Source organism: Ochotona curzoniae, unplaced genomic scaffold (genome assembly GCF_017591425.1).
Source record: "Ochotona curzoniae isolate NIBS_2020 unplaced genomic scaffold, NIBS_Ocur_1.0 contig_2210, whole genome shotgun sequence".
Taxonomy (NCBI): domain Eukaryota; kingdom Metazoa; phylum Chordata; class Mammalia; order Lagomorpha; family Ochotonidae; genus Ochotona; species Ochotona curzoniae.
Genome location: NW_024465369.1, coordinates 23,085,800 through 23,495,000, shown reverse-complemented (window position 1 = coordinate 23,495,000; position 409,201 = coordinate 23,085,800). Strand labels below are relative to the sequence as shown.

General features: G+C 40.9%; 3 protein-coding genes and 1 long non-coding RNA gene across 5 annotated transcripts; 3 read left to right on the top strand and 1 right to left on the bottom strand.

Annotated features, from left to right (window-relative positions):
• Positions 1-67,523: 67,523 nt before the first annotated feature.
• Positions 67,524-140,472, top strand: ITGB6 (integrin subunit beta 6). 2 transcript variants are annotated; one of them, XM_040972037.1, is made up of 15 exons: positions 67,524-67,584; positions 68,228-68,307; positions 70,719-70,923; positions 71,551-71,797; positions 81,755-81,920; positions 83,792-83,953; positions 87,239-87,334; positions 110,476-110,565; positions 114,456-114,590; positions 114,795-115,212; positions 121,629-121,851; positions 124,255-124,352; positions 129,310-129,429; positions 134,625-134,791; positions 140,374-140,472. In XM_040972037.1, the coding sequence occupies exons 1-15, from the start codon at positions 67,524-67,526 to the stop codon at positions 140,470-140,472; spliced, it is 2,367 nt and encodes a 788-aa protein (XP_040827971.1). The 2 variants fall into 2 exon arrangements, with proteins under 2 accessions (XP_040827971.1, XP_040827972.1); XM_040972038.1 differs by having other exon boundaries at positions 70,719-70,927; positions 71,555-71,797.
• Positions 140,473-178,824: 38,352 nt separating this feature from the next.
• PLA2R1 (phospholipase A2 receptor 1) lies at positions 178,825-282,191 on the top strand. The gene is made up of 30 exons (XM_040971996.1): positions 178,825-178,942; positions 193,691-194,074; positions 196,564-196,737; positions 206,864-207,037; positions 211,774-211,887; positions 212,325-212,468; positions 215,112-215,306; positions 217,210-217,367; positions 220,793-220,891; positions 221,430-221,542; positions 234,487-234,653; positions 246,335-246,537; positions 249,181-249,326; positions 252,707-252,791; positions 255,300-255,432; positions 255,998-256,033; positions 256,492-256,649; positions 260,712-260,776; positions 261,385-261,488; positions 262,900-263,039; positions 268,089-268,206; positions 268,864-268,994; positions 269,349-269,496; positions 272,608-272,846; positions 274,364-274,532; positions 276,258-276,398; positions 277,242-277,352; positions 278,505-278,681; positions 281,384-281,416; positions 281,533-282,191. The coding sequence occupies exons 1-30, from the start codon at positions 178,825-178,827 to the stop codon at positions 281,736-281,738; spliced, it is 4,383 nt and encodes a 1,460-aa protein (XP_040827930.1). The 3' UTR covers positions 281,739-282,191.
• A 7,776-nt stretch (positions 282,192-289,967) lies between these two features.
• On the bottom strand, positions 289,968-323,968 carry LOC121150867. Its single transcript, XR_005883035.1, has 3 exons — positions 323,862-323,968; positions 321,921-322,010; positions 289,968-290,028 (listed from the first exon to the last, which is right to left on the bottom strand). It is a non-coding gene; the product is annotated as an uncharacterized LOC121150867 (long non-coding RNA).
• Positions 323,969-324,458: 490 nt separating this feature from the next.
• LY75 (lymphocyte antigen 75) lies at positions 324,459-407,815 on the top strand. The gene is made up of 35 exons (XM_040971615.1): positions 324,459-324,595; positions 330,169-330,540; positions 334,848-335,018; positions 338,527-338,691; positions 342,520-342,630; positions 343,684-343,824; positions 345,962-346,153; positions 346,958-347,115; positions 348,960-349,070; positions 349,610-349,698; positions 349,822-349,991; positions 356,121-356,320; positions 357,862-358,004; positions 365,012-365,093; positions 368,699-368,767; positions 371,847-371,961; positions 374,915-374,950; positions 375,321-375,496; positions 376,253-376,320; positions 376,582-376,661; positions 377,275-377,414; positions 381,063-381,168; positions 381,386-381,546; positions 386,505-386,634; positions 387,743-387,969; positions 391,452-391,617; positions 394,507-394,674; positions 395,821-395,937; positions 397,400-397,591; positions 399,051-399,277; positions 400,410-400,578; positions 401,933-402,082; positions 402,690-402,812; positions 404,293-404,475; positions 407,540-407,815. Exons 1-35 carry the CDS (start codon positions 324,502-324,504, stop codon positions 407,716-407,718), a joined length of 5,181 nt encoding a protein of 1,726 aa, XP_040827549.1. The 5' UTR covers positions 324,459-324,501; the 3' UTR covers positions 407,719-407,815.
• Positions 407,816-409,201: the final 1,386 nt, after the last annotated feature.

The window sequence follows — 409,201 nt, the reverse complement described above, 5'->3', positions numbered from 1 at the left end:
AAAGATTTGACTGTAGTAAACATGTAAGTATGCAATGCCAGAGTGCCTGGCTACTAAACAAAATGTTAATAGATTTAAAGGGAAATCCAACACTCCACTTTAATCAATGGACAGATCAACTAGACAGAAAATGAACAGGAAACAACAGTGCTAATTTGCACTGTGAACTAACTGGAATTGGCATCTACAGAACATTTAAGCCTACTGTGGAAGAATACACATTCTTTTCTTCAGCACATAGAACCATTTCTAGGATAAACCATTGGTTAGGCCATACAGCATGAATCAATAAATATAAAAAAATGGAAACAGCACAAGAACTTTTCTAGCCACAATGAAAAAAAGCTGAAAATTAAGAATTTAAACCCCAGAAAATACAAAACCACATGGAGATTGTAAGTACACCTCAGAACGAACAATGGGTAATAGAAGAAATAAACTTCCTGGAAGCAAATGAAGATGACAACATAATGCACCAAAGCTTATGGGATACAGCAAGAACAACATAACGAGGGAATTTTATGGTGATCATCACCTACAACAAGAAATTGAAAAGGCATCAAATGAACACTCTTAATAATGCACCTCGAGAATCTAGAAAAACAAACCCACACACAAAACTAATAGGATGAAAAACATAATTAAATCCAGAATTTGAAGTATTGGCAAGAGTAATTAGGAAGGAAAGAAAAAAGGATGACATCAAAAGTGGAAAGGAGGAAGTAAAATACCCATATTTACAGATTGTATGATGTCGTATTTTCTAAGAAATCTCATCTATACACTCCAAATCAAATATTAACCAGAGATTGTAAACATCTCTGTAATGAACATTACAGAACACTGCTCAAACAAATTATCAACAGCACAAAAATGGGAAATATTCCCTTATCATGATTGGAAAAATTACTATCATTCGAATGTGTATGTTACCTAAAGCAATCTATGTATTTCAGTGATGTCTTTCTCAAAATACCAATGGCATTTCTTAGATTAAAAAAAAAAAGCCACTTAAAATTCACATGAAATCACAAAAGACCCAGAATAGCCAAAGGCAATCAGGGCGAGGGAGAGGGGAGTTTTCAGCACCCTAATGTCTGCTTTAAAGCAGTCTACAAAACCACAGTAATTAAAACAGCAAGGTATTGACGTAAAAATCAACACACAGATCAGTGGAGCAGATTACAGAACCCAGAAATTACCCAACTGATTTTTGAAAGAAATTCTCAGACCATACATGAGAAAAAGAACCATACCTTCAATAAATGATGCTGGCAAAAGTGGGCACATCCAAAGCAGAAGGAAATTAGATTCCTACCCCCCATTAAATAATGACCTAAAATGGATCAAAGAAATAAATACAATACCTGAGACTATGAAGTTGCTGGAATAAAATGTAGGAAAAGCATTTAACAGCAGTATACACAATGACTACTTGGTTAAGACCCCCAAAACACAGACAACATAAGCCAAACTAGACAAGTGGGATTATACCAAACTTAGAAGCTTCTGCATAGCAAAGGAGACTATCCATAGAGATACCTGACAGAATGGAAAAATCTGAAACCTGCTTATTTGACAAAGATTAGCACAAAAAAAAATCAGCAATCCAAAAACTTGGCTAGAACAACAACAACAAAAAAAGCCCAACCAATCCATTTAAGAAATGAGCAAGGGACCACAAAAATGATATCCAAAAAATAGGTGAAAAATGCTCAGCATTACTAGCCATCAGGGAAATGCAAGTCAAACCTCAGTGAGATATCACCTCACCCTGTCAGAAAGGCCGTTATCCACAAGGATGAGAGTTAAATGCTGGTGAGGATGTGGGAAAAGGGAAATTCTTATGTACTGTTTATGGGAATGTAAATTAACACAGCTACTATGGAAAATATTATGGAGATTTCTTTAAAAACTGGAAATAGACTTGTCATATATTCTAGCATTCCAACTACTGGCAAATATCCAAATGATGTGAGCACGTGGCGTCCAAGACACCTGTGCCATTTTTATAGCAGCACTATTCACGATAGCCAAAATACGGACTCACCCAAGGTGTCCTTCACCAGTCATATGTGAAGCTACTTTTTCTTTATCCATTCACCTACTTCTACTTCTTTATCCTTTCACCTATGACATAGATACATAGATATATATGACATAGATCATATATATTTCTTACGCTATATAGCATACACTATGGAATATGATTCAGCTACTGAAAATAATGAAATTCTGTCATTTGCTACAAAACAGTTATTGTGGAGGACATGGTGTTATGTAAAATAACCTGGACGCAGAAAGACAAATACTTCCTCATTACCTTTGAGGGAACTAATATTTTAAGTCATAAAAAAAATTAACTGCTTATTAGCAGTATTGCAGCAATTTGGGTGGTTTATAAAACTTTGTTTTAAATCTTTGCCGAGGAAATTGGTAAGAATGATATATATACTACTACACTGTGACGCAATATCCCCTCTGAAAAAATGCCACAAAAAAATCCTATTAAAAATGGACAGAATTAAATAGATGTTTTCAAAGGAATACATACAAATGGCCCAAAACTAAATGAAAAAATCCTCAGCATTATTGATCATCGGGGAAATGCAATCAAAACCACACTGATCTATAACTTCACTCCAATGGGTTGGTAATTATCAAAATAGCAAAAGATAATAAGTGTTGGTGAGTTTGTGGATAAAAGGAAACCCTTATATGCGGTTGTGGGGGTGTAAATCAGCCCAGGCATTGTGGCAAAAAGTATGGAGGCTCCTCGAGTCACTAAAAACAACATCAATTCCACTCCTGGGTATATATCTAAGGGAAATGAAATCTCAGACATCTGTACTCTTCTGGGTATCACAGCACTACTTATAATAGCTAACAAATACAAGCCATCCATGTGTCCATTCACCAATGAATAAAAAATGTGGTACATATATAAGGAAATATTAACTCAGCATAAAAAAGCAACATCATGGATGGAACTGAAGAGCACTGTCAAGTGAAATCAGCCAAGCTCATAAAGAATTATCACATGTCACTCAAATGCAGAACCTAAAACATAGGTGATCTCACAGAGGTTGAAAATGCAGTGGTGTTACCAAAGGCTGAGGAGGGAAACTGAGAGGGAAGACGTGAGAAATGCTCCATTGATGGGGACCAGGTTATAGCTAGATAGGAATAAGAACTTGTGGAATTCTATTGCACAGTATTATGATTGCAGTATATGTCTCTATTGTTCAAACAATACCTGAAGAAAGGATTTTGGATGCTTTCAAAATAAATAATAATTGAAAGGACCAATATATTTGTTGTGATGGTATACAATGTGTATGTGCAAAGAAACAATACATAATATCCCTCAAATACATACCATTTTTCTGTTAAAATTTTCAAATTAAAAGGAAATGAATTTAATACTATTTCACATATCCCTTTCACATTCTGTGTATTTTAAATTTTCATAAAGTAACTCAACAGTACATAGTACATATAATTTGCAAATCAATAGCAAGTATTGGGAGAATCTGCTAAAAATGTATTATTAATTAGGATTAGCATTTAAGGCAGCTTATCTTATGGTTGCTATTCATATTTTTATAGGGTGTTTGGCTTTTCCAGCTCAAATAGAGAAGACACAAGCAGTATCCAAAGCCCAACTAAAGGACCTGGTGCCACAGGCTGGACTTCCAAGGTCACTCCAGAGTGACAACAGTCCCACATTTGTGTCTAACATAACTCAAAAGATAGCTGCCTCTCCAGGAATTTCTTTTCATCTCCAGGCCTTTTGGAGACTCCAGTCATTAGGTAAAGTCAAAAAGGCTAAACAGAGTCTTAAGATACTGCCTATTGCCCTCCTCAGAATGAGAATAGCACCTAAGACTCACCTAAAGTTTATTCCATTCAAGATGCTGTATGAGTGGCTCTTCTTGACCTCTGACATCCTCTAATTCAGAGATTCAAGATCAAATAAAATATTATTCACATAGATCAAATATGTAAGTTTCTGATGAAATATAGTAATAAAATTCTACCAGTGCCAGACCCCAAAATTCATGAGCAGCCTCTCTCTTCAGGAGACTTGGTTTTATTAAAGATTTGGAAGGAAGGTCCCGCCTCAGACCAGGAGTAATCTAAACAGAAGGGACCCCACCAGGTGCTGCTGAGCACTCCCTACCTCAGGCAAAGGACAGGACATCATCAACTGGGCACATTTGCAAAGTATTAAACCTCTACTTCCTGTTCAGTTGCATAGGGAAGTTAAGTTGGCCTACTCCTATAAACCAACCAAATGCTTAAAAAAGTAAGTAAAATCTTTGCTTTTATCTTATCAGCGGCTGTTGCATTCTATGCAAGACTTGTCTCATCTATCTCTTCTTTTGATTCTTTCTAGGAGTTGCTTTGGCAAGAAGATTCTGTAGTGAGTTCTCTTATAATACTAGAAGATTCTGGTATGTCACATGAAGTTAATTTAAAAAATGTAATCATTACGTTTGGCACCCTGGCCCATACTTCAGGTCAGCTTTTGTTAATTTGAGAAAGAGAGATCAACTTTTACAACTAATACTCTAGTCAGCGGACACTCTAACATAGTTGTGGATAACAGGCCTTAGAATATACACTGAAGGAACAAGCAGGAACAAATGCAGTGATTAATGAGATCTGTCTGCTCGACAACAGTAATATGTTCACTGAAACACATTAAAAGTGATGTTTAAGCTAGATGATATTACAATCTTCACAGTAACAGTCTCTCAACATCTACTGTTCGGGCAATCGTAAAATATTATTCCCTTCTTAAAGGGCAATCTACTTGAAATTTGTGGGGTTCAGGGTGTCTCTCTCCCTCCTCTTTCGAGAAGCACCCCCACCTCCCAGCTTTCTCTCCAGAGGTGCTTTTCCGTTCCCTCTCCCTTCCCTGTCACCTAGTCCCTTCGCAAATAAGCTTTTCTGTCTGCAAAAAAAAAATTGTGGGGTTCCCCCAAACCAATTTACTCACGCTGGTTGATAAATATGTCTGTTTCATAAGTGAACAACTTCTCAAAGTAATGAGCATGCAAGACCCACAGTGAAGGCCATTAGACAGATCCATTAGATAATACTGGAAGATTTCTGATTATGAAAGACAAGCTCTATGCCCCCTGCTCAGCATTAAGAAGGAAGCTAGGATGAATCTGCATTCTTCAACATTCTAATATTAGGGGCCAGACATCTCTCTGAGGGAGAGAACAATTTGGGATAAAGCAGGTAGCCAGATTAGGGCCATAACTGGAAACCTCACCTCCTCACCCCTGCTGTCCTATAGTCATCCACCTACATGCCTGTCAAATGGCCCCTATCCCAAAATGAACCTCTTCTTACTTGGTGGTGTTATGTAACCCCCTCGCTTTCCAACCTCCTAAGAGGCTAACAGCCATGAAGGATGCTCTCCCTTCACTCTCTCCCTCTTTCTGCAAAGGAGCATGAGACAAGGTGCAGAGGCATCATCTCCGGAATTCCCAATCTCATCCTTCTTTCCTTCCTGGCCCACCCTATTCTTGCATAGTACTGGTGTGTGGTGGGGTGGGAAGTGAATGTGTGCTTTTTTCTTCATCTTTTAAACAAACTTTATCCCTATGCATTGTTGGGGGGGGGAGCAAAAAACAGAGCACTGAACTGGAAGTGGCCCCGCTATGCCCAGAATCCTAGAACTCCAGATTCACAAATTCTGTCTTGGTTGAGTTCAGAGACAGCACAAGCAGAATGCCAAGTGGGATCAGCCAGCACCAGCCAGCCTTCCCACATCAGTCACAGCCCTGCACTGGCTTGTTGAAGCACAAACTCACATTCAAATGCTGGAAATATTTGAAATGCAGGAGAGCTTAGGGACCTCCCACCAATAAAAACTCAAACGAAACTCTTCCAAAGGTAACAGGGGAAAAACTGGGGGCATCAGCTTGACCCTAGCTCCACATCCTGGCTCGTGCTGGGCTAAGCAGTACAGCCATGCTGTCCAATCCTGCTCACATCTTATGTGCATTCTTGAGTGTCACATAGGACATAGCATTGGTAGCACTGGGGATGAATGTCATCGCAGCATGCAAGATTTGGAAGTGACGGAAGCTACTTTAGTCACAATAGAGAGATTAGCCATTAAAACTAGACATGGGTCTGTGATAGGGATGGGTAGAACACTCCTGAAGTTCATCTTTTCTGCCTAATAACACCAACATTAACAAGAGCCCAGTGCCAGGGAGCACACTGGATGATATGTTAATTTATTGCTTGGCCTTTAGGGTAAGTGCCCATGAAAATATGCTGGTGGAATGGAGTCATCACTATATAATTTTAAATTCAAAGCTGTCTCCCAATGCTGGTTACAGAACAACAGACTTGTGGAAATGTAGAAATGCTCAGTTCTGGGCCCGGTGCGATGGCGCAAGTGGCTAAGGTCCTCACCTTGCACGCCCGGGATCCCATATGGGCGCCGGTTCTAATCCCGGCAGCCCTGCTTCCCTTCCAGCTCCCTGCCTGTGGCCTGGGAAAGCAGTCGAGGACGGCCCAAAGCTCTGGGACCCTGCACCCGTGTGGGAGACCCGGAAGAGGCTCCTGGCTTCAGATCGGCATAGCATCGGCTGTTGTGCTCACTTGGGGAGTGAATCATGGGACGGAAGATCTTCCTCTCTGTATCTCCTCTCTGTATATCCGCCTTTCCAATAAAAAAAAATAATAATAAAAATAAATCTTAAAAAAAAAAAAAGAAATGCTCAGTTCTCTACTTTTCTGCAGACATCTGCTGCTGCTGCTTTTCTCCTTAAAGGCAAGGTGAACCCGAATCACCATCTTGGCACCAAACGATGCACCAAAGCCATGCCATCTCTGCAAAAGCTTCTGCCAGAGATGACCCAACGGCCTGAAGAATCACCCTTTCCCACCATGGGAAAGAAACTAGATGTTATTAATGAGACATTGTCTCTGCTACACATATCCAGAATTCCATCTTTGAAAAATTGAGGAGATTTATTAATTATGGATCTGCCTCCCAAAATCCAGACCACGATGCCTAGGGACTCTGAATCTCAACCGTTCTCAGTAGACTGAGAATGCTGTAGGGAGCAGACTACCTGCCGTGACTGTGGATAAACCTTGTCGGCTAACATATCTGGGGAGGTGCAAGGTGTCTTCATTATCTCCTTCTTCTGTTAGTAATTGTGGCCTAAGGGTATCTGAGTACAAAGTTCTGTTAGAATCTTTTTCTGGTTAGATCTGTTTATTTACCAGTGCTGATTCCTGTAACTCATGTTTGCCTATCTGTCTATTGTTGGGACAGTTTGTGTACCATTGTTAACTTGTAACTTTTACCAACCTGCTTGTCCTGCAAAAAATTGGTATAAGAAACCCAGAAAAATTCAATAAAATCTGCACTGGTTCATCTCGCCTGTGTACCCCCTTTGTTCCAAAGGTTTCAGCATGACATCACACCCAAGTCCCAGTCCCCACTAGAGGGACCACCGGAAAAAAATAAATACTGATAATTTGCTATTTTGTTTTTGATGTCTGTTAAGGGGAGGTCTGATTAGATAATGAAATTTTATAATCTACTATAATAAGGCCATTCCTGAACTTGCCAATTCTCATTATTTAGCCTCCTATCTAGCTCACAGGGGACCTCCAACACCAGCATCCATCCCCTGGCCCCCAACTCAGATGAACGGAAACACCAAGAGCCCCAAAATCATCTGATGAGCAGCCAAGGCTGACAAATCCTGTCATCTGATGACCATGGCCTCAAAACTGCGTTCCGCTTCTCACTCCTGCACAGGTGGCACACAACCCCCTGCGACTGTACCAAGATGACCTATCACCTGGGTTCCTAGAGGCATTTCTCATTCACTCTACACACCTTTTTCTTTCCTGTTGTAAAAACATGTCTGCATTTCCACGGTTATGAATGACACACACATATGGAATCCACTTTTTCTGAAAAGCGAAGGTGAGGCCTTGATTTTCTGTGGGTCGCCTTTCCTTCTTTATAATGCCAATGGATTAATTGCGCCTGGTAGCCTTGCCCACCATGGTTTATGGTAGGGCAATTCTGATCCTAGCTGTGGAACTATGAATGGAATTTTAACTACTGATTTCCTCACGTTTAATAGGTCCAGGTCAAAAGGCCACATTCTGCCTTCAGGTACGCAAGAACAGCTTCCAACTGGAATGACCCATGTGTAGCCGAGTTTAGTTAAAATACTCCAACACTCAGACACTACTGAATCATGTGCTTTTTTTCTTCTAAAATGTTTTTCATGTACATGTGGGAGGGTGAAACAGCATGTGTTCACTGATCAAAATTATTCTTTTTTACAGAAATGCTTGATTTTTAAGAGAATAAAGTTATAGACAAAGCAATCCCTAATCATGCTCACCTATTGCAAATATACAGACGAACCACAGACCTTCTTCAACTTATCTCGAAGGGCTCATTAGCCCAAACTCATCCTGTACAGGAGGGACAGATTTGGAAGGGCGGACACAGCACAAGCCTGGTCTCAGAAGCATCAAGGACCAATTCTGCTCTGATAGTAACTGTAGTCCTTTCACCCTCTCCAGTAAACTGAACAAAATCAGTCATGGTCATTTAATTCGTTCCTTTTTCAAAATAGCTTGTCTATAAGCAAAAAATATAAACTCAAAAGTGGAGACAGAATCAAGAAAGGTATAGTGAAACAATGGTAGTGAAAGTAAAAAATGGTACAATTGTAATGATGTTGGTAATATTGACCATTTATACTTGTTCTCTTTGATCCAGTGATTCTGCATATGAAAATCTGTCACAGAAAATAAAGGGGAAACCTCTTAAGTGTGAGGATTTTTTTTGTAACACTTCTGTGGGAAATAAGTGTAAAAACCAATCTTAAGTAAGCAAGGGCATGTTCAAGCACATCATTATATCCCTTAACAGAATGGCAGGTGGCATTATTGTGCTAAATGAATACAAACTGAGGCACAATGTTTTCTGTATGATCTCATACTTATAATAAAACAGCAAAAATGCATAAACTTTGCAAATGACTAGAAGGAAGTAGGGGAAAATTTTCAACAATACTTTGTAGGAGAAAACCAAAGAGGCATTGGGTAGGACTGTATGACCTTTTGCTCCTCTTTGTATATTTAATACCATATACACTGATGGCACACGATACACATTAAATGACTATGACATGTTTTATTTCAGCTCCTAATTAGCTGAACACCACCTTCAACTTGCCAACTAATCAAAGCTTTACCCAAATTAGCCCTGCAAGATAGTTTTGAAATATTTGCATCCTGTAGTTTTATTTTTCCATCCACTTATCTTATATTCAGGGTAACACATTTGGCATTTGATCAAATAGCGAAAGCTTGGATTTAGCCCCTGAATGTCTCAAAGCCCCACTTCAAAGGAATTTGCAAAGGCTGCTCTCCACATACAGCACGGTCCATGTCATTCGATCCTCAAGAATGCGGGGCAGCAGGTGAGGACTGTGCAAGTCAGGAGAGCCAATATATATATATATATATTTCCATCAACAGAACAATGAGTTCATGCCAAACCAGGGGCGGTACGTTCCCAGTGTAGACAGCCATGTTCAGAGAAAGCTCATTAGCATATTGATTTTTAAATAACAAAAGGGCTACAATAAATAAACCCTCATTAATGTAAAGAACAAAGCATACACAATAGGCAATCACCTTTGTGCTTGGTTTCCCAATCCATTAGAAGTAACCTGTATTGCCCTCATATGAAAGCAACTATAGCGGTTTCTGCTGTGATAGTTTGTGAAAGATGTATTTTTTTTACTTGTAGTGGGTCTGTAGTCCTCTTTACAGCCCACTTGAAGAGAAACACAAGTTTCAGCACACACAGCGGAGTCAGCCATCAGGAAAGGGATGCGACTGTGCTGAGGCAAGCCACAGAGGACAGACACTTACAGGGAAGAGGAGTAATATCTTTATGGCATAAATTAAATCAGCCCTTGAATTTCACGTGGAAACATTTTTTCACATCCGAGTTCACTTAAAGAGCAAAAGACCAAACATACACCCCAATTACAGTAAAATTAAAAGCTCCTTGAACGCTCATAAAATCAAAGGTTAGAAATGAATAGCTTGAAAATCTAATACCTACAACACACAACACACACACACTTTTCATAGATGAAGAGAAAGCTCAGAGAGGTTAACAAGCCTTCCAAGATCACATAGCCAGTACATGCTCGAGTGAGAATTCAAACTCAGGTATCTTGGCTCATTGTTTCCCTTAGATACCACAAACCTTGCAAGCTGCCAAACCTTAACCAGTAACTACTGGTTATCAGACATCCAAGAAACTATGACATGATGGAAAGGGCTTTGACATAACACTGGAGTTTAAATCCTTACGTGGTCGCACTGTAATGTGCCACCTTGGACAAGTCCAGCAGTATCCTAAACCTCAGGTCTTTCTGTGATGCAAATAATCAAATCCTGTCCTGTGGTGCAGTGGTCGGAATTCAAAAGTATGGTGTCCATCTAGCACTAATCAGGAGGTGGGCCCATCTTGAAAACTCAATGACGCATGTCCACCCAGACCATCATATCACATCACTTCTTCAAGGGCAGATCTAAAGCTCTAAACTTTCGCCCTCAATCTAGAAAGATCCTGGGCCAAACCATTCATCCTTGACAAACACTGAATGGATGTTTCTGTTCTCAGCTCTGCCCAGTTGGAAAAAGTCTAATTTTATCTGGCACATTTAATTCCTGGCACCATTTGTAGTACTAATCTCATTAGATGTGGTTTTCAGCTTTTAGTTAAACTAAGCAAGCGCATGTATAGTGCTAGTGGGTTTTTTTTTTTTTAAGATTTATTTATTTTTATTGGAACGGCAGATATTCAGAGAAAAGGAAATATAGAGAGAAAGATCTTCCATCTGCTGGTTCACTGCCCAAGTGGCCACAACAGCCAGAACTGAGCTGATCCAAAGCCGGGAACCAGGAACCTCCTCCGGGTATCCCACACGGGTGCAGGGTCCCAAGGCTTTGGGCCGTCCTCTATCGCTTTCCCAGGCCACAAGCAGAGAACTGGATGGGAAGTGGAAGCGCCAAGATTAGAACCAGCACCCATATGGGATCCCAGCATGTGCAAGGCAAGGCCACTAGGCCACCATGTAGGGCCCTAGTGCTATTGGTTTTAAACCAAAACATCCAGGAAGATGCTTACTTGAAGACACCAGGATTCCTCTGAAGCAAAGTCAAGGTAAACACACCTGAGATACAGCAATGTGACTTTGGTCACTGACTCAGACATGAACCCAGTTGTGAACTCACCCAGTACTTTTTGGGGTCATTAATAAATGCCTGTGTTTCCTGTCCCAGCCACCCTGCCATCTACTAGGTTTCAATGTCCTGTATGGAACGAACTTGATCCTCTCATTTCACTTTTGGTCTCTCTCCAGAGAAGTGAATGTGCTGGCATAGTTCTGCCATTTGTCAGCCAGAAATCTGGCTACACATTTGCTCGTCAATCTAAACCTAACCTATTCTCAAACAAGCGCTTGGGGATTCCTGTAAGTCAACCAGACGTTCTGTCATTCAGCGGCACTGTCTCTCCACAGGACTCTGCACCCCTGAGCCTTCACGAACTGGCTCCTTGTGCCTGTGGAAGAAGTATTCAAATGAATATACTTTTTCAGGGATTCTGATGCCAGAATGTTTTAAGTTTGTTCATTACCACCACAAGGATAAATGGCATTTCTGCCAAAGATTTAATATCGCGTGCAGTAATGTGAATCAGCACTTTCTGAAATTAAAGGGCCGGCCCTGAGCGGTGAGTAGTATATTGCATGGCTAATGAGTGCAAACTGAAATGGGGGCGCCGTGTGTCTGTCAGGGCCATGGACTGCTTGGGAAAACTTCTGCTTGGGAAAGTTCCCAGTGTTGCTTCAACTCTCTTGACATTCACGTGCAGGTGAGTCTGACCCCTAGGTTTATGTAAGGACAGAGCACTAGTCACTCTGCATGCTCTATTGTGATTTTTTTTTTCCTACATTTGTTTTTAACAGCTGTGTTTTTAAAATTTATTATGGTTCAAGAACAGTAATCATAGAAATACCAGTTCCTTTTCCAGCAAAGTATTTTCATAATCGGTTGAATCAAATATTTTGATAATGAGCTGAATAATCTCCGGTTAAGAAAGTTTTGGATTGGAGCTATTTAATTTCTTAAAACATACTGCTGATGAGATTGCCTTTGCTAAATATTTTGGTATTTTCCTGAGGCACAGCCACTAAGGACCTGGGCATTTCTACAAGAACAACAACAACAAAACCCAAGTATCAGTTCTCATGGACAAGTGTGTGACACTGTACCAGCTCACTAGATTCTGGATTGGTGTTGTCCATAGTACTAATACGTGACAACTACGGAAGTGTCTGAAAATGCCCTGGTGTCGTTACTGTTCACTGTGCAGACCGCAAGGATGACCAGCAGTGTGAAAAAATAACCCTGCATTTATGAAAGGCTGTTCATCCAAGATATATCTTCCAACAGCAGAAGCTCACTCAGACAGCTGGATTGTGTTGGCTTTCCAAATGCCTAGAATGGGCCAAATGCAGATTCCCGTCAGGAAATAATAGTTATCTATGTTTGTAGATTCTCAACAGCCTCAGAGTTCACAGTTGAAAATTGTTAAGAGTGGATTTTACATATAGTCACTTTGTTGTCATGCCTGTTTGTGCCTGTGCAACCTTATCTTCATGAAGTATAAACCTGTCCTCTTGGTCAGGGTGCTCTTCAATTCCCATTCATTCCTATTGTGCAGCCTTTCTCTTCCATCTGACTTACTCCCTCTAGTGTTTCCTGGATGAATTACAATACCTAAAGTTCAATTTACAAACAGTAATACTGCTGCAATCTCCATATTTTCCAGTTACTTTAAAACAGAACAAACTTAGTAGCAGATGTTTTAAACTGAACTCCAGGTGACAGCAAGGATTTTTTAAAAAAAATCTAAGAGTCTCCCAGTTAGTGGAATCTTGTATTTCCAACTTCAGATCCCCAAGGGAGCCATTTACTTCTGATTGTTAGGGTTAGATTCCTACTCTGCCTTTGAATCTTTGTGCTCTAATTTACTTTTATTGTGATATGTAGAAGGGGAAAAGGAACTTTAATGAACGAAAGCATGCAAGGAGGCACTTCTTTTACATATTTCCCAGGGGTAGAACTTACACTTTGATTCTTCTTAGTTACCCAGGAGGCTCACAGTATTTTGACCCAGCAAAAAAACAATTTTTAAAATGACCTTACTGAAACCATAGGCAAATTTCCAACCACAGAGCTCTTAGTCAAACCTACAGGGATAACTACCTGGGCAATGCACTGCTTGTGGGCACTTACTCTTTACAGAGAAGAAAATACACTTCCAAAGCCATCAGCTGCCACTGCCGCTTTGGAGCTCAGCCATTGCTGATTGTTTGAGCTAACTTTAGGCCAAGGTCATCTGGGGATCTAACCAGCCTGCTCCCAGGGATGGCATCCACACATTGCTGCAGAGCACGGTCGCTCCTGCCAGTACAGCGAGACCAGCCCTTACTGCTATTTTTGGTTTGGAATTCCCTTGACTGTCCTTCAGGCTGTTGGCATTCAGTTTCTTGCTTAAGCACTCTGAGCCATTATCTGTGCTCTAACACTGACAGGGTATCTATCTCTGAGGGGGACCCCACGGGAGGATAGTTAGATGCTCTGACAAATTCTAATTCTCAAGCAGATGTTCCACTTAGCATCACAAAGCTCACACTTCAGCTCAGCTATACCAAATTCCTTCAAGCAAAACCTTGAGCAGGAAACTTCAGGCTAATGTAGCCTTCTTCAGTTCAGTCATCCCTCAGTCTCTAACCATCACCAGGCCATGTCCACTCTGACTCACAGGACCTGTGGTTGATATCCTGTCCTCTTCATTGTTCATTGTCATTACAGCTCAACTGCTCTTGCCTAAATCATTTTAGCAATTTCTCAGCTGATCTCCCTTCTAAGTCATCAATATTCTAGCATCTGTGGCCTTTCAGAATTATAATCCAGAACACAGCTCTCTTGTGTTTAAAAATTTTCAAGGGTTCCCATCACCTCCAAGATTCCCAAATTTTAAATTCCCTACAGTCTTGGCCCATTTTATGTTGACAAATGGAGTAGTATAGTTAGCATGAATAGTAGTATATTGGCTTACAGCTGCAGAGTCCAGGATGCAGGGGCTGGGACCTGATAAAGGTCCTCACATTGCATCTTTTTGTTATGGAAAAACAAAAGATGGGAAGAGAATCAAAGGGGAGCAAGCTCATCCATTTATAGAGAATACACTGCTGTAGTAACAAATCCAGCCCCAAAATAGTGGTGTTAATCTCTCAATTTCGGTACTCTGTTTATGCAAATTACCAACTGGGATACGTACTGAACTGGGTAAACTTGACTTCAAAGTCAATAACTAACACAGTTCCTACCTTTGTCTTGCCTGGTTAGTGATCTCTACAAACACCTTTTTATCAGAGGCATTCATACAAGTGAGGGCTGACTCGGGGATGCAGGAGGAGGTAGACACTGGTTCAGTTTCCTTGCACAGAATTTCTGTGACCTCCTAAGTGCCTTTCCTATATAGCTTCATTACCTTCCCATACGGCAAGTTGACAGCAGCTGGCAGAATCTGGCATTCCACTGAATGTGTAACATAGTGTGGCTTTTTGTTGTTTTGTTTTTCAAGCAGTCATCAGTGATTAGTTTACAATTATGTAGTTGGCAATTTGGGTGGGACTCAGCCGGGCAGTTTTTCTGTAGGTAACTTTTGGAACAGATGATCAGCCTAGGATAACCCACACTGATAGGGCCTGCTGGCTCATAGGACATCTGAGGGCATGTGTGCCTCAGTTCTCTTGAAGGTATTTCTAGAAGGTTAGTTTAAACTTATTTTACAGGGGTCCCTTACGTCTAGTGCAGCAGGACTTGGCAAGCCTTAATAAGTACGTGCTTCTCAAGATTTGACTTATAACATGGTTGTTTAATAGCCAAATAGTCAAAGACAAAGTCGCACTGCCAAATCAAGAATGAAGGAGTGAAGAAATAGATGTGTGTGATGGAAGCAGAAATAGAGTAGCCAGAAGACAAGAGAGGGAGGTGTCTGGGAAGTTTTCAATCTACCACAGAGACTCCTTCATGGTTATCAGTCTATAACCTGGTTGATTTGGAGGATCTGTTTCCTCTTAATCACCAGTACTCACACATTGGTGTACTCATCGGCGCATTGGCTCCCAGACATCCTCAGGATGTATTTGGGGAATGTGTCATTTTAGAAAAGTTTGGAAGACATCATAAATAACCAAGCTCCCATTCTCACACAGCAGCCAAGTAATATGGCACTTACCAAACAACTGCACTCTCTCAATGACCCACAAGGTCACGACCTGGACACAGTCCTCATCACTCCCCTGTGGTGCTCACCACTGCACTTCCTTGCTATTTGCCTTGGCACTCACCTCACTCTGCAGAGAAATTAAGGAAGATATTCTCATCTCCATCAGGACATGAAAACAAGGGAGGTCAGCCAGGCTAAGAAGTCATGGAAGAAAGAATGTTCTCATGCCAAGCATGCATTTCGGTATTTACATGTATGGACAATGTGTGCGAAGAAAGAATGTGACTTAAGTTGCCATTATAAAGCAGCTTCATTCATTTTGCCCATTGAGACCACATAGCCCTTTCAGTTTCCCACTCTTTTTATCTTCAAGATGTCCTTATTTAAAAGGTAGAAAGGACAAATACCAGGGAAAGGGATGCCACTCTTTGATGGAATAATATTTGGCTTGAGCCAAATGGCTGAGGCAGAGCTAATCATTGCATCTTAACCAGCGACAGCTGGAGCTTCCTGCTTGTATCCTGCCTCATCCTCTTTATTCTTTCTCTGAAGGCAGGAAGCAGAGGGCTCTGCACTCAGCAGTCACAGACACTCATCAAAGACAAACCACTGACATGGAAATTGAACAACAGAAGGCTCCCAGGTCCAAGGCTGGCTTCTGGGAGCCACGTTCAAGCACATGCTAAGTGGCACCATCAGCAGCCTGTTCATTCCTTGGCTGGGGTGGCAGCAGCAGCAGGTTACGGGGGTGGTGGGAGTTGAGAACAAGAGTCCCTTAGTTTTCCAACAAATGACCTATTTCAGTGAAGTCAGAAAGGAGGAGCAGGGCTGTGGCTGTCAGTTATGTGCTGGGTGGTAGCGATGTTAGTATTTCATGCCAGCAATTCTGTCTAACAGAAACTCATCCTGGCTTTATTCCATTCCTCTTAGCAAGATTGCAGTTGTAAATCAGCTAGAGTGTCCTGGAGGCTGCTTCAGGTAGGTTGTCTGGAGGAACAATCCACAGAATAATTTAGGATATGAGTCTAAGATGGAAGGTCAATTTTGCTATTTAGAACCAGAGAACTGTGCCAAACTTGGCTTTGGAGGGATGCTTTAAATGTCAATCTTGAAATCTGAATTTAGAGTATCTAAAAGACACAGTAATTCATAGTTTTATTTCCATGACTATGTTCTCATCTCTGACCTCTGCACATCCTTTAAATTTGAGGAGCTACTTCCATTGTCATACACTTAGGATTGGTTAAAAAATATTAAGAATCATTTTTACTCATACCACCATTTCATTTGATCTAAAGAGCTGTATGGACAGAAATTGGATTTGTAAGAAGAATATGGACCCTGGTGCTGTCTCTTAACAAACATGTGACCACTGGGTCTTTCTATTTCTAAAATTAACAAACAATGCCATGACTTAATTAACTCCAAAAGGACCCACCATCTCTCAATATCACATTGGCAATTGAATTTCAGCCCAAATTTTGGCAAAGCAAAAGCACATTTAAAACATGGAGCAGAAACCATGATGCATGGAGATGAATGGTCCAAGTTGCCCAACGAGCAGCTGTAAAATCAGGGCTAGTTGTTTCCTGTGTCACAGCACATACCATGACAGGACCAGCTGGCTTGTGATGTGAATGCATGCATTTTCCTCTGTTCAGGCCCCTGAGATGAGGATGGAAAAAAGGCACATGCCAAGTGGAACATACAAGCTTGGACCCATACACTCCCCAGATCCCTGATTGGTCTATGCTGCAGTCTCCACCAGATTAGCCTAACCCTTAGCAAGTCACAGACAAACAAGATTCAACAGGCCTTCCTCAATGAAAAGAATCTACAACAGGAATCAGTCACCCTGTTGTTTGGAAACAACCCACAGCGAAGGCAGAGGCTGTTGGCTTGAGTGCACCTGCCTCTCCAACATTATTTGCTTGACCCTGGTTCTATGTCCACAGCCTAAGAATGCTTCCTCCTCATTATTGAGTGACAGTAAGGACAACCCCTTCCTACCAATGTGGTCTCTGTTTCACTGTTCTCTAAAGATTGCCTACTCTCTATGGACTCATATACACAACAGATACATGCCCCTTTGGGTCCAAACATTACAAGCCTCTTACACCCTGGCATCATTCTCAGCCAGTCACACACTAGTTTCTTCCTCTAAAAATTCATGGAGAAGGAAATCAGCACTCCAAGCAATATTTAACTCCCATCACACTGTTTAATTATTAATATTTGGTAGTGCAACGGAACAGCAGTACTTCATCCAGACACTTAAGAAAAATGGGTAGCTCCTAGCTCAAACTTTGTACTTGAACAGTCCCATTGGATGGGCACACATGGTTTTCACACATGATGGTAAACACTCAGATGGCGACGGCTGATTCATGCCTTCCACAAAATATTTATTGAATTGGCGAGGTTCCAGTTGCTAGGAATATCACAGTGAACAAAACATACAAGAAACTCCACTACTGTGAAATGAGAGGTGGAAGAAGCAATGATGTAACGATAAACACACTACATAAGGAAACTATTTTAGATAGTTAAAAAAAAAAAAGCCCAGCAAGGTATGAGGAATGAGAGAATAGGATGGAGTGGTCTGTGTAGGTTTTCCTAAGATGAAGGCATTGGAGTGAAGTCTTAAAGGACGAGCTGAAGTGAACCAAGTAGACATTTCGGAATGAACACTGCAGAAAGACCACACAGCCAGTGCAGTTATTGAGGTAGAAGCATGCCTGGAGTGTTGGTGGGACAATGAGGAAGGCAGAGTGCCTGGAATGGACTGTGTTGAAGAGTAGGGGGAATGAGATCACAAACATTGAGTAGTTAGGCTCTCCTACAAGAGAGTTAGGAGGCATGTGAATGTATGGAGCAGAGTGATGTGATCTGAGTGTTTACAAGCATCTCACACTGGCTTCTGTACGGTGGGTAGGTTCCAGGGTGTGCTGTGAAAGAGCTCACAGGACTAGGGCATTTGCAGTGAAAACCACCACATCAATTCTCTGGCAAGACAACCTTCACAGGCTGCCTCAATGGTATGTCAGCCCCCTTACTGAACTGTACTCTGTTGTGGGCTCCATTGTGTGTCCCTCTCCCTTGGGCTCATCTTCCATTTCAGGATCATGGGAGATGGACAAAACAGGGGGCTCTCCTCACCCCCTCTGCTGCTTCTTCCCAAGAGCTCAGACTCCACCTAGTAAGATCCATTGGAGCTAATTAACGATCCCCTTCAGTGAGTGTCTCTTCACTGTGATTAATTCTGGGCCAGAGACAGAAAGCTTCTTCCATTATGGTTCTGTTTTAAAAATTATTGTTATTCCTGCTTCTAATACTGGCATGAACTGAGGGTGAATTTCTGAAGTCATGTTACTTAGCTGTCACAACTGGTAATAGAAAAATTCAATTTATAAAGAATCAGAAGAGGCATGCTCTTCGGTCTAGAACAAAGGAGATCAATCCTGACACAATGGCAGCATGACATCTGTGGACTTTGAAGATTCCAGGCTTCCTCTTCATTAATTAGAGAGAATCAAGAGTTCTGGTGGTTAATTATTTGCAGAAATTGTGCTCTGCAAAAGCAGATGCCAATTCACTCCAGCCGCCTCCAGCTGCAGCCCGGCATGATAATTAAACTGCACATCAGTCCCAAACCCGAGCTGCTTGGCAGATCCACACTTAGATGGCGATTGCCATCATTTGCCATCGACCACTGGACAGGTGGAGATGGGGTCGTCAACCTTCCCAGCACAGACACCCAGGTGGTGGAAGCTGCCCTGAATGGATTAGCCTGCAGAGGGAGTGCTTTTAAAACTGACTGCAAGAAACATTACACGCCAAGTCACCTGTAACCTGCTTTAGTAAGGTGTACACTTAGTGGACTGAGAACATGTTCCTGTCAGGGTCAGTTGGTGCCCTGTGTTGTTGCTTATGCTACCCCTGCAGATAACCAATTATTTTAGAAAACAATCTTGCTTGTCATTTTTAATTACAAAAGAAATATTCTTGATATCAAAGTTACACAACAAAGAGGTGTATGAAGTAAACATTGATGGTCTCTGGGTTCCTTCCAATCCCACCTTCCCGAGAGATACATTAGGAAGTAGAAGGCCACTCCTTCCAGACTGCAGGTTGTAGATTTTGAATAGTTTTTTCGCCAGATTCTGACTTATCATCACACCTTACCATCTTTGCCATGTTTTCTGTACCCAGAAATACATCCAACTGCCCTCACCATCCACGCTCCTCCAAGAAAACATAGCAGGTTCACCTAGGACTGCAACCCTAGGCTTGAGCACAAGACTGGTTTGTATGGATGCATGCATATTATCTCTACTCATAGGATCTTTGTGTTTCTAGGCAGGCAAGAGGAGGCAACTCCAACCCCTCCATCCTGTTGTTAACTTTACATCTGTAACAAAATGTTTCAAATGTTAACAACAGATATTGTTGAAAAGAGAAGGAGAAAATAGGAGGAGCAGCAAAGCCATGAGCACAGTTGAAGTAAATCTCTGCCTCTAGCCTGCTCACATCTCCCAGGGAACAGGAATCAGGACACAAGGCTCCCCATTCCAGAAATAGGGAGCTGCCAGGGTAGCCCAGGACCTCATCTGCCATAGGTAATGCAGCAGACTGAGGTGGCACAAACTTTGCCCCTCCCTAGCATCAGTTTCTTGGAAATTTCTCTCCACAACTTTAAATCAACAACAGGACAAGGTGTGGAGTGTCTGACGTTTGGGAAGTCACAGGCTGCCTTCCAGGTCTCTCCCCTAAATACCCAGGTCATTTGCTGCCACTGAGACATTTTTGCTTTCTTTCTTTAAAGTATCCTAAACTCTCCACAGAGCAGCTAAGGTTGTCATAACAGCCTGGTTGATATTGGATCCTGACTTGGGTTACCAAGGGCATGTTGATTACTCTAAGGGTGTCCAACACTAAACAGCAGTAAACAAGCTTTGTTTGCCTCCTGGTTATAATCCTTATTACACCAACCTTTACATGTCTGCCAGAGTGATGCCTTCAACACAGAATCATTCCCCTGAGGGCAGGCAGTGTTATTGTGAGCATCTTGGTACTGCCAGCCTCCAGCTGGAAGTGGCACACAGATTTAAGCCCAGATGTCTGTGCCTGGGCTTTTATCCTGCAGTTTCTTTAGTGGTCGGCTTTCTGCTTTGGTCATGGTGATTATGTTGGCCGTGTCTTTTGGCATGACTTATTATAGGATGGTGTAACTTGCTTTATATGCCATTTTTGTAGGATGTAATACTCAGTTACTTAATGAAACAAAAATTCAGGCATTTTTGTGAAGGTATTTTGTGGATATGATTAATATCTAAATTGTTTGACTTTAACTAAAGGAAATGGCCCTTGACAACGTGGGTGGGCCTTGTTCAATCAAAGGCCTTAGAAGTTTTACAGCAAAGAAATTCTGATCTAAGACTATAGTACTGGCTCCAGCCTGCCCTAGAATTTTCCTTAAAATCAATGTCTTGGTGACTGCTTCTATCCAACGTCATTGGTCCCGAACCTTGCCACAACACACAGACTCCATTCAAAGCAGGCCATGCATTCAGTTGATATAATACTTACTTAGAGTGCCTACCACACGCAAAGCATTGTACGGATTGCTAAGAATAATGGTAGCCAATGACAGTCCCTGACCTCAAAGTGTTTTTCTTTAAGGCAAGTTCAGGGCACTACTGTAACTTCCCTAAAGAATAAAGCCAGCCTGGGATCTGCAGGAGTGAGTGCAAGATGGTGAGTCACCTGCAGCTGCCATGACCTGGGGCAGGGACATCCTGGACCAGCACAGAGCCAGGAGAAATAAAGTTGATTAACCCAGGAGTGCAGATCATACTGGCACCATTGCCAACAAGAAAAAATAGCTTTGGGGTAGAAGAGAGTTGGTCAAGAAAGTTTTTCTGGCTGCAGATTGAAGCCATCTTCTCTGTGGGTCCCCTTTCCCAAGAACTGCCTTTTCTGGTGCAGTGGCTTGACTTCACTTCCTTTCCAGCAAGTTCCAGAGACTTCTCATCAGCCCAGTACCTTGAGGGAAAGCCTGTATCTGGGCTCACATTTTGATCTAGTGGAGTGGGTAGAGAGGGGGAAGAATAACTGCTCTTTGAGAATTCTTTTAAAATCAGCTTCTAAAAGGAATAGGTCATCCTGATGTTTGCAAATCTCAGCTGAAAGGAATACCAGAAAGTTGTGTGACAACAACAGAAGTGAGAAGATGCAAACAGCATGGAAAGGAGTGTGACTGCCTTCCACATGACCTAGCTAATATAGCCCCCTGCCCCACCCCGACCGAGGAATGCTGTGATCAGGACTCTCTCCTGGAGCAAACGTGAGACTATGCCTGTCTTCTCACCCAAGAGCGTGGTAACAAGAAGAGAAGGCAAGCAGCAGCTCAGGGCTCAGCATTGTTCAGGAAGTTCAACAGCATCATCTATAAACAGGATAGTACATCACATTCTTCCAGATACTGGACTGCTGTCTGACATATGATGGTCTTAACATACAAATCCATAATACGTAGTATTTCAAATTGCTCCCAAGAGTTTTAAAACAAGCAACCATTCTTCAGGGGGGCTAGAAACTATTTAGATTTCCTCTTTTAAGCTCCAGGACCATGTACTTGCTTTTCTCCCCTTTTCAGAGAGCTGTTGTTTTGGAAACTTAACCTATGCTCTATCACTAAGTTTCCCCCAGCTTCCTACTTCCCACCTCGCATCCAGGTGAACATCACAGTTCCCTATCAGGGTACATCTGAGGAGACACTGCCAGAAATTCACAAATGCTGTTCTCTCTCTCATTTACCTCTCCATTTTGTCCATCAAAAAGTTCAGGCCAAATTTGAGTATGTCACCAGTAATATCTGCTTACAAGTCAGTTGTCCTCACAGGATCAAGAGACGCAAGACAAGGTACCAAATTTTCTCTTTCTCTCCTCCTTTGTTCCAACTGTCCCCAGCATTTATATTAATAATATTTCATATTGATTAACTTAAGTCCTAGGTTATTGAAAGGCTGGCAGTTTTTGCCATCAACCCATCCATGAGCAATGAAATATACAGTTGTGCAGGGATCTGAGTTTCAATGTCCACCAACGTTATCCAAATCAGCCAGCAGCAACCTTATAATTATAATAGTGTACACTCTGCAGCACTTCACAGTTTGCATGGTCTATACACATACACTTCATTGGCTCTTCTAAAAAATCACTGCGTTATTACTACTGTGCAAATTGCACAGTGGAGAAACCCAAGCCTCACCGAAGGTTTGCCGTTCAAACCAGCTCAGCTGGTCCCTGCCTAGTCTTCTCACCAATCAAGGTTGCTCCAGCTGGAGCCTGATCTCAGCAAGAGGCACCTGTAGGCCCACATCTCTCTTTAAAGCAAACCTGATCCCCATGACTTTCCACTGGGGGTTTTCGCAGAAGTTGGGGGGCTCTAGAGCTAAAGACAACAATCCCACACACTTGTAACATGCAGCAAGATGCTCTGCCATCATCTCCTCCAGTCTACAATCTATCACTGGTCAACCAAAATCAGACAACATAATATTTCATCATGGAAAAATAGCAGCTAATTTGGAGGGAACCCCATGAGTCACAAGGATTCAACGCAGAGCGGATAAATGCAGACCAAGTGCCTCTGCACCACTTCCTCTTTGGGATTCATATTGGTGAAACAAATGCCTAGGAGAGCCAGACCCCTCCACAACCACTCTGGTCCTGGACTGGCCACTGGGATGCCACTGAACTCCAACAACAGCACAGACCTGGAGATACCTTTAATCCATTATTATGGCAGCAACAAATACCTGAGCATAGCTACTTTATAAGGAGATTTTACACTAACTTACGGTTTTGTAGACTCGAAATCCAAGCTTGGACAAGCACATCTGGCGAGGGTCACATGCTGTGTCACAATGTCACCGCTCAGGAGCATATGGAGAGCAGCTAGCAGCCCGCAGAAGCTGCAGGACGAGCGACGGAGCGGTGGTGCCAGTCTCCTTTTATAACATCTCACACTTGTGGTCACTGATCCAGTCTGAGATCTAATCCACCTGTGCGAATTGGGTGTTATTCCCTTACGAGGGTGGAGCCCTGTGATCTAATTGCTGTCCACTCTTCGGGGAGTTTCCACCACCTCCCAAGTCCCTTTTTCATCAGACAGAAAGCTCCCAGAATGTGAACCCTCAGTAGAAGAATCACATCCAAACCATGGCACCCTCCTCTCAGCCTTGACTCCATCAGCTGGTCTCCTTACCACAATCCTATTGAGGGGGTCAGCAGGGCTCACCTGTCCTTCTCTTCTAGGCTAGGGTAGAGGAGGAGCCTGGCGCAGCTGTGAAAGAGACTCAACTCAGGATTGGATGGGCCCTGTGCCCCAGGTGTAGCAAGTATGCAGTCATCAGCTTGCCCTCGCCCTTGATACTCAACCATTTCCACCTGTACTGCCCGCGGACCCTTTCCATCTTTTCCTCTGGATGTCACAGGCTTGTTAGTCACAGGAAAGAAATGCTACCTCGATGTCCACGTGACCTTGGCAAGTGCTCCTTCTCCTTCAGTGTGGAAGGTGCTTGTCCAGGCATCTGAGCAGTCCCCAGCAGGGACTTTTGCTCTCAGTGCTTTCTCCAGGCATTTGAGAAGAGTCGTTGAAAACAGGGAACCATAGGCAAACCTTAAAAGTGAGTGGAAGGGTACTAACCCGTCCTGGAGCCCTTTCTGAGCACTCGTATGAATAGAAAGACAGTGAGTAGAAAAAGCCTTCACCCACTCCCCGTGTGATGTTTTCAGATGTTGATCATCACTCTTGCTTCCTGAGGTGACCAAGACTTACAGTGGAAGGATGTAAAGTGCTTGACACATGCTGAGTGCATGGTGAAAACTAATTTCATAAAAGTCCAAGTTAGGGGCCCAGTGCGATAGCGTAGTAGTTAAAGTACTCGCCTTGCATGCACCAGGATCCCATATGATCGCCGGTTCTAATCCCAGAGACCCCACTTTCCATCCAGCTCCCTGCTTGTGGCCTGGGAGAGCAGTCGAGGATGGCCAAACGTCTCGGAACCCTGCACCTGCGTGGGAGACCTGGAGGTTCCTGGCTCCTGGTTTCAAATTGGCTCAGCTCCAGACATTGCGATCACTTGGGGAGTGAATCATCAGATGGAAGATCTTCCTCTCTATCTCTCCTCCTCTCTGTATATTCACCTTTCCTATAAAAATAAATAAATCTTTTTAAAAATAGCCCAAGTTAAAGAGCAGGCCAGGTGGCATGCATCACTAGAGTTGAGTGGCTAAAAGAAAAATTCCTGGGTTCGAAGCCCTCATCTGTTACTAGCTTTTAAACTTAGCCTCTCTCTTGACATCTCTGTCTCTTATTTCTTTTTTTTTTTTAAGAATTATTTATTTTGGGTCCGGCAGTGTGGCCTAGCAGTTAAAATCCTCGCCTTGAACGCTCCGGGATCCCATATGGGCGCCGGTTCTAATCCCGGCAGCCCCACTTCCCTTCCAGCTCCCTGCCTGTGGCCTGGGAAAGCAGTTGAGGACTGCCCAAAGATTTGGGACCCTGCACCCGCGTGGGATACCCGGAAGAGGCTCCTGGATCCTGGCTTCGGATTGGCATGGCATCGGCGGTTGTGCTCACTTGGGGAGTGAATCATCGGACGGAAGATCTTCCTCTCTGTCTCTCCTCCTCTCTGTATGTCTGACTTTCCAATAAATAAATAAATCTTTTAAAAAATTGTTTATTTTTATTGGAAAGGCAGATATATAAAGAGAAGAAAATACAGAGAGAAAGATCTTCCATCCACTGGTTCACTCCCCCAGTGGCTGCAAACTCCAGAGCTGAGCTGATCCAAAGGCAGGAGCCAGGGACTTCTTCTGAGTCTCCCAAGTGGATTCAGGGACCAAGCCTTTGGGCCAGCCTCTATTGCTCTCCCAGGCCACAGGTAGGGAGCTGAATGGGAAGTGGAAGAGCTGGGATTAGAATCAGAGCCTATATCGGATCTCGGTGCATGAAGGGTGAGGACTTTGCCCACTAGGCTACTGTGCTGGACCTGACATGTCTGTCTGTTATGTCTTAACCTGTATGTATCAGAGCTTTCCCCATCTGGGTCTTTCAAAGATTTGAATTCTAATGTAGTGCTAGCTTTACAAGTAGCAATGCACATATGGACTGTTATTTTCCTACATGATTATGCTAGGGTTTATCAATCCGTCTCTATATGTGCATGAATTGTAATAATGTTACCCACAGTTGAGTTTATTTCACAACTATTCTTTTTTTTTATTGATTACATTGCATTATGTGACACAATTTTATAGGTGCTGGGATTCAAACCCTCCCCCCATGGTGGACTCCTCCACCCTGTTGCATTAGTACAGTCAAATTTAGTTGAGATCCTTTCATTGCAAGCATTTACCAAGCATAAAGCCCAGCATCTTATTATCCAGATAAGTTCAACGGTTTCTTGGGGAGACCATCTCCGGTCTGAAGGTAGAGCTGACAGAGTATCATCCTGATCAATTAAAAGCCCCGACATAACATCAGTAACAATTTATAACATCATGGAATTAATTGACATGGCATTGAGTAACCTTCTATCTGGGCAAAGAGGGTATGAGTGCTAAAGGCAGAAACAGAAGAACCTCTTGGTGCTGCAGCAAAATCAGGAGGGAAAACAAGGCTGGGAAGAACTTGGCAGAACTTGTCCTGGAAGGACAAAAGTCACATTGTTGTGAGTTAGCAACACCCAAGGGCAAAGCAGTTTGTAGTCAGTCCAAGGGAAAAAATTAAGAGGGCAAGGAGGCTGGGTTACCTTCCCCTTCAAATCTTCACCATCCTCACTTTGAAATCAACTGATTCCATGTGCTGCCCCCAGCATTGGCCTTGGAGCTGAATGCCTTGTGTACCCAGGAATGACAGCACCCTACAAATGGAGCCAGGCAGAGCAGCAATAGGACTCCATGGAAAGACAAGAGAACCCATGACTCTGGTTGCTGGGAAGGGAAATCTGCTCCAGGCAGGGAATGCAGAAAGCCCTCCAAAAATGGACTTTTGGAGCTGAGTCTTCAAAGGGGCTTGTTTGGTTGGGCAGAGATGAAGCATCTCAGGGACAAAGGAGCCCCTTAAGCTCAAGTGAGGCAATACTGGTAGGGATGGGGATGGGTGAGCAGGGAGTTTCTTTGCATACATGAGGTGGAGCATGGATTCAGGCAAAAATGGTCTTGCCCAGACAAGACTGTGGAGAACCTCACAGCCTGTGTCTATAAGCTTCATTCACTCCAGAAATACTTAATGAGCATCTACTATGCACGAGGCACAATATTAAATGCTTGGGGAGCAAACAGTGAAAAAACAGATAAAGTTTCCATTGTCATAGAATTCAACATTCTTGCATAGAGGAAAACAATAAACAAGCAATCAGGTATCAATATATGATAGGAAGAAAAAATAATATGAGATGGAAAATAGAGTGATTCTGTTATTTCCAGTAGGGAGGCCAGAGATGACAGAAAGGTTGGGACACTTGAGAAGGCACCTGAGCAGAATGAGGGGCCAGCCAAGCAAGCATACAGAAGAGCCAGGTAGAATTTGCACAAATACTCAGGGCAGCATCACTCTTGGGGGGCCTGGACCTAGGAGCTTGGTGAGGCAGGAACATGCAGTGTCAGGGAGACAGGTGGGGATTAATTCATAGAGGCCACAAGGGTTCCTGTTGGGCTGTGTGAGAATTTGGAGTTGTATGCGAATGCCTGGTACGATGGGCTTCATTTCACTGCCACAGGGCATGCAGAAGGTCCAGAATAGCTTGGGGTAATATGGGGTGGGTGGGCTGATGTTTTAGGGCAGCAATTTCCCAATGGTGGGTGCACAGATCATACATAGATATCTCTCACTGAGTTTTGAGGGCCCAAGGATGCTCAGGCTGGAGTGCAGAAGAAGTTAAGGGCCCCAGCCACTCACCTTCCCTTCTTGGCTTCCAGGAAGACAGTGGCAAGAACACAGAGCTTTTCAATAACCTAGAGCAGAGGCTCTGCTTTGGGGCTAGGAGGAGGGGAATGAGAAGGGAACTAGGGTTATGGAGTAAATTTGCTGTGTTTTGCTCATATCTCCTGGACATTGTGCACTGATGCTCTGCGCAATGAACAAGTAAGAAACAAGCACATGGCTTGCTATTGAAATGGCCCACTTTGGGATTTGGGGGGAGGAGTTTATGTGGAGGACTAATCTATGTGGAGATAAGGAAAGTTGGAGAGTTAAGTTCTGTCTGATGGGAGAACAGTACCAAGGAGTTGGGCCAGGCTCCTTTCTTTATTCTCCCCACTTAAAGCACACACTAAATGCCAGCTCCTGGGCTTTGCTGACCACCATCTTGCCCTCACTTTGCCAGTCTCACTGGTTTCCTCTTTACTGAGTTGACCACACGGGGACTGGTTCCTACCTTAGGCCCCTTGCACCTGTTGCTTCTTTGGCCTGAAAAAAATTTGCTTCCAATATTCATAGGACTGCCCGCCACCCCTACCTCCAAGTCTTCTCCAAAGTTTCTCTCTAAAGAGGATTTCCATGCCCATACCACCTCCATGACAATTCCTATCTCTCTGTTTCACTTCTTTTGTCCTTAACATTTTTTAACTATAAAAAGCAATATATAAAAAGCAATATATTTTAACTTTGTGTTTTTTATTACCCATTTCTCTTCCTCAAGATATAAACTCTACAAAAACAGATACTTCTGTTTTATATCCCCAGAGCCCACAATAGTGCTTGTGATAGTGAAGGCTGCATAGAGACATATGGGAAGCCTAAAGGATATTTCCTTCTCCAATTGTTGTCACAGGATCTAGAAACAACTAAATCACCTATTACAGAGGATATGCTACACACATACACAAGGCAACAAAATACACATGTTATGGTGCATGTGGTAATTGAGAAGTAGTATTTAAACATTTGAGAGAGAGACTAAGAGACAGAACAAATCCATCTGGTGGATTACTTCTAAAGGCCAGGACTGGGTTATTTCCTAAAAGACCAAAAGTGGAAAGTGGGGACTCAAGGTCTTCCACCTGGATGGCAGGGACCTGATGGTTTGAGACATCAGCTGTTTCCTCCTACAGTCTGCATTAGCAGGAAGCTGGCATCAGGGGCCACACTAGAGATTTGAACTCAGGTATTCTTGTCATGTGCATCTAAACCACTGGGTGAAATGCCCACTCCTGAAAATAAGTAATTTATTTATCTTGATCTATTACATCATAAAAGCATATGCTAAAAAAAAAAAGAGTGGACCAGTTCACACGAATATGTGACACTTCCTTTGATAGGGTCCCCACAGACACTCTGATGATCAGTATCTTGTGAAGTCTTGGGTTACAATGACAAATGAACCTGGCAAAATGTTGAGTTCTTTCTTCTGATATTTCTTATACCAATTGTACTGTGCATAACCTGTATTTGCAACTCACTCTCATGTACTACTATTCTTACCAACAGCATCCAGCTAGCAAACTGAGTTGTGTTCTTAAAACTCACTTAACTAGAACACATTATCATATACAACCTGCATAATATATGGAGAATTTCTTAGGCTGGGCCACAAAAGTGTATTTAAGAGTAATACAATTGACATTGCATAAATCTGAGATGAAGGCTATAGGAAAGCCTGTGTTGGGTTACTAAATTCAAAATGCAAAATGTATATTGAGTTAGAAACTGTGTTTTTCAAAGATATCTTAATTTATTTGAAAAAGTACCAGGCAGAGAAAGAGAGAAAGAGCTGGTGAAGGGGAGGAGGAAGAAGGAGAGGAAGAGGGATAAGGGAGGAGAGAGCTGTTGTCTCCTCACTCCCCGAATGACTTCAGAGTTGGGCCAGACTGAGGGCAACAACCCAGAACGCCATCGTCATTTTTCACATAGGTAACAGGGACTCAAGTACTTGCACTATCTTCTACTGCTTTCCAAGGAGCTGTATCGGGAGAGTAGAGCCAGAACTCAAACTGTCACTCTAATATGAGATTCTGGTGCTGCAAATGGCAACTTAACCAGCTGTGCCACACTGGCCCCAGAAGATGGTGTTTTTATGGACCTTGGCTGACCATGCTTAAAAGAAGAATTTGAAGACACTGCAAGAATCTTTTCATTTTTCTAGGCAAGCAAGGAGTCTGCCTTTCACTTTATGACCCCATGTTTGGTATCCTGTTCTGGGCCTATACCCTCCCCTCGGTCCCCCCTCTTGTCTTCTGCCCTTTCTTGGCCATTTTTCTTTCTTTTCTTCAGGCTATATACTTCTGCCTCCACCCATGCCTGTTGCTCTAGCAGCAGATACCTCTCCCACCCCATCTTGAGCTCTATGACTCCGCAAGATTTTCTCTCATCTTTGCTTTCATTTTTACTTGAAATAGGAAAAATGTCACAGGAAGAGCTCATCAAGACCACCTGTTTGGAAGAACAGGGGTCTCACACTTTATGTCCAAAGAGGCAAAATTTTCACATATTATTCAAGAAAACCAGGAACCCTGGAAAACTCTTTAGTTTTGTTCAAATGTTTTTGGTTATTTGAATATTTACAAATGCATGCTTCATACACCTTTGCAACTTCAGTTGCATAGCAATATCAATATATGTATGAAAGTGTACAATATAAGTATAATTTCACCCACAAAAGAGCTGAGACAATGGAACAACATTGTAGAGGAGTTCAGCTATGCTTGACCATGGGAACTGAAACGTCTTACACCTTCATTGCATAAACTATGGTAAAAGAAACCTTTACAGGGACCAGGAGACACCCTGCTTCTGTAACCCAGGTGAGTTCCAGAGAATCCACATCCTTGTGTATCAAAAGTAGGCAATAATCCTTGCTCCTGCAATATCACTAGACTGTTCATAGGGACCAGCAGAGCAGAAATGAGGAGGTTGTTAACTACAAATCCTAGAAGCCATGGTATTGTAAACCATCAGGATGTTCACTTTGCCTATATCTGCCATGCTTTCATAATGTGGGTAATTTTGGACATTATCTATGGGAAGCCTGCATCAACAATCCAGGAAAGCTGTAGTGTTTCAGCAAGAGTTGAAATCATGTAGAATCTGATACTTGTTTTGGAATAATTATCAACAGCCTAAATAGGCAGTTGAAGTGGCAAGAGCTGTAAAGATATATTTGCAAAATAAGAAGCCAGAAAGCACAAATGCTGTGCTGAGTGAATGCTCCCTTTCATATCTGCCTCTTTTTCTACTGACCAGGTTAGGATCTTTGTGTTTGAGAAGCTGGGGAAAGGGCACACACATTTAAAGCATGACCCAGATGGAAATCTTCCTGTGTCAACAGCAGAATAAGGGAACTTGCTTCCCTCCAGGGCCTGACTCAGGTGTCTAGAATGTATACCTGCCTATAAATAACAGGAGTGTTAAGCACTGTGATTATTTTTCTCCTCCTGGGTTATGTAAGAATTTCAGTTCACTCCAGGTAAATGGCTAGTGAGGTGTCCTTGTCCAATAAATGATATGATGCATGTGAGAGATTGAAAAAGGACCTTTACCAATTGTGTCAGTCCTCTGATCAATGGGACACCAGGATGGGTACGGCACTTTTTGCTTTCACATCCACTGATCCTTGCAGCAGAATTTCAGCTAAGGACCAAAGATACTGTCTACTCTTTATAAGAAATCTGCCTCAGAGTACAGGAGGCTGACCTTGTCCTACCCAAGTCACAGCGTGACTGGTATTTTTTTTTTTATTTCACTGAAATTTTTCAAAAATTATTAGAAGTCACATAAGAAAGTTGATTTTTGCCTGCTCTTGAAAAATCTAGAGATCTTTCCACATTGGGCCCAAATTGCAACATATTGATATCTAGCAAAAAACAGGTAGTAGCAATTACTTTCAATGAAGTTGCCAGAGTCCTCACCATTCCCTATTGCTGTTTATTTCTGGTCTACTTTATACTGTACTCTTGCTCTCTCAGACGTTTGAAACTGTGATCCTGATGTTACTATCTCACCAATGCTGGTCTACTATTTTCCACTCTTAGTACTCTTTCTAAAAGCTGACTTGAGATGGGATTTACACCCTGGCATGAAGCAGGTGAGCAAAACCACTGCATTCTAGACAGAAGGGTCTGCAGGTCCTTGAGGAGCCGGAGAACCAGGGAAGGAGGAAGCATCAGACAGTATTCTGCAGGCAATACTACTCAAGAATGAAACCTTACCTGTTGGAGCAAAATGGATGCAACTGGAAAGCATTATGCTTACCAAAACAAGGCAGTCCACAAAAGGCAAATACATGTTTTCCCTGATCTGTGGTAGCTGATATACAGAGTACAAAAGATGTAATCTACATGAGTAAGATGAGTATTTTGAGATTTGATTATTGTTTATGCCTTTGTCTATACAGTTGGGGATTGGGCGGGTGTGCTTTCTGCTTGCTGTTTGTTGAAATGTTTACCTAATCGAGGGTTCAGCCTGTGACTGTAAAGTGGAATGAAAATATGTCATTGTAAAAACTAAAAAAGAAAGAAGGAAAAAATAGGTTAGATGAGGAACAAGGCAGGAGAGACGGGAAGGTGGGAAGCGTCACTCTGCTCCTAGATCTGTATTGTAAAATATATAAAATATGTTCACCTTAAATAATAGGTTATTCAAAAGAAACACAATGCAAGGTACAAATATAAGCTACTCATGCAAGTGACACTTTTCTACATTGTAAAAGAGCAAAAGCAAATAAGTGAAATTCGCAGCTGAAACGACTCCAAATATTTTCGTTATATTTCATCATGTAATCAAGTTAAAAAGTGAGACTTCTGTGTTGCTTCTCATATTAAATCTCTGAAGTCCAGTGTGAATGTTCTACTTGCAGCACATCTCCTTGTGAACTAACGAGCCACATCTTCTGTGCTCAACAGCAGCATGTGATAGTAGCTGCTGTACTGGATACACGCGGGTAGAAAATTAAGAAATTGTTACCCAACCTACTAGTTGTGTCTAAAATACTCTCAGTAACTACCTTAGGGGACCAGAAGGAAACCATGTTTAGTGAATACTCACTGTGCACTAAAGGTGATATAAACATAACATTTAGTCAGGTGTGCCATTGAAAAGACAGCTAAAGCAGGAAGTCAATGGTATTCAAAGGGACCTAATGTACTGCCACAACTGTGTCGCCTGCTGTCTCCTGCCCATGGAACTTCTTAGCCTTAGTTTTTCTCATCTCTAACACTAGTAATAATTATATCTACATAGGAGGCTGTTGTGAAATTCATGAAATTGCTTTAAGAGCTATAAAAAGTGTACAAGTTTTTAAAAACACCAATAGCTGCATGTCATTCAATGATGGACACCCTGAATAGGTGTTATCTGTCTAATATCCCTATCAAATGCAATTATTAAGTATTAACCCAATTTTTAAGGTGAAGACACCAGTGCCTGTGAGAACTAAGGATCTCACACAGTCACATAGGTAGTAGTTGGCGGAGCTAATCATGGCTTTGAAAATAGGTTATCTTGCATTTGGGACAACATGCAAGTTACCAAGATCATGAGAATAAGAGACAGAAAGAGAAGTTTACCTTTTTGAGATATTTTTCAAAAATATTCTTTTATTTGAGAGATAGGCATACAGATCCTTCACATCTGCTGGCTCAATTCCAAATGCCCACAAATACCCAGAGCAGGGCCAGAGCTGAAGTCAGGAAACTGGAGCCAAGTCCAGTAGCAGCAATCAACTACTGGAGCCATCAACACTGACTGCATCCATGTCAGCCTTAGCAGGAAGCAGCATCCTGGAGCTAGGACCAACAATGAAACCCCAGAACTGTCACACAGAAGGTAGCCATCTTACTCATTCGGGGAAACATCTGCTCCGGCCTTCTAGGATATTTTGATGTGTTTGAAGGCTGAGGAACCTGAGGAACCTGAGGAACCTGAGGTTTTATCGAGGATCACATACATGATGAGTTAATGGTCCAGGCAGATTTACAACTTGGCGTTCAGCATTGTCATTCTAGCTTAAGTTTACAGACCCTCTGAGCTGAAGGAATCTCCTGATTAATAAGATCGTGTTTTAATCTCCTAGATAAAACGTCAATCCTTCCAGGGTCAAACCTCTTCAAAGGTGGAAATCAATGCAGCTGTGTGACTCTACCTCCCATTTGCTCGAATAGCTTTAATGAGTGCAAGGGATCTTCAAAAATTGGTGGGAAATATGTATTATGAGAAACTATGCTATTTGATATGATTTCAGCTATTTGTTTTTGCACTAAGATCAATTTACCTTTGAATTTTCCCCCAAAATGTATGCAGTTTCTCCATGTTAGCTAGCCCCAATTTCTCTTCTCATACCCTTTCTTTCATAAGAAAATGTATCATGACCTTTCCAACCTTCAGGTGGACTCATGCAAATAGAGACAAGATGATTTGCAACCAAGTCCCTTCCCAATGGCACACAAACTCAGTATGACTCAAGTCATTTTTGCCTCCGGAAAGATGTTACTTCTATCCCAGTATGTGAAATGATTTATATAACTTAACACTTTTTTCATGTGTCAACATGAAACCTCATCAGCGGTCCATGTGTTGGGTGCACATGTAATCCTTGCCGGGTGTGTCACGTGTGTGTGTGTGTGTGTGTGTGTGTGTGTGTGTGTGTGTGCGCGCGCGCACGCACGCACTCGCGCACGCGTATATTCTTCCCACTTTAGGCAAATCCTTATCTCTTGGTCTCTTCCACCCGAGCCTTTCTTGTCCTTCACAGATCATTTAGCTGAGGTCAGAGAGCTGACTACTTCAGCCAGGAGATAGTCCTTGACTTCTAAGCACATATTTTCTGCACCAATCTTTTGAGCTCAGCTCACATTCCACCTTGTGTTGTTACTGAATTTGTGCATGTGTTTTCTTCCCCCAACTTGGTAAAGGCTCCTTGAAAACATAACCCTTCAATCTGTAATGTTTTACGTGTCAGCAGTACTTGAAATATTTTATTGACTAAACCCATGAATGCATTCCTTCTGTGTAACAAGGCTGGATTTATAACAAGAATGTAAGACCTATGGAATTAAGTAAATGTCAGCTGAAAAGCAGAGTAGCTCTCCTAGAGGAAGTAAAGCTTGCTACAGGTTCAAGGTTTTTGTCTCACTCACTCTCCTTTCCTCTTTGTTCATCTCTACAATCCTAGAATGGGAGTTACTAAATCTTTCTGGACTTCTATTTTTTACATCCATTTAAGAGTACTTTGATAATGCTACTTCCCAGTTACAATATGTAATGTCAATATCCTCAAGCAAAAGATCAAATTATCCTGCAAAGTGTATGATCAGAGTAATGTGGAAAGCAATAAAATTGGTATGAGTACAGAAAGACTTTGCTCCAGGTGAAACTGAAGACTAATTGAAAACTGTGACTCAGCTGTCTGCATTTTTCCTGCTTTTAACAAAGCAGCACAAAGCATACAGTGGCCGTGAGTAAACTCTCAATGTTCTTCAAGGTAATGAGTAACTGCCTGTGACTCAGTGCGGAAAGAAAATCTCAGACCTTGAAAAACACAGTTCCCACATCTGGCCGGGCCTGGGTCTCCCTGGGAAGGACTATTACACATTGGCATTCTTATTTATCAAGGTGAACTCAGAAGAATCACCTATGGCCTTTAATTTTAAACTAACTACCAGGATAAAATGTGGGGCCCTACCAATTCCTTTTCTCTCATATTTTTACCCTTTCTTTAATGTGTGTGAAGTCAGCAAACATGGGCACATACATGCTGAATATTGGCAAGGCAGACACCTTCTTTTGGCGTATGAGTTTCCAGATGCTTGGAGAGTAGAGTGTGCTGGCAGCTAATGGGCACTTGGGTTTATCTTCACGTAAAACAAATTAAATTCTGATATGAGGACTGTTATCAGAAATCCCCAAGCCCTGCCCAGCTCCTGAATTCTCTGCCGCCAGGGGCATTTCAGCAGGTAAACAGAACTTCCAGCCACTTCATACACTCTATCTCCCTCAAGCTATGTGCAAGTTATTTGACTTTCCAGCCTGTGGAATTGGTTGTAGTTTGCTTTCCAAAGTTACTTTATGAAATATCTGAAATGAATTCTCCCACTTGAGTTTTTCCCAACATTTCTCCAAGTCCCTGAACATGTTAGAGAGGGGAGAAGGGAGGCAGGTTGAAAGGGAAGGAAACGGAAAGGGAGAGCTGGGGTAGGGGGAGTGGAGAGAGAGAGAAAAGCAGAGGGGGAGAAGGGGAGATGGGAAAAGAGGAAGAGGGAGGAAAGAAGAGGGAGGGAAGGCGATAAAGGAAGGAGAGTGTGGGAAAGAGGAGAGAGAGGGAAAATAAGCACCAGTGCCCCTTTCTCCTGTAAGGAGGAGCCACCTCCCCAGACACTTTGGCACTGCCCTGTCCAGCTCACCTGCACACCAAGCCAACAGGATGCTTGGGCTCTGTTTGTTTCCTTTCTCTTCACCTCTAGTCAATCACCAGGTCCTGTTGGTTCTGCCTCCAAACAATCCAGTTCTGCCCGTGATCTCCAAACCAGACCCAGTCACCCTTGCCCTACCCTCATCCTCTCCTCTGTCCTCCCACAGCACATTCCTACCTGCTTTCTCTATTGCCTTTTCAGGCCACTAAAATCCATTCTTCCCAGAACAGCACAAGTTATATATTTAGAGCATGGACCAAATGATGCTTCCTGTTTCAAACTTGAATGGCTTTCCTATATACTCAAAGAAAAGGAATCCCATGCCTTTCCAAGTCCCACACCACCTCAGGGCTCTGGACTGACACACCTCTGCTGGTACCATCACCTCCCTCCCCTAGACTCTCAGCAGAGGCCAGTAAGTCCCCGCCACCCCCCCAGGTGCCCTTCACCTCACTGCTGCTTTGCCTGGAATTCTTCCTCCTTGACCTGTGTGGACAGCACTTCCTTCATTCCGGTCTCCACTTGTCATCTCCTCCTACCTGCCACTTGCTCTGGCAGACCTGGGTCACCTCTCACACCCCTTATTCCACCCCGCAAATCAATAATGTTTTGCCTAGCACTAGTTATGTCCTGCTATTTTCTTACTTCTGTTCCCATTTTTTCTTTAGCAGCATCTTTTCCTCATTAAGATATCTTTCACACATTCCTACCTCTTCAGTGCCTGGGACAGAGCCCGTGACATGGTAGGTGCTCAGCAAAGAGTTTCTAACGGGTGACTAACACAAGTCACGGCCAGCAGTTATCCAGCACTGGCATGTGTTGAGCACTGACAGTATGCAAGATGTAATTTAATGCATTGGCATGGTTGTTTACAATCTGGGTATGACTTTTACCCCCATTGTCTCATTCAAACTTCATGAGAAACTGTGTGGAAGTCAAGGCCAAGGAATCTGGGACCTTGCTGCCAAACTGGAAGTTGCATTCTGTCTAAAGCCAGAAAAAAAAGTCAGACATCTGCAAGGTTTGATGCTTGCCTGATCCAGGGTCAGCTGAGCCTAAGCAGAAATCAGACATAGGAGACTGAGACCACTCAGAGTGTGCAAATTTTCATTTCTGCATATTTGATCTGTGTCATCTCATGTTTAAGCTGCAAGAGCAAAGGGTTTCATCAATGGGGTGTCAGGGATGAATTGGAAAGGTGTGTATACAGGATAAGGGAGGTCCACAGGATTTGAGGCCCTGTGGTGGATCAGGATAGAGAAGGTGAGGGTGGTTTGTAGAAGGAGCTTTGGAGACCTAAGGCATGAGCAGGGAAGCTTTGTGTTGCCAATGTTAAAAACTGGCCCAGGGCAGGGAGAGGGCACTTTCCCCAGCTCTGCAAGGAATGGCTATAGTGAAAGCACAAACAGCAATGCAAGGCCTGGAACTCTGTGGCACCTTGCAGGTACAGCAGGCCAGTTTTGTGTCCCTGGAAGGTGAGGCTTGGGTGAGAGAAGCATTGCCAGGAGGATTTTCTGGAAAATGCCGTGTCCTCCATTCTGAGCCAGGCTAAAGTCGCAGTCCACCGAACACAGCCTTTAGGCCAGCAGGGATGTTAGCATCAATCCGGCCCCTGAAGACCTCTGGAGGCCACAACTGGCAGCATACCAAGAGAGGCACAGGCACAGAGGTAGGTCCCTGGCAGAGGAGTTGGGACACAGGACATAGAGACAGAGCGGTGGCTACAAATGGCTGGCATGCCACAAGCAGCTAAGAGCTACAAACAGATGGTAAGCATGTATGATGGACTTAGAGAAAGGGCAGGCCTGAGTCCTGTGGTATTTGTGAAACATGAGTAATAATTCGATCTAATGGGCTCCCCAGGCTGTGCAAACCTGGGCACATTTGGTTCCATATCTGCCAGGAGTCTCAGCAAGTAAGTCCCGATCCACCCAACTTCCAGCTAATTAAATGCCACGGCCAAGGATATACCCAAGGCCACAGGAGCAGAACAGCAGCCCTGTGATGGCACCCAGCCCTCCACAGGCTGTAGGGACCACACCCACATCCTCCCATCCACCCAGTCACCCTGCTCCACACAAAGTCACCCTTAACCACCATGAGCTCACTTTGACACATTCATAAGATATGGGAAAGAGGTCAAAAGATTCACTGAGATTGGACGATTGAAGTAATCTCTTTTGGAGTTAAACATAAACACACGTCACTCTCCTTTCATCTGATTGGTAACAAAATCTCCACTTTGTTTAGCAGAGGGTAGCGGCTCTAGATTTTTCCAGTTGGACGGCCTCCAAAGTCCAACTGGAATCTTGCACACAGTAGGTATTCAGGCTCTGTCACATGAAAGAATCAAATCCCAAGAAGAAATGAATGCCTTTCATATTCAGGAGCTCATCTCCTGACAGAAAAGTGAAGAGTGTGACATTGAGAACACATCCCTACTGACACAGAGGGAAACAGTTCCATTCCCGGCAACTCTCCCAAGAAAAACAGAGCAATTATGCTGAAGTGCAGTTTAACTCCAACAAAACAAGAAGGTAACAAAACAGGGTTGCTTTTTGGCATGGCCCAGCTGGCCCCATGCTGGAGCACACACAGATGATTTCACCCTGATTATTAGAAACCTCAGTGTGTGTGTGTGTGTGTGTGTGTGTGTGTGTGTGTGTGCATGCTTGCGCATGGTCTATGGGTATGCACATATCCTGTTTGTATACCGTTAATAGAATGACAGAAAGCCTTCCACTCAATGGTCACAGTGTGAGCCCTGGGGATGCCACTGCTAAGCAACTAGAATAAAATTTCACTGGGGAGACTTGAACACTATGGGCAGTCAGCTAGCTCTCTTTCAGTCATCTTGGAAACTTCAAAGGTGATAAAGACAAAAAAAGAGCCCAAGTCAAGGTGAAGAGTGAGAGAGGAGGGAGAAAGAAGATCTGTGATTAAAGATGAATAGCATATTCACAGGGTAGGCAGAAGAAAGAGTGGCTTGTATCTACATCCCATTGACTCTCATCCCAAGGACCTCTGGAGCTCTGCAACATGCAAGTCCAGGTGGAATCCAGGCACCATCAGCAGCAGCTCTGGGCAGCCTGCCTGTCTCAAAACCTGATACCATCAGATGCATTCCCTAGAAGCTGTCAGGTGCTGCACTCACATGGTCATGAGATTGTACCATCTTGTGGCTAGGCGGCTATATGGACTCTGATGATCCCTGTAGTGCTTCTGCAGGGGCTATCACTGTATCTTTCAGGGGATCTAGCAGTGCTTAGGGTGGCAGGGAGCCTGTTGAGATCCTTTGGGCTACCCAGTCCCTGGGTTGTAATGTATATGATGTGTAATGGCATGTATGTAGTCAGGTTTCCTAGAACTTGACCATGATCCCACTGTCTTGACTCCTGAGCAATAAGCCCTTGCCAGGTATCGGTGCTTGCTTCTGCTACATGAGTATAACTCCCCTGCACTGGCAGTAAAACTACAGCTCCTCCCAACCACTGCCACACAGGGCTAACTCATCTGTCCCCACTGGCTTAAGGGCTGAAGGTGAGTCACCAGGGTGACAGAGATGGCTGCACAAACCTGGAGGCATCAGGTGAGGAATTAAAGCTTTGAGTTGGACATGACAGGAACAAACCCGAACTCCTTAGCTCCCCTCCCTGAGCTGAGTCCTGCTAAGCCTTAAATAAATGCAATCCAGTTTTTCTCCCACCACTTTTCATTTTTATTTATTACTGCCCATGGAGCTAGAAGCAGAATAGTCAAAACACTTCTAAGGAAGCCAAATTTCCAGGGTATTTACAGTCAGCCTGGACACAGCAGGAAGTAGAATTTATAGATTTGCATTACCAGGCAAGCAATTTCCCGAACCTCAGCCTTTGGACTTGTTTTTAATGGAATAAATGCTCAGGGCTTAATGGGACTAGATATCTGAAACCCTGGAGGCTCTCTCCATAAATTGAGATAAGATCCTTAACCTAAAGGTGTTTGCATTACCCAAAGAACACTGACAGGTAGGCCTTGCAGAAAAAGAAAGGAGGATGACTGCAGAATGAAGTCAGTCTCTGGGAGGTCAGAGAGTGCTGGCACAGTCAGTACTAGAATGGGGTGGAAGCGTGTGTGTGTGTATGTGTGCACGTGTGCACTGGGGGCAGGGGCAGTCCTTGCAACTCTTGGAGATGTCCTGGCAACAGAGAGGCCGCACTGATGAGAGATTAAAAAGTACCACTCAGGTGGGTGTTCAGCCTACTAGTTAAGACACAGGTGTTAAGACACCTGTGTCCCATATCAGCATGCCCAAGTTTGAGCCCAGCTTTAGTTTCTGCTTTCAGCTTTGAGCTAATGCAGACTGTGGAAAGCACCAGAGGGGGACGGCTGCCAAACCTGAATTGTATTCCTAGCTCCCAGCTTTAGCCTGGCCTAACTCCAACATTTTGGGGATGAACCAATAGATGGGCATATTCTCTCTCTCTCTCTCTCCCCCTTCCCTCCCTCTTCCCTCCCCCTTCCCTCCCCCTTCCCTCCCCCTTCCCTCCCCATTCCCTCTTTTACTGTCTTGCTATTTCTGTATATCTCTGACTGTCAAAAACAATTGTCTATTCTCATTTTGAAAAGTTTGGCCACTCTGAGCTAAGCTTTTGTGTTGTATAATGATAATAATACCACCATGAAAAGTTGCAGACTCCAAATGGGTACTGATTTTAAGTCTTTTCTACACATCCAACCATATTAACACTCTGCTCCAACTTCTCAGCAGCTACCAATAGATAGCTACCAAGTGCTATCTAGAACTTTACAAGTTCAGGTTTTCTGCTAGCCCATTGATCTCTTCAACAACTCCTCCACCATTCCCATGGCACCTGCCACACTGGTGGCTTGCAGTTCCTGGCATACACAATAGCCTGACATGTGACCCACTTAGTTCCTCCTGCACAGAGTCCCCTTCCTCTATGCTGGGCTCTTGGGTCACAGCCACCTCCTTAGAGGGGAACCCTTTGACCATGTTAGGCTAGCTGAAACAGAAATTAGCTCCCCACTACTCCCTAAATATTTGGATAGCTCAGTTGCACCAAAAATCCCCCAGTAAATGCTACATATCCAAAGTCTATTCTTATCACAATTACATACACACACGCACACACAGAATCAACCACGAGCTGTCGTAACATTTGTCATTATGGGCTTCTTTGGACCATGTCCAAACTTCTTAGAGCCTTCCTGCTATACTAGGGTGGTCAGGAATCCATCCATGGAGGCAGCTGCTAGAGGGGCAGAGGAGTACTAGGCATCATGCAGAGCAGAGAAGGGCCCCAGCCCAGCATCTTGTCCTGCCACCCCAAAGCATCCCATAACCATTCTAAGCCTCAGTGAAGCTTATGGAAGATTTGTGATCCACTTTAGCCATCACAATGGAATGCTCCGAATTGGATGAAGAGGAAAAACAATGCAAGCCCTATCATCCCCAATTCATTCCCTCCTCCAGAAACGTCATGCCCAAGTTGCCTGCTCCAAATGGAAAAACTCAAAGCTTTGATACATCCTCTGGATTCAGATCCCAACAGAGGCAAACGGGAATCAATAGCAGAGTTCTAGGCATAAGAAGAAAAATGGTGGCCATTTAGTGTCTCTATGCAAATGAAAAATTTATGCAAATTTCATCTTCCTCAAGGCACTTTACCACCATTTCCCAGAAACTCATCATAACAGGCAAATTTAATGTCAACCATGCAAATTGTTTCCCCAAAGGCCATGCCCAGCAAGGCAATTTACAGTTAGTACCTTTCCCTTTCGCCTAGCACACAGTGAATGATGAGTCCTCTGTAGCATGTTCTACTACTGCCCTTCACCAGCAGGAGCACCATGAACAACCCGGCCCCTTCCATAAGTCTAGATGTTTGCATACAACCAACACTCTGGCTTCTCTCTAAATGTATGAAACTGTTGCAAGGACATGGTGAGTGGCATGAAAATCCTGCCTACCTTTGAGATCAGCCCCACTGACAGGCAGGTATCAGCATGGTTCCCTGCAGTGCAGAGCCACCTACATAGAAGGGAGGGCCCAGGCATATGACACAGAGCAGCCAAGAAAAGCCTGGGGCTGACGGGCACTGGCCTCTCTGCTGCCCACCAGGATCCTGCCAGCTGTGCTGAGAAGCCAGCAGAGGTTTGGAAGCCTGAGAGGGCATGAGGCTGAGGCTGCCCCTCTCCCACATTCCACCAAGCTTAACCTCTCCCTTCGCACCTGGGACCTACATGAGACTCCCAGGTCTGCAAGCCAGGCTTGAGAGGAATGATGGATGACACTGCTTTATTTGATTTGTCTGAAGAAAGACATACCAGCTCTGGAGCTAAGAGAAAGCACTGCGTGGCTCATCTCCTGTGGAGGTCAGTGAATTAATGTGTCTGCATCCTTCCCAACCAAATGTGCCAATCTCTGGGGAGCTCTCAGAGGCTCTTGCTGCCTGCCGGCCCCAGCCATGCGTGTCCCTTGCCTAGGATGCCAGGCTGCTCATACTCTGCTGACCTAGCTCTTGTCTCCTGGAGCTTCCATGGGAAGCTGAGCTGGCAGAGCTGCACAGGGATTCCTGAGAGGCTGAGACCTGAATTCACAGTGTAGCATGTGTGGGTCCCAACAGCTCTCTGAACCCAAGGCTGTACTGGCACTGTCTATGCTGCCCACCCCACACCTAGGGCATGAGTTCACACTTGGAGCTTGAGGGAAGGAGCACTGAAACTGCACCAAAACTGTCTGCCTCATGACAGCGTGCACAGAGACACCAGGAAAGGCAGGCTGGGAGAAGCAGCAGAGGAATGAGAGTCAAAATAAAGCAGAGATAGGGAGCAGTGTTGAACAGGGTTCTGCTGGTCCAGAGGACACTTGAATACTGGTGAAGCCCAGTTAGTAGCAGCATGCCATTAGTCAAGTTCCATAAGCTCCCTTGATATTGAGAAACATTTACCTAATTCATAATAAAGAAAGGATAATATTTTCCTTACTGTACTAGGCAGCATCTCTGCAGGATGCAAACTCCATCAGTTCTTTCAACAGAAAGACTTTGAGTACAAAGTTGTTGACTGGGCCCAAGAAAGGGTCAAAGGATCAGTCCAAAGAGTCACCTCCCTCAGGGCCAGGAGGACAACAAGAAGGAGCTGGCGTTACTCAAAACTATAACAGAGGAGGGATCACCGGGCTTGTCCAGGCTGTTTGGGTGGGCATGACAGGCTGGTTCTGCCAGTGTTTAAAAGCCAGTAAAATGCAGTCAACTATTGCTACAAGAATGAATCTACTGCCAGAGTCAGGAACCCAGCTGGGGAGATGGTACTGGACCAGAAAGACAATTGGGGGCAAACAAGAAGGGACAAGTCCCTCCTCCTTTCTCAGGCTTGTGGCCTCCTCTACAGCCCCTGTTGGCACTAATACGAAGCAGCTGGCAGGAAGCTGCAGTTTGCTGAGTCCCAGTGTGCAGCACATGAGGGCTGGGTCTGCAGTTTGGAGGCAATAATGTAGCAAGTGACCTACTCCCAGTTAGGATTAAATGTGTCTAAAGTGTTCAGCACAATATTCAGCACAGTACTACTCACACCATGCCAGGGCAGATGCTGGATAACTCTGGTCATCTGTGTTATCATCATCATGGTAGATAACTGGGCTTGGCAATTAGATAAAAAAATAAAGGCAGTTTTGTGATAGGTTAATTGTGAGTGGAGATGCCATTTCTGAGAGGTTTCATTGATGATATGAGGTTTCACATATATAAATAAAAAATATGATATAAAGCAGCAGAAAGTCTGTTAATTAGCCATGTAAATCTGATCTCCAAGATGCACATCACTCTCTATTCCTATTCTCTGCACTGGGTCATACCTCCTTCATCTCCTGCTCAGATTCATTCATACATCCCTCTGATCTCCAGCCTGTCTGAGCCAATGCTATCAGTCCCATTTTCATTCCTATTGCATAGCTCTCATGAGATTCCCACTACTCAGAGATGAAAAGCTAAATCCCTGGAATAAGCATTTAAATACAGAATCATCTGTTTTGGGAGCCCTCCAGGTATGACTTTCCTTTGGGTCTCATACCCCTCTGCTCAAACCAGGATCAAACATGACCTTCAGAAGTGGGAAGGAAGTGAGGTTAGGTCTGACCCCCAAGGAATCTCCTGTTGGCTCTCCCAATGTTAGCTCTAACTCAGGATGCCAAGAACAGGATCAATGATCCTTCCACCTGCCTCCTATCTACTGCTGAACCTTCCTGGGGTCATCTTCTTATAAAATCTTACTGGGTTATGGTGGCATTGTCTGTTACTCACACACTGTATACGTTGACTGTGAACCAATGGCAGCTCTGCTTCATATTTTTTCACTCCAGTACCCAGGCTGGGGCACAGCTCCCATCAGGAACATTATCAGGAGGAAAAGAGAGGATGATGGAACCTGAATGTGGCTCCTAAAGCTTCTGCCTAAGAGTAGTATGGATCACATCCACTCCTATTGTTTTGGCTAAAGTAAATTCAGGACTTGTGAGTTCAAGAGGAAGCAGCAACTGACAGTCTCACATGGGGAGGAACTGCAAGTCACATGCCTGTCATCTATGCATATGAATGCATGTGAAATGCATAAATATTTTACACAGTGAGGCAATCTCCCTTCCTGTCTTAGTCAAGGAACCATTGCTTTATACCTACCTTATCAAATCCCAATGAGTGATGAATCTAATTTAATAGAGGTGTTTTCATGACTCAGTTTTGGTCTCCTTGCCTAGTGTCTGCAGATTACACAGATAGTGGAGTGGCTGGTACAATCTAATTTCTCAGCTCTTACTATCCTGTCATTTTCTTGCTCAGAACCTTCAGCAGGCCCACATTGTCAATAACTTCAAGTCTAAGTTCTTCAGCCCCTTGGCCAAGGCTGCCATCAACAACTCTCCCTCTCATATGCAGCTACATTTTCACCCTGATTCTCAGACGCAGCCAGGGATCTAAGAGCTGTCTACACAACTACAAGTCATATCTCCTTTCCAACTAGTGTGTGCTCCTCAGTTTCACTTAGAGTTGTCATAAGTCTCATCTTCACAAACATTTCCTTGAATATCTGTCCTCTCCCCTTCTTACTCCTCAATACTTAGCGCTTACCCGTCTGCTTCAGTTTTTATTTCCTGTTTTTGGAATCATCGTGTATCACTGTGGGACAAGATCTTGGGGATTCCCAATTTCACACACAGACCACCTTTCACAGTTAGATCAAAGAAATTGGAATTGTGAAAAGAATGGAAAGTCATGAGTTTATTGAGAGGATAAATTGGAAGTAGCATTAAACCTACTAGTTCCTTGTTAGAATTCTTCTCTTACACCAGTTCGCCTCTTTTAATTTATATCTATTAATACAACTGATTCAATAAGCTACTAAAGAGTAGAAATGCATTATTACAATATTTAAAGCAAGAACCTTGACATGTGTTATCCCTAACAATATCCTTGTAAAGTAGCAATTTTTCACCTTTTACTAATGAGAAGTCCAAGGGTTAGAGAATATAAGAACCAGGCTCAAGATCAAATAATCAATAAACAGCAAGCTCAAGATTTATGAAACACCTACTGTGTGTTTGCAAGCATGTTCATTCTCAAAGAAATTGAATAGCCATATAGTTAAGGAATAAATGCCAACACGTAAGCATGATAAATTTCTAATGAATGTGTGCATCCAGGACTGTGGGCACTCATTTAGGGAAGACATTGTGGTCCAAGGTACCAGAAAAGTGATTGGATAGGAACCTGGCAACTTGGTTTGCACAAGAGAAGTGTCATATCAGCAGACTTAGTGGGAATATGCAGGCACATCCAACAAGCAAGGGAGTAGAAGCTGATCAAAAATTAAATAAAATACATGTTACTGTGAAATGAAGGAAAAATCTGACAGACACAGTTTTCACAGAAGCATTGTGCACAACAGATCACAACAGAAGACTGGGGTAACATCACAGAAACCCTGGAAAGCTCAAGCAAGGAGTTTGGATTTTGTTCTGTAGGTCATGGACAGACACTAACCATGGCTGAAAGCAGACTTTTATGCAGTTGTGTAGTATGTGAGAGGAGAAAAAAGGATTGTGGGATGAGAGACCACTTAAAGGCTACTTAAAGTGGATTACATACCACTTTAACCACCCACTAATAACCTGAGAGGCTTGGCATATGGGTAGGCAGGTTTATGGGGGTGATGGATAATGTATTATTGGTGTTAGAATTGCTGCTGTCGTTTGTAGAAATGGAGGTTGGGGAACTGACATTTAAAAATTTAAGCTGCTTGTCCAAAGGCAGAGAATTTTGTTTTCCTGAAATAAGAAACAAAAGCAAAGTGTCTAAGGGGGCATGAAACATGGGGGCAAAGAGCAGCTTCCAACGCCACCCCACAATTTCCATGGGCTTCCCAGGCATATTTGTTACACATTCTTTTTCTTTCATACTAAATCTGCAGTTTAGTTGAACCAAATGTGCTTTCAACCAGTGATTTCCAAGTTACAGCATATCTTCTCTTTAATCCTGTCAGTACATTTATTTTCCCAGTATCATTATTTGATAAAATAAAACTTAAATCATATTTAATAAAATATTCCATTTATTGCATGTAAATTGATAAACACAGGAGGCATTACTCCCCAGTAGAAGTGTGGCCATCCAGAGCTACGTCTATTAGCTCAAATTTAATGCATTAACTCATCAACTGGTGTATAGAAATCCAATGTGAGTTGCCACAGGTAATTCACTGATGTTACTATACCTTCAAGGAAGGCAAAAAAGTATGTATTGAACAAAAATTGAGTTTATGATGTATGCACAACTCAATGCATTAATTAGATGCTTAAAATTCTTTAAATCTTTAAGAGGTTTAGTTTCCAACATTGGAATCCCTGTTGGAATTCATTCCTATATCCTCTCAATATTCAGTCTTATTTCACTGCAAGATTCAGGAAACATCAGTCCAACTGACATCAATGAGAATCAAAGGCTGACCATTATGTTGTATCAAATCCTTTTCAACCCAAAAGAAATTCAGTAATTCAAGTATGTTAAGTAGGGAGGAGAAATATGAAAGTCTTCTGTTTGTGAGCACACATCTAGTTGTGTCTCCATGTGTTTGAAGAAGCAGATATCCACATTTCTTGCATTTTTTGATTTGCTAAAGCCACATTTCAAAGGACACATCATACAAATGAACCCTGCTTCCAACGCACACACTGCAGGGTTGAGGAATTTAGCTACTTAAAAAATAAAAAACAACTTGGCCGCATAGCTCCCAAATACTATACCACGCTGAAAATCCCTGGTTTTACTCATTTTTCTTTTCTTGGGATCAACTCACACAATCAGGGGGATCTAGGAGCATTTATGCAGCCTACATCTGTATACCATGGGTCTCAGCTTCATTTCAAAAATAAAAGGATGAAGAGGATTTCACAAGGGGTTAGATGATCTGGCAAAAAGGTCCTCAGCATTCTTTTCTTTCTTGGGGCTGTGAATGTGGGTAGCACAGACCCCGTGCCAGTATAATGAAGGGTATACACTCCTTTTCAGAAAAAAAATGCTTTAAAATTCCAAAAATACATATGATTAAAAAGACAAATAGATAAATAGGTTCAAACACAGAATGATGCCATAGTGGCACATGCTTTAAACAAGTCTACTGGCTGATCTAATGACTACTGTGATTCTGACATGATGCTAAATGTCAACAGTTTGAGATTTTGCAACAACTACGAAGTGATATGAGAAATTCATGTCATGTGATTTCTCTTGGTGAAAGTTCTAGGTACTGCTAATTTTGCAGTGGCTTGTTGCTAACATTGATAAAGGAAGGAAATGTTTACTTTTAATCTGGTTGTTAGCATAAATAAAAACGCAATTAATTTTCCCCTTCCAAGGTCACAGACGTCTCACCCTGCATCCCAAGTTCTGTCACTGGATTAGATATCAGGCCAGAGCACATATATTAAAAGATTGTTCCTTGGTAACATACAGGCTATCAGCATTTATGGGAAACCATACAGACATCCAGCAGGCCATGTTGATGTGATCTGTCAAGTCCTGTTGAGCTTGCTTGTCACCAGAGCTGACCATTAGTGCCATGACTTGCAAGAGTGGGTGCTCAGTGTATATCTATTCCGCAACTGTTTGAAGAAAGGAATGAAGACATGATGGGGTGGGGCTGGACTTGGCTGCCTTCAGGCCCTTTCTGCCTTACATTCTGAGACTCTATGACAAATGCAGAAGGAATTTACTGAAACCAGCTCAGAGTCTTGTGGCTGCCTGGAGTGACCGCAGGAGACAGCATGGGTATGGGGGTGGAGTAAGAATGCAATGTTTCGGGTGGGGCAGAGGCTGATGCTGAGTACTTGGTTGAAATTCTGTCCCTTCCAGAAAGCTCCTGAGCAGAAAAGGGGCGTGTTGCCTCCAGTGACCACAAGGGTAACCAAAGGGCAGAGGAACAGCTGAGGCTGCCCAGCTGTTAGGTTTGCTGCGTATCTATCAACGCGGGCAGTAGAGAGGAGAGTCATTCATCAGGACCTTGGGGTGAGGAAGAGTTTCTAAGCTTAAAACCTGTTGTGTTTCTGACAATCATTGCCTGGAGATGCTGCCACCACCAAGGAAAAGGAAAAGAGAGGCAGAACTCACACAGCCTTGCAAGGTTCCTGGCAGGCCCACGTGTTCAAAACTTAGAAACATGCAAAGACCATGAAAAACAACCAAAAAAAAGCATTCATTAAGATTAAAAATAGTCAAATAAATTGGGTATAGATAAATGGATTTATATCCTTGGGACATTTCCCCCTTTTTATAGTGGGAAACTTCATATAGAACAAAAGAGTAATAATTACAATAATGGTTGCTATTTTTAAATGCCTTATACACACCTCAGAACAACTGTGTGCACTGGTGGGCCCTGCAGTAAGCTCAAAGCTGGCTGCCTCCAAAATGCATGTCCATCTTCCCAGGACTCGTCAATGGAATCTTATTTGGAAAAGGGTCTTTGTTGATGTTATTGAGGATTGGGAGATCAACCTGGATTTTTTTCTTGATGAGCTCTAAGATCAATGACAATATTCTTCTATGAAGAGTATGAAGAGTAGGAGAAAAATGGAAAAGCTGGTGGTATAGGGTGCAAACTGAGGGAGAATCATGAGTCAGGGTGAAGCACTAAGGGCAGATTCTAGGAAACGATATAGGTCCCGCTGATGGCAGAGGGGCACCTAGCAAAGAACTGCCCTGCTGATTTGCTTAACCAGACCACAGGAAGAGACAGAGCAGTAGACTCCAGCGGTTAGTGCAGGAACTGGGTGGATCTTACAGCGCAGACCCCCACAAGTGCTGCACTGAGCACCATTTTGTGCATCGAGGCAAAGATTGTAGATCTCCAGGGCAGCTCGGAGCAGACTCATTTCTGGCTCAGCACACTGCACTGATCCCACAGGGGAAACAATGCTAACTTTGCAACCTGCAGGTTACACACAGAGTGGGTTTATGAGGCCCCAAGACCTAAAACCCAGCAGCTCCAGAACCATGCAAGTGCCATGTCAGGTGTCATTTTGTGCAGTGGAGCATATGCCAAGTAACAGAAGGAATAGCAGTAAGCTTTGCATATGCTAAAACAGGAGTGATCAGGAGCACGGTAGCCTACCAGCTAAAGTCCTCGCCTTGCACACACCAGGATCCCATATGGGCATCGGTTCTAATCCCAGCAGTCCCGCTTCCTATCCAGCTCCCTGTTTGTGGCCTGGAAACCAGTTGAGGACATCTCAAAGCCTTGGGACTCTGCACCTGCCTGGAAGAGCCAGAAGAAGTTCCTGGCTCCTGCCTTTGGATCAGTTCAGCTCCAGCCATTGTGTCCATTGTGTGGGGAATGAATTAATGGATGGAATATTTTCCTCTTTGTCTCTCCTCCTTTCTCTCTCTCTATATAGATGCATAACTGACTTTGCAATAAAAATAAATAAATCTTAAAAAAAGAAAACAGGAAAGATCAGGTGCCATTTTCATATGACCAAACGTTGTATGACTAGAAGGACAACAGTGAACTGTGCAAGCACTAAACAAGGAGCAAAATCACTTCCAGCTCAGTGCATTGTACTGGTCCATAGTATTCTACAGATTTCACCCAAAATAGGTCCGGGTGGCCTCAAGACCTAACAAACAGCAGGTGTCAGCAAGATCGGCACCACTGACAACCCAGTTATTTAAGACAGCTGGTGTCTCCCTAATCCTTGGCACTGCTTGGAACGGAAGTGGGGAAAAGGCTGTACAGATAACAGAGTAGCCACAGCATGGGATCACTGGAGGTGGAGAGTGCTGAGTCAGAAGCTGGGGCTATGGGGCCAGGGGGTGGGAGAAGGATCTGTAGTGGAAGCCTAGTACAGGAGCCCAGGCCTGAAACTTGATAGAGTGGCACAAGTAACTACAAAGAACTGGGTTCAAAACCCAATCAATAAAATCAACCTGCAGACCAGTGAGTAACACGGCTTTAAAACCTGCCCTGGCATGCAGGGATGATTTAACATGTGCAAATCAATAAATGTGATACACCACACCAACAAATTAAAAAAAATAAAACCATATGATCATCTCAATAGATGCAGAGAAGGCATCTGATAATCCAACACCACTTCATGCTGAAAACCTTAAGCAACATAGGCATAGAAAGAACATTTTATAACACAATCAAAGCAATTTACAAACTAGCCCAACGCCAGCATCATACTAAATGGGGAAAGACTGGAAACTTTTCCAGTAAGATCTGGAACTAGACAAGGATGTTCACTCTCACCACAGCTGTTCAATATATTATTGGAAGTCCTTTCCAGAGTTATGAGGCAAGAAAAAGAAATTAAAGGAATTAAAATTATAAATGAGGAACTGAAATTATCCCTACTTGCAGATATGACACGAGAACCAAAAAATTCAGTCAAGAGACTATCAGAATTCATAAGAGACTTTGGCAGGGTAGCAGGATACAAAATTAATGAACACAAATTGATAGCACTAGTGTACACAAACAATTTCATAGCTGAGAATGTAAGTACAGTCTCATTTAAAATAATGGAGAAGAATCTTAAATACTTAGAAATTAATCTTTGGCAAGATTAACATCATCAAAATGTTCATATTACCAAAAGTAATATACAGATTCAACACAATCCTAATCAAAATCCCAATAACATTCTTCTCAGAAATAGAAAATACAGAAGTTCATCTGGAAATACAAGAGATGATGAATAGCCAAAGCTATCCTGAAAAATAAAAGTCAAGCTGGAGGAATCACAATTCCAAAACTCAAGACATACTATAGAACAGTAGTCATCAACATAGACTGGTACTGGTACAGAGTGGAGAAGAAGATTAATGGAACAGAATAGAAACAGAAGAAGGGATACATGTATAGCCAACCAATCTTTGACAAGAAAATGGAAAACAATCCAGGGGAAAAGCCTGGTCTCTTCGACAAATGCTGTTGGAACAACTGGATAGCAGCCTGCAGAGGCAAGAAGCAAGACCCGCACCTGTCACCTTATACAAAAATCAGCTCTAAATGAATCAAGAACCTAAATCTGCACCCAGAAACTATCAAAGTGTTAGAGCAAAACATAGGAAGCACTCTCCAAGTGTAGGAATGGGGAAAGACTTCTTAGAAAAAACACCAAAAGCACAGGCAGTCAAAGCCAAAATAAACAAATGGGACTATGTCAAACTAAAAAGCTTCTGTACAGCAAAGGAAACAATTAACAAAATGAAGAAGCAACCAACGGAATGGAAGAAAGTCATTACACATTACACAACTGATAGGGGACTAATATCCAGGATTTAAAAGAGCTTCAGAAACCCAAGGACAGTTAAAAAAAAAAAACTGTGGAGAAATGGGCAAAGGAAATTAACAGACATTTTTCAAAAGAACAAATTCAAATGGCTAACAGACATATAAAGATGCTGAGGCTCCCTAGTCACCAGACAGATACAAACGAAAATCACATTGGGGTTCCACCTAAGTCCAGTGAGGTTGCCCTGCATTCAGAACTCTACTAATGACACCTACTGGTGTGGGTGTGGGGAGAAAGGTACCCTCCTTCACTGCTGGTGGGACTGTAGGCTAGTACAATCACTATGGAAATTAGTTTGGAGAGCACTTAGACAACTGCAAATAAACTTGCTATATGACCGAGCTATCCTGCTCCTAGGAATATATCCAAAGGAAATGAAAACTGCATATGAAAAAGGGACCTATAATTCTATATTTACAGCAGTACAATCTATAACAGCAAAGACATGAAACATCCAGATGCCCATCCAAAGAAGAGTAAAGAAATCATGACACATTTACTCCATGGAATACTACTCAGCTATTAAAAACAATGTAATTATCCAATTTACAACTAAATGGTCCTAACTAGGGAGCATTGTGCTCAGTGAAATCAGTCAATCCCAAAAGGACAAGTACCATACATGTTCTCTCTACTATAAGGCAAACTGAATGCAAATTAAAAGATAAGTAATCCTTCCAATACCATTCTTTTGGCTGCAACACATGGGTTTTGATATTGTGTTTATTTTCATTTCTTCAAAATAGTTTCTTTTATTAAATTCTGCACTGACTAGTAGATCACACTATAGTCAGTAGCATCATTTTTTCCAAGAAGCTTTTGTGTTTTCTTTTCTTTATTGACACATTGGTTATTCAGTAGCATATTACTTAATTCCATGGTGCTGTAAATCTTTTGTTTTATCTTTATTCCTGTTGTTGATTTTGTTTCATGGCTTCTCATTTAGAGGAATGTATAATAACTGCATAAAAAGACTATCATATTGAGTTGTCAAGATACAATGCAGTATGCATCTCTACTTCCAAATCAAAGATGGATTCCCAATGAAACTGTTGGATATATCTTGACAATAGGATGCTGGACTGTCTGCCATTGTTTGTACCAGCAATGTCAGGACATACTTAAATAACATAATAGACTTATGAGTACTTATAAAGTACTATATTGTAATATAGGAGAAATGAGTTAGGGGAAGGGAATATGGGGAGGGAATAGGGGAAATCTCAGAGCTTATGGAATTGTAACATAAAATTAAAAATAGAAGAAGGAAGAAAAAAAAGACATTGGAAAATTTAAGGAACCGCATTACTCACTAGAACCTCCTGCAGGAATACAGCTCTGTGAGCACCTTTAATTCTGTGTCCAGTTTCAAGCCCCTGGCCTCCAGAACTATAACAAATAGTTGTTTTGTTTTGCTTTGTTTTATCAAGAATAGAAGAGAGAGGTGTACAGGAAGAAGGTGGTATAAAAAACAGACATCAGAAGGATGTGCCTAGAAGGGAGGGTATGCCAAGGACGTGGGCAGAAGCGTGGAATAGGTTCTCTCTCACAGCCTCCAGAAGGGAGCAAGGGAGCAACCCTGCTAAGACCTTGCTTTCAAACTTCCAGCCTCTGCACTGTGAATCAGAGAATGAGCTTCTACTGTTTTATGCCACTTAACTTCCGTTGGGATCTCCCTGAGGCTCTGAAAATCTGAGGATTATTATTCTTTTGTTGAAAACCACCCAAGTGACTCTGGCCAGTCGCTGACTGCTGTGAATCAGGTGTGTATACCACTCCGCTAGGCTGCTCCCTGAATTGATAAATAACTTGTGTTAATTCAAGTTGAAAGAACATCACCAGGGTAACAACAACCCAGAACAAAGGTTAAACTCCACCCCTACAATCAGAGGCCAACTTTTCTATTTAGGAGATATGAAGAAGCCATGGGCAAGTTATTTAACCTCTCCCTGTGATGCATTTTTTCTTTTCTTCTGGAAAATGAAAAGAGGAGCCTAAGCAGGCCTGACACCAAATGTAAAGTGGTATCCCTGCAGGGGACCCTCAAACAAAAGAAAGATATTAGATGAAAACCAGGGAACTCTGAATAAAATATAGATCTTGGATAGCAATTTATAAACAGTGGTTTACTAAAGGAAATAAATGTACCATATTACAGAAGATGTGAATACCAGGGAACAGGAAAGGCTGGATGCAGGGTACACAGGGACCAGTGCTACCCTAAAGCTGTTTGAAATGTTGTTTGCTGTGGGAAGAAAATATTTTTACCTCACTTCAGAGTGTAATACACATTTAGAATACTGCTGGGCACACAGGAAGAGTTTGGTTGGCCACTGTTTTAGAGCTATTATCAGGATCCAAAAATTTATATTTGCAATACTTCATGAATCAGGTGAATTTTTAAAAAGTGAGATGACATTATACCAATAGAATAAGATTATCTGATGCACAGTTATTATAACAATAATTTGATCTCATTTCAAACAAAGCTCAGTATAACCAAATAAAGTAACTGGACATTGTTACATACCTCAGTATTCCTTGGTCTTTAGTGCTTTTCAGACTGATTTCTGACTACCACCCTATAACTTACATGCAGATAAGCAAGAACTATCTGGTTTCTATGATAAATTAAAAAAAGGCTTGTAAATTAAAAAATATGCATCTGAAGTACACCCTCATGCATTTCTCTCTCCCATCTCTTTCTGCTACTGAATTCAAAATTTTAAAATACCTACATTATATTTTACTTGTTTCTTGCAAAACCAAGCAGAACAAATTGTAGTAACTCTACTATTTCAACATTCCAAAAGGTAGACAAGCACATTTACTTATATTTCTATGACAATTAAAGAATCACATATTCTATAAAATTAGTGGGGGACATTTTTCAAAAAAGAAATTAATGTTGACATGAAAGAGGTTCAAGATCAAGGCTACTATTTCCAGCAATGCTTGATGTTGACAGAGAAATGGCAAAAGAATAAAATAAATCTAAAATCTGGAACAAGATATCCCCACTTTAGATCTGAAAATATACTTCCTACCCCAGAAGAATACTCTCTGGACCATCTTCAAGGAGACAGGTGGATGTACTGATGGTTGTGAGAGGTGACGAAGGACTGCTGTTGTGAAAAGGCACAGCCCAAGGAAAACAGCAGGAAGCCATGCTCAAAAGTCATTTCACAAGGGAACAGGTAGGTCATTCAGTTCCAAAACAGTAGGTTGTCCAGACTTTTTAAACAGCCAAAGTCAAAACCCAGCTCTGAGTCTGTAGGTTTATAAGAACAAATTATTACTCCAAGTGCTTCTCTAAGCTGTTATTGAAACAGACCTATGCTTGGACTTGTCTTAGAGAATCTTCTCTGGGAAAACCCATCTTGAAAGGTCTTTGAATTGGACTATGCATTCAAACGCACCATCATCAAACAAATCCATGCCAGGTTTTCTTCAGAAATCTGGCTACAGTACTATCAGAGGGCAACTTGTACTTGATTTGGGGTCTCCTAGACAGAAGGGTAGGTAAAATTTCATAAAGCTCAGTGTATCTGTTCTCTCCTAGCACCTCTGAAACTACACTGATGAAAATGGATCCCATAAGCACATGAAGAAAACAATGTGTCCCTATAAAAGTGGATCTTTGTCTGATTATTACTATAGTTTTGATGGGGTTTATCATCTAGGATTCATGTGTTAGAAGTCAAGACCCAGAGTGGTGATAGGAGATAGTAGACTCTTCAAGAGGTGAGTCCTAGTGGGAAGTCTTTGGGTCACTAGGAACACTGCCCTAGGAAAGGATTAAGGTAGTTTTCCCAAGACTCTGAGTTAAGTTTCTGAGAAAACAAGTTACTGTAAAGGACTAAGACTGAAAAGTGCTGTTATGGCACACATGGGTTAAGCTATGCTGGCAATGCCTGCAACTCTTGCAAAGACTGGTTGGTGCCCTAACTTCTCTGCTGCAAATCCAACTCTCTGCTAATGTACCTGAGAGGGCCATAGATGATGGTCCAAGTACATGGGCCTCTGCCATCCATGTGGGAGACCAGGATGCACATACAGCCTCCTGCTTTTACTTTTAGCTATCATCATTGTGGTCCTTTGGAAAGTGAACCAGTGGACTGGAGATCTTCTGCCTTTGCCTCTCAACCTGTTTCTCTACCTGTCTAACCAGTCAATCAATCTTTAGGGAAAAAATGGCCCTCTACTCTTCGCATCTTCCTCTTTCACCATGTGAGATTCAGTCCCATCCTTTCTCTCTTTCCTCCTCTCTCCCTACACCCCAGCATGTTCCCCTCCCTCACACACACAATTGTTCCCACCACTGGAATCCCATCCACCAGAATGCTCTCAGCACAGCCAAGCTAATTCTGGTCCCACGCCCTGAAGCCTCCAAAACTGTGAGCTAAATAAGCCTCGTGTCTTTTTAAAGCACCTCCACCTCAGGTATTTTGTTATAGCAACCAAGAGCAGATTAATGCAATTGTTAAACAAAGATAAGCATTTTCCACCCTGTGGGACTTCTTAAAGTGTTCAGTAGAATAATGAGCATTGTGAATTTCTGGTAGGGGATAATACATTAAATAACCATAGGAACATTTAATGATCAGGTAAGGATTAACAGCTCTCTTCAGAATACAATTTCAAAAATCACGCCTCCCTTCCAGTAATGCACATAATGATAAGTCATTCCGTTAGCTGAGTTAACAGTTAAATCATATCCTCTTAATCCCTGATTCCCTGAAGTTTAAACTATAAACCATTTAAACAGCAAGTTATAAAGTGCAAAAATGCCCAATAATCCACCAAGTCCTGGTTTAAGATACGTGATGGCAGCTACAGTCTCCAGGCCATTCTTCTGTCCAAGCCCAAGATAATTTAATCCCATCATTGTATGAGGAATGCCTTTCCTAATCCTTCCAAAATACTTGCAAATAACAGAAACCTCTGCAAGCATTTTAGTTGTGCTTTGCTTGGGACTTTACTTTTTTTTTTTTTTTAACTTCTTTGACATAAGTAAAAAATTCACTTATTTTCATAAAGGTTGAGGCCTTTAGTTGCATGATGCCTGGAGTGAACACATGTTACACTCTCACCAGCTAGGGGGCGCTGATGGGGGGAATTCAAGGATGATCTGTAAACCCAGCTCCAGCCAGAGTACCCATCTCCATGAAGAGGGGGAACACAGCCCAGGCAGGTGGCTTTTGTACTCCTGCAAACAAGGCTTTCACATCTGACAAGCTCACTGCAGTCACTTTTCGCCTTCAAGTAATTATGCCCAACCATATACGGATTCAGTACTTATGGGGTGCTATAAAAATCCACCATACTGTCTTTAATTAGATGCCTGCTGGATTTGCTTTTAAAGACTTTTCCCCCTTTTCCTCTTTCAGTTCACGAAACATCACCAGATTAATGACATTTTGATTGGCTTGTTGGAATAATTCGTTGCTTAACCTTTTAAACAATTAGGGTGTTTGCAGGATGAACAATCCTTTATTCTATTTGATTTTGTGTAAATTTACAACATTCAGTGAGTGGGTATCTGCAACAATCAGAAAAGTCCCTAAAACATCAGCTGACAGTAATGAGCCTCTCAAGGTCACCTCTGGCCATCATTTCTCCCAGCTTTGTAGAGGGGACAGTACCCACTCCATTTTGTTACTGTATATATTACATGTGTAAGGTCAAAAGAAGTCTCATATTCCTGTTCTTTGCAAGGATTTGTTAAAGTAAGCCAGCCTTGCCTGCTTTCTTACAGTGACCTAATGAGGAATATGTATATTTTAAAGAAATCTATTAGGGGAGACTTGCTGTGAAAAATGGACTCAATTCATCTCGCAGGGCAGCTGGAGAGGACCAGAGGACCAAAGGGATTTTCCAGGTTTTCTTTTGTTGCCCAAATGTAAAGTCATGGGGAATTCCAGAACAGAAAGTGCTGGTGAATCAGACATTCATCAGGCAAAAGGACTGTTAGCCCAGCACGTCCACAGCCTCACCACGCCGTGCCTGCCTGCAGAGTGCTGGTTTGACCACAGTGTGCCCTCTGCAGAATTTTGACCTCTCGTGATCCCATTGGTTATTAGATTAGATTAGGTTAGAGCTCTTGGTGACCTGATGACAGACAGATACTACTCTCTCTCTCTGACTGGCTGATGAAGCTTATTGGTGATGATGGTGTTATCAGATAGGTTCTCTGCAAGTCTGAGTCTTTGTGGTCCTTTGATTTCTTCTATCCCTACGAGCACTCCATTATGACATCCTGATTAATTTGGAAGAATATCCAGAATCCAACCACTTCTTGCACTCTCCCTTGCTTCTTCCAAGGGTTCATCAGCGCTGGCTTCTACTGTTGAAACAGACTGCAACAAGTGTCTCACTCCCTCACCCCTTCCACATCCACTCAGAATGATGTTTGCAGAATGTGAACTACATTGTTTCCAACGAAAACTTTACAAAAGCTTGCCTGTACACTCAGAATACAAATTCAAAATTCTGAACATCACCCACCAGGCCCCCTTTTAACAGGTTAAAGCACCATGGATTGCAGCACCATGAAGGCAGAGAATGTCCCAGTTTTAATTAATGCAGTGTTTGTCCCCAGAACAGTACCTGGCACATGGTAGGCTTTCAATAGATGGTGGATGAATGAATGAATGAATGAATGAATGAATGATGAATCAAAGTCCATTTTTAATAGTAATAATAATACTTGTTGCAGTCCCAAAAATGAGATATTATACTTATCAAAGAGACATTCACCATGGGCAAGCATTCAATGCAGCATTTGAGATGCCACTCGAGATGCCTACATCCTGTAGCAGCTTCAAGTCCCAAATCTGTCTCCTCTTCCAGCATCCTGCTAATGTGTACTCTGGAAAGACAACAGGTGATGGCTCAAACACTTGACCATCCATAGGAGACCAGACTGAGTCTCAGAATCTGGCCTCAGCTTAGCCCAGTCCTGGCTGTGGGCATCTCTGGAGTGAATCATTGAATATGAGATGTCTGTCTGTCTGTCTTTCTATATTTCTTTCTCTCCTTGTGTTTGTTTTTCAAATGAGTATCTTAAAAAAAAAAAGAAACCAAGGAACTCTACTCTTTGATGGATTGCCTGAATGAACTTTTAAAATGAAGAGGAATGGAAAGCTTAGCAATTTTGCAAACTATGTGAGACAGAATCACTTGGCAATCCCTGGATCATGGCAGACCCTTTGCTTCATAGACAGGACAGGAAGGCAGCAGAAAGAGAGTCTCATTCTACTTTCTAAAAAATGTCATCTTTGGATTGATTGTAAAAATTCAAGGAGGAGCTTAGTCCCATGAAATTCAAATCATTTTTTGAGGCCTGAGGTGAGGTGCTTCTCACACAGGGTTGAAGTACCAACACATCTTCCTTTAACCAGGACTGTGCCCACAAGTCTGCAGGAGATGGGCATGGTAAAATAGGGACGGTGGCTGTGGCCCAAGGACCAACAGCTAATTCTGAGTCATCCCCTGGGGCACAAAAACCCCGGTGGCCACCCTTTCCTGAATCCACAGCCAGGCCTGGCTCCCACCCAACAGTTCCAGCTCCTCATGAAGAGCCTGGCAGCTTGTTTTGTTTCACAGTATTGTTGTAAAGTGGCTAGTGCCTGACTTTAATCAAAGCAGGAAAACTGGGGGTCTGCCTGGCTCAGGACCGCAGCTCTGTTTTGTTTTAGGTGGTGAATGATGCACAGCAATGTCGACAAACAGATCTGAAAGGACCTCATGAAAAACAGCTAGGGCTGGAATGAGAAGGCGAGGGTCAGAGACAAACATTTCCTGAAGTTCCTTGTAGAAATTCATTTCTTGCTGTTATCTCTCTGGGATTCCAGGAACATGTCTTAGGAACTCGAAGGCAGTGTGCACAGAGATTCTGAACTTGGTTTAGGGGCCAGTCAGTAGCCTATATCCAGAACCGTGCTTCACAGGCAGGTTATACCTCAGCCTGACCTTTGCCTCAGTTTCCCAATCTTGTAAATGAAAGTGAAACTGTCCCTGTTTTATATTCATAATCCCTTTGAGTATAGGGTTTTATGACAATGAAATTGAGAGAATAAAATAAGTTGTTTAATAACACCTGACACTGTTTTTAAAAATTCTCAAAATCAAGAACATGAGCCCAGGTGGATCAAAAAGAGGTTTTCCAGGAACTAGATGAACAATTCACTTGGTTCCCACCATGCACAGCTACCTGGTAGTGGCTGGGAGCTACAGGAGGACCCAGCTGGGGACTGAAATCAGAGGAGCACCATGAAACATTTCTAGTAAGCCTTTATTCTGAGTGGCCTAAGGTGGCATCAAGAAAAAGGGGGATTAGAATCTCCTGTCATCAGTGATTTGTTGCCAACTCATAACTAATTTATTTCCAATTTTGCACTACTTTCCTTAAAAAGAGCACACCAAATTGTACAGCCTTCAGGTCTCACAAAATCTGGATACATCCCAAAATGGGGTAATTAAATATTCACCATAATTCTGATGGGTGCATATAATCTCTATTTCCAGTTAAAAACTAAAGTGCTGGGAGAAATGCCATCCCCACAGACAGACAGCAGGAACTCGAAATTTCCCTAATACACTCAACTTCATAGGCACCACAAAAGCTTTAAAAAACAAGCTCCAGACTCAGTTATTTATACGCCAACATTCATAGCAGCTCTATTTACAATAGCAATAAGCACGAATAACTCAAATGTGTCTTGACAGATGAATGAATACACAGAATGTGGTTTATCTACACAATGGAATTTTTTCAGCTACAAACAGGAAGGAAATTTTAACACATGCTACAGTTTGGGAAATCCCTTGAGAACATTATACTAAGTGAAACAAGGACAAATATTGCATGATTTGGTGTAAATGATGTACCTGGACTAGCCTGAGGCTGTGTTACTCTGTATGAATTGTTATAACAGAATAGGTTGATGTTGGGTAATGTACAAAGCAAAGAGGTTTATTTGGCCCCTAATTCTGGTGGTACATAGCACTGGCATCCTAGGCTGCATCACCACATGCCAAAAAAGCAGAAAGGGAAGTAGTTGCATTCAGAGTGGGGATAAATGTAGGGGGAGAGGAGGAGAAGAGCAAGAGAGGGGTTGGCTCACTCTTATGATAAAAACCTACTCTCATGGGGGGCTCAATCCTCTTCTGCCAGACATGGCTCACCCCCAGAAACAGCAATAATCCACACCTTCAGGCAGCGCCCTTGTGACCTAATTATCTTCCACTGGGTCCCACCTGTTCAAAATTCCATTAGCTCAACACTGGCAAACTGGAGACCAGGTTCTCAACATAAGAAACTTCAGGGGGCAAACCACATCCAAGCCAGAGCTGATGCAGGGACTGGCACCAGCATGGGGTCAGAGCTTCAGTTGGAGACAAGAAAGAAATTTCTGGAGAAGTTTAGTGGGAAAGGTTTGCAACCATGTGAACGTATTTATTGCCACTGAACCATATACTTTAAAATGGTTACAACGGTAAATTTCGTGTTATGGTTGAAATTTCCTCTCTCTTTCTTAAAGGAGAAATGCCTAGCCACACAATTTCTCCAGCACTCAGAATATCATAGTTATTATGCACTAGGATGGCAGAAAAACTGTAACACCTCCTTCTTTCAAAGATTTTTTTTTTTTCAACATCTTGAAATGTGAAAAAAAGGGCCCCCGCTTCCAGATTCTTTGCCCTCCCTGTTACAGATATCCAAGATTTAGCTGATCAATTCTGTAAATAACACTGGGCCAAGACACTGCACACAGTTAGCCAGCCCAGCACCCAACCCCGTGACAAAGCACCCATGGGTGCTGTCTTATGGTTATTCATGCTCAAATGTTCTCACAGAAAGAGAGCCTTGCAATTGTCCTTGAAACAAAGCAGGGAGCACCAGAAAGCAGCCAGAGGGTTGGTTGGTTTGGAGCTAACTCCAGGGTTCCAGGTGATCCCTAGCCAGGTTCACTCAGTGTTTCCTCTCTGGGAGGATTTCTGAGACGCCTTGGGGCAGGCCCAGCTGTTGTGGATAGGTGTCTGGGAGAAACCCAAGCTAGACCCAGTGAGTCAGATGGGGTTGGGCAGTTTCCTCAACCTGCCCCACCTCATCATTCCTTCAATCCAGCTTTCTTCTGCTTCTACATAAATCCCGATTCCTTGCAATGCTGGCTCACTCCCCAAACACCAGATTCCCTCCAGCCTTTGTCCTGTCACCCCCTTGCTCTCCATTTCCAAACAACTGAGTTTTCACTTGTATTTCCTAGTTCTGATTATACATGCAGGTTTACTTTCAGTAGTTTCAGTTTCCTGTGGTCAGCTTCATTCCGAAAATGTTAAATAAAAACTCTAGAAATAAAGCAATTCATAAGGTTTAAGTTGAGTGCCATTCAAAGGATCTGATAAAATTCCATGCCATTCCCCTCTGTCCCTCCCAGGATGTTAATCATTTCTTTGTCCAGTGGATCTGTGCTGTATACACTACTGACCTGTTAGTCACCTTAGGGGTTATCAGATCCACAGTCATAGACACGGTGTTTGTGCTCAAGTAACCTTTATTTTACTTAATGATTGCTCCAAAGCTAGCAATTTGGATATGCCAAAGAGAAGCTGTAAAATGCCTACTTTAAGTGAAAAAGTGAAGGTTCTTGGCTTAAGGAAACAGGAAAAAAAATCATATGCCTAGGTTGTTAAAACCTCTATTAAGAATGGATTTTCTGTCTGTGAGATTATGAAAAACACAAAAGAAACCCCCTCAGACTATGAAAGTATTTATGCAGAACACAGAAAGCACTTAGTTGGTACTGTAAAGGCATTAAATGTACATACATATGTATGGGGGCAAAACATAGTATATTAGGGGCTAGATTTTAGCTATGATTTCAAGTAACCATTCAGGATCTTGAAATTCAACTCAGAGGTAAATAATTTGGCTGGGTTGCCTGAGATATTCATTTTTCCTTGTTGTACTTGTATACTGGCAGGGAATGGGTTGGCTGGTCATGCACCTGCTAGAGCTGCCTTTCTTCACAGTATGTTGATGGGGTAATTACCAGGAGAGGGCACCAGGTACTAAATCTTCAAAACACAAGAGTATATCTTTTCTGTGCCTTAGTATTTGGCACAAATTGTTGATAGCAGTGACAAGGTGAAATCAGAGCACACAAGTATTTTCCTGTAACATTATTCCATTTTATCTGGCTTTCTTCAATTCCTTCTGTATTTTTCCCACCTTGCATTTTAAGCCTTTTCTCAACTGTTGACACAATCCAAGGAGGGCTATGCTTTGTCTCTCCTAATTGCATTATTTACTTTCCTAAATTCACTTACTCATCAAATGACTCAGTATCTGTTGTATTTCTGCTTTGTAATAGGTGAAATACTAGACAACTAAAACATAAAAATTCATCCACCTACTCCATCAATTTTGGTTGTTTACAAAGTGCTACCTGCTATAAACAGAGACGTAAGACACAGTCCCTAGCTGATTCCGAGTAAAAATTCAACATGTATTTGTTCAAGACATGAGTGCCTTAAAGGAACTTACCCTTTCACAGTGGAGTAGCAAATATTTAGGTAATTACAAGCAGAATTGAAAAGGGTTATCCTAAGGAAAGTCTGCAGGAATGGAGGCTTTGAGAGACCAAGAAGTTGTTCCCACAGATACATCATCCATGCTGAGGCTTGGATCATGAGCTGAGGTGGTTGAATGGAAGGCATGAAGGCACATAGTGTATTCATAACAACCCGTGTGGACAAAGGGGAATGAACATGGGAGGGGACACAGCTGAAGACAGAAAACAAATAAATCAGTATAATTATAATTAAAGGGACCAAGATAGACTTCTTTACAAGGAGAGAATGTAGGTCAAGTAGCATTATGAAGTTCTCCTAAGATCTCACTGCTGGCTGCCAGCATTGGCAGAGCATCCAGATACTGGTCTGGACAAGGTGCACACCACTCCCATTCACATTCCATTGGCAAGAACTAGTCATTGGAATTTTTCTTTACTGCAGAGCAGCCTGGGAGAGGTAGTCTAACTGTATTCCCAAGAGGGTTTTTTGGGGAGTAGTGGGGGGAACAACTGGAACCCAAGAGAAGTTTTTTTGCGAGTGGGTAGAACAAGAGACTTGAAGGCATCCCTGTTACCAGTTCATCCAATTTGCCAGGCAGTGGTTTCCATGGATGTCTGTGGTAGACAGACAGCTTAGAATTTAGGAAAACCTTTAGAACAGCACTGGTCAGCCCAAAGCATTTTAGGCAATATGGGATGCAAGATCTTTTCTTCCCAAGGAGGTGTACAAGTAGCATGTTCAAACAATAGACAAAGTCAGGTTCTGAGTTGGAGATTATCAAAAACTACAAAGGGTCTGAGTTGTTGCTGTTGTTCCTCTTACTTGCAGGCTAGAAAGTCAACTTGTTAGAGCTTCATGGATACTGACAGACTTGAGATGACTGGGTCAGAGACAAATGGCTGTTTACTTCACAACAGCAGCAGTGGCCAGAGTGTCAACATCTTATCTCACCAGTTCCCCAACCCATATTTCCACAGAGCAATGTTAAAGCGAAGAAGTGACACCTGCTGATGCAGTGGGCTGTATGATAAGGAGGAACCTGAGTTTAGGGAATCTGGGCCTTTGATAAGGGGTGGTAAACATTCCTGTTCTTTGTGCTGGAGAAGGACTCTCTCTCTCTCCTCCAAGGCTGTAAATCATTTTGCCTCTACCCTGAAGAGAGACACTACCTATTGTCAAGACTTGCCCACTTTCCACATATTCTCAAAGACAGTCCAGAAGAAAGGCATACAATCTCCCTCCTTGCAAGAAGTACAGAAATGAGACAATTGGAAAATTACCATCTGGCAATGATAAGAGGTTCATCTTTAGACAACAACTTCCTTGACTTGACCCTTATCCTGATCTCTACATAGCAGCAGCCATAGGGCTCAGTCTTCAGAGCATTTCTCATCCTGCCTATACTCACTGACTTGGGAGATTTCTGTCACTCAAGTCTTTGAACACCTCAACCTCCTGTTGTCAAAAATAAGCAGATGTTCCCAAGTTTACAATTTATGCTTGGACATTGCCCTCATTTCCAGACTCAAATACCAAACTGCCTATCTGGTATCTTCACTTGGTCACTTTGGAGGCATCTCAAGTTCCTCATATTCCTGATTCTCAACCACACCAATCCTGCTCCTTCCTCAATCCAGTAAACAGTGTCATCGGCTCAGCTGTTCAAACCCAACTCTGCCTTTGCCACAACCAACCCATAAACCCGTAGTCTTTTCTAAGTACATCATGAACCTAATCTCCCCTCTCTTCCTATATTACAAACATCCAAATTCCAACTACACTGTTTCTGTCCTTACCAATGGCCTTCTCATCTTACCCCATCCAATTTCAATGTATAGAGCAGCCAATTATTCTTTTAAACATAAAACTAAGTGTAATCTCTCCTTCGCCTCCAGCCTTTCAATAACACTGCAATATGTCTAGAATAAAATCATGGTCAGGACCACATATGATCTGACCTCTGTTTCCAACCACATTGTCCTCCTACTCCCTGCTTGCACTCTGCTGCTTCAGAAGATGCAGGCGTTGGGCCTTCCTTAGGTTATGTTCTCTGTGCTTTGTTAGAGAACATCATCTCAGACTCAGTCAGATGTCAAAGAGTGATGGGGATCTTTCCTGACCGTCTGAAATAAAATAACAACAATCCCTACCCCTTTTTCTTTCAAATTGATTTTGTTATAAAGATACTTCAAAAATATCTGGAAAATAGAATTAAAAATATGAGTTTATTTTAGTGCAAACCAGTTCTGAATCAATACATATAATCAGCCTCCCAAAGTTCATGGAAATGCAGGCTTTGGGAGAAAACTGTATGGATTTCAAAATTTTTTGTACCAACATAAACTGGTCTTTAAATTTCAATTTTCTACAAACTTTGTGAAAGACCCATGCATTTCTGATAGTTCTGATTATCACCATCCAGCCTAGCCATGTTATATACATCAAGAACTTTATTTTGTGTGCTCACAAAGCTTCTGCTTCACAAGTTATACTAACACAAACTAATTGCTCAGTGCCTGCATGTTAAAAATTGGATGGATGGATGGATGGGTGGTTGGATGGATGGATGAAAGAATAATAGCTAATATTGGACCGAGAAAAATTGAGGCCAAATAAGGGACATGGAAAGCGTGTATCAGAATCTATCTTGTTCGAGCTAAGTAAATTGGTTTTATATAGCTGCAACAAAAGGTATATTTTCTAGCATTTTATTAATTCTGGATTCTCAAGAATTCTTGCAATGTTCTTCCAGTTCTAATGGATCAGGGAATTCAAAATTGAGCCTTAACTCCTGAGAGGAACCTAAGCGGTCTATAATTAATTTTCCTCTCTTTGTAGGTTTTATATGTTTGTCTAGAAACCCACTTTTAAAGGATAATCCCCTAGGACATGAGCACAGCCACAAAGAAGCTCATCTGAGATCAGACAATTCAGAAAATGACAAAGTAAGTATTGGATTCTTACATGTTCACAATTTCTACTGATTCCAAAACAACTTCCTGACTACGCTGTGGTGAGGAAGGGGGGAGGGCATGACAATGACTGTTTACAGTTTACCAATGGTCGCTCGTTTACAAATAAATCCTTACCTCACATGTGAGTTAGGAGCTGTAACAGCACAGTGGAAAAGAGCTGACCCTTCCTGAGGGATTCAGAATCTGCAAATCATTATTTCTGTTTCCAAAATTGTTCTTATGGGACTCTCTTATTCTGCTGTCATTTAAAATAACTTTAAAAATATATTTATTTATTTTTCATTTATTTGAAAGGCAGTGTGAAACATAGATAGACATAGAGATACCTTCCGTTCTCTGGTTCATTCCCAAATGATTGTAATAGCGACTGCTGGACCAGGCTAAAGCCAGTCACCTGGATCTCACAGGGGTTCCCACACGGATGATGGCGACCCCAGTTCTCGGACCATCACCTGCTGTCTCCCAACATGTGTATTACCAGGAAGCCGGACCTGGGACTGGGACGGGGCCAGGACTGGGACCCAGGTACTCCAGCAAAGGCAATGGGTCTCCCAAGTAGGACCTTAACCATTGTGCCAAATGTCTACTCCCAGTGTCACTTTTTAGATACAAATTCTGTACTTCCAGGAAAATATCCTTCAATCAAATAAAAAAAAAATAAAGAAACACTGCCAGTCTGCCTTCCAAGCTGATTTTTAAAAAATACATATTTTTATTTTTCAGAGTCCATGTCCATTTTCTGTGAAAGATTTAGCAATGAAGTACGAACATCTCAGGTATTTTCATTTAGCCCATTTTTTTTTAAATGAGTGCCTTATGTGTGACTTAAATTACTTACATCTCATTTCACATCTTTACTGTTTATATTAAATGAAAATTACTGGAGAAAGTCATTCTTAAATTGCTCTGATATTTCATTAGTTAATATTTCACTACAGATTTTAACTTTCTCTAGACTACAGAGACTAACAATTTATACAAAAATTTCTTCTGAATGAATTTCCCCACCTTCTTGGTGATTGTACACCTGCTTTCCTTATAAGGAGAACAAGGAAGTAAATCATGTTGAAGTTGCTTTCAAACACAGCTTTTCTTCTTTACCTGTCCAGGTAGTCTCTGTTTTCATTTCAGTCTTAATGAAAACTTCTTAACTTCCATCTCAAGTTTCTTTTCAAAACAGCGTAAGTAGTATTTAAATTTTTCATTTCAAGCAAGACTTTCACCGATACTTAGCTTTAGTCTCGTAACGTGGAAGGTAATTCATTTTTTAATCTATCTGCAACAGCGAGAACTGAAACGAATGGGGATTGAACTGCTCTGCCTGTTCTTTCTATTTCTAGGAAGGAATGTCTGCGTTCAAGGTAAGAAGTGCGTCTCTCTGTTATGTTGCTTTCGTGGTGTGCTAGACAAACCTGTCATTTGGCTCAGAAACTAGATCTGAAGTCATTTTTTTTTTATTTGGTCTGTTCAACTGCTCTTTTGCCACTGAGAGAACACTTTAACAAATTACAGGCAAACACTGAACTGTTCCCGCAGTGAATGCTCCAGGCTTAAGGTAAATAAATACAAAGGTTGCAAAGGCATTTTAATGAGGAGAATTAAGCAGCATTGCTGAGCAATAAAACTTCTCAATGCCACTGTGACAACCATTTTGGAAACTGTTCTGATTGTAGAAACATTTTCGCTGAAGAGTAATAATCTTCAGAGACAAAAAGGATGTATTTCAAAACCAGAAGTATCTCACTTGAGAAGTGTATTTCATGAGTGTAAGTAATTTGAAAAAGGAACTTGTCATAGTGAATAAAAATAATTAGTAGAATTCTTTGTTGTTTTGTTTCTTTGTTTTTATATACTTTAAGACATAGTGAGAATTGCTAACATTTCGGATCTGACCTTTGGAGACTGAGGTGGACTTGGAGGGGGTTATAGTTAAGTAATTTGGAAGGAATAAGCAGAATGAATGGAGTGTTTGTAACAGCCTGTGTCCTGTCGGGTTTCACGCAGGTGCCTGTGCCCTGGGAGGTGCAGAAACCTGTGAGGAATGCTTGCTGCTCGGACCACAGTGTGCCTGGTGCTCTCAGGAGGTATGACACAACCTCAGCCTGCTTTGAACCATGGTAGTGGCACTCCTGTTCATCTCCTGGCTGATAGTTCTTGCTGGTATCCTGCTTTATGCGGGATCATATGAGAAAAACAAATCAAGAAAGGAAACTCTAAGCATTTGTGGATCCACAGGGCATCCGTGCAACTAATTTCAAAACCCATTTGGGGAAGGAAGAAGTGTCATTATTTTGAAAAAATACTTAACTCAGAAGTCTTTATTTAACCTGGTCCCTCTTATTTTGACATCATTTCTAACTGACTATATGTCATATTGGAGCTCTCCAACAGATCAGAATTGATGGAGGTGATCTTTTATAAAAATAAACACACAGTTGACATAAGTATTCTAGTTGTATTCCATCTGGGAACTAGATCCTTTTCAAACGATTGCTAAATTCTAAGAGACCTTCTCTAAATTTAGGTTTAAGAATACAGTTCAGATATGGTCTGGTTCCTTTAAAAATTACATTTTCACAAACTCAGTGACTTTATATCACATGGATGACAAAGCCCCAAACACTTATTCCTTATCTGGTCAAACTGAAAACTATGTGAATGTAGTTTGAAGGTTGATTGGGGAATTTATAACAAGACATCCAAAGTCACTGCCTGTCCTCTAACTCTGCAGAGCAATCTGTAAATGATTCATAGAAGAGGGATATGTGTTAGCTTTCTGGATTTTAAAACAAGCCTCTGCCCACTGGATGTCATAAACACAATTGAAACATAAATCAAACCATACAAACGCCAAGTTCAGCAAGAGCTGAGCAGCATGCCTAATGGGAAACAAACCTTGACACCCACATCAGAACTGAGCTGTTCCAAGGTGAATGGACATCCACCGAGGGAAACCTCATAGACAAGACTGTCCAGAGCCAGCTCATACCTCACCATTGTCTTGACTGATACAGCCACAAAATTCAAAGGAAGCATGTTTTGTGAACCATATATATAAAAAAAACAAGACTTATATAACGAGAGGGAAAAATTCACATTTTGCGAAATAATGATCCCCTGAAAAAGAACAATGTTGGAGACATACTACATTCAGTCTAGAATTTCTATTTTAAGCACATTTTTTAGCATTAACTTAAGAGGGTTTCTTGAGTTGCTATAATAGCTGTACTTACGGCTGATACTTGACAGCCATTTTTATTGTCAAAACTTAAGGCCAGATTATTGTATGAAGTCACTCTAATAGTTAAAGTATTTATCAGGATATTCATTGAGGTAACTGGAGCAAAAGCCAGTTTAGGCTTTTGTTTGCCGTAGACATCACCACTGGTGTTTTGGAATAGGGGATAAGTATGAGGATAAGTATGAGGATAAGTCAGAGCAATGTCAGTGGTAAGGGTGATTCTGAGGTCATGAACAGCTGCTTTATCCCTCAGCTACCACCATGGAAAGTTGGAATTTGCCATTTGTGCCCCCAGATCCTCGAGTATGCATATATATAAATGACTTAAAAATTTTTAGTCTCAAAAATCAAATTCAAGAAGGGATGTACTTCTGTAGTTGGTGAACAAGAGTGGCCTAGAATTCTACAGCTGATCTTAGCTCATAGGCCAAGAAGCAATTGGCTTAGAATTCTAACAGGCAATCCAAAAACACACATATCGGTTTTGACATTCTAAGCTTAACTTTGCCTTTTGTTAGCCTAAAACAACCCTGCTATTAGACAAGTTTACTGCAGCTTCATCTCTCTGGTATGGGAATTACAGATTGGACTGGAATAAGCACATCTCCTCTGGGAAACACTGTATTTCACGACTCTACTACCCATGTGGATCAGAAAGGGGCTGGGAAAATCCTGGGTCCTACCTAGAAAAGTCAGCTTTTAAATCATCTTCTCTTCTGTCCTTCCAGAATACTTTATGTCTGAGTTTAAAATCCCCAAGAAGTTGATCTTAGCATAGTAATACTGTCGTATTAAAGGCAACACACAAATGACCAAACTGGTTCAGAGAGCTCAATGGGGACATGTTGCAATCCTTGTCCTTTAGGAATACAAGGAAAAATCCCTTTGTCACAGGATTTGTGACAAAAATCTCTTTGTTACCAAAGCTCAAATAGTCAGGATTTCAATAACCTACAAGTTACCCTGAACAGACATTCACAGGATGACACCAACAATATGGAACCAGCAGTTTCACAGATCTGGTCATGGCATGGGACAGATTTTCTAATTAAAAAGTGACTCTGGTTTTACTCAGAATTTCACTGGCATAATTCCCTGATTATTCAGCCATAATTTAACCTTGGCCCTACAATCAATGTCAGTCAGAGGAAGATATGCTAATGTGGCAAGATGTTAACTGGAAGATCATGTGTACTTAGTTACTGGTATTCTTTTTCTATCGCCTGTTTTTTTTTTTTTCTTTTTCTTTTTTAGAATTTTACTCATCCATCTGGAGTTGGAGAAAGGTGTGATATTCCAGCAAATCTTTTAGCTAAAGGATGTCAATTAAACTTCATTGAGAACCCTGTCTCCCAAGTTGAAATACTTAAAAACAAGCCTCTCAGCGTAGGCAGACAGCAAAATAGCTCTGACATCATTCAGATTGCACCGCAAAGTTTGATGCTTAAGTTGAGACCAGGTATGTCATGATTTTGTAACAGAAGAAAGGGGGCTTCTATTTTGTATTGACTTATGTAAATAAATCAAGTGTCCCCCTATGTTAATACTTTTTGTTATTATACCAACATATCTTGTACCATATTACATAACAATAATTATTATCACACAAATTTCTCATTCTATGGAAACAGAAAATTTGCAAAACACTTTTTAAAAAATTCATAATGGCCACTGGCACCCAAATACATTACCAAAGAAGTCTTGTCTCCTAGGAACTGTTTGAATTACTGAAATGCTTTAAGGCTTGCCTTACTTTCTTCAAGCTCTGTAATGTAGATTTTAACTCTCCTTTGTCTGTTTTTTTCTCAAACTACATACACACAAATTCAGCTTATCTCCCATCTAAATGGATGCTAATTCTCCCAAGGAGATATAAAATATCCTAACTCATACCTCCTTCAGGTGTCCTAAACCTACTGCTGCCGATTCCCATGAAAACTTCTTCACATAGTTCATAAAAGTGCACAGTTTTTTTCCCACTAAGTTCTAATTGCAATGACACAGCCAGCTGGCCCAGCAATTGGCTATTCACAAATCTATTTCGGTGTGTTTTTATGGATCTGCTTTTCCTGCTGGGGCTTTGCAGGTAGTGAACAGACCCTGCAGGTGCATGTCCGCCAGACTGAGGATTACCCAGTGGACTTGTATTACCTCATGGACCTCTCTGCCTCCATGGACGATGACCTCAACACAATCAAAGAGCTGGGTTCCCTGCTTTCCAAGGAGATGTCTAAATTAACCAGCAACTTTAGACTGGGCTTTGGCTCTTTTGTGGAAAAACCTGTCTCCCCCTTCATGAAAACAACACCCGAAGAGATCGCCAACCCTTGCAGGTAAGTAAATGATTCCTTGGCATCTCCTTGTACTGATTTTCTATGAGATAGCCTGCTCTGAGTGCACTTGCCAGCAACTTGCTGGCTCTCTTGCCTCTCATTTGTTTGGGTTTCAGTAGTTCTCTGCAGTCAAGGTGAAGTCATTCTAACTACATAGTTCTACCCTTGGTTCGCCCAGGATCTCCAGTGTCTGCATCCTGTGCTGGTTGTGGTGGGAGTGAAGTAGGGTTTGCCCTCTGTAGTAGGGAACTAACTCAGTCTTCTGCTGTAGGTGCATTGGCTTGGGCCCAGTCCTTAAGCCCACAGATGTGTTCTATCTGTAATAACTACACTTTCTGAGGCTACTTGACAGTAACCTACACTTTTCTCATAGTCTTTTTCCACTCTTATGACTTCTGCCAAAACAATACTTGGTGCACATTTCTCTGACATATTTCAGGAAATGTAGGTTTCTCCTATTGCTTGGAAAAGGTCTTTGCAGCCTTCACTGCTATTAAACTCAGAAGGAAATGAGGCATTTGCTCCATTATAATATGCTATTATCAGCTATTAACACCATGTATTATGCAGGTGATGGTAGAGGAAAATTGCTTTGTGATGGCTTACCTGTACATCAATGACAGGTTCCAAATCAACTTATTTAACATCCTTTTGTTGAAAAAGAACTACCATTTGCTCTGTGGCAGACCCTGTGTGGAAGGCACTGCTTAACATGACCTCATTCAGTCTTCATGTAACAGCAGGTCACATGAACTCTATATCCTCAGGAAGTAACAAAAGTATAAAAGTTCGAGAGTTCAGTAATTCACACAAGGCCACATGACTCATCAATGAACTATACCAAGATTTGGTTTGGTCCAAACCAATCCTATTATGTGCCAATGTATATGAAATGATATTCATATTTTCATCTATCAAAAGCATCTATCTGCATAGCAAAAAGAAGAGTTTTACAATGTCATTTAAAAACATTTCAATGCAGTTCCCAACTCTATAATCTAATATGACTGAAAATAATGAGGAAAGGGGTTTTTCACCAGTTTTAACTCTTAAGTATTCGGTTTGGTCACAAGTATCAGAGACAGGTGCTTTAATATAAATAGAATTTTTCTCCATCTTTTATACCAATTAAGTCCACAGAAAGGCAATTCAGGACTGGCAATTCAGCAGCCTTCCTGGACCATAAAGATAAAATCTAAATGCCCAATACTGGTGGAGACTTTTCTACTTTGTGCTCAGCCAGTGTTGGCACTCAAACTTCATCTTTATGAGCCAAGAAGTATGCTGGGCTGCTATTATTTTTTCATTCCTGGCAAGAAGAAAGGAGGCAAGGGGGAACAAAGCAGACTAGGGGCCCTAACCTGCTCCCCTTGCTCACTCAAATGTGATACAAGCATTTTCATCCCTTTGGGAAGCTCCCTCATGCCCCCATGACAGTAGCTTCTGCTCCTTCAGAGGCCATTACTCTCTGCTTCCTATGTTTAAGACTGAATTTGCCTGTCCTTGGATTTCACACAAATGGGATCATTCAGTCTATAATACCTTCTTATCTGATTTCTTTTGCTCACCATTTTGTTTCTTGACCCTTACCCAGTGTCGTGTTTTTTTTTTTTTAAGATTTGTTTATTTTTATTACAAAGTCAGATATACAAAGAGGAGGAGAGACAGACAGGAAAATCTTCCATCTGATGATTCATTTCCCAAGTGAGCGCAACAGCCGGTGCTGTGCTCCGGAGCCCAGAGCCAGGAGCCAGGAGCCAGGAACGTCCTCCAGGTCTCCGACACAGGTGCAGGGTCCCAAGGCTTTGGGCCATCTTCAACTGCTTTCCCAGGTCACAAGCAAGGAGCTGGATGGGAAGTGGAGCAGCTAGGACTAGAATCAGCGCCCATATGGGATCCCGGCACGTGCAAGATGAGGACTTTAGCCACTAGGCAACAGCGCCGGGCCCTATCCCTTTTGTTTTAAATTAATATATTATTATAGGGATTTACTACATTTTGTTTATGCATTCTTCCATTGAGGAACATTTGGGTGGTTCCTAATTGCTATTATGAAAAATGCTACTGTGATTATTTGCTCATAAATTTCCCTATGAATGTGCATTTAATCTTTCCTACATGGATATTTGCACTGGAATTGCTGAAGTATACAAGTGTCCTTTATATTTTCAAGAAGCTACCTGTTTTCCAAAGTGGGTCTATAATTTTGTATTTTCATCAGCCATGTGAGAAGATTCCAGACCTTCCATATTCTTTTACACAGCCTGGTGCTATTAGTCTTATTAACTTTAGCCATTCTCATTGAGATATATTAGTATGTTATTATATTTTTAATTTGCCTTTTGCTCATGACAGATGGGTTTAAGCATTTTCTCAAATGTTTATTTCTCATTATTTCCTATTTTATGAAGCATTTTTCACCCATTTAAAAAATTTTGGCTTTTTCTTCTTCATATGTCAAGAGGATTTACATACATATATTCTGGGTATATTTTTCAAATATGATTTATAAATATTTCCTTCCAGTCTCATATTTTTATTTTGCTAGCAAAGTCTTTGGTCAAGTAAATATTTTCAATTTTGACAAGCTATAATTTATAAATGTTTAACTTTATGCTTAGTAAATTTTTTGTTCTAGAAAATCTTTTGCCTAAGGTCTCAAAGATCTCTCCCACATATTCTTCTAGAAGCTGATAGTTTAAGCTCTTACTTTTAGGCTCATGATCCCATCTTTTCTATTTGGAATAAAAAAAAAAAAAGGTCTATTTTCATCTTCCATTTCCATATGGCTGTTCTGGTGCTCTAGAACTATTTGTTACGGAAAAATTTTCTTCCCACTTTGAATTATCATTATGTCTTTGCTAAACAGCAATTGCATGTTTGTAAGTGTGTCTAATTCTGGACATTCTGTTCTGTCTGAGATCAGCAGTACATATATCCTGCAATGATCTGAGATGATTGGCATTCCCATTAGGTTCATATTGGCAATTACTTCTAGAGAAAAGCTGAGGTTTGGATTGTGATTCCATTGAAACTGGAGGCCAATTTGGGGAGATTGGGCATCTTAAAACATACTGCAGCTTCCTGACATTTCACATGATTAGCAATTCCATTTTTTAGATCTTGTTTGATTTACACTACCTAAATTTTATTGTTTCCAAAGTAAAGTTCTAGCATATCTTTTTGCTTTCCTTACTCCTGTGGTTTCTTAAAATTTCATTTTCGTTGGCTTGTCGACAATATGAACAAAAAATAGATTTAATGTTTGCTTTATATCCTGCAAAGTTGAAAAATTCTTATTAATTCTAGTCTGATTTTCGTAGTTTTTTCTTCTTCTTCTGGGTCTCCCATGCAGGAGTCCAAGCAATTTTGCTCTCTTCCATGGCTTTCCCAGGCCATGAGCAGAGAGCTGAGTCAGAAGTGAGCAGCCAGGACTTGAACCAGCACCCCTCCAAGATGCTGACAACCCAGGCAGTGGCTTAACCCACTGTATCACAATACTTGCCTACGATTTTTGGAGGCTCTTTGCTGTTTTCTAAGTTCTAGATCATGCTCTCTGAGAACAACAACCTATTTCTCTCCTGTGTCTATGATTAGGTTTTTTTCTTGCCTCATTACCCTGGCTAGGACCTTCAGTGTAATTTTAAATAGAAGTGGTGGGAGAGGATAGCCTTGTCCTGTTCATGGTATTAAGTTCACTAAGCTTTAGTTTTGACCATCAAATATGCTGCAAACTAGTAATTGTTTTGGATCCCATTTGTATGATCAAGGAGGTTTCCTTCTATTCCTCATTTTGATAAAGGCTTCTTGTTTGTTTAAGAAATTATTCATGAATATTGAATGTTTTCCCAGTTCTAGTGGCTTTGCCAAAAAATCTCCCCAGATTCTCAAACAAGCCTCATGGCAATCTGAACACACCTGACCACAGCTAGAGACAAAGGGAGCACACACCCTTCAAATATTCAGGGTTCTGTTGCTGAAGAATAAAGGAAGATGCTAGAATGGTCTCTAACAGTCCCTACACCACTGAACTCAAATTCCCATCAGGTCTTTTAATAATTTGCACTCCCTAGAAATGCTGTGTAATAGATAATAAGGCTTGATAACTATCAAGTATTTCATCCATTTGAAAAAGGAAATACGTTTGATTCTAACAGTCTCCTTGCTGTCTTTTATAAAAACACTTCTATGGTATCTTAACCTTTATTAAAGCATGAAGTAGTGTAATGTGTGTGCAATCTAAGAAGTGTCCTCAGTACTTTGACTTAGTCCACATTCTCCTCCTGCAACAACCTTCAGTACAGTTAAGCAGCAAACTTCCTTCCAGAATTACAAAGAGCTGCCTCTGCCCTGGGGGTATATTTAAAATCCTTCTTCCTCTCACAGGGCAGGTAAGATGTAGCATCACAAAGTACAATGATGCCATGGAGAACAATGAGTAGAAATTTTTTCAGAGAAAATCCTTGTGCTAGATGTGAAAATAGCAGGAAGAAAAAAGATCTGCACCCTGTCCTCAGAGGACAGAAGTGTTACAAGGGAGCTGACACTTGACATGGCAAGATGGTAAGATGCAGAGCCTACAGAGTCAGTGCTGGGGTGGGCATTGATTCACTTAATCACTCATTATGCAACTTTCAGTGGATATGTCACCTTTCAAAACTGCAATTTCTTCTCCCTTTATATTTTTGGAATGTCTATGCTGATCACACAAAGTGACTGCAAGGATTGACTGAGATAATAAACAGAATCACAGGACACAGCCTGACCATGAGTGATGAATTCTCCACAAATAGGTGTTTTAGCAACCACAACGTATACATGAGAAAAGAGCAGAGCCATGTCCAGGATGCAGCATGTGGAGACCCAAAAGATCACATATTTGATCTCTCAAAGGCTCAGTAAACCCATTTTCCATGGGTGATCTTATTCCTGCTGGAAAAAAATTTATCCTGGAAGTTGTTAAATCACAAGTTTGTGTTCTTGCGGGTTTTGTTGCTGATGCTGTTGCCTGGTTGTTTCCCTTTCCCCCACCTTCCTTCCCTCTCTGCTTCTCTGTCCAGAAAGCACCACTTCTCTCATGCATGCACCTACCAAGATGGCAGGTTCATCCTCTCATCGAACTAAACCCCAAAGGCCAAGCCTGACAGTGATGGCATAAGCAATGAGACAGCAATCAGAAGTAAGACAGGAGAGCAGCACAGTTTTTTTCTAATCTATATTCCTCTTGGTCATCACCTTGAACAAACAACTTACTCTCTTAGTGCTGTCTTTTTACTCACAAATGTTCCATAACAGTGAGACCCACAGAGAAATCACTGAACCAAATGAGCTCGGGATGTATCTGAAGTTCAAAACAAGTATTAATTTCCTTCTTTCTCTCACTAGTGTTTATTACTGTTTCTTCAACTGGCAAAGCCAGTAATCCTGAAACAATCAAATATCTAGATTCCTTACACTGAAAAATGAAATCCTCCAAAGCTTTAGTTTACATAAGTTATATTTGAGTGTAACAGCCAATAATCACTGCATTAGCAAAAGTGAAAACATAATTAACCATTTATAGATTCCTTGAACAATTAAAATAAGAAACTTACTACACATGCCTAGACCATGCTTTCAGTGAAAAGTAAGTATTTTCTAAACAAAGCACAACTTAGAAATTCTTCTGTTCTAAAATATAGTTGCACTCATATATTTTTACAAATCTTTTAAACATCTGGTTTAAAAGATAACTGAATCTTACATTAGCTTCTGTACTTAATCTGATATGATTGGTTTTACTTGGATTTTGTGCAGAAAGTGAAATCTCACACAGAAACATAACTGGAAAAGAGAAAAGCATCTAATAGCTTTTCCCAGTGACTAAGGACATTCTTTGATACCACGCTGAAACAGAAAGATAGGTAAAAGTGATTTTCAATGTGGAATTGGAAGCAGTAGATGTTTTATACTCAGTGACACGAGTCTTTGCATGGTTCTTTCACCAGTGTTTGATTTTGTAATATCATGCATTAATCATTTGGAAAATATTGGCTCAAAAGTCAGAACGTCCAAATTTCATGACTGAATATTAAAAGCTCAGATTTATTAATATCACCACAAATCTCATCAGAACCAGTTAAACTCAAGCAATCACACAAGTACCTTTTTCTCTTTAAGCACTGTGCTTCAGTGTACAGCAGAAATATTCTGAGCATTTCCCACCATGAATTGAAGAAAGCCTAAACACAATAAATGTCCTTCACTGCTTTATCAAGGAAGAAGTGCAGCCAGAATTTGTGTTTATGATTATGGTGAATTCTGGCTGGTAAAACAAAAACAAAACACGAAAATGAGGATGAACATTGCAGTTTTGTGCAAGTACATTTTAGGACTCCTGTCTTGGTTTGTGCTGAAGCACCAACAGTTTTCTTCAATGTTGCTTTTCCATGATTAGTGCAGGCATCAGCATGGGAAATAACACCTTTACATTACTGTGAATTGGTTAGGACTTACCGGCTTCCAGGGTGGTCTCAAACCCCACGAGTCTGTGCACTGCCCCTTAAAACCCCACCCTTTTAATCTAATCTCTAATGCCTTTGGAATAGCCTTTTATTTTCATTGCATAGGGAGTTACTACAAATTGATTTCACCCCATAAGAAAGTATATTTTGCTGAGGTCCCAAAGAAACACAAAACATTTCTCTTTGTTTTTATATGTATACATGAGCTCTAATATGCCTTTAAAAATATTTAATAGAATAAAAATTAAATTTTATTCTTCTATCTAACATTTTAAAAAATTTATTTAAGAACTTCATTCCATATGTATTGTGTTTGTTTTGAATTTGCTGCCCACAAGGAGGGATCTACTGCAACTTTACAAAAGAAGAAAATGAACACGAAATATTTAAATGGATTTCCTACAGGTACAATTAAAAATATAAATAAGCTCTAGTTTTTATTGGAAAGTTAATATATCCATGGGAAAATACAGAAAGAAGAAAATACAAGTCATTTCTAACCCTGCTTAGAAGATGATATTAATTTTGGTCCATATCATTTTAATTATTTTATATTTGTTTTTATATTTATTTAAATTTTTGCAACAAAAACTAACTAAAAGTAGTAGTCCTTTACATTATGTTTTACATAAATCCTACATTCTAAATGCAAATCTATTGCCCAGGGACTCAACATCAAATCACTTTGTGAGAAATGTTTACCTCTTCCCACTGCTGTACTAAGACAACCTCAGCCAGTGTGAGCATGTGCTGGAAAAAAACTCTGACCAAAGCAGGAGCCATTTCCATCCAAAATGCCTGCTGTGACTCCCCTCGTTTGCTGTGTCTAGCTGTGGTCTCCCATCACACGTTCATTACTATTTCATTTCACTTTCAAAAGAATTAAGTCATATGTATATATTATGTTAATATACAATAGCTTATATGATATTAATATGTGGTAATTTTCTTATTCACATTTAATTCTAACCAATAATGATGCAAATTTCTTATGAAATATAGGAATGCTAGCTCTTTGATTCTAAAAGATGCTCAATGATATTCTGATATGTGAACAAGCAGTCTCAAAGAGATGAAACAGACAATTTCTAAGAATATTTGGGGGACAGGGACAATGGCATTCTGAATGCCAATATACACTTTTCATCGCATATACTTTTCATAGCAACTTTGTGAAGTAAGTACTATTGCTATGCCCAGTTCTATGGATGCTGTCACTGAAGTCCAAAAGTGTTAACTCACTTGCCCAGGGATAGAAAACATTTAGTCCCTTTATTCTAATCATAATGATTTTCTTCCACTCTATATCAACTTTAAGCACTATAGGAATAAATAGAATAAACATCTAAGGCAGCTATTTTTTAAAAACTTAAAATCTCTTCCTCTATATCATGCTTTAAAACAGCGAGCATATTTGAAGATGGAAAAGTATCTGCATAAAAAGTTTTTTGTTAATGTGATAAAATAGTAACTTGGTCATCTCAAAGAGTTTATTCTAAGCGAATATGTGAAATACTTTCAAAGACATACAGATGGGTCAGCATATTAGTTAATTAAAGATTTTCAACTAATTTTCAGTAATAGATGATTAAGTTAATTAACAACAATATAGCTCACAATTATTACAGTGGGCATGTTAATCTTTCCCTTTATACTTTTCACATGAAACCCCAAATTTTTTTAATGAACACACATTATTATTTTAATAAAAAAATATGATTTCAGGGATATCATTAGCCAAATCCATTATCTGTTCTCAGGTCTGTGTTAGACTCTGTGTGAAGTGAATTATGTAAGAAAGCACACTAACATTTATTAAGCATTTACTCTGAAAAGCTCATTACACTGTGCTTCGCATATTTAATCTCATTCAAGCTTCACAATAACCATACTTGGTAGATCCTATCTGTGGTTGGCACTTTCAAGTTTCAGTGAAACTTGATGCCTGACATTAAAAATAATAGAATAAGATTGCCTTCTGAGAGTTACGGTTATGCATAATGAATCAGACAGGAAATATGAAAAGTGACCTGAAAGTGACAGGTTAGTTCCTGCACTGACTGCATCAGACTTGTGAACAGCTAAAAAGTAGGCCAGGTGGACTGGGAGGGGGGGCAAAAAATTAAGGGCAGCACAAGTGTGGGATGCATTTATCCAGGAGCCCTAGACCAGGTGCTTCCAGAGTTTCCAGACTTGTTATCCCATAAACTTTTGTTTACTGAGGAAGCCATCTGAGGATGGGGCTGGGGTGACCAGCTACGACTCTCAGCATGCATTTGGGAGATGGCTCTCTGGAGTGAGCTTCAGGCTTGGGTCCTCCAACTTCCTTAGGGCTGAAGCTTGGGGACAGTCTGGATTCTGACCTGACACAAAGAAAAGGACTGCCCTCACTGGCATCAGCATTCTGGCCTCACTGAGACCATGTCACTCCCTGTGGAAGAAAACACAGTCCTGTTGAACCATCGCTCCTAAGTGAAGTGTAGGATAAGGCTCCTTGTTTTGTATGTGTTCCTAAGTACTTTATTAATACATATGGTCCATTAATTCACATTGTACACTCAGACCAGAGCACTATTTATCATGCCCAAAGGACACTCATCCCACCTGTATCTTCTCCATAAAGGCACATCAAAAATTTCTTGCACTTAGGGATGCTAAAGAGCACTTCAGCATTATCCTAGCAGGCCATTCTATCAGTGATCCACTAACAACAACAACAACAACAACAACAACAACAAAAACCAGAAAAATGGGGCTGGTGTTGTAGCTTAGCAGGTAAGCCACAGCCTGTTATGTTCACATACCACAAGGGCACCAATACATGTCCCAATGTCCCAGCTGCTCCACTTTTGATCTGTGTCCCTGCTAACGGCCTGGGAAAAGCAACAGAGAATGGTCCAAGTATTTGGGCCTTTGCCATTCATGTGGAAGATCTGGATGAAGTTCCTAATTCCAATAGTGTTAGACTTTAGAACCAAGAACCCTGCTTTGATGCCTTGATAGGTAGGGCTGGGCATATAGGAGGAAAAAAGCAGTTTCCTCTCTTATCTTACTACAAGGTGACTCACTCTTGATGACAGCTTGAAGTATCAGAGTACAAGGCATTGTTGTCCTCATGAAAATTTAATGGCAGAATTTGTTTGTGAGGTAATAGGAAATAATGATTGCACACACACACACACACACACACACACACACACACACACACACACACCACACATACAGGAGGGAGGAAGGGGTGGGCAAGTGGGGATCCCTATACTTTCAGAAATATATCATGGAAAATAATAAAAATAATTTTTTAAAAAGAAGTAGCTGTGGATAAGTGTCTCTAGTACAGTCAACATGGAAGGAATTAATCTTCATTTAAGGAACTATTGCCAGCCCATCAAATCCACCAGTTATGTGCTTCCTCATATTTTATCAAGAATATTTTTACATCTTGCTTTTGCAGTAGTATACCATATTTCTGCTTACCTACATTTGGATTCAAGCACATTTTGCCATTGACCAATGATGCTGAAAGATTTAATGAAATTGTGAAGAATCAGAAAATTTCTGCTAACATTGATACACCTGAAGGTGGATTTGATGCAATCATGCAAGCTGCTGTGTGTAAGGTATGCTGAGTAGCGCTTTCATGTTGTAACATAAATTTCATCTCTTATTAACAAAACTACTTTGAAAAATTATAGTACATTTACTATCTGTAATCACTACATTTCATTTTTATTCAAAAGTTTTTTTTTTTATTTGGAAGACAGATTTTTTTTTTTACAGAGATACAGGGAGACATTCCACCGGTTCACTTCCCAAATCGTTGCAATAGCCATAACTACGCTGAGATGAATGTGGGAGCCAGGAGCTTCTTCTGGGTCTCCCACATGGCCTTGGGTCATACTTCTCTGCTTTCCCAAGCCACAGACAGCAATTTTGATCAAAGTAGAGCAGCTAGGACTCAAACTGATACCCCAATGGGATGCTGATGCTTGCAGGTGGAAGATTAGCCTAATGTACCATCACACCAGCCCCAAATCACTATATTTCTACATTCATTGTTTTTCTTGAAACACAAAATTTCAGAGCGAGCATTTGGCTTAGAGGTTAAGACATGCCATCCCTGTTCCACCTTGAGGTGTCTGGGCTGTATTCCCAGTTCAGGCTACTGATGCCAGCTTACATGATAATGTATACTCAAGGAGCCAACAGACAACAACTCAAGGAGGGAGTCCTCTGTCAGCCACATATGAGACCTACATTGAATTCTTGGCTCTTAATTTTTGAAATCTTTCACTGAATCTTTTTTTTTGAGGGTGTCACAAGCATTTGGGGAGCAAAGTAGCGAATGAAAGTTCCACCTATTTTTTCAAATAAAGACACAGCTTTTAAAAACAAAAAGCTTCACAGTTTCTATAAAATTTCATATGCAATCAATTTGAAATAGAGATCAATGTTTATTGTTCTAGAATTGTAATAATCTGTACTTATAATGGTGTTGGGCAAATTATTAATATTTAAAGACATAGAACAGATTATTTCTTCACTTATATCTGGTTCAAAAAAAGGTGAGGGTAGAACAATGATGAAAAAAAAAAACCTAAAATGCCTGGCGTTAGTATAACCTCCACAGATAATGATTTATCTGATGTTTGAACCAAAGACCTAAACATCAGAAGTCATATTGTCTCAACATCCCAGGAATTTGGTTCTTCTTGACTATTTAACAAGTATCCACAGGAGTAATTTCCTTATCTTTAAATAGTAGCTTTCCATAGTTAATATCAGGAAATGGAGCAGAAGCTCCAGGAAGGTGGGAGGGAGGAAGACTTAGAGGGGGAAGGAAAAGGATAAGGTGGGATAGAGCAGCCAGGATGAACTTCTGCCCAAGTAGTTCCTGGACTAATCTTAATTAAAGGGAGAGCTCTGCTGAGACACAGACGGCAGACAATCTTAATTAGCACGACCCTGGAGCCATCCTTCGATAAGCAATCCTTATCCTTGTATTAGGTTTGTAATTCTTCGATGACATGTTAGAAAGAGAAATCTATGCCTAAATGTTGGGCGACATTTTAATGAAGCAAGCTTCCTCTGAGTTTATTTCATGTTGCATTCTGACTGGTTTGGTTTTAGCTTGGATTAAGATTCATCTATAACCTCCTTACCGCCTCCTCTCATTTTTCTGGTGAAATGAAAGCTGGAGGACCAGAGAAATAATTAACTTTGTGAAAGTCAAGATCAACTCAATACTGATTATAGTGGAGCTGTTTTATTCTGAAACAGAAATCATCTGAAAATGTTAGCGAGGAAAAAGCAAATGTCACAGAATTTCCTATTTTTTAAAATATATTTTTATTATCAACTCATAATAGACAAAAAGCCTAAATAGATGGGAATTTTTTTTTAATCATCTGAGTGTCCAAGCACAATTGATCCATGTTCAGCAAAGATCTGTCTCTTCTCAATACAACCTGAATGTTTTTTCTCACTATAGGAGAAAATTGGCTGGCGGAATGACTCTCTCCATCTCCTGGTGTTTGTAAGTGACGCTGATTCTCATTTTGGAATGGACAGCAAGCTGGCAGGGATTGTCATTCCTAATGACGGACTCTGTCACCTGGACAGCAAGAATGAATACTCCATGTCAACTGTCTTGGTGTGTATAACCTGTGCTGTGGGCTCTTGGGGGAGGGGAGGGAGGGAGCACGAGGAGGCAAACGAAGCAATGATTGCTGAAATCCAATGAGAAATAGCTCACATGTGGTGAAGGCAGGTCACTTTTATAACTGAGGAAGGTCAAATCACTTCCTCCATGTTTACCATCAGTAAAGTTTGCTCCCTGAGCCCAGGTGGAAGGTGAGGAGATGAGAACTTTTGATCTTGTCTAGCACATGTAATCTCAGAACCTGCAAAACTTCTCAGAGGTCCTAGGACTGGTAATCAACAGGACAGGCAGCTCATTCTGTCTCCACCACAGCCCAGTGAAGGAAGGCACTGGTCAGGATTGGGCTCCCAAGGGGTTGCTGTGAATGATATTCCAGCATTCATACCGTGCTTCCACTGACAACAAAACTCCATGGGAAACTATCAGTCAGATACTCCTTGATTGTTACTCAGAAGCACTAGGCTTGCTATCATTTAAGAAAACACTAATGGGCCCGGCGCGGTGGCGCAAGTGGTTAAGGTCCTCGCCTTGTACGCCCGCCGGAGATCCCATATGGGCGCCGGTTCTATCCCAGCAGCCCCGCTTCCCTTCCAGCTCCCTGTCTATGGCCTGGGAAGGCAGTCAAGGACAGCCCAAAGCTTTGGGACCCTGCACCCGCGTGGGAGACCCGGAAGAGGCTCCTGGCTTTGGATCGGCATAGCATTGGCCGTTGCGCTCACTTGGGGAGTGAATCATGGGACGGAAGATCTTCCTCTCTGTATCTCCTCTCTGTATATCCGCCTTTCCAATAAAAAAAAATAATAATAAAAATAAATCTTAAAAAATAAAAAAGAAAACACTAATGACATTCAAAGAACAGAAAAACCTCACCTGACTTGTCAAACACCATACAGTGCTCAGACCTCTTTCAAATCTTACCTGATCCTTAGCAAAAACCATATAGCCATGCTTCCCCAAGCAGGTCTGAAAGTCATGGGCTGGTACAACTTTAATTCCTCTGCCTGGAATGCCAGACCTCCACCACCCCCACCCTCTGCTGATATGCCACCTGCTAGGAGACTCCTATCATTTAAAATCCAGCTCCATCATTATTGTCTGCAGAAAGTCCTAATCAGTCTCTGCCAGGCCCCAAAGCAATGTGTCTTCACATACTTATATAGCTGTCCGCTTGAAAATCTCTACAAGGGAGTATGTTTGTTATAGCATCTGCATTTTTCTACTGCACACTCCTTAAGGCCAGGACTGGTATATCATTCCTGTTTCCTGAAAGGACAGTGCCTGGGGTGCAATGAGTGTCCATTAGCATTTGGAACAATTGAATTATGAAGCAGCAACCTGGGATGGTTCTATTATCCCCACATAACATTAGGAAAAATATGGTTCATAGAATTAGTGACTTCCTAAAATGAAACGCTTATAGACACATATATAGGAGGGAAAGAGAGTTAGAATTCTAGCACCAAATAGAAAAACTACTTTTCAAACTCTTTGAGTTCATATGTTACTCCCTATCATTCCTTGACCTAAATTTCTAAGCTGCCATCATAAAGTTTTCCCTGAGGTTTTCATCAGTAGTATTTCCCCAAAATAACATTCTTTAACTACATAATCTGCCTTTTTGGATTACAACATCAGTATATATTTTTTTTAGTCTAACAGAGGTAAGAAAAACTGAAAAATGAATTGCTTTTTCATGACTTCTTTTTGCAACTTCTCAAAGATTCCATAAAAGACATCTTGAAAGCAGCAAGTTGACAGAAGCAAACATCTCCATTGTTATCTAATGCAATCATCTTATCTAGTGAACAAATCACAGTTGTTACTAAGGGAGAGGGCCCTTGAACCCTTTCTGTGCTTCTCTGGGGTTCTTTGAACATTTCCTGTGTGCTCAAAATGAGGCTAGATTCCTGGGACAAGCAAATAACAGGACAAGGTTCCTGGTCTTGCAGTTAGACTATAATTGCAGGAATTAAATACAGAGGTCTGATTCAAACAAAAAACCCAAATGTTAAGTAGTCCATAGGGTGCAATCTGGACCACACACACCCAACAGCTGAAGGGACAGGAACAGGTGACGATGAGGAGGGGGCAGAATTGGAGGGATTTAGGCTTTGAGTGAAAGATGTTTATTGGTTGAGCAGTTGAAAGGCAGAGGCAGAGCACATCAGGCTCAGGAAGATTTATAGCAGCTGAGATCTCTGCTAATACAATCAGAATGTGTTGGAAAGTGTGTATTACTCAGCCACATTCGCAGTTGAATAACTTCCCTGAGTATGTTAGACAAAACTATGTTTATCTCTCCACTTGAACTTGGTACCCAAAGATGACTTCTGATGAAACCATTCCAATAGTGCTGAGAAGGTGTGAAGGTGTACATCACATTAATGCACAGAAAGCCTTCTTTATCAATGTGCCTTCATCTTGGCTGCTTTCAGTCATAACTGACAAATTTATAGTTTAATCATGTGTACCCTGATCTCTCATTTGAGCTTCCTTTTTATGCATTACTCACATTTGGACTCAAATGATTACAAATGTGCTGTGTGTTTTCTAGACCTGGGAAGTGAAGCCCAACTTGAAATGTGATAATCAATGACTTTTATTCTTTAATTCCTTTCACTTGGTAAAAATATGCCAATGGAATAGAAGTGCAAAGTGTTTTCAAATATACCATGAAAATATTTCTGGGTCCTATAAAAGTAACTTGAAATATTAAAAAAGTGATAAGGCCAAACTCAAGAACCAATATACAAATTTCTGGAACTGGACAAACAATGGGAATTGTAGCACTGCCATCCCACACTACATTGTTCCTTCTGCCACTTTCGTGCCTCCCCATCCAATTTCAGTACCAGTTATAGAGTCACTTCATCACATACATCATAGTCTAACTGCCCCTCCCTTGACCACATCACTTCTAGTCTGTTGGTAAATGACACTCAGAAGAAAAAATGTTCCTATACCCTTGAAAATATGACACACTCTAAGTCTTTAAATAAATTTTGAGTCATCTGTCTAGAGGTGACAGAGCTTAATACACTACTTGATCAGGAACTGCCTCTTGAGACTAGGTGGATTTACTAGTTTCAAAGATTAAACCAGATAAATGAATAATGATAATTCTATATTTTGTTTACTTACAGCAATAAATACAGTAATGCCTGTGTGCACAGAGATACCAACTCAACAACAACAACAAAATCTTGGAAATTAATTATGTTTCTTTACTTTGTATTCTTTTATAAAGACGATACTTAAAATCCATGTTTACTTTAGGAATATCCAACCATTGGACAACTCATTGATAAACTGGTACAAAACAATGTGCTACTGATCTTTGCTGTAACCCAAGAACAAGTTCCTCTGTACGAGGTAAGCGGACATCATTTGAGTCATCCTTACAGAGAGATCATGTGTCATGAAATTTTATGATTTATTCTCTGAGCTGAACACATAGGAAGGCCTTTAGATAATCATTAACACATATCAGATGCACTGGGCACTTGGCAGAGTGGATTCATTCACTGTTTGCAACTTGTTTCATAATCACGAGTGTGGAGTGGAGAATGGAGAGACAGAAATGGTGGAATAGGAAGAATTATTATGCCAATAAAAAAGGTAAGTTAGAAGATTGCATCAATAAACAGAATGTCATCTACTTCAAGAAAAATTAGCTTTACTTCCCCTTGAATTATTTCCTCTGATGAAAAGAGAACTGATTGAGCACAGTGGAAATCTTAAGGGTGAGGGTAGAATGGATCTGAAATTCTCTGACATCCTGCAAATAAAATATATAAAGAAGATGCAAACAGAGACACAATTCAAGCAGTTAGGAAACTCTTGATAAATCGAGCCAAAAGAACCAATTTCTCCATTAGAGTTTAAGACTGAAAGGAAACACTCATTATCCAGTGAGGACTGTTCCATGAAACAAATTGCATGAACTTACAGCCTACATGCAAACACAGAAGACTTCCGTGGTTTCTTTCTATCAAAAACAATACATCAAAATGTCACCAACTGGGCTCCTCACAAGTAACCCACCTCCTCACCTGCAGTACACGCAGAAGTAAGGTGTCATTAGCATGAGCCCTACAGAATGTCAAGGAACTAAGTGGTTGTGTTCCTAATAAATGCTTCATACACTCAACGCAGAGTGTGCGCTCAATTTCCTTTGGAAAGGACCTCTTTACTTCAGGACTGATACAGTACTCATGAAACTAAGATCATTTGACTGGAGGCTTTGATTAAATACCATTCACTACTGAGGATGGTGCAACTCATGAACCTAAATCAGGTTCTGCAGAAAGGGTCCAAGAGAGGATGCTATCGTACATGTTTACTGAGAGGAGGGTCTTTTACACCTGGTGAAACTGCCTTCTGCTGCAGCCAACCAAGTACCTTGCAATCAAGCTTCATACTTGACAACTTTGTTCTACCCAGAGCTCCTGAGGGTTTGCCTGACTGGGACATTTTCTCAAGGCTTGTTCGTCTGTGGTACTCGCTTCCGGTAGTTTTGAAGCAGTAGAGTCGCAGGAAAAATTAAAATTAAAAATTACTCCCAAATACAATATTGAGTCTATTTTGCCTCTGATTCTTAAGGCTAGAGAGAGCGCTGGGGGCCACAACACCTCCTCCCCAGCAAGACTCTGGCTTGGAGGAGGTAGGGTAATAAACGGAAACCTTTTTCCAAAGGGCAGCCTGGGGAACCCCAGCAATGATCATGATGATCAGGAACACACACACACCCATTACTCATTTTGTAATAGTCTTTAAGGCTCACAACTCATTTATACGCCTCCTCCAAACTGCTATGAAAAAGACAGAAGATGAAAAATAACTGCGGCAAAACAGAATCTGTTGGATGTTAGCTACTGCATCCGCAGCACCCCCCTTGTTGCAAAAGAAAGGTTCATTTCCAAGGAAAACGCCAGAATAAAGCCTGCCTGGAATGTAACAGCAGGACATTTATTTTGCCTGTCTACTAATCTCATTAGGAGGCAAATCTATGTTCTGTCATGATCTGTGGTCTTCCTTTGCAGGCCCAATTCATTTCCAAGGGACATTTTTGCAGAAGCCACAATGGGGAGTGGGTCAGCAGGCCCTCTCTGCCTCTGGTCTTCTTGTCATTTTATTTTTCTACTGATGGGTTTATCATTCCACCTGTGATGGTGCAAGCAGGCAGCAACCCCGTCTAAACATAATGACAGCAACAGTGCATTTCCCCGAAGGCTTTACACGGCCTGGAAGTGCTGATCTCTTGTGCCAGTGATAATGAAAACTGAAAATAGACCAATAATGGCTGGTGTTGCCTTTCCATTTAAACCTCTTAGAAGGAGCCCGTAGGGTGCTGGAATCCCATGCAACCTGATGTTGGGAGAGCTGTAAGATAGAGAACATAACTGCTGAAGAATCATCACAAAATAAAACTGCTGATAGGTAGAATAAAGCAGCAGAGTGGTTAGCCCTAATGGGAATTCTAGAAGGAAAATGATTCAGCAAGAGTTAAGTGTTGAGTACAGTTACGGATCTGCACAGCAGGTAGTAGATAGGCTGCATTCAATGGCAGCCCCAAATAGCAGCAAATAAAATCTGTTTGGCACACTTATGACATTCAAGAAAACTGACCGAGTTATTTTTTTTTTAAGTAATCTTGGTAAGATGCTGTAGACTGCCCAGGTGTGTTGTGTAGCTATACATGTTATAACAGAGATGGATAAGGTAAGCAGTTTTGCTTCAGTGCAGTGCGGCTATAGTGTGAACACCAGCCTCCAGCAAAGAGATGATTTTGAACAAACTTATTATTATGAATAGTTTCCTGTTTGTCCAATTACAGGGTTCAAAACATAATGATAGATAATCGACAGAGCAGTGGGTAGCATATTACATTCTAGTGCTAAATATCATTTTGAATCAGGATTCAATTACGCAAGATAAAAAAAATTTGTATCTCCTCTGTTGTTTTTAAGAGTTTACTGTTAATTTACATTAAGATAGTATCAGGCTGCTAAACCCCCATTGTCTAATCCGACTAGCCTTAGAGACAGTGAGATGAAAAGCAGTGTTCCTCACCACATTGTCAAACCCTATTATTAATCACCTTGGGTTATTTGCAAAACTTTAATATACCCTGTATCTTTTCAAAATGTTTACATCTGGCTGGAGAAGGCAACTTTTGTGAAGTTAATTACAATAATTATGATAAGACCTGGTATTTATGATGTCATGCTGAAACACAGCACTTAGAAAGACAAGAACAAGACCCGCAGGAGATTCTTGCAGTCTACTCGTCAGTGTCTGCGACCACTGAGTGATGTCTGACAGCATTCAGACCAGGGGCAAAGCAGGATTTTACACCTAGAGATGAACAGCCTCAATTATTAGCTCTTTAAGTTTTTAGATCGGTGGGTTTTGCTCATCTTGTTTTTCATCTTTTAAGTCAATTGAATCACAGTAAATTCCCATTAAATATTTTGAGTCAATTAAATTTAAAATTTTAATATTTATTCATTTATCTGGAAGGTTAAAAAAATAAAGAAAGGAAGAGGGGCAAATAAAAAAAAGAAAAATCTTTCATCTATTTTCCAAAATGTCTGCAACAGCCGGGCCAGTCTAAAGCCAGCAGTTTGGAACTCCCTGCAGATCTTGCACAGAGGTGTCAGGGACCCACATACAGGAGTCATCCCCTCATGCCTCTCAGGTACACATCGTCAGGAAGCTGGAATCTCAGGTGGGGCTGAGAGTTGAACCCAGTCACTCCAGTGTGGGACGCGGGTGTCTCCTATGGTATCTAAACTATCATGTCAAACGCCTGTCCTAATATTTATTGAATGAATAAAAACACAATAAGAGTACCTCCTCTTTTCTAAAATTGATATTCTAAACAAGGACTTTGAGTCTGGGTTACAAGTACTAGTTAGGGCTGAGGAAGACCATTTACCGTGAGCCAGTAGAGTGGAAGCGGAGCAGCTGAGACTTAATAACAGTTCGTTCATATGGGATACCAGTGATGCAGGCTTAAGCTTAACCCAGTGCACCATGACACCAGTCCCCTCTGCTCTGGTCTTGAACCAGTCTTTTGGAGAAGATCCACAGCCGTCTGAGGAGCCCATGGAAGGAAACCCCTAACTACTCGTTCATCTCATTGTTGAATGTTTGATCTAAAGACAAGCATAAAGGGCAGTTGTAACATGAAGGGGCTTCAAAAAGTTGGTGGAAAAATAACTCAAACTCTGTTCATTTTGGTGAAAAAAACTTCACTTCAGAGACTAGACAATTGACCTGTCTGAAGTTCCCTCATATGCAATAAGCCTGATGTTCTTGGGTGGTTTGTGAAAATCTTCTGCCATGTACAAGTTTCAGTGTTTCTGGACTCCATAACCCAGTTTTTAGTTTGCCTCTTCTTCCTTCTTGATATTTAGAGCCTTTTACGACAGCAAGACAGAAAAGGAGACAGAAAAAATGAGAGGGAAAAGTAAAAATTGAAGACCTTTGCTCTTCTCTCATTGCTTTATTTCATATCGTTTGTTTGAGAGTGTTTCATTCTACTGGTTTGCTCCTCAGATGCTCACACCAATCCAGCTTGATCGGGCTGAAGCTCAGCGTTAGGAACTCAATCCAGAATCTCCAGTGTCTGAGAGCCTGGAGGGTCTCCAGAGACAACGTTCAGCTAGCTGCCACATAGCTAAATGCAGGGCAATGGCCTAGAAAGTTGTTCTTTGTGCTGTCTATCCCATCTGCTAATGGGATATTCTTAACTCACGATTTTTTTTGTGACCATAAAATCTTTTATGAATTAAAAAGACAACTTCTAAATTACAAGGCATTTCTATGGACTTAGCAAACTGATTTTAATTCAAGTGGAATGGAAAAGATTTCGATTGCTCCTTAACTGATAATATCTCAGAACAAAGGCAAGAGGACCTGCTCCCTACATGTTCCTCATTAATAGAAATATGCCTTGGAGAGGCAAGATTTGGAAATAAAGCCCCTGACCTCAGAATACCAGGCAGCGTTGTTAAGCAGATGTTTCCAGAGTAAAGAAGAAATCCCAACCATGAAAAAAAATCATCAGTGGTTACCCCATAGATCTCCCACAGCGTTCTTCTAAAGAACACAAAATCTCAGGCCAACATTGTGGCACTGCATGTAAGGCCACTACCTGCCACAATGGTAACCCATATGGGCACTGGTCATGTTCTGGCTGTTCCACTTCTAATCCAGCTCCCTGCTAATATCCCTAGGAACAGCAGCAGAAGATGGCCCAAATATGGGTCCCCTGCAATATCCATATGGGAGAACTGGGAGAGGCTTCTGGTTCCTGGTTTTGGCCTGACCCAGCCCTGGCTGTTGCAGCCATCTGGGAAGTGAAACAGTAGATAGAAGGTTCTTTGTCTTTCCTCTTTCTGTAGCTCCAATTTTTAAATAAATTTAAAAAATAAATTGTTACAAAAAGAATATGAAGCCTCATGATTGAGAAAACAAACACAAAGGAAAACAAGGCCTTAATGAGATATCTATCAGGTCAACCAAAGCTGAAATATAAAAATGGGCTTTCATCAGTACAAGATCTACAAGTTTCAAAAGTTACACAACCACAGGAAAGGCTAATGTCACATTGAACCAAAATACTACTGATTGCACAGTCATCCATTCACTCACCAAACATTTCATAAGCAACACCTATATGCCAGGCCAGTTTGGACCATGAGACAGAATAAGACACTACTTTCTTCCCAAAGTCTCATAGATGATTCAAAAATTTAAGAGTTTTGCTGAGGGGCCAGCATTCCCCTGTCTTTTGGTGCTTTTACTCATTTGTAGTTAACATTTTTTGTGAGAGGGAGCAGTGAAGTAATTTGCACACCAATTTGCTGCCAACAGTGTTACAGTGTTGTGCCAAGTCTTTCAATTCACAGGGGTGAAAACCGAGGGCCAGGAGGGTGTATACCCATGACAATGACAGCAATGGGGTAGCAAGGAATGTGAGCTAAGAGCTTGTTAAGTGACAATGTAGGGATTAAGGCTTAAATACCTACTGCTTGTATCACATGATTTCCATCTTAGGGCTAAGAAACCAGAAAGGCTAAGTTGCTCCTGAGAAGTAGGATTTGAATTCTGACGACCTACGTCTATAGCCTCAACATCAAGATAAGTGGGCTGTGGGCATCTACCATGAAAGAATGTGTCAATTGCTAGCCATTAGGGCACCAGAGAAAAAAAATTAAAGAAGTAACCCATTTAAAAAAATGCCTTTGACAGCACAGAGCCCAAGGGTGGAACAGAGCTGACTGTCATGTGAACCAATACAGGAATTCTTATAAATGACAAGATATTTCAAGGCCAGGAAGCCCTTGACATAGACGCCTTTACTGTTACTCTTTAGTTGGGTTAGTTCAGAAGACTAGAACAATTTTATGATGTATAGGGCTGGTCACTTAGGGTAGTGACTAGCATGCTGCTTGGGATGCCTGCATTGCATGTCAGAGCTCTTGAGCTCAAGTGCTAGCTCTGTTCTTGTAGAGTTTCCTGCTAACGCACACTGTGGAAGACAGCAGGTGATGGCTCAAGTAGTGGGAGACCTCAATTGAGCCTGGGCCAGTCTCAGCCCTGGCAGGCATCTGGGCAATAAAACAATGAACCCAGAAACCTCCTCTCTTTTTCTTTCACTTTCATTCCCTTTCAAATAAATTTTTAAAAGATGTGTAGGTTTGAGGAAAAAGAGACATTTGGATTTTGTGGATTACTGAATCTCAGAGTGCCCAGAACAGACCCTCCGCTGGTCCACAAGCATGATGCCCTTGGCCAACCACGGACCATGGCAATCATTGTCTCCAGTGCCCACCAAAGTGGAATTGTGGGGCAGGAGCTGTAACACAGACCACGGTTTATTATAATGACATACTTCTAAATAATGAGAATGGTTCAAAAAAGTTCATGGAAAATGAGATTAAAATATACATTTTGGTGCCAAAAAATCATCACTCATGCATAGTTTGTCTTGATTTTTTGCTTGAGATTTTTTTTAACCAAAAAAAACCTATATGCGTGCAATTCTCTTTTTTGGCTATAGAATGCACATTAATCATTTAAATTGCATTTCCCCATTTGTTTGTGAAAGTGCCCTTACATTTGGCTCTGTGCACATTCTGAACTTGTGGGCACCAGGTGACACCTGATTGTGCCACCTCCAGATATTGCAGCTCTGCAGCTCCTTGCACATGAACTCTCCACTGGAGAGCTCTGTGAAGAAGTGCAGCCCTGGATCTTAGGCACATGGCACCTTGCATATTCCTGCGTTTGTACAGGTTGTCATCCTATGCAGTTGCATCCACTAAGCTCCCAACAACAATACTGTGTTAAAGTGTGGTCAAAACAAAACTTTGAATTACTCCTTTTCTGGTTATAAAATTACAGTACATGCTATTTATTAAAAGGAGTGGGGGCAGTTTCAGAAAAACACAACGAAGAAATGAAAGATCATAAACTCATCACTCAGACATCATCGCTAACCACCGTTGACATTTGAGCATGAAGTCTCCTCAGTCTTTTTTCTTTGCATACATTTACATCTTTTAGCATAATTGGCATCGTACTATACATATTAAGTATGTTCAAAAAACTTTTAGATTTGTTTATTTTTTTACAATCTTATAAAGGCAGAAAAATTAAATTGCATGTAGTTATGCACCAGTCACTTTTACTGACAAAAATAATGTTAGATGAAAGCAAGATCAACCTATAAAATTCTGAGTCTCTGGTTGTAATATTAATAGGATGTCTGCTTCAAAATAAAAGCAACTTAAGCATCCCCACCAGGAGTCCCTAAACCCAGGCTACCACCTTACAACCTGCTGGGTTGTTTTGCATTATATTTATGATCTTACATTTTCATGTTATGATTTTAATAAGATCCACTCATAATTTCTACAATCCATTTTCTTATTCCTGAAAGCACCCCCTTGGGAAGCTCTACGTATTTCTGAACAACATTCCTCTATGGACTGCAAAACATTCAGAGTTGTGCGACCTGCTGGATGCCTTCTCTGGCTCACCCAGGACAAAAGGAGTCCTGTTTTTTCACTCACCTGGCACCAGAGGCAAGTTGGCCTCTCAGCATTGGTGTCTTTGATGATGGCCCAGATCACAGCTATCCTCACCCCAGCTTGGCTCACCATACAGAGCAGAATAGCAATCTAGCATTTTCCTCATGGCACAGATTTTCAAACACTTACATGTGGCATCAAAGCCCAAGGGATGAGTTACAAAAACACCCACAGTACACAAGATTTGGAGACTATTATATATATTAATTTAATGTTTTATTATCTCAGGGAGTCTAAAATATACTACTACAGGGGCTACTATTAATTGCAAGACAGCTTCAAATATTTAATTGCCCCTGCAATATTAAATCTTCAGAAAGCAAACAATGTTGGAAATGAGCTGGTGAAATTGAGTAGTTTGGGCAAACTTCATTTATGCATTCTATTAGGTTGCCAGATTTTATACATAAAAATACAGGATGTCTAACTAAATTTGAATTGCAAATAAACAAAAGTTTTTAGTACAAGCATTGCCCAGGTGACATTTGGGAGATACTTCTTTTAGGACATTTGCTTTGTTTTCCTGAAACTTAAATCCAACTTAGCCATAAAACACTCAGTGCTCACAGCATGTCTGAGAAACTGCGAGGAGGCCAGCTACCCTGCAGCTTGCTGGAGGAGAAGGCGACAGAGTATGAGAAGTAGAGGACACAGATTGTTCAAGTGCTTCTAGTGCCACTCCAAGGAAGGAGGACTTGAAAAGTGCCACATGTGGGTGGGCAATGTGACCTAAGCAGTTAAGATGCCAGTTCAAATGCTCACTGTTCCTGTCAGAGACTCTGAGATCAGCTCCAGGCTCTGCTTCCAACTCCAGCTCCAACTCCTGTTCCTTCAGGGCCTGGGAGGCAGTGGAGATGGCCCCAGTGGGTGGGTCCTTGCCACTCTCACAGGAGACCTGGACTTGAGCCTAAAGCAGTCTAACCATGGCAGGTCTCTGGGTGAGTGAACAAGTACACGAGAATATAGTCTCTGTCTGCATCTCAAACCAAAAACAAACAAGCCATTAAACACAACAGAATCCTAGGCTTTTGTCTAACACTTATTTAAAAGTTTTTTTAAAACTCTCACTTTCAATACCAAGTATATGTGTCTCCAGTGTACAGCAGGCAGAAAATCCAATATGAATAATGGTCATAAAGGTTTAAAACTATAACACTTCTCCTTACCAAATGGCCACCGGCCCTCCTGGACACCCTTCTAGCAGTGGTACTCAGACGCTGATGCCTATTGAATTCACCTAGAAAGATTTGAAGAAAAAAAAATAAACAAAAATAAATAGCCCCATGCCCAGGCTGTACCCTAATGGGATCAATCTGGTTTCTCTGGGACAGAGATCCAGTGGTATTTAAAATTTCCTCTGGTGTATGGGGTCACCTGGGATCCTGTTGAAATGCAGACAATGATTCAGAAGGTCTGGGCCAGGGTCTGAGAGTCTGCATTGCTGACAAGCTCCTGGGATGCCTTTGCTGCCCGTCTACTTTCCAGGCCCCAAGAGAATGCTCTGTAGCAGTCCTGACACATACGCCTGCCTGCTATTTCCTTGTCCCCTTTGTTGCCTTCCTGCTAGTCATCCTTCAAAGTTTTATTACCTGCCGTTTGGTCTGCAGGACACAAGGGGCTGCTCCTGAACCCCACACTGCTTGCCATTTTACAAGAGCTCTCTAAAGCTGTGGGGCTTATGCTCCCCTGCCACCTGCTCTCCAAAGGCAGGCTAATCTCATTAAGAGAAGATCTGAAGCGTCCTCAGCAGCAGATACTCAAGGCAGTCTCTTTGTTCTCCCGGTTTCCATTCTCCAATGCTTCCCTGTGCATTTGTTTGTCTCAGAACAGTCATGCACTATGGGTCCATTCGTCTTTCCTTATCACTTTTGTAAGTGCTGCCAAGCACTCATTCAGCTGTGGGTTTTTTTTTTTTTGGCTGACAAGATAATTACATTCCAAGCAGGCAGGGAGAAAGACAGGTAGTGCTCAAAAGTTCCTAAGCCGAGGACCTAGTCATTGCTGGTACAGACTTCGAGATCAAGCAGCTGATTTAATTAGTACACTCCCATCGCTACCTGCCTGGTTGCTGACTGCTGACAACTAAAAGCTGGAAGGCAGAGCAGGTCTCATGCAACGCAGAGACAGACATTCCAGCTATCCTTGTGCCAGAAACAATTACATGATCTTTTTGGAATCCTAGATGTCCCAGTAACACGGTTGAGCCTAAGGGTAAACTTTTGCATAATACTTGGAGCCCTGCATTTATGGATAATGAACATGAGAACCAGCAGAATAAAACCCCACAAGAATGAAAGACCTCACGGGTAGAAAGCCTTTTCTGATTGCCTTCAGAAGGAAGACTGATTTCAGCAGACATAGCCCTCCCCTAGCTCTGTAGGATGCACACCCAACCTCACCAAAGTGAGTTTTCACCAGCAAAGAGCTGTTTTCTTTTGATCAGAAAAATAGCATGCTACAGTCCCTTGGGATTTTTTTTTATGTTTTTACTACCTACATTTCTTTCAAGATGCAGCCTTTGAGTCTGAAAATCATTACACACAGAAACCTGTTTCTTTCTCTCTTTTTTGCATTGGGTAGGAAGGTCCCTGTAAGAGAGTGTTCAAAATTTAATGGAAAAATATGTATTATGAAAAAATAATAGTGCAGGAATTTAAAAAATTTGACTCCAAATTATCCTTGCCTTTTAATTCCATGTCCATAAACTTTTTGAACTGCCCTTATGCAGATCTCTGTGTGTAGATATATATATTTATATGACATTATCATCTTAACTTTCTAACCACATTATGACATTATCATCTTCACTTTCTAATGAGATTGTGACCCTCACCTGCTGTTGGCATCTGTACCAGCTCTTCTACAGGGGCCTAGTGGGACAAAGTGAGCACTGGCTTTAGTCAAGACCTGCTTTCACCATTTACATCCTCTGTTATTAGGCAAGGTACTCACTTGCCTTGTTCAGGGATGAAGGTTAAAGAAACCAAAAGATGCCTAGCCCAGGGATGCACATTGAATCATGTCCTCCCAAAAGATAGGGTAGAGACATAACAGCTAGAATCACAGAATTTGTTGTTGTGGATATAAATTCATTAATATGAGGTCTTACTGGAGCAGAATAGTCCCTTAGGACTGATGCTTTTGTACAAAGAGGAAAAGAAATACAGCTATATGTGTGACATGGAAGCAGAGTGGAGTGGTGCTCAGGCAGATGGAACGACACCAGGGATTGCTGGTATCATGGAAAACAAGGAAGAGGCAAGGATGGCATCTCCCCAGTGGGTAATGGAAGGAGCGTTATAGTACCGCCTGACATTACAGTACCAGCTGACATCCCAGCAGACTTCAGGTCTCTAGCTAGTGAAACAATGTACTTCTGTTGTTTTAAACTACCCAGCTTGTGGCATCCAAGCTAAGGAACATTCTCAGTATCTGACTCCCTCATGAACCCCTCTCAGGTTCAACAGTGACATCATCAGGAGAGCCACATAGCCGTTGCCAGGCATCCAATGCAAGGGATCTGGTTGAGAACTCTAGAGTCAGGAACAAGGATACCACTTTACCACTTCATGGGAAAATGACCTCCAGCAAGTTAGTGAAACTCAGCAAAACAGGGGGAACAATGGTACTGAAATAATAGAATGTTAAGAACAAAAGTATTGGTCAGCTAACCATGGATGTTAGCTCTGGTTATTCTTTTTCTGGTGAGTTAGGAGTAGGGCTCCGAGCAGCCCTACCCATGTTAACCTTCTGCACTCCGCAGCAGCACAGTGAGCTGGGGAGAACCCAAGGAGACAAAGAGTAATGCAGTCTCCTGCTCCTCCAGCAGACTTGGGTCACTGTGGACTCCAAGCATCTCCTGAGATTCTGAGAATCTTTCAATGCTGTTGCAAGGTTCTCTGAATTGGAAATTGCAGTTCATGGGGGCTTAGTGATGAATATTTGTCAGCTTTTTGAGACTCAAGCAAAATATTTGAGGCAGGTTTTGCTTACTAAGAATGGGAATTAAATTTGCTTCACAGTTGTGGAGGTTCACAGTGCAAGATCAGTAAGTCCCATTAGATCAGTTTCCAGCTTCAACATTTCTTTTGGCAGAGTCCCCCCAGAGTACTACATAGCAAGAGATGAGGAGTTTGTGTTGGTCTATGTGACCTCTCTCAATATAAGGCCACCAGGATTCAATGATGGGTTATTCTTTAAAAAAATTATTCTATTTACCTAAAAGCGAGAGAGTTAGCAACAATGACCACCTCTGGGCCAAGCTAAAACCAGGAGTCTGGAACTCCAACTGGTCTCCCATGTGGGTGGCAGGGCCATAGCTGCTTGGGCCTACTTCAGTGGTTTCTTAGGCACATTAACAAAGAGATGGATGGAAAGTGAAACAGCTAGGACTTGAAATGGCATTCATCTGGGATGCTGGCATTTCAGAGAGTGGTTCAACCTGAAGTGCCATTACTGGTTTTCCCAGCACCTTAATGCAGTCTAATCCATTCCCAAAGGCCTCATCTCTGTAATATCATAATCGGATTTAAGTTCCTGCCTTTTTAATATCACTAGTGTAAGAATTTGGGGATATAAAATCCTTCATGAGTTTTGAAGCCAGATAATATTCAAACTGTACAATCCTAGTACCAGCTCCAAAGAAAGAGCAGCAATACAGCAGGAAGCAGGTGAGATGCCTGTGAGAGGGAACCCTTCCCTTGACTGCATCCTCAGGTAGGAAGAATGCAAGTAGAAGCCCATGATTCCCTGTGGGATATCCAGCATCCTGGCATTTCTTCCAGAATGCCCACACCTTCGTGCAGTTTGAGTGACATCCAGATTACTCAGAAGCATTCCATGGAGAACAGCTGCCTCTCGATGCATTGATCTCACAGCAGTCTCATAGCACAGGTCTGTTTCAGCTGGGTGCACATACCTCACCACAGCACTGCTAGGTCAAAGGGGGTGCTAATGTTCAGCTGTGGCAGATCAACTATTTTTCCAAAATGGTTCTATCACTACACATGTAGTAAAAACTATGTGATTTAAAAAATTTAGCCATTCTAATGAGTACTTATTGGGATGTCATTGTGGTTTTAATTTATATAGTTCTATAATGATTCATGATTTTAAAATTTTCCATACTTGCTTGTTACTTCACAACCATTTTCTTTTTTTTATATGATTTCATTTTATGACACAGTTTCATAAGCTCTTGGATTCCCTCAGCACCCTCCCAAGCCCTCTCCCCATATTGAATTCCTCCATATTGTTATAGTAGTACAGCTCATAAACAGTCATAATTCCATCATTGCGGGCATGGACCATGCAGAGAGTCCAGCATCTTATTGTCCAGATAAATTCAACAGTTTCATTGGGAGACCATCCTTGGTCTGAAAGTAGACCTGGCAGAATACCATTCCCTCCAATGAAAAGCCACTATACAACTTCAACAATAGGAAGAAACATGGAAATTTACAATATCATGAAGTTAACTGATATGATATTGAGGGATCAATATGGTAGAAAACACAAGTTCTTAACCACATCCTGTAACTACTTCATTGACATCTCAATTTTAATTTATACACAACTGGCTGCAATAAATCTTAAAATGGTTATAGGGTACTATTCAGCTGTCTTGTGTCTATTTTTGTTTTTATATTTAACGGCTTATAGTATTTCAAGCATGATTTTTACTGAACTTCACAAATTTTAGGGTAGTCCAAACAGACTTATAACTCTAACAAGCCATATGTTAATGGTTGCGGAGCAGAACAGTTTTAGGAGGAGTGCACAGAGAAATCTTCAATACCTTAGTGAGGAGAAACTTTGTGTCTGACCTAGTAAGGTATATGGGGGTACAAGCTGACTTTTTCCTGTCTGTTCTAAGCTTTCCCTATTGGTCTCTCTCTGTTTATCTGATCTAATTTTGGGAGTTCCAGAGTGACCCTGATGGTCATTGCAAGAGAGGGTGGGGAGTCAAAGTTGGAACTAAGTAAGAAGCAGAGAAAGCTCCTCTCACGAATCCTGAAGGAAGTTAACTGTTCTGTTTCTGAGGACCAGTCAGGGCTCCTGGCTGTTGTTCCAATGGCATTAGATCCTGTGAGGAAGAATCTGGGCCTCTTCCATCCAGTGTGAGAGATTTGATAGGGAATGGTTGACCTCAGAGTTCTCGGCCTACAAGGGCACTCCAATTCTCTGTGATCTCCTTGACAATTGGGATATGGTCCTTGGTGCCCATACTGATAGTCCTTGGTGAGGTACCGGGAGTCTCCAGGATTAGGAAACGAGCCTCCTCCTGTCCTCCTGTATAACTATTTTCTTGTGAGAGTTGTTTAGATATTTAGATACATGCCATGTATACTTCCTCCTATTTAGTGATCCCTTCTCACTGTCATAATCATATCCTTTGGGAAAAGAATTCTTAGTAGACTCTTTTTTAAAACACATAGATATTGTCAACAAATTTCAATGGAAGGTACAGAGCTATCCCACATACCCCTGTACAGGTATAGCCTCTGTCATTATCAATAACCTCTGCAGAGCATTGCATTTGTTACAAGTGTCAATCCCATGTTGATATAGCATTATCACCCAAATCCATAGTTTGCATTAGGATTCACTCATAATACTACCTTTCCTGTGTATTTGGACAAAGGTAAAATGATATGTGTGCACCATTATAGTGTCACAGAAAGTATTTCCACTGTCCTAGACATAACGCACCTATTGTTCCCCACTCCCTTCCACTTCAGTCTTGGACTATCACTGTTATTTTTAATATTGCCATAGCTTTTGCCTTTTCCACAATGTCAGACAGTTGGCATCTTAGAACATGGAGCATTTCCAGATCAGTTTTTTACTTTAGTAATGTGCATGTAAGTTATCTTCATGTCTTTTTCTTGCTGAAGAGCTCATTTACTTTTGGTACTAAAAACATTCCAGTGTGGCAATGTACCACAGTTTATGTATCCATTCATTTACTGAAGAGCCTCTTAGTTGCTTCCAGGTTTTGTCAATTAGGAATAAGATGGTTGCAAACATTTGTAGGCAGGCTGTTGTATAGACATAAGTTTTTAAATCCTTTGGGTTAATACCAAGGAGTTTGATTGCTGGGTCATATAGTAAGTATATGTTTAGTTTCGTAAGAAATTGCCAGTTGTTTTCTTCAGTGGCTTTGTCATTTTGCATTCCCATCAGCAATGCACAAGAGCTCCTTTTTCTCAACATCCTTTGCAGCATTTTGGTGTTGTCAGTCACCTAGAGTTTGGCCTTTCATTAGTAAGTGTGCTATGGTACCTCATTTTGTTTAACTGGCATGTTCTAAAGACATGAAAAAAGTGTTTTTTCACATGCCTGTTTGCCATCGTTACATTTTCTTTGCTGAGTTGTCGAAGTCTTTGACTCAGTTTTTAATTCAATTATTATTGCTGCTGCTGGTTTCTTTCTTATTGTTGGGTTTTAAGAAATCTTTATATATTTCAGATCACAATCTTTTATCAGATATGTCTTTTCATTGAATTTTATGAAATTCATGAAATCTGCTCTCTATGTATTTATAAACAAAAACTTAACAATAAAAGTACTGATATCAGCATTACATTAGTGAATCAACAACAGAGAAAGAGCTAAGCAAGCACAAGATCGAAAGAGAAGCAATTGATTGCTCTAAGCACTTGATTTTCCAAATTCTTCATTTAAACACACTATTAGGGCATGTATTTGATGCAGCAGTTAAGCTGCTACCTGGGACTTTTCCAACCATAGCAGAGTGCTGGATTTGAATCTCAGCCCTTTATCTTCGGATCCAGCTTCGGCTCATGCACACCTCAAGGAGTAGCAGGTGATGCTCAAAGACTTGGGTCCCTGCTGCTTACATAGGAGCCCTTGTTTGAGTTTCAGGAGTCAAGCTGACCCAGCCCTGACTGTTAGGGGTATTTTGGGGAATGAACCAGCAGAAGGAAATTATCTCTGTCTCTCTCTCTCTCCCTTCTTCCCTTAACCCATCACCTCTTTGGCTTTCAAATAAAATTTTAAAAGGAAATTGTAAAAATTGTTTAAAAGAAAAACAGCATTATCTGCTATGTGGCAAGTCAAATTCTGCTAACCCAGCTTGTAACGAGGAGCCAGGGTAGTGTGGTCTCTATAGGCTGATGGGCTCCCAAGGAGGCACAGAATCTATGTATGAGACTGTAATAGAAATGCCACAAGAACAGGACTCACAGGTTCAGATTAGAGTCACCATCCAAGGCAGAAACCAAGTCAAGATCCTCAGTGATTACATGGTTAATACGAATCACAGGCCCTAAGAAGTTTCAATAGGAAAGAGGTTATGGCAGGGGCTGTCCCTTCCTGGGGTGAGGATGCCAAGATAACACAAAAGCCAGAAAGAATTTGCCAAGGTCCTCAGCCGGAGTAGTTTTAAGGAGCAAGCCAACCAACACAGGTATGGGGCAGGGGGGCGGGGAGGGAGCAGCAGGTGTGCCTGACTGCAGGATCCCCAGCCCTCTGCATAGCATGAGCGCACACCTGACATCTGGCTCTGGCAACCCGACCCAGAGCTGCAGGCACCTGGAGACTCCCTGGGAGGAGCCCAAAAGGTGCAATTGTGAATTCAGGCATTCTCCTTTGTGTCCTTCCATGCTTGCCTATCCCATGAATGCCTGCTCTGTTTCTGGCCCTTTCTCCTTGACAGGGAGATTTCCAGGGAGCAAATGCTGACTACTGGATGACAGAGTGATTGCTTTTGAGATGGGACAGAATGAGCCAATAACTAGGGCTTAAAGAAGGAGGTTCTGAAAATGAAGGTCGTCAGAAAGAGAGTGAGAAAAGCAACCTCAGGAACTTCTGGGTGGCATGGCAAGGAGGAGGGGAGAAAATCCCTAATTAGGATAATCACATAAAGATAACAGAAGTCAAGCCCAAGCACAGGAGCTTACAGTTTTCATTGGCTCATGCAGCATCATGTTTGCAGTGTTTCTGATTTCTAATATCCAAGCATCATCTTTTAGACTTACAATGCTCTCATTCATTCCACCCAGGTCAGCAAAATCATCCTTTTTCTAATGTTAAACATGTTTAATCATGGCCATTTCTAATAGCACTTTAGAACTTTAATGAAAGGAAGGCATTTGATACATGATATTTACAGTAATCATAATACAAGATTTAAAGTATAATTTTCTTACCAGTGTTCAACCAGGGAGCCAAACTGCTTGTGTTCTTAGTTAATTATCTGAAAAGCTTTTTTTGGTGGGGGAGGAGGAATCAACATCCAGAAATTAATTAATAGCTTTCCTCCACACAACTGTCAGTGCTACAACTGGTTACTGCTACTGGCTGCCAATTCCTTTATACCCTCACTCTAGTGGCAATCATCAAATGCAATTAATGTTAACCACTTATCCTAATATCCAAATGCCAAATGTCATGCCACATGCAGGATCATAATTATGCCTGAGGAAGTGGATGGGGTCGGCTTTGTTAGCCAACAATTAACCCCAAGTTTGGGGGCCACTTGAGATAACACTTTAGAAAATCCCCATCATGTCTCATCCTTGGGGATACCAGCAAAGTTTTCAAGGATAATTGTTTCACACAAAACCAAGAGCCTGGAAATTCTTTTTCAAAAGGGTCTCAACTTTTCTTTCTCCAACTCTGAAGGTTCCCTCTACTTTCCCTTGTGGGATCAGTCAAATTTACACACACATTCCAGCTCCACTTGAGTGGAATTCAAGTTCCTCTTTAGGTATTCACTGTTAACCGCAGGTTGCATGCTTCACAGCCCATCATGACATGTGTTTATTCGAAGAGGTAAGTCAGTGAACCAAGTCTCCCTCAGACTGTTCAAGCTCTACCTGGCTCACAACAACAGAAGGGCCCTGTGTCAGCAGGCCATGAAGTGGAGTATGGAATAATGTGAGGAAAGGTACTTGGATTACTGCCTGCAAGCCCTCTACATGATAAAACACAGTGCCAAAGCAAAGCAACATCTGACTCATTTAAGAGTTCAGATTCCAGCAACTTCAAACTTTCACAGGATCATTAACACTGAAATAGGAAGAACACTGCACAACCCACCCACCAAAGCTGAAGCTCATTTTTTTCATACAAAAAATACTAACAGGCTTGGATTCATCCAGATGCCCACCTCCAGCAAGTGACCAGGAACTTCAGCCTGCACCCTACATTCCAATGGCTCCAAAGTACTCCTGGCAGCATTGGTTCTTCTCCTTGGCATCCCTTGTCATGATCTAGTTACTTCGTATCACTATGGCAATTAATGATAAATATTAATGCTATTTGAGTGTATGAGTTTTCTAAGCTACTTAAATTTTTGGAATAAGATAGAACATCAAAATTCCATTTGAACTGCTCAAGACGCCCTGAATCCTTTAGTTAAAACCTATTTCTACATACAATTTTAATAAACTCATTCATGCAATTTCACAATACACAGAAACTTAGAAGACCAGAGATGACAGAAAAAGCTGTTGTGTCTTGTTGATGCAGCCAATACATTAAGCCTACTTAATGGATGTTGTTGAATGCAGCTGTAAATGAATAAATGAGTAATTAGTGGGCAGTGGCACCTTGGCACTTAACAAAGAGAAACAAACAAACAATTTAAAAACAAATGCAAGAAAGAAAAGCATAGCAATCAGGGGACGCTTGGTACAGGTGTGATCTCTCCTTGACTTTGAACAGCCTTTGATGATGATAGAATCATAGTGAACATTGATAAGTATAGCTCTATGCCTTCAAGGAAACAAAAAAAGTGTTCTTGAGAGTCTTTGTTTAACAAGACTGGGATGTGGATTGTGGCTCACACATTTTACATAACTTGTCACTTGAAAATGAAGTTTTGCTGCCAGGCCCACCACCACCTTTTGTGCCGGGATACCCAGAGGTCAGCTCTTGGGGGATGCAGGATTGCGGGGGTGGAAGGGAGGATGAGGGTTGATGGCAGGGGTGACCGGGGCTCACTATAGGCAGGTGGAGTGGAGCCTGGGGATTTTCCATGTGCATGGTCCCAGACTGGTTGGGAAGGGGAGGGTTCTAGGTTAGCATGCTGGCTTGGTGTATTGGTATGCTGGGCTTGGGGAACTATAAAAGGGCCTGGACCTTGGTGCATGGAGGGGTAAGGTCCCAAGGCCAGCACACATACCAGGAACTTGGGATCCTAGTGGCTGGGCAAAGCCCCAGCCCAGCACACCACTTCACCAGAGGATCAGCTACAGAAGGCTGGGCTGCAGAACCCATGTGCTCTTGGGCACAGGGACTGTGGGTTTATCAGTGAAAGGGACAAGGAGATAGGTGGGAGGGAAGACCACTGAGGGAGTATTTTACAGGTAAGTAATGACTTCAGAGGGATTTCTGTTGACAAGGCCACCCTACTTACCCGTAAGCAAAGGGGATGAGACCGAGTGGTTTAGAGGAGGAAGCCGGAGGCCCTTTCTGGGTCAGAATGATGCACCAGCTCACGTGGGAGACCTGAACTGGGCTAGTTAGCATTTACTACTGCAGAACACCACATTGTGGTACACACTAAAGCTAGGGCTGGGGGTCTAGCTGGCAGGGCTAGATCACAGTACATACCAATGAGAGTTAGGCCACAACACTAACCAGTATATGAGAGAACCAGGTCCGGGGGAATATTCTGTGGGAGATATATGGGCCCACCCCATGGAACTGCAATTTCCACTGGCTTGCTTAAGAGCTAGGGGTGGTGATGTGCTGAGCTAGGCATGATCATGGAGTCCTCCCCACTAATGGGTACTGGAGTTTGGATCAGATTAGGCTAGTCCAGGCTACAACATCTGCAGGTGCATCCAAGAATAGGGGATGGGGCACGACAGACCACAACATCTACCAGCTCATACAAAGGCTGGACAGAGGGGGCAGACTATACTGGCTAAGGATCTAGCACCCACCAACACATGTGAGATCTGGGTCTAGCAGTGGGCCTGTGGGGGGACTTGGGAAACTCCACTGCTGGGATGTAGCTCCTGCTGGTAAGCATGTGCTTCAGGCCTGGGTGTTGGTCAGGCCAGGCAAGGCAGTCTACTCGCCAGTAAGGGGGTGGGTTGGCTCTGGAGGGGTGTGGACTGGGAAGGGGGTTGGTTCTGGAGGGGTGTGGACTGGGAAGGGTTAGGCCAACCTTAGCCCACTCGTATATGCAGGAGCCAGGCTGGAGTGTGGGTCATGCTGGACTAGGTTACCCTACCTACAAGTTTGTATGAGTCAGGGAAGGCAGCAGACTGGGCAGAGCTAGGCTGAATCACCTGCCAGCAGGAGTTGGGACTTGGGGTGGGAGTTGGAGGCAGAGTTTGGCTTGGTCAGGCTGTAGCATCCAATGGCAAAGTTCATGACAGAGGATAGGCTATGCCAAACTGGGTCAGAGCAACCACTGACACATGCAAGAATTGTAGCTGGGAACAAACCTAGTTTGGAAACTAAGGGGATGCCACAGCTGGGTTATACTTCCTACTGGTGACTACAAGAGCTGAAATGGGTGCAGTGATCTGGGCTGGACATGACTACAGTGTTCTTTGGCATGGATGTGGACTGTGTCTGTGGTGTGCAAGACTGGGTTAGACTCCAGCACCCACTGGTGCTTATGAGAGCCAGGGCTAGGTCTTGGCTTCCACTAAGCTATGTGAGAGCTGGGTCTGGGTGTGGTTCAGGTATAGCTGGGCTGTAGCACCAACAGCAAGAACCAGAATTGGTGCAAGCTGGTTGGGCAAGTTCCTGTGAGACAGGAGATAGACCAGGTCAGGCTGGGCCACGAACCCACTAGTGTGTGCGATATCTGCCACTGGGAGGAGAACTGTTAGAGGAGCTTGGGGAACTCCTTTGTCAGGGTGTAGTCCCTACAGTTGAGCACAAGAACCAAGGCAAAGAGCAGTACAGTTCAGGCCAGGTTATGGTACCTGCTGACATACGTGTGGGTCAGATCTGGGAGCAGGCCAGGCTGGGTCAATTCATGACACTCACCAGCAGATCTGAGACCGAGGATGGGGTACAGGACAGGCCAGGTCAGGCCACAACACCAGCCAATTAACATTAGGACTAGTACTGGGAGCTGGCTGGGCTGGGCTGTGCTATAACACCCATCAGCATGAGCTGAAACTGGGGGCTGACTGGGCTGGACTAGTTTACAGCACCTGAAGGCCAATACCCAGGTGAGACAGGCCATGCCAGACTTGGCCACAGCACCCACCAGCACATGTGAGACCTGGGGTAGAGGGGGTGGTGCAAGCCCAGTAGAGGGGCTGTTGGGGCTCCCCTTCTGGGCCACTGCCCCGACTGGTGATTATGAAAACTGGGACTGGGGACAGACCTAGCCAGGTAGGACTATAACATCTGTTAGCCTGCTCATGAGCTGGGTTAGGGGGAAGGCCAGGCTAGGCTAAATAACTTGTGCATTCATGAGCCAGAGTTAGTGCAAGATGGTTGGACTTTGCCACAGCATCAGTTGGCAAGTGGTGGGACTTAGAGTAAACCCTGTTAAGCTAAACTGCAGTACCACCTGGAAAGTACAAGTTCTGCGATTGGGAATAGGCCTAGTAGGGAAACTGTGGGCACTTTGATAGGCTGCAACTCCTACTGGTGAGCAGGATAGCCAGCGCTGGAAGTGGGCTGGTAAGACAGGTGGTGACACCTGCCAACATGGGTATGGGTTGGACAGAGGAGTTAGTTGGGCTGAGCTAGGCTTCAATGTCTATTGACATATATATAGTACCTGAACGGGATGTAGGACAGACTAGACCATTCTGCTTCACATATTGGAAAGCACAGAAACCAGGCTGCAGGTGGGCCTTGTGATGGTTACTGGGGGTTGCTCTGACTAGGCTGCAATTTTCACTGAAATATGTGAGGGCTGAGTATATTATGGGCAGGGTTGGTTTATGTAAGAGACAGGACTGGGGACAGAACTAACCCAGTAATTATAACTACCACTATGTGTGTAGGCCAATGCGGATGACAGAGCTGAACCCCATACTGGCAAGCACACACAAGAGTCAGGTCTGGGATCACCTCAGATGAGGGTTCTTTGGGAATTCCCTCAACTGGATCACTAGGCTCAGAACTCCTACCACGGTGAAAATCACAGGTTATACGGTCTGACTGTGGAGTGCATGTGTCAGAACTGGGCCTCCTCAGTAGCTTAGATGGAGCAGTGCACAGCATGCCCAGATGCACATGGAGAATATGGCAGTCCATTGGGACCTGTAGAGGACATTGAGTATCATACCAAAGGAAGGAAAGCAGAACGAATTGGTCAGCTACTCCAGCCAAGTGTTGACAGCAAATATCTGCGTGAATGGAGACTCCAAGGTGGACTATGTCAGCCAATGGACCTTGGAAAGATTTCCTCATTCTTGGATTAGTGAGATAATAGCATTTCAGAATTATCAAAACCACTTGAGTAGAATCCTTGGAGCATGCTCCACATTGGGGACCCTGGGATGACATTGGGTGGCTGTTCCCCACCCCATGTTCTGAGGTGGTTGGGAGGCTGGGTGCAGCTCTACCCTTATTTCCTCCCTGCCCCAAGATACAGGAAAAAGAAAGAGAAAATTTGGAATCAATGGTCTCACCCACTTTCCTCTAATCCTTAACCCTTCCCACCCTAATCAACCCCGTAAACATCATCCAAAATAAAAGTAAAAGAAAAAAGTCTAGTTTAAGAGACAGGTGATACTTAGCTGCCTGAAAATTCCCATTCTTTCCAATGGTTCATTCTTACAACAGGCTCAATACCAAGAGTGTTGAACTGATACTGGGAGTTGAACTGATACAGTCCGCAGGACTGGAGGATATGGAAGGTTTAGAACCAGATTGTGACTCACTTCCTCATGATAAGTGGGAGCGTTCTAAACAACTGCAGCACAATACCAACCTCCCTGGTAAGAAAAGAAGTGTTAAAAGCAAGCATTCCATCACTTACTCCCTTTCACTACCAACATTACTACTTAAGGCCCCCAAGCTCCATGACTTAAAGAATACTCTGATTCCCTCACTGCTCATGCATGCCAATGCATGGTTCCAATGTTAAAAAAGAAATGAAAAAAAAAGTGTCTTGATACAGGCTCACAGTGTTTTGAACCAAAGATGCCATATAAATCTGAGACTTCTGTTGGGATGCCCACCTCAATCCTAGACAAAGGCAAATACAGACCCTGAATCTCTCCAGTGGCCAGGCTGGCCAACCCATTTCCCACTTGAGGCAAGAAGTAGCATGATGTGTGGTGTCCACTTCAGGAGAAATGCCCTACTATTACCAGAAGCCATTTTCCCCATTGCATTCCCTAGCCTGGCCAGGAAAACAGAGATGATGCCAGACAGTAGGATGAACCCTCACTAACATATCTTAATTGCCACACACAAACACTGACTCCTTCTCCTTTTGGTTCATAGAACTATGCGAAGCTCATTCCTGGTGCTACGGTGGGGCTACTGCAGAAGGACTCTGGAAATGTTCTCCAGCTCATCATCGCAGCCTACGAGGTATGGAGTTCCACAGGGCACAGGTTCCTGTGGCTTTCAAAAACTAAGATAATATTTCAGGTGGTGAGAGGCATTCTCCTTTGTTGGTACGATGTTTATCCAAAGAAAAATGCCTCTGTGTTAATGCAGCCAAAATATAAATTATACTCTATGCTTACATCATTTGTAGATCTTCCACCTGACAGGTAGAGCAAACAAAAGGTAAAAAAAAAATCATAAATCTGAGCCTCAATGCAAACTGTTTTTATAATAAGAACCAACTGCAGGACTGTCCCCGGCAAATGTTAATTTGACTGAAAAGGCTCCATGAGTCATACAATTAAGCCCTCTGTCTGAAAAAAAAAAAAACTAAGTTTAAATTACCAGTGAGTAACAGAGTTATATGGAGCACTAACTCTGCGGCTTAATGAGAAGAGACCTTAATGAAAGCAAAAACACAAGCATTGGCTATGCACCAAAATGCTTACAGCATACCAGGCACACCATGTCTCGGGATCTCTACTTTGGGGAAACTGGGGATTTTTCCCTCGATTTTATTAGTATTTATACAATCTTTTGCCTTGATTTGGCAAATTAATACCCCAGGAAAGAATTCCTCCTTTAAAATAAGATCCATAATTTGTCCCCATTACATAACTCAGTTATCACTAAAGGAGGGCCCAACTATCAACTCTTTGCTTACTAAATACATAAATATATAAACAGCCGCACACAGAGAGAGACACACACACAGAGATAAAAATGAAGTTCTGAATTAGGAAAGGCATGAAGAAGTAAATTATTATAAAACAATAAACTCTTAGCATTTGCTACATACATATTACCTTATCATGAGTGAAATCCTCCCAATTTATTTTTTAAAATTACAAATCAGAGATTGACATGCTACAGATGCCAATACTTAGCATATACTGCAAGAGTGTTCCCTAAATGACATCAAAATCATCAGAAAACAGTTTCTTCCCCAAATTCATTTAGTTTGCTGAGAGGCAGAAGTGACAGGGAGAGAGAAAGAGAGAGCAAGAGCGAGAAAGCAAGAAAGCAAGAAAGAGACAAAAGGAGACAGGATCTCTCATCTGCTAATTTACTTCCCAAATGGCTGCAATAGTTGTGGCTTGATCAGCTGAAGCCAGGAGCCTGTAACTCCATCTGGGTCTCTCATATAGGGAGGGACCCAAGCACCCAGGGCATTCTCCATTGCCTTTCCCAGGCACATTAGCAGGAAACTGGATTAGAATCAGAGCAGCTTGGACTCAACCTGGTACGCACATGAGATGCCAGCATTGGAAGTGGCAGCTTCACTCACTGCATCACAAAAAAGAGTATTAAGGGCAGGCATTTGACCTAGCAATTCAGACACATGTTGGGATGCACACATGCCAAATGAGAGTGCCTGAGTTCTGCTACCAACTCCATCTCCTTGCTGATATACACCATGGAACTGCTCAAGTGGTTGGGTTCCACCTATGTGTGACTTGTAGATTGACATGTAGACTGAACTCCTTGCTCTGTCTTCCACCTAGTCCGGACCTGGCCATTGTGGGCAACTGGGGAATCAACCAACAGATGAAGACTTTCCTGTCTCTGTCTCTCTCCTTCTCTGAAATAATAAATGACTAGATTTACTTAAACAAAAATTCTATAGAAGTATCTTTCAGTTTTACACAATGTTGCTCTATAATATTATTGGAGTTTGATGACTCAAATAGCAAAATATGCAATAGACAGTGATGATATATTTTTCTTCCAATAGTTTTAAATGTATTCTAAGAAGACTTGAAAAAAAATGGGAACCCATTGAGTGAATTCCTTTCTAGTTAACAAAGAGAATGGGGAAGATAATATACTGATAAGACATCTAAAATGCTTCAGTTTTTTTAAAAAAGCTTTATTTATTTTTATTGAAAAGGAAGATTTACAGAGAGAGGAGAGATACAACAGAGAGAGAGAGAGAGATCTTCTATCTGCCGATTTACTACCCAAATGGCCACAATGGCTAGAGCCAAGCTGACCTGAAGTCAGGAGCTTCTTCCAGGTCTTCCACATGGGTGTAGGGTCCTAAGGACTTGGGCTGTCCTTGACTACTTTCCCAGGCCACAAACAGGGAGCTGAATGGGAAGTGGGGCAGCCAGGACATGAAGCGGTGTTCATATGGGATCTTAACACATACAATGCAAGGCCTTCAGCCACTAGGCTATCATGCCAGGCCCAAATCCTTCCAATTTCTACTAAGGCAGAAAGATAATCTGTGCTGATAACATGGAGCTACAAACTGTCAGCATTTTACTGTGCAGTGTCAATATTTTTAAAAACTTGCAGTACTGGATGTATATTCACCTAACCCTCACCCATTAACTGCCTTCTTTGTCTAAGTGTGTAACAAAAGGTGTTCAATGACTCAGATGTCCAGGGCAAGCTCTTCTGTTGACATTTACATCCAGGAGGGCACTGATTGGTCGGGTTTGCCTGATATATAGGAGATGCCCAATGAGTGCCTAAATGAAATGATGACAAATACAAACGAACATTTCTATGCTTTCCTGGAGGACTTTATATCAAAATGATCCTGGTCAAATTTGGAATTCGATTCTCTGTGTGCTGAGATGTCCTCCATGTTAGATTATGTCACTCACTGGTCCTCATTAGTGCTGCCATTTACAGATTTTCACGTCATTTTCCACTTTTCTCTTTAAGCTCAGAATGTGCTGTTCCATGGCCCCCAATACTCCTGTTTTAACTCCTGATGGTTTTAGTCTGAGTAAAACTTGGAGGATGTCAGGGTCTTCTTATTATAGTGTTGGCCAGATCACATTAAATGTTTAAAGCTGAATGTGCTTTTAACATGTTAACTGCACAATGGGAATATGTACTCAAAATTTTCTGAACTTAATAATATGCTAACACTTATTCTGCTTTATTTTGTATTTAAGTTTGGCTATTTTCTCTTCAAAATATGCTTTTATCCTGTAAGTCAACAAAGAACAACAACCAAAAAAAGGTCAGTTTTTTGATGGGAGAAATTCAATTACGTAACTCCCAGAGCTGCCTGAACACTAATGTACAAGTATTGACTTCACAGCACAATTTTCACCTAGGTTTCAACCTCTGTAGAATCAGGTCCATCTAGAGTTAGCAAGGTATACTGCCACGTTCTGAGAGTTGACAATCACGAGTAGCTTCCGTTCATGACAGCCACTGTCATCATTTCCATTTGTTAAATACATTATTGCTACTATAAAAGTTAGTTTAATTGCCACTTAAAATACATTCAAAAAGTGTCTGCTATGATTTGAGATTCAGATGAGAAGTTAAGTATGCAGATATGTACCAAAACAGAGCAGCAGGGTGTAAATTTGATATCAGTGGGAAGATAGTCACTGTTGAAAGAGTTACTCCAATTCTGTAACCTTTCCAAAGCAACAGCCAGTTGCTCTTACGGGACCCAAGACATGGTGATGCTTACAAGCAAAGGAAGCTGTTGTTTTATGTTATCTTTGAGACATAAGCAAAAGAATTGTCTTTTACATGCCAAGCTGCGCAACTCAGGGAAGGAGAATTTGCCAAAACCCTCAGAGTGAATGAAATTATTTTCAAAGCCAAATTGCTTGAGCCTGATGGGACTAATTCATATATTCTGCCAAACTGTCCCCAGGTATCTGTCATAATTTAATTGTAGTAAAATAATAGCGTATCTTATAACTGATGGCATCTTCAATTTGATTAGATATGAAATACACTGCACACTTTCTTGCTTGATTGATGATACAATGAATTTATTTCAAGCCCTATTTGGCATTATTCATTTTTAGTTTAATGAACATGATTCAGAGTTGCCTCACCTGGCTGTATTTTGCTGTGACCTCATTTAACTCTTAATTCCTTAACTAAAGGAACTGCGGTCTGAAGTGGAGCTGGAAGTACTAGGAGACACGGAAGGAGTCAACTTGTCGTTCACAGCTATCTGTAACAACAGCACCCTCTTCCCACACCAGAAGAAATGCTCTCACATGAAGGTGGGAGACACAGTAAGTAGAGAGCCTACAGTCCCTCTGAAATAAATAAGCCAGTGGGTCAGACCTTAGCTTAGCTCACTTAAGTTTTGGATTCTTTCATGAATTTCACAGATCTCCTAAGAACATATTTTGCAGAGCAGATCACCTTACAGCTTTGGTCTCTCCTGCCTCTTGTTGGCTGGAGGAAACAGGTGCATTTGTTATGTTTTCTTGCAGGCCTCATTCAATGTGTCTGTAAGCGTAACAAACTGTGAGAAGAGAAACCAACACATTATCATAAAACCTGTGGGCCTGGGAGACACCCTGGATATCCTGGTCAGTCCCCAGTGCAACTGCGACTGTGAGCAAGAAGTGGAAGTAAACAGCTCCAAATGTCACAATGGTAATGGCTCCTTCCAGTGTGGGGTGTGTACCTGCCACCCAGGCCACATGGGTCCTCACTGTGAGTGTGGCGAGGACGTGCTGAGCACGGATTCCTGCAAAGAGGCCCCTGACCTTCCCTCATGCAGCGGCAGGGGTGACTGCTACTGCGGCCAGTGCGTCTGCCACCTCTCTCCCTATGGAAGTATCTACGGGCCGTACTGTCAGTGTGACAATTTCTCCTGCGTGAGACACAGAGGACTGCTTTGCGGAGGTAGGCAATGCTCTCAGTCCATATCTGACACAGGTTACACAGCTTCCTGGGCACAGGAGCTATTCAGCAAATGTGTGCTACTCAACTGAGTGACTTCATGTTTAGGTTGAGTTATTGAATCTCCTCCTCTCCTCCAGCCCCCAGCCTTACCATTTATTCTAGGTGGAATCTCTGCCTACTGAATTTGTGGTTAGCCAAAAGATGGCAATGAAACCCCAGACTCAATCAAAATGCCTGGGATCTGAACCCAGACTTTTTTGGACCAAGTTCCTGGCTCTGTCCCAATCCTTAAATGCTCATTACTTTAGAAATACCCAACAGCTAGGCTGCTAAACACACATACTGCCAAGGCCAGCATGGAGCACAACCTTGAGGTCCTGGACTCTTCACTGTGCCAGATCCTAGACTAGGCATGGGGTCTAAGAAAGTGAGGATAGATGTGAAGGAGGAGATGAAAATCTACCTGGAACTTCTTGAGAAATTTGAGAAGACCTAAAAATGGGAATATTTATGTGTTAAAATTCCTGGTAGATGTAAAGCCACTATAGTTTAAGAATGTAAGAGGAAACTTCAAAAAGCACATGGAAACATTATATCAAAAATGTTTTAGCAACAAATTTTTAGTTTCTTCTAACATATTTTCTTTAACTTTCTGAAGCACCCTCATGTTACATATAGCATGATGTACCATCATTCTGGTATATACAGGATATATTTATGCACAGTCTATTAAAGCAAGTATTATATGCATATTAACACTCAAAATTATTACTATAAAGAAAATAATTTCACACACTGCATCAGCCCCACTTTCTGCTTTTAAATGATAGACATTGGTGCTACAATTGAAATATTCACTGACTGTCAAATTAAAGCTCTAGCATGTCAGTTTTTCACAGTATGGAAGCAAACAGATCTTCAACCGCAGAGAGCCATTATCTCTACAGAAAAACTAAGTGAGTCAAGTTTCTAAATCAACATCAGGAGTATATAAAAGAGTCATTTTCCGAAAAGAAAGATGTGAGAGACAGAACGTTAAAGAACTGCCAGCTTTTTGAAAGTCATCAGATCCTCTTTGATTTCTTTACTACTGCTGTTGCAGGGGTCAAGGTGTGGGTTGTTCTGAGTAAAATCTGCTTCCCCCCCCTACCCCGTGCCCAGCAAAAGACCAAAAAAAAGTAGGGCTTGTCTCAGTGAAGAAATACCCCTCCTCCATCCTAATGCAAACAGGACCCAACCAGAGGTCAGCTATGGCCAGCTACAGCCACCCCTACACTACAGGAAAAATTCATGTGGCAAAGTCCCACCATGCATTTCTAGCACAAGTTTCCAAGAAAACATAAGTGGAATCCAATAACAAAAGAGTGTTAGTAACACCATCTAAATTTCACCCTTTAAATCTGAGATCAAACCAATCTAAGGCGTGTAAGTTGCTAAACTGTGTTTAGCAGCAAGGTATTTCCTGGCAGCCTTTCACTCTATTTCATACCATGAAAGAAGAATATAACTTTAAAAAGAGATAAGCTAGTCTGCGCATTGTAGTAAGGATTGTGGAACAATAGAGCCTTTCTTTGAACCAGTTGCAGTGATTGCTAAGGAATTCCATTTGGAAACCACAATGCTTTCTTCAGCTGGACTCTCAAACTTCACTCGCACCAATTTCCTCCTTACTGTGGGATGCTTTAAGATCCTCAATCATACTGTCTCTCCAAAGCTTTATTCTGTTTCTTAGCAGTACCAGAAACAATAATATGTTATAATGAGTATCCATTTCTTTAAAGTTACAGTAAAAGAAAATACAATTATTCAGATTCAACATATAGTTATGGGGACCTACTATATGCCTGGCTTTCGGCTTAGGACAGGGATGAAAACTGCCTGCCATCGTGGACACCATGTTCTGCAGTTACTGTTTTCAGCAGCAGGGCTAACGAGGCTACTGCTTCATATCTTGTGTGGATCTCACTTTTTAAAAAACCAGCAGACTCAGCATAGGCCACTTTTCTGAAGGTCTATTATCACAGTGTTCTTCTTCATACAATTTCTTTCATCCACCTGTAAGTACTCAAAGATATAGGGCTCCATTGATTTTGTTTTTTCCTTGCCCAAATTCCATTAGTGTCTCATATTTTGATTCAAGGAGCCTGGAAGCTCTAACAGGCAAATGACATTAGAGAAGAAATTTCCTGCCATTAGGCACTTACAGCTATTGTCAAATGCCATCCCGGAGAGATCCATCCTTCTAAAGAGTTGGGTAAATCTTTTCTTGCTATTTGGTTATCATCTTGCCTTTACATAAAACCAACAAGGTTTTGCTGCTGTGTGAGCAGGTGTGTCAGATAATTGATTGCTTGAACACATCAACTGGCAACTTTTGTAATCATGTTGATGGTTCTGGAAGGCTAGCAAAGAGGAAGATTTCTCTATTCTGAAAATGGGGTCCTTCAATACTTGGGCCATGAATGGTCCCTCTCTACTCTACATGGAGAGTTTCTAAATTTCTTCCAAGTAATTCTGACAGGCAATTACAAACTGGGGCATTCACAAAACATTTGGAAATGTTCATATAAAAGTATTTATAAATTATATTAAAACCTCCACATAGACTATGATATAGAAGCTTAGGTCATAAAAGTTTCTCCTTTGCTGAGGAAGGAAAAAAAAAAAAAAAGACACCATCTTAGAAGACTGCCTATATATAAATGCTAAGTTAATGGCTTTGGCCCAAATGCCTTCATTATTCTTGACTTTGAATCAATTAGTTCAGTTATGAATGGCACATAACTGAAAAGCAGTTGGAATGTGTCTTGATGAATCCAGATAAACTTCATTCTTCTTTCATTAGCTAAGCATGTCTTTTTAGTACACACACACATGCCTCAAAAAGTTGGTGGAAAATGAAACTTTAAAATAAGTTTATTTTGGTGCAAACAACACCCCCCCCGAAATCCATGTATATAATAGGGCTTTCAAAATACTAATGAAAAATACATATTATGAAAAGAAAAAACCATGCATGGGTTTTAGTTTTGTTGTTCTAAGATACATACCAGAAGTAATTAAAATTCAACTTCAAATTCTTTGTGATTATCTTCTGTGTCTTGTGATTTTTAAATCAATTAGAGGATTGGGCCAAGCACTCTCCCAGCCCAAGCCCAATAAGGTTCACTCATGAACACAGTAATTAGACCAAAAATGACAAGAGAAAATCTAGAATCTTCCTTCACCAGGGAACTCAGCCATGTCTCCTCCAAATGGAAACCTGCCTCTTTTGTGATTATTTTTACTTCTGCTTTGTTTTCAGCAAAACAGTAGGAATTTTAATGGATAATTTTATTTATAAATTTTTCCTACTGGGTAAGTTTTGAAAGTAAGTCTAATAACTGCCACATATGCAGTATTTACTTACAACCAGGCACAGTTACAAACATTGTTAAATTCATATAGCATCTTGATTAATCCTAATTGTTCTGGAAGAACAAATTCTGAGAGACAGAATGCTTTAAAGCACATTTTTTTTCTTCTGAAGAAAAATAACAATTACCAGAGTTTGTAAATAAATGCGGTTTGTTCAGAATATCAAGTGCCTATTTCAGTATTTTGGGAAGGGAAGACACCCAAATCAGGATAAAAAAGAATGCACAAGTACATTATCTTAAACAGTTAACAATCTCAGAATGTTTTGCATACCATTAGGTGACCAGGTAGAGAATGTGCCCTTTGAAATTAGACAAGATACTTGTCTGCAACAAGTGTCTTGCCTCCTGGATTTTTGTTTGTTGTTTTTGTATTTTTAAAGATGTATTTATTTACTTAAAAGAGTAACAGGAAGGCAGGGAGGCAGGAAGAAAGAGATAATATTTTCCATTTGCTAATTCCTTCCCAGAGGGCTGCAAGTGGCCAGATCTGAGCCATCCTAAAGCCAAGAGCCAGGAGCTTCAATCAGATCTCCCATGTAGGTAGCAGGAACCCAAGCACTTGGGACATCTGCTGATTTTCCCAGGTCATTAGTAGGGAACTGGACCAAAAGTGGAGCAGCCAAGACATGAACTGGTACCCATATGGGATGCTGGCCTTGAAAACAGCAGCTCTGCCCACTCTAACACAGCACCAGACCCATGTGCCTCCTCTTTTCAGTCTGTCTCTTCCCCAGCCTTCAGCATCATCATTCCAATTCTCCTCCAAGCTCTCAGCTGGTCTTGTAAAAACCCTTTTCCCTGGTCACCTATTTATTGCTATTATTTACTTACTGTTTGTTTTATGAAAGAGAGATCCTGTCCTCTGGTTTAAGCGTTCAGTTCTGCAACCACTAGGCTGAGCCAGAACTGCAGCCAACAACAAAATCCATGTTTCCCACGTGGGTGGCAGGAACCCATGTTCATGAGCCTCCCAAGATCTGCACTGCTAGGAAGTTGGAGCCAGAGCCAGGAACCAAACCCAGAGTCTACTGTATAAGATGTGGGTATCTTAGCTGCCCGCTAAATATCTAATCATACTACCGTGCTTTAAATACTGATGCTCTCCAGAAATTTCTCACTGTGCATATTTTTCCTAAATGGCCTGATCCATGACATCTTTCTCTGATGACTCTGAAACCCACAGCTTCAGGCATATCACCACCAAGATATCAACCACCAAGATATCCCAAGGACCCTTCCAAAACAGAGCCACAAGTGAACTTAGCTTCTTCTCCCAAAGCTGTTTTTCTTCCCCTTCTTCCATCTGCTCATTTCAACAGCTGAGCTCTAGTCTAGATTGGGCCTGGAGATTATAGCAGTGACCATGTGCTACCTTCAATTCTGGGTCAGTGAGATACCAGACCATCTGCTAGCTGCCCAGTTGAGAATCCCATCTCTGCTTCTCTCGTCATAAACCCTGCCTCTGGCACCAGTCACACCCATGCCCCAAGCATGCCAACACCAAATTGTATTTCCTTCTGCTCCACTCTCATGGGTGCTGGTATAGTTCAGTGTCATATCTTCTGGCCTCTGCTGCTGCAGGAGCCTCCTGACTGGCTGTCTTGTCTTCTATTCAACCCTCTCTGCTGATGCCAGGATATCCCTAAACATGCATCTATCTGTTAACACCTCTCCCTTGCTTAAAATCCCATAGCTATTCAGATAAAAAGTCCTACTTCAACCAATAAGCCTTTTCATAATCTAATTTCTACTTTTGTTGACTTTTCCCTCATCCCCTGCCAGGGCCCTTCCCAGAGGAAGGAACCAGCCCTATGAAACTACCAGGGCTATTAAACAGGTCACGTAAGCTCACACTGCCATCATGTATCTAAACTTTTATTCTCTGCCTGAAATGCATGAGACCTTGCTCTTGTTATTTACCCTGTATAATTATCTTGTAAATTCATCTCGAGTGCCTCATGCTCTAGAAACATTCTCAGATCTCCACTCTAGTTCATGCATTCTTTCTCTGTGCATATAGCCCTTTTCATGCAGCCCTTTTCACACTATACTACATGTCTTAGTTCAGTGGTAGTACATGTTAGCCTGACACTTACACTAAATTATCAATTCAGTGACCTTGTCTTGTTAAATGTTATATACCCATGATTAAAACAAATTTTGGCAGGTACTATATGCTCAGTTAAAGTTTGTTGCATAATGAACTCGTAGAACACTCACCTCAAGTCTGTGGGGACATCATTCCTGGTGAGGCAAACTTGGGAAACTTAGGCATTACTTCATCTGACTACAGTGAAGTGAAGTAGTTTTCACTCCCTCTGTCTCATAGAGGAAGCTTTCATGAATGCTTATCTTGAGTGACACAGAAGGACGGGATCTGTCCAGTGACAGCTCCATTAAAAGTTCAAGAATAATTACGTATACAAGGGTACTTCAAACAGGTTATGGGAAAATGGAATCCAAAGATAACTTTATTTTAGTGCAAAAATTTTTGAAACCCATTTATAAAAGACATCTTCCAAAAGTTCAAAAACTGCACATTATGGAAAAAGCAATGCATACATTTCTAAATTTTTTTTAACAAAAGAGACATATCTCTTAATTCTAATTTTCCTACACTTTAACAATCCTTTCATATATGCACATGGCTGCACATACACACACAGAGTGGCTATTATGGGTTTACTGCCTTTTACCATCTGAGCTAGTCATAAATTCTATTTGATTTATATGTGGTAATATGTGGATCTTCCATAAAGAGACCAGGTCAGTAAATAAAACAAAACACAGTCAATAAAAATACATCTACACTCCCTACTCCCCACCCCAATTAACAGACTCTTTGCTCATTTTTCCTTCAGCCTTTTTGGTGGTAAAGACAAAGAGACAAGATCCTAGACACACACACTCATACACACGCACTCACACCCACGCACACAACATACACACCTGCAAGTGGTTCTGGCCTTAAAGGGTCCAGGGTTTAATGTTTTGCAGACAATGGCGACTGCGAGTGTGGTGAGTGCGTGTGCCGGAGCGGCTGGACGGGCGAGTACTGCAATTGTACCACGCACACAGAGTCGTGTGTCGCCGAAGACGGGGTGCTCTGCAGTGGGCGAGGGGACTGCGTCTGCGGCAAGTGTGTCTGCACCAATCCTGGAGCCTCAGGCCCCACCTGTGAGAGATGCCCAACCTGCGGTGATCCCTGTAACTCAAAACGGTAATATCTGCTCTGTCTTCAGATTCCTTTGTAGACAGGGTTCGTGGTGATCAAAGTCAGGATGTTATCTTGTAAATTTACACTGCAGATGGCCTTTGTGGAGTCTGGGTTCTCAGCATCCACCAAAACACACAAACTCCATGGCCCTTGTGCTCCTCAGCCTGGAGCACCAGGCTCTCCTGCTGCCTCTTGCTCAGTCCTGATCACCCCCCACATCACCCAGATGCCTCCTTTCTCTGCCACACTGGCTTGGAGACCTTGGTGCTGTGTCCCACACTGATAACGTCAGATGGCCTCTGGGTTACAACACTAGCTACACAGAAGGAATGCCCTGGAGGGAAACTGATGACCCTCCCTCACCAATCAGTAACCTTTTCAGGGAAAGCAGACAAGCTGCCTTCTTATCTTTATAGACTGACCTTACAGAGTTACAGCTTTCCACAGATAACAGGGAGGACAGTGGCAGAAAGACAATCTCAGCGCCCAGCCCCTCCCCTCCTCTCAGTCACCCCCACTCTTTGACAACTTTCTTTGGTTGCCATTGAGTCGTGTGCCTATTTGCTTTTAAAGCAGACAACAACAACAAAACCTCACATGGTCTTGCTTTCCAGTAAGAAAAGGATTTCTGTGGTTGGCTGCTAATGTCTATAGAAATGGGGGGGATGTGTAGATCACAGAGAGCAAATCCTCAAAGCAGCTGTGCTGGATCACGGCTGTGACGAATCTACTAGGTAGCAAATATGCACTTCCTATTTTTATTAACTCCAAAATGGTGACATTTGCATTGCTGATGTAAACAGAGTGAGAAGCTCAATTTTTCACTCACTGGTTATTCATCATTCAGGTGCCAAAATGTCTGTCATTGCCCCTAACTAGGACATATGCCAGGAAGAGCCTTGGAACAAGATTGGAATGATTAACATAGATTCTAATGTAAAATATCCTTTAAAAATGTTTCTATCATTTATTTCCTCTTCTCTGTAAACATGGCTCAATCTTAAATCAGATTTACAAGACATGAAATTAGCAAAGTAGTTGGATTTGGAAATGAAGTAGAGAGATCTCCTTGGTGTTTATACTCATTTTGAGACGGCTATTCTTTCATTGATTAAACTGGTAGTAAGTTCCTACTGTATGCCAAGAATCAGGTTAAACCTATGGGCATGCAGAAAAGACTGAAATAGATATCATCCCTGCCTTTATAGGTGCTAAGAGCCTGGTGAGAAAGATAGGCTTACAAAAGTATTTACAGTGATATCTAGGCTGGCAATAGAAATAAGGCATATTGAAAATACAATGGAGCTACAATTTCCAAGATAGGCTGTCAAACAAGCTGCTGCATGCATTAGTGAGATGCCCAAAAGGAATGGCTATTTAAGGGCTTTCATATTCTCCACCAAACCCCTGCAAAGCTACTCCAGATAAAGACCTATCTATACAAATGTACTCTAGTTGCAATGCAAAGGTCACCTGAAAGGAAAACCTCTATTTCCCTCCTGAGCCTTCTGTAGTGGAATTCTGGGGTTTCTGTTGTAAGAGAACTCACAGGCCCAACAGTAAGAGAAGGTTAGCCATGGAGGGGCAGCGTGAGTTGAGACTGGACAATGCATGGTAGAGAGTGTCACCAGCACCGAGAGGAATGTGTTTCCATGGCAGCGGGAGAGAGTGCACATGCTGTGTACCCACCTGTATGGAGTAAGCCAAGTTTCCTGTTTCAAGTTACTCCACAGTCTACTTGGCAAGTGGTTCTCAGCTCAAGATTAACTCAGAGTCTGATTTTTACTCTGCTCTATTCTACACCATGTTCTCAGAATTGAAACCCCTTTTATATAAGAAGCAATCTTAATAAAAGATGCTTGCAGACAAGAGAATCCAGGTCCCAATCTGCAGCTTTTGGAAATGCCCCCATCAAGGTTTCAACTTATTCAAAAGCGAAATTTTTAAATGATTAGATTTTATTTGCCTATCACTTGGAAAAGCACTAATCATTTTTTACATTCTTGTTACTATATAGACAATTTCTGTTAAGAAATTCAAAGCTTATCCTCGTCTTTAATTGTATTTCAGGAAGATAAGTTCTTGCTAGGGAAAAATAAAATCAAAGAATGGCTAAATCAAATATCAAAAACTAAATACTTATTGTGACTTAACCAATCAGAAGCAATCACTAAAGATAAGTAAGCACAGTAGTTATTATCTAGGCCGGCACAAGAATATTGATTATTGAGTGGAATTCAGAAAGTCAATGTCCGAATATCATTCAACTGCCTTTTTGAAAGGAACAAAAGACAGTGCTGTATATGAAACACTCCTATTAGTACGAACTGCTACTGCAATAGTAAAGCAATATTCTAGCTATTTTCCACAAGCATGACCTGATCAATTGTTACCTATTGTCCACAGGAGTTGCCTTGAATGCCACTTGTCTGCAGATGGCCAGAGCCAAGAAGAATGTGTGGACAAATGCAAACTGGCAGGTGCAACCATCAGTGAAGAAAAAGGTTCTACTTGTCTTAAATTGTTCTCATTTCCCTCCCATAGTTCTCAAGGGGCAGAAATTCTTTGAATTCAGGGATTCTTAATAGGTCCAGCGCATACACACTAGCGCATTAGCTGCCTCATATTCTTTTTTGTTTTCTTGAGTCACTGCCTTCCATGAGGCTAAAACCTTGATAACTTGACATATAAACAATTTAGTCATAGCAAATCCATTTGGTTACAGCTCTATTGACAAGTTCATTTTGCTTAACAAATACCACTGCAGAGAATTCCAGAATGCTCTATCACCCAAAATAGAAATGGAGAAATTGAAGACATGGCTATACGTTTGACCTCAAACCGGAAATCATCTTAACATCTGATCGTCTTAAAGATAAGATAGAGCAGTCTGTAAGACAGTGCTACTGAGAGTAACTCCCAGATACTGGACTGTTTCTGATCAGTGACCATTTTGCTCCATATATGTTCACTCCTGACCTCCCCAGTGAGGCCTTGCATGCCCCTCCTGACTTCCTATTGCCTTATTCTCAAAATATAAAGGCCAATTATGTTAGCTACTCAGCAAACTCTGTGCTGGCTTTCATCTATTATAGTAAATTTAATTACTTAAAATCAAACTCTTCCTAATGATCAAATTTCATCTCAAATATTCTGACTATGTTTTAGATGGAAAGCTCATCTAGAAAATGATTTATGAACTTTGCAACAAACAAAAAAAGAAGGCTAACTCTTCCTAAAGGGACACTCTGGGGTAATTTGGCATGCAATCATTTCAAGCTCTGCTTTGTCAAGCTGTTCATGTGGAATTACTACCCCATGTGCTGCAGAGATGTAAACATGACATACTGCAAGTGAAATTATCAAGATAATAATTTATGATGCTGTAGAATATATACCTGACTAGCTAGAAATTAGAATATGGAAATTAAACCCTTCCCAAAATGGAATAAGTTAATAACATTTGTAGTCATGTGAAAATTGTTGACCTGGTTTCAAAATTGTACTCAATGGAATTACTGTAAGCAGACATGACTAGTGACATAAAGCATCTCATCCGTACATTTCTGGTGACCAAAAATAAACATGCCAGATAACAGTAAAAGGGCTGAGATGGTGTGTTCCTTACCATGGAAAGTAAGGTGCACTAAGGTGCTAAATGAAGTGGCCCACATTAGTAAATAGTCCAAAGTCTCAGCATATCTTTCTGGGCTCACTTCACAGCAAACAGTGAGTATATCTACCGCTAATTCCTGAGAAATGAGTAAAAATGTCAAAACAAACAAACAAACAAACAAACCCCAACCTTGTAAATGACTAGAACCCAATTCCTTAGCAACAGAGGAACTCTAATGTGCTGAGCAAAATAGGGGAAAACCTCAGAAACATGTCAATCATGATGACAGTTACTATATTAAATTCACAATTTTCTAAGTATATCATAAATGCTTGGATTTCTAGGGATACTAGGCAAGTGGCATTTAAAAGACTGATGTTATTGTGTAAAAATATACATATGTTAGACTACGACTTTTACAAACACCTTTACAATGAGCCCTTGTATATGTTTCAAGTTATTCACCCACCTCTGTCATGGATCAGACCACCCTGAAATGAGTACATCATTGTTGTGTGTCTCCAAGGTCTTTCAGCAACCCACTTCTCTCCCAACAAGGCTGTGGGAGGAAGGTAAACTGTCAGTTTTGCTGTGGGCAAATCTCAGCACCTGTGGTATAATCTTATTTTTGTTTTAAGGATCTAATTGCTTTTAAGATTTGTTTATTTCTTATAGGAAAGTCAGATTTGCAGAAAGTGGAGAGGCAAAAAGTGGGAGAGACAGAGAGAAATATCTTCCATCCACTGATTTACTCCCCAAGTGGCCAATATGGGTAGAGCTGAGCCAATCCAAAGTCAGGAGCCCAGAGCTTCTTCCAGGTCTCTGACATGGGTAGAAGGTCCCAAGCGTTTATGCTGTCTTCTACTGCTTTCCCAGACCACAAGGAAATAGCTGACTGGGAAGCAAAGCAGCTGGGATTAGAACTGACACCCATATGGGATGCCGGCAGGTTCAAGGCAGCAAGGATTTAGCCAATACACTATTGTGCTTGGGCCTGAAAGAGTTCCTTTTAATCTACCCCAACATTATGTACTCAAAGCCTCATTATTCAAATTTTGTTCCATGAAGCTTCATTAAATGTAAAAGCATTAAATGGAAAAACGTACACACGGTCCTATATACGTTGGAAATGAGAAACAAAGTTTTTTTGTTTTCTGGTTGGTTTGTCTGGGGCACCAGATTAAATATGTATTGCAAATCACCAAGAAAGGCCAGAGGAGGAATTACAGTAAAGAAGGGATTCCCAATGTGACTGGACAGAGAAATTTTTTTAATCCCTGGGAAAATCTGTTTTCTTTCTAACTGATGTGAGTGGTCTTAAAGCACGTGGTTGTCCTGACACAGCCGAGTTATTTCCTACGTCTTTCCTGTTCCTTCCCAGATTCCATCTCCTTGTCCTCTGCTCTTGCTTTTCTTCAAGTATGATTTTGCAGACCGCCTGGGATCTCATTTTCACAGTTTTATTCTACAACAGTACTGTGAGCACTCACACAGGAGGCTAAAAAAGAAAGGTCCTTTTTTTTATGAACAACAAAAGAAAGTCTTAGGAACTAATTATGCAAATCTTCCATTGCCTGTTCAATAATACAATTTCAATGCTCAAATACCACAAAACAGGCTGCAGCTATAGCTATAATAGTCATGTAAAGGAGTGTGGAAGTAATTAAGCCAAGACAGCAGTTGTGACTCAAAGATCATATTTGCAGTTCCATTAAAACTTAAATAATCCTAGCCACATGAAGTACGCCTCCCTCGGCTTCGGTGTCACTGCTTAAAAGGGAATAAGAACACAAAATTAATATTACTGAAAGGGGTATGATAAGCAGTCCACATATTTTCTACCTGAGAACAAAGTATTCTGCCAAGTATTTTCAAGAGGAGCAAAGTGGGCCTGGGCTATCATGGTGGAGAGGGAGAAAGGAACACTCTAAAAAAACAAAACTCAGATTCCCTTAAACTTCAGGAATGCTAGTTAACTGGAATGTATGGCTGAAAGAGATATAGTGAAGACCATCTAAAAATGACCAAACTGCAATGACATACGCAATGTCATTTGCAACCCAATCCATAACATAACAAATTTTACTAATCAAATATTGAGATTCCCAAACCTCTTCATCAGAATCACCTTATTAAAAATGCTCATTAAACAGTTGGCCAGAAGTCCAAGTCCCTATGCAAACAGCCAGATTTTCAAATGAGAACATTTAGGGGTGTGTCCCCAGAATCAACTTGGTCAAAACTCCTTGATCATTTGGATGGTTGTAGACATCTGGGAAAGACCAGATGAGAATATTAATGATTCGATTTCTTAATATTCTCACATAAAACAATACCTCTAGCAGTTAAAAACACCTTGAACACTTACATCTATCATCTAAAGCCTTATTTATAGTGTTAAACGTTTTACTATCTTCTCATGGATAAGACAGGCTTCTACATTAAATGCAAAGACAACAGCAAACAATGTTTCTATCTCAGTATGACTGTGGCATTTTTACACCTAAAACAGGTTATTATTTAGATTTTTTTGTCATAGAAACTAAAACAGATTGTTTTACTGGCATTTAAAAAATTTTTATATTGATAAGAGACTATCAATTGTGGAAGAATATGTCCAAGCTAATCTGGGTCAGTACCAGTTTTAATATTCCGGCATACCACATTATCCGATCACTACATGCTACTGTCAGGTTACACCATGTCTTCCAAGTTGCATTAAGAGAAAATTCTCATTCTGCTTAAACAGTGTTTATAACAGTATCATTGAAAAGCCTACCACTTAAAAGATAAGAGAACAGTTAAGCAAGTTTGTGTTTTAAGTAGGAAAACACTACACCGTTTTGGCAGAGGAGCTAAATACTTATTAGAATATTTGTTGGAATATCAGAATATCTGATAAATAGTACTGACATCTCAGAGTGGCCATTTTAGTTTGTTTTCAATTCCTGCCATGACATTCATTTTCTACTTCTTAAATAGGCTTGACAAGAAACTTTATTTGAAAAATATTTGAAAAAAACTGATTTTTATTTTCATTAAGAAAGGAGCACTCCAGAATGACAGACTGTCATTCTGGATTCCTCTCAATCTGAGGGTTATCTTTATCCTGCTGGCCCCTGAGCTAAATAACACCCCATCTCAGCATCCTGATACCAATTTTTTTATTTACTGCTGTGACAATATGTGACCAGCATCCTCACTATGCCTATTTTAAAGCAGCAGCATCTGGGGTAGGCACTGGTCTCTGTGTTTCAGACAGTAACTGGGATGCCCAGATCCCATAGCAGAATGCCTGGGTTGGAATTCCAGCTCCACTTCCCATTTCAGCTTCCTGGTCACTCACATCCTGGGAAGCAGCAAGTGTTGGCTCCCGTAGTTGGGTCTCTACCACTTACATAGCCAGCTGGCTTTGGCCTGGCCCAACCCCAGCTCTTGAGGCATTTGGAGGAGTACAGCAGCACAAAGATCTCTGCCTCCGCCTCTCAGAAGAAAAAGGTGTCTGCTTGGACATCTTTTCCATTGCAGTCAGTAAAGAACCTATAACCAACCTCCTCATGACCACAATCAGGATCCGTCGGGGCATGAGCCAGCAGTGGGCACCTGCCTGGTGATCCTTTCATCCTACTGAAATCCTGCACACATCCAGTTGAGAAGTACACTAATGGTCAGGCCTGACTGGCCACGTCTGGCATTGTTCTTCCCACCTGGTAGGAAAAAGCTTTACCACTCCCATTCTACAATATGAAGATTCTTATTTGCATATTAAAACTCAATGCTCCTTTGCTGTAAAAATAATCTCCTGGCATCTCATTTAACCTAATGAATGTCTCTTTTATCTACAGATTTCTCAAAGGATAGTTCTGTTTCCTGCTCTCTGCAAGGAGAAAATGAGTGTCTTATTACATTCCTAATAACTACAGATAACGAGGGGAGATCCATCATTCACAGCATCGATGAAACAGGTGGGTAGCTTGCCTTGCCTGTCACTGGCAAGTGACACTAGGTAGAACAGAACACCATCAGCCCATTACTCTGGGTCACTTGCCAGGAAATACATCCCCAAACTTCTAATGGGAAGTTTTTCTGCTTTTCTCTGAATCGAAAGATACCCATTAAAAGGTTTGCTATGTTCCAAATGTCTTATTAAGACCAGACGAAAGCTAGCTGGTATTTGCACCAATCATCACCTGACAGTGGGCTGATGATTTGAGGAAAGGCCAACTGATTAAATGAAGCATAATCACAAAGGGTGTGTCTTCTGGACAAGTTAGCAGGGAAGAATAAAGCAGTTATTAAAAAGAGAGTTGAAGTGGTCTGGCATGGTAGCCTAGTGGCCAAAATCCTTGCCTTATATGCACCAGGATCCCATATGGGTGCCAGTTCATGTCCCGGCTGCCCCATTTTCCATTCAGTTCCCTACTTGTGGCATGGGAGGGCAGTGGAGGATGGCCCCTTGGGATCCTGCACCCGTGCTGGAGACATGGAAGAAGCTCCAGGCTCCTGACTTCCAATTGGCTCAGCTCTGGCTGTTGAGGCTACTTCTGCCTCTCCTTCTCTCTGTAGATCTGCCTTTCCAAGAAAAGTAAACAGTAATAATAATAAAAATAAAGTTGGACTGGGCAGACTTGGGTTCAAATCCTGCTCTGCCATTCAATTATTGCTTGATGTTCCAGAAGACACTTCCCTCTCTGAATCACTACTCTGTCATCAGAACTTCTAAGTGGCAATGAGTAAGTTCTGGTTATGGGTTCATGATAATGCTAAACCAGAATGACATGCAAGGAAGGGTGTGATCTATAAAAGATGTCAGGACTAGTTGCCTCTGTAGATTTTCATCCTTATCACTTTCTGGGATTGGTCTGAGACTTAGGACACTCTCAAAGAAAAATTCACATTAGTTATAGAAGAAAGTAGGAGAGCCAGCATCTTTATGGAGTTTCCAAAATTTTAGTGCATATCACACATGCACCGGAGAACCTGTTAAAGTGTGCCAAATCCTGACTTGGAAGGCCTGATGCCCAAGTCTCTGCACGTTCAACAATTACCCTTTGCAACCTTGACAAAGAGGGTACCAACAGCCCTGTGTGCTCAGAAACTCCTAAGTGCTTCCATTTCCTCTCACCAATGACATGGCCCTCCCTGAGCAATGTGTGCAGGTGACACTTGCATCATATCTTGTCAGCAACCCCCTTCTCTTCCAATAGTTTGAAGTTGAAGTTCTTCTCCCTTTGCAGCAAGAATGGACTCTATGGTTGGTGTGCTTGTCAATATGCTTATCAAATATCAAGTCCTGAGGCTGAAATAAAGGGTGTCAAATTGGCATCACTTAAGAGTACAAAATTGAAAGCAATAAAGCAATACCAAGATAACCCAAAACAGGCTTTAAATATTACAAGGCAATCTAGAAAACACACTCAGAAACCATCTCTTCCTTCATAATATTGATTCAGCTGGAAAAATGAGCTCTAAGCAACAAAAGCAAGTTGCAGAACAGGCCCTTTTTACATCTCAGGGTCTAGTTGGTTGGATTTGCTTCCATCTGCATGTATTTTGTTTTACTTTACTTTTGGTGAAAAGTACTCTTGGAAGATAAATGCCCTCTCACTGCTTTGATCCTTCCAAACCTCGTGAGTGGCACACTCTGGAGCTGACACCCAGGAGCCCTGCTGCTTTCTTGTAATGGTGTGTGCTTACCCCCATGCTTTTGTAGTAGGGAAGTGACCTGCTGAGCTTTAACAGAAGCATCTTACAGCTCCAAGGATGCCTTTTCTTCCACAATGGTAGGATCCCTGGGCAGGCCTGGCACTTCCAAGCACCTGGGGAATAGAACTAGTCCCCAGGAAATCAGCAGTTCCTCTCCCTCTAAAACCTGAAGGCCAGAGAATTCCAATGCAGCCAGACACTTGACAGAGGCAAAATGAGAAGGCGGGAAGATTGGTGAGTTCCAGCATGCTCCAGGCAAATTGGAAAAGAAGCCAGGTGAAAAGAATCACCACCTGGGTGTTTGTGGACACAGGCAAAGCATCCTGTCTTTCCTCTACTTTCTTGCTTCTTGGGGAATTCAAGGGCCTAAATGCCACATTGGATGCAAGGCAAGTTGACCCGGAGCCTTCCTAGCTCAGGGTACCAGAAGGCTCCAGCCAGGAAACTCCAGGCCCTGATAAGGGGGAACAGCACATTTGTTATAAAGTGGGTATCCATAATGATGATATAACAGCTCTCATTCATGGAGCCCTTGTCAGGCGTTATTCGAGCATTATTTTCATTTTACAGGTAAGGACAATGATGCACAGAGGCATTAAATCCTCTGCTAGGTTTTCCAGGATAGAAGTGCCACAGCTGGCTTAGGTAGTCTGGCTTGGAACCACTGTGCTATACTGCCTCCCACTGGCTACACTTTGATGATAAATACCTGAACTGCACAAAACCTTAGATCTGTAGAACTGTTCCACAAGTTATAGATGTCATTTCAAATTTTCTTGTCACCACATAAAAAATGAAAATAGAAGAAATTAATTTTATTTCTTTTCAGCATGTAATCAAGATTTCAAATTGGTAATGATACATCTTAATTTTTTTTCAAATCAAGTTTCTGAATACTGTGTGTTTTACATTTACTGTGTGAGCTCAACCTCACTTGGAAAAGCCACATTTCAAGCACTCCAAAGCCACACACAGTGGAATTTCCAGGCTGTACCACAATGCAATGTGCCATATTTAGAAACAGGTGAGGCTCCAGCCCAGGCATGATGGGTTACACTGCACAAAGTGACAGAAGCAAGCCTCTTCTCACACCTCAAAATGCATATTAACAGAGTCAGTTCAAGAAATAGTACAGAGAGCATGCAAGTAAAGATCACTGTGTAACAGCTGCTAGAATATTTCCCGGAGAACTGGATGATTCCCACTGTCCAGCCTGTTCCTCCTTTATTTCCCACTGGAGAGCCCTCTTCATTCATGTCCTGATGGCAAGGTCTTAGTAAGCTTCCTCTTGCTTTGGGCAGGCATCTGTTATGCCCATCCCAGATATTTCTTAGCCGAAGAGGGGGACAGAACAGTATATCTGAGTCTTAACTGACACAAGCCTGCTGCTTTCATTGCAAGAGTGTTACTAACCTATGCTTTATTTACTATGCCAGGAAACAGTCTTCACATCTCCACAGTGTAATAGCTGTGTCATTAGCTCCTTATTTCTACATATTCTCCTTACGTGTTTTTTTTTTTAGCCAAAGAACAGAAGTCTGTGAAGCCTGGCATTATGCTATTAAGGGGTCATTAGTTCCACTCAAATTCAGACGGGCCACACATCCTAATCATAAATCCAGCATCACTTGTCCTGTGCAAAAAACCCTTCTTATTAGATACATAAAAGCAGTGAGAGTTAGGGGAAGCTGAGCATGATTCATTTCCTCCCTAGCTACCATGAATTTTGCCTCATCTCTTGCTGAGAGATGCAAATATTTAATGATAATTTTTGTGGCATTTTTCCCCATGAAGGTCGGGCGGGGAGCTTAATTATAATGTTTCATTAAGAAATGCATCATCTCCTAGGTGTACTGCAAGGATGATCAGTTATTCTGCTGTCGATGAGGGAACATAATGTATCCTGGCACAATTACATGCATAGCACCAGTAGAGAGAAAAGAACGTTTTGTAGACTATTCAGGTTGAAAAGACTAAACAGAACATCTACTTTTACAAACTTTCTAAGGATAGAATGACTTGGAATACTTCAATAATCACAATAGAGCCTCACATAAGAACTACTGAATCAGAAAGCTGGGAAGAGCCAGGACACCGTGGGTCTGGTAGCCATTAACATCTCAGCTTACTGTTACCAGGATATTCAAGGTAATTTTGTGGTAACTGATGAGGAAATGGGGCCTGATAGAATTCGCACACCTACATCAGAAGGGAATACAAAACTTTTCAGGAAGTGGGGTTTCTTTTGAATAGTTTCTAATATAACTTCCTGGATTGCTCAGGGTTCAAGAAGATCTATAGGCATCAAACTTTCACATATTCTTCTCTCTTTTTTAACCACTTTTTAATTTATTTATTTTTAAAATAATCTTACTTAGTTGATTAGGGTACAAAGGGTCAAGGGCTACAGGAAAGTGGGTAATACCATTGTTTCCACACTAATATTTTTTCTCCTGTATCTGGGGTCGGGAGGGAAATAAAGGGAAAAGGCCCACGCAGCCTCCCACCCGTTCCAGGTCCCCGATGTGGGGCACACTCTGAGGGTCCTGCTCAAGCAGTTTTGATAGGTCAACAGGTCTGAATTGCTGCCAATCTCGCTGTTCCAATTGCAATGAAAGCTATTCAGAATCCATTGGCTGACATAGTCTCTTCATGGTTGGGGTTCTGAGATCAGCAGTTTAGTTGGAGGGATCTCCAAAGAAACTTTATCTGAGATGATCCCAAACCTGATTCCTGTGTGAATTTGCCAGTACAGGGTCTGGCACAGTCCATCACCCCAATCAGCTTATGCACATGCTGGTCGATACAATTGCTGGGTCAGTTCTGTTTCTACCCGTCTTCCACTTGAACCAATGGGTGTTGTAGTCTAGCTCGATCCTACCCACTTCACACTTGGTCATCACGCAAACCAATGGGAGCTGCAGCCTAGCTGGGGTGACTCCCCATAACCCCCACCAGGCCTGCTCCCTACCCTGGTTCCCATGCATACCAGTATGTACCGCAGACTTGTTCAGTCTGTCCCACATCCCATTTAGCCCTGGTACTTGTCAATGGGCATTGAAGCCTAGTTCAACACAACCAACTTACTATCCAGCACACACACATATGTCATAAACTCAGAAGAGACCACCTTAGGAACTAAGCCAAAGCACTTCTGATGATCCCTAGATATTTCATGTTCGTTCATTGCCATTCTTTTAGATTCTAATTCTTTTATAATTAGTCACCAAATATGTAACCACCAACCCCTAGTAACTGAATTCCTCCTTTATCTTAAGGGAAGGGATGTTAAGCTATCTGACCAGACCTCATTTGTCTTTACTACAGCAAGACAAAAACATGTCATCTGTTTTACAGAAAAACTAGGGATGAAAATCCAGTGAGAAATGTCTTTCCTATTTCAAAATGTTGACTGTACTACCTTTTTAATGTAATTTTTTTTTTCTTTCCTCAGATTGTCCCAAACCTCCCAACATTCCCATGATTATGTTGGGCGTTTCTCTGGCGATCCTTCTCATTGGTGTTGTCCTACTGTGCATTTGGAAGCTCTTGGTGTCATTTCATGATCGTAAAGAAGTTGCCAAATTTGAAGCAGAACGATCAAAGGCCAAGTGGCAAACGGTATATAAACCTTGGGGGGCTATCCCTAGTCCGGGCAGGAAGAGCCTGGTGCGAGGAAGAGGGTGAGGGCTCAGCTCTATTCTAACCTAGCAGAGTTCAAATGCCAGGTTCTTTCTCTATGATGCTCACCAAGAGCCCAGCAACTTTCATTTCTGTTCTGCTTGGAGACAAAAGAACCTGTGTCAGTTATCTGGGCCCAGATGGGTGACATACATTGGTCCATCAGTGCAGCGAAGATTTCTACCACTCTTAGGGTCTCACAAAACTCATTTTGTAGCTACTTAGGAGCATCAAAGAAAAACATTTCGTTCACTTCTTCCTTACCACCAAAGGATCCCACATGATTACACTTAGGTGCTGTATCTAACGCTTCCTTAAATCAGTCTGCTTTAGCCTATGAACTATTGGCTCATGACTGGTATGACAACTCATGCCAATTTCTACAGAAATGCTCGTTACTGATATTACAAAAAAAAAAAAGAGGTAGAAAAAATAAGCAGTTTTCTCAATGACCTAAATTTTAAACAGCTTCTTGAGAAAAGCATTAACCTTTAACTATATATGTTGAATAAACATAATTGTTAAATGTCTCTTCTTCTCAGTAGCAAAGAGAAAACAGAACAACGGTTTTCTCTTTCTTTTCCACAGGAGAGATAATTACATTTCTAGAGACCCATAGAAGCAATTTCATGGTTTTAATTTCATGTCTGTGTCTCTAATGGTTGCCCAGCTATCTAATAGCAATTATCTTGCATTGCTGATTCTAAAAACAGTGTTATCACTAGAGAAAACATAGGCAGATACAATGTTCCTGCAGGTTTGTCTGCTCCAATAAATTGGTGTGAATGGGCTTTTCTCTAAATCTGTAGGGGTATCTTTAATTCCTAAAGCAAATGGGATTTTCTGTTAGATACATTTATCTTGATGAAATGTTTCTATTTAATGCAGCTATTTCAGACTAAATATATATATATCATATATCATATATATATTATACGTATATATGATACAGGACAGTGGGCAAGGAAGATTTTCACCTACTTTATCTTCCCATTAAAAATGCTTTTAGACCCAATCATCAAATGTATTGGTTAGATCTTGGTTGGATCCTGATTTGGTCAGTCTAACATCAAAAATGCAGGTGTGAGATAACTGGAAAACTATTAATATGCATTGGATTTTAAGACAACAGCAATGAAGCATGAAGTGTGGTTAGTGTGAGTAGGAATGACAAGGATGTTATGACTTTGATAGAAAACACCCCATATGTTTTAGAGATGCATACTGAATTATATAGGAGTGGGATAAATGAAGGCTGAAGGTTTGCTTTGAAACAATTCAGTCAAAAGATGCAGTAGGAGGGAGAGAGTTGAAACAGGTATGGTGAAATCCTAGTGCTTGTTGAATCTGGGTGACAGCTTTATGGAGGTTTGTCACACAGCTTCCTTCGTGTGTGTGTGTGTGTGTGTGTGTGTGTGTGTGTGTGCATTAGCTTTTCATATTAAGCAAAGGTCTTTAGGAAAGTAAGCTGCAGGTTTCCCATGAGGATATAACTAATCCTTTGCCAATCATAAGAAATGTAGCCTGACAGGCTAGCTCAGTGACTTGGTAAATAGTGCTAATGAGGTCAAAATTGTGTGGCAGTAACTTCACCTGATCCCATGGCCAGAGATGTTATTTTTAACTTTGGCCAACTGTCAAACAACTGCCCAGCAACAGTCGGAAGGCCACCAGGCTAAAGACTGGTTGTAGTGGTGCAAAGCAATGCCAGCAAATAGATGAAGAATCCTCAGTTCTGTGAAATGGTCTTGGTATTCCTATTATGAAGGCAAGGAAACTGAAATTCAGAGAAGTAAATGGGTTTCCCACACATGGAGTACATGGTGGGCATAAACCCTAATTGTTAAATGCTCTTTTTAGCACAATCTTCAGTTGACTCTCTTAGAATTAATAAGTAGGTGTTCCACAAACAAGCACTTGGGCAATTATGCGATGTCTAACAACCAGCACATTTTAATGTTCTCCTACAAAGGCAGGAGTGCTGACAAATGATTAATATCTTTAAAATAACATTTTAATTAACAGTTAATTTCCCCCCAAACATGAATTGTTCTCCCTCAGGAGGTAGAACATGACTGAAATTCAAATGCTGAATTTTTGCTCATTCTTCTTCTAAAATGGGACAAAAACATGCATTAAACAGATAAAAGCATAAATGAAAAATATTATTCTCTTGTTAAATTGAGTTTCTTTGCATAATAAATGTTTGATGTTCCTGACTAGATAATGACTGAGTAATAATTATTCACTTGGATGCAAAAGAGGTTTAATTCAAATAACTCAGTTCAAATTTCACTAATACAATTTTTTTTCAGACTGAGAAAAAATGTTGCTCAGTGCATACATTTAGGAGTCTTCTGTTTAATTCAGTTTTTATCTAAAACCTCTTCTTCAAGAGATGAATTTGACTGGTCTTCAAAACCCAAGGGACTTCCAGGGACGTTAGGGACCATCAGGGCTGGAAGGAACGGCTACCCTTATATTCTGCTTTAAGAAATACCCCCTCCCTCTGCATTTTCTTTATGAAAACACAAATGGAAGATATTTAAATTCATATTTGATTAGACATTTTTTTCTGGAATGACAAGTCATTAACTTGAGGGAAAAAGTGTTCAGCCTGACATTTCTTGCCGTCATGGATTGATTTTGTACTGTGCTAAGCAAATCAGGTCTGCATTTGGCAGTTAGGCAATCATTAAGGAAGCCGTGGGTCATGACAGGGAATGTTCCTATTATCACTTTTTCAAGCTTGAAAAATGCGCCATTGCATTTACCAAATCCACGGTCTAAATTAGCATCCATAGACCCCGGGGGGGGGGGGAGATTAACCTGGTCCCCCAGATAGTTAGGGGAAAACTGACCTTGTCTGAACAGCTGAGTTGTCCAGAATAGCGTGGGAGCCATGCCTGTGTCTCAGCCTCAAATCCTACAAAAGAACTTGCCTCCCAGTTGGCACTACAGGGGGCACTTCTGGACATCCCAAGCTTCCTCGTGCCAACAAAATCTGATTTGAAAGTTTTCTGTGAGGTCTGATCAGCAGCTGAGGATGGGAAACACCCTTCTGTATCCAGCCCCAATGGCAACATGCACTTGCTATTCTTTCCTGTTTACATCTCTTCACCTTAGCCTCCTTCCAGAGTTTGCTTTATGCATCACCCTATCAGCAATGCCTTGGTCCTGTAACTGTTCTGTCCCACCCCCAACCCCTGCTAAATATTGAAGACCCCATTAAATGAAGTCACTTTAAAACACAGAACAGAAACTACATGATCAAAAGGAAACATTCAATGAAATATGTATTTTTTTGAAATGACAATGTGTTCTCCTGTTCATTGAAACTCACATCACCCCCTTTCACCATGCATATAAAGGATATGTAATGCATTTTAATGTGTTTGACAGGATGTTGGATCGAGTCTGCTAACAAGTATCTGGTCCTATAAACATCTAAGCTGGCCCTACCCATAGCCCATTGCCTCATTTAACATCTTCACTCTTCCCTAAGCCTCTCTTCCTCCAGGACCAGCTCCACCCAGCATCCACAGACTACATCTCTCCTTTGTTCATTTGTTTCAATTCCATTCCTATTCTTATGTAACCAATTAACATGGTGTCTCTTGACAAAACTTCACATATGCATCCAGACATTTAAGGTGACATCATTCTGCCTTTTACCCTCAAACCCCTAAATTCTTATGGCAACAGGGCCGAGTTTCTTCCAATCTATCCAGGCTGATTTCTTCAGCCTCCAGCCACCACCAGCCAAGGAACATTTTCCTACTTGCTGTCATGGTACAGACAGAATCTCTATTCAAAGGTAACATGTCACTCTGTCAGAGGTCAGGCCACTGGCTTTAGGCAATATGAACAGGTGCAGGTGTGATGCCTGCTCACGATGAAGACACTATGGCAAACCCAAGGTCAGTGAGCAGGAGACTCCAGGAAATGTTTTTCAGTTCTGAAAGCTGAAACAAATGTACTGAGGAAACAAATCGAATGGTATGTTGACAAATTGCTATCATCAGTACAATTCTTGGGCTCAGAAGAGCGAAGTGTTAAAATCTAGTAACGGAAGGTCACTGGTGGAGGCTGGACTCCAGTCAGACTCTGAAATGAGCTTGGAAATACTAACAGCACTAAAAGCCTTAGGGGAAACATTTTCCTACCCTTTCTAGAATTAAAAGAGAGAGACATCCCACATGCGAAGAAAAACTATAAATACAAATGACAAGAGAAACATTTAGTGGGCATTTCCTATGTGCCAGACACAGTGTTACAGGCCTTTACATCTCAGGGGACACAGGGACTCTGTGTGCAGCCTCATAGATAAGGCCCTCAAGGGCAGAACTGCTAAAGCTCATGCAGTGCAGCTAGCTGGGTTTGAACTCAACTTGCCTGATGCCAAAGCCTGTGTGACCAAAACTGAAAAGCTGAAGAGGAGAAACTGTTGCTTCCCCATCACCTTTTGCCTGTCTACAACATCTAGAGGAGCACAGAATTGGGGTCACAGCACCACACTCATTAGCACCTGGAAACACATCCACAGCCCAGATGAGCTCGCCAGGCACTGACACACGAACTTTCCTCTGCCTAAGGCAAAGTCATTTGCCCAGCTTGCCTTGGGACCTCTGCTGTTTCAAAAACCCAGAGCCCACACTCTTACACTGCTCTTACTTTACATAGCAAAGCTAACCAGCTCTTTCTCTATCTGAAGCAGGTGTGAGCTGTCCAAAGGGTCCTTCTTGCTCCTCCAACGCAGCTAGTTACTACTCACTCTGAGCCTTGTCTTAGTTTCACAAGATTACCTGTGCACCTGTTTGATGATGCTCACCAACTACACATTTTAAATTTTTTTGGTCTCTATTTTGTTTTAATTGACACATAATAATTGTACGTGTTTATGAGACACAAAATGTGCATAATATCTTGATATGTCATGTGCAATGAGCAAATCTGGGTGGCTAGCATATCCATCACCTTAAACATTTGCAGTATCTTTACAATCAGAACATCCAACATCCACAATGCTACATATGAGTGATTTTGCACAGTATTATTTCTTGAAGGCAGGTACTATGTAGCTCAGTTTTGAGCATTGCCTGCCAGTGTGACACTGTTCTTTACATTTCACATTGGTTCCTCCACCAGCATTCATTCTGTTCATGTGATAAATACCGAGTACCTACTAGGAATCAACCACTCTTCTCAGGGATAGGAAAACCACAATGAACAAAACAATCAAAGTCTTATTTTCTCTCCACAAATTAGTACATTTCCAAAAAGGGTACAATTTTTTAAAAACACATGTACAGAACTGGTTCTGCATTAAAAAAAACAGAGTGAAGACATGTAAATTGTAAACTGCTGAAGCATAAAATAGCAGATGAATACAAAACTACCCCAATGGTCTCCAATATTAAACTCGATTCCTCCAATTTGAACTAACATTAAATCATTTAGAGACATTAAAAATAATAACAAAACATGTATTTTTCATTGGAACTTATTATTTTTTTTTTCAGGGAACCAATCCACTGTACAGAGGCTCCACTAGTACTTTTAAAAACGTAACCTATAAACATCGAGAAAAACAAAAGGCGGACTTTTCCACAGATGGATAGAACTGCTTTTCTGCATGAGAGAAGTCTATTCCACTGACAGGAAATGTTAATGCACTACTGTATTTTTATTTCTTTGTTGCTTCCAAAGGAGGTTGGTTTAAGATAACAATAGGTCATTCGGAGATCAATCATTCTCTGTACGAAGGTGAGACACTACCTTGGCAGGTTCAAAAATAATCAAGAAGAGGAATATCCCTAACAAAGAGGTGACTTTGGGGAGCATTTGAGGAATACTAACTCTGTCATATTAATGCTTCAAAAAATCATCAAGATGATTCATGGGGGCCTGATTTGCATTTGAAAAATGTTTTAAATTAGAATCTCATTTGTTTCAGAAATACAGCTAGCTGAAGTCTTTGTCTTAGCAAAGTCACAAAGCCCATATGCTCATATTGTATACCCACACTTGTCAATTAATTCTCAACTTGTTGCAAATCTGCGCTTTCTTAAACAGGGATTCTTAAAAACAAAAACAAACAAACAAATCAACTCCATGATAAATGAGATTGATTCCATTTAAGCCTGAAGGATGCACTTCTCCCATAGGTGTCCCAAATACAATACTGAGAATTAAGTTTTGTTAATGACTATGTATCAGCATGTACCTAATGTCAAGCATCTTAAATGATTTTTGCAATTAAAGAAGTAATTTATAAATGAAGAGGTTACCAGTAAAGAACAAATATCATCTCGTCATCTAGCTTATTGTAAAATTACCTGGAAAAAATAATATTCTGACTCACTTTCCTTTTTGATTCTAAGTTTTCAAACTATGATTTTGCCCAAATTTCTCAAGCCATTTTACTCAAAGTCCTTTAAAATTCTGTGGCTTGTCATCAAGTCTCTCATTTTTTAAACACGTTTACTTTAAATGATTAGCTTATTCAAAGAAAGATTCAGTAATACGAAAAAGAGCATGATCTAACTGAAATAAAATTTGAAATAAACACATCAGGAATTTGCAAGTTCCTCATGAACTGTTCCAAATTTGTAGTCTATATCCTTTTCTCATCTGTGTAACCCAACTTGTACATCTCAGCTGCATACAATATATATGCATTAAATATTTACTTTAAGAAGTAAATTTTACTTGCAAAACATAATTAGGAAGCTGTCTGAGGAGATGGATTCTATAGAATATTCTCTATGGTCACTACAGCTTTACAAGGCACTTTCATTTGATTTGATCCTCATAGAAAACTAAGGCTTAGAGAGTAAGCAGAACTGGGTTCAGAATCTACATATTCTAATTCCAAGCCATGTCTTCTGGTCCACTGCCCAAGATTGCCTCTTTGTGAGTGAACCAACAAACTGTGGCAGCTAAGCTAGCATGTGTTTTTAAAGCATACTAAGACTAAAACAAATGGCATTTAAGCTACTGGAATGCAGGGTGAGATCTTGTACTTTGGTGCAATGTTAATTACCTATGATTAAATGAAACTAGAATGTGATAACAACTTGGTGAATGAATAGCTCACTAGGTAGCGGAGGTGTGTGGGTATCTATTGAATTGTCACAGGGACATCGATGCCTTTCTTCAACTCTACTGGATACACATATATAGGCGTTTGGAAATTCTCTCTCTCTCTCCTTTTAAATAACTCAGGTAAATCAAACATTCAAGGTGGACAGGCTGTTCACAAAGAATTGATCGCCTTGGAAATGTGAGGGCTGGTGTACACCCTATGCTGCACCCAGAACCTGTGAAAATCTAGAGCAACATACAAATTCCAACACTGATGACACAGCAATGAATTCACCTTCATATGGTACTTCTTGTGTACTATTTTATTATTATTGTTATTGTTATTATTATTGTTATTGGGGTGAGACTTAGAAAATAGAAGCCTCCTTTGTGTGTATTTTAGGGAAGGTAGAGAAAAATCTGTTCTTTCTCTGAATACTGTTTTGACCCAAGGCGGGACCTTGGAAAGGCCAAAACATTAACAGTAGTACTTCTGTTCACTGAAGAGTTATGTTACATGAAGATAAAATAGTTTTTGTGCAGGTTGTTTTATTGTATTTTGTGTTGACATAAATAAACATGGTAATTTAAACAACTGACTGTAGATGGGTGATATCTTCCTTTATTAACTGGAGACAAAACCCTCTTCTTGGATTTCTGGATCCTGCTGTGACCTGCCCTGACTGCCTAGCTGGCCTCCACGTGGAGCCAGGGAGGGAGCAGAGGCAGGAGGCAACGGGAAGAGGCTGTGACTTGCTGCTTGAGACTACGCATAGCAGGTCTGGACATGACCCATATTTGATTAAATCAACTATTTGAGGGTTAATATTATGCACTGAAATGGAACCTCTTTAATCCCCATCCCAAAGACATGTCTTACCCACAGTATCTTGAGATGTCACTGTGTGGTTGGAAATGGGTGGTTCTTAATGGGATTTATTGAATTAAAATGAGGCCACAGGATTGAGCCCTACCCCAACATTACTGATGTCTTATAACAAGAGATTAGGACACAACTGTGGGCTGAGGGGAGACCACATGAAGACATAAGGGGAGGACAGCCATGTAGAAGGCAAGCAAGGCAGCTTAGGAAGGAAATGTTCTCTGGAGAATCAGTTGCCAGTTTCCCATTGTGTCATCTTGTGCCTACTGTCCCTAATTTCCTGTTTCCCTGCTCTTTTCTTCTGGGATGGCATTTCCATATAAAACACTAGCATATGAATGTGTTTCAGGTTCTTATTTACAGGGATCCTAGACTGAGTCTGCTCAGCAGTACCAAGTACTGTCCAGAACATAAAGCAAGACAAAAAGACACACTATGTCCTGCAAGAGCATATCCTTAGATGGACTTGAACTTTTTAATAGAGATCTGCTTAAGAAAGAAAAATAAGCAAGTGCAAAGGCCCCAAGAAGAAACATTATCATGTAAGGAAACTCCAAACAATTTATGGAATGGGTCCTGTGCAGTGGCTCAATGGCTAAATCCACATGGGGGATCCTATATGGGCTCTGGTTCATGTCCCAGATGTTCCACTTTCTATCCAGCTCCCTGCTTGTAGCTAGGGAAAACAATAGAGGTTCAAAGCCTTGAGAATCTGCACTCGCATGGGAAATCCAGAAGAATCTCCTGGCTCCTGACTTCGGATCTGATCAGCTCTGGCTATTGCAGCCATCTGGAGAGTGAACCCATGGATGAAAGCTCTTTCTGCCCATCTTTCCTTCTCTCCATAAATCTGATCTCTTTCCAATAAAAATATTTTTTTAAATGTTTATAGGAAATGTAATTAAAACATAAGCTTTTATTGATGGAAATTTTTTTGAAATCCATGCATACACAAGGTCTTCAAAGAGTTCATGGAAAATACACATTATGAAAAAAACTATGCATGGGATTAAAAATGTCTTTGCATCAAAATAAACTGGCTTATTGCAATATTCTGCAATGTTTTTTGTAAGGCTGTTTATATTTAAGAAGCAGCAGAAAGGTTAATTGGGATAGAAAGGAATTAAAATTTGTTAAAAATGAAATGAAATGAAGAAGAGTCATTAGGACAAAAATATATTTTTAATGTTACTGTGAGAAAAGCTTTGTAATTTCAAATATCACTACTTAATGATCCATAGGAGCACAGTTCACATAAACTGCCGGTAACTTGCTGAAAAACGTCCAGGGTTTTATTTAGATATGATCCTTTCCACATTAGGTGACCTGACTGCTATTCACTCTTGCACTCAGTAGCAGATTATTGAAGAACATGTGATAGTCTCAAAAAGCGGTAACACACAAGCATTTACAGCCTTTTTTTTTTTCCTTTCCTTTACCTTTAGAGAAAGACAAGTTTTGTGGTCTTTTGGTGCAGTGGGAGGGTTTGGTTATGACAAGTGCAGATATTTTTTTTTTATTGTAAAAGACCTATGAAATGAAATAGAAGTTTTAAAGGACAAGTACAAAGCCATGATGATGTGAACTAAAAAGCATTAACATTATGAAGAGAGTTGGGGAGCACATAAAGCTGACCTGGCTGGGTTTTGAGGAAAGAATGGCAGTCTGAGAAGAGAAAAGGTCTTTGGGGCAGCCACTATATGCAAATACAGTTTCTAAAACTTAGAAGAAAATGAAACTAAGTGTTGATTTTGATGCAAAATTTTTTTTGTAAAACTTTGTTTTATGCCTTTTTTAAAAAATTAATTGCATTGCATCATGTGACACAGTTTTATAGGTGCTGGGATTCCCCCCACCCTTCCCGAAATCCTCCCTCTATGGTGGATTCCTCCACCTTACTGCATTGCCACAGTTGGAGTTCAGTTGAGGTTCTTTCATTGCAAGCATATACCAAGCATAGAGTCCAGTATCTTATTGTCCAGATAAGTTCAACGGCTTCTTGGGCAGATCATCTCTAGTCTGAAGGTAGAGCCGACAGAGTATCATCCCGATCAATTAAAAGCCCTGACATAACATCAGCAACAATTTATAATGTTATGGAATTAGTTGACATAGTATTGAGTAACCAATATGTTAAGGAAAAAAAAGATGCAAGTTCTTAACCACATCCTTTGACTTCTTCATTGACATTTCAGTTATTAGTTTATATACAACTGGGTTCTATACACCTTAAAATGGCTATAGATTACTGTTCAGCTGTTACGTTTCTATTTTCATTGTAGTATTTAGCTTTTTATAGTGTTGAAGTATAATTTTGCGGAACCTGGCTTTTTTTCCAGGAAGTCTAGACTGGCTTATAACTCTAACAAGACATATGTCAACAGTTTAGGTGCAGAACAGTTTTAGAAGGAGGGGTGTGCAGAGAAATCGTCAATGCCCTAGTGAGGAGTAACTAATCTTTATGTCCCACCTAGTGAGATATAAGTGAATCCACGTTGACCGTCTCCTGTCTGATTCTAGGCTTTCCTTGTTGTTTTCTTTCTAGATTTTTTTGTTTGCTTGCTTGTTTGTTTGGTTATTTGTTTGTTTTGAGGGGTTTCCGGAGCGATCCTGATGGTCACTGCCAGAGAGGGTGTGGACCCAAAGTTGGAACCAAGCGAGGACCAAAGAGAGCTCCCCTCCCTAGTCCCGAAGGAAGTTTACTGTTCTCCTGTTTCTGCGGACTGCTCAGGGCTCTTGGCGGTTGTTGTGATGTCCTTGGATCCGATGAGGAAGAATTTGGACTTCTTCCATCCCATGTAGTAGATCCAAGCGGAAGTGGATGACCTCAGAGTTCTTGGCCTCCGAAGGCACTCCAATTCTCCGTGGTCTCCTTGGCAGTTGGAATGTTGTCCTTGGTGCTCATACTGATGGTCCTTGGTGAGAATCCGTGAGTCTTCAGGGTTGGGATACAAGCCTCCTCCTGTCCCCCTGCTCCACTCTGCCCCCGCCCCCTGCTCTTTGCATATGACCTCCTGTTAAGAGGTTGTCAGGATCATTCTTGATTCCCCATATATGTCTTTGTAGTTTAACTATTGTCTAATACTGATTCAAGTCTGTTGTCTATGAGCTACCAGTTATGATCCTGATAGGTTGTATTTCACGTCTACCGCACACATTCTAGGGAGATAGAAGATTTCTCTGCTCTCCCACTCCATTACGGAATAACATAGGATATTGAAAGTATATTAGGTTTTACAGTTCTTTGATGTAGATCATATGCAGTCTGACTCACACTGATTGTTACAAAAATGTTTTAAATCCACGTGTGCAGAGGTCTTCATGGAGATTTATTTTTGAAAAATAAATTCTTTATTATGTGCATGATTTTTCAAAAGTTTTGCACCAAGACAAACTTCTACTTTCAATTCCATTTTCCATGAACTTTTCCAGGTCCCTCATACAACAGTGGGAGGCAGGTGGCTGTTCACTTTCTATGTGCTAATCCTGTGGAGACTTGTTCCCTGCCTAGCACTCCTAGCATCGTCTATAGGGGTTGGCCTCAAGACAAGAGCAAGAAGACCCAGCTCCGGCAATTTCAGTTAAGAGAATTACCTGGCTCAACTTCCTCATTCAAAACCCTTCAATAGAAGGTGTCTGAACAGGGGTTCCTTGTATTGGTCTCCACCACACACACACACACACACACACACACACACACACACACACACACACACACACACAAAAAGAACCACAACAAAGGAAGGACTATGCTCCCATGAGATTAAAAGAGAAAAAACTCTAGGAGAGAGCCAGTAGGAATTCCAAATAGCTGGGAAGCCAGCACACTGAGAGAAATAAAGTACACCACAACTCCCACCCCTTGCCAGAAAAAGGGAAGCATCATCACTGCACACCTGCATCCCCAACTCAAGGAAAATTCCAGTCTTCACTGGCTTGTTATCCAGCCTGAACCTGGTGATTGCTTTATTCTATCCCATGTTGCCTGGTCATCACCTCCATCATGACCATGCCACAGCTTCCAGGCTCCAAATAAGAGTGACTATGAGCAGCCACAGCATAGTCACTGATAAACTATTCTACCTGAGAGGCGAATAGGCAGCTCTGTTGCCTCCAAGAACTCCTGGAAGAAGTACATGTCACAGGGCAAGGAGAAGGCTGTCTGCACTTTGCAGCTGCAGCATGCAATGCACACGCAGCACCCAGGACCAGCATACTTGCTATGTGCAATATACAGAAATTCTTCTCTGTTTCTTGGGCTCCAACTGGCAATAGCTAATAGACAAGTCCTGGTCAGTCCTGGTCTCGGCTGAGGAAGTGCCCCTCAATGTCTCATGGTTAAGAATTCTGTGTAGACAGGGCACCAGTCCCAGCATCACCCTTGCACATCTCATGTGACCTGAGGGCAGTTTCTTCTATGTCCTGAGTTTCTGAGACTGTGGCTATTGGTACTACAAGCCCCAAGGTATATATATCTGTCCCTGCTGTTGAAGCTGCTACGTATATTCCAGTGATCCAGGCCTACATTTGTCTGTGCCAACATCACCCACATTCACACTATGGGACCAAACTGAGGGCTCCAAGATTCTGCAGGGCCAGGATTATGAGCATAAGTGATATATATTGCCTACAAGCCCCAGGATCACTCATCCTTACCCAACAAGACCTGGAGGAGGGCCCATCCACACTTTGCAGTTCCAGGGCCACAGCTGTCAGTGCCACAGTCCTGGCATCACTCATGATCACAGAGAAGGTCCGGGGAATAGTTTCTATTGTATCTCAAAGTCCCAAGGACATGGCTACTCGTATCGAAGACCCAGCATCACTGGCACCCAATCCCTTTGCAAGCCCACAGTCACTGCATATTTACACCACTACTTCTATGAATTGTTACAACACTCATAGACATTGCTGCCACTGATTAAAGTGAAGAAAAGGTATGTGGGTGACACTTCTGGGCTCACTTAGAACCAAAGCCAAAACAACTACCTCCCTCACAAGGCATCTACTGAAAAAGTGTTTTGCAGTCAAAGCTAGTCTATAAGCAAAAAGCAATCATTTCATCAGATACACAGACCATCAACATAGGCACACACATATGAAGAAGCACAAAAGTAGAAAGAAACAGTAGTTCTCTGGCAAAGGTTCCAAGTTGAATGAAATCTATGAAATACGGAGTAGGTGTTGTGGTATGGTAGCTTAAGTTGCCACTTGGGATGCCCATATCCCCTAATAGCATGCCAGTTGGAGTCCTGAATCCTCCACCTGTAATCTAGCTTCTGGCTAACACACCTAGGAATACAGCAGATGACGACACAAGTAACTGGGTCATGCGGGAGACCTGGATGGAGTTCCAGTCTCTTGCTTCAGCCTGGCCCAGTGCAAGCTAATGAGGGATTTTAGGGAGTGACTTAAGTTGGAAGATCCCTGTCTATATTTCTCTTCCTTTCCCTGTCACCCTGCCTTTCAATAAATAAATAAATAAATAAATAAATAAAGTAGCTCACTCTTTCCAAAAAATGATGAAATTCCTAAAAAAAAAAAAAAAGAGGAAAAAGTAATGAAAATAATCATTCTAAACAAATAATGACTACAAGAGAACACAAGTTGATAATCCTTATAAATGAAGGAAATGGGGCTGGCACTATAGCATATTAAATTAAGCTTCTGCCTGTAGTGCTAGCATCCTATATGAGTGCTGGTTCAAGTCCCAATTGCTCCACTTCTGATTCAGCTCCCTGCTAATGATTTGGAAAGGCAGTGGAAGATGGTCAAGATGCTTGAGCCCTCCAACCCACCCAGAAGGAGTTCCTGGCTCATGGCTTCAGATAGGCCCAACTGGACCTTTGTGGCCATCTGGAGAAGGTTACCAGAAAAAAATAAAAGGATAAAAGGTTCCCAGAGGACTGAGTGAGAGACATTTTCAGCGGACAATGGGCAGAACAAAACAAAAAAGACTCCAGGGAGTAGTGAGGAGAGAACATGACACTACCAACAGTCACTACTGTATGTACACTCCTGGCTTTGGGCTGGGAAAGATCATCTTTCCAGTGCAAGGTGACAGGGGGTCACCATAGTCCCAGGCACTGCTAATTGGGCTGAGGGAAAATTCCATGATCCTCTTTGAAGTGAGTCCAGCCTGGGGAGCTGGTGGGAGACTGGGTGACTGGGTGACTACTTTGCTCTGTGAAGTGGGGCACATCGCCTCCCTCTCCCCTTGTTAAGCCCAAGGATCATCTGCTGAGGTAGTTCCAACTGAACTCTGCAATCAAAAGTACCAGGATAAGAGTTAGCAGTGTGGCATACCAGGTTAATGCCCTGCTTGCAGGGCCGGGATCCCACATGAGCACTGGTTTGAGTCCCAGGTGCTCTACTGCTGATTCAGTTCTCTATTTGTGGCCTGGGAAAGCAACAGAGGATAACCCAACTTGGGCCCCTGTACCCATGTTGGAGACTTGGAAGAAGCTCCTAGCTCCCACCTTCAGATCATTCTAGTTCTAGTCACTGCAAACATTTGGAGAGTGAACCAGCAGATGAAAGATATCTCTTTTCCTCTCTTTCTTTCAAATTTTTTAAAAAAGCAAAACACCCAACCATATGTTATTTTGCAAGAAACTCACTTTGTAGATAAATATAACAATATATTGGAATTGAAAGGCTAGCCAAAGATATTCCAAGCAGGAACAAATACGCTGTAATCATTAAAACACCTAAAAAAATTTAAAGAAAGAAGGTAATTACATATTAATAAAAGAATAATAAGATAAAATAATTGTAGATATATACATCTGATACCAGAAAACCCAAAGCAAATAATATGAAACCAAAAAAGCGGAAAGCTTAGAAAACAGAAACCTTGGGGTCGGCACAGTGGTATAGTGAGTTAAGTCATTGTCAGCCATGCACTGATACAAGTCCCGGGAGCTGTTTCTAACTGAGCTCCCTGCCAAGGAGTGGAAAAGCAGTGGAAGATGGCTGTAGTGATTGGGTCCCTGCTACACACTTGGGAAACTCAGAGTTCCAGTTTCCAGGTTTTGGGCCATCTTGGGAGTGAACCAGCAGATGACATGTAGTCCTGAGAAATGCATCTTCCTTTCTTTTCCCTTCTTTTCATATTCCATATTTCAAAAAACCAGCTGCTGACCTTGTAAATTACCTGCGCCTAATCAGATCACAGCAGCATTTGCCTAAGACTTTCAAGAGCCTCCTGAAGTGAGAAGATTAGGAATGGTGGAGTTTGACCCAGCTGACAAGGAAGCTTCCAGGCCACTGATGCTGAGCTCTATTGCCCTCACCTGACTAATACCTGTACTCCCCTACAGGAGATAAATGGGCCCCCTATCAGAATAAAGTCTACATAAGGACTACATGGTCAAAGGAACAGACCCAGTGTTTTATTTATTTATTTATTTATAAACATTATTCCTCTTTATTGGAAAGGCAGACTTACAGAGAGAGGGAGAGACACAGGGAAAGTTCTTCCATTCACAGGTTCACTCCCTAAGTGGCTTCAGTAGCCAGGAGATTCTTCCAGGTCTCCCACGTGTATTGAAGGTCCAAGGCTTTGGGCCATCCTCCACTGCTTTCCCAGGCCACAACCAGGGAGCTGGATGAGAAGTGGAGCAGCTGGAACTTGAACTGATGCCCATATGGGATCCCAGAACTTAGAAGGTGAACCCATCATTCTGGACCCTAGCGCTTTATTTCTCTGCAACTCTCCCTGTCTTGCTAGTTTGTTTGAAAGAAAGAACACATTTTGAATCAAGAAATCTCTCTTTCCCCAAGATGCTACTTGTGAAATCTTTTCTCTTCCCAACACTCCTAACTGGTGAGTTGGGCATCCAAGCAGCAAGTAGCAAGCAGCATGGATCTGGTAACTTGGTAACAAGATCACTCTCAATCTCAATGCTCTCTATCTCTCTCTCTCCTTTATCTCCACTTTCTCTCTCACTCTGTCTTTCAAATAAATAAAAATTTTTAAGAAAACAGATTTCAGTTAAACAATATAACCTTGCACCTCAAGGACTTAGAAAAGCAAAAAGAAGCCAAACCTCAAATTAGTAGGAGGCCAATAACAATAAGGAACAGGGCAGAAATAAATACAATTCAACTGAAAACAATTACAAAGGATCAACAAAACAAATATGCAGTTTAAGAAAAAAGATAAAGTGGACAAACTTTTAGCCAGACTAACAAAGGGAAAGGAGAAAAACGTAAAATTAAAGATGAAAATTAATATTATGAAAAATACAAAGGATCCAAAGAAACTATGAACAACTACATGGCTACTCATTGGAAAACATTGAGTAAATGAATTCATCTCTTGACATATGAACTCACCATAATCAAATCAAGAATACATGGTTGGAAATATGGCATATCAAATATAGCCATGGCCTGTGACACCGGTATTTCATATGGGTGCCAATTCAAGTATCTGTGACATGGTTATAGGCAAGCAGCTACTTCAGGGGGTCACAGAAGTTTTGAGTCCTTACTCTCCTGCCTAAGTAATCCTTTGTGCTCACCTGTGAATTAAATGATGCTTACCTATCACTACCTGGAACCTGAAGGGGGCGGTGTTGTGTAACCACTCCTTTTGTAAGCCCCTTAAAAAGCCCAGGTTGAGAAAGGGCTTGCTTTCTTCCTCGGGTGTTTCACTGCTTGTCGCTTCCTCTTTTTCTATCTTTGCTCATGTGCACAGGCTCCTGGCCTCCCACATGCCCTCTATGCCTCTTGCTTCCTGTGGATGGATTTTGAAGATGGAAGGTGGCAATCCCTCTTTACTCCTTTCCCTTCCTGGCTCACTCTCCCTGATCATGGCCTATGTCTGTATTCCTCACCCAATGAATAAACCTTACCATTTTCTGAAGTCCTGTCGGTGCCTGACCTTAAAACGCTTTTTAAGTAACAGGCAAGAACCTAGGAAATAAATATTCAACACAAATCTAGACCACAGCACTTGTTGCTCCACTTTTGATTTAGTTCCCTGCCAATGGCCTGGGAAAAAGCATGAGAAGGTGGTCTAAGTACATGAGCCCCTGCACCAAGGTGGAAACCCATTTGAAGCTCTTGACTCCTGGTTACAGGTTGGCAAAGCTGTGGCTATTGCTGCCATTTGGAAAGTGAACTGGTTGACAGAAAATCTCGCTGTGTGAACTCTGCCTTTCAAATATATATATTCAAATATACAAAATATATTTATACAAAATATAATATAAAATATATATAATATATATATTTTGTATATTTGAATATATGTATATTCAAATATATATATATTTTAAACATAAGATTGGAACTAATCAAAAGTATTCATTTAAACAAATATCCAGGACCTGATGACTTTACAAATAAATTCAGTAAAGAATTGAACAATTAACTTAAACATTTCTCATATTGTTCAAAATGATTTGGCATTTTGTCAAGTTCTTTTTACAAGGTCAATATCACTTTTATACCAAAACCACACAACATAATAGAAAACTGCATGCTAATATCCTTGATGAAAACAGATGCAAAAATTTTCAACAATTCACATACCTTGATCAAGTAAGATCCCAGGGATGTAAGAATAGTTAATTATTCACAAATCAATAAACATAATGAATCATAGCAACAGAATAAGGCACAAAAATTGTATGATCATCTCAATAGATGCAGAAAATGTGTAAAATAAAGTTCAACATCCATTTGAGGCAAAACTATCAACAGACTAATAAGAGAAGGAACATACCTCAAAATAACAAAATTTATGTAAGGCAAACTCACAAATAACATCATATTGAATGTAGGAAAAATAAAAAACATTTCTCCTATCACCTGGAACAGCAAAAAGGATGCCCTTTTTCACCACTCCCATTCAACATGGCATTGGGAGTCTAAACAACGATAATTAGAAAAAAGAAAGCAAGGAGGCCATCTAAATTGGACAGGAGGAAGCCAACGTATCCATGTTTGCAGACAATATGATTTTATACATGAGGGTTAGGATTAGGGTTAGGGTTGTGGTTGGGTTGGGACTGAGGTTGGGATTGGGGTTAGGGTTGGGGTTGGGATTAGAGTTAGGATTAGGGTTAGGGTTGGGTTGGGATTGAGGTTGGGGTTATGGTTAGGATTAGGGTTAGGGTTCTAACTATTAGAACTGATAAAATTTGGATACATAAAAGCAATGTACCAAAATAGTAGCATTTCTACAGACCAACAATGATCTTCTTGAAAGGAAAAGAAGGAATATTCAAAATGGTTACAAAATACTTAGGAATAAATTTAACCATACAAGTGATAGATCTCTATAATTAAATCATAAAACATTCAAGAAAGGAATCATGGAGAGTACAAAGTATAGTACTTGCATTCCATGTTCATTGATTAAAATAATTAACATTGTTAAACTGTCCAACCCTGCCCCCAAGGAATTACCAATTCTATGCATTCTCCACCAACATATCAATGAGATTCTTTACAGAATAAGTTTAAGATGTATATGGAACCACAATAGATGTAGAATAGCCAGTGTGATCCTAAAAAGACAACAATCAAACAAGTGAGCAAGAGAGCTAGAGTCTCACTATATTTGACTTTGAAGCAAAGTACAATGCTATGTTAATTAAAGCACTGTAGTATTGCCATGAAAATAGACATGGAACAAAGTGTAGAAACTTAAGTTAGTCCACATAATAACATCACACTGTTTTCTGGCAAACAATATACCATACATTGAATAAACAGCAGTCTATTTAATAAACTGTTCTGGCAAAACTAGATAAACAGATGTAGAAAGAAGGAAAAATAGATACCCAGCTCTCACCTTATTAAAAAATAAACCAAAAATGGGTCAAAGACCCAGATGTAAAACCTGAAATTTATAAGATAACAGAAGGAAACATAGGGAAAATATTTTAAGACATTGGTGTAGGCAAAAATGGTTTGGATAGATTCTAAAAACATAGGTGACTAAAGCAAAACTACATAAATAAAAAATGATTAGCAAATTGAGAAGCTTCTCTGTAACAAAACAAATAACCAGCTAAGAGACAATTAACAAAAAAATCCAGAGTGTATAAGGAAGGCAAAAAAAAAAAAAAAAAATTAAACACCAGCAAAATAGGGACTTTTCAAAAGAAGAAATACAAATTGCCAACAAATTATGAAAAATGTTCAGGATCACCAGCCAAGAGGGAAATGCAAATGAAAATTACAATGAGATATTACTTCATCCCACTTAGAACAATTATACAAAAGACAAAAAAGAACACAGGGAACTCTTATGTTCTGTTGATGGGGCATAAATTAATACAGTCACTAAGTAAATAGACGGAGATGTCTTAAAACATTAGAAACAGAACTGCTAAATGGTCTAGCAATCCTCTTAGTATATATGTAAAAAAACATGAAATTGCTGCATCAAAGAGCTATTTCATTATATTTCTTATGGCACTATTCAGAATAGCAAAGACATAATTAACCAACAACTCAGCAAAACTGAATGGATGAATTTTCAAAAAAGTCATGTATGTATATAGTAAAATATGATTATGCCATTGGAAAAAAATGAAACCCCAACATTTGCACCAAGATTTGAGGAAGAGAAGGGCATTGTGTTAAGTAAAATAAGCCAGACATGAAAAGAGAGATGTTACATGCTCTCCCTCACATGTAGAAATTTAAAATATCAACCCAGATATAAAGTAATAATTACTAGAAGTTGTGAGCAGTAAAGGGGGTCAGAGGGATAGATAAAAGGCACAAAAATCAGAGTTAGCTAGGAAGAGGAAGATCCTAGTATTACGTAGCAGAGTGACTACAGTTCACAGTATCTTTCACATATTTTCTAAGCAAATGAATAATAAGTATTCCAAGGGTCCAATGATTTTAATAGCTATATTTCACTAGTATTAACTAGCTTGTAATGTTAATAAAAACAGATAACCCTAATGTTCTCAGAACTTTAAATATACCAAATCATCAAGCACTCACAGCTAATTTCACAAATGGGGAAACTAAGGGACAGAGATGGTAAGTAACTGCCCCAGGCCACTCATCCACCTAGGCAGCTTTGAAAAGTGTTACATATAAACAAAGCTGCATGGAGAACAAAGTAGTAAGGACATATTTTAATCAGTAATGTGATATTGCAATTAGAAAAAAAGAATACATCAGGAAATGAACTCAACTTTCATTGGGATGACAGAAATGGTAGTTTATTTCTGTAAGATTGATTTATTTGAAAGGCAGAGAAACCGATCAGTCTTCTACCCACTGGTTCACTGTTCAAATGGCCACAACAGCTAAGGTAGAGAGAGGAACCAGGGACTCCATCTAGCTTCCCCACATGGGTACAAGGAACCCAGGTGCTTGAGCCATCATCCACTACCTCCCAGACCACAGAGAACTGGTACAGAAGTGGGATGTGGGTGTTGCACACAGCAGCTTAACATGCTGGGCCACAACATCTGGCCCTAATGGACATTTTAAATAGAGAAGGAATGAATAGACAAAGAGTGAAGACTCAGTAAAGTTGAGGAACTGAAAAACAATTACCAAAAAAAAAAGGCAAGAAGGTATTGAAACATGGGAAAAACCCACCTTGGTTTGTTAGGGATGGTAGGCTCCTGCTTGCCACCTACACTGGCAGACAGGCTCCCCATCAGAGTACTGGCTGGGACAGGCAGTGCATTCTTCAGGTAGCCTTGAGTTTTCTCCAGCAGGCACTTCACTAGGGGCTAAGTTAATCAAGAATATGGGGTCTTTCTAGGCTAACAGTGAGGTCCAATTGAGCAGAGGGCTCAGTGTCAGAATACATCCAACAGGACAGCTGGACCAGCAGAGGCCTGTGGGATCCTGTTGAGAAGAGGCTCCAGGAAAGAGGAGGAGGGGGGGCTCTCACCCAGAGCGCACTCTTGCCCCCAGTGAGTCCTTGGATGTGCTTTTTGTGCTCTCCTTGATGGTAGGTAAACATCTGTGCTCTGTCTGGTCAACCAAGGACAGGATGTACTCTTTATCTGTTACTTATTTCAATAATGCTTTGACCACATCACCTTGTTAGCTTCCTTGAACTCTCTGTTCCCAGACATGATCTAGTTTTGAGTTATGTTTGAACTACTGTTTTGCTAAGTGTATAAGAACTGTAACCCTGGAAATAAATTTTGTCAGTTGCCCAGGAAAGCACGACCCCCCTTTTCTTTTCAGTTGCATCTCTTCCCCAGGAACCTGTAAGGTATTCTTGCAGCTCAGAGGAGACTGTATGGAGTTTGATCAAGGTAAGAACCATCGTCAGAGGCTAATATATAAAGCCACACAGCCTATGCATCTCTACTTCCGAACAAAAGATGGACTGGCAATGAAACTATTAAATATGTTTTGACAATATAATGCTGGACTTTCTACCGTTGTCTATGCCTATAATGTCATGATACACTTAAATAAAAGAATGATGGCATTGTGACTGTTGCTGAAGGACTATACTATCATAATATAGAAGAGCACAGTGGGGGAAGGGAGATGGCGAGGATGGAAGGGGAAATCCCTGAGCCTGGGGAACTGTACCAAAACAAATAAAACACTAGGGCCCGGCGGGATGGCGCAGTGGTTAAGGTCCTCGCCTTGAATGCACCGGGATCCCATATGGGCACCAGTTCTAGTCCTGGTGGCCCCGCTTCCCATCCAGCTCCCTGCCTGTGGCCTGGGAAAGCAGTCGAGGGCGGCCCAAGGCTTTGGGACGCTCACTTGAAGATCTTCCTCTCTGTCTCTCCTCTCTGTATATCCACCTTTCCAATAAAAACAAATCTTAAAAAAAAATAAAATAAATTTAAAAACAAAAACACATAGCCTAGATCTAGAAAGCATGTTTTTTTAAGATTTTTTTTTTCATTATTGGAAAGGTTGATATACAGAGCGCAGACATCTTCAATCTGCTGCTGGTTCACTCTGTAAGTGGCCGACACAGCTGGAGCTGAGCCTATCTGAAGCCAGAGCCCTGGAGCTTCTTCTGGGTCTCCCATGCGGGTCCAGGGTCCCAAGGCTTTGGGCCATCCTCACCTGCTTTCCCAGGCTACAAGCAGGGAGCTGGATGGGAAGTGGAGCTGCTGGGATTAGAACTGGGGTGCATATGGGATCCCGGGCGTTCAAGGCGAGGACTTTAGTCGGTAGGCCACAGTGCCAGGCCCAAAAAGGGATAAATCTTTAAGAAAAATAGTGAGAAACTATGAAGAAACTAGCTACCTACATCCCATATCAGAGTATCTGGGCTTGACACCTGGCTCCAGCTCTTGACTCCAGCTTCTTCTTAATGTCCACACATGTTCACAGCAGTGATAGCTCAAGTCATTGCATTCTTACCGTACGTGTGAGGAACCTGGGTTGAGTTCCTGGATCCTGGCTTTAGCCCTGGCCTAAAGCAGTCTTTGTAAGCATCCGGGGAATGAACCAGTGGATGGAAGGCCTGTCATTTCTGCACTTCTCAAATAAATACATTTTTTACTTTTCAAATTTTTTATTATTTTTCCATGATATAATTTTGTAGGCATAGGGATTCCTTCCCTTTCCATCCCATTTTCCCTCTCCTCTTTCCCTCTCACCATTTTCCTCATATTATTACAGTTGCATAGTCCTGTAATAACAGTTACAGCTTGAACACTCTGCTATTTATGTGCATCATGGTATCATAGGTATAGACAAAGGCAGAAAATCTAGTATCATATGTAGAGAGATGTTTGTTTCACCAGGAGCCCTCCTTTTATTCAGGAGTACAGGTGTATACTGAAAGGTAACTTCACTTGCTGGTATGCTGGCCTCCACCATACAGTTCATTTATGAGAATATTCATATGACTTGTTCACCTCTATATGTATTCATTTCTTTTGTATTTTGAAGCAATGTTGCCTTAGAAACAATTCTTCTGTAAAATAATGGGTCTTCCAACAAATTGTACTGTGATTCAGCAAGTTAGTAAGACTGAGAAGTCTAGAACTTGTCCTGCTGAGTTTTCCTACTCTAATTTGCCTGCCACCCTTTATATTCTTTTTTTTTTCTTTCATTTAAGATTTTTTTTTTTATTGGAAAGGCAGATTTACAGAGAGAAGGAAAAACAAAGAGAAAAATCTTACATCTGCTGGTTCATTCCCCAAGTGGCCACAATGGCCAGAGCTGAGCCTATCCAGAGCCAATCTGAAGGCAAGAGTTAGGAACCTCCTCCAGGTCTCCCATGTGGATGCAGAGTCCCAAGGCTTTGGGCCATCCTTGACTGCCCTCCCAGGCCACAAGCAGGGAGCTGGATGAGAAGTGGAGCAGCTAGGACACAAACCTGTGCCCATATGGGATCCTGGTGGATGCAAGGCAAAGTCTTAAGGCACTAGGCTACCACGCTGGCCCAGCTGCTGCCATTTTATATCTCTAGTCACTGTCCCTGCCTGCCAGCCTTGTTACTAAGCACTTATATGTCAAGTTTTTCTCTTTATATCCTGGGGAATACTTGCAAGTTGGGTTGGAGGTAAGATATCTTAGTGTACCAAGGAATCTGTTACAAGGAACAGACTTCCACATTCGCAGCTAGAATTGTCTGGGAAAGTTGTTTGAGGTTCAAATGAGTGGCACTGGCTGACTGCCAGAAGACCACTTCCCATACTATTACTGCAGAGCCTGCAAACTGCTGTCCTGAAGGCAACTCTGCAGCCTTTTGGGCCTAGTACCAAATGCCCAGCCAAAGGAGCCCAGCCTGCTTGGCAGGAATGAGAACTTCCAGGGAAAAGTGGACAGTTTGTCAAAGCTGGGAATGCTCCCCTTCGCCACCGGATTAATTAGACAAGGAAGGGTGAGGAATGAAGTGTAGATGACAGAGGAAACCATAAAATGATAATGACCTGGGACAGGCATTGTGGTGTTGCAGGTTAAACTGTTGCTTGGGATGCCCACCTCCATGTCTTGGCTGTTCTAGTCGGATCCACCTTCTGCTAATGTGTCTGGGACACATGTGGTGGCTCAGGCACTTGAGACCCTGTCACCCACATGGGATGCCCAGCAGCTCTGGCTGTTCTGGCCACTTCCAGGCGGTGGGGGGCACCAGGAAATGCAAAGGTCAGTCTCTGTCTCACTTGGCCTTTCAAATAAGCACATCTCTTTTTAGAGAAACAGGTAATGATTTGGCATGCAAGTTCTCCAATGCCAGTTATTCAGAAGCCCTCATCTTTAACTTCCTTCCTTTTTAGTTTTTGAACAAGCTATTGGAGACATAAATGAGGATTAGTTCTTCAAAATGAAGATGATTACTAATATTTTCAAAGAAATTTTCATAGTCCACCTTGTTTTCAGTGCCCTGAATTAAAGTTTATGGAATGACTTGCCCCTCCCACCAAAATCCCACACACTGTAACACCACTAATAAATGTCAGTTATTTAACAATCCTCTAATAGATATTTTCCTTTATATTCTTTTTTAAGCAAAAAAAGTTATGCCTCTTTTGTTTATCTTTCTCCTGTAATATATTCTACCACATCCCAGGCACACTACCACCAGTTTTATAGCCATTGCTGAGGGATCATGAAAATTTAAATTAAATAGGCTGTCAAAAGCATTTTACTTGACTTCAATATATTACATTGATTCCAAAAGCGTGCCACTTTTGGAACCTCTTTTTGCTGAGATGGCAAGAAAACAATATAAATACAATTGAAAACATTGAGCATATAAAAGATCTGAACTTGTCACAGAAACAAAGAAAATTTGCAATGTTCCAGCTGTATCAAATTCATTCATTGATTTAATCAAACCTAATATTCATTTTAAGAGATAATTAACCTACGCCTTAATAAAATTTTATGATTCGCTCAAAATTCTAAAAATGCTTTCGGTTCCACAAGGACACCGAAAACCATGCATTCTCATTTTTATGCTGTGGTTGCAAAGTAACTTTCTCTGCATGCAAATCTATCCTTTCATATCCTAGTGCAGACAGAGTCAGTAGCAGGTGGTGCAAACTTAATTGTGTCTTGACTTCACACACTGCAAAGTCAGAGAAAAGATAGCATGATGATGCCTGACTTACACTCAACCCAGTTCTGTCTACATTTCTACTGCATCTAGCCCCATATTTTCCCTACCGCTGTGGGAATTCAGTGAAATAATATATGAAAGCATTGGTCATAGTGCTCTTCCCCAATAGCAGCTGTGTTCGGGAAAGAATGCTTGTGACAAGCACTTTCTTGGAAAAAGAGCAAGGTTGAGCTGTAAGTATGAACTAGGGTACAGCAGCCAGCAAGTTGCAAAGAACAATGAAAAATCCACCTGAAAATGCCAGAGAAATGTCTCTAAGAAGTGTATCTCTTACAAAAATCCAGTGTTTGGGGTTGGCATGGTGGCATAGTAGGCTAAGCCTCTGCCTGTTGAGCTGGTGTCCCATATGGGCCCCAGTTTATATCCTAGCAGATTAACTTCTGATCCAGTTCTCTGCTTATGGCCTGGGAGAGCAGTGGAGGCTGGTTCAAGTCCTTGGGTCCCTGCACCACATTAGAGAACCTAGAAGAAACTCCTTGGCTCCCAACTTCATATGGGCTCAGCTCCAACACTGTAGCCATTTGGAGAATAAGCCAATAGATTGAAGATTTATTTCTTTCTCCTTTATTCTCTCTTCTTTCTTTAATCCTACCTTTCAAATAAAAATAAAATAAATGTTTAATTTTTTAAAACGATTCATTGGTTTTTCTATTGGAAAGTCAGATCTCCAGAGAGAAGGAGAGACACAGAGAAAGATTTTCCATCTGTTGGTTCACTCCCAAAGTGGCTCCAAAGACTGCAACTAAGCTTATTCAAAGTCAGGGATCAGGAACTTCTTCTGGGTCTCCCATGCAGGTGTGGGGTCTCAAGGCCTCGGGTCATATTCTACTGCTTTCCCAGGCCATAAACAGAGAGCTGGAAGGGAAATGCAGCAGTTGGGATATAAAACGGTGCCCATAATGGATCTCAGTGGATGCAAGGTGAGGACTTTAGCCAGTAGGCTACTGTGCCAGGCCCCTGACACCTCAAAAAAAAAAAACCCACAAACTTAGTGAATTGTAGGGAAAATACTGGTCTGGGAAAGTGTGGTTACAGATCCTTGCACTGTAAATGGGTACCAGATCTAACTACATGAGACCCAAGTGGAGCAGAACATAAAAGAGCTACTTCCAAATGGCATAAATGCCTCCACTGGGTCAGAAGGAGCATTTTGCTATGGGAGGTTGGATGTCTCCCACAATAGGCTTAGCAGCATCTAGAGACCAACAGCAGTGTGGAATGCAGTGGGTGATGGGAACTTCAGTGGGGACCAGAGCCAGGCACCCAGCACAAGCAGTGAAATGCAGGGCAGCATCCTGGGCCTGGGCTTGGGGCTGTAGAGTGTGAATGGGAGTAGCCACCTAAGGGTGCACCAACAGCTTGTCATGGTGTATGTGGGGTGCCTTTAAAGGATTCCCAGACACTGGAGGTACATGTGAACTTCAGAAAGGTCCACTCAGATGTGGCAGGTGCCATGGGGAGGGCTGCAGTTCATCAAATTCAGATGTAAAAGTTAAAAAGACTTTGCTCATACCCCCGGGTGCTGACATTTGCAAAGATCTGGCCTCGGAGGGCAGACATATTTAATACAAAGGTAAACACAGGAAAAACAGTTTAAAGCAACATTTCTCAAATCAGCATCTACAGACCCTTAAAGGTCAGTTCCAAGTAATTTCACGACAATGTACTGTACTTGCTTCTTTCCCTAAAGAGATGGCAGGCTTTTCTGAGAAATAAGATGGTACTTGGAAATGTGGGGCACAGCGTGAGGAATGATTTAGGTCATGAGGCCCTCTAGCAAAAGTAAGAATACTGATGGGGAGGACAGAGCTACAATGATTCAGGCTAAGTAAGAAACATCAGGGATGGATTTCAGAGTTTTAAGAAACTCAAGCAAAGAAGCCAGAACCAGTTCAGATTCAAGTGTAGCCTTCCCTAAAATTACCCTTACTATCAAACAGGAACTTACTGGAATAGAATGCACAAGTTAAAATGTAGAAAAATACAGGTAAAAGGGACACACAGGTTTGATGTAGGGCACCCAAGTGAGTCACATAAACCCCTCAGGGAAGACAAACACAAAGGACTGTGGAAGATTCCAGAAGGTGGATAATTTTATCACAGCAAGGGAATGAGATGGTTAGGAAGTCATGCCAGACTGCCCAGGTGAATTGGTCTAAGTGCCCAGATCCCTCGCACGTCCCACTGATTTGGAAATTCAATTATTTGGAAGGCAAAATTACCCAGAGATGAAAAGTCATTAGGCTTTGTTGAAATAACCCAATAAATTATTTTCAGATTAATGATTCAGGGAGTTTTGGAAACCCACAAGCAGATGTAAGGCTTCTAGAATGGGATTGAGATTGGTTTCTGCAAAAATGCTCCGAGAAAATTGGTGGCATTTCCTTCTGTCTGGTCTAGGGAGACAGTCTTCCGGAAGCCCAGGAAAGGAAAGAAGCCAGGACCTGAACTAATGTTTTTTTAAGATTTGATTATTTTTATTTGAAAGGCACATTTTACAAAGAGAGAAGGAAAAGCAGACAGAGGTCTTCCATTTGCTGGTTCACGCTCCCAAAAGCCACAATGGTTAGAGCTGAGCTGATCCAAAGCCGGGAGCCAGGAGCTTCCTTCAGGTCTCCCACATTTGTAAAGGATCCCAAGATTTTGGGCTATCCTCCTCTGCTTTCTCAGGCAGAGAGCTAGATTTGGAAGCTGAGCAGCTGGGACAAACTGGCTCCCATATGAGCTGCCAATGCTGGCAAGCTGTGAATTAGCCTTCTTTACCACTGTGCCAGACCCCTAAATGGAGTTTATTCCAGAAATGCAAGGTTTGCTGAAAATACAAAATCAGGAAATAATTCAATGTGCTAACAAACTAAAAAAGCATGTGATTGTATCAGATGATGACAAGTTCCTGGTGTTCTATGGCACAGTAGGATGATGAAAAGTAATGGTTCATTACATGTTTCAGGATACTTAGAAGAGAAGATCCTGAAAGTCTCTAACATAAAGAAACAAATGACAGAGAAACTGATTACTCTGTATCCCATAAAAATGCACAATTAGGGCCTGGCACAGTAGCCTAGCAGCTAAAAAGTCCTTGCCTTGCACACTAGGATCCCACATGGGTGTTGGTTCTAATCCTGGAAGTCCTACTTCCAATCCAGCTCCCTGCTTGTGGCCTGGGAAAGCAGTCAGGGACGGCCCAAAGCCTTGGGACCCTGCACACACATAGGAGACCTGGAAGAAGTTCCTGGCTCCTGGCTACGGATCAGCACAGCTCTGGCCATTGCAGCCACTTCCGGAGTGAATCAATTAATGGAAAATTTTCCTCTCTGTCTCCTCACCTCTCTGCATGTTTGACTTTCCAATTAAAAAACTGCAATTATTTTATGTCAAGTTTTATAACCTCCAATAGCCATTTCTAGAAAAAAAAATCTTCTCAGAAAATCTGAAGCCCCACAGCTAACTTAATCGTAGAAACTCAATGAGTTCCCGAAAAGATGAAGACCATGACGAGGCTATGTGCTTCTTAACCCCTTCCATTTAGCACAACACTTCTAATCCTGGAAACTGTAGCAAGCTCAAACAGGACAAAAATAAAAGGCTTGGAAAGAAGCGAAACAGTCCTGTTCACACAATGCATTATTGCGTATGGAGAAAATTTGGGGGTATCTATAGACAGCTACCAAAATTAATAAGGGAATTTGCAAGATTGCAGGATGCAAGATCTCTATACAAAAGCTAACTGGGACTTTATACACTGGCAACAAAATGTTAGAAATTAAAGATTGTAAAAACTTATTAAAATTTTGGAATATTTAGGAATAAATCTGATAAATATCTAAAAACCTATGTATTAAAAACTATAAGAAATAGCTGAGAAGAATTAAGGAGCATAAGGAAATTGACTCTAGCCTTTTGGGGGGATCAAAAGATTCAACATTGACGTGCCAATTTCTCCAAAATTTTTCTTCAACTCAGGGAATCACAGTCAAAATCCCAGCAGAATTTTATCTAAATTGCGGGCCTGGTGCGACAGCTCAATCACCAAGACATCACTTTATAAGCACTGTGATCCCATATGGATGCCAGTTCATGTCCCAGCTCCTCTTTTTCCCATCCAGCTCCCTGCCTGTGGCCCGGGAAAGCAGCCGAGGACAGCCCAAAGCCTTGGGACCCTGCACCCGTGTGGGAGATCTGGAAGAAGTTCCTGGCTTCAGATCAGCTCAGCTGCAGCTGCTGTGGTCATTTGGGGCGTGAACCAGTGAAGGAAACATCTTTCTGTCTCTCCTTCTCTCAATAAGTTTAATCTGTCTTTCCAATAAAAATAAATAAATTTTTAAAAGAAAAGTATTTTTATCGAGAATCAAGATGGCAGAATAGGGTAAGGACACGTTTAAACAGATGGAGAAATATTAGCTAGTGTGAAGCAGAGAGGGCACATTCCAGGAAATAGGAGAGGACAGAACAACAGCAGAGGGGTATCTGGAGACTGACAGACACAGGAAAGCAGCAAAAACAATGGTGTGGTGTTGCAGTGACTGATACTCTAGTGGCATTCAGCCAGCAACAATGTGAACTCCACCGGCAGCTGGAACTACACCAGCAACAAGGTTGGAAGGGACTTTACCAGGAGCTCCAGAGGTCAATCCAGAAAAGAACTGTCCGCCCTGCTGGTCTGTTTGATTTGACCAGGAGCAGGGACAGACTGGCAGGTTCCAGATGCGCGGTGTGGGAACAGGGTGGACTTCACAGCCCAGTCTGCCTCCCAGAGCCGATTTAGGTGCCATTTTGCTTAAAGAGGCAAGGGCCATGGGGCATGACTTTACATGCATGGAGCTGGGAGTGAACTCATTTCTGACTCAGAGAACTGCAACAACGTGGCATTCTACAGGTTCCACCCAAGATAGGTCTGGGTAGCCCTCAGATCTGACAGCCAGCAGATCAAGAACTCTAGTAGTGGCACATCAGGTGCCATTTCTTACAGCGTTTCTTTCTTTTTTTTGTTTTAAGATTTATTTATTTATTGGAAAGTCAGATATAGAGAGAGGAAGAGAGACAGAGAGGAAGATCTTCTGTCTGATGATTCACTCCCCAAGTGAGCACAACAGCTGATGCTATGCCGATCTGAAGCCAGGATCCAGGAATCTCTTCCGGCTATCCCACACGGTTGCAGGGTACCAAAGCTTTGGGCCATCCTTGACTGCTTTCCCAGGCCACAAGCAGGGAGCTGGATGTGAAGTGGAGCTGCTGGGATTAGAACTGGTGCCCATATGGGATCCTGGGGCATTCAAGGCGAGGACTTTAGCCACTAGGCCACGCCGCCGGGCCCTACTTTGAATTTTCCAATTTTATGGTACAATTTCAGAGACTGGGATTCCTCTCCACCAAATTCCACCCCTAAATGATTTTCCTCATGTTGCTACAATAGTATAGTCCTTCATAAGGAGTTGTGATTCCATCAGTCTGTTATTTAAGTGTGCCCCAACATTGCTGGTACAGACAGTGTCAGCCTAGGAACCTGAACCCAGGTCCTTGCCTTTTACTTAGAGAATCATTCTAAACACAGGTATGTGTATGGTGCACAAAGTGGTACATTTTGTTCAAAAGGTGAAAAGATAAACACACATACATGCACATTGCTGAGGGGGTAGAATGGGAAAAGGGGGTTCAGGGAGGAACGCAGGGAGGCACTTCTCTTCCTAGCCGCCAATGAAAGAAGAGCCCCTCCGAGCTGCAGACCCCTGATCAGGTTGGAATAGTGGTTAAGTAAGACCTCCCATCTCAGATCCCAGCTGAGCAGAGCTCCGTCCCGGCACAGGAGTTATCTGACCAACAGATGGGCAGACGGGATTACATGGCATGGAGTAGGGCAGGTGGGAGGTTCTTACTATAATTTAGCTATCCCACATCACTTGGGATCAGAAGACCCTCAGATTTGAAGCTTGTTGAATTTGGGGATATTTACCAACTTTTTAGAGTGAGCTTGCTTACTCCAAAGATCTGAGATATGAAATATTCCAGTTTCTGATTTCAAAACATTTGAGATTACAGATTTTGGCCAGGGTTGTGTGACATACATACTAAATTTTTTATTTAATCCATCAGTGTTAGTTATAAAGGCTGGGGTTTCTAGCCTTTGATGAATAAACTGTCCCCCTTTTTTGTAACATCAAATGTGAATAAAGCCAATATGCAGAAATAAAACTACAAAAACAAATTTAATTCCTAGTTGTTAGGCTTTGGGGCTCCAAGGAGAGGAGGCTGTTAGTGTAAGTAAAAAGGCTCTGTGGCTGAGGGACAGATTACAGGACACGGGAAAGGGGTTAGAAGCCAGGCTTCATTCTGTTGAGGCAGCAGGCAGAGTTCCTTCTTTCTTAAATTTTATTCTTAATATTGCTTACATAATTGAGAGGAAGGCATGCCTATGAGGGCCTCTGATCAGGATGGGCCTTCCTGTTGTCTGCAAGAGAGGAAGGAGATGGAGTTCTCCTTGCTGTCAAACTATATCAGCACGTGGGGATGGGAAATGGTCCTTTGGTGATGCCTTAGAGATCCCATTATGAGGAAGAGTGTTCTGACGGTGTTACTGCGGTGTTTTTGAAAGTCCTCAGACACCAGTTTCATTACTCCAAGATTGAGAAAATCATTCCAAAGACTACTGGCTGACAAAGTCCGTCTCCGTGCATCCAGACCCAGGTACATGCTGCAAAGTTTGGCCAGAAGAATTGTCCAACCTGTTCTGCTCTCCATCCTCTGACAAGGCAGTGGATAGCCTCTGCTAGCCTAGATGAGCTAGCTGTCAGGTCCCCCATGTGCATCTGGACATGCTCTCCATTGTACAGGCATCATCAGCTGAGGAGGCCCAGTCCCAGCACATGTACTTCAACGTAGCACTACACATCCTGTGATCCTGTGATATTTGCACTGTGGCCAGGGTCTGAGTCCAGCAATACAGTTGGGGCATTCCCCAAATAACTTCAGCTGGAGTGATCTCAGATTTGGCACAGTCCCTTCTTAAGCTGTGTTTTCCTTTTTTGGGGGGTGCGGGGGTGGACAGTGGTGCAGAGCGCCACAGGGACCCTGACTAGCTGGGTAAATGGGCAGAGACATGCAGAAGGCTCCTTGGTGACGCTGATAAAGATTATCTTAGCTTGGGATGGCCCATGTGAGCCACTTTCCTGAAAAGTGAAACTTTCACTAACTTTTATGGGACATGCATCCCATTTCATCAGAAATGCCTCAGTGGTTCTAATACTGTTCCCTTAACTATCCACATTTTCCTCTTTCACAGAATTCATACATTTCATACCACTCTGGAAGAATCTCAGTAACATGCCTTGGAACTCCCAAAAGAAAGCAGATCTGCCAATTTCATGGTACTCGGCTACTTCACTTTGCATATCTTGTCAGAATGCTGCCCAGAACTTCAATCAGTTCAACTAAGAAGAACTTGGTCTAGAGTTTCCTTTCACAACCCCAAGACTATCTCAGGTCGTATCCCTGTTACTCTCACTACTCAAAGCTGCAGAATTTTTCATTGCTTAGGAGTAAAGCTTGACCAAGTCCCCAGGTTTCCCAGCAGGCAAGATAAGACAAGTATGGGCAGGCTCTTTGTTCCCACTGCTGTGAGACAAGTCTCCTTCACTCCCATTGGCTGGAACCTAGACCTGCTCCCCTCCTCCACCCACATTTTGGGTCCCAGTATTTCTTATTAAAAAAACAAAAATCAAAAAACCCTGCAAAGCAGGTTTTGATTGACATGCATACAGAGGAGGAAGTTCATTAAGATTATGTCGTTTGATCCAAGTAATACAACTGAGAAGTAAAGGGAGCAGGACTGCTCACTCGCCAGCTCTGCCTCCTCTGCCCTCCTTCTCCCCTTACGTACTCCCCTTGCAGGTGCAAACACACTCAGAGCTTGCTTCTGTTCCTCAGGGGACACTTCGGACAAAAAGCAAAACATGTCATCTCCTACATTTGACTAGCTTTTAAAAAGATTTATTTATTTCCATTTCAAAGGCAGATTTACAGAAAGAAAAGACAGAAATCTTCTCTTTGCTGGTTCGCTCCCCCAAATGGCCACAACCGACACAGCTGAGCTGATCTGAAACCAGGAGCCAGGAGCTTCTTCTAGGACTCCTACATAGGTGCATGGACTCAAGGACTTGACCTCTTTCGCTGTTTTCAGAAGTGGAACATCTGGGCCTTGAACTGGCACCCATATGAGATACTGGCACTGCAGTTGGCAGCTTAATCTACTATGCTGCAGCACCACAGCCAACCCTTTATTATTTTTATTTGAAAAGAATATTAGTGGTTTTAAAAAAAACTTTCAATGTTAAATGTTAATGTTAAATCAGTATAAACTGATTATTAGATATTATATCACTACCAAATTACTTTTCAGCCATATGTTCTAAGTTCTAGGACAGTTGTAGAGCCCAAAGAATGCTAACTGGAAATGGCAACCCCTGGGAGTTTGGGTTTCCAAAGGGTGGCTCCTAGAGGCAGGCAGTAGACCTTTGGGATACATCCGCCAGGCCTTCCCAAATCCCTGTCTTCCTGTCTTCAGAGTTAGAACAGAGCCAACTGGAAATCTGGTCCTAAAGCCAGCCCTTCACCCAACTAGGACCCATATCTACCCAGCCCTTGACCATTCAGAACACAGCAGGGGTTCTGAGCCCAGATCAGGCCCTTCTCCACCTTGAAGCAAAAAAAAAAAAATGTCAGAAGCTGGGTCTGGCCACCTGGATCTGAATCCCCTGGGCTCAGGGCCCTGAATCTTGGGGGAGTTTCAAAGCTCCCTAGGTGACTCTGGCCTCTCAAAGGACTGAGCATTCAGGTTTCAGGAACCTGTGCCCACCCACTTTCCCTCCTAAGAGATTCTCCAGCCACCACTGCCCCTTTTTTCTTTTTCTTTTTCATTTTTACAGGTGCTTGCCCTTGGCCTGTATCTTCACAAATATCCAACCCGGAAGGGAAGGCAGCCGCAAGCAGCAGTCAGGCTCCGCTCACCACCAGAAACAGATACCCTCTGCAGGCCCACCGGACTCAGGCTTGAAGGACACTGGTGAGTGAACGGATCCTTCTGTCCAGCTAAGTACTCAGCATCGGGCCAACTGTTAATTACATCAAACTGATATAAATTGCTGCCTGGACTAAGGTGGAATGCTAGTTTATTAATTCACTACTGGCATTGGCCCTTAGCCCAGTGAATTTTCACTTCTTTTCCCTCTTCGCACTTCCAGCCACTGTGGGTATTATTAGTTAAAATATCCTGGTGCTGCTGAATCACAACATGCAACAATATTTTGAACATATCCAGAAGTGTTTTATAAATGGCTCAGAGAGAGTTGCTAAATATATGCACCAAATAAGCTAGAAAAATCCTATCTTCTAACATTCATTCTCTTGTCTCTGTGGAGGAATTCCTTGGTTTTAGTGAATCAAGGTTTCTTAGTGAAATGGCTTACAAGAGGAAGCGATTGGGTAGTTCAGGGTAGTTGCGTATCCTCATGGGTATCTCGTGTCTCACACATCATTCATGGTGTCACTCTTACAGTATTAGCTAACAGAGATGCACTCAGTATTTGCAAGGGTATGGATGCTGCTTGCATATTAGGCTATGGGAAAGGTACTCTATTACCCCATTTTACAGAAAGGAAGCTTTGGCAGAGTTCACAGAGCAGACTCCCATGCAGGCAGTCTCACTTCTCATATCAGTGTAATCTACATGAAGCCTGGCACATTTCCAGCCCTCCACAGTTAGCAGCTACTGAGACAGACAAGGATAACAGGATAAGGCTTTTCTCCCTTCCTGGCAATAGGCCAATTCAACTCCCATGGTTTATCTGCCTGTAAAATAGTTTTTATTTGTGGCAAAAATTACCAGTCCATACTAAAGGCTACCTTGGGTGGGTATTCTCTATGTGTCAATCACTGTTTAAAGAACATTCCAGGTATTCCCTCATTCCAGCTCTACATCACACCAATAAAACCAGTTGCTTCCAGTTGGGCTAAAAGAGAGCCAAGCAGCCACAAGCCAGGATCTGACTCTGTCTAGTCCCAGAGCCCCTCTGCCTGCCACCACTTGTCCATCTGTGCTGATAGGGCTTGCATCCTGAGATCTACGTTCCCATTATCAATCACCTCACTTTTCTGGTGCATACCACCATGACTGGTCAACATCAACGTCCTTCTCACCTTTCCCTGCCTCCAAGACAGCACACGCCTCTGCAGACGCACTGACCCCACACCACATCCGGCTCTTGGTGATGCCCAGATTTCTGCTGTTCCGGATGGAGCCAGATCTACTCACTCCCCTCCACTCCTGTCCTCCCTCCTCATTTTTAGTCAACAAATTGCCGTTTTACTTCACAAAGAAACTAGAAGCTCATGGATGACAGAACTCAAAACGCTACCAGAAGCTGGCTTAACTCTGCCCACATCTGTCATCTCCATTCCTGTTCTATGAAAGGTAGTGTCTTCCTTTCTGTAGTGATTTTGCTTCTCCTTTTCCATCCCCCGCCGAAACTCTTTTCAAGAATTTTATTCATGAGTTTTCTGAAAGCATCTTTGCTTTTTCTTCTCCAACTGTTCTTCACCTGTCTGTGGTCTACAAACAGCATAAATGGTACTAGTCATGGCATCCTATGCTTCCTTCATTTCTGACCTTCATCTATGTATTTGCAACTGAACATTCTACCACATCCTCACAACCCATGGCCCAAGCAATCATTTTTTCTCATCTTCCCACAACTTTGAGATGTTCAAAGGAGCTGTCTACCTCTGAGGTCTCTGCCTCTGGTCATCATCAAATCACCAATGTAGCTTTTGTCCCAGCCAGGAGTACTCTCCTTAAGATAATAACTCACTTATCTGTTGCAAAATCCAAGGCACATTTCTGACCTTAAATCCTTTGATCTTTCCTTCAAGTTGTTGCTGGTTTTTTCCCAGCTTGCATAATACCGTGCTTTCCCCCTACACTCTTCTATCTCTTTTAACTCCATCCCAATCTGCTCTGCAGCTGTCATTCAAGTGCTGCCCCAATGAATCTTTTGAAGTCCTTCTTCTTCCCTCCCAACCCACACTTCCTTGCTATTGCATCCATTCCTGTGACTTTAATTATCAACCACAAACAACTCCAAGTCTATGTTCACAGCCCACTTCAGACTGTGATAGCTATTTGTGAAACTTCCTCCTGGATGTCTCTACCTGGCTGTCCTATCAGATCTAATGTAACTCAAACATCTTTGACAGTGGATGGAGCCACTAGGTTGGCCATGAAATGGAACATCATTCTTTACAACTCCCTTTCACCTGAACACACCTAAGCACTAAATCCTGATGATCCTTTCTCTTAAATATCTTCTTAAAATAATTTACTCATTCATGTGGGCAGCAGAGAGACGAAGACACATGAGCAGCTAGAGCTCGCACATGCTGGTTCACTTTCCAAATGCCCACAATGGCCAGGCCTAGCCTGGGATGAAGCTATGAGCAAGAACACAGTCCAGGTCTTCCACATGGGTGGCTGTGGGGAGCGGGGTGCTAAAGCCTCTCCTGGGATTAGGAAGGGCCGTCACAAGTTGGCGGCTAGCCCGGGGCCAGGAGGCAGAGTTGGTCTCGCCAGCAGGTAAACAGGAAGTCACAGGGATAGGCTAATGCCCTTGCTGCAATTATGTCATTGCTACTGGCCTATCACGTAGTGCCAAGTGGACCCACGGGGAGAAGTGATTGGTGGAGAATGATATAAAAGTAGCTGGTAAAAGCAAGGAGGACGGACTAGGACAGATGACGGACGAACAGTCGGGGGATGGACGGAGAAACAGACAGGCAGGCAGACCACGATGAAGAAAAACTGGAAGAGAAGGACGGGCAGGAAGAAGGGTGGCGGGGAGAGGGCTGGAAAAGAGCAATACAAAAGTGGTACAGAAGCAGTAAGACCTAAGTAAGGGAACAAAAATGGAGAAATGCAGCATAAAGTACAGGAAGAAGAATGGGAAGAAGGGTGGCGGAGAGAGGGCTAGAAAAGCAACAGAGGAAAGCTAAGATCAATGGGGACAGGAGCAGTGGAGAAAAGGATTTAAATGTGGCTGGTTTTGGCAATCAGGGGTCCGGTTACGGTTCTGGCTTTTCCCAGACCCTCAGAGTATGCCTCGTTGTTTTAGTGTCACTGTTGGGACAGCGACAGGTGGCAGGGACCCAATTATTTGAGCCTTCATCTGGTGACTCCTGGGATCTGCATTAGCAGGAAGCTGTAATGAGGAGCTGCAGATGGGTTTGGAGTCCACAATCACTGGTACAACACATGGTGTCTTAACCTAGGTAGGCTAAACATCACTCTCCCCTCCATTATCCTGAAATTCACTTCTTTCCTTCCTTCAATGCCTCCTTCCTAGCCCAGACAATCGCAATAATTTCATCCAAACACTGGCAGCAGCTTCCTAACCCTTGAAAAGCGCTCATCTCCATTCTCCCTGCTGTAACAGGAACATTCTTTCTAGAATGCAAAATACAAATCTGGTCACAATGAAACCTCCTTAACAGCCTCTTTTTGGCTTTAGTATAATAATGTTCTTGACATAATTTTGGACCTGGCACTAGCTTCTCCGTTTAGTCAACCCCCCCAAACAGCCCCAAGTCCTGGTGCCATTCCTAAGTAGCTACTGTTGAGGTTTATTAATTGTGGAGATCTACCCCCGACCCAGACCTCCAAATGTCTGAGGACCCTGAATCTCAGACGTTCTGGGCAGACTGAGAATTATGAAGGAAGTAAAATCCCTGCGGAGACTGTGGGCCACCTTGTTGACACAGTGTGCCTGGGGAGGTGAGAGGCGTCTTCACTATCATTTATTTCTTTAACAATTATGGCCTGAACCCATCTGTTAGATTTTTTTCCTAGTTAGATCTGTTTGTTTACCGGTATTGGTTCCTGCAATTCATGTTTACTTACCCTATTGCCTGGGACCTGGTAATTGTTTTCCAAATCCCTTGTGATCTATTATTGGAGTAGCTTGTATGAGATTAATTAGTTACTAGTAACTTTTATCTACCTGCTTGCCCTGTAAAAATTGGTATAAGTTGCCCCAGAAAAATTCAATAAAGTATGCATTGGTCCATCTCGCCTTTGCATCCTCTGTGTCCCAAAGTTCTCAAACAGACATCACACCTCGAATCCCAGTCCTCACTAGAGGGACCACCAAGAAGCTATTAATATGCATTATATACCATATATTAGTATTTATTTTTCAGATTTTAGGTTAATGGAATTGTAAACTATGCACTATTGTTCTACCTACCTGTTTAACTCTGCATACATATTTTGAAATATAGCCATGTTGTTGCAGGTATGTTTGTTTTATTCTATTGCTGAGTAGTATTCTCTATCGTATGAATGTTCCATCACCTATTCATTCATCTCTAGGTGGTCTTCTAGTTTGCCCACCTCTAGGTGCTGCTTCTAGTTTGGAGCTATTATGAATAAACCTGCAACAAATATTCAGATAAAAATCTTACACGGATGTGCACTTTCATTCTTCTTGGGTAAATATCTAGGAATGAAGTTGCTACATCATATGGTAGTTGCACTAGGATGTACAGTGTTCCCTACAAGGTCATAACAAGGCCTTTGAAGATATGACTCATTGAGACAGGGACATATTGGATTATAATGGACCCTAAATCCAACGATGGCTGTCTTCCCAAGCAGATCAAGGAAACAGAAAAAGAGACACCCATGGAAGGCAGTCCGATGAGGGCAGAGTCAGAGCAGTGATACAGCTCCCAGCCACACAGCATGACCACCAGCAGCTAGTGGAAGAACTGGCATTCCCCCTCAGATCCCAGAAAGGACCCACATGACCAACCTTGAAGTCAGAGTTTGAGCTTACAAAACTGATAGAACGAATTCCTTTTCGCTTAATGCTACCCAGCTGACTGTAGTACTTTGTTAAGACTGCCTAAGGAAATTAACACAGCCCATGCATGCCATTCTGCTTTTAAGATCTATGTTATTGGGGACCGGCGGCATGGCCTAGCAGCTAAAGTCCTCGCCTCCCACATGCCAGGATCCCACATGAGCACCGGTTCTAATCCTAGCAGTCCCACTTCCCATCCAGCTCCCTGCCTATAACTTAGGGAAGCAGTCGAGGATGGCCCAAAGCCTTGGGACCCTGGACCAGTATGGGAGACCTGGAGGAGGTTTCTGGCTCCCAGCTTCAGATTGGCTAAGCTCCAGCTGCTGTGGTTACTTGGGAAGTGAATCATCAGACAGAAGATCCTCCTCTCTGTCTCTCCTCCTCTCTGTATATCTGATTTTTTTTAAAGATTTATTTTTATTTTTTTTTTTATTGGAAAGGCGGATATACAGAGAGGAGAGACAGAGAGGAAGATCTTCCGTCCGATGATTCACTCCCCAAGTGAGCTCAACGGTCGATGCTATGCCGATCTGAAGCCAGGAGCCTCTTCCAGGTCTCCCACGCGGGTGCAGGGTCCCAAAGCTTTGGGCTGTCCTCAGCTGATTTCCCGGGCCACAGGCAGGGAGCTGGAAGGGAAGCGGGGCTGCCGGGACAGAACCGGCGCCCATATGGGATCCTAGGCGTGCAAGGTGAGGACCTTAACCACTTGCGCCACCGTGCCGGTCCCTGTATATCTGATTTTGCAATAAAAATAAATGAATCTTTTAAAAAAGATTTATGTTATTGTATATATTTAAAGAGTATAATAGGATGTTTTGATAAACACAGGGAAAGGATTATAATAGTTAAACAAGTGAACATAGATGTTGCTCTCCTTAGCTACCTTTCTTGTGAGTAATAAAAATCCCCAAACTTCACTCAGCACATTTTCAGGATTCATCACAACAACTACAGTCTACATGTTATGCTTATTCATTCTATATAGCCGCTCTTCGACCTGCTTCTCTTTATTTCCTTTTCTCTGGCTGATAATCACCATTCTACTCCATTTCTATTCATTCAGCTTTTTAAAATTCCACATATAAATGATATCATGCAGCATTTTTTTTTCTGTTTCTGGCTAATTTCACTTAGCATCATGTCCCCCAGGTCACTGTCACTGTCACAAATGGCCTTCTTCTTTGTAAAGGCTGAATGGTATACTGTGCACAAGGACCCATCCTGCCCTGTCCTCCATGGCGTCCTTAGAAACAGGACAAAGACTGAGGACAGAAAAAAACCTGTTCTGGATGTTCGTTGTTGGCTCTCTAAGCTCACGGTCTGCAGTTCTTAGCGCTGTGCTCTGGGAAGCGGACTTTTGCAGCCTTCCTGCCCCAGTGAATCCCTGCTGAGTCAGTGGGAAGGGATCAAACGGCCAGCAGACAGGCCATGTATTCTCCCAGCCTGCTTCCTGCTGGGCTTCAGTTGATGGTAGTTGCTCTTCTGTGCAAGTGAGGGTACGGCTCTCAGTGGGCTCCAGTCACTACTCTACCTGGAGTCTTCAGCCCAAGTGTGGAAATGACCACATCCAGCTCTTGAGGAAACCAGGTGCTTCACTGTCCTATTCTGGCTCCCTTTCTCTCTGCCCATGCTTAAATCTTCACTACAAACTATGGGCTCACCCTTTTCTTGTAGGAACCTTCATTCACACGGTGCTTCAACTATTTGGCTATTGTGGACCCTAACCATAACCCACACACTAAATTGTTTGTGAGGATGGTATTGGTTTTTTTTTAAGATTTATTTATTTGACAGACTCACAGTAAGAGGAGAGTGAGGGGGAGAAATGGAGAGATAGGGAGACAAAGTCTTCCATCTATTGGTTTATTTTCTCCAATGGCTAAAATGGCCAGAGCTGGGCTAGGTCAAAGTCAGGAGCTCTGTCTGGTTCTCCCATGTGTGTGTAGGGGCCCGAGTACTTGGACTGTTCCCAAGCACATCAGCAAGGAGCTGGACTACAGAATTGGAGCTGCTAGGTCTCTAACCTGTGCTAACATAGGATGCTGGCATTGTGGGTGGCAGCCTGATGCCAGCTCCATTAAATGAGTTTTTAGTTCCTGAATTCTCTTTACTGTTTTCAATAAACATAATTTAGGTTGCTAATGTTTTCCTCAAGGTTCAAATGACTCCAAAAAGTATATTCCTTTCCACTTCCTTCCTTCCTTCTTTCTCCCTCACTGCCTCAGTAAAGAGTCTAAGCAAGTACCAAGCATGAAGAAGTGTACTGCCCTGGAGATCAACAGTTAGAACACAGCCAGTTCTTTAAGGAACTTATAGTCAGGTGTAGGATAAGTATTACACTGGGACGATGGCTCAGGGCTTTGCTAGTGGGGGCAGAGACTCCAGCACCTGCCTGGAGGCCAACATTCTGCAGTCCTGCTCCTCTTGCTCTTGCTTGTCATATAACCCATTCGACACACGCTTGTAGCTCCCTAAAAGCAAGCTTTGACAACATGTCCCTGTCCTGAGCACTCTACACTCATGCGCTCATGTGCTACAACACCACTCTGAATACTACCAAAAAGTCAGCAGACCTTATCACCTCCACCAACACAGAAGCCAACCAAGGCTGAAAGATGCTACGCAAGAAACCTGTTCATGTGCTGTGTGGCATCCACCTGAAACACGCATCCGCTAATGATCACTTTTCTCCAAGGCTGAAAATCTCTCCACCTTGGATTTCCACCTCAAAGCCGCAGTGCTTCAGGAAGAGATGAAAAACCTGTGCTCCTCCCGGAGACTTCTAATGGCTGAATAGGAAATGTGGTGTCGGCAGGCCAGGAAGCTGTCGTCACCTCTCTTCATTACACTAATTGCTCTGAAGATGAAATACGGCCTGTTTCCCCTCTCCTTATCCTACCGGCACACACAGCTCGGTTGCATCAGATCATCATCTGCTACAGGACAGGAAAGGCTTTTTCATTTTGCCCTCATTATACAGAAGACAGAATGACAGCCCATAATAGGTGATCGATTCACCACGTTCCACTGCAGGTGGGAGGTGGCCCGTGTCCTAGGGACTGACACTGTCATCTTTACTACCTTTTTCTCCCAATTCTGTGCCATCCTAGAACCATGTCCTCCCAGGCTGCACACATCTGAATGCATCTGGCCTTCTGCACCCATTCCAGCTCCTTCTGGTCTCTGTGCCCTTTGCCCACACTGCCCCGATCTGAATATCAAGGCCATTCTCAGTTACCTAATTGTGATGCACGAGTTGTGCCTACCGGCCAGGGCTGATTCTGCTGCATGGGAGATGTCCTGATGCTGAGGCAACAGGAGGGATCTGCATGAAGTTTAGGAATGAAGTCCACGTATTTCACCTGCAAAAAGCACCCCTTTTCTGCATGTTAGCAGCAAGGGAGGCTGATTTCAACAAATGCTCATGTAGCCTAGCCTCAGTACACACACCTGTCACATCCTCTCAGTCCACCTCTCCCTCCTTCCCCCCTCTGCAGCAGCTCCTCACCCCTCACACACACATATTCATCTGTGCCCAGCTTCCACTTTCAGGAACAACTCCACAGGGCCTCATCTCTTGCCATGCCATGCACCTGCAGCTTCCAGACCAGGAGCTTCCTGCAGACCTCAGAAGTGAGCAGGGGAGTTTAATGATGTGATCTCCTTACCCAACAGGGGTCATGAATCTATGGATAATGCTTTTCTCTTGTGTCCTGGAGCAGACAGGGCTAAGATCCTTCGAGGGGGTGAAGCATGGGGTCAGGCCCATCAGGGCCCTCCTTTTTTATCTCACTCTGACCCTCGACCCAGCACCCTGTGGAGCAGCCAGCCTAAGCCCGGGAAAGCTGATCATGCTGGCTTGATATTAACTGAGAAGTAGCTGAGAAAAATTACATCTTCTAAGATCCTATCTTTTTTTTTTTTTAAGTTTCCTTTTGTTTTCTTCCTCCCTCTGTGTTTCATTAACTAACTGCCAAGGTCCCATGTAGGAAAGGCCTTATATTAGCCTGTTCTCATGCAGGTTAAATGAGCCTAGGATTGCACTACTTATTTCAAGGACTGTGATGGGAATGACTGCATTGCAGTTGGGGGCTTTCCTACTTACTGGCTTGGGGAGCAAACTGGATTAAACAGTAACTTAAGGGTAGAGCTTTTTCTTGTTTTTTTTAAAGGAGAGAGCAGGCATGGAGCCAAAAAGTTAAGACACACCCCTACCCACATTCAGTCATACTGATTCTTGGCTCTGGCTTCTAATTCCAGTTTTTCACTAACCCCACCCTCACCCCGTCCCCAAAGCTGACCTTGAGAGGCCCCAGTGAGGGCTCAAGTAAAGGGGTTCCTAACACACACGAGACCTGGGTTTCTTCAGCCCTGCTCAACCTCAGTTATTTAGGAGAGGAGTGAACCGGAGGATGTGAAAGCGCTCTCTGTGGTGCACTCTTTCTCAAATACTGAATAGTTTAAAAACATTCAGAAAAGTTGCTCAAAGGGAAGAACATTGAGGCTACTCGGGAGCAAGGCAGGCAGCGCCCCTGGTGTCTCTGCTTTTGTTCGGAGGTGGAGTTGGAGAGGCTCCCAAAGCCCAAGGGCTTATCCGGCAGCTCCCGTTTACTCCCAGCTGCCCGCAGCCAACCTCACGGTGTTTACCAGAATACGCATGGTTTGCAAACCCAGATGCCAGACTCCCTCTCCCTGAGCTGCTCAACTCGCTGGATCCCAATTCCTTGCTGGCTTTTCCCCAGGAAGAAAAGAGCAGGGCTGGGAGCGGGTGGAGTTCGGAGCGTGCACTCCCCTCGTCCTCTCCCTCCCCTCTCCCCACCCCGGAGGTTGGAATTTCTGGGATGGGCTGATGGGTCGCCGCCTCTTCTTCTCCAAACCGGAGGAGGGAGGCGGAGATCTTCTGAGTATCTGCACCCTGTGGCCACAGGGGTGGCAGAGTGTGTCTACCTGCGCAGTGAGAGGACGAGGCCCTGGAGTCGGAGTGGCTTAGGCTGTGGCTCCGCTGGCACTAGGAGCAAGGACGTGCGGGCGGCGTGCCTAGTGGTTAGCGATGCTGCAGCCGGGGCTGCTGCTGCTGCTGCTGCTGCTGCTACTGAGAGTGCCATGGGGCTGCACTGAGGGCGCGACGGAGACGGGGTTCTCCCGTGAGCAAATCCTCCAGTGGCTGGGTGAGTGTTGCAGCCGGGAGACCAGAGCCCCACACGCCGGGCGGGGGCGGGGGTGGTTGGGCAAGAATGGGAAGGGGAGAAGCTGGGGGCTGGTGGCGTTTGGGGGCAGCATAACTGGAATCTTGAGAAAGTGTCCTGTAGCAAGAGCGGTCCTGGACGCCACCCTAGCCTCGTAGTCTCCTGGCCTCTGTGTAGGACCAGGGTTGGGTCCATCCAAGCACCAGAACAGAAAAGCTGTTTCAGAATGAAAACAGGATTGTTTACTCGTGATCCTCTCGAAAAGGTTTCCCCTGGTAAAGCAAGTTGCAGCGGAATGAGCCAGGCCAGGTCCCTGTGGGCCTTAAAACTTCATCTTTATTAACCCCTCTGTGGTGAGGGCAGGGTACAGACAGAGAGGATCCCCCTAACCGTCCAGGAGCTGGAGCAACTGGCACAAATTATTCCCTTAGCAATGCAGTTTCTCTGGGCTGAAAACAGAAAACAGGGCTGCAATGTCCCTAGGTCTAGAAGCTGGCCTGGGTGCACACAGATGGACTCTGTGTGCCCTAAAGGGACAGATAGGGAGAGGCTTCTGGCTGCGTGTGTGTGTGTGTGTGTGTGTGTGTGTGTGTGTGTACTAACGACCCAGGAGGAGCACCAGGCACCTTCCTTTCTGCTCCGCCTGTGAAGAAAGGGGAAGGAGGGACAGTGCCTTTCCTGCCTGTGCTCACTCATTTTTCTTTCCCAACACACCATATGTACACCTTTGAGGGGGTCATTTCTAGACCCTCTTTCCTGGCACCTACCTGGCAGGCATTCAGCGGTCAGGTTACATACCATCACACTCCTTATTCTAAAGGAATGGGAGGTCTGACAAGCTCTTCTTGTGATCAGGTCAATAAAAAGTTGTTCCTGTAGATTTACATCTGAACCAACTGCGTGCTCCATTTCCACCAAGCGTTTACCCTGCAATAACTCTTCCTTTGCCTTTGAAAATCTGCGCCTGTGATACCAGCATCCCACATGAGCTCCACCCTGTTATTGCTCCATTTCCCACCACACTGATTGAGGGAGTGTTCCCCCTCCTGGGCCTCTAATCCCCTGTTATTTGTGGCCTGCTTGACTGCACTCTTAGCAGACACAGAAAGTTGGTCACAGTGCACACGAGGCATGTGTAGGTCAATGAGCTGTGGGTTAGGGGACATGAGTAGGGACCCAACAGAATATGCCAATCATCTTCAGCTTGGGCAGATAAAAATTTGAGTAGGATATGACCCTGTCCAAGAAGCAGAGCAGGTACAGAAACAAACATACAGTTGCCAAACAGTAGGTAGGTGTTAGAATAACAAGGGATGCAGAGGAGGCTCCTAGCAGGGCACTGTTTTCTGAAAGGATAAGTAGGTAGTTGCCTAATGGGAAAAAGCCTGTCTCAGAGAACCTATTTTATGTACAAAGGCAAGAGTCACATGTCAGGCAACAACATAGGAGTGATCTACCATTCTGGTTGGGCGCTTCTGGAAGCAAAGGAGAAAAGCCCTTTGGATGTCAGCCAGGCAAATGTAGAGCCAGTCAGTAGTCAGTTCCAGGGTTAAAGGCAACTAATTGAACAAGTTCTTTTGTGCGACCAAGACTCCTGAAAATTGACCAATGAGAAAAAGCAGTTACTTTCTCTGTTGCTGTCTGGGACTGCATGATGTTCCTGGTTCAGATCTCCTTTCTGCTGACTGGGTTCTTCTGTTTCAACTTGGAGGACATTTCTTGTGTGGCTATCTCAGCTTGCTGAGAAGAGCCCCTTAGTTTTCTAGAAGAATCTAGCTACCTGCTCCATGTGCTGGCCAGTTTCTGGACTTTGCACTTGAATCAGAGACCTTCCCATGGCTAAATGGACATGGCAGGGGGTGAGAGGCCCACGGTGCTGATGGAGTGGATCCCTAGGCAGGACAGAAGGAAACGACACGCATCTATATTTGGAAGCACGAAAGAGGGAAGGAAGAGAAGGGTTTGGTTGGCGGCCACCTGCTTTTACAAATCCAGCCTGGTCAAATGAATTGGGCATCGCCCTTACTTTTGGATAAAGAAAATCAGATCAGACATTAAAGTTTGGGAATGTGAGATCAATTTTGTACTTGTAGGGGGTAATTCTGGAAAGTAGTAAAGGATCATCTGGAAGGTTACACCTGAGCTAGATCAGTTTCCATCATAATATTTTAGGGAAGAAACTTTCAAGACATTTCAATGAAACTTTTAAAATAACAGACTCCATGCAAGTTAGGAGATGAAAGAAGTTGTAGGATAGGAGGCATAGCAGTCATCACATTGTGGATGCAAGTTTGCAAAAATTCCCAAGTCTCTTCTTGGGAATGAGCAGATTCAAGATGTGGCTGGCTACAGGCATGGTCGCAAAGATGGAACAGTGTCCTCATAGAAGAGTGAAGAACCAGATCAATACCTGAATTGAAAGTTTCATTTAAAAATATCCTAGTCTATATGACACATAGCTGACTTTCTTCTTTGTTCCATTCTGTTTTCATGTTGTCATGCTAGGCAAGATTCACTTAAGGCATTTCATGACCATGAATGAACCACAGCATATAGTGGAGAAAGCTCAGGATCAGAGTGTTGGGTCATCTGTGTGGAAGTTCAAAGCTTTGGTATTGGAATGGACAGTGGAATCTTGCTGTGGTCCAATCCATTGGGCATGCATGGTACAGCAGTTCAGAATATTCCCCAGGGCTGAGGAAGGTGCCAGTGTGGGTAAGATTTCTGAAGGGAAGGCTACTTAGAGCCATGGCCACAGGTGGCACTAGGCAGGAGATGGGGCTTCCATCTTTAATACACTGGTAAAATGTCCCACTTTCTATAAAGGTTTATTTATTTATTTACTTATTGGAAAGGCAGATATACAGAGAGAAGGAGAGACAGAGAGACATCTTCAGTCTGCTGCTGGTTTACTCCCCAAGTGGCCACAATGGACAGAACTGAGCCAATCCAAAGCCAGATGCCAGGAGCTGCTTCTTTGTTTCCCATGCGGGTATAAGTTCTAAGGCTTTGGGCCATTCTCTGCTGCTTTCCCAGGCCACAGGAGGGATCTGGAATGGAAGTGGAGCAGCCAGGACTTGAACTGGTGCCCATATGGGATCCTGGCACTTGCAGGGTGAGGAGTTAGCCACTGAGCCATTGTACCAGGCCCAAAATGTTCCTGTAATGCTCCTAACATTTTCTAATGCCTGGGGAGTGGTTATTCCATGCTGCTTTATTATAACACATTGAATCCTCATCCTACCTATGTAGGTGTTACTAATAGGTAATCCTATTGTGACAGATGAGGAAGGCTTATACAGGAACTTGAAGTGAAGGGATTCGCGTCAGCCACTCAGCTCTTGGAAAAGGATCCCTGGATGCTGCTGAGATCCCATGACCTATCTCATTCTGCTCCACCCCTCACCCCCTGCATGATGGCAGCATGTGATTTAATTTTGCAAGAGGAAGAACAGGAAGGCAGCCTCTTGCTCTCATCATGTCCAAACCCCTGCACTTCCACATGTAAGACTGAGTATTTTCCTGAGGCAAACATGTGAAGAGCTACTGACTTGTTTCTTGTCCTAAGCAATTCTTACATCCCTAGGCAATGAGCCATTTTTAAAATCTAGAAATGTGGAATTTGGGTGAAGGCAGATAGTGTCAGATAGTGAGAGGGCTGCCCTCCCCGATCCTAAATCATGCCAGCCACCTGGGCTTGGCTTTTGTCGTCTTGCCTGGCACCCCCAGTCTCTCTTCCACTTCACACTTCTCTTATCCCACTGTCCTTGACTGGCTCCTTTTCTCACAAGCCTTTGCACATCAGCATGGATTTCCAGTGTTCCCGGGCCTTTCTGCTCTTAGGAAGCTTCTCTCTTTTCCTATTCTTGTTCGGAAGTTGCCACAAAAACAGATATCCCCATGCTGCTCGCAAGTCAGTGATGTACAGGGTTGGTCTGCAAAGATAGCTCAGTTATGTCCTCAAGCCCTAGGCCTTGACTTAAAGGTCTGCTTATTTACATTTGATCTTCTGAGGAGGTGGTTTTTTTCAAGTTGCCTCTTCTGAACTTTTTCCTTTTAGGCAACTCCTCATAAAATCTATCAAAGTAAAATATTTGAGACATTAATAGACTCTTCCCTTCATTTTCTGTCAGAAATTACCCTTGACAGTCTTTCAGGAGCCATCTCAATGCACAGCTGGGAACATACATTATAGCTTGCAGTGATCAAAGCGAACGGAGTAATGTTTAAAACTGAAACAAATGGAGTACCTTATAGGAACTATATTAAAATCATTTAGGGAAGACATTTTAGAAGTCCACTCTAGAAAGATGGAGAACTTTTAGAAATTCTATCACTCGGGTTGTATGATACACAGCCAAAGAAGATGAGGGGTTTCTGCCACTGCGTGTGACCATACAATTCTTTGATTTATGATGCTTTCCAGACTACTGGAATTAAGAAATAATGTTTAACTATTTCTGATTTGGGCCATGTCTTTTCAGTGAGGAAAACATAAACAGGAAGTTCAAAGAGATTATTTGGGCATTGTTTGGCAGCATCTGCATTCAAAGATGTGCTCTTATTAACATTCATCAAGTGATCTCTGTGCATGCCTTACCATAATCCTATGACCCCAGGCCAACTGTGAAAGCTATCCCACAGATGGGGACACCAAGGTTGCTTTCCTAGCTTTCGGTATTTCTGCCCTCAGAGCTGGGCTTTGCAGTTGTTCTTCTTCCAGAATGCTAGCTGTCTTCAAATAAGAACAGGGACAGCTTCTGGGCTTTGTGCATCCAGAAGCATCTCCCACTTAAGGTTTGATCACCTGTGGTTTGGTATGTTTGGATCTCTAAAATTTCTAAGAATTGAATGTGTGTGCCATGTATGAATCCCATTGGCCAAGGGCAGGTCCCTAGCTATCCATTCCCAGTTCTTACCTGACAGCCCTCTGCCTTCCACCCACAGTGCCAACCAGGTTGCATCAGGCATGAGAGGATGGAAGCCTGAGGCTGTGGGTGGAGTCCTCATGGTACCTCAAGTTAGGCAATGCAGCAGTTGTCTCTAGAGACCTGGCAGCCCCACTTCTGTGGGGAATGAGTGGGCAGCTTTCACTTGCCCCAGTCCAGGTATCCAGGAGGCTCTGAGCCTGGTGCTACACAGGAGTCACAATCTCTTAAGGGCCCATGGAAAAGAAAGTAACTGCATTTCCCCATGTCCAGATGGGTCCACCCATTTTTTATTGTGTGGCGAGACCTTAGAAATCGCATAGCTGCTATGAATAGGATGGACTGTTGTGAATTCAACTGTGTGCTTCTACCCACCCCAAGCACAAATGTTCGGAGCCCTAACTCACTAGGAGACCAGAATGAGAACTTCTTTGACTGTTTACAGAGAGATAAACAAATTAAATTGAAGAATAGCCGTAATCTGACTCAAAGGGGAAAATGAGACACAGAAATAAACACAGAGTTAATGATGTGAAGAGAAACAGGGAAGAGGTGGCCATCCACAAGCCAAGGAGAGAGGCCTAGGGCAGATCTCTGCCTCACAGCCCTCAGAAGGTACCAACCTGTCAACTCCCTAGATCTCACATCTGTACCTCCAGAATGTGGGAAAACAAAAGTCCGTGGCTCAAGTTACTCTAACATGGCAACACTTGCAAACTAATATAATAAACAAGTAATAATAATATATCTATAATCAAATGCTGTTTACCTTTTAAAATTTCTTCCTCACACCAAAGAACACATAATTGTTTAAGTGGGGCGGTTAGGGTAGAGAGCTCAGTGTTGGCACTTGTGTTTTCTATGATGTCACACCATTTCCAGAACTGTTTTGGTTATGGTGGAGTTGTCTTCTGTAGTTTGGGTAACTAGTCTTTGAATCACTTCTCCTGGGCCTTCCACATACAGGTGCTTGTGGGGGAGCTAGACAGGGTTCTATCTTTGTGTCTTGTGAGGGGACTCCTAGTACTGAGACTGTATGGTTTCAGTGCAGTCTATAATGTAATAATTTAGTTATGATGTTGGCCCCAGCAAAGTCAAGGCAGAATATTGGGGGAATTGATTCAAAGTTAGAAGAAAGAAATCAGTCTTCAAAATTCACTGGTGAAATGGAGCAATATAACAAAGAACCTCAGGAAAGGTCAGATTTTCTGCAAAGGGCTAATGCCTGCTAAATCAGAAAGGCAGAGGTGGGAAGGACAGGTTGCAAAAACAGTGTGAAATTAGCCTCCTTCACTGGCAGTCTGAAGCCTCAAAAACAGCAGCCCCATGAAATTGATTAAACCAGATTTCCTTTCTCTCACCTGTGAATAATAGTGTTGTGTGTCTTGGGGTAGTGATTTGGTGAGACTGGAGGAGGCGGCAGGGAGAGAACCATGTAGAAAGATTTAACAGATGGGTCCTGTGGGCCTGTGAAGGCAGAAATTGCCCAATGTCAGAAGCTGCAGGGCATCAAGAAGGCTCAGAGCCAGGGACCAATGGCACTGTGACACGGGAAAGACAAGGGAGTCCTAAGCCAGGGTGAGGGGCTTTGTCTTCTGAATGTACTGAGGTAACTCATGGAAGGCAAACCACGAGAATCCAAAGGCTTGTGATGTTAAGAACCACACACTACAACTCAAGTGCAGAGTATCTAGTCATGCAGAGAGATAGCCAGGGCTGTTCTCCTTCTCCTTTGGTTTCAGGACTCTGGTCTCTAGGGAACTCTACACAGTCAGCTTTATGGGACGTGGGAAATTCCTCTGCTACTGCTCTGGAAAGTCCTATTCAAACTCATCACTCAGTCACGAACAGGACTGAATTCATCAGCTCGCAGCATCCCGTCCTGCTCAGAGTAACCTTGGGAACGTGATCAGCTTTGCTGCATTGTTCACTAGGCAGGGCACACAGCTACAACCCTGATGTGTGAAACCAGAGAAGGTCAACACATCTCCAGAGAGAAGCCTAGTTCCAGAGGAGCGAGGCCTCCTCCACACTACCATCTGGATACTTTCCTTTCCACAACTCAGACTGTTAGGACAGCAAGGAAAAGCAAAGACCCAAGAGAGGCTACAGGGAGCAAGCAGGCCAGTCCAAATGCTAGTTGTGCAGGTAGATAAAGTAGAAGCGCTTTCAATCCCAGGCGAAGGGGGCAGAGGATTGAAATTGCAGTTTGCAAGCTATGACTTAAACACTGCCCTTAATGTGAACTATGCACTTGAACTTCTCCTTCTGGATCCTTTCCTATGGATCATCATGGTAGAATTTATTGAATAGCAGAAAGCCCTCTGGGCAAGCCAAACCTGCTACCTTTAAAAAATGTTTCCTTAGGAAGTATTCTATTTTTTAAAAAAACACACCAAATATTCATTCATCTGGTTTTAAGAGGAGAGCTATTTAAAGCAGGATGTAGATAGAGGGCAAATATAGGTGATCAGCAGGGTTCTGATCAAGTGGCAAGGGCTCAGGAAGCACTTCATAAAGAAACCTCCAGTGGGCGCTCTTCAGCTGTCCTACTAGCACAGGGTTGTACACTGGGACCTTGTGGCTTCATAGGGGTTGACCACAGGCATCAGCCACTTAAACACCAGAAGCCAGAAAAACAGAGACTGCAACTTTCATTTTCCCAGATTCCTCACACTCCACCTGTCCCCTAATCTCTCTTTATGTGTGTGTGTCTCTCTCTTTGTCCATTGAAGTCTGTGCCATTGACTAGAATCTAAACATTGCCTCTGCATTTCCTTTTGCATTCCTATGACTTTGACACCTTCAGTCTCTGCTCCGGTCACAGCCATGCTCTCCAAACTGTTCCTCAGGTTCCCTCTTTAACCACTCATGAGCCATCTTATCCTGCCAAAAAGGGAACTTGGCCAAGCAAAGCTTGGTGGTGGGTCCTCATTTGTATCATTACCTAAAACAGCACAGTAAAGGCTTTTGTTCAGTGACTCACCATTCTGATTCCGATTCTGATTCATCTTCTCTGCCATAGCTCTAGACGTGTCTCTTCCAAAAGTCCTCCTTCATCTAAAGAATCAGAAACGTGTTTGAATAAAATGCAAATTCTTCACCAGATCGTTCCAAACCAACACTTTCCAACTTCATATTCTGCTACCAGCAAAATCTTTCCTTTAGCCTGGCAACATCACTCCAGAGCTGATTGTTTTCATCATGTATGAACTTTGGTGAAATCCTCCATTTAGAATGTCGCTGCTCTGCCAGCCACAACACAGGGATGCATGCAGGCATCCATGCCCGTCTTGTCTACCATTTATAGCTTCCAATATTTCAAAGATTGGGTTTCTAGTAAGTACTTTTTGGATAAAAATGTGGCAGAAAAGGTTGATTTCTCTGATTGTTCTTAGAGTAAATTTACTCCCTCTATTCCTAGATTGTTTCCTTGTTTTTATCTTACATACCAAAATACATTGTGGCATTAAGTTATAACTAAATTTTCTGAAGGCGGGTCTTATGACATAAATATCTTCTCATCTGCAGGATTTTATACATGCCATTGGAGGCATTCAATGAAGGCTTATTTGAAATTTCACATCTTCCTTCAAAACATGTCAACAATCTAAGATGGTTCATTTTCTTATTAGGTTATGAATGAATGTATGTGAAGAAAACTATATGTATATTAAATGTCATTCCTGCTTAGTTTGTGGCAGGAAACTTCTATGACAAAATGATTTGGGGGGAAAAGAAACTGTAAAGGTCATGTAATGGGTTCATGGGTAACACCACTATCCTCTGCTTCCATCCAGCTCTGTTCTGCTTTACCCAAACTGGAAAATGGGCAGTTATACATGTGTGCACCTACACCACCAATTCAGAAAGTCGGATGCCACAAAGACATCCTGTCCACTCTTATCTGACATCATTTGGAGACCAGGAAATTGTCTAAAAGTTGGGCTCATTTTCTTTTTCTTATCATTTGTTTTTAAGGACCTATCTTAAGTGCAATTATAAGTTTTCACTGAAACTGATAGGACACTCCTCATTTAGCCGAATTCCTCTGATGCCAGAATTCCCAGATTCAGTTTCATAGGACAAATAATTAGGCATATAACAACCTCCCTTCCCAATTGCCTAACATACTGGCTCTGACTTAACTGGCCCTAAAAATGCTTGTTGATTGAATGAATGAACATTAGCATGATGTTACAAAAGAAGTGCCCTCTTAAATTCAACAATTATTCAAGGAATGCTCTACATGCCTTTGGAGGGTATCTGTTCTCTTATGGGGCCAGAGAGAGGGTCTGAAATGATCCCCTCCTAAAATGAGCTGAGGAGGAACAACTAGAAACATGGTTGGGCATGGGACTTTCTTTCTTTCTTTCTTCCTTTCTTCCTTCCTTTCTTTCTTTCTTTCTTTCTTTCTTTCTTTTTTTCTGAGAAATGGATAGAAATTAGTCAGTAAGTTACTTCTGGTAAATCAATCCGTGTTCTCCTCCTGAACTTATAATTATTTAGGGAAGTATAATAACATTTCCCTGCAAAGAGATTTAGTAATTCTGGCAGTACTTCATTAATCACTTAATCAGTGTTAAAGCAGAACTGATGTCTTTGACAGACATAATCAATCTTGATTTCTCCCACATTCGATTTTCATCTTTTATGAAATCTAACAACTACACCCACTAAGGTTGGCTGCTTATTTCCACATGATGGTTTTGTTAGGAACAAGTTATATGTGTCTATAACAGCAATCAGACTATTGACACCCATCTTGGAGTGCCTCACAGTTCATTTTAAAGCAACTGTTTTCAATGAATGTATGGAGATCATCAGTGCTAGTGTCAAATTCTATTATAACTTAACGGAAAGTAGGTTCAGGTATTTTTAGCTTAACGTATCTGAAGGTAGCATGGTTCATTAGTACTTTTTAAAAAGCTCTATTTGAAAAAGCAGAGTAACAGAGAGGCAGAGAAAGATCTTCCACCATTGGTTAACTTTCCAGATGGGCACAACAGCCAGGTCAAAGCCACAACAGTTTTATCTAGAACTCCTACATGAGTGGCAGAAGTCCAAACACTTGGGCCATCTTCTGCTGCATTGTTAGGCCACTAGCAGGGAGCTGGGTCAGAAGTGAGGCAGCTAGAACTCAAACTGGAACTCATACGGAATGTCTGTATTGCAGGCAGTGGCTTCACTTGCTAAGCCATACCAACAGCCACAGCATGTTTACTGTTATGAATAAACCTCAGGTACTTGTCTGTACATTCTGAAGAGCTTCTCCAGAGTTACATTTTGATAGCAGCTGACATGAAGATATAATAGCACCCCAAAATTGGGCATATGCTATAAAGCTTACCAATATCTTTTGTTTGGGAAAGATTTTTGTGATTATTAATGTGCTCAATTAATGTTGATTCTTCTACTTTTTCTCTTAATGCTCAGTAATTGGGAAGCTTAAACTCATTATTCATCTCTCCCACATTTTAGTGGCGTGTCCTTCCTGTGCCCACTTACTCATAGAATATTCATTCCCCTACTGGAGCAATGCTTGTCAACATCACTTACTTTCCCTTATAAAACAGCAACAGTATTTTTAAAAATTTTTAAATAAAGAAAAAAAAAACAGCAGCAGTGTAGACTTCACATGTGGGTAATATGAAAGAGCAACAGATGTACGCTCTTAACTCATAATTGCATATTGTTTTAACAAATAAGAGAAGGGTTTGGTCATCAGGTTGTTTGGCATGCTTATTATTTTCTAAAATGTGATAGCAAAGTGTCAGGACTGTTTATAACTAAAACATTATAACATACTCACATGTGCTAAATTAAAAGTATGTTTTTGTGCTCAGGTTGGTAAAAAAGAACTTTGGTCGGGGGAATGCTCAGGTTGGCACCATATCGACAGCTAAATAATCAGACCAAGAATCAGAAAGCCTAAGTGAAAATTCTAACAACTCATGTTTATAGGTATCATCCCACTTCCCATGGTAACATGTGCTGTGTATTGCATGAGTTATTTAACACCCAAGAGATTAGAATCCATATTAATGTAGTTTAAACAAAACACATGAGTGGAGCTACTAGGGAAGCAAAAAGATTCACAGTTTGAGAGGCAAATAGGCTAGGACTGGGCACCTCTATTAGTTTGGCATTTGACAAGTGTAGTGGCTGGTGGAACTCATGCAGAGCAAGGATCACGTGGTGGTCAACGCAGTATAGAGAAACTGGGCTGAACTCAACTCATATAGCAAACCCTCCCACAAGAGCTATTTTCTGAGAATAAGACCCCACTAACCTAAAGGCCTCGCAGTACGCCTATCTACCAGACACCAAAGCTGAATCAAGCCTCCAACCATTAATCCTTTAACTATTAATAATGATCCACTGGAAGCACCCCCCAACCCAGTGCATGGACTTCTGAGGGACAACCAGCATATTGTCAAGTCTGTAATAGGATTGTACATATCTGCAGTTCAAATGAAAAAGCAAGGCTCACCAAGGTCAAGCAATCTGCCCAAAGGTACACACCTGGTCTGAAATTGGTCTGCCTGCCTGATTCGAATGCTCTTAACAACTAGCCAAGTCCACACACCTATTTCAGGTGTGTAAAGTGAAACTAGGCAGCAGGTTGCAGAACAGAGTAAACTTGAATGTATGTAACTGGTAGAAGCTGAACTATAGAACTATTATAGTAAAATAATTATCCTTTAATGAAAAATTAGTGGAAGTCTGAACTAGCCAGAAAATAATTAGTAGATTACAATAGAAATTAAGGTTAACATTTTACTCAAGCATAAAAAGGTGAAAAAGAGTTGAAGAGAAGGTTAATTATCAGAGTTCATATCACACTGATGAGAGGTAGATTTGATTTTGAATGACCATTTCTAATAACTGTACAGACATGGAAAACAAATTTCCTGCTCTTAATGAAACAGCCTTAAAACCATTCATTTTCCCCCAACCCCTCAGCCAACTCCTCTTTTACTCTGATATATGATGATCAAAGAAATTTTCTGACAACTAATTCAATTCTTCAAATACATGGCTCTAAGTAGGGTTATTGATTATTAAATGAGGTGTAGCTTTCATTATGACACTGACAGTCCTTTTAAACAATGTCTTAAATGATTCGGGCAACTGTAAATCAGTTGTCTTAAGCTTAACTTTGGGGAAACCAAAAGGACTTCTGCCAAAATGAAGCACTATTCTTTCTGCACTGTTCCAAGTCTCTGAAAGGCCCCTGCCTGTCCCTGACCTACCACTGTCCTAAGGCATGTCTTTCTTAAGACCCTAGTCATTTTCTTCCTGTTTGTACTTGAAAGTGAGATATGGAGAGCAGGCAAGTGGAGGGAGAAGAGTTAGGGGGAAAGAGGGAGAGAGATAGGGACGGGGAGGCAAAAGATGAATATCCTTCTTATGGTTCACTCTCTAAGTGCTCACAGAAGCAAAGAGCTCGGAACACAATGCAGGCTTCCCAAGTGGGTGGCAAGAACCTGTTTATTTGCACCATCACTTACTGCCTTCCTGGGTGCATGTTTTCATGAAGCTGGAATTAGGAAAAAGAGCTGGAATTCAAACTTAGGCACTGATACAGGATGCACATTTTCAAACAGCTTCTCAGTCACAGCACCAAACATCCACCCCAACCCTGGCCATTTCAAGAAACGTGATGACATACCTCCAGAGTTTTGAAGAGTTGACAGGGCTGGTGTTATAGCTGTGTGAGTAAAGCTGCTTATCATGACCCCAGCATCTCACATGGGCCCTGGTTTGTGTCCCAGCTTCTCGACTTCCAATGCAGCTCCCTCATAATGGCCTGGGAATAGCAGTGAAGGTTGGCCTAAGAATTTGGATCCTTGCCGCCCATGTGGGAGACCTGGCTGATGCTCCTGGCCAGTGCTGGCCGTTGCAGCCATCTGAAAAGTAAACCAATGGGTAGATCTGCCTCTCTCCCCATCTCACTCTTTCAAAACAAATACATCTTTAAAAAAAAAAAAGGCAAAAGCGATTGCCTGCAACCCAGTACTCCAAGTAGCCCGGTTTCAGAAATCTTAAAGGGGAGCCTTACACCCTAACGGGAAACCAAAAGATCTCTGAGACCTCACAGACATCTGAGCTGAGACAAGATCCATAAGCAGGGGCCCGGCAACAGCTGCAGTGTATTCAATCAACCTCCTACCACGTGGCCTCCAAGGCCAAGCGCCCTCTTCCTTAGCCTACAGAAGACATGATTTCCATCTTCAAAACACTTGTGAGGAAACACACCGGCAATTGTTAGGTAATCAGTGTCTTCCAAGACAGCAGCTTGAGGTCAACGCAGCCAGTAGATGTAGAACTAACACAGATTCCCTGGCAGAGTCCCACCAGCTTTTTCCACAGAAACCTCCCCAGATCCTTTTTTCTGGCTGCTTGGGGAGAGCTCAGGAGGGAGGCGCATTCTAAACCCTGCCTGCTCTTTCCACGTACCCATAATGACTGCTGGTTCTAGAGCTGTGGAGGTGCTTTACTGGCTCTTGTGTGCCTGGAGCTGGGATCTCAGCTGGTGTCTGGGGCGTCTACCTGCTTCTGCCAGTCCCAATCATGGGACTACCAATCCTATGAGCCTATCCCAGTGGCAAAGCATGCCCACATTTCTACTCTCAGTGGACACAGTACAGAGAGCCAATGTGGAGATACCTTATTTGCTCTCTAGCCCTGAATCCTCTATGAGGACACAAAGTAGCGCTCACTTACTTGCTTTCCCAAAGGACCTTGATGGTAGAGATTTTTATCTCAGCAGCTATTGATTCAGCTGGTAGGCATCTAACATTCGTGTGTTTCTTCAAAGAAATCTGCACTCCCAGGCACACAGCGTGCTTTCCTGAGTATTGGTACCAACCCCTACTCTGCAGGTGCAAATGGCACCCTGCCTCTCAGCACCACACCTAGACTAACAAGGTAGCCCTAGCTCCCAAAGGATCAATGAGGTTATGTTCTTCCATTTTCTATGGCATCATTGAATAGCAAAAACTGGGTGAAATTTTTCTTAAGACTTAGTTATTTGTTTTAAAAGGCAGAATAATAAAGGGAGAGGGAGAAAGAGACAGGAAAAGAGAGAGATGTTCCATCTGCTAGCTCATTCCCCAAATAGCTGCAATGGCCAGGGTTGGGCCTGGTCTCTCACATGAATAGCAGGGCCCCAAGTACTCAGACTATCTTCTGCCCTCTTCCCAGGTGCTTTAGCATGGAGCTGAGTTGGACACTAACTGGCTCCAAACAAAGATGGCTGGTGTTGTGGCAGCAGCTTTAAACTCCACAATGCTGGTCCCAGATTTGGTAATGTATGAAGAGTATAGATTGGTTTAACATGTGTTTCTGGAGGCTGGAATGTCCAATAGCATGGCAGCAGCATCTGTTCAACATCTGCTAAGGTCTTCCTTCTGGGTGTATTCCAGAGACACAACAAAGTTGGCTGTTTTAACAGAGCCTCTCATGGTGAAATTGTACCTACCCTATCCCTTCTGAAAGCCCCTATCTGACCCCAGGTCTTGGTGTCTCACACTGAAGATTACATTTCACTGTGACTTTTTATAATACTGTACCCACAGCAGGGTCTGAGGTCAGAGGTCTTGCATTAACTCCAGAAAATCCTTTCATGCCTTGCAATAAACTTCTCTGCTTTGTGCAACTGAAGTCCTTGGATGACCCAGCCAATCAACTCCAGACCCAGAAACACTGGCAGCTGGGACACAGAAAAGCTTAGATTTGCACACTTATTAATTATAAATGAAATTTTCACACCACCTCTTTACTATTTCTGTTGCAGAGAAAGGAATATTCATTATCCAGAGTGAAAGCCATAAGACATGCATCCAAGCAGACCACTCTATCCTGACCTTGAAGAACTGCGAACGACCCAACAAGAACATGCTATGGAAATGGGTTTCAAATGAGCAGCTCTTCAACATAGGAGGCAGTGGTTGTGTAGGCTTCAATTTACTCAACCCAGGGCAGCAACTGCGCCTTTATGAATGTGATTCTGAGCACATTTTCTTCAGGTGGCACTGTATCAAGAAGATGATTATGGGTCCCGGGGATTCTATGATCCAGGCAAGGCAGGACAACATTGTGGTGGTCACGTGGAAGCAACTTCATAATTGGAATGCCTACATGTCAGATGGTGGAGATATCTGTCAACATCTGCACAAAGGTAACTATAAGCCAGAGTGCTAATGGAAGTGTGCATTTTTTAAAAATTTTATTTCTTTTTATTATACCACCCTGAAAGTACCCAATCTCATCTGCTCTCCAAGTGTACATTTTAAGTGAAATCCCCTCATAAGAAAATTTTAGGAAAGCACTGCATGGAAGAAATGCATAGAACATCAAGGAATATTTTAGCTGTTGCTTTGCTTTTGGTGAAAGGATTACTGGAGTCTTGGAATGGACCTGCTAATTTTTGCTAAACAGCATCTCAAGATGTACAGACACTGGGGGAGAGATATCTGACCAGCTTTGGGAACAGGTGGAAAGGAGGAGGAATACTAGTGGTAGAAGAAAAGGGAGTGAAAGGCAAAGGTTTCTGCAGCAAAGGCTTTCGCCCACAACAGTCCACACACTGCTCCCATCACTTACTGTCGTAGTTCATCCCCACCTACGAAGGGTGTCTGCAGGCCACCAGAGATGTCCCCTAATGTTTGATTGGCATCCATGTGACAACCAGATTCCAAGGCACTAGGAGAATGGAAGATGGGGATTATTTGGTGTGTACCAAGCATAGTTTTAGGGAAATTCAGTTTGGGGAGAAAGGCTTTATTTTTAATACTTCTTCTATTTCAAGCAGTTTTAAACAGGAAAAAAAATACTAATAAAACTAAGTCATATTGTTAAATTCTAAAGCCTCTGACATGCCCTCCAGCATTTGTTTGCTTCTCCCCTCCCCCCTTTTTTTCATCCATTCACCCATCCAGCCAAGTATCCATGCATCCCTCCTTCATCCATTACACATCTATGGAGCACCAATTGTACTCGGGTCCATCAGGAGGCACTGGTTCACAGACTATCAAGCCAGATGTGGGCCCTCTCTCACGAGGCTCTGTAGAACAGTGATGTAGAACATAATGGCATATGCAATACATACTCTCTTAGGAAGCCAAGCAACAAACTTCTATGGTGCAAGGGAGGATTTTCTCCCATTATCACAAGGAGTGTGTGGAAAGAGAGCCAAGAACAAGGCACCTTCTGGACTCCTGACAGTAAATCAAGCTTTCAACCCAGTACTCCAAAGAACCTACAGTCCCAATGAAGGACTTGATATGTGATATTTCACTTTAGGTTAATGTCAGCTGTCACAATGCATGCAGAGCAAGACTCTGGGCTGCATCCACTTCTTAGTAGCAGAGACTTGAAACAGAAAGCTGTGTCCTGAAATGCCTGCAGTTTCTAAAGAGCTCTACCCACTGAGGTCAACAATGCATGTGAGCTCAGCTCCTCCACCCCTGCCATCTGTGGGAAAGTGGTGAACATCTTCACTGTTAGCCCTTTTGTCCCAGGACCTGTTGATTTAGTGGAGGGAAACCCTTATATCTAAGATGGAAAGCCCAGGTGAGCTATGCAAAGGTTTTCTTGCCCCTGCTGCAGGCCAGGAATGACTGATTATTACAATATACTGAAAAGCAGCCCATAAGCCATCAATGTGGGCTCACTTCTCTCTAGACTGCTTTGGTAAGACAGCTAGTGAGACCATTTGGGCCTTTTTCCATATAGGTTGTTTACCACACTGCACAGTAATTCTTTAAAAATGGAACTCCGATATGCTCACTTCCACATTCAAACTCCATCATGACTTCCCACCACCCTGATAGTGAAGGCCACATCCACAATTTGGCAGGGTTGGTCCTCTGTGAGTGGATGCTCAGCTCTTCCTGATCCCCCATCCTTCCTGTTCCTCATTTGTACCACACACATTCTCGTCACATGACTGTTGTACTTGCTGCTCCTTTTGCCAAATGACTCTTTTCCAAAAGCTTGCACCTTTGCTTCTCCTAGTTCTCATTCAGGAAAATCTTATACTGAGTGCTCTACCCAAAACAACCCCTACACTGCCCCCCCAGAAGCACACACTCACACACCAAACACACACACAAGTGTACCCATTCTGTCTTCATGCTCTATTTCTCCTGCAATGCTTACTACTACCTAAAACTGTATGTGTGTATCCATACATACATATATTTCCTTCTCCCATGTCTCTCCCCTTCACCTTACAAGGATTTTTTTTTTTTTTTGCTTTGTCCACTGTTTTATCTCCCCAGTGCTGGATACCTTAAATGCACCACAAACTTTTGCTAAATGAATAAATAAATCTCTGCTTATGTTGAGTATTGATGCTGATAGCTGGCTCATTTGGGAAATGGAAGATATTTTAAAGGAACATCTCCATGTAGTTTCCACTCTTATCCATTCCAAAAATGTATGCAGTATGCTAACTAAGCAATTAAATAAATACATTAAAAAAATTTTGCCATCACATTCTCTGAGCACAGTGCCTGTCCCAGTACTCTCCTGACAGACATGCCTGCCTTAAGGGATCTTCGGTCAGGAATTTTCGGTCAATGAAGGATACATGTACTCTGTGGAATGTTCCAAAGATGAAACTGACATCACACTTACCTGACTTTGTGAACTTTTTTCTCCTAGATGTGTATACACACAAAGGGAATGCCCGCGGAATGCCATGTGTGTTTCCCTTCCAGTACAACCAGCAGTGGCATCACGAATGCATCCGAGAAGGCCGGCAAGATGACTTACCGTGGTGTGCCACAACCAGTCGATACGAGAGAGATAAGAAGTGGGGATTTTGCCCAGATTCTAGTAAGGATTCATACAGTCTTCTCTGTCATGAATGAGTCAAGAATGATTAGAAAGTTACCTGTATCTAAAAGAAAAGCGCTGGGATTGATATATTGAAGCCGGAACAAGCACTCTGATTCCGTTAATCCAGGTTTTGATTTGGAGTTTGTTTTGGCCCTGAAAAGACAGTATGGTATATATTCCTGTTTTCTTTATGTTTTAAAGATGTTAATTAGCTATTCTTCATCAAGCTCAGTGCATTAATATGCTTTAAACAGAGTTAAGTTATAATACCATGTGATCTCATTAATCCCAGCTTCCAGGCCGAATACTTCAAAACAAACCTGCATGCAGATAAAGCCCACTTATCCTTTCAATCAGCTGCTTCTTCTAGCTGTTTTTTTAAATGAGCTGCCCTCATTTCTCTATATCCAGACAGCTTGTCTTGCCCTCTGTCAAATCCTGGCATCAGCTCACCCTTGAGGATCTTGACAAATTCTCAGTTGCCCTTATCATTTTCTCTAGAATGAATTCTTATCGTGACTCCATTATCTTTCTGTTCACTTTCTAGATACACCTCAACATCTGTTTCTTAACTTGATTTTCAAGTTTCTATGGTAGCTATCATGATTTCTTTTTTTAAAAAAAATATTGTTTTGTTACTTTGTCTCATTTTTTTAAGGTCTTGTAATTGTTCCTAAGAATTGTAGAATATTTCTATCTGCCTTTGGTTTCTATATTCTGTGTCATTCATTTTGCTTCTTGTGAGACAGACAGTACAGCACAGCTTTTACAATGTTGTCACCTTCCATGCCTGCTTCTCCTGGAAATACATGTTAAAATGCAGTAAATAAATATGAAACAAAGGCCAATAAAAGGGAGTAAATTGATAGAACCTGATTTTTGAAATTATCCTTAAAATTGCCTCTGATTTGAAAATCATTATGTCTTACTAAAATACATGCACTTTGAAATCAGACAAACTGAGAAGCCTATCCCTTTCCAAAGATGAGATTCAGAAAACCCCCTCCATTTCTCTGAATCTCCTATATCTTGAAATGGAAATCAGAGCAGAACCTATGTTGGTTGATGTGTGGGTTCACTCATATGACGCACATAAGACATCTGTCTTGCTACTGACACATCGTAAACACAAGGCCTAGCCCCTGCTGGCAATATCACCATCATCAATATCATTGTCATCTTTAATTTGTCTTTTCAGCTCACATATTTCTGAATCAATGATTCCTTCTCTTTTCAGGGAACAAGCACACAAAGCTAGGCTCGGTGGTGAATACAAAGAGTTTTAAGACTTAGAATCCTCCCTTCAAACAATATAGGATGCTCCCAAATCACTTGGGAGAGTGCAAAATACCATTCCAGCCCTTGCCCAGAGAGGCAGCAAGTCTGATACACGGGACCCAAGCATCTGCACTTTTGACAAGTGCCCCTGTGAGTTGTGATGAAAGTAGTTCTTCAATAGGCAAGTCGTAAGCTGCAGGTAATTACATACAACATCTACATATAGGGCTGATAGACTGAACAACCAATATGGCAATGGATGTTGAAAATCCTAGTGGAAATACTGATGTGCTGGTAGTTACCTGTTAGCTGCTAGATCAAGGGTAGAGAGGTGATGCAAGGAAGTCTGGGGCAACAGGTGAACTACTCTAAGAGCTCAGGACTGTGACCAGCCACCAGTTAGCATGAAAGCGTTTCATTGTTGTACAATTATCAGATCACCAACCATCTTGTCTGAATCTGATAGGTACAAATGTATGTCCAAATGATCCCCCATACTCCTTGAATTCCTGACCAGGTTTCATATTTGCATCATCTTCTCTTTTTATTTCCATCTCAATAGTGACAACATTAAAATTAATCATATGAGCAAATCCTAACAAAATCCAGTTTTTCATATGACTCTATACCAGGGCATTAAAAAAGAAACTACATCTTTCTCCTTAAGGTTCTGAGAAGAGCCCTTGTCATCATCCTCTGTCATTTGTAGCCAATTATGATTTCCCAGTGGAAGCCTGGATTTGGTGGTGCTTCGGATTGCACACTCCCTGGACTATCTATTTGTTCAGCTTCTTGGGCTTGTCAGCTTGCCAGTTCCCAATTCCCTGACCTTTACCAAAGCCAGCAGAAAGCATGTTTATTTGTACAAGGCTAAGTAACAGTTGTACTTTTCTGCCTTTCTTGTTACTCTTGGTTGCCAATGGCTGACATACTTCAAAATCATGTGTCAGAGACTGAGTAAGATGAAAGCTTTTTCTTGGGGTTAGTGAGTGGATAGGATGGAGGGGAGTGAGGAATGAAGTTAAGGTTTGTACTTCTGCATCTCTCACTTAACATAGAAATTTTTATAATATCTCCATGTAAAATCACATTTTAAACAATAGTAAATGAGGGAAACAGAACTTTTGTACTAGGAAACAGAAGTACAGTAGCAGTGAAGGATGTCATACAACATCTCCAGAAACAAGGGTGACATATTCAGGTTTGCACACGGCAGTTCTGAGCCAGGGGAAGTCTCTCTTGCCTTGTTGCACATTCACACTTAGAGTTAATGCTATATTACCAATCTCTGGAATGCTTTGATTGTCCCTGAACCTTACCCAGTTGATGGAAATGTGATCAGTAACTTGAATGACACAACAGACAGATGTATGTCAATATAGATGTACATTGCCAGCCACTCCTTGGTCTCCTCGTGGATCAGCATCACTGGTGTTGCTCTCCTAACATGATCTCACTTTCGACCAAGACCGCCGTAGCCTCCTTTTCCGCCTCTAGCATGCAATCCTCCTCCTGATTCTCATCAGATGACCTCATTTTCCACCTCAAAGACAAAAGAATCCAATGACAAGAGAGAAGTGTAGCTCCTTAATCTTTAACCTTACTAATGTTTGGACTTTTGGTTCTTCCCTCTTATGTAAGAGAATAATTTTCTTTCCCTGAGTTCTGGAACCTCCCATCGACTTCTCTAAGTTGCATCTCAGTATTTCTCAAACTGCAGCATCAGAATTTCCTATGAGTTTGCTAGGACTGTAAATTATCCAAAACCCCCAGATCACTCCATCAGAAATTTTAGAAGTACAGCCCAATAATCTGTGTTTTAACAAATACTTACACATGATTACACAGTGTGTTTCTATCCTACTGGGTCCTACCTAGCAGTTAAATCTGTTCAAGGCATAAAATAGAATCCTAAAATAATGCAATTCTTTCATTATCACATCTACCTCTTGAAAACACCCATTTCTCTTACTTGGTATACACACGAACTTCTCAAAAGAATCGTCTATGTGTCCCCACCTTGCTTCCACTCCTCAGTGTACTAGCTCTCCCTGACTTCTGTGACAATGCATGACCTCAATTTCCATCAAATATATATTGAACCTTATTATGTAACAGGGACTCTGCTATCTGTTGGGGGCTATCACTGAGGGTCAAAGATCAAAGTCATGATATTAATGAAGTTCACATTCAAATATAGTAAATATAGAATTATAGTTTTTGATAAGTTCTATTTTTTATGAAAATCATATTTTAAGTAAGAAACTGAATTTACATTCAACAGCCAAGGAATGTTTTCCTAAAGAAGTTGTATTTAAACTTTAGCCTAAGAGATGAGCAGCAGTCATCAATATAAACAGTATGGCAATGAGAGTTTCATACAGAAGTAACTATGTGCCTGGTGCCAAGCAGAGCGTGAGGAATAGATCAACATTGGGTACAGGCTTTGATTAAGGGGCTATTTTGTTTCAACAGAACTGAAAAGTAATTAGACCAATCAAAGTTCATCTGTTTTTGACTCATCACACACATGCTGACATTCCTAGGCAGTGTCAGTGATGAAATCCTCCCACTTGCCCAGGCTGACTGCTCCCCCACCTCATCCCACACCACCCTCTACAATCGACTGGCCAATGCCCCTAAGGCTTTCAGGATTGAGAGGGGGTGATTTCAACCTAGAATAATAACATAGCAAGAGTGGAGTGAGTGGGGAATGAGTAATAAAGTGTCTGGGGAAGTACACACCAACTCAGGTAGATGCCAGATAAGTTACAATGTCTGAAGGTAAGGATTTACTTAATTTGCACTACAGAAGAAAGTTATAAAAAGATTTAAGCAGGGAAATACTAATTATTTTTTTTTAATTTTATGGATTACTTTGGTTCCTTTTGGAGACCAGTTGAAGGGTTAGGGCAATAGACTGGGCCAGGAGCAAATTTAGATAAGATAGTAGTGAGGGGGTTAGAAAAAAAGCGGATGTACTGCAGGTCTTGTGTAGAGACAAACGAAACAGGATCTGGTTGTAGAACCCAATGAACTGTGCTGGAAAGAGAGAGCTGAGTTGTCAGGTGGTTGAGCAGCTGCTTAAATCAACAAGCAGAAAAAAAAAAGTCAAGGGCTTAAGCCCTTAAGCGCTACTGTAATGGAATAACTGAGTATCTAAAACTGAAAGAAGTGCCAGCTCCCTGCTCCATTTTTCCCCAGGGAATGGCACACTTATCCAGGGTTAGGAAAAGCAGTAATGATGAGGCATGTGGCTCCCTGTTGAGGAAACCTACAAACAAAACAAGTTTGTGTTTCATGAACTCTACATCAAGGATAAGATAGAGGAGAAGAGCTAGAAGCAGAAACATCCTAGGTGCTGAGTCCTAGCAGGGAAGTTTCTTTGAGGCTTCCATTCTTCATTCCCACTCCAAAGTCAGCAGAAGAGTCTGAGTGAACCTCAACCCAGATACAAAGAGATTAGAAAGACAACTGAGTTTAGGAATGTTTGCCTGCCAACAGCGAGATGGGCCAGATGGTCCTGAGATCTTGCCTATAACTTGCCTGAAGAACTGCAGTCCAACAAAGTGGAAGGTACAGCAGAAAGTGAGGAGTTAATTACGACCCCAGGTTTCTGGCATGCATAAATAGCTAAGTTTATAAAGAGAGAATTGAAGGAAAAAACTTAAATATTCACGTTGTAACATGTTCCATGTGAATTAGTCATATGGAGATTAGAGCAGGCAATCAGACACACTGGCCTGTGTTTATTTGGAGGTTATAAGAAAGAGATCCACAGAAATGGGATAGATAGAGAATATGTGGAAGAGAAAGAAAGGGGAATTAATGCCAAGTCTTAAGAACTCCAACATTTAATCTGAGCAGAGAAGAATGAAGCAGCAAAAGAGACTGAAAAGGTGCCTCCAGATAACAGAAGAGTAGCCAGGAATATAAAATCAAGAAAAGAAGGAAAGTCAGCAAGGAGAAGGCTCAACTTGGCAAACTCTGCTAAGGAAATGATTTGACAAGGCCTAAAGTGTGTTTTCTGAATATGACAACACAGAGGTCACTGAAGACTTAACAAGATGCATAGTTGTTTTCACTGGCATAGATTATAATAAATGGAAAATTTATACATCAGCTCAATATCTGACAGTTATAGTAGTTATAAAAATGTGCAACAAAATACCGTACTGATAAACAGAGCTCAACAAAATGCAGGAAAAATGTGTATCATGAATGGGAAAACAAGTATGGTTTAAAATCTGAAAATTAATCTAAGTTAAGATTCAGTACATTAATAGTGAAAATCACATGATAATCTCAATATATGCAGGGAAAAATCCAATAGAATTCAATACCTTTTAGTGGATAAAAAAAAATCAAAAAAAAAAAAAAAAAAAAGAATAACAGAAGGGAATGTCCTAAACTTGATAAGAGATATTTAAGAAAAATCTACAGCCAACATACCTGATAGTGTTCCCCCATTCAGTTTAGGAATAAAACAAAGACATCCACCTCTATTTGCAGATAGTATGATCTTTTGTACACAAACTCCTAAGGAGTTCACTAAAATGTAATATGTAGGTCAGCATTGTAGCATGGTGTATTAAGCTGCTACCTGTGGTGCCCAAATTCCACATAGGAGCAACAGTTTGAGTCCCAACTGCTCTGCTTACAATCCAGCTCTCTGCTTGTATGTCTGGGAAAGCAGTAAAAGATGACTTAAGTAGTTAGACTCCTGTGCCCATGTGGGGACCTAGATGGAGTTCCTGGCTCCTGGATTTGGCCTAATCCAGCCCCATTAGTTCTGGCCATTGGGGACGTGAATCAACATATGGAAAATCTCTTTCTTTATCTCTGTCTCTATATGTCACTCTTTCAAATAAAATATAAACCTTAAAAATTCCTAATACAATAAATAAATACATTCAGTCATTGATAGGATTTAAGCTCAAAACAAAAATTGATTGTATTTTTATGCAGCATTACAAAATAATCCAAAAAAATAAATATTTCTAAAATAATTTCATTTATAATGGGATAAAAAAGATTAAAATGTTTAGGAAAAAATTATCAAAATTAACCAAAAACTTACACTGTTAAACCTACAATACAGAGGGAAGAAATTAAAGAGCTCAATTATGAAAGGCCATCACATGTTCATAGACTGGGGAACTTCATGCCGCTGAGGTCAGGCTGTTCTGCAGCAATTCCCATGAGTAGTTCAGCTAACTTGGCTTATTATGTAAGTTGGGAAATGAAAAGTCTAAGTTTTCCAACTTTGTTCCTTGTCATGATTACATGGCTCTCTTAAAATTAATGATTTTCACCTTTATGTATTTTTGGTTCTTTTCATACTATGTGAAGTTTAGCACAATAGTAAGTTTCTGAGAAGAGTTCCAGTAAGCTGCCTTTAGCCTGAGTGTGGCTATTGCTGGCATTTGAGGAATAAACCAGTGAATGGAAAATCCCTTTCCATCTGTCTGTTTCTCATTCACTTCAAAGAAAATTTTTAAAAATTTAAAGATGAGTAAAGTATCTGAATAGATATTTCTCAAAGGAAAATTTTAAAATATCCAATAAGCATGTGAAAAGTTGCTCAACATCATTAGCCTTTAGGGAAATTCCAGTGAGAGAGAGAGAGAGAGAGATAGAAAGATGCCACTTCGCACCCACTAAGTTGCCTACCGTAGAAAAAAAAGAAGAATAAGAAGAACAAGAAAATGTGGCAGAAGTTGGAATTTCATCCACTGCTGACAGGATAATAAAATGGTACAGATACTTTGGAAAACAACCTGTCAATTTCTCAAGGCTCAAATTTAAAGTAAATATATGATCTCATATACATATATATGTATGTATGTATGTATATACATATATATTTGAAAACCAATGTTACAGATAGAGGAGGAGAGATAGAATCATTCCCTAGATGGTTGCAACAGCCAGAACTGGGCCAGGCCAAGCCCAGGATCCCGGAGCTTCTTCCCACATGAGTGCAGGGCTCCAAGCACTAGAGCCATCTTCTGCTGCTTTCCTAGGTGCAGGAGCAGTGAGCCGGTCTCAAACCAGCACCCATATGGGATGCTGGCATCACAGGTGGAGTGTAGTTTGCTATGACACAATGCTGGACCCTACCCAATAGAATTCAAAAACTAATAGACAAGCCTGGAAAATAGCATGAGCAAAATGGAACATGGTATTTGCTTTCTTCATACTTACCATTCTATCAAGAGGATAGATCATGAACCAGAGATTACGTAATATGTCATTTACTTATCATCAGGATGATCATGGGTCCTGTAAAGCCTTGAGAGTACATAGCAAGAAGTCATTTAGCTTCATGCCCGTTTTCCATTATTTCCCAGCACAGTACTTTCAGAGAGAAGATATTCAATAGCTATTTTCTTTCTCTGAGTATACAAAAGCTGAGAGAGATAGAGAATGATAACTTCACGGCTTGGAGTTCAATAGCTGCTCTGATAGTATAAGTATTCATTTTATTTTAAAAAGAATTCAACAACTATATAACATAGGTGCTTCCCTCAAGGAGTTCAAAATTTACCAACAGAAGAGATAATATAAAGACACACAAATAAAAAATATGACAATATGATTGAGACCCTTAGGGCAGAATTTTTCCATTCTGTTTATTACCTGCAGGCTGCAGGTGACAGCTGTCAAGTGACCCACAGGCCACTCAGAGAAGGATAGACAGGACACAGGCATCTCCCTGCACAGAACTTCATTTTTAAAATATTTTATTTACTCAAAGTTCAATGATGAATGAACACACCTAAGAGAGTATGACACTTGTTAGATCGATTGTAAGACTTTCTTTTGATTAAGTTTAATTAACACAGAGAAATGCACTCCAAGAGAAATCTAACCTTAACCTGATTATGTCCTTTACACTAAGACATGGTCACCTGCACGACTCTTATGCTGACTCCTGAGTAAATTCAGGCTAAACTGAAAGGTCACGACTAACTGTTGGCAAAAATGGGAATAAGATCATTTGAAAGGTCCTCTATACTCTTTGTCATCACACGTATAGCAGTAGCCTGGAGGCTTTAGGATTTGTTGTCAAGACTTCCAAGCAGGAAAAGACAATAAACAGGGAAGGAACTTGATCCAGGACCGACTCTTTTCTCTCTGTATCTCCACTCCTGACATTCAACTACCTTCTGGTGTCCAGGGTTATAAAGACTAGTCCTTTTAGGGAAGTGCATTGAATGGTTTGCTTTGGGTTTGTTCACTTGACACTGCTGTTTCCTAGTGTTCCCTTCATGGAACATCTGCATAAAAATCAGGAATCAATATTAAATGCATGTTCCTGAATCCCAACCCAGAGCTACTGAGTTGGATTCTTTGAAACTGAAAACAAAAAGCTTCCATTTGCAGGAATCTGGTTAAGTGATTCCGTTTCTGGTTAAGCCATAAGCACTTGCCTGCTCTTCCTTCGTGGTCCAACAGTCACACTGCATGAGTATGGTTGATGCAATGTCCAGCAGTGCCCAGTGGGTTGCCCATCTCAGGGAAGGTTTAGGGTTTTAATGGAGGGTGGGCTCTGAGGATTCCACCTAAATAGGGACATTTCAACTACCAGGACAATGTGGTTGCACTTTCTCTTTCATTCCTTCTATGTTACTTCCTGAAAGTCTTTGTTTTGTCCTTCTCTATTTCAGATCCTTTCACCAATGTAAGGGTACTTTTACAAGTTTTGAGGGAAAATGGAACTAAAAGATAAATTTATTTGAATCCATGCATATGAGAGATTTCCAAAAGGTTTGTAACAAATGCATAGCATGGAAAAAAAATTCTGTGCGGATTTCAAATAATTTTACACCCAATTAAACTTATCTTTTAATTCCTTTTTCCAACACACATTCTAAAGTATCCTCATATATGTATCAGTTAGGAAACCAGTGAAACCTTAGATTTATACATGATTTTATAACTTTAGGCTTACCAACTGGATTCTGCAGAATGCAACTGCAACCAGACATGACTAAAAACTGTCCAGATTTTCCAAGGTAACCATTTAAGTATTATGGGAAAAAGAACACTAGTGGAGAAAAAAGATATTATTCTGAAATACATTCGAAAACTAGTGAATTTAAAGTAAGCATGTTTCTTCACCATACGAAGTATCGTAGCTTTCACCATAAGAGGTCTTCATAAAATTCACAAGAAATGCATATTATGAAAACTCCATGCACAAATTTCATATTTCACAAACCTATCTGCGAATCAAGTTCCTGTGAGCTTTTTGAAGCACCCTTGTTTGCTTGTGTATTTCCCAGACATGCCATCCAAGTACATATCCTAGCTTTTCTCAGGGAGACTCTTGAAGCTGTCCTGCCTGAAGATCTCTTTGCAAAGGCTATTCTAGGTTTCAGCAGGCTGCCTGCCCCTCTGTCACACTCATGCTACACAACGATTCAGACTTCTGCTGTTATAAAATATTGGGGGGGGGGGGAGTTTCATTTCAAATATTTAAGATTACAATGTAAAGTTCTAAATGAGTACTTTTTTGTAGAACAGATGTTATTTCCACAAATAATTCATTTCTATTTTCTTCTTTCTAAAGTTGTTTCTATCATATTCCTGGAAAAGGTCAGGTCTTCCTTATGCGCAACTGCTTGAGTTTTCTTAGGCAGATCATAAAACAGCTAAATAATAAGATTCCATGGGATAACAATGCAGATTTCATTACAACAGCTCACAGAGACTAGAAAAGGCAGTGACAATTTCAGGGTTGCACTGGGGTAAATACATCCAAATTCATCTTTCAAATCCATTGCTATGTAGGTAAAATAAGGACCTAATGGATGTTGATGTTGAATTTTGCTTGCACCCTCTACAGAGCTAGGCTGTGATGTTATCTGGGAGAAAGACGCCAACACACACATTTGCTACCAACTCAACCTGCTGTCATCTCTTTCCTGGACTGAGGCACATTCATCATGCCAGATGCAAGGAGGTGCTCTACTAAGCATTATGGATGAAGCTGAAGAAAATTTCCTAAGGAGTGAGTAGGTGGATTGTGCACATGCTCATTGATGTAGTAAAATGTTGAAAACTCTATCAGTGTATGAAAAAGCATATTGTGGGGTAAGCGTTTTTCTTAGGAAATATTTTTTAAACATTGATCAAACCTAAGATTTTCGCATGACCCATGGCCCATTCTATCTGGCACCCACTGAAGTCCTCCTTACTGTTTCCATCTTGTGGAAGAGAGTTTGAGGCCACTACAAATGTCCTGTAAGAGTTCAGCTCCGGCAGGTTCATCAGGAGACATCCAAACTCAGGGCTGATTCTGGTTCTTTGTGGGGTTCTTCACTAGGTACCTTCCACTTTTAAATAATTAAGTAGTCTAATCCACAGTCTAATCCATCACTCTAATCCATCACAGACTTTCTGGGGGATGCCAAAGGACTTAAAAATTAGAGGGAAAAAGATAAGAGCACATTAGCAGGCTTTACATAAGACAATAATACAAGATGTCATCTAATATGTTAAAAATCATTACTTGTGTTCCCTCATCGCTAAACTCTCCTTTTCTCCTTTCTAGCCTAGTTATACTTATGTGCATGTACAAATGACTCTTTAAACACTCTTTGATACATTAAGAATTGACACAAAATTAGTTTAATTTAAACTTCCTGACACTATTTTTCAACTGTATTGCACAAGTAGTGCATGTTTATTTTAGAATAATTTTGAAATTTCAAGTTTAGGGAGTAAAATGAATGGAAAAGCTGCATAATTTCACAATATAGAGACAGCCGCCATATAATCTGAAAAATGTACTAACAATACACACGTATTTATATAACACTATGTAAAAAGAGTATACATTATATAAAAACATGAAGTGGCTATTTCCTAGTGGACAGGAGAAGAAGCAGAGGGCCGACTGTTCAAGTCTGAATCCTGACTCTACCACTAGGAGCCAGAGTTCTCCTAGTAAGTTGCTTGATCACTCAGTACCCCAATTTCACCCTCCAGTATGTGGAAAGAGTGAGCATTGCTTACTTCTTGCTGTGGAGTATGTTCTATAATGCAGATGAAGTCTGGGGAAAGTTCCTGATACATGTAACACTTGATATGTGCTAACCATTTGAAAACAATCATGCAGAGTTTGGTAATGTGCTTACTTCATTTTCCTGCCTACAACGAACACCTATTCCTCTCTAGAACTATAAATATGTATTATAATTTTTAATGGTAACCAACGAGCATTGGTTGACAGTAATGTGATAACCTCATCTCTTCCTATTCAGGCTAAATAGAATTATTTATTTAGTTTTATTTAGTTTTATTTGTATTTACTTACGTTTATTTAATATTATGCTAAAGCATCCATGCACATGCTATTCTGCATAGCTCGCCAATTATTTCTCTATAGATGTATAGAAAAAGAGTCACTGGGTGGAAGAAGGAAACTCTAAAGCTTTTGAAAACTATTCGTACTTTTCAGAGGGATTGTAACCATCTCCACAGCCATGCAAAAATGAGGAATCAGCACTGAAGCTGATTTGACAGAGTCGTGTTGCAGGAAAATACAAATTCTCAAAATCACTCTTAGCCTGTAATTATTTTAATGTAAAAGTTTGCACATCATTTATTCATTTCAGTGCTTTCTATCTTATATGTGAGCATTTCTCATGAGAAAGCTTGAACTTGAGGAATACCTTCCAAATAGGTTATTCTAGAGTCTCTGATTTAAACACATTTGGTGAGATGGTATAGCACACAAATCCTTTGCCTGTGGTGCCAGGATCCCATATGGGCACCAGTTCAAGCGCCAGCTGCTTCACTACACATTTAGCTCCCTGTTTATGATCTGAGAAAGCAGTAGAAGAAGGCCCAAAGCCTTGGGACCCTGCACCCACATGGGAACCCAGAGGGAGATGGCTCCTGGCTTTGGATCAACTCAGCTCCAGCTGCTGAATCCATTTCATGAGTGAACCAGCAGATGGAGGATCTTTCTCTCTTTCTCTCCATAAATCTGATCTCCCTTTCCAAGTAAAATGAATTAATCTTTTAAAAAAATTAATAAAAAGATAGATAGTTAAATAAATACCTCAATTCTATCATTTGTTTTCTGGAATTATTTAGGAAGATGGGTTCATTAATAAAGACAAACCTGGTCTGACCAAGGTATTTTTTTAAATGATGAGGATAGCCTAACATTTCTTGCCAACCAATGGTGAAACATTAATTATGCTATAAAGAACTTTTTAAGTTGTCTCAAATGCTAAGAATAGCCAAAGAAATTTAGATTTGAATTTATATTTCAGTATTTTGGATTAATTTGGGCCTTTTTTTTTTAAAGACTTATTTACTTTTATTGGAAAGGCAGATTTACAGAAAGGACAGAGAAAGCTCTTAATCCACTGGCCCACTCCTCAAATGGTCAAAATGGCCAGAACTGAGCTGATCTGGAGCCAGGAACCACGATCTAGGAGTCTCTTCAGGTCTCCCATGTGGGTGGGACAAAGGCTTTAGACCAAGGTTTTAGACCATCTTTCACTATTTTCCCAGGCCATAGCAGATAGCTGGAAAGACAATGAAGCAGCCAGGACTTGAAGGGGTATCCATGTGGGATGCTTATGCTTGCAGGTAGAGGATTAGCCAATTGAGCCATCACATTGGCCCCCTAAATTGGACATCCTTAAATACAGATTTTAAATTATGCAATAATATTTATGTGCTATGAAAACATCTGGATTTCAAAATCATTAATTAGCATTTTAATTATATTATTTAAAAATAGCTAGCAATTGGGCCCGGCACGGTGGCGCAAGTGGTTAAGGTCCTTGCCTTGCACGCCCCGGAATCCCTTATGGGCGCTGGTTCTAATCCCGGCGGCCCCAGTTCCCTTCCAGCTCCCTGCCTGTGGCCCGGGAAAGCAGTCGAGGACGGCCCAAAGCTTTGGGACCCTGCACCCGCGTGGGATACCCGGAAGAGGCTCCTGGCTTCGGATCGGCATAGCATCAGCCGTTGCACTCACTTGGGGAGTGAATCATGGGACAGAAGATCTTCCTCTCTGTCTCTCCTCTCTGTATATCCGCCTTTCCAATAAAAACATAATAAAAATAAATCTTTAAAAAAAATAGTTAGCAATTATATTATTTAAAATAGATAATCTGGATTTGAAACATAGAAGTGTCTTCCTATCTTGTCAATCCATCTTTTATTTTGCCTATTGCTACTACAAATGCTGTTCTATGATTTAATCAAATGATATGGGAAAGAGTGATCAAATGATATGGGAAGGAGTGATCATTAGCAAGAGACTCCACGTTAATACCACAGGGAACTGGAATGTTGAGGCCCATGTATGTTATGCTGTTAGTTAAGTAATTTATGTGATCTCAAAATCATAAAACAACATGTTGTGTTTTCTTATGAGGGTTTGATTCTTTCTATTCTTGTATTAAAATGTATTAAAATGTCTACCCACTAAAGATGATACAGTGTTGTTATGTAAATCAGCTGACCTCATTAAATGGGTAATTATACAGTCTGCCATCCAGGGTGAGACTTCTGACAGTAAAAGGCACCGCAACTGATGACTATTCTGGAACTACCTGGACAAACCATGAGTTTTTCAGGCAAACGAGGACATACACATGCCCTGCTTTTAACTCTTAGCTATCAGGGTTTTAATCTCAGCCTGGACCTTTGCATCTTACAGTAAACTGGATTCTGAAACTGACAAACCATTAGAGAACAATGCTCTCCTTTTAAAAATGAGATTGGTAAATGGCAACATAGGAAAGTGGCACAAAATTATCCATTTTTACTAGATGTTTCTCATGTTCTTTTTGTCCAAATTTTATTGCACAAGACATTTGTGTTTATTCTATGATAATTTTGTAAAGCTCAAGTCAAGAAAAAGTGACAAAAATTGCAAATAATGCTCTTGTTTCCATAGCACACACATGAATGCAAATGTTTAGTCCTGGCATCTGTAACAGTTTTTCAAAATTTGCTTTTATCTGAAAGACAGAGACAAAGTTTACGCATTTGTTAGTTCACTACCCAAATGCTCAACAACTAGGGCCAAAGCCAGGACCCTACTCAGAGTTCTCAGGACCCTACTCATATGCTGATTAGCTTTCTCCCAAAAACGTATGGAATTAAAACGTGAGCGCTAGAACAGGTGCCACAGAGCCAGCCTACCATGAAACTCCCACCCCAAGTTGTGGAAACAGCCTTGAGTGTGGGCACTGCACATTGCACACAGCTTCCCTACTCAGGATGGCACTGCACACTCTGAGCCCTTGGATTCTGCTGCCCCTCTCGGCCAGACAGTCCCTATAGCTGTTATAATACACAGCTCCCTGGCTGCTCTGTCCCTGCAGGCTGTCCTATCTTTTGCTGTGCACGTTGTGAGATCCCATCACCTACCCGCCCCCCACCCACCCTACCCTCCTGTACCTTCTAAAACCCTGAAGCACATGAACTCCCATAAATAAAATGGTCTCAAATTTGTGGCACCCTTAGATTAGGTTGTCAACCATGATAAGATCACCTTTCTGGATGCTTGGATGAAACAATTCATAAGTAAACTACAGTCAGGGGGTTTTAGTGGACTGTCGTGTTTTGCAAAATGGTGGAAACAACAGGATGGGGCTTAGTAGTCCATAAGCCTTTTTCTGGCACTGACTGGGATTGCCTTATGACTCCATGACCTGGAATTGGGAAAAACAAAACCCTTGCATTTTTTTTGAAACTTCATGTTGTCTATTTCAGAGCAGATGAGCAGTGAAGCAGTGGAGGTATGGACTGGTCTGAATCAGCTGGATGTGAATGCTGGCTGGCAGTGGTCTGATGGGACGCCGCTAAGATATCTGAACTGGAGCCCAGGTACCGTGGTGTTTTATTAAGTTTCCACTTGTGGCACAGGAAATAGCCTTCCCTGGTGAATCTACATGACATGTTGTCATAAAGGTGGTTTATCAACGTTCATAAGCCCCGCTGCATTTCTACAAGGCAAGCTTCTCCAGACTAGAAGATGAGGCCAAAAGGTAAGTTGACTCAGCTGAGGCTGCAGTAGGGTTTGCATCAGAGCCAAGATTGTGGTCTGCTGTCTTAAAAAAATAGCAACAGATCACAAAATATCTCTCTACAGTACAACAAAATTGGTTCTTTCACAGCCTTTGGGAGATCACGTAATTGCTTTGCCTGAACTTTACCTGCAAAATCACAGACCCCTCTATACCAAAAGAAAAGAATCTCCTCGATGCTAAAATCGCATTCTGCATACTTTAATCTCTCCTCAACACACATGCTGTATTTTTCAGAGACACATTTTGAACCATTTGTCGAATATCACTGTGGAACTTTCAATTCACTGATGCCAAGAGCCTGGAGGAGTCGAGACTGTGAGTCCACCTTGCCTTACATATGTGAAAAATACCTCAACCACACGGATGATGACACAGTTGGTAAGTATTGTAATGTTAAGTGACTCTCATGTGTTGCTTGCCTTCTCAATCAATACACATTCTTTCACTTTTATCTTAAAAACATCATACTTAAACTAAGCTAAACTTTGTGTTTTGATAATTAAAAATGTATAACTAGCTAATATCCAGTATTCTAAAGGTTCTCTGAAGTGGACAAATGCCTATAGGTTTTTAGTATAAACTAAAACAAAATTTCCTACACATAGCAAATAGTTTGTTCAATTCTTAAAAATAAAAAACAAAAATCTACAACTGGGTTTTAGTCATTTAGTTTGTGTTAGAGAAACAAACTATTCTCCCTTTTACCTTTTAGCTCTGAATTCTATATTTCCTCTAGAAAGTAAGCACAGATTGGAAGATAGTTTTGTTAAATCTTCCACTGATTTTTAAATTATTTTTAAGCTGATACATAATTATATGTGTTAGGGGAACAGTACAATTTTTTAAAGGATTTAAAAAATTTATTTGAAAGGCAAAGCTACAGAGAGAAAAGGAGGACAAAGACAAAGAGGTTGAGTCAGGGAGAAGGTGAAAGAGAGAGAGAGAATCTTGCACTGCTGGTTCACTCTCCAAATGGCCACAACGACAAGGGCTGGGCCACACCCCATGCTGGGAGTCTGGAGCTTCTCCTAGGTCTTTACCATGTGTGTTCAGGGCCCCAAGAACTTGGGCCATCTTCTGCTGCTTTCCCAGACATGGAAGCAGGAAGATGGGCTGGAAGTAGAGCCAGGACTCCAGCTGGAGCCCATACGGCATGCCAGAGCTAAAGGTGAAGTTTTAGCATGCTGTACCACAACACTGGCTCCCAGTATAATGCTTTGATCCATGTATACTTTGTGTAATAATCAAAACAGCTTACTATTACCTATATGATAACATTTATCTTATCTTTGTGGTCAGAACACTCAAAATCCTCTCTTCTAGCAACTTTATCTCCCCACTATATAATGTAACCCCAGAACTGCATTTAAGTGTCTTGATTTCCTATTTCATTGATTTTTCTAGCACACCTGTATTTCTTATTCAGAACACATCCTGATGAAATAACATTCAAAACTTTTAGATGCCATAAAGGCTTGAGGAATACCTAATTGCAATCCAGTGCCTGAAATCCAATTATTTGTTTTTTTTTAAGGACTATTATTTCTTTTAGTATCTGGGGGAGTTAATGTTTTAACTCGGAAAGTAGAGATAAAAACAACCATTTTTAAAAGAATCATTACAAGAATAAAGCAGCAATTCTAGAGTTAAGATAATAAACTGAACCATCATTTTCAAAGATTATTATTGCCAAGTGGATCTTATCTTTTTTATAACCTTGGAGATGCCAAGTTTAGAAATGCCACTGAATGTGGAGGAGAGAGTGGGAAAGAAGCCGCTTCCTGTCATTTTTTCTGTCAAGATTATATTCCCATCATTCTGAGAATTTGCTGAAATTGTTACTGGATATTACTGTTCATGTCATTCTACCACTATCTTCTTTCCATGCTCCTTTCTCCATTTCTTCTGTCACTGTGATTTCTATTTCCTCTGCCTGCCTGAATTCCCTCCTGCCACCTTTGTTTTCATCTGTTTTATCCATTCCTGTGACCTCTGCACAGTACAAATTGAAGTCAAATGACCAGAATTGGGGGTAGTGACACTCAGCTGGTTTGAAATATTTGCTGTTGCTTCGTCAAATTCTTTTGAGGGGTAGGCCAGTGCCTTCAGATTGTACTGCTATGATTTCAAAATCTCTGCTGGTCCTGTCCTTGTTCCAGCTGGAGTTTCCCTTTTATCTTTGCATCTTGACTTTAGAGACTGAACATTTCACTTTTAAACACTGCTCTAAGTTTTTTAGATTACAGACTACGTGGGTTGATGATATCACAATGTTCTCATAGTTTTTGACTATGAATCTAATTACTACCAGAGTCCCAGAAGCAACTTTCAATTTGTTTGCTTACCCAACAGTAGCAAAGACTCATCTAACAGAATTAGTTCTGAAGAGTGAGGGGGCCCCTGGCTGTGATTAATACAATATAATTCTAAAATTAATACAATATAATTCTAAACAGCTTTTGGAAAAAGAATGGCAAGCATTCCCCAAACACCAAGGCTCTGCAATTCCTGTAAGTGCTGCTCATCGGCATATCCACCCAGGGTGACACCACAGGCAACCAAAGGTGGCTGTCCAGGTGACATTTCTGTCAACCCTGTGCTGGAGAACACAGTCTGAATGTGGACTCTTTTCAGCAGATGATAACTGTGTGCCCCGTTCACGCCCTGCATATAAAGTCCCTGCACTAGAACTTAAACTGTGTTCCAAAACATCACTCTTTGTGCCAGGTGAAAAGAGTTCACAGATGGAAAATTTACTGTTCAAGATTCTATTTGGTCCTAAGTCTCTGTCATTGCATGACTGTTGCCACAGCTTCTGCTTCTCCTTACCTGACAGTTCCCAGATCAAGAAGGGAATCCTACACTAGATCCTCCTCAATGCAGAAGGTCTAGAATTCCATGACTTATTTCCTAGGTTTATCTTTTTCATGTTGTAAAAATTATCACACTGATGACCATTTATACAAAGGGTACTAAGTAAAATACTTGTGGAAATGACATTGTTTTTGTTTGTTTGAAAAGAAAAAGATGCTTGGAAATATTATGCCACCCATTGTGAGCCTGGCTGGGAACCCTACCATCGTAATTGCTACAAACTTCATAAAGAAGGAAAGACTTGGAATGAGGCTTTGCATGCTTGCCTCTCTAGTAACAGCACGTTAGTAGACATACGCTCATTAGCAGAGGTGGAGTTTCTTATCACCTTGCTTGGAAATGGTGAGTACAGCTTTGCCTTTGAGTTAAAAGCTAAGTTTTCTTGTGTCTTGAAAATAAACTGAAAATATGTCATGGTGAAAAAAATTAAAAGAAAAAAATGAGAAAGGAAAGAAGGGAGAGGTTAGGAGTCGAGGTGAGAGGAAGGGTTGGGCATGAAATGTCACCATGTGCTTAAATCTGTATATATGAAAAACAAGTTCACTTACCGCAATCCGCAATAAATCAAAATGTCTTAAAAAGTAGAAGAGAACAGAAATAATAATAGAAATTATTGTAGTAATATATGGAAAACTCTAATTCCATTGCAACAAATATCAAATAATTCCAGCATCTGCCCAAATAAAAGTTTGAGTTAGACTACCATAACTATTTTTATTAGCAGAGTTAAAACACATTTCAACTATTTAGAAGACCTTATTTATGACACATATATTTGAAATTTCCAATTAATATCCACACAGAGTATAAATTCATTAGACTGTTATGAAATAGGTGTTCAGGAACTTTGCAATGTATTCATACATGCCAGATATTTAAATTTTTTTAAAGGCAGAGGTCATTTTCTGAAACTGTCAATAAAAAAGCTTAAATTTGTAATTCAGCATTATGTCCACGCGACAGCAGTAATGTGTAGAAGTGATATAATGCAGGCAGTAAAGAGAATTTGGGGGCAAATGACAAGTTTAAATAAATTTGAGAAGTGGTACTAGTTCATTCATCTGGTGCAGGGTTCTCAGGCTGTACCCATATTCACAAGTTCCAGGCTGCTGGGACTTCACCAAACTTAGTCCAACTGAGCAGGTCTGCTTCTTCCTGTCATGTGTAATTTGACATGGAAGTCTGCTGAAATCACTGCAGCCACCTGCTTCATATTTTACTTTTTAAAATTAAAAGGAAACTGCTCAGATTCTATTTTTCAATAATATGTTTTCATTTGAAGGGGAAACACAAATCCTTCTTTGTCTCTTTTCCCAATCCTTTGCCAATGGGATTAAGATGATCCATCTCAATAAAAGCTTTTGAACCTCATCCAGGCATCTAAGGTTTTTTCACCCTACCCTGCCTGACAAGCTTGTATTTCTTTTTTTTTTTTTTAAGATTTATTTTATTGGAAAGGCAGATTTACAGAAAGCAGGAGACATGGAGAGAGAAGGTCTCCCATTTGCTGCTTCACTCCCCAAATTACTACAATGGCCAGAGCTGAGCTTATCAGGAGTTGGGAGCAAGGAGCTTCTTTCTTGTTTTTCACAAGGGTGCAGGGTTCCAAGGACCTCGCCCATCCTCCATTACTTTTCCTTAACACAAGAAGAGGTCCAGATGGGTAGTGGAGGAGGTGGGACATGAAATGGCATCCATATGGATGCTGGCACCACAGGGTGGAGAATTAGCATGCTGTGTCACAGCACCAACCTCAGCTTGAGTTACTTTTATAGAAACCTACTGTTTTCTATTTTAGTAACAACAAAAAAACGGGGAAAAAATTAAAATGGCTATGAAAAGACTATTTTTTAAAACTAGACTAGTATTAAAAAGATATTTCTCAGTATGCCCTTTTCGTGGTCTAGTGGAACTTTTTAGTTTTCCTTCCTCCGGACAGAAGTAAAATCAGACTTTTGAGATCTGCTTTACCTGCAGTAGCAGGATACAGCATGCCAGAAATTTGATTTGCTTCAGTATTGCCTTTATATTGGCTTTAGCTCATACTCTGCCTCATTTATAATGCCTGTATTGAGCCAAAGTGGATGTTATTGGATGTGGGGAAATTTAAATAGGTATCACTGAGACTTAAATGAGATTTCATCATATGAAGAAGTAACCATCAAACTGGTATATTTTGATCATAACCCTAGTACATCCTTTGCAAATGTAAGTCTTGCAAATAATTTGTATTTATTTCTTACAGAAAATGCATCAAAAACATGGATTGGTTTGAGCAGTAATACATTTCCCGTTTCCTTTGAATGGTCTAATGGCTCCTCAGTCGTCTTCACGAACTGGCACAAACTGGAGCCTCAGATTTTTCCAAACAGAAGCCAGCTATGTGTCTCTGCTGAGCAATCTGTAAGTTGATTCATTTTTGCTTCAGTGCTCATTTTTTTTTTCACCAGTACTAAGGATCATTTGTTCCAATGACATGAGCTATGACAGACTTAAGACAGGCATAGTTTCTGCTTCTTGTGTGGCTTCCATGCTAGGCAGTGAACAAGGACACACAGGGAAAAGCATGGCCATCATTGTCGCAAAGACTGCTCCAAGAAAATTCATGCCAGTTTGGAAAGAAGCTTGGTGGGGACAACTACTTCATAGAGACGGTCACTTCTGAAGAGATGGCATTTAAGCTGGGAATTAAGCAACCTGAAAATTTTCTTTCGAATTGCAGGGGAAGAAAATCTAGGCAGGGGATAGATAGCAAACGTAAAGGCCCAGATGCAAGCCAAGACCTCCTGTGTTTAATAATTAAAAAGGAGACCAACAGCGACGAGGTGGTAGAGGATAGGGCAGGAGAAGCGCTTATAGGCCATGGGTCAGAAACCACTGAAATACTTCAAGGAACCAGAGAGCATAATCTGAAGGAATGAACTGACTTACACTTTAAAAACAAAGGTTTCCTACCTAATGAAAGCATTGGAGAAAGGTCAAACGGGAGCAGAAAAACCAGTTTGAAAACTTCTCCCAGATGGAATCAGGATTGTTTCTACAGAAAGAAGTGGACACACTCAAGGGTGCACTGGAAGATAGGATGAGTTTTTAAATCAGACAAGGGGACTGGAGAGAGGTAGGTGTCCAGCTTCAGCAACAGTCACTTTGGTGGATGGTCATACCTTGACCATCATGGTGACACTGAGAACTGCAGGTGCTCTGGGGAGTCATGGTGTGAATGCTCCACTGTCTTAACAAACCCTCTAGAGTCTGAAAAGCTTTTGTAAGCCCTTTGAAAATTGTGACTCAGCTGTAAATCTTGGTCTTTTACTCACACAAACAGAATGGTCCCTATAGTCTTAATATCAGACTTATCTGTATGTTCCCATCTTTAATTTATTGAAACAATTTAATTATACAAAATTAGCTTAACCACAAGCCATGTGGATGGATTATTATGCATTTAAAACAGATTTAACCTTCTTGATTATATGGACAGCTGATGATCATACCAGGTGAGTGGTATTTGAACTGCATCAGAAGAGGGGGAAACAATGGACTTTCTAGATTTGTCTCAGGTTTGCCCTGCGAAAATCCACCACAGCTTCTTCTACAGTATTTGAGGTTTCAGTGATTTGCGAGTTTAATATAATTAAGACTGCCTTCATCTCCCATGAACAAAAAGGATATTTCAGTTAACGTAATCACAGAACAGGAGCCAACATTTGAATGAGAGTAGTTTTATACAGAGTAAAAACAAGTATTCCTATCTTTGGGGAGGTTCAGGAAAATGTTACTTCAGGATGATATTTTCTGATTCCTTTTTAAACATTTTTTAAAATTTCCTTCATGTGAGAAACAGACACAGAGACAGATGGACAGAGTTCTTACTTGCCAGTTCACTCCCTAGAGGCCTGCAGCAGCGTAGGTATAAGCCAGGACCCAGGAATACAACCGGTGTAGCCCATGTGGGTGGCAGGAATCCAGTGGTTCCAGCCATGACCTCTACCTGCCAGGGTCTGCACCAGCAGGAAGCTGAAGACCGGAGGCAGTGCGGGATATCAAACCCCACTAATCCAGTGTGAAATGCAGACTGTTCCATTACCAGGCTCACTGCCCACTCCACCATGGCTCATTTTGGCTATCAGTGGCTACACAGCTACTTAAATAGTAGGCATGTAATAATTAACATTTATTTCTATCAAGTGGATCTTACTATGAATATAATTATTATAGTTACCAAGTACTAAATTTTGAGAGTTAGGAAACTGTTCATTCTCTCCATTGGACAATTTTTAAGCAACCAGAGTCTGCCTGACACTATCTTATAACTGCATGGTTTGCTGGAATAAGCTGTGGCAGAGGGATGTGGGCTGTGAATACAAGTGGACATGTCATACCCACTGCCATATAGGATGTTTCTGAATATCATAGAAATGTGTGGTTTTAATGTAACATTCTATTTGTGCATTAAAATAAAATAAAATCCTTTAGGATGATAAAATTTTAGATTGTTGACAGTTATTCTGTTATTATGAATGAAGGACCTGAGAAGCCTTTGGTAGAACTAAAAAAAAGTATCAAAGTAATTGCCTACCATCTAAAGGGAGAGCACTCTGAAGAAAGATTTTGAGAGTTAGCCGGGCTGCTCAGCTATGAAAGTGCTGTCTAGGGAGATTCGTGGCAGCTTCCAGCATCACAAGTTATACATGAAAACAGCAGATTCACTTGAATACAAATAAATGGCTGAAGAGGGAAGCAGCATTCTCACTTGGTCAAAGAGATGGCTTTGTCCACATGTATAGCATTGGTTGTAATAAAGGGGTATGAATGTTATTGGGTAAGGTTTTAGGGGTGTTTGGAGGGGGGAAATGATTAATTCGGTTGGTGTAGAGGGATGGGAAGGGGATAATTTAAGGAATAGGGTGGAGGTATGGGTTGTTGTTAATGGGGGAGTTGGTGGGGGGGGTGGGGGGGGTGGGGTGGGGGGGGGGGGGGGGGGGGGTGGGTGGGGTGAGGGGGGGGGGTGGTGGGGGGGGTGGGTGGGGGTTTGTAGGGTGTGGGGGGTTTGTGGGGGGGTGGGTGGGGTGGGTGGGGGGTGGGGTGGGGTGGGGGGGTGTGGGGTGGTGGGGGGTGATAGGGGGGTATGGGGTTGGGTTGTTTTGTTTGTTTGTTTGTTTTTTGATTTTGTGTTTGAGTTTTTTTTTATTTGTTTTTTTTTTTTTGTTTTTGTTTGTTGGGTTTGGGATTTTGTTGTTTTTATTGGTTTGGTTGGGGGTTGGTATTGTTGGTTGGTTTAATGATGTGTTTGTTAATGTTTTTTGTGTGTTTGTGTTTGGGGGTATGTTTAGAATTTGTTTGTTTGTGTTTGTTTGGTTATTGTTTGTTTGTCTGGGTTGTTTTTTTGTTTGTTTTTTAGTGGTTTTGGGGTTGTTTTTATTGTAGTTGGGGGGGTATAGATGTTTACAACTTTGCTTCTGATATCAATCATTATCCCCATTTTTGGTGACCACGAAACCTTGTGCAAAAATGAAATGAACCTTCAGGGTGGCAATGAAAATCCTTGACTCACAGGAAAATACCCAATATTATGCTTGGCACACAGCAGTCAAGAACATCAGTTGCTTCCTGTTTCCTGTCCACTCTGATGGCATGTGTGTCTTAGACCACTGACACATCTGGGATGACCTCTCCAACAGGAAGAGTGTCTGCTAGGCAATGTCCTAATATATAAACCCAATGGAATCCCTTGACACTGGGGATATTTGTTTTCAGAAGCAATGAGTTCACCCTTCATGGGTTAGCATGGAGCATAGTCATTCAACTTGTGACATCTTTCCTCTTAGGAGGGACACTGGAAAGTTACCAAGTGTGAAGATACACATTTTTACACTTGCAAAAGGCCGGGCCATGTCCTTTCTGATGCTGAATCAGGATGTTCAGAGGTAAGTGTTACTCACACTGCAAGACACTACAATCTAGGCTCAAAGGCTGCCTAACTTGGACAATACTTGTATATCTACCAATAATTTAAATTATCGATAATTTAAAGTAAAAATCTATTTTGTTTTCTTTCTCACTCTTTTTCTCGTTCCCTCTGTTGCAGCCCCCTTCCTCTTATCTCTCCCTTACTCTTTCTCCCCCTTTCTTGCCTTTCTCTCTCTCTCTCTCTCTCCTACCTCTTCCTCTATTTCCCCTCCCTTCCCGGCAGCCCACCTCTTTTTGTTCTGGTTATGGGGTACTTTCGATAAACCAGTTATCAGCCAGAAACACCTGAATAATTTACAGCTTCAGAAAAATCATGGTCATTAAAGCCATTTTCAGGCTGAACAAATATCAAGATATGCAAGCAAAAGTCTGAGGAGTTTTGAGTGATTTTGAAAACCATACGATTGAACTAATAAATGTGGATGTTCAAGAAAAGTCCTTTGATATTCAACTAAATTAGAGTATGACCTTAATTCCCTTTCTCATTTTTTTAAGGCGTGGGAGAGACATGGTGAATTCTGCTACAAAATTGACACAGTCCTTCGAAGCTTCAAGGATGCTTCCAATGGCTACTACTGCCCTCCTGCACTTGCGACCATTTCAGACAGGTACCTAACATTCTAACAGAAACATCGCTGAATTCTTGGAATGATGAAATGTGACTGTAAATAGACTTTGGTGTCACCTTAAAAACGCTATAATTATAGTATTAAATTATTTAAACTCATTCTATATTATTCTATATTATGCCTAAATTTATTTTTGAGTTGCCAATAGTAAAATTTAAGCTGTATCCTATTTTCCATAAGAATTTTAATTATCTACCTTGGTCCAAATATTCAGTTGTGTTAAGATTTTGAAGATCTAAATACATGTAATGGAAGTACATTGTTTAATAATTTAAGTATGCTTTAATATGTGTGAGCTGCCTAGGGATATTTTCAGCAGAGAAGGAAGTAACTAAGATGCGGATGTTTTCAAATGCCTCACCACTGCCTCTTCAGTCTACCTTGTTAGATTTAGATTTCTCTGGGCACTGGTGACCTCCTAATGATGGCAGCAAGCCTGCATGCCTGTCTCTCACTCCACATGATTTGCAGCATGCCACATGCCACAGATGTGTAATAGGGGATAAAGGTGACTTTGCATTACTGTCAATGCCACAAAGAGAGTCTAGTGGGGAGAATAACTCTTTCATGCTGAAAAGTGAATCAAAACAGAACTCTTCAGTAGCCCCAGAGGGAAGTGCACTTGCAAAACAAGTCACTCACTTTTCTTTTGCCTAGGTCACTGCCTTTGCAAATGCCTACATGAGGGGAAAATATTGTGGTACTACCCGCTGTGCCATTTCTCACAACTTTCACATTATGTATCAGGGTGTTGATTCAAGTCCTATCTTTCTGGTTCACACTAAGGCATCTGTGAAGACAGTGGCAGAGAGTCCAAGCATTTAGGTCCTTGCTCCTCCTCCTGGTTCCTGGCTTCAGCCTAGCCTGGCATCATTTGTTGTAGACATTTGGGAAGTGAATCAGTGGATGGAAGGTTCTCTTTCACTCTCCATCCCTCTATCTTCAAATAAACAAATAAATGAGTATTTTTTTTCCAAATGCTCTTTGGATACTAGGAAATATTTCAGGACAAGTGGTGCTATGATTTCTAACCACAGACCTTTCACATCCACATCTAATTGGTGGAGGAGTACATGTTCTTTACTCTCCACACTTTGGGAATCAAAAGCCACCACTATTTCTTTTTCTCCTTTTATTGTTCTACCTTCCTGCCTTGTCTTTCCTCAAAAGAAATGCAGAGATGCACACACACACATACGAACGAATGGATAGATAGCATTTGGCAAAATAATTTGGCCTTTTCAGAGAATAATACTATCAATTTAAGAAATGCTTAGGGCTTTTTGTTTTAACAAAAAGAGAGAGAAAGAGAGGGTGAGCGAGACAGAGATCCAGTCTGCTGCTGTAAACCCCAAATGCCCACAATGACCAGCACTGAAGCTACAAGCCAAGCTCTCAACCCAGGTCTCCCACGTGCTTGGCAGGAATTCCATTTCCTGAGGCATCATCACTGCTTTTAGGATCTACATTAGGATCTGGAGTTAGGAGCTAGAGCTGGGAATTAAATGCAAGTATTCCAGTGTGGGGGTGCAAGCATCTAATCTATTAGGCCCAACAGCCCAACACTACCATTGGTTGGCTTCAGGGTTCTCCCTCATTTTCCCTTTTTCTTTCCCAGGTGTAGCTTCCAGGCAGAATAAATCCCTAACCCATTTTACTTAATTACTCACCCCAAGACACTGTGTTTGAGGACTGTCAGGATGTAATACTGGACATTACAGCACCCTGTCCAATAAAACTCTGCTCTTCTACTGATATAATTTACATTTTCCACTGGAGAAAATAATTCTAACTCTTTCAGCTATTTCTTATGTCATTCTTTCTTCGTTAAAAATATTCATTGGGCACCTGTCACACAGCTGACAATTTGCTAATGGCTTTTCATATGTTATCTGACCATGCAAAATTTTAATAGTTAGGAGTTTATTAGAAAGTTATTTATTGAATAGCTACTTTGTGAGATCCACTATATTAACCACTGACATGCCCTAGGAAAGAAGTCAAAGTGATGATACAATCAAACAGGATGAAACAAGAGAAGATATGAATGTGATTTGGGCAATGAACATACTAATTTCCACAGATATAAAAAATAGGTGGAGGCTAGCATTGTGTAATAGTAAGAGAATAAACACACATTGATGGTGCATGTGCAGACCACACTATATAAGGAAATACCCAGCGTGAGTGCACCAAAGAGAGTCTTGCAAATGGGAGAGAATTTGTGAACATGGAAACCTGTGACAGCAGGAGAGCAGAAGAGGTTTTCCACTGAAGAAAAACAGAAAACAACAATTGTACATCTGGGTGCACATGTAGTATCTTGCCTTTTTACCTCCTTCGGGAAGAATAGGATGACACCCCAATCAATTAGAAAACCAGATGGGGTCTGCGCACCTGCCTTGAGTCACAGATGTGACAGTTGCACCCTGGAAAGCCCACTGCTAAAAAAAAATGCAGGGCTATGAGTTCCAGTTCACCTAAACTTGACCTTTCCAGTTACAGTGTATCAGACAGACGAGCACAATAAATGGCTAAGTGCACAGTTGCATTATAAGTGCCAAACTTGTTTAGGCTAAAGCAAGACATCTACTAAGAGTTCAAGTACTTATTGTTCTATAAAACTTTGGGGACATCATGCAAATGACAGTAAACGTGGGGGGAAAATGAGTTTCATTTCCCTAAAACTCAATACAAGAGTATGTTGTGAAAATAGAGATGACCTTGAAGTTCAATGGTTTGAACTACTCAAATCCACTTACATATGAATTTTTGTTTTGTGAAATCTGTGGCAACCTAAAAAAATTCAGATGAAATACATAACTAGAAATATTGAAAAAAAATTAAGTGAAACATGTCATGACCATACAAACTATATGGAAATAATAGTCTCTTTTATCATTTACTATTACAATGGATGGAAATCTATTCTAAAAGGTTAAAAATTGATCAAAATTTACACACACACAGCATGGTACAATTTATAATCGAAAATAATGTAAACAAACAAAAAGATGTAGTTGTAAAGCATAACTGCATAAAAGCAACTATACCACAAATCTTACTTACTGTACCACTATCCCATAATTTCTTAGCCACCTCTGTTACTATTGTGTTAAAGTTATACACAGAAGTTCCACTGATAGGCTGCCAGCACTTCTACTTTTGCATTGTTCAAGGGTCACCAGTAATCCAAACTTGCTCTTTGATAGATGAAATTCAGTAGCTGATACTCTATTGTGATTAAACACTACAGCAAAATTATAGTGTAGGTAAGCTTCTTTTTACCTCAACCTCAGCCTCCTCCACGCACCTGTAAATCTTGTTGGACAGCTGCCAGGTCAGTACCCAAGCCCCTAGGATTCAGAGCGAGCAGCAACATGTCCTCTCTCCTTGTCGCTCTACACACATGTATTTCAGAATTCTAAGGACTTGGTGGGAAAACTGGAATTAATGAATGTTTATTTTGGTGCAAAACACTCTTAAAATTCATGCATACTTTTTTATAACACACTTTCCATATACATTTTGTAGCCTCCCTTTTCCATTAAAGCAATGCTGAAATCCAAAGTAGTGACTCCAAAACAGGACTTGAGGGTGGAAGAAAGGAATAATCCCACTCTTGAGTTTTATTTATATTTAGTTTATCATCTATCCTGCTGTGTGAGTGACGGGACATGTTGGGACACTCTCCAATAGCAACTTTTCTCTGAGAAGGTCTGGAAGCAGGTGGAAGGTCTCCTCAGATGTGGGAGTGTCCACTCGCTGCCTTGGTAATCATCTTCTTCCATTACCGATTTCCTGTTTGAGTCCAGGCACTCCTGTCACTCTTCAATACCCAAGCTTGTAAGTGCTAATTGATTTTCCACTCTTCTGCACAACTGAGTGGCAGGTTTGATGGGCACAATTAGAACCACCTGCTACAGAGTACTTACTTCTTTTGTTATTGGGCAACTGCTCCTGGTCTCGGATTTTTAACTCTTTGTGGCTTAAATGTGGGATGAAAAGCAAGAATTGCTTGCCAGCTCTTGGAAAACTCTTTGAGATCTAACCCCTTTATTTCCAGACACAGCAGGAACGCAAATGTTGAGTTCTCAAGATAGCATGGATAAGTGTCTAAATGAAAGTATATCTTATTTTTTAATCAATCACCCCATACATTATTGAGTACAGAATGATATAAATGATATCCAATGTGGTGAATTTTATTCAAAATGATGAAAAATCCTATAAATTTGTCTTATCTAAAAGTACGCCATTTTTAAGCATTTTTACAGATGTGCCACTTTCCTAGAATTGTCAGAAATACTTTTCAAATTCATTTATCATGGTAAAATATGTGGAACATGAAATTCACAATTTTACCCATCTTTAGATAACAGTAGCATTAGATGCTTTATACTGTACCTAACACCAGAACCTATCTCTGTGACTTTTTATTTTCTCAAACTGAAACTCTGCACATAAAAAAAAAAAAAATAGCAGTCTATTTTATTAATTCCACTCCAACCCTGGCCACCACTACTGTGTAGAACGTGTTACTGTTCTAAATGCCCCATGTTAGTGGATTTATTCAGTATTTATCTTTCTAGCGTATGGTTTCTTTCATATAATGTCTTCAAGACTTATCCACGAAGACTATATTACACTTTACTTTTAAACAAGTATATTTTTATTGGAAAGGCCAATTTACAAAGAGAATGAGATACAGAGAGAAAGATCTTTCGTCTGCTGGTTCACTCCCCAACTAGCAGCAATGGCGAGAGCTCAGCTGATCTGAACCCAGGAGCAAGGAGCTTCTTCTGGGTCTCCCATGCAAGTGCAGGGTTCTAGAGTTTTTGGCCATCCTTTACTGCTTTCCCAGGCCAAAAGCAGGGAAATGGATGGGAAGTGGAGCAGCCAGGGCACAAACTGGCACCTATATAGGATCCTAACACTTGAAAAAGGAGCATAAGCCAACTGAGTCATTTCACCAGGCCTAGAATTTCCTTTCTTTTAGAATCTGGTTAAGAATCCACTGTCTGGGCCTGGTGCAACAGCTCATGGCTAAATCTTCAACTTGCGCATGCCAGGATCCCATGTGGATGACAGGATCTCATATGGGAAAGGAGTTGAAGATGGCCCAAGGCCTTGGGAACCTGTACCCACATGGGAGACCCAGAAGAAGCTCCTGGTCTTGGTTTTGGATCAGATCAGCTCCAGCCATTGTGGCCAGCACTTGGGGAGTGAACCAGTGGGTGGAGGACCTTTCTGTCTCTCCTTTTCTGTGTAAATCCAGTTTTCCAAGAAAAATAAATAACTCTTTTTTAAAAAAGAATTCATTTTCTGTATATACCACTTTTTGTTTTTGTTTTAAAGATTTATTTATTTATTTTTATTGCAAATTCAGAAATACAGAGAGGAGGAGAGACAGAAATATCTTCTGTCCAATGATTCATTCCCCCAAGTGATTATAACAGCCAGTGCTATGCCGATCCGAAGCCAGGAGCCAGTTCCTCCTCCAGGTCTCCCACGCGGGTGCAGGGTCCCAAGGCTTTGGGCATTATATGAAATGTCAACTGCTTTCCCAGGCAGGCCACAAGCAGAGAGCTGGATGGGAAGTGGAGCTGCCGGGATTAGAACCGGCGCCCATATGGGATCCTGGCGTGCACAAAACGAGGACTTTAGCCACTAGGCTACTGCGCTGAGCCCTATACCACTTTTTAAAATTAATTTATCCATTGATGGTCATTTAGATTGCTTCTACCTTTTGACTTTTATGTGTAATACTACTACTACTAACACGAGTGCATGGATATCCTTTTTGTCTCTGCTTTCAATTATTTTGGCTAATTGCCCAAAAGTAGATTTGCTGCATCATATGATAATTCTATTTTTGCTTTTGGAGGAACTAACATATTGTTTTCCATATTGGTTACACCACTGTTACATCCCCACCAGCTGTACACAAAGATTTCAGTTCATCACATTTTGTCCAATAGTTGTATTTTCTGGTTGTTGTTTGGTTTTAATATGAACCATCTTACCAGGCAAGGCAGCACTTCACTGTAGCCTTTTATTATTTTAATATCCTAATGATTGATGATGTTGGGCATCTTTTCATCTGCTTATTGGCCATCTGTGTGTCTTCAGAGAAATGTCTACTCAATCCTTTGCCCATTTTTTAGTCAGTGTTGCTGTTTTCCTTTTGTTGTTGTTGAGTTCTAAAATTTTATCCATATATTAAGACACAAGTATATTCTGGATACTAATCCCTAATCAGATCCATGAATTGCTAGTGTTTTCTTCCATGTTGTAGATTGCCTTTGCACCATGTGGGTCCTGTCCCTTGTTTTTGTTAAAGATTTATTCATTTTTATTCGAAAGACAGATTTACAGAGGGAAGGAGAGACAAAGGGAGAAGATCCTCCATCAGCTGGTTCACTCCACAAACGACCGTAACAGCCAGAGCCCAGCTGATCCGAGGCTGGAAGACAGGAATCTCCTCCGGGTCTCCCATGTGAGTGCAGGATCCCAAGGACTTGGGTCATCCTCCACTGCTTTCCCGGGCTATACATGGAGAGAGGTATCAGAAGTGGAGCTGCCAGGACATGAACCATGGCCCAAATGGGATGCTGGCGCCACAGAGTGGATGATTAGCCTGTTGTGTCATGACATCGGCCCCAGTAGTGTTTAGTTTAGACTTATTTCAGAATAGTTCTTAAGTTCAAAACACAAAAATTGTGAGGCAGTGTGAACAGTTCCTGTCTGCCTCACATTCTTCTTCCCAGATTGTTAACATATTAGTGTGATACATTTGTCACAATCTACAACCACAGCTAGCTTCCCCATGACTAACATCTTGTAGACACAATGTCACAACTAGTGAACCATTTCCAGCTTCCCCTTTTTTGAAAGTGTCACTTAATGCACACACGTTTTTACATTTTGACTAAGTACTGCTTATCCATTCTTTTTATATTATTATTATCAAGCAGTTTCTGTCAGACTTGAGCACTTCTTAGACCCTTAATCATAAATATCATATTACAGCTTATGGGATTAGCCAAACCTTTTCATTACCCAACAGTTCAAAGACTGTTTCAAAGTTCTTATTAATGTATAAACATTGTTTATAGTCGTGAAATAAAGTCTGATATTTCAACATATGTATATATTACATACTGGTCAAATCAGAGAAATTACCATCACCATTAAAAAACAATGTATTTATTTACTTGTAAGGCACAGCTACAGAAAGAGAGGAAGAGGTAGACTGTCCATTCCCTGGTCCACTCCCCAAATGGCTGCCATGGCTGGAGCCAGGTTGGTCCCAAGCCAGGAGCTTCTTTTATGTCTGCCATGTGGGTTCAGGGAAACAAGTACATGAGCCCACCTTCTGCTGCTTTCCAAGACCCATTCACAGGGAGCTAGATGAGAAGTGGAGTCACCAGCACTCAAATGACCACCCTATAGGATGCTGGTGTCCCAAGCAGCAGCCTTACCCACTACACCAGAACACCTGTCCTAGCATTTCAATCTCCTCATTGTTACTTTTTGTTTGGTTCCCTATCTTCTGGTTTGTCATACAATATAAAGTGTCTTGCCACTATGCTGTAAAAGACCAGAAATTATTCCTCCTATCTAACTGTATTGTCATTTTTAAAAAATTTTTTATTAACAGGCAAATAATATACTTTAATGTGATACAGTGCAGTATTTAACACATATATGCAGTATAAAGTGTTCAGTACATTTCCCTATCTTTTCTTTATGCTTGGACTCTTATCTAAGGCAGCTCCCCTTATCTAATTCTTTACACAGTGTGTAAGAATTGTTGTGAACTGTAGTATTCCATTATATGATGTAGAACATTGAACTTATTACTTATGTCTGGCTGTGTTTCAGTACATGTTATTGAATTTCCTTATATATGCATCATCCCTTTCAACTTCTAGTAATCCCTATTCTCACATTTAGATCTTTAATAAATCTTGAACTCATTTGTGTGCAGGGTACAATGGGGGGCCAATCTCATTGTTGTTACAAATGAAAATTTGTAATGGGCCTGATGTAACAGCCTAGTAGCTAAATCCTCACCTTTCATGCACTGGGATATCATATGGGCACTGGTTCAAGTCCCAGATGTTCCACTTCCCTTCCAGCTCCCTGCTTGTGGCCTAGGAATGCAGTAGAGGATGTCCCAAAGCCTTGGGACCCTAAATCCACATGGGAGACCCAGAAGAAACTCCTGGCTCCTGGCTTCAAATCAGATCAGCTCCAGACATTGCAGCCACTTGGGGAGTGAACCAGAAGATGGAAGATCTTTCTGTCTCTCCTTCTCTCTGTATATATGTCTTTCCCATAAAAGCAAATAAATATTTTTTTTAAATGGATATCTGTAACAACACCATTTGCTGAAAGACTGCACCTTCCCCATTTAGTTGCCTTACATCTTGGTTGGAAATCATTTGGCTGAGTGGGAAGGTTTATGTCTAGGCTGGATTCTATTCCATTGGTCTCTATGTTAACCTTTGTCCTGGTACCACACTGTTTTGAATACTGCAACTTTGTGACAAGTTTTGAAATCAAGAAATGTTAGATTTTCAACTTTGTTCTTTCTTTCCACAATTGATTTGGATAGTATCAGTGCCCTGAAATTCCACATGCATTTTATCATGAATTTTTCTACTTTTACAAAAAGTATCATTGGGAATTGACAGGTACTGCATTGAATAGCTCAGTCATTTTGAGTACTATGGACATCTTACTGATATTAAGTCTTTTAAGCCATAAGCATAAGATTTTCCATTTATCTATGTGCTCTTTATTTCATTAACACTTTGCAGTTTTTAGTTTTTCACCTCAATGATTAAGCGTATTCCCAACGACTTCATTCTTTATATTGCTTTTATTAAAAGATTTAATTCTCTTTTTAGGTTGTTCATTGTTTAAGTATATAAATACAATTTTCTATGTGTTGATTTTTTATCCTGTAGCTTTCATGAATGCCTGTATTGGTCTGACCCTGGGCATGTGGGCATATGTTTGTATGTATGTGTGTGTATGCGTGAGGCAGTTAACTCTCTCTTTTTAAATGTATTTTATCTTCTTTAAAATGATACTATAAAAATCCTCACTGATGCAAAATCATGAAAGCTGGAAGAAGAGAAACTGAAAACATAAAAGTATTCCTTTGGCCACTCTCTCTTCTTTTTCCAATTTATCCCCATCCTCTCCTGAAAGAAACTGTCACTCGGTTTAGAATTTGCTCTTCCAGGTTGACTTCTTATGTCTATATTAAGCATATTTTCTAACTCTGTAAATAATTTCAGGATGCCACCAGCAACTTGTGTCAATAGTGACTATAAAGCATGTCTCCCATTTTAAAACAACTGGTATTGTTTCATTCCTTATTTAATATAAAGAGAGAGAGGGCGCAGGCACAGGGCACATCATTAAGAGGCCATTTGGGACAAACACACATTCGATAGCAAAGCACTCTTTGAACTCTGGCTCAGCTTCTGATTCCAGCTTCCTGAAAATGCACATCCTGGGAGGCAGCAGGTGCAGGCTAGAGCACTGGGTCCCTGTCACTCACACGAAAAACCCCGGCTCAAGCCCATGCTCCTGGATTCAGCCCAGCTCAGCCTTACATGCTACGGCCATTTAGGAAGTGAGCTTGTGGGTGAGACAAGGGGTGTGTGTGTGTGTGTGTGTGTGTGTGTGTGTGTGTGTGCATGTGTGTGTGCATGTATTTCCCCTTATAGCTTTTCCTTTCAAACAAATAAAACTCCTTTGGGAAAAGAAGTATCATTTTTATAGTGGTTGAGAAACAAAGTCACTTACTTGAAAACAGTCCCCAAATTGCTAACAACTAGACTTTCTGAAGAAACACCAGGATCTCCAACCTCCTCATTATACTTAAAGATTGCCAGCATTTTTTCATTGGAGTTGTTCTCTAGCAAAGCTACTTCTAATCTATTACTTTTTGGATCCCTTGTTTCATTTAAAGCAACACAAGTAGTCATGATCATATAACTGTCGGCTAAGTAGTGTATTGCTCATAGACAGAAATCCTCCTCTTTTCTGTAACTTACATCTCTAATTAAATTGGTTTAAAAAAACTCAACACAATGTTCATTTATATATGAAGCATAAAATGCCTCTTTAAAGTGTGCATTTTTGAAATGTAAAATGCTTAGTTTGAAATTTAAAAATTGTCATCACATGCTCCAAATTTACGTTACTATTTTTAAATTGCATTCTTAAACTAAAATGTGAAATTTAAACTAAAAATCATTCTTGATTTCTTAAAATTTTAAAGGATTTCATTGGGAACTTGGTTTATTTCTAATTCTAAGAATATATTCTTGTAAAGCTTCACTTTGTACGTAGACACACATAAGTACAATATTTACCGTAAAAACAAAAGTAAGGTTTATTTTACTTAACCCAGGATACTTAACATACTATTCTGTTTCTAACAATAATATAAAAACATGTATTTTTAATGGTCGTTTCCATTTCCTGAAATCAAAATATTTGAATTAAGCAATTCATGAACTAAGACAATAATAACCATTATTATGAAATTCTGGAATGTTCTCCTATGATTAATTTTAAAACATCGAGCCAGAAAAGCCTTTGAAAGGTCTTTTTCTCTATTATCGTCAGAGTTTTCATAACCCTTTCCGTGTCTAAAACCAAATCATGAATTGTAGTGAGTATAAACTATCCTGGTTTTTTTCTACTTGTTAGAAACACTCAAGAGATTGTATATTAGTACCTAGACTTCCTTTCGTTTTTCTTATTTTTTTTTTTTTTATCATTTGAAAGGCAAAGAAACAAAGAAAGCAATTGATAGATGTCTCATCTTGTAATTCACTTCCCAAGCACTCCTAAGAGCCAGGGCTGGGCCAAGCTGACTCCAGGAGCAATGGGCAGGATTCCCAGTCCCTGGAGTCACAACATTACCTCCAGCCTCCCAGGGGTACACATTTGCAGGAAGCTGGAATCAACAGCAGGGCAGGGATTAAAATCAGGCCACTCCAATGTAAGATATAGTGGCATTTTAACCACTGCATCAAACGTATAACTCCACACTTAATTCTTTTAGAATATATTGTTTTGAAGAAAGATAAGTTGCTAAACTTCCTTGCTAGCAAGTACCATCATCTAAACTGGACCAAGAGAAGTAGAGAGTTTGATATGATGGTTTTAAGACGAGTATTATATGTAATTATATAAAAATCATAATTACAAATAAAAAAACCAGAAGGTTTCCTTTGTTTTAAGCAAGAATAAGTAAATCTGTTCCCAGTGAATTAAATAAATGTACAACCAACACAGGACACAAACAAGATATTGTTATGAATAATATCAGGCGAAGTTCATAGACAGTGTCATTTCCCATCCTTGATCAATACATTCCATAATGAAATGTAAATAGAAGATGCACTTAGAATAATGAGTAGTGTCTTACCTGTGGCTCAGGAACTTGCTGGCTTTTCATACCACAACAACTAACCCTGCCATGCTGCCTTAGCAGAAATCAGGAAAGCAAATCATGCATTATGGGAGAATGAACCAGAAAAAGTATCTAAAAATAGCATCTATACAATTTAGTTAATACTCATCTACCTTACTTTATAAATACATTTATATAAGGCCTTGCCAGTAAATCCAGCTTTAAAGAAAGTTCCTCATTTCAATTATATACCATCTTGATCACTTATGTGGAGAAAACATTGACAAAAGCATGATGAATATTCTTACTCACTGGAAAGATACGCATCTTGCATGCCTCACAATGTTAAATGTTACCACTGACAACCAGAAGGCACCCAAACATTTTAACTTTTTTGTATTTTATCTTTCTCCTTTCCTCCCTTACATCCTTTGAGATCCCATCTGAAATGACCCCTTTGCTTTTGCTTCCCATAGGAAGTTAAGAAAAGATGGTAATTAAAAAAAAAATAAAGTCCCAAATTGAGTTTGAAAAGTCTGACGTGCTTTCTCCTTTGTTTTCATGGGTGATTCCACCAGGTTTTTCATTTGCCATTAACTCGTAAAGTCTGACCAAACATCATCACTATTTAAATGTATCTCTTCTAACTTCATATAGTTTGAAATTTGATTTCTCAAGACAGTTTTAGATTTAGCTTAAAAGCCTGGTACTAGTTAAAATTTAATACTCTGGCTTTTCCTACTAAAATGCATGTGGAAATATTCATATACGTTTTCTGGATTCTGCCTTTGATTCAGGGGAATCAGAAATTGCCAAACACTGACCACAAATGAATTCAGTTGCTTGGAGGCAAATACTAGCATGTAAACTATTTTGGGTTAGTTCCTAAGGTTTAACTTTATATTCAGTGAAAATGTATATTTGAACAAAATTGAACAAGCCAAAGATGCCATGTGCCTGTTAACAGACTGACTGGGAGTCACAAAACTGCAAGTCTAGTCCTTGCTTCATTCTTACCAGGGAAGGATGCAGGGTGGTAAACGGATCTCTTCCTCGGTCCAGGTTCATTCAGGACAGCAGGATATCCTTGCTCTCCCTCCTGCACGTCCCACATCATGTATATTCTGGCAGGTGTGTGGTGTATGGTCTGAGTCCAGAACAGTCCACCTCCTACTCCAAGAAATGTTTTCCTAGCTGTGTAGACCTGACCACCTACACAGGAAACTGGAGCTGAAAAAAACATTAAGCCAAAATTTGAGTCAAATTCTCTGTACTGTTGTATTTCTGGGAATTGTACTAGCATTTGGCATTTATTAGTAATGTTCAGAGTCTTGGGGTATTTTTTTCTGCATGCTTTAGCAAATTAATGACAAATTCTAATCCCAGTACCATTCTGTGCACTTCATTAGGTTTCAATGATTTTTTTTTATTGCCCAGAAAATCCATGTGACCATTTCCTTTTTCCGTTTCTAAGGTTTGAACAGGCTTTTATTACCAGTTTGATCAGCAATGTGGCAAACAAGGACAGTTATTTTTGGATAGCTCTTCAGGACCAAAATGACACAGGGGAATACAGCTGGAAGAGAGCAGGGCAGAAGCCTGAGCCGGTGCAATACACACACTGGAATGCGCATCAGCCCCGTGAGTAGGGTGGTCCAAGAGGCTGCCTCCTTTATACTTATGCCCCACTTCTCTGTACCCCAAATTTCTTCCAGCCCTTTTGCCACCTTTCTTTGACTTCCTCAATGTGTTCTTAAGGCCTAAACTAATCTAAATGACCATCACAATGTCTTAGAGTAAATTTATGACCACTCATTTTCTTAACACTTTTTTTATTATCATGTAATACTTGCACATTTTGTGGGATGTGGTTTTTTCAAAACATTTACATACTACAGACTAACTGGATCAGGAACCATGCATTTCCAATTCCTTGTCATTTGTGTTTGGAACCTGCCAGGCCCTTTGTTCCAGTTCTTTTCACAGGATATAGTGTGGTGTTGATAGTTCCTCCTCTGGGCTGGGGAACACTGGAACCCATTAGCTCTACCTAGCTAAGCTGGTAGGTCAGCTTTTCTAGTTCAGTTTTATTATATCTTCATCTTACTTGAAAGAAAGAGAGACAGAAATTTTCTACCTGCTTCTTCATTCCCCAGACATCCACAATAGCCAGGACTGGACCAGGGCAAAGCCAAAAGTTGGCAGCAATGCAATTTCATGAGCCATCCCTGCTGCCGCCAGACGCACACATCAGCAGGAAACTGAATGGAAGTGGTGTATCCAGTACTCAAATCAGGCACTCTAATATGGGATGCAGGCACCCCAACGTACTTTGTAATGGCTGCACCAAACACTCTCCCCTGGCTAGTCCTTTCAAAAAATATAATCCGTGTGAATCATGTGGCATAGTCAAGCTATAAATTAGTTGCTCAAAATCACACCTGCTGTCATTAACTGGAAATTCAGTTTCTTCCTCCCAAAGCTTCTCCCCTGTTCTCACTGTCCAAGAATTATGGGGTTTATTCATTCTAGAATAGTCTCAGTGCAGTGAACAGTTCCATTGCTGATATCATCATATCTAATCAGCTCACAGTCACAGCCACATGGTGCAGGGTGGGAAGTTGATGAGATAATTTTTTGTTGGGTTACCTTTTCTGTGATGCCATAGGCACCTTACCCAAGATTCCAGCGATAAGAGCTCTGTTGAATCACCCTTCTGTGCTTAGCTCTGGGTCTCTGCTGATACTCTGCCAGGAAAGCTCAGAGTTTCAGCCAAAACTCACACTTTCTGTAAGGAGCAAGCCTTTGTTCCTTGTGCTAAGCTTACGTGGACAACCTAGGCCAATCAGGGTCAGTTCCTGTTTGGATGTCATGGATCCTTTCTTGCCCATGGCTTTGGATCAAGGCTATGTCAATGGACAGAAGGCAATTGCTTACCTGTGACTTTGTGTTTAGAAAAAATGAGTTGAGCCTCAGTTTCTTTCCTCCCAGGAGGTCTTAAGTTCCTTGGCACATATTAGTCTATCTCATTCTTTGAGCTCCGTACAACAAAGAAAGTATTTGCTAAGATATACGGGCAGAAGTATCTAAAGGACACCCTCAATAATATAACAGAGGTCATGCAAGTCTTCTTTTCAGAGTTCCTAAGATTCTAGTTCAAGGTGATTTGCTATTTTGTCAACTTAGATGATGGCTGGCAAAATGTCACTGTTTTTTTTTTTTAATTAAGCAATGAGGTGATGAATATATGAAGAAGACCATATGTCTCTGTTTGCCTCAAAGAGTTCCGGTTGGGTTTCTTTTTGCATGTTTTTGTTTGTTTTGTGTCCAAGAGTAAATCCTAGATTCTATTTTACTCTAAAATTTCCTGATTTGGCTGGCACATTCTGTGGATACTTAGAGAACATTAAGTATCGAGGTCCTCCATGATATTCACCTCTTCACATCACCATTGCCAACACTTTCCCTTCTCGGCAGTCACCATTAGCAACTGTCTAGTGTGACCCTAGTGTTTGTGCAGTTACATCCACACATACACATAGGACTTTAAAATTCATTTGAGACTGCATATGCATATTGTCTCACTTAACAATCCAAATTAAATATAAATCAACATTTTAAAAGATCTTTTCATTTCTATTTGAAAGGCAGATTTACAGAGAAAGACGGGGAGAGAAATATCTTCCATCAACTGCTTTACCCCTCAAATGGCTGCAACCACCAGAGATGGGCTGATTCAAAGGCAGGAGTCAGGAGCTTCTCCTGTGTCTCCAACATAGGTGCAGGAGCCCAAGGACTTTTGCCATCTTTTGTTGCTGTTCCAATGCATTAGCAAGGATCTGGGTTGGAAGTGGAGTAGCTGAACTCAAACTAGCACTGCAGGTGGAGGATTAGTCTGTTGAACAGGCCCAATATTTATCCACATTTTTTGAAAGATACATTGTATTTATTTGAAAGACAGAGTTACAGAGGAAGGACAAAGCGAGAGAGGAGTCTTCCATCCCCCATCTTCAATGTCTCTCCCCAAATGGGTGCACAATGACCATGGGTGGGCCAGGCTAAAACCAGGAGCTTCTTCTGGATCTCCCATGTGCGTACAGGGGCCCAAGTACTTGAGTTATCCTCCTCTGCTTTCCCAGGTAAGCAGGGAGCTGGATCCAAAGTAGAGCAGTCAGATCTTGAGCTGATGCCCATGTGGAATGCCAGCACCCAATATGGTAAAGGCTTAACCAGTCACATCGCTGACCCCTTTAACCAACATTTTAAACAGCTACAGTGAATTTCATAGAATACATAATTTATTATTTGTTTTGCCATGGTCCCAACTGATAGATTTGGGGTTAGATTCATTTTCTTTTCTGCTACTAAATTGGCACAACAAAAATCCTTATATTCATGGATTTATTTGCAGGTAGGTATGCAGAACAGTAGCCTGAAAGTAGAAATATCCCTAAAGCATTATCAGCTTACATCCTTATCTAACAAAACCTGAGAGTGCCAGTTTTCCCACATTTTTGTCTATATTGAACATGATGATTTTCTGCATTTTCATCAGGACATACACATTGAGTACTTCATGATTATCAAGTCAGATTCAAGTTGAAATCCCAACTGTGTGAGTTTAAACAAACTACTTACTCTCTCTATATGTATTTCTTCTTCTCTTATTGCAAAGAAAGAGTAGGCAGCATTTTGCCTATAGCAACCAGTAATGCCGTTGCTAGCCTAGTAGGATTCCTCACCTATGTTCTTTGTAATACATACCCTGTGCTGTGCCACCTGTGGAGCACTCTGGGAAACTACAGCACCTTAAAGGAGCGCTGCATTGTTGCCTACAACCAAATATTTCCTCATCACTCAGGAACCAGTTTTATGTACTTAAAAAGGTCTTTAGACCTCCAGAAGTTAAAAGAAAGAGAGATCAAGGAGGGTCAAGTTAACATTTGTTCTGTGGACTCCGTAGTTGAAAAGCTTGGACTTTTTGAAGGCTTCTACTCCCAGGTCATCATGGAAGAGGCTTAGAAGTTGCCACATCATTCTAACAAGAGGTTAAAAGAAAAAGCAGAACAAGCTGAGAAATCAACAAGCTGAGATCCATCAGAGAAGCAAGGTCATAGGGCAAACCACTGCCTCAATCTTAGAGAGACAGAGGGCAGAATCAGAAAATCACAACCTACAGGAGCAGAAATGTCTCCAGCAGCCAGGGTACACAAGGACAGTCTGCACTGCCATCGGTGAGTTCCTGGAGACTCAGTGTGGTAGAGTGTGAGAGTCAAAACACCAGGTGGAATAAGAATCCCACTGCCGTGGCTCTGCCTTCAGAAGCTCTACCAGTTTCTCACAGTAAATACCATAGAAAAACCCTCTAATGCTTCCAGCAGAGAACTAGGGGAAGGGTCCACTGTGAAATATAGTTGAGCATTCTGTTCTCAAAAGAGTCTCACCATTTGGGGTTTCAGCAGAGATGAACCTGTCTTAAGGAAGGGAAACACTCAGTTCTAACTCTGCCATGCTGTCCCATTCAGTGGAGAGGGTCAGAGGCCAGGGTGACAGATGCTCAAGACCTGCCCCAGAAGGGTAGACCACTCACCTCCCCTGCACCCTACCACCTGAGACCAGCCCCAGAAGGGCAGACCACTCACCTCCCCTGCACTCTACCACCTGAAACCTGCCCCAGAATGGCAAACCACTCACTTCCGCTACCCCTTGCAAGTGTTTAGTAAGGACTTGTGGACTACTGGTTTTTTCTTCCCAGACCCTTCTATGTGGTTCTTAAAGGACTTTAGGTATTTACTTGAAATGCACACAAAGAGAAACAGAAGAATAGAAAGAGAGCTTCCATCCACCAGTTCATTTCCCCAAATGCATTCAACTGTCAGGGTTAGGCCAGGACAAATCTAGGAGCTGAGAATTCAGTATGGGTCTCCCAAATGGGTAACATGGATCCAACCATTTGAGCCATCATCCACTGACTCCTAGGTTGCACTTTAGCAGGAAGCTAGATCAGGGAGTAGAGTGAGGACTGAATCCAGGCACTTCTACATGGGGTGCAGGTATTCCAAGTAGTGACTTAACTGCTATACCTGCCATTCATGTTCACCTTCCAACTAAATATTAAGTGGCATGCTAAATGCACAAAATTCACTGTTTGAAGAACAAACAGCAGAGCCACTGTTGGATATGACAGGCATGTGTAAACTCTCATGGAATCATCTTTTTTAAAAACTATGATTAATATATTCAAAGGCTTAATGAAAAAGTAGACAATTGAAGAAATGTAAGCAGAAATACGACACAAGAAATAAACATAAGCAATATGCAGAAGCAGAAATATGGAGATTCTAATAAAAATCCAAGAGTACCCCTGAAGATCCAAAAATAACAATGGCAGAAGTGAAGAATGCTTTTGTGGGGCCTGTGGTAAGCTAGACACAACTGAAAGAAGAACCTCTATGTCTGAGGATGTATTAACAGAAACGTCTGAAACTTAAAGGTAAATAAAACAGGGACTGAAACAAACAGAATGGAAAAATCCAAGAACTGAGACAACCAAAGTTGTAAAAACATGTAATGACAATACGAGAAGGAGAAGAAAAATGGGATTCACCCATAACTTCCTGGAAATGCTCCAGATGAGAAGGGGCTGGCATGAAATACTCCAAGTATTGAGAAAAGTGTAGCATCAACCTAGAATTGTACTACACTCTATGACATTAACCTTGAAAAGTGTGTCTTGTGGAGAGAAGAGGAGGCAGGAATGAGGATTGTACCAGACAAACAAAAATTGAGGGAATGCGTTGCTGGTAGATGTGCCTTATTAGAAATGCTACAAGATATTCTTCATAGAAGGCATGTGATATAGAAACTGACAGTTATATAAAGAGCATCAGAGAACAAATACGTAAAGCAAAATCTTTCATTTTTAAATAATGTATTCATGTATCTGTACACACATTACACATTTGCTTTTCTGTATAAATGAAATGAATGACAGGAATGATATGAGGGATGAGTGGCTGAGTGGGACTGTGGATGGCTGTGTTGTTTTGATATGTCCATGAGTTTTAACAAACGCACCACTGTAGCGTGGGATGTCTGTGCTGAGGAAGACTGGGCAGGAGGTGGTATTAGATACTCTGTACTTTCACACAAATTTGCTGTTAACCTAAAACCACTCTAAAATTTTTAGCTTATCCATTTTGTTTAAAACATTGAACTTGTTAATGATGCATGCAAGGTGAAGCAACGACAAATTCAATTTCCTATGTATAAGCATCAGTTTGAAAAGTCTGTATAGAAACTGGAGACTTCACATAGCTTTAAACAACAAACATTACAATTCACTCGAGAACAATCTGCTTTTCTTACAAGTCTGTGAATGTTATTAAAATGCAGAATGTAGGAAAGTTCTGTGTCACACTATACTGCATAAAAATAAAAAGCTCAGGTATGATTTCTGTAGAGTCTGGAATTTGGTTAGGAATGTCTATACTTGTCAAAATAAATTAATACATTTGGCATAGACAAAATCCTTGGATTTTACTGTAACTTCCTTGGGGCATATTTAGATGTCTAAAATCAGGAACTGAAGCAGAGCTCCTTGTCATTCATAAGTCTCTGCTGTAATTTATTGGAGTGGCACCACTTTTCTTCTCTTTTCCCTGAAGCAAAAATAATGCCGTGATGCTCAGTTTGGCTGCTCATGCTGATTGACACTGAGTAAATTGTCTCTGAATAAGATGAAAATGTAAATCTTTTTTGAAGAAAATGGCAATATAAAAGCTCCCGTGTTTCCCTTTTTCTTTTAAATTGCAGCTTGCAGAAGCACCACCCTAAATCATATTTTCTTCCCTGCCTGTCATGGAAGAATCCATTAGCTTGGTCCCCATGTCAGAATCTTAATCTGGCGTAGGCTGACGTTTGAATTGACCTTTGAACAGGAAGCCTGCCTTATGTCACCTGTCCTTATGTCATCACTGCAAAAACTTTCAGTTTGTGGTGCAACAGCAATTCTGCCATTTTTTTTCAACTTCATATTATTTTGATCAAATATTTTAAGAAAGTACTGTGAACAAACACATCAGCAAGTATTGACAATTATCAGACCATGGTCATCTTATTTGGCTTATATTCCTGCCCTCTTCCTATATTTTTTTCAAATAGCAAATCCCAAACAATATAATCTTTCATCCAAAAGTATTTCAATATTAATTCTAAAAGGTGAATTTTTTAAATGCTTACAATTATCACATCTTAAATTAACTATAAATGTAAAGCATCAAATCTTTAATGCTTAAATTTTTAAGCATTTAACAAATATCATGCTATATACTTTTCCATATTGTTTGAATCAAGATGCAGATAAGGTTCCCATATTGCAACTGATTCAGCTATCTCCTAAAGTCCACTGTAATTGCTACCCTACCCTCATCTTTTATTTTTTTTCCTAAAATGTATTTGTTGATGCAAATGGCTCATATCAATAAATATTGCTAATTATTCCTAAAGTCTAGGTTTTATTGATTATGTTCCCATCACATTTTTTAATATATTACTTCACGCTTTTTATTTTCCACAAAATTGATACTTTAAAAAAACAGTCCAGGGCCTGATCCAATTCAGATTATAATTCTTTTAGAGGAAGATGTCTTAGGTAATTTTGTGTTCTGCCTGGAAGCACACGTCTGTTTTCTCTAGCCTGTAGTATTGGAGAGCAGCCTCTGATGCTCCTTGCCTGGGCCCACTGATGCATTTGGTGCTTCTTTATTCAGAGCTCTACAGCTTCATTTATATTTCTACAAATAAGCAATTTCCCTCAAATCGTGTTTTAGTTACCCTGTAGCATGATTTTTACTGGAAAAACAATAGAAAATATGAAGTCTTTCTTTTTGCTAGTTTTCAGAATTAATGCTCCCCCCACCCAGTTTCATTCTTTAACTGCAAATAATTAAAGCTTCAGTTTAACATTATAGGAATTAAGGATGTTAGATACTTTGGGTATATTTTAGCTCACTGCAGTTACTTTTTTTAATGCTAAAATTACCCCACCTTTTGATGGGGATCACTTCGAGGACTACTTCCTTGGTCCCTTTAAGGATACCAGTAGTGCTTGACTATGTTGGTGCCCTCGAGTGGGACAAACTGTGACAATGTTCTCTAGCTGTAGAGACTTGCACTCCATGGAGGACCCTCGGGTCCTTTGGTGGGAGGTGGCATCACTTCAGTATCATGTTTAGGGCATTCAGTGTTCCTTGTAGGTTTGTTATTGTTTCTATCTAAGGCATTTTGGAGTGTGTGTGTGTGTGTGTGTGTGTGTGTGTGTGTGTGTGTATGTGTGTAATACTTTCTGAGTTTTTATATGCATATCCTTTCTTTCACACCCAAATTTCTCCAAACACCCTGGAATTCTACTATTTCTGTTAAAAGGAGCAATAAAAGGGACTCTGGCCCTTGGTGTTTTAAGAAAAGTAAAACTTCAGATGAAACAGGAAAAAAAAACTATTTTGATCCATGTTAACTATTGCCACCAGTTAAAGGGAAGGAGAGTAAGTTAGCTTCACATATATGAAAACTAAAATGTGAGTTGTACTTAGATTAAAGATTTGATGTAAATGGACACTATTCTGTGGGAAAAGAAACAATTAAGTCCATACTTGTCATGACATTCAAAAATGTCACTCCCGGTCATATTAGAGCTCTGTATGTGTCTAAAAAGAAATATTTGGGATCTCCAGTTGATAGCCATCATTGTCTAAGACATTGTGACAAAAGTTCTAGATCTGATTCCTCTATAGAAGGTAGTTACTTCACTCCCGTGGGATGATTCCAGGACACATTTGTCCCAAAATGTTCCAATTCAGTGGGAATCTACCACTGGCAAGGAAAATCAGATTCCACTACAGCAAATCCTATTTGTTTTTAATCTTGTTTTTTTTTTTTAACTTGAGAATAAGCACAGAGAGATAGCAATAAAAACAGAGAGAGAGAATTCCCAACTGTTGGTTTGCTTCCCATATGCCCACAATATCCAGATCTGAATCCAGGAACTCAATCCAAGTCCCACACAACTATCAGGTTATCAACTACTTTGGCTCTCACTTCCCTCTCCCAGAACCTGCATTAATAGGAAACTGAAGTCAGGAGATAGGAAACAGGCACTGATTCTGGCACTCAGATGTGGGGCATAGGCATCTTAATCACTAGAGCATGCGCTCACTCAGATTTGTTTTCTCAGAAATATCCTACACATAGTGAGGGATAACAAGTCTTTAAAGTCAGCAAACAGAACTAGAACGGCCCATCCATTTTAAGGCTCGTTGGAATTCCGAGATGAGCCACTATCCAAACGGAGAAAAACCCAGTCCTGTTTCTGAGGAACTCTTGGACATTTCCTCATCTTTTCCTAATCATATAGGTGGCTACCATCCAAGAGAAAAATATGACAGATCTTCAAGGGAAATCAGTTATCACATGAGGGCAAGAGACATGACCAGGGGAATGACAGAGAGCCCCATGGAGAAGGAGGAGCATCATCTGAGGGAAGTTCATTCATTCACTAAAGTGTTGCTTTATTGAAAGTCCTTCTGCTCTGGGCTTTGATGTCATATCTCACAGAAATCTGACTGCAAATCCTGGCTCAAAGCCCGCTAACTGTGTGTCCCTGAGGAAGTCACCAAACCTTCATGCCTCAGTTGGTTCCTGTGCGAAACTCAGATACCAGTACCTGCCTTGAAGAGCCTATACTGTGAAACAGGGCAAAGATTATTACGAAGCACCTAGCAAAGGGCAAAGCAGACACACAGTGCTTCATGAATGCTCACCTTCCCTGCCTGAAGGGTTGTTTTTCTTTCTGTGGGAAAGCAGAAAAGGAAGAAGACAACAGGGGCTGGGGAAGGTAGATGTGAGATGTGGATGTGAGAGGGCTGTGGCAAGGAATGGGGCAAAAAATCATTTTCCAGAAGCACTGAGGGCCCTGTGTGGATTCCTCCACTCTGAGGCCGCAGGTGGACCGTAGTGTTTGGTTTGTGTTTAGGTATTTTGCCAGAAAGGTAAAAGGTGGAGGCTTGCCCAACTCAGCCCATTAGTAATGATTAGATAGCTTTGTCATTGAATGGAAGAGATTAACATGCTGAATTAAAATTTCTCAGTTGACAGAAAGTTTTCCCATTCAACTTTGAGGCAAACAGTGAAGAGGACTAGAGGTAAGATGGCAAGGAGAATTTGGTGAACTGTGAAATTTGCCACTGAGAAAAAGCTGATAGGTTTTCTTCTCCAATGGGCAGTGAGTTGTCAAATGCAAGAGCAATTTCCCTGGGAGGAAAACACATGGCCCTTGTGTTTGGCTCTGCAAGCTTCCCCATGACATAGGCTTATAAATTCAGTTTATATGTCTCTTAGCCTGGCCTTCCTTTATCACACCACTTTACTGCTTCTTTGGGGCTGGGATTGTAAAATTTGGGTCAAATGTTTCATTAAGTTAACCACGCTAGAATACCAATAACACTCTTGCAGCACTTTTCATCTTCCTAGTCATTCACAAACATCTCCTTCTTCACTAATGAAGATGAGTTGAATATCTATAGTGTCAAAAACCAAGGCTAGTTAATCACTGTCTGATGTGAGAAAGTGAAATAAACTGCAAGACCAATAAAAAAAAGCATATTACATCTTAAACTTGCTGATTCAAGCTTTTAAAAAAAATTGGGGAACATGCAGGCGGGCAGAACTCAGGCCACAAAGTCCTCATTCTTGTAATGAAAATGGCTGTAATAAGAATCATAGCAACTTCTTCAGGGTATTTCTTTAAGCTCTTTATGTCTTATAGAGTGCTTTTCTATACATCATTTCATTTGATCATCATGAAATGTATGTGAATAGGGAATTAGTAGCCCCATATTTTAGACAAGGCTTACTGTGATTCATTAACCTGCTCTACGTTCAATTTACTAGATATTTGAACTTGGCCTAGAACCCTGCAGAGTTCCCACCTGGGCTGTGCACTAGTAGGAGATCCAAATATGGCAGCTCAAAAAAAGGACAGGGGACTTGAGGGAGTACATGTTTTGCTTCCTCTTCCAAATGGAACATCTCCATGATCATAGGACACGTTGGACTTCCATGTGGATTTGCACAGTTTAATTCCATTTCACAGAGATGGCATCATTTCCTCTTTCGTTCATGACTAAGCTAGGTTGTGAGATGCATTCACATGTTCTATATAAGCTTGCAACACTCCATTCACAGCAAAAGCAACTGCATACTGCAAACTTCCCCCAGCCCTTACTCGCCTCCAACCTTCCATCTGTAGCAATAATTAGCTGTTCTGGACTAATGGAGCCATCTGATGGCCTTTGTACAGACCATCCTGCTCTTCCAAATCAGCCTTACTGATGGGCTTCCTTGTTGACGACTGGCGATTTGAGAGTTGTTTCTGATTTTGTTTACTTTGTCCTCTACAGACACTGGCTAGATGCATTGAAGAAGTATAATTTTTTGTTGTTGCCAAATGTTGGATTACCTAATGGAATAACCATCCTGGATTCAAGACATAAATGCATTCTTTTCTCCATATTTTTTTTCTGTTGTCTACAGAGGGCTGTTTCCTACTGTGCTTCACTGAAATTTGGAGTGTGTTTTTATACCATCTTATGAGTCACACAGATTTGACTGACAAACTTGAGGATCTTAACTCACTGACAAACTTGAGGATCTTAACTCAATTCATTAGTTATTTTTATGTAAAAATGTACTCAATGTTCCAAAACATACAAACAAACACAAAAGAATGGAATCTTCCCATTATTAAACAATCTATCACCTTCCCCAATATTTCAGATAAATTATAAAGATGCTGGGAAAAAAAACTGTACTTTTGCTTGTCTTTTAATTCTTCTCTGTCTCTCTTTCTCTCTCTCCCTTTCTCTCTCGTTTCCCCTCCCCACTGAATATTCCTCATTGAATGTGGCTGTCAGTGGATGAACACTCTGCACTTTTCATTGCTGGTTTTTCACAATGGGACTTGGAAGTCTAGCGTGGAGTTGTAGAGGAAGCTTTGGTTTGGTGTGGGGACAGCACCTGAATTTCCATCATTTGCCATCTGAGCATAAACAACATCCAAATTCCAGGGTCACAGACTCTTTTTATACATTTCCATCTTCTATCCTTTTCTCAGAAAATGAAGAGAAATGAGATAATCATACCAATAAGGCATCCCTTTTCATCTCCATTGTTCTTGCCTGGATGTTTCATTAAGAAATGACTATGAGTGAACTGCCTCTGAGTACAGTTGGCCAGCAGTTGGAGTGTTTGTGTTTTGTTTTCAGAATATAGTGGTGGTTGTGTGGCCATTCGAGGAAAGAATCCAGCTGGACACTGGGAAGTAAAGGACTGTAGACACTTTAAGGCCATGTCTCTGTGCAAGCAGCCAGTGAAAACTTGGAAGAAAAACAAACATGAAGAAAGATGGCCCTTTCACCCCTGCTTTATGGATTGGGAGTCACGGCCTGGTCTGGCCAGTTGCTTCAAGGTAACACTAGGGTTACTTAGGCATCCTCAACAGCACTAGTCTTATTTACTAACTGTTATATTCCAAGTTCCCTTATCCTAGCACCTTTTTTTGCAAAACAGTGTCTGGCACATAGTAGATGCTTAATTAATATTTGTTGCCTACTCAGTCCTTTCACTTCTTCCAAATAACGTGTGAGTCAAAAATTGGCATATCCCTGGTGATAGTAAAGGTCTCCCCATGGCTACTGATATCTGCTAAACAGAAACACCAAACACAAGTACAGCCCAATGTACTGCTTATCAAACCCTGGGGTGGTGCCTCTTAAATTCTTAACCAATTCCTTCAAAGATTCCTGTTTCTGCCTGAAGTTTTGGTTCCATCTCATCTGCCACAGTATGAGAGTAGTTACAGCTCTCACACAAGTCAGACAGGACAACATTGTCATTTGGTTATGGGCTATAGGAAGAAACAGAAAAACCAAGGTCCTCAGGGAGCCAGTCCCCAAAAACCCAGGAAAGTTGCCTGGAGCAGATGGAGTCTCTCATTCTAGGCTCCATGTGTACCTCAGTCCAAGAGGCTGAAAGCTCTGGATTACTCAGAAACCCCTTGGGTTACCAAGTTCAAGTGTGGTGGCACATCCCACTCTAGGAGGAAAAAGGAAACAGACTCTCCAGTCTCAGGACGTTCCTATTTTGTAAGATGTATTTATTTATTTTGGAAAGGCAGCTCTACAGAGAGGAGAGACAGAAAGATCCTTCACTCACAGTTCACTCCCTAAGTGGCCACAATGGCCATAGATAAGCTTATCCAAAGTCAGGAGCCAGCAGCTTCTTCTGTATTTCCCACATGAGTGCAGGGTCCCAAGACTTTGGGCCATCCTCCACTGCTCTCCCAGGCCACAAGCAGAAAGCTGAAAGGGAACAAAATAGCAGGGACACAAGCCAGCATCCATACGGGATCTCAGCACATGCAAGCAAGGCAAGGATTTAGCCACTAGGCTATCATACTGGGCCAAGATGTTTCATTTTCCATGCATTCTCCCCAAGAATTGCAAGCAAGAAAAAGAAAAGCTAGATTATTCCAATTCACCCAGGAGGAAGACACTCAGTAGATATTGAGATTATAGGACTCCCTGTGATGTCCAAGCCAAAGCTATAAATAAATTTTCCTTATAAAACAATACAATTCAACCACAAAAGTTAGATTTTATAAATTGTCAGAAAGCTGAATATCAAACCGGCTCATTCAATTGGTTAATGTGTGTGTATGTGTGTGTGTGCATTTTATAAAATTATTTGAAAACATGTCTGTTTGTGAACCAGCTTCAGAACATAAGTTTATGCAAGTTTCTGCAATCTTATCAAAAACATACTGTTTGAAACAGGATGTGGTTTTGTATGGTGGTTTTGTCTTGGTTCATTTTAAAGAGACTCAGCTGTTCTGAGAGAAAGCACTAGGTACATGCAGAGCAGGGTCAGGACAAACTTCAACACCTGCCAGGATGCCACCTCACAGAGGATGTGAGCACCTGTGAATGCGCTCCATTTCAGGGCACCTATGGAGAATCCTACACTAAATTTACACAGTAACAGGTCCAAAAGTGACCTCACGGAGCAGTAAGACCTTAGAAACGCATTAACTGAGGTTAGTTAGATTAAGTGATTTGCTCAAGATCGCAATTATTTGTTAACGACATTGGAATAAAGTCCTGATCTTGGGACTCCTGGTGCAGTGTTTTTTCTGCAATATGTCATCCTGATGTGTCAACAAATGCATGGTGTGCTTGATGCACACAGCAATAGGATTTATGAATTTAGAGAGATTCTGGATGAGGTTCCCAGAGGAGGTGAGCTTTTACACATAATTTAAAAGATGGAAAGGCTGTGTTGTGGTCCAGAGGATTCAGAAAGCTATGCATTCTAGTCTCAGCCAATCAAAGCTTGTGAAGGCTGCCTGCAGGGTGTACCTGCCTGGCTTCAGAGATGCTGGCTTAATACTGAGGAGTTCAAATAGAGAGATGTACAGAAACCCAAGATCAGGAGTTCTGTTCAGTCCCTCATGCCTTCTGAAAGCCAAAAGCAGATCTTCCATTCAACTGTCTGCTTCCTGTGACCATGAGAACAACTGAGAAACAGCAGAGAATCTATGCAGAGCACATTTGCAAGCTCAGCTAAGACCTCAGGATTTACAGAGAGACATGTCCTAAGTCCTAAGTCTCATTTCTCATTCCCTGCCATGGATCAGTCAGATCTATGATCGCTCAGCTAATTCTAATTGATCAGAATGCACACTGGTGGGATGGAAGTTCATAGATTCTGTAAGCAAGGAATCTTGGATCTAATCCTAGCTCTGCCGTGTGTTAGCTATAAGACCTAAAATTTGTAACCTCTCTTGGCTTGATTTTCCTCATCTCAAGATGTATGTTTGTTGAAAAGCCAGTATTTGGCAGACACAAGAGATTTAGGGGGAAGAAGTTCTCAGCATACACTCATGAATGCATTACAAAGGTAAAATGAGCATATAGTTTATCATGACTAGACACATCCTCGCTCAATAAATGTTACTTCCTCTCACCAAATCAAGGTATTAATTAAAAAATGACAAATATTTAATTCTTCAGAGGAATTAAACTTCTCTTATGTTGAATCTTTAATTCTGCAGGTATTTCATAGTGAAAAGGTCCTGATGAAAAGATCATGGAGAGAAGCTGAAGCATTTTGTGAAGAATTTGGAGCTCATCTTGCAAGCTTTGCCCATGTTGAGGAAGAGAATTTTGTGAATGAGCTTTTACATTCAAAATTTAATCGGTAAGTACTTGTTAATTTTTAAAAAATTACAGTTGAATATTCCATCTCCCAGTAATAACTTCCTAGGGGTGAGTTTCCCCAATACTTGTCTAAAATTCTAGTATTTGTTATAAGCCTAAAACCAGCTAACCATTAGTTGTGGAAGAAAATACATACACACATTTAGTTTTGTATTTGTGTCACACAACATCCTCATCTTATAAAACTAGAACCAAAGTGATCACGATTTTGCCATTTGAAGTCTTGTCTTCCTCAAGTCAGCTCCTCTACCAAACTTGGGAGTGTTGCTTTGTATGTAATAGGAGGTCATGTTCAACTTTGTTTGTAAAAAGAGGAATCCCAGTGATTGTTTTAAAAATTCCAATCTAGCCCCTTAATTGTACATTTAAGGAAACAGGCATTCAGTTATCTGTAACCATCCTGGAAATTTTACACAATGTTTAACTCTGTGGAATTAGAAATTCAATTAAGTTTACACTGGAAGAAATCTAAAAGGTCTTGTGATACCTCCCACCCAGGGCAGAAATTCCTTCCAGCACATTCCCATGGTCACTCTGTGCCTGCATAATTCCTTCCAGTTGCAGAATGCTCATAACTTGGGAGAAAGCCCATTCCTCAGCCAAAAGGTAGTTTTAATATTCAAGTTGCTCATAAGCCTCAAGTTGGCTTCCCACCATTTTGGAATTAGAGCCAATGCAGACCTGGTCTACTCTACACTCAAAGAAGCCATCCTGTCTTCTTTTTGTAAGCTGTTCCTTCCCTTAGCCTCTTTCTCTAGAACATTCTTGTCAGTCAGCTTTCATTTGGGGGGGGACACAGTCAGTCACACAACAGACACAACTCTGTCCTGAGGACGTCTTTGCTGAAGGGCAGTGTGCCTCCACGCTGCGTACCTTCATCCAATGAAAACACAGGTAAGCCAGGAAGCCAGTGCCAAGCCCTCTCTGTAAAACACTTGCCTGAACCCCAGAGATAATGCAAGACTGTTTCATGAAGAAAATACTGACTTTTGCATATATGTCCTTGTAGGAATCTCTTATAAAATGGTGAATATATAATACTTATCAATTTATTCATCTTCAATATATATAAAATGATCTTGATCTCATAGAGTGTTCTAATCTTGATCTCATAGAGTGTTCTATGGGGTAAAGAAGAAGTTGAATGATTAAATGCAACCATACGCTGTATAATCTTGTTAATGTCATGTAGGTTCTCATTATGAAGGCCTTTAGAAGCAAGCATTTTCACTGACTATGAATCCCTTTTCTTGAGAACACATGTTAATTGCTCACAGAATTATTGGTGACAATTAGAAGCACTGGCCTGAGAATGGCTGCAGAGGCTGGCTGAACATCATACTCATTAATACAGAACTCTCTGGACTCACACCAAACTGCTGAGTCACACTAAGACTGAAAGAACATGTAGGAAGCTTCTGTTCAACTGGATTATCAGCCAGCCACGGGACCTCACATCAAGGAATAGTGAGTCTCCACAGCTCCAGGCTGTATTGGGCTTCATTACTTTAGCCTCTTGCAAAATGCTCTTCACACTTTGCCCTTGAATATCAGTTAGGTTTGCTGTAGCAAACAATCACTTGCAAACTGCTTCCCCATTTGCATTTAAAGTAAAATGCTGGGCCCTGCACGATAGCACAGTGGTTAAGGTCCTCGCCTTGCCAGTTCTAATCCCAGTGGTCCCGCATCCCATCCAGCTCCCTGCTTGTGGACTGGGAAAGCAGTTGAGGATGGCCCAAAGCCTTGGGATCCTGCACCTACAGGGGAGACCCAGAAGAGCTCCTGGCTCCTAGCTTCAGATTGGCTCAGCTCCAGCCGTTGCGGTCACTTGGGGAGTGAACCATCAGATAGAAGATCTTGCTCTCTGTCTCTCCTCCTCTCCGTATATCTGCCTTTCCATTAAAAAATAATCTTTTTTAAAAAGTCAAATGTTAACTTTTTAAAAGTTTTAGCCCTAAAAATTGAAAAATATTGGATGTGATTATGTCACTTTTTAATGTAAATTCTACTCTTGAACTTTTTATCAGTATTTAGTGCCAGGCATCTGTCAAATGATTAATCTTCAGCTTCTAACCATGGAGCCACCAAGTGTTACTGTTTGCCTGGAATACCAGGGGAGCCCATTAAATTGTGTGTGTGTGTGTGTGTGTGTGTGTGTGTGTGTGTGTCTGAATATTATACAACTTTAGGAAATGAAGAGAAAACAAATTCTAATCCATCATCTAGGAACCAATATATAGCAGGAAAAATAGAAAGCCTTGAATTCAATGGGGAAAGAACTAAAAAATTGGATGGGAGGTTTTTACACTCTCCCATGGAGATTAATGTGTCTGGCTTAACCTCCAGGTGGTCGCTGTCCTGCCTGGCTTAACCTCCAGGTGGTCACTGTCCCTTTATGCCACCTTTGGTGTAAGTTGTCATCATGACAGTGACCAACCAAGGACCTGTGTTGGCTCCAATTTTGGATGTGGCATCTGACCTCAATTTGTATTTTTCAGGCAGAGGAGCTCCAATATCTGAGCAGTGATGCTTCCGAACAGGCTGGCTTCCTGCACTAAGGAAAATAAAGCATCTGTCAGGACTTCTGAATCTTTTAAATCTTTAATTCTTCAAAATTATACTCAGAAAATTATCCTGGCGAGACAGTTCATTGTACAATTAGGCTTTATTGCTTGATTTATTGAGTACTCTGTGGCTTGACATATTTGTACTCTGCCTAATAGGAGGGAAGATGATTCTCTGTTGAACTTCTTGCCAACTCTAAACCAATGGTGACTGCTGGGGTTAATCTACCATGGCTCAGGCTGATTTGTTGTACAATGATTTGTGCTGGGATCCAAGAAAACCCCCACTGTGTAGCCTTTATTAAGTAGAGTTGGTGGTGACTAACTTTCAGAAAAATCTGTGAATACTGAACAAATGAAATCACTATTAAGTAGTTTGGTAATACAGTAAATACACAGTAAAGTAGTTTTTAAAAATCATCTAAGAAGAGCTGTTCCAAAATCTCTTTCCAATTAGATTTTATTTGTTCTTGTTTTGATCCAAAGACATTGCCATTCCTGATTAGAAACTCAGGTTCCCAGTATGGGTGGACTGTCTACCAACTATGCATCACTAGTGAACAGCCCACACAAACCAAAAGATATAGAATTGGAAGGCTATGTTTTCTCCCCACACACTGGGTAGCAGAGCATTTTGTACATAAAATATGTTCAATAAATAGCTGTTGGTTTGATCAGTCCTTAACCAGCAGCATCAGCTTCCTTCCTGCACACATAAATACTTTAACATTTATTTTGACTATTATATAATGTTTGAGTTCAACAGGAAACACAGTGTTTTATGTCTTCTCTCTAGGACAGAAGAAAGGCAGTTCTGGATTGGATTTAATAAAAGAAACCCACTGAATTCTGGCTCTTGGGAATGGTCTGACAGAACTCCTGTAAGTCTTGCCTAACTAGAGAAGAGATGAACTCCAAGAGGCCCAGAACCAGCCCAGAAAACCTAGAAATAATAACAATATTTCCTACAACAAAACTATGCCAGACGTTGGCACCAGAAGAGTAATTTTGGAAAGATCTTGGGAGAACTAAACCAGTCTTCTGAGAACACTTTAGAGTCTCATCCTGAAAAGGAATGAAAATCTCAAACACCTGCCCACAAACCATCTTGCATGTTAGCAGAGTTCCTCAGTTAAAGGAGCAGGTGTACTTTCAAACAACCCCAGACTTCTTTGAACCCAGCTTCACTCTCAAATATAGTGCCTGGCTGCTGGCACTGGGGGACCATCATTTGTCACAGTGAGAAGCAGCAGTTTATCTCACTCTGAAAGGACAGAGATGGCAGCCTCAGAAATATCACCTTCTTCCTGGCCAGAGCAAATATTTTAGAAAGAAAAGAAAGTTTTTTGCATTTTCACTTAGCCTCATCCTTGGAAATGTCAGTAAAAAAGAGAACTCACTATTGCATTTTTTTTTCTTTAAATGCATTGAGGAGTTCTCATAGGCTCCTCGATGTGACAGTAAAAATGCTGATGCCAGATTCCAGACCTAAATGGGATCCAACCTACAGAGCATGCGAAAATATCCAGGTAGTTTGTTTCATCTACCAGGATTAGTTGATGCTGACAGGGGGGATTGAATCAGTTCTTAGAAACGTAGACCTTTCACTGTTCCTAACATGGATCTGAATGCACTGCTGTGTGCTGTCATTTCATCTGTATTATAATCCAGTACAGTAATAATGAAGGGGATTCAATATTTTGTCTAGAACAATACATCAGAGTGTGAAAATTTGCAGACAGGTTATTTGACTCCAAAGCCAAAATGTTGCATCTCCCATTTGGCAAAATAAGGCCAACCAAACTTTGAAATAGTAAAGACCAGCAGAGGACACAGATGGCTGCAAATCTGTGGCCAAGAAAGGATATAGAGATGGATGAATGGATAAAGACTGCTGTATATACCCAATGGGAACAAAAATACTGATAACAGCACATTAGTATAAAAAAAGGAAGAATAACATTTTCATTCCAATATAGCATTTTTGGAAAGACTTTCAAGAATAGAGAGTGGGAAGAAATCTTAGAGATCACTCAATTCCTTTCACCCAAATCATTGATGAGGAAACGAAAGACCAGAAAATGAAACAGGTACAGCAGAGTTAATCTACCTCATGGATGGCAGCCACAATAGAGCAGAATTGAGTGGTTACTGACAATGTAGCATTTGAAAAACAAAAAGTGATACCTAGGGCTTGAGAATACTTCATTTTGTTTAAGAAAAACAAACTCATTAGCAATAGGGTAAGAGTGAGCGATTTGGTTCAGATTAAATGAGATTAGCCATAAAGCACTGCCCCACACTGAGTTCCTCTCTATTCTACACTGACAAAACTGAATTCAAACTCAAGTCATTCCCCAATTTAAACTTTTAAATTAGTTGAAGTCAGACTGAATTCCAGGCCATTGGTTCCAGCCTGGCACAGCCCAGCTTCCTTCTCACATTTGCCTTTTAAATTAAATAAATAAGCCTTTTTTTAAAAAAAAAAAAAATGAGTTTATTTTTATTGGAAAGTCAGATTTACAAAGAGAAGGAGAGACAGAAAGATGTTCAGTCTACTGCTTCACTCCCCAAGTGGCTGCAATGGACAGAGCTAAGCTTATCCAAAATCAGGAGCCAGCAGCTTCTTCTAGGTCTCCTATGTAGGTGCAGGGTCCCAAGGCTTTGGGCCATCCTCCACTGTTCTCTCAGGCCACAAGCAGGGAGCTGAATGGGAAGTAGTACAGCTGGCACATGAACCAGTTTTCATATGGGATCTTGGTGCGTGCAAGGCAAGAATTTAGCCACCAGGCTATAGCATCACGCCCCCTTTTTTAAGCTAAGCAAATAAATATTTTTAAATCCTCTTTTCCCCCCCAATTTTGTCCCAATTTTGCTTATAACCCATCCACTGTTATGTCAGGTAGTCATTAAGTGGTAAAGAAGGCTGATTCTTTAATGTCTTGTTTGCATACATGAGGTAAGAAATGTACTCACCTAAGGAAAGTAAGGGATAGTTTCCTAAAGAAAGCTAGCTATGGCTTAGAGTTCAGTTATTCCAGACTGGGAGCTTAACATCTATGTAAAATAATGGACATCTGAATTGTGATATTTCCCTGAGCCTCCAGGTTTACCCTTAATCCTCTAGCTAGACATCCTGCCAGTTAGTAAAATAATGCAAGTTCAGAATGAAGCATGCATCTGTTTTGTTCCTTCTGGAGGAGCATCTAGCATAATCACTTTTAGGCAAAACAATCCTTAAAATTTACTACCTGGTTCTTCACTAATTGGAATTGTGAAGCTTCCACTGGAAGTTCATGTTGGCTAAAAACAGGGCTGCCTTTCTGATCTTGTGCAATTTTCTTGTGGGGGATTCGTCATTAAGAAATAACGAACTTCATCTGCTGCAGGTTGTCTCTTCATTTTTAGACAATACTTACTTTGAAGAAGATATAAGAAACTGTGCCGTGTATAAGGCAAACAAAACATTGCTGCCCATGCACTGTGGTTCCAAACGTGAATGGATATGCAAAATTCCAAGAGGTAAAAAATAAGATCTTTCCCATCTGTTTGATTCCCAGTAGTATACAGTACGCCAAATTGAAGATTTTCAGACCTAAAAGCTAAGTACCCTGAACCACATAATTCCAACAACCTGAATGATGAAGTAAATTTCAACGCATCAGCAAAAATTGGATCACAGGTCAAGGAGAAATGATAACACCAGTGCAGTGTCCCAAATTCATTGCTTCGGAATGAAGGGAGCCAGACAACATGAAAGAATATTTCACTGTGCACATAGAGTCTGGGGGAAATGTCATTTTCACTTTAGCATCAAACAGTAAGACTTGTAAGATGAGTAATGTGTGCCATCCACAAAGCCCTTCAAGAACATTCATACCCTTCCTTTCTTCACCCAAAGGTTCACTGGTTCCTTCTCCTCCAATATGAGAAGGAACCATACTATCCTGACAGCACAGGTACCTAGCTTTTTGTTAAATGTTTTTTAAAAGTAGAGTACCAAAAAGTGTGGCTACCATTAAAGGAAATCAGGGACAATGCACCTACAAAGAAAGGTCAGTTAAGGCTGTTTGCTTTTACTTTGCAGATGTGAAACCCACGATTCCATCCTGGTACCAATTTGGTAAGCACCATTCTTGCAGTTACTACATTCTTAACTATATATCATAGAAGTGCCCCTATGTACCATTATTCTGTTACTACATTCCTCCAGTCGAGTCTCTTTTTACTTAAGTTCAACTTTATAATAAAAATTAGTGGCCATTAAACATGGTTGAAGGCTAGCAGCACAGAATCCCTCTATTTTCATGCCATGATTTTAAAATATGCATATATCCTTGATGTTAAGATAACAGTGAAGCTTTACAGTATGACTTAGACCAAGGAAAATGAGAAAAATATATATTTACATATGTGTGTAGATAAATATTTAGTGCACATTTCAAAATGTCGAGGGAACAAATTACAAATGCAGATCAAACACAGCATATCTTATTTGAAGTCTAGCATACCTTATTTAGAGTCCATGTTGTCCCTCTCCAAGTTTTGGCATCACTTGTGTTGCTTCTTCTCTTTGGTCAGATGCACCTTGGCTCTTCTATCATGATGCAGAGTACCTTTTCCAAACCTATCCCTCGGAGTGGTCCTCCTTTGAGTTTGCCTGTGGCTGGCTGCGCAGTGATATTCTCACAATTCATTCTGCACATGAGCAAGAATTCATCCTCAGGAAAATAAGAGCGGTATTTGCATGCAATTCATTGGGGAAAATACAAAATGTAGCATCTGCTTCTGTCCTGGGGAGAAGTGGTGGCATATAAGCCCTAGATTTTTCTTAAGATTTTCTTCCTATCATAGAGATAAGAAAATAACAGAGATTTACTATCTTGCTTAGTCAGTTTGCTTCTCTTCAGTCTTTGTTAGCAACAATGGTGAGTAAATGGAGTTCTATTATTTTGTGAGGTTCCTTTGCTCATTCCACACATATTTATTAAGAACCTTCTAGGGATTAAGTTCTATCAGTGATCAAAACCGACAAAAATTCCTGCCCTCCAACACCTGACAGTCTAATCTGGAAAGAAAGACCTAATCAATACAAGTAAGCAGAATTATAGAATACATTAGAGAAACAGAAGTTAAATAAATGCCATGAAGGAAAATAACACTTAATTGGGCATATGAGAGACTGGCAGTACAAGGGTAGGGGAATAGTTTTAAATTTTCAAATATTTCTTCCTTCTGAATTGTGGAAGGTATATACAGAAAATGGGAAGTAGCTTTCAAGTTAAGATAAAGACTAATCTTAAACTTTGTAAGTTCACTGCTCAAATAAAGTTCTGAGTCCTAAAGCTTCAAGAGGTTGCAGAGAATAAATTTTTGCATTTACAGTTCATGGCGTTTTATCATCTGTCTATGCTGTCTGTTGCACAAGCAGCCCATGAGGCTGATGCATCTGAGGTCTCCCACTATGTTTTGATGGGAAAGCTGAGAAGCATAGAGGTTAGGTGGCAATCCCACTGTCCCACAGAGATTAAGATGTGTAAGGTGGAATGCTGTCTAGATGCAAGATGTTTTCCACCCTTCCACTCCTACAAATGAAACACTCAAGCCCAAAACTAACACTCAAGCCAAATCAAAGGAAATACATTGTTTCTTCAGCCTGATGCCAATCTCCATCCCTTAGGCAGCAGTAACTAGGGGACAGTCTATCAATATGCAAAGTGCACATCCCCAAAAGAGCAGCTACTTAGCCAATACTGACCATTACCATGTTAAGCACTATGACAACTTCTAGCATTTAAACCCATGTAATATTTTCCAAAACCCTCTGTAGGAGGTCTATCATTAGTTCGTTTTATACATGAGAAGGCCAAGACTCTAAATTTGAGCAACTTGATTACACAGCAGCTAAGTTTTAGGATATTTAGGGGAAGCCAAGCTTTCTGACTTAGAAGGTGATTTAAAAACCCTGAACAGTGCTGCCTATGTCAGCAGAACAGCTGTATTCAGATACAGGGCACCTAAGAACACAATATTTGCATTAAAATGCTAGTTTTAAAATCCTTCCACAAAAGATGGCCACCAATATGAACAATGAAAGGCTTCTTTAATCTTTCCAGCAGCACTTATCTCTCCTCTGAACCTTTGTAGATGTTCTATCTTCATGTTTCCTCTCAATTTACCTCTTCATGTTTGGGGTATGGACAGCCACTGGAGGTGACAGAGTTAACATCTACTATAAGAGAGTGGTAACTCAGCATGGATTTAGCAGTTTGAAAAGTCTTGCTGGTGACATGATCTAGCTGAGAACTCTGAACTCAAATCAAACAAACATCCTGGTGTCTTGTGGCAAAATTATGGCTGAGCCTGTGACCAAGTTAATGTAGAATTCCCTGTCAGTGTTACAGGTAAACCACTGACCACGCACTGTGCTACAAAAGAAAACTATTGGAGAGTATAAGAAGTACAAACTGAGAAAGGGCAAGGGCGATGCGTCAGTCCACTCAGGCTACTAGAGCAGAAAATCACCGTCTGGGTGCCACAGAAACAATTTTCTCTCAGTTTTGGAGGTGAAAGCCCAAGACCTAGGTGCTGATCCATTTGGTGTCTAGTAAGGGTTCACTGCCTGGCTGAGATACAGCTTTCCTTTCACTATGTCCCCACGTGGCAAAAGGGAAAGGGGTCTCTTGGAATCCCTTTAATAAGGGTACTAATTCCATTCTCAAGGACTCTGGCCTGAGGATCTGATTACTTCTCCCTACTCCAAAGGCCTCACTTAATTCCTAATTCTTCATTCTGGGGATTAGGGTTTCAATATGTACACTTAGGAGAAATATACACATTTGGTCTATTACCTTGCTATGAACTTAGAAAGAAGAAAGCCATAGATTCCCAAGATTTTGATTTTGCACAATTTGTGGCCATGTGGAGCATTTTGGGTTGTTAGTGGTGATGGTGGTACTTATGGTGCCCCTGTACATCTTATAAACAAGCCAACACTGAGTATATCATCTTGGTAAATGAAATTAGATTTACCATTATATTTTTCATATAATTTAAACATTTCTGAAAATAGATATCAAATATATCAGCCTTCCTCCAAAGTACAGAATTTTCAAGCCTTAAAATAACTTAGTTTTGCCTTGTTTTGATAGAAACATTTAAAAGATGACAGGTTGTTCTTCCTTAGATTTCATAATTAATTGATTAATTATTCATAGACGTTAATAAATTGATATAGGTTAATATATGGACTGATGTGTTTTATCTCTTTTTGGTGAGTTTGTCCCACACGATGCTAGCTATAATGGCTGTTTACATAACAAAACACAACTGATGTTCTGAAGTGCATCTTCACATCACTTTCTTACATGAACACATATTAATAAGCCTTCTATCATGCGGCCTTATACCTGAGTCAAAATCCACAGCATCCATTTTTCCACTATCTATTTGAGTCTGAGTGCTATGAAGATTTGTGCCATATTGCAACGGGCTGTGATGTGCCATGTGGAAGATCACCACACTATAATTGAAGTGGTAATAAATCTGGCACTTAACTGGAAGTAGTTACAATTTGCATTTAGCAGTCCTTCATCAAGGCAGTGAACAGTCAGGCCATGATTTCCACTAGTGGTGCACGTAAGATTTCTTTACACTGTATGAAACTGTGGTGGTTCTCCCACTCAGTCCACAGTCCATCTGAATGGACACATTACAAAGCCTGACAACAAAAATCTAAATTCAGCATGTAAGAACATGTCCATGAAACAATACCCCAGGGATCCAAAATTACAGTTCTTCCAACCTGCTTTGTTCTCAAATTGCTGACATGGCTGAACGCTGTGCTATTTAAAGCACAAAAATACCTGTGTATAAGTTAGAGTGTTGGAATAGAGTGTTAGAGGTTGTGTTGTGTCATGCCCTAGACTTCATATAGGAAAGATAACATATCTTAAAATGTATTCTAAAGTCTCTATGGAATAAATGAAAGTGCAACCTGAAATTTATAATACTTCCAAATTAACAAATCTTTAGTATACAAAAATTAAGTTACATTTTAACACAGACATTATCCAGAGAGCGCACATGTGTTGTAAAGCATACTGATTTAGATGTCTTAGAGAAACTCGGCCTGCCACTTCCCCCTTAATAGTTGAAGAGGGCAGTTCAATTTCCTGGGTGGTAAGGCCAATATTACATCTGCCCTAATTTATGTATGTGAATATGTGTGGTATTTCACTCCCAAAGATTAATAATGATGTAATGTTAATGAAATACATAAAGGGTTCTAGTTCTCAAGCCCTGATAATTCTGAAGTATTCTTTAATCTTGTGTTATATCTATTTGAATGTTGTTTAAAGCTTAACAATCAAACCAATACATAAAAATCAGAATCACAAATACTCCTCAAGTGTTTCTGCCTTGAGCAGGTCTTGAAATCGTTGTGATAGCTGCAGTGTACTTCTGTAAATAACTGAGAGGATAAACCACCAACTTGTTTAGTCACAAAAGGCATCTGGGGGTGGTCATTGTGGCACAGTGGGTTAATCAGCCACTTTGCCCACTTGCCACATCCAAGCGCCTGGGGATAAACTGTGCCATTGTTTGATTCCAATTTGCCTTACAAATGAGGAAGGAATATTTTAGAATAAAGAAGTTTCAGGTTTTCTCAACATGCTCTTCCTTAGATCGTCAGATAAAATACTCGGGAACAGAAAGTTTTCAGTAGCAACCCCATCAATATTAGTAGTGAAAAGGGAAAACAAGTGGAATAAGCACTGACACTTCATTTTCTTTAACAGCTCTCCAAGTTCGGTTCAAATTGGTGGATAGGAATTCAGGAAGAAGAAGCCAAGGATGAATTGCGGTAGGAACTTGGACTAATTTGCATTCAATTATGCTTGATATGTTTTATTTGCAAAATGATTGCAATAAATCTTACTGGTCATTTTGTAAAATAGCATTCAAATACTTATAAATGTTCATTTTCCTAACTAAAGACCTGAGCATTTTTAGGTCTTTACCTAAGAAAGCACCACCACAGTCTATATATAAACATATCATAAACATATCCCCTTCACTTTTTATGTGTTTGCTTTTGTGATGAGAATAAATAGCTTGAAATTCACTATTTTAGAAAAGTTTTAAGTATGCAATATAGATAATTACTATTCTACACATGAGTGGCTTTTTATTTTAAAAAAATTTTAGGAATTATACATATTTATGGGGGACTATGTGAAGTTTGGATACAAGAATATATTGTAAACCAGGGTAAATGTATTTTTTCAAACATTTCACATTTCCTAATAGTAAACAGATCCCCATCTTATTTTCTTGTGTGGTTAATTAATGAGTGCTTTTAAATCTCATGTAATAGTATCACTCTGGTGCATGGCTTAAAGCTCCATGAATCTTACTGGAGACAGAGCATGCAAAGGAGAGAAGAACTTAGACTATTTTGTATTCCCACAGGTGGAGAGATGGGACACCAGTCATATACCAGAACTGGGACAAAGAAAGAGAAAGATCCATGAATAATCAGAGTCAGAGATGCGCCTTCATTTCTTCCATAACAGGTGATTTTGCCGATCCTACTTGGGGTTTGTTATGCAAGACACTCACTCCAAGAAGGCTCAGCATCTTTTAGTGCATCAGTTATGTGGGAAGGCTCTATTTATTTGGTTGCTGGTTTTGTTTTGTTTTCTCCATTGACTGTGTTCTATGTTCAATTGTATTAGTTTAAGCCCTGAAGATGGCCATTTCTTCTGTTTAATCCATGCGTTTATATTCTTCAAACTAATCTAGATCCAGAGAAGTCCTTCCTCGATAATCAGAAGAGCACTAAAATAAGCTCAAACTCTTTAACAAACAAACACAAAAGCTGTTCCTAGCTCCCAGTTTAAAACTTGCTGGATAAAAACTATTGCCATATGTTATTTAATGAAGATTTGGGCTAAACTTAGCATTCTTTTCAATACCCAGCATTCATTGCTAGCTGTATTTAGAACCACATTTAGGCTACAGTCTAGCATGTGGGCTTTTTTTTTTTTTCCACTTCATCTGTACAATGTTGTTTGAGAGAATTGTTCATTTATGCCCATTCCATTCTCTGTAACCAAACAACATATACCCTAAATCAGGAGAGGTATAAGGATGCAAGGCTATGCATGGTCCAAGGGCCTCTGCAGGAAGTTAGGAAAGGAAAAATCATGTGGTTAATCAGCTTGCTTTTGCCAGCAGGTGTCACAACAGCCTGTGGAAAAGGCTGTTTTGAGAGAGCAGGAGAATCTGCATTGAAAATTAGACTCAGGCGCCTCCTTCAAAAGCCAACATCTTTTTAGATCATACTCATGATTCTAGGAAACTGAATCTTGCAATTTCTACACATCCTGCGCTGTTCTGGAATTTATGACTTGGATACTAATGAAATATGTACTGTAACTGTCTAAAAATACAGCTCTTCTAAAGTAAAAACAAACAAACAAACAAAAAAAAAAACAACAAAAAAAGGCTGGCAAGAGGCTAAAGACCTGAGAATATATTACCACTTTCTTAGAAGATGCAATTTTTTCCCTAAATTATGTGTTATAAACATTTTGTTGTGTGGAGGACCTCATCCGTTGGTTTAGAATCTTTTCTCTCTGTACCATGAATCAGAATGTTTTAAAATTCAAAAATGCTTCATAAAGAATTATTTATCCAAGTCAAATATACTTATGACTTCCGTCGGTTTTGCTATTTTAAGTTCAGTGGTTGCAAAATTTGTACATTCTTACCTTAGGATTACTAATTTAGAGTCTGGCCTAGTTCGCTGTTATCACTGAAGAATTCCATGGTCAGTAAAGTTTAGTTCAGCTTCTAAATTTAAAAAGCCAAAATCAAAAAATTAGAGCAGTTGTAGAAATAGTGGCCAGAGTGGCTCATGCATGGGTCTAAAACGGGTCAGTGCTGTTTCTAAACTTATATGCAACCCATTTGCTCCTCTAGGACTCTGGGACATTCAAGACTGTGCAGTTTCTATGCCTGGCATTTGTAAGAGAAAAGAGTTTTGGGTCATAGAAAAAGAGAAGAATACACCGAAACAACATGGAACATGCCCCAAAGGATGGCTGTATTTTGACTATAAGGTAAATTCCTTTACAAACTATTGCTTTTGTTTCTCTTTTATAACTGTTCATTGTGGGGAGTAATTCAAAATCAGCTTTTAGGAAGCATGTGCTGTTAAGAGAACCTGGAATATTTATTTGGGGGTGGAGGAAAGAACTTTCCACATATTTGAGTTTTCTATTTAGGAACAACCTTTTGGAAACCAAAATTTTTGCCAAAAATGACTTGATACCACTCCTAATTTGTAAACTCTTTTTTTTTTTAAACCACTTGGCACAATCATTTGCTGTAATGCATGAATGCTTCATTAAATGTGATGTGGGGTGTGTGTATATGCAGAATACAAGGAGGGGGGCAGAACGAGAGGGCAGCAAAGAGACAGAGAATTGCATGCTTCACAATGACAGCTCTGCTCCAAATGAGTGTAAACTCAAGCAGGCCCAACTCCCATCTTATTTTGGCCTTCCCTGCCTGGAACAGGGTGCTTCAAGTAATGCCTAGGCTTAGTCCCTAACTCCTTACATTTAATATAAAATAATCATATGGGCCTAAGGTAGAAATAATTAGAATATATCCCAAATTTATAACTGCTTAACCCTTAGAGAGTTTTTAAAAAAACCTGTATCCTATTTTCATAGACTAATACAACACTGCCTTTCAATGAGAGCTGCCTACTTCCAATCTAAACATTTAGTTACACTGGCAGGACATTCTCACCTTTGAAATCTACCTCCAACTGTTAACTGGTGTAGTGAAGCCACTTGGATTTTGCACACACTGATGGAGTATCCTCTATATATGTGGCACTGTTTTTTAAAATTTTTTTCATCATACAAAATATACAGAACACAGGATGTACCATCTTTCAATATTTTAGATATGCAGTCCAGCAGTGTTAGCACTTTCACTGCAAATCTCTACACTTTCCATCTTGCAAAACTGAAACTCTAACCACAGAGCAAGAGCTCTTTGTTCTTTCCCCAACCCTGCCCTCCAGTGCCAGGGAAACCACTGCTTAAATCTCTGTCTTTGTACACTTGACTAGCTCATGTAATGGCAATCATGTAATATTTCTCCTTTTCTGCTGGTTTGTTTCACTTGACACAATATTCTCGAGATTCATCCATGTTGTAGGATGCAACAGGATTTCCCTCCTTTTAGCACTGAATATATTCCATTTTATGTGCTTGTCATATTTGGTTTATCCATTCATCCATTGATGGGCATCTGGATTGCTTCTGCCTCTTAGCTGAGTGATCTCATTTTATTAAATTTTTATACACACAGAATTATTCCCATTTTGTAGATAAGAAGATTGATTGTAATAAAAATGTGTGAATTTTCTGAAGTTCTGGAGAAGCAACCTCATGGCTTTCTATCCCAAAATCTGTGATCCATATCCTGTACCTGCCACTTCATAGAACTATGCTAGGAATCCAGTGGAAATAACATCAAAAATTATTACATATCTATTAGAACAGCCAAACTCTGTAATACTGACAACACCACATATTGAAGACGAGGAACAACAAAAACTTTGGTTCACTGATGGAGGGTAAGTAAAATGATGCTGCTACTGTCTAACACGGTTTGGAAGCTTCTTACACAACGAACACACTCTTAACATACAATCAACATTCACACTCCTTGTTACCTATCCAAAAACGTTGTAACATTTCATCTACATGAAAACCTACACATAGATATTTATAGCAGTTTTATTTATTATTGCCCAAACCTAGAAACCAAGATAGCCTTTAGATAAATAAACAGTGGTATATCTAGATAGTAGAATACTATTCAATGCTAAAAATAGTTCAGCTACCAAGCAGTGAAAAGTTATGCATCAAACTTAAATGCATATTAACCAAGTCAAACAAGCCACATCAAACAAGCCACATAAGACTTCTAAAATCCAAGGATACGTTAAAAAGTTAAACATATTTCTTAAGGGCTCATAAATAATTTTCTTCATGCTTGATGACAGGGAAGAGAATTGACCATGGGTTATTCAAGGAAGAACAAGTCTCCTAACATACTTGTCTCAGGAGACCTCTGGGAAAAATTCCATGAGTGGGTGTGTATGTGTGTGTGTGTGTGATTAATTCTTCAGCTTCTACTTACAAATTTTTATTCAAGACCTGACGGAATGCTAATGGCTGCCTTGCACTGTCTGGGTTGCAATCATTCAATAATTGATTTTGTGCACAACATAGCTTTTCCTCTTAAAAACTCTCTCGTCTCTGTTTCTGGAATTTATTCTGATCTTAGCAATTTATTCATCCATTCATGAAACCATGTTGGGAGCTGAGAATTTAATGGTGGCAGAAAACAGACACAATCCTTTCTTTTTGGAGAACTTGGGGTTGTGAGCTCTGGGGAGGCAGAAGTAGCTCCTTAGGAAATGACATGACCAGATGGTAGAGCTACAGAGATGACGGAGTGGAAGGGTGAGGATGTCTCCCTGGTTTCAAGACTTTTGTAAATGGGTGCTGACTATGCCATTCAGTGTCAGGGGAAACTCTGGGAAAGGACTAGTTTGTAGGGAAGATCGTGCAGCTCTACATGACTTTGAAACAAGAGCAAATTTATATGCAAAGCTTGTTTGGAGTACCATAGGCCTCCTTAATTCAGAGTCATAATTAGAGATGCTTTATACTTGATCACATTTTGCAAATTAGTAAGTAAATAAACAAGTTAAAATTAAGGATGCTATATTTCATCTTGCTGCTTTGCTTTAATTATTAATGACACTATTTCAGAGTGTGTTTGTAAATATGTGATATTTTTAGAAACAATGAAGCTGTAGTGATGGAAGGCCACATTTCCATCGTGGAAAACTAGCAAGTCTTGGTTGAGGCAAATGTTGTGAAAGACCAGAGGAGAGTGTTTTCTGTATTTATTGAGATAGCTGAACCAATGAGGCTCATTGGTATTTATGAATGGTTCATTAGAGTGACTATCTGAATACAAGGTGAATTCACATTAAATGATAAGACTTCCTAATAATTACTATGTGCCACTCTTTGGAGTTTATAATTAGAGGGAAGAGGCAAAATGAAAAGAAATAGATAAAAGGATAGTTGTTATAAAAATTAAACTCTTTTAAAGCCAATTTGGTTTCTTTGTGAGACAAACAAGGCAAAGGGGACCAGACAAATGGAAAATGTTATTTCTATTCTTACTTGGTAACTCTACTTCGAGCTAAATCAGGGTTTCTGGTTTTCACGCTAAAAGCAATTGAAAACCCCTAGAGAGTTCGACTAAAGAATATTATGATCAGGACTGAGTTTTGAGCAAAATTATCTCAGCACTATTAATAGCTGGATAATTCTTTATTGTAGGGACCTGACCTACAGTGTACAGTATAAAATGTTCAACAGCACCTCTGGTCTCCATTTACTGGAGACCCCACCATTGTAACACCCAAAATTATCTCCAAACATTATCCAAACATCTCCCAAGGGGCAAAAGTGCTTATTTGAGAATGAATGGGCCAACTGTAGTTCATTTGAGTATGTTATTTGACAAGCATTTTAGGATCCATTTGCTTTCATTTTATTCCAGAAACATTTATTGGGGAATTTATACAGTATGCTGTTCAAAAAGCAGTAAAACTTGAATCTTTTTTCCTTTTCTTTTTCCTTTTTACAGAATATACAATGATAAGGAAGAGATGGGAAATAACAAATTCATAAATTGAAGAATTAGCAGAGGGAAATCATCCCAAAAGTGGGGCAGACAGGGAAGGATGACAGAATTATTCTAGGGTCCAGTATGGTGGCAGAGTAGTCTAATCCTCTGCCTTGTGGAACTGGCATCCCATATTGACACTGGTTCATATCTTAGCTAATCCACTTCCAATCCAACTCTTTGCTTATGACCTGGGAAAGAAGTGAATGATAGCCCAAGTCCTTGGAATCCTGCACTCACATGGGAGACCTAGGAAAAACTCCTGGCTCCCAGCTTTGGATCAGCTCAGTCATTTAGAGAGTGAATCAGTGGGTGTGGAAGACCTCCTTCTTTCTCTCTATGAAATATGCATATAAAATTTTTAAAAATAAATCTTTTAAAAAAAGAATTATTCTGTAGCTGAGATTCTCTCCACGGCAAAACCTTGGGATCTAAGCTGTTAATGACTACAGTTGTCTGTGTTGATTGATAAGGAGATTGGAGCAAGAGATGAAACCTGAGCACACTCCAAGTGAATTTCATCTGCATGAAATCTCTCCTAACTTCTCTGGAACTTTTCTCAATCTTTTTTAGGCTTCCCCTTCTATCTGCACCTCTTACTTAATTCCTTTCTAGCCTATTGACACATTTTAATTTCACTGAGCTTAAAGGAGAGAAAAAAGCTTATCTTCAAGCCTGTGTGCTCAGCCTAGTATGAATCACTCAATTTCTCACCCTGTTCCATAAAAAAGAAATCTCTGCCATGTTATGATTCTCTTTTCAGTAATAGTCAACTCTGCTTACTAGACCCCACAGCCTTTCCTTCTGTGTGACCTTTAACACTGATGGCTGACCTTCCCTTTTATTGATTCTTTGTTCCAGCTTTCCTCTACTTGTTCTTGCTTCTTCCATTGGACTCCTTTTTCCTTTCAGGCTCTCCCCAATGGCACAGTGACTAATGGCTGACTCCAAGTGTTAGGTGAATTTAAATACCTGATATGGTTTGATTTCTCTAACACCTAAAGAAGAAGGTGTATTTGTAAACAAAGTCAAATGAAGCTGTTCATCCACACTTCCACAATCCTATTCTAGATTTTTGTCTTCCATTATCAACACTACAATCAGGCTGAAATACTACTTTCCATTGAAAGAAGACACTATTCTGATATCCTCCTGTTCTGCCTGATGCAAATGCAAACAGGTCACTCTAAACCTCACCCTAAAACCTGCTCCTCTTCGTCTCATTCAAACACCTTCAGAGCTGCGGAAAGGAAAAAGTACTTTCTTCTCAAGAAAAGGATGAAGAATGTTCAAGGCTGATCCTCAGTGTCTTTAGGAAACGTTTTGAATTCATTAAGAAAAATGTGGAAGTAACATTTTGTTGTGACTTTTTATAGTGTCTTTTAGTGAATATCCCCAAAGACCCAAGCAGCAGGAAGAACTGGACATATGCTCGGGATTCCTGCGTTGCCAAAGGCGGGACGCTGGTGGCCATTGAGAGTGAAGTGGAGCAAGGTAGAGGACTGAATGCTCAAGCAGGCCAAAACACTCTTACTCTCAAGTAGTGGCTGAGACATTTCCAAATCAACCTTTATAATACTATATTGCTGATGACACTAGTTTTTTTTTTATCACTAATTTTCCATTTGACCTAGAAGGCTTTACAACATGATATCTGTAAAAATCTAACACATTGCTTATCAGCTCTGAACTTTGGGCTCCTTTGTGTAACCAGGAATAATGAAGAGGAAGCACTGATGATCTCTATTTTGAAATTACTAGAATAACCTAACGTATAGATTGCTACAATTGTATGAGTTTTTGTGTCTGTCTAGATTTACTTACATTTACTAGATATTTAGACAGTTATATACCTTAGTATAAATGTAAGAGATACATGTTTTTGTTGAGAGAGGCATTGACTAAACACTGAAAATTGTTCTGATAGTGATGTGATGAAATCTCAGGTTATCCAGCTAATTTCTGTCAATTTAAACTGAAATGAAGGTGAAAGAAATGGCACCCCCTTAACAAAGACATAGTTAAATTCCCACAATTGATTCATAAATAAGTTTTTCTCTCATTTAAGTATAATCATGTTATAAACAGAATTTAATGATTACTCAACCAGTTGATACATAGTAAATTAGATAATGGATTCCTCTTTTTCAGCTTTCATTACCATGAATCTTTTTGGCCAGACTGCTAACGTGTGGATAGGATTGCAAAATGATGATTATGAAAAATGGCTAAATGGAAATCCTGTGATATATTCTAACTGGTCTCCATCTGACATACTAAATGTAAGCCTACAAATTTACTTTGCAGAAATCATTTTACAAAGAGAACCCACTCAAGGCTCCTTTACTCGGCATTCATTTACTTCCTACATTTTGCAGGCATAGATTTATATTAGTTTATTATTAACATATTAACTTTTAATAATATAATTTCATCTAATGTTTATGTGTTCCATAAATCACTCATTACAGTAATTGTTTACTTCATAAGTTATGAAGTGATTTGTGAGCTTTATGAAATGCGAATCAGTGAGGGTGTTTTAATTTGAAAAATTACATCCTTAATAAGAACCTCCATGTTATAATATTGTGATATGTTGCCTTGTTTTTGATGTTATATGTGGATTCTTTTTATAGATTCCCAATTACAATACCACTGCAGATCAAAATCACACCCCTCTTTGTGCTCTGCTGTCTAGTAATCCTAATTTTCATTTCACTGGAAAATGGTATTTTGAAGATTGTGGAAAAGAAGGCTATGGGTTTGTCTGTGAAAAAATGCAGGGTAAGAACTATTTGGGTTTTCTCATTTCTTTCATTTCTGAGACTCATCCTTATTTTTCATATTTGTTCTGTATCACAGCAAAGCTAACAGTTTCCTGACAATACCACAGAGTGTCAGGGTTCATCTCTGGAGCTGTAAAAAAAAAAAAACAAAAACAAATGAAGAGCCCAGCATAGGAACAGATATGCTGACCTGTAATATGGATTGTACTTCTTAGTATTATGTACTTGTGAACTCTTTAATGATACTAAGTGGGGCCAGAACTGTGGTGCAGCACGTTCAGCCGCCATTTGTGGAGCCAGCATGGCCTATCAGACAGTTTGAGTCTGGGTTGCTTGGTTCCATCCAGCTTGCAGCCTATGTGCCTGAAAAGCAGCAGCTGATGGCCCAAATGCTTGGGTGCCTACTGCACATGTGGGAGGACCCAGGTGGAGTTCCTGGATCCTGGTTTGGGCCTGACCCATCCCGGCTGTTGCAGTCATTTGGGGGAGTGAATGAGTCAGTGGATGGACGCATCTGTGTGTGTGCCACTCCTTCTCTCCCTGTCTCTCTGCCTTTTAAATAAACAACATTTTTTAATGGTACTTAGTATCAAACCATTTTCAGAAAAGCAGTTCCAGGTAAACACTTATCACTGGAGCATAATGGTCAGAAACTGAAGGATGAAACTAATCTGTAACAGCAACAGAATTACAGGAAAGGCAAGGCTTGCTGGGCAAAGAAATGCTATCAGTAGACTATGCACTTACACAATTGTGCTCTGGCACTGTGCCTTGGCTTTATGAGCATTATGCCATAAAATTTTCATTACAATTCTGTGAATTAGGTGAATGTCTTCCTATCTTTCACCCAAGAAAATATTAGGAAAAATGTGTGATACATTCAAAGTCTCAGTTAAATACAACAATTCTGTTCTACTTCCTCAATATTGACCTCTCGTTATTTTTAGGATTTGCCATGCCAATGTTGTTTGGTGCTAGTACAGCATAGGTATAGTTGAGGAGAGAGGATGTACAATGTCCACCTCAAGTGCATTCCTATTCTGTCTCTACAAATACATTTTAGTCAAAGTGCCTATCTTCCAGGAGCTTTGATTTTTGCATCTGTAATATTATATAGTTAGCTGGTTTGGATGTGTTATATAACTGCTTTCTTAGCATAGTTCCTACCATCAAATGATAAGAGGTTTTATTATTGTTATTTCAGAAAAAGAATTATTCAACTATGCAAATATTTATAGTCTTAATAAATACTCAGGTTCTGATTCTCTTTATCATAAAATATGTACTTACATTGCATTTGAGCATAAGGTCTTGGAAGGAAAAAAATTTGAATTAAAAGAGAAACAAGGACAGGGCTCAGCATGATAGCCTAGCAGCTAAAGTCCTTGCTTCACATGTGCCAGGATCCCATATGGGCACCGGTTCTAATCCTGGCAGCCTTCCTTTCCATCCAGCTCTCTGCTTATGGCCTGGAAAAGCAGCAGAGGACAGCCCAAAGCCTTGGGACCCTGCACCCATGTAGGAAACTCAGAAGAGCTCTTAGCTCTTGGCTTTGGATTAGCTCAGCTTCAGCCATTGCAGCCGCTTGGGGAATGAACCATTAGACGGGAAGATCTTCCTGTCTGTCTTTCCTCCTCTCTGTATATCTGACTGTCCAATAAAAATAAATCTTTTTAAAAAGAGAGAGAGAGAGAGAAACAAGCACAAAGTCAAGAACTAAAGGTTGAAACTTGGAAACTAATAGCTCTTTCTTTACCGGGGTAATGGTTGACAAAATCACTTGGGTTTTGAAAGTTGATGGAATTAATTATTTAAATAGATCATGATATAACAATGCAGTGTTTGGGTGTTACATAAAGGAAGTAGGTGTAATATTGGCACCTGGGTCATCTATACAAAGAATTTGAGTCATTTTAATTTTGCTAGTTATTACTTTTAAATATTTAGTTTGGTATTGTATTTATTTTGCATAAATGCCTATAGACTAGTCAGGTGGGTTGACAAACAGACTCTAATGATAACTAAATTGATAATAAAAGTGTTAGCTTTCACAAATTAACAGCTAAGTATATTAATTTCTCTTTGATTTTACAACATGTGTTACTATTGTATTTAGATAGCTGTCTTTGGTAAAAGTCAAATACTAACTTTGCCATTTTTACTAGGAGAGTATAAGTAGAGGAGAAAGAAGCAGCAACACTTATTGAGCACCTGCTATATCCCAGATACAATAGTATGCACCCTACATGCTATCTCACTGACTTCTAGCCACTCCAATTCGCCTTTAAGAGAAGCTTGTCACTCTCCTATAGAGCAGAAATTTGATAGTTAGAAAGATTAATGTGCCTGAATCTCTTTGCCAGTTAAGGCCAGGAATGAAACTAAGTCCCAGTTGTTCAGACCCATAGGCACTTCACCAGGTTCCTTTGCAACCCAAAACGTAATTAAACCAGTGGATGGGGAGGAATTTAAGTCATTTTGGACCAAAATATGGAAACTTAGCTCAACTTCCTATCTGAAGTTGACCTATGCTAATTCACAACATCACATAGAATAAAAAAGCAAAGGTACATTATTAGCGAGAACACACTAGAGTATAAAACACAGGCTAGATTTCCATGAACAAGAAACGACATGAACAACAACAACTGTGGGTGAAAAAACCTTGCCTTTTAATCTAGAATCTTGACTCTGACAAGTTATCGATAACTGCTTATAACAATTGTATGGATGCTAAGCACCTCCCTAATTTTTAAAATGTTATTTTAGAATTTGTACATGTAAACATTAAACAGTAGTGACTATTATGCTCAAAAGCAAAATCAAGCATTTTTTTCTGAGAATATGTACTTACAAAATGAGGGCGGGAGTCTGACGCAGCCATTACCTTGCCCTTTCATTACTGTGCCCATTACACTGTCCTTAGTGTTTTAAATCTTCAGCATCACCTACAATTTTAGGTAGTGGCATCCCTTTGAAGTAGTCAGTTTTTGGACAGAAAAACTCTCTGATCAATAAAGACCATCCTGAAAGGGATCAAAGATAATAAGTTTTGCCTCCTTTATCATCCAGATGCTATAAATGATTTTTGTTGCTGTTCTCATTCTAGATTCTTCTGGACACCATGTAAATACATCTGACATGTATCCAATCCCCAATACCTTAGAATATGGAAACAGAACTTACAAAATAATTCATGCAAATATGACTTGGTATGCAGCAATAAAATCCTGCCTGATGCATGGAGCAGAACTGGTCAGCATCACAGACCAGTATCAGCAGTCCTTCCTCACGGTCATCCTCAGCCGGCTCAGACACGCCCACTGGATTGGATTGTTCACTGCCAATGTGGGTGTCTGAACTCCCTTAGCAAATCTTACCTTTCATTTACCTCTGTGGTGACACTGTCACTAAAATTAGCTCAGAAAAAATGTCTTAGAAATAAATGTAACACATATATGATTTTTCGATACAATAGCTACTGATCATCTCTTAGGAGCAGCTTGTGGCTATAAAATAGGGCTTTACACCCTTATGAGCTAAATTAGGAATTGTCTAGTTTCTAAAAATACCTCTCAAAGGTTGCCTGAAAGTTTGCAAGCACACCCAGATCCTCCCTAATGTGGTTCCTGAAACACTTCTTACACAGATGCACTGTATTTAAGTAATTTGTTGCACTTAAAGAATCCTGAAGAAAAATTAACCATATGTCCTGCCTAGAAATTTAAGTATTAGTTGATTCAGTATTCCTTGAAGCTTAATACATGGGGTCTTTTTCCCTGTGAGGATGTGATTGGGAGAATAGCTCTTTTTACAAAATAAAATCATTACACAAAGTAGTATCAGGTAAACATTAAGCTGTCCCAAACTTTAGTTACATTTCCCAGTGTAAATAGTTGTAAACAGTTTCTTGTGTGTTATCTAGATATTTTCTGTATATATACATCTGTTTACAGATAATTAATGAATATCTTATATAGTTTTTATACACAAAGGAGCTCATATTATGTTTTTTCCTTAAATGTGCCTTTTTTATGTAGTATATATTTCACAGCTTTTAATGTTAGCGCATAGAAGTCTGAGTCTTCGGGACAGCAGAATGGTAGGATATACCACAACTTATTAAATGATTCTCCTATGAAGAGACATTTGGGCTCCTCTTACTTTTTCAGTTATAAACAGTATACCAAAAATATACTTGTGCAAGTAGGATACATTCCCAAAACTAAAACTGTTGAGCACACCCATTGCCAAATTGCCCTCCAAAGGTTTGTACCAATTCATATGAAATTAACACAATATGAGAGCATCTAGATTTGTCACACATCCTCACCAACACGTAACATTATCAAAAATTTTGCCAGTGAAATAGATGGAATAATGATGTTTTATTTGTTTATCATATGTTTATAGTTCCTAGTGCTTCAACTTGAATCAATTTTGCGTCAGGCCTTTGACTTTTGTACAACTTATAAAGATTTTCCCCTCACCAAGCCCCTAAAACATTTAAGTTGAGTTTTCTTTGATACTTAACATGTTTTCAGTTTTGTGACTCCGACCAATTTGAAATCTGTATTGGTGTAAAAAGCAAAACACTGATACTGTTTGTCTAGGCCTATTTAGTGAGAAATTATAGTGGCAGTAAGCCAAGAATTTCTGGATAAAAAAAAAGAAAAGAAAGAAAGAAAGAAACTGTTTGTGGCATATATTCCTAATTGTCAAGGAATATCCACAAACTGTGTAGAACTTCTGAACTAACAGGCATAGAAATACAAATCTACAAGGGAAATGTGAGATGCACAGTAGCACTGGGTCAAGCTGCCAGCACTGTTGCAAGGAAATGATGACTCAATTTCCCTCCACAGAATGGTCTTCGTTTTGACTGGTCAGATGGCACCAAGTCCAATTTCACCTTTTGGGAAGATGAAGAGTCTCCCTTCCTCGGTGACTGTGTTTTTGCTGACACCAATGGACGCTGGCATAGTGCGGCCTGTGAGTCATTTCTGCAAGGTGCCATCTGCCATGTGCCCACTGGTAGGTTCAGTTCTGTTCAATTCAGGAAGTATGTCCTGTACACCTAGAGTATACAAGGCACTGTACTAGGCAAGAGATGAGAGCACGAGTAGTAAGAAGTCTTTACTCTCAGAAGGCCTCTGATATGATTGGTGATGCAAAGACCACTAACTGCTATATTAAGTAGAGCTACCAAATGATCTATGAGAGGTAGCGAATATTTCTGGAATTATCAAGCAAAAGAATACAGCATATCCATTTGGAGTAAAATAAAATGGCATTTTGAAGAAAACAACATGAAGATGGACCTTAAAGAATGAGTTGGATGTAAATGGGAATATAGCATAGAAAGAGGCCTTCAGAGGAAGAAAGCTTGGACAAAGTTATAGAAAGACAGCACTGGGTATATGTTAGATAAAGCTTGTGTTGAGATTTGCCTGCACTACAGGTGACAAATCAGACTAAAAACATAGGTAAAAAGTACATGCAGAGGACCTTGACTAAGGATTAATAGTTAGATCAAAGACTAACATGATTCCAGGGCCATGAATAGCAGTGTTTGGCTATGTGAAGCTGTCATCCTTTATTCAAAAACAAACTCAGAACACTTAAGCTTCCTGAGGATCTCACAGCTGTCTGTTAACAATATCGGAACCAGAAGCCAGGTTTCCTCACTTCCTGATGTAACATGTAGCCTCATTTCGTCAGGCACCCTCTCCGCAGATTGCCCCGGCACACTCGAAATCTCTTTCAGTGAAAGTACATGTGTTTACTTCTATTCCGGAAATTATGTCAAATGGCATATATATTAGCTAACCAGATCAATTTAATTCAGCATTAAATGTAAATGATGGCCCTTTATATGAAACGTTAATTGTGCTTGTAAAACACCATACAAGCTCTCCTTTGCTTTTTCACACCAGTGCCTTTCTGGATGGCCCAAGAAGGATACCTGCAATGTCATGACACATGTGGGCAATGCGGAGGGGAGATGAAGGAGGGAGGAAAGGAAGGGAAAAGGGGGAAGTCCTGCACCTTTGTAATGCAAAGTAAGAATTTTTAAAAAGAGAGAGAGAGAAGTGTCAGGCCGTAACTAATTTAACACCTCAATGTGCAAGAAAGGTATTTGTTGTCAGAACTCTTTTAGAGACAGAAACAGTGTCGGGTACCATGCCCACAGCCAGGAAGTAGCAGAACCAAGACCTCAGCATGGGTGTGTCTGACTCTTAGACTTACTGTGTGAATCCTTCCCCAGTTGTCCTTACTTTTGTTACCTTATGATACTTTCCTGGATGCCTTTTTGTATTTCACAAGTTTATTAGCAGGGAAGGATTTGTTTTTAATCTGCAATATTCAACATTGCATAAAACACCTTTTTGTATAGCTGAAAGTCATTCACTGCCATTCATTCATTCATTGTCTTGGAGACATCTCCCAGCTGTTCCACCTCAAAGGTACTCATTGCAAACAGGAGAGAAGCTACCCTCCCCAGGCAGTACCCAAACTGAACTTACAAAACTATGGATCAACATACTCTGTCGTGTTATGTAAAGATTATTTCTGCCAAAAATGCTCTAAACTTATGCTAGTTTTGTAATCATTTATATTAACCCAATATTTCAGAGTATCACCATGAATATCTTACTATTATATTTATCTTGGTCTTTCACGGATTGCAATGTAATATTAATCTAAATAAATGAACTCAGTCACTAACCTAAAATTACAATGGGTTTTTCTTCTTAGAAACAAGACCACTTAAATATCCAGAGCTGTGCTCAGAAACATCTATTCCCTGGATAAAATTTAAAAATAATTGCTACAGTTTTTCTACAGTCTTAGATGGTGTGAGTTTTGAAGCTGCTCATGAATTTTGCAAAAAGGAAGGTAATTTTTATGTAATGGTAAAATGATTCATATACGATTTCTTGACAGTTTAGGAAATGATTTTTTTATTTGTCTCAGTGTTTTAGTGACTTTAAGGAACCATAAAAAGTCCTGAGAAGACAAGCATTATTAAATCTGCTTTTTTTAGTGGCCAATTAATGTATGAAACTCAAGTGCAGTGAGGAACTTGAGAATGGAAGATATTGTCTCAGCATGTTGGACTTTCCCAAGAAAATGTTGCTTTTGCATGCAGTTGCATTATGAATATTTAATGTTCCCTAAAATTAATATTCTATGTTTTAACTTCTTAAGTGCAGGCTTGTGTCTTTTAATAAAAATGGTTTTACTTTAAAATTTCTCATGCCAATGGGCCTGGCACGATAGCATAGTGGTTAAAATCCTCGCGTTGCACGCGCCAGGATCCCATGTGGGTGCCGGTTCTAATCCCAGAGACCCAGCTTCCCATCCAGCTCCCTGCTTGTGGCCCAGGAAAGCAGTCAAGGATGGCCCAAAGCTTTGGGACCCTGTACCCGCTTGGGAGGCCCAGAAGAGCTCCTGGCTCCTGGCTTCACATTGGCTCAGCTCCAGCCATTGCGGTCACTTGGGGAGTGAACCATCGGATGGAAGATCTTTCTCTCTGTCTTTCCTCCTCTGTATATCCGCCTTTCCAATAAAAATAAATAAATCTTTAAAAAAATTTCTCATCACAATTACTTATTAATAATGAATATTATTACCTTTCAAAGCCTGGACTTTACAAACAATGGCCCAGGAGACAATTTATAAATTATACTGACATATAAATACAAATACTTGTTCATCCTCTATTTCTCTCTTTCACAGGAGCAAATCTTCTAACAATCAAGGATGAGGCAGAAAATTCATTTCTCCTAGAAGAGCTTTTTGATTTTGGTGCTTCTGTGCAGATGGTCTGGCTGAATGCTCAGTTTGACAGTAAGTGATCTGGGTAGAGGAGGGGACATAAGTAAATGCAGTTGGTAAGTCTGGTGATGATGGCATCTGTGAGCCAGAAAGTTCTCCTTGGGAACATCTGCCATGAGGAAACGGGGCAGGGAGGCATGAATCCTAAACAAATCTAAAAACAACACTGCTCCCCTTTTCTGTACGCTCACGTCCTCTGCAATAATCCCAGAATACCAACAATTAGCAAGTATTTGTCCTGAACCTTTTTTGGAAAAGATGCTTGGCTGGATCTTTGTTCACAGATTTACTCTAATACCAAAATCATACCACAGGTTCCTAAATATTACAAAATCAACAACAGAATTGCAGAAACGCTTCATTGATAAATAATGTTATGATTGCTATTTGTCATTCATCCAAAATAGATTTTGTAATAAAATGGAAGTAGGTGATTCTTTATGTAATTGATGGTTATTGAAAGATATTTGTAAAAAATTGTCATTGGTATAAAGAGTTTGTTACACTGTTGTACCAAGGTGAGCAGTGAACCCACCCCTGCAAAGAGGTATATTTTAATTTCCGACATTGTTTAGAATGCCTAGCAGATGGAGCTAATAAAAAGCAGATGGAGTTTTACTTACTTTTATTGTTGGTTTTAAATTCTTTTCAGACAATGCAACCACTCCCTCATTACCTACACAGGGGAAGGACTCTTCCACTGTCCCTCCACGGGTTGGCACATGCTTAGCATGATATTTAAAAAGCTCTGTGTAAATTCTTTTAGAATCTAAGTCATGTGTAAAAGACATAGATATTAGGACCTCAAAGGATCTTTCTTAACCATGGGTAGTTTAGCTTATTGAATGACTCTTCACATTGCTTACAAATACTATGAGATATCCCAAAATTCAAACAACTTCATTAAAAAAAAAAATGACATCCTAAGAGAACTAAATGAGGAACACCATTTGTAAAATAAATACAGGAGGAAGTGGGTTATTCTAATGCAACATTATTACATACTGATCTTTTTATGCTGAGTTCACAATTCTGCTTACAAAGTTGAAAACATCAGATTGAGAGTCTCATTAAGAATAGAGGCTGTTTTTTATGGTGCATACCAGTCTTGGAATGCTTGATAACTAGGCACATAACTCATAATCAATCAGAATTTTTCCACAGATGAAACAGTCAAATGGTTTGATGGGACTCCAACAGACAAGTCAAACTGGGGCACTCGGAAACCAGACACGGAGCACATCAAGGCACATCGGTGCCTTGCCCTGAAGATCCCTGAAGGAATATGGCAGTTCTCCCCATGTCAAGAAAAAATGGGCTTCATTTGCAAAATGACGGCAGGTGTGTAACTCTCCACTTGAATTCTACCCTGACTGATGTTAACTCACCTTAGTTACGGGTCTTTTTAAAAATTTTATGGAACAACTCCATAGTCTCTGGGATTTACCTACCCCCTCTCCAAATTCCCACCCCCTGATTAATTTTCCCCATATTATTACAATAGTATAGTCCTTCATAAGCAGTCATTAATTCCATCTCTGTTATTTAAGTGTGATCTGACATTGCTGGTACAGACAATGCCAGACAGTCCAGCATCCTATTGTAAAAACATATATCCAACAGTTTCATTGGGAGTCCATCTTTGATTTGAAAGTAGAGATGCATAGTGCATTGTATCTTCGCATCTGGATATGATGGTCTCTATTATGCTGATACTATACATTCCCTTAAATTAGAAGCCATGTAACAAAATCAACAACAGGAATGAAGTTAAAACAAAAAATTTACAGTACCATGGAGTTAAACAACATGCTACTGAATAACTAATGTATCAATGAAGAAATGAAAAAGAAAACACGAAATCTTGGCCGCAGTAGCCAAAGCTGAGCCAATCCAAAGCCAGAAGCCAGGAGCTTCTACAGGGTCTCCCATACAAGTACAGGGTCCCAAGGCTTTGGGCCATCCTCTACTACTCTTCCGGGCCACAGCAGGGATCTGGGAGGGAAGTAGAGGAGCTGGGGCACGAACCAAGCCTATACGGGACCCTGCCACATGCAAGGCAAGGATTTTAGCCACTGATCCATCGCACCAGGCCCTGAACATTTCTAAAGAATATTTTCACCCACATACACAATAACAGATGTTTTTGAAGAATTTAATAGATTGTACATTATTTTCAAGTTATGAAAGCAAGGTTTTTTCAATGTGATTTTGCTATCAAAACAACAATGATGTCTCTGTTAGGTCTATCAGAGTGATGAGCAAAAGTAAGATACCAAGACACCCTTCCACTCATAAAACCATTCACTCCATCTATCTCTTTAGTAAAAATCAAAGGTTGCTGGCACAGGCATTCAGCATAGTAATTACAAAGCCAGCTGGAATGTCCACACCTCATACTGGAGTACTTGGGTTTGACTCCAACTCTCCACTTCCTGCTCCTGTCAGCTCCAACAGATGCCACAGATGTGGGAGCCTTGTACTGAACTCCCAGATCCTGGCTTGGGCCCTGCCGAGTCTCAGCCACTGCAAGCACCTGGGCAGTGAGTCAGCATGTGAAGGCTGAAATGCACCTGCTAGCTCTTGCTCTCACTTTTGCTCCTTCCTGTTCTCACTTTCTCTCCACAATTATCAAGTGATTTTTTTTTTTTTTTTGCAAAATAAAATCTTAGTTCAGTAAGAAAACAGACAATGGCTATAACCAATCATTGAATGGAAAAATCAACATTTCATTCACATTTACTACATTTTAAAGAAGTCAAAGGTCATTAAAACTATAGTAGCGGGCCCCGCGCGGTGGCGCAGTGGTTAAGGTCCTCACCTTGCACGCCCGGGATCCCATATGGGCGCCGGTTCTAATCCCGGCAGCCCTGCTTCCCATCCAGCTTCCTGCCTGTGGCCCGGGAAAGCAGTCGAGGACAGCCCAAAGCTTTGGGAACCTGCACCCACGTGGGAGACCCGGAAGAGGCTCCTGGCTTCGGATCAGCATAGCATTGGCCATTGCGCTCACTTGGGGAGTGAATCATCAGACGGAAGATCTTCCTCTCTGTCTCTCCTCTCTGTACATCTGCCTTTCCAATAAAAATTTAAAAAAATCTTAAAAAAAAACTATAGTAGCACAGCATACTTAACTGCTAATTTAACAAAACATATAAAACAAACCTGTGTTTGCCACAGTACTGATACACACAGACCTTGCTCTTTTACTTTTGTTTTTTGCATGTAGCTCTCACATGTAAGGGAGAGCATGGTACTTTCTCTGGCATATTTCGCTCAGCATGGTGTCCTTCAATTAGTATATTTTGCTGTAAATGGTAGAAATCCATTATTTTATGGCTGAATGATATATACTTTCTTAATCTATTCATCTGATGATGGGCACCTTGGTTGATCCCAAACTTTGGCATCAAATAAATATTTTTTAATAGCAGAATTCAAATTATGAGGCAGAATCAACTTGAAAGGTACTATTACAATATAAAGTCCTAAAACTGGAACCTTGTAACCTTTTGAACAGAGAAGCTTTTGTCTGTTTCCCCAGATCTCCAGACTACAAAGGTGAAAAAAAAATTGGTTGTAAAATCTGTGCATAGAGACAGGCAGGACAAACTATATATGAGATTCCTATGAATCTGAGAATCTGCATACAGGGAACTGGTTATCTACTAATTTTTTCTATAACTAGCACGATGTCAAAATCAGGTTGGAATTCTTTAGTGAAAAGAAGAAGTATATTTTTGAGCACTAAATAATGGTGATTTCCATAAATCAAGGATCAGTCAGCTTTTCTCACAAAGGGCCAGCTGAAGAGTAAATATTTCAGAGTTTCTGGGGCATTGATCTGTGTCACACTGCCATCCCAACGCAGAAGCAGTCATAGGTAAAGCAGAAATGAGTGTGGTTGAGTTCCAATTAATATTGCTTATAAAACACACAAGTAGATTGGATCCATGGGCTACTGTTTGCTCATCCTTCCCATAAATAATGGCATAATTTGCTGAATTAGAAAAGAAGCTTCATTTTTTTTTTGTATTTTGTTCTAGATATTCACACTGAAACAGAACATCCAGAAAAAAGTAAGTTGTGAACAGGATAGAAGTTTCATTTTCTCTGTGGAATAGTAAAACAAAAAGCGACTGTGGGGCGGTATCGCTTTGTCCTGGAGGCTTGCCTTTTTCTGCTCTCTTTCCAGGACCTAGTCACAGCATCGTGCCGCTCGCCGTAGCTCTGACACTCGTGATTCTGGCCATTTGCGCACTGTCCTTCTATATGTACAAGCAGAACAGGGGCTTTTTGAGGAGACTTGCTGGGGTTCGAGGTTCTTACTATCACACCAGCTTCAGAAGCACACATTTGGAAGAAAATATTCTCATTTCTGATCTGGAGAATGACCAATGAATAATGGAACCAGAGAAGGCCAAACCGTGAGCATGGGTGAAGACCACAAGGAGTCACCTCTGATCTTGCACCGGTACCCCCTGCACATCCTAAAGTGAACTGGGTTGTTATTATAACAACTATTTTTACAATGATTACTGATTTCCAATTGTAACCAAATCAGATGAGTCTTGATATATTTATTTCCCTAAACTTCAATCTATCCCTTAGAAAGAAAAACTATGCAGTGGTTATTATTCAAAGGGATAAAAGAAAATCCCTATGGAAAGCTTTCAAAGCAATATAAATAATAGTTTTGCATTCATATTTTTCTACTAAGATTTTTATTGGGAATAACCTATTCAGACATTTACTCTCACTGATTTCATGTTTTCCTGTTCTATTTTGAGAATGAGGATGAGCAAAAATGTAATCATGTCTATGAGGAAACAAAAATAAAGGCTTCTGAGAGAGTTTTATTTGATTTTAGTTAAGTAATTGTTAATAGCAGGGTTTGGACATACTAATTTCTAAGCTTAAACCTCACAGGCCCTATACTCTGACCTAATATTTAAGATGACATTTGTTTTGCTAGTTCTGAAAAAATACATTTCTTTAAATAGTAAAGATTTGGGTTAGCAGTATATTTTCAAAAAGCAACCACCATGTTAAGACATGGCCCAAAACTTTCCATAATTAAATGAGGACTAAGTTAAGATGTAAAAATATAGATGGGCTTACAGGAATGTATTCAGATTTTAGTACTATTAAAAGTCAAATACTGTAAAAAAAAAAAGATGAAATAATATATGATGTTGTTAACAAGAAGATATAAACAATTAACAAATTTAAAGGAAAACTTTGAAGATCTGAATTACTACCTCATTAGAACTAGACAAGAAAATATTTACTGAGAAGCATTAAATAAATTAGCATGTAGCAGTAAGCTATCATATTAATGATCTTATTTAGGTGTTTCATTAATAACTATAATTTCCGGAACCATATCCTTAGCAAATTGGTAAACAATCATTACAAGTATCATACTGTATATAAATAAGAAATCTCATATTTTCTCTTTGTTCATTAATTTCTTATAGAAGAAAATGGCTCCATAATTAATATTCAGAAGTCTGCTCATCACAAATATTTATTGAGTCCCAATCAAGAACCGTGCACAATTTTATAAATTGCGGTACCAGGGAGTTAGTGAGGTTTTTACTTATTTTCTAATGAAGGAATCTGATAGTGATCCAGTACAGAAAAGTGTAAATCAAAAATAGCAGGTGGTTATGAAAATCAAGGACTCTTGATACAAACAGGAGTCTCTGAGAGTGTGTGTGTGTTACTTACAAACACAACCTCAACACTGTGGCCACTAGTCACAAGAGGGAGCTCCGGGAGAAAGTATGAATGAGCATGTAGGTGGCAAACCATCACTAACAGAAATACACTCTAAAAGCACAACCCTAGGAATGGAATCCTTGTGATGTGCAAAGTCCAGACGGCACCCCAGAAGCAGATCTTTGTTACTGCTGTGTGGTTTGCAAACTGGCACAATCTACTGCCATGTGTACACTGGTATACATACACACACATATTTATATATATATTTCATCTTAGGACTTCATTTTTAAGATGATACTATATTGTGTGCCAATTTTATGACTCAAAAGAATTGACTTGCTCTAAACAGATGGTATGAAGGCCCAATTTAACAATCTGTTGTGTGAAAATAGAGTTGTACTCTTTTCACTGGATGTGGTAAAAAGTGGTCGTCAATTATCCTTCTAGTCAAAGTATAAAGATACACATAGCAATTTAATAAAGTGTGTCATTAGGAAAGTGGCTTTGCCAAAACACAGTCTATTGCTTGCTGATTCTCTGTGCTTTCAGAGTTCATATTGAACTACACCTCCAGAGAATAAGTCCTTATGAACAAATCTTACATTTCTTCCATGATTGAAATTTCAGAAATCAGAGTTATTGGCATATTTAGTTGTACTCACATATTTGCATTTGGTAAAACTTTCTTCTACATTTATTTTAATCTGAATTGATCTCACATCTGAAACATAAAAAGAAGAAAGTAGCAGAATCACAGCCTACCATAAAAGGGATTATTTTCTATGGCAGACTGCATTTTTATAGATGCCAGGTATTAGAAAATCTTAGATTTTTTTTTCCAGTTTAAGGGCTATTGGACTCTACTAATTTCATTCATCATGTTTTAGGGTAAATATTTCTTCAAATTTTCACTCCCTAACCAGGGTTGGTTGGATGATCTCTCTAGATAGATATTCAATCTTGGAGTTTCTTTTCCTTCCCCAAAATGGTGGTGGGATGTAGGAAAAAGCCTGCTGTGTCCTTGTGGTGTTGAGAGGGAAGTTCAAGGCTGACTGTGGATGAGTCCCCTGAGAAGAGCTGTCTGGTCTGACTCGAGAATTTAGCTAGCAACCGCTGTGAAGTCTGTGGGTGGTGCAACTTCCAAACTGTTGTCTTTGATTACGAACTAAGCTGGCTCTCTCTGGCACTGACTCATCTCCTGAGAACTGACCATGACTCCCATTCAATGTTCTTCCCAAGCTCTGAAGATCTTGGTCACAAGGCCACTTCACTCCTACAATTTGGAGACCCTCTCTGGCACACCAGGTACCCCATTAGGGGAAATAAAATTTCAGGATTAGACATACACAAAAATTTATTTCTCTCCCTTATCTACAAGGACAGACAAGAGGATTTTGGTTTATTTGGTTATACATAAGGCCTTGGAGTTCTGCATTGTGTCTCCTATCTATAGCAGACAAAAGAAGTCAACCTCAGACCTAGATTAATTAAGAGGTATCTTCAAAAACGTTCATAGAAAACATGTACTATGAAAAGCTATGAACTGGTTTCAAAACTACTCTAAAATAAACTCATTTTAACTCCGCTTTCCCACCAAGGTCTTGAAATGTAATTTCTATGGACTATTGAAATATGTTTTCTATGCAAACAGTCTTCAGATTGGGGTCACATCCTCTAATGGTGCATAGACTTCCAAGCAATGCAGAGGAGTGGTGCTTCTAAGAAACTTCATTCTAGAGTTGTAAGCTTCATGGATGTTCCTTGTTAGGACAAACTTTCCTGAGAACATGCCTCTCATCAAGCTGTCACTCTGCTGCCTCTCTCAGCTCCCTGCACAAATGTCTTCCTCCACCATAAAAAAAAAAAAATGACTCTGCACTCCAACTCTTATTGTGATGATGCCTTATTGTGATGATGCTTGTCTTGAGAAAATGTTCTAGAAACCCTAAGAAAAATACTCAAACTATTGATATTAGTGAAGCTTCTTTTTAACAAAGGGATCATAAGCCTCACTGCAAAGCCTTATGTCTTCACCTCTGTTTATGTATTTTGGTGTTGAGGATGAAGTGACAAGTCAGAAATTAGTTATTTTGCATTTATTCATATTCTGAATTAACATGTATTGTACAGTCAGGCAATAGCAGTGTTAACCACCTCTGAGTTTTTAACTCATTCTTGACCTCAACAAGTTAAAAAAAAAAATGTATTTCATGGGCACCGGTTCTAATCCTGGTAGTCCCACTTCCCATCCAGCTCCCTACAAAGCCTTTTAATTTTACTTCTAGGAAACTATCAAATGAAATCCCTTTCCTGACTTGGTAACAAATCTTTTTGCAAGTTTAGTGTTTCCAATTCTTTGCTTGAGGCAAAACTGAAGAAGGGTGTATTCGAGTTGCCAGTTGATAGAATGAAGAAAAGTAATTGTTAGCTTCTCCATTGCAGAGAAAACGATCAAACGAAGTGAACAGACAACATTCCAAATGGAACAAAATGCTTGAAAGCTACACATCTGACAAGGGGTAAATAGCCAGACTATGTAAGGAACTCAACTCAATAGCATAAAGAAACCAAATAATCCAATTTAAAAATGGGTAGCTGGGGCAAGCACTGTGTTGTAGTGGGCAAACCCATTGCCTGCTATGTCACTGGCATTCTATGTGGGCACTGGCTCAAGTCCCAGCTGCTCCACTTCTGAACTGGCTTCCTGTTAATGGCCTGGGAAGAGCAGCAGAAGACAGCACAAGTACTTGGGTCCCTGCCACCCATGAGTGAGACCCAGATGAAGCTCTTGACTTCTGGTGTTAGTCTGACCCAGCCCTGGCCATTACACCTATTTGGGCAGTGGACCAGTGGTTTGAAGATCTCTCTCTCTCTCTCCCACACTCCCCATCCCTCCCTCTGTAATTCTTCCAAATAATTAAATAATAAATAAGTAATAAATCTTTAAAATGGGTAGTAGATCTAAACAGACATTCTCAAAGGAAGAAATAAATAGCTAACAGGTAACATGAAAAAATGTTCAACATCACTAATCATCAGAGAAATGCAAATAAACACAACAATGAAATGCCATCTCACTCCAATAAGTTGGGCTTTTATCAGAAAACACAAAAGAATGAGTCTGGGTACATGAGAGAGGAAGATCTTTCCACCCAAGGAATGTCTTCACTTTCAGAGAACGTCTTATGTGACTTGTCTGAGTTCCTGGATTCTGGGTAAAGCTGCCAGCTTTACTGATTGCAAATCTATGAAGGCGATAAACTGTTAGGTGAACTGTTTTTGGCCAAAAAGAAGGAGGATTGTGATGTGCATCACAATCACAATGTCACAATCAAAATACATAGCAATCACACACACAAAAAAACACACCCATTGGGGACATTCCATTTTCATAGCCTCTGTAGAAATGAGCATCAGAATTTTAAGGAGGGGCAAGTATACTTAAAGAAACTGTCCCAGGTGCTCCACTTTCCATCAAGCTCCCTGTTTGTGGCTGGAAAGCAACAGAGAATAGCCCAAAGCCTTGGGACCCTGCAGCTGCATGGGAGGGCCAAAAGAAGCTCCTGGCTCCTCGCTTCAGATCAGCTCAGCTTTGACTGTTGTGGCCACTTGGGGAATGAACCAGAAGATAAAAAATCTTTCTTTCTGACTTTCCTTCTCTCTGTTGATCTGGCTTTTCAATAAAAATAAATAAGTCATTTTTTAAAATGTTCTATTAAAAAAAAAAGAAACATCATGGAAAGGAAAAATCAAGGAATGGAGAAGGAAAAGAGCAACTAAAAAGAAACAGTGTTGGCTTCTGGACGCAGAAAACATCTTACTCAGTGTCTGAGAGAGCATGAATCTGCTGTTGCTGCACATGTCGGAGCGTGTCCTCATTGCCTGTGAAGCTTACTTGTAGGAACACAGTGACCTCCATGTAAGCTGAATCCAGTTAAATTGTGGCTGAGATTTAAACACATTCCAATTCTGCAAAATTATGCTGATATTGGCTTTGTAATTTGCTAATGAAAAGCATATCTAAATTATTGTCTAATGATTGGTTCTGGATGCAGGTGGGAAGTTGGGGAGGAGAGGAGGACCTCATTAAATGTCTTACCATTTCCTCCTTATTGACTTCTTGCTTCCCCTCTCACTTAACCTAAAAATTATTTAATCTCTGGCCACTGAACCACTGTCTCCACCATCAAACTCACAAACTTATGATGGCTCTCCACTTACTCCTTCAAGAATATCTAGTAAGAGAATCCGTGGAATAAAAGACCCTATCTGAAGGGGAAAAAAAGGCAAAGATAACCAGTGTTGGCAAAGATCTAGAAAAGACAGAACACTTGCACTTTGTTGTTGGAAATGTAACTTAGTACAGCCACTATGGAAAAGAGCATGGATGTTCCTCAAAAACAAACAAACCAACCAAAACAAAACAAAACAATATGAACCAGCAATCACATTTCAGGGTAAATATTCAAGGGAAACCAAATACATTTGTCAAAGAAACACCTGCATTCCCACATTTATTGCAGCACTATTTGCCCAAGCCAAGAAATGAAAACAATTTAAGTATCTAGCTGATAAAGACATAAAGAAAATGTTAAACAAATACATTCACAATGTTATTATTCAGCCATCAACATGATGAAGTTTTGTCAGTTGCAGCAACATGCATGGAATGGAAAGTCATTATGTTAAGTAAAATAATCAAAGCAGAGGAAGGCAATACCACATTCACACCCAGAATCTGAAAATTTGATCTCAGAATTTTAAACACTGGTTACAAGAGGCTGAAGAAAACAGAGAAGGGATAGAGAAATGTTGATGACTATAGTTCTGGTACTTTTCTCCAACTTGCAGAAAAGATTCTGAACGCATTCACTGCAAGGGAATATTGAATATTTGAAGAGATAGAAATGTCATTAAAACACCATTTCTTCCTTCTAGGAACTCAGTCTCAAGGGGGGAAGACATCTAAGCAAGAAGTACAATGCAATGTGCTACAAATAATCACCAAACCAACAGAATCCGAAATTAAAGGGTGGCATTTAGACAGGTCCATCAGAGCTGGCGAATGAGACCATGGAAAGTGGCATTTATTAAAGAGTGAGAACTCTAGTTAGCTTTCTTTGTTGTGTTTTTATTTGAACAAGATTTTAGTTTAGGGCTAACAACAAAGAAAAGAAGGGTCAAATTTCTATGCAGTTAATTTTTAAGTCCCAAGAGAAAAAGCCATGTTATTTTCGCTATACTATGACTAAGCCCATGTAAAGCTAACTTGTTTGCAGTGATTTCTAGTTGCTGACGGACTCCACTGGGAAAGGCAAATAAATCTGGGCTGTTGATCGTATAAGTCATTCAAATATTAACCTACATAACAATCTCATTTTAAACTAAATATCACATCATACGCTGTAGGAGCAATGTCCTGAACATATCTTGTGGCTCTCCTCATTCTTAGACATAAAAAATAACTCCTTAGGTTAAAACACTAAAGCTTTTGTTACTTAACATTAGACATAAGCATGTAAGAATGACACCAAGTTTAGAAAGACTTACTAGGCTGGTGACTGTTCTCTAAAACTTTGTGGAACTTTTTACATTTTGGATTACTCACAAGCATTTAAACTTTTATTTCTATGTTTACAATTCAATACAAAGTGTCTGAAATTCATACTCTTTGTGTTGCAAAATTTGAAGTGAGATACAATAGCTAATATGCAGTTTTATACTTTATCTGTAATATGAGTATTCAGGCTCAGAAAATGGCAAATGTTTAAGCATACTTATAAATATGTTGTGTAATTGTTCCACTATTGTTACTGCATATTAAGTTTTTTTAGGGAAGAATCAGCGAGTTCATCCAAATCTTCACTGCTGGTGGAAACACAAAAATTTGTACTTGTTTATACTGTCTAATGATGAATTCTAATTGTAGAACAAAAAAAAGATGTATGACTAAAACCACAGATTAAGCCCTGTGTAAACCAGTGACCTTCTTTACTCAGTTAATTAACACAAGCACTTGCTTCTTGCAGAGCACTTTGCTGTAATTTAGAATAAATTAAGGAAAAAAAATCTTTCAAGTGCTGTTTTCTTCACACCATGAAGTGAGCATGATGGACCAAAGATAACTCATTTAAAATACTATCACTCATTTCTTGTCATTATAACCAGCAATATCATGTCTGTTTTTTCAAAAAAAAAAAAATAGACATCTGACTTAATGTTATTTTCTATTTGATTCTTGTATTTATTAATGGAAATTGATATTCAATATTAAAATGCTCTTTTCTGTTTCTCCCATTGTCTTTCAATTACACTAGGTTTAATGTATTATTCATTTGATATTTTTCCAAATAAATGTATTTTAAATTTATTATGGAAAAATTTAAGGGACAATTGTTTTAGTTTTTCTTTGCTGCCTTCTCAGCACTGAAATTGTGAGTTTCTTATTGCCACCACAGGCAATTTGTGAATGGAGTTGAACTCTTTGATTCCTATAATGCCATGTACCCAAAAGTTATTTAAACTTTACTCCTGACCTCCTTAAAAGAGACAACTTGGGCCCAGCTTAGTAGCCTAGTGGCTAAAGTCCTCACCTTGCACACACCAGGATTCCATATGGGAGTCAGTTTGTACACTGGAGGCCCCACTTCCCATCCAGCTCCCTGCTTGTGGCCTGGAAAAGCAATCGAGGATGACCCAAAGTCTTGGGATCCTGCACCCACATGGGAGACCCAAAGGAAGTTCCTGGCTCCTGACTTCACATCAGCTCAGCTCCAGCTGTTGCGGCCACTTTGGCAATGAAACATTCGATAGAAGATCTTTCTCTATGTGTTTCCTCCTTTCTGTATATCTGACTTTCCAATAATAGATAAATAAATAGAGAGAGAGAGCGCTTATAGGTACCAGAAACCCAACTCAGTAATGTAGGAATCAACAGGGTTCTTCTCCTTGTAGACATTGGAACCTGGAAGGTGAGATTATCAGATCAAAGAGCAGAACAAGAGAAAACTCACAGAAACAGAGCAAGGCAGAGTGACCACTTAGCAGAACCATTATTCACTGAGTTACCTATGACTTCGGAGCCCCTGATTAAAAATATGTGTATATTGTGGCTAGTAAAAGACTTTTTAAAAATTGAGCACCACTTAACAGATGTAGTATTTACTCAAGCCATTGGTATCTGTATTCTTTAATCAAAGGTTCCCCTGATCAAGCAAGAAAATGGTTGGCCCCCTTTTGCTCCAGATAACATCCAAAGGTACAGAAAGAATCCACCATCTGCACAATACCTAGCATAGCACATGCAAATACAGCAGTTCTGCTGGCCACAGCAAAATGAAATGGTTATGTATTCACAGCAGAAGCTCCTTTGAGTTGATACTACAAATTTAAAAACTTCCCAAGGGGAGCTTAGAGAAAAAAAGAGATGTTGATTATGGCCTATTTGCTGTGTGTTGCTTTAGAAGATAATTTGTAATTCTGTATTCATAAGCAAATTTAATATTATACTTCAACTGTAATCTATATTGGTTGCAAGCTGTAGTTTCATCTGTGATAGCCATTACAATGACCATGTGGCTATTCTCATTCATCAACACTGCACCCGAAGCTCTTTCTGTTGTGACCTCTAGATATGATATCAAAAAAGCTCAGCTAAAACAAGGAACCATAAAAACTTATAGTTAGATACCTAGATTAAACACCTTGTTTTCTTTTATATTATAGAAATATGCAGGGCCCAGTGTGATAGATTAATGGTTAAAGTCCTTGCCTTGCATGAGCCAGAATCCCATTTGGGAGTTGGTTTGTACCCCTATCCAGCTCCCTGCTTGTGGCCTGAGAAAACAGTCAAGGATGACCCAAAGTCTTGGGATCCTGCACCTGTGTGGGAGATCCAGAAGAAGCTCCTGGCTCCTGGCTTCAGATCAGCTCAGGTGCAGTCATTGTGGCCACTTGGTGAGTGAACCAGTGGATAGAAGATCTTTCCCTCTGTCTCTCTGTAAATATACCTTTCCAATAAAAATAAACAAATCTTTTTAAAAATGCATTATCTATTAATCCTTAAGTGTAGGGATAATGCCATCCTTTTTAATATTGCTTTCTGCTGTTCTCAGTTTAAAACATACTCAATCTCCAGTTTTCATGTGTTTCATAGGTAAAAATTTAGAGTACAAGCCTTAAATATCTATCATTTCCCCTACTATGTTGATTGTCATATTTAATAGCACAATCTTTAATTATTTTCATATATTGTGTGGCCACCAGGCTTTTAGATTAGTTCTTATACAATAATTCTCTTTTCATAATTAAAGCGTAAAGCTGCAATGTGGAGTGCAATCAGCATAAATGGATTTGGAAATAGGCAGCGCTGACTGTTGCTCGCTCTAGGAAACCAGCAGGCCTAGCAGCCCCATCCCTCTGCATTTCACAGATTGGCTGATCTGACGGAGCACGCAGTCATAAGGTGCTCCTAAGCTAGCAGAGCTTGATGTTTCCTACAGAATTTTCCCTTCATGAATGTAACTCTAAAATCTGCACAGAATGAACCAAAACATAAATAAATAAGAGAGAAGGGCATCCCAAGAACTCCCGTCCAGGCTGAGACTAGATGAAAAGTGTCTGAAGCAGGCAAGTGGAGAGGGGCTGGAGATGGAGTCAGAAAGGGGAAACAGACCCTATGGAAGGAGTTTCAGAGACAGAACTCCTCAGCCGTCCTGAGCCAAGAAAATTGCACTTCCCAAAGCAAAACTTCATGGGACATGGCCAAGCACATGCAGTGACACGACTGCTTAAGCAGACCCTCTCACCTTCCTTCATAGCACAACTTCCACTGTTCTACTTCCAAGCTCACCAATATCTGTAGTTAGGATTTTGCTGCTTAGCACTAGTCTATCAAGCGTCAAGGGAAGGTCTGATCTCCCAGATGCTAAGTGCATTAAGCATCTAGGATAGTGTTTGCCTATGAGAAAGGCAATGGTTCATGATTGTGATTAAGTCCTCCATGTAGACTGAGAGGTGAGGGCTGTGATAAGTGTTCATATACTCATTTTCCAATTGTAAATGAGTAAGCAGACAATTCTACACCTGCCTCAGTCTTATGGATAAATTCACTGCAGCCGTGGTAGGTCTGGAATGTTTCTGGAGAAGGCTGCATAAGTGTGAGAAACCTCACTGGAAAGGTGGTCTAAATCCAAAGGAAACTCTCCTGATTCAGGAATTCCAGAACAAGTGCATAGCCCTAAACATGAAAGCACTGTCATAAATTGACATTACAGTATCTAATTTAGCTTTTATGTATGCTTACAGTGGGCCAAGGTGTGACAACCTCTGGTATCAGAAAAAAATAATTTCTATGGCTTAAAACCATGAACCATGGAGCCAATGTAATGGCTCAGTTGGCTAATCCTCCCCCTTGAAGTAACAGCATGCCAGATGAGCACCAATTTGTTTCCTGACTGCTTCACTTCCCTTCCAGCTCCCTGCTTGTAGCCTGGGAAAGTAGCAGAGGATGGCCCAAAGCCTTGGGACCCTGCATCCGTATGGGAGACCCAGAAGAGGCTCCTGGTTCCTGGTTTCAGATTGGCTCAGCTCTGGTCATCGCAGCCATTTAGGAAATGAAGCAACAGATGGAAGATTTTTTTTCTTTGTCTTTCCTTCTCTCCATAAAATCTGCCTTTCTAATAAATATAAACAAATCTTTTTTAAAAACTCATGAACCAAGTCTTGGGACATAATGGTGATCTTCTGTGGCTGTAGTTCATTACCATTAACCTTGCTTTTCTTTAAAATCAACTAATACATCCCCATGAGCTCTCATTACTTTTTTATTTTAGTACTTGTGAGTTCACTAATGCAAGCACCACTTTTCAGATAACAAAAGCAAGACTTTGAAACAGTGACCGCTGCATGGTTAATTTATGGTCCAATTGGAATTGGAACCTAATCTCACGATTCTCAACTTGGAGCTCTCACCAATAATCTATACTGCCTAGTGTACCACAAAAAAAGGGCATAGAGGCCCAGCGTGGTAGCCAGTTCCATGCTTATGGTCTGGGAAAGTGAGGATGGCCCAATCCTTAGGACCCTACACCCACATGGGAGACACAGAAGAGGCTCCTGGCTCCTAGCTTTGGATCATCTCAGCTCCGCTCATTGTGACCACTTGGGGAGTGAAACATTGAATGGAAGGTCCTCCTCTCTGCCTCTTCTCCTCTCTGCATATCTGACTTTCCAATAAAAAATAAATAAAATCTTAAGAAAAGGGTATAGGATGAGAGGCACAGGGTTTCAGTAGACAAGGGAGCAGAAAGAAAGCAACTCATTAGGCAAAAACAAACAAACAAAAAAATCAGAGAAGGACAAATACGTTTTTTTCCCCTGAGATACATAGGGAGGTATGACCTCATTGCAAGTATGTTTTGGAATCCAAATATATATGTGTATCAGCTAAGGAGCCCCAGGAGAGCTCTAAATGCAGGGAATTGAAGGAAGAAGGTGAGAGAAAACCAGAGCCCTCGGAGGTCCGTGCAGAGCACCTACAACAATAAGCAGCCATTTTACTCTGTTTTACTTTATTTTTGTAATGTATTTGAGAAGCAAAGAGAGAGTGTGTGTTATCTGCTGCTTCATGCCTCAAATGTCCACAACACCCAGGCTGGCCTGCGGCTGAAGCTGGGAGCCAGGAACTCAATCCAGGTTTCTCCTGTGAGTGACAGAGACCCAATCACCACTGCCTCCCATATTCTGCATCAGCAGGAGCTGGAGGCGGAGCCAGAGCCAACGCCAAGATGCAAACTTGATGCAGGATGCATGCCTACTGACTGCATATGTTTGCTTTTTTTTTTTAAGATTTATGTATTTATTAGAAAGTCAGATATACAGAGAGGAGGAGAGACAGGAAGATTTTCTGTCTGATGATTCACTCCCCAAGTGAGCACAATGGCCAATGCTATGCCAATCCGAAGCCAGGATCCAGGAACTTCTTCCGGGTCTCCCACACGGGTGCAGGGTCCCAAAGCTTTGGGCTGTCCTCAACTGCTTTCCCAGGCCACAAGCAGGGAGCTGGATGGGAAGTGGAGCTGCCGGGATTAGAACCAGCACCCATATGGGATCCCGGTGCGTGCAAGGTGAGGACTTTAGCCACTAGGCCACACCGCCGGGCCCCATATATTTGCTTTTTTGAGTGGATCCTATGAATATTAAAACTCCCTTCCAAAAAAAATGGGTTTTTTTCCCCCCAGTATTCTTAGAGCTGATGTGATCTCATTAAAAACTGCTGAGTTGCATTCCAAACTGATTACTGAAACAAAACAACCAACTTTAAAAATTATATGACCTGAGCAGACAAAGAAAAACTTTAAGAGTCATCTTTCTTAGATATGACTGGAAATCAGAAAAACAGAACAGGATAATTGCTGAGTTTCATTTCTAACTGATCACCTATAGATCAAATCAGCACCGTGGAGCAATGGGTTAAGCACCCATCTGTGATGCTGGCATTCTTTGTGAGTGCCAGTTGGAATCCTGGCTGCACTACTTCTGATGCAGCTCCCTGCTAATATCCTGGCAAAGCAACAGAAGACCTCCCAAGTACTTGGACGCCTGCACCCACACTGGAGACCTAGATGAAACGCCTGGCTCCTGGCTTTGGCCTGGCCCAGCTCTGTACATTGCAGCCATTTGAGGAGTGAATCAGCAGAGCAAAACCTCTCGCTCTCTCTCAATCCCCCTTCCTCCTTCCCTCCCTCCATATGCCCCTCTCCCAATCTCTCTCCTCATTCTCTCAGTGCATGTGTGTGTGCCTCTGCCTCCCCCTCTCTGTAACTATGACTTTTAAGTAAGTAAATAGATTTAAAAACAACAACATTGCGAAGGCTAAGTTGTCTAGCCTCAGTGCCATTCACCACTCCTCGCTCCAGTCTTGCATATTTTCTGCCTGTGCCTCCAGAGCTGCACTCTGTCCTCCTGGCTCTGTCTCAGATGATTCCCTTTGGATGTTCTTACCCTTGAGCCCAAAAGTTCAGAGAGGTGTTGCAAAGGTGGAAACAAGGAAAGTTCTAGATCCTCTTAGTCCCTCGTCCCCTTGCTGTGACCTAGCAGTGACTATATTCCTCCTCTGGGACCTACTGGCTGTCACACTCTCGTCTCCCACAGACACAACATTTCCAAGATCCTAGAACACCATACCCACTTGGTTGTTGAGGCCCTGGGTAATAAAGACTCCCTGTTTTGTTCTCTTTCACAAGAGGCTTCATCAAACAGTGCTGCTTCCCTTAACCTTCCCACCTTTATAAACACTCCCATTATTGAGCTCTCTTTAAGTGCCATCACTAGAGAGCCACCCATTTCCTGGAGAGCCCCCACTGACCCAGCAAGCTTGCAAATGTGGAATGTGCTACCGATACTAGAATGATTCATTATTTAGCAGCCTTTTTTTCTCCAGCTTTCAAACTTATGTTTGTGTGGACTTCTTCCAACACCATAGCATAAACGTTCAATTGAACACATGTTCAGCCCTACCAGAACCTAGAAACAAGCATGATAAATCACTCCCCAGCAAGCCATTCGTGAGCTGAGAGTGGACATCGTCAAGGCAAAACAAAAGGTTATTATAAGCCCACATGCTTCAATTATACTTTCATGAGTGAACACAACTGTAATGCATATTATTATTTTAAATTACACTATAAAAAGCAGTCATTCTTCACCTTTCCAAAACATAGTGATAATATATTACCAAATTATCAAGGGTCCTTTATTAAAGCTCTTGAATTTGATTTATAATGCACGAGGTAGCTTATCCTTGAGAAAGATCTACTAAAAGGTATACTTAGTCTTAAAGCAGCGAAATAAAATCTCCCTCTAATCAGCTGCCAGAAAGCTTCCGCTTCGATGCTTTGTTGATACTGGTGTCAGCAGGACGTTAAAAGCTTGAAGCTTTTTATGTTTGATCAAATACCAACATTATGCTGAAGCAGACGCATTAATTCATAGAGTGAAGCTTCTAAAACCACTGTTGTTCTCCTTCATCCCTCCTTCCCCTACCAAAAAGGTCACTTCAAACCAGAGGTTTGGAAATAAAAAAGACGGGGAAAAGCATTTTGTGAGGGGCTGGGGTACATAAAACCACTCCAAAACTCAAGAGAGAGAGAGAGAAGCACTAAAATAACCTTTTGTGAAAATGTTGATCATATCTAATGAGGAAGAAAGTTATTGGCACTGGCAAGTAAGGTGACCTGGTTATTGTTCTTGTCTTATAATGAAGAACATAGCACCAGAATTGGTCAGATCTTTGCCCCAAACTTTCATCTGGTGTTCGGGTAATCTGATATCGTTGTCAATCTGATCATAACACCACAGCTCCTTGTCAAATAAGATCTCTAAACAAAGAAATTGGAAGCCCTCAAGGTTAAGAGGTAGGGGAGACATTTTTTTTTTCCTGTAACTTTAAAATCTTTGCTTTGATTCCGGGTCTTCTAAAAGAAAGCTTTTATTATATTATCATAGTCTCAAAATGGTCAAGGGAACAAATTGATTTTTAAGTGTGTCTCAGAAACCTGCAGTCAGGTATCAGCAGCAAACAGCTTGTCAGAAGATAATCTACACAAGAGAACTGAACATGCACATGCACTGGCACCTATGTGATTGTAAGGGCTAACCACAGTAACATTTCCATGGTTTTCTTTTCTAATACATATACAACACCCCAAAATGAGGAAATGCTGTCCCACTACAGTAACATGTGCAGCATACAGGCTGTAAGATGCCCACATCATAGTGACACTACTAAGACACATCAGATCCTAAACAGATCATTGGAGTTTTTGAAAAGACAATGATTGGGAAGAATGTGAGCACTGATACATTACTTCCAGCAAGCAAGGGGGAGAAGAGCTGGGAGCATTCCCTGCTGACATGGAGAAGCATGTGTACACTGGGCGAAAGGGAACGCACAGAGGCATCATCTGAGTTTCTCTGAAAAACAAACATCAGGAGTGGAAGGAATAGAAATTGTCCGCTTCTTTTTATGCCACTCCTTTGTGTCATAAATACGGTGGCCAATGCTAGGTACTAAATGGGTTATATGTACCAAACCTTCAGGAAATAGAACTGATTATGACTTTATAACTCAATGCTATTCTTAATAAAATGTGGGATCCAATGGGATTGTTCCTGCGTAAATTCAGTAATAGATGTTTTTTCCTGTGCTTAACTCCAAATTTATACCTTACATCTTTATTTTGTATTTTTCACCCTGAATCTCCAAGATAAAGAAAATTATTTTTCTGTAATTATTATTTTTCCTTGTCATTACTTGGCAAGACTTGAAATTGAATACTCCAGGCATGAAACAATAGGTACTTCTCCCAGTTTGAAGATTTTGGTTGGTCAATTTACACGAAGATCATTTTCATGAAGCGTTTCAGAGCTGCTACTGTTGACACTGACATGTGTTTTGGCCACCTACCATCTCTGAATCCTCCTATCAGAAGGCTCACTTTACAAACTCTACTGTGGCCCGGGATCAGGCCGTGACTGAGGCTCCATTAGTGAGATACACACAAGTGAATCTTAAACTAAGAAACAAACAATGTGTTACAGGCCAAATAATACCCTCAAAGATACTGGGTCCTCATTCTCACAATTTGTGAATGTTATCTTACATGGCAGAGTCTCTGTAGGCATGACTAAATTAATTCTTCTGAGATGGAGCAGGTTTTCCTGCAATATCCCAGTAAGTCCTACATGCAAGGGTCAGGAATTTTGAAAGTCTAGGAAGGATTCATTCATATTCATATTCATATTCTCTGTCTCTCTGTCTCTGTCTCTCTCTCTCTCTCTCACACACACACACACACAACAGGAAGTGGCAATGTGAAGACAAAGCATAGGGAATTAGACTATGCCAGTCTTAAAGACTCCACTTAAACAAACATAAGACAAAGAATGCCAATAGCCAATTGAAGCTGGGAGAGAGTGAATGGATTATTCCCTCCTTCAGCTTCACTGCCAACACCCAGATTTTAGCCTAGAGATACCTGATTTGGGAGTTTGGGCCTCTAAAACAGGAAGAGAATAATTTTGTGCTGTTTTCAACCACCAAATCTGTGGTGATTTGCTACATACTAAAATCTAATTCAAACATGAAGAAGTAAACCATACCCAGAATCCAGCTTGGAGTTTGGGAGGAAAGAGCAGACAGACACAAACAGCCTCCAGAATCAATAGTCTCAGATTCCAGGACTACCTTTGGGGGCACAATGGAGCGCAAACTCTATGCCCAAAGGTGTGACTGCACTCTGGTAATTTTTTTTTTTTTGACGAGTTATCCACTTTTACTGGAAAGGCAGACCTACAGAAGAGAGACAAAGAGAAAGATCCTTCTGCTGACTGCCTCCTCCAAATGACCGCAACAGCCAGAATTCAGACAATCCAAAACCAAGAGCCAGGAGCTCCCTCTGGATCTCCCACACACATGCTGGGTCCCAAGGCTTTGGGCCATCCTCTGATGCTTTCCCAGGACACAAACAAGGAGCTGGATGGAAAGTGGAACAACTGAGGCAGAAACTGCTGCTCATATGGGATCCTGGCACTTGAAGGGGAGGATTAGCCAGCTGAATCACTGCACTGAGCCTCTGATAAATTTTTTACTAGACTTTTGCTGCTGTGCAGTCTTAGACTCTTTCAACAATCTTGTACACTACCTAATATGCTTTCACAAATTACTTTTCCAATTGAACTAAATTCAGTTTTTTGTACCTGGGAATGCTAATGATAAACACAATTAAATTAAATTAGCATTCTGCCTATACAGAGCCATCCTTCTCCCAAAATATTTATCCAGCAGAAATCCAATTACACTGAGAAATATGGGTGACTTTAGGATAGAAAGAAAATGAGATGAAGTCACATCAGTCCTCCCAGAAATTCTGCAAACTATTTGAAATCCTTTCAGTAGATTTTTCCTTTCAATTAGTAATATTTTCTTTCTATTGTATGTAACATAAAATCCTGACTGATAAAATGTGATAATCCTAACCAACAAAAACATGATTGTGGACAAACTCAACATAATCTATCTTTTTTCAAAGATTTGTTCTTATATCTTTTTTATTGGAAAGACAGATATACAGAGAGGAGGAGAAACAGAAAAAGATCTTTCATCCACTGGTTCACTCCCAAAATGGCCACAACAGTGGGAGCTGAGCCCTGATCTAAAGCCAGGAGCCAGGAGCTTCTTCCAGGTCTCCCATGTGGGTGCAGGGTGCCAAGTGTTTGGGCTATCCTCTACTGCTTTCCTGGGCCACAGCAGGAAGCCGAATGGGAAGTGGAACAGATGTGACATGAACTGGTACCCATATTGAATCCCAGTTGATACAAGGAAAGGATTTAGCCCCTAGCCTAATATACCAGGCCCCATAATCCATCTTAATTGATGAATTGGAAAGTAAACTGGCCAAGGTTATTTTGGGAAAACAGAAAACTCCAAATTTGCTGAGTAAAAGGGGATTTAATACAGAAAACTAGAGGATTGCATAGCCTCTTCTGCATAGTCCAGGGGAGCAAAGAGTCTATCCGCTGTTGTAGGAGGATGCCTGGAAGTCTGGGGCCCAACTCCCAGCTGTCTCACGCATAGCTGCACTTGGAGAAAATGGCATCTCCCTCCCACTTTATAATTTTCATACAAATATTCCTCACTGAGGAATTCTAAATTTTTTAATTTGTGGTTCTAGCACAAAAGGAGGAACTTGAAAAATTACTGCTGAGAAGACAGGAAGCTGCTTTTCCCCTCTGACAGTTAAAATGCATGGATGCAACTCTCTTCTTTCCTTTGGTTTCACCACCTTCCTGCCTGCCCTTCACCCACTTTCTATAGAAACAACATCAAAAATAGCACAAACTTGGATTTCCCATGCCTTTCCTCTCCACTCCATCATTCCCACAAAACCTGCATATATAACCTGTATCTATTTCCAGTCTAGGCACTTTCCTCATCATTCTGCATAGAATTTTCCCAAGCGATTGTTTTTTCTTCTTGCCCAATTGCCTCAAGTTTTTTCTTCTGCCTGTATCATAAACAATGTTCAATTACAATTTTTTTAAGAATGTAGGTAGAAAAATGGTCATTCTTTAACCCTTCATTTACCATATCCCTTCTTTCTGCTCTCATTCATGACTAACTATATGGAAGACCAAGAATCTACATTCAGTCAACATCTTCATCAACTCATGACAGACTGGGAGAAATTACAGCAAAGTATTTAAAAGTTCATCTTGTGTTTGAGAGCCAGAGAGAAAATACATAAGTGGCTCCATCTTGATGGTCCTATGGAGTTGGGGATGCAAGGCTGGGTGGTGGGGATTTACTCTTAACAACAGTAGTGGTAAAAGTCTATTAGGGATAAATAGTAAATTACTGACTACAGGTGAGACTAGTTAAGCACATAATAGTAGTAGGAGTACAAGAGTGCTGAGTAGTGATAAGCCAGCCTTTCAAGCGTTAACATAACCGCTGCATTGGGCTTCTGTAATCATTGCTTGGCTTTGCTGCATGAAGAACAGGACCAATGCCATGATAGGCCCAAGGTCAGAAAGTAGGCCTAAGTTTCACTTCACTCCAAAGTTTCATTTTCCTCAGAGTGATGGAATGGGCAGTGAGGAATGACCTTGGGACCTGGGCCAATCGTGGGCATCCGCACGTCTGTGAGTGACATGACCAAGATAAGAACTGCTTGCTGGAGACGTGTTGTACCTGACTAGGAGGGAATAAAAATGGTCTGCAAGAGACAAGTGGGGGTCCTTGTCAAGACTCCACTTCGTTGGATGAGACATGGACCCTAGCTCTAGCTAGCAATAAAGTTTCTTTGCTTTTGCATCGTTGCATGTGGAACTTGTATGCCCGTGGTTCGGGGATCTTTTGCACCTAATAGCCCTCCTACCTTGTGGTCAAGATTTTCTTTTTCTCAGAACATGACTGAGTAGTCATCTCATAATTGGGTTTTTAGCTCTTGTTGCCAAATGTATTGCCCCTGGTTGTTGTTGTGACCTGATCCCACATCAGGAGGGAAATGATTAACAACTCAGTGTCAAAAACTCTAATAATAATAATAATAATAATAAACTATAAATCACATTGAACCACACCGGGGACTTAAAGGGAAGAGCTCTTAGGCCAGGTTTACCTGCAGCCTATTGTTAAATTTAACTTCATCTGTTCTATATATGCAAGAGTCATCACCCCAAATTGTTGCACCAGCATTATTGTGTTGGGAGTTGAGTTTCTGTAGAATTTTGACAGGCAACAGACAGACATGTAGTCCAAAAGGGAAAATACAAACAAAGCCATCAGGAGCATAACAACTCAAATTTGAATTACAACACGGAACAATTATAACCCTTTAACAGGTGTATTATACTTTTGGGTTGGTTATTTGCATAAGTGCAGCAATAAAAGTGACTTACATAGTAATTTTAGATTTTAAGAGAGCTCTCAAGGTTATGAAGCCAAACCAAGGTTGGCTTTAGATTTTTACCTGCAGTACCTAATCTTTTGAAATTTCAGTCTTCTCATAAGTGACTAATTTTCTCATTATAAGACTGGAAATCCTTGAAGCCAGGCGGTTAACCTACGTTTTTTTTTAAATATGTCAGTGTTTTCCATTGTATTCTGTTACGAAAAGAACTCACTCCTTTACTGGACGTGTGTAAAAACCTACATTGCCATGAAAAACAAAAATACTAAACAGCTTTCAAATGTTGGAGAGTGTAGGAAAGAAAGGGTGAATTTTTTTTTTATCTTTATTTACAAAAGTATCTGCCCCAAATTGTCTCAACAGCCAGGGCTGCTCCTGGCTAAAGCCAACAGGTAGAAGCTTCTTCAGAGTCCCTGATGTGGGTTCAGGGGCCTGACTTGGGTCATCCTCCACTGCCTTCCCAGGGCATTGACAGGGAGCTGGGGTGAATGTGGAGCAGCTGGGATTCAAACAGCGCCACTTGCATGTCACAGTGTTGCAGGCAGCAGTTCAACTCAAAACACACTGGCTCTCCCCAACAGTTTCTTTGTAAGGATAACTTAGTCTGCTTATCCTAGAGCTATCAGAAACCTGTGTTTAAGAATATTTGCTTCTCTGTCTTTTGGCTGAGCAAGTGTAAAACATATGTGAGGGGCTGGCACTGTAGCACATCGCGTTAAGCTGCTGCTTGCAGTGTAGGCATCTCTTGTCTGTCACAGCATCAGTTCGTGTAGCATCAAAGTGCTGGGAAGACAGCAGATGATGACTTACACATGTGGGTCCCTGCCATCCCTCTGGGAGAGGAAGATGCAGTTTCTGGCACCTGGCTCAGACCTTGATGTTGCAGAAATTTTGGGACTGGACCAGTGTATGGGGAATCTCTCTCTCTCTGTTCTCTCTCCCTTAATCTCTCTCTCTGTGTCTTTCCGGCTGTCACCCATCCTTTCAAATAAATAACTAAATAATTCTCCTTAGAATCTTTTTCAGAAATCATATTACAAATATTTCTTGGGAAGAATTAGAACTCTGGGCAACAAAAAAATTAATATAATTATGGTTAAAATTTTGTTGCCCAAAATTTGTTTAGCTCCAAAATTGACAGAAATGTAGGTATCTTTATTGTGTACAGCATTCTGTGGTCTTTCAGCAATTCTGTCCTTTCAGGTCCCTGAGGATGTGATAGAATGGCAAACTTAAAAGATATCTCGGGCCCGGCGCGGTGGCGCAAGTGGTTAAAGGTCCTCGCCTTGCACGCCCGGGATCCCATATGGGCGCCGGTTCTAATCCCGGCAGCCCCGCTTCCCTTCCAGCTCCCTGCCTGTGGCCTGGGAAGGCAGTCGAGGACGGCCCAAAGCTTTGGGAACCTGCGCCCGCGTGGGAGACCCGCAAGAGGCTCCTGGCTTCGGATCGGCATAGTATCGGCCCGTTGAGCTCACTTGGGGAGTGAATCATCGGATGGAAGATCTTCCTCTCTGTCTCTCCTCTCTGTATATCCGCCTTTCCAATGAAAAAATAATAAAAATAAATCTTAAAAAAAAAAAAAAGATATCTCAAATGTTCCAAGCTGTCTTCTACCCCAGGGCCACCCATTTTTTCATAAACCTTACATAACCCCTGGAACATTCGGGTCAGTAACATATCTGTAGATAAATATAAAGCAAACACATTTTAATGTCAAATCACATTTTGACATTGCTTTGCATATTTTCCAAACAAGCCTAATTAGCTATCTTTCTCTACAAAAGGAGTACTTTATCTTTTGAAGATCTTCAGGGACCCACAAGAAAAATCACAAGTCTCCAAAAGGAAGAAGGAGTTCATTTTAGAATTTTGATCCTGGGAAAGCCTGCCAATGATATCGCAAGGTTTGAAACATTTGGTGACAATAAGAGCCCACATCACTGTGAACCATATCACTGCATTTAATTTAGAAGGTTTGCCCAGAGTTGTAGGTTAAACCAGTTATAAAATGGCCATTTAAAGCATTTTAAAATAAATGTATAACTAACAAAAAAAATCATTAATTCTTTTAAGAATCCGGTTTCTTAACCAATCAAAGCATAGCCAAAGCAGTCTCTTACTTAGTACTTAGCCGCTTCAGCAGTCAGGATTTCCTGGGTTTGATTCCAAGCACTGACTCCTTACTCAAGCTTCCCACCAATGCAAACCCCAGTCAGCAGTGGGGATAGCTCCAATATTGGATCCCTGCTTTGCATGTGCAAGGCTTGGGTTTCTGTCCCTGGTTCTTGGGTCTAGCCCCAGCTGGTGTGGCTATCTGGGGAGTGAATCAGAGAGTGGGACTGCTTTTGCTTCTTCACTCTCTCCTTTTCTCTATGCCTCTCAAATAAATTTTTAAAAATTTAAAACCTACAAAGACAGCAAGACATGCAAGAGAATGTTTTGACACAACATAAAATCTTGGTTTCCTTGGCTAGTTCCAAAAGTTTAAAAAAGTATTTTAAAGTAACTCATAAATAATTTAAAAACTATAGCCAACTTGACCATACATACACATTTTATATAGAACATATAACATAGTCTTGAACTTGCCATATGCAACCATTTATAAAAATAGATTTATTAATAGATCCAAACATGTCATCTTTTTATGGATTTTAAGAAGCCAAGACTTCTTGAATTTATATTTAGAAGCATTTATCTCCTTTATACTTGCTTTTTTAAACACATATTTTGGTTACTTACGAAAACTGAGATGTTATACAAGCAAGGTCATAAGTTTATTTTTAAAGAAAAGGTCCCATAAACTGGCATATTGTGCAGCACTTAAGATACCACTTGGGACCCCCATTCCAAGATACCCAGGTTCAAGTGCCAGCTCTGCTTCCTGCTAGTGCAGATGATGGGTCAGGTATTTGGGTCCCCACCATATACAGGAAAACTAGATTAAACTCTGAGCTTTTTACTTCAGCCTGGTCCAGTCCTAACTATTGTAGAAATCTGGAGAATCAACCAGAAGACATGATTTTTCTCTGTCTCTGTCTGAAATTTTAAAACAGAAAAACCCTAAAAACTAAATCATTGCACTCTAAACACAGAAAGCTGTGTACTTTTATCTCCATTATTTCTTTAGGTCAAAATTACACTTTGATGACTTTAAATATCTAACAAGGATTAGCAGATTTTTACTTGACCTATAAACCCAAGAACAAGTATGTGAACAATCTCAGAAACATTTTAACTTTGTTTTTACTGACTAATTTTAAATAGCTTATTTATCAAAGATTTACTTAAGTCACAGGAACCAAAGCCATTTCAGTTAAGAGTTTTAACTTGCGTGAGGATTCGCTTATCAGTAAACCTGAGTTTCAGACTGAAAAGGATTAATGCATTTTTCCACAACTGTAGGACAGATCCTTCAGTTTCATGAAATACAATAAAAAAGGATTTCTCTCTCCTTTATTCTCTCCCTCCTCCTGTATCCCCTCCCATGGTAAATAGGATCGTTGTTTGCCATTTGCCCATCTTCCAAATGCCACTTTATATTTTTGGATATTATACTTTCCAATAGCTCTAGAAAATGTCACCTGCTCCCCTTATCTGCTGTTGCTGTTCTAATTTCGGCCCTGGCTGAAATAGAAAACATGTTATGTCAAAGGCCAATAGCTCAATCTACAATGTAAAATTAAAGTGAAAAGATCATTTGCATCATTAGTGTGCCATGCTAGAGTTACTGAGATTAACAAAATGGTTCAAAACAAAGACAGCTGCTGAAAGGGGCATGAGCCAGGACTCAACACAATATTGTTTTAAGCTGATAATTACCTGGGATGCTGAATTGATTTTTTTTATCTCATAATTTGGTATCTAGTGATTTAAGTATCTGGCTGTTAGAGAAAATCCCATTACTACTTGGCAAATGATTTCAGACTGGATTGATTAGCCATGAAATGAATGCAAGTGATTTGCACAGTTTAAATATGCACTTAATAGTTTAAATATGAGATGACATTGACAGCTTTCCAAATAGCGCTGATATTCTAATAGAGCAATTCACTAGCACACATCAGGATAATTCATACATATTATCATCTTACCATACCATTTTTTTCCATTATAGTTCTAGGATTTTTCATTTTTATCTTAATTATAATCCTAAATTCTTCATTCTGACACCTTTCAGGGACCATAGACCATGAAAAACAAAAGTTAAAATGATCAGCAATGGGACTCCCAAATATATTGCTGGATATCTCTTGACAATAGGATGCTGGACTGTCTGCCTTTGTCTGTACCCACAATTAAGAATATACTTAAATAGCACAATGATGGATTTACGACTGCTTATGAAGGACTATACTATTGTAATAATATTGGGGAAATCAGTAGGTGAAAAGGAATTTGGGGAGGGGTAAGGGAAATCTCAGGGCCTATAGAATTGTATCATAAAAATAAAAATAAAATAGAAGCAGAAAAAAAATCATCAAAGGGATTGTTGATTTTATTTTGTTCCTTTAACATTTATATTTACATGGAAACATTTAATTAGAAGGTGCTACAAAATTTAAGAACATAGTATATAATAGGAAGAAAAAGAATCTCAACTATATGTGGATTAATAAATATTTAAATATGAAGTTACTTTAAAGTCATTGGGAGGTTTTTATTGTATTATAAATACAAGTCATGGGCCTAGTACAGTAGCCTAGTGGCTAAAGTCCTTGCCTTGCAAGCACCAGGATCCCATATGGCAGCCGGTTCATATCCTGGCAGCTCCACTTACCTTCCAGCTCCCTGCCAGTGGCCTGGGAAGGCAGTAGAGGATGGCCCAAAGCCTTGGGACCCTGCACCTGAGTGAGAGACTCAGAAGAAGCTCCTGGCTTCAGATTGGCTCAGCTCCAGCTATTGTGGTCACTTGAGGTTGAATCAACAGATGGAAGATCTTTCTCTCTGTCTCCTTCTCTTTGTAAATTTGACTTTCCAATAACAAATAAATAAATCTTTAAAAAAAATGCAAGTCTTCCTCCTAACCCTCTCAATGGCAGGTTATTATACTCTATTTTTTTTCAAAGATCTGCCATACCTTTTCTCCCCCCTCTACTCCCACTGTTCTAGGCCACACTTCCTTCACCACCTCCTGCCTAACAGATGTTAAGGCTTTCCTTATCAACTTATATTTAAATGTAAATCTAATGTAAATGCCACTGTTCTGTGTCTTTGTGACACTGTGTGCGATTCTCATTACCAGAAAGTCCTTTGCCTCATAGGGCAGCCTCACCCCTTCCCGGCCCTCCCATCTCCCAGCGTCAGTGTATCTGGAAAACGCGCCATGACTGACCCACGCAAAAATTAGTTATTCCTTCCCTTTTGCAATGATATTGGCTCTAGTCTCTATCCCAACCATGAATGTTCCTTCACTGTTTCATTTCCCTCAGCTTCAGGGCTGCTTGAAGCAGGGGTCTATCACTTGTCCATTTCTTCTATCTTCAAACCCAAGTTCAACATGTAACAGCAAGAATAACATCAATTATTACATTCCTAAATATGTTTCAATTACTGATCAAAATACTTCATTTAATCCTCACAATAACCTTATGAAACATAAATTATTACCAGCTCTATTTTATACGTAAGAAAAACTAGACAGAACAGATGCTCAGTAAATGTAAATGAACATTGTAAAAAATTAAATGTAGCCATTCTTCCTGACTTCTGAGCTGCCAGATACTACTGCTACTGGAACCTGTTGTATTCAGCAGGGGAAGTGCATGCAATGACATGCTCGGGAGGAGCTACATTGTTGGCCATGTTGAGCTCCACATACACTGGTCTTCAACATTAAGTACTTTGTTTTTGTTCTTATTTTCGTCGTCAAGTGTTGTACTGACTTTGCAAATCACTTCTCCTTCCCTAATCTCATCTCAGTCTGACCATTTTCCACATGAATGGTTAGCACTGGTTCTATTTGTCCACTTCTTTAAAAGGTCAGTCACAGACATAAAGTTATTAGTTCTGAGGAGAGAAAAAAAAATGACCACTTTGACACAACTAAGTGGGCTAATTTAAAGCTTATATGGCTAGTCCTCTCTCTAGCAAGTCGTAATAAGGCACATTTGAGAGTTATCCTAAATCTTAATCAATAGTTCTACAGAACCATAGGCTTGTAATTCTTTTGCTACAATGCAAGAATATGAACTTGGAGGAAGTTATAGGGATTATTTACAAAAAACATATGCAGTTCATCAACAATACGCTGAGTGTCAATACATAATACAAAGGACAAACAGATGAGACAGAAATTGAGAGGCTGAGCTATTTGGAGTCCAAGGATTGGGATTAGTGACAAATCATAGTTTGTAAGCAACTACCTACTGCCCATCATGGAAGGGGCTCCACCAGTCAGATACAAGAACATGATAAGCACCTTCAGTTTCTAGCCCAATTCATTAATACCCATAACCTACCCTGAAACTCACAGGAGTCTGAGTTCAGCAATAATCCAGTCAGTCCTGTCAAGCAGAGTCCATAACTCAATTCACGTAGACAGGTAAGAGAGAAGAGACAGGGAAGCAGAACAGCAAAGCAGTTGAATCCAGTTGGCTCCTTTGGGGAGGGCCGGACCCACTGTCTCTCACTTGGTCATTGCAAGTGATAGAAGAAAAGGCCACTTCCCATGGGGCATAAAATCAGGCACACAGCCCTGACTCACATGACTGCACACCCTTGGGTATTCTTTTCAACTCCCTAAGCTGCTTCTTGCCCCTGGATCCTGCTGGTTCATGAATGTTATTAACTTTCCATTTATCTCCTAGAACTGTTACTAACTTTAACTGTGTCTCCTACATAGGTCCCAGTGAGGGAGGATCTGCTTAGTTCCATCCCTGACAATAGCCCTGGCATCTCACGCCAGGCCTTTGGAACCTAATGGATGCCTGCCTCTACAGTTCCCCATCCATTGCTGTGTTATGTTTGTATACTTGCCCTCTGGTATGCCTGTATTCCAGCAACCAGGAACTGTAGCTCTTTTTTAGATTTTATTTTTTCTTTTATTATTTTTTTATTGGAAAGGCGGATATACAGAGAGGAGAGACAGAGAGGAAGATCATCCATCCGGTGATTCACTCCCCAAGTGAGCACAACGGCCAATGCTATGCCAATCCGAAACCAGGAGCCTCTTCCGGGTCTCCCACGCGGGTGCAGGGTCCCAAAGCCCTGGGCCATCCTAGACTGCTTTCCTGGGCCACAGGAAGGGAGCTGGAAGGGAAGCAGGGCTGCCGGGGTTAGAACCAGCGCCCATATGGGATCCCGGGCGTTCAAGGCAAGGACCTTAACCACTTGCGCCACCGCGCCGGGCCCTGTAGCTCTTTTTTAGAAGGCTGCCTTTAGTTTGCATGAGGCCACCTTCCTCTGCATGCAGAAAGAACAGAGCCCAGAAATTTCTATGCCCCAGGTTCAACTCTTAGCCAATAAGTAACAAATTTTGAAATATACTTATTCTTAGCTACCTTAGCACTAAGGGGATTGTTTCTGGTGCAACCCAATCTCTCCGAATAAAGACAAAATTAGCTTTTATGGGGTTTCACTTGACTCCCCACTGTTTTGTTAGTCTTATTTCTCTTCCTCACACCTTGTCCCCCATTACTCTCACAGCTTCCCCCCAACACCCACACCCGGGGTGGTAGGCGGGGAGACTTCCTACTTCCTAGGAGTCCTTTGTTGGCAATACAAAATCTTGGGTTTAAGGACATTTTGACACCACCCCTCATTCCAGTACCTGCCTCAGTGGAACCCAGCTCAGAAAAGGCCACTTCAGAGTCTCCCTAGGCACAAAAGGGACAGGCTATCTTTAAGGTGATGACCCAGTCTGATCCAATCAGCAGTAACCATGGCTGAGGGTTAACTAGAAAGCAGCAGCTTTCTGATGTGCACAATGAATATACAAATTTTTGATCCAGGTTCTTGTATTTCACCGAGATGGAATACTACATAGAAATTAATACCAAGCGTAAACAGGAATAGGGTTCATTTAGCAGAGAAGTTGAATAAGCATGTTTACACGCAAGCATGGACTGCCCTACAAGGAGAAACCTTCAACATGACTGGGCTAATCAATGGCCCAGAAGGGAGAAAGAGTGGGGGGAAATCATACCTGTAACTTGGAAGGTCCACCCAGAAGTGGGAGGGCTCGGCCCAAGACCACTCCGCAGTGAACAAGCACACGCCAAGAGCGAGACGTCTTAAAGCAACACTCCTAAGGCGAGAGACACTGCTAGAAAGAGTGCTGTCTCCCGCTTCTACCTTTTATAAAAATATATATAAGAAAGGGAGTGGTGCCTTAATTGGATATACAAATAGAGAAGGGACCTAGCAAGCAGCTTGGTCCCAGAAGCCACTGGCGCATCCTGGGAAGGTGGGCGTGTCAAACCAACAGTTAAAGAGATAGGGTTACATTTCAGGATACCAAGAGTTCTAGCTTGCCTAAACTAACTGCCTAGTTACACCATATTGATTCCTGTACGTACCTCCATCAAGGGCTTTGGCTATAGGCCTGGCAAGCCTCTTGGCAGATGAGAGGCACAAGTCAGAGCTCTCTCCAGAAAATGCATGTCCATTTGGATCAAGTCAGCTGGGCACAGCTAAAGTAAGCTGCAACTAAATGCAGACAAATTGACAAAGGCAAAGTGCTCTCTGTGCCCAGTGTGTAAATACCAATGTGTCATTCATAAGCACAAAGCAGTACCTTAACACATGAGAGATGGAGAAGCTATTTGGTCTCCTGGCAAGTGTTCTAGTTGAGATGCCTCATGCCATGTCAGAGGGTGAGATTTCTGTCTGCACTCACGATTCTAGGTTTACACCAGTACAGACCCTCTGAGGCAGCACATAATGGCTCAAGTGATTGGGCAGGACTAACTTCCTGGCTCCTAGGGCTGGCCCCTACTACTAAAGGCATTTAGGTAGTGGCCAGCAGACAGAAGATCTCTTTCTGTGTTGGTCTTCGTTTCTACTTATCTGTATATGTGTGTTTGCCTCTCAAATAAAAACTGAAATGAACGATAAATATACAAGAACTAAATGTGGGCATAATGCTTCTACTGGGAAACACATAGATATATGAATTCACGCACAGAGAAACTTTAGAAATCAACAGTGAGGGCCTGGCACCGCGGCCTAGCAGCTAGGGTCCTTGCTTTGAACGTGCCAGGATCCCATGTGGTGACCGGTTCTAATCTCGGTGGCCCTGCTTCCCATCCAGCTCCCTGCTTGTGGCCTGGGAAAGCAGCAGAGGACAGCCCAAAGCTTTGGGACCCTGCACCCACATGGGAGACTTGGAGGAAATTCCTGACTCTTGCCTTCAGATCTGCGCAGCACCGGCCATTGTGCTCACTTGGGGAGTGAATCATCAGATGGAAGATCTTCCTCTCTGTCTCTCCTCTCTGTATAATTCTGACTTTGCAATAAAAATAAATAAATCTTAAAAAAAAAAGAAATCAACAGTGAAATTTAATGTGAGATTGAATTACTTTAAAGAACCTGCACAAAAGCTCCTTAATTTTCCACTAACTCACACAGGATGTCTCAACACTTCTGGAGAGAAACTTAGTACAGTTATTTACAAGGCAGGAAGGGTACACTTTACTTGTGGTTACTTTCTGGTTTTCATTTTTGTATTGTCAAATATCTACCTTTCCTTCTGCAAATAGCATAGAGTAGCATAGTAGGTGGTTTGTACATTAAATTATTTCACCATTTATTAATATTTATTAATATTAAAAGACTAAAAACACCTAAGTTCAAAGTTATTTAACTTATATACAATTGACATCATAAATACAATAATAACATCATAAAATAGCCAAATAATGAATGAAGGCACAAAACATACAATGAATCTTTGAGAAAATCAAAGAAAGATAACATACAATTTCTACCCAAATTCACTTATGGTAACCTCACATCTCCCACTGGTCCAAAACCCAAAAAGAAGGAAAAATCCCAGTGTCCTTTATGAAATCCACTGTGCCTTATGGAACAAGCACTCACTTTTATTAATTGCCATCAATTATTACTTCACAGTATACTTTCCCGTGAATTGAAAGGAGCTGTAGATAGGAAGTGAACTCTTAAAACATGATGCAGGTCCAGCTCCCACTTGGGTGATAAGCCTGCACACAATACCACAAAGGAAAGCTCTTCCCATCCCCAAATACTCATCCTCATTCTGAGGCGTGGCTTTGTGGAAGAGCTGCACTTCAGGAAATTAGGAGGCCATGAATAGGATGTAGGAGGCCATGAGAGGGCTTACTTGGGTGATCACCTGGTTTCCCTATCACAGGCCACAGTGGCCCCCTGGCAAGCCATGGTGTCTTTGTCTTTCAGAGTTTCTCATTCACCTATCTTTAAGCAGAGAAGCAGGAAGTCTGACTTAGTCTTTTTCTTCCAACATAGAGCATTTTGTCCCTGAAAAGTCATCCACAGCTATCCTATCTGCATGACCACTGCTACCATGAAGATGGAAGCTTTCATTACTGTTCCCCTAGACATTTGCAAGAACCTGGTTGATTTCTGAATGCCTACTCTCCAAACTGTTTCCACTTTCAGAACAATAGTACCAAAATAAGGTTCTCTGTGTGTCATTTTTTCCTGTGAGATATCCAAACAACCACCAACTCAATTACCTACTGCCCAGCTTAGCAGGCAGATACTAAAGACCCGACTGAAGACAGAGCAAGTCCATGTTCTCAAAGAAGGGAAGAGCAGTGTAATCCAGAAGTTGGAGTGACCTAGTAGGGAGATAGTGGGCACCTCCCTCTTGGGCTACCACTCCCACTGGAGAGCACAAAAGGCAGGACAGGGCGCAAGAGTGGCTAGACAGAAAGGCACCTGCCAGTAAGTGTGTGGGCTGGATAGTAAGTTGGTTGGGTTGACCTAGGCTTCAATGCCCATTGACAAATACTAGGGCTAAATGGGATGTGGGACAGACTGAACAAGCCTGTGGTACATACTGGCATGCATGGGAACCAAAGTAGGGAGCAGGCCTGGTGGGGGTAATGGGGAATCGCCCCAACTAGGCTGCAGCTCCCATTGGTTTGCGTGAGGACCGAGTATGAAGTGGGTAGGATCGAGCTGGACTACAACACCCATTGGTTTAAGTGGAAGACAGGGCTGGAAATAGAACTGACCCAGCAATTGCAACGACCAGCATGTACATAAGCTGACTGGAGCGACGAACTGTGCCAGACCCTGTACTGGCAAATTCACACAAAATCAGGTTTAGGATCATCTCAGACGAAGTTTCTTTGGAGATCCCTTCAACTGAACTGCTGATCTCAGAACTCCAACCATGAAGAGACTATGTCAGCCACTGGATTCTGAATAGCTTTCATTGTGATTGGGATGGCGTGATTGGCAGCAATTCAGACCTGCTGAACTATGAAAACTGCTTGAGCAGGACCCTCGGAGCATGCCTCACATCGGGGACCTGGAATAGGTGGGAGACTGGGTGGGCTTTTTCCCTTTGTTTCTCCCCTGACCCCAGATACAGGGAAAAAAATATTAGCATGGAAGCAATGGTATTACCCACTTTCCTGTAGCCCTTGACCCTTTGTACCCTAATCAACTAAGTAAGATTTTAATTAATTAATTTAAATTGGTTGATTTAAAAAAAATAAGTGAAGAGCAGTGTCATTACAATGCTCTTTCCAAGTTGGTCCTTACATTTAAGTAAGTTCCAGTGAAAATTCATGAAACTTGACCCACTGATTCTAAAGTTTATTTAAAGGAGTTCATTTATAGCAGGAATAGCAAAGATAATTTTTGAAAAGAAAAATCAAGTGAAATGTCTCACTTGATAAGAATCTGAGACTTATTCTGGACTCTCTACCATTTTCTATACCTACAATGTCAGTATACACTTAAATAGAAGTATGATGTATTTGTGGCTGTTGTTGAAGAACTTCACTATTGTAATAATACAGGGGGAAACCGTGGGATGGGAGGAGTGGGAGAGTGGAAGGAGAAATCCCTGAGCCTAAGGACCCATGTTATGAAAAATTAAAAATAAAATAAAAGCACATAATATATCAAAATACTATGCTACTATTGGTGCAAGATCTAGGAAAGTCATGACACTATATACAGAACCCAGCCATAGTTCCATAAACTTGTAGATATGTATGTGTGACAGAGGTAGTATTATGAATCAATGCAGAAGGGATAATGCTGGAAGAATTAAGTAACACAATTATTTTTATTTACTTAATATTTAATATTTATTAAATTATTACAAGTTCTCACCTGTCAAAGGTAATCTGGGTAAATTAAAGACCAAAAGTAGAAGAAAAACATTCTTCAAGTTCACAAGAAAATGCAGTAGAAAAGTTTTGTGACCTTCAAGCAGGGAAGAATTTCTTTAAGACTGAGAAGGGGCCAGCACTGTGGTATAGTAGATAAAACCACCGCTTGTGATGCCAGCAACCCATATGGATACTAGTTTGCTTCCTGGCTGCTCCACTTGCAATCTAGCTCCCTGGAAAAAGCAGAAGATGGTCTAAGAGTTAGGCTCTTCTGCCCACATGGGAGACCGGGATGAAACTCCTGGCTCCTGGCTTCAGTCTGGTCCAGCCTTGGTCCTTGCAGCTATTAAGAGAGTGAACCAGCAGATCAAAGATCTCTGTCTCTATCCCTCTCTCTGTCAATGTAATTCTAACTTTAAAACAAATAAATCTTTAAAAAAGAAAACTAACCTGGAAAAAAATCATCGCAAGTAAAAATATTTATATCTCTGAATTAATTAAAATGCCTATACAATAAAAACACCATAAACAAAAGGATAAGCCTCAGATCTTCAAAATGTGCTTATAATACACATGTAACTGCCAACAGCTTGATATCCAAAATAAATAAAGAAAAAAAATCCTGAAAATCAATAAGACAATGATAAACAGTGAAAGTACAAAGGCAGGCCAAACAAAGACTATCAAGTCACAAAGGAAAATACTCAGAAGGCATTAACATAAGCTCTTAAAGAAACAGCCAACAAGAACAGAGAGCAGTAGACCTGGGGGACTGAATTGGTGCAACTTGGGTGATCAACTGGCAAGATCATCCTTAGTCTTCACATGCCTAAGTAGCAACAATCTCCCTCTTAGCTGCATATTTTAGAAAAGTTTTTGTGCAGGTGCCAAAGGAGTCACGTGGACACTAGTTTTCTCATCATGTGTTGACCAAATCATAACGTATCTCCACTGTTCAGTTTGATGTGGAGTTCCTCCAGTTCTCACCGTTCTTTGTGAGGGAGGCACAGCAGGTGTGAGGGGAAGGATTCTGAACCCTCAAGTTTGCCCTGCACATAGGTATTATTTTTAAGAGAAAAACTGTACTGGCTCTTACCAGATTAAGACTTAGCTGTCCTGCCTGCTAACCATCTGTCCATGGGCTAATTGTTAAAACTTCTCTAAACCTCAGTTTTCTCATCTGAGTCTAATTATTTGAGACCCTTCTGTTTTAAAAATAGAATACCTGTGTCAAAGAAGAAATAAGACATTACTAGCTCTCACTTATGGGTGACTTACTTTGTGTTAGGCTATTTAAAGTTTGCGATAATCCCACGAACTAAGTGCTTTTTAACTATTCTTGTTTTAAACAAGAAAAATAGACTCAAAATTAGTATCCAGCAAATGATAGCGTGAGGATCCAAACTTGTCTGACTTCAAAATCCATGATGTAAATGAGGATTAATTCACCAAGCACAAGTATCCCAAACATGTGGCCCTCAAAAGCCACCGCCTGCTAAAAAGAGACAAACCTCCTTGGAGAGATGGTTGATTTCAGATCTGGGACAACATACACAAATTTGAGGATGAAACATCTTGTCATTTCAGGTGACTCTTATGGCCATGTCTGCCCTGGCCAAAGATGAACAGTAAAGAGCATAAACAAATATAGTAACTGCAAGGGTTTGAAACATATTAAATATATCTAAATGACAATAAAATAGAAAATACTCATTGATCACTTTTGGCTAATTATAGAGCACTATGTTCTTATTTTCAAAATGTAGAAACAAATGGAAAGAATTAAGCATTTTCCTGCTTTTCTTACATCATGTGTATCTCAAGAGTAATCAAACAGTTGAAGAAGGAAGTGTTCTTCTCTAAAGAAGCTTCCAGAAAATAAATTAGTAAAAACAATAGGATTAGAACATATTTTGGGGGGATTAGAGTACCTCTTTTGGAGAAATTAGAGTATCTTTATACGTCAACTCTTAATGAAATAATTCTGCTGGCTATGGTCATCAATTGTTGATGATCTCACCCAAAAAGGAAAAAATATATAACCTGACTATCATCCTGACAGAAAGAAAAAAACAAAAACTAGACAAAACAGTACTGTCAGGGATGAACTGAATCTGAACCTCATAAAGATTAGTACCAATTTGTAAAGATTATGCTGCAATTATCAAAATCAGATTGTGAGAAACTCTTCAAATGAGCAGGTTTCACACAGAAGGATACTGTGCCTAGAGACTAAAAGAGACATCAGAGACACTGAACTGGTCTAATCAAAAAACCTTACCCAGATTCTTATTCAAGCTATAAAACAAAACAAAGTCTTTGTAAGACAATTGAACAAGTGTCAAAACTAGTGAATATTTAACAGTACTAAAGAATTATTGCCAGAATTTTTGTATGACATCACTTATTGTCATTATGTCCTTTTTAAGATTTATGTATTTAGGACACAGCACAATGGCTCAGTGGCTAAATCCCCACCTTGCAAGAACCAGGATTCCATATGGGCACCAATTTGTGTCCTCGTTGCTCCACTACCCTTCTAGCTCTCTGCTTGTGCCCTGGGAAAGTAGTAGAGGATGGCCCAGTGCCTTGGGACCCTGCACCTGCATGGGAGACCTGGCAGAAGCTCCAGTGTCTTAATTTCAGATCGTCTCAGTTCTGGCCATCACAGCCATTTGGGGAGTGAAACAGCAGATGGAAGATCTTTCTCTTTCTGTCTCTCCTCTCTGTAAATCTGCCTTTCCGACAAAAATAAATAATTCTATAAACAACATTTATGTTATTTATTCATTTATTTGAAAAGCATAGTGATGAAGAATGAGAAAGAGCTCTTCCATCTGCTGTTTTATTCCTCAAATAGCTACAATGACTGGGTCTGGGCCAGGCTGAAGCCAGAAATCTGAATATCATTCCAATCCTCCACATAGGTGGGAGGGACCTAAGCACTGAAGCCACTGCTTTCTCAGGTACGTTAGCATGGAGCTGAATTGGAGGTGGAACAGCTGGAACTTGAACTTACACTCTGACATGGGATGTTGTTAGCCTAAGTAGCAGTTCAACCTGCACAACGCTTTGGCCTGTAGTGCTAGGGTCCGTGCAGTAGGTGTGAATAACACGAAGGTATGAAGAAAACAGCTCCCCTGCTTGGCAGGGCCCCGGGGGGGGGGGGGGGGGCTTCCAGCTGTTGGGCAGGGCCCGGCAGATTTCTCTCTGACCACCTTGACACTGTTTCACCCCCGTTTGCATGGACACTCAAGCACCCCACTAAGAATTTTATCTATTGAGGCACTGTTTGCCCCTGTGAGATGGCTTTTGCAACCAACATGAGCTTGAGAGTTAATGTTATTGATAATGTCTTGGTGAGTGGGCCTTTAACTGCATACAGGAATACAATTAAACCCTTGCCGTTTCTGGACACCTTATTGTGTGCCTACCCACTGCCCTGAAATCAGGCCCAGACATTTAGCATGCTTTCTGGGAAATGGCTTGATAAGAATTTTACAAACTAATGAAAGTGATGGGAGTATGGGCTGAAACTGCTATGACAAAAAATATAGCTACTGGGACCATAGAGGCTATCCTGTTACTGTGATCCTAAAGGCTGAGCTTGCAGGCCTAATGGCTAACTAATGTCAATGACCCCAGTACCCCGACACTGTAGTTCTGTCTTTAAGAGATCTTACCTTTTAGTGATGTGTACTGACATATTAACTGACATTTGCTTCAAAATAATCTGATAGGAGCAGACAATAGGTGGAGAAAAATGCAATAATGTATGCCTGTGCTGATCACTATTGAAAGAGGTTAGTGGGTACAGGGAGTTTGTAGCACTGTTGTCTCTACTTTTTTTGCTGTCTGAAAATTATACGATTAAAAAAAAGGAGTGCTGGGGCCAGCGCCGTGGCACAGTGGTTAAGGTCTTCGCCTTGCACGCCCGGGATCCCATATGGGCGCCGGTTCTATCCCAGCAGCCCCGCTTCCCTTCCAGCTCCCTGCCTGTGGCCCAGGAAAGCAGTCGAGGACGGCCCAAAGCTTTGGGACCCTGCACCCGTGTGGGAGACCTGGAAGAGGCTCCTGGCTTCGGATCAGCATAGCATCGGCCGTTGCGCTCACTTGGGGAGTGAATCATCGGACAGAAGATTTTCCTCTCTGTCTCTCCTCTCTGTATATCCGCCTTTCCAATTAAAAAATAATAATAAAAATAAATCTTTAAAAAAAAAAAGGAGTGCTTACAGCAAGTTAACCTTCTCTAATTCATGGGAAGGAGAAGCTAAACTGAAAAGAGTAAGAACAGGGTTGGGAATACAGAAGTCTTCTATTGTGGGAGTGGAGCTGGCTCTTTCTTCAAGGCTGAGCAACAGAAGAGGTGACAGACAGAGATAGGGAGATAGTGAGCTCACATTCCAGGAGTGAAAACCCAGACAGATGCAACTGGACCTCCAAGGGGAAAGATGAGAACCATCTGCTTCACAGAGGTATTGATGACTCAACCAAAAGAATCAGCAAAAGGTGACACTAGCAAAATAAAGTATTGTCCTGATATCTCAGTGATGGAATCTCTTGTAGAAATCTCATCAATCCCTTTATAAATACTTCTGGGAAATATGAATCTAGAATTTTTTTATCTTACTCCTTGGATGGGCATTGTGGAGCAACAAGTCAAGCTGCTGCTTGGGGCCATTCAAGAGGCACCATGAAAGAGAGTGCCTCCATTCGAACCTTGCCTCCACTTCTGATGATGCATAAAGTAGGAGACAGCGTGTGAGGGCCTGACTCCTTGGGTCCCTGCCACCCATGTAGGAGAACTGGATGCAGTTCCTGGCTCCTGCATAGGGCCTGGCTCAGCCCCAGCTGTTGCAGGAATTTAGGGGAATGAATCAATGAACAGGAAAAAATACCTCTCTGTCTTTCTCTCTCTCTCTCTGTGCATGTATGTCTCTCTCGCGCTCTCACCCTCGTGAGAGTGTGTGTGTGTGTGTGTGTGTGTGTGTGTGTGTGTGTGTGTGTGTGTGTGTGTGTGTTGCTCTACCTTTCAAATCAATAAAGATAAATAGAGGAAACTTAGCCAGGGTAACAAGTTAGGTGGTTCTGCCTCCTGTCTCTGGGTTATCAGCCTGCTTTTGCAGAAGGTCACATCACACTGATTTCTAAACCTTAAATATATGATTTTCATCTGCTAAAGTTAGATATTTATTCTAAAGTGCAAACTTGATCAGTTCCCTGAGAATCAAAGACTACTGGGCTCCAATTAGTTCTCATTCTAACTGTTGTTTTCTGGAACAGTTTTCCCATTAATTTCATTAATCCTGAGGAAAGAGCCTCTAATTTCTAATTACATAAGCACAAAGCCAAATATATCAGCTCAGAAATTTCCTCTTTGCCAAAACACAGCAAACATATATTTCTGCCTAAGTCAAAACTTGCCCCTTCATCATATTTCTCACATCCAGAAAATCATCTGCACCATGAAATTATTTCCTTATTCTCCAAGGTGTGCACACGAGATAAACACTTCCTAGAGATTTCACCCATCCTAGAAACACTACACACCTCCCCCAAGCACACTGCTGATCTCTGTGACACAGTCCTGCCAACCCCAGTATTCTCTTGATCAAAACCCACCCTGGTATGCTCAAGTTGTAGTCCGCTCCATTAGAAGAGAGTAGCCAGCCCTAAAGAGTTCTTGGGGACCTGTTGGCCTCTTCCCATCCATCTCAGGAGCCTGCAGCCAACCTGTCTAATGTTTCTCATAGTCACAGTGGCCATGAACCCTTTGAGTTTCAATTTTCCCACCTATAAAGAGGGCAGAGAATGGGCCCCATGATCTCTAGAAGCTCTTTAATTCTACAGTTCTTAGTGTCTGTGTCTCAAGCTAAGCTGATGAAGCATGTTAAGTCACCACCCACTTCCCCTCCTTGTCCTATAGACCTGTGTAGCTATTCCATTTGAGAATTCCACAATTTAAAGTCTGTGAAGGAAGTCCAGATTGCTTCTAACAAGATGAGCTGTTTGATTTTGTTTTGTTCTTTAAGTGTTGAGTTAGAACCACATGTTTGTCCTTTGGGGTCTTGCTGCATCTCTGACTATAGTCCCCAAGAGTTTACTTATGACCAAGAACAAATACAGATCTCCATTATAACGGTGTAGTGGGAATTGCTTAAAATGTATCCTTAGACTAAGCTCTTATCTGAGCCTTCTGGGTTCTCGTTACATCTCTAGGGTTACTGTGGGCATCATAACTGCAGTTTAAATGCATCTCCCTTTATGCTATAATCCCTCAAGCATTAAAAGAGCTTCATATATTCTTTTACCTGTCCATACTTGATTCAATTTTGATCCAGCCTCAAGCAAAATATTTAAGTAAAATTAATATCATCAAGATCTGACAAGGAAACAAAATCCATGCTAGACAGTTCAATTGAATAAATTTAAAAATATGTATGTAACTAGTTACAGGAGTGTTGGAAGAGCTCAAAATAAGCCTTACAGGGATTATTCAGAAAGTAACAATTAAAAGAAGTCACTGCTACCCTTTGGACATGAGGACAACGAAGAGATGATGTTATTGGTGAAGTAACCAGAGCTATCTTATGAGAGCTGAAGCATTGGAGAAGGTTCCAGACAGAGCTGGAAGCATGATGAGTTTCCCCTGAGAGCCACAAGGGTGGGGTTTCCCAGCAGGAACTGGACACAACCACTGCTTGGTATGATCCCTAAACAGAGACGAGAAACACTCTGGCTTCTTCCCCCTTCCAAATTCCCATTGCCTACCAGTCACTCTGATTGGTTGAACCTAACCAGGAGGCAACAGACAGGAGAGTCTGCAAAATAAAAGCTAACCTCTTGGGATTCAAAGACAGGAAGGATAAGAGGTGGATTTAAGAGAAACAGACAAGTCATCTGCATAAGAATAGGAATATTTTCAACCTCATTAGTAATAGGGAAATTCAATCCTAAGCCACAAAGGGACACCACATCCTCCTACCAAAATGTTGAAAAGCCAAGCATTGGTGAAGATATCAGCATGTAATTGCTGGTGCTCACTGACAGGAAAACTCACGCAATGTGCATTGCTTAACAAAACTGTTGCTGAACATACCATGTGCTCCATAAATTCCAAGTCTAGGAGAATTTCTGAGTAAAAATTCCTCGGGAAACTAAACAATGTATGCCAGGAACACAAAAATACTCACATTTGCATTGTTAAGGGCTGCAAACTACCCAAATGGAAATTACTCAGGTATCCATCAACAAGGGAATATTTGGAGTATGTTTTATTCTTATAATGAAATGCTACATAAAAATAAATGAGCAACAGCTAAACATGCCAATAAACATCACAGATGTTTGATGAACCACAAAGGAAAGCAGGATAAAGTTAATCTTGACATTATTCCATTCACATTGTTAAAACAACAACAACAAAAAAGAAGTGAAAAACTATACAACATTTAAGGAAAGAATTGTATGTGAGGAACTTAAAAGGAAGGAATGATAAATAATTCGGAGGAGTCTTCACTTTTGTGTGGGAATAAACTGAGTATGATTAGGAAAAAGCCCATAGCATAGCAATTTTGGGGGTTAGGAAGATATAGTTATATTTTAGAATTGAAATAAAGATTTTAAAGACCACCAAAAGCTCATTTCCAACTCCACCATCATTTTAGCTGCCAACACAATATTGTTAACATTCCGATACATCTACCAGGTTCTATAGAAGGATTGCCACCCTTCACTTGTAGCTATTAACCTTGACTAATCCTCTGTGTATTTGAGTTTTCAAAAATAAGAATACATAGGAATACCTGTTTCCAAGATGATGACTAACCAAGAATGCACACAGTAAAACCCTTAGCACTGTGGCCCAGCATCCAAGGGGATGCAGGCATCTAATATTTTATTCACACTGTTGTGTCAGTTTGAACTATCTTCTTTGTCTATCGAATTCATTGTCTACTGAATGTCACTTATTCAAAGATATCTAGTCTAGCGCCAGAAGACCCTCCCTTCCACACAAGTCCCCCTGCATATACCTTAAATGCCCAGACCTGTTATCTGCACCATTTATGAGGCACACAACATATACTCACTCATTCAGTCATCCAGTGAATCACATACCAGGTCCTAGAAACACGGAGGTGAATAAAGCAGACAGCCTGTGCTTTCATGAAGCCTGCAACCTGGTAAAGGAAAGAAACAAATGAGACCTAAGCACATAAATATATAACCCAGTTGTGCATGATACGATCAGGGAAAATATGGGATGCCTTGAGAATCTGTCACATAGGACACTAGAATCCAGACAAATTTCTGTGAGAAAGTGACAGTCAAGGTGAGACCTAAAGCAAGCTCCTTTTTAAATGTCCCTATAGAGAATATAGATGGCTTGAGGATCTATAACCTAAGTGGAACGTCCATGCATCTGTCCCTAAAGAAAGACTAACAGCAGGAGATGATACCAACTGAACAGAACCCAAAATTATAAAGGTTCTTAGAGAATGATTAACCTCACAGCCAGGGCTCTTCAGAGAAGTGTTCCTATATATTACAGAGTTTAACAGGAAAAAAAAAACAGGAAAAGAGAATTAAGACAAGGGAAGGAAGAAAGAGGCACTCTGGTTGTATGTGTGTAGGCAGAGATGAGAAGACAGGTTCAGACAGGTTGCTTGAGCCAACAGGTGACACCAGATGGAAGGTCGTGGAGGACAAAGGTTCAACAAAGGCAGCTGGCCTCAAATGTGGGTGCAGGGATTTAACCAGGTACAGCTGGTGGGAGAGCTAGACTACAGGGAGACAAACACACGACATGGTCGGAAGGAAGTCAAGTTTCTAGTGTGGCACATAGTTGAGGTATGTGTGTGTGAGAGAGAGAGGAGGGCGAGAGATCCAGAGAGAGAGAGATGATTTTGGTGAGGGCCCAAGTGGAAATGAGAATATTCATTTGATATGGAATTTTGTTTTTGTATCATGGACTACTTTGAACTTCCCATGAGAGCCTTGGACCCCTCCTCCTCAAAGAAGCTGCATGCAATTTCAGGGAACTTTCAATTGGGAACCACGGTTACAAGCAGCTGTATTAAAAGGACTTGAACAGAATGGCACAGTGTTCCAGGGTTTAGAAGAGTTCACTTGCCTGCAAGGATTGCAACTGTTGGCAGCAAGGTCAGTTGAGAAATTATTGCAATAGGGCATAAGACAAGGAGGCACTCGTATGACCCTAGACTAAGGTGAGAACTGTAAGAATTCACTCATTCATAAAGCTAACCTTTATGGAAAGCTTAATCTGGCCTGTGACCAGTGTTGGGGACATCATAGCAAATAAAACAAGGCCAATGCCCTCAAGCTCCAAACCTGAGGCAGGGCCAGGAGCAAAGGAAGAGAGCTACAAATGCAGTGGGCATCAGATGGCTGGGAGGCTCTTACACAGGGAATGTCCCAAGACTTTAGTTCTCTACCAAACAGCCACCTGTCCCCTTTCTGCCGTCATTTCCTCTTAGTCTTTCACCACAATTTCTCTCTGCTCCCTGTAGGGTTCTGTCTTCCATCTAGCACTTTCCTGCCTCTGATCTTTCACTGTTTTTCTCCCACCAGCTGCACCTGCTCCCCTCTTTTTCAAGGCCCGTTTGAGACATGTGCCTTCCTTGAACCTTTGTCTGCCCGGCGCGGCGTGTGCTTCACTTCCCCCCACACCCGGGGGACTCTGGGAGGGTAGAAGAGGTCTTTTGATTGTATTTCATGAGGCGTCCAGTTCCCGCGGTGATAAATCTACTGTAAAGCTAGAGCCTGGGAGATGACGGAGCCAGAGTGGATCCAGAACCATTACTAGCACCCTGGACTCTGGTGGCACCTGCTGGGAAGTCCCACCCTACGGACTGACTGAGTGCTGGGGAACAGGGATGAGGGTCACCTCTGCTACACTTCATACTTTCAGCGATGGTACACTATGTGGGATTCGCAACTTTTGGTTCTGAGTGTAGACGTCTGTATTTCTCCTGGAGGTAATAATGTGTCAAACTGTTAAAACAGCTTACTTGAGGACTCATGAAGGCCAACATCCTCCCAGCAAATGTTACAGTCACGAGGGCTACTCTTGGTTTTAATTCTTCACAAATCACAGGTCGAACAGGAAGGTACCAAACATCCCGTCGCTGCGTTTTCCAGGCTCTAGAAGCAGGCCAGGTGGAACACTTGGGCTTGGCCGTAGCTGCCACAGTACCGCTGTGTATTTTCCCAGCTGGCGGAAGAAGGGGTTGTGGGGACCTTCCCAGCCCAGCGGCGGAATGGAGAAGTCGGCCCTGCCCGCGGCACACTAGGCCAAGAGCAAGGTTCGAAACCGAAGAACCCTCCCACCAGGGCGGTGCGAAATTCCAGCAGGCGCCGGGTCTCCCCGGCTGTGCCGGCGACGCGCTGGAGGTGCGCACCCGCAGCCGAGGCCCTGCGCCGCTCGCGTCCGCTCCCTCGACGCGCACTTCCCGCCATCTCGCGCGTCCCACTCACACAGGTGTCCGAGGCAGCCGCCCCCGCCCGCTCCTCCGGACCGAGGAGGCCGCGCCGGATTGGCCGAGGGCGCAGGGGAGGGCGGTGCCTGCGCCTCTGAAGGTCGCGGGGCAAAGGCCCCGGCGCTGCCAGCCGGGCGCACCTGCAGGGCGGCGCCGTCCGGGCCGGCTCGGGATGAAGGCGCGTCCGGCGACTCCTGGCCGCGCCGTGGGGCTCCTCACGCTGCTCCTCCCGTGCTTGGGGCTTGCGGAGCCTTCTAGCCATTCAGGTAACCACCGGTCATTTGGAGGGGTTGGCTCGACGCTGAGGGAGCGGCCACCAGTCCTCCCTTCAGGGTCAGGACCCCGGCTCCCCGGCGGGTCCCGGTTGCTTTGCGGGAGAGATCCAGAGTGGGACCGCGCGAGGGACGGGGCATCAAGCGGAGGCGGCGCGCCAGTGCTCCGAGGCCCTGAGGATTCGCCGCGGGAGTGGGAGGGCAGGGCCTCTCTGGTGCCAAGGGGACCCTAGCCAGTCTCTCTTGGGCAGGTCTGTCGTCCGTCCCTTGCGACCTCCTATCCTGGAGGATGGGGTTTTCCACCTGCCTCCTACCATCCTGTCTGGCCCTACTCGCCCCAATTCCCCTGCTTCCTTCACATCCCTCCAGGTCGCCAAGGATTCCTCCCGAGTTCACCGCGCCCAAGTGCGCGTCAAAAAGGGACGCCTCCCCAGTTGCCCCTTCCTTGTAGCTGGCTTTTCAGCGCGAAACTACATCCCACCCCCACCCCAGACTGACAGCTTCACCCGGAAGCGCAGGTCGCTGGCTCCGAGACCAGCTGAACTGGAGCCGGGACCAGATGCCCGGCGCTAACGCACCAGGTGGTGCCGGCCCTGCCATCCGTCTGTGCAGCCTGCACATCTTGCTTTTACTTTCTCTTTTTCCTTGGCGAAAGGTGTGCCGAGGACTTTGTTTCTTGGTCGGGTCTCCCAGCAGTCTGTGGACTTTCTCCACCGCCTCTGTGTTCCCACCGGTAGGAGGAAGGAACCGTTGGTCAGGCAGTGCTTGAAACGCAATAAAATCGTTGGTGGCTCTTAGGTTCTTTGCTGCCCAGCTGCGTGACTGGCTGGGTTTGACCTTTGAGAGAGTTTTCCTACCGGAGTCAAGGACCTCTTCAGGGTCTTTGCCTCCCCTCCCAGTCCTCCTTGCCCCTCTGTGCTGGGAACTACTGTAAGAGTCACCACTCTCGAAGTCCTTGCTGTGAACAGCCCGTTTCCCTTCCTGATACCCCAAAAGGAGAGTATCACAGCAGTCCCTAACTATGGTGAAAACACTAACCTTGGAATCTCTAACCTCTTGGTTCCAACTTCATCCTCTTTAGTCCTACCTTTGTTTCTCCTCCGCAAAATTTTTATGTTCTTTAGTTCTAGAAGTCTCTTGCAATCTCCATCATTTCTCCAATGCTAACGCTGGGTCCCTACAGATGTTTGTTGTCCTACATTCTTCCCTACTCCTGACTGCCGCTCTGGTCAGCTCATTCTCAAAGCGAAAGAGCAGCCTGCTTGGGAGAAGCACTGAAACAGTGAATACCCAGCAGTGGAGGTTGCCTTTTTGGCAATGTGTCAGCTTCAAGATGCTGTTGATGCCTTGTCCTCTGTCAGGTGTGCACAGGCAGGTTTGGGCAGGTGGTCTTGGTAACCCTAGTGCTGAAGGAGTGTGTGCGTCTATGTCCCTGGAGAGATGCCATACTTACTTGCTTGGTTTACTTTTCTTGCTTTCTTGGAGAGCCAACAGTTCAAAGTAAAACACTCCTTTAGGGATTGCTGAGGTCCTTGGCAGCCCAATGCACTCAGGCAGTACTTTGTGATTCCAAGATGGTCATGGACCCAATCGGACCTGCTCTTGAGCTGGGAAACCCAGACCTCTGATTCTCACCTGCTGCACCTGTGCACCGTGTACACATGGGAGAGACTCCACAGAACACTGCGCAGTGTGAGCCCTGTCTGTTTCTCTGAAACGCTGAGTGCTGCCGAGTTCATCCTTCCCGACATCCCCAGCTGTCCCGTCCTCCCACACACACACATCTGTGGTTAGCTCTTGGGTTGAGGCTGTGTAAGAACAGGAGTTATTTCACAGTCAGATAATATAAAAACACTGAGATAGGTGGTTTTCCATCAAGAGATGTAAAAATACCAAAAATTTGCTTTCAATTCATGATAATACTACTTAAGGCATTTTCTCTGAACCACCAGCAGAGTATTTATATCAAATGAAACATAGTGAAAATGTTTCTGGCATAATGAGGCAGCTTACAATCTACTTCTGCCTTTGAGATGTGTCACAGCATTGTGTTTGGAGGTAAGCGTTAAAACTCCATGAACCCCACTGAGGACCAGTGAGAAGTGATAAAGCGAACACTTGCAATGTAAAGCCATCAGGAAAGCATCTGGCTTTCTAAAAGCTCTGTAGTTCCCTTTTCAAAGTTGAATACACGGCTATGATCATTTCTGTAACATTTGGCAACACGTTTGTGACTTAAAGAATTATTTTCATACCCTTTCAGTGCTTCTTCCTGCCATTCTGCTATCCCATATTGTCTTAAAACTGAACTTGACTGAACAGCTGCTGGTAAGGGTGAAGAGAATATGGGAAAACACCATGAGAGGACAGGACTCTCCCTAGCTAATATACTATGTGTGAATGCTTGCATGTACATTATGCCAGAAGGCCGGTTCAGTTTCCTGCAGTAATCTCAGTGTCTGTGTTAAGTGTCAAACATTGCTTTTTTGACATACTTGATGCAGATACAAGTTTAGTTTGGAGTAAAAACTATTTTTGCAGATGTTGCAATTTATTAGAAATCTGGAAATCCCTCTGTATCATGGCTATTCCATGCTGCCCCATACTTCCTTTGTAGTCTGTCAGAGTTCCTGTGACTGGAAAGACAACAGGTGTCCCAGAAGTAAAGCATGTGTAGGAGAGTGCGAAGAGTACCTTTCTCTCTTTCAGAATATGTGCATAAAGCAACACTCACTTCTGTGCAAATGACCAGTGCAAGGGGGATTAGAACAAATGACATACCATCTAGCAATAGCATGACATAAACTAGTGGACATCTGTTTAAAAACAATACACAGCTTGGCTAAAGAACTAAGGACACCATTATCTTGGAGAAATGGTTACATAGGTTGTTACCCCCCACCACCACCCCCGGCAAAGTGGTTTTTTAAATCTTACATTCTGCTCCTTTCATCCATCTCTTGGAGCAATGAGGACCTTGGAAAACCAAATCAGTGACAAGTTCTCCCAGCTAAACAGGGACAGAAGTAAGTTTTCAATATAGGACCTCCAACTCCTTGTCCTGCTGTCTTTGGCCCTATACTTGTTTTTAGCTAATTTGAAAGTTTCTACAAAGGTAACTTAAAAAATCTAGAGCTCCAAGTGGAGTTTGAAAAAGAAGCATAGGTGCTGCCTGCTCAGTTCATGTGTTTGAGAGCAAGGGGCATGGAGCTCAGTGCCTGGGAAGCAGCATGGTGAGACTGCAGGAAAGGGGCTGCGGAGGAGTCTCCAACAAGGGTGTTTATTATGTCTGCTGCAGGGGCATGGTTTTTGTCTTTGTTTTTTTGTTTTGTTTTTCCTGCTGTAATTCCTGATACTTTGGTATACAGGATAATTTTGGAGAGGTGAAACAGAATTGCTTAGAACAGAGATAGAGCAGGGTGTGAATGGTTGTGGAATATGTGGAAGTATGAGTGGTATTCTTAAGATACTACATATTTTCTTGTTGTCCATCCTTCCAATAACCATCAAGTAGAGAGTTAAGAGTGAAGGAGGAAAGCTGACATGGTAGACATGCAAAGTTGAACTGTGCATCTTTTCAAATTCAAATCTGAGCACAAAATGTAAGGAATTTTTTTTTTTATTGCTGATGATTCTTTCTGCTTCTGTTCTTCTTTAAAACACAAACTAAAAACAAAACCAAAAAGCCACCCAAAGTTCAAGTGGCAGTCAAAGCTAATATTACGTTATTATTTACATGGTAAAATTTCCCCTGAAATTGCTGCCTCTAGTATGAAAATGTTTGACTCTACAAGCTGATGGTTTATGACTAGACAAGGTGTTCAGTAATAACAGTGATAGTAAGTTGTCATCAGAATGAAACTGCCTTTTGGGAACCAAAATTATTCAGGTCTTTCTGCTGAACACTGCTTCGTCGACAGTGATTGCTTAAGCTTTTCTAAAATATTTCAGCTTTTCCTTCATTAACATAATGATCCACGAGATTAATTTTTACACTTTTTTAAAGAACTGACTAAATTATTCAGTAATAGTTTGTTATAACAGCTGTGTATTTTGCTTCACAAGCTCAGGCGGGCAAGGAACAACTCATTTCTTCATTTTCAGAAAATCAAGTTAAACTTGATTTTGAGTTTAGTTTGTCAGGATAACTAAACTTCGAATCCTGTCAGGATAGGGGTCGTTTCTAGCTTGTACAAATTGTCACAGAGTATTCAGGGAGGTATTCCTTTAGATTGCAGTTGTTTTTTTTTAATTAATTGTATTGCATTATGTGACACGGTGTTATAGGCACTGGGATTCCCCCACCCCTCCCCGAACCCTCTCCTTATGGTGGATTTCTCCACCTTGCTGCATTACCACAGTTCAAATTCAGTTGAGGTTCTTTCATTGGAAGTATTTACCAAGCATAAAGTCCCACATCTTATTATCCTAATGAGTTCAACGATTTCTTGGTGAGACCATCTCTGGTCTGAAGGTAAAGCCGGCAAAGTATCGTCCCAATCAATTAAAAGCCCCAACATAACATTAACGACAATTTACAACCTTATGGCATTAATTGACATGGTATTGATTAGCCATTATGTTAATAGGAAAATACAGGTTCTCAGCTGCATCCTGTGACTTCTTCAAGCGGTTCCTTCTGAGTTTCCCACTGTTCAGATCTGTTAGATCTTGAATCTAGAGGCTCAAGGGGTTCAGGGTTCAGCCTCCTTAGGTGATCCATACACTTAAGGCCCCTCCACCCCCAAAACCTCCCACCAGGTTGTGCTACCTTCTTACAGGTAGTACTCCAGAGCTGGCCGCAGATCTCCTCTGCTCTCCAAACCCAAACTGCTATTTATTCCCATTCATTTACCCAACACTTCTACTTCTACCCCCTGAAAAGTCTCCCCGTCTCCTCTGAGATAACTCAGTGAATTTGGATTTCCACGAAAAGGCCTACTGAGAGGTGATTTGTAAGCGAATTCTCCTTTTGCTTGGCCATGCTCACTTGCTGGGGCTAGAGGAGCACAGACATGTTTCAGGAGAAGGAATCATACAGTGAGAACAATGCACTGACTTCCCATGTAATGTAGCTCCCTGCCATTATAGCTTATGTGTAAGAACTAGGCACAGGACATTTCTCCCTGACCATAGTCCACTTTAAGGAAGATAGCCAAGGAGCTTCTTTAGCTCATTAAACAAGAGGGAAACAATCTTCCATGCAGTAGCGACTATACAGACGCTTTGCATCTTCATACGCTATATCCTCTGCACGAAGCAGGTACCATGTCACAACTGAAAAATCTGAAGCCGGAGACTTTTTTTTTTTGCTAATCACATGACTTCTAAGTAGCAGAGGCAGCCTATGAACCCAGGCACACCAACTGCAGAACCCATTGCTTTGTCCCACTCTGTGCTTACTGCTTTTTCAGGCACAGCTACCCTGCTGCTTTGTGCAGGGACCTTCCAGGTTACCAGGCTAAGAAGGTGGGAACAGGCTAGTGGTGCAAGCAGGGAACTAGGTGCACTGACTACATAATTCAGACTGCTAAAGTGTCTTTCCTTCACTGTCCACCTTGACTCAGGTAATGAGCCATTCACCATTGTCCATGAAAACACTGGCAAGTGCATCCAGGCGCTGGATGACTGGATAGTAACAAAGGATTGTAATGGAACCCAGGACATGCTATGGAAGTGGGTGTCCAAACATCGGCTCTTCCATTTGCAATCCCAGAAGTGCCTTGGCCTGAATATCACCAAACAAAAGGATTCTTTGAAAATGTTTAGCTGTGATTCCCCTGCCATGCTGTGGTGGAAATGTGAGCACCATTCTCTTTATGGTGCCGCCCAGTACAAGTTGGCTGTGGAAGACGGACATGCCATAGCAAGCCCAAACACATCTGATGTCTGGATAAAGGGAGGCTCATCAGAAGGCCTTTGTGACCAGCCTTATCATGGTAAGTACTGGGGAGGAACTTTGACTTGGTTTTTATTGTGTTTATTAAATGTGACCGCAAATATGCCCAGCTGTGTAAGAAGCAGCTCAGACTGTAGTAAAATCAGTGAGGAAGCTGTTCGATTCTGACCACGCTGCTGTTGCCAGGAACCTCATCCTGACCCCCGACCTGTGAGGGCAGTCACACTCACTAATGCTCCCAACCTGTATAAATAAGGCCAAGGAAGGATGTCTCACAGAGGTCAGAGGCCGTAACACGTAAACCCAGGCCCTCAAATTCACCAGGTACTGAGCATAACTACCTCCGATGGTGACTCTGAACTCCAGAGGAAAGCAGCAGTTTCACGATCAGGAATTTTCATACAGGCCAAAACATTAAGTAGTCTAATAGAACTGATCTTATTCCAAGTTAAAAATAAAGTATATTTTTCCTCGTCTGCAGTTTTGATATGACGGGAACATTGTAAGAGTTTCATGTGGGTTATTCTTCTTTTGGGGATGGGTATCACACATGAGGTTTCCATTTATGATCAGTGTTTTGAGGCTGGGCTTCTCAATTGCTCAGAAAGTAAATATATGAACATTGCCAGGAGATAACTGGGCCACAAACTATAATCAGCAGCAATGGACTGGAGTGTAATGATTTTTCAGGTTTGAAAAGAATACAAAGATTTCTTTTTTAAACACCAAAAGTAATCTATTATGGCCCCTAACAAATCTTTTTTCATCATATTCTAAATTATAGCAATGTTTATATATATGTTAATATATATAATGTATATATATATATACATATATATATAAGTTAAGTCACACTATCTTGCCTTTCTTCTTAAAGCTTAGATTGCTTTAGAGAGGTTTTCCTCAACTTTTAAATCTCTTACAAACTAATTTTAGCCTCATACTCAGGATAGCTGCTTCACTTCCCATTTTCTGCAGGTTTTTCTCCTAGTGAAAAATGCAAAAAATTTGAGAGAATATCCAGATGTATTATTGCAGACCTATATTAGAGAGCTGCAGTGGGGGTTGTCCTTTATCCCAGTCCCCTGCCAAACTGTAGTTGAACAAATCTGCCTATAGCTGCTTTCTCCTAGATGTAAAGTGGCTGCTTAAAATAAAAGCAATGGCTTTCTTGATACCACTTAATCTTTAGATATCATTCTACAAAAACCTCCTTCTAACCTAAAAATTAAGAGTAACATGTCCTTTGGGCTGGATTTTACTTGTACTGTCATTGGCTCAGGGATCAGACAGGACGTGCCGTCTGGCAGGCCTCTCTGTCTCCTGCCCCCAGTTCTGTTGAAGGATGTGGTTTACTGTAATCTTATGCATTCATAGTATTTTTCTGGTAAGGGAGTCCATGGGGTTCACACAACTGTTGAAGTGTTTCATGGCACAAGACAAGACTAGAATCCCAACAATAGTGGTACAGAAAGTATCAGCCCGTCATCCCATTGTCTAAATATATCCAACACAAAAGAATCCACCTCTCAAAAGAAAACAGCATCACATGCACAGCCCACAGCCTTGAAGTGTTTCCTTACTTTTCCAAACACAGGCTTTTTTTTTTAAACACTGAGTTGACTAAAACAGGTGTAGTTTTGGCTAGTCAAGACATAGTCAGACTTTGATTTGCACGGAGGTCATGGCCAAAGCTGCTCTCTTCTCTGCTCCTCTCTGGGTGACAGGTGTGCATTCTACAAGGCACCCCAGAGTTTTTGTGATTTCCCTTCCCACCATGTAAATTTAATGAAATACTAAGTTCTGACAGTTCTGCCTTTTTAAAATCTATGCATGTTTCTTCCTGGACTGCTGCCAAAAGTTAGAGATGTTCTGTGAGATGGCTCTCTCAGACTCCTAATACAGGTTCCTATCTTCCTTTCTTAGCTAGCTGTATGCACAGACAAAATACAAGACACTTGAGTCCCAACAAATGCAGTCTAAAATTAGCCGGTTTGTTCTGACATAGCGAAGGCTCTGAGTCAAGATCCTTACCCCCCGCCCCCCAAGATACCTTCCTTTTCTCTCCCTTGATTTTTGCCATGTAAAAAAAATGAAAAAATTCTAATATTATTGAGCCCTAAATCCTCCTTTCCAGAGCCATTTTCATCGTAAAGAAAAGCTCCCCCCCCCCAGTTATGTACCTTTTATGAACAAACTACTTTTGACTAGAACCTAGGTACTCACTTATACTGTTAAGATATGTTGTTCTCAACAGCAGTCGTCACATCTTTGAGTGTCTGCTGAATTGTGCAGAAGAAATGGAACTGTCTGATTTGGGGGGCAGTTCTTAGAAGCCTGCCAACCTCTTCAATTATTAAAGCTATTTTGCCTCATGTGGTAGAAGAAATGAATTTGTTTCCCAAGCACACCATCTCATGAAACTTTACCTATTGCATAGTAAGCTGTTGCTTTAAAAATGTTATTGCCATAAATTGGCATGTTTAGAGGATGTTAGTTTTGGAAAGTCGGTCTTGCTAAGGAAACCGAAGGAATTTAGGAGATCCAGTAACAGAAGAAAATGTGTGGGAATAAAAGTCTTCCTGAACACTTAACAGAGCTTAGCTGCCTCTGTTTGTGGTGGTAGTTGTGTGTTTATCATGCTTCAGAGTACTGGGACTGAGAGGGCCTTTTCATGGACATCTAGCTCTGAGCTAAGAACTTGAAACAAGAAGAGGCAGCCACTGATGTCACAAATCCTCCTGTGTGCAAGGTCTCTAACCAGAGAGCCTGTTCTCAATCCTGTCATTTATAGCTGAGTCACCAAATGTTTCACTTAACTACTCTGCAAAAATGAGTTTTTCATAAATATGTGTAGCAGTTGCCTTACTGACCTCACAGGTGAATGATTAAGAGCAAGTAAGAGAAATGTGTGTAAAAGCACTATTTATTGCAGAAATAAAAGGTTTTCCAGAAAAAAAAAGAAAAGCAAAAGAAAAGAAAAACCACCCAGATGGCCCAGAGGTAGCGGTTACTGTGTTCAGGGGCTGTCCTGTTAGTGTTGTAAGAAGGAAAGGGAAATGGGTCATCAACTGTTGGGACTTTTGGGTGTTGTAAACAAAATGTAAAAGCAAAAACCTCACCAAATAAAAACAAAAGTACAATATTCAAAACCATCTGTATGACATAGAAACACCAAATCAGTGGTCCGTAGAAGATTCTTTGTGGAGAAAGGCATCCACGTTATTTTTATATTGTGCTGGCTGGCTACCTAATGGTTTCTAAACTGTTAAGTCTCATGCTTCAGTTAGACGAATGCTTAAGAACAATGAAGGATGTAGGATCAAATACTGTCTTAAACACACAGCTAGGCAAATCTTTGAGGCATGTTGAGAGGTGTTAATAGCAGGGTGAAGGATGGTGAGATCTGGTTACTGTGCTTTTGCCTAATAGCCCTGATTTGATCTCAGGATGATCAGGATTTTAAATACACTAAGGCTAGAGAAAAAGGTAGCAGGTGAGCTGTTACGTTAGAACACCATCTGAACAAAAAAAAAAAACTATCAACAAAAATATTGAATGTTCCCCTGACCCATATTTGAAGTTGGACTTTTCACTGCCTCTTGGTGGACTCAGAAAAAGTGAGAGACAAAATCTGCTGCCACAGTGGCCACTAGCCGGTTTCAGGTCTGCTCCGATGAAGCCTGTTCATCATGACCTGCGTTACCATACCCTGCCTCCAGCTCAGGAGTGCCCTCAGAGGGACCCTAGCTGTTTCTTCTCACTTTCTCAATACCCTGTCTGCATTCCACCTGCAGTTTCTAAGCAGCAGAGACTCTAACACCATCTGTGATTCCAAAGCTCACACTTGCCTTCAGTAATGCCAAAATACTTTTCTGCCTCCACTCTCACTAAGGAAAACAAAGTATCTGTGAGTTTAACCGCAGGGCACCTTGGCAATGAAGATTGACAGTTGTCAGTCAGTACTTACTTGGTTCAGTCAGTATTGTTCAGCTTTTCATCACGCAAGAATGAATCAAACTTTATGTGAACTTTCTCACTAAATCCTCATCATCATGTTTGTGATAAATACTACTTTTCCCAATTTTCATTTGCAGTATAAAAAGTTAACAGAAGTTGAATAGATAGCTTGCCCACAGCCAGAGTTGGTTAGTGGAGGAGCTAGCATTCAAGCCCAGGCCTGAATAGTCTGTGTCAGTGCTCTCAATTTCTACATTACACAGCGTACTTGGACAAATATATTCTCATGAAGGAAACAACAACCTTTCCTTAAAAGGTTTAAGAAATTAGCTGACTAAAGTAGATTATACAGCTTGTAACTCTCCTTTCTATTTTTCCAACACACAGAGATATATACCAGAGATGGGAACTCCTTTGGGAAACCGTGCGAATTTCCATTCCTGATTGATGGGAAATGGCATCATGACTGCATTCTTGATAAAAATAAGACTGCCCCATGGTGTGCCACCACCTTAAATTATGACCGTGATAAGAAGTGGGGCTTCTGCTTAAAACCAGGTATGTATGAGCTGTCAGACTATGTATAGAACAGAGAGCGGCCAAAGGGAGAAGGAAAGAATCCAGATCAATATTTTCCTACGTAAGAAGAGTAAATTTGGAGGAAAGGAGAGGAGGAGTAATGTGAATTTATATATTTGTCTTCAGAATCAGGTCAGGAAGAGGAGAAACAAGACCAATTATGTTGTGAAAGACCATAAAGTGTGCGCTGGGTAGCAGCCCAGATAGCCCAGGGAGAGATGTGAGCAGTTGGGAAATTGTGGCTGACCTGTGTAGCAGGGCAATTTCAGAAGACTAGTGTGGGTTGGAGCTGGGTTACAGTGAACTAAGGCTTGGACAGGGAAATGAGTCTTGTATAATTCGTGAAGAAGAATTAGGGTGATAGGTAGCATGATGAAATAGCATCTTCTAGAAAGGTGGTAAAGACTGTAAAAAGAGTGAAAGAGAAAGGAGAAAAAAATGCCCTGGCCTTCACAAAATGAAGAACATTGGTTCCTCTGCCATTCCTGCATGTTGCTCGGAGCACTTTTTCTAGTTGTTTCTTATTAGAATCACTCAGCTTTTGCTAAGAAGCTCTTTTTAATAAGAGGAGGGACCAAGGTGACTGTTGCATCATTACCTGGAATATAGCTGAGACAGTTTCTCACAAATTAGGTGACAGTTACAGAGGATCACAGTACCTGATAGGAGGTGGTGTTTAAGAAATATTATATGGGTAACAGGTTTCGAGACTGTAGCAGTGATGTAAAAAGGAGCTCCAAACCTATTTAATAATAGTTGATACTGAAATGGCCCTGCAAGGTGACAGATAGTTGTCTAGGCTTTCAATGTATACTAACTCATTCATATGTATGTAGTTCTATTACCTACCTCAAAGGAGGTAACAGGACTTACCTCCATTTTACCACTGAGCATAATTACTTAACTTGCCTACAGTTACACAAATAATGTCAGGATTTACAACTGTCAGGTGCCTTTCCTAAACAGTTACACTATTCTGTCTCGCTAAGCAGCTGGCCAGGTTGTATTCATAATGCAGATACCTCTGTAAGGGAAATTCTGCCTTTAAAATACACAGTTCCAAGCAACTTAAGGAGGAGATACCAGGCTTTCTCACTTCAGAAGTCAATACTCAGATGGTTTCTTAAAATGCACAGCCTGTCTCTACAAATTTTGAGTGAGTAGATATGAGGTGGGTAGGAATAGACAAGAATTTGTAGTTTCACAAGCTCAGGTAGTGCTGGTGATGCTGGTCTGGGGAATCTCACCTTGAGAAGTAGTTATCTAGGTAGAGATACAGACTTTTCAACACTTGGAACCTACTGAAATAGAAAAAGCCAGTATTTGTGTCAGCTTTAATTCATAATGAGCATCATTTGATCAACCAAGTACCAATTGCATGCAGCTCTCACTGTGGTTTGTATCGGGTATGAAAGGGAGCTTAGTAGTGCAAGTTGACAGAATGACCTGTCAAGGCCAGATGACATTTTTATGGAAATCTGATCAAAAACCCAAGTTATTGATCCTCAGTCCCCTGCATACGGACCTCACTCTATCTTGCTGCCTAACGTGGAATTAGCCGTTCTGATAGTTAGATAAGGAAGTTGTTAATGCATTCATATTCATCTTAGAGTTATGTTTTTATGGAGGAAGCAAGACTCTGGGTTGCTGAAACCTGACAACTGCTAACCCTGGAGGGTTGTGTTGCATAGCAATCACATTGCCATCCCACTGGAAGTTTCTGGATTTGCAAGTATAGTGGTTCAGTGGTAATGATAAACTTTTAGGAGATGCTTACAAATGCAATTTTTTTGTTTTCTCTACATGTCAGTCTCTGTTGTCATATGTGTCACAGAAAAGTAGCTGAAGCAGCAGCATGTACTGCTTCTGAAACTCGATTCAGGAGCACACAACCTGGCACAGAGATCAGTACTTTGCTTATGACAGTCACAAATACCTCTAGGTTTTTGTTTCATCTCTTCAAGCAGAGTACTAGACAAGATGATCTGTAAGGGGCTTTGCAGCATACAGGCCCATGAGTCTAGCATCTGATAAATAACTGGTCATGGGAGGTCATTTGGAAAACCCCTGAGGAGCCTACGAATCATAATTGACACAGACTGCACACTCATTAGGAGCATATGGGAAGCTCTAAATGTACTTTTGAACCAATTATCTCAAGACCTATGTAATCCAGGTTATACCTTGAAGGTTTTTAGGAATTATACATACTTTTATATATCTGTTAAAGTATATAGTGTGTGCATTAAAGTGCATGTTTTGATAGGCACATTTATGCATGCATGCATAAAATGCACTTGCAGTGTGAATTATATCTATATTATACATCACAAATCCAATCATCTGTTAAAATGTTAAACAGAAACCTGGACTTGGTTTTCCAAATAAGATAGTCCCTGGAGCTCTTTGTCTTGGCCATTGCAGCAGCGTGTCTTAACGCAGATGCACAGTCGTTTCTCTGCCAACCCTGAGCAACCTTCTGCAGTTGGCCATTGTGTCCAGGTGAGCTTATTCCTCACTGGCTCAGTGCCCAATGATCCATGTGTTTTGAGACTCCTACCTTCAGGCCAAGTGTAGTCAGGATCCTTGGAGAGAACATGGATTGTGGGACTAGCATTGTAACCTAACAGGCAGACTCTCTATCTACAACACTGGCATCACATATGGATCCTGCTTCAGGTCTGCTTCCAGTCTACCTCCCTGTAGATACGCTTTGAAAAGCAGCAAATGATAGCCTGTGTGTTTGGGTCCCTGCCCCCATGTGGCAGACCCAGATGAAGCTCCTGACTTCAGCCTGACCCCGTCCTGGCTATTAGAGCCATTGGGGTTGTACAGCAGTGGATATAAGATATCTCTCTGGAAGCCAGCACTGTAGCGTAGAGATTAATCCTTCACCTACAGTCCCATATGGCACCAGCTCAAGTTCTGACTGCTCCATTGTCAGTCCAGCTTCTTGCTTATGGCCTGGGAAAGCAACAGAGGATAGCTCAGGTCCTTGGGCCCCAGCAACCACATGGGAGACCCAGAAGAGGTTCCTGGATCTTTGATTCAGATCAGCTCAGCTCCGGCTGTTGCGGCCACTTGGGGAGTGAACCAGCAAATGGAAGATCTCTCTTTCTCCTTCTCTCTGTAAATCTGCCTTTCAAATAAAACTGAAATAAGTCTTTTTCAAAGAGATGTTTTTCTTTCTGACTTTATCTTTCAAGTAAATATGTTTTAAAAGAAAATATGATATTGTAATAATAGAGGATAAAAGAAAAGCAAAAGATAAAGAGAAGTGGAAGTTTGAACCAAACAAATTTCCTATGGATTCCGATTTCATCATGTAGCCAAAGGATGAAAATATGGGCTGAAGAAGCAAGGACAGCCTCCATTTTGGCCTATTCTAAGACTATACAAATTGAGTGACAGTACTTGTCAACATTCTACATGTCATAAACTCTTATGCCCGTGCTTTAAGATCTCTAACATACCTTTTTATCCACAGAAAATGGCTGTGAGGAGAATTGGGAGAAGAATGAGCAAACTGGAAGTTGCTACCAATTTAATAATCCGGCAACTCTTTCTTGGAAAGAAGCTTATATTTCTTGCCACAGTCAAGGAGCTGACTTATTGAGCATCAGCAATGTGACTGAGTTAACTTATCTTAAAGGTAGGTTTGGCTGCACATTGTCAGGGAAATTTCCAACTGTCAAGATGCTATGAAGGTGTGCTCCTGTTTCCATACCCAAGTGTGTTATTTTGTATATGTCATTTCTGGCTCTTCTTGGAACATCAGCACTGAAGCCCACAAGCATAAGAGTACTTGGTGTAATCCTATTCCATCCACTGAAAATGTGACTTGTAGTAGAGACTAAAAACAGATGGATGTTCAGAAAATGAGATAGGGTGGCCAAACTAAACTGTTAATCCTAATTATAAGTGAAAGAATTTGGAGGAAAAGTCAACACTATGTCCTTTGAACAGGGAAAAGTCTACAGTATGTCCTTTGAACAGGGAAAAGTAGAGATTTCAAAGATGCTACCTCAGTCAGATCTCCCCACATTAGGGGCTGGTGCCTTAGTCTAGTAGGCTAAGCCTTTTCATGCAGTGCCAGCATTCCATTTGGGGACCAGTTCATATTCCAGTGTCTCCACTTCTGATCCAGCTCCTTGCTTATGGCCTGGAAAAACAGTAGAGGTTGGCTCAAGTCCTTGTGACCCTATAACCCTGTGATAGACCTGGAGAAAGCTCCAACATTTCAAATTACGTTGGCTCTGGTCATTGTGGCCATGTGGGTAGTAAACCGATGAGTGGAAGATCTCTCTGTCCGTCCTTCTCCCTCTAACTCTACCTTCCAAATAAATTTTAAAAATAAATAAATCTTGGGCCTGGCGTGGTGGCGCAGTGGTTAAGGTCCTCGCCTTGCACGCCCCAGAATCCCATATGGGCGCCAGTTCTATCCCAGCAGCCCTGCTTCCATTCCAGCTCCCACCTGTGGCCCGGGAAAGCAGTCGAGGACAGCCCAGAGCTTTGGGGCCCTGCACCCACGTAGGAGACCCGGAAGAGGCTCCTGGCTTCGGATCAGCATAGTATCGTCCGTTGGCGCTCACTTAGGGAGTGAATCATCAGACGGAAGATCTTCCTCTCTGTCTCTCCTCTCTGTATATCCACCTTTCCAATAAAAAAAATAATAAAAATAAATCTTTAAAAAAAATAATAAATAAATCTTATAAACATACCAATAGACTTCAGTCCTCTAAAGCAAGGTAAGTTTTAAGAAATCCCAAAGTGGATCTAATAAGTGGGCTTATGGAATGAATGCCTGGGCTTTGTTTTGTTTGCAAGGCAGTAATTTTAAATATTTTGTGAAATTTTAAATCATATAGGCAAGAGAGGAAATACTCTTTAAAATATAATTTGTTCTTCACTGTAGTTGTAAGGCACTACCTGTTAGTTTCAGTAATAACTCCTATTATAATTTTGATCGATATTATATTGAATTACTATTTAATTAGCATCTAAAAGAGTATCAAAATATTAAAGGCAAATTTCTATCAAGCATCCTTTTACTGAAAACTACCATATGTAAATATTGGACCAGGACTGATGAGGCCAACAAGATAAAAAATCAGACACACATTTTGTGGCCAAAGCGTTTGATCTTGTTGGGGAAATAACAATTGAATATACTGTGGAATACAATTGAGAATTTTGTTTAAAAAAAGTTTGGTGTGATTAGAAAACCTTTTGCCATACATAAAAGCAGAAGGAGTCTTAAAACTAAGTCTCATGTAGTCTAAAAGAGCTTTGTTTTTCTTTTCTGTCAGCTCTGTATTTGTTTGGTTTCATTTTTGTTTTATTACTACAGGGACCTGTGGGTAGTAAATTGATGGCCATATACTCACTGCATTGTGTTTGGAAATCAGATTTCCCAAGGCTCTGCCCTTTCCAATTCATTCAAGACCTACAAAGGAGGATTCTACAATTCCCAGAGCAGAAGCATCACATTTCCATTCCTCCTCATTTGCCCATATGCTGAAAGATTACTCACCTTGACCAACCTTGACAGATCTCCCCAAGGCTGGAGCGAGTTTAGGTTAATGTCTCTGCTGTCAGTCAAATGCATGACTGTTATCAGACCCTGTGGCTTCTCATTATGGAAGACGAATAAAAGTATAGGGTCAGATAAGAACAAAGACATCCACGGCAGAGCAGTTAAACAACACCCCTCTCAGTGAACTCACCCTCTTGCTGGAGTTTTATGCTAGTAATCATCTGTTTCTGGATAGAAATGAGATGTAATAGGAAAAAAGCCTAGTTCCAGATTACGCATGCCATAGAAGAAATCTACCCTATAAGCAGGAACTGTATCCATTTCCCATTCACTTCCACCTAGCAAAGAAACACAGAGAACTCTCAGAGTTGCCAACACAGTCGCCATTTGGAAGTCTTATGGCCTCAATGAGTTCATTAATACAAATCACAAATAACACAGTAACTAAGCACATCACGAGGCTATCAGCTTGCAAGCTTCAGTTTGTTCCATGATGAGTGTGAGCTTGCCTCGCGCAGTACATGATAGGATTTTCAGAGGGAGCAGTTACTTCATACTGGAGGATATCTGGAAAGCCTTCATGGAAGGAACAATACCTGATTTGGGAAGGATAAGAAGAACTTTTCAATACTATCGCCAATGGAATGCAGGGAATTCTGAATATCACAGTATGGTTGAGTCTGGAGACCCAAAATATGTCACAGTTTCCAGGACTTCCTTAGGGATTCCGGAAAATCAATTAAGGAAAAAAATTATATTCAATTATATTGGCAGAGTCTTTGTGTATAAGTGTCAGCAGCCATGGTATATGTTTAGAAAGAGAGAGAAAAATGAATCCTAAGTTCCCTTCAGCTCTTTCCTCATAGCATCTACCCAAATACCCATCCTTTCCTTCTTAGTGGAGTACCCTCACCATCTAGGCCTTTGAGAAAAGTGACTGTAACCCTGGTTCCTGACCCCAACTTATAGGATCATCATATTCCAGGTTAGCACCTTCTCCAAGCTCTTTGTGTCCACAGTAGATGTTCTTCATCTTACAATTTCACCTACTTTTACTCTCCCCTCTACCTACTTTTCATTTCCTCCCCAACTGGCTATAAATTTGCCTAAACTTCTTCCATTAAAACATAGACTTGGGAATGGAGATTTGGCTCAGAACTTAAGATGCTATTTTGGATACCCATGTCCCATATTCAAATACCTGGTTCAAATTCCACCTCAGGTCTCAATTCCCACTTCCTGCTGATGTGCATGCTGGAAGGCAGCCATCACTGGAGTGAGTTCCAAGCCCAACCCCATTACAGACGTTTGGGGAGTAAACTATCAGGTGGAAGTTCACTTGCTTTTCCTTCCTCTCCTACTCTCCTTGCTCTCTCTCCCTCTCTTCCCCTCCCATTCCCTCTCTTTGCTTCTCTTTCCACTTCTCTCCCTCTCTTCCCCCTTCTCTCCTTCTCTCCAGCTCCAACTCATCTTTAAAAATGTGTTTATTTTTATTGGAAATGCAGATATATAGAGAGAAGGAGAGATAGAAAGATCTGTTTCCTCGTTCATTCCTTAAGTGGCTGCAACAGCCAGAGCTGAGCTGCCAAAGCCAGTAGCTTCTTCCGGGTCTCCAAGGCTTTTGGGCTATCCTTTACTCTTTCCCTGGCCACAAGCAAGGAGCTGGATGGGAAGTGGAGCTGCTAGGACATGAACTGGCACTCCTAGGGGACCCAAGCAGCTGCAAGGCAAGGATTTAGCCACTGAGCTATCGTGCCTGACCCATTTTCTGGAACCTGCAGCCCTACCGCTTTCTTTCACAGCCAAGTTCCTTTGTAATTCTCTCCTAACCTTACCTTTGCTGCCGAGTGGAACAGTAATTATACATCTGTCCCTATCCATCTGAGTTTGATTTAGCTAATTATATTTTTTGTAATTTTAAAAAAATATATGTGATTCTTACAGAAAAAGAAGACATTGCTAAATTTTTCTGGATTGGTTTAAACCAGCTGCACTCTGCTAGAGGCTGGGAATGGTCAGACCACAAACCGCTAAACTTCCTCAACTGGGACCCAGGTAACTGCTGCTTTTCCCACCTGTTTTACATAGAGCAAATACTACAAAAAAAATCTCTCACCACTAAGAACTTATAAAAGTTTCATTTTTTACCAACTCTTTTTTTTTGTTTTGTTTACATCTCAAAAGATTTTTTTTCACTAAATCATTCTTAATTTTGCTATGGTTATATCCCAACAAACATACAAAAGCAACTGATCCTTTGTCCCTGACCTTTAGAGCAACCCTGTGCTTTTAGGTAAGGGCAGAATGAACCATGCCACATGGCCAGGAGCCATTCTTTGTCCTTTGTAAGGCACTAGACATATCTATGATTTGCCCGTATTATTTCTTAGCAGTTTAACCCTATAGTCAAAATATTTTGCCATCCTCAAGCTCTTGGGTTTCCCCACTGGAGTATCCCTAAAATACTGAACACAAATAAATACCTAAATGCAAATTTTATAGTAAATAAAACAAATAAAAATCATGCTTAAATAAACAACTTTCTCAGTGAAAGAAGGAATTAACTACCTTTTGAAAAAATAAAACCGTAGGCTTCTGATAGATGAGATGCAGAACCTAAAAGTGAGGAGTTGATAAGCTAAGTACAATAAAATACCAGTTTGTTGTTCTCTAATTAATTACGTTTATTTATTGGTGAATTGATATTCTGTCATCTCAACCAATAAAATCTTTCAAGGTTATCCAATCTTTAAGTCCTTAAAGGCGTTTTAGAATCATAAAAAAAAATTTAATTATTGGCTAAAATAAAAAAATAAGGCCTACAAGGCTATGACATGGTAGTTGTTTGGGGACAGAGGCTTCAGTATTTTTGTTCAGATTCACCTTGATATGAATGTCTCATGGTGTTCCCCTTGCCCCATAGTCTAAATTTTTAGAAGAAAGACACAGTGAAGTGCATTGTTGTCCATTAAGACTTATACATTTAACTTAGGAAAAAGTTCATTCTGTGTGTTTCCTGGAAAGTAGAATTAGGAATCTGAATGATTTTTTCCGTACACTACCCTGGCCCTAACCTTGCTCTTCTAACTGGAAATCTTCCCTGTTAAGACAAGTTCAACACACCTGCACTAGGTGGGTCAAGCTGTGTGAGGATGAACGCTGAGTCCGGTCTCTGGGAGAGTTTGCCCTGTGAGGCTCTACTGCCCTACGTGTGCAAGAAACCATTGAATAACAGCACGGAGTTAACAGGTATCTTTCCTCAAACACATCAGTCTTAAAATCCCAGTTTTCTGAAGTCAAGTCAACCTGTTCCGAATATCTATTTCCATCTTTCCATCACCTGATACTGCCAAGTGCAGGAAAGTCTTAGATTATTCACCCGAGGGCTAGAGATTCTCAACTTTGCACAAATTAAACTTTGGCACGGACAATGAAGAATATCAGGTAAATATATGGATATGCCTTAAGAAGGCAAAATGTTCTAGATAAGAAACACATTTCTATTCACAGATAAGCTCTTTTTCCTCCATAGAAGTTGTTTTCAATGTGTCTGTAGAAATGCAGATTTTCAAGAAACGCTCAAATTTACTGGATCATAAACTCCAGGAATGGGCCCAGCCATCTGTGGTTTACGAAGCAGTCTGTGTTTTCTGATTCAAGTTCAAGTCTAACAGCCATTGTTGTAGGAGTGGGACTGTGGATGCTGATGTATCCCCAGGCTTTCCTTGACCCTTCTCCATCCTGCTTTGTCGTGCTGGTTCTTGGGTCTTTAAGTTGAGCAATTAGTTTGAAAAGAAGTGCAGAAAATCCTTGTATGTTTAAGGAGGGGCTTTTCCTGGGAGCTCGGACATGAGAGAAGCACAAGAACAGCTGACCTGTATGAGGAACAGAGCAACCTGAGGAGTTTTTGAAAGAATGGAGAGAAGCAGGACTCAGACTTCACGGAGGGGGGCCTGATGTACCCCTGGAATTCCAGGGGATCCCATGGAATGAGCACTGAGAAGGAAATAGATGATTTGAAAATGTTCTGCTCTAGGGAACTGTAAAAGAAGAGAGCAAAGCATTGAAATTTCTTACAATCCAAATAGGAGCATGGAACAATGTTTTATTTTACTAGTTATACAAAATAAAGAATATAGGAGGATTTAAGATAATGGAGGAAGGAAATACTTGTCTTCTGAGTTAATTCAAATCAAGTTTACTCCATAGAGCAAAAGCCATAGTAAAAAAGACTTCACAAATGAAAGTAAAGTAGCGTAATCTGATGACAGATTAAGTAAATATCTCACTGTAGTGATTATTAAATAAATCGTGATGCTTCCGCATGATTGAGTAATATGCATTTATTAAAAATAACTGTGCCAGCAGGAAAATACAAGAACAAAACAAAATGACATATCTACTTATTTGAAGCTTGAGAAAATGTACATTCTCAGAGATAAAGACTAGAATATGAAAATGATTGTTTTAAGTTCAATTATGTGTATTTTTCTCTCTGTTCCTCTGTCATGCTTGTAAAATACACTAATAATACAGAATGCTGTTTCAGAGGCTTAAAACTTAGTTATCTTGCATGTGTGAACCTGAACGTTATCCTTTAGTAAAAAACAAACTTCTCACGTTTTTAAGATTATTTATTTATTTTCATACAATGAACTGTCCAGATAGTTCTGAACTAATGAATAATTAAACACTTTCTGGTGTTGCTATAATGGCATAAGTGTTTTCTATGGTTTTATGCCTGATCCTTCTTCTGGACTGGAAGGATTAGACTTTGATTTGTGAGTTCAACATGGTCAGAATGAAGAATCACGAATCCTGTTACGTCTGTGGGTCTAGCAGGAGGATGAAAGGAAAATCCCAGATGCCTTTGGTCCCTCTCTTGGACATGATTGTATACATTGTTCTGTTCTTCATATCTCTGCCTATCGTGTGCTCCACAGTGGACACTAATGAGTATCTCTTTGCTAAGCTGATCATAGAACAGGACTCTTGGCTTCATTATAATCTTCTCAAAGGCAGCAACTGGAAGGGAACCTAGCAAATCACACACCCCAGGAAAAGGTTTGTTAGCAACTGGTTTACTCTACACCTTCCCATACTCTGCTAGGATCAGGGGCAAACTCTCCTATAATGGTGTCCCTGCCCAGCTGTGCAGCTCATTTGCATCATATTAAAGTCACAACAGAATCTGAAACCCTGCATGAATTTTTAGGATGCCATGTGTGCAGGAGGGACCACCTCGATTGATATCACTGTGGGAGGATAGCACTTCCCCCAGTTTTCCAAAAGTCGTATGACTTAAGAAAGAAAAAATTTGTAATGTTATTGACTCAAAATAGATATGTCTTTATTGGAATATGAATAGCTGGATTTGTTTTGTCAGATGATTGGACATATTCAGATACTCACTGCGATGCAGACTGGCTGCCAAACAATGGATTTTGCTACCGGCTGGGGAATGAAAGTGACTCCTGGGACAATGCACATATGAAATGCAAAGCCTTAAGTAGTGACCTTCTCAGCATTCATTCTTTAGCAGATGTGGAAGTGGTGATCACAAAACTCCACAATGAGGGTAAGTTTTAAAATGTGTACTATTTGCAAGGTTTAAGTCATTTAAAAATGTTCCCATTCTCAGACCATGCTTGGCAATAAGAAGCTTCTCATTTGGTCCTATAGATCAGCAATATCCATGTTCTGTGGTGCTGCCTGTTTAGTAATTTGCACTGCCGAATACAGCAACCACCAGCTGCACATGCACTTGAAATGTGGTTAGGGCAACTGGAGCACTGTATTATTGTTTTTATTTCGTTTTAATTAAAACTCATATTTGAGTTTAAGTAGTCATGCCTATGCAGTGGCTATTCACATTGTTCTCTACCTCCTTCCTTACATAAGTTCACTTCTATTTAAGTTGCTCCAAAACCTTGAGTGATGATCACTTTACCTTTCTGATTATTTAGAAGCTGAAGACTGGTAAACAAAAATATACTGGACTGCCAATATTAGGACCTCTTACTTGATGGTTAATAGTAGGTACCTGTTCTGTCCTGGCATGATGCTAAAGTTTCATTTGTGAAGGCAGCAGAACCATACGGAGCAGCGGAGTGCAGTATTGATGGAATTTCCCTAATCCCCTTAACATCAAGTTAGTTTAAACCCATGTCAAGGACACCTAGTCCACAAATCATAGTAAAACGAATATGGCTGTGTAGCGTGTATACACAGGTGTGTTGAAACGCCTTCACCCTTCTTGCCTTGGCCACATTTTCATAGATGCACTCACAGTGCCTTAAGGACCTTTAAAACTATGCATAATGATGTATATATCAAGTATGCCACTAAATAAAACTAAACAAAGGGGTCATTCTTCATTCAGATGCCAAAGAAGAAATATGGACAGGCCTGAAGAACATAAACGTGCCAACTTTGTTTCAGTGGTCAGATGGTAGTGAAGTTACTCTAACATATTGGGATGAGAACGAGCCGAATATCCCCTACAACAACACTCCCAACTGTGTTTCCTATTCAGGAAAGGTAGGAAACCTCTCAGGTTTATTTCTGTTTTTGTTGTTTTACCTGACCGTACTACTTTAGGATGTTTATGTTGGAACATGGAAAGGAAAAAAAATGTCAGAACTCTGTATAATGCCTGAAAAAAAATGAGTTAGAGCAATTGCTAAATAAGTTATCCAATGCCTGAGAACTCCTTTAGAACTCCAATCTGTGGACCAAGCTGGTCCTGATAACCTGATTTTCACAGGACTGGGGTCTCATTCCCTTCCCTTCCATTAGTGCGATAGTTGCATGTAGTCACAAGCTAATCTAGAAGAAATGCCATTTTACAGGGCCAACTTTGTGGCACAGCTAGTTGAACCACCTAGCCGGTGGTTACTTCTCATGTAGCTCCGTGATACTGTGCCTAGAAAAGCAGCTGGCTTCCTGGTCCCTGGCTTTGGTCTAGCTCCAGCCTTTGCAACCATTTGAGGAGTGATCCAACTGATACAAGTGCTCTCTCCACTTCTCTCTTTCTCTTCTCATAACTCTGCTCTTCAAATAAATATATTTTTAAAAATTTATATCATTTTGTGTGTTTATGGGTTTTTTAAGATTTATTTATTTTTATTGGAAAAGAAGATTTACAGAGAGGAAGAGAGACAAAGATCTTTTGTCTGCTGGTTCACTCCCAAGTGACCACAACAAGCGGAGCTGCTCTGATCTGAAACCAGGAGCCAGGAGCCTCCTCCGGGTCTCCCATGTGGGTGCAGGGTCCCAAGGCTCTGGACCATCCTCTATTGCTTTTCCAGACCACAGCAGGGAAGCAAAAGTGGAGCAGCTGGAATGTAAACCGATGCCTAGCACATGCAAGACTAGGACTTTAGTCACTGGGCTACCATACCAGGCCCCATGTATCTATGTTTAGCTCAACTTATATTAATCCTACTTTGAGATGTGGGGAAAAAATTTGTTTAAAAATTATATCTGAATTTGTTTAAAATGCCTTAACATGTATTGAATGTATTGTAGTTAAAGCTAAAAATAGGCTGCATTTGTTGTAACGCTCTCTTGTGCACACTTGACTCTGATTGGTTGTGTGGGTGATTGTCACCCAGCCATCTATAAGTCAGAGCAATACACACATATGGTTTTAGAACAATTTCCATGATAAAGATGTATTGAGGAAGGCATCACATTGTGCACTCTATCTAAAAGGACATGCAAAAGGTATTTTTAAGAGAGTATCAGAATGGAAATGAGATGCCATGGACAAGAATAAGCTGATGGCATACCCAGACGACAGGCCCCTGCTCCGAACTGACCCTGTCAGAACCAATTTATTAAAACTTAACTAGAAGAAAGCGTCATGATTTAGTCAATTAAGCAGACTTAATGTGAAGGAGCATATTTGAGAGAGCTTTCGAATCTTGCTGAAGCCACAGTCCAGACTTCATGGAGCACAGTTCTACTGTCATAGGAGGAAAGCCGAGTAGAGCCGAGGACAGTTGACATGCAGAAGTTCATAACCTGTGAACAGATTGGTCAGGTTATATGAAGAAGAGTGGAATCTGGCTGAGTTCCTCCTTCAGCTTCTTTACTGGTTGTCCTACGTTAGTATCATTGTTTCTTGTACAAGAAAATGAGCTCCATGCACTACGTGACCTTGGGTGATGCTGAGATGGCAAGCTGTGAACCACGGCCTTGCAGGTGTTTCCTCATGCAATCATTCACTGTCTTCTCTTCCTCTCCTTTTCTCTCTTCCCTCCCCATGAGCTGTCTTCCAGCATCCCCATAGCTCTCATAGTTTTTTAGAATTAAGATATATAAATATCTATCAAATGATTTCTTTTGTGAACAAACGTGTTTGCCTTGTTTTTAAAAAGCTAGGTCAATGGAAAGTCCAGCCATGTGAAAAGAAACTGAAATATGCATGCAAGAAAAAGGGAGAAAAAATAAATGATCCAGGATCTGGCAAGATATGTCCTCCAGAAGAGGTGTGTAAACTCCCTGTGTAAAATTTTCCTGAGCCACATTATGCCTTCTTGTTAGTCATGGTAGTTGAGGGTTACATAAACTAGACTTCTGAAACAAAAGAGATCACTACTTTTTGTTCACTTGCATAATAGCAAGCCGAAGTCAGTCGGTCATTAAGTACTGGCTCACTTGCAAAAGAAAGGTGTCTGTGTTGCATGAATTCTTACACAAATGAAGACGACTGCTATCTGTAATACCGATGTCTTTACTTCTCCTACTATTGCTGTGCAAAAAGTAATTTAGCTAACATACTTTTTTGATAAGCCAGACCTTAAGGGTAAAGAGGATTAAATTGTCTTTAATTCATCCTGTGGTGAGGGTAAGAGGTGAGGTTATTTATTAAATGGCATCCCCACCCTCACCAGGTGTATGAATTCACTGCTCACAGTCTCAGTTTCCAAAAGCTATAAGGTGTTATAGTGGAACAGGGCCTTGCTTCGCAGGGAGGAACATGACCATGTCTGGAAAGCTTCATGACAATATCTCTTCTCTGATTCAGGGCTGGAAGAGACATGGAGAAGCCTGTTACAAGATTTACAAAGATGAAGTCCCCTTTGGCAAGAACTGTAATCTGACCATCACTAGCAGGTGTGACTATCTCTAAATGATTAACTCTTAGCTCTTTTGCTATACTATGTTCCTCAGGGGGAAAAAAATGTGTATTTTAAAATTAGAAACATCATAAAACTTGTGAATTTGATTCTTTTGCAGATTTGAGCAAGAATTCCTAAATGATATGATGAAGAAATATGATAAATCTCTAACAAAATACTTCTGGACTGGCCTGATAGATGTAGATTCACACGGAGAGTATAGTTGGGCAGCTGCTGGAGGAATAAAGCGGGCTGTAACGTTTGACAACTGGAATTTTATGGAGCCAGGTGAGAGTTCTTGGCCTTTAGTGTATGCAGCCAACTAGAGTGGCTAGTGAATTGTGTATCCCCTTTATACACGCTCTTTACCTTTGAAATATGTGGGGAATCATCTTCAGGCATCCCTCTGTGGAATCAGAGGTAGTGTCTGCCCTGTTCAATCCTTGGAAATAATCCTGTGGAAGAAGTGGCGAAACTCCAGTTTCCTCAAACTGCCATCTGACAACACAGAGTTAGAATCACCAGTGTGAGCTTCTTGTTTTTGAAATGTGTGCTACAAACAGAATCCAGCAGCTTCTTTCTAGTTGCATTCCACATTTTTAACTTGCGACTCTTTTGCTGCCATTAACGATTTCTTTTGTTCTGAATGGTTAATTATCAGTATATTATAGCTGGCATTTATTCTGAGAGTTTGTTCCTCTTCAACCTTCCTAAAGCATCAGGGTGATTTCCTGTAGAATCCAAGTATTTTAACCAGAAAGGACATAAAAAAGGTCCTAATTTTTGAATTGAGAAAATAGGCTCCGAGATGTGATTTGCTTAATCAAAGTAATCCAGTTACTGAACTAGTAAGATCAAGCCTTCCTGATTTCCAGGCCAGTAGTTACAAAAAGAAAGAAAAGAGAGAAAAAAGAGAAAAGAAAGCAAAGCTTTTGTTGTTGTTGTTTTCCTTCATACAGTTTTGTAGGTATAGGGCTTCCTCCATCCCTCCCTTAACTTCCTCTCCCTCCTCACCCACATCCATTTCCCCCTATGTTTTGCAATAGTATAGTCCTACAGCTGCAGTCGCGGTTCCAACATTCTGGTACTCACGTGTGGTCCTGATGTTGCAGGTCTAGGCAATGAGAGAAAATCTAGTATTTTGTTGTCGAGGTCTATTTAATGGCTCCGTTGGGAGTCCTTTTATTCAGGAGAAGAGATGATACTGCCGTGCTTCCTTGTTTCTAGGTACTCTCATCTCCACTGCACCGTTTGAATGTACACGTCCATAGTTGTTACCCTGTGTATCTTTTTATTTTGCATGAAGGTTGGCTTATATCAGAGAAAACATATGGTATTTGTTCTTTTGAGACTCCAAGCAGGCACTTTTTTGAGGACTTTGGCTTGGAATAAGATAAGATATCTCAGTTTTCTCTGTTTATGTTTTTTGTGTATTTGTCTATTGTGATCATAAAAGTCATTTTCATAACACAAAAACTAAAGTATTCAGTTCATAAATGAATACATTTTTTGAAATAATGAATGCACACAGAATTGATGACACATGGTCCTGATCATCCAACATGAGTGGTATCGATAATAACAGTCATCTTTCTACTTACAAAAGATAGAGGACAAAGATGTTAATCTTGGCTCGCTCTTATTTTTAATTAAAAATACTGTCATAGATAAATCCTATAGATTTCTCTAGTAGACACTCAGATAACTTAGCGTTTTTCATGGATAAACCTCTGTGATTGGAGGGGTGCCTATGAAGCAGTTACCATGGTTACTGCCTCTCCTTTTGGTCAGGGAATCTGCCATTAAGCTCTCTTTACCATTATTATTCCCAATGTCAGCCAACTTGGTCCATCATGGGCAAGCAAGCCCAATAGCAGCATAGAACAAGGAAGGGGAGGAATGGCATAGCATAGTATGGCCCTTATTTTCCCTGATTCCTGTTCTTCTTGCTATCTACAAATAAGACATGTGGCCTCACCATTTGGTAGAATAGAAGTTCATCTCAGGGCCAGTACTATGGCATAGTGCATTAAGCCACTGTCTGCAGTGCTGGTATCCCAAATGGACTCTAGTTCAAATCCTAGCTGCTCCACTTCCAATCCAGCTCCCAGCTAATGCACCTGGAAAAGCAGTGGAAGATGGCCTAAGTGCTTGCACCTCTGAGTCAATGTAAGAGACCCAGATGAAGCTCTTGGCTCCTGGCTTCAGCTTGTGCCCAGTCCTAGCTATTAGGGCCACTTGAAGAATGAACTAGCAAATGAAAGATCTGGCTGCTTCCTTCCTTCCTATTCTTCTCTCCCTTTTTTTAACTTGGGCTTTCAAGTAATTAAAATAATTTTTTTTAATTAGTTGTTCTCATACTTTTCACTATATGACTCTTGCCTCCCTCCCACTTCAGGCAGTATGGCATATTGGAAAAGAGAACATGATTTTTACCAAACAAAACCTAGTTGAAATTTCAATTCCATCACTCCCTAACTAAGAGTCTTCATTAGGGAAATGATTTGGATGGTACAAACTACTATTTAAGGTTATAATGAACAGATGACACTATGAATGTCATAAAATAAATAGTAAACATCTGTTACCTGATACCCCCTCTACCTTTATGGTTCTGACTGTCACTGTGGGCTTGAATCTGAGAGTTTCATTTTGAGGTTGACTTGTAACAACTTTTTGAAGTTGTTAAGCTGATGTAAGTCCCTACATTGAGTAGCACAATGGCTCAGGTGTACAGGAGGCAGACCACATGGGTCCATGATTCTGAGTCAAGCACTTCACTATTCCGGTGACCTAGGACCAGTAACTGGGTGCTAATTGTACTTCTATTGTGACAGTAGAATCCACCCTTTATTGTTCTTATGAGGGTTATTTAATTGAATTCTTTTTTTTTTAATTTTTTAAAAATTTTGACTATCTTTACATAGTTAATTTGGATAAAAAGGTTCAAGGGCTACAGGAATGTGGGTAAGAGTATTATTTCCATATTGCTTCCTTCATGTATCTGAGGTAAAGGGGGATATTGAGGGAGAAGCCCCAACCGGTTTCCCACCCACCCCAAGTCCCGCATGTGGGGCATGCTCTGAGATACTCACTCAAGTGGTTTTGATGGTTCACCAGTTGTGAATCGCTGCTAATCTCGCCTCTCCAAACACTATGAGGTCGTTGAAAAATCCACTGATTGACATTGTCCATCCTAGTGTCTCTGTTTGCCCAGTATTTTGTTGCCAACCTGTAGCTGAGGTGGTTGATTAACTTGTTCCATCTTCTGTCCTCTAATGGTTAGGGTTCTGAGTCCGGTATTTCAGTTGGGGAGATCCCCAAAGAAACTTTGTCTGAGCTGTTCCCAAGCCAGATTCTTGTATGCACCAGCAAATACAGGGCCCAGGATAGTCCATCACTCCGATCAGCTGGTGGTTGCAATTGCTGGGTTGGTTCTGTTTTCAGCCCTGCCTTCCACTGGAACCAATGGGTGTTGCAGTCCAGACTGGTTCTGCATGGCGCATACTCAGCCCTCATCTAAATCAGTGAGAGCTGCAGCCTGGTGAGAGCGACCCACAATAACCCCCACCAGGCCCACCCCCACCCTGGTTTGCCAGTCTGTGTAGCAAACCAGTCCAGTTTGTTCCACATCCCCCTTGGCTCTCGTACATGGCAATTGGCAGTGAAGCTTAGATTCATCTAACCAGCCCAACAATCAAGCCCTCACGGGTGTTGTTGAGTGCCTCTCTGTGTAGCCACCCTAGTCCCTGTTCTAGTTTTCGTGCCCTCCTGTGGGAGTGGTACCCAAGATGGGGGGAGCCCACTATTTCCCTCCCAGGTCTCTCACTCCCGGATTGTGCACTTTCCAGGTGGTTCTGCAGTTTAACTTGACAGAATTAGTCCCAGTGCCAGTTTCTGCCAGCTGATGCTGCAGTTATGCCCAAACAACCCTCGCCCACTCTAATTGTAGATTGCTCCAGTAGGAATAATCAGCCCAGCCTGGCTTTTCCCTGATCTAGTCCACATGAGGCACACAGGTATTGTAGCCCTGCTTAGTCTGGTCTGCCCCCATCCCACCTCAGGCTCTCCAGTGGGAGTAGCTGTCCAGCAGGGCAGCCACCCCTTATTCCCCTGCTGGCTCTGCCCCCTCCTTTCCTGGTTCTCATGTGTGCTGGATGGGCACTGCAGTCATATCCGGTACAGACAACCTCATCCTGGCATTCTGTATTGTGGACTGGTTTTTATCGTGACCAAACCTGGCTCGACCCACACTCTGTTCTGGTGCTCGGATTTGCCAGTGATCAAGTGAACTGATTCAGCCTGGTCTGCCCCCAATCCATTCCTAATATATGCCAGTGGGAAACTTCTTGTGGCCTGTTCTGGGCTGTTTCCTTTCATGCTTCTTGCACTTACCAGCAGGGTCTGTGTCCTGCCAGAGGAGTTGCCCAGGCTCCTCCATCAGAACCTCTCCCAATGTCAGATTTTGCGCATACCAGTGGGTCCATGAGCCAGCCCTACTCAGTTCATCTCCTGTCCTAGCAGGAACAGTGGCTTTTCCTGGCTGGCCTTTGACCCAAGCTGGTTCTTGTTGTTGGATGTTTCAGCCCAGCCACGGCTCGTCCATACCCACACACGGCTCACACATGGCTCAGTAGTGGTTGAGACCTAGCCTAGTCTGTCCCACATCTATCCTGGTCCTCCAGGAACACCAGACAGTGCTGGGGTCTGGCCCAACCTGCTGCGTCCAGTCCCAGTCCACACTTGTGCCAAGGGAGATTTCAACTGTTACCTGATCAGAATACAGCCCCCATTCCAGCCCATGCGCTCCTTGGCGGTAGCCTTAATCCAGTTAGTGTGTCCCCTTAGCTCCCCAACCAGGCCTGTTCCCAACCATGGATCACGCACATGCCAGTGGTTGCTCTGACTCAGGCCCTCACTTGTACCTGCCTCTGCCTTGGACACTGTGGCTTAGCGTCCCTGACTTACACAGACCAGTAAGTATAAGAGCCTAGCTCGGCATGACCTGTGCTCCATCCTGGTTTCCAGTTTCACCAGTGGGCTAAGGCTTGCTCAGTCCTGCCCAGTACACCCCATTCCATTACGAACCCATACGTTAGCCAGCCATTGGAGCTCCCTTGCCCAGCTTGTCCGACCCCCAGGTCTAGACCACATGTTCACCCGCGGGAGTTATGACCCGCCAGGGAAGTTTCCTAAGTTCCTGCACTTGATCCACTCCCGGACCCAGTTCTCATACATGCCAATGGGTTTTAGGCCAGTGCCCGGCGTAGTCTGGCCTTCCATTTAACCTTGTATGAGCTGGTGAACGTTGCAGCCCAGCCCACCCCACACCCTATTTGGGATGCACATTCAGGTACTGCTGCCTTAACCAGTCCAGACTGCTGTGGGTTCCTTTACCTGTGATTGATGACATGCTCCTTATTCACCCCGAGCTTATTCCATCACCTCTATAACTCTTGAGCTAACCAGTGGGGCTAGAATTTCCACAGGGCTTGGCCCACACAGCCCCCACAGAATCTACCCCTGGATATGGCTCTCAAGTGCTAGTTAATGTCATGGCCCTGCCTACTGTGACTCATCTCCTGATCCATCATCATGTCAGGTAGCAGAATATAATTCTACTGGACAAGCCCTGTGCCATAGCTTTAGCATGGACTGGTATTTGGTGGTCAGCACTGCTAAGTGATAACACGTTCTTCAAAGGAAGAGTAACTGTCATTGGGAATCTTTAAGATATATTCACCTCACAGAAACACATTGGGTTCAACGTGGAGCTACATAAGCAGCAATTCAAACCACCAAAATCCCAGAGCTCCCCTGCCGGGCGGCCAGCAAGCAAAGCCTAGTGCCAAATGGCGCACTGGCCGTCCAGGCCCAGCTCACCACGTGCACATGATGGCTGGCTTGTGGGATCCAGGCATGAGACACCCTGTCCCAGGACCCACCCGCAGCCGAGAGACCGCAGGAAGTTTAAACTCCCAGGCCCAAAGTCACGCCCCACCCCAGTCCCCATCCGCCGCCCAATGAGAGCGGTGGGTGGGCCTGCCTAGCCCTGCTCCGAAAACCTCCCCCCTTGGTCAGTATACTCACCCCAAAGGAAGCAGCCCTGGAGCCCAGGCAGGCCCAGGCCCAGCTCACCACATGCACATGATGGCGGGCTTGTGGAATCCAGGCTTGAGACACCCTGTCCCAGGACCCACCTAATTGAATTCTTTTAGAATAGTCTGACAAGTTGCATGCACTTTCCTGTGTTATCCCCTACCTTATCAGCATCATTATTCTGAACACTTATTTTCTCTCTTTCCTCCACTTTGTTGCCTATTCTCTTTCCCTATTGTGGCTCAAATAAAGAACACTGGAAGCATGATTGAACTTTAGATATTTATTTTTTCATGAAAATTTCCCATTTGAACCCAGCTTTTCCAGGTGGATGTGTGGCAATGTCTACTGGAAAGTCTCTTGGGAAGTGGGAGGTGAAGGACTGCAAAAACTTCAGAGCGCTTTCAATTTGCAAGAATGTCAGTGGACCTGTGGAACCCGAGGAGCCAGCTCCCAAGCCAAGCGACCCCTGTCCTGATGGCTGGCATAGCTTCGCCAACAGTCTTTCCTGCTATAAGGTAAAGTAACATTCTCATTCAGTATTTCAACAAGATTATCTTTCTACTATCTTAAATTATGTCCTTATACAAGTATGACCTAAGATTGTGGATATGTTTCCCCTCATACACAAATATGACCTAAGATGTTGGAGCCAGGGGACATGTCCCTTAATGGGACATGAACCTCTGCTGTCAGGTGGCTCGTTCCTACTCTCTGCACATATCCTCCCTGAAACGGCTGAACAAGGCCAGAATAGAGTTGTTTTTCTTCTGGGAAGTTGGTTAAATCCCATGCCGTGATAGAACTAGGCTTGCAATTCTCATATACTTCTAATGCTTGTTGTCAGATTAAGAATTCCCCTGTTTCTAAAGAGATTTGAAGCATTTATCTCATCTGTTTTCCTCCATTCCTCAAACCTCCTCACACTAATTGGTAGTTCACAAGGGCATGCATCCTTCTCCACTATGTAAAACAAAATCATCAAAAATAAAATGAATATTTTATTTGAAAAAACTTTCCCAGTTTCTTATGAAGTTTATTTTCAGGTCTGTGTCCATCAACTAGTCTCACTGTTAGAGACCACTCCAAAATTTAGTGGCAATGACAATAAATTGTCTGATGTTCACAGATATACAGGTCACTAGGGTTGCATTCATTTAGTTTCGGCCTCAAATGTCATCCACCTTGGGCTCCGGGCTGTGACAGTAGATCTGTTGCCATTCAATCAAGGGCTCAGACTGAGGGATCAGCCACTATTAGAGGCTTATTTTTCTGATGGTAAATCACTGAGGCCCAAGAAGGCAAATCTGACTACTTAAGCATGTTTTAATCTGATTGCTTTACCCCCTCCCCCATTGGGCTGATGATCACATTAAGTCAATGGGCAAGCCCTACAGAGAAGTACAGAAATGTACACCCCTCCCCCAGGAGGCCCTAATAGGAACTTGTGTTGATGTTGCAGGAACTGAAGGATTGGGAACAGTAATTGAGCCCACCATTATGCCATCTTCTCGTCCCATACCTTCCCTTTCTTCAGTATGGTTCCTTTGGCTTGGAATTAATCATCACAATCTAAAGAAACAGTCTAAACTAATGGATTTTGTTTTGCTACCTTCTTACACCACTGCAAGCTGCCCCTTCTTTTGCTCAGAAAATAGTTCTATTCATATGTAGGTCTCAGTGGTTTCTACCCAAAATCATGTTGCTAGAACATTATTGGGCAAAAACTATTCCCAAAATATTCTCAGGCATCCTTGAATCTCTCCTGTTGGCTCAGTGTGTCTTCCAAGTCCTAGGAACACAGGAAAACTCAGTTTCTTGTTGGAGTAGCTTCCAGCCTGGCTGAACAAGATCATCTATACGACAACAATGGCTAGAACCATGCCAGCCTTCAGCTGATATTTTCAGCAGGAATTATCTGTGTCTAAGTGTAAACGTGTTCTTATTATACCCATAAGAATGCAGTTCATGGGGGCAGACATTCGACTGTGATTGACTTTGAACCTATGGATACTTTATGATGGCACCAGAAAATAAAATACCATTCAATTGTCTTAAGGCATTCCATATAGAAAGAATTGTGAGAAAGAGGAACTGGGAAGAAGCTGAAAGATTCTGCCAATCCCTGGGAGCCCACCTGGTTAGCTTCGGTCACGTGGATGAGATGAAGGAGTTTCTTCACTGGTTAACGGAGCAGTTCAGGTAATGCTTGTGGAGTGAGAGCTTCTGTGCTGCATGTCATGTCCTCTAGGTGTTTCACATGCACATTTTGTTATTATCTACAAGGGCACTCAGTACTTAGCAATCATGTAACCTCACACACACTCTCACGTACAAGACACTGTGAAGGGTTCAAAAGAGAATGAGACATTATCCCTACCCTTTATGTAATAAAGACCGATGGTGGGGATAAGAAAAGTAGGGCACAAAATCAAGAATCTAGTTAAGGAATGGCCTTTGGAAGGGCCTTTAGAATTCAGAAAAGAGATGAAGTATTACTGGGAGGTATAATCAGGGAGACTTGAGGAAGGCAGATTCTTGAAAGCTGTATTTTGAAAGATACGGTAGGAAAAGCACCAGGAAGAAAAGTGTAATTAGTTAAGGTTCTGAGACCAGACTGTTCATAGATGGTGAAGCAGAAATGAGTCATACAGCTTAGCTGGAAATGGAATTGAGATCTGCAATTGGAATGTCCTTGTTTGTCAGGGAAGGAGCTTGATCACAAGTCAGGAAGCTAATTTGTCTGTGGAGAACATGTTCCAAAACCCCCTAGTGGACATCTCTGAAACTCTGGTAGTGCTTAACCCTATACATACTACGTCTTCTTGGATACATATACCTACAATAAAGTTTAATTTTTAAATGAGACACAGTCATATAGTCACAAGAATAACTAATAATAAAATTGAACCACTGGAATCAGGTACTACAAATACTGTAGTAAAGGGAACATAAATGTGTGCTCTTCATCTTATTATCCTGACTCTTGTGATAATGTGAGATGATTGATTCTGCACCTGCATGATGAAATGAAGTAAAGTGCTGTTGTAGCTACTGTGATATAGCTGTGGGTGCCTGTTGACTTTTTCATACTCTGTCAGACAGAGCCAGGAGTTGTGAGTAAAGTTCAGTTCTCTCTCTTGGGTGACCAATTACTTAAGGAACCCAATTACTGAAGCCATCATTGCTGCCTGCCTGGAACTGCATTAATGGGAAGCTCAAGTTAGGAGCTAGATCAAAGATCTGAACCCAGGCATTCCAGCCTGAGACACAGGCATCTTAATGGTTAGCCTAAACAGCTGCTGCTTTGGTATAGAGTAATTTAAAAGGGTATTCAAATGCTGAATATTAAAAAAGAGTTGGAGAAAATCCATGTAGAAGTTTATAAAACAATGAAATAGCAAAGGATCACTTTCAGCATAAATTGGCAGAAGGTACATCTTATTCATTATCAGATTTGATTAAGTCCAAGTCTGCAAATTTATTCAGTATGAGATTCAATTGTATGCTATCAGAAAAGACTTGTAAATCTTGCCAGTTCGCACCTGTCCAACCCAAAGATCATGATTTTTCCCCCTGTGATCTAGGAACCAAAAGCATTATAAAGCTTAAATCTTTCTGCAAAAATTCATCTCTACAAATTAAACAACTGGCAACATTTTCTTGTTGCAGCAAATCAAGTTAGCTCTGAATGGTTGGTGGTACATTGAGATAGAAAAGTACTTCCCGGATTGTCAGGGTCACTATTCACTATTTCTTGACCCGCTTTGCTTGCTCACACCATGTGCTTATCCCCTGTTACTTAAATAGAATTGTCATGTGATCATGTTAATGGGAGCTGAAAATGCAAATGGCAAAATTCATTATTCATTTCTTTTTATTAAGATTTATTTTTATTGGAAAGGTAGATCAGAATTACAAAGAGAAGGAGAGACAGACAGAAAGATCATCCATCTGTTGGTTCACATCCCATTGGCCACAATGACCAGAGCTGAGCCAGTCTGAAACCAAGAGCCAGGAGCTTCTTCGGGATCTCCCATGTGGCTTTGGGCTGTCCTCCACTGCTTTCCCAGGCCACAAGCAGGGAGCTGGATAAAAAGAAGAGCAGCTGGGACATGCACTAGTGACCATATAGTATCTCAGTGCTTGCAAGGCAAGGATTTAGCCATTGAGTTGTCATACCAGGCCCTGTCATATTATATAAAAATATAGTTAACATTTAGTGAATACATTTAATATATAAATTTTTATAGTAAGAATAAAAATTAACTTGAACAGTACATATGTAACAGTTAATGAGGAAACATTAAAAGTACTTTCATGAAACAAATGTGAAGAGCCAGTTGTCATCACTATTGTTGAATTTATTTGGAATTCACCACTGGCATTAAAATTAAAAATTATAAAGTATGTTTATAATATATTAACTTGAGGTAAAGGCAGATTATAAATGAGTAAAAAACATACTATTTAAATTAAGCATTAGACTGAAAGATGCATCAAAATAGGTGGTAATTTTTACCTTTGGGAGGTAAGAACTGAAGTGATTAAGTTTTTTAATTTTCCTGTTTTCCAGATTTATTTTAATATAGTCATTACTGTATTATTCTCATTAGAGAAAGTGATTTCAGTATAGCAATCTCTCAAACTGATAAAAAAAAAATATGTGTGTTCCCTAATGGATTTATTAAACAACTGTCAAAGAACTTCGGGTATTTTATACTTCATTGTTTAGCATTAGGAAGTAATGTACAAAATTATATGGCAGATTGACACAAGTTAACAGGGGGAACCTCCTAAATTCTTTTGAGATGAGGGTTAGCTACTGTCTCACAACCTTGAGAGCATATTACAATGCATTCAAAAGGAAACCCAGATCCTTTCATGTATTACACAGCTATCAATGAAGGTACAAAACATTTAGGACAAGCTGTTTCAGAAGAGGGACAGCAACCCAGCAGCCTGTCCTTTACGTTTTCTAACTACCATCTTGCATTGAAGGTTCACTGCTCCAGGCACAATTCTGTTAATGTTATATTTGTCATCAGTCCATTGCAATCACCTGATCCAGTGGCTGGAGGTGGCGCCAGTTAGGAGAGGATTCCTAGATGACATTTTGTAAGATACAGCTTGGGCCCGGCGCGGTGGTGCAAGTGGTTAAAGGTTCTCGCCTTGCACCCCCGGGATCCCATATGGGCGCCGGTTCTAATCCCGGCAGCCCCGCTTCCCTTCCAGCTCCCTGCCTGTGGCCCGGGAAGGCAGTCGAGGACGGCCCAAAGCTTTGGGACCCTGCACCCGCGTGGGAGACCCGGAAGAGGCTCCTGGCTTCGGATTGGCATAGTATCGGCCCGTTGCGCTCACTTGGGGAGTGAATCATCGGACGGAAGATCTTCCTCTCTGTCTCTCCTCTCTGTATATCCGCCTTTCCAATGAAAAAATAATAAAAATAAATCTTAAAAAAAAAAAAAAAATGTAAGATACAGCTTGCTAAAACTCAAAAGCTTTTGATTCGCTCTGTCCCTGCAGCTAACACACTGCCACATCCAGCCGACTATGTTGCCTGTTTTATAAGTGTTCTGTGGGGAAAAAAAAAAAGATTATTTGCCTCTGCTGTACTAAGAGAACATATCCTAAAATCAAAATTGTAGCCATAGCTTAAAGGAAGGAAGCAAGCAAACCCATTTGTATTAGAAAAATGACTCTAAAGCTTATTCCTTGAACTTTTTATTTCAAAAGTTGACATTCCCGAGCAAGATATCCATTCCCCAAATTGTGTATTGCATGCCAAGAAGTTAAGTCAGATTACTGGTCTACTTCTTAGAATCTAAGTTTCACATCTCTATTTGTATTTCAATGAAAAGGCTTCACGGTGCACTAAGTCATTAAGGCTCTGGGATCTTTGCAACTCTTAATGGCAGCCCAACAGGGAAAGTCATTGTAGAGCAAAAATAGTCATGGGATTAGAGAAGAAAGGCTGGTTTGCAATACCATTGCTGCTGTGCACACTCCCTCCCAGGAGGTGCATGAGTGGATTGAGGTGTAAAGCTAAGGCTTTGCACGCTAACTACCTCGTCAGAACGCGTTTATTGGGAGTTATGGCTGAGTTATTCTCCTTAGCAACAAGATGGAACAGAAAATTTCATTGAGAATGAGAATCTTTACAGTCACACATGCAGTGTCTTAACCTAATCGCTTTAAAACCATATACTTAAGTGATTGGAGTAGAAGAAAATCATAAAGGTAGAAAATTTTCATCTTAACATAATTCCCTTATAATGATCAGGTGCATTTTTTTGCCTGCAAATTTTCTAAAATCTAAGTTGGAAGTGTGCAGTGATTTAATGTTACTTTCAGTTTTCTTTCCTTTTATTTGCTATAGCTAAACTAAGTCAAACCAGAAACAGATACAAGTCACAAAATAATTTTTACCTTGGATCACACACACTCAGAAATTGCCACACACAAGTTGCTACTAGTTTCTGTGTTTATGACACGCAAAATAATCTTGAAATGAAGCTGGAAACTCTAAGTTTCTGAGTTAAAATGGAGTTTGTTCTCAAAAAATAGTGGAAATCAGAAATTTTAGACTATTAGGCAAACTTTTCCCTAAGAAATTGTTGAAACTGCCACCTGCAGTGCTGCCATCGGCATGCTGTTTGAGTTTGGCTGATCCATTTCTGATCCCACTCCCTGCCAATGGCCTGGAAAAAGCAACAGGTGGTTCAGTTGTCTCGGTGGTCCCTCTACCCATGTGGAAGACCCAGATGAAGCTCCTGACTTTGTTCTGGCCTCAGACCACTTGGGAAGTGATTCAATGGATGAAAGATCCCCTTCTGTCTCTTCCCATTTCTCTCTACCTCTATATTTCAAATAGATGAATAAATCTTTAAAAAAAAAAAAGTAAGGAAAGCAGGGAAGTTTCAAAGTAGAAGGAGGGGGAGCCATTGGTGGGATTTGAGGAGCCTATAGAGTTTGGGACAGAACTATAAAAAGTTGGCCTGGCTGCCACGCTAGAGACTGACATATGATCTCTTACGATCTTTCCAGGTGATTATTGAATGTGTAAAGAAAGTGATCTAATGCTTATGTAAGGGGAAACACAGGTACAGAATTTCCAAGTCCTAAATATGTCAAAGTGTGCAAAGCTTTGAATGAACTGAAATTATCTTCAGAACAATGAGGAAGCCAAACCTTCTTTTTTTTTTTTTTTTGGCAACTGGATTTTAAGTGTGTTGTGTGGAGCGATTCCCTAGACACAGTGATTTAGAATGGCAGCACTTGCAGTGACACCAGAAGCTTTGATGAATTGGAGATACAAACTGCAAATTCCTCTCACAGCTACTATTTAAACTGGATGTAATTGTCGTTACTGGATTCTTAAGTCCACAAATTGGTATTCTTTCTCAATGAACAAGAATAAAAACTAAGTAGAGCCCAAAAGGTCGACGGTCCTCCTATGTCACTGCAGAAAGTTGAAAACCTTGATGTTGAAGCAATGAAAAGCCCCTCGAAATATCAAACTACAAAGAAATGATGCACAAAGGAAGAGATAAAGCAATGCAATATTTTGTCAAGCAGTGAAAAAGTAATTTCAAATTTAGTTTGGTTCAGCTTTTGGTACAATAAGGAATTATTTTAAAATGCAGATTTAATTTTATTTCCCAACAGGATGTACCATATAATCAATATACACTATTGAGCTTCAGAGTAGGAATTTAGAATATAATCCTACCCCTTATCTAATATGTATTATGTTTCTATGTACATTGCATTCATAAAAATATTATGAAGGCATATGTATAAACACACATGCATGATCCTATAATCATGGGCCAACAGAAGATTAGATTATATGGAATAAAACTGGTTTACTTCTTAAAGCCTAAAAAGCATAAAAACTTCAGGGAATGTTTTCAGCTGGAATTAGAGGCAGAGAAAATTTCTTATGAATATATTACTTCTATTCAAAATACACACACACACACACATATCCTGGCTAGAAAAGAAAAAGGAATTTCTAAGACACTGTGTTGCTTCCTCCATGTGTTTGTGTATTCATGAATTCCTCCTGGAATGCCTGTCCTCTCTCCTAACAGCTAGTCTGATCCCTGGCGCGTGGTGAACGCTTGCAAATTCTCAAGTTGCTCTGAAGACTCAGTGTTGTGCTACTCAGCCCATGAGTGTTAATCATGTCCTATAATCTGTAATGATCTTTCCTGTCTCTGCACTTTTATTACCTTTAGTATTTATATGGCTTACTTGATGGCATTCAAACATGATTTTACCATATTTCCTTTTTCCTTGTGCATTGTCTCCCTGACTGTTTTGTAGTCCACTTGAGGTTGGATATTACAGCTCAGAGTCTTTTGGATGAAAGCATAATACTTATTAAATGTTAAGTATAATCACCCAAGTGATTGCTCAATTATAATTCTCTGGTATATTTCTTTGGCACAGAGAAAACATTCAAATACTTGACTGTATAAGTTAATTCTCTACTGCAAGCACCAGCATCCCACATGGCTGCCAATTCGTGTCCTGGCTGCTCCACTTCCAGTTCACTGCCCTGTTTGTGACCTAAGAAAGCCCAAGACCTTAGGTCGCTTTGTGGGACAGCTCAAAGAGTTTCCTGGTTCCTGCCTTCAGATCAGCTCAGGTCTAGCCATTGCAGCCATTTGAGGAGTGGACCAGTGAATGGAAGATTGCTCTCTCTTTCTTTCCTTCTCTTTATATATCTTCCTTTCCAATTTAAAAAAAAAAAAACTTCTGTAATGAAATTTTAGCCAGATAGTTTGTTTTTCATTTTAAAGAAAAGTAATTCAGTAGTATTATAGACAGATGCTTTCAGGAAATGCTGTTGTTGTACTTACCTATATCTGAAAACTGTCTAATTTGATAGCACTGTAGTAGACGTTTTAGAATAATCAGAGATTTTTTCATTGTAGAGCTTCAAGCAGAAGAACGTCTGTCTTTCATATGCAGAGAATAATTTACGATTCAGTCTTTAGAATGATGGTTTTTTTTCTATAGCTATCCCAAAGGAAGCATCTACTTTGATTTCAAGACCTCATACAGATTGAAGCTTTGTTCTTTAGTTAGTGACAAGATCTGAATGGATTCACATGCCTAAAGCTCTTTAGATATGTTAACGATTAACATTTTTGCCAAGGGATCATCTCAAAAACTTTCAACATCTCTTTTTTACACAGTGACAATCGTTGGCTATGGATAGGTTTGAATAAAAGAAGCCCCGATCTACAAGGATCCTGGGAATGGAGTGATCGTACACCAGTGAGTTGAAACTTTCTCGTTTAATGTAATATGTAAGGAAAGTTTATTTTGATAACAATAAGTGGGTTGTTGAATAAAACATTTTTACGAAAAATTTCTGTAAAACCATGATAGACACTGAAGAACTGAGACAAACTTAACAAAACTAAGCTTGGGCATCAGTTGACTTCAAAATATACTACAAAGTTATTATAACCAAAACAATGAGATATTAACATAATAATAGACATAAACCCTTGAAAGCAAAGAGCCAGGTCCAGCATTGTGACACACACATGGGTACCAGTTCACATCCTGGCTATCCTACTTCTGATCCGGTTAATGTTCTTGGGAAACAGCACAGAATAGCCCAAGTGCTTGGCTTCCTGCCACTCATGTGGAAAACCTGGAAGAAGCTCCTGACCCATGGCTTTGGCCTGACCCAGCCCTGGCTGTTGTAGCCATTTAGGAAGTGAACCAGCAGATAGAAGACCTCTCTGTCTGTCTGTCTCACTCTCTCTCTCTAACTCTGCTTTCCAAATAAATAAATTAAACCTTTCAAACAATTGCCTAAAAATGACTGAACAATTTAACTGTAAGCTCTAAAACTGTGATGCCACTAGAAGAAAACATAGGTGAAGCTCCCTGACACTGGCCCAGGCAATGGTTTATTGCCATGACCCCAAAAGCACAGGCAAGAAAAGCAAAAATAAGCAAATGAAATTGTATCAAAAGAGATTGCAAATCAAAAGAGATGATGAGCAGATGAAGGGGACAATCCACAGAATGTAAGGAAGTATTAGCAAATTATATGTCTGATAATAAGCTAAATGTATAAAATACAAAAGAAACTAAAACAACTCAACAGCAAGAAAACAAAAAACTTGATCAAAAAGGGCCTGAATAGACATTTCTTAAAAGCACATATGCAAGTAGCCAGTTATTTGAAAACCATAATGCAAATATGAATTAAGGCTACGGTGACATATCACCTTACTCAGTGAGATTAGAATAGCTATTATCAAGATGACAAAAGATAAGCTTTAGTGAAATACAGGGAGGCAGAACCCTTACACACTGCTGTTGGGAATGTAAATTAATTAATGCAGCCATTTATATATATATATATATATATATATATATATATATATATATAACCCGGGACAATAGCATAATGGTTAAGGTCCTTGCCTTGAACACGCCGGGATCCCATATGGGCGCCAGTTCTAATCCCGGAAGCTCCACTTCCCATCTAGCTTGTGGGCTGGGAAAGCAATCAAGGACAGCCAAAAGCTTTGGGACCCTGCACCCGTGTGGGAGACCTGGAAAGAAGCTCTTGGCTTCTTGCTTTGGATCGGCACAGCACCGGCCATTGTGGCCACTTGGAGTATTGGATGGAAGATCTTCTTCTCTGTCTCTCCTCCTCTCTGTACATCTGCCTTTCCAATAAAAATAAAATAAATAAATCTTTATCAAAAAAATAGGGAGTTTCTTCAAAAACTAAAAAGTGGAATTACCAGGGCCAGCATAGCCTAGCTGCTGTACTTCTGATACAACTCCCTACTAATGACCTGGGAAAGCAAAGGAAGAAGACCCAAGTGTTTGGGCCCCTTCCATCCATGTGGGAGACCTGGATGAAGTTCCTGGCTCCTGGTTTTGAAGCTCCTGGGCTAGCTCTGGCTATTAGCAGATATCTGAAGGGTGAACCAAAGAAATGAAAGATTTTTTTTCTCTCTTTCCCCCTCTCCTTCTCTCTGTGTTTGCGTATGTTTCTGTAGCTGTCTCTCCTTCCTTCCTTCCTTCCTTCCCTCTCCCCTTCCCTCCAAACCCATGCAACTGACTTTCAAATAAAAAAATAAATGAATCTTTAAAAAATGGAACTACCAGGCCTGGCATGGTGGCCTAGCAGATAAAGTCCTCATCTTGTATATGCTGGGATCCCATATGGGTGCCAGTTCTAATCCCGCTTCGCATCTAACTCCCTGCTTGTGGCCTGGGAGAGCAGTCTAGGATGGCCCAGGGCGGTAGGACTCTGCATCCACGTGAGAGACCTAGAGAGGGCTCCGGGCACCTGGCTTTGGATTGGCAGAGCTTGAAGGGTGAATCAGCAGACAGAGGATCTTCCTCTCTGTGTGTCTGGCTTTCCAATAAAAATAAAAACAAAATCTTAAAAAAAAAAAATGGAACTACCATCTGAACCAAAATACCACTCCTGAGTATATATATATATATCCAAAGGAAATTACATCAGTGTATCAGAGAGACATATCTATTCCCATGTGTGTTACAGCACCATGCACAATAGTAAGATAGAGATTCAACATGTCCATCAACAGAGTCAACAGAGGACTGGATAAGGAAAATGTGATATACATAAATACAATGGAATACTGTTTAGTCAATAATAAAAATGTAATTGTGTCAATTGCATGGATGAACCTAGAGGCCTTCATAACCTAGACACAGACAGATACTGGTGTGCCCACTTACATGTGAAATCCAAAAAGCCTTCATCCTGTAGAACTCAACAATAGAACAGCGATTACCAAGAGCGGGAGCAGTTGTAAGGAAGGAGACGTTGATTAAAGGATACAAAATTTCAGCTACACTATAACAATAAGCTTAAGAAATGTATTGATAATACAGATAATATAGTAACTGTAGTTAATTTATTATGTTCCTGAAAACAGTAAGAGATTCAGCATAAATTTTTCTTGCCACAAAAATAGCTGTGTTAGGTAATGAGTATGCTAATTAGCTAGACTTAGTCATTCAATAGTAACGCTGCATGTAATATATGCATAATTTTATCTGTCAGTTTTAAAAATAAAATTTAAATATATCATATAACCATTAAATTGTAAGTGTATGTTGGGATGGAGATAGTCACGTAAATGAGAAGGATAAAGTAAGTTACTAATCCTGTTTTTATTTTCAAAGAAAACATGCATTGTCTTTCTGATCCTAACACTAGCCAGATATGGGCATGATTTTCATTGTGTACCACAAACAATTTTTTTTTCCTGTCATATTGTTTGCTAACTCCTTTAAAAAAATAAAGCAACAGTTATGAGAAAAATAAAGTATATTTATTCAGGAAAGTAATTTGTTTGGATAACCTTTAAAAATTCTTAAATATTACTTCAAATGTTTGTATTATCCCAAAAGGAGCTTTTATGAAACACTTTTAGGAGTAAAATTATTCCCAGTTTTTTAATATTTGTTCTACCTCATTGCTGTGGTCAATTCACTTTGTGTTTTTCTAAATACAAGACTCCTTACGTTTTGTTCTCAAGTTGGAGCACGTATGAGATAAGTTGCACTTCATCACATGGAAAACAAAGTCTTTGGCAAGCTCTTGATTCTCTGTGACTCCAGTGGTGAACTTCATACACCATTAACCTCTAGTTCTGAAACCGTGTCTTGCTTTGTTTGGATTCATATAACATTATGACATTCTCTAAGTCCTCTGATGATTTAGCATCCTGGTGTAAAAATGAGATGAGAAGGTTTTCTTTGTGTAACCTGTGAACATGCTGGAGTTATTAGAGCTGCTCAAATGACATCTAAATTGCAGATATTTCTACATCACTCTTAAATCCTCAAGCCTCTCTTGTCTTTTTCAGGTGTCTACTCTTCTCATGGAACATGAGTTTCTGCAAGATTATGACATCAGAGACTGTGCTGCTGTCAAGGTCAGTGTAATGCCAGAGAGTTTGTGTATTTAGAAAACCAATCTGCTGTCCCATATGGTTGACAGCAGATCCACGGGTGCCTTTTGTGGGTATAGCATCGTGTCAGGTGCAGTGGGTGTTAAGTACATTCCTGGCTTTAGTAACCTAGCTTACACTTAATTTGAGAAGATAAAACTTACATTCAGCAAAGGGCACTGAGTTGTGGGGGAAATTATGTAATATTGATAGTTTTAATCCGCATTAGCTGTAAGATATATCATATGGTAAGTTGAAATCAAGACTGGAATTGAAAGGAAAATATAGAAGAGAGTAAGTAGCATGAGGCTGACATAGTAATGTAACAGACTGACCCTCTGCTGTGGCACCGGCATCCCCTATGGGTGCCGATTTGTGTCCCGGCTGCTGCACTTCCAAACCAGCTCCCTGACTATGACCTGGTAATGCTGCAAAAGATGCCTAAAGTCCTTGGGACACTGGATCCACATGGGAGACCTTGAAGAACTGCCTTGGCTCCTGGCTCCTGGCTCCTGGCTCCTGGCTCCTGGCTCCTGGCCCCAGGCTTCTGGCTCCTGGCCCCTGGCCCCTGGCTCCTGGCTTTGAATAGTTTCAGCTACGACTATTGCAGTCAGTTGGGGGAATGAAGCAGTAAACGGACTATCTCTCCCTACCTCTCCTTCTCTTTGTAAATCTGCCTTGGAAATAAAAATAAATACATCTTTAAAAGAAAAATATGGAATAAGTAGCCAAGGTGTGGATTTCAGGTAACTGCGAAAAAAGGAAAGACAATGAGAAAGGAGACCCCTAGGTAAATGTTTACTTTGTCACTGTTTTCAAAGTAACTGTTCTATTAATAAGCTGTGCAATATCATGCCCTTTAACAGAATTCACGGTTTAACTCAAAAAAACAAAGACTGTCAGTGAGGCTGGAGCAACTCTCAGCAGTGCTGAGAACACTGGTGCAGTCGATTCTATGTAAAGTCCTTCCATGTGGAGAGACTTGAACATGTACAAAATTAAGTGGATAGGAGCAGGTGTTGGGGTAACCTTGTATCAGGAACAAGCCCAGCCAAGACCATGTTCTACAAGGACAATCGTGTTTCACCAGCCGTAGTACCCACCAAACTTGTGGACTTTACAAGCAAATGACCCCAAGAGTGCCGGGGGTTCCCCTCCCTGAACTGTGTCCTATGCTTTCCTTTCTCTTCTTGCTGGCTGGAACTTGTAGTGCTATGTTAGATGGAGTGGGAACCAACACCTGTAGATGGCAGAATAAAACTGAAGAGGGATCCCAGGCCCTGAGGTGTGGTCACTTGCTAACTGTTCTGATGTCAGCCTGCTGTTTGGACACCACTGAAATACATTTGTTTTCTAAAATAGTCCTTTCAAATTTTAAAAGTATAAGATTTTACCATTTCATATAAAAAAGGATAAAAGAAGATAATAATCTCTATTACAAATACATATATGTATGTATATGTGTTTATATTTGTATAAATATATGTGTATATGTGTTTGTAATATAAATTATGACATATTTGTATATGTAAATATATGTATTTGTAATATAAATTACATATGTATGTACTATGGTTTCTTTTTTTTTTTTTCTTTTTTTTTTTTATTGTTGCTTACATTATATTATGTAGTACAGTTTTATAGGCACTGGGGATCCCCCTCCCCCTCCCATACCCCTCCCCCCATGGTGGATTCCTCCACCTTGTTGCATAACCATAGTTCAAGTTCAGTTGAGATTCATTGCTTGCAAACACATGCCTATCATAAAGTTCAGCGTCTTATTGTCCAGATAAGTTCAGTGGCCTCTTGGGGAGACCTTCTATGGTCTGAAGATAGGTCTAACAGAGTAAAGATCCAGTCAGTTAAAAGCCCCAACAAGGCCTCAGTATCATTATACAACATTATGGAATTAATTGACATAGTATTGGGTAAACAATATGTTAAAAATAATGCAAGTTCCATTCTTGGAAACATCTGGGTTGAGACAGTATCAATGACAGGTTCAAAAAATAACAAACAACCAAACAAAAAATTACAGGTTAAATCAAGGCAAACATGTGGTATCTAATCTTTTGGGATTCGCTCATTTCCCTTAGCATTATAGTTTCCAGTTGTGCCCATTTAGCCACAAAGAACTGCATTTTGTTTTTTTTAATAGCTGAGTAGTATTCCATGGAGTAGATGAACCAAAGCTTTCTTATCCAATCTTCTGCTGATGGGCATTTTGGTTGCTTCCATGTTTTCGCAATTACTGATTGTGCTGCAATGAACATAGGGATGCATGTTGGTTTGTCGTAAAACAGGTGTTTTGGATATATTCCTAGGAGTGCTATTGCTGGGTCATACGGTATGCAGATTTTGAGTTGTTTGAGTGTTCTCCAGACTGATTTCCATAAAGGCTGTACCAATTTGCAGCTCCACCAGCAGTGGAGTAGGGTTCCCTTTTCCCCGCATCCTCGCCAGCAAGCGTCGTTGGTGTTCTTGTTTATGTGGGCCAATCTTACTGGTGTTAGGTGGTACCTCATCGATGTTTTAATTTGGATTTCCCTTATTGCTAGGGAGCTGGAACATTTTTTCATATGTTTGTTTGCCATTTGGACTTGTTCCTTTGTGAAATGTTTGCCCATTTCCCGTGCCCATTTCTTGAGTGGCTTGTTTGTTTTGGTTTTTTGGTTGTTTTGAAGTTCTTTGTATATCCTGGAAATTAGCCCCCTATCGCCTATATCGTGTGCAAAGATCTTCTCCCACTCTGTGGGTTGCTTTTTTACTTTGTTGATTGTTTCCCTTGCTGTACAGAAGCTTCTTAGTTTGATGAGGTCCCATTTGTTTATTCTGTTCTCAACTGCTATTGCTTTGTACTATGGTTTCTTTATCAACCCTTCTGTAGATTTTTACTCAAGCTGTCACTATTTAAACATTCCACTCATTCGTGTATCCATTTATCAAAGAAGTATCTTAGAGAACTAGAGCAAAAACAAAGCTCAAGGCCATAGGGGGTTACACTTTAATGTTTTTAAATGCTATGTTAACTGTAAAATATTCTGCCATCTTTTCCCTCTTCTAGGTCATTCATAGGCCATGGCGGAGAAGCTGGTATTTCTTTGATGATTATGATTTTTTTTATATGAAGCCTTTTGCTTGTGATACAAAGCTTGAATGGGTGTGCCACATTCCAAAAGGTATGTGACAGTGACTCTGTGTGACAACTTTTTATGTTAGCATTGTGAACGCTGAAATAAAAGGATCGAAGGGTATTTTAGTCTAATTATAACTCTTAAAAGCCTGTGAAGGTGCACTTACTATATTAAGGACGAAGCAGAAAGCTACTTTGTTGAAATCTGAACTACTTTACTCTCTGATCATGGAAGCATTCGTATACAAGATAAAATTGAAGGTTCATTTAGGAAGGTTTGATTGTGGAATGAAGGTTTATTTTAAGCAAAAGGAGAAATGCATAGAAAAGAATAATTTTAGTTTTAATTGATGCAAAATGAAGGATGAGGCAAGAGTCTAGAAAACAAAATGTGGGAATTCCTGTAAGTGCTTGGACTCCTGCTGTTTACACAGAAGACCTCCAAGAAGCTCCTGGCTTCACCCTGATTCAGTATTGGCCATTGAAGCTATGGGAAGAGAGGAGTGAATCACCACAGGAAAGATCTCTCCTTCCCCCATCCTAACTCTCCTCCTAACTCTGACTTTCAAAAAAATAAGTACATCTATATAAAAAGAAGAAAGAAAGAAAGATAGATAGATAGAATTTATTTTCTTTTATGTAGCGTTTTATTAGGAAACTATGAAGGAATAGTAAGACAAATTACAAAATTTAAATTTCTAAATTCTTTTTAAGCAAAAATTTAATATGTTAACTTAGTTAATGGCAAGTGTACAGAACGTTCAAAAATGCTATGACTTAACACAGTAGGCTGCCATCTGCTAACTGGCATCCCTTTGGGGCTTGAGTCTCAGCTGCTTCACTTCTGATCCAGCTTCTGTGCCTATACCCATGTGGGAAGCCCAGAAAAAGCTCCTGGTTCCTGGGTTTTGACTAGCTTTTGTAGCTATGTTACAAATAAAGGCCATCTGCCCACCGCTATAGCCTACTGGCTAAATCCCCACCTTGCATGCGCTGGGATCCCAGGTGGGTGCGAATTTGTGTTCTGGCTATTCTACTTCCCATCCAGCTCCCTGCTTGTGGCCTGGGAAAGCAGTCGAGGATACCCCAAAGCTTTGGGACCCTGCACCTGTGTGCAAGACCCGGAAGAAGCTCCTGGTTCCTGCTTCAGATCTGTTCAGCTGCAGCCATTGTGGCCACTTGGGGAGTGAACCAGTGGATGATCTTTCCTTTACTCTCCTTCCTTCTGTAGATCTGTCTTTCCAATAAAATAAATAAACCTTTTTAAAAATAAAAATTTTTTTTTAATTTAAAAAATGAAAGTTTTAGAGCTGTCAGCATGGCTCCACAGGCTACCACAGGCTACTCCTCTGCCATATAAGTGCCGGTTCTAATCCCAGCTGCCCCACTTCCAGTCCATCTCTCTGCTTATGGCCTAGGGAAGCAGCAGAGGATGGCTTAAGTCCTTGGGCTTCTGCACCCATGTGGGAGATCTGGAAGAAGCTCCTGGCTTCAGATCAGTTCAGTTTTGTTCATTGCTATTTGGGAAGTGAGCCAGCAGATGGAAAATTTATCTCTCTCTCTCGGTCTATCCTTCTCTCTGTAGTGCTGGGTTTCAAATAATAATAAATAATTTTTTTTCTATTTCCTTAATATTTTATACACATCTTTACTTTAGATTGTTCCCATTGTACAACACTTTTGATAAATCTCTTTAAACCTTTGTGAATACTTTGAAGGTAGATAATCTGCCTTATTCAATTTTATATTCTTTTAAATTGTTATTTTCTATGATACACTTTTGTAGGCATAAGGGTTCTTTCCTTCCTCTTTCTCCTTCCCTCCTTATTTCTCCTCCTGCCATTTTACCCCAGATTGCTACAGTATTACAGTCCTTTAGCAACAGTTACAAGTTTAACTTTGTAATATTTAAATGTGTCATGGCGTGGTAGATATGGGCAAAGGCAGAAAATTTAGTATCATACTGTAAATGTATACTTAAATGTGTGTATTCTGCTTCATTACTTTTTAAAGATTTATTTACTTATTTGAGTATAGTTACTTGGGTCAGGAAGGGGGTATTGTAAAGGAAGAAGAGAAAGAGACAGAGAGAGAGAAGTGTCTTGTGCTGGTTCACTCCCCAAATGGCTGCAATAGCCAGGACTGAGCCAAGCTGAAAGCTAGGAGCCAGAAGCATCTTTTGCTTCTCCCGCATGGGTGCAGAGACCTAAGTGCTTGGGCTATCTTCTGCTGTTTTCTTAGGCCATTAGCAGGGAGCTTCATCGGAAATGGAGCAGCCAGGACTCGAAGTGGTGCCCACATGGGATGCCAGCAGCAGAGGCCACAGCTAACCTACTGTGCCACAGCACCAACACCTCATTTTTATAGAGTAGAAAGTTGAGGCTCAGGGAAATAAGCAACTCATCTAAAATACCAATGCCACCACAGTGTAGATGAGGGCGTTTGGGCCCTTTGGAGTCCATACTTCTGTGTAACTTACTATATTTCCTGTTTCCATTCCAAGAAAACTGAAGAGTTATATTTTTTCGATGTTTTGTCTTATAATCTCAAAAAGTTCAATATTGATGTCTTGTGGGACAATAAACTACCAACATAGATTTTCAGAGCAGCAACTCAGTTTCCACTGAATAGAGAAGTTGCTTTTGTATAATCTCACTCAACAAGGATTATCTTCTTGCATGCTCTTTAATGATTCTTTGTAATATAGCCAACACTGCTTTTTACTTCCTACTGATCCTAGTTTATACATCTACTCTTCAGTTGTAACTGTCACAATAGGTAAGGGTCCACTGCTGAGATTAGTCATTTTTCACTCATATTCACTAAAGCAGTTTTAGCATATGCCCTATAAACTCAACTCAAGTGATCATAACTTGAACTAAATTGATTTGGCTAGAGTTGCTATAAATACTTTTAAGTTACACTAAAGGTCCTACTTATAGTTTGCCATGATCTGCAATTGAATATTGAACCTAAATCACTTGTTTTTCCTGAAACAGGTCGTACTCCAAAAACACCAGACTGGTACAACCCAGGTGAGTTAAGAGAAATGAAATTTCGCTAAAGCTCTTTTGATTTTTAAATTGGTTCTCTATGTAGTCAGTTGTTTATGCCAACTTCTTCTCTAGCGTACACTCAAATAAAACACACATATCCTACCAGCAGGCAAGGATGGCTGCTGTGGGTGGAGGGGTTGAGGCTGGGATTTTCCTGCCAGGTGAGTACAGGAAACTGGCCAAGTCCATAACTCGGAAACCCTTAGTTCTTCCCATCAGCACAGCTCTGGCCAGAGATCTGTAATGCAAATGGCTCACTCTTTATAAATAGTGGAGAACACGGCCCCACATTCCAGGGGGAGAGCTAGCTTTGCACCATGCTAACTGCAGTCTTCTTTTTCTTCTTTAGAGCGTGCAGGAATTCACGGGCTTCCAGTTGTAGTTGAAGGAAGTGAATATTGGTTTGTTGCTGAACCACACTTGAACTTTGAAGAAGCTTTCCTCTACTGTGCTACCAATTACAGCTTTCTTGCCACTGTCACATCCTTCACAGGACTGAAAGCTATCAGAAACAAAATAGCCAATGTAATTTCAACGAGTGTGTTTTAAGCATGTTTTTTAATTTCTATATTGATGGAATGAAATAATACAAGGGGTCTTCAAAAAGTTCATGGAAATATATATTATGGGGGGAAAATGCCTAATGGTGAATTTTAGGGGCTTTTTTGCATCAAAAAAACTTTTAATTCCATTTTCCATGAACTCTTGGAAGTCCCCTCATACTTCAAAACTCTTTCCAAAATCTTTAAAACTTAGATGTTTTTCTTATAAAAGAGGAACATCCAAATTCAGTGTTTTACTTTTGGAAAGTTAAATAGAATTGCTTGTTTTAAAATATGTGATTAATAGATTAATAAATATAAATTTGAGGTGAGATAAGATAAAGAATCTTTATTCTTTTTCACATTTTAAACAGAAAGGTAACTGTCTAACTTAAGATTCTGGTTTTTTTCCAATGAGTAATTGAAAAATCAATTTTGGAAAAGAAAATTAACTAATATATTTTTCAATTTATGATTTAATTATAATAAAACATCGTAGATCCAGTTAACGTGCTAGTTCAAGTAACAATTACAGCAGCCATATTTTCTGTTCCCAAAATAAGACCTGTGAATATAAAAAGTGTTCTCAAATTCCTTTTTTTGGTGAAAGCACTGTGTTTATGTAATTTTGAAAGTAATGGGATGTCTTGAAACTTTATTGTGTGTGGTAATAGGAAGAAAAGGTTTTTAAACAGAAAATGCAGCCCCTCTAAGGGTGTATGTTTGGTTTGTTTTTCAGATCTCCAATGATGAGCAAAAGTGGTGGTTGAGAGCTAATGAACAGCCCATAGATCATCCTTTTTCAGGGTGTGTTATGTTACTGATTCTACTTTCATAAAGTTGTCCCTTAAAATGCAATACAATCTTACCCTATAGTAAGCGGGCTACTACTTGTAAATAGCTTTGATCATTAATGCATAATCTATCTAGATTAGAGCACTTCAAGTTCCTTTGCATGTTAGCATTAAGTAAAAAGTGGTATAAATGTCATTATAGAATTAAAATGGATGATTAAGAGCAGAATAGAATGGCTGACAATGTTATTGTCCCTCTCTCATTTTCCTTCAGCTTTCGTCGTCCATGGCACTATTATCCTTTCGAGTTTGGAGAGGAATGCATGTACATGTCTGCCAAGACTTGGCTTATCGGTAAAACTAATTCCAAATCCTGTACTATTGATTATGTAATATGTCAACTCTAGCTTCCATTATAGTCTTGCTCTTGTTTTCCTTCTGATTATGTGTTTGGTAGCTTCAACTTATTCTGATATACTTTTAATGACAGTAGATCAAGTTCTACGTGCAAATAAAGGTGATTTTCACTGTGAATATTTTAACTTCTTTTATCCTAAAGCAGTTATTTAGAGATGAGCTAGTCATTTCTGTAATCAATAAGCATATTGATAAATGTACCAAAGCAAAGCAGGCAACACTTCTATAGTTTAGGTCCTTTGAGCCCTTATTAAACGTCCCATTCAACCTGCTTCTTGCTTCCTGGCATCACTCCTTGAATGATGCAGTAGCCAGACTGAATATGTGCTTTTTGTAGGCAAGGTGGGTATGCTACAACCTACTGATAGGAATAATAATAGAAGATTGGACTGGGAAAAGGATAAATTTCAATAAATAAAAGATTGGACTGGAAGAGGGATCAATTCTAACCATTTGGAAAAGACTGATTTAAAAAGCTAAAGCCTTTCTGTAGGTTGGATTGTTTTTAAATGTGTTCTCCCTATAATCATCCTACTTTTTCATTTCTCAGACTTAAATAAACCAGCAGACTGTAATACCAAGTTGCCCTTCATCTGTGAAAAACATAGTGTATCTCCATTAGAAAAATACAGTCCAGATCCTACAGCTAAAGTCCAGTGCTCCGAAAAGTGGGTTTCTTTTGGAAATAAGGTAAGAGAGAATTGCTACATTGTGCACACAATGATTGCTTTCGCCTTGCACCTGTGGCCTAGAGGAAATGGTAGCCAATCACACAGCCTCCCTAAATCGTCTCCACATACATCAGTATCATTTGTGTCACTCTGCACTGTCAGCATCCATGGACAATGTTAACTCTCAAACTGTCATATCCACAGATAGGTCTTCCAAAGTGCAATAGTTCTATGCCCTTGCTACTAAAACTGAAGTTGCTGCGTGGTAATTGAATAAAATTGGCCACTGAATGGTAATCCACTGAACAGTAAGGGCACTCACTATACATATAGAAGAAGCTTGACTTAATTTCTGGCTGATGTATTTTTGTCTCTCTCAAGGAGAACATCTGCCAGTCAAATTAGAACAGCATTTCCCAAACTACCTTCTAGGGATGCCACATATGCTATAAGATGTTAGCCATTGGTTCTGTCACCAAATAGTAGCCTAAATAGGTTTGGAAAATGTTACAGTGTATTTGACTCTTTGAGATGCATAATCCATATTTGCATATGTATTTATTAGGAAATGCATGTGGCTGTTAAAAAGGAATTTCTAAGATATATTAAAATGGAAACATTTATTCTTTCACATAGAAGAAGTGTGCAGGTTGGCAGGCTGTGCTGATGTCTTCAAAAACAGGCTCCTTTTGTTTCTACTCTGCCATCCTTAATACACAGCCTCCAAGCTCAGTTTCAGGGTATGCTTTTTCTAGTGTCTTTTGCTAAATGCCCATCCCCCACCCCAAAGCCTTTGCCTGTATCTCCAAAATGTAAAAACCCTGAGAAACAATTTTGTATGACATTTCAAGAAGCACAATTCAAGATGTGTTACTCCAAGAGTAGCTGATTAGTATAGTGGGTATGCTGCCCTTATCAGAGTGCCTGGGTGTGGGTCCTGGCCTGTCACTGGTTCCAACTTCCTGTTGATTCAGATCCTAGGAGATGGCAGGTGATGGCACAAGTAGTCTTGTCCCTGCCACTCCTGTAGGAGATTCAGATAAAGGTTCTGGCTCTTGGCTTCAACCTAACCCAACCCAGGGTGTTATGGGAATTTGTTACTAATGGGAAGCAGCAGATGAGAAATGTCTCCATCTGTCTATTTTTTAAAGATTTATTTATTTCTACTGGAAAGTCAAATATACAGAGAGCAGGAGAGACAAAGAGGAAGATCTTCCATCTGCTGATTCACTCCCCAGGTGGCTGCAATGGCCCGAGCTGCGCCAATCCGAAGCAAGGAACTCAGATCCTCTTCCAGGTCTCCCACATGAATGCAGGGTCTCAAGGATTTGGGCCATCATCCCAGGCTACAAACAGAGAGCTGGATGGGAAGTGGGGCTGCTGGGAATAGAACCTGTGCCCATATTGGGTCCCGGCTCTTTCAAGCTAAGGACTTCAGCCACTAGGCTACCGTGCTGGGCCGTCATCTGTCTGTTTTTATCTCTGCCTTTCAAATAAATAGCGTTGTTTTTCAACATGTACTATTAGGTATGATGGGTAAAGCAGCCATCTGTAGTTCCAGCATCCTATAAGGGGACCAGTTTGTATCCCGGCTGGTGCTTTTTCCATTTAATTCCCTGTTATAGCACCTGGGAAAGCAGTGGAAGATTGCTGAAATCCTTGAACCCCTGCACCCATGTGGGAGACCCAGAAGAAGCTGCTGGGTTCCCACTTTGAATCACCTGAGCTCCAGCCAATGTGGCCATTTTGGAGAGCAAACTAGTGGATGGAAGGTCTCCCCGTCTCTCCTTCTTTCTCTCTCTGAAATTGGCTTTTCTAATAAATAAATGCGTATGTTTTTAAAATGTATTACTGTTCAATACTGTAGTGATCAAAATATTAAAAAGAAAAAGGAAACTGACAGCTGAAAATATTTGTAGTAAGTTTAATCCATCCATCGATTCAACCCAATGGGTACAACATCCCAGGCTGGGCCAGGAACTTCACCTGATTCTCCAGTGTGGATACAGAGGCCCAAGGACTCTGCCTTCTGCTGCTTTGTCAGGTGAATTAGTAGGGAGCTGGATCAGAAATGGAACAGTCAGGACTAAATCTAGCACATAACTAGGGCACTGGCATTGCAGGCAGCAGCTCAACTCGTTACATCACAATATCAATCCCAAAATTGGATTCTTGATATAATTAAGTAAAATTAAGAGCACAAGCTTTGAAACCAGATGAAACAGGGTCTATATTGCCAGTCTTGCCACTGTGTGGCTTCCTCATTTATAAAGTAAAGTAAGTTACTTCTGTTTCCCCAATTGTGAAAAATTAAATGAGATAATATTGTAAAATGACTTAGCACATGGAATTACTCAGCATATTGAAAAATATACACACAAATGATTACTTCAAAAAAATTATGGGAGGGCCCGGCGGTATAGCCTAGTGGCTCAAGTCCTCGCCTTGAATGCACCAGGATCCCATATGGACGCCGGTTCTAATCCCAGCAGCTCCACTTCCCATCCAGCTCCCTGCCTGTGACCTGGGAAAGCAGTGGAGGATGGCCCAAAGCCTTGGGACCCTGTACCCACGTGGGAGACCCAGAAGAGGTTCCTGTTTCCTGACATAGCACCGGCCGTTGCGGTCACTTGGGGAGTGAATCATCAGACAGAAGATCTTCCTCTCTGTCTCTCCTCCTCTCTGTATATCTAACTTTGTAATAAAATAAATAAAATTTTTTTAAAAAAAGTTATGGGAAATTAAATTAGGAGATGCTTAATTTGCTCAAAAAAAATCTATGCATAGTTTTACCATAATATTATCCATGAGCGTTTTGAACATCTTCAAATGGCATAGTTTGACAATTTTCCTTCAGTTATTTAAAATGAAATGTTTAGATCACAATTCTTATCTTTTAAAATTTCTATTTATTGGACCAACTCCGTGGCTCATTAGACTGATCTTCACTCTGCAACACCAGCATCCCATATGGGTGCTGGTTTGAGTCCTGGCTGCTCCACTTCTGATCCTGCTCCCTGCCTCTGGCATGGGAAAACAGTGGAAGATGGCTCAAGTCCTTGGACTCCTGTACCCATGTGGGAAACGCAGTGCAGGCTCCTGGCTTCAGACTGGCTGAGCTCTGGCGGATGCAGCTGTTTGGGAAGTGAACCAGTGAGTGGAAGATATTGATCTTTTCTCTCTCTGCAGATCTACCTCTCAAAAATAAATCTTGAAGAAAATGTTTTTATTTATGTGAGAAAGTAAGAGAGAGGCAGAAAGATCTTCCATCTCTTGGTTCATTCCCCAAATTGCTGCAGCGTTCAGGGCTGCTCCAAATGATAGTCAGTGGCCTGAAACTCTATCCTGTCCCCCACAAAGGCACTAAGGGCCTAAGTAGGTGGGCCGTCTCCCACTGCTTTCCCAGGCACATTAGCCATGGGGCAGGACAGGAGACAGAGCAGCTGGGACTCATACCAACAGTACACCAGGAGTATTGGCATTGCAAGCAGTAGTTTAACTTGCTGCATGCCAATGCTATCCCCTAAACCAGTGGCCTATGGCACTACTTTGTACATTACATTTCATAGCATGAAAATCAGCATCCCTGTAAGAAATAAGACATTTACCGGTTTTGTGACTTTTCCTTGTCTGTAATCTTATGCTTAAATTGCTTCTGTGTTTGCAGTGTTTTCTAAAGATCAACACCCAATATGCCAAATTTTCTCAAGCAAATGATATCTGTCATTCCTATGGCGGCACCCTTCCTTCCGTATTGAGCCAGAGTGAACAAGGTACCAGGACTGTGTGAGAAACACATCTTATTTTGATCTGAAATCCAAGTTAGTTTGAGGGGGCTGTAGAGAGCTGGTATATAAAAACAATTTATTCATCTATTTTATGGAGTGGATAAAAAGTTGTTGTGATTGATAAACAAAAGATGCTCATGGACTTCTGTGTATCTTTAATTTGAATAAGTCAAATAGCTTTATAAAAATCTCCTTCTCGCAGATTTTATTACATCCTTGCTTCCGGATATGGGAGCTACTCTGTGGATTGGTTTGCGCTGGACTGCCCATGAGAAGATTAACAAGTGGACAGATGACAAAGAGCTGATATATGGCAACTTTCACCCATTGTTGGTTGGTCGGAGGCTGAGGATACCAACAAATGTAAGTTTTCTTAACATCAATAATTACATAATCCTGTGAAATGCCCAAATCTTCCATAAATCATTAGATTAAGAACAAGGATCTATTCTGTGATTCTATTTATATAAAATGCCTAGAAGAGAGACAGATTTGTAAAGATAGTGGATCAGTGGCTTTACCTGCTCCCTGTGAAAAGCAGTGAAGATGGCCCAAGTATTTGGGACCCTGTACTCGCCTAAGAGAACTGGATGAAGCTGCTGGTTCTGGTTTCAGTCTGGCCAGCAGATGAAAGATATATTTCTCTTTGTCTCTCCCTCTTTATCTCTTTAACCCAGACTTTCCAATAAATAAATTAATAACTTAAAAAAAAAGCAGCAGCTAGAAAGGATGAAGGGCTTGAGGATAATGACTACTAACTATGGGGTTTCTTTTAGAAATATTGAAAATGTTTCACAGCTGATTAAGTGATGGCTGTACAACTCTTGAATACGCTAGAATTGTGTATTTAATTGTAGTTCAGTGGAGCTGTCGTAAGAACAGGTGCTTCTTCAGCCTTTGGGTGTGGGGCCTGGTTTTTTTGTGCAATGGCATCAGATCCCATTGCAGCTATTCCACAACCATGTGAAGCCCTCAGGTAGTAAGTTGTAAACTGCAGCAACTACAGATGTTGTACTTAACATTTATGAGCTTCAGGCCTCTATATCTTGCCCCAAAAAGTACATAATTGAAGGAGAGAAGAAAAAAATGTTCTTTTTGTAATGACACTGTGTAATTATTTCCCACTGCCTCTGTCTCAACTGCTTTGTTGATACAAAACTGCTTTGGCACAAATGAAGATGATTGAGAAATTAATGCAGTGAGTAAGCAGTGTTCCTGACAGTATAGCTTGCAGAAGTTTGGGGTTGGGAACAGAGGGACATCTAAATAGTGTAACTATATACAAAGTAAAGACAAAATTAATACTTAGTTGTTACATAAAATGTGGAAGCTTTAGAAGACAAAAAAAGTTGACCTTAATCCCTTTTGACAAGTTAGCTGTAACCCATAGTGAAGAATGCAATTAAATCATCACCAAAGACATAAATAATGAACTGAACAAAAAAATTTAGGAAACAGTGCTTATCCTTAGAGATTATGTACACTGATGTTTTCATTCTATTCAATTTTATTCTATTACATTGCATGATTTTTTATTCTGTCATATCCCATTCTGTTTGGTTTCATTATCTCAAGTAATCAGAGAAGAGCCACTGACTTAATTTCATGTTCTGCTGAATGAGTCTTAGACCATATATGAACTCTGATCCAGGGAATATTAATGAGTGTTTTAGCACATTTTTTTCTAGAACTTTCTTACTTTTTTATGACACATCTACTAGACATTTTCATGACTACACTAGTGTACCCTACTTATCTTAATATTATTGCCTTGTTAGCTTTTAAATATTTTACAGAAAAACTTAAAGGCTCAGTGAGCCTATGTAGATTTAACAATTTTAAACAGTTTTTAATGTTATATGTACATAAATGCACTATTTTTCTTGAAGGCAAGAATGAAAATATTAATATCACATAATATGGAATCGTGAAGAGGTCATAAAATGAAGAAAGAAGGCAGTATTATCACAAAAGGAGTGTAATTCATAAATATCTATACCATGAAAAATCTTATTCACACATTTCATTGACTTCCACATATAAGAGAAAACCTATAGTATTTCTTTTATTCTGTGTTGGGATTATTTCGCTTAACACAATCTCTGATTTCATTTATTTTCCATCAAATGTGTTGCTAATGTTTGGATTTCGTGCCTTTATGACTGTCATATCCCATTACAACATTGCCTTTACTCAGTCTTCAATGGATATATAGTCTCCTGTGCCACTGAAAGAGCTACTTAGGACCAGTGTTGTGCCATAGCAGATAAGGCCACTCTCTGACACCAGCATCCCCTGTGCGTGCTGGTTTGCATCCTGGCTGGTTCACTTTTAATCTAACTGCTTGTGAATGTTCTTGGTAAAGTAGCAGAAAAGAGACCAAGTCCTTTGGCCTGGGCAACCACTTGGAAGACCCAAAAGAAGCATCTTGGCATCTGGGTTTGGGCTGACCCAGTCCTGACTGTGCAGGCCCTTTTGTAGGAATGAATCTGCAGAGCAAAAATTTTTTCTTCCTCTCTAACTCTACCTTTCAAATAAAAATAAATATTTTAAAAGCCTGCTTGACAAGCATTTTAGTGGCTACACATTATTAATTGTGATAAGCTATTACGTACCTAGCCAGTGATGTTTGAAGTTAATCTGTTTTATACAGTAATAAATAGGGCTGCTGGAAGCATCTTGGTGCATAATCTTTACCTACATTTCAGCTACTCTCTTAAATTCAAAGGCAGATCAAAGGCTGCAAGTAGTTAGAAAGCTTGGATTGCCAAACTGCTTTCCAGAAAGGTGTATGAGTTATGATGCTGTCAGCAGTTTGCTGTGCTTGCCCACCCACCATCCCCAGCATATTAATGATTTCTGATGTGCAGTAGCAGTTAATGTGTGATGTACCCTCCTAATATGCACATTCCTTATTTCATCCAATGTGCATGATAGCTGTAAAATAGGCATGTAACCCCTGCTCACTCTTAGAAATGCAATCACATCACTTCTTGGCCTTCTGGCTAGATCAAGTATAGAAATACAGACATTTACACAACCACCATTCTCCCTGCTCTATGTCATTGCCTGTAAAGAATATTAGTTTTTTAAAATTCTTGCTAATTTTCTACATTATGTATTTTCATTGATATTTCACAGATTACTTATTTTAAAAAAAAAGACTTATATATTTGGAAGTCAGAGTATCTCTGATTTCATGTCTTTCTCCACATGCAAGGATTTTGAGAACCATGGTTGGCAGACACCAGGGTCATTTGTCACCATCCTGACTCACCTGGCAGGGCCGTCTCCAGGCTGTTCCTGTTGAGTATTACATTGACTGTTTGACTAAGATACTTTATTGTATAATTAGCTTTGTGGATTTTGAAAATCAGGAATAAATATTGGACTTTCTAAAACTTGTTTCCAATATTTAATGAATTGTCATATAGTTCTTTTTCAGCCTGTCGAAGTGTGGTATGCTACAAGTACATGAGTGAATGTTATATGAAAACATCTTCTTATTCTTTTTATACAATCTGATTGTTAAGTATGGATTCCTATCTTGTTACTGGGTTACAGTTGTTAGAATTCCATCTGAGAATGTTTGTATCTCTATCAAAGAGTTGATTTTTTTATGCTATATCAGCAGATATTTTTCTGATCACACCAGCTTCGCATACCATGAACTTGTGATGGAGTGCTGGCTTTCTGTGTTCTGCAACCAAGACTCGGCTTAGGGAGGGAGTTTTCACTGAACATTTGGAAGAACAAGCTACAAAGTGTTAGAATTTGTTTTGGAGATCCTTCTTTAACAATAGGAAATTTGGGGATGGGCCTTTAGGACAGTAGTTAAAATACCCTGTGGTACCTGCATCCGGAGTTAGAATGCCTAGTTGAGTCCCAGCTCTTCTGCTTCCTGTCTAACTTCCAGCTAATGTGCACACTGGGAGGCAAAAAGTGATGGTTCCGGTGCTTGGGGCCCTGCCACCTGCTTGGGGGACATGGGTGAATTTCTGAGCTTTTTAGCTTTGGCCTGGCCCAGCCCTGAGTATTGGAGGCAACTGAGGAGTGAACCTTTAGACAAAAGAACTCGATCTTTCTGCTTTTCGAATAAAATGAGAATAAATATTTTATTTGAAAGACAGATTTATAGAGAAAAGGAGAGACAGAAAGAAAGATCTTGCATCCACTGACTCCTAAGTAGCTGCAGCAGCCAAAGCTGAGGAAATACGAATTCGGGACCCTGGAACTTCTTCTGGGTCTCCCACTGGGTTCAGCGGCCCAAGGACTTGGGCCATCTTTCACTGCCATCTCCGGTTCATCAGCAGGTAGCTGGATCAGAAGTGGAGCAGGCAGCACTCAAAAAGGTGCCCTTATGTGATGATGACACTGCAGGCAGAGGCTTAACTTACTATGCCACAACACTGGCCCAGAAAGTAAATACATTTTAAAAACAAGTCCATGCTATTTGCTTTGTCCATCTTTTTATCAATCTCCTACCCCTATTACTTGATATACGTTTATGAATGCTACTTCAATATTTTTATCCTATTTTTGTTAGAGTTACTTTTTTTGCATTTTCTAATCTGTATTAATCAATATTTGTCCACTTTTCATTAACAAAATAGTTAATGCTACGTCTTTACCATCTCAAAGTTTTACTTCCGTCCCTTTTTGTATTTCTGATTTTATGATTTCCTGCAATTATTGTATCTCAATATTAGTTTAATATTTATGGAGTAAGAAAATAATATTAATAATACTAATATTAATATTAACATTTTCTATCTGTAGTTCCTACTTTAAACTCATTTTTTACTGTTTTAAGTGCTCTGTGTTTCAAACATAGGGACAAATAGTGGAACAATATATATTGAGTAAATTTGTTGTGTCTGATTGATTTGTAATTAGAAAATGGAATCTGGATACCTTTAATAACCAGAAGCTTTTATAGTGGCTCGTAAGCAGTAAGTACCAGAGCCGTAAGGCATTGTTTCCATTGTGTTATTACAAAGTTTACAAACATTTTGAAGGTTGAATTTTTAATTATGTTTTGCCAACCTGAGCTATCAACAGTGGTCTTGGTGTTAAATATTAAAACAGTTGCAGTTTTATTCCTAATAATTTTATGCTTTTATTTTTTTAATCAAACTTGACACTATTTTGTTGTTTATTTTCTGAAGTTAATTATCGTTTCACATGATTTGAAAGTTTATCAGGATTTTCATGGTTACTTCATACAATGGAAAATTCCATTCTAGAAACTAAAATTTTCTTGCTGGGATTTCCAAGGTGTTGGTTCTGCCATTGTGGATGCCTCTTTGCCTTTTGCTTAGATTTTTGAGGAAGACTCCCAATACCACTGTGCTGTAATACTCAACCACCCAAAGTCACCTTTCACTGGAACGTGGAATTTTACTTCCTGCAATGAATATCACCCTGTATCTCTCTGTCAGAAATATTCAGGTACCAACGATTAACTGGATAACTTTGATGCTTTATATTGTTAAGTATATATGATTAATTTTTACAGAAATCTTACAAACAGAATCGTAACGTTTGGCGTAGATCAATCCGCACTGATTTGATGAGACAGATCATCTCAAGTGGAGTGTGATTTTGTTCAAGGACCGTTGCTAACCCTAGCATGGAGTTAAATATATGATGTGGTGTATTAGTATATTAGCTGTCTGATGATTGTAAAATTCTAGTTGGATTTTGTTCTTTCATTTCTCACCTTTTCAGATTTGTTTTTTTACTATGGGAAAAGGAAAAGAAAATGCTTAATATTTTGAAGTGAGTCTAATATAAACATTTACTGTTAGACTTAACAATATAAAGAGTACGTTAAGCCTGGGAAATGGATCGTTGTCTGCACTGTTCTATAATACAAATAAAAGTGAACTATGTATCCAAAAATAGAAATCATATAGGAGTCATATCCATTTGAAAAAAAATTGCTTTTGAAAAGATACCTTGGTTTTTCATTGGCCTCAGTGAGTTTTTAACAAATGATTAAGAAAAAAAAAATTGTTCATGTAATGAGAACCTTTAAACATTTCATGTGCTTTAGCAGGACGTTTTTTGCTTAATTAATCTTTGCCCATTTCGCCCACCCTTTCTGGTTAGTACATTACTCAGAGAAGTACTGCAAAACAATAAGTCAAATACATCCTGCTGTGGGTGGCTTTGTCCACTTCTTCATGGTAGCTCTCCCAGATCAGAATCTTGTAAGGAAACACTGAAAGCCTTCCCTGTTGACGCACTTCAAACAAAAGGAGGGTTTTAGCAGACAGCGTGAAGTGTTCATCCTATTGCAGGTTGTTTGGTTAAAGCTTAGCTTCTTCCCAGTTCACATCAACCAGGCAGAATTTTGTTCTACTTTTTATAAAACAAATATTACAGCTCATGCATTTTATCTATTGTAGACGTTAGGACATACCTCAAATCTAAATAAATATGTAAGTAGGTAATATATAAAGTAGATTAGCATAGGAGGAAATTGAGGAGGGGAGTGGAAGTTCCATAACTTGCAGAATGGGGAAGTTTTTGTGTTGTTTTCTTTTACATATAGATATTCAAAGCAACCAGACCTCACAGAATACTTCAGAAACTGTAAAGTACAAAAATAACTTATACAAGATCATCTTGAAGAGGCTGACTTGGTACCAGGCTTTGGATGAGTGCGTGAAAAATAGCATGCAGCTGGTGAGCATCACAGACCCTTACCAACAGGCGTTCCTCACCGTGCAGGCGGCCCAGCACAACTCCTCCTTGTGGATCGGACTCTCCAGTCAGGATGTAAGTTTCCAGTTCTAACTGCCTCAACTTGGTGATAGAATGTGACCATTTTTATTGCAGAGAGCATCCCTCTCATGAGACCAAAAAGAGAGAGAGAGAGAGATCTTTTTAGAATATTTATTTGATTTATTTGTTTGTTTTTATTTTGAAGATATAGAGTGGCAGAGAGACACAAAGCTATTCACTGTCCAAATGCCCTCAGCAGCTGGGGGTTGGGCTAAGCCAACGCCAAGGCTTTGGGACTCCATCTGGGTCTATGTGGTTGTCAGGGACCCACATATTTGAGCCATCACCTGCTGCCTTTTCTTGTGCACATTAGCAGGAAACTGGATGGGAAGCAGAGGAGCCGGGATTCGAACAAGGCACTTTGGTATCCAATATGAGTATCCCCAGCAGTGCACTAATCACTGCACTGAATTTATCAAAGCTAGAGGCTTAAAATCTTACTCTAGGGGGCCAGCATTGTGACATAGAGGATAAAACCACTAGCTATAACACCACCTTCCCACATGGGTGCAGGTTCGAATCCCAGCTGCTTTACAGCCCATCTAGCTCCCAGATAATACACCTGGGAAATCAGCAGAGGATGGCCCAAGTACTTGGGCTGCTTCTCCAAGGGCATGACTTTGAAGAAGCACACAGCTCCTCTTTCAATCTGGCTCTTGTGCCACTTGGGAAGTGAACCAGCAGATGAAAAATTCTCTCTCGCATATACACTCTGTGTGTCGACTCATCTTTCTTCTCCTCATTCTGCTTTTCAAGAAATAAACAAAACTTTAAAAAGTCTTGCTCCAAAGAATTTCATAGAATATACTGTTGAAAGATCTGCTTTGTTGTTTACATAAAGAAAAATTTGTGGAGGATTTACATTTTTGGGTGCATTTTTAATTTATTCTAATCAAAGCTAATGAAGCTAAAATCAGGAGTACCATATCCTCCAGCAGACTGAAAATGAGAAGACTATCAGATGAGGTCGGCCATGTGAAAGCATTGTAGATATTAAAGAATCCTTTCCATTCCTTTCAAAGTCAGCACAGTGAAATTAAGCTACCCTAAAAAGGAATTCGAAAAGTGTTGCACCACATCTTGAGTTCTGACCCCAGGTAGATGTTCCTGGTACTTATTATTCCGCAAAGAATTCCTACCAGCAATGAATGCAAACCTTTTATTAATTCATAGCACTAGTCTATACACATGTAAATCAAACAGAAATAGTAGCACATCTGAAACTTGTGGCTGTAATTAAAGAGATTGATTGATTGATTGATAGTTAGATCGATAGAGCGAGCTGTCATTTTTTCTCTAGGAGGTGCCTCTGTTTCCAGCCACAGCATACTATGGGCTAGGGCTGTATGAGAAAATGTAATTGAAGACAATTTCATCCTGGCACAAACCCTGAGATAAAATGGGTACTACATACACGTTTTCCAAGGAAATATGAAGTAATACTCTGTGGTTTCTCTCCCGCCACTTAATGATTTTAGTCTTCCTTCTTCCTCTACTTTCAGTCTCCACCTAGGTTCTCTTTATTCCTTTCTCCCCTTATATATATCTCCATAAACTGCTTTAAGTCTTTGGAACATGAGAGAATATTTACAAAGAATACTTTACACCAAAAGTATTGGGAAGATGTTGAAAGATTTTAAACAGAAATGTGACCACGGGGCCCGGTATAGTAGCCTAGTGGCTAAAGTCCTAGCCTTGCATGTACCACAGTGTTAGAGGAAGCAGGTGGAAATGGGGAGAGCCATTATTTCAATGGAAACAGAAACTAGTGTTGACCTGAACTTGGGCCTATGTACAGTGAATACAGTGCCGAAGTTCAAGGTTGTACGAAGTCCAGAGAGTGACTGTGGCAGTGAGAGGGTCAAGGATGCAGAGGGAAATGCAGAGAATCAGAGGAGGTCAGGAAGGCTTGTAGACTGGGGGAGTCCTCCACACAAACCCGTGTCAATCCAAGCGGAATGGTCAAGACTGCAAGACTCGGACATCTGCTTAGCAAATGTCACAGACAGGTAGGAGTCTGCTAGCCTGCAGTGATTGGAAGGGAGCAAACCTCATAGGGTACAGCTTAGGCAGGTGAAAATATCCACAAACCACTTCTTACAGCCTTTTGACATCTAAGAGTGAAAGAACAGTCTGCTCTTCTGGGTGCTGAATGTCAGTTGAAATTAAGGTCGAGCACCTTATTCAAGAGATATTTAGTTTTCGTGGAGAGATATCTTATTCAATAAAAAGATAGATTTGGTATGATTTACCTACAATGAAATGGAAGTTTCAGAGTTTCAGGGATGGGATTGGTGGAGAAAGTAGCAAAGAGAAGGAATCCAGGGGTGCAGACAAGAATGCAGGCAAAATCACATTCTCCCAAGGGTCGCATTTGAGATAAAGTAGTTGGGGATTACCTGGTCCAAGATTACAAGTGTAGCTCTGGTTGAGCACATTTAGAATGAAGCGGCTCGTAGTATTGAGGCTTGACCTTATTTGCTGCTTAGGGTTCACTAAGGATCCTGGGAAGAGCCTTCATGCCATTCTCTAAGATAGCTGGTAGCACAGGGCGCCTTCAACCTCAGGAAAGCAGAAATCTCTGAGCCAATTAGACCGTCACTGTAGGACAGGCCTGCTGCCCTCCTGGCACAGTGAGAGAAGCTCAAACAGGCCTGGACCCCACAGTCCTTTCCCCAGATTTGTGACCCATCTCTGTAATCCTATCTTAAGATAACTGGATGGTCAGATCTTTGTTGGCATGAAAAGATGGATGTTTCCAGACTTCGTGCACCCTACAGCATAATGAATGTGAGAACAGCAATGTGGGATCTGCCAGGCTGGAGGCATGAAGAAGAGAGAAGCCTGTATTCATGTAGCTGTGTGCACTGTTCAACCCCTGCATTATGCATTCCACACATGTTGTTGTTATTCCAGCTCCTTCAGGTTAATTGTATGCCCATTGGATAGATGAAGGGATGGAAAATTAAAGAGGTAGCTCACAGATTAAAAGCTGGTAAGGAATTTGAACCAGGATTCTAAATCAGGTATGCTTGGCCCTCAAAGCCTGTGTCCTCTCCTCTCTGTCTCCATCAGCACATGCAGTAGTCCTCATGCCACTTGGCTTGGTGGCTTCCAGCTCTCAGCAGTTCCAGTCAAGTGTGAGGCAGCGTAGCACAATGGTTAAAGTCATAGGCTCTGTATTGCAGTCCAGTCATTGGATTTCTATTCTGTGTGACTGTACACACATTGTGTGTCTTGAGTTTCTACCCCTGTAGAATGAAGAGATTAGTAGTATCCCTTTCATGTGGTTGTAATAGACATGGTAAATTCTTATGAGGAAAGCACTTGGAATGGTATCTGATAGTACATGCTGTGGAGAAAGTATGTTGCATAAAAAATTAAGTTACAGATCTTTAGATTGCTCATGAGGGTCAAACTGATACAAAATGGATAGATGAAGTTTGCCACTTGGGATATATTTCTGCCCCTTACAGGATGAACTCAACTTTGGTTGGTCAGATGGAAGACGTCTTGAATTTACTCGCTGGGATGAAAACCACCACCATCTTGAAGACTGCGTGTTTTTAGAAATGAATGGATTCTGGAAAACGGCTGATTGCGAAACCAGCCAGCCGGGTGCTATTTGCTACTATCCAGGAAGTATGGGGATTTTAAATATTGATTTCTTAAATCAGCAACTCGCAAGTAGTAGAATAGGAGGGAGTGGTTTTGTAAAATCTGGTTTTAGAATTGTGAGGAAATTACACTAGTGTCTCTTTTGCAAAATATGTTGCAAAAATTTGTATTCTAGTAGAAATGTTATATTTTAAGTGTATTGGCATTAATTTTTATTTTGAATATGTCATATTTTTATATCAGCTGACAACAGATTGACACGTAAAATTATTGGAAAGTCATATTTGCAGAGAGATGGAGAGACAAAGATCTTCCATTTGCTGGTTCACTCCCCAAGTGGCCGCAATGGCCAGAGCTGAGCTGATCCAAAGCCAGAAGCCCAGAGCCTCTTCCAGGTGTCCCAAATGGCTACAGTGTCCCAAGACTTTGGGATGTCCTTGACTGCTTTCCCAGGCCACAAGCAGGGAGCTGGATGGGAAGTGGAGCAGCTGGGATATGAACAGGTGCTTGCAAGGCAAGGACTTTAGCCATTACGCTACTGTACCTGGCCCCATAGATTTTATTCTTTTCTTTTTTTTTTTTTTTTTTTTGAAAGATTTACAAAGAGGAGAAACAGAGAGAGAGATCCTTCATCTGCTTTTTCTCTCCCCAAATGCTGCAGTGGCTAGAAGCTGAGCTGATCTGAAGGTAGGAATCAGGATAGAGGGGCCTGAAGCATCTTCCTTCTGCTTTTTTCCCAGACCACAAGCAGGGAGCTGGAAGGAAAGTGGAGCAGCCAGAACTGGTACCTAATGTAATGCTGGCACTTCAGGCAAAGGATTAACATGCCATGGCACCCACCCCTTCCATAGATCTTAACATTAGCAGCTAACATTATTTCTATGAGCCATTGTTAAGATTCACTTGCTTTCAAATAACAGCAACAGGCTTATGCTAGCATAAGCCTAAAGGAAGATGGGGTACCCCAATGTGGGGAAACAGTAAAGCCTCTTGAAAAATAAAAATTGGGGATCCAGAGACACTGTCCTCTGCTTGTCACTGTGTTCCCCTTCACTGCACAAAATGGAATATGGTGGCTCTGCAGCTTTAACAGCAGCTGCAGCTGAAGGTGTATAGTCTGTGTTTGAATAATCTTTGCATATTCTTGGAGACAGCTGGATGGACTCAGCCTGAATGAGGTCTGCAGTTTATAGCCCAATCAGAGGAAAGTGATTTCACATCTACCAGGGGCCAGCTTTACACCTTTGTGCTAGCAAGTCAATACCCCTGGGGCTGGCGGGAGGCTAATTCTCTGCCCTGTGTTGCAGATGCCCTATATGGGCATCACTTTCTGTCCCAGCTGCTTCACTTCCTGATCCTGCTCCCTGCGTTTGGCCTGGAAAAGCAGCAGAGGGTGACCCAAAGCCTTGGAACCCTGCACCTGCCTGGAAGACCCGGAAGAACCACCTGGAACCTCCTGGCTTTGAATTGGCTCAGCTCTGGCCATTGTGGCCCTTTGGGCAATGAACCAATGGATGGAACATCTCTCTATCAGGCTTTCCTTCTCTCCTCTAAAATCTACCTTTTAAGAAAAATTAAAAGAAAGTCAACACTACTTCCCAAAGAGGTTTCTTGTGCTGCGAGAAGCACTGGTGATCCTGCCTCACATTCAGTCAGTTGGATCTACACTGAGCATTGCTTCTCTATCATCATATATCTGCGTCATCTTGAATGCATGGGCTTTCTGTAAAATAAAATATATCGGATTTTTTAGATGCCACATTTTACACAATATTCTTAGCTGATTTGATTAAAGTAATAACTTTCTTGCGATATCTGCAGTCATTAAAATGATCCTTTAAAATGAAAGATGTCGGGCCCGGAGCGGTGGCGCAAGTGGTTAAAGGTCCTCGCCTAGCACGCCCGGGATCCCATATGGGCGCCGGTTCTAATCCCGGCAGCCCCGCTTCCCTTCCAGCTCCCTGCCTGTGGCCTGGGAAAGCAGTCGAGGACGGCCCAAAAGCTTTGGGAACCTGCACCCGCGTGGGAGACCCAGAAGAGGCTCCTGGCTTCGGATCGGCATAGTATCGGCCCGTTGCGCTCACTTGGGGAGTGAATCATCGGACGGAAGATCTTTCTCTCTGTCTCTCCTCTCTCTGTATATCCGCCTTTCCAATGAAAAAATAATAAAAATAAATCTTTAAAAAAAAAATAAAATGAAAGATGTCAGTAAGCAGAATCTTGAAAATCAATTTCCAAAATGAGACTTAGTGCCTTTTATTAATTTGTGTGTTCAGCACAGTTTCCATGAAATGGTCCTTTGTACTTGACCTTTGGCAATGCGGGAGACAGAAACAACCTTTAACCTAGTCCCACTTCATTTCTTACTCTCCTTCATTTCACAGGAGGGGGTAATAAATTGTGTCATGTATTTTCTTTCCTGCAGAATGTCAGCTTTCTTTTGCTGTATTTGTATATACATAAAGAATACACGGGCCCGGCGCGGTGGCGCAAGTGGTTAAAGGTCCTCGCCTAGCATGCCCGGGATCCCATATGGGCGCCGGGTTCTAATCCCGGCAGCCCCGCTTCCCTTCCAGCTCCCTGCCTGTGGCCTGGGAAAGCAGCAGAGGACAGCCCAAAGCATTGGGAACCTGCACCCGCGTGGGAGACCCGGAAGAGGCTCCTGGCTTCGGATCGGCATAGTATCGGCCCGTTGCGCTCACTTGGGGAGTGAACCATCGGACGGAAGATCTTCCTCTCTGTCTCTCCTCTCTGTATATCCGCCTTTCCAATGAAAAAATAATAATAATAATAATAAAAATAAATCTTTAAAAAAAAAAAGAATACACATCACCATGCTTCCTGAATAGTTCTTACAGATCAAATCTAATGACTGGGAATAGCATTTAATCCTTCTCATCACCCTTTTTCTAGATGACACTAAAAAAGAAATCAAACCGGTTGCAAATGTTGAATGTCCGTCTCCTGTTCTAAGTACTCCATGGATACCCTTTCAGAACTGTTGCTACAATTTCATGATAACAAAGAATAGACACATGGCAACAACACCGGAAGAAGCTCATTCTAAATGCCAGCAATTGAGTAAGTTATTTTTTACTACCATTGATGCCATGGGTTATAAATATTCCTAATTAGCACAAGTAACTAGATATTAGAAATATCTATCTTCTAATTTCTACATCATCAATGACCAAGTATTACAATGTCTAGTCGAAGTGGAATGCGGAAGAGTGGTCTATTTACTCATCTACTGAAAAACTAGAATGTCTTTATACATGTAAGCAGCATGGTTCTCCTTCCAAAGGAAAGGAAATGAAATTAGAGACCAGAAATCTGGATGTCAAATCAGGCAGAGCTGCAAGAGAAGTGACAATAGTTTCGTTTGAGTGGTCAGGATCTTAGGTACACTGCGGAGAGGCAGCTGTGCTTAAATGCATGTTTCACACAGTTCCCAGGAATCTTCATGTATTTCCCAGGAAATTCAGTAAGGATTTGTGACTGCTGAATGACTGATGCAATAGTGACCTTAGTGGAGAGTTCCTTAGAAAATATCAAACCATTATTGTTCAAAGTACACACTTTATAATACTTGTGTTTAGAGATATTCTGGAAGAAAAAAAAATTTAGAAACAAAGCAAGTTTGAGATACACTTCACACCATAGCCTCCTATTGAACACTACCCAGTGGACATTGACCTATATGTACTTCCAGCAATATTGGCATTAGTGAACTACTTTGCTTTTGCTTAAACCATTGTTTGCAAACTCCTTATCCATATATGTGTTTTCTGATGCACCATCTATTTATTTCTGGAGAAACAAACTGTAGAACCCCCAAAATAATAATGATCTCTAAGAAAATTATACCATCCAAGACATACTTATTATACCATAGTCTCTGGAGAATATATCATTAACACGGCTGGATTTGTATAAACTGAAAGGATCTTTAATTTAGGAGGGCAGGATAGTGAAGTGAATCAGTATTTTAAATTTTCTTCCCAGCTATGAGTTTTCTATTATATTCGAAAATCAAATTTAACACAAAATATTTGAAAACTTCTTAACTCATTTATTTTGATATAATGAGATACTTTGAATTTATGTCTTCCTTTCTGTTATTTTTAGATTTTAGACTAAATTGAGAAATACCATTTTTAAAACCTGTCAAACTAAATAAAATATACTTAATGATTATTAAATTTTTCAACTATTTTTGTATGACAGGTCCAAAATCACATATGCTAAGCATTCGAGATGAAGAGGAGAATAACTTTGTTCTTGAGCAGCTTCTGCGCCTCCATTATATGGCTTCTTGGGTCCTGTTAGGGTTAACATATGAAGGTGAGTCAGACATTGCCAGTGTTTTCTGCTTATATTCAAACTTCCTTCTAACTAGTTATCAAGTCACAAAAGTATATTTCTTCAAAGGATATGTTTGCCAGTAAACAGAAGTGTAATTCTGTGCTTAGCATACTATAAATAGTAATATGAATTTTGCATCTCTTCTCTGCCACTGATATGTCTTACTATCAAGCTTACAGTAAAATAGTGGGAAATAATTTGTTTCTGCACTGTTTCCTCTAACAACCCCTAAACTAAAATGAGCAAAACAACAAAACAAAACGAAACTCCAAAGCTTCATCTTTTGCATGTGAACTACAGTTTTCCAGTGACACTTGTTGAGCAGGGCTGTTTTTTCCACATTGTGCTGTCATTGTGATCTTCCTAAAAAATCGGCTGACTGACGCCTGCACCATAGCTCAACAGATTAATTCTCTACCCTGTGATACCAGCATCCCAAATGGGCAGCTGCTCCACTTCCAATCCAGCTCTCTGCTTATTGTCTGGGAAAGCAGCAGGTGGCCCAAGGCCTTAAGAACCTGTACCCACATGGAAGAATTGGAAGAAGCTTCCGCCTTCCAGTTTTGAGTCAGCTCAGCTGTGGCCATCACAGCCATTTGAGGAGCGAAACAGCAGATTTCTCTATGTAAATCTGCCTTTCAAATAAGAAAATACATAAATCTTTCAAAAGAAAAACACTGGCTGACCATAGGGCTGGCTGTAGTGTGGTGCGCAAAGCCTTTTCCTGTAATGCAGCCATCCCATGAGAGTGCTGGTTCAAGTCTCAGTTCCAACCCAGCTCACTGCTGGTAACCTGGAAAAAGCAGGAGAAGAAAGGCCGAGTCTTTAGGCCCCTGCTGCCCACCTGCAGACCCCGAAGAGCACACTGGCTCCTGGCTTCTGTCTGGCCTACCGCTGGCTCTGGCAGCCATCTGGGGAGTAGACCAGCAGATGGGAGATCTCTGTCTCTTATCTCTCTCTGTCTCTCAACCTCTCTCTTTCTGATAACTCTTCCAAATGAATACATAAATCTTTTAAAAATTGATTGATCATGGGTATGGATAGCCGTGTATATTTTAGATCCAAAGAGATTTCTGTTACCAATTTTGTGATATACCAACTTTTAATAAAAGTTATGTTTGTTTCAGTTTCCAATTAAATATATATTAAGAGAAATATAAATTTAATGAAAACCAATAAAATGTTGTTATTGAATAATGGTGTAATTAAGTGTTCATTTAATTTGTATTTTCCAAATAAAATAAGCATAGTTTACTATTGTAATAAAAATTATTTTAAAGGTATATGTATATATAACATGTGTGTATGTATAAATAAAAGCAAGCAACCTTTGAGAAGGTATGGAAAAGAGAGAAAACTAGTCAAGTTTGGAATATTAACATCAGAACTGTAATTCAAGCCTTAATTGAACCTCTAAGCATAGAAAAAAATGTGTCTTTAGGTAATTCTCTTACGTGGTTTGACAAGACTGCATTGTCGTATACACACTGGAGAGGGGGAAGACCAGCCGTACAAAATGGCAAGTTTTGGGCTGGCTTGAATACCGATGGCTTCTGGGATATTCAACCCTTTAACATGGAAGAAACACTTTATTTTCAACAACACAGCATTGTTGTTTGTAAGATTGAAATGGGTAAGTATGCTAAGGAAGATTTTTTTCACTCCAGGGAAAGAGATTGTAAGGGCATTAGCTCCACCAGTGAGAGAGAGAGAGAGAGAGAGAGAGAGAGAGAGAGAGAGAGAATTGTTGTTCTCAGTTTGTTGAGCTGCTGGAGCAGTCACTGAGGAAGGAGCAGACTGGTAGCTCATGCCATGGTCATGGCCCCAAGAAGCAAACCACATTTAGAGAGGTTTAAAGTCTTGTTTTACATAGGTTAGTTTTAGAATACTGGATACAGACCTCATTCTGCGGAAGTTACAAGAGACCAATGATATAACAAATAATGGCGTGATGAGGACATGCAATGCCTTCAGGACGAGTGACACCTTGCCTAGTCCTTAAATACATCTAGTTCACAATGCGTGTTAGTTTCTAAGCTGTTAATAACTTGGAATAGCTCATCTGTGCAGTCCCTCTGTTCATGGACCCCATCGCAGTGGCATCCAGGCTGATGGTCTCCCTTCGCAAGGCTACAAAATAACCTCTCCAACACGTTTTCCATCAACCATCTCCAGAAATTCCCCATGACCCGTTTCTTTGAATCCATGCAACATTTGAGAATTTTTAGGGACCAGTCTCTGTCCCTAGCTCCTCCCAGTCCCATTCCTCCGTTAACCCTACCCTAGTTCCTAACATGGCCCCTCAGGCTCAGCCAACCTAAAGACTAATCCTTCCCTGCCTCTTCCCCCGGGGGAGGACATCTACATACAGTCACTCAGCTTCTCTGCAGTGACATTTATCTACTCTCTCACATTTTAAAGTACATTGTCTTTTATTTGCATCTTCCTCATTGTGGCTTTCTTATTTCTGTGTTTTCAGTATTTCCTTACTTTCTGGTTATGTCACTTTTTTCTAAATTTCACCTAACTCTCTTGATTCATTTTTTAGATATATGTGTTGGATGATAAACCAACATACTGCAAATTATCTACTATTTTGCTGAAGTTGTTCCACCTTTGGCCATTGGGAGCTATCTCCCTTGGCTCCTGTGTTCTTTTGTGAAACACGCATCCTTGTAGTTCTTGTTGCCTTTAGGCTTTTCTTACTTTCTTTTATTTCTTTATAGTCTTAATTTCACATAACCCTATATTTTGGTTTATCAAGCAGGCTTCCTGACTCCTGTGTTGCAGATGAGTCTCTACTCAGACTTATATATGTTAGTGTTATTAGTTTTGTCATCATTTAGATGTGGTCATTGCTTTCACTGTGTGAGCTTCTTCGGTGGAGGACTGTGTTTATGCCTTTTAGAAGCAACCACATAACTGTAATATTTAAAAGCCTTATTACATGTGCCATGGCAATCATAAAAGAAAACTGTATACTCCCTTGATAAGAAATCCAGCTTTATTTGGCTTTTGAAATAGAAAGTGTCTACTTATCCTAGATATGTGTTTGAAATTAATCACTAACACTTTTAATTTGCATGTTATAGTCGACTACAAGGAAGAATATAATACCACACTGCCAGAGTTTATTCCATATGAAGATAATATTTATAATGTTATTCAAAGAAGGGTAACGTGGTATGAAGCATTAAAGGCATGTTCTGAAGGCAGAGGTCAGTTGGCAAGTGTCCATGATCAAAACGGCCAGCTCTTCTTGGAAGATATTGCAAAACGTGATGGCTTTCCACTGTGGGTTGGGCTGTCAAGTCATGATGTAAGTTTTGCTTTGTTTTGTAAAAATTTCTCAAATCTGAAATGCAAGGTAACAGAGTTAGCAATCGGAGTATAAAGTATTAACTTATTGTGCAATATTACATTAAGTCCTAAATCTCAATTTGCATAACATGATGCTTTTATACCTTTTATAACATAGAAGACATTAACAACTAAATTTGTAGAGTGCATGAGGGCAAATGCCTGGGCTACTGCATACCAGTGGTTTAATATTTCAACAACATCTCTATAATCACCCAGAAAATAGCAAGAATCAGAAAATCCTGAGGAGTAACAGCAGGTCTCCCATTGACTTGCTTGGTGATCATGATAAAGTGATTAACCTTTGCAACCTTGCTTCCTCTCCTGTAAAATCAGGCAACAGTATTTTTGTTGATATTTTAACACAGAATTTTATACGAAATGCCAAATGAAATTTTAACAAGTTTAAATTCATGAATGCATAAACTTTTCCACTTTTACTTTAGGAATTAGCATTATTTAAAATTAGTCTTCTGGTAAACACATCTTTTGTTATTACTTAAATCTCATTAATTAGTAAATGTGTCTATTTCTAATAGCACTGGGCATAAGAAATTATCTTTTGAAATTAGAGTTTCAGACTTAAAGAATTTTAAAGAATTTTAAAGACAAAGTGTGGAAAGTAGACAAAAGGAAGGATGGTAAGAATCTTCTCCTTTTCAGTATTGCTGCATGGCCTCTGTTACATGAAAAATACAGCCAGACACACACCGTAAAGCTATAAAACACGGGAGGCAACATTCAGAACACTGTGGAAGTCGGAACTGTAATTGTGACAAATGGAAGCTACTTGCCTGTCATTTAATTTCAAGTGTTACATAAACTCATGCTTTAAAAAATTGACTCTAAGGACAGACGATAGTAATTCTGTCACTAAGTTTAAAGTCTACTTAATTATGGCAGAGCAAATGTCTCAGATCGGTACATCCAAAATAAATTTCTTGCTTTACCAAGAAGAGATCCATACCTGCAATACTTGCAACCAAATAAAATTAATGCTGTATTCTAATAATATTCGAAGTATGCGTATTGTTTCCTGTGTTCCTTTTGAAGTATACAGCTGGGTTCAGGTTATCTCTTTGTCAACACAGGGCAGTGAAGCCAGTTTTGAATGGTCTGATGGCAGTGCATTTGACTACATCCCATGGAAAGGGGAAAAAGGTCCTGGGGACTGCGTTGTCTTGGATCCCAAAGGAAATTGGAAGCATGAAAAGTGCAGCTCTTCCATGGATGGAGCTATTTGTTATAAATCTACCAAATGTAAGCTTTCATTTCCAATAAATGTATTTACTAAAATAAGATATAACAGATGCACAGGGTTAATACTTACTAAAATTTTCATTAGAGTTTAGTTTATTGATATATTGTAGAAATATAATTTTGATGTTTGGTGAATAGAAACAAATATAGTATGTCCACTCAGGCAATTTGTTCCCAAAATCTTTCACTTATTCTATCACCAAATAAATTTTACTCTAGAATTTTTCAATTCTAATTTCCCTTCACAATGTTTTTCAAAAAAGGTGCTCTCTTTAAAATTCATCTTTAAGGTAGACTGAGAAAGATAGATAGTAGAAAACAATATAGCAATCTTAACAGAAATTTAACATTACTAACGTGATCCTGGAATTCCACTTGTAGGTAAATATTCCAAGGCATTGAATGCAGATACTCAAATAGATACTTGTACAATCATGTTCATAGTAGCATAATTCATAATAGCTAAAACAAGGAAGCAAGCCAGGTGTTGGAAGTTACCAAGGATTAGAGGAAGAAGGTGTGGCAAGTTATGATTTAACAGGTTCAAAGTTTCAGTTTTGAAAGACGAAAACCTCTGGAGACAGATGGGGGTGATTAATGCATATGAATGTATTTAATGCCACTGAATTGCACACTTAAAAGTAACAACGATGAAAAAGTTTACCACAATGTAAAAACTGGCAGGACAGTAGGTTAAACTGCCTCTTGCAATGCCATAATCCCATATTGGACCACCAGTTTGAGTTCCGATTTTTCTACCTCTCATCCAGCTTCCTGCTCTTCTGGGAAACTGGCAGGTGATTGCCCAACTACGAAGGCCTCTGCCACTCATGAGGCACCTGTGAGTGGAGTACCCAGCATCAACTTAGCCCCGTCCCAGTTGTTGTGACCATTTACGGGGAGTGAATCAGCAGATGGAAGATTTTGTTTCTGTGTGTTATTCCACCTTTCAAACAAAAAATAACTTTGTGGGGATTTTGCAAAACAAATTAACACTAACAGTTTCTAATATGTCTAGTTGAACTTAATTTTTATCAAAACATAATCCAAAACTAATTTACATTATTATTTCAGAATAATTTCAGGTTTGCCCAACCTGATTTTGCTTCCCTCCCCATCTCTCAGTAGCTGTTTTTACTTTAGTCTGCAAACCGCCTCATCTTCAGAACAGCATTCTAACATGTGGAAGGAGATATGTATTCAGAGAGCGTAGGCTATGGCCTTCTCTGGTTGTGTAGTGAATTCAATGCTTTTCACCCACACAAGCAAGAGTTTCACATAAGGATAGCTCTTGAGGTTTGGAAAGGCAGTCATTTTTTTTCTATACATCTTGATTGTGTCTAACTTTTTGTAGTGAAAGAGCTGACCTCTTATTCACACTCATCAAGATGTCCTGAAGCAAAAGAAAATGGGACACAGTGGATCCAGTACAAGGGTCACTGTTACGCCTCGAACCAGGCACTGCACAGTTTCTCAGAAGCCAAATACCTGTGTTCAGAACTCGGTGAGTTAAAACTCGGATTTCTTTTAAACTCAGTGATTTAGTCCTTAAAAAGGTTTCTTAAGGAAATAATTTGAAATAATGATTATAGTTCTGAAAATATCTTCAAAGCACTTACCTTGTATAATGGTTTTACAATATAATTTCCCAGTGGTAATTGCCCACTGTAGTAATAGTTAAGTATTTTACGGTGCAGAAACTCAGTGGCATTTTGGAATAAAATTACAAGTTATCACTGTAAGAAACAGTACACGGAAAATGAAAGGAGGAAGAAGTGTAATAAAAGATGCTAGGTGAACTGTTAAACTGTTAAGCAAAAATACCGACAAGCAAATTGAAATAATTTTAAATATAGCTTAAATGGAGAGGTAACATCCTATCAAGTTGGCTAAGTGGTATAAATAAAATTCAATTTTTTGGAAAATTATTATTTTGAGGAAATACTTTTAAATTTTGGACATAAATACCAGTTTTTAAGAAGCAGACTCTAATGCTTGACATTCTCAATAATCTGTTCATGATAACTTTTTTCCAAACAGCTCATTCAGAATAAATAACTTTCCTAGTTTGCATAAAACTAATTAGTTGGAGGTTTGTTTTCTTTCAACAGATCATTCCTCAACGATTGTGACCATAAAGGATGAAGATGAGAATCAATTTGTGAGCCAACTGATGAGGGAAAATAATAATATTACCATGAGAGTTTGGCTTGGTTTATCTCAACATTCTTTCGGTAAGTGACAACTTGAGGGTATGCTCCGTGCAAAGAGAGTTCAAGCTTATCCTAACTACCAAGCCAGTCTTACTGAAACATGCCAAGTGGTTGATAAATAAGCCAACTGTGCCAGCTACACTAGAAGTCTATCAATCTTAAGTGAATTCATAACTTCCACTTAGTGATGATAGGGAACAGTAATGAAATAGAAAAGTTAATTTCTGGAGGTTTATTTCCAAGATCTATGAATCAACTTCAGGATTCTTTTCCTTTTCCAGCAATGTCTAGCTGGCTGTTTATCCACAAGAAACCCAGGGTTGACTTCCCCACGATTCTGATGACTGTTAGAATCTTATCCTCTTATCATTCCTTTCTCAGAATATATTTTGGCACAGAGAAAATCCAGATCTTAATAGAAAGTTTTTACGAACAGGTTTAGTAAAAGTGTAGCCGATTAATTCAAAGGGAATTTGTGGGAGAATTTTTCAACAAGCAATAAAAGATATTTAGCTGAACTTGGGAATTGATAAAGAGGTCATTGAACGTATTCTATGTGTTACACAAAATTGAACTTGAAATAGTTGAACTAAATTTCAATATGATGTATATGTCACAAAAAAATGAGTGTTGAGATTTGATCAAAATGAGGTATGAATTGTGTTTATGCTGTCACCACAAGGTGGTGCCATCTCAGCCATAAAGCAGAAATGCAGCCGTAGATGAATGGGGCTACTCTCCTTGGCCACTCTAGATCCGGCTTCTTCCCACCACTTATCTAATTATACCAATTGGTTCTTTTGTCCCTTGGGGCTGGTGCTGTGGCATAGTGGATTAAGCCTCTGTCTGCTGAATCAGCATCCCATGTGGGCCACAGTTTGAATCCCAGCTGCTTCTCTCATGATCCAGCTCCCTCTTGATGTTCCTGGGAAAATAGCAGAGGATGGATGGTCCAAGTCTTAGGGCGCCTGAACCCACATGGGAAACCTGGAAGATGCTTTAGGCTCCTGCCTTTGGCCTAATGCAGCTTGGGTCATTTGGGGAGTGAGGCAGTGAATGGAAGATCTCTCTCCTCTGTCTCTCCTCTCCCCGTAAAATCTGCATTTCAAATGAAAATATGTAAATCTTAAAACACAAGGACATACATACCAATTCCTCAGCTCATAAACACCCACACCATTCTCACTTGAATTGTGATACCACATTCTTTATTAGTGCTGTCCAACAAAAGCTTGCACCAAGTCAGAAACCATCTGTACCTGCCCTGTCCGGCTTGATCATGACTGGCCACAGGCAACTCCCGACCACTTAGCATTAATGGTTGTGACTGAAGAACAGAACACTGATTTTAAATTGTTTTCCACTTTTGAGAGATTTCATTTTGGATCGTGGCTATTGCACTGGACAGCACAGATCTAAGTCAAATTGGTGACATGCACTATACTTTAAATGTATTACTTTAGTGGCAGTAAATATAGATGTATTTATTTGGTTTATTCAGATCAATCCTGGAGTTGGTTGGATGGCTCAAAAGTGACATTTGTCAAGTGGGAGAATAAAAGTAGCAGTGACAAAAGTAACAGTGACGGTGGGAAATGCAGCGTTTTGTTAGCTTCAACTGAAACTTGGAAAAAAGTTGACTGTTCTCATGGCTATGGAAGAGTTGTCTGCCAAGTGCCTCTGAGTAAGTATATAACCTGACTGAAAGGAAATTTCTAGAAGAACAGGTCAGGAAATGTACAGCCCAGTTATGTGCAGAGTTCTATAGTTGGCCCTGAACCTTTTACTTCTAAAAGTATATCCATATGCCTTCATTAAGTCAGAGATTCTTCCTGTTAAAACAAACAAAAAAGATCGCAAAAGCTGGCAAATGCACAAGACATCTAAAGCTCCAACATGAAACAGTTCAACAGCCTAAACTTTACATATTTCTTTGCTAAGAAAACTGGAAGCTGCCTGGGTGTCAAGGAGGTAACTTTTAAAAAATGTTTTAAAGATGTATTTTATTTTATAGTTTGAATATGTAAAAGCTAACATGTCTATTTCTGTAGCTAGTTTGCCTCCCTTCTTACCATTCTCATAAAACTCAAAGTTAATTTTAAAGCAATACAAAACCTTACTTAAAATGTGCAGGGTTAATATAGGAAATTATAATTTACTTGAGTTTCTGTTTCATTATGAATTGTTAGATACACTAGTCCTAAAAATACCCTAGCCTAATTTCCGGAGACAGCTCTAACTTCTCTTCCAGATATATTGTAAAAGATGCAGCATGAAAATGTCCACTTTGGAATGTAAACGTTAAAGACAAAACCCTAGCTCTTGGAGCATGTGTTTGGTGCAACAGTCACAACATGCTTGGGACGCCAGCATCTCCAATCAGAATAGCTAGTTCTCGTCTTCCTGTCCAGCTTTCTGCTACCGGGCAGCCAGGAAGGCAGCAGACCACGACTCAGGAACTTGCCTCCCTTACTCCTTCCGTGTACATCCAGGAAGGGTTTAATATGCTAGGTTTCCCTGTCATAGATTGTGCCTTCCAGAAATGCTGAGGTAGGTTTCCCGTTTCTTACCTGGGATGTGTTTTGCCCAGCACCTCCAGACACTCACCTGCAGGACCTTAATAAAGTTTCTCACCTTGTCAGTGTTCAGGTTTGTCTGATCACCCCAAGTAGCATGACTGATCTGCTGTCTAAATTCCTTGTGATTTAAAAAAAAAGAACAACTTCTCTTGGCTACAAGTGAAGCTTTCCTTCCTTTTGTTTGTTTCGTTGTTGACTGTGTGTATTTTCTTCATTGCTGGGGACTAACCCAAATGTGTCTGTTCTGTAGTCCAGTTAGAGGTTAATTTAGAGGAAGGGAATATTGTATGTGAAATTCAGCTTGGGCTGTTCCCTAAATGCAAGATAAGGCCATGTGTACTATTTTCCCCAAAACTAGAATGTATGAATGCTTGTTTAAGAATTTTGAAACACCATGGTCAAAATCAGAAGCTATATTTTGCAGATTTGAACTCAATCATTCACTCAGAACCTGTTTGTCTCCTGGGTATATTTATCAAAATAATTTGATCCTAAGAAGTACAAAATAAAAAATTTGTGATCTATGTAATTTATGTTTAAATTTCATTGTAAATTTCTTGGGAAATGCATCACAGTTATAATGAATTTTTTTGCACCGGTGAACAATAAAAATTGCTATTAACAAAAAAAAAAAGAAGAAGAAGACCTGGATTGAGTCCCAAGTTACTGGCTTTGACCTGGTCTGCCATGGCTTTTACAGGCATTACATTTATCAAACCAATGGCTATAGCTCTCTGTCTAACCAATTCCAATAGTAAAAGTAAACAAATTTTAAAAATTTAACAATTGATATCTGTCAGGGTACTTCAAAAGATTCATGGAAAATGCATATTATGAAAAAAAATTGATACTTGGATTTTAAATTACTTTTTACACCGAGTAGGTTTACCTTTTAATTCATTTGTTCTATGGGTTTTCTTTTGCACTTTTATTTTTATTTATTCAAAGGCATAGAGAGACAAACACACAGAAGGAGGGAGCTCCCACCTGCTGGTTCACTTCTCAGATGGCTGCACTGGCCTGAGCAGGTGGCAGGAGCCCAAGTTATTTGAGCTACTGCTATTGCATTGGTAGAAAGCTGAAGTTGGGAACTGGAGCTGGGCACTGAATCCAGGTGCCGGGCTGACTGCTCAGCTGCTTCCGTGAGCTTCCAAACGTATTCCCAAATACATTTACTCAGCAACATTTAAAGTGTCTACTACATGTGACACCCTGTTCTGTATGCGCAGCTGCACCTGTAAACAAGACAGATAACATACTTGTTCTCAGATACATAATGGGGCAGGAACATTTAGGAACAGGAAAACATAGCTACAAACTATGTAAAAGACGAGGCGACTGACTACGTTATCAAGATGTCTGAGAGCAGAAGAAACATCAACCATGTGAGGGCCAGGGGCAGATTAGCAGTTGGAGCAGAGAGCCTGCAGGAAGAGCAGCAGGGTAGGCATCCACCAGCTAGCTATGTGTAGCTTTGAATGCAAAGCTCAAGAGTTCTGGTTCTCTTCTGAGTGGGATGGAAAACAACTGAACCAAGAAGGGGCTTGGAGGGGTGTATATCAAGAGCTCTCTTGACCATTTCGAGTGTCCATATGGTGATGAGAGTGCCATGTCAAAATGCCTGCTGTGCAGTTGGACGTGGTGAGAGAAGGCTGGTCAGCTCAGAGATGATTTTTTTTTTTAAATCACAGTACACCTGTGCCAAATGCAGAGAAATGGACTGGGTTGGTGCCTATATTTGAATGGCTAGGGATGAAATTAGGTTATCCTAGTGGCTGCAGTCACCTTAAGGCAAATAATATCCTGTTTGCTGCTAGATAAGTCAAGCACAGACCTTTACAGCTTTAAGCAATTTGTGACCAAGTCAGGAATAACATACAAAGAATGACTGTCCCAAAAGCACTTTGGAAAGGGCAACTGAAAGCATGAAAATGCTTCAATTTCTTTGGAAGACAATTCAGAAGGCAGCTAAGAGAATTGTAATGGAAAGGAAAACACTTTCGTTTGAAAAGAAATTGGTTTTTTTTAATGATGGTTTTGAAGCTATAAACAGTTTCCACAGTATCTAATGTGTACATAGCCTAAGTACATCTCGCAGCATCAGGTATGAAATGTGTAGCAATGACTGCTTCTGTGTTCTCTCTTCCGACTTCCCCTTGCCCATCCCAGGCTCTGACTACAAGGGCGTGGCCATCGGATTTGCCGTGCTCAGCGTCCTGGCACTCATCAGCGGACTGATTTGGTTCCTCTTCCAAAGAAACCGTTTCCAGTGGGCAGGTTTCTCATCAGTCCGGTACGAACAAGGAGTGAGTGAAGAGGAGATTGTCCTTCCTTCTTTCCAGGACTAAGTTGTTCTAAAAGTTTGTTAATTTGCACTAATGTATAAGGAAAAATGAACCACTCCAAGGTTTCCAGTGTCAGTATTTACTCTGCTCCAAAGTGAAAGTCTTAAATGCTTTACAGTGGTTCCGTTGCTGTGTTGGTATCCATGCTCAATACCATGTTTACAGCTCTACTTCAGAAAGATCTTGAAGCTAGAAATGAAGATCCAATGGTTTGTAGGGTTATGAGTTTAATGTTCAACTTTCCCGGGAGGATGTGGTTGGAAACTAGAATAATGTATGTAATGACATTTTCAGGTCATCTTAGAAATTTTTAAGAGGCATAATTACTCGGCAGCACATCTGCCTTTTAATGTTTAAGAACATCTGGCCAAATGCAAACTCAGTAACTCAAGGTAAAAGCCCTGCTGCAAATAATATTGTTTCAAAAAAGCCATGTGTAGCATATGCACAAAACTATCGAACAATGACATGTCTACCTTTTATGTAAGAGAATTGTTTCTTGGCAATATGTTTCTTATATGATCCCAAAGATATTTCATACTGATGTTATTTAGATGCAAATATTTTTGTTTAGAATTTGTCATAACATTTTTTTTACATTTCTTTAAGTGTGAAAATATCATTGTTAGATCGCTTAGCTATCTTATAGTAGTGTACTTTGTCTTTCTGATGTATGATATAGGACTGCTTCCTTGCTAAAGGGACTCAGTGAAGAATAAGAATGTTTGAAAAGTTTACAATTTATATACAAAGACTTCAAAAAGTTCATGGAGAATATCCATTATGAAAAACCTGAATAGGGGCCCGGCAGCATGGCCTAGTGGCTAAAGTCCTCACCTTGAACGCCCCGGGATCCCATATGGGCGCCGGTTCTAATCCCGGCAGCTCCACTTCCCCATCCAGCTCCCTGCTTGTGGCCTGGGAAAGCAGTCGAGGACGGCCCAAGGCCTTGGGACCCTGCGCCCATGTGGGAGACCCAGAAGAAGTTCCCGGATCCCGGCTTCGGATCGGCACAGTACCGGCCGTTGTGCTCATTTGGGGAGTGAATCGTTGGAGGGAAGATCTTCCTCTCTGTCTCTCCTCTCTGTATATCTGACTTTGCAATAAAAAAAAAGAAAAGAAAAGAAAAACCTGTTTAGATTTCAAAATGTTTAGCACCAACATTAATGTAAGTTCTAATGCTGTTGTCCATGAATTTTTTGAAGTACCCTCACACTTGACATGACCTGCCAACTTTTAAGAATTTTTTGTTGTTGCCTTTTTCCATGAACTGAGCAGAAAAGCAGACAATGAAGGATAGTTTGTATAACTTGCATTTGTAAAAATGAGATTTTTTTTGCAATAAAACGCTAAACTTTGAGGTTACCACTAAAATATTTTAAACTATGAGTAAGAAAACATTGTTTTATAATTATAACTTTACCATCTAGAATATATTCTTAATAATAGTACCCACTGAACATGATGAATGCTTTATTCAGTGTTT

Excerpts from the sequence above, each read along its gene's own strand:
- ITGB6 (XM_040972037.1), top strand. The coding sequence starts at position 67,524 with ATGGGGATTGAACTGCTCTGCCTGTTCTTTCTATTTCTAGGAAGGAAT. Across the intron at positions 71,798-81,754 it reads GAGATCGCCAACCCTTGCAG|TAGTATACCATATTTCTGCT; the intron begins GTAAGTAAATGA and ends TTGCTTTTGCAG. Across the intron at positions 124,353-129,309 it reads AACCATCAGTGAAGAAAAAG|ATTTCTCAAAGGATAGTTCT; the intron begins GTTCTACTTGTC and ends TTTTATCTACAG.
- PLA2R1 (XM_040971996.1), top strand. The coding sequence starts at position 178,825 with ATGCTGCAGCCGGGGCTGCTGCTGCTGCTGCTGCTGCTGCTACTGAGA. Across the intron at positions 246,538-249,180 it reads GTCTGGCCAGTTGCTTCAAG|GTATTTCATAGTGAAAAGGT; the intron begins GTAACACTAGGG and ends TTAATTCTGCAG. Across the intron at positions 276,399-277,241 it reads TGAATTTTGCAAAAAGGAAG|GAGCAAATCTTCTAACAATC; the intron begins GTAATTTTTATG and ends TCTCTTTCACAG.
- LY75 (XM_040971615.1), top strand. The coding sequence starts at position 324,502 with ATGAAGGCGCGTCCGGCGACTCCTGGCCGCGCCGTGGGGCTCCTCACG. Across the intron at positions 349,071-349,609 it reads AGATATGTCCTCCAGAAGAG|GGCTGGAAGAGACATGGAGA; the intron begins GTGTGTAAACTC and ends TCTCTGATTCAG. Across the intron at positions 387,970-391,451 it reads TCGGACTCTCCAGTCAGGAT|GATGAACTCAACTTTGGTTG; the intron begins GTAAGTTTCCAG and ends TGCCCCTTACAG.